The 548435-nt window shown below is 40.0% G+C and overlaps 8 protein-coding genes and 1 pseudogene across 21 annotated transcripts; 4 read left to right on the top strand and 5 right to left on the bottom strand.

The window, feature by feature from the left end:
• Positions 1-16322: 16322 nt before the first annotated feature.
• On the top strand, positions 16323-242808 carry MPRIP (myosin phosphatase Rho interacting protein). 9 transcript variants are annotated; one of them, XM_072597052.1, is made up of 25 exons: positions 16323-16450; positions 61931-62008; positions 65201-65266; positions 150800-150951; positions 165107-165191; positions 181621-181828; positions 185669-186182; positions 191402-191543; positions 192543-192665; positions 194926-194982; positions 196917-196985; positions 197831-197920; positions 202169-202278; positions 205928-206501; positions 207836-207952; positions 211581-215426; positions 220240-220387; positions 221619-221736; positions 223123-223282; positions 225275-225394; positions 226435-226521; positions 227495-227657; positions 229874-229959; positions 230597-230662; positions 241890-242808. In XM_072597052.1, exons 1-24 carry the CDS (start codon positions 16331-16333, stop codon positions 230627-230629), a joined length of 7266 nt encoding a protein of 2421 aa, XP_072453153.1. In that variant the 5' UTR covers positions 16323-16330; the 3' UTR covers positions 230630-230662; positions 241890-242808. The 9 variants fall into 9 exon arrangements, with proteins under 9 accessions (XP_072453153.1, XP_072453152.1, XP_072453154.1 ...); XM_072597051.1 differs by having other exon boundaries at positions 230597-230658; XM_072597053.1 differs by lacking the exon at positions 241890-242808 and adding an exon at positions 230809-231417 and having other exon boundaries at positions 230597-230658.
• PLD6 (phospholipase D family member 6) lies at positions 204936-259511 on the bottom strand. 2 transcript variants are annotated; one of them, XM_072597067.1, is made up of 2 exons: positions 258864-259511; positions 204936-205056 (listed from the first exon to the last, which is right to left on the bottom strand). In XM_072597067.1, the coding sequence occupies exons 1-2, from the start codon at positions 259414-259416 to the stop codon at positions 205037-205039; spliced, it is 573 nt and encodes a 190-aa protein (XP_072453168.1). In that variant the 5' UTR covers positions 259417-259511; the 3' UTR covers positions 204936-205036. The 2 variants fall into 2 exon arrangements, with proteins under 2 accessions (XP_072453168.1, XP_072453167.1); XM_072597066.1 differs by lacking the exon at positions 204936-205056 and adding an exon at positions 257151-257980.
• A 7599-nt stretch (positions 259512-267110) lies between these two features.
• FLCN (folliculin) lies at positions 267111-307733 on the bottom strand. Of its 3 annotated transcripts, none has more exons than XM_072597061.1 (14): positions 299766-299896; positions 298066-298162; positions 294983-295106; positions 293541-293814; positions 292247-292393; positions 288380-288601; positions 284119-284279; positions 283782-283873; positions 281113-281303; positions 279071-279184; positions 278031-278154; positions 273006-273137; positions 272757-272862; positions 267111-268505 (listed from the first exon to the last, which is right to left on the bottom strand). In XM_072597061.1, the coding sequence occupies exons 4-14, from the start codon at positions 293787-293789 to the stop codon at positions 268304-268306; spliced, it is 1740 nt and encodes a 579-aa protein (XP_072453162.1). In that variant the 5' UTR covers positions 293790-293814; positions 294983-295106; positions 298066-298162; positions 299766-299896; the 3' UTR covers positions 267111-268303. The 3 variants fall into 3 exon arrangements, with proteins under 3 accessions (XP_072453162.1, XP_072453163.1, XP_072453164.1); XM_072597062.1 differs by having other exon boundaries at positions 298066-298117; positions 299766-299826; XM_072597063.1 differs by lacking the exons at positions 298066-298162; positions 299766-299896 and adding an exon at positions 307625-307733.
• LOC140496809 (uncharacterized) lies at positions 307156-310954 on the top strand. 2 transcript variants are annotated; one of them, XR_011964401.1, is made up of 3 exons: positions 307945-308155; positions 309663-309730; positions 310824-310954. XR_011964401.1 is itself a non-coding variant. In XM_072597068.1 (2 exons), exon 1 carries the CDS (start codon positions 307340-307342, stop codon positions 308003-308005), a length of 666 nt encoding a protein of 221 aa, XP_072453169.1. In that variant the 5' UTR covers positions 307156-307339; the 3' UTR covers positions 308006-308155; positions 310824-310954. The 2 variants fall into 2 exon arrangements, 1 of the variants encoding a protein (XP_072453169.1); XM_072597068.1 differs by lacking the exon at positions 309663-309730 and having other exon boundaries at positions 307156-308155.
• Positions 310955-317303: 6349 nt separating this feature from the next.
• Positions 317304-358985, bottom strand: COPS3 (COP9 signalosome subunit 3). Of its 2 annotated transcripts, none has more exons than XM_072597064.1 (12): positions 357968-358216; positions 350850-350979; positions 338695-338807; positions 338551-338600; positions 337082-337174; positions 331168-331347; positions 324533-324673; positions 323315-323488; positions 321974-322060; positions 320889-321002; positions 318053-318133; positions 317304-317619 (listed from the first exon to the last, which is right to left on the bottom strand). In XM_072597064.1, exons 1-12 carry the CDS (start codon positions 358026-358028, stop codon positions 317566-317568), a joined length of 1278 nt encoding a protein of 425 aa, XP_072453165.1. In that variant the 5' UTR covers positions 358029-358216; the 3' UTR covers positions 317304-317565. The 2 variants fall into 2 exon arrangements, with proteins under 2 accessions (XP_072453165.1, XP_072453166.1); XM_072597065.1 differs by lacking the exon at positions 357968-358216 and adding an exon at positions 358723-358985 and having other exon boundaries at positions 317375-317619.
• Positions 358986-368317: 9332 nt separating this feature from the next.
• Positions 368318-370324, bottom strand: LOC140531607 (dihydrolipoyl dehydrogenase, mitochondrial-like; annotated as a pseudogene).
• A 5520-nt stretch (positions 370325-375844) lies between these two features.
• On the top strand, positions 375845-396299 carry NT5M (5',3'-nucleotidase, mitochondrial). Its single transcript, XM_072597069.1, has 5 exons — positions 375845-376238; positions 393170-393270; positions 394050-394110; positions 394546-394660; positions 395579-396299. The coding sequence occupies exons 1-5, from the start codon at positions 375966-375968 to the stop codon at positions 395740-395742; spliced, it is 714 nt and encodes a 237-aa protein (XP_072453170.1). The 5' UTR covers positions 375845-375965; the 3' UTR covers positions 395743-396299.
• Positions 396300-525669: 129370 nt separating this feature from the next.
• On the top strand, positions 525670-541347 carry MED9 (mediator complex subunit 9). Its single transcript, XM_072597071.1, has 2 exons — positions 525670-526097; positions 538640-541347. Exons 1-2 carry the CDS (start codon positions 525685-525687, stop codon positions 538854-538856), a joined length of 630 nt encoding a protein of 209 aa, XP_072453172.1. The 5' UTR covers positions 525670-525684; the 3' UTR covers positions 538857-541347.
• A 1000-nt stretch (positions 541348-542347) lies between these two features.
• On the bottom strand, positions 542348-544543 carry RASD1 (ras related dexamethasone induced 1). The gene is made up of 2 exons (XM_072597070.1): positions 544021-544543; positions 542348-543609 (listed from the first exon to the last, which is right to left on the bottom strand). The coding sequence occupies exons 1-2, from the start codon at positions 544304-544306 to the stop codon at positions 543059-543061; spliced, it is 837 nt and encodes a 278-aa protein (XP_072453171.1). The 5' UTR covers positions 544307-544543; the 3' UTR covers positions 542348-543058.
• Positions 544544-548435: the final 3892 nt, after the last annotated feature.

Raw genomic sequence — 548435 nt, forward strand, 5'->3', positions numbered from 1 at the left:
AGAATAAATGAGAAACCAAAGATAACCAAGATAATTTTTAAAAGAAACAAAACATTTGCTACAAACTAAAAACCTTAAGCAGCAATAGGACAAATAAATTTTATTTAAAATTCAACATGCTGCAATTGGAAGAGAATTCTTCAGTTAATCAAAGACATTTATTGAAGACCCACTATGAAAAGCTGTTGGTTATTTTTTTAAAATAAAAACAATGTTGTGTAATGTAACATGTTCTAGAACAAGGGAACGCTTCTTTTGGGGGAGGGTGAGCTAGTGGGTAATAACAGATATATAAAAAAGCAACAATAAAAAGTTTAAAAGTACACAGAAGTAAACAAAAAGCTATTCAGAGAAATAAACAAATGTCAATTTTGTCTCTATTTTGTTAAATGTATCATGCATTTTAAAAACCCATCTGTATATAACTTCAAGGTTTTATATGCAATCTGTTTTGTTGTTCTGTTTTGTTATTCTTCGTGTACTAACAAGTCCATGTTGCTGATTAAATTAATAAAAAAGGTGATTAATTTTTTTTAAAAGAAAAGTACTGGGAATCAAACCAATGTCCCAATAACAAAATCAGAGAATCTCAGATTGGGGAGGAACTTCAGCTGCCTTCTAGCACAAACAATAACTACAGAAGAATTTGCTTTGAAATATTCCTGATAAGTAATCATCCAGATGTTTTTTCATCCAGATGTTATCCCTCCAGTGATAGAAGACCCATTACCACTTAAGCGTCCATTCCAGTTTCAGATGTCTCCAACTGTTGGGCAGTTTTTTCTTATAATGGCCCCAAAATCTTCCTTTCTGAAATTTCTACCCACTATTTTCAGTTCTATTTCTGAGGCCAAGTACAATGCGTCAACACTCTTCCACATGACAGCCTTTCATGCACTTGGAGACAGTTATCATGTCTCCCCTGAGCCTTCTTTTCCTTGTGTTAAATATTCCCACTTCCTTCAGGTGATATGGCATGACTTTTTTGGTCCTTCACTCTCCTGGTTGCCCCAGGATATGTAAATCACTCCACTGTTAGATGTTAAGGGAGAGACAAGAGAAGTGTAATACTGTCACCATTCTCAAGGCATTTACTACCCTACAGAGAATATATGAGGTATGCAAGTATATATTTCAGTATGTCAGGGACATGTTATTTCACTGGCATCTCCACTAGCAGAGATCAAAACTCACTTCTAATCTCAGAGACTTGCCTGAGATTTAAAGGAGTTCAGTGACTTACCTATGATCACAAAGGTTAGCAAGTGTCACAGGTGAGACATATGAACCCAGGTCTTCCTGATTCCAGGTTCAGCCCTCTCTCCACTGCCACACTGCCTCTCAGGCATTACAGAATGAAGAAAGCCTAGAAGTGCTGAAGTTAAAATAGCCTAGGCCTCTATATGAAGAAACCAGTGTTCTGGTTCTGACTCTTTTCACCAGTTTACTGTGTGAACTTGGGCAAAATCCCTTAACTTCTCAGAGTATAGTTTCTCTCTCTAGGCCTCCATTTCACCGTCTTTAAAATGGGGGAGGGGTGTTAGATTACATTAATTCTAGGGTCTCTTCCAGCTCTAATATTTCCTGGTCATATGACATAGTGTGGTAGTCATAGAATTCATTGCAGCTTTGTGAGTGCCCATACCTTCTGTTCATATAAACTAAAAAAAAAACCAAGTAGAGAAAGGACTGAGTGGCCAGATGACAACATTCCTTTGGATCGAATGGAGTGGCACAGCCTACCAAGTTACCCAATGAGCTGCCACAAGGAGTACTTTTCAGGTTCAAATGAGAACTTGACTGGTGGGGATGGGGGTGGAATGGAGATATATTTTCTTTTTTTAAAAATTATTTTATTTGTTTTCAGTTTTCTACAATCACTTCCACATATCTTCGATTTTTCCCCCCTCCCTCCCCCACCATTTCCCCTCCATTCCCAAGACAGCTTGCAATCTTATCTAGGTTCTACACATACATTCTTATTAAATACATTTTCACCTTAATCATGTTGCATAGAAGAATTAAAATGAATGGGAGAAACCATAAAACAAAACAAAACATAGCACAAGAGAAAATGGTCTGCTTCATTCTGTGATCCAGTTCCACAGTTCTTTCTCTGGATGTGGAAGGCATTTCGTCTCAAAAGCCCATTGGGAATTTTTTAGGTCCTTGCATTGTTGTGAAGGACTAAGTCTACCAGAAAAATTCCTCACACACTAATTGTTGCTGTGTACAAAGTTCTCCTGGTTCTGCTCCTTTCACTCAGCATCAGTTCATTTAAGTCCTTCTAGGTTTCTCTGAAGTCTTCCTATTCATCATTTCTTATAGCACAACAGTATTCCATTGCATTCATATACTACAGCTTGTTCAGTCATTCCCCAATTGATGGGCATCCCCTCAATTTCCAGTTTTTGGCCACCACAAAGAGAGCTGCTATTAATATTTTTGTACATGTGGGATGCTTTTCCATTTTTATGATCTCTTTGGAATAGAAGCAATATTGCTGGGTCAAAGGGTATGCACATTTTTGTAGCCCTTTGGGCATAGTTCCAAACTGCTCTCCAGAATGGTTGGATCAGCTCACAGCTCCACCCACAATGAATTAGTGTTCCAACTCTCCCACATCTTCTCTAATATTTATCATCTTCCTGTTTTGTCATGTTTGCCAATCTGAGAGATGTGATGTGGTACCTCAGAGTCGTTTTGATTTGCATCTCTCTAATCAATAGTGATTTACAGCATTTTTTCACATGACTATAGAGGGAGATATATTTTCAATGTATTTTGCAGTTCCCAAGCAAAAAAAAAAAAAAAAAGGCAGGAAAGCTGTCAGTCTTTTCATCTTGCAAGAGTTCCAAGAAAAAATGAATGCCAGTTATTGTCAGGACAGAGACTAATCTAGCTTCCTTCCATTGAGGGTCAAATTTTTGGTTCCCCCATGATTATTTTGAATAAAAGGCTAGAATATTGGGAACAACACTTGTGAGGAAGAGGAGACATACCAGCTCTGCAGTCTCGAATGTGATTGGAATGAGTGGGATTCATATTTTATTATCTGGTAATACCTTAGTCCCCCAAGTTCAAAGGGAGAGATAAAAGGTACCTATAAGCAGCTCTCTATAACATCATTAGGAGCACTGCCTAAAATTCAGTTACTTACTGCTTCCAATTAAAGCACTGTGCCCCTCTCTTTTGTCCCATCAAATTTATAATTTATTTATTTAAAATAATCTTTTCTTTTTAGATTTTGAATCCAAATTCTCTCCCTCCCTCCCACCCGTTCTCCACCCACTGTGAAGACAGGTAAAATGCTATCAACTATACATGTGAAATCATGCAAAACGTATTTCTATATTAGCCATATCACAATAAAAGGAAGGAAGGGAGGAAGGAAGAAAGAAAAAGAAAGAATGAATGAAAGAAAAAGGAAGAAAAAAACCAAACTTCAGTTTGCACTCAGAGTTTAATCAGTTCTCTCTTTGGAGGGGGATTGCATTTTTTTATCATGGATCCTTTGGAATTGTTTTGGATCGCTGTATTGATCACAGCAGCCAAATCTTTCACAGTTGATCACCATTGCAGCACTGCTCTTACAGCACACAATGATCTTTCAGTTCTTCTTACTTCACTTTGCATAAGTTCACATAGGTCATGCTATATTTTTTCAGAAACTAAACCTGTTTTTCTCTTTTCTTAAAATGAAAATTTCCCTGCTATGAAAAATAAGATGTGTAGAATTCTAACATATCTATAGAAATTCAAACACATTTTTTATTTACTCATGACCCAAAATGGTCCCAAGTGAGACAAACTCTCTTACTTTAAACACATGATTACATTGGACAGTGAAAATGTAAACAGAAGCACAATTCATGAGCTTGTTTAAATTGTTTGTTTGGTAGTCATGGCATATACATTCACTTATCTGTAACTCATCTTTGTTCCTTTGTAAAGATCAAACCAGAATTAAACTGTTACAGAGGGCCTATTTACCCTTCCCTTAGGAGGCCTGTGGATGTCCCTACATATTTCAAATTGTTAGAGTAGGAGGGAGCAGGAAGTAGCCCTGGTATGAACTCCTGGAAGCTACACCCGGCAACTTAAAATTTTGCCTCCTCTGCTCTAGGGGGAAGGATGCCCTTTAATGAACCAAGCTGCTCTTATGATGTGTTTGGGAAATTTAAAAAAAAAAAAAAAAAGAAAAGTATGACTTGTGGGTCTTCCTATACTGCAAAAAAGGGTCATTTTATACAGATCTTTGTTGTCTGATTAGCCTTTTAGCCTTTTGTGGGGTTCATCAAAGTTTTACAGTTAAGAATGCCATCAGTTGAACTCCTGGTCTGCTACACTTGGGCTCTGATCGACCCTTATTTCTTACGTTCTCCACCACCATGGTGCTGAGCTTTGAATCAAGTCTGTCAACTGGCATTTAACAAAACAAGAAAGAAAAAAGCAAAAATAAAAAAGCCATAAGTTATCTATGGCCATCTGGGAAGTTTGAGAGAGAGGTGAGAAAGAAAGAGCTGAGTCTTGGGAAGGGAGGAAAGAGAACTCGAAATTTCATCTCGAAATACTGATTTAATTAATCAGCTGGAAGTATCCCTTTGTGTCAAATCTGAAAAGATATGTGGGATAAGAATTTGTCATTTCAATTGTATGGGCATAGTACAAGGGAGGAGAAGGAACATTCTGTGTCTCTCACTTTTAGTTATCTCCTTGTATTCTTAGAAGAATCCACTAGAAAAAAATCTCCCATTGAACCTCAGCAGTATACTTTTCAGTTTACCAGAAGTGCCTGGAGTGAGTTTCCAAGGCAGCAGAGATAATCACTTCCCTTGGAAACAGGGACTTTATCCCAATTGCCTGATAATGTGGTGGATGGAGGGTTGACCTTGGAGTCCTACTATAAGTTACAAAAATTTACCAATGTACACTTGTAAAGGGAGTTTTCATAGCAGGATCTCTCTCATATTGAAATTATAGGTCTGGACCAAATCTTCCCTAAACCCCTTTAATTCTTGCCCCCCTACCCCCAAAAAACCCCCAGAAATCTCAAAATAAAAACATGACAAAAGTAGGATTAACATACAGGTCTGCTCTCATCCCAAACTATAGTTCACATGTCCAAACTCATTTCACCATGAGAGAAGAGAAATATTTGGGGAGAAACAACATGGTATTCAGGAAAATGCTTTGAATCAGAATACAGGAGAGATGGATTCTACTTCCAGCTCTAGTACTAAGTGTTCATGGGTAAATCATATTTCTTTTCTGGGCTTCTCCTAATCTATGAAGTGAGGCCATACACTAGATAAAGTCTGAGGCCCATTTAAGCAATCTAAGTCACACTAAAGTGTTAATGACCTAATATACTCCCCTTCTCAGGATCATTTGCATTTTAAAAAAGAACCAGATTCCCCATGGAAGAACTTCTTTCATCTGGCAATAAATGGGAGGAGAGACAATTTTAGAGAGGGGTCTCCTTGCTATGTGCACTCTTGGCAAATTCTTATCTACCTTGAAAGTGGCTCAGTTAAATAAAGGTGCAGTCCTTCTTTAGAGGGTCCCCAGCATTTGCCATTCCTTTCTAAAGGGGACCTAGCTGCTTCAGAACAATGAACCTTATTCTTTTCTGAGGCAACCTTTGACTCTCCTACAGGGACAGCCAATAGACAGGACAGAGTACCTATGGTGGGTTTGCCAAGCCACTCACATGATATAGGTTTCATGGGCTTAGAGGCAAGCATGTATAACTGGGTCCTAGAGGCCAGCCAAGTTTGGGGAGGCAAAAGATTGGGATTAGTCAAACCAGGAGCCTGAGGGGTATATATATGTATGTTTAAGGTGGAGAAGAAGGAGGACTTTCTAGAGTGACTGTATAGGACAAGGCTTATCAGACATACTGAATGAAGGTTTGTCACAGAAAACAAAGGGAGTTGTACTACCCAGTCATTGCTAAACAAATTCTTTTCTCCATCTGGGAGGAGGCCTCAAGAACTTAGACTATATTCCTCTCTTGGTCATGCTAGGTTTGGAAGGGAATCTTGAGAGGTCATTTATTTGGTTTGTTGCCTTGCCTTTGAACCAGATTACAATTTATACTATCCCAGAGAGACATTTGGGAAACCACAAAAAAATGAAAATAACTTTATCTTAACCAACAAGAGTTTATGGTGCAGTCATTTCAAAATCAGCTGTCTTTGTGCTATCAGATCACTGGGTTGATTAGATTAAGGACTGAAATAAAAACCAAATTTGAAGAAATGAAAAGGAGGAGAAAAACGACAATGTGTATGAAGATGATGATTCCAGACTTGCCAATTTGAACAAGTTGTTGACTATGAAAAATGAGATGCTAATAAAAGTAAAAATATTGATGCTGATTGACAGCTGATTGTCATCATGTTTTAGAAAAGTTTAACTTGTATAAAACAGTCACCACAAAAGGTGGTCAAAAGAGCCTAGAATCCATTTGCAAACATTTGTTCTCCACAAACAAATGAAGAAACATGGAGGCCAACACAGATTTAGAGTACAAATACTTTTAGTATGGTTCCTACATGACTCTGGAAAGTCCTTAACCTCTTAGGTTATTTTGTTTTTCATGGTCATTAATTTTTGAAAGTAACCTCATTATCTTTAATGAAAATAAAACAAAATCATTTTGAAAAACAAAAACTTTAAAGCTACACGTATAATGAGGGGAGGATTAGCCAATGAGACCTCAGTTCTTAGGGCAAAAGCCATATTCACATGGGGATCTGGTTAGCCTCTTTCTGTAAAAATGAGAGAAAGGGCCCTTCCCAATCCCTACCCTCATCTCAGAGCATGTATAAGCATCTCGTTACTATTTTCTGTTAACTAACAAAGTGACAAAAAGACTTCCAATTGGCTGCTGAGCTAGAACTGATTGTGTATATGAAAGACTTTAACAAATGAACTCTTTTTCATTTCTCTGGCTGTGAGCATGGCAAGAATTGCTGTGAGCTTGTGTTGTATTTGTCCTTTGTTGCCGAAGAAGACCATGCCATCAGAGAAATGATGACATGACTTGCAGTTGACTTTGTTTTGAGTGAGGGAGGACTGTGCAGGTCACCAGCCTCACTTCTCCCCTGGAGCCATCTGAATCCAATAACCAGACATTCATCAGGATGACTGGAGAAGTGGGGGAACCCTTCCCCTGCCTGGCTGCCATGTGTCTGAAGTCATGGTGCCTCTATTTCTTCTTACTTTCTCTATTTCTTCTGTCTATGTTGTGTTTCTTGTTTCTTGGTCTTGAGTGAATGAGTATCAGAGACAGAATGAACCAGGTTATGAACACTCAAATTTTAGAGGTCTGAAGAAATATCAGAGATCTAACAGCTAGAGATGATAACAAAGTCTGCTGATAGCCACATCCGCTGAGCCAGGTGAGGAGCCAGCCTAAGAGTGAATAAATCAGCTTTGCCACATACCCAGAAGTAAAGCTGATGGGGTGAATGTTTTGTAGCAGTCTGAGCCTCCTCTCCACAAAGACCTAAGTACTGCAGGAGAGAATATGCTCCTCATTTGGGAGTAAAGTATTCACTTTACTTTCTCAGTAAATATACTCTTCTTAAAAAAAAGATGTTAATGGGTTAATTGATATTAGGGAGATGTTAACTGGTCAAATGACAGTGGGGAAATGTACCTGATGGGGGCTCATAAGCAATAGTACTAGAAAACCCTCTAACTCCTCAGAGTTACTTATAAAGGTAGCGATCATTCTCTGGGGACCCAAATCTCTAGTCCAAGTGTGAGCTGGGAGAGGAATCCCAGAATACATGCAAAAAAAGTTTCAGTTATTATGATTTTTATTATTATTATGACCATGATAGGGTACATAATAACAGACTGGAAAATCCATAAGTCAAATAGCAAAGTTTTCAAGTAGGGCAGAACAGTAAAGGGAACATCAAGGGAAAATTTCTCTATACACAAAACGTTAAAATCTCCCATGGATTGCCGCAATACCAGTGAGAGCTGGAATATTCCCTGAACAGTTCACACTCTTGGGGTAGAGTCTGGCAGCAAATTACCCTGAGCTTAGATAAGCTTCAAGGAGGCACTTAGTAACCCTAGAGAGGATGGGGCAGAGCTGGTGACTTCTGCCCTGCATTCCTGCCACTGCCTATGCCCAGATTGTTGTCTCCCTATACTTAATTGCAAAATATTACATGGAAGGATTGCCAGAGATAATAAAAAACATACAAAAGAAGTCCACACTGGAAGTAACACAAATTTAAAGATAAATAGGGATTTATTTTCAAGATATATCAAAGAGGGGAGGATTCCAAAAGAATGGCAAAGAGCCCAGGTGGCATTATTATGGGAATGAACCAAACTACTATTAACTATGAACCCATATGTCTAATATCTCATCTCTAGAAAATTTTTATGAGAATACTTTCTATGAAAAGAAAACAAGAAGACTTTTGAAAATGATTTTCTACAGCAGACCACACGCTTACTGTCATACAATTGACTAAGAAGTATTGAAAATAGAAGACTTCACTGTACTGTGTTCATTTTTTGTTGATTACCAAAAAAAAAAGGATTTGACTCAGGAGAGTAAAATGCAGCTTTGAAACCTCTTCCTCAGCTAGGTGTCTCCATGCATGTGGTAACAAAAATTCACATCTATATAGTATTTTGAGATTCCTCCAGCATTTCCCTCACAACAACTACATCATACTGCCTCTTTGACAAATGTAACTACAAAGATAACTTTGTCCAATAATCCTTTCAGTATCAAGATCAAGCTGGCCAAAAAACCAAAATGGAGACAGATACTTGCCAAAGGTGTTTACCAGTGTCACAGAAGAAGTCCTGTGCTAAGTTCAAACAGAAAAGGAATTTCTATAAAGTTCACCAGATGGTCCTGTTTGTGGATGACACTACAGAACACTACAGGCTCTTGATGAGATGAAGAGTCATTCAAAAGAAAAAGCTAGCAATCCACACAAGAAAAACCAAATGGATCAAAAATGAACATTTCCCAAACTACAATGTACATAGACAATCTATTCAATAAGCCCATTGATACATATTAGGTACCAATTACTAGAATTAAATAGTATTTGGACTGCATTTGGGAAAATGTATAGTATTTTCAATAATCCCACACTGTCACTTGCCATCAAAGACTGTCTTTTAGATATTAATACTTTCCTGGTGATGCTAAATGACTATGTATCATGAAACAAGATAACCTGAAAATAATTAAAATTTCAGTCCATAGGGCAATAAAAAGACACATAGGCTAGAGCATTTTTTCTATAGCATATTGCCAAAAATAACTTGCATTAAAAATTGTGTAAAAGATATGATTGAGGACTAGCACCTCTCGTGTGAAGGCTTACTGAGCCCTTTTCGGGGCTGCTCACCCACCTTTGGTGTCCATCTTCACCCAACTCTCACTTGTGGATCTAAGAAACTATATCATATGCAGTAGCCACACTCCGGTAAACCATCTTGGCAAATGGGCTAAACCATGTTGAGGGTAATAAACTCAAGAACACAAATTATAATAAGAAGGACTTGTTTGTGACAAAAACTACTAGGAAAATTAAAAGACAACTAGGCAGGAAACAGATTTAGATAAGTTATTTTATACCACATATCATAATAAACTCTAAATGGAAAACTATAGAGTATGTTTTGCCCATATAGGTTATGTATGTCCACACAGGTCTATCGAGATGTGACCCACAGAGAGACAAGAATAGTTATCTCTAGAGTCTTCTTCATTCTTCCTCCTACCCTTCTCCAAGGAAGCCTTTGATTCCACCAGTTACTGTGCTCTCCTAATACAGAGGAGTGTACTGGGCTAGAATTATATCTACTTGTTCCCTTAAAATATGTTAGTATAGGGGAAGTAATTTTTAAGTTCAAGCAGGGTTCTTGATAGCTAGCCCTTAGTGGGGAAGGAATATCTCTCTCTCTCTCTCTCTGTGCGTGCGTGTGTGTGTGTGTGTGTGTGTGTGTGTGCAAAGCTTAACTTCCTTTCCCACTACATAAATTCCATAATGAATACACATAGAGAATCTTGAATACTTGAATAAAACCATTTATCCAAATAGATAATAAACAGAAATCAGAAAAAAGTATACATGTAAGAATATACCAGATGATACACAGGGAATTAAGTTCCCCATTGGCAGTGAGATAACTTAGTTCAACCAAGGTTAAGAGTCTCAGATCTCACCCAGGATGGTGGTGTTAGGAGTTTCCAAAGTTTCCAGTGTAGTGAGCTGGGGATAGGCACATGAGTAACATGGCAGCTCCTCTTCATACTAGCTTCTTCCCAGAGTCTTTCTCTTCCTTAAAGGATCTGAGTCTCTCTTTTAGTAGAAGGGTGACTGATTGTGGGTGCGAAATGCTAGAATCTTTGATGATTTCAGTTACAATATCAGATAATTTTACCTAACTTTTCATTTTATTTTAAAGAGGATAGTACCATGAAGAGTAATTAGGAAATCACCGTGGTGTGAAAAAAATACAACATAACATTTTTTACAAAAGAATATTAGAAGTGGAAAACAAGCACTTATTAAGCTCCTATTGTATGTCAGGCACTTTGCTAAGCAATTTTCAAATACTATCTCAACTGATCCTTACAACTCTGTATGGCAGTTGTTACTATTCTTCTTCTCATTTTACAGTTGGGAAAACTGAGGCAGACAGAAGTTAGGTGTCTTGTTAAGTGTCTGAGACCAGATTTAAGATCTTTCTGCCATGTGCTGAGAGAGAGAGAGAGAGAGAGAGAGAGAGAGAGAGAGAGAGAGAGAGAGAGAGAGGAAGGGGAACAATGAAAGATGGCTGGCTTTATATATGCATTGGTATCTCTGAAATATAAAAAGAACCAGAGGAAGACTGCCATTTTAAAAAAGAGATTCTCTGTGGATCTACTCTGTTGAAAAACATGGATGAGAATCATTAAATATACACCATGGATGATAAATACTTGTTATAACATTGGTCTTACCTTACAGTATCCTGTGTGATTCAGTGAAAGGCTCTAGGTTGGAGCCTTATCCTGGTCTGCACACTCCCAGACCTCCTTTCTTTCTGCGATATACTTTTTGACTTGAGATGAGATTTTTTTTTCCACCCAGAGGTACAACTTCCTGTAAGGTTACCGTTAAATGATAAAAGGAAATAAAGCAAGAGTGGTGGTAGCAAAGAAGTGAGTTTCCTTTATTTCCAAATATATTTCCTAGAATTTGGAGAAGACAATAGTTTCCTTTACAGAGATTTATAACTAGTATGTGTTAAAAGACTTTCTAACTAGTTGTGACCTTGGATCAGAAAAGCTCTGATAGCTGAGTGTGATGGCACACTCTTGTAATGGTGGTGGCTGGAGAGTCTGAGGCTACTGGGTTGCTTGAGCTACAGGGAGCCAAGCCAGTGTCTGCTCTATGTCTGGCAACAAAATAGTGAGCCCCCAAGATCAGGGAGCTAGCAGGCTGGCCAGAGAGAGGCAAACTGGTTCAGGCTGGACACAGGGCAAGTCAGAGCTACTATGCTTATCAGCAAGGGATCAGGTCTGTGAGTGGCTTCTATATTTCCAGTCTGGTTGAAATAAGGAGGGGGGAAAAGAAAGAGAGAAAGCAAGGAAGGAAAGAAGGAAGAAAGGAAAGAAAGAAGGAAGGAAGGAGGGAGGAAGGAAGGAAGGAAGGAAAGCAGGAAAGATAGAAAGTAGTGAGGGAGGAAAAGGGGGAAGGAAACCTTTGATACAAAGGAGTGCCAGTATTATACTAATTTGTTGCCTAGATCCCCGTCCAGCTGATAGGGTTCTGCTAAGAAACCTTGATGTGCAAGGAATTCACAAGATAACAGATCGATGGAAGTCTACATCATGCCAAGTTGTGGAGAGACTAGGTAAAGTATTGGGTTGGACAGGAACTGCCTCCTCGGTTAGCCTATAGTCTAAGTACTGAGTTTGTAGATAGCTCAGTCTGTACACTGCAATCTCCTATGTATACCTTCTCTGAAATCGTGTCACATTCATCTTCTCTCCACCCTGAGTTTTGAATAGACTTCCTTGACTCCTTGATCAATACAATACCAATTCTACCAGCATCATGTAGCTCATACAAGGTCTGGAATTTTTACCCTAATTTCCTTTCCCCTCTCACAAACAAGTTGCAGGTCCTTGAGCAAAGCTGTATTTCTCCCTGAGGGTTCTAGAGGTACTCTTGAGTAGTGAGATAATTTAATGCTATCCTGTCTCCATCCATGTGCTTCTCCTCCAAATACCATCAGTTGAGAATCATTTTAGTCATCCAAATTTTAGAAAGCAGTATTTACTAAGGTGGTACTGTAAGAAAGGCAGGTACAAACATCTTTCCAAAAGTCTGTGAATTACTCCCTCACAAGTACATACAGATTCCAGGAGAAAGAATGTTCAAACTTAGATACCACATATGGTAAAGGGTTAACTCACAGCTCCTTGTCACTAGAAATCCTTTGCTTTTATTCATAAGGAGCCCAAGAAATTCCCCTTATGTATGAAATAGATTCTTAGCCAGGCTCCTTGTGGTGCTATGAATCGATATCTAGTCTGTCTCTGGTTTCCAATGCAAACACCGGTAATTTAGAGTCAAGGCAAGGACATTGTTGGTAGAGGGGAAATCCAACATCCTCTGCATCCTCTGAAGTTCACTAGGTCTTCCTCAGATCAAAGGTAGGGGACCACTCCCCTGGTAGCTTTTACAAAGAGCCAAATGTGAGTGAGCAGAAACACCTCTGGGATTTGGGGGGAAATTAGTCCTAGTAGTCAGGAGCTGAGTTAGTTGTAGAACCTCCTGGAGTACACCAATAGGAGGCTCTGGTAGCCAGCATGACCTACCAATAAGCTCAGAATTAGGATCACAGGTCTGTGTTGATAGTCATCCACAAGCTTAGGAAGTCATGGTAGGAATTCCAGGACTATTTGGCCAATGAAAAGACTGAGTTAGCATTATTTGGGGAAAAATGGATGAGATGATCATTTATGTAGAGAGATGAAACACAGCGATGGATGTGTGTGTGTGTGTGTGTTTCACAACCACATGCAAACTATATTTCCTTAAAGTGAACATAGTGTTGATGCACGTTGGTTACAATGTTCTGCATTTGCTAACGACATTTACTTCTGTGATGTGTATTCTAGTATATATTGTCCTCTATATACAATGGTGGAATATACAGAATGTGTTTCTGCTTGTAATCTATACATGTTTATTTAGGTGACTCCATTATGGCTACCATACATTAAATATGGCATGAGACTTGTATTATAATTATGTATATGCAAAGTTGTCTTTCAGGCTACGAATGGCATATATTAGTTATTTGGATCAAACCTGCATAAATAATAGCTTGGTATACTCCAAATGACTTGCAGGGACTTCATATTTTTTGCCAAGGAGGAGAATGTAGGGTTGTAGGGCAAGCCCCACTTAGACTTTGTCCATTTCAGACAATGAATAGCTAACTAGAGTGACCTATTTGAAGACTGAAAAGGGTGTAAAAGTGAGAGTGACTTATTCATGGTTTGTAAAAGAATCTTAGAGCTAGTAATAGGGACTGGACCTGTGATTTCATGGATATAGAATATTCCTTCACTAATGCAAGTCAGTAACTTCTTTGAAACTTAAGAGTCCTAGGGAGTTTCCTAGACACACACACCTGCCCCCTGAGTGACCTACAAAACTCCTGAGTCCAGCCAGAACCTGATTAAAATGTAATTAAGAAATTTATAACAAAATGAATAAAAATACAATATAACAGATAATATTGATTTGCAGCTTTTTAAGTCAATATGCACCCAAATGATTCATTTTTATTTGAATTTGACACCAAAAGGAGTGGTCAATTGACTTGCCCAGGGTCACACTGCAGGTATGTATTAGAGACAGAACTTTTCTGGGTCCAAGGTCAGTGTGGGAAACCCAGAGAGCTGGACTAAATAGCCTTTGAGGTCCCTTCCATGTCTATATCTATGATCTTACAGATCGAAATGTGATCCTATAATAACCCAACTCCTAAAAGGAATTTCTTGCACCTTCAAGAGGTGCAAAAAATTCCTCTAACACTTTGGTGGAATTATAGGGCAGCTAGTCATTGGTTGGCTGGAGAATAAGCCTCTCCCTGGTTCCTTTTAAAAAGCAAGGGTCAAACCTGACTGAGCAGAATCATTTCTGAGATATGAGGGAAGATTAGTCCCAGGAGTCAGAAATTAAAATTCGTAGAAAAACAGGCCCAGGGAACCCCATAGGGAGCAGAATGAGGACAACACAACAGGAGAAAGGACATGCGGAGCTTGCAGCATCAGAGGCTTGAGTTACCTTGCCCACAAGTGTTCCCCACTGTGTGCCTATTCTACTTGTCTGGTCTGCAAAATGTCCATTCTTGTGTACTTATAGAAGAGTGTACTCCAGCTTTATGGGGGAGAATGTAGTTTTAAAACTACTGTTCACGCTGCGCTATTTCAGAAAATACCTTTGCTTTATTTGTATCAACCGGCTGACTGTTGATACTAACGTCCCAATGGGGGCTCCTGAGCTTTAGTTTTAAGAGTGGGGACTTTTAGAGCACTAGGAACTTGAGGTGGGGAAGAGGAAGACTCGGTCTATAAAAGCTGTTTTTTCCTGAGGTTTGGGAGGGTAGTCCCGAGCATGTTCTACATTATCATATACTTGCCCGTAACTTCTCCGGGGCAGCAACGACTTTATGTTCTCCTTTCCCCAGCCCAGAGCAGGGTTCGGTGAATGTTTGCTGAATGATTAATGCAATGTTCATTACATGCCATGCCTTTCACCTACCCACCCTGATTGAGTATGCAATGGGGTGGGGAAATTGCAATCGTTCATTTCAAGAACCCAGTTTCCCTTCTTTCCTTTGCCTTGCCCTGCTCCTGTCCTTGGCCCCGGACCCACTCCCAGCAGCTGTCAGAAAAGAAGGCTGGACTCACCATCCACCAAGCCCTAACATCCCATCCCAACACCCCATCTTTTTTTTTTTTAAGTTACCTACCTCTTGAGAGCTTTCCCTCGGTTCCTTTCCTCCCCACCCCCTCATCTTGGTCCTCATTGGTCAGAGGGTTCCTTTGTTAGCAAGAAAGAGCCACCATCATTGGTCAGGTAGGGCTGTCCATCGGAGAAGGGGCGAGGCTTCGCTTACCCCTCGGCCCCTACCAACTCCCCGCCTCCTTCTAACTCCCTCCCTCCTCTTCCAGCAGTGACCCCTCCCCCACCCCACCCCCACCCTCTCTCGCTCGATCCCCGGAACGCGCGAGACGCTAGGCTACCATTTGCCACAGCCCGGGAGAGCCGAGGGGAGCGGTGGCGGGTGCCAGCGGGAGGACCTTTCCAGAGGAGCCATGCAGTAATTCCCCCTGGGTAGCCCGGGCTCGCCGAGGAGTCGGAGTGAGGAGGATGCGTCCATGGGCCAGCTGAAAGCCGGAGGCGGCCGCGGAGGCTGTGGCTGTGCAGGCGGAGAAGCCCCGGGAAGCCGCGCCTGGGGACTGTTCCTTCATTGAGGGGGACCCCCGGGGCCGGCGTTTTTTTCACCTGCAGCGTTGCCCTTGCTGGGAAGGGGGGGGTTGGGAGGGGGGAGGGTGGGAGTCGTATTTCTCCGTCCTGTACAGCCGCCGCTGGCGGGCCCTCGGACCCCACTCTTCCAGGCAGCTTCCCATCTGGATTCTTCTGCATGGAAAATCCCCGGCCCTGAAAGACGGACGGGCCCAGTGCCTGCAGCCGCCTTGCATTCGTGCCTTATCCGGGGGACCGTCCCCACCCCCAGGCTTGCCTCCGTCGGGTCTGGAGGGAGAGGCGCTACGGCCGCGTCCCTGGAATACCTCTCCGCTGCTGGTGGTGTGGGTCGGTCTGGTCGCTCTTCCCGGGACAAGGGATATGAGTCTGCACGTTTCCTTCGGTGACCGATCCAGAGCCTAGGTCGACCCCGCATTTTGTGTCTTTGGCTCTGCTCCCATCCCCCCGTCTTCTGAAATTGGGATGCCCCCAAAGTGAGCGGGGACCGGTTTGAGACGCCCAGCCCTTGGACTGCCAAAGCCCAAAGCCGATCCGAGGATATTATTGCACAACCCAACTGAGAGGAAACCGTGCCGGGCTCTTTGGGCCCCTCCCCACCCCTGCCTCCCTTGGCTTCCCTCTCGAGTCCCCATCCCCTGCCCGCGGGGCTCCTTGGATGATCTTCCTGGGACGGAGAACCCGCCAGGGCGAGGGTCAGGGCGCTGGGGCGTTCTCCATCTCGCCTTCCTTGAAGTAAAGAGGACAGCTCCGGAGGTCCGCCGGACACCCGAAAAATGTCCGCGAAGGAGAACCCCTGCCGGAAATTTCAGGCCAACATCTTCAACAAAAGCAAGTGTCAGAACTGCTTCAAGCCCCGGGAATCTCACCTGCTCAATGATGAAGATTTAAACCAGGTGAGTCTGTAGATTTTGCTTAATTTTGTACCGGAGGTGAGGAGGTCAAGTACCCCCCACCCCCCCAGTCTGTGATCTCAGCCGCTGCCCTTGCACATGTTCATTCCCTTCCGATGTCTTTCTTGTCGGTCTAATTTGCAAGCGAGGTTTTCTTGGACTCGGCTCCCTGGCTGTCAGCGTTTGGCTTTTATTTATTTATTTTTATTTTTCCCATCCTGCCTAGCTTTGGGCCTTCTCCATTATTTTATCCACACGCTTACCGCGTCTCCCCCCAGCCCCCACCCCCGCCCTGTGGCGGGGGGTCTTTAAAGCTCAACCTATGCGATGGAGAAGCCCTTGGACTTGATATGTGGAGAGGCTTATAAAGGGGTCGTGGATTTGCTTTGCTTTAATTTAATTTGTGGAAGGGGAGGGAAAGCAAAGCCCACCATGGCAGAGCTTGGGGAAAAAGGAGGCCAGTGGATGAGTGTGTTGTGTTTTTGCAAAATGGCTTTGGGATTTCCCTTAAGAGGGGAAAAGAGTGAATTAAAAGAAAAAAAATACAAACAAGAATCAAAGTCTTTACAAATACATGTATACAAAGTCAAGAAAACCCTGGGAAATCTGTCTTAAATGTAATTAACCGCATCTCTGCCATTGTAGGAAGTTTACATTCTAAGATGTCTTATTTAATTTTTTAAAAAATCAGTTAAAAAAAGTGAGTGGGTTGTTCTGTCTGGGTATTACTGCCGTCTGTGTGTAAATAAACCGTCCAGGCCGTGGCATTCACAGCTGTTAGTAAACACAGATTTGGGGGGGAGATTGGGGGAGGGGGAATAGGGAGCAAATGGTGATACTGGAACACCCCCACCCATCCCAAGTTCTAATGGCCTGGTTACAATCCTATTATGGAAAAGATGTCAGACATTGTTGGGGGAGGTAATGAAATCTCAAGGCTAATATGGAAAAAAATGTAACAGAAAAAATATGCGTTTGTGGGGGAAAGAGGAGGAGCGGGAAGTGTAATTGATAGACAGAGTCTGGACAAAGGGAGAATCCTGAAGTATGCTGAAAAATAACATCCTTTCTTGTTCCCATAGCTTAGTGACATGATTCATGGATTTTTGGGGATTGGTTTCGTTTATGTGAGACTCAAAAAATGCTTGATTTTTATTACGTTTGAGAAAATAAACCACTTGCCCATTTTGGGTTCTTTAGAGTCAGTGTTTGGGGGTGGGAGAGGTTGGACTTTTGGTATCAGCCCTGTCATAGAGTGGAAAGGGTGGGGAGAGGAGGAGAGGAATCAGGCCCAGAGTAGAGATTCTGATCCTTTCTGACCCAATTTGCTTTGTTTCCTTCAAGCACATCCTCTCTCATTGCCTGGGTTCCCCCCTCCCCTTCAGTGTCAAGAGGTATTGGTTAAGAGTCTTCTAAAATCTCAATGAGGAAAGGCTTGCCTTTTATTTAAAATCTAGGCATCTTTGTTAGTGAGAGGGCCAGGGATTCGTTCTAGCATTGGAAAATACTTTTTGACCCAGTTTACAATGTACTGCTTAGAGAAATCTATGGCTGGAAGGGACCATGGGAATGTTCTAGACCACTTCCTTCATTTTACAGTTGGGGAAACTGTAAAAAAAAAAAAAACTGTAAAAACTGTTCAGAGAGGAGAGGTGATTGTTCAGCCTCACACAGTCAAGTGGAATCCAGGTTTCCTGATTCCCAGTTCAATCAGTGCTCTTCCTACTTAACCTGATGGAAATGTGGTTTAATAGCTGTGTGAGGTGGTACAAAGCTTTATATTTTTGTATTAATTGAAGATTTGAGTCTTCTGTACCCTGTAAATTCCTGCCTAGTAATTGCAGTGCACACTGTCTGTGACGTTCTCTCCCATGTCCCATTTCTCTGTCTCCCCCCACCCTGCTTCCCATTAAATGTATCCATTTAGCCTAGGGATCTGGTAGTGAACTCTGTTGCTCTACATTTCCATGCATTCCAGCCATAGTGACCTAGTTATAATAATTCCTGTTGCAGATGGGGGAGCCCAGGAGGCATGGAGGGAGACCTAACAGTGTACCTAAGACTGGTTTGTTTACATTTGTTCATTTATACAGTAAACATTATTAAACATTTTCTGTGTGCATCTACTCTGTATTGGAAAGATGCAGAGTTTACATAAGACATTGTGTTTGCCCTCAGTGGAACTGAAGAGTCCAGTAGGGGAATGAAGGCCAGCACAGATAGCTATAGTTCACAGTTACTATATGAGATTTACCATACAAGATTCTTTTAGGGTAAGATGTGGAGAGGGGTAAAGGGAGGAAGGGTGACCAGGAAAGGCTTTGTTGAGAAGGTGGCACTTGGGTTAGCTTTAATCAGTCATCAACAGGCAGAGAAGGAAGGGACAGTTTAGGCTCTGAGCCAAGGCAGAACACAGTGCAGGTTGGTAGATCAGAGAGAGAGTAGTCCAGTTTAACTAGGGCCTAGAGTATGGGAGAGGAGTAATATGAGAAAACTAGAAAGGTGGCACCAGTTTCTGGAGGGCTGACAGTGGAATCTGAACTATACTTGACAAGCAATAGGACTTGTTGAGCAACAAACACCCTGAAAATTAGAATGGATGAAATAATAGCCAGTGACTTCATGGGACAAAAAAAAAAAATTGAAAACAAACTCAAAAGACAAACAATAGAAACCACTGAAGATTTTTTTAGCACATATGGCCAAAGTTAGGTGTAAGAAGGATTTTTTTTTGTTGTTATGGCAGTGGTGATTGATAGATTAGAGCTTGTAGGGCAGATGATCTATAGAGAATCTTTTGCAGTAGGCCTATTAGGGATACTGAGGACCTGTGTTAGCCTGGTGAGAACAGAGAAGGGGAGAAAGGATGAGTGCCAAGTGATGTTGAAGAGGTGAGATCATTAGATTGGGGGTAGCTGATTGGATATGAAAGATGAGGGAGAAAAAAGTTAAATATGTCCCCAAAGTTTCAAACAAGGAAGGGTGGGTGAACTTTGCTGTTACAGGGAGAAAGGTCGAAGTCATGAACTCTGGGTCACACTGTGGTTTAGATGGTGGGATATACAAATGAAGATGTCTTGTGGTCAGTTAGAGATAATGGTATGGAGCTAAGAGGACAAGTCAAGACGGGAGTTAGAGATTTGGGAATCATCTGTTTAGAGGTAGCATTTCAAAGCCACCAGAATAAATGAGACTACTTGGGGAAAGAGGGGAGAGGAAGAAAAAAGCACCAAGAACTGACCTTTAGGTCTCTCTCTCTGTCTGTCTCTGGAGATTGGGAGATTAAGAGCCAGCAGAAGTGATTAGCTAAAGTAGAAGAAGCTAAAGTAGCTGAAGTAAAGCTAAATTAGTAAAGTAGAGAGTTCCTCGACCAAGGGAGGTGTGGGGATGTGCAGCTATGTCAAAAGCCTCAGAGGTAAAGGATGATGAGAACTGAAACAAAGTCACTGAGTTTGGTGACCAGAAATTAACCATTGAGAAAGTGGTTTCAATGAATTGAAGCCAGATGATGAGGAATTGAGAGAATGGAAAGTGAGGAAGTGGAAGCTCTTGGTAGAGAAAGCTTTTTCCAATAAATTTAGCCATTGAGGTGAGAGGGAGAGCTGGAACGGTAGCTGGCTAAGGCTGGAAGAGCCAAGGGGGAAGTTATTTTTGCTTTGGGAAGACATGATTGGAGAAAGATAAAGGAGCTGGTTGAAAGGAAGGAATTAGAAATGATTGCTTGCATCAGCAAGCACTTACATATCACTTTAAGGTTTTCGGAGCACTTTAGAAAGGTTTTTTCTTGTTCTACTTGAGATAAACCTGGAGGGAGGTGCTATTATTTATATCTCTACTTTATAGATGAAACTGAGGAAGACAAAGGTTAAGTGACTTGCCCAGGGTCACAGAGCTACTATGTCTCTGAGGCTGAATTTGAACTCAACAGGTCTATGCACTGCAGCTCCTAGTTTCCTCTAATATCATTTAACTGGTTCTTGCCAAAGAAAAGTGAGTTAGTAGAGTCATAGTCCTTATAATCAGTCAACAAACATTTGTTAAGTGCCTGCTCTGTCCTAGGTGCAAGGGATATGAGGGAAAAAACCATGTTCTTGCCTTCAAGTAGCTCACGTTATGTCATGAGAGAGTGTACATATTAAAGCATATACAAGACTGTAAAAGATAAATACAAAGTAATTACAGGAGGATAGGGAAAGGGCACTAGGAGTTGGGAATTCAGGAAAGTATTTATGTAGAAGGTGAAATATCAGTTGAGTTTTGAAAGTAACAATGAGCTCCTAAGAGACAGAGGTGAGGAGGGAGTATATTCCAGCCATGAGGAACAACTGATATAAAGACATGGAGAGAGACAGAGCTACATGTCCCGGAAAGAATGCCCTGTGTTGTAAGGAGCAGGAAGCTAGTTTGACTGGATTGTAAAGTCCAGGAAGCTGATCAATGTATAATTATCATGGAAAGATAAGTTGGGGTTAGGTTGTGAAGAGCAAACAGTGGAATTTGTATTTGATGTTAGAAGTAATAAGGAACACTGGAGTATATTGAGAAGGGGAATTTGTTTTTAGTTTTAAGGAAGAAGTAGTATATCCCCTTTATCGGTTAATTCTATAGGTTATCCTGTTTTCATCAATGATGAAGAAGTTAGTGTAACATCTACTTCAAGAGCCCCTCCTAAGGGACCAATAGTAACTGTTATTTGTCTCTTTGTTCTATCTGGCATTCTATGACGGTTTCTCCCTGAGAAGTGGTGGGGAAAATGTATGTGAATTTAACTTTGATTTGTAAAGATATATGAGGAGTTTGTAGAGAAGTCAGAGAGAAAGAAGGTGAGCAAAAACTTCTTGAGAGAGGTGTTTTAGCTTATTTTATAAAGAAACAGATTAAGAATTTGATGGAGAGAAACTATCTAGAGTGACTGCTTGAGGGAAGCTAAAAGATTATTTATTCATGATTGGAGAGAAGTTGGAAAGACAGAGAAAGAAGCTAGAGAGGTTTTTCTCGATAGAACTGTTTTGACCTTTATCTTTCAAAGAAGATGGAAGAAAATTCTTGAGAAGAGCGTGGTATATTCAGTGAACTAAATGGTGGGACTCTGTATGCAGAAGTAAGGAGAAATCATCCACAGTTACAGTGAAGGTGCAAAGTGACTTTGACTGTGAACTTTCTAAGTAAAACTTTATTTTTGTCTGTGTAATTATTTACATCTTCGTGTAAGTTTTGATGACATTGTTAATAAATTGCTTATTCAGTAATTTTAATACTTAATTTTAAGAGATTAAGGGAATTAATATGTAGAAAAAACTTTTAAGGAAGAAGATTTTTCCAGTTAAATAATATTTAACGAGCTGGGGTGGAAGACTGGAGCTAAATGATCAAATGAGAAAGAAGTTATAATTTTATTAATAAAATTATCCAATCACTCTAGAACTCAGGATAATAAGATGAAATATGGGAATGAGTCAAGCTGCAGACTTAGGGGTGACTTACAGGTGAAGTTGGTTGTTGATCCTTTATAACCTTGTTATATGTTCATCTTATCCTAGTAAACCCTATTATACTTGGGTCTTTATATCTGGTACTTTAAATTTTTTCTCCCTCTTTTCCATGGGTAACTTGTATATTTATTGATTACTTTTCCTTATTGGTTTTCTAAACATAAATTTGTTATTGCTACTTTAAAGACAGAGATTGATATATTTAATGTATATATTGTAATGTTTTTGAATTGGAACTTAGTATGGTTGCCTAATTTTAGGAGCAAACCCAGAAATAGGATAAAGGAATGGGGGGATCACAAAGTAATTCATAGTAAAGTTAGACTTGGGGAGTCCCTTAAGTATTTTCCAATCTGTTAAGTCATTGAAAAATACCAGACACCTTAACAGTAGGAAACAGTACCTGTTTACACACCCCCTTACAAAGAGGAGAAGTTGGTCAAGAATGTTGAGGTTATATTGGGAAAGGGGATCAAAGAATGTTTTTAAGAAGGAAAAGGAGAGCTCATTTGGAAGAATGGACATATGTCCTTACTCATCTATATCTGAAGCTCAAATTACTTCAGAGTGGAACAGAAAAGTAGCATCCTAGTGGGAGAGACTATGCATCTGAAGGTATACATCCTTGCAAAGAAGAATGGGGGAAACAGTGCTGACTAATACTAGAGCATCCTCTCATGTATGGATTAGAGAATCATAATACAGGTTTGAAGATAGACATTTACAAAGATTCTGTGGTAAAATGGGCAGATTGTTGTTTGTGAAGGCTGAAGATGGGACCAAAGTCAAAACAGCTTGAAGCAAGATCATCACCAGAATAGTACAAACGTATAATTATCTTTTGTTACAACTGTGAGTCTGGATGGCCATGTAAATGATAAATGTACTTGAAAGATAAATGCAGAGTTGGTGTATGACAAGTTGAATTCCAAAGAATCTGCATTGGAAAATGAAGATAGTGGATGTCACCTAGTAGTAGAATGATCTGATCATCAACAGTTTGATACAGGGATACCAACAAGATGCAATCAGAAAGGCAGAAGTGGTTTCTGTTACAAATGTGGGCTAGATGATCATAAACATGTCAAATGTACTTGGGAAGAGAATTTTAATTTGGATCAGGGGAGAAACAAGCTATTATATTAGGTCCCAGTTATTAAGAATTGAAGAAAGATGAAAACATTTTACTGAAAGGCTTTGGTGATCGGAGTATACTGGAGATCTTTGGGGTAGAAATTAAGCAGACATTTCAGAACTAGATAGAAAAATTCTCTTGTAAGATGACTCAGGTGAAAAAGGAATCAAAAACTTAAGTAGAGCAGAGGCTTCCTGCTTAAAAGAAATGAAACAATTCATCTGCTTGATACAAAAGAACTATTAAAAGGTGCTAAAGAAGAAACTGCTACATTGAAGTAGCATTGAAGACATTAAGCCCTGGCAATCCTTCATTTTGCCAGAAGGATTTAGTTGGTAAGCCCGTGATTATCAATAATACATTTCAATGCAGTGTACATCAAGTCAAGCCAATGAATATTTATTAAGTACCTACTATGTGCCATTGTAAACTAAGCAATAGAAATACAAAGAAATGTTGTAACCCAAGCTTGTTTCCCCAGTCATCACAGAGATATGCTGAGAAAATAGATTCTTGGAGAAAATCAGAGACCACATGTGGAAGCCCAATTATTTTACCTAGGACTGAGGGAGACCCTAGTTCAAACAATGATGGAGGGCCAATTTAGAACAATGTAGAGTCTTTTAGGAAAAGAAAACAAGGTACAGAAGTTAAAAATACTGGTAATGGGCCTATAACAGCACCCAGCTTGGATACAGATATCGAACAATCAATAAATCAAAATAGAATTAGAATAGTACAACCTATAATTGGAAGGGTATACTCCTTCAGCTATTTATGATCATTGTCAAATTATATAATATTTTGACCTTTAATGCATTATGTGTGTTATTATTTTTATTGTTACTGTTGCTAATTTGTTTTTCTTATTTATGTTTGTCAAGTGGTGTTTTCTGTCATGATATCTATATATTTATATGTTGTATTTAATATTGATGAAGAGTTCACGTACTCCAAAATGATTTCTAGGGGACTGACAAGTTTTTGACCATGGGGAGAAATGTAACACCTAAATGAAAAATCTCTCCTCCAGAGGTCATAGAGAATTGTTACTGCTTCTTTAAAAACAGAGACACTAAGTGTGGAAGTTGTAATTGACATTCTAGGAATGCTTCCCTCAATTGAGTTAGGGAGACTGTGGATAAGTTTAGCTTCAATCTGTGAAGATTTATGAGGAGTGTGTGGAGAAGATAAAGACAGTAAGGAAAAACTTTTCTTGGGCAAACATCCTTATTTTATGAAAAAAACATTGTAAAGAGAATTTTATGAGTGACTCTGATGAGAGAGACAATGGACAGTTTTTACAAAGTAAGTACTTAGTAAATGCTTATCAATTTGATAATAAGAATATATATATATGGGAACAAGTTACGTGTAACCCTCTTACATTAAGTAAAGTCATATGCAAGGCTGTTCCCTCTGTCAGAAATTCTCTTCCTCCTCTTCTTTATCTTCTGCCACTGGCTTCTTTCAGGTCTCAGCTAAAATTCCAAATTCTACATGAAACCTTTTTCTAGTCCTTAATTTTGGCGCTTCCCATCTAACATTATCTCAACTTTATATGTGTGGTGTTATAGTCGTTTGCATATTGTTTCTCCCACTAGAACATAATGCTCTTTCTAAGAGTAGGGACTAGTTCTTGTCTTTCTTTGTGTTTCTGTTGCTTAGTTTACAATGGCACATAGTAGGTACTTAATAAATATTCATTGGCTTGACTTGATGTACACTGCATTGAAATGTATTATTGATAATCACGGGCTTACCAACTAAATCCTTCTGGCAAAATGAAGGATTGCCAGGGCTTAATGTCTTCAGTGCTACTAGTACCTAAGGATTTTTCCAATTGCCATGTAGCCAAATTTTCCTATAGAAGTTCTCTCCCTCAGTTGGAATGTAAGCTCTTTGAAAGTAGGGACTATCTCTCTTTTTTCTATTTGTGTTTCCAACACACCAAGGTGCTTGGCACATAGTAAACACTTAATAAGTGCTTTTCTATTTTCAATTTTATTTGAATTATTGAACTGTTATTAATGGTATAGGAGAGGTACTCTGGTTATTTAAAATGCTTGACTTTTTTTCTTTCAGAAGTTGAATTATGGGTCCCAGAGAAACATTCTGGGTCTTCAGGGAACATCTGGAGTTGTTCTTTTTGGAAATGATAGCTCTTTTGTGTTGGGAGAGATTAGGTTGGACTTCGACAATTCTTGGGATTTTTTTCAGAAGGTTTTTCTCGTGAAGGAGGGAGACACTGATTTTACCATCAGTCCCAACTTCCTCTGCGTTTGCTCTTCACTCAAGTTCTGTTCACTAAATGACCTAACCAATAGAGTCCCTGCTCTCTCCTTCTTCCCTCTACCTTATTTTTAGTGTACCTTATAAAAATTCAGTGGACATTGAAACAGAATTTAGTGGGTTTTGATATTATTAGGCTATCATCTTAGGAGACAGAGAAGTTGTTTGTTGTGTTTTTTTTCTTTCTACCTTGATTTAAACTTTGTTTCCTCCAACAGTTGTATTTTTTCCCTTAATTATTTGTATTTCCCCAAAAGGTTTCCTGCCTCCCATGTTGGCTCAGGAGACAAAATATATAGTGACCTCAAGTGCCTTGAGTTGGGCAGTGGAACTCTTCCTCTCTCTGCCATGAAGAGACCCAGAGATGTAAAGCAACATGCCCCAGATCATCCAGGCATCCTAGAATGCAGACTTTCTCTGTCTCTCTTGACAGAAGGATCATAAGCCCGTTGAGGGCAGAAAATGTTTTATTTTATTTTTTTTTGTATTTCTTGTGGCTAGTAAAGTGCCTTACCCCTAAATGGAGCACAGTTGCTTAATGTATTTGGTTGAAGTGACTCCTGACTTAAAATCCAATGCCCTTTCAAGCATACCATTTACCCTGGCATGGTATACCAACAAAATTGATTTGGCACTGATAAACAGAATGGATCAGAGGGAAATTGATGAGTTTGATAGAAGACATGACTCTTCCCAGCTCTACTGTGTATAAGTAGCAGTTGAAATAGCTCAGTCTTTTGACCAGAGGATGTAGTTGTGCAGCTTACTGTTCTTGACCTGCTTTTCTTTCCTTCCTTTTCAACAAATATGTATTAAGAACTAACCATGTGCCAGATTCTGTGTTATACACTGGGCCTCCAAAGGCAAAAATGAAACCATTCCTGCTATCAAGGAATGGAATCTTCTTACACTGTGGCTTTAGGAAATTTGCTTGACTCTTCTGGGCTTGTTTTCCTTTTGTGTCAAATAAGAACTGATCCATTCCTACACCCAAGGGATTATGATGAAAGTAAGAATTAAAACTACTAGAAAAAGTCTTTTGAGTTTCTTGAAAGAAAAGTACTATGCAAATATAAGATATTTTGTAATGCTATAATCCTAACATAATTATGGAATCTTAGAGCTGGAGGGACTTTAAAGGTCAACTGTTTTAACCATAATATTTTGCAGAGGGAGAAATTGGAGCCCAGAGACAGTAAGTGACTTGGTCAAAGTTACATACTGAGTTGGTGAGAGAGGTTAGGTAGCTAGTTGGTACAGTGGATAGAGTGCTGGGCCTGGAGTTAGGAAGACCTGAGTTCAAATTCCGACTCAGACACTTACTAGCTGTGTGAACTTAGGTCAGTAGCTTAACCTCGCTTGCCTCAGCTTCCTCAGTTGGACAATGGAGATGATAATAGCACCTAAATCCCATGGTTGTTGGGAGGATCAGCTGAGATGGTATTTGTGAAGGGCTCAGCACAGTGCCTGGCACACAGAAGGTACTGTATGAATGCTGACTTTTACTGGAATACACTGGATCTCTGGTCACCTAACTCCTAGTTGAGGCTGTGCAGTTGCCGCCATATCCTGTTGTTTCCTATTACAGTCAGATTATTCTGCTAAAAAAGAATTATGAATACCCATGAAATAGAGGGGCCAGAGTCCCTAAGCCATAAAGGTAGGAGAACCATAAATGTGGTAGTTGCTTGAGTGGTGGACTTGGAATCAGGAAGCACTTAGCCCAGTGTCTGGCACATAGGAAGGACTCAACAAATGCTTATTGACTGACTGACCTAGGGTTAAATCTTACATTTCACACAGTATGTCCAGGAGACATCTTAAACTTTCAATACCTTCAAAATTCAACTCATGAGCTTTCCCCCCAAGTCCTTTACTCATTCCCTTCCCTATTCCTATAGAGGGCATTACCATCCTCCCAGTCCCTCACAACCTAGGAGTCATCTTGGATTCCTTAATATTTCTCACTCCCCATATCCAAGCTATTGCCAAGGCCTATCGGATCTCACCTTTGCAACATCTCTTGAATATGTCCCCTTCCTTCCTCTGATACCACCAGTACCCTGATGTAGACACTTACCACCTCATTCTTTGAGTACTGCAGTAGCCTGCTGGTGGGCCTGCCTTCCTCATCTTTCCTCACTCAAAATCATCTTCCATTCAGTCGTGAAAGTGATTTTCTTGAAACATTGGTCTGACTATGTTACTCCCTTATTCAGTAATTGCCACTGACTTCTTATTACCTCTAGGAGCAAATATAAAATGCTCCTTTTGGCATTCAAAGTCCTTCATAACCTAGCTCTTCCCTACCTTTCAAGTCTTCTTACACTTTATTCCAACTCTTAGATCCAAGTGATACTGACTTCTTGGCTGTTCCATGTACAAGACACTTGTATCTCTTGACACTAACCATTCTCTCTGGCTGTCCCCCATTCCTGGAATGTTTGCCCCCCCCCCCCCCCTTCCTGAATAATAGCCTTCTTAGTTTCCTTTAAGATGTAACTAAAATCCCACTTACTACAGAAAGCCTTCTCCAGCCCTTCTTAATTCTAGTGCCTTCACTGTTAAGTATTTCCTATTTATCCTGTGTGTAGCTTGCTACGTATATGTTTATTTGGGTATTGTCTCCCCTATTACACTATAAACTCCTTGAAGGCAGGCACTGGCTTTTTCTCTTTTAAACCTCATTTAGTATCCCAAGTGCCTGACTCATAGTAGGCACATGATAAATCTTGATTGATTGATTTAAAATTGGAAGAGACTGTGGAGGTCATCAAGGCCAAGCTCCCTGACTTTACAGATGAGAAAACTATCTCTGGACAGGTTGATTAACTCTGAGCCTCAGTTTACTCATCAGTAAAAAAAAGGATCCCCAACAATATTTTAAGTAAAGTAGAAAATGAAAAATATTTTGAAGCATCTTGTGAGGTGAGCTGTCACAATTCAGTAGTAATCCCAGTTGTTAAATGTTTGTAGCAGGAACATTATTCTTGCTAAGAAAACTTTGCTTATAGTAGTCTTATATTTAGAATAAAATTGATCCAAAAATATAAACTTGAAAATATATTTTATCATTGCTAAAGGGCATTTTTATCTTCTATGTTGTTCTCATCCTTCTGCCCCACTAAATGACCCAGACCAGATTGTTTTAACATGTTATGTATTTTTTTTAGTATACATAATCTCCTACTCCACTCAAAGAACCATCCCCTAAAACAAAGAATAAAAAAGAAGGGGAAAAAGTCAGCAAAACTTAACTTCTGGTCCCCCCCTTTTAAGTTCAGGTGTGAATTGCAGCTGGATGGCTCCATGGATAAAGCTTTGGACCTGGAGTCAGGAAGACCTGAGTTCAAATGTGGTCTGAAATACTTACTAGCTATATGACCCTGGGCAACTTGCTTAACCTCTGTTTGCCTTAATTCACCAGAGAAGGAAATGGCAAACTGTTCCAGTATCCTTGCCAAGAAAACCTCATGGACAGTATTGGTGTGCTATGGTCCCACAGGGTCATAGAGTTGGATGTAACTGAACAGCAGTTACAAAGTGCAGAATGGTTAGGTAGGGCTCTAGCTCCCAAATCTAGACTTCTTAGTCATTCAAGGCCTTTTATAGCCTGTCTGTAAGCCAGTCTCCCATTACTTTACCCCCCAAATAAGCTCATCATGTTCACTTAATCTGCCATGCTCTCCCATTTTTTAGTTAGTACTGCCAGTCTTAATTCCTGGCACTTTCCCCAGACTCCACCTGTTGAAATATTACCCATTCTTAAAACCCTATTTTTATTGCCAGCTTCCTTCATGAAACCTCTCTTAACCACCATTCCCTAACTAGGCATCTGATATCTGGGGTCCTTCCCAGCTCTAAATTCTAGAAGTGTAGGACTTCTGGAATTCTAGAAAAGAACTGGGGATGTGTAGCCTGGAGAGGACTTGGAAGAGGTGTGATACATCAGAACTAGATTCAAACATTTGAAAGGCTATCAAGTAGAAGAAGGATGTAAATAAAAGATACATATACAATAAATAGAGGGCAACCTCTGACAGCTGTTGGGACCCTCCCTTGTAAGGATTCCCAAATAATAACTGCATCTGAGAATGTACATAATATTCTGTGCTTAGTAGCCTTTTCACTTCCTCGCCATGAGGGATAAAGTATGTTTCATTATCTGCTTTCTGGGACCTTTATACTGTTTTTTCAGTTAGTTTGACTTTTTGAAAAGACTCTAGCTATGTCCTTTTGGTTCTTCTTCTTACATTCTGTATCAGTTCTTACAAATGTTTCCTTGTTTCTCTGAATTCTGGATGTTGATCGTTCATTCCTTACTCCCTAATAACATTTCATTAAATTCATTGCTATAGGGTTTGTTTTTCTGCAAGCTTTTTGCATTCTGCCATAATTTTGTCTCCAGCTTTTTTTGCTGCTATGAAGAGCATTGCCATGAGTTGTTGGTATGTGTTAGATCTTTGTTTTTGTCTTTGACTTCTGTGGGGAATGTGCCCAGGAGTGGGATTGCTAGGCCAAAGGGTATGGGACATTTAGTCATTTTAATTGCGTAATGTCCAAGTTGAAACCTTTAACATTTGGACCACTTCAAAGCTCCAAGCCTGGGGTATTCGTTTTCCTGCCTTCTTATAGCTGTTCCAACATTGACTGTTCTTAACTTTTGTCATATTAAGATATGAGGTGAAATTTCAGGATTTAAAAAGTTTTTTTTTAAAGTCATTGTTTTGAAATTGAGAGACATCAATATAACTTGGACATTTCTTTGTACAGAGAATAGGGAAAGTGGATTGTATGTGACATTGTGAATCTCTATTACATACAATTGGCTTATATGTTAAATTTGACCTGGTGGTTCCAGCATGTCCCTGCTTGTCAGTACGTCTTTCTGAATTTCCTTCTGACCCCCCCCTTTTTTTTTAAATGTCCTTCTCCCCCTAAAAAGCCCTCTTACTCTATAACAAAAGGACCATAGTTAAGAAAAAGAGCAGTGTGAAAATATACGTTCATTCTGTACTTTCAGTCCATCATCTCTAACAAAGGATGGGATGCATGCTTTATCATCATGCTTCTGGAGTTGGGATTGGTCATTGCATTCTGTTACTCATTTTTAGACTTTTGCAGTTGTTTTCCTTTATGGTATGGTGATCATTGTATAAATGGTTCTCCTCACTTTACTCTGCATCCATTCATCATACAAGTCCTTCCAAGCAGAGGTATTTTGTTTTGCCCTAAAAAAAAAAAAAAAAAATCCAATGACTTAGCACATTTTTGTGTGGTCATTGATAGTCTGAAATTTTTTTTTTTGAAAATTGTTCATATCTTTGACCTCTGATACAATGGGGAATGCTTTATTTTTTAATTTTTCTGAAAATATTTGCTTATATGTGTCCAATTTATAGATTGTAAGTTTCTTGAGTACAAGGACCTTGAATTACTCATCCTTGTGTGACTTGAAGTATTTAGCAAAGTGGTTTCCATATATATTAGGTACTTCAGTGCCTATGAATGAGTCTTTAAACTTACTGTTTCTGGACCTCAGCCCAGTCTGTGGAATAGGGAGAATTGGACTTCCAGTTACTGAGGACTTGAGATTCTTGGGTGACTTGAAGAGTGCTGTTTTCAATAAAGGGTGTAGCTTGTGGGCCTGCTATCTGGCTATGGTTTTGGTGCTTTTACTTCCTTGGTATTCTCTGCACAGGTGGCCTTTGTTGGAAACATTCCTGGAATGCTGGTTCTTACCCAGAATCTTCCTGTTTGGCCAGCTCTGCTTCCCTCCCTCCCCGTCCCTGACTTGTCTTGGCTTTCTTTTTTCCCAAGTTTCCTCTTGGTTAGTCTATTTCCTGGTGGCTACTGTTGTGCTGTGTTTGAAAGCTCTGGTTAGGGCTCGCTCTTGGCTGTCCCTCTCCTGCAGAGATGATGGAAGCTGGCAGATGATGAGAGATTTTCAAAGTTGGCTTGTGTTCTAGGGCTTGCCTGGAGAATCCTTGGAGGGCAGGAAGGCATTTGAGCAGTGGTCATGCTTCTGTATTTGTGAAATGCCTTACACTTGCATTTTGACAAATTTTTCCTGGGTTTTACTTTATTCCTAGACCTTTCCCCACAGATGATATTTTTTATGATCTCCACACCTTGGAAGTTGCCTGGGTAAGAGAGAAGGGCTATATGTTTTATAGTGGAAAGAATGGTTGTCTTGGCACCAGAAGACCCAGGTTCAAGCTGCATATTGAAAACTTACTAGCAACTCAATTCCTTTTGTGTCTTGGTTTCCCCATCTGTCAGATGGGGGTAGTGACACTTGCACAGCTTAGCTTGTAGGGTCATTGTGAATAAAACTCTCCATAAAACTGAAGTGCTACATGTACATAAATAATTGTAACTAGGAGATCTGGGATTTGGTCTTCAGCTGATGAATAGTTTTAGCATCGCCTTTGTGCGGATTTTTGTTACAAACTGGTGGGGAGTAGGGAATAGATTCAATCACGTGTCCTCATTCAGCTTATGCTTCCGTGTTGGGCAACTAGCATGTAATGCATGAACAAGAGGTGCAAATCAAATGTTCTTTGAGGCTGAGAAGGGGAAAATAATTTCCACCAGTAGGGATCAGCTCTAGTTTCATGAAAGAGGTGGCATTTGAGTTTGAGTTCTGAAGAATAGGATGAAGTTTTAGCCAGCACACAGGTATGCTGTGTGACCTCAGGAAAGTTATTTGTACTCACTCTGCCCATTTCCTCATCTGTAAAATGGGACTGGTAAACCATATGCATTAGAATTGGAAGTTGCCTTTAGAGATTAAGTAGACCAACCCTTCATTTTATAGATTTAACCAAGAAGCATTTATTAAGTACAGTTTATGGGAAAGGCACTGTGATGGGTAAGGAAAATTCAAAGCCAAAAGGAAAAACAACCCCGGACCTGAGAAGAACTGATGGCCTCCTAGTGGGATACAACATGATAACAAGAAATGTGTAGGTAAATAATATATAATCATTTGAAGAAGTGCTTTTTCTTCACTAATGGTGTGTGTGTGTGTATGTATATATATATATATGCTTCCTGTTAGAGTTACTGATATCTGAGCTGAATCTTGAAGGAAGCCAGGAATTCTAAGAAGTAGAAGCAAGGAGGGGTTCTTTCTATTCATGGGAGACAGCCTGTACTTAAGACTTGAAGGCTGGATTTGAAACACCAAGTTCTGGAAACAACAAGCAAGTCAGTTTGGTTGGAATATAGACTGCACAAAGAAGAGTAATGACAAGCAAACCAGGAAAAAACTCTATTAAAGTTTTTAAAAAATGGCAACCTTAAGCACTTTATGTTTTATTTTAGAGTCAATAAGGAAACCACAGAAAGTTTTGCATCATGGGAATGATATAGTCACACATATTACTTTGGTAGTTATGTGGAGGATGAACTAGAGTGAGGGAAACTGGAATTAGAGAGTCCAGAGAATCATAAGACCTTGAGGTCACAGCATCAGTTTAAACTCTAAGAGAATGACGTGTGAAAATCAAGTAGACAAAAACGAAATCCAGAGATAACTTGAAGTCCATTGATGATACTAAAGTTTCCTTATGGGAGTAAGTGCTATATTAACTATGTTCTCTATTTACCTCTGAGTGGGAAATCATGCTTCAATTTAGAATGTCTTGTAATTGCTAGGAACCTTGATGCTGCTGTGCTGAAATGAAGATTCTTGGGTATTGCTTTCAAATCCTGCATCTGCTAGTTAGTCACTGAAGAAGGGAAGCATCTCATTTGGAGGCAAAGATAGGTGATTTCTCTAGTACTCTGGGAGCAACAAATGTGGTGTGGTGGAAGGATCATGGGAGAACTGGAATCTAGCCCTTGCTGTTCCAGTAACTTATTGTGACTTGAAGTTGGCCAAGCCACTTGACTTCTAGGTTCCAATTTTCTCATTAGTAAAACAAAAGGTTGTGCCTAGATGGTCTTTAAGGTACCTTTCTGCTCTAAAATACTGTGTCTTGTATAACTTTGTGCCACATTAGTAGTTGGCTTGGTGTAGGATCCCAGAATGCTTGGCTGTCAACATTCCATATAGCTGATCTGGAATGGTCCCTAAGTCTCATGGCTTTCGCTCGGTTTATCTCCTCCTTCATCAGAGAGAGAAAGAAGTGGGTCGATATGTTGGCATTTTCTCTCTGGAGATCAGAGCCAGGATCTTCTAAACCAGCAGCCTGTTGGTTCTCTAAGTTAGGTCATTCTAGTTCACTTGAAACCATAGCCTGATTTGCCTGGAGATTTTAACCCTTCTGATTCCATCTAGGTAATTGATCTAGCAGTTCAGTGCCTGTCTCTGGACAAGTAAAACTCCTAGGCACCTTAGGCAGATTGTGAAAATCTCTGCTGGCCTGTCACATTCCTCTATAGCTCTCGTTGTCTTCGTGGTGCCAGGACTGAGATGAAGATGATGATGATGATGATGATGATGATGATACGATTAACTCATATTTAGCTGATATTTAGTGCTTTAAGGTTTACCTCATGTACGTTATATCTCCTCATGCTCAGAACAGCTTCTTAAGTGGGTCCCATAGGCATATTATCCACATTTTATAGAAGAGAAAACTGGAGTTCAAAGAGGTTGTTTTTTGCTTCTGGTTAGACAGAGGGATAGATAGAGGGAGAATTGAAACCCAGATCTCTATTGATACCAAGTGTATCTGTCTTTATTCTGCTTCTTCTATAGTGCTTTAAGGTAATAACAATAATAACCAACTTTTATGTAGTGTGTACTGTGTGTCTGCCACTGTGCTAAGTATTTTACAATTATTATCTCATTGTTCTTTGTTATTAGGTAGGCTATTGTTATTCCTGTTTTACAGATGAGGAAATTCATGCTAACAGAGCTGAAGTGACTTGTCCAGGGTCACACAGTTAGGAAGTGTCTGATTTGAACTCTCACCTTCCTGACCCCATTCCTAGCATTCTATCCATTTCCCCACCTAGCTTCCTCTAAAGTTTACAAACAACTTTCATTCTGAAACTCTTGTCAGCATTGTGAGATGACCAGCGTTGTTAGATTTAGTCCTTCTAAGCAATGCAAGGATCTAAGATAATTTCAAACGACTCATGATGGAAAATGCCATCCACATCCAGAGAAAGAACTATGGAGTCTGAATGCAGATCGAAGCATACTATTTTCTTTTTTTCTTATTTTTTTGCTTTTTCATTCTCATGATTTTTCCCTTTTGTTCTAATTCTTCTTTCACAACATGACTAATGTGGAAGTGTGTTTAATATGATTGATTGTACATTTATGTATAGACTATATCAGATTGTATGCAGTGTTGAGGAGGGGGGAGTAAAGGGAGAGGGAGGAAATTCAGAACTCAAAATCTTATAAAAGTGAGTGTTGAAAACCCAAAAGAAATAAATAAAATTTTAAAAAAAAATTCCAAGTTTAACTCCTGTTGCAAATTGGCTCTTAGAAAGCATATATTTTGGGTGGTGGGGTTTTATCTTTGTTTGCTTTAACCAGATCCATAAAGACGAAGCCTCGCTCTTCCTTTAAATACCCTTTTTCCTATTGCTGGTGGTTTTGTCGAAAGTGTGACAAGATCCAACATTTTAAAAAACTAAAAGTGAATGAAGAAAATTATTTATTATATGGAATGGTTGGGGGAAGGAGAAGAAAATATAGGGAGAAGTTTTGACAATATAAGAACAAAAGATATCGATTGTTTTTAAAGTGAGAGAGTGTGTAGTGTAGAAATAGCAATGACCTAGGTATCAGGCAATCTGAGTTCTAGTTTCCACACTTAGAATTTTTGTAGACTGCAGGGGAGGAGACTGGATGCTGTAGAATCCCATGACCTCTGACCTCAGGCCAACGCACAGGAGGTGGATTGTCATAGATGTATGTGTCACTGACCCTGTGACACAGTTTATCACTTACAAAAAATTTTGGGTTCTGGACTTTGGACAGCCTCACAATATGACCTGATGCACAAGGCTTCCCTAGGAACACAAGTAGAATGCACAGTTCCAGGGAATTGACACCATCCAGACTCACACATCCTCCTTTTCCCTGGATTGATCCGCTCTCACACCTGGCTCACCAGCTCCCTCTCATGCAAAGACCCTGAGGGAGTCAAACTGGATGATCAGCTCTAAATGGATAATTCTAGAGGGGACATCTCTAATCATCCTGATCTGTGCCTTTTACCAATGGAGTCAGATAACTCCGGAGGAGAAAGTGTGGCTGGTGACCTTGCATGTCCCTCCCTTACTTAAATTCAGTTCACTTACAAATCATGACATCCTTGATGTCATGGTCCTCTTTGAGAACGAAGGGCAAACAGCAAAACCAAAAATGATGCCTCTCGAAGAGTTTGGCATTATAAGAGAAGCAGTGTTCTGGTATGAAAGTGATAGGCAAAAAAAGCCTTGCTCTCTGCTCTTGTTTTTATTTTCCAGCTTCAAGAAGCCCTGTCCTTGGAAATAAGCTGGCCAGTAGCTTAGAGCAGTTAGGTGGAGCAGTGGTCTCCTTACTTTCATCGCCCCCCCCCCCCCCCCAAACCCCCAAGATCAACTGTAAAATATTGGTAACAGACATGTGTGGGGAGGTGACAAATCAATGCAATTCCAAAGATACATATTAAGGGTATATTCTGTGCAGGGCATGGCCTCTGCCCTTGAGCTTGCAGTCCAGCCAGATTTTTATTTATATGGACAGGCTGGCTGCCACATTAGATTCACTAGAGTATGGAAAGTCTTAGGTTCCATTGTGAAATGAAAGTCCCAGAAAAGATGGAAGAGTCCTTGGGTTCATGCGTCTCTTCACGGGGAAGACTAAATTGCTGCTGACAAATAATTAAAAGAAGCCCAGTTTCCTTTTCCAGTTCTTACCAGCATTTGATATTGCCACAAATTCACAAATTCTCTTCCCTTCCCCTTTCTTTTCCCTAGTCTTTCTGCCATCCCTAGCCTCCAATTACTCACTGCATCAGTCTATGAGGATATGTCTAAGGTCTAGCCTGTCTGGTGTGGTAGAAAGAGCAGTGGCCCCATTTCCCTGTTCTGCCACAAACTTGCTGGGACCCTCAAAGTCATTTTACCTTTTCCCGGCTTTAGTGTCCTCTTCTCTAGTATGTAGTGGTTGCATTTGCATCCTATTTTGGATGGAGAAATTTTCCTCTTCCTAGTCTTCTCATTCACAGGCAAGGCTGAGCAGTCTAACAAAATGGCAGCATTCTTGGATTGATGCTCTTGTGTTATTGTACACATAGATAATGAAAACAAATTGTTGACTTTGGGCCTGTTTATTTTACAGCAGTATAAGCATGCCTGGAGGTCAGGCAGACCTTTGGATTTTAGAATCCTGGACTGCAGTGCCATATTTCTGGGCTGTAGTTACTACAGGAAGTCGGTGGACATTCTTTTGTTGAGGGTGGGGTCTGAGGAGCTAACTTGAGTTTGAACTAGCATTGATTTCCTGTCTCTCTTTCCTTTTCCTGCCTTTCAGTCTTGCTTTTTTGGGGGGAAGAGTTTTTTTGAGGGAAAAAGGAGGTGAGTGCGGAATCTTTCCTGAAAAGCTTTTGCCCTAGAAAATTGCCCTTGGGAGTTCTCAGGCAGAGGGGCAGGAGTTTTTTGTCATCAGTTCCCTCTTGCTCCAGAAATTAGAGCCATGAGGTTCTCATTGTCAGTACCCATTGGGGAAGAGTTGTTTGAAAATGTCACTTTCTCTTGCTCCCACCCTGTTCAGTTGCTGCCATACTGCAGTGTGGGTAGGAGCCCTGAGAGCTGGGCATTGTTTTGGACTGGGGGTGTGTGGAGGGAAGAATTTAAGGACTGGGCATCAGCTGCTTTCTTTCTGAGTGCTGTTTGATTTTAATTTTTCCTTTTTGAGCCAACACATCAAACAGATGTCAGCAATGCAGATTTGTTGCCAGAATGAGAGTCCCTCCCTCTCCCCTTGCCCCTCCCCCTTTCCTCTCCCTTGTCTTCTTCTTTCCATTGCCTACCAAATAAAGTATGAATTTTTGGACCTGGCTTTCAAGGTCTTCCACAGTCTGGCTCCAGCCTCTTCCTAGTTCTCTGCATGTTCTCTACGTTCCATTCAGACCATCCTATTCTCCTTTCCTTGGTCTCATTCTGTTCTCTCTTATCTCTGTGTCTTTGTTCTTACTGTTCCCAACACTTGGATTGGTTTCACTCTCCTCTTTCCTACCTCAAAAAAAAAACCCACCCCAAAATAAACAAAACAAAGCAAAAATGCATCTGTCTATTGAAGTATTGGAGTCCTCTTCCCTGGAGGCCCTCTTTGCTGCCATTTTTCTCCATGAAGCCTTCATTATCACTCACTTAAGTACACATACTACACGCATTGCTAAAAGTGACCTCTTCCCCTGCACATTTCTTGGATTTCTCCTTTGCGTTCTCCTTTCTTTTCCTGAACCTTTCCTTGCACTTATGTTCTCTTTCATATCATAATTATTTGCTCTTCTATCTTCCTTTCCCCATTAAGTCAAACTAGCAAGCATTTATAAAATGTACCAGGCACAGTGCTAAGTCCTCAGGATACAGAGAAAGACAGAAAGTGCCCCTACCTTCAAGAATTTCGCCATTGGACAAAGGAGTCAACATGCAAGCAGCTATGTACAAACAAGATAAATTGGAGTTAATATCAGAGGAAAGACAGCTCTAAGGAGGACTGGAAAAGGGCTTTTTGTAGAAGATGGGACTTTAGCCGAAAATCAAAGGGACAGCTGGGTGCTGCAGTGGATAGAGTGCTGGGCCTGCAGTCAGGAAGACCTGAGTTCGAATCCAGCCTCAGACATTTACTAGCTGTGTATGGGACCCTGGACAAGACACTCAGCCCTGTTTGTCTCAGTTTCCTTATCTTCAAATGAGCTGGAGAAGGAAATGGCAAACCACTTGAGGATCTTTGCCAAGAAAACCCCAAGTGGGGTCATGGATTGTTGGACTGAAACAACTGGACAACAAGAAGGAATATGTGGGAAACACATGAAAACATATAGAGTCAGGGAGTGTCTTGTGGGGAGGAAGAGCAAGGAAGCCAGTGTCACTGCATCCTAGAGTGTGTGGATGGAGTAAAGTATACAAAGATTGCAAAGATGGCTTAGAGTGAGATTATGAAGGGCTTTAAAGTCAAACACAACACTTTATATTTGATCCTAATAGGGAGCCACTGGAGATTATTGGGTGACATGGTCAGGTCTGCCCTTAAGGAAGATAACTTTGGTAGCTGAGGATGGACTAGAGTGGGGAGAACCTTGGGGTGGGGAGACCAAACCAAAATTATAAATTTCTTTAGAGTAGAGTATACTTCATATCCCCTATGCTTAGTGTATTGAAATTCAAGTCAGGGCAAATAATTTTCTCTCTCTGAACTTCAGTTTTTCGTTTAGTAGAATATTATCTTCTTGAAGGCAGGGATTTTTTTGTGTTTGTGCCCCTGGTACATTGTAATATGCCTAGTATGGAGCCTGGCACATACTAGGCACTTAACAAATTCTTGCTGATGGATTGTATTTGCTGACTTAAAATAATGATGATGATATGTATAATGATGATGTAATAATATCATAATAGCAGCTAGCATTTATATAGCAAGTTAGGGTCTGTAAAGTGCTTTACGTATGCTGACTCATTTATTAAGTACCTACTTTGTGCCAGGTACTGTGGTAAGTGATGGAGATACAATAAAAGCAAAAGAGGTAATCATCTTTTGGGTAAGGTGGAGGCTCCAGGGACCTCCATTCTAGTAGGAGGAGGAGGTGGAGATGAAGATCACTGATCACTACAGTGGCGGTGGCCTGATGTGAAAATGGCTAGGAAGGGCCCTAATAAAGACAAGTCAGGAGGCAGCTCTGTGAAAACAAGTGATTGATTTTGAAAATAACCTATGGTTGGAAGAAACATTTCCCCCAAATGCTTGTAGCTGACTGGGTGTTTGGTCATGATTTCCTCTTTTCGCTAGTTGCATTGAGGTTCTTACTCCCTTGAGGTTAGCTTTTCCATATGGAGCAGTGATCCTGGAGTCAGGAGATTTGGTTTGGAGTCCTTGCTCAGCTAGTTACCTGCTGTAATGCCAGATGAGTCATCAGCCTCTGAAAGTTGTTTCTTCATCTGTAAAATGGGAACGATAAAATCTCCTCTGCCTACCTTATGAGTTGTCAGGATTAAGTTAGATACTATGTGGAAAAGTTCTTTGGAGTCTGCAAAATCCTGTTAAAGGTTGTGTGCTAATGATTTTCCTATTAACAACAGATAAACAACCTATACACAGGGGTGGGGAATCGTCAACCTTAAGGCCACATGCGGTCCCCTAGGCCCTTGAGTGTGGCCCTTTCATTCAGTTAAAGGGCTGCACTTGAGGACCTAGAGGGCCTCATGTGACCTCAAGGCTGCAGGTTCCCTGCTCCAGGTGTGGGAACCTAACCGCCATCTCTTTGTGCTTTGTTTTCCCTTGGCTCCGAGTTAGAATAATAATGATAGCTAATGCTTATATCATGCTTTAAAAACCCTCCATCTACGGCCTATCCCTTAAAACAGTTCTGTGAAGTAGATGTTGTAGGTATTATGAACCCAATTTTACAGATGAGGAAACCATGCCTCAGAGAGGCCAAGTAAGTGACTTGTTTCTGAGTGTAAGAGCAAGAATTGGAATCCTGGTTTTGTTCAGCTGGCATTCATTATAAGTCTGCTATGTGGGTGCTGGGGATACAGCAGTGAAATGAGGTAGTGTCTGCCCTCAGAGAATTTAAATTCTGCTGGGGAAGAAGCCTGCGTATATAAGAATAGACAAAGTAAATACAAAGTAATTAGGGGGAATCAGGACGGGCTTTATGGAGGAAGTGGCACTTTGGCTGAGTTGATGAAAACTAAGTATTCTAAGAGGCAAAGGTAAGGAGGGAATTATGTCCCAGGCATGGATAATGTTACATTATATGCTTTATAGTTCAGTGTTTTCTGTCCTAGCTGACTCTTTGTGACCCCTTTTTGGGGTTTTCTTGGCAAAGATACTGGAGTGGTTTGTCATTTCCTTCTCCATCTCATTTGACAGATGAGGAAACTGAGGCAAACAAGGTTAAGGGACTTGCCCAGGGTCACACAGGTAATTTGTGTCTGAGATCAGATTTGAACTCAGGTCCTCCTGACTTCAGGGCCAGAACTTTAGGCAGTGTACACTGATCCTAGGAGTTGGGAACAGCAGGAAGAAAGGTTTCACTGGACTGTGGAGTGTGTGAAGGGGAGTAATATTTTATAAGGCAGGAAAGATAGTCAATATAAAGTAAATTACAAGGAAATTGCAGGAGAGGGACAAATTGAACTCTTTTTTGTGTACCACATGATTCCCCTGAGACATATATAAACTTAGGGAAGCTCAACTTGGGCCATTGGGTTTCAATGGTGATCAATATAGATACCACGATGTGAAGTCTTTTCCTGATTCTCTAGCTACTAGTGCCCTTCTCCTCCCAAAGTTTCCTCATTTATTTTGCATATGTGCTGCGTGTACTTTTGTACATGCCGTCTCTATTGGTAGCATTAAAATTGTTTGAGGATAGTGAGACTGTGCCTTCCTTGTTTTGGGGTCTCAGTGCCTACATAGTAAGTTTTGAATAAATGCCTGCTATTATTTCATTAGCAGTTGGGAATGTGAAGGAAGGAATGGATTTGAGAAACACTTGGCTAGAAAAATAGAATTCCTCTAGGGATTTTTAAAAAATAAAATTTTTATTAATATTTTCTGTTTCTTCTATCACCATAGTTATCCCACATACTCCTCCCCTTTCCCCTTCCAGAGTGGATTCCATATGACAAATCATATTTTTTAAGAGGGGGAAAAATGAACACAACTGATCAATACATTGAAAAAAATCTGAAAATATATTCACTGTGTAACACTTATGGACCTCCCACCTTCACAAAAGAATAGGTTGGGTATCAATGGAGGATCTCAAGGCAAAATGCCTGCCACACTCAGAGAGAGAAATATGGAAGTCACTCACATATTGTAGCAGATCATGTTTGTGTATGTGTATGTGTTTGTGTATCATGTTCTGATTTGTTATACGATTTCTTTCATTTATCTTAGTCTGACTACATAGCATGACTATAGTGAAAATATACTCAATAGGAAAGTATATGTAGAATCTATACAGAATTGTATGCAGTCGTGGGGAGGGAGGGGGGCAGTGGGGGGTAGGTGGGGGGGATAAAATCACAATTGTATGGCAGTGATTGTTAAACATTACAAAATTTAAAAAAAATAAAAAAAAAAGAATAGGTTGGGTATGTCTGCTCATATTTCTTCATTTGTGTCTTGTTTGATTTATATATTTTTGTTATATTTACTTTTTTTTTTGAGGGAATTGGGATTAAGTGACTTGCCCAGGGTCATACTGCTACTAAGTGTCTGAGGTTGGATCTGAATTCAGATCCTCCTGACTCTAATTCCAGTGCACTATCCACAGGGCCGCCTAGTTGCTTCCTGTTAAATTTACTTTGATTTTTTTGGTTTGTTTCTGTAGGATTTTTAATTTAAAGCTCTTTACACACATGATTTCGTATGGATCTCCTCACAAGGCTGGGAAGTAGATCCTACAAGTTTTGCTCTCCCCATTTTATAGAGGAAAGAACTTATGCTCAGAGAGGTTCAATGACTTGCCCACAGTCATACCTTTCAAAGTTCTTAGTGGACTTCTGAGCATCTTTTTAGCTCTAGTCCTCTGATCTGCTGAGCAGAGGCAGTACTGAGATCCAGATTTTTCCTGACTGAATCCAGTGATTGGTTGGAAATGAGATGAATGAATTAGAAGTGACACAGATGACTGTGAGATTCCAGGGTTCCATACGGGTCATGCAAACATTGTTACTTCCTGCATGAGAGAAGCTAATATTTGGGGGGTGTCTCAGCGATAGCCCTTAACCTAGACCCTTGTGATAGACTGGTGTTTTGGTTGGATTTTGGATCTATACATGCCCTTTCTTTGCTTCACCAGCAGCAACATTCCTCTGGCCTGGTGTGGAACAGTGGCATGTAGGAATGGTGCAAATTTTCTGGGTTTGGTTTGATTTTAAACCCTGCTGTCTTCTCCAGAAGAAATCCAAGCCTCAGGATAATTGGCCCCATCTGCCCTTCAAGTTGGCTGTCCTCTGGTGTCAGTGTTTTCTGAGGTTGACTTTTTTCCCTAGAACTTGGTTTTACTTCTGTCTCTGAGTGACTTTCCAATTGTTCTATGTCTCTTCTGTCACCCCCACCCTAGTTTTTGTTTTGACTGGATTCCTTAATCTTAGGGAGTTTGGCAGAATGCATATGTATTTAACCTCAATCAGCCAGCAGTTTTTAAGTGTTTCTAGTATGTCAGGCGCTAAATTAGGTGCTGGGGATACAAAGATAAAAAAAGAAAAGAAAGAATTCCACTCAACGAGAGGGATACATATGCATATATGTGTATGTGTGTAGTCATATATATATATATATACACACACACACAAACATAATAAATGCAAAATGAATACAAGGTAATTAGGGAGGAAACGAGCATATGGGGGAAGGATCAGGAATAGCTCAGATAGACAGTGGTGCTTAACTCCCTCTGGAAAGAGGAGAAGAATTCCATTAGGCAGAGCTGAGGAAGAACTTCATTCCAGCAGAAGGGACACTTGCCCCTATTCCCCCGTCCCAGGAGGTGCAGAGACAGAGAGCTATAGTTCAGTGTGTAAAGAATGGAGAGAAATGGCCAGTTTGGCTGTATAATGAAGTTTGGGAAGAAACGTATATCTAATAAGGTTGGAAAGATAGGTTGCTGTCTTTGTCTTAATGGCTTCTCAGCCTGGCTCTTAGGGCCGGCAGTCAAGCTAGACTAACTTGCTTTGTGTTATCTCTGATGATTTTGTCCTTTTGGTGTCTGGGATGATATACTCCTGTCTTACTTGATGTTTCCCAAATTATAGGTAGGTTTTTTGGTTTGGTTTGGTTTTTTAGCAGAACTTAGAGCTTTTCTTGATCAAGTTACAATTGTTTTGTGGGTTCCTCCTGTGTGCTCACCTTATATGAGGCACTGGTACGGAGATGAGAAAAGGGAGCGTAATTCCTGTCCACCAGGAGCTTCTAGCCCAAGTAGGCAAATAAGAGCAACGTCCATGAAGTACTTAAAAGACAAGAAAGTGCTGAACTGCTTAATAGGGATATGCTTGTGGGCTGGAGCAATGAGGGAAGGCTAGATGTTGAGATTTGAGCTGGGTCTTCAAGGAGAGGGGTAAGAGGTAGAGCTGTCAATAAAAGAATTAGCATTTTAAGGGAAGGAGATGGCAGGAGTGAAGTCTCAGAAGCTAGAATTGGATTTAGTCCAATTAATATAGTTTGAACACCTGAGCTTGGCACGTGTAGAGAGTGGTGAAAAGGCCAGCCCTTTAGCATTGGGAGGTGTGGGAAGTAGTTGGATTATGCAGGACCTACACTGTCAGGCTGAAGAATTTGGACTTTGTCTTTATGAGTCTCCAACAAGGTTGACCCTTCCCTGGAGGGTGACGTGTGACTAAATTGGAGAGATAGCTACTTCCTCTGTTTGGCTTTTAAAGCTCTTTACAACCTGGCACTTTCCTCCCTTTTCAGTGTTATACCTCACTCCTTCTATAGACTCCATCCCTGCATCAAGCCTCTCCCTACTCTAATCTGTCCTCTGCTCAGTTATTAAAGTTATCTCCTTTCCCTGTTAGCTTCCCACCCCACCTCCTATTCCTGCTCCCTGTTATCTCCAGAATCAAATATAAAATCCTCTGTTTGGCAATTAAAGCCCTTTATAACCTAACCCCTACCTACCTTTCCAGTGTTCTCGAACTTTCTTCCCTCCACAGGTTCTACAATCCAGTGATACTGGTCTCTCTGTTCTTCATGCCCCGTGTTTCATCTCTTGTGTTCATTTTCATTGGCCATCCTCCATGCCTAGAACTCCCAGGAAATTCCTCCTCCTGGGAACCTCCTGGTTTTCTTCAAGTTCCAACTAAAATCCCAACTTCTATAAGAAGTCTTCTATCAGTAAGGGTTCCTTGAGAGCAGGGTCTGTTGTTTGCTTTTCTTTGTATCTTACCCATTCTCTTCTTTGGTCTCTTTTTTCATAGAACTGAAAGGGACCTTGGGGTTCTTCTTGCTCAACCCTTTTACTTTACAGATGAGGAAACTGAGGCCTCGAGAAGGGAAATGATTTGTCCAAAGTCACCAAGGTGGCACAGCTCCTAGTATAATCCAGGTTTCCTTACCAGTAGTTAATTAACAGGCATTTGCTAAGTGCCTTTTAAGTAGAGAAGATACAAAGACAAAAGTCAACGGACCCTGTTGTCAAGGAGCTTATCTTCTATGGGGGACTAGCCAAATCCTGTTTGTACTGTACCACAGCTGCCTTCCCCTTCCTCGTAATATCTTCTTCGAGACAGGTGATTGGCAGTGTGAGTGGTGGGTTGTAATCATTTCTAATTAGTGGTTAGAGTCTTTTGGCAAGTATGTCAGTGGTGTTCGTTTGGATAATTAAGATACAGTACCCTGTATCTTAACTGTGTGGGTGAAACATACTCTTAGGTCTTCAGAAGGTATTTGCCCATGGATTCACCCAGAAATTTGTGGCACTCCCATAGTCCTCAGTCCACAAGTTGGGAACCACATACCTAAGCTTGAAAGGCTTCCCTTTGGGAAGTCATGCCCTCTGAGCTGTGGGCATGGTTTGGAACATTCCTGTCATTCTTCAACAGGGACTGCCCTTAACAGCCTATAGCATGTTCTTTGGATTGTCCTCAGGGGCAGTAAATTATTATCCTCTGAGGGTGAATTTGATTTTGGAAAATGCCAAATGGCATTCTGTGTAGAATAAAAAGCGGATCAAACTGGGAAATTTAAGCTTGGGTCCCCCAAAATGAAATGTAGACCAAGTAATGAGTCAGGAGGTCCTCTTGGGAGGCTTGTAATGGTATAATATGGTATATATGGCTTGTAATTAGCCATAGATGCCTTATTGGAATAGCCATGCAAACCCCATCTCCCACCCCAAGAGAACTACTTTGATATGCACTTCACTCTTCTGAATAGATCAGTTTTTGAAATTTCATCATCATAGCTGAGGTAATACTTTATAGTTTACAGGATGGTTTTACTTGCATACTTAGAGAAAAGGGAGAGCTTATTACTGTAGGTTGGCCTGGGTGGGTTGGGCAAATCCTAGGAGGAAGTTCACTTAATTCTTGAATTAGGAATGCCAGACTTGGAATCAGGAAGACCTGAGTTTAGATCCAGCCTTAGATATTAGCTGTGTGACTCTGAGCAAGTCACTTAACCTAATGTTTGCAGCAGTTACCATGATTATAAAGAGGGTATAATAATAGCAGCTACCTCCCAGGGTTGTTGTGAGGATCAAATGAGACAGTAATTGTAAAGGGCTTAGCATGATGCCTGGCCGAAAGCAAAGACAATATAAATATTAAGTATTATTAGTATACGTGTATACATGAGTATGCATGTACTTATTTCTCTAAGTGCATTTACCTTCTTTGTAGCCATGGGAACCAGTAGGTTTTGGTAGAGGGAAGGTCTGTGATTAGTCTTAGACATGTTCTCAAACATCTCGTTGCCTTTTACTGGCTTCCATTTAATAAATGGTCCAAGAAATAAAGAGCAGAGACAGATTATTTATAAGTTCACAAAGATGTCCAGGCAGCTACTGTGGGAGCATTGTTTCTTCTTCTTTTTCTGTGGCTTAGAATATGGGAAATGCCAAACAATAGGTCATGTACAGAGAAATTACCAACAGAAACAAACTCCTTTGCAAAAAAAGAAAATTAAATAACCACACTCTGCCCATAGAACTTTCTGCCATAGAGTTTTTTATTTGGATGCTACATAAATGCTAATGTCATTGTCATCATCATCATCATCATCTTAAAAAACTTGGCCCGTGTTAACCAGAGGAAATAACTCCAAAGGAATTTCCTGCAAGGACATTGACCTAAGTAGATTATCCATTGGTAGGAGTGAGTCCATTGTTTGGGACAAACTGGAATTTGCTTCCTGAGAGAGTTTTCTAGGGGATAGTATTCACTTCTTTGGATCCTTGAGTGGATCTTCCCTCAGTCCTTTTTATACCTTGCCCCTGCTCTTTCAGTATAGACCTCAGAATCTAGATGAGCTCTAGTGCCAGGGTCACATTTTCCCATTTCTTGTATACAAGAGCAGACACCCACAGAGATGATCTTCGTGGTCTCTATAACTGTTTTGGTCTCTTGGTTGGATTTTCTAAGGTCCACTCTTTTGTCATTTTTGCTGTATGGCTTGCCCAGTACGAAGGCCCCTTGGGATAAATGGAAGAGGGTTAGCCTATGAAGTACTGACTGTCATATCCTTTCACTGAGGACTTCTAGGTCTAAGGAGTAAGCACCCTTCTCTTTCTTATATGGATTATATACTCAAATATGGTGATCTCTTCTATTCTGGAGTTCCTCCAAGGGTGCAGATTGCAACCTATCCAAGACTGATCATCCTGTGAAATTCTCTCAGCCCCAGTGTATGCATCTCTAAAATGTGGATAAAAAATAGCATTTACTTCCCAGGGCTGTTGATTGTTTTTCAGTTATGTGCTCCTCTTTGTGACCCCATTTGGGGTTTTCTTGGCAAAGACACTGGAGTGGTTTGCCATTTCCTTCTCCAACTTGTTTTACAGATGAGGAAACTGAGGCAAACAGGGTGAAGTGACTTGCCTAGGGTCCCACAGCTAGTAAGTGTCTGAGGCCAGATTTTAACTCAGGAAGATGAGTTAGTCCATTACAAGTTTACATTACACAACCACAGCTAGGCCCTCTCTGCTGCTAGGCAATCCTACTATACCTCCTTTATCATCTCACTATCCCATTCTGCACAACAGCTTTTCCAAATCTTTTCATCCCTTCTCAAACCTTCTGCGGCTCCCCTTTTGCCTCTACCCTTTCAGCTGAGAACTTGCCTCATATTTTATAGAAATAGGAGCCTATTTGCCATGAGCTCTTTCTCTCTTCCTCATCTCCTATCTTTCCTGCCCCTTTCTCCTCCTTCATCCCTGTCTCGTGTAATGAAGTGACTTCACTCCTTACAGAGGTTAATCCATCTGCTTATTCAAGGGATCCCATTCCATCCATCTCCAACAGATTACCCTTCCTCCCTTCCATTTTCTCTAATCTTTCACTCATTTTCATTCTCTTCTTCTCTACTGGCTCATTTCCTACTGCCTATAAACATGCATATGTCTCTCCTATTCTGAAAAAACCCTCACTCAATCCCTCCATTCCCAATACTATCTCTTCTGCCCTTTGTGGCTAATCTGCTTGAAAAGGCCATCTCTAATAGGGGCCTCCACTTTCTCTGCCATCACTCTTTACCCTTTACAATTCAGCTTCTGACTGTGTCATTCTGCTGAAACTGCTCTCTCCAAAGTGACTAATGATCTCTCAGTTGCCAGATTCAGTGGCTTGTTCTCATTCCTCTTTCTCTTTGACCTCTCTACAGCCTCTGACTCTGCTAGCACTCTTCCCTATATGACACTGTCTTCTCTCTAGATTTTCAAAGCAATACTCTCCTCTTGGTTCTCCTCATACCTGTCTAACTGCCCTTTTCTGAGTCTTTCTCCAAGATAATGCCCTTTAACCACAGTTGTCTCATAGGGTTCTATCTTGGGCCCTCTTCTCTTCTCCCTCTTTTTAGCCTTACTTGGTGATCTCATCAGGGCCCATGAATTTAATTTCTATCTCTATGCTGATGATTTTCAGATCTACATATCTCGCCCCAGCCTCTCTGCTGACATCCAATCTTGTGTTTAACTACCTTTACAGCATCTCAAACTGAATGTCTAGTAGACATCTCAAACTCAATATGTCCAAAACTGAAGTCAGTTTTCCCTCCCTACATCTCCTCCCTATCCCTTACCCCATAACTGTAGAGGGGCCTCCCAGTCCCTCAGACTTATGACCTAGGAGTCTTTCTGGATTCCTCACTATTTCTCACCCCCATCTCCATATCCAGGCTGTTGCCTAGACCTGTCAATTTCTCCTTTTCATCATCTCCTAAATGCACCCCTTTCTCTTCACTGGTAAAGGCCATTTCCACCTCTCTAGTAAAGGCCCTTATTACCTCACATGTGGACTATTGCAACAGTCCCATCTTCCATTTGGCTATGAAATCAATTTTCCTAAAGCCCAGGTTTGAGCATGTTGGACCCTTGCCTAATCAATAAACTCCAGTGGCTGCCTATTGTCTTCAGGATAAAATACAAAATTCTCTACATTGTGTTTGTAACTAGCTACCTCCTACCTTTTCATTCTTCTTATGCCTCTCTCTCCAACACATACTTTTCAATCCAGTGACGCTGGCTTCCTGGCTGTTCCACAAACAAGGCACTCCATCCCTTGATTCTGTACTGGAATGCTCTCCCTCCTTGTCTCTGTCCATTGTCTTCCTTGGCTTCCTTCTAAGTCCCAGCTAAAATCCCACCTTCTACAGGAAGCCTTCTCCAACTCCTCTTAATTCTTTTAATTATTTCCTGTGCATCCTGTATATAGTTTGAATATATTTATTGTCTCCTCCTTAGACTGTAAACTCTTTGAGGCACGGACTTTTTGTTTCTTTTTGTATCTCTAGCTTAGCACAGTGCCTGAGACATAGATACTTCTAAATGTTTATTGATTGACATCCATTTTTCCAGAGGAGTTGTGCAGAGCCAGTAGTGTTTTGTTTGCTTTTTTTCCCTTGCAGCATTGTGGGGGTTGGAGTGGGCAGTTAGGTGGTGCAGTGGGAGGAGTGCTGGAGTCAGGAGGATCTCAGTTTAAATTCAGCTTCAGATACTTACTAGTTGTGTGATCCTGGACAAGTCACTTAATCCTCTTTGCCTCAGATTCCTCATCTGTAAGATGAACTGGCAAGCCACTCCAGGATCTTTGCCAAGAAAACCTCAAATGTGGCCACAAGAGAGTTGGACATGACTTGCACTACAGCAAAAATTCTTCTGGGAGGGATATAGGACTTGAGAGAAGGAGGGTTTAGGCTTTTGATAATTGAATTCTGTACAGTCTTTTCCATCAGTCATCTTACCATGCCTAAATCAGTCAGTTTTCATTCCTGCCTAGATAGCTGATTTGCTGTGACCTGGTTTCAGAGAAGTGAGTTGAGTAGTGAGAGATCAGAAGACCTGCCACCTGCTCTGGCTCTCTTCTGACTGTCCAGCATGGTTATCCTTTTCATAAAACCACAAGGTCTCTTCCATTGTTTGCTTCTGGCCTGCCTTTAACTGTTGGGTAACAAGCTTGTATTAAATATCACTTACATTTACACATAGGCTTTAAGGTAACAAAGAGCCTTCCATCTATTATTTCATTTGGAAATAGGTAGGCAAGCATGTATTGTGAGATAGGTAAGTATGTATGGGTATCTTTCTTTTACGAAAGCCATCTCTGAGGTTCATAGTGGCTGAGCCAAATGTCTAATATCGCACCACCTATAGGGCAGCTAGGTGGTGCAGTGGATAGAGCACTGGATCTGGAGTCAGCAAGGACTAGAATTCAGTTCTGACTCCACTAACTATCTGTGTAACCCTGAGCAAGTTACTTAACCCTGTTCGCCTCAGTGCCTCATCTGTGAAAAATGAGCTGGAGAAGAAAATGGTCCAAACCACTCCAGTATCTTTGCCAAGAAAACCCCAAATGGAATCACAAAGAGTTGGACACAGTTGAAAACGTCTGAGTAACAACTGAAATTTAGCATTTCCTTCAATTATAAATTTAAAAAAAATAACATCCTTTTCAGAAGGGGTCCCTAGGCTTCATCGTCTGAGACACAAACAAGGTTAAGGGCCCCTGGAACCACATGTAGGCATCATTAGGATTCTTTTAGTCATAGCATATGAAGCTGGAAGAGATTTTTAAAACCTCCTAGTCCCAACCCCTTATTTTATAGGTGAGGAAACTGAGGCCCAGAACAATTAACTCCTGGTGTAATGGAGAGAGTGCTTGATGGCTTTTTAGTAAGGACTAAGGATGTCATCTCTTTCCTTTCACACTCACTTTGTGACTGTGGGTGAGACACTTAACCTCAGTGAACCTTGGTATCCACCTCTGTAAAACAGGGATGAGAATATCTCTAGTGCCTAATCATCAAGTTGCTGGAGGGCTCAGATGTATATAAAGTGCTTTGAAAACACTCAAGCCAAGTTTTGGAGCAGGATTTGAACCTATGACTTATAGTCCTCTCACTCCAAATCCAGCAGGTTTTTTTCCCCACTCAAACATACCTTTGATGCATTCTTGAGCTCTTTTGTAAGGTGGTTTTCAGAGATAGCTATGTGGTGCAGTGGATATAGTGCTGGGCCTTGAATCAGAAAGACCTAAGTTCAAAGCTGATCTTAGACAACTAGTTGTGTGACCCTGGGGAAGTCATTTAACCTCCATTTGCCTCACTTTCCTCAATAGTAAAATGAAGATAATCATGACACTTTTTTCATTCCCTCCCATATTTTAAATTTGATATTTTATTTTCCTCAATTACATGTAAAAACAATTTTAACATTCTTTTTTTTTTTTTTTCAAATTTTGGGTTCCAAATTCTCCCCCTCCCTTCCCATTGAGAAGGCAAGCAATTTGACATAGGTTGTACATGATAATACCTACTTTTCAGGGTTCTTTTTAGGATCAAGTAAGATAATCTTCATATAGCAGTTAGCACAGTGCCTAGCACAGAGTAGGTTCTTAATTGATTACTTAATTTTTTTTGTATAGAAGTTTACAAATTTCTGATGGCAAGCAGGCAAGCAACAAACACTTATTAAGCATTGGTTATGCACCAGGAGCTGCACTGAGTCTTGGGAATACATTTGAATGAGAAGTAGACAGTACATAAAAGGAAGCTGAGAAGGTGTGGGGTGCATAAGATGGTGATGAAGGCCCTAAAGTTAATAGCACAGCTGAGAGGAGAATGAAGTATGGCCAGCCTGGGCTGGTCCCCAAATGAAGGCCCAGGAAGGCACTTACCTAAATGGGAGGCCTGGCCTGGCAGTAGGATGTTTCAGGGGAAGGGAAGCCAGGAGGGAAATAGTGGCATCCATGTGCATCTTGACAACCTTGTGTCAAGCCAGCCAGGGCACTTCATCCTCCCCTGTGGTCCTTTTGTTTGCTGGTCCAGAGCTGAGACAATTTCTTGTATTCTTCTAGCAACCTGGGTCTGTGAGTGAGAGGAGATGGGGAAGGGGGTAGTGGAGACAGGAGAAAAAAATCCCAAAGTTGCATGAGGCTTGATTTAGGGCTTCCCATGGAAATACATTACAGGAGGAAGTGAGGGAATTTGGCAGGGGAGAATTTATGCTTTAGTGGAGTTTGTGGCACTGTAAGCTCCTTGAGGGCAGGGATTGTTTCATTAATTAATTAATTATTCATGATAGTTCATTATTAATTATTTATTCTTCTGAATCTTAAGTGTTTAGCACAGTTCCTAGCATGTAATAAAAGGTTAATAAATGCTTATTGAATGAATGAATCAATAGCATAGCTGCCAGTTTCTTTGAAGAAAGGGAATGAGGTTCTATGGGAGGAGAAGTTTCATCCCTGGAGACTGTCCAGGACCAGAAGGACAAGAAATTCTTCCTGTCACATGGGTTCCAGTTTTGGCCTAGGACAGTGTGACTTTGTTTTGTCTGTCTTGGAAGAGAGCCTGGGAAGCCAATGAGCCCAGGTCGTTGGGGTTTCGTTGGTGAACACTTGGATGGAGGAGGGACAGGCAGGGCGTGTATGAGGTAGCTGGGTTTTTTTTACCTGATTTAAAGATTATACTCTGACCAACAATGGCCACTTAAAAAAAAAATGAAACAAAACAAATTTTTATTAATATCTTTTGTTTTTACAGCACCCCCCCCCCCCCCAATTTCTCATTGCATTTTCCTCCAGCTCTCTTTTTAGAGAGCCTTTCCTTGAAATAAAGAATTTTTTTCTAAAGAGGAAGAGAAAAAAGAAATCAATAAAATCATTCCATCCATTCATGGAAAAAATATGTCATTACATGCCATGTTGCACATCCATGGATTTCCTTCCCTTTGCAGAACAGTAAGGGGTTGTGTCTTCTCCTATCTTTTCCTGGGGGAGAGACTTTTTTGTAATTTGGCAACATTGATTTTCGTTTATTTCGTGGTTTTTTCCATTGCATTGCTCTAGTCATTGTGTATATTGTTATTCTGGCTCTGTTTACTTCACTTTGCATCAATTCATGTAATTTCTTCCATGCTTTTCCTTATTCATTATAGTTATCATTTCTTCCAGGAATATTCTGTTACATTCTTGTATCATTATTTGTTTAGCCATTCTACTGTTGATGAACTTAGTTTCCAGTTCTTGAACGATGCTACAGAAGTCCAGGTCCTGTTTTAGACTGATTAGTTAAGGAAAGGTTGAATTTAATTATCAGGGAAATGGTTTAGAGGTAACATTTTAAAACAAGGGCCATATGTAGGTCTCTGCTTCTTCTTGTTGATCCCATTGAGCCATAATATGTTCGTAACATCATAGAGCCCTGGTACATGATCATTCAGATGGCCTTTTTATAACATTAGTTCTATGGAACTAATGGTTCCCTGGAATGTTTTGCTCAGTGGTTTTGCTCAATAAATTTTCTTTGGAAATCACTTAATAGTCTAGAATTTATGCCTGTCCTGGATGGTCTGCTTGGAAAACAAGCATGTATTTCATGAACGTGGCTCTGAACAAACAGGTTCGGATTAGGATTTGTTAACTTATTTCTTAAATTCAATCCTTTGGGTTTTCTGAGCCCAAGGCAAATCCTCTGTGCCAGCACCAGTAATACAAAACTCCCACATCTTATTTTAACAATCTTTTGCTGTTTTTCTGGTTTTCTGGTGTAGGCCCCACATCACTGGCATCTCAGTAAGATGACTCTGCTATGCCCCATCAGAGTTCCTTCCTCTCCATGTTCCCCAGAAGTGGAGTAGGATGTGGGAAGGTAGGGTACTACTTTATGGGAATATTAACTTTTAACCTTGAGTTTTTATTTGGAAAAGATAGTAAGAAACATTCAAGTGGAAGGAGTAAACCTCCTACCTGTGGGAATACAAGGAGACTGTACAGACAATCCCAGATTTACAAATGCCCGTACATCTTAAACTCTCAACTTAGTGTATGTTGGAGTGGGGACAAGGAGGAAAGCAGAAACCCATGTTGTGTTAGAGAATGTGTGAGAATAGAAGTGGGTAAGTGTAGGGTCTGTAAGACATTAAGGCAAAGGGGAGGCAGACTATCCAAAGGCATGGAGGGGAGAGGTAAAATGTAATACATGGAGAACAGTAAATAGGCATTTGGTTAGAGAACAGAATGTGAGGAAGAGGAGTGTGAAATTGGTCTGAAGAGATTGTAGCTAAATTGAGGGCTTTAAATGCTAAACAGAGGAGTTTGTATTTAATGCTAGAGGCAAGGGGTCTCCACTGGAACTTTTAGAGTAGGGCATGACATAGATCTGTTCTTTGAAATATCAGTTTTGCATCTTTGTGGAAGGTGGATTAGAAAAGAGGAAAAACTGAAGACAAGGAAACAAATTAGGAAGGTATTGCAGTAGTCTAGGCTGGAGGTGATGATGGCTTGAACTAGGAGCTAGGGTAACCAATGCCATGTGAGTAGAAAGGAGAAGGATGGAAATGATGTGCAGGTAGAACTGACAAGACTTGGAAACATAAGGGAAATCTGGCCTCTGTGAACCTGGGGAAGGGGGCAATAGAAGGTTAGAGGTGGGTATAAAGTTTGAAAATGGGAGGTTTCCAAAATCTAAAAAAATTTCTCCTTCTGTTTTCTCCTTCACATTCCTAGGTTCTAGGTCCTGTCTTTGCACAGTCATTTCATTCAACTATTTATAATTTAAATAAATGTTTTTTGGGGGTGAGGAATGGGCATACTATTCTAAAATCTAACCATTTTAGATACTTTTTAGGGAAAGATATATTCTGAGTTCCAGACAACTGACTTACAAACTTCTAGGACATGTTGCTCAGCATGACCCATTTCCTGTTTCAGGTTTATCAGATATTGAGATTATGCAATATATAACCTTCCTCCCTCCCTCCCTCCCTCCCTCCCTCCCTTCCTTCCTTCCTCCCTTCCTCCCTTCCTCCCTTCCTCCCTTCCTCCTTCCCTTCCTTCCCTTCCTTCCTTTCCTTCCTTCCCTTCCTACATCCTTCTCTTCCTTTCCTTCCTTTGGAACTAGGTGAAATTTAAAAACATTTTTATCAATCATACACATCATTTGTAATTTTGTCCTTCCCTCTGCACCAAGTGAGCTATTATGCCCTTGTAAGAAAGAATAAAAAAGAAGGAAAAAGCAGCAGCTGCATTAATAATTAAAATAAATAATAAATTATATCAGTCACTTAATTATTTAATAATTAATACATAATAAAATATTAACTATGAATCTTATAAAACATGACTTTCAAAAGAAATATGGAGAAGATAAAGGTGTAAGGACCAATACAGAGTGTGTGTTGGGGAAGGAAAGTCGCAAGCAAAACAAATTAAGCTTGGGAGAATGAATCATAAGGAGAGATTAAAAAGAAAATGTAAGAACCATTGATGGATCTAAGCTGGATGAAAAGAGAAAGAACAGAGGGGTTGGAAGCAAAATATTTCAATTACAGATTACTAGTGCTGATAACATTCTACTTCTTTTATACCTTCATCTTTTTTTTTCCCTTCAGATTTTATTTTCAATTAACAAGCATTTGTTTTCTCTCCCTCACCTTCTCCTTCCTCAAACTCCCTCCCTCTGTCTCCCCTTCCTGAAAGCCCTTGTAACAAACATACATAGTCAAAACAAATTCCTTTATTGACAATGTCCAAAAACATTTCCTTGTCTTGTGTCTTATTAACTTTGTCAGGAGGCAAGTAGGTTTTTTTTATCATTGTTGTTTCTCTGTAGTTGTTGCTACACTGATTGGAGTTGTCTTTCAAAGTTGTTTGACTTTACAATGTTCTTATTGTATAAAAGCTGATTAAATTAAGAGAGAAATATACAACAAAGCTATAATATTTGGAGACTTCAAAGTATCCCTTTCAGATCTTGATAAATCAAATAAGATAAACAAGGAACTGAATAGAATTTTAGGAAAGTCGTAATGATTGCTAAATGGGAATCTCAAGGAGTATACATATTCTCACATACATAGCACTGTTACAAAAACTGACTAGGTGCTAGGGCATTAAAAATCTCATAAACAGATGCAGAAAAGCAGAAATATTAAGTACATTCTTCATTGACCTCAATCTAGTAAAAATTATGATCAGTAAAGAACCTTTGAAGAAAGGACTGAAACTTACATAGAGACTAAATACTAAAGGACTAAATAACTTAATCCTAATTTTTAAGGGGAAATTATATTTTTAAGTAATTTCATCACCAATACTTTTATCAGCTTTTATCACTGAACAGCTCAGTGGATACAAGTGAAAAAACTAAACAAGCAACAAATAAATAAATCTCATCTAAATATTTAAAAAGTTCTGAAAATCAAAGCAATAAACAAAATTGAGAAATCCCTGAATTGATAAGTAAACTTAGGAGCTGTAAAAAAACAAAATAAAAAAGACAGACCATTAGCTAGTTGATTAAAAAAAGAGAACCAGATTGCCAGTAAGAATTCAGAACAGATGAAGATGAAATAAGCAAAATCATTAGAAGTTCTGTTACTTGATTATATGCTAACAAAATTGATAAATGAAATGGATATTTACAAAATCAAAAAATACCCAGATTAAACTCCTTTTCTTGTTTTGCTAAACACTCCAACTTTAGAGGTGGAATTGAACACTCCATAAAGGAACTTTTGCAGATAAACTTAGATTTACAAAGTGAATTCTCTCAAACATTACAAAAACAATTAAATCCAACATTACATAGTTGTTTGCAAAAAAAATGTGGAAAGAAGGGATTCTATCAAATTCTCATGAGATAGATATGGTCCTGATGGCAGAGGCAGGGAAACAAACTATAGTTCATCTCTAATGAACTTCACTGCAAAAATTTTGAATAAAATATTGATAAAAGAGCTATAGCAATTTTTTAAAAACATTATTCACGATGACTAATTTGGATGTATAGGAGGGGGATACAAGATTGATTCAAAATTAGGGAAACAAGAAACATATGACCTTATTGATATCAAAACAGCAAAACCCATGCAATTACATCTATAAATGTAGAGGAACTTGGCAAAATATGATATCTACTTATTTTAAAAATACTGAAAAGCACAAAAATTTTTAATATGATAAATAGGATCTAAAACTGAGAAGGTAGCATTATCTCTAGTAAAAAAACACAAGGTCTTTCTAGTTTTATCAGGGATAAAGCAAGGATGTCTATTGTCACCCCTGTTAGCATAGGTTAAAAGTGGTAGGTATAGCAAAAAGACAAGGCAAAAGAAATTGTGAGAATAAGCATAGGATAAGAGGCAACAAAATTATCACTTTTTACAGATGACATGATGATTTGTTCTAGAGAATCAACAAAAAATAATTGGAGCAATTAATAGCTTTATCAAAATACAGGATATAAAACAAATCACAAAAACCATCAGGCCTTCTGTATGTGATCATAATTCATCAGGAAGAGGTAGAAAAAAATTCCTTTCAGAGTAACTATGAAATATATAAAAATATTTGGGAGTCCACCTTCTGAGACACATGTAAGAATTATATAGATACAAATACAAAATACTCTTTACTGAAATGAAGGAAGATTTTTAAGTAATTAGAGAGAGAATAATTGCTGATTATTATACTGTAATAAAAATAAGATTATACCAAAATCCACCATTGTATTTAGTGCCATACCAATCAGACCATCAAAGTTCTGTTCTTTACTTTAGAGAACTAGACCAGGGAACAACAAACTGTGTCCTGAGGGAAGACCCATGTGGTCAAACAAATTTCCAGCCCCTCTTTCTATTGTAGCAAAGAAATGGAACTAAAGAGGGTGTCCAGCAATGGAGGGAAGGCTGAAAAAGTTATGATATCTAAAGGAATTGGAAAATTAATGACTAGAACATTTTGGAAAACAACTTTGAAAGACTTAAGGTTTTTGACCAATCATGACTCCACAAGACTAATGATGAGTTGTGCTTCCCACCTTTTGGCAGAGAAGTGGATGGACTGTAATTGGAGAATACACCATATGTTTTTAGACATTGTTGGGTCATTTCAGTTGTATCCAACTCTCCATAACCTCATTTGGGGTTTTCTTGGCACAGATACTGGAGTGGTTTACCATTTCCTTCTCCAGCTCATTTTCCAGATGAGGAAACTGAGGCAAGCAGGGTTAAGTGACATGCCCAGGATCGCACAACTATTAAGTATCTGAGGCCACAATTGAACTCAGGCCCTTCTGACTTCAGAGCCAGTGCTCTATCCACTACACCACCTAGAGGACCAATGTGGAATTAAAAAAATTTTTTTGCTTGGCTAAGTTAGGTTGGAAGACTTATGTGGGAGCAGATTGTAGGAGGGGAGGGGAGTAATAATTGAGATACAAAAAAAAAGAGAGAGGGAGACAAGAGAGATGAAGAGTAGACAAAAACTCCAAAGGATACATAGACAAGAAAGTCAGTGTTGTTAATCCACTGTTAAAATTTTACATATATATAATGTATATATATATATATATATATATATATATATATATATATATATATACACACACACATGCATATATATATATATGCACACATATATATACATATACATGTATTTTAAAAACCACTCAAGTAATAGGAACTGATGATTTCATGTATGAACCTTTTTCTCCCCTTTTACATGAAAATGTTCATTTTTGTCAGATTTGTTTGGGGCCGGGGGAGGCCATGTGAAAAAGTAAAAAGAGAATCAGAATTGGAAGTTAGTTGGTTGTCAACAGCCCTGATAAACATCAAACAAATACTTGTTGAACTGGAAAAGGGAACGAATTGTTAAACTTTTGGGCAGCCTTCTTTCCCTTGTCTCTTTGCCATCAGCTTTTCCCAGACGCACCTACCTAATCTTCCCCAGGTCATTTATTCATCACCATTCTACTTACCTGTAAGGTGTTATTTAGTCTTTTTTTAGTTGTGTCTGACTCTTTGTAACCCCATGTGGGGTTTTCTTCTCCAGCTCATTTGACAGATGAGGAAACTGAGGCAAATAGAGTTAAGTGACATAGCTCGTAAGTGTCTGAGGCCAGATTTGAACTGAGGACACTTTACTCCAGACACAGAACTCTATCCACTAAGCCACCTAGGTGCTCTTACCTACCTCTAAAGACACTTGTATTTAGATTCCTGTGTACCTGGGTGAAGTGCTGTGGGATCTTGTAGGGATGGAATCCTCTATGCTAGGAAAATACTTGAGTGAATGACAGAATGGAATTTACAGGAAGCTGTGACTGGGCTTCTGTAGGTGCTAATACCTCCCATGCCCCTAATCTATTTTGACCATAGAGAAGATGTGGTGTAGTGAGTTCCCAGATCATCTTCTGCAGCTGGATGTGGATCTTGTTTGACTGCAGAATTGCAAAGGTGGAAGGTCAGGGTTCTGTACTGGGAGCTAATTTGTTGCTTCTCAATCATATTTCTCCCCACTCATTCCCTCCTTCCCTTCCCCCAAACCTCTGGCTCTGAGTGGTGCTGTCAGATTTTCTGTTTGCTTAGTAAACACACTGCCTAGTGACTTTGTTCTACTTTTTCAGTCTGAAGTGAGTGGAGCTCCTGGACCCTTTAGCAGGAAGCTTCCTGGGTCTACCTAGTAGGGCTCACAGTTCTAACCCCTCTCACTTTTCTGCTTTACCTAAAAAGGTTTTTGTTTTCAATCTTCCCCCAGCTCTCAGCCTCCTTTCCCCCATAACCATCTCTTCCATTCCTACCCCTAGAAACTGAGATTCCTGGGTTTCTCCCAGACAGTGTAGCCTCATGTTCCTAATGCTGGACTCAGAGTCTAGGAGACTTGGCTTCTAGTAAGTAGTACCTTTGACACTTGTCACCTATATGATCCTAAGCCAGGGGTGGGTAACCTGCCCTAGGCATTATGTGTAATTTCTCAGACTTTATTTGCTCTTTTGTAAAAGGGATAATAATAGCATGTGGGCAACTAGGTGCTGCAGTGGATAGAGCACCAGTGCAGAAGTACCTGAGTTCAAATCTCACCTCAGACACTTGACACTCACTAACTGTGTGACCTCGGGCAAGTCACTTAACCCCAATTGCCTCATCCTGGGTCATCTCCAGTCATCCTGATGAACATCTGGTCACTGGATTCAGATGGCTCTGGAGGAGAAGTGAGGCTGGTGACTTGCACAGCCCTCCCTCACTCAAAACAAAGTCAAGTGCAAGTCATGTCATCATTTCTCTGATGGCATGGTCTTCTTTAGCAATGGAGGAGGAACACACACAATAATAGCACTTAATTTCAAGGGATTGTTGTGAGGATTAAATATGATCTTTTCTAGAAATTGCTTTGCCCACTTTAAAAGTCTATGTATCATTATAAGTGGTTATTATCACCTTCTTTACCTAGACCTTTCTTTAGATGTGTCTGTATTCTCTGCAGGGGTGAATTAAAAATGGTGGTTAGCAATCCGTTTGAAAGCTTAGGGATCAGATCAGATTTTGCTTTACCTCAAAGGTCCCACATCCTTCAAGGTCTTGTTTTGAAAGAATTCCTTAATATTTCCCTAAGGGATATCTAGTACCCTCATACTGATTCAGAGTTATCTAGGGCACCTCAGTATAGCTTCCCTTAAATCAAGCCTGCACTTGTTGAGATAGTCAATGTTCTGGACCTTTCTAGGGAGTCACTAAAATATAGTGAAAACAGTGACTTTGGTCAAGTCATTTAACTTTTTCAAGCCTCAGTTTCCTCACCCATAAAAGAATGGGTTTCTAGTTTTAACTCTATCCTCTAAGAATAAGATGGGAACTACAGGTGGTTCTGTGTCTAACTGATATAAACTTGGTTTTAGGTGGCTTAGAATTACTGGTAGAGGAGGAAGGAAGCTTTGAGGTCATCTACTCTAACTTTCTCATTTTTTCCCCCACTTAATAGTATTTTTTTCAATTACGTGTATAGATAATTTTCAACATTTACTTTTATAAGATTTTGAATTCCAAACTTTTTTTCTCCTTTCTTTCTGTCCCTTCCCCCTCCCCACAATGGCAAGCAATATGATAGGGGCTATACATGTACAATCATATTAAACATTTCCACATTAGTCTTGTGATGAAAGAAGAATCAGAACAAAAGGGAAAAACCATGAAAATAGCTTCCTCGTTTTAAAGAAGAGGCTGTTGAAACTCTGAATTGCCTAAGTGATTTACTGAAGGTCAAGGTCAAGGTGATGAATGTGACTGAGAAAAGATTTTAACCCATATTCTCTGACCTTCAATCCATTTCTGCTTCTTTTATAGTTCTATTATTGCCCTTCAAAGTTAGCTGTCTTTATTATTTTTGGCTCTTTCTTATTCACTGAAAACTTTGGACTTGGATTCTTCTTATTAGTGTATGTGAAAAGGAAAAAAAAGACTTGGGGGAGGTGAGGTTGTTAGATTAAGTCTTCGTGAACTATGGCTTTTGAATCCTTAGAGATGTCTTCCCAACCTTGTCTACGTGAGCACTTGATGATCTGTTGTCATGGGTGGGAGAGATTTTTCCTTGGATTCTTTATAGGATGCTGGACTCTTTAATGTGCTGTTCAGGCAGAGACTCATGGGGGAAATTGTGTTCTTTCTGTGGTGATCGAGTTCTGCAGATCTTCATCATTCATGCTGGTCCCCTACAGTCTGGTCTTCATCCATATTCCAGTCTTGCCATCATTTCCTTCCTACCTTTCCAGTCTCCTTTACTCTCTTTTGACTACCCTACAATCTAATGACCCTGTTTGTCCAACATGGCTTTCTATCTCCTGACTCCATGCTTTTGGTCATTGGCTGTCCCCCATATCTGAAGTGCTCTACCTCCTCACTTCCACCTCCTGGCTTCCCTGACTTCCTTGAAGATGGAGCTCAAAGTCCACCAACTGCAGGAGCTATGTTCCTGGTCCTCCTCAGCTGCTAGTTCCGTCTGTCCGAGATTCCTGTCTGTCTGCTATGTAAATATCTTGTGTGTACTAGTTATTTGCATATTGCCTCTTTAATCAGAATGTGAGCTCCTTGAGAGTAGGGGCCATGTTTTGGCCCATTTAGGACAGTACCTGGCACCATAAGAAGTACTTAGTCTTTATTGATGGATTGATTGAATGAATGAATGCTTGTTGACTGACTGACTGACTTCCTTTGCAGAGGGTGAAGCTGAACCCCACATTCTATGCACTACTTCTGTTGAGCCTCTGGAACATCCTCTAGTTTTTGAGATACTATCTTAGAGTTAGGGACTAAGGTTCTTGAAGTTTGCTAAACAGAAATGACTTCTCTTCTAGTGAGTGCCTGTTTACCGACCCTGGCCTTAAAGCATCTGTTTAGTCTGAGGCTGCCTCTGACCTTCCTGTTTTTTTTCCTGTAGGCAAAACCCATTTATGGTGGCTGGCTGCTTCTTGCTCCAGAAGGGACCGATTTCGATAATCCTGTGCACAGATCTCGGGTAAGAAAAGAATTGTTCTTTTCCTCTGCGTATTAAAATTTGTTCTTGGGAAATGGCTCCTTAAGCTTAGCTTGATAGACTAGAAAAGTGAGGGAAGATTTTGAAGTTTGTGAATAGGAGCAAAGGCCTTGGAAGAAATCTGGTCCGATGAAACACCCCATTATAGGGCTTCTTAGGACTTCACCGTAAAGGTTTCTCTTAGAATAGGACCCTGAAGAAAAAAGCCCATTGGGTAGCTAGCTGCTTCTCTCCTAGTCTAATCTGACCCTGGAGAAAATAGAGTTAGAGACTAAAAGTGGACAGAAATTATGAAAGTGTGTTCTTTGTCATTGTAAAAGTTCTTAGTAAATCAAGTCCTAATCTTCTTCCAAACCTTTCACTTAAAAAAAAAAGATTTTAGAAACAGGTCCATTAACATCTGCTTCCCTCATGTGCTCACCAAGCTGCTTGTTGATGTCATGACATCAGAGTGGTCTTTTCACAATGTCATAGGTGCTCTAAGTGCAGTCAAGCATGACAAAAAAAAATACCAGAGGAGGAACTAAGAAAACATGGTTCCCAGCCAGTGGTTTGTTCTTTTGTCAGGAGCTGAAACCATCACACAAACCTTTTGTTTTTCATGTGTTCTGGCCTCCTTCCTCCTGGGCTGGTCTTCCTAGCCCTTTCTCTTCATTTCCTGCGACCTCCCCTTCCAATCCTGAATTTTAAGTTGTCTTTTCAGTGGTATCTTCTAGCCCTTGGGACTCTGAATGTCCTTTCAAGTTTTGAAATTATCTAGAAATTATGTCCTCTCTGGACAAGGAACACTAGAAATGAGGGGAAGTAGCAAAGTTAATATAATCCACTGTCTTAGGATTTTTATCTATAAAACTGCTACCTCCTGAGGGTGACTCCAGAATTTATGCTACAGTATGTTTCTGTGTTTTGGGAAAAGTCCCAGGGCCAAGAAGGACTTTTCTGACCCCCTTCCTCTGAAGATGGTCCTGAAGTACTGATTCATCTGTAATGTGGCCCAGTGGCCTGGAACTTGAAGATTGTGAGGTTCCCATATCCAGCTGTTTCCCACCATGTGCATGAGGGTGGGAACCTATGGTGTATAGTTGGTATTTTTTTGTTTTCTGTTTTTGTTTTGTTTTTTAAAAACCAGGCCTGTCTGTGACTGGGCTTGTCATAGCTATAGAATGTTGGAGCTGGAAAGCACTTTGGAAGTCATCCAGACCCACCCTTTCCTTTTACAGAGGAGGAAACTGAGGCCCAGAAAGGGAAAAAAAGCATGTGTAGGGTCACTTCTAGATGTCAGGCCCTTAGCTGTGGAGAATGTAAGCCCTCTAAAAGGAAGGACTGCTTTATTTGTGAGTGTCCTTAGTGCCCAGTATGGTGACTGATACACAGGCATAATAAATGCTGATTGAATTGACTTAGCCTTTCTCCTTATAAGCCCCAAGCACCCCTTAATTTTGTAGCTTGTAACATTTGACCTTGTTGTCTGTCCAGGATTGGTGAGGTAGAGAAGATTCTTTCTCTGGGACCAGAATACCACTGTTTGGGTTTACTCTTTGATATTCTGGTCATTCTCTCCTCAGTGAATGCCATATTCTTCCTTCTTCTGTCCAATCTCCCCACCCCAACTATGGTCCTTTGCTCCTGTTCCCTGCTTGAGATCTCCCATGGGACCTTCATTTTGACGGAAGTTCAGTGGAGCATCCCTTCTCAGTTACTTCTCAGGCTATTAGCATTGTAACTTCTAGGGTGTCTTTAGAATGGTGCACAGTTACCTGGCATCTTTGTAGTTGCCCCATGAGCAAGTCAGATGAGAGATTTAGGCTTCTTGGAAAAACCAGGTTTCTTTTATGGAAAACATGATGGAGAGTGAAAGGTCTTTTCCCCTTGGGTCTGTGTCATAATTTCAGATGTGGTTAATAAGTGCTAGTATTCTCTCTGCCTTTAACTTGGTGAAAAAGAAATACTTGGCAGGCCAGGCTAGGATTTACGTTGGTACAGACTTCTCCATTTCTGTGTAGGGCTTCATTCGTCCAGTTTCCCCAGGTTCATGGACCATGGTGAGTCTCAGGTTAGAGTCTGAATTGACCCTCCCTATCCCTCACCCCACCTATCCAGTTACCAAGTTTTATTTAATTCTCCTTCCACAATATTTCTTTTATCTGCCCCCCTTGCTTCATTCACATGGTTTTACCACTTCAATTCAGGCCATTTTCAACTTTTTCCTGGACTTCTAAAATGGCAGTTTATCTCCTTGCCTCCATTGTCTCCTCTCCCATCCAATCTGGGAATGGAACTGGGGAAGTAGTGCATTCCAGTAAAGGGAAAAAATCTTGTAGGAATACATGGGGTAAAAAAACAGAGTTATCAAATTCATGGATGGGCATAAAGTTTTTAAGGGGGATTATTATAAAATAAGGCTATAAAAATAGTAAGAAACCAGATAGTGGAGAGCCTCAAATGCCAGACTGAGGCAATACCTTCTAATGTCTCCTCTCCAATCTGTCCTTCGTTCAGCTGCTAAATTTTCCTGAGACACATAGCTGACCAGGTCACTTCACTGCTCAAAAGCCTCAGTGGCTCCCTATTGCCTCTATGATAAAATAGGATCTCCTCAGTCTGGCATTTGAGGCCCTCCATCATCTGGTTAATAATCTCCTTCATAAACTTTATGCCCCACCCAAGAATTTGATAACTCCATGTACGACAAGATTTTTCTCTTTCCTGGAATGCTTTCCTTCCTCAGCTCCATTTCCAGAACCCTTCTTTCAAAGTTCATTCTTTCCTAATCCCTCCAGCCACTAGTGAACTTTCTATTCTCTATTTGTATTTGATATATCCTTAGTAAAAAGTGAGCTCTTGAGCGTTGGGATTATGTCATTTGTGTCATTGTAACCCCTGTGCCCACCACAGCACCTTGCACATAATAGAAATTAAAATTTGTTCAATTAAATGACTGGTGTCCATGTACGGAGAGAGTAGAGGTAGTAGACGTTTACCTCTCAGAATTCCACTGTGATCAGCAAAGGAAAGATCCATCTTTGGGGTTTGCTTAGCCAGGGATCCCCTCCAGCATTAGACAAAATGAGTTTCCATTCAGTTTCTCTACCTGATGTTGAGTGATCTAATCTGAGGGCCCAAGGCTCCAAACTCAGAACCTTCCTAATCACCCACTCTCTGTCCTCTTACTAGAAATGGCAGCGAAGATTCTTCATCCTCTATGAACATGGACTTCTGCGCTATGCTTTGGATGAAATGGTAAGCAGCCTCTTTTTTTTTGATTTTTTAAAAAGTTTCCACCTCTGATGATTGATGGGACTGCATCTTTGAGTTGTGTCTTGACTCAATTACAGTATTGTCACTGGTTCCTCTTTGGTTTGCTGTGAAAAGCATGTGGCATTGGATAGGAATAGTTCCTGGGCTTACTATAGGTCTTTGGTTGGAGGTGTCTCATTCAGAGAACATGGGGCTGAGAACAAACTCCAAGAGAAAACCTCTTCTATCTAAGTGTTGATAAGCTTCTAGGTTCAACCTGAGTATGTGTATGTCCAGGTAAGGAAGAACTAAGAGACAGAAGTTTACTTCATTGAGATCTAGGAATGAGCCTTCTTTGGACTTTGTCTTGTAGCTTTGAGCTATGAATAGTTAGCTGAAATTGACCGATGACTTTCCAAGGAGCCCTGAATTTATGCATGTTCATCATTCAGGTAATACACTGGTCTAGATGGGGATTAGTATCTTCTCTGTCTCAAAATTGTTAGTCCTTTTTTCCTTAAGATTTTCTAGGCCTTACTGTGCTGAGAGAAAGTCAGTGTATGTGGGGACTGGAGGCCGCAGAGGACTGGTGGTCAGTATGTCCCTAGTTCATACTAATAGGATGGCTCTGCCTTTCCTCTCCAACATAGGGAAGTGGACCAGTAGGCGCTATTGTTGTGTGCTGCCCATTCCCCCTGCTGCCCGCTTTCTCCCAATCAGGCCTCTTTTGGTAATGGTTAGAGGGAGAAAAACATCAATCCAAAAACCTATGATTTTAATGTAGTGCAACATAACCGTCTGGCAAGAAATGACGTAGATGAGAATTTCAGAGAATCTTGAGATTTGTATGAACTGATGCAGTGAAATAAACAGAAATAAGAAAACAGTATTCACAGTGATTATAACACATAAGTGTGAAGAATCAGCTTCCTTTTTATTGAAGTAATTTTCAAAACCCAGTGCAGGAAGGTCAGGGGAGGATTGTTCAGGCAGAATGTTGCATGCATTCATTATTTATCAAATGTGGTCACTGTATGAGAGGTGTTTGCTTAATTACTGATCTTTGTCACAAGGAAGGGTTTAATCTGGAGAGGGAGAATCTTATTTTTTTCCTTAGAAATGAATGAGTCTTGAAGACCAGAGGCATCAATAAAACATTTTTTTTTCAAGTCAAATTCCTTTCCTCTAGGATCCTTATGTTGAACAGAATTATCCCTTTCTCTCTCCCCATCCCTCACCTTTTCTCTGTTAGCCTGGGCTGCTTTCCTTTCGGTTTGAAGCTTGGCCTTTGGGAAGGGTCTGAGAGCTCATTGTTCTCTTTCTTGTGTCTGTGGAAGAAGAAAGGGGGGCAAATGGAAGGAGTGTAGTGTTCAATCAGTCCAAGTAGTTCATTAAGAATTGATAAAGTACTTATTGTGTAGTAGGCGGTATGATAATTGCGGGAGATAACATAACAAGATTTAAACAGTCCCTGCCCTCAGGGAGCTTGTGTTCTCCTGGCGAGGCAACATGTAACTGTTTAAGATAGGCAGAACCCTTGCCTAGTTCCTTGTTTAGCCCCATAGATATGAAATTACAGAGTGGGGAATAAACATTAAAGAACACTTGGTGCAACCTTATCATTTAAAAAAATTCAATGTCCTTTTTATATCATGTCTTTTTTAAAAAATTGTTTTAAAAAAACCAATATCCTTTCTGCATTGTGGCAGTCAGTGGCTCAGTGCTCCTGTGATCTTGAAAATCTGCTTAAAATTTTCTGGCCCTTCTTTCATATTAGAGAAGAATTCTTTATTATTATGTCATTAAAAGATAAAATATGTTGATATTATACACTATTATACATATATCTTAAGCATTTCTGAGTTTCAAACTTTTTCTCTCATCTTCTAGTCTTTGTTTGTTATCTGTGGCTTCCCCAAAACTTCTCCAAAATTCTCATTTAATTTCTTATGCTGACCTGCTATTGAAAACAGGACAGGGAAAATTGCAATGTGGAAAAGATAACTATATTTTATTTTTCCCCCAATTACACGTAGAGACAATTTTAAACATTCATTTAAAAGAAGTTTATCATAAGTATTTACCCCTTTATTTCCCCTCCATCCACACCTCCCATGGAATACATTAGGAAAAAAATTAAGCAAAACAGTCATCACATTTGGCAGTATATATAGCATTCCTCATCCATAGGTTCCAGCTTATAATGAAAATATATTTCATCATCTATTCTCCAGGGCCAAGATTGGACCTTACAACTACAACCCCCTCATTTTTCAACTTCGAGTAATAGATTTCAAAGTGTAGACCAAGGGCTGCTGATGAGTCTGCAAGAATCTTCTAACTTCCTCCAGTTTTCTGTACATTTAAAAAAAAATATTTCAATGACCCTCCTCTTCCCATTACTATAGCAACCCTCTTCCAATTTATCCCAATTTAGTATTATTTAGAGTAGCATTGTTTGTTCATTCTTCTCATGGAAACCTTGAATGAGTCAGGTTTTGCTCTTGGCTCATCATGTTTATAACATGACAGTTACTTTGCTGATGCTGTTTAATATCTCTTCATTGGCTGCTAATGCCCACTAATATCCTTCTTCCCATGTGCCTGCTGAGTGTTCCCAGTGGCATTCAGGAGCCTAGTGAGAAGGGCATCAAGGATGCCCACTGACAAACAAAACAAAAACAAGCTTGAGAATAATTGGTTTAGAAAGGAGAGCAGTGAGAGAGGAGATGTGCTCAAGTTAGTACAGGATTTGTGTTGTAGTTAAGGAACCTGGAAAACAGATTCTTTGGTTCATGATCCCTCTGGTAAAAAGGAATCTGAGCTTGTCAGACCCGTGGCTCTTGTGTGTTTCCTGCTGATATTTCTTCAGAATGTGGCAGCCTGGCCTCCTAAACTACTTTGAGATTTCCTTTTGTCTAACCAGGGCTGGCCCTTTGCTTTAGGTCAGCCCCAGTTTTATCACTCCAGAAAGGGTTAGGGAGGATCTCTAGAGCCATTTCTTTGTATGTGTATGTACTATTGCCAGCAAAGGTGTTTACTGCCCTTCTTAAAGATGACGGATTCCCTTGGAAACCTGTTATTTCAGTTAGGAGGGCTTTCCCTTCCTTTCCATTAAAATGGCTTCGTCTCTCTGCCTTTGCTCTTTCCATGTCTGTTGTTCACTTTTCTCTCTTGAGCTCGATTGCATGATCTTTGGGCGGGGAGCTGCTCCAAAATGCTTTCATGATGCTGAGCACGTAGCAGCACAACCTAAGAACCTTGTTTCTGGAGTTGAACCCAAGTCTCCTGAATAATTGATACTGCTCAGCAAGGAGCACTGACACCCTGTGATCAATTTTTAGTTTCCCAGCAACCTGGCAGATTGCTGGGATGTTATTTCATGTCTAACCAGGATGAAGAAGAGACTCGGTGCCAGCCACGTGGGCAAAGAAGAGGAGCCCCTAGAACCACTCGTAGCTAAAAGGGAAAAAAAAAAAAGAGGGGATATTGGGCGTACTCATGTGGTGGAGTTCTATCCCTCTGTAATTAAAAAAAAACAACAACCTTTGTTTAGTGGAGGCTGTTCCTTGGCTCTTGACCTTTTCTGGGAGTTTAAAGGCTAACCTGGTGAGCTTGTTAGGAGGATGAAAGAGAATTAGTGGATTGCCCCCCTTCCTTCTTCTCTCCCTTCTTGCCACAGTTCCCTTTTTGTCTCTGGGGATGGTCGTCTAATTATCATTTTTGTGATTCTGCCCAATAATGTGAAGATGGTCTCTAAAATATTAATATGGTCTACTAGAGTTGTGTTCAAATCGTTGTTTAGGGTTAGAAAGAGATACGGCTTATATTCCATTTAGAAAAGGGATTGGTTTTCTGGGGTTGTCCCTTGAAAACTGCAAACATTTTGACTAAGGAGAGATGGGATTGTTAAAATGGGGACAGATCTTAGGAGGAGGGGGGAGGAATATGGGGGTTTTTTCTTTGTTTTTAGGTAGTTGGGGTTAAGTGACTTGCCCAGGGTCACACAGCTATAAGTGTCTGAAGTCATATTTGAACTCAGGTCTTCCTGACTCCAGGGCTAGTGTTCTATTCCCTGTGCTGCCTAGTTGTCCTGGAATGTGTTCTGCAAAAGCAAAAGAGTGAACTAGAATAGATGCAAGCTTACCACTCTCTCTGAATTTATTTGTCTAAGTATGTCAGTAAATGTATGTGAGGCAAGAGAGAAGTATAGGAAATGAAAAAAATTGTGACAGAATTTTATTGTCATTGGGAATTGTGACAGGGGATTGAAGGAAGACTTCAATTCATGCTTGACATTATGGCAAACAATCTCCCATTTGGAAGTTTAACAGATTGACCAATTAGCAAGTACTGATAACCATATTTTAGGCACATATTTTAGGCATAGCTACTTACTGTAAAATCCTTTGCAATTCTGGGATTTTGTGAATGTTCGTCTTGCATAAGGCACATTGCCTGAGAGAGAATTTCATATCGATGAGAATATCATCCTATACCAGTGAGTTGATAGATGCCAAGTGGGATGTTTACAGGCATACATCAGCCATACTGCAGGTTTGTTTTCAGACCACTGTAATAAAGCATGTAGCTTAATAAAGTAAGTCGCACAAATATCTTGGTTTCCCAGGGCATATAAAAGTTATGTTTACGCTATACTGTAGTGTATTACTATACTGTAGTGTATTAAGTATATTAAGATTTTATGTCGAAAAACATTTACATACTTTAATAATGCTTCATTGCTAAAAAAAAAATTGCTCACCATCATCTGAACCTTTGGCAGACTGAGGATCTTTTTGCTGGTGGAGGGTCTTGCCTTCATGTGATGGCTGCTGACTGATCAGGGTGGTGGTTGCTGAAGATTGGGATGGCTGTGGCAATTTCTTAAAATAAGACAGCAGTGAAGTTTACCCCATTGGTTGGCTCTTCCTTCTACTTCAGCATTTAGAGGCCATCATAGGATTATTAATTGTTCTAATTTCAAAATTGTGTCTCAGAGAATAGAGAGGCCTGAGGAGAGGGAAAGGGATGGAAAAGGCCAGTTGGTGGAGTAGTCAGAACACATACAACATTTATTGATTAAGTTGGCTGTGTTATGGGTACAGTTCTTGGCTCCCCAAAGCAATGACGATAGTAGCATCAAAGATCATCAAAAAGATATGATAATAAAGAGAAAGTTTGAAATATTATGAGAATTACCAAAATAGGACACATTTTGGGTGCACATTTGTGAACACATGCTGTTGGAAAAAAGATGGCGATAGAGTTGCTCCATGAAGAGTTGCCACAGATCTGTAATATCTGTGAAGCATAATAAAGTGAGACATGCCTGTACAATTAAGCACTATGGAAGTACTGAGGCATAGAAGCAAGTCATGATTGTGGAAGCAGTATTCATGTGGTTTGGATGTAGGAGCTCTCAATTCAAATCCCAGCTATTCTGTTGGCTACTTTTTTAGGTAGATTACTTCTTCCTAGGCCTCAGTTTCCTAATTTGTAAAATGAGAGCTTAGGATTAAGTGTTCTCTAAAGATTTCTTGTAGTTCAGAATGCTAGGACCTTATGAGATCAAAGGAGAGGATTGGGGTAGTTGGGGGAACCTCCACCATCTTGATCACCCTTAAGCACTGTGAAGATTCTGGGCTTTTCAATATTTATTTATTTATTTTTTAATTGTTTTATTTGAACTTAACCAACACTCGTCCTCCATGAGCATTTCATAGACAAAGAAAATTACATGTGAAACTGTGAATTTCTATTCAATACTATTTGCTTTTTTAAAAAGTATATAATAGATTCAACATTTATTTAAACTGTCCAGCTTATCTCTGTGTCCTTCTGTTCTCTGTACACTTTTAAAAATGTTTCTATGTCCTTTTTCTTTTTTCTCTGCCTTTAAAAATATTTTGGTATTACCTTAGCAACCTCTTCCAATTAAAAACAGAGGGGAAAAAAAAACAACCTCTTCTAATAAGCATAATCAAGTGAAATGAATCCATGCAGTGGCCACTTGTAGGTCTGGAGGTGGATAAAGTGCTTCATCATAGGTCATCTGGAAATATGGTTGCTCATTTTGCTGAATTCTTCAATCTTACAGAATGGTTCATTTTAAATGTGTTGTTATTATAGAATAAATTGTTCCCTTGGTTTTGCTCACTTCACTTTGTATCAGTTCAAACTTCCCAGAATTCTTTTAAATTGTCTTTGTCATTTCTTACACTGTAGTAATATTCATGTGCCTGCAGTTTGTTCAACCATTTCCCAATTAATGGGCACCTCTTAATTTCCTCTGAAAATTAAAATGGATAAACAAATCAAATGACTGTAAAAGAAAATGGAAAAGTGTCTCTGTTATGGGCCCTCTCTCTGCTTTCTCCCTCTCCTCTCTCTTCCTAAACTCTCTCTGTGATCTTATCACTTCTCACCAGTTTAATTATTTCTCCTTAGATGACTCTGAGATCTATATACCTTCTCGTTCTCTCTCCTAAGCTCCATTCCCATATCACAAACTACCTGCTGGATATTTTGAAGTAGTTGTCTTGTAGGTGTCTAAAGTGAAGCATGCCCAAAAGTGTAGAGAGAGAGAAGAAAAGAGGGATGATAGGGACCTGGGGTAAACACACAGTGTTGTGGTGTGACCTGGATAAAGATCCATTAAAGGAGACTGAGGAAAAGTCAGACACATAGGAGGAGAACCAGGATAGAATGGTGTCCTGATCACCTAGAAAGAGGAAGGGTGGTTACTAGTTTCAAAGGCAACAGAGAGATTCACATTTGAGAAGAGGCCATTAAATTTGGTGATTAAGAGATCATTGTTCACTTGGGAAAGAATAGTTTCAGTTGAATGATAAGATTGTAAGTGATATTTACAGAGAATTTCCAAGAGAATAAGAGGAAAGGAAGTGCTGCACAGATATAATCGCTTTCTCAAGGAGTTTGAGAATATTTTTTGTTTTTAAAAAAATATTATCTCATATCCATTCTTTTTTTTTTCCTCTGCACAGGACACATCACCCTAGTAGAAGTCCTTGTCCCTCATCTTGATTATTATAATATTCTCCTTTTGGTATCCTTGTCTCAAAAAATCTCCCCACTAAAGTCCATCCTGTACACAGCTGCCAAAGTTTGGTCTTGACACCCTCTACCTAGGGCTCCATTTCTAGAACAAATGCCTTTGTATGACTTTTAAAGGTCTTCCCAACTTAGCTTCTTCCTACTTTCCCAGTCTTTTTACATGTTATCCCCAACTCACCCACTCAACAATCCAGCCATACTGGCCTGAATTTCTTTTCCTTGACTGCTCTGCTTCTGAACCTCTGCCTCTTGGAATCCCTGGTTCCTCTCAAGAGTCAGCTCAAGTGCCCCTTTCTACAGGAGCCTTCAACTTCTGCTGCCCTCTATCCCCAAATTGGCCTGTAATCATTTTGTATGTATTTCCTTTGTACCTTTTGCATCTGGTTAGAATACAAGTTCCTTGAGCAGGGGTGATTTCACTTTTGTCTTTGTTTCCCTAGCACTTAGCATAATGTCCACCACGTTGTAGGAGCTGAGTAAATGATTCCTGGTTGATGTACATGAATAAATCTGTGTTAGAATTTAATGTTATATACTCATACCTATGAACTGCAGTATGGCAGAGTATTCTGTGGAAGACCTTATTAGTTAGATCCAGTCTTGTTGGCCAACGTTCATGATGTACATGGGTTATTTGGCTGCTTCTCCATTTTCTGAAGAAGTTTGGTAGCCATACATTGTGCAATTTATTGCACAGGATTTAGGGACCAGTGTGGTGTTCTAGAACAAGCAATCATAGGTATTTTGTTTTCAAGGCATCTCTCTGATCCTACCAACTTGGGAAACTTTTTCTTTCCCCTAAATTGGCTGCTTCTTTGTTCCCACATATGTACTTTGCAACCTGTGGGGGTAAGAAGGAAGCTGTTTCCTCTAAAAAAGGAAAGATTTCCCAAATTGGAAACAAAGTTAAGGTGGGTTTAGTTCAGCCTTAGTAATTAGTAGGAACCTGAGAAATGTGGTGAACTGATAGTTATTTTGACTAAGTGGGCTAGTGAACTCAAGGACTAAAGAGGTCTAACTACCCATCTCCTTCTTTGTACACTCATTTCTTCAATGGTAAAGTGTTGCCTCTGTAAAATGTTAATATTTGTATTTTTGGGGGACTGGTATAGAGTTAGGGCAGATTGTAGTTAATAGGCAGTGTGACATAATGAATCAAATGCTGGATTCAGAGTCAGGAAGACCTGGGTTTATATCTCTTCTGTCTAGCATCTGTAAGTCTCAGTCTTCACCCTGTAAAATGGGGCTAATAATAGTGCCTGCCCCATGAAGTTGTTGTTAGGGTCAAAGCAATATAAAATGCTTTGCAAACCTTCAAGTGATACACACACACACACACACACACACACACACACACACAAACACGTGTGTATGTATTTATGTATATATGCCACTGGTTATTATTTTTAGGTAGAGAGCTTCACCAAAAAGAGGTTCTGAATTTGGGGATGAAGTAGAACCTTCAGGGGCCTCAATGCTGAAGCGAGGAAGTAGAAGGCAAATTTCTTTAGCTGAGACTTTGAAGACCTCATATTTCCCATTAGACTTGGCCTCGTGAACTGGGTTTGTAGGGCAGCTTGGCCCCTCCCATCCTCGTTTTACAAATGCTCTCCCTCATGGGAGAGAGAGAGAGAGAGAGAACAGATTCCCTGATGTTCCTAAACTGTGTCAGCACTGGGACAGTCTGACCCTGTCCCATCTGGAAAACCTGTAGAGAAGTCATTTTGAGCAGGGAGTCCTTGGTTTTGGGGGGTGGGGGAGAGATGGAAGAAGGAGATTTGTAACTGTTGAAGCAGATTATGTTATCAGAGGGTTAGGAGCCAGGACAAGCTGATCTTTCACTTTGGGTATTTGTCTTTCCCCTCCCCAGCTAAGCCCTTGACTGCAAGGTCAGATAATGTTTGTAGGATTTTGAGAGAGAGAGAGAGAGAGAGAGAGAGAGAAAGAGAGAGAGAGAGAGAGAGAGAGAGAGAGAGAGAGAGAGAGAGAGAGAGAGAGAGAGCTGTTTACACATTGAAGGTCTCTGCAGCAACTTCTTTTCTAGGTGGATATTGTGAAAAAGGGGAATGTTATGGTTGTTGAAGACAGTAGTCTAGGAGGAGAGGGGGTGGTATGTGGATGGAGTTCATAGGTTTGAAACACCCAGCAAATATATTCCACTGTGAACTTCTTGACCCATGTGCTTCATGGAAAGACAGTCAGGAAACCAAAGCTTCAATCTAGAACTGTGCTTCTTAAATGTGTGATATTGGGTTGGTCACTTCATTTCTCTCCGGATCTTATTTTCCATTTTTAATGAGTGAATTTGAGCAAGTGATCTTTTAAGGTCCCTTCCATCTTTGATATTCAAGAATTCTAAGAGTCTGCAGTTATCCCTTCCACATTGAGACTTTGACCATCATGGTTTTGATATATCATGCGTTGGCATAAGAAATTAAATGTTAATTTTTTGGGAGTTTTGCAGAAGCCACAGATGGCTTGTGAAGGCCAGCAGACAACATAGAAAAAGTTTAGAAACTCAGAAATGCATAAAGTATGTGTATAGTATTGTATGACATCAGCATATTTTACCTTGTAATACCATAGTAATTCAGACTTCTCTGGTATGAAGAGAGGGCCAAAATTTTTAATGCAGATTTTCCAGATAGTGGGGATTCCCTGCTCCTAACCCCGAGATGTGGAAGAGATAACTAATTCAGCCAACACTTATTGAAGACTTAATATTTGTTAGGCACTCTGCTAAGCCCCTAGGGTTATGGACAAAAACCAAAACCATGGTCCCTTCCTATAAGGAGCTTATTTTCTACTTGCAGGGGTGTGTGTGTGAGTAAAATATGGATATAAGTAAATACAAAAAAAATGTAAAACATATACCCTATATAGACTACAAAGTATTTTCAAGAAGTTAAGAACAATAATAACTTAGGGATGAGTCAATAAGGACTTCGTTTAGGAGGTGAAAACTCAATTGTGCTGTGAAGAAAGATAGAAATCCTTGGAAGAGATAGAAATGAAGAGGTAGTTACATTTCTGATATGAGAGACCACTTGTGTAAGATAAAGCTCCTAAAGAGGAAGTAGAAGAAAATTTCTCAAGATTTTTTTTTTTTAAACGGAGAGCTATCAAAAGACTGATGTATCCCGGATTGTCCCCTTGCCCAGTAGAACAACCAGCCCTTACTATCGTTTCTCTTTCTGAGCCTATCACTTGCCTGGTTAATTATCTTTGAATTTACAATTGTTTTCTCACTATGGTGATCCTGACCAGGGGTTATAAAGCTTTGGTTGGTGATAGCATCAAAGATTCTTGTTCTAGGAAGGACTTTGGAGTTTATCTTATCCAGTTCCCTTGTCTTAAAAAAGAGGAAACTGAAACCTAGAAAGACCAATTGACTTACCCAAAGTCACAGGACTAGTAAGTAGGAGAGCTCCAACCCATGTCCTCTGACTCAAATCTAGTGATATTTTCATCTCTCTAGACTTGGTCTTCATTGTCCTATCTTATTATTTGTAAGAGTTCTTAACCTTTGGAGTCTGGTGAAGACTGTGGTCTCCTTCTTAGAATAATGTTTTAAGATTATTAAGGAAAACAGATCAAAATTCAGTTAGGTTAAGAACTCTGATGTATTATAATGTATAAGCCATGCAGAGAAAACATTGAGGCAATATTAGTACTTAATAACTTGGCACTATACACGTTGGCCTTGGTTTCTTCATCTGTAAAATGAGGATGGTAATATTTTGTACTACGGATGTTTGGTAAAGGAAGTTCTTTGTAATTCTTAAGATGTTGTGTTTGAGAAATTATTGATATAATAATCACTATTATTCTTATTCAGCGTTGCTAGGGTTTGTTTTGTGGAAGGACAAGGGAAGAGCCCAGTTGTGACTTGGACCATCCTGGAGTTTACCCAGCCTGGCTTGTCATTAGGTTGAAAATGAATGAAATTACCTCTTCTTTGTTGTAGTTCAATAGTGTTCAACTTTTCATGACCCCATTTGGGATTTTCTTGGCACAGATACTGGAATAGTTTGCCATTTCCTTCTCCAACTCATTTTATAGATGAGGAACAAGGCAGAAAGGGTCAAGTGACTTGCCTAGGATCACATAGGCAATAAGGGTCTGAGACCACATTTGAACTCATGGAGATGAGTCTTCCTGTTTCCAAGTCCAGGGCTCTATTCATTGTGACACCTATTTGCCCCTCCTTTACTTTCCCCTCAGCTATCATTTCAGGATACCTGTACTTCAAATCTCCCTTTGTGCTCTGCCCACCTAACCCAATGATGCCTATGTTAACAGCTTCTCATTATGTAAAGAAATGATGTATAGGACATGACAGACAACACCCACCACTCGAAGGATGCCAGAAATAGAATGATGTGAGCTAGCTGCATGTAAAGCAACTGGTTCCCAAACAACTTGGGACCCTAGAAAGAGGACATAGAACTATTTGGATCCAGCTTGACCAGTCTCCCTCTTTATTTATAGCCCTTGTTTTCTCCTTTCACTTCTCTCTTTTCTCTGAATATTAAATGTCTGTCTGTTTGTCTGGATACATATTCAGGGGCAAGAAGAGAGGCAAACATTAACCACTCAGGTAGCATTTGGCTTGATGGAGAGAAAGAGGTTTTGATGCCTTGCTTACAAATCTTTGAGTCTTCAGTGTGCTGATTAAAAAAAAAATTCTTCCCTCTTTCTGTCTCTATTGGTATTGTGATCTTGTAAAGTCTGGTAGATGGCAGAGATGCACTGAGGTTGGAGTCAATGACTGAAGGACCTTTTGGAGCTGGTTCTATGGAGAGAAAAGACAGATGGGATTGTGGCATAAGATAACTTTTCTATCTGAAAGAAAACAGAAAGCTGAGGTAATCCTGCCTCTGTATTATGCTTTGCATTTATCTATTTCATTCTGGAAGCCAGTGCTGTATTAGAAAATAACCTCCACCATTGTGGGGTGGGAGGAGTTAAAAAAACCCTAATGCCAAGTATCTAGGTATAGATAGATGATGGTTCACCATCATCATTTCTTCAGAAATGATAACTGCTCAAGCAAGATAGGTTTGTGAGGGGAAACTGGATACTCAATAGAGCAGATACTCACTGTGGATTGTGAGCAGGAGTGATTTCTACACAGGGTCTAGTTAGGATGGAATAAGAGAGGGTAGGAGAGACGTAGACTACCTCTAAGACACTTTTCTATCCTATGCAGAATAAGGGGTCATTGCTTCTAGACCTTGAGTCTCAAATTGGTATTCTATGTTGCTGTTCCTGTTAGGCTCGGCTGGGCCCCTAGGGAAATACTTGTGTTCACTGTAGATTTGCCAGGACCTGGAGGAGACACAGCAGGTATATTTTGGTTCAGGTAGGCAGGCAGGCAAAAGTATTGTGGTAGAGAAACCTAGATAGAACTTTATCTTTGTAGCTCTAACTGGAACTAATGGAATTCTGTTTACTTTCTTTCTTTCCTTACCCTTGGTCTTATCCTTTACTTTTTCTGGCTGTAAAAGGAAACTTGGCCCAGTTTCTCATTCTAGCTAAGTAGAGTGGAAAGAGTCCCAGACTGGGAGTCAGGAAACCTGGGTTCTAGTCTTAACTTGGATATTAATCATCTGCTTGACATTGGCAGAGTCCTTTGCTGTACCACTCTGGACCTAGTATGTAAAATGGGAAGATTGAATTAGATGATTCCTAAGGTCTTTTCCAGTTCCAAGAGTTCTGGGAGAACTTTTAAAGAGCTTGCCTTTTCTTCTCTACAAGAATGAATTCTCACCAGTAAAAATTTATCCAGGTCAGAGAATGCTTTCCAGTATGTGTTCCGCCCTTCCCCTTATCCTGTACCCCCATGAACCATAGAAGAGGAGTTGAAATCAACCTCAGAGACATTGTTGTACCATGCTCAAATTTGACAGATGAGAAAACTAAGTCCAGAAGAGTGAAGTTAAGTCGTTTAAGGTTACCTTTGTTTAAGGTACACATTTTCACTCTTTCTCATTTACTTTCTGAAACCTCTCAAAGCACTTTTTGTTGGAAATCTGTTTCAAGGTCATTGTTTCAAGCTAAATTTTTCTCCCCCTGTTCACTTGCTACTATTTTCACTGTCACAAGGTGATGGATGGAAGGTGTATGATCCTGGGGTGTTGGAAGTAACAGCAGGGATGCAGGGGTGTGGAGGAAAGAGAGGGTAGGTGAGAGTGAGAAAGGAATAGATCAAGGATTCGAATTCAGATCCTTTGACTCCAAAGATTACATACTTTCTCCTGTGTCAGGCTGCCTCCCTTGCCTTTGAGATGAGTGTGGAAAGATGTGGGCCTGAGGTGAACTCACATAATTCTCAGAAGAATTTATTTTCTCTTCTATATTCTCTTTCTGTGTTTCTCTTTAGATGCCAGATAGAGGCAGTGTGGAAGAACTGAAGCCATAGGAAAGAGAAGCTTTTCAGGGGGTGGGGTCAAGGAGTACAGATAAAGATGGCCTGTCTGGTTAGTCAAGGGGCATTCTCAGAAAGTCTTTTCCCTTGATCACTGTGGAGGCAGCCTGTTCTGCTGGCATCTGTCACCCACATGGAGGAAAAGTAAGCAGAGCTTGGGATCATTATCCTGAAGAATTGCTGTGGATTCTTTCCCTCCCTCTCCATTTTAGCCATAGCTGCAGTCTGGCCCTGACCAGGATTCTAATTCAGTTTATCTGTTATTTCTTTAATGCTCTATAAAGTAAACTAATCAGGCCTACAAGCCAGCTCTCTCTCTCTCTCTCTTTCTCTCTCTCTCTCTCTCTCTCTCTCCCCCCCCCCTCCCTCTCTCTCCCTCTCCCTCTCTCCTTCCTGATGTTTCCTTTCTCTCAAATTACTTGAATTGTGACAGAGGATGAGTCATTTTCCTCTTTAGACCTCAGTTTCCTCATCTATAAAATGAGTGAGTTGGACTAGATAGTAATACCTGACATTAATTTAGCATTTAGCATTGTGAAGCACTTTCCACCTTCGTTATCTTATTGGAAAGTCATAATGAACTTGTGAGGTTGATATTAAAACACTGTGGTTTTTATCCTACCACTGCAGAAACAGGGACTGAAAGAGATTAAGTGACTTGGCATGTTCTCTCAGCTAGGAGGTATGATTTGATGCCTGGCCTTCCTGGTTCTTAATCTGATAATTTATCTCCTATTGCCATGTTGCCTTTCTGGTTCCTTCTAACTTGAAATCTCATCATGGGACACAAAGACGAGAATGAAACAATCCTTGCCGTCAAGTAGTTCATATTCTGTTGGGGTGGAAACATCATTTTCTTAGAAATTAAGCATAAAATGTCTACCAGTTAATTCTGCTGGGGATAGCATGAGCAACGGCAAGAGGTAGAAAGTGGCTTCCTCTATTAAATAGGACTCAGGCTGAACTTTGAAGTAAGCCAGAGACGCTGAGAGGTGCAGATAAGGAGGGAGAGCATTCTGGGCTGGGTGGACAGACAGCCTGTGCAAAGACATGGGAACAGATGATGCATGAGGAGCAACAAGCAGGCCAGGTTGACTGGAATGTAATGTTAGAAGGTGAGTATTTTATAAAATTGAGTTTTTATTGATAACTTCTATTTTTTTATATCGCCATCATTTCTCCCATTATTCTCCTCCCTCTCCCAGAGAGTTATCCTATATATCAAATAATAGACAAAAAACAAACAAAAGGAAAAGGAGAAAAATTAGCATAATTGATCAATCCATCAAAAAAGCCTGAACATGTATGCCATGCACAACACTTTGGGGATCTCTCACCTCTGCAAAGGGCTTGGGGTAGGGGTATTTTCTCACATATCTTTCCAGCCGTATTTGTTCTTTATAATTTTGCATCATTTACTATTGATTTGTGTATGTGTCTGCTTTTTTTTTCCATTCATGTTATGGTAGTCATTGTTATATTGTTTTCTTGGTTCTGCTTACTTAATTCTGCATCAGCTTGTGTAGATCTTCCCATGCTTCTCTATATTCACAGTCATAATTTCTTATGGCAAAGTCACATTCTGTTACATTTATACATCACAATTTATTCAACCATTCCCCAATCGATGGGCATCAATTTTGTTTCCAATTCTTTGCTGTGACCAAAAAAGGGCTGCTACAAATATATCAGTGCATATGGAGGATTTTGTCTTATCAATGGCTTCTGTGCACTATGAGCCTAGTAATGGAGGCAAGAGGGAGCCAGTGGAACTTCTTCAGCAGGGTAATAACATTAAAGAGATTTGCTCCTTAGAAATGTCCATTTTTCAGCTGTGTGAAGGATGGACTGGAAAAAGAGGTTGAGCCTGGATGTTTAAAGGTTTAGAAGGTTGCTGTAGTGGTCCAGAGGAGAAGTGACGAGGTCCTGAACTAGGAAAATGAGAAAGATTGTTGAAGGTCATAAGACTTGGCAACTGATTGGAGGTGAGCAATGCAATTGCCAGCCTGAATGGTAGTGGTTCTTGAAGTGTGGTCTAAGGACCCCTAAGGGCTCCTTGAGACCCTTCAAGGGGGTCCACACTATTCTTATAATGCTAAGATTTTAAAATTCCTATTATGTTAAATATAGATAGAGCTCTCCTAAACAAAAACTCTTAAGGGTGATGCTCAATTATTTTTAAGGGTCCTGAGACCAAAAATTTGGAATGTTGCTGGACTAAAAGAATGGTGGCCCTTTAAACAAGAAGAAAGGACAGTTTGGAGGGGAAGATGAGTTTTCTCTTGGACATATGGACAATTTATCTAGTTGTAGATGTCTGTTTGAGTCAACAGATTTCCTGCTGACTAATAGGGGAAAAAAAAATAAAATAAAGTCACTGAACCAGATGACCCCTAAGATCTTTCCCATCCCTCAAATTAGGATCCTTTGAACTGCTTCTGCCCTACTTAGTTAGCCTTCCTGCAATACTAGTTTTTTTTATCTCCATTTTTTGGTTTTTAAAAGCATTTTAACTTTCACAGTGTTTTCATGCTATTTTTATTCCCACCATAGTGTTGTGAGATGGGTAAATCCTCAAATGGAATTAGAATTTATTTCTTTATCTCTACTCTAGTTAAGGCACTTGTTTCTCACCCAAACTACTGCAACTTTGCAAATTTGCCATTTGGTCTTCTTGTTTGAAATTCCTTTCTTCTCCTTTCTGTCTTCCACTCAGCTGCCCAGATGTATTGCCAAGGCAATATTCACAGCACTGGTGGTGACTGTGAACATGCTGGCTTAGTTCTCAATCGCAAAGTATAACAGACTCTCCATAGAGAAGGCAGAAGAAAGACATTTGTTTAGACACCAGAAAGCCAAATCCCAGAACCAGAAAGCATAACAATCAAGAAATCAATACACCACAGGGAGCAAAGCCATTCCCAAACCTCCCTGCCCCCTGCTGGGACCTTCCCACAAACAAACACTCAGGAGCCTAAGCTGTACCTGCCAGCCTGTGTCCTTCCCAGCTCTGCCTAGATGGACCAACTTCCTCCCATCTCTGCTTCATCCTTCCTGCAAGCTCCTCCCACCACATGTGACTTAGGCTTCCATGTGATCTAAAGCAGGTGACATGGGCCTATTAATGAATGGGAAAGATTTTCCCATTTATATTACCATTACACCAGACAGTGCTCTTAAGGAGTAGGTCTCATTATGTCATTCCTGCTTACTATAATTCAGTAGTTCCTTTTTACCTCTGATCAAATGTAGACTCCTCTGTTTGCACATCACCCCTCTTCCAGGCCAGCCCTCTGCATTTCCAGTCTTATTATATATTACTTCTTTCATGTACGTTAGGTTATCATCACGATATTCTGTATAGAATACACTCTGCTTCCCTCTCCTGGCACTGGCCATCTCCCGTTCCCACGGTGCCTTCTTCCCCTCTTTCTTGTAGAAGCCCTTACTTTTTCAAGAGTTAGATCAAGCTCTACTTTCTACCTGAAATATTAATTTCTTCCAGCTACTAGTTCCTTTCCTTCCCAAACTATCTTGTATTTATCTTATATTTATTCTATATATTTTCACATATATACATATTGTCTTTGCCATCAGAATATAATCAGTCATTAAACATTAAGTGCCTACTGTGCTAAGAAGACCAAGGAAAAGACAATCCCTGCCCTGGAGAAACTCATACTCTAATGAGAGAGACAATAAGCAAACAAATACGTACAAACTATGTATATACAGGAGAGACAGGAAATACTTAACAGAGAAAAGACGTTAGAATAAAATGAGTTGGTAAAGGTTTCCTCTAAGAGATGAGGTTTTACTTGGGACTGAAGTCAAGGATAATTACATTTTAATCTTTGTATCAGCACCATGACTAAAATGTATTAAGTGCTTAATAAATACTTTTTTATTCATTCATTCCTTACATCAATCCTGTGAAAATAGGTGTTATTATCTCTGGTTTAGAAATTAAGAAACTGAGGCTTGGAGGCTGACCCAGCGACTGAGCTAGCATCATAAAACTGTTACGTGCCCAAGATGGGGATTTGAATTCTTGTCTAAGTGCCAAGTCTGGCACTCTTCCTAGGGCACTGAGCACATATATAGACAGTTGTGTGAGTGCTATGTATGCACAGATTGTTGAACCATTGTTGAATGCTCCTCTGACCTAGGTGAAAGATAGGAAGCAAAATGAGTCTCTTAAAAGACTAGAAATTTTTTTCTCCAGAATTTTAGTATTACATTATTTCACTGAAGAACATCATTATGTGTTATAGGCTATGACATTTTAGGTTTTTCAAATAGCAGATTATTGTCATTAATTATTATCTTTAATCAGTGCAGGTAGTAGTCTAGTGCTGCATTGTGACCATGGCCATGTGGATACTTAGTATGTACCAGGCACAGTGCTTAGTAAATATCTGACAAATATTAGCTCAGAGTAGGGATCCTTCAAATTTTCCTCTGTTGTGGGTACCATCCCCACTACCACGATGCTTCTCAATCACCAAACCTGGCAACTTTGGAGTCATCATTGACTCTTCCCTTTCCTTCAACACTCCCAATTCAGTCACTTGCCAAACTAGGTGAGTTCTGCTTACCCAGCACAACCTGCCTGCATCTGTCTCCTCTGTGCTGCTATAGCCACCACCCTTGTTCAGACCTTCATCATCTCTCACCTGGATTAATAGCCTCCTATAGCTCTGCTTCCTGTCTCTCCTCTTTCCATTCTGTTTTTCATATAGCTGTGAAAATAACCTTCCTAAAGTACAGGTCTGACTATGTCTCTTTCGTGCTGAAAAGTCCTTAGTGCCTTCCTGTTTCATCTAGGATAAACCACAAACTCTTCAGCCTGGTATTTAAGACTTTCTGCAGTCTTGCTCCACCCTACATTTCTAACCATTCCTCTTTATGCACTGTATGTTTTAGCCAAATAATTTGGTTAAAGCCTTTATGAAGTGCCTATTATGTATGAGACATTGTGTTATGATAGATACTGGGAATACAAAGGCAAAAAATAGTCCTTGTTCTCAAGGAGTATACATTTTATCAAGAGGAGATAAAAGATGTACATCAGTCAATTGACAAGTGTTTATTAAGCCCCTACCATATGCCAGGCACTGTGCTAAACACTGGGGATGCAAAAAGTGCAAAAGATAATTCTTGCCCTCAAAGAGCTTCCAAAGGTTAGGAATGGTAAATAGTTAGGAATATAGAAAATACAAAGTAGTGGGGAGTGGGATGTGGCATTGTAGCTGGAGATGGGGGAGAATCATGAAAAGACTTCACATAGAAAATGCTTGAGCTGTCTTGAAAGAAACTAAGGATACTAGGAGGCAGAGGTGATAAGTTCATTCCAGGCATGGGGGATAGATGTGAATATCAAAGATGGTGTATTGTGTATGAAGGAAAGGAAGAAACCAATGTGACTAGACTGTAGTGTGCCAGAAGGGGAACATTATACATGTAATAATGCTGGAAAGGTGACTTAGAACCAGGATTCAGGAAAGAGAAAAAGTCTACCTATCTGGAGGTCGTTTGTGGAGATGACAACTAAACATAAGGGAGAGATGAGGTTACTAAATAAAGTGGTCAGACCTCACTGACTTTCACAAAGTGGTTTTCACTTTGGTGGCTGTCTATAGCACAGGTGTCAAATTAATGCAATGGGGTCACAAACTGGAGGGTTGGAGCCACATTAAAATGTAATTGAGAAGTATTTAAAAATACAGTTTCTGTTGTTGTTGTTTGGTTGTGTTCAACTCCATGGACCAGCACACTAGATCCTTCTCTTCTCCACTATCTCTTGAAATCTGTTCAAGGTCATGTTCATTGTTTTCATGTTACTATCTATCCATCTCATCTTCTGCCATCCCCTTTTCCTATTGCTTTCACTCTTGCCCAATATTGGGGTCTTTTCCAATGAGTCCAGTCTTCTCATTATGTGGTCAGAGTATTTAAACTTCAGTTTCAGTATTTGACTTTCTAGTGAATAGCCTGAATTAATTTCTTTTAGTATTGATTAATTTGACCTCCTTGTTGTCCAAGGAATTATCAAAGTCTTCTGTAGCACAGGAGTTTAGAAGTGTGGGTTCTACCATACTACACAGATAATGTAAATCTGTGGTTTTCTGTGACTATGAGGCTGCAGGGATCTGTTGCAATCTGAGTTTGACCCCTCTAATGTAGAGGATAGATTAGGATGAGCAAAATAGCCCCTACCTCCAGTCTTTGTTCATTCTAATCTAATTTTGAAGCTACTGAAGATGTCCAGGTGAGAGGTGATGAGGTTTGGAACTAGAATGGTATCTGTGTGAATGGACAGAAGGTGAGATGTTATGGCAGTAGAAATAAGATTTAGCAATTATGGAAGGTAATGAAGATTGAAATGTAGACTGATAGTAAGGTTTTGACCTGGATTACTGGGAAAATGAAAATGCATATGATGAAATGTGCATGTGATAGAAATAGAGATGTTTTAGAAGAGAGATAAGTGTTAGGAGACAGATCATGAGTTTTGTTTTGTATGTGCTGAGTTTGAGATATCAGTTACTTTAAAATGGGCACTTCTGGGAGGCAGTTTGTGATAAAGACCAGGATTCAGGAAAGAGAAAAGGGCTGCAATATATAGATCTGGGGGTCATTTACAGAGATGACAACTAAACACGGAGAGATGATGAGGTTACTAAATGAGATAATGCGGAGACAGAAGTGAAGAGGGCTGGGGACAGAGTCTTGGGCAACCCTCCCAGGGAGCATGATGGCGATCATGATCCAGTAAAGGAGACTGAGATGGAGCGGAGAGGAAAGAGAATCAGCAGAGGGTAACATATTTAGGGGGAGAGGGTGGTTAATAGTATCCAATGCTACGGAGAAGTTCAGAAAGATGAGATCTGAGAAGAGGCCATATTTAATCTGACTATTTAAGGGATCATTGGTAAGGTTGTAGCAAGCTGTTTCATTTGAATCATGAGACTGGAAACTGTGTCCAAGGGCTGAGAAGTAAATGAGAGGTAAAGTTGTGGAGGCAGCCTGACATCAACACATTCTGTTTTCCACCTCATGCACTGATTTGCACAAGCTGTCTGCCCAGTCTTAAAATGTACACCTCTCACCCTCAAGTCTCTTGGAAAATCGTCCAAGGCTCTATTCTTAAAGTACTTCCCTCTGTGAAACTTTCTTGTTTCTTCCTTAAATAATCTTGTATCCTTGTATTTACCTGTTTGGATCATGTTGTGTTCCTTTGCTGGGAGGTTCCTTCCCCGCCCTCCATAATAAGTCCCTTGGCATCAGAGCAATTTTATTTTTGTGTTGATCCTTTTCACAGTTCTTGTACACAGTAGGCACATAGTATATGTTGAATGAGCTGGTTGTGGTATTTTTTTTTTTAACCTTAAGTATGTTTGAAGGGAGGAGCTGAGTCCTGGGTCTTTAGGATGGACACTTTTGAGTGATCCTGAAAATGAGAGTATCCAGTAGGAAGTCAGACCACAGACCTAAAAGAAAATAACCCCTGAGTGTCCAAGCTGAATAGATCTAGTCCAGGCTCATTATATAGATGAGAGGCATCAATGCCTGGAAAAGTGAAGTGATTAGTCTCGTGTCAGACAGGTTCCTTAGCCTGTCGTTTCTGGTATTGTGCTCTGTTAAGAATGGGTCAAGTGCTTAGCATAGTGGATAGAATAGCAGTACTAGTAAGATTTGGAGTCAGAATTTGGGATTAGATTCAAACCACATGTTTGTTACTTGCTTCACCAACCCTAGAGAGTCAATTTATTTTTCTGGGCTAAAGCCTCCTCCTTTTTAATGTATAGGGAGGAGTCAGACTCAGTGATCTCTTGGGTCTTTTTCCAGCTCTAAATCTGTGCTCCAATTTATGATCTTAGATAAGGGGAGAAGAGAATACAATGTGCATGATTGTGTCTACAAAGGATGAAATAAAAGATTGTGAGTTTGAAGGCTAAATGGGCTGCAGGACTGAGAGTTTTAGCAATTGTTTTCAACATCTGGGGGTCTAGAGCAAAACTGGAGAACTTTGAAGTTTTCCATTCTTTTTTTCTCTTAAATTTACCAAGAAGTCCCTTAACCTACTCAGTCTTAATTTTTCTTTCATATTAACTAGAGATAGCTTCCTTTTCCTTTTTGCAGGGGTGTTTTGAGATTTAACTCCTTAATAATTGTAAAGTGCTTTGAAGATTTAAGGCAATCTGTAAATACTTATTATGTATGATGGGGTTTTGAAATCTGTAGATGAAATGTTCAATATAAAGACATGATTTAAAAAAAAAACCATTATTATCAAGGTTTGGGTTATACTTTTAGGTATATGTCTGTATCCGTATAGGTTGTAAGGAGTTTGTTACAGCATTATAAATGAGATTGAGGTTGGTTTAGCTTATGGCTAGTGGTTACTGATGTGCTTGCCTCTGTCCCCACATTCTCTGTGGAGGATCCAGAGAACATCAACCTTTTCTAGTCTATGGTACCTTTTGAGCAAATTAAATTAATGTATATGTATTAATGTGGACAAACATGACATAGCACAAGGTCCCAGCATGGTGCTGTGGAAAGAGGGCAGAATTTGAAGTCAGAGGACATAGGTTCAAATCATGGTTCTACTGTATACTATCTATGTGACCTTGGGCAAGTCATATAACCTCCCTTGACTTCAGTGTCATTATCTGTAAAATGAAGGGAATTGATTATTTGACCTTTGTCTCTTCCTTTCGAAGTCCACATCTTTAGGGTGGCCATTGAGAAGGCTGAATGGTAATCAAAGCTTAGAGGAGAATCATGGTTTTTATAGTGCCTACCATATGCTAGGAACTGTACTAAGTGCTTTACAAATGCTGGCTCATTTGATCCTCACAACAGTCTTATGTATAAGGTAAGTGTTGTTATTATCCCCGTTTTACAGTTGAGGAAACCGAAGCAAACAAAGGTTAAATGACTTTCCCAGGGTCACACAGCTGTTAAATATCTGAAGTCAGTTTTAAATTGGGACCTTCCAGACCCCAAGTCTAGTGCTCTAGCCACTGTGCCACCTAGCTGTCTAGAATGACAGCTGATGGAATTTTCTTGAGAGTTGTGGGAGGGCAAGCCCTGTTATCCGATCTAAGGGATATATGTGTGTGTGTTTGTGCATGCATATATATGGATGTATGGATGTATATGTGTGTGTGTGTCACACACATATTTACTTTGGTTCATTATAACAGATGAAACTTTAGATTCTATACCCCTCCTCTCAGTCTCCGATTAAAATGAAACAAATTGGGGGAAATGATCAGTTGGGACTCACAAGTATAGACAGATCCTCTTCTGAGTTTTTCTGCCCTCCCATCCCTTAACACATTAACATATGTAGAGGTGGTTGAGAGAGGAGCTTTAATGAGGCAGTGTGGGTGGGAGCTTGGGGGAACAGGCTCATTAAGCCATCAGTCTCATTTCTTTAAAAGCAGCAGAATTATGCCTACATGGCAGCCCTTCCGTGACATTTCAATGCCCTGATACATACTGGGCTGGATAATACTTCCTACATGTGGGATAACTAAGGGATAGAAAACATTTTCTTCTAAGATGGGGTAGTGGAAAGAAAGTCATAGTGCCTAGGATGGCAGAGCTAGACAGAGCCCTAGAGGTGACCTTGTTTGACCATCCCACCCTGCCACCCATTTTACAGAGGAAAAAAGTGAGGTGCAAGATCACACAGCTAGCTAATAGCAGAACTGAAAATAGAGTCTGGCTCTCCTGATCAATAATCAATCAATCAGTCAACATTTTTTAAGTGTGTACTGTATGATGCTATTATGTCCTGACTCCCAATATTGTGAGTTTTCTTTCTGTTACCTACTATTCTGTTCTGTTTTTTATTGGTTACCCTTTGAGGACTGACAGTGCCTTCTAAGAGTTGTTTGCTACAGCCTTTGAATGCAGTAGAGTGAGGAGAGGGGCTTGGGATAAATGGCCTTCATCCTCTAGTCTTTCAGTGATGGGATCTGGCATGGAAAAACCCTGAACTAGGCCACTCCCTAGCACTTGTTAACTGTGTTTCCTTGGGCAAATTGCTTTACATCTCTGAGCTGTTCACCTGCAAAATGGGAGGGTTTTTTTCCTCATCTCTTATATGGGGGTACACATCTTACCTGCTGTATAGGTTTGTTGTAAGGACCAAATGAGACAGTGTAGGCAAAGTGCTTTGTAATCCAACCTCAAATGCTAAGTAAATTTAAGATCGTGCATTTGTCCTTTGTTTTTGAAGAGGACCATGACGTCAGGGAAATGGTTGACTTTAATTTGATTGAGGGAGGGCTGTGCGAAGTCACCAGCCTCACTTTCTCCTCCAGAGCCATCTGGATCCAGTGACCAAGTATTCATCTGGATGACTGGAGATGGCCCAGGATGCAGTGGGAGACCCCGGCCCTTTTAGGCTAAGGCCTTTTCGGGTACTCACTTAGAATGAGGTAACATCTATTCAGTGAATAGACTTTTTTAGTTAGAAAAAAGAAAAAAAAAATCAAACTGGGAAGGGAAGACCCTCAGGGATGCCGTTCCAAAGAGAAACAGTTATCATTGACATTCTCTCAAAGCCAGGAGGGCCCAAAATACAAAACACAGCCATTAAGTGGAGCTTGGGCAGGAACCTATTGTGGTCCAATCTATGAGCTTCAGAGTGAACTGGGTTTAAGGTTTTGTGAAAAAAAAGGAAGGAAAGAAGGAAGGAAGGCAAAGAAAGAAATTTAAGATAGCATTACGAGGAAGGGGATGAGCTCTTATTGTTCACTGATGAGGGGGTATGGAAGGGAGAATTGTAGAAAGTAAGATGATAATACATCAGCAAGTTGAAAGAGCATCTGATACGTTTGGTGAGATGGTTGTTTATAAGCAGTGAGTCAAGAAATCCATGAGGAAGAGCAGTTACTTAGGTAAGCAGGAATTAAGTCTTGTACTGTTATCTTTTCTTCATTTTTAGAAGCCTTGATGTTTCTAGTGCTTTTCAGCCCTCCACTGTTGAACTTTGCCCACTGGGCTCTCCTACCTGGAGTTGCCCCCTGCTTTAAATGTTAAAATGGTTTTTTTCAGGGAACCTGGAGAACTGGGCTGTTCAGTGCCCTTTCATGCCAGTGACTATGTCCAAAGTTCTTACTCAGCCTCCCTTCTTAGTTATATAAATGATGATGAATCAAAAATTGCAAAATAGTAATTAGCTTCCTGCTCTGTACTTAGTCCATATGATCCATAATTAGATTACAAGATCATAATTTTCCCCACTATGCCTATAGCTATCAACTGGGGATTGTTTGGGCTGCATACATCGATTGGTCAGAGGAGGAAGAAAAACGGCATCATTTCATGTACAGCTGCCCATTTAGTGAGCGTGTTGTCTAATCATGTTTTTGCGGTGTTGTTATTCTTTAGCATTGGGGGTGGTGGTGGAGGTAACAACAGTGCTGTTTCATTGGTAGATTTTTGTATTCTGCACCCCATTTTTGGTTGCCTAGCAGCAGCTGAGAAGATGGGATGTGATTGGCATGTCCATAAAAACTTTCAGAGCTGTGGGTGGACTTCTCTGCTGGGGCTCCGTGTGCACGATGCTTGGGTAAATGTGATAATGGACTGGGGTGTCTCATTCCTGCAGGGAGAGAAATGATGTTGTTAAGCATGAGGAAAGCTAAACAGCAGGAAAAATAGATTAGGAAACCAATTAAGAGGCAGCAGCAAAGAGCCATTTTTTCTGAGATTTGGGAAAATAACATAAAATAGCCAGATACCAAAGAACAAATGTAGGAGTGAAAGAGAAGGGTACAGGGAGTTGGGAGAGAGAATCAGAGTTGCTTCCTGTGTCTCATGTTATCTAATACTATTCTAGACCTTGGTGTCTTGTTAAAGCTGTTCTTGCTTTGGAAATGAGTTAGAATTCTCTGTACTATTAGGGTTAGACCACAGAAATCATCTGGACCAGTTGTCTCATTCTCTGGGTGAGGAAACGGAGATCCAGAGAAGTGATTTACTCGTCACTCTACTAGTATCAAGGCTCAAGCCCAAGTTCTCTGATGTTGACTGGAGTGCTTCCATTTTATGCCACATAGTCTCTCAAGAATTTCCAGCTTAGTTGAGGGAATAGAGTTTATTTTTAAGGAGAAATATTAAGCAGAAATGAGCGCAGTACAGGGCATATCCTTTGGGTTTAGTGTCAGGGGACAGGAGACAGTGAAAGGAACAAAATAATAATTCTCTGACACAGGAATCTCTTGATTGTGGCTTAGGTAAGGAACTCATTAGATTGAATTTATTGGACACTTGCCAAGTGCTCTTGATGTGTCAGGTCATAGGTGCACATTCAAAGTAAAGTAGGATCCTTGCTCCCTAGAAGCTTGGTGGTTGTGTGTGTGTGTGTGTGTGTGTGTGTGTGTGTGTGTGTGTGTGTGTGTGTGTGTGTGTTTTATTTGTGTCTGGTTTTGTTGTTGTTGATAAGTATCTGAGACCAGATTTAAATTCAGGTCCTCCTGATTCTAGCGCCAGTGCTCTATCCACTGCACCACCTAGCTGCCTCTCTAGGAGCTTATAATATCAGCTGTATTATATATATATATGTGATATGTCTTATATATTATAGAAGGAAGGCTAAACATGTATTTATAAGGCTTTTACAGAAGGAGAATCCAGAAGTATGTAAGGTGGATTCAGAGAACTTTGGAGAGAAGGGCCACCGCTGGTCTTGAGGAGGGGATCATTTAGAGACACTTTTGCACAGGCTCCAGTTAATTTAGTTCCATCCCCACATAATTTTGGACTCTCATATTTATGACCCAGAAAGCTGTTTTAAGAAAAACCTACCTTTACAGCTCCTTTTTGTGGTGACTAACAATTGGAAATTGAAGGGATGCCCATCAATTGGGGAATGACTAAAATTGGGGAAACAAATGTGGTATATGATTGTAATGGGGTATTATTGTGCTGTAAGAAATGACAAGCAGAATGATTCCAGAAAAACCTTTAAAGACTTACATGAACTGATGCATAGTGAAGTGAACAGAACCAGAAAAAAGTTGTACAGAGTAACAGTAGTATTGTTCGATGAAGAATTGTGAATGACTTCTCTATTTTCAGCAATACAGTGATCCAAGACAATCTCAAAAGACATGCTGAAGTATACTATTCACTTCTAGAGAAAGAACTGATGTTATTTGAATGCGGACTGAAGTATACTATTTTCTTCCTTCCTTCCTTCCTTCCTTGCTTCCTTGCTTCCTTCCTTCCTTCCTTCCTTCCTTCCTTCCTTCCTTCCTTCCTTCCCTCTTTCCTTCCTCTTTTCTTTCTGTCTTTCTAGTCTTATTGTGCAAAATGACTAATAAAGGAATGTTTTACATAATTGCATATGTAGAATGTGTGTATATATGTATGTGTGTGTGTGTGTGTGTGTGTGTGTGTGTGTGTGTGTGTGTGTGTGTGTGTATAGAACCTATATCTGATTGCGTACTGTCTGGGAGTGGGGTGAGAGGTTGTGTTTGTCCTTCATTTTCGAAGAACACCATGACATCAGAGGAATGATGACATGACTTGCACTTGACTTTGTTTTGAGTGAAGGAGGGCTGTGCAAGGTCACCAGCCTCACTTTATCCTCCTGAGCCATCTGGATCTAGTGACCAGGTATTCATCAGGATGACTGGAAAAGGCCCAGGATACAATGGGAGACCTTGGCCTTTTAGGCTAAGACCTTTTCAGGTACTCACTTAAAGTGACATAATGCCGATTCAGTGAATAGACCTCTTTAAAAAGTAGTCGGGGGATGGCCCCTTTAAATAGAAAAAAAAAAATAATTAAATCAAGCTGGGAGGGGCAGGAGCCTCAGGGTTGTTTTGATCAGAAACAACCAATGTGAGAGGTAGGAGGGATAGCATTTGGAACTCAAAACATTAAAAAAAACCTCTGTGCTTTTAGGTGCAGCATGATATAACGATGAGAGCGTTAGCCTTCTGAAGGGTTTAAGTTCTGCCTTTGACACGTACTAACCCAGGGACCATGGGAAAGTGGCTTAACTGGTCAGGTATCCAGAAGACTATCTGAGATTAGGAAGATGTTGATGGGTTTTTCATTTGCTTGGATGAGTTGCCCATCTACATTGATGGGCTTCATTTGTGGTTCATTTGATCCTGGCATTTTTTTTCTTTGACGGTTCATTTACGGCTTGTTTAATTTCTTTTTCTGAGATTAGATCCATTTACTTTGGAAGAAGAAACATTATAAGTTAACAGGTCTGGAACTCCCTCCCCCCTCCAAAAAAAGTACATCTATCTATCTTTCTATGTCTGTCTGCCTGTCTCCCTACCTATCTATAAAACCTTATTACCATGGCAGCTAGGCCTCAGAAAGTAGACAATATTCAGTTCAACAAGTGTTTTTGAAATGCTTACTATGCACTAACCACTGGATTAGTCTCTGTGGTTACCAAAAAAAAACCAAAAAAAACCAAAACCTAAAACAGTGGCTACCTTTGAGGAGCATTTGTTCTGCTGGGTATTGTGAAGATATTCTGTCCAAAGCCACTTGGTTAAGTGGTACCTACATTTTCTTTAGGGGTCCTGAGGTTACCTAGTTAATGCCTGAAGAACTTTCTGAGATAGTTGGTCTTGGTGCAGCAGGGTGGATGCAAGAGGTTTGTTTTAATGAAATATATTTGCATCATACTGTGTTAGTTACATCAATGGGGTTCCTATCAGGTGCTAGATTTGTGTAGGGAGATGGGGATGCCAGGCCTTAGGACAGTTTAGGTCCTGGGGCATTGAGTGCCTGAAAAAAATGGGGTTTAAGCATATCAGATATGCATGTTTTATGTTTGGTGGTGAAGGAACATTTGCCCTACTTTCTCTGGTCTGCTTTCAAGAGGAGGTGCCCTCCTGTATATATGCCAAGCATGCCTGTCATTGCGGCCTTAGAAGGCTTCCCTTTCTGGCCTCACTCTTGGAGTTGGAAGAAGTCTCACAAATAGGTCTAGTTTTAACAACACTAGAGTAAATTGAGGCCCAGAGAGATGAGATGACTTGTCCAATCAGTCAGCAAGCATTTCAGCATCCTGTGTGTCAGCCACTGTGCTAAATGCTGAGGATACAGCAGAGAAGGACAAAAATCAGTTTCTGCTCTCAAGGAATTTACAGTCTAATGAGAGACAACGTGAAAATAACAGTATGTACCAAATATATAGAGGATAAATGGGAGATTATCAACAGAAAAGAGACACTAAGATTACAGGGGCTTCAGGATGGACTTCTTGCAAAAGGTAAGACTTCAGCTGATATGTGATGGAAGCCAAGAGGTGGACATGAGGGAGTGAGAAAGTTCCATGAACGGACCCATGATGAGTCAGCGGCAGAACCAAGTCATTTTCCTGACTGCTAGTTCAGGGCAAGCTCTGCCAGGTGTCTATGCTAATAGAGATAGTCTGATTTCTTGAAGTAACTGGAGAGACCAAGGGGAGAAAAGTCCTTGTGATATATGGGGAAGGCCAGGAAGGGAAGAGCACTGGAAGAACGGTGTCTTATCGGAAATGCCTGATTTCTTGGACCTTGCTCTGTAGGAAGGACTTTGGAATGGCATGGAAAGGCAGGAGGAGAAAAGGTCTCTGGAATAAACACTCTTATGAGAAATTAGGGGTGAGACTTAGGGATGGATAAGAGGGAGAAGGCCTGCCTTAATGTATGTAAACATAGTTTCTATCCAAACATTTGCATATAAGATATTGTAAGTTGAGTTCATGGTTTAATGATTTGCTCCAGATTTCATTACTACATAATTTCCTTGTAGTAACGTCTTATCCAGAATCTTCCAAGGCACTGAAGCAGCTTTTGAAACTGGTCTGGGGAGGCTATGTAGATAGTAGAAAAAGGTGTGACCTGCTTAATTAGGAGAGCTGGGATCTGCCTGCTAATTAAAATGAGGTCAGTTGTGTACTTCACAGGCACTGTAGGTAGTTATATCTACACATATATGATGTGTGTGTATGTGTATTCAAGACAGCATGGTGTAAAATGATAGTGAGCTGTCCTCAGACTCAGGAGGACCCAAGTTCAAGTTCAGTCTTTGACACACACACACTGACTATAATCCTGGACTAATCTTTTAAGCTGTCAGTGCCATAGGCAGCTCTCTTAAGTCAGAAAAAAAAATGCCAGGCTACATTGGTTTCCATATCAAGACATTCCTTTTAACCAATGAAATTACAAGTCCAATTTGTCATCTACGTATGTATGTGTGTATATCATCCAATAAAACCCTCTTAGTGGTACAGAAGTGACTCCCTGGGTTCTTGGAATAGATACTTATGGAGAATAAGATCTGGCTAGTTTTCCCATGCTGGAAAGCAGGATGCAGCATAGACTGTATACTTGTTACCTGATGTCCAGTCTAGCCAAATGTGATTTATCGTCAGAGTATCAACAACCAAAACTTTGGTGTTTTTTGGCAAAAACAGTTCACTTATTGATTCAACAAGCATTAATTAAGCACTTCCTGTATGCCAGTTGGTGAGACTAAGAAAAACAAACTGTCCTTGCCCCTCATGGAGCTTATAGCACAAATAGCATTGAAAAATTATAAGGAATTCAGACTCCAGAGTGATCACAAGTTAATCTGTTGCCTCGTGGTACATTTCACGGAATGTTTCCATTTCTTATTTAAAATCATTACACAGAATAGCAAACCAAATCATGTTATATGAATGTAACGTAACATTGTGCTTCAAGAAATGATGGATATGATAACTACAGAGAATCCTGGAAAGTCTTAAGTGAACTAACGTAAATGAAGCTAGCAGAACCAGGAAATGATATCCATACAATGACTACAACCTCATAATGAGACAGAACAGCAAAGCAATCAAAACTCAATATTGCGACATTGTAATGAATATATTATGTTCCACATGCTGGAACACAAAGGAGAGATAGTAAGAAGGCATATCACTTTCTACTCCTTTGCAGGGTGGGAGGTGGAGAGGGACTTTGGGTGTGGAACAGGACAAATCATGTCAGACTTTTCTGATTGCTTGGTTAGTTTTGCAGCACTGTTTTCCTCCTCTCTTTCCTGTTCTTTGCTGTAAAGGGATGGCTCTTTGGGAGGTGGATGAGAGAGAGTCACCAGAGAAAAGGGAGGTAATACGAAAACAAAAGAGACCAATGCAAATTCATTTTTAAAATAAACAAAATGCCTACATGGGAATACTTTGGAATTTAAAACTCTTTGCATTCTGGCACCAACCTACCTTTCCAGGCTTTGTTAACACACATTTCTCCCTTCCACCCATACTACACTGTAACCAGACCCATCTACTTGCTGTACTCCATATAATCCATTCCTTTAACTTCCTTTGTGCATTTGCACTGGCTGTTCCCCATGCCTGGAATGTCCTCCCACTTTTTGAAATCCATAGTTTCCTACAATAGTCAGCCCCAGTGCCTCCTTTTTTCCTAATCTTTCTCCCATCCAATGAGGTTTGACTATGTGTACGTGCTCTTTCTCTGGACAGCAAGCTGCTTGAGAGCAGAGATTGTTTGGATTTTACCTTTGTGTCTCTCTGAGCTTAACTGTAGTACCCAGTTCATGGAAGGCTCTGAATAAATGCTTATTGATTTAAGATAATCAATTGAGCAGTTGTGTGGAGAATGGAGTAGAGAGGGGAGATCACAGGAGAGACAGACTAATATATTGGTCCTGACGACAGGGGACTGGGGTTTGGAAGAGCTGGTGGACCGCATGAGTGAAGGGAAAGGGATAGATTTGAGATTATTGAGGTAGAATCAACAAGACTTTGCAGCTGATTGGATAGGAGAGGTCAGAGGAGAGGGAGGAATCGAGGATGACTCCAGGGTTGGTGCCCTCAGCAAAAATAGGGCAATTCTGAAGAGGGCTGTAAATCTCCTGAGGCTTAATCTAAACTTTCCCTCTCCCTCAGTGCTTAGCTCACAGTAAATATTTAATAGGTATTGATTGATTAACCAAAGTGTTCTTCACAATTCAGTGTTGATGGGTAAATTCTCTTTTTGTGTCTGCAGTACAGTTTCCTTCTGCTTTCTTTCCATGTTGTTACGTCCTTTGCTGTTGAAGTTGTTATTGGATCAACTTGTAGGGTTTTCTACTGATCTACTGAATTAAATAGACTATGTGATGTTTCCATGCACCTTTTTCCTAGAAAAGGGCTAACTTCTCAGGTATTTTGAATTCCACATTCTTTTGGTTGGAAACCTTAGGGTTCATGAATATGGCCTAACAGAGTGGAAAGGTAGCAATTTTAGCTTATCTTTTCCCCTCTTGAATAAGGGGACTTGGTAGATCAGGCCCAGTACATGACTCCCACCAGCAGGAAAATCATTTGTTGTTTAGGCACCTTTATGTAGCTGGTGGTGAGCCTGCCTTAGAGGAATAGACATTAGTAATTCCAACCCTTTCCTTATCCTCTGCTGCCGCATTATTCTGGGCATCATTTTCTTTACTTGTACAACAAATACTTGTTCACAGTGACCTTTTTTGTGGGGCCAGAAGGACATTGGCTGCTATGGGAAAATATCTAAGATCTTGAACATAGCCAAAACTGGCCTGAGACAGGGTCTCCAGACCATAGAATCCTAGAATGTCCAAGCTGAAAAGCCCCTCAAAAACCTAGCTCAACCTCTTCATTTTACAGAGGAACAGACTAAGGCCTAAAGAGAAGAAATACTTTTCCCAGAGTCACACGACTAATTAATGTCAGAGAGGGTTCTCTCTTCCACTTGTGTGTTTTCACTACACTCCTCCCCCCACTCCCCAAGGCTAGGTTTTTTTTTTTAAGAGTTGAGTCTTACATCCAATTCTCATTTATATTTGACTTTAAGGAATAGCCATAGTTTGACTAATTGGAAACCTACAGATAATTCCTCCCCTGGAAAACCAGAACCACTAACCAGGAGTAGACTAGAGTAGATTTATCCTCTAGTTCAGGGGTGGGGGACCTGTGGCCTTCTAGGTCCTCAAGTGCAGCCTTTTGACTGAGTCCAAGTTTTACATGATAAATTCTTTATTAAGGGGATTTGTTCTGTGAAGTTTGAATTCAGTCAAAGGGCCTCATTTGAGGACCTAGGGGGTCACATGTGGCCTCAAGACCTAAGGTTCCCCACCCCTGCAGTCTAATTCTTATCTTTAAATACCTTCTCAGAAGCGTGCCTAAGAGCATTCATATGGCCAAAGAGCAGGTAAAGAAGGAAACAGAAAGATGTGGAAAGAACATGGTTCATCCTTAGCAGAATAATTGAGAGTTGGCCATGTTTAAGCAACTCTCCATAAAGTTGAGGACTCACTGGGCAGCATTCAGCAACTGTCTGTTACCAGATCCTTTTTCTTTCCCTTTGAACCAGGAAATAGGGGGAGGGGGGAGGAGAGAGAGAGACAGAGAGAGACAGAGAGAGACAGAGAGAGAGAGAGAGTGAACACTAGAATGACAACTCTTAAGAGTTGAGGGACAAACTGCAGTTTTGATGAGATAGATACAAACGCTATTACTTCTATTTGTATATAGACTTGAATGAAGAATACCTGCCTTAGGAATCCCCCTCTCAGGGAAGCTGATTGTTTTGGTCAGGAGATGAGGTCCTTTGACCCAGCCCTGCCCTCTGCATCCTCCATTCCAGTTTGAAAGGTCATCTGTATGGAATGCTCTTGGATTCTTTCCCAGCTATTACCAAGATATGTAGCTCAGTAGATATACCCACACAGAAAAACCCACAGAAAAGGGATGTGGTGCCAGATTAAAAGGGGATGGGGGGAGGAGACAGTCTGAGTCCAGCTATTTTCGTAGCAACGTTGCTATGATTCACTGTGGTCAGTCTTAGTGGGGGGTGAGAACTAGTGTTAACCCTGTTCTTCCCCTTATGAATATAATAGTATTTTCCTTTAGTGAAATTGTTTTTAAAATATAGAACTTGGGAGTCAAGAGATGTGGAATCTGGTATGACTTTGGGAAAGTCACTGGATCTCTTCGGACTTCAGTTTTCTCCTTTGTAAAATAAGAGGCTTGGACAAGAAGATTTTAGGATTCTGACTTTAGGTCTTGGTAGTATCAGTAGAAGTTAGGTCTTGGTAGTATCTTCCAGTTACAAAGAACCAAATTTGCCCGTCAATTAGAGAATGACTAAACAAATTGTGCTGTTACATGAATATAGTGAAATAGTATTGAGCTGTATGAAAAAGACGAATTCAGAAATGCATGGGAAAGTCTTATGAACTGATGCAAAGTGAAGTATGTAGAATCAGGAAACAACATACACAGTGACCTCAAAAACGTAAATAGGGACAACAAGAATAAAATAATGGAATGTTGTGAAATTAGGATGATTAGGAGGGAAGATTTAGCGGGGAAGATAATGAGTTCCATTTTGGACATGTTGAGTTTAAGATGTGTACTGGATGTACAGTTGGAGATGTCTGAAAGGCAATTGGAGATGTGAGATTGGAGCCAGCAGAGAGGCTGGGTAGATTTTAGAATATAATAAATATTTTAAAGTACCAACTGAATACGAAATACTATGCTTGGTGCTAGGGGATTAATGAAATTTAGTGATGTATGATATATGACATATACTCAACTGGATCTATGATTTTTTTTTTAATTGATGTGGGTGTCCTCTCCAAATTACAGATTCCAATCCATCCAGCTTGTTCAATGCTTAGCCATGTTCCTTCCTAGGATGTAGAAATATTATAATGTGCAACATTAATGGAAAACAAGTCAATAAGTGTTTATTAAAGCACTTATTACAGACTAGGCACTATGCTACATGTTAGGAGTACAAAGAAATTCCCCATCTAAAGGTACAAACAAATTGCTATTCAAGATCTAAGGAAGAAAGGAATTTCTGACTAGGGGAAACCAAGGAAGGGTGTGTAAAAGAGATGACATTTGAATTTAGTCTTGAAGGACGGATAATATTGTTTAGCAAGTGGAAGAGGCCTTATTTTTTAGCATGAGAAAATGACATGGGCAGTCATGAAATTAAGGAGAGCGCAAGACCTGAATGGGAACGGTTCTTTTTGACTAGAATGTATAGGCACTGTGTGAGACGAAACTGAAGAATTAGGTTTTGAAGGTTAAGCTAAGGAATTTGGATTTTATTTGCTAGGAACAATGGTTGAAGACTCATTCCTTCAAATGGGAAAGTTTTTGCTCTTTGTTATAGTCATAAAATTGTGAGGGGTCACACTGAAAGAAACCTTCCAGGTCCTCTAGTTCCAATATTTTTCTTCAATATTTCTCTCAGTGGGAACTGATGCATCAAGTCCAGTCACACAGGTAGAGCCCAAATTCAAATTCAGATTCCCTAACTCCAGAACAAGGACTCTTTCCATTTGTCGTTGCTCTAAGAATAATAGCTCGATTTCTGTAGCCTTTTAAGGTTTTAATGTACTTACCTCACAACTCTTGGAAGCTTATAATGTGAGTGATGCGGGTGGACATTTTTGGAGGGAGTACAGTCTAAGTAGAGCTTGCTCAGCCATGTCAGTAAGTGAAAGAAGATGAAAGCTCACCTTATTTAACCTCCAAATGATGGATTTCATACCATCTTCCCCATTCCTTTACTTTTCAGACTGGAAAACCATTATTTGCATTTAAGCGACTAGTGTATCCCAAGAAAACCCAGCACATAAAAACCACCCTTATGGAAAGTGAAATTAGGACATCCTTTTAAGTAAAAATTCCTTTAATACTTTAAAAAAGTGATTTGTCAAAAATAGATTTAAACACAGCTCTTTCACAACACGTCTCTTAAAAAAAAATAGATGTCTGCCATTCCTTTATTTGTCTCTTTTGATGAATTAAATGGAAAGTAGAAGGAAAAGCTTTGGTAGGCTTAAAGAAGGATCAGAGTCCTGTGTCTGGAGGGTATTGGAGAGGAGCAAAGACAAAAAAGGCCTGTGTGCATTTTCTTTGGAAGTCTTCAGAAGGACAAGATGGAGATTTGCAGGAGCAGCAAATGGGCAGCTACTTCTGGTTCTCAGCTTTCCATTTGTTGTGGCTAGGATTGTGCCTTTGTCACAGCTATTTTGGAGTCATTGAAAACTCACAGAACTCACTGAGCCACTCTCTTACTTTTTCTTCTCCTCTTACCCCCCTCCCCCTCCCCCCAGCGCATTTTCCAATATCCTCTTGGTTACTCTGGGACTGGAAACAGACCCTTCAGTATGTTTTTCTCTCTTTTCTTTTTTTTTCCCCTGGGCCCTGGGAGTATCTGTAGACCTCACCCACTCAGCTGTGTCTTTATACTGAGTTGGGAAAATGTGGAAATAAATAAAGACTCAATTAGGCATCTGTCCAATGTTTGGAGAGGGGTGAGGGGAAGAGAGAGGCCATGTCCAAATCTAGGAATGCCTGAGAAAGCTTCAGGAGCCTTAGGCAACCTCTGAGGTTGTGGGCTTCCCACAGATTCTTAGGCCTGCACTGACCAAAAAGGGCCAGGGGCCTGGGAGCTCAGTTCTATTCCCACATTAAATGTTAAGAACATGAGCCTCAGATTCCAGCCAGCAGAAAGAACACATGACCAGGAATGGGACTGACTTTCCCTTCCCTAATGTAAATCCTTTAGTCTCTTTCCCAAAGGAAGGCTCTGGCTGAGGAAAGGAATGGCTGGCCATTTCTCATTTCTCTCTCTCATCTGTCTGTCTGTCTGTCTGTCTCTCTGTCTCTCTCTCTCTCTGCCTCATGTGTTGCTCTCTCTTTTTCTCTCTATTCCCCCTCCCCTCTCCCTCCTCCATCTCTCTTTCTCCCTCTCCCCCTCTCACATGACGATCTTCCCTCTTTCCCTCTCTCCTCATCTCTGCTTCATGTCTCTCCCTCTGTCACCCCCTTTCTCCCTCTCTCTGTCTCTCCCTGTCTGTATCTGTGTCTTTCCCTCTCCCACTCTTTCATTCTCCCTCTCTCCAACAAACTTTCTTGTTTTCTCTGATTCTCTCACTTTTCTCTTTCTCTCTGGTTCTTTTCCCAAAGAAGGGATTGTGACACACAAAGTGTAGACTCCAGACAGTATTGGCAATTCTCCAGACCTGACAAAGGCTTTTTTTTTCTCTCTTAACTTTGGAAACTCAGTGTTTGATTCCCTTCTGAGCCTTGAAGAGAGTGGATGGGAGGGAGATCTTATTTCTTCAACAAGTTTGGGGACTTGGGTGGGACTGGGGAGTTCTGGAAAAGACAATTTTTTTTGTTGTTCTTTTTAGTTTTTTATAAACTAAATTATTTTATTTGTTTTCAGTGTTCTACGATCACTTCCATATATCTTAGACTTTTTTTCCCCTCCCTCCTCCTCCTTGCCCTCTCCCTCCCTGAGATGGCATACAGTTTTATATAGGTTCTACATATACATTCCTATTAAATATATTTTCGCCTTAGTTATGTTGCAGAGAAGAATTAAAATGAATGGGAGAACTCATAAAACAAAACAAAATAAAACATAATGCAAAAGAAAATGATCTGTTTCATTCTGCAATCAAATTCCGTAGTTCTTTCTCTGGATATGGAAGGCATTTTTGCCTCAAGACTCCATTGGGAATTTTTTAGGTCCTTGCATTACAATGAAGTACTAAGTCTACCAGAAAAATTCCTTGCACACTATGGTGGTTGTGTACAAAGTTCTCCTGCTTCTGCTCCTTTCACTCAGCATCAGTTCATATAAATCTTTTCTCTCTGAAGTCTTCCTGTTCATCATTTCTTATAGCATAATAGTATTCCATTACATTCATATACCACAATTTATTTAGCCATTCCCCAATTTATGGGCATCCCCTTGATTTCCAGTATTTGGCCACCACAAAGAGTGCTGCTATAAATATTTTTGTACACGTGTGACCCTTTTCCATTTTTATGATCTCTTTGGGATGCAGTCCTATAAGTGCTATTGCTGGGTCAAAGGGTGTGCACATTTTTGTAGCCCTTTGGCCATAGTTCCAAATTGCTCTCCAGAATGGTTGGATCAGCTCACAGGTCCACCAACAGTGAATTAGTGTTCCAACTTTCTCACATCTTCTCCAACGTTTATCATCTTCCTCTTTTGTCATGTTAGCCAGTCTGATAGGTGTGATATGGTACCTCAGAGTTGTTTTGATTTGCATCTCTTTAATCAATAGGAATTTAGAACATTTTTTCTTATAGATAGCTTTAATTTCTTCCTCTGAAAACTGCCTGTTCATATCCTTTGACCATTTATCAATTGGGTAATGACTTGTATTCTTGTACATTTGACTTAGTTCTCTATATATTTTAGAAATGAGACTTTTATCACAGACACTAGTTGCAAAAATTCTTTCCCAGTTTTCTGCTTCCCTCTTAATCTTGGTTGCATTGGGTTTGTTTGTGCAAAAACTTTTCAATTTAATGTAATCAAAATTATCCATTTTGCACTTCATAATATTTTTTTTTTATCTCTAAAACATATTTTAAAGAGTCAGGAGCTAGGAAAATATAGGCAGCCCTAAAAGGCTGATGTTTCTTGTGGGAAGGAAGGAGAGGAGACTGGATGTAAAGAAGGGGCAAGTTAGGGGCAAGAGGAAGATCAAACAAGGGATAGGACTTCTATTCAATTGTATGGAGTAGCGATAACAGGGAATCACAATTGACTGAGCTACCTGGTCCTTTGTTTTCTTTCTCTGTGATGATATGGAGACAGAGTACTGGCTTTGGAGTCAGAAGACCTGGGGTTTCCTTGTGACTCTACCTGTGACATTGTCAGTGTGACTTTGGACAGACCATTTAACTTCGCTAGGCTCAGTTTCCTCACCTATAAAATGGGGGTGGAGATGAACCTAGATAGCTTCTAAGGTCCCTTCTAGCTGTATTTCTGTGATCCTTTTATTCTAAGGAGAAGGAACTTCACATTAGGAAAGACAAAACAAAAACAGGTTGTAGGAGCTAACACCAGAGATAATGGAGAAGAAAGGAAGAAGTTTGTCCAGCTCCCTTCAATAAATTGAAGTGTTCAGACCCAGGTGAAAATGGGAACTACAACTGTACTCACAGGATTGCTGTAGGATGCCAGTAGAGATGATGTCATATTTTAAAGTCCTCTAAATTTGAAAGCGCTTAGTAAGAGTGGTATAGTGGCTAGAACTCCAGACCTGGAGTGAGGAAGACCTGAGTTCAAATTCATTCTCAGGTACTTACCTGTGTGACCCTGGGAAAATCTCTTAAGCCCTACCTCAGTTTCTTCATCTATAAAATGGGCATAATAATGACAACTTCCTTCCAGGGTGGTTGTGAAGATAAAATGAGGTGATATTTGTAAAGTGTTTTTGCAAACTTTAAAGCAATATGTCAATGCTAGCTATTTTTGTTGCTAATAATTTAAAATGTCAGTTATTATTAATAGCTAAGTCCCAGGGTGCTGAAAGAGCTAGAGGATGCGATTACTGAGCCACTGTCAGAGATGGATTGAAAATCTTTGACAGCAAAATAGATGGATTAACAGATGTTGTCCCAAGTTTTCAAAAAAAGAAGTCTGCAAACTCTAGGCCACTGAGTTTTGCTTTGATTTTCCCCAAATTCTAGGACCTAGTAAAGGGATAGTTTTTGAATATTTAGAAAAAGGATTATTAATCACCGAGAGACCTGTGGTCAAGAAGCAGCAGTTAGAACTGAACATGGAACAACTGATTGGTTTAGGACTAGAAAAGGAGTACAAGGAGGCTGCATATTGTCACCTTTTTTATTTAACTTATTTGCAGAGTACATCATGTGAAATGCCAGGCTGGATGAATCAAAAGCTAGAATTAGCATTGCCAGGAGAAGCATCAACCATATCAGATATGCAGATGATGCCACTGTGATGGCAGAAAGTGAAGAAGTCTCTTGATAAGGGTAAAAGAGGAGAGTGTGAAAGTTGGCATGAAGCTTAACATTAAGAAAGAAAAAAAAACTAAGATCATGGCAACTGGTTCCATCACTTCCTGGCAAGTAGAGAGAGAAGAAATGGAAGCAGTGTCAGATTTTATGTTCTTGGGCTCAAATATCACTGCAGATGGCAATTGCAGGGATAAGATTAAAAGGTGTTTGCTCCTAGAAAGGAAAACTATGGCAAATCTGGACAGCGTACTAAAAAGCACAGACATCATCTTGCCAACAAAGGTCTGTATAGTAAAATCGGTGGTTTTCCAATAGTAATCCATGGCTATGAGAATAGGACTATGAGGAAGGCAGAGTGCTGCAGAATCAACGCTTTTGAGTTGTGGTGTTGGAGAAGACTTTTGAGAGTACCTTGGATAGCAAGGAGATCAAATCAGTCAGTACTCAAAGAAATTAGTTCAGGCTATTCATTGGAAGGACAAATATAGAAGCTTAAATTCTTTGACCATATAATGAGAAGACAGGACTCATTGGAAAAGACTCTGCTGTTGGGAAAGATTGAAGGCAGAAAGAGAAGGAGATGGAAGAGATGAGATGGATAGATGGTGTCATGGAAGCAAGGAACATGAGCTTGGACAGACTTAGGGAGATAGCAGAGGATAGAAGAGCCTGGCATGGGGTCATAATGGAGTAGGACAGGACAGAACAACAGTAGAACTGGGAGTTCATCTCAAGAGTTCATCTAGTTTAACTGAGGCTTAAGCAGGTTAAGACTTACCCAGAGTAGTACAGCTAATGCTAAGACAGAGGGTGAAGATAACAAAGTGGGCCAGTCTCTGGCATTTGACTAATCAAATCCTTATCCTTAAAGATCATTTATCTCTCCAGAGCTGGGAAGTAGAATTCAGTTTTAGGGCAAACATGCTAAAAGCTGACATGGCCAGTTTCTGTATGGGCCTTCTTTTTTTCCCCTTCCTTTTCCTGTTCTGTGACTTGCTAAAATGAAACTACCTTGAACTTGTCCCTTTTGTTTTTCTTGGCATAGTCACCTCCAAGGTCAGGATAGAATCGGAGTAGGTGGAAGGGAGGAACAGGTCCTTTCCAGAGTGCTACAGTACTGGGTTAGCTGGCTTAAGCATGATGGACGCCTGCCTCCCCTAAAGAGGCTTTGTTTCCCTGCCTTCAAAAAAGAAAGACCCAGTAACTGAGTCATGAGGCTGTTTCTGAGATAACTTTGGTAATAGCTCACATTTTTGTGGCACTCCAGGGCTTACAAAGCACTTTGTTCACTTTGAGACTGGTGATCCAAGTATCATCGACATTTTTCAGATAATCAAACTGAAATGGAGAGGCTAAAGGACTTGCCCTTAGTGACATAGCTAGGAGGTGTCAGAGTCAGGACTGTCACCCAGGGCTTGTGACTTGGCATTTGTCTCTTTTATACCAGGCTGAACTGTTGTTCCTCCTGACCAGTGCTGCTGTTCAAGTCTTAAAACCCTAGAGATCCTTCCCTGTCAATACCAGTGAGACCAACTTTCCTCTTCCCCTCCTCTTGAAGCGGACATTGTTTTTTATTTTAGTTTTTCAAATTTATTTTAAATTTTATTTTCTTGGTAACATGTAAAAGCAATTTTAATTGTTTTAAATTAAATTTTATTAATGAATTTTAAATTGTTTAAATTGTCTTTAAAAATTTTGAGTTATAAATTCTCTTTCCCCTTCCCCTTCCTGGAGAAGGCAAGCAATGCTTCATAGATTATACATGTGCAAGGAACACTGCTTTTTTTTTTTTTAAGTTTTTATAAAAAATAACTACTCTTGCTTTTTCTGCTTTCTTGTCTGCTGCTCTGCTCATCCTTGCTTGGGCCTCATTATGAAATGAGGTTGGATCTGTGCCTTGTCAATCCTTCATCTTTATAAAAATTTCGAGGCAGTTCCATAGACCTGATAGTTGGAGAGTGCTGAGTCTGGGCAGTTTGGGCTTTCTTCAAAGGCCTTCCCACAGGTCAGCATATACTGACTTGAGTTTCCTTTGTCCCAGGTTGTTTTTTTCCCTCTTTTGTGAAATGGTTTTTCCAAAAAGATATCTGTAATCCAGATAGAGATTCATTCGAATAGCCATTCGAAAGAAACAGGCATGTTTTTGTTGTTCAGTCATGTCAGACTCTTTGTGACTTCATTTGGGATATTTTTGACAAACACACTGGAATGCTTCTCCATTTCCTTCTCCAACTCATTTTGTAGATGAGGAAATTGAGGCAAACAGGGTTAAGTGACTTACCCAGGGTCACACAGCTGGTAAGTGTCTGAGGCCTAATGAACTTAAGAAGATGAGTCTTCCAAACTCTAGGACTGGAACTCTATCCACTGCACCATCTAGCGCCCCCACTCTGAGCATGTGGTAAATGCTTAATAAGTGTTTTTTCATTCATTCTTTGAAATAGGGCAGTGGCAAGAATTATTGATGGTGGTGGTGGTGGTGGTGGTGGTGGTAGTGGTGGTAAGAGCAGACCAAATTACTCAGTAGCTAAGAAATTCCCTCCGCAACCCATTGATGTAAATAAATATTGGTTGGAATAGCCTAGTAGGGGTTTTCTGGTGTATGTTATAGGTCTGAATAAGCTTTCAAGTTATTTAGCTCTTTTGAAAGAATTTTCATATCCTTGATCTCACCTGGTCCTTTTAATAATCCTGGGTGGCAGACAGGGCAGATATTTTTTCCCCAGGTGTTAAATGACTTGCCCAGGGATACAAAACTGGCTATTAGCACTCCTAGGACTAGAGGCCAAATCTTCTGTCTTTTAATGCAGTTCTAGTTTAACAATTATTCTACACTGTCTTTTGTCTGGAGTCACAACTAACTCGTAATGTGTTGGTGGTCTGGAACAAGCATTAAGAACCCTGCAATTGTTGCCCTTCTCTTTTCCTAATAGGATGAATTTATCAGGCTGGAATCATGATGAGAAGAGACAGATACCTTGTGGAATGGAGAGACAGATTGTTGTCTGAGTCTCTTCCTAAGGTTGCTGGTCTTGCTGGTGTTTTGGTTGCCTGGAACTGGCCTGTGTGTGTGTGTGTGTGTGTGTGTGTGTGTGTGTGTGTGTGTGTGTCTGTCTGTCTGTGTGTGTCTGTATACACACACGTATATGTGTATAAATAAATGTATATGTGCATGCGTATGTATACATACATATGTACATATGTGTAGGAGCAGTGGCCATGTGTAACTAAACCAATTTGGTTATTTGTGGCTAAAACTGCCTGTCTAGAAAGAAGTGAATACCACAGCTCTAGGGAGGAGGAGAGACTACAATTGATTCTATAATGGTAGAACACTCCTGAAAATATATCCCAGGTGAGAAAGAGGGACTTTAACCTAGTGAGAGCTGAGGACCTGGAGGTTGGGAGGGAAATGATGAAAACTTTTTGGGGCCCATTTTGTTGATAATTTTAAATTTCTCTATCAATGAGATCCTTCTCCTTTGTCTTTAACCATTCCCAAATCTTTCCCATCTTTAAGAAAAAAAAACATCCTTCACTAGACCTTGCCATCCCTGCAAGCCTTCATCAACCAGTCAGTACACATTTATTAATCACCTATTACGTGCCAGACATCGTGCTTAGCATTAGAGATGCAAAAAGAGGTCAAGGGCAGTCTTTGTTCAAGAAACTTACAATCTAATTGGGGAAACAATGAACAATATGGACAAAAAAACCATGTGTAGGATAAAGAGGAAATAACAGAGGAAAGACACTAGAATAAAGAGGGGCTCAGGAAGCCTATTTTCCAGCTAGGACTTGAAGGAAGACTGGGAAACCAGTAGGTGGAGATGAGGAGGGAGAGCATTCCAGGCGTGGAGGACAGTCCCAGAAAATGCCTGGGGTCCAGAAAATGGAATGTCTTGCTATGGAACAACCAGGAAGCCAGAGTCACTGGATTGAAGAGTGCGTGGCAGGTTCCCTTTCTACAGTAAACTCCTAGAAAAAGTTGCCTTACACATTGCCCCTACTTCTCAATCCCTTGCAAATATACTTTCTTTAAAAAATGTTTTTAAATGAACAAAAATCTATTTTCTCCTCCAACTCTCTAACCACTCTATAAAAAGAAAAAAAAATAAAACCCTTGTAACAAACAATAGCTCTAATTTACATAGCACTTTTAAAGTTTGTAATATATATATATGTATACACACGCACACACACACACACACACACACACACACATACATATAGGTTATCTCCTTTGAACTTTACCAACAATCCCCTTTTACCATTATCTCCATTTTACAGATGAAGAAACTGCGGTGCAACCAGGAGGTTAAGTGATTTATCCAGGGTCAGTTAGTAAGTGTCTGAGGAGAGGGATTCTAATTCCAGTCGTATTAACTTCTGTGCCACCTATCTACCTCAGATGTGCACATAATCAAGGAAAACTAATTCCCACATTAACCATGTCCAAACAATAAATGGACATTGGAGTCTGTATGCATGAGTCCATCATCTCTTTTCATCACTGGTCCTCTGGAATTGTGGTTTGCAATGTTTTCTCCTAACTGTTAAATCTAGTTTCTTGATCTGTCTGTGGCTTTTGATACTGTTAAACCACTCTTTCCTCCTAGATCCTTTCTCTTCCCTAGGTTTTTGTGACATTTTGCTGGGTGGAGGGGAATGATGAAAACTGTTTTGGGACCCACTTGGTTGATAATTTTTAATTTCTATATCTATTGGCTCCTGGTTCTCCTCCTCTTCCCTATCTGTGGACTCCTTCTACATCATCTTCCATGTTCAGAAGCCCTCTACGTGGGAGTGCCCTCGGGCTTTGTCCTGGGCCCTCTTGACTTTATTCTCCCTTGATGATCTCATCAGCTTCCTTGGTCTTAATTATCCTTTCTGCTTCTGACTCCCAAATCTCCATATACGGCACCCTTCTTTCTCCTGAGTTCTATCCTCACGTCATCTTCTGCCTGTTGGACATCTCCACCTGTATTTCTCAAGTTCAGCCTGTCTGAGGCAGAACTTATTCCCTTCCCTTCTACTCCCCATGACACTCAACTACCCCTTTTCCCAGCTTTCTGGGTTTTTGTCAAGGGTTGCACCATCCTGGCAGCAACTCAGATTTAAAACCTCAGAGCCATCTTCAACTTCATTCTCCCTCACACCCATATTCAGTCTGTGAGCAAGTCACGTTGTTTCAGCCTTCACATTGTTTCTCTCCATTCAGAGGTTGCCACCTTTGTACTGTGAGAGCCGTCTGATGGATCTCTGTGTTTTACTAGTCTCTTACCCAATCCATTGTCTACTCAGCACCTACTGTGATTTTCAGACCGCTTGTGTCTGACCATGACGCTCCCCTGCTGAAGAAACTCTGCTACCTTCTATGTCAAAGATAAAATACAAACTCTTCCATTTGGATTAGAAAGCCCATCACAGCTTGCCTTTCCAGACTTATTATGCATTACTCCTCTTTATGTTTTCTTCCTCTTTTCAAACCATGTTCTTTGCTGTTCCTTTCACACTACATCCCATCTCCCATCACTATGCCTTTGCATGACCTGTATCCCTTTTCCTGAATCCTGCTTCCTAAGTTCTCTGACTTTCTTCAAAACATTCCCTCCTATCTCCAGTTCCCTAGGCCTGTCATGATGTTTCATTTGCTAGGGCACTAGAGAAGATCCATTCTACTTTGAAATGATGTGATTTTTTTTTTATTCACTTAACTGTGTATGTGTACCACCTTCCTTCTCCCTTCCCCCCAACACCTTAAGTTTTTGTTTTGGAGTCCTTAGTGCCTAGTCCTGTGCCCCTGACATGGAGTAAGGTCTCAGTAAATTTTTGCTGAATTGAATTGAATCAGATTTTGCCATGATGTTCTGATGTAAGTGATCTTTCTCATATCCCTGCATGCATTGGGAGCTATACCATTTTAATATGCCTGTTTTTGTATCTTTCCTGTCTACATAGAGACTAGGGTAAGTCTAGGCTAGAGTAATAATAGTTAACTATTATGTTCTTCATTAAGGTTTGCAAAATTGTTATCTCACTTCATCCTTAATAGCAATCATGTTAAGTAGTCAGGAGGTAGTGGGGGTCAGTGGTGGGCTCTGGAGTCAGATACCCTGGGTTCAAATCCTGCTTCCCCCCAAAGCCTGTGTGATTGTGGGTAAATCACTTAAACTCCTTGGACCTCATTTTTTTTCAAATATTAGATGAACAGATCAGATGACCACTGAGGTCTCTTCAAACACTAGATCTATGATCCTTTGATAATTAGGTAATACAGGCATTGTACATATTTCTATCACATCTACAAAACCAGGGAAGCTGGAGTCATCTTGAAGTGAGGAGGGGCAGGATTATACTTTGTACCAGATGGGCATTGGAAAATTGAAGGTCCTTATGTTCTTTGTGAGAAGAAGATTCATGCTTTGGATGAATTGTGTTGGCAAGAAAGGAGGTTGAGTAAGTATGGTGTATGGAAGGACAGACCTTATTGTTTTCATTTTCAACCAACATTTTTTTTCTTCTTCCTGTAAGTTAATAGGTCAAAAGGAATTTCCTGGGCAGATGTCAAGACTGTTTAAGCAGTCAAGCTATCAATGTCTGTGCCTGAATATAGGAATCCCTACCCCTTCTTGTAGGGAAGAAAGTACCTTGGCACAATACTGAACACATTGTCAGACTTAGCCGCTGACTTGGTTGTTTTTCCTTATCTGTCTTTCTTCATTAAAAGAGAGGGATCAAGTCAGGGATGGGGTTAGGTCCAGAAAAGACAGCAATGTAAGAACAAATGACATTAATAAAAATTTTTTTTTTGAAAATAAAAAGTGACTGAGGATTTGGAGTGACCAGCAGATAGGTTCTGTGGATACAGGACTAAGTGAAGGAAGAATTAAGATAATTCACCCTGAGCATTTCCATGAGCCTTTTCATTAGTTCATTAGTCTAAATGGCCTCCATCCTTGGAACAGGAAGGAGCTGGAAGGTGGAGTGTGGGCAGAGGGTGTTGATGGTGGGTAGGTGGGCGGGTGGTGAGAAGAGTCAACTTGCTTTTTCTGGCCCTAACCCAGGATTCAACTTTGGCTCCAATTCAAAGACACAGAAGGGGAATAAGACCTGAATTATCCCACAGGTTTTAAGGATTATATGTGTGGCCCTTATAGAGACACCTGCTATTCTGATGATGAGGAAAAGGCAGATCCTTGTCATGAGTAGCATGGGAGAAATAGAAAGATATTAGAGGGTTGTCTAGATCCCTGAGAGGTTAAGTGGTTTGCCCAGGGTCATGCAGTCAGGCAGAAATGGGACATGGACCCAGGCCAGCTCTCTCCACTATGACATGCCTTTGTATAGCTTGCAGAGTGCCTGTCATAATTTTGTACTGGGAATGTTATGTGTTCAATGAAGAGCTTTCAGATGGCATGAGTGGTGAGCTGAAATGGAAATGGAAATCTCTCTCAGTCAATCAGCAAGGTCTTACTTAAGCACCTGCTATGTGCCAAATACTGTATTCGGTGCTGGGGATTATAGCGACAAATGAAAGGAAAATCTCTGCTCTCAAGGAGCGTACTTTGGAAAAACAAATACAGAGTAGTGTTGACCATGGACAGGAGGGGTTTTCTAGGCTGTCATGGGGATTGTGAGTAGAGCTCTAGAGTTCTTTCCAGTAGCATTGGAAATTATTTTATATTAATTTTTATTTTATTTTTTTTTAATGAACAAAAATTGCTTTTCTCTCCTCCTCCCCCACCCCTTACCCTAATTGGCAGGGTGGGGGATAAGGGGACGCATTAAGGAAAAACAAAATCCCTTCAACAAACATGCATAGTCAAGCAAAACAAATTCCCGCATTGTCCCTGTCAAAAAAAATATCTCTCTCATTCAGGAGGTGGCTAGCATAGGAATGATAGTACTGATTTGGTTATTATTGCATAAGATAGAAAATGAGAATGAGGGCAAGGCCACACAGAATTCCTGGGCCGGTTTTTTCTTCTTAGGCCCATAGAGGGCAAAGGGGGAAGGTGCCCAAGACAGGCACAGAGTGAATTAAGTGAAGTTTTCCAGGACCAATGAGAGAAGAAGAACCTTGCAGATCCTGCCTATTTTTAGAAGCAGTTAAGGAATGAGAATATGGCTGATGACTGTGACTTTGGGCAAGTCACTCCATCTCCTTGTGTTCCCCCATCTGTAAAATGAAGGAGTTGGACTGTATGGCTTCTGTATTCCCTTACTGTCCTAATCTCTGATCCTGTGATGCTCTGATTGGATGGGATGTGAAAGGTCATGTAGCTTGGATGATTTAGTGTTTTATTAGCCACAAAGGCAGTACAAGCTTAGAAAGTAGACTAGTCAGAGTAGAACACCCCATCCCCACCCTGATTTTTATCAAATGGTAACTGATTCTTGGTCATCTCAATACTGAGTGACCTATAGGGGACTCTCTGGAGAGGCATTTATAAGTTTTTATGGATGTCTTCTATTTCTTATATCATCACTTATTCCCATCATCCCTCCCAGAGAGCTGTCACATATAGCAAATAGTGTTTTGGAAAAGTATGAAAACATGTGCAGTGTGTAATACTTATGGACTTACCATCTCCACGAAGGGATTGGTTGGGACTGTTGTCTCATTTTTCTCCATTTGAGTTAGGATTGATCTTTATAATTGTGTCACATTCACTTAGTGTGTGCTTCTTTTCATTTATGTTGCTGTAATTATTTATATTGTTTTCTTAGCTCTGCTTCCTTCACTCTTTATCACTCTTTATGAGTTCATATAGATATTTCATGCTTTTCTGTACTTACAAATTTTTTATAAATTAATTTATTATCAATAATTTTAATTTTAAATATTTTAATAATTTTCAACTTTCACTTCCATAAGCTTAAAATTTTCTTCACCTCCCTCCCCTCCCCCTCTCCAAGATGGCATGCAATCCAATATAGTCTCTACATATACATTCTTATTAAACATATTTTCACATTCACCACATTGTACAGAAGAATTAGAATGAATAGGAGAAACCATGAGAAAGAAAAAACAAAACAAAAAAGAGAGCAAATAGTATGCTTTGGTCTGCATGCAGACTCCATATTTCTTTCTCTGGATGTTTCACACGTATTTCTTACTGTGCAATGGTATTCCATCACATACACAATTTGTTTAGCCATTCCCCAGTGGGTGGGCATTTGCTTTGTTTTCAGCTCTTTGCCATCATGAAATGTGCTGCTTTAAATATTTTGCTGTACATGGGGACTTTATTCTTATCACGGCTTTCTTGGGGTATAAATCCAGTAATGGAGTCTCTGGTTCACAGAGCGTGGATAGCTTAGTCACTTTGTTTGCATAACTGCAAATTGCTTTCCAAAATGGTTGTACCATTTCACAACTCCATCAACGGTATGTTAGTGTACCTATCATCCCATAACCCTAGAGGGACATTTGAAGTACAAAATGAAGTCCCTTTCCTTAAAGTAGCTTACATAAAACTAATAGGGAAGGCAGGAAGGCAATCTTTTCAGAAGTATGTTTGGGAAAGAGTGAGTCAGTGATTGATTATATGGATGGTTTAGACTTTAGTGTTTGGAAAGATATTCAGACTCTGTGTCTCAGTTTCCTCAGATAGAAAATGAAAGTGTTACACATGATGGCTTTGGAGGGCCTTTTCAGCTCCAGAGCCTTCCAGTCCCTATGATTTTGCCATATTTGCAGTGTAAAAGCAGAACAGATGTGGTTAATAGTCCTTGAGATTCCAGGTCACTGCCTAGCAGTCACCTCTCTCCTGGGCTCTGGATAGCTTGTATCAGGTTTTCTTCTTCAGTCTTTTAAAAATGTATATTAATATCTTTATCGTGTTGATTTCCAAATATATTTCTTATTACACGATTTAAAAAAGATGGGAATAAAAGCAGTTCACCCAAACTAACCAACACATCTGGTTAGTCTAACATTATATGCAGTGTTCCAAACTCATGGTTCGCAACTCTACTTTTTGAATCAATGGTTCAGCTTCCATTCTTCTCAAATTCTTGAATATTTCCACCTTTGTCTTTAGGCAACATTAGTACTTAAGATTTAAGACAGAGATTCCTTAGGGGTTATCCAATCCAGCTCTTTCATCATACAAAGAGGGAAACTGAAGCCAAAGGTGGTAGTGATTTCCCTGTGGTCACGTGGTTAATAGCAAAGTCTAGATTGGAACGCAGGTTGTTTGACTCTAAATCATTCTTATTTCTTCTTCGAGGAGCATGCCTCTCCTGTGTAGAATGATGGCAACAGAAAACTCCTTTTGCCTTCCAGGGCTCCTTTGTAAAAACAAAATGATTTCCTCTCACTCTCTGCCACCCAAGCCCATCATCCTGCAATGGGAGATGTGTTGTGTATGTGTGTTTTTTTCTTCTATTCTTGTGCTGATTGCTGTTTTTGTGACACATCTGTTTAGCATGTGCCTTGGTAGCTGGTACAAGATGTGTGCTAGTAAATAGTAGGTAGCATGTGTGTGTGTCACGTATGCAGGGTATGCCTGTAGGTTTGGGAATATCTCAGTTTACAGGGCACCCACCGTCCTCTGTCATTGTGTGTTTTTAATTAGATGATTCCTATTAGCTCTACATTTTTATTTACTTTTTTCTCAGCCTGCTCCTCTTTGCTGATTTAGTTGAATGACAAATGAATGAATAAAAGAAAACACATTGAATTAACACTTACTGTGGGCCAAATGGGGCAGCTAGGTGGCTTAGTGGATAGAATGTCCTGCTTAGAGTCAAGAAGACTATTCTTGAGTTCATATCTGGTCTCCGACACTTATTAGTTGTGTGACCCTGGGCAAGTCACTTAACCTCTGTCTGCCTTGGTTTCCTTGACTGTAAAATGAGAATAATAATACCATAGATGTCCTGAAGTTGTTGGGAGGATCAAATTAGATAACGTTTATAAACCTCTTATCACAGTGCCTGGTTTAATGAACCCACCCTTCCTTCTTTCTTTCCTTCCTTCCATCTTTCCTTCCTTCCATCTTTCCTTTCTTCCTTATTGCCTGCCTACCTTCTTGCCTTCCTTCCTACCTTCCTTCCTTCTTTCCTCTTCTCCTCCTTCCCTCCCTCCCTTCTCCCATTTTCCATTATCCTGAGTCTATTCCACTTTTCCAAGATACCTCCTACCTCCAAACCAGGTTTTTCTTATTCCATTTATATCTTTCCAGCCCAGAAGTTTTCAGCAGCAGAAGTGCTACGTGCCATAATCCCCTAAATCCCCTTCTAGCTCAATTTGTTATACAGAGTATGGGACTGACCAGACCAAGTCTGGTTTGCAGTTTCCATCCTTGTGTAAGCAAGTTAGCCATACAGAGCCAGCCCTTAGACAGATATCTTATAACTTCTATGACATTGGATGGGTGTGTCTTCATGCATCCATTCAGATGGAAAAACGTTTCAAATTGCAGAGTCTTTAGATTCCGGTGTTCCATCACAACGGCATGGACATTTTGTTTATTTTTTTTTTTTTTTGGCATGGACATTTTGATGACTGCTTTGTACTCTTATGTGCAAGGAAACCTAATTGGAGGCCCCATGGGGCTTAACTTTTTTACCTGATGCTTTGATCATGCTGTTTTGGCTTTCACTTGGAACAAACTGGGGGGGAGGAGGGGGTTTATGCTTTGACCATGACCAGAGAGAATCTGTGCTTTGCAGGAGACAGACTTCCCCAGGTTCTTTCTCTCTTTAGTGAATTCCATTGTGCTTTTAATTTTTATGTTTTCTCCTTCAGGGAATGTTCCCTTCCTCCAAAAGAAATGTCTCCCCTTATCTGCTGTAATGGGGGAGAGGGGTTAATGGGGAGGAGAGAATAAACATAGAGTGATATAGGGTGTTTACATCATGCATCCTGCCTTGGATTATAGATATATGGTTGTTTGCATAAGTTTTCTTGAATTCTGGGTGACTGTTTATGAGCTGTAGCCAGAACGGTCTGAAGAAGGTTGGACCAGGAATCAGGAGTATGACTTCTAGTCTTCGCTCAGCCTCCAATTAGCAGTATGATCTTGGATAATTTATTTTATTCCTTTAAAATGAGGAAGTTGAACCGGATGATCTCCACTTTTCTATCTGGGTCTAATATTCTAGGATTCTTCTTGTGAAGAGTTTTCCAGTCAGATATGTTTGCCTATAGAGTATCCCCTAGTGATAACATTTGTAAAACGCTTAGTACAGTGCCTGGCAGTGTAGTAGGTGCTGCTTCTTCCTTGTTGTTCATTGTTTTCAGTAATGTTCAAGTTTTTGTGAACCCATTTCGGGTTTTCGTGGCAAAGATACTGGAGTAGTTTACCATTTCTTTCCCCAGCTTATTTTACAGATAAGGCAACTGAGGCAAAGCAGGGTTAAGTGATTTACCCAGGGTCACTCAGCTAATAAGATATGAACTCAGTCTTGGTTGGTGCTTTATCTACTGTGCCACCTAGCTGCCCTTAGTAGATGCTTAAGAAATGCTTATTTCTTTGCCTTTTCCTTCCCTTAGGTCGCTAGGCTCATTGTTATTCCTGTTTATGTTATTCCTTCCATCTGTAAATACTCTTTTTCTCCTCTTCTGGATGTTACCCACCTCCACCTCTTTCAGAAAGGCTTCCTTCCCTCTGACCACTACAGTCCACAGAGACCTATCTCTGCCTTCTGAACATCTAGAGTGCTTACTGACTGTAATACTCCCTTAGTACTTCATTGTTTGCATCTATAACTGTTTTGTGGTTTTTCATGTATTGACTTGCATTTATATTGAATTTTCCGTGTGTGTGTGTGTGTGTGTGTTTGCTTGCTTCTTTATATCTGTTACTGCCCCTAGCACAACTATATCCATTTTAAAGACAAGGCACATCTTCTCTAAAAAGAGACCTGAATGATCTACCTATAGGTCTGTGCATTTACCGTCTGAGAGTTGAATCACCTCCCAGGGAATATTTGTATTTCAGTTCTTTTTAACAAAGAGGCCACCAACTCCAGACTTGGCTGTTGATGTCTTCCATTCTCCTCATAGGTTGTTGAACATCACATCCTGAGAACTCCCAGGGTTCACCCAGGTATTTGATGAAGTTCTGGTGGCTCCAGTTGGCTTGCCCCTCCACACCAGTCATTTGGCATTTTACACTGTTCCTGTATGCCCTCAGGAACTTCATTTTAAGTCATTCCCGCTGAGGGAACTCTTCAAATCCTTTCTCAGAACTGGGAGTAGATTTACTATTCTGTTTGATTCCAGAAAGTAGACCCAGTGGGTTCAGATTATAGAGAGGCAGATTTTGACTCATTTAAGAAAGGTGAACTGGTCTCAGATTGAAAAAGACCTGGGTTCAAGTGCTACCTCAGACTCTATGACCCTGGATCATCATTTGTTCTTGTTGCAGAGAAGAAGGGCATCTTCCCACCTGCATTGGTAGATGCAATGCCCTAACCTTCTTTCAATGGTGGAGCTCCTCTCATACCATGGAAATCACAATTCCAGTTCCATCTTCCATTAAATGGAAGATACTTCCTAACTAGAATGGTTTAATAATGGATCATAGGAAGTAGAGATTCGGAGCTGAAGGATCATCCAACTTGTTTTCTCTGACCCCAAAAATTGTTACTGGAAATAGGAAGAACAGTCAGGATGGCCAGTCTGAAGTTGGAAGGAAGTTGTATTAGATAACCTTCCCATTTCTTTCTAACCCTTAAGGTCCTAGCATTGGTTGTGTACAGGAAGTTCAGTCTCCCTAGGGAGATCAGTACAGGTAATGAATGAAATGAAGCTTTGAGCTATAAAAGCATGATCTTGTAATTTAGCAAGACAGCAGGAGACTCATGATGCTTCTTTTCTTATGTTTAAAAAAAACCAAAACAGAACCAGAACAATTTCTTTGGTTGATTCCTCTTCCAAAGTATGTTCACCCCCATTGCGAAACAGACTGAGAGGCTGGGGGCTGGACTGGACGGTCTCTGAGATTTTTCCAGCACTGACAATTATAAACTCTCTTGACTTCGGTGACCTTTGACATATGTCCACAATTAAACAGTCTTGGAAGTCAACTGGTAGGTCTCCTCACACCAGGATATGTATTCATCCACACAAGAAGACAGATTATAAAGCAAGCAAACAGGTCATTTCCCTTTCAAGGAAAACCTGACTCCTCCCTATAAAACTAGATCTCATGCCTAGGTCCTTATAACTTGTTAAGGGGAGGAGGGGAATAAAGGGCGAAAGAAAGACAAGGAGAGAGAGGGAGAAGAGGGGAGAGAGTGAGAGAAAGGAAGGAACAGAGAGAAGGAGGGAGAGGAAGGGAAAGGGAGTGGGAGAGAGAAAAAAGGAGAAGAGAAACTTCTATACTTATAGAATCTTACAGTTGGAAGGCACTGGAAATAGTCTATCACCCTCCTTTTGCAGGTGAAGAAAATGCCCTTAAATTGCTAGTTGGTGAGAGAACTAAGATTCAAACTCAGGTCTCTTTCTAATGGTAAACTCTAAGCTTGGACAGTTCCAAAAGGTAGCGTAGGATGTCATTGATTTGGCCCTGAATGCCAAAGCATTTATGATCTCAGAGATGCTGGAGGAGAGAAGAGCCAAGTGAACGATGACCACAAATGCACATGCATGTTTTTGTCGTAGATGCAGTAAAGCTCAAAAGTAATGTCAATAAGTGTGGGTATATGTAGCAGGTGGATGTTGAAAGAATGTCTTTTCCTTTCTTTTCTTAATGGTGTGGGATGAATAGAATATTTCCTGGGGTTGCAGAGAAGAGCTATGAGGGACGTGAGAGAATTATCTATCCTCCTGTTTGTTATAGTGGAAAAAATGCCAGGACCCTTAAGACAAGAGTCTCGGAAACTCCAAAAGACTCATGATGGAAAATGCTGTCCCTGTCCAGAGAAAGAACTATGGAGTCTGAATGCAGATCGAAGGCTCTCTCCTTTTTATTTTGTTTCGTTTTTCTTTCTCGTGGTTCCCCTCATTGGTTCTAATTCTTCTTTACAACATGACTAATGTGAAACTATGTTTAATAAGAAAGTATACGTAGAGCCTTTATCAGATTGCACCTCATCTTGAGGAGGAGGGAGGGAAGGAAAGCAGAGAAAATTTAAAATTCAAAAGCTTATGGAAGTGAACGTTGAAAACTAAATCAATTAATTAAAAAAAAAAAAAGACAAGAGTCTTTGACTTGAATGCTGGCGTAACACTTACTGGCCATGTGGTGTTGGTCAAGTCACTTCATCTCGGAGATATTTTCCCCTTAGTAAAGTGGGGTAAGAATGTTCTTGCTGAATTGGGTGCTCTGTAAATTCGAGTTGTTATTGTCTAATGTGCGTACCTTCCTTCTCTGACGTAGAGAGTGGTGCTGAAGGTTAGGTTTCTGCCCCTTCCTTGCCTTCTCCACTGCCTGACCCCATCAGGGGATCTGAGTTTAAGCTAAGAGTAGGTGGCAGAGCTGCTCTGAGCTCCCTTCTGTTCACCTTTCTACTGCCACAATTTTTCGATGCTCCTTCCTGCGTCACAAGGAGACAATGCTGTGATTGTCTTCTTGTGATTCAGTGTCTTCCTCACTTCCCCCCTCCTCCACCTTCATCGGCAGTGACTTAGGAAAGAGACTGGTGATCATCCAGTTCACCGGCTCCTGGGTAATGACAAGCCTCCTTAATTCCCCTTTAGACCTTTCTGACCCAAAGGAAACTTGAGGAATAGCAGAGAACCTCAGGCTAAGGAATGCTTCCTTTTTTTCTTCTAGCTATTGACCTGAGGAGTGGAAGTGGGTAGGGAGGTGGCTGAGTAAGGAATCTGTTCTCTCTGGTACATAGGGAAGCATCTTAGCTTAGTGAATCATGTACTAGACTTGGAGTCAAAAAGACGTAGTTTCAAATCCTGCCTTTGAGATATTTAGTGCCATTTGTAAGTAAGTTCTTATTTGTAAATTAAAGGACTGAACAAGTCATTTTTACTTTTCTGAAACTTCAGTTTCCTCATTTGTAAAAATTAAGGGGTTGGACTAGAATCAGGGGTGGGAGGAGCCTCTGACCTCCAGGTCACATGTGACCCTCTAGGTCCTCAAGTATTGCCCTTTGACTATGAGACCGACAGAACAAATCCCCCCTTGTTCTGTGAAGTTTAGAGTCGAAGGGTGGCACTTGAGGACCTAGGGTCACATGTAGCCTTGAGGCTGCAATTTCCCACCAACTCCCTGGATTAGATGGTCTCTAATGGTCTTTTTAGCTATATGATTCTCTATATATTCCAATCTACGATCCTATAATCTTGTTAGATTGAAAGCAGTCAGTCATAGGTGGAATGGGAGAAGAGATTCTGTTCCCTTCCCAGAAGCTATTTAGGGAAGCGTCTTCAAATATGAGATGTTGTTTGTGGTACAGATTAGCTGTCCTTCATTCCTTTTCTTGTCATGAATGATTTCTGTTCTGGAAACTCTCAATTTCACATGGAAGCCTAGAAAAAGAGTTTGATTGTAAACTGTCATGTAAAGGGTAATACTGTTAAATATAAGTAGCTAAATATAAAACAGAGGTTGCTGCCCTCAGTCCCATGGAGTTAATACCTGAACTGGCATGAGAGAATTTGGTAGGGGATGATGGCTAAGTGTGAGTTGTATTTTTTGGCTCCACTTCTATAACCTGCCAGAGCTATTTCAGGGAGTTTCTGGGTCATATTTGGTACTAGCCTGGGTATCCATGAGCCACAGATTTCCTGGAGGACTAGGGCAGTCCTAATTGTTGCCTTTTGGCATATTATTGATTATTAGGAAGTTATAGATCACAACACAAGAGGGGATACTCTGAGACAGACCCATATAGAGGTAACAACCCTTTTGAGGTAAGTCATAGAAATGTTGTTAGCCTGGTTTTACAGATGAGCAAGCTGAGTTTTAGGGACATAAATTTGCCCCAAGGCCATGAGGGCAGGTTCTCTGACTTGAATATCAGTGATCTTTACATATTACCATGATGCCTAAACCTGGGCAAGATGGAAGATCCTTCTTTCCATTTAGGGCTAGAATAGGACTGGGGATAGGCATTTGCAATGTATTTTTCCTAGCAGAATGGTCCCATAGATGGCATCATTGTGTAGGGGTGAATGGGTAATGAGGCATGAAAGTAAATTATCCTTCGTAGAAATTTAGAACTTCCCTGTTGTGCTAAGACCACTATCTATCATGGTTGTTTCTTTCTCTCACCCTCCCATCCCCTTGGGTTAGTTTTTCCCTAAAAGGCAATAAAATTGTCCCCAGGATTTGGTTGGGTTGGGGACTGAGAACCAATTCTCTTTCTCCCTTGATGCAGCTCCGTGAGAGCTTCTGATCATACTCATGTGGCTTCCTGGACACCTAACGCCAAAAAAAGGTCCACTCCCATGAAGTTGGGGCCCTTTAGACCTGGCAGCTGTCCTAAGACCATTCCAGTTGTTTCCAGATGGAGACAAGGGAAGCCACATCTATTCAAGCTAAATGCTGAAGTATCTCTGAGCATCCTTTCTCTACCATGGCTGTATTTAAACCTCCTTTTATTAAACATTGAATGCCTAAGAGCGACTCATTTCATCCCAACATGGAGCCCAAACTGACTGGGTGGTAGCCAGTCAGGCCCTTTAGTATAATATTTTCTTTCCTTAGTGAGAGGTCGAGGTGGGGCAAAGGAAAGTTTAACATATCAGGCACATCCCAAGCCAAATGTGATGAGCTCTGCTAGCAGCCAGTCCTGGGAACTAGGCAGGCTTTCTCTGCTTACTAGGGCTCCTTGGTTTCCCAAAGTAGTTCCACAGTCTGTGTGCCTTTATGGGAATAGGGAAGTGCTGAAGGGACTAGGTCTTTGGAATCAGATTGGAATTGGAATTGGAATTGGAATCAGAATGGAATTGTCTTAAGCCAAGCTGAGGTTCTTTGCTTGTTGACATTTAGGCTAGATAAGTCACCTCTTAAGACTTCTTGGCCTTTTTCTTCTCTGCTGTGTTCTAATTCTAAAGTGATTTTTCTCTCTGTTTTGGAGGCTGTGAAAGGAGAGCCCTGTTATCTATGAGGTCCAATCCTGTCCTAGCTTCCTTTAGAGTTAGTTTCAGTTCTTTGGAAACTCTGAGAGGTTAATGATCAGTGAAATTGAGAAAGAAGGAGAAAGATTCCCTAGGGGTAGTCAAGTCTCTGACTAGCTAATGCTTTTTTTCCCCCTCCTTTTTCGGTCATATTTAGCTCCACTGGGGTTAGTTGTCAAGTCAGGGGGTTTTGGTGGATACCTGGGGAGGAAGGGTATACTTGCAGCACCCCCAGCACCCCTGTCTGTCCCTTCCAGAGAGGCTGGTATTGAGATGAAGCCAAAATCCCCTTTGCCAGGCACCCCAGGGAGTGGTGCAGTCTTGTTTGTGAACACAAATGATTTGGTTCTGCTTTTCAACACCCCACCTGTGTTGGCTCGATCTTGCCTTGCCAACTCTGTACTCCAGCCAGACCTTTCCAATTAAACTAAAGCCAGAGGATCCAGACTGAAGACCCAAATGAGAGGCAACATAGGGAAATCTGCTTCCCGTGACTGACTATGAGTAAGTAACTGCCCAAGTGGTCTACCTCTGAATAACTGGCCAAATGGCCTGCTTTCTCTGGACTGTCATCCCTCTTCCCCCTCCTCCCCTCCAGTCCTCTTTCCCCTGCAATAGGGGAGTTTTTTACTGGGTTTCCTTGTGGGATCTTATCACCATAGCAACGGGCTGTTCTGACTTGGATGCTTCTGACTTGCCTTGTCTGTGTGCCCTGCCCCCCTCATTCCTTAATTTCTCCAAGATTAATGTTAACTAGAAACCCCACCCCCTAACTCCCCATGCCTCCATTTTCTCCCTGCTGCTTGAGGGATTTTAGTTTTTAATTTTATTCATTATTTTTTGGCAGGCATAAGCATTGGAGGTGCAGACATGAACATGGAGTACTGCAACAGATTTTACAAATTACTTCTACTTCCCTAGCCCTTTCTCTCCTCCCTGTCACATCCTGCCTGCCTTCTCCCTTAACAAAAACAAAAACCCCACTAAATAGCCATCAATAGTATATGCCTTTTGCCTGCTAAGTTTTAGCTATTCTGCTTATCTTCCGAATTGCCTTACTATTATAGCACACACCACTATCCTCGGAGTCACTTAAGCTCATATGTCACCCTTGATTCTTTACTGTCACCACATATAACCAATCAGTTGTCCATTCCCATGGATTCTGCCTTCCCAACATCGTATACTCCCCTACCCTTCTCTTCTCTGGATTTGTCACCACCTTGGTGCAGGCATTCATCACCCCAATTTCGCCTACAGCAATAGCCTGCTGGCAGATATCCCTGCCTTGTCTCTCCCCACTGTAGCCCATCTGCTCATGCATCAAATTGATTTTCTTAAAGTACAGGTCTGACCATGTCATCTCCCTATTCAATAAACCCTAGGATTAACTATAAAATCCCATGTTTGTCCTTTAAAGCCCTTTATAACCTGGCCCCTTCCAGCCTTTCCTGGTCACTGTGTTGTTACTTTCATAAGATAGTCCATCTCCTGACCTTAGGCATTTTTATTGGCTGTTCCCCATGGCTGGAATATTCTCTGCCTCCTCACTTTTGTACCCTGACTTCTTTGATTTCCCACAAGTCTTCTCTAAAATCCCACCATCTTGGAGAAGCTTTTCCCAATTCCATTTAATATGAGTCCCTTCCCTCTGTAATTATCTCCAGTTTATCCTGTCTATATATTGTTTGTATGTAGTTTGCATGTTGTCTCCTCCTAGACTACGAGTTCTTTGAGAGCAAAGGCCTTTTTGTTTTTTGTATGTTTTTTGACCTTTCTTTGTATCCCTAGTACGTAGCAAGTGTTTAATAAAAACTTATTGATTGACTTCAGAGAAACTTGAGGACTTATATGAACTGATACAGAGTGAAATGAGCAGAACCAGGAAAAGAATTTATTTATTGACTGTAACCTTAAAAAAAAAATGAAAACAATTTTCAAATACTTAAGTACATCTAATAGAATGCTTTTATCAACCATGACTCCAGGAGGCTGATGATAAAGTAAGTAGGTACCTATCTCCTATCAGAAGGGAATGGATTCAAGATGAAGAAGGAGGCATCCATTTTTGAATGTGACAAATATTTGGTTTGCTTAACTATGCTTTTTTATTACCAGTAGGTTTTTCTTTTCCTTTTTCTCTTTGGTGGGAGGACTTAAAAATAAATTTAAAAGCATATAGGAGGAGAGAGAAGACCTGAACTTAATGACTTTAAAAGTACCTTCAAAGATAAATCAATGATCTTGTGATTTTTTCTTAATCCAGTCTTTTGCCAAATTACCCCACAAAAGGCTTTATGCAGCTTTACTTAATGTTGGGATGGACACACACCTTGAAAATGAACAAACGTAATAAACTCACTTGTCCTGTTTATGGTGTTAAATGGAATTGTTGAATGTGATATAGCAATTATTGTATGGGACTTAGAGGCAATCAGTCAACAAGTATATATTAAGCTTCCTCTGTTTGCCACAAATTGTGCCAGGTATAGAAATGAGGGAGACCTGAATTCGCAGCCCACCCCTGACACTTAATAGTTGTCTTACTGTTAAAGCAAGCCATTTAATCTTTCCTATTTAGTTTCTTCTTCTGTAAAATGGTGATAATAATATAGGTTGTCCCTCTGTCACAGAGTTCTTGTGGGGATTAAATGAGACAATGTATGCAAAGTGCTTTGCAGACTTTAAACTGCAGGATAAATGTCAGTTATTAGGAGACTTTGCCTTGGGGCAGGGTGGACCAGTGCCTAGGTGCTCCTCAGGTTCATCCCATCCTTCCAGTCTCCATACTGGGTCTCTAGGGGAATCTTGATCTTTTCTTGTCTAATGATTACATTTCCTGTTTCTGAGGGCGATATCCTGTGGATGGGCTTGGGGAAATGGTCCTTTTTGCAGCCTTTGGTTGTAGGGTCTCTCAGTCTGACAATATTTAATAAGGGCTTTCCACGGAAGGAACACCTTCCCCCCCCCCCTTTTTTTTTTTCTTTTTCTGGATCCTACCTGGTCTGCCTTTGGTAGGAAAGTAGTTAAACCGGGCTGAGCAGGCAGATCTCTCTTCCTTGGCCAAACGCAGTCTGCTGGGGTGGAAAACAGCTGAGGGCTGGGTGTGCTTCGCCGTGGGAATCTCCATATAAGGCCAGGATCATTTGATGAGACAGCCCATTCCAGCCCTCTCTGCTGGTCTGCCTGCCTGATTACCTCCTCTCCCAAGCAGCACTCCTCCCACCTGCCAAAAAAGCCTCTTACTGGGCCTGGGCCCTTTGGCTGTAAATTCCAGAACTGGAGTTCAATCTCAGTCTAGCTCAAGGCCTGGGAGTCCGTCCTATCAGTGGACAAGCCTCCAATGTGTACTTACTTACCAGGTCAAATGCTAAAGATTGTTCTTAGCTTTCACCTTTTACTGTGTCCTGGTCCTCCACCCCTATCACACTCAGTCACTCAGCATGTATCCCTTGGCTGCCTCCCATTCCCTTATACAAACCTCCTGCTCAGAAATAGAGGAATCTTCAAATATTTCTTGAGCTCTTACTAGAGACATGTCTTTCTGCTAGAGCCCCTATAGGGAATACTGTGAAGAACACAGTGTAGTGGACAGAGTATTGGCTTGGCCATGTGATCACAGGGGCATTTGTCCTCCCTGGATCTCAGTTTTCTCATCTGTAAAGTGGAGATAATTCCTGCAGTTCATTTCTTATGCGGCTGTGAGGATCAGATGAGATCATCTATACATGGCATTTTATCAGCCTTAAAGTGTGATTTATTGAACTTTTGTTTGTGTGAGGAATTAATAAACAAGAATTTCTACATAAAAAATGGAATTGAGGAAGATCAGAGTACTGGGTTGGAGTCAGTGGATCTGAGTTCAAATCCTGGATCCATTAGTTCACGTGTGATCTTAGCAAAGTCAGTTTTCCTTCTCTGGTCCTTACCTTCTTCTTTTGTAGGCAGAACAGGACAAGAGGCAGCCAAGTGGTACAGTAGATAAAGTTTTGGGCCCAGAGTCAGGAAGACCTGAGTTCAAATCCAGTCTCACATAGTTACCAGGTGTTTGGCCCTGGGCAAGTCATGTAACCTCATGCTGTATCTTAGCCAAAGGTCAACGGAGAGGTCTGTGGTGGGCAGGAGTTGGCGGCAGCACATTATAAGCTGAGAACTGTGTGAGAGAAGTGCCATAGTGTCACTAGCAAAAGACAACTTATTTTTAAAAAAAGATGGGGCTGGTCATGGGAGAAAAATCTAGGGATAAACATTGAACAGTCCATAGACTCCATCAGTGTCCATCAGATGAAAAGAGGACGAAAGGGCAGACCCTTATCCCCATGCGAGATCTGTGGGAGGGCATAGAGAAGAGTCGCATGGTATAGATTGATAGGACTATCCATATTGAGAACAGACTTATACATCTGAGTTCCATTGGTCCATACAGGGAGGACAGACCTTTTAGGGGAATCAAGATGGAGTGGGGTAGGAGAGGATCAGTTACCTTAAAATCTCCTATAATCTCACTATGTAGGTGGCCCATTCCTAAACCCTTTTGGGCATAGCTCCCAGTCAGGAGAATTGGTATGTCTAAGGCTTAGTTTTTTCTTAGATTCCATTCTTCTATCTTGGTAAAGCTAAGATTTTAGAAATCCAACCCAAGGCAACAAGCATTTATGAAGTTCCTACTGCGTGCCAGTCACCACGCTGACATAGAAAATGATTAGGGGAAATCGGTACAGGACAAACTTTGTTTTTCTTCTCTGGAGAATTGATTCTGCTTTCCACTATCTTTTCCGGTGAGCCCTTATTCTAAGTGACTAGCCTCTCTCCCATCCTTTTTTCCCTTTTCTTTCATTCATGGGGCCCTTGTCAGTCAGTAAGCATTTATTAAGCACCTGCTATGTCCCAGACTTGGTATTAAGCACTAAAGTTGCAAATAAAGGTAAAAGGTAAGCAAAGTTTATGAACAGGATCAGTTGAAGATAATCGACAGAGGAAAGGTACGAGCATTAAGGGGAATCAAAAAAGGTTTCCCTCAGAAACTAGAACTTTAGCTGGGATTTGAAGGAAGACAGGAAAGCCAAGAGGTTTAGATGAGGACAGAGAGTATTCCAGACATGGGGGACAGCCAGTGAGAATGCCCATAGTTGTTCCTCTAGTAGAAGGAAACTTGAGGCCATTGTCACTGGACCAAAGACTTTATGGGAGCAGAGGAAAGTAAAGTGTAAGAAGACTGGAAAGATAGGAAGTGGCCAGGTGGTGTCTGACACCTCACCTCACTGTGTCTCTGAAAGTCTTGACCACAAGTCTGGGAGATCCTTTCTGGCCTCTTCCTTGTTACACTCAAAGTCTCTGTGCTTCCTAAGAAAAGGTGAACAGGAAGCCCTCAGGCACACCCTCTCTCTAAGTAAAGGGAGAGGGTGTGCCTCTCTCTTAAAGGGAGAGGGTGCCCAGGTAAGTTAGAGCTGGGTTCTGTTTGGGGGTGGGCAGCCAGGGGAGAGAGCTAGAAATAGCTTGAATAGCAAAAAGAAAGGCTTTTTGCCTTGGACTCATTGCTAAGCTATTCCAGGCAAAAACCTGGAGGAGGAGGGGGAGGAAAGACAGGAAAGGGCTGTGGGGATGCTAAAGCTGCCTACATCCTGAAATCTGCTCCGCTTCCCTTTCCCCCTCCTGAGCAGGCTCACACAAGCACACACACTGCCCAGGAGGTACACTGCCTTTAGGAAGAGCTCTAAAGAGGGGCTTATCTGTTACCTCTTCCCTGTAAGGGCCTTCCCAGCAGTCATGTAACTTTTCCCGGCATATAGCATCATGAGCCTGGCTGAGGAAAGGAATGAGGGTCTCTCTGACTAGCCTTTAAGATGAGACATACCTATCCTCAGCTATATTCAGTTAAATCCTCTGTTGACTTCAGTTGGAATTTTATTGGGGGTCTCTCTGACCCTGGGGCAGTATAACATCTTTCTACCCTAATCAAAGGATCCAGATTGAAACCCATAAACATTTATTAAACATGTGCTGTGTGTAAGGCGGCATGCTAGGGGGTACGGTGACCAAAAGAAAAGCAAAGAAGTTGCTCCTGCCCCCAACGACCGTACATTCAATAAATTCTGCCTCATATTCAAAGGTGATTGCAATTGCCCCTTTTCTTTTCCAATTTCCAACCCCCAAAAGGCCTCTAAGGAATACAAACTCAGAGAGTTTGACCAAGATAGCAAGGTTTATCCCAATCTCCTTGGATCTCGTTGTTTGAAGTGGAAGAGACCTTACAGATTATTTAATCCAATTCTCTCATTTTCTAGATGAAAAAGCTAAGGTTTAGGGTAAGGAAGCGAAAAGACATAACAAGGACAGTGCTGGAATTTGAATCTGCCTTCTATCTAAAGCTCTTTTCATTGTACCACACTGCCCCCTACTCTTTTGGACTCCTACAATATTTGTGTTTATGCCACTCATTTGGCATTTGTCATCTCTCTTGTGATTCTGGGCAAGACACTTAACCTCTGTCTGTCTCAGTTTCTTCAACTGTAAAATGGAGATAATCATAACACCTACCTCCCAGTGTTGTTATGAGGATCGGCATTTAATAGGCACTTAGTCAGTCCCTCCCTCCCTCCCTCTCTTCCTTCCTTCCCTCTTTCCTTCCTTCCTTTCTTCTTTCCTTCCTTCCTTCCTCTCTCCCTCCCTCCCTCCCTTCCTTCCTCTTCTTCCTTCCCTCTAACTCTCATTTATGTATATCTCATCTCCTCAGCTAGATTATAACTTCTTCTGGAGGGCAACAAGAAGCTGGAGACCCAGATGATGGAACAGTCTTCTTAGAGACCCTGGGAGTTTCTTTCCAGCTGTTTCATTGTATGAGTTGTCCAAGGTCCCACAGGGAGGTAATGCCAATCTGGGAGTAGCACACAGAGCCTCCAGCTACCAATCCAGGGCTTTCCTCATCATGCCACATTGCCTTTAGGACAGATGAGACTGTTCACTTTTATTGACTGTCAGACTTTAAAGGGTGGGAATTTCTAAAGGCTGATGGTTACGAAATGTGTTCTTGCCGTAAACTAATAATTGGTGAGAACAGAAATACATTGATTGGAAAGACTGTTAGATTTAGAGCTAAAAGGGGCCTTAGAGTCTATGTGGTCCAACCCTCTTATTTTCAGATGCCCCAAGTACTCATACAAGGAGTGAGAAGCAAAATAAGTATCTGAACTTAACACTGGACCACACTGCACTGGGAATTAAAGTTTCTGGGGAACAATCACATACAAGTCTTCATATGGCCTATTTTCAGCATAAGACATGCAGAATAACTGTCAGGATTAGTGACTTCATGGAATATTAAGAAAAGAGGTGGTGGGTGGGGAAAAGAAAAGAGTTATTTTAAAACCAGGAAGGGGAAGGACAGACAAACCATTGGGATATGTATATTGAGAGTGTCCTTTGCTTATTAACAGCTGCTGCTGGCTTATAGAAAGGGGTCTATAAAAGCAAAGGAGAGAATAGATTTTGATAAATGGTGTCATCTTGAATATGGGTGAGGGGACACAGGGAGTGGGTTGATCCAAAGAAAAGAATTTCAGCTCTGCATTGCCCTAGAAAAACGCCGCAGAGCCTATGAGAATACCTGAGATAATGGATGCGAATGCCCACAGAGCTTTCTCAAAGAAATGCAGTCCAAGGAGGTTAGGGTTTGGACGGGTTTTTTTTAGACCAAAGAAATGGAAAAAGCAAATGACAGTCCCTAGTCACTGCTTCTGCCTCCCGACACATACTGTGCTCCTTTTTCCATGGTCTCCCCAATGACTGCTTCCCCTGGGCCTTCAGTTCAGGAAGATTGTTCTCAGGCAGCAGAAAAGTAAAAACTCCCTTTGGCCTTTCTTCCTTTAGACCCTAATAGTGAGATGGAGAGGAAAAGGAAAGCAGGGCAGGGGTGATGGGAAGGAATCATCTTGTTGGGGCCATCCTAAATCATCCTATCCTCTTTTTTACATACTGTTTTCTCAAAAAATCAATAGATTTTATTCTCTGGGCATAGACTACTATGACCTCCTTTTACTAACAGGAGAAGTTAACAAGTGTAATTTCTTCCCTTTTAATTTAGTCTGTTCTGAGAAACCTCTGTTCTCATCATCAAGCCACCCAGTCCATACAAAGGGGACCCAAGAGCCTTATCGTCAAAGGCCCCTCCCTTGAAGCACCTCCGCATGTTAGGGTTCTCTCCTCAGCTGGAGGTTGCTTAGTTTTTCTTCTTGGCTCCCCCAACTCCTGAATTCATCCTTTTCCTCAGGATCTTCTGGGATTTAGCCTCAAGGACAATCTGTGGAGAATGGAAGAATTTATGACCAAGTAAGAGATAGAGACCGTTATGAAATGCAAAATGGATAATTTTGATTACATTAAATTAAAAAGTTTTTGCAAGGACAGAGCCAATGTACCCAAGATTAGAAGGGAAGCTTAAAGCTGGGAAACAATTTTTACAGTCAGCATTTCTGAGAAAGGTCTAATTTCTAAAATATATAGAGAGCTGAGTCAAATTCGTAAGAATGCAAGTCATTCTCCAATCCCTGATCTAGCTCTACTATTCCATAAGTGTAGTTGGAATTTATTGGCAAAGATACTGGAGTTGTTTGCCATTTCCTTCTCCACCTCATTTGAGCAATGAGTTAACTGAGGCAAACAGGGTTAAGTGACTTGTCCAGGGTCACACAGCTAGTTAACGTCTGAGGCTGGATTTGACAATTGTCTTTCTGACGCCAGGCCTGGCACTCTGTCCACTGTGCCATATAGTTTCCCTGGTTAAAGAGCTAAATTTCCCTTAAGGGCTCTCTAAGTGGGACAGGGGTATAGGACTAGGCAGAGAGTTTCTCTGGGGATGAATGCATTGCATGGCCACAAAGCTGCTTCCTTCCCAGTCTCCAGAACCAAAGAATAAAACAGTGCGCTTGTTTAAACAGTCCTTCATCCATTTTCCAATACAAGAGTTTGTTTCTGGGATGGGAACCTCAAAAGAAAGAGCTAGAAAAGCGACCTTCAAGGTCATTTAGTACAGTTTTTTTATTTTACAGACAGGGAAACTGAGGCCCAGAGAGAGCAGTGGTTATCTCAAGGCACCCACGACATTAGGGACAGCCAAAACTGGAGCCTGTGTCTCTGACTTGGTCCAAAAGGTTCACCTGGCATCTCTGAGATCAAGCAGCTGTTCTCTGATGGGGCACATATTGAGACACAGGCTTAATGATTAGCCAGAATTGTGTAAGTCTGACAGAAGAGGTGGTGTTTATTAATGAAAAGAACCCAGATTGGGAGTCAGGAAATCTGAATTTCACCTTCACCTCAGCTCCAGGCGGTCAGCATAAGCAAATGACTTCTCCTATTGGGGCCTCACTTTCTTTCTTTGTGTAATTATGGAGCAGTACTGGATAACCTGAGGTGTCCTCTTCAGCTTTAAAATCCCACAAATTCAAGGTGACTTCCAGGCTCTCCCCCCTCCCTTCTTCCCAGGCTTCCATTTTATGGGCCTCCACGCTTCCACCTACATAGGAAGTCCTGGGCTTCCCAAGCACAACAGGTTTTCCCTTCATTATCTGTCTTTGCTTGACTCTGCTGGCTGATTTATGGTTACTCTCCACTTATGTAAAGCTATGGTGAAGGTCGAGGAAGCTCAGACCCTCTTGTAATCAGGTCATGTATCATATTTGGAATTGAAAGGAACGTTCAAAGGTCATTATTAAAATGAGGAAGTTGAAAGTCAGAAAGGTTGAGTTGCCCCCCAGTGCCATAGGTAGTAAGACAGAACAGGGTTCCTAGAGTCATAGGATCATAGGTCATAAGAGCTAGAAGGGACCTAGAGGTCATTCATTTTATCAGCAAGGAAACTGAGACCAAAAGACATGAAGTGGCTTACGCAGATAGCTAGTCCAGAGGTAGGATTTGAACCCAGATTCTCCAGTTCCAAATCCAGTGTGCTTTGTAGAGTGCTGTGCTTCCCTCCCCATGCTTCAGATCCAGCGTCTATTTAGAATTAGCTTTGGAAACTGTCCTTCATGCAAACCACCCTTTAGGGGAGTGGGATTATTGTCACAGTCTTCTGTGTGTGAGGAAGAGGAAATGTCAGTCTCTGTATCTCTTCTCTCCACCCTGGAAGGAAGGTTGTCTGACTTTAAGGATCATGTTATGTTGAACAGTAAAGATCAGCCAGGGAAAAGCCTTTTCTAACATTGGGGTCCCTGGTCCAGTCAGTTGGGTTCACTCATTCTAGTTGGACGTAGGTATTTAAGTATTTATAGGTGTAATAGGTATTTAGGCCATGAACTTTCTGACATGGCGATGACTAAAAAACTCCCCTTGTAACATTCTTTTCCCATTCCCATCCACCTTCTCCCCCTTTCCTTAAAATAACAGATTGCTTGGCTCTCTTTGTTCACCTTCATGTAAGGAAGTTTGCTTGGTACGTCACAACCCAGATGACACCCACATACTCATCCCAGTGGAACATTCTGGGTATCCTCTTTACTCCTCTCTCCCCTCTTCCATCCCTTCTCTCTTCCACTATATCATCCCACAGGGCTTGACCCTGTGAATTCAACACACCCTTACCTGTAGTCTCCCTGAGTTAAGATATTTGGAAAACAACTTCTAGAAGCTTATTTCCTTGTCTTTTCTGTTCTTGCCTCATCTATCTCCCCTATGGGACCAGAACCAGTAGAGAGCCCAAGAATCAGGTCATTGGCTAAGTTCCTGAATCCTAAAGACACCTCCAAATACACCCAGTTCAGCTCCTTGAAATGAGATTTTATCAAACCCCTCTTTGTTCTGCTTTTCTAGATTTCTGTCTCTGTCCCAGACTCCCCTCCCTCCTTCAGATGTCCTCATTTTTCTTTGGGTTCCTCCTGTGTCCCCGGCCACCATCAATTAGATAGTGTCTTAATTGAGATCATGCTAAAGTCAGAGCTTAGAAAGGGGGCAAGATAAAAAAAAAATGTCACTAACTTGCATACCCTTTTACATAGTGATGCCACTACTAGCTAGCTCTGTATTAATCAGAGAACAAAGAGAGAGATTGTCGTTTATACAAAAATATTTGTAATATTTCTTTTTGTTACAGCAAAGAACTGAAAACTAAGGGAGTTTTCATTACTTGGGGAATGGATGGACAAATTATGGTTTGTGAATGTAATGGAATATTGTGCTGTAAGAAATGACAAATGGAACAGTTTCAGAGAAACTTGGGAAGACTTGTATGAATTGATACAGAGTGAATCAAGTAGAACCAGGAGAACTGTGACATTGTTAGGAAAAAACACTTAAACTGAAAAACTTGAGAACTCTGATCAGTAATCAACCCTGCTTACAAAAGACTGACAATGTACCAAGCAACTGATAGAAAGGTGATGGACTTGAGATGCAAAATAAGACAAACGTTTTTGGACATGGCCAATGTAGGAATTTGTTTTACTTCATTTCATTCATATACATACATACATACATACATACATACATATATATATATATATATATATATACATATATTTGTTAAAAAGGGTTTTGGATTTTTTGTTTGCTTTTTGTTTTGCAATTGGGATGAAAGGAGAGGTCTGAAAGAGGAAACAAATGATAAGAGACATTGAAGCATTTTTTTAAATGCATGCAAAAGAAAGTCAGAAAGAATAAGGCAGGACAGCTTTGGAAGTTACATGTTGGATTTAGTAAATATATTTTTTAAAAAGCAAATTGCGTGTATGTTACAATCCCTTTTTTGTTCTACTATGTATATGAAAATGCTGTTTCGTAAGTTTAGAATTAAAAAATTCGAAGCAGAGAGGGGTGGAGGGAAGAAGGGAGGAAGAGAGAGAGAGAGAGAGAGAAAAATCAATCTTTTTGCGGGGAACTTGTTTTGATCCAGAATTTATTGTCACCAGTGAAGGACAGGTTTCTCAGTAACACTCTAGATCATACATCCATTATAGAGATGAGTTGTATGGCACCTGTTGTGTGGACCTGAGCTAGGTTATCCTGACCCCTTTCACAAGTATTCAGCTCTCCTCAGGAGTAATAGTGAGGACTGGTGAGAATCTTCACAAACCTCCCTGCCTGCCTTGGAAAAGAAAAAAGTGTGATGTAGAGAAAGAATACTGGCTTGGGTGTCAGGAGAGCTGCTCCTTTCTCACTGTACTGCAACTTGTTTGACTTGGCTAGTCACTTTCTTTCCCTGGACCTCACCTTCCTCTTCTGTAAAATAGCGTTGGACTAGATGACCTCTAGTTTGATTGTCAATGACATCGGCTTTTCCTGTTTGCCTTCTGCCTGGCTTTTTGCCCTCCCTAAAACACACCACCTGCCTTTCTGCTTCCCTTTATCAGTATCCTGATTCAGCCTGAGTTTTGGCTTCAAACCAAAAACAGTAGTGTGAGCGCAGTTCAGTGAATGCCCCCTTCGCCACCCTGCTTCTGTCTCTCTACCCTACCTCTCCCGCTTCTTCATCTTGTCCCATTGTAGGAGGCTGGGAATCTAGATTTACCATACAAGCTTTAACTTTCTTTGTCCCTCAATTTCTATATCAGATAGTGCACAATAATAACCAGATAAAGAACAATATATTCTACATTAAAGATGACTTTTTCCCAAGTCCTGAAACATGCATTCTATCTCTTTGTACACACAATTCTATAATGTTTAAAAAAACAAAAAAGACAGGTACCAAACTGGTTTAAATGAAACAAACAATTAAAATGATCTCCGATCCTTGTGGGTCTGTTTCATACGTACAGATTGTGTGGCCTTTCCACAATGCTTTCTCATCCTTTGCAGTTCTTTTCTATGTTTTTCCCCAAAAGATCAGTCCAAGGAGTTTGGACAACCCCTTCTTGTTCTTTTTACATTTCTGGGGTACCAGGTCATCCCTCAGGCTGTCCATCTGTTTTCTCTCCTTTTCCCATCACAAATTTCTTGAGTGATTTCTCTTGTATGTAGCCTGTCCCTGGATGTGTTTTACAGTTGAATGAATTTTCATTATCAGACATAATCACTTTTGCTATAAGGAAAAGTTACTTGGGGATGGGTGGCAGCTATTGCCCCCCAAAAATTGTGATGTGAAAACAGAAGTCATCTATAAGATTTACTTTTTAAAAATATGACATGGTCTAGTAGTCCATCCCAGGATACTTTGCACTTGACCTCATGACTGCCTGTTCTGGCTGATGATGAGAAGGATAAAGTTAATGAAAAGGTAATTTATTAAACAACTGCTTTATATGGAGCTCTGTCCTTGCTGGGAATGATACAAAATTCAGATAAGACCTGGTCTTTGCCCTATAGATAAAGGAGGTTATATTAGAGGTAACTAAGTGGTGGAGTAGAGTTCTGGATCTGGAGTCAAGAAGTCCTGAGTTCAAATCTGGCCTCACACTTATTAGCTGTGTGACCCTGTATAAGTCACTTAACCCTGTTTGCCTCAGTTTTCTCATCTGTAAAATGAGCTGGAGAAAGAAATGGCAAATCACTTCTGTATCTTTGCCCAGAAAACCCCAAATGGGGTCACGAAGAGTCAAACATGACTGAAAAATGACTGAACCACACAAACTTCCTTCTATACCCCTTTCTTTTTGGGGGAGCGCCATATTTGGCTTCTGATGTTCTCTGGAGAGTGACAGATCTTTGGGTACTGGAACACTGAGGGATTGAATGCCCTTCTCAAGGTCACACAGCTGTGTGATGTCCACGCACTCCCACTCCTGGGCCATTCTTTTCAAGTTCTTCCTGTTAGAAGTCTTGGTCTGAAGGGTTGCTTCCTAAGGGGACAGCTGGCACTTATCACTTGCCTAGCTCCATTAGGCTTGCAAGCAAAAAGTTTCATTCTTTTTCCACCAACATTCCTGCAGTAAGCCCCAGAGCCTAGCCTAGTTCTATATGCCAATGCATATGCCATTAGAACCTAACCTTCTGGTGAGTAGGAATTGTATTTATTGTATTTGTACGTCTAGGGCTTCCCATAGTGCTTGACATATAGTAGGCGCTTAATGATATGTATAGCTAGCGTTTATACAGTGCTAGGTGGTGAAGGGGATAGAGTGCCGAATTTGGAGTCAGAAAGATTCATCTTCCTGAATTCAAATCTGGCCTCACACACTTACTACCTGTGTGACCTTAGGCAAGTCACTTTAACCCTGTTTGCCTCAGTTTCCTCATCTATAAAATGAGCTGGAAAAGGAAATGGCAAACCATTCCAGGATCTTTGCCAAGGAAACCCCAAATGGAGTCATAAAGAAGCGGGACATGACTGAAACAACTGAACAACAATTAGTTTGCTAAGTGCTTTACACAACTTCTCATTTGATCTTTATGACAACCCTGTGAGGCAAGGTCTTTTATTATCCCCATTTTACAGATGAAGAAACTTTGGCTGAGAAAGACTAAGTGGCTTGCCTAGATTATAGAGCTGCTTTGTCTCTGAGGTCACTCAGAGTCTAACTCAGGTCTTTTTGACTCTAAAGTCAATGTTTTTATGAGTGCCTCTGAGTTGCCTCTCTATATGTTTATTGATTATTATCCCCAGAATGTGATAAGGCAGGTACTCTTGCATTTCTTCTGCTTGGGACCTGAGGGTAGCTGTCTAACCCATCCAGAGCTCCCTTTTTTGCCTCATTTGGGGCAGCCCCATGGTAGGGCCCTATCTGTATGCCTCCCAGGGCTACTGATCAAGATGAGGTAGATGTATGGCCTTAAATTCCCTTCCTTGCTTTATCTCAGCCTAAGAAAGGTTTGAAAGAGGGATGGGTTGACTAGAGCACAAGAGGGAGCCTCCTTGGATGGACTTGGGAAACTTGTCCGGAATGCAGCCAAAGGTTGTCCTCTAGAGAATAAGGGGACAGGTCGAAGAGTGTCTTTAAGTGTGCTTTCCGAGTGCCCTCCTGGGGATGGGAAGCCAGAGCTAGACAATGAGGCCATCTGTGTTCATGCTCTTGCCTCTGACATTTAGCACTTGCTTCTTGCCCTGTAATGGAACTTGAGCAGGAAATGAGTCACATCTTGCATCAGGCACCCTTGGATAGGTTCTCTTAGCTAAGGACCAGGAATCCACAGCGTAGGGGGTCAGTCAGCTTGGGCATAGTGGAGAGTTTCCTAGAATCCCTTAGGAGAAAGGAGTCAAGGGCTGAGCCTGGTTCAGGGCTCCCTAGGATGGCATATCCAGATACGTCCAGTGAGCTCCTTGCCTGCTTTGCAAACGGGGCTGTGTGCTATCCTATGAAGGAGGAATGAATTGGATAGGATAAAATCCGAACTCTTCACCATTTAAATCCCTCCACATTCTGGCTCCCTAATGCTAATATTACAATAATAATGGGCACCTAGGTGGCGCAGTGCCTTGAGCTCGGCACCTGGAGTCAGGAAGATCTGAGTTCGAATGTGGCCTCAGACGTTTATTAGCTGTGGGACCCTGGACAAATCAGTTAATCCTGTTTCCCTCAGTTTCCTTGGCTGTAAAAAGAACTGAAGAAGAAAATGGCAAATTACACCAATGTCTTTACCAAGAAAACCCCAAAAGGGGTCACAGAGTCAGACATCACAGCAACCCCAGATGATAATAGCAGCTCACACATGTATCACTGGAAGGTTTGCAAGGGAAAAGTCTTTCCTGATCCACCATTGCTAGGGCTCTTCCTCCAAGAACTTGTACCTTGAACTTGTTTTGTGTCTGTTTTGTCTAGACTGATTTACGTATGCATTGTCTCCCAAGGAGCTGTCTTTTTTGTCTTTGTATCTGTAGTACCTGGTGCAGTTCAGGACCCGTAATAGTAGATGCTAGGTAAATACTTGTTGTCTGGGGGATTGATTGGTCCTTATCACAGCCCCACATTATTCTCATACTGCAGATGAGGAAACTGATTCTTAGAGAGGTGAAATACTTGCCTGGCATCATAGAATTAGTCTGAGGTCTTCATTAATTAAATTAAATTAATTTATTAATTTAATTAAATCCGGGTCTTCCTGCCTCCAAGCCCAGCAGCACTCTGTGCATACTGTCATTTGGCTTTCACCTTTCTAATTATAGTTCATATTCCTTCCCTTTCATGTACTCTTCCTCTTCATCCTTTTTTCTGTTGCATTTTTTATTTATTGTTAAATATTTCCCAATTATATTTTAAATTTTAATTAGTTTATTTATTTTTAGTTTTCAGTATTCACTTCCATGAGATTTTGAGTTCTAAATTTTCCTCCCCATCCCTCTCCCCTCCATGAGACAGCGTGCAGTTTGATATAGGTTCTACATATATATTCATATTAAATATATTTTCACATTAGTCATGTTGTAAAGAAGAATTAGAACTAATGGGAAGAACCACAAGAAAGAAAAAACAGCAACAAAAAAAAAGAGAAAGCAAATGATGTTCAGGCTCCACAGTTCTTTTTCAGGATGTGCGTTTTCCATGAGTCTTTTGGAGTTGTCTTAGATCCTTGCATAGCTTGAGAAGGATTCTAAGTCTGTCCAAGTTAGTCATCACACAACGTATCTGTTAATGTATACAGTGTTCTCCTGGTTCTGTTCACTTCACTCGCATCCGTTCATATAAGACTTTCTAGATTTTTCTGAAGTCTGTTTGCTCATCCTTTCCTATAGCACAATAGTATTCCATTACATTCATATACCACAGCTTGTTCAGCCATTTCCCAATTAATGAGCATCTCCTCAATTTCCAATTCTTTGCCACCACAAAAAGAGCTGCTATAGTTTTGTACATGTGGGTCCTTTTACATTTTTTTATGATCTCTTTGGAATACAGATCTTTATTTTTCCTTTTAAGTATATGACAAATTCAACATGTAATCTTTAACTAATATTTTATTTTTTGCCCAATTACATGTAAATACAATTTGTGACATTTTTTTTTTTTGAAGTTTTGAGCTCCAAATTCTATCCCTCCTTCCCTTTTCCCGTCCTGAGACAGTAAACAATCTGATATAAGTTATACATCAACAGGTAATTTCCAAAGCTTTCCTGCTTCTCTGTTCCTTCTGGCCTTCCTTCTGTTCTCAGTGTTCTCTCAATTGACAAATCTAATGGCCTTTTCTCAATCTCCAGTCTGTTTGATCTCTGGGCATCATTTCACATAGTTAATCACACTCATGTCTCCAAGTTTTCTCGATAATATTTTGTACTGGCTCTCCTCCTGCCCGTCCTATTGCTCCTTCTATAATCCTTTGTTAGATTTTCACGTCCTACACACTAGCTGGGGTCATCCTCCAAGGCTCTGGCTGGAGCCTTCTCTTTTCCTTCTATACTGTCTTGGTGATCTCATCAGCTCACCTGGGTTTAGTTATCACCTTTCTGCAAGTGCTTCTCAGCTCTATATATTAGGCCCTAGCATGTCTCCTGAACCTCAGTCCTATATCGCCGTCTGCCTTTTGGACATCTCAAACTAAACATGTTCAGAACAGAAACATCTATTAACTCTCCCTACTCCCTAGCCCCCACCAAGCCCTCCCTTCTTTTTTACTTCCTTACTCCTATTGAGGGGCACCACCATTCTCTCAGTCCCCAGTCTCTCACAACCTCAGTGACATCTGTGACTTCTATCTCTCATCCCATGTAGCCAGTCCATCCGAAGTCGCCAAGTAACATCATCAAGAATGTTTCTACCTTCACAACATCCCCAGAAAGGGAACCCTTTCTGTCTGTTCACATTAGCCACCATCTTGGGTCAGGCTCTCGCCACCTGTAGCCTGGACTTATTACATTAGTTTCCTGATCAGTCTTCCTGCCTCAGATTTCTTCCCCAACTCCAATTTGTCCTCCACTCAATGGTGTCCATAATTCTCCTAAAGAGAAGGTCTGCTCAGTAATAGCTCATTAAGAGGATCAAATTATGTAAAGTCCTTTGTCATTCAAAATTCTCTTCTACAGTCCCAAAGACCTCATGATGAAAAATGCTATCCACTTCCAGAGAAAGAACTGATAGCTTCTGAATACAGACTGAAGCCTTTTTTCCCTTCCTTCCTTCCTTCCTCAAAACAACTAACATGGAAATGTTTTACATGATTGTACATGTATAACCTATATCAGATACCTTGCCATCTGGGCAGGGAGAAGGGATGGAATTTGGAACTCAAAACTTTTAAAAAATGAATGTTAAAAATTATTCTTACACGTAATTGGAGAAAAAAAATAAAATATTAAAAATGGGGAAAAAACCCTCTCTCTTCTTACCCTTTATTTCCCTCTATGATTCACAGTTGTTTTGCCTCAAATAACAGTAAACTGATGTCCATTTTCCTCCTTTTACCTAGGGCTGCCCCTCATGCCTCGACTGCTTTTCCATTTAAACTCCTGCCTCTTAGTTTCCCAGGCTTTCTTAAGATTCAGCCCTAATTCTACCTATAGTAGTATTTCTTCCTTCCTTTTCAGATTCCTTTCATCTACTATATATCTGTCTTGTATATACCTAGTTCCGCATGTGGCATGTGTTGTCTTCCCCATTAGAATTTTAACTCCTTGGGGGCAGGGAGATTTTTTTTTTTTTTTGCCTCTTTTTGCATCCCCAGGGCCCAGTAGAGTGTCTTAATAAACAGACTATCATGATGTTCATTCTTACCTCCACTTGTTAGAAAACTCACCTTATTTTGAGATGAAGCTCAGGGGCTTCTTCTACTGGAAACTTTTCCTTATCCCTCCAGGTGTAGCAAATGAGAAATACCTATATACCTTGTGTTGTCTGTGTGCACAGTGGATCCCTGATGCCTAGGAGGTTTGGTGGTTTCTCTCTCTCTCTTTTTTTTTTTTTTTGTAGCCGCAGCACCTAGCACAAAGCCTGGTATGTAGTAGGAACTTAATGTTCATTGAATTGAATCGTCTTCCCTTTCACCATCTCTCCTCCCATTTCCATTAGAGAATTCTCATTATGTTCAGGTTGTATGTGTATTTAATGCCTGCCTGACTGCCTAGGACCCAGAGTTCATGTGTAGCAAACATGGCATTCACTGCCTCTCCCCTTTTCTCTCTCTCCCCATTCCCAGGAAGTGGCTAAAGCATAGTACTATACATGACTAGCTAAGGACAGGGAAGGCTGGGGGCTATAAACACACAAAGCTTATGCTTGGAGGAAACAGGGTGATGGAGGTGGGGCTACTTGGAAAACTAACACTAACAATAGCAATTACAATTTAATCCTGGTGCTTATTCTGGGATCCTAAGAATAGGATGGGTGTGACAAAAATATCTTTCAGCCTCTTTCTTCAGATTTTCTTCTCTCTCTCTACCAGGTCTGTCCCTGCTGTATTGATTAGCATATGGTACATTTAGTCGTTTTCAGTCGTGCCCGACTCTTTGTGACCCAATTTGGGGTTTTCTTGACAGAGCTACTGGAGTGGTTTGCCATTTTCTTCTCCAGCTCATTTGATAGATGGGGAAACTGAGGCAAACAGGGATAAGTGATTTGCCTAGGCTCATACAGCTAGTGTCTAAGGCAAGATTTGAACTTAGTTATTTCTGACTCTGGGCTCAGTATTCTATCCACCCAGCTGCCCTTGGTTAACATGTGCCCTCTCTTAAATGAGGTAGGGATGGAATCTGTGTTATATGTGCCTCTCTTGATAAGATCCCTTTTTCCAGGATGGAACAAGACCACATGGGCTACTAGAGAGGAAATAGGGGTGGAGGAATGTTGAGAATTAAACACAATCAGTGCCATCTCCTTCAGAGACTGGATGGTCACACCGTCATTTCAAGTTATCAGGGAAAGAACTCTAGGCTGGGAGCTGAGTGACTCATGCTCGGGTCACATCAGTACCATCCGCTTATTGAGGGAGTTAGGGCAAGTCTTTCAATTTCTCTGTGACTTACTGAAGTGTGGAGGATGGATCCTAGAATGTTCGCCCTCTCCCTCCTCCCTTTTATCTTACAGATGAGGAAACTGAGGCCCACACTAGAACTCAGATTTCTGGACTTACAACATTCTTTTTTTTTTCTTCCCACTACATCCGTACTTGCGAATAAACCCAACTTCCCTCCTTATTTTCCTGCCTTTGAACACTTTGGAAGGAAAGGATCACCTGATTCTGATATCATTAGTTTTACTAACCTCATGGATAAATTGGAAAAGGTAGAGAGAAAAATCCTTATGACTCCTGGTTTTCCGTTTGGATATGCCTGTGCACATTGTTTCTACCTGGACTGCAGAGCTTGTTGAAAGGAAGGAAGGAGCCAAGCAGACACAACAGGGACCTCCTCCGCCCTGGCCTGGGCCTTCCTCCTTTTGCCTGTGAAGCAGGGAGGGGCACTTTCCAAAGGCCCACCTAGTTGGGTGCTCTAGGGAGGGGCAGGCAGGAGGCCAGTGTATGTCATGGATTTTCCAAGAGATCACTGGGACTTCCTGTCCTCTTCCCCAGGGCCTGAACTGGAGCATTGTTTCAACCTGGATGTATAAAGGGGGTTTCCGATTTCTTTCCCTGTCTTGGTGCTTCACTGTGGAAAATCAGAAATTATGGCCACAAGGAAAACTTTCCCTGCAGGCCATGTTCCCTACCAGAGATTCCAAAGCAGAAGACAAGGCTAGCTCTAAATTTAAGCTCTAGGAGTCTGAAGGAGGCCCTTTGTCCATTCCTCATTTTCACCTTTTTTTCCTTTTCTGTTCCTTTCTCCGCCAGGTTTTAAGGCTTCCTTTACAATTAAAGATGATCTCTAGAGGCCCTTCCACTACTAAATCTATGATCCTAGCTACAAAGTCACATAATCTTAGTTTTTTTTATTGGGAATAGAGAAAAACTTTGGCATGATAGAAGAGGAATATTGGGTTTCAAATTCAGCCACTAAACCCCAAGGCCTCCCCCCAAAAACAAAGAGATGAACGGGTCCAACTGAATCACTAAAAGTGATGGAGAGTAGAATGTTATTGAGAAATAGACAATTAAACTTGGATTTTTTTTTTTAATGTCTGTAAGAAAATTGCAAACTTTCTACCTTAGTGAAGTCTAAAAGCAGAGCCTCAGGAAGATGCACAGTGAGGGGAGAGGAGTTCCTATTAGCAACTTGACCTTGATAGCTGGGCATTCCCTGAAGTTAGATGGGGGTTACAGCCTATTATTATTATTATTATTATTTGCTTTCTCTTTGCTAGAAGTTTGTCTGATAGGGAAGACTGACGTGTCAGGAAACCTACAAGAATTTCCTTTGTACTCAGGACTTCTGGGAAAGGAAATGGGAGTTGGAAGGCACTGGTAGATCAGAAGAGGGAGCAGCTAGGCAATTGTGTTGTCTTGGACCAAAGTGAATCCGCCTGAGCCTCCGAGTCACTCTGAAAGTCCTTTCCCAAATTCACTTTGATATTCTGACTAAAGCAAGCTTATTGCTTAGGTATTCTTGAGCCTGTATTCTGGCATCTCATAGATATGTCTCACCTGCTTAGGGAATGACTTACCCCTGGCTGGTTCCATAAGAGATGTGATGTGGTCTGTCCTCAAGGGAGCTATATACCAGTTAGGTACACAAGCCATTCTCAGAGGGGTCTTCCATCTCATCAGTGTTGGAAGTCCCTTCAGGGATGCTGATCACCTCTTATCCATGTCCTCTCAGAAGTTCACCACAAGTGGTCCATCCACCCAAAGTGCTAGAAGACAGATACTACAAGGTGGATTGTGACTCTATTTAGTTCTCTGTTCATATTGCTGAGACCTAGGAACAACCTTAGGGGAGGGTGTAGGGGGTGTACAGAAAGGATTGTCTGAATAATTCTGGGGTTGAGGGATGGTGACGGATTTGGAAAGGGAAGAAGAATGTGGGACAATCCCTCCAGTGCTACCTGCCTTTGGACCTCAACGAAGTCATTGAGCAAAACTGACCACTTGGGTTTAGTTTGGTCTTGACAGGCACAGCTTTGTCTTTGTGAAATGGTATTGATAAACAGCCCCACTTTACAAGAACGTATTGAAGATGGGTGGTAGGCTAATGGTGAAATTCTCTGAACTCTTTAAAGAACAGGAGGCAAATAAATTCTAGATGTAATGTGAATTAGGTTGAGGGACAAGCAGGATAGCTGTTTAGGCAAGTGTCCTTTCTAAGCACCTGATTAGAGGAGGAGTTTGGGATCCCCCATTTTTGCCTTTTCAGGGAATGGGATTGGTCTGAAGGAGTGGAGGAGTGGGACAATCAAGTGGTGCTGGTTCTGTTGTTAGTGAGTCTTTTCACTGGGATCCAGTTCTCTATTATCCCATTTTGGGGTTTTCTGGGCAAAGACTCTAGAGTGGTTTGCCATTTCCTTATCTAGTCATTTTTGACAAATGAAGAACTGAGGCGAACAAGATTAAGTGACTTGCCCATAGTCACATGCCTAATAAGTCTGAAGTCCAATTTGAATTCAGGTCCGGGGCCAGGATTCTATCCATTGTACCACTTAGCTGCCTTGGTAGTGCTAATATAACCCTTTAATTGGAAAGGAAGGAAACCTTTTCCCAGAAGGCTTATCAGTTTCAGTCAGGTATCACACCTTTCTTATTATTATCACCTGGGTGTATTGTATGATAGTGTGTGTGTGTGTGTGTGTGTGTGTGTGTGTGCGTGTGTGCATGCGTGCTGCATACCTCTGTTAAACAGACAAACACTGTGGTTGTCTGTTTTTTTGCTTTCTGGTTTTTGACAAACAGAGAGGCTTCTATTAATAGCTCCTTGTGCACCAAGCCCTATGTCATTATTGACCTTGGAAGGAGACCCTTTGAACTTGGAAGAAAATTAGCCTTTCGTCAGTGACTGGATAGTGGGGTTGTAAGTCCCCCCTCCCTCTTCAGTCCCATCCCCACCCTTTCAGTCCCTCTTCATCCCTAGTTCTTGAATCATGGACTCATAACATCTCAGAGTTGGAAGGGACCTTTGAGTCCACTCCTACTTCCTCTTCTCTTTGTGGTCTGCCCTTGGAATGTACTGCCTTTGGTCCATCATTCTCCCCTCTTGTTTTCTTCGTACTCTTCTACAAGCTCTTCCATGACAGTCTGATTGTGCTGGTGGTAGTTTAGCTTCAAGTTTCTTTAAATCTGTTGAGGGGTGGAGTCTCTTTCATCATTAATAATAATGACCAACATTTTGTATTGTGCCTTAAAGTTCACAACATGCTATGTATAACTATGTCATATATAACTGATCTTGTTGGAGTGTCACAGCAGCCCTTTGCAACAGGTACTACTGGTATTTCTCCCATTTTACAGCTCAATCTCTTTTATCTGTTATCGGTCTCATTCCATCCCCTTCTTCCTGACAATAGACCATCACTTTAGTTCAGGCCATCTCCTGATTGGTGTCTCTATATCTAAGTCTAGTTTTTCTCTCCTCCAATTCGTCCCCCATACAGTTTTTCCCAAAGTGATTTTCTTTCTGCATTCCCTTGCTCATGAAACCATGTCTAAAATCAAAAACAAACTCCTGGTATTCAGAGCTCTGGGCAACTGGCTCCCCCTTACCTCTCCAGCCTTTTTTACATTACCTTTCTTCACATGTTGGCTCAGCCAAACTGATCTTCACATGTTCGTAGAGCTGTAAGGAACCTGAGAGACTATTTGATCTGACCTCCCCATTTTCCAGATGGGGAAACTGAGGCCTAGGTGTCCTAAGTGTCAGGGGTGGGATTTGAACCCCACATGGCTCCACATCTGGTTTTCTTTTCTATTGTACAGCTTCTTGCTTTTTCTCGTATATGACATTCTGTGACCTTTGTACTGTCTGTCCCCACCAAGTATCTAAAATGTACTCTTGCCTCACCTTTATTTCTTAAAATTCCTAGTTTCCTTTAAAGCTCAGTTTGTGTATAACTTTCTGTTGAAGGCTTTCTCGATCCCCTCAGCTGCTCTTCCTCCCCCTTCTACCAGTTACCCTGGATTTACTTTTTATGCATATTGAATACAGTTATGTGTATGTGTTGTCTTCCTCAGTAAGCTTCATGGATTTTTGTCTTTGCCTTAGAACTTAGCACAGTGCCCGGCACGTAGTAGGCACTTAATGCTTGTTGATTGTTTGAAGACACCAAGGTATGAAAAGATTAAGCAACCTTCTCAAGGTTGTAAACATCTGGGTCAGTCAGTCAAATAGCATTTATCCCATTTGCCAGGCATGGTGCTAGGTGCTGGGGATACAAGGAAGGACAAAAACAATTCCTTTTCTCACAGAACTCACAGTCTAATGGGAGAGATGGCATGCAAACAAGATACATCTAGGATCACTTGGGGGTATTCTCAGAAAGAAGGCACTAAGATCAAGTCTTCTTGACCCCAAATCCAAAATATTCTCTGACTTCTTCTTAGCTGGTGCCATTGCAGTGCCCAGATCCATCAGTGGTAATTTGTTGATTTGGATGATGTAAAGGAAAGGACTCAGAGATTCTAATTAGTGAATAAGGCATTCAAATGCTGCTAGGAGCACAGAGTATGTATGTATGTGCCCTCCTTCCCTCCTTGTTCTAAGACGCGTGTGTTTTGATACAGTCTTCATGCTCACTCTACCTAGACCCCACCCTGGTACTCTCTCTTTCAACCTCAGGAAGACTGATGTGAGACTGATTCCTTGATGATTGTAATTCCTCAGGTATATATTTGTTGTCCATTCAAAGGGGCTTTGGGGTACAACATGCTCTCCAGCAAGAAAAGAACCTCTCAGAAATACCTTCTTGGCCAGGGGTGGTTTCTACCACTAATCCCTAAAGTGGCTACTCCAGAGGTCTCTCACTTCTACCTCCTCATCTTTTTTTTTTTTTTTAACCAGTTCAAGCAGTGGCTTAGATAGCAATGGCTATTATTAAAAAGGAGGCCTCGACAGAAGTAAGCACATATAACAGCAAACTCACCATTTCATTAGTGTCAATGGGGAGGGGGGACCCAACAACCCAGGACTCTTGATCTTTGGGCCACCCATCCAGATAAAAAGAACTTTTTTCCTCTCCTTGGTGCCCTCACCACAGCAGTAATGCCTGTTTGCAATGAGTACATCAAACAAAGCTGTGAACAATACTGTCCCTCCCAACCAGCCCCGCTGAGAACAAAGAGAGCTGTGTGATTTAGATAGCCACAGTGTCCTCACCTTGAAGGTTGTCTCTACTGCCCAGACCCCTTCCCTTGCTGGCTTTGACTCTTGCCTGTACCTGAGAGATTGGTCCTAAGAAGCGTTTATAAGGCCTTGAATTAGTATATAGGTGACCTAAAACTGAGCATCTCCCCTTTTTGCTTTTTTTTTTAACAATCTTTTGGAAAGTGGAACTGAGTGGAATTTAGGATTAGTAAAGTAATCTTTCCATTTTCCATGTGTCAGGAACTATTCAGTCTAGGAAGGAGCCATACTGACCCCTACAGTCAAGTACAGAATGATGAGGATGGTGGTGAGGATGAAGTTAATATGATTATCAAGCAGACAAAAGATATCTCATAAAACAGCCAAGAGCATTTTTGAGAGAAAAGCTTACACAGAGTACTGCTTGTCATCTAGTTAAGTTAGATCATCCTGGGAACACTTAGATGGAACCGGAAATTGGACAACAAATAGACGTGACATGGAACAGATTGGTGTTTAATGATGGTAATGCAAACATCATGGTTGGCTTTTGCAATCTCACTACTTAGTGAAAGTAGCACTTAAGATTCAATCGGGAAAGAAGGTGAGCCTGATAGCTAAACAGAGAAGTCCATGCTGGAATTGTTAAAATGTTAAGAACTAAAGGAATTGATTTTCAAGATATCAGAGTTTTCCTCTAAACTTCTAAACAAGTGAAAAGATGATCTTTCACCAGAAAGGGGCCAAGAAAACACCAGCAAATACTGATACATTTTCTACTTCATTTCTAAAAATTCTTTTTAAATGATCTATCAGTGTATAGATTGAGGATCACTGCGTCAGTGAGTATGTACAGTTTAGTGACTTTGGGGGCACAGTTTCAAACTGCTTTTCAGAATAGTTGGACCAGGTCACAGCTTCACCAACATATCATTTTGAAGATGGAGTTTGTAACTTGCCCAAGTTCTCAGTGGGTCAGGTTTGAACCCAGTTTCACTGAATCCAGAGCCAGCCATATCCCCACTGTACATTTACTGCCTTCCTATTCAAAGATGGTACAAATATAATTTCTGTTTTGTAGATGCAGTGACTGAGTCTTAGAAAGTTTAAGTGATCTGCCTGTAGTTAAAGAGCTGGGAAGTGTCAGATCATAATCAAAACAAATTAATAAGCTTTTGTTAAGTGTCTTCTATGTGCCAGGTACTAGCTCAGTTCTGGAAGTACCCCCTCAAATGGGCAAAAAACTGCCTGCCTTTAAGGAACTCCTAATCTAATTGCAATCAACTACAGACAAGATACATCCAGGATAAGCTGGAGCCGATAACAAAGAGGAAGCACTAGCATAACTTCTGTAGAAGATAGGATTTTTAGCTGAGACATGAAGGAAGCCAGGAGGCCCAGCAGGGAGAGCATTCCAAGTATGAGGACAGCCTGTGGAGGAACTGCAAGGAGACGCATCATTGGATCAGAGTCCATAGTGAGGAAGAAAGGTGGAAAAGACTGGAAAAGTAGAAAGGGATCAGTCTCCTAGATCCATAAAATTCACATCTGGGAAGGAGAAAAGGGAGGCCCAGAAGACACAGAATTCTGGCAGCTAGGATTATCCTTAAAAGGTTTTATCCTTCAACTTGTAGAAAGATTTCCTATAATCAGCCTTACTTGATGGGTTGAAGGTGCTAAATTAGAATCTTTGAGAACTAACGTTCTTAAAAGTTGTTTATGATTATTATTTTCATTGATACCAATAATAATAAAAGTATTCCAGAGAATGACATTTCTTCCCTTCCAAGGATCACCCATTCTGGTGTTTTATAGCCTTCACTGTTGGGAAGATTTGGGGGGCCTGGGGTGGGAGGAAGCATCTAAAAGTAATCACAATGGACCATTGTGTCCCTTTGCCAAACCCTGCTTGGAAGGCTCTGTGGAAGATCTCTTGGAGCCCCTGGGAGACAATTTCCTGTGCTGTCCCTAAATGTGTCTAGTAGAAGGTTAGGTCCATTTTGGTCCTGTGACCTGTGGCCAAGACTGTGGTCTCTCCTCTCTGTCTTCCTGGCCCCTACTCTGCCTCTAAAAATAACTCTGCTATTTAAAAACCATCTCCACTAGAGCATTGTTTTCTTACTTTCTTGGACTAGTTGGAGTTGGCTCTTCTGAGTCTGGGAGCTTTGCCTGCCTAATCCTCATTTTCCGGGTTCTGCCTAATTGGTCTCTATCCTTCCTGTGTCCCCTGGGGCATTGTCTTCCAGCTAGAGGGGAAAAGAGCCAGATTCTGATTCTCCTTCAGGTAAAGCAAGATGATTTCTGCTTCTTGCCACCTGAGAACAGAATAAATGGAGTAAAGAGTGCCGTAGGGGACTTGGCATCTTTAAGCTGCCCAAATTCTGTACTTTCTTTCCATGATATAAACTATGAGGCTATGAAATTTGCAGTTCTTGAGTGAGATGTGATTAACATAGATAAAGTGAAATTAGGGTGGCTGAAAGTAACTTGATGTCAGTGATTTTTAAAAAAGAGACCCCCATGTGTACCCAAAAATGTACAGCAGTACTTTGTGTAGTAGAAGAGAACTGGAAACAAAGCAAATGCCCATCCATTGTGAAATGATGAAACAGTTTGTGAAATGTGAATGGAATGGAATATTTTTGTGTTAGAAGAAATGATGAATATGATAAACACAGGAAAGCATGGGGAAACTCATATGAACTGATGCAAAGTTAAAGTAGTCAGAACCAGGAAAACAACCCTACACAATGACAGCAATGGTATACATCTTTTTTTTTTTTTTTAATTGAATGATGTGAAATTACAAAGATGAAGCTTGGCTCCAAAGAAGAGGTATGAGAGAGGACCTCCCTCCTTTCTTTGTGGAGGTGGGTGACTGTGGGCATATAATGTCAGATTGTTTTGATTTGTTGGTCACCTTTTCCGAACCTTTTGTTCTTTTTTATTAAAGAGTTATTCTCTGGAAAGGGGAGAGAGAAAAAGGTTACATTGAGACATGAGTATGAAATAAAAACAAATGTTAACAATAAAATTTTATTTTAAAAGAAAAATAAGTTACCTTGACATGGTACGTGTATTTGTTGCCTTGTCATGTAGCCTCTGCTTCTTCCTGTGAATAATCCTTTCCACTTTTCTGTTCCTTGTAGCCTACAACCCTTCCTCAGGGCACCATCAACATGAACCAGTGCACAGATGTGGTAGATGGAGAGGGTCGCACCGGCCAGAAGTTCTCTTTGTGTATTCTCACACCGGAAAAGGAGCACTTCATCCGAGCAGAAAACAAGGAGATCATCAGTGGGTAAGTTTTCCCTGAGTCTGTGGAGAGGGCTCCTGAAAATAAAGCTTTATTTACCCTGGCATGCTGAGCCTACATGCCCTGGGGGACTCTGTGTGGGTTGCCTTCATGGGTACAAATGTTCCGACTCTGTCAAGCATGTAGGATCAGGTACAGTTGGACATTAACTATTAAGGGTTAGGAGTCTGGCCAATTCACGTAAGTTCTCAGTTGAAAGTCTGCCTTGTATAAATAGGGCCCAAAGTTTTTCTCACTTATTGACTGTGAAGAAGCATGTGACCTGTGAATGAGGGGAGTGCAAAGGATCTTTGGGATCACCTGACATCCCCATCCCTCAATTCTAATAATGACAATAATAGTGAAGGTGATGATTTGTACAGACTTTGTGGTAATTTCCACAGTGGAAACTCCTTCTTTTAATATCTTTTGGCACTGGAGCTGCAACTTCAAGATCTCTGGGGGGCTGAGAGGATTTGGCTAGTATGTGCCAAAGGGCAGAGCTTGACACATGGTCTTCTTGACTTCATGGTTTGCCCTATATCTGTCATGCCAAACTGCCTTGTCCTCGTCCTTCCTTTCCCTTCTCTCCACTAAGTCATATTGCTTCAATAATACAATAAATGGGTTTTTTTTATTAACTATAGTATATATCATCAATACAGAGTTTTTTAAGGTTGTTACAAAGGACTTCATCTTTCTTACTTTTTAACCTCTAAAGATTCCCCTTGTGAGAAAGATGGTGAGAGATATTATCTCCAGTTTACAGATGGAGAAAACCAAGTTTAATGAAGTTGACTTGCCTTCCTTTTTCAGCATTAAGCATTTATCAGATTCCTGCTATATGGAAGGTACTGAGATGTAAAGAAGCAGAAGACATGATGTGTCCCCTCAAGGGATAGGTCAGTGATTTAGAGAAAATAAAGGGAGAAATTACTGTACGTTGGAGCAATTCAGACCTTCATGAAGGAGTTAGAACTAAACCTTGGTCTTGAAGTTGGCCTGACCTGATTAGAGAGATGGGGCTTCTCCAACGCATTGTGGTTTTTACAGAAAAGAGCACAGGACCCTTAGAGTCAGGAGATGTGGTTTCTAAACTCAGCTCTGTCACATACATGTTGTAAGAGGTTGAGAGAGTTATTCAAACTCTCTGGACCTCCATTGTGTTATCTGTACAATGACAAGGTTGGACCAACTCTCCAAGGCTAGAAGGACCCTTTCAGATCTAACGTTTTGTGGTTGTATCCCAAGTAGAAGGGTGTCGCCAAACCAAGGAGGCATGTGTATGTGTATGCCTTGTCTCCTTCGTTATAGATTGTTCACTCTTGGAGGGCAGAGATTGTGTTATACACATATAGTACCCCTGTTGGGAACTACCTTGACAACTTCTGAAGGGTGCAAATTGGGAACCAAGTTTTCCCCTGCACATATTTCCAGAACCCCACTGATCTTAGGGTTGATTTCCTGAGCCTCTGATGGCTTAGAGATGAGTGGGGAAAGATTTCCAGCTCAGCTGAATTCAGTATGCATTTATAAGTGCCTATGATGTGCCAGGTACCTCTCCAAGTCTCTGGAGGCACAAAGACAAGAAAAAACACAGACATTTTCCTCAGAGAACTTATATTCTACTGAGGAGAAGCAACACATCAGTAGATATGAAATGTCTACATGATGAATCCAAGGTAATTTCAGGGGAGGGGCAGAGAGAACACTAGGAACTATGTGAGGGATGTCTGCCAAAAGAGGCTTTTAAAGTCTTAAGCCTAAGTCTTAGCAAAAACTAAGGTCCTCTTTGGGTGGGAACTTCAATACTATGCTGTGTATGAGACACTAGAGAAATAGAAGGCCATGCATAGTGTTTTGGGTCTAAGGGAGGAAGTAGGGCCAACATACTTAAAACATACAGAAAAACCTACCAGACCCAAGCTGAAATGTCTTAGGGGACCAGGCCCTGAAGTGTTCTTGTGATTCCTCATTGGGTCATGGAAGTGACCCAGGCTTCTAAAAGACTGTGCTCTCAGAGAGTAGGCTCTGACAGGTTCCACCAACCTGAATGAGTTTCTAGACTGAGTCCGGTAAAAGACTACCTGTCCTTGGTTTCAGGGACAGCCAATTCACAGGCAAACACTAGTTTGGCCACAGGGGGCTGGATTGATTTTAGGGGTGCAGACACTCTTAAGATAGTGTATCAGATTGCAGAAGGGCTGTGGGCTGCATTGGCAGAAGGAGAATCTCCCTGTGTTTATGAATTGTCGGTTGCTTATTCTATATGGAGCAGTTCTACGGAGCTGTCTATTCATATTAAGTTCTGCAGGCTAATTGGCAGCATGGGGTCAGTCTGGGAAGGCTTCATGGGGGAAGTGATTGTAGAAGTCAAGGAAAGAGAGGCCTAGCTTGCGAAAGTGAGAGACTTTGGTAGGGAAATGACGAGAGTCAAGATCAGAGGACATCTTTTTACCCCACTGTTACATATTGGGTTACTTCTCATCTGGATTGTACAGTCTAAGACCTAGTTTCTGGTGGTGGTGGTGGTTTATGCATAATACTATCCACCTAACTCATAGCTTTGAGGTTTAGGAATAAAAACCTGTTGGAGCTGATCTGAGGGGAAAATGATGGGATGTACTACTCTGTTTTACTTTAAATTCAGTTCTTTTCAGTCCTCTGGGATAAGAGGAGAGGTTTTAGACATGTGCCAGCCTAGCGCTCCAGGCCAATGTTCCTACCCCTCTGACCTCTCAAAGGCTGGTCTCAGGCTGTGATAGCTAAGAGCTAAGTGGAGACCTTTATCTTATTTTAAAGTCAGAGCTGGAGTTGGACAAGAAATCATCTAATCCAAAACCCTAATTTTATTATATTCTTAATTAATAATTTTAATTAATTAATTTTATTTTTATAACAGCCACTTCCTGGTATTTCCCCTCATAGTGTCCTCCTTCATAAAAACAAAATAAAATAGTTAAGTAAAATGAACCAATATACGAACCTTAACCGATAGAGAGTACATATAACATTCTACATCCATCGTCCACTACTTTTCTTCTAAGATCAGGAAGTATGTTGTGACATCATTTCTCTGGAACCAACGTGTCAGCTCTTTAATTTGCAGCTGGTTTGCACAGTGACCAGAGTGCTGGGTCTGAAATCGGGAAGACCTGAGTTCAGATGTGGCCTCAGACATTTAATGACTTTGTGACCCTGGCCAACTCACCTAACCTTTGTTTGCCCCAGTTTCCTCATCTGTAAAAAGGGTACTAGGGGTAATAATAGTATTTACCTCCCAGGGTTGTTGGGAGGTTAAAATAAAGTAATAATTACAAAGTACTTAGCCCTGTACCTGGCCCATAGTAAAATCTATATAAATGTTAACTATTATGAATTTTAGAAAGTATGATATAGTTCAAGGGCAATAAAATTAGATTCAGAAACCTATATTCTACCTAACATTCTACCCCTGACTTATTAGGTGATCTTAGCCAAGTCACTCCATTCTTGAGCCTATATCTCCATATGTAAAATGGGGATGATAATGAACACAGTACCCCTACCCCTTACCAAAGTTGTGAGGACCAGCTCACATTGGCAGAGTCCAGAGTTCATCTTTTTAGAAGTGTGAAGGGATGTTAGCTGCTTCATTTTACATGTGAGGGAGCTGGAACCCAGAAAAGTTAAGTGACTTGTCCTAGGTCTCACAGGTCAGTCAGCGAGCATTTATTAAGTTCCTACTCTGTGCCAGGTACTGTGCTAATAAGCACTGGGAACACGGGGAAAGGTAAAAGAGGGTGTCTGTCCTCAAGGATCTCACAGCCTAATGGGGGAGACAGTATAATACACAGACAACTCTATACCAATAAGCTATATACAGGAGAAATTGGAGCTAACCGATAGAGAAAAGGTGCTTGCGTTGTGGGGATTAGGAGAAGCTGCCTATGAAAGGTTTGATTTTAGCTGACGCTTGGAGGAAGCCAAAGAGTAGATGAGGAGGGACAGAGTTCCACTCTTAGGCCCAAGAAATTAGCCTGGGTCCTCTCAAGTCCAAATCCAAGGCACTTTGTAGTTGGAGTACTTTGGAGCGATAGAATATTACATGAGACAAGCTTTAGGCCTATGGTCAGTTTACAGATGAGGACAGGTCCAGAGAAGTGTCATGTCTACGGTCACACAGCTGATAAATGGCAAAAACTTGAGTCTACAGTGTTCGTTTCTGGCAGTTACATTTTTGGTTTAAGATACTTCTACATCCATTATTGTATTTGAATCCCGTAACAACTGTTTGATAGAAACAGTGATAGAAAGGAAAGGTGATAGAAGTTGGTATAATTATCCCCATTTTATAGATGTAGAAACTCAGTTGCTTTATCCCTATCTTCTATGTGATTTCGTCTTCAGAGTTCACTTTTCTTTACCCTGTGATGTCTCAGAGACTTGAGTGTCATTTCAGGGAGAGGGGAGGGGATCTTGGGGGTCATGGAAAGGGAAAGTGGACAAGGCCAGGCAGGTTTGCATTGTGAAGACTCTCTCAGCGAAATGTCTGAATTTACTGACTGACATTTGATGAGTGATAAATTTTTAATGTTTAAACTCTAGCTGCCTTTATCCTCATTCCTCTGGCAGGTAGCTCAGCTCCTCCTGATTAGCAAATAGGGTGTTCCCAAAGGGCTGATAAGTCTCTGGAGGGGCCTCCCTCTGCAGCCCCTGCCCTTTTTCTCTTTTGTAGCCATAATTGGAAGATGGAGTATGGGCTGGGTATATGCCCAGATGGCTCCTTTCAGCAGGTACAGCAGCAGTCCAGAAGAGTGGCATGGGGGCCCAGAAGTTCTGCCAGGTGTGGTGGGGTCAGAGGCTCACAAGCCAGTCCCAAAGCTCATTGCCCTCTCTTTTTACCAGGCTCCTTTGCTGGTTTCCGTTAGTTTCTTTTCCCTTCTCTCCTAGGACCTTGTGAGAAGTTGAGCTTGCTTCCCTTTGGGTGGTGGTAGTTGAGTCACACCAAGCTCAACCCAATAGAACGGTCTATGTTCCAAACATGGTTTACTTCTTGAAGTTTGTTTATTTCTTGGGCCTACTTTAATGAAAACTATTTTATTTTGTATTCCTCTGACCTGGAAAGGCCCTGAGTTTTAGGAAGAACATCAATGGGAATAAGTATTGGGAATCTTTTTTTGTTTGTTTGTTTTAACAGGAAGGAATAATTTGTCCTCAGATGGTGGAGTTGGGCTAAGTGATGTCCGAGGTCACAGAATCACAGAATTTGTGGGTTGGATGGCATCTTAGCAGCCAATCTAATCCAAGCAGTACACAAAAGGAATCCCAACTTGTGCCCCAAAATTAGTCATCCCACCTCTGTTTGAAGATCCCTGAGGAAGGAGCCCCCACCCCCAGAGGCACATCTGGATCCACATCTGGACAGCTTGATTTCTTAGGGCTTTCTCCTGACATTCAGCCTGAAGCAGTCTCTTTGCAATTTCTACTCTTTTTTCTTGGTTATGCCCACAGAGGCCAAATAGGAATTTAATCCCTCTTATTCTGAAAGCCTCCAAATACTAGAAAATACAGCTACGTCCCTCTTTCCTCTCCCTCCCCCCCACCTCAGTCTTTTCTCTTGGCTAAACATGTCAAATTTCTTTGGTAGATCCTTACAGGTCACAGACTCAAAGCCCTTCACCATCTTACCTGTCCTCTAAACACTCTCTGGCCTCTTGTCCTTAAACTGTGATTCCCAGGACTAAATCCAGCCCTCTGGGTGAGGTCTGACAAGAGCAAAGTATAGTGGGACCTCCCTTTCTCACTCCAAAATTCTATGACTTTTCCTATTCCATTTGGAAGAAACTATATAACTGTGCACTCTAAACTTAGGGTCCTGAAACTACTGTTTGTATGTGACCTTTAGCTTAGCATTTCCTTTCTCTGTACCTCATTCTACCCTTCTGCAAAATGGTCTGGGATAAGGGGCAGTAGGTTGTATGTTCTAACGTGGAAATTAAGACAGGCATTAAATCTGAAGGACTCTTGTCCGTTCATTGAAGCTGGTCCTTCATCCATTTATTCAGTAATTCGTTCAGATATATTTGAGTGCCTGCTTTGTGTTCCTCTTCATTATCAGTTTCCCACACATTGCCTGTCCTCTGAACACTTTCTTACTCTCGCACCTCCACATAAAACAACAGCATTGGGCACACAGACACCAGACAAACTTAGGGTTGGGCGCCCTGGTTGATGATTTTTCCACCTGTTGTCTTCAGGCTTCTTATGAGAAGAGACCAGGACAGTACTGGATTTAAACCCTTCCCTTGACTTTGATCTTTTTTGCATTTGTAGTTTCATCTTGGAATAACCCCTATGGCTGAGAAGTAGATGTAGTTACTGAGGTTCTGGGGATGAGTTTGGGGGCAGCATGGCGTGCTTTAAGTCAAAGGCATAACCCTCATGATGGAAATCTCAGCCATGATGGCAGGCTCGTTTCAGTACATTTTACATCTCATCACGGTTTAATTTCACTTTAAGCCAAATACTGTCAAGAGTCGAACTGTCTCCCCTGAAATCATAGATTTTTGAGTTGGAAAGGACCTTAAGAAATTATCTAAATCCTTTGGTTTCAATAAATCATTCTAAGAGGGAGTTCCTTGGTATTGTGAACAATTCAAAGCTTACAAGCCTCCCCTCACTTCTTCCCATCCCTCCCCCCTCTGCCCCCCAAGAGACTGCCCTAATTTGAGAACTGGCTGTTATATCTCATGGGGGTAGATCAAAAAATTATTTCCTTTGTTTGTTTTGAGTTTACCACCTGTTTCTTCTTCCCTTCTTTGTCTTTTAACTGGTAAACTGGTGGGTGCTCAGGATGCAACATGGCTGTGTTGAGGGAATTTTCTTGCCATTTTCTTAAATGGGATTGTGGTATAGATTCTTTCCCATCCTTAGATTCCTACTTCCTCTCGCTTCTTCTAAAAGGACCTGAGATTGGAATCCATTTTGAACAGCTCACAACTAGAACTGGGGCCACCTGGGCGATAGCCCTCCCCCTAACTGCTCTGCCCCTCTTCCTTTTACAGGGTTTACTTTTTTATCTTTATTAATGCATTTGGATACTGTTATAAAAGTCAAAGGGGTTTGGCTGATTGTTTTCTCTGGTAATCCAATCATCCCCTGGATGCTCAGCTGCCATATTGACAGTAACAAAAAGAAAAGGAGATGGCATTAAAGTCTAGTCACCTCAAGTGCATGCTTTCTGCCAGGGCTCCATTCCCTATTTTATCTAAAATCTATCCCTGTTTACCTAAGATTCTTCTCTTCTCTCTTTCTCCCTCCCTCCCTCCCTCTCTTTCTCCTTCCTTCCCTCCCCCTCTCCCTCTCTCTTCTCTCTCTCCCTCTCCCCCTCCCTCCCTCCCTCCAGCATCACACAGCTCGTAAGTGTCCAGTGTCTGAGGTCAGATTTATACTCAGGTCCTCCAGACTTACCACACTCCAGGGCTGGTGCCATTCACTGCCCCACCTAACTGCCCCCTCACTTTGGGGTTCATCAGAAAGACAGAATACAGAAGCTTGCTTCAATAGGAGGACTTTCAAATCTCTGCCCTGTGGAAGGATACCTTCTATCAGGCAAAGAATAAGAACAGGGACTTTTGGAAGCTGGTTGGAATCGGTGGGATAAAGATATTGTTGATTTGGGGATGTCCACCGTGACCCACGATAGCACGAGTCACTGAGGCACACAATTTAAAGTCCTCATTTTGCTACCTGGCTATTTCATTTACCCATCTTTTGACTAAATAGAGTACACGGGTCTACTCTAGGGCGCCCCCCCCCAAAAAAAAGTGACAAAAGAGAACTGAGCCTAGGAATGAAAGTCAGGAAATCTTTGTCCTACTCTTAGCTTTGCTACTAACGAACTGTAGGACCCTGAGTAATATCCTTCATGGACCTAAGTTTTGTCTATAAAAATGAAAAGATTGGACTCGATCTCTAAGGATCCTTCCAGTTCTGTCTCTGATTTGTATGTAGGTCTTTAATTCACTTTCTCTCCTTCACAGCTCTGCCTCTCTACAGCCTAGGTCCATGGATACATTTCAAGGAGTCTGTGAAACTGGATTGGAGGGGGAAAAAAGATCTTTATTTATATAATCTGTACCTGAAATTTAGCATTTCTGATAATTACTATTAACTAGCATTGATATAGATTTCCAGAGTGCTTTTCTAAATATTATTTCATTTTGTCCTCATAATAACCCTGGGAGGGAGATGCTGTGAGGTCATACAACTGGTAAATGTGTGAGGCCAAATTTGAATTCAGGTCTTCCTGTCTCCAGGTCCAGTACTCCCTTTGCCATCTAGCTTCAGTTATGAATATGTCACAAACCACAATAGAATGAGCCTTACCTGTGACTTTGGTGCCAATGGAAATCACAGCTATTTTCCTATCATATTAGGGTTGTTGCAGATATCTTAAAATGTTATTTATGTCCATCACTACTTCAAAATTCTTGGGCTGCTAGGTGGCACAGTGGATAAAGGACCTGGAGTCAATTTAAATTTGACCTCAGACACTTCCTATCTGTGTGACCCTGGGCACATCAGTTAACCCTGTTTGCCTCTGTTTCTTCATCTGTAAAGTGAGCTGGAGGACATGGTAAGCTTCTCCAGTATCTTTTCCAAGGAAACCTCAAATGGGGTCATGGAGAGTCAGACACAACTGAAATGACTGAACAACAACACTTTAAAATTATTGTAGTTTTAGACCTGCTGATAAAAAGAACATGATCACAGACTTCCTGCTTACAAATTGTTTTTCACTATGATTAGTTTCTTTTATAACCCCGAGTATTTTATTGTATGTATTAAAAAAATGATTCTGAGGTGTCCTTAGTCTTTACCCATTCTTCCAAAGGGATCTGTGACACACAAAAAGGTGAATAAGTCCTTCTCCATGACCTTCCTTGTCTGGGGAGTCCCCCCACTAGCTCCTCTCTTAACCAGGCTACCTCTTCTTAGGTAGCATCTAATCTCTTGGACTTTTCTCCAGATCCATATCCATTGTGGTAGAGTGGAAAACAGGTTGGATTTGAAGTCACAGAACCTGTGTTCACATTCTGGATCTGTTATTGACTACCTGTGTGACCTTGGACTAGTTATTTACCTTCTTCAGGCCTCAATTTCCTCATCTATCAAATGGGGAGATTGCATTAGATGGCCTCAGAGTACCTTTCCAACTATAAATCAATATTTTCATGATTCTTCCTCTAATCAAAAATTATCTTTTGTTCTTTCTGGTTAGAGCTAGACAATAAGCTACCTTGTTAACGTATTTATAAGTATTAATTTATCAATATGCTAACTCTTCCAAGCCAATACAAGTGGGGACTCCTGGTGATATAATTAATACTCACTCAAAAAAAGAAAAACTGTAGAGCTTGAAATTATGGTCAGTCTAGCAGGCGGGTCAGTGGAGACATTTTTGAGCAACCACACATTTTATATCAAATTGTGGTAACTCATCCCTTTGGGGAGGGACTTGGGATGAGTTGGACAGAAGGTGGGCATCAAGGAGAAATGGTGGAAGAGTCCTAGAGATTGTCTCACAGGAGAATTGAGAGAATTATCTCCTCTCTAGCTTCTAAGATCTTCTAAGATGACTTGCCCAGTTTCTGATGTATGCAGAGGGATTGGTAGGCATCTTCAGCCTAGGTCCTTTGTAGAATATCAGTATTTGGTCCTTCAACTCTTAGGCACTATGATTTTTCTGGTTCCAACCAGACCACTTCATCTGTGATTGTCTTCAGCCAATACAGCAAGCACTGAATTTAGAATCAAGAGACTTGGTTTCAAACCCTGACTCCATACTTTCCTTCCTGTGCCACTTGAGCAAGACACTTAACCTATGTGGGCCTCAGTTTTTCTATTTGTAAAAGGAGCTGGTTGGCTTAGATAACCTCTAAGGTTTTATCTCCTATGATCTGTTTCTGCAATAAAAAAAAAGTTTTGAGAGAAGTCTGGCCAATACCTTCTATCCTCCTGAAGGAATGACCCCATAGGAAAGATTATAGGTCACATAAAATGTTGTCTTCTCTTTTTTCCCCATAAATTTTTTCTCTTGCTTCCTCTGTTTTTGGGTTCAGTTCTAGAAAAGAAACCAGGAGGTGCCAGTCCCGTGTTGGCTCATTGAATGGTCAACATTTGGAAGAGGGATTAGACTTATTCTCTGTGACCCTACAGAGGAACTCTAGGATAAATGGGTGGAAGTTACAGGGTTGCAGATTGTTGTTCAATATAAAGAGAAACATGATAGGAGTTCCTAGTGGAAGAGAGTGACATGGGTTCCAATCTTCCTTCTCTAACTTAATAGCTATGTGATTACTTTCAGGGCTCTTAACTTATCCAAAATGAGTTTCCTCATCTGTAAAACAAAAAAAATAACAAATGGTACCCTCACTTCACAGATCTACTAGGAGGATTAAATGAGATTGTATAATGTGCTTTACAAACCTTTTATGTCAGCTGTTGTTTCTTCATCATCTATTGGAACCATCCCAAAGTGGAATCAGCCATCTTAATTCACTGAAAGCTTTCAGGTAGAGGCTAGAAGACCATCTAACAAAGATGTTGTAGACAAGATTGCTGATTCATGTAGGGTTTGGACCCAGTGACCTCTGAGGTCCCTTCACACTCTACAATTATGTATGTCTACAAACCCTTTATTAAACATCTACTTTTTGCCAAACACTACACTAAACTCCATAGGAGATACAGGGATAATTAAGATATGGTCTTGGATGCTCGGTGTTGTTGTACATGTCTGGGATAGGACAAGTTGTTCTGAAAGCTGACTGTGCCTGGACTTGCTAGCTGTTGCCTTTGTTATCAAGTGACCCTGACTAAGGGTTCTCCGTGTCCAGCCCAGATATAAGCCTCAAGAAATGTGTCTTCTTTCCAGTATCAGAATCTCACATTCTCTTTGGCTTTGTAAAGAGCAGTGGCTTCAGGACCTGGGTCCCTAGAGGCCCTACTTTTCAGCTTCTTCCTGCCTCAGCCAGGGGGGCTTGACCTTCCCCTCACAGGCCTTTTTCCCTGGCTTTGGGCCAGGGTCAGCTCTGCTCTCAAGTCTTCTTTTAAATAAACTCCCCACTCCATTACTCAGTAAGTCTTCTTCCTGCCAAAGGAACCAACAGCCGTGGCTTCTGTTCTCAGGACAGAATGGGATCCCAGTTCCAGGGAGGGAGACAAGAAAATGCCTTCTATTTCCTTATTCATACTGTTCAGATTTGTCTAAACGAGCTCTTTGATCTCCACTGGTTGGGAGAAGTCCAGGCCAGGCCCTGTTCCAGGATGAGAGGAAGTTGGAGAATGGTTTCCCTTGAGGACAAAATGACTAACTAGAAACTAGCTTTATTTATTTATTCATTTATTATCTGTGGTTCTCCTTTAGCAGAGCATCTTCTCAGTACCTCATCTTTCTATGCTAGCCAGTCTGAGCCATTATTTTGTATTTTGTATTGACTTCTCTCTGTACAGAGAGGCTGAGATGGAAGATTGGATAGAGAGACAGCTCTCAAAACCAGGAAGACCTAAGTTGAACTCTCACCTTTGACATGTGACTGTGACCAATGGGCAAGTCACTTAATCTCTCAGTGGTCTAGGCAACTCTGTAAATTGATAGCTTACAGAGAAAATGCTGACCTGTTCTCACATGGAAGGAGGTTCCTCAGTCAGGAATTTCTTATACAAAAGAAATCATGGGTCCAATCCCTATTCCTAATCTATCTATACCTATGGTTTACTCCTAGTACAATGAAAACTCATTGACAGTAGGAATTGTTGGCTTTTTTTGGGGGGGGCAGGGGGGTGGAGAGGGTTGGTCCTTGTGTCTGCAGTATCTAGCACAGCACTTTGGTAAGTGATTAATAAATGCATGTGTAAGTTAAGAAAAGAGTGATGGACATAATCAAGACTTTACTATAAATGTTTACGTATAGATCTCTTTTCCAGCCACACTGTATTTTTATGTCACTCTTTACCTGTGTATGAGTCCTCTTCCTGTCTTGAGATGAGATTGTAGATGGTAGGGATTAGGTTAAATATAAGAACTTGTGATGGGGAGAGTTATGAAGGTGTTGGAATGTTTTCTTAGGATAGTCATGGACTCCTCATTTCCTAAAGATCTTTGAGAATAAAATTTAGAATCGCAGAAAGCAGAACCAGGAAGATAATATACACAGAAATTATAGTAATACTTACTATAGTAAGTATAGGCAGCTAGGTGGCACAGTGGATAGAATGCTGGGCCTGGAGTCAGGAAGACTGAGTTCAAATCTGGTCACAGACACTTACTAGCTGTGTGACCCTGGGCAAGTCACTTAACCCTGCTTGCCTCAGTTTCCTCATTTATAAAATGAGCTGGAAAAGGAAATGACAAACCACTCCAGTATCTTTGCCAAGAAAACCCCAAATGCAGTCACAAAGAGTCAGGCAGGACTGAAACAACTGAATTATACAAAGATAATAGAAATCGAGTCAAATGCAGTGTTGAATATTGATTTCTGATGATTGATTTTGGAAAATAATACTTTCAGTGGATCATGGGTATGGAATGTTGTGTACTTGTAGCTAGGTAAATGAGATAATGGATAGAATTCCAGTCCTGGAGTGAAGATGTCTACTCTTTCTGGCCTCTGGCCTTTCTGGCTGTGTGACTCTGGACAAATCACTTAACCCTGTTTATCTCAGTTTCCTCATCTGTCAAATGAGCTGGAGAAGGAAGTGGCAAACCAGTGTCTTTGCCCAGAAAACCCCAAAAGGGTCACAAAGAACTGGACACAACTAAAACAAGTATTGTCAGACATGAATGACTTTACTTAACTCTTTTGGTTTTCCATTATAAAGAAAGGTACTGTGGAGCAAGAATTATTGGAAAATGAAGATGGTATAAGTTTTAAAAAAAAATTTTTTAAAGAAGGTTTAGGAAGAGTGACTGTCTACTGATTGGTGAGTGGATGAAGAACAGACTGCATCACCCCTAAAAGTTCTTTCCGATCCACTGATCCTGTCTTCTCTGATTGGTGGAGACTGAGGCAAGCTTGAATTCACAAGGGCATCCATACTTTCCTCCTAGACGCCTGGAGTCAGATCCAGAGCTTTCTCTACATGGATTAGCTTCTTTAAAATTGGTGTTTTTCTGTCTTTTTGCAAAAGGCATTGGGATGATGAAGCTGACCCCTGATACCAAGGATTTCCTGTCTCTTGGGAAAGCAGCTGAGTGACTGAGGATTGTAGCCTGAGATGGCCCTAAATGGCTCCAAAATGCTGCTGTAGTCCTGTGTATTTGCCAAGTCCTAGCTAGGAGGGAATTTTTATGGTTGTTATAAGCCCCTGAAATAAGGGTTAGTAATGGAAACACTGACGTGCCCTGAACTCCCAGGGCCCAAGGCTGCTTGGCTCAGGACTGGGGCTCTGGTGTGGGCTGCCTGTGGTCAGGTTTGCCTTTAAGCTAGTCAGAGGTGCTCCTTAGACCTTGTCCTGATTGTGCTTTTATGGGGGACCAGGCAGTCAATAAAAGGAAAAAACCTTTGGGAGCTAGATGGGCCTATGGGCCAAGGCCTAGGAAGTCTCATTCCTGATATGGGTACCCTGAAATTGCTGTCTGGTTGTGACGTTCTGCCCCCACCCCCACCTCCCCCACCCCTCCCCTCCCATCTTGGACTAGCACAGCTCTTTGCCCCCAGAGGCCTAGAAGAAAAATAGACCTTCTAAGCTGGAGTTCTTGTCCAGGCTTTACTGCCAGGCAGGCCTTGGCAGGCCCAGGGTTGAATGACTCTCTGCTCAATAGACTGAAGATGTATGCCTGTTATGCCAAGCTTTTGGGGGGAACTTTCCAGGGTGGGGTAGTCAGGGCTTGTTGGCATGATTGATATTCTAGTTACTGGCCTCCCCCTCCTCCCCCGCTTAATGGAATTTAAGATTGCATTTGGGCAACCTTTTGTGGTCACCAGACCCTACCCACCCAACCGTCCCCTGCTTTAAACCTTTTTCTGTAATGCCAAAGGGATGGCAGTGACCTGTTTGTGAATATATCCAGGAGATATTCGAGTTGCAGTGGTAGGCTGGGAGTCTGATACTTCTTTCTTTGAGCATTGAGAGAAGCCACTATAGGCTTACCTGTCATCTCTTTTCCCTGCAGATGGTTGGAGATGCTCATTGTCTACCCTAGGACCAATAAACAGAACCAGAAGAAAAAACGGAAGGTAGAGCCTCCGACTCCTCAGGTGAGTAGCCTGCCCCTGTTTGGTATGAGGAGGGTTTGAGGCACAGGTTCCAGAGACAACTTGGGTCACGAGCTCTTCATCTTTTTTTTTGTGTTATGGGCCCCCTTTGGCAATCTGAGAAAGCCTATGTATCCCTCCTCAGAATAATGGTTTGGTTTTTTAAAATTCATAATTGAATGAAATGCTCCATATCAGTTAGAGATAAATAATAACAAAGATGTAGTTCTGATTTTCTTCTTCTCAGAGTCATTGTTCCCATCCAAGCTTATAGATCCCCTGAAATCTACCCGTGGACCCCAGCTCAAGAATCACTGGCCTAAATGTTTACTCTTTCATAGGAGAATGCTGGGGAACCTTAAGAGTCTTTAGATACTTCCTGTGTTTAGGGGAACCAGAGAAGGGTTGTTAATTGGGGCTTTTGGTGAGGGTAGGACAGTGTAGCATCTTCTTTCTGAGAGTTTAAGGGATGGAGAGGAAAGCTCCCTGATACCTTTTAGCTCTTACAGGTCATTTCCATGTGTCCACTATAGGAGTGACTCGGTGACCTGAATTTTTCTAATAAGAGGAGCTGGTGGGTTGGGTTGCTCATTCCTGGAGCACCAGATGCAGACTTCTTCCTGCTCCATACCCTTTGCTGACCAGTTTCACCTAGTCCACTGTGTCTCCCTTATAGCTTAGCCACGGGAAATTTGGGGAAGGTGACGATGGTATGGGTTCTCTTGGGGTGGGGGAGTGATAGGGAAGTTTGTAGCCAGCAAGCAGGGTAGAAGTGTTTGTTCTCTGAATGAAAACTTGGGGTGAATGTTTGTCTGGTTTTTGACCTCTGTTTCTGGAGAACGCAGTTTGGGGCTCCTCTTCCCCAACCTCCAGCTTACTCCAAGAATGGGGTGAGGGCTGGACTCATGGGACCTGTGATAGCGGCATGTCTGAGGAAAGGGGTAGCTCTGGAAAGAACTTGGCTAGCCTCCACTTTCCTTGCAGGAGATGAGATTGGAGATAACTGGATGGGACTGGGGGAGGGCTGGGAGAGAACTTCACAGGGCTCAGGGCCTAGTTGGAGTGTCAGGGGACTAGTACTGTGCCCTCTGGGGACCTGACCCAGCTCTGTGCTCTCTGACTATAAATGGTAAAAGCTGCCTGTGACTCACTCTCTCCTGCCCTCCCTCCCTCCTCTGAGGGGCTCCCACGTGGCCTGAGGGGGTGGGGGTGGGAATCCCACCAGCTCAGATTTCTTCTCTGTGGCTGCAGTCCTTGAGTTCTGGAGGACTAAGCAGGCTTTACATCTGTTTCCTCATCTGTCAAATGGGGCTAATGATAACATCCACCTCACAGGGCTGTTGTAAGGATCAAATAAAATGTGCAAAGTGCTTTGCAAAACTTGAAGTGCTATATAAACGTTAGCAATTATTATCAGGCTTAGACTTCAAGATGCAGCCCAGGGTACTTGGCATGAGTGCTCACTCATGGGCACTCTCCCTCTCTCCCCCTCTCTTCTTCTCCCCCTTCTTTCTCTCTCCCTTCCTTCTCTCCCACATGCTCTCTCCTCTCTCTTCTCTCCCTCTCCTTCCTTTCTTTCTTTCTCTCTCTTTTTTCTCTCTCTCATGTGCCCTCCTTTCTCCCGCTCTCATTCTCTTTCCCTTCCTCTCTTTTTCTCTCTCCTTCCTTTCTCTCTCTCCTCTCCCTTGCTCTCTTTCTCTCCCACTCTCCTTTCCTCTCCCTTCCTTCTTTCGTTCTCTCTCCCTCTCCTTCTTTCTTTCTCCCCTCCCTCCCTCTCCCGCTCTTTCTCTCCTCTCTTTCTTTTTCTCCCAATTATTTCTCTTCTCTACACTGCCTCATATATATTCTGTGTCTTCCTTGCTGCCCTTTAAAGGTAGTAGGTCTCCAGAGGAGAATGGCTGCCTTTCTTTGCCTCTGACCTTTCTCTGTCCCCCTGCTAGACCTTTCCTCTGACTGAGCCTATAGTCTCTGCTTCTGGCCCATTCCTCTCGTGCCTTCTGATCATGTGTTCTCTTTTTTCTCCTTCTCTTCCCCATTTTGTGTCTTTTTTAGTTAGGGTGTACAATTATTATCTCATTTGATCCTCACAGCAACTCTGGGAGGTAGGTAGCTATTATGATCCCCATTTTACAGATGAGGAAACTGAGACAGAAGTCAAAGGACTTGCCCAGGGTCACACAGCTAGCAAGTGTCTGAGTCTGGATTTGAACTTGGGGCTTCCTGATATTGGGCAAGGCACTCTAGCTACCATGCCACCCAGATGCCTGATATTTTACCTTCTTTAGGGATCAGATTTCCATATCTCACTTCTGCATTCCTCACATTGAGGATGGAGTAACCATAGCTTTATTTTTGGCCTTCCCCAGGCTTAGATCTGCCCCTATCGCTCCTGATTTTTCTGTGGAAAGATGTGGGTTTCTCTTTCCTGCTCTGGGCTTGTCTCCTGTTACTGCCTCTATCTCCTACCCTGTGTTTTGCTTGCGTAACAACTATGAACAATGTAGGGGGAAAGGAAATGAATCTTTAGAGAATGGAGGAGATGCTGCTCCTTAAGGCAGGGTCATGTGAGACAGGAGGACAAAAGCCCATTGTTCTGGGTACCTCCTCAGGCCCGCCCCTCACACCCCCAGCAGGGAGACAGTCAGGACCTGAACTCCCCCTGTATTGCAGGCCAGGGTTATAGAAGAATGAGCACTTGCTCTAACCCTCGACTGCTCAGTGGTTACTGCTTTAAGGGAAAAGGCCAAGACTGAGTTTCTGGATGCTGTGTGCATGAATCCTGTCTCCTTGCACTCTTGAAGCTAATTCTATAAAATGGAACTAACTTCTTAGGAGGGATAGAGAAGGAAATTCGAGGTTTTCCTAGAAGAGTCCCCTTTCCAGCCTAGGGAACCATCTCAAAGAGTAATGGTATTATAGATTTTGTTATCCTGTTAGATAGAAACTAAGGCAGCTGGGTGGAGGGATGGGGTCTCTGGACAGTGAACATGTTGATTCGGCACCTTTCTTGTGACTCAAAGTGGGACTTCATGGAATGCTGGAGAGCAGAAGTTACGCACATAGCCACTACCCCCCCCCCCCCCCCCCCCCGCCCCCTGCATGTCCCTCCCACCCCCGCCATCAAAGCTGCCGAGTTTTGAGAGGAAAAAACCCAGGCAGAATAACATAGTTTAGGGTTCTATTGCATTACTATAGCAACAGCTTGGAAATGGTACAGGAGCTGAACTCCTGAGCTCCAAATAAGGTAACTACTTGTAGAAAAGACAGATTCAGCCCAGATCAGGGAATATCCTCCTTCTCCCTACTCCTTTCCCTACTCTTGCCCAAGAATGGCCTGATTTGACCTTATAAGTTTGTTGGAGGGATAGGGTAGACCCAAGGGAACAGTCTAACCCAGTTTACCAAATCCAGTGGTTTCTAGACATCAATTTCCCTTTTCTTCCCTTAGGGCCACAGTGATTTTGGGGGGGTCATAGCCATGGCTTGTCCCAATACTCTCACAGTCATCTTGATGGAGCCTGTGTCACTGAATTTTTGCAGGTGCTAGTTTTATGGGTTTCCAAACATAACTGGGAGACTTATCTCATCTTTTAAAATTCTCATCCCCCCTGCATCTTAGGGACTGTGCAGTGATGAGCATTCTGTGGAAGACCAGTCAGAGAAATAGAGGACTGCAGGGAGCCTGACCTGCCTACTGAACCCATTGTCTTTCCTTCTCCACTTCTCGCAATTCTGTAGGCACCCTTCATTCTGGACACACATGTTGATAACACAACATTAAGTGTGTTAGTGTGGAACTGGAAACTAGAGGGCCAGAGCTCAGCATTTATAATCCAAGTTTCTTCAAGCATCAGATAGGGGCATTGGGTGAGGCCAGGGCTTGACAGAGATACCAACTAAGTTCTCTGTCTCTCCAGATTCTTGGGAATCCTTGCATAGCTTATGACCTCGTCTGGCTCTCTTCACAAGACTGACTCTGGGGCAAGTTCAATAGCAAATCATTGAGTCTTGTTTTGTCTCTTATGTGCCAGAGGGAGGCTGGGCTGGTGAGTGGTAGTAAAGGGGGAGAGATTCAGAGAGAAACTAGACATGGTCCCTGCTGTCAAGGAGTTTACAGTCTATATGGAGAAATATTACTTATAGCAAGTAACAAACATTAAATATTACTACATGATATAACACTTCAGTACGAGTATTTGCCAGATGAGTGATAGAGATATTAAATGCTATAGGAACTGAAAGATTAGAGAGAGAAAGATGTCTGTGGGTTGTGGGTAGTCAGAGAAAACTTCTTGAAATGGGATAGAGAGGGCACAGGGCTGAATTGAGTTCAGATACATGTGGGCAGAGGGAGCAGTGGCATGGGCAGAGTGGTTTCCAGAGTGTGCTGGGAGATGTCTGGGTATTAAAACCCCAGGAGCTGCTTTCCAGAATCAGTCTTAAAATGGACCTTGACCCTCAAGCCCTCAAACTGTGACTTAAGCTTTGATTCCCTAGTCCAAATTCCTTTTTTTGGTTCAAACCCTTCCAGTAACAAGAAGAAAAAACATTCTTTCTTTTTCTGTTGCCCCTTTGCCCCCACTGCTCTGCTTCCCCCTGTCCTCCTGACCCTCCCAGCTGCTTCCAAGGACTGTGGTCACTCTTACTTCTAATTCCCGAAGTTCAAGGCACAGAGACCAGGAATGAGGAAATGTTCTAGAATAAACACCATCATGATGTTGGTTTGGGCTTTTGGGATATTTGGATGACAGGATTTGGACTCTTACCTAGCCATTTCCCACAAACTTTTAATTTTTGATCTAGGAAAGTGACCCAGAAGGAGAACTCTCCCCCTTCCAATCCTTTCTACTCTTTGTTCCACCTGATTTTCTTAACCTTTTTTTTTTTTAAACATTTCTTCTATGTTCTATTTTTAAAAGAGGCAGAAATGGAAACGTAAACCTGTGATTGAGTGAACAAGTTTAGAGAAGTGCCCCTGTTGACCCAGCTTTCCCTCAGCTCTTGAAATGCTTTGTGATTGACCTCTTCTCCCATTCTTAGGAAAATAATTGCTTCTACTTTTGTTCAGGTCAGAGAAGATCTCTTCTGGGGGCACAAAAGAGATCCTGGCCTTGACCCTAGCCCTTGGCGGTGTCAGGGGATGAGGAAACTACACTTAGTTCAATTAGTGGCAGCAAAAAATACTTGAAACCTTGGGACGTGTCCCTTCTTTCATCTATATGTGTCTGAGCTGGGAAGAAAGCTCTTCTGTGTCTCAAGTATCAGAGTTGGGTTTTTTTTAAACCATGTGGGCTTGTCAACTGACTGATTTAAGATGACTTCAGGTTAAGAATGAAACCCAAAATGTGAATTCGGTGCTGCTGTGGGTATGTAAGCTCTCTGCTCAGCACCTTACACCCACATGCCATCCGTAGGATTTTTGTACTTGGCATAGATCATTCCATGAGGCACAATCATGTGTGAGACATGGTTAGTAATGATGGAAAGAATTCTGGACGCAGATCCTGGGTTCAGATCCTGACTCTGTCAGTTCATTAGCTGGCTCCGTGACCTTGGACAAATGTACTTTTCCCATACTTTTTGCTTAGTCAGCTTGTCTCTGGGTTTTTCTCCTTATTCCATCACTGTTTTGAAAGACAAAAATCCTTCCTTTCACTTGTTATCCTAACCTGGCAAAGTGACTGCCATCCTTTTTGAAGGGCCACTGTGTGTTGCCTGGGAAAATTCACTTTAATTACCTGTGATTTGTAGCTGCAAGAACTGACTCGAGCTGCCTGACTATGTCCTTGGGGCAGAAAGTGTTTGGTAGGGGACAGATAAAAAAATACAAGGGTGCTATTAAGTGGGACTGTTTGCATGTTATAATGGAGGTCACATTCACCCTACATAGTTTTGTGTCCGTGAGCCTACACCATGACCCTTTGTGTTGCTGCGTTCTAGAATTTTCTTGTTTGCTCAAAGCTCAGTAACTTGTTGGAGTATTGAGGGAAATTTGTGGTGAATTAATTACATATATCTTTTGGTTTGACATGGGTGATGCCAATGTCATAGCAGCTTCGAATGGACTATAAAATGCCATTTCTCCACAGATAAACTCTGCCTCATGCCTGGCTGGTTCGAGAAGCCATCACAGGAGGAAATACCCAGCCTCTCACCTAGATCAGTGTCCTACAGTGTCATTCCTAGAATCTCTTGTTTCTTTTGCCAATTCAGCAAATGTTTAGTGGCAAAATACAAATCTAGTCCTCATAGCCTTGTATTTACAGGAGGAGTGAAAATAGGTGATTTTTAATTGATGACTTCTATTTTCATGTCACATTGTTTCCTTATATATCTTTCCTCCCTTCCCCTACCTCATAACTCCTCCCTTGTAATAAGTATTAAAGAGGAAAAAAAAACTCCACATTTCAGCAAAACCAACCAACACGTTGGCCATGTCCAACAGTTTGTGCAAGATTCCATACTTATATGGAATCTCTATAGCTGGTGGCTTTTAACCCTGTGTGCCATGGTACCTCTTTGACAGACCAGGGAAGTCTGTGAGTCCCTTCTCAGAATAATGTTTGTTTGTTTTTAAATTTCTATCGAAAGGAAATGCTGTATTTTACAGGTTGGTGAAAATAAAGATAAATTTTTTTTTCTATCCAGATCCCCAGAAATCTCCCTGGTTAAAAAAGGTATTTTTTTCTCAGCTCTTTTGAGTGGCCAGATTTGGTCATTATCATTTCACAGCATTCAGTTTTGACTGTTATACTGCTGCTTTTCCTTCCATTACCACCGCTAATGTCGTTGTATCTGTTGTTTTCCTGGTTCTGCTTACCTCATTTGAGCAGAAGTCAGCTGAGTAGTGTATTAACAACTTGCTCTCCCTTAGGGATGCAGTGCTGTCTGATACCAGTCGTCATTATTTTTTCTCCTCTCTGCTGAAATATACTTGGCTTGGGTGGCAAAGAGCTGTTTCCAAGTTTGGGGAAAGACTGGTTTGTTGAAAAGTTGTTCCAGTGCCTGCTTTCTTTGTGGTTTTGCATAGAGTCTGTTCTTGGTGAACTACGTGTTCAGCAGGTAGTTTTGAGAAGTATTAGCTTTGAGGTCCACAGAATTCGAAAACTTTCTCCTCCTCCAGCCAGGGTTCTTTGCATTAATCCTTAACCCTCTGAGTCAATGTGCATTCTGCATCTAGAGAAAGAAGAACTGTTAGAGATTCAGTCTAGGCAAAGATCAACAGAAGCAAGGTGAAGAATATATACCTTTAATTGAAAGGGTGGCGCTGGGAGGACAAAGAAAAGGCATCTGGGAGATTGAAATCCGAATTCTTGTATATAACTAGGTAAATAGGACTCTTGATCTGCAGAAGCCTAGAAACAAATAGATGTATAATTATTTGAAGCATATTACAAGGCGAGATCTCTCTTTTAAGAAAATGTATTAATGCCTTTTATTTATACCTAATGATCCCCTAATAATTCATTCCTATACACATTCACATATATGTGTATGAATAGGTATTATGTGTGTGTCCCTCTCTTAAAACAAAGAAAAAGAATTAAGTAAAAGCCAAGTGACTGATACTTGGTATGATGAAACCCATAAGTTAGAGAAAAGAAGTGAGGTAAAAAAGTAGGGTGTGGGAGGGTGGCTTTGAGGCTCTGGAGAGGCAAAACATGATAGAGAATACCATAACAGAAAGGATAAAGGGTTTCGGAAACCAATCACAAGTCTGACACAGAGTCATGATTTAGTAATGGCGAGGTACTTCAGTTATCCAAATACATACTGGGACTCTCTTTCTGATGGGAGCAAAGCAGCTAATAACTTCCTTGACTTCCCATAGTGATAAATTTCATTCTTCAAAAGGAAAGGGGAATTTTGTTGTTCAGTCGTTTGAGTCCTGTCTGACTCTTCATAACCACATTTGGAGTTTCCTTGGCAAAGATAATGAAATGTCTGCCATTTCCTTCTCCAGCACATTTTACAGATGAGGAACTAAGACAAACAAGGTTAAGTGACTTGCCCAGGGTCACACAATTAGTAAGTGTCTGAGGCCAGATTTGAACTCAGGAAGGTGAGCCTTCTTGACTTCTGGCCCAGCACTTTGTCCACTGTGCCACCTTTGTATAGAGGGCCAAGTAAAAAATTCAGTAAAGCAATGAACTGTAGTATAAAGTATCAGGATGTAAAATAAATCTATAGCAATCATTAGCCTTTCAGTATATTACCAACAAAATTCAGCAGGAAGAGATAGAAAAAGAAATTCCATTCAAAACAGATAGAGAATGTATAAAATATTTGGGAGCCACCTACCAAGACAGAGGAACTATCTGAAAATTATGAAACACAGTTTACAGAAATGAAAATAGATTTAAATAATAGAAAAGATATTTAGTTCATGGTTTGGCCATGTCATGAGAATAAAAATGGGCAATAATACCTAAATTAATTTACTCACATTTATTGCCATACGAATCAGACTATCAAAGAATTACTTTAAACTAGACAAAATTGTAATAAAACTCATCTGAAGGAAGAAAAGTTCAAGCATCTCAAGGGAAATAATGTACTAGGTCTCAGACAGTCCTACAAAGCAGTAATTATCAGCTATATTTGGTACAAGTTAAAAAATAGAAAAGTTGAACAGTACGTAGACCACATAGAGGCATAAGACACAGTAGCATAGAATTGAATAAATCCATGGACACCAGCTACTGGGGTGCAAGATCCCCAGTTAACAAAAACTAGTGTGGAAAGCAGTGTGGTAGAAATGAGGTTTATAACCAATATCTCACACTATATACCATAACAAATGCCACATGGATATATAACCTCAATAATAATGATAAATAAACAAATAGTAAATAAATTTAGAGAAGGGAACGAGATTAATTTTCCCATCTGTGGATAAGGGAAGAAGACTTTTTTTGACATTTTTTCCCCCAGATGAATTTTGTTACTATTTTGTTTTGTGCTATAAAGTATAGACTTTTGGTAGTTAGGTGTGGTGGGCATGCTAGTTAGCACAGTGGATAGAGCTCCAGGCCTGGAGTAAAGAAGAGTCATTTTTCTAGGTTCAAATCTGGCCTCAGACACTTACTAGCTGTGTGAGCCTGGGCAAGTTACTTAACTTTGTTTTCTTCAGTTTACTCATCTGCAAAATAAGCTGGAGAAGGAAATAGTAAACCAGTAGTCTGATATTTTGTGAAGACAACCCCAGATGGGGTCATGAAGAGTTTGAAACGACTGAACAAAAAATGTTAGACGCGGCACTGACTCTGTAAATTAAATGAGATTTAATTGTCATTCTTATTATATTGGAATAATCTATCTATGAAAAGTAATGTCTCTCCAGTTTTTCAAACCTTTATTTCGGTAATGAGTACTTTGTTCATATGGTCATATAATTCCTCTGTGTGTCTGTGATATTCACAGCGTCCATGATGGCCATGGATATCCCAGTGCGATTCTGAATCACAAAATACAATAGACTCTCCACATGGAAGACAGAGCCAAAACATTTATTCAGACACCAGAAAGCCAAGTCCATCATAGTAACAAAGAAATCTGTACACAGTAACAATGCAGAGGGCAACACCAGCCCCAAACCTTCCCTCTGTGAGTCTTCCCACAAACCACCTCCCTTAAACAAATCACTGATGCTAGCCAGCTCCCTGTTTTCTTTGTCTCCCTCAGTCTGACTGCTCTAACCAAATTTTCTCAGTTCTCCTCTAGCTTGGTCTCTTCCTGTTCCACCCCTTCCTGTTCCATGTGGCTTAGACTCATGTGACTCAGGTTCCATGTGACTTAAGCAGGTCACATGGACCTATTAATGAATGGGAAAGATCTTCCCATTTAAATTACCATTACACTTAGCAGAAGGAATCCTAGATATTTTATACTTCATGCTGCTACTTTGAATGGAATCTTTTTCTATTTCTTTCTCTTGTTGGTAACATATTGAAAAACTGATGAGATTTATGGGTCTATTTTATATCTTACCATCTTACTGAAGCTATTATATCAGTGAAGTTTATATTTGGATATCTAGGATCTGCAAAAAAAGTGATCATTTTGTTTCTTCTTTGCCTAATCTTATTCCTTTAATTAATTTTTCTTGTCTCATTGCTATAACTAACATTTGTAGGATTCTATCAAACAGTAGCCATGACACTTGATATCCTTTATTCCATGGTATTACTGAAGAGCCTGTATGTTTCCCCATTAATTGCTAATGCTAGCTCTTGAACAGACAAATTATAATTTACAATATTAAGAAATAGTTCATCTATTCCTATTTTATTTTAACAAAAAGGGATATTGAATTTTGTCAGTGATCTTTTCTGCATCTCCTATTAAAATCATATGACTTTGATATTAAAATTAATTTAAAATTAGTTATGTTTGTATTTTTCCTGACACTGAGTCATCCATTCTGTTCCTAGTATAAATCTAACCAGGACTGAATGTATAATTCTTTAACGGGTTGTCATAGCCTCTTTGCTACCTTATTCAGTATTTTTGCCTTAATATTCACCAGAGATATTGGTCTATAGTTTTTTTTTCTTTCCTTTTTTTTCCTTTGTAAGGTTTCAGGACCATGTTTACCTCATAGAAAGTATTTGATAGGATCATCTCTTTTCTTATTTTTGAAAACAATTTAAGTAATATTGGTATTTTTTGAAGGTTTCATAAAATTCACTTTTAGAAACCATCTGGTGTTGGAGTTCCTTTCTTTGGGAGTTTTCTTTTAGTGAGATTTGGTTATTTAAATTCTCTGTTTCTTGTGCTGTTAATCTAGGTACTTTAGATTTTCTTCCATTTCACTGAAGTTATAGCATTTGTCAGCATATAATTGGTCAGACATTTATATTTTCCTTCATCTTAATATTTTGTGAAGTTTTTTTTTGTTTTTATATTTTGCAATTTGGTCTCCCTCTTAAAAATCAGATTATTTATTTTTTAACAGCTCCTGGTCTTATTTGTCCATTCAATTTTTCTTTCTTTTAAAAATGTATCATGATTATCAGAATATCTCTTTTGTGTTATACTTGTGTTTTTATAGTTACTTTTTTAGTTTTGTCTTCCTTAATTCTCTAACCTATTTTATATGTTTAGAGATAAAATTATGCTTTTAAGGATTGCTTTGGCTATATCCCAAAAGTTGTGCTATCTTGTCTCATTGTTTTCATTTTCTTCTACAAAATTATCTCTTGTTTTTCAATGATGTGTTCTTTGGTAAGTTTTTTAGAATCATATTATTTAATTTCCATTTGAATCCTTTCTTTAAATGACCTTTATCATCATCTTTATTATATTTTTGTTAGCAGAAGATCTGAATAGTATACTTTTCAGCATTTGTAGATGAAGTTTCTATGCCCTGGCATATAGTCAGTTTCTGAAAAATTCTCTCCATGTCCTTTACTTCTTTCCCAAATAGTTTTGGTTCTGAGGTCCCCAACTTTAGTGACATTTGCTGTTTGTCCTTTAGCTTTTCTGTGCTTTGCATATTGTGCATATGCAAATGTCCTCCAAGTCGTAGTGCTATTTACACCTGAATAAGCTGGAGTGCCTTCTTTAAGCATAACTTTGCTTTCCTGTTTGTTGCTTTTACCCACATCTGTTTTTACTGTTGTTTTGTCTAATAACATGATTACTACCTGCTTTTTTGAATTTCCACATGATAAAATAAGTTTTCCTGTATTTCCTTTTAACTCTGCATCTTTTTTCAGGTATATTTCCTGTAAACGTTTAGCTGGATTTTGCTTTTCAGGCCATCCTGCTGCCTTCCTCTGCTTTATGTATATGTTCATCCCGTTCACATTTATTGTTTGTTTATTTGATGGTTTCCTCCATTACATCCTGTTATACTTTTTCCTCCTAGCCTCCCTTTCTTTACCAATAATGTGATTGAAGCTAGTCATCTAAAGTGATTTTCTCCCACTTTCCTACCTCTCTTTTCACCTAGTCCAGACCCTGAGCCCTAGTTCTTAAAACTTTGGGTTTTTAATCCCTCCATGATCCATCCTCTGGAGTTGGAAGTTTATTGTGCTTGTAATTATTCCCTCCCCCAACTCTACTTTTTTCCACTCTTGTAGTCCATTCCTCTTTCCTTGTTGAATTTAACATATTTCTATGCCGTGTGTGTGTGTGTGTGTGTATGTATGAGTGTATGTATGTATGTAATCAACCCTCTTTTGTCTAGTTGAGATAGTTTTATGAGATGCCTATTTCTGTCACCCCATCTTCCATGTTTGTATGTTCTTCTGGTACATCCAAATTATGTGAAATAATTAATTCTTCCCACTTTCTCATTTCTTCTGTGTTGTACTTTTCCTTCCCTGTCTTTACTTTTTGAAAACAGTCAAAGCAGAACAAAACCACAATGTGATCCCTTTATTTTTTGTTAATTCCTTCTGTCATCTTTGAAGATAGTAGAATTCTGAAGGGCATTTGTCCCTTCTCCCCCATTAGAACATAAATACTTAATTTAGCCCTTTAGTTGCTCTGATGTATTTATTTCTAGGTTGTTTTTTCTTCTTTTTTTGTATTTTCAAAAATTCTTTCCAATTCCACTCTTTTTCTCAAGAATTCTTAATTTTTTTATTCAATCTTGACTAGAAGCTACTTATATTTGTTGTGAAACTATTCTTCTGGGTTAGTCTCTCATGCTTCTCTTAACCCACAGTATTTCTTAATTGACCTTAGTTTCTCAGTTGTACAGTTTCTGGCTACATGTCTCTGTGAGGACTGGTTCTGTCCATACTGTATTTACAAAAGACTGTGGCTTTGGACACCAGTGGCCTGACTTTACACTGGCTTCTACTCCCCTTCAGTATCCTTGCTAAGCAGACTTTTTTTTCTTAACTTTGTAGTAGTTTTTGTACCCTTTGGCATGATGTCTCTTTCCCCCCTGCCCCCCAACTGCACTCACAAGGCTTCCGGACATCTTCTTGTGCAGTCTTAAACTACATTGAAAGTTTGCCACTGTTTCTCTTTGGTCTTGGCAACACACTGGACAGAAGAATTAGGATCCAACAAGATCCTGACAGGCCAGAACATTCTACTGAACCAAATAATATGAAACACAACAGGGATAAAGTTTTATGCTTAGGTACAAAAAATGAGCTTCACAAGTAGATGTCCGTCAGACATCTATTAAGCACCTACTGTGTGCCAGGCACTGTGCTATTAGGGGTAATAGAAGGGGCAAAAGTATCCTACTTCAAGAAGCTCCCAGTCTAATGGGGAAGACAAGCAAACAAATATGTACAAATAGCTGTATACCGAATGAATAGGAGATGATTAAGAAGGATTGGGAATGGCTTGCTGTAAAAGATGGAATTTTTTGTGGATGGTACAGACAGAAAAAAATGGGGGGGGGGGGGTCTTATTGAACCAAATGTTCAATATGTGTCAGTAGAGTGATGTGGCAGCCAAAAAATATTTAATTTGATTTGATGCTGCATTAAGAGGGGCATACCTTCCAAGAAAAGGAAAGTGTTAATAACCCTGTATTCTGCCCACACTCAGTTACCAGGACCTGGCTTTAAGTTTTACAGACATTGATAATATGCATAATATCCATAGAAGGGTAACAGAGTTATATAGGACCAGTGAAAAGAACGAGACTGTTTAGCTTGATGAGAAGAAGATTCATGGGGGGAGGAAGGGGACATTATAATAGTTGTCTTTAAGCATTTGAGGGACTTTCATGAGGAGGAGAGATTACCAGGGGTAGGGAACCTGCAGCCTCGAAGCCACATGTGGCCATTTTGAATTCAGAAGGACCACACTTGGGGACCTAGAGGGCTACATGTAGCCTTGAGGCCACAGGTTCCCCACCCCTGGATTGGACCTTTTCTCTTTGATCTAGAAATGGCAAAGGAGCAGATTTAGGCTCCCTGTCAGGAAAAAGCTTCCTAACAATTAGTCCTATCCAAAAATGGAATGGGCCACCTTTAGATATGTGCTTTGCCCTCCTTGATGGTCTTCAAGACAAGGCTAGAGGTCCATTTATGGGGCATAGGATAGTGGGGATTTCTTGGAGGGAGGAGGGGTCTAGGTTGGGCTAGAGGTGTCAGACTTCCTGAGTCACTCAAGTCATATAAAATGTGATTAGAAAATATTTAATAAAATAAGTAAAATTCCCATAAAACCCAGATAATATTACATTTTAAAACTAAGTCAATATGTGACCCTCAGATGGTAATGTATGGTTTAGTAGCCTCCATTTCTGTTCAAGTTTGACACCATTGTGCAAGATGACTGCAGAGGTTCTTTCCAACCATCAATTCTGTGACATAGTGGTCATGTTTGATTGCATAGACAACGCCTACAGTCATCTGCCTCTTTTCCAAGAGGAGAGAAATGTGTTAACATCATCTGTTCACTCAATGAAGTGTATGACTGGTAACTGCACTTCATCCGAGTTCAAGTGCCTTTTAGTGGGTTTTATTTTTCATTTACATTTTTATAGTCATGTGGATTATTCTCTTGGCCCTGCTTTTCTACATAATGCATCAGTCAGTTTGTACTGTTGTGCTTACCATTTTCTGAATTCTTAATACTCCTCATTTCTTGTAGCATAGTAGTGTTCCATTGCATTCCTATATCTCAATTCATTTGGGCATTCTCTAATTGATGAGTATCTATTTTGCTCCTAGATTTTTTTTGGTTTTGTTGTTATTAGCAGAAAAAATAGTTCTTTAAAACTTAGAATGGAACAGATGGAGGCTAATGACTTTATGAGACACCAGGAAATCACAAAACAAAACCAAAAGAATGAAAAAATGGAAGATAATGTGAAATATCTCATTGGAAAAACAACTGACCTGGAGAATAGATCCAGGAGAGACAACTTAAACATTATGGGACTACCTGGAAGCCATGATCAAAAAAAGAGCCTAGACATCATCTTTCACAAAATTGTCAAGGAAAATTGCCCTGATATTCCAGAACCAGGGGGCAGAATAAATATTGAAAGAATCCACCGATCACCTCCTGAAAGAGATCCAAAAAGAGAAACTCCTAGGAGCATTACAGCCAAATTCCAGAGTTCGCTGGTCAAGGAGATAATATTGCATGCAGCTAGAAAGAAACAATTTGAGTGTTGTGGAAATACAATCAGGATAACCCAAGATCTAGCAGCTTCTACATTAAGAGATAGAAGGGCTTGGAATATGATATTCCAGATGTCAAAGGAACTAGGACTAAAACCAAGAATCACCTACCCAGCAAAACTGAGTATAATACTTCAGGGGAAAGAATGGTCTTTCAATGAAATAGAGGACTTTGAAGCATTCTTGATGAAAAGGCCAGAGCTGAAAAGAAAATTTGACTTAGCAGAAAAAGTATGACCATCAACAAGCAGTATACGTTTATTAAGTACCTATTATTATGTGCTGAGCACTGTGCTAAGTGTTAGCTATGAGTATTTTGGAATATATGAGACCTTGCCTTCTGTCTCTGATCTTCTTGTGGTATATGAACATTAATGAGATTGCTGGAATACAGGGTGTGGCGTACCCTTATATGGTATATAGTGGCTGTTCATTTGTAATTCCTAATTGTTTTTCACAGTGAGGTTTTTTTTTTAAACCAATTTTTTACCAATTCCTATTCCACCAACAGCGTATTAATGCATTTGTCTTTCCACAGATTTTTGAATACTAACTCCTTTATGTTTCATTATACAGTTTAATATTTTACAGTTAATGATTTGTAGCATGATCCTGTGACCTATATAAAGAACAGGAAGAAAAAAGAGCTATATGGCTTAGACACAGGGGTAGGGAAACTGCAGCCTTTTGACTGAGTCCAAGTTTTACAGAATAAATCCTTTTATTGAGAGGATTTGTTCTGTGAAGTTTGGATTCAATCAGAGAGCTGCACTTGAGGACCCAGAGGGCCACATGTGGCCTTGAGGCCATAGGTTCCCTACTCCTGCTAGGGAATGAGTTGAGTTTTCTGGGAATGTGCCTTTTAGGTATCCAAATTTTCCTATGAATTTGAACAAGTTCCTTAACCTCTTACAGGGAAAGGGGGGCAGGCTCCTTCTCCTCTTTCCTACTCTCTTCCCTCTCTCTCCTCTTTCTCCCCCTTCCCCTCCTCTGAAGATCTAGGAATGAAAAGTTCTAAGTAGTTATTACATGGTATTAGCATTATCTATAATTTAATTTCTTCCGTACTTTGATTTTCTAGACTAGGAAGACTATATCATATTTGAAGATAACACATATAGAAAATAACTTCAGTTTTGCCTTTCTAAGTCTCTTGGGTTCGTTTTGTTCTCTTAGGGTTGAATCTTGCCAAAATTTAAGACAGAATGATTCCAGATGAACAAAGTCGCAGCATTCATAGTTTTAAAGTAATTTGAAACAAAAAATCCCTTAATCCTCCAAAGAGGTCTACTCCACTGAATACTTCTGTCTTTCTCCTTTAGGAGCCTGGCCCTGCCAAGATGGCTGTCACCAGCAGCAACATTCCGAGTGCAGAAAAAATCCCCACCACCAAGTCTACGCTCTGGCAGGAAGAGATAAGGGTCAAAGACCAGCCAGATGGGAGTACCCTTAGCCCAGTACCGAATTCTGGATCCAGTCAAGTCCTTCCAGCCAGCTCATTGAAAGAACCTGGGCTGGAAAACAAAGAAGGTAAGACACACTTGATCCAGAACTTCAGAGAGAAAATATTTAATTAGGGTTTTCCAAGGAATTCAGGTAAAAGTGGGCCTTTGTCTGAATTTTCAGAAAAATTGTATTAAATATTTATCTGGCTTTGGTAGAATAGACCTAGGCTCTGTATTAGAAGCAAAATTAGGTTGAAAAAGACTTCCCTGTGAGTTCACTTAGTTTCTAATCTCCCCAAATGAAAATAAATGAATGCAAATAGACCATCCATTTCCTTCTAGCTGTTTGGGAAATAGAGCTGATTGGGAAACGGTTCTCTCACTTGTGATGTGGACTTGTACTCTTCAAATTGTGCCTCTCCCCATAAAGCTACTTACTGAGTCATTTTTTCTTAGCTTCCTAAAACCTTAGAACCTTTGAGACAGAAGAAACTAGAGATCAGCTAGTGTAGTTCTCTTATTTTATACAGAAGAAAACAGGAGCACAGAGAAATTAAGGGATTGGCTTCTAATTACCTTGTTTTTGCTGAGCTAGGACTGGAACCCAGGTGCACTGACAGCTGGTCCAGTATTCTTTCCCGGCCTTAGTTTTTTTCCATGATAAAAGAAAATGGAGGAAGACTTCCTGAAGCAAGATTGGGCACCTGATACTGACCTTCTTAAATTCTCAGAAACTCTAGGCTGAGATGGGTCTCATGGACAATAGATAGCAAGCAAGCTTTTGAATATGAATCTGTCATTTGTTTTGATCCAAGCTAGGATTTATCAAGGCTTCTCCTAAGAACTAGTAGTAAGATGGAGGATCCCACTTCTCCCATAATAACTCACCTGGATGTATACATGATCCTCCTCCCTTTCCTCCCTGTGGTGGTGCCCTGCTGCAACTTAGAAAAAAGAAAATCTCTTTTTGATGGTAAAAGTCTAGCCCCCTGGTGCACACTTAATTTTTTTTGGAACTTTTAGGGAAAGGTTCCCCATCTTTAACCTTGACAAACCTCAGCTCTAGATTCTTCTAGTCCAGGAATGGGGAACCTGTGGTCTTAAGGCCACATGTGGCATTCCAAGTCCTTGGGTGCAGCCCTTTGACTGAGTTTTATCTCAGGTTCCCCACCCCTATTCTAGTCATTCCCCCTCTTTCCTTTCTTTAGTCCCTTCTCTGAAGACCTTTTTCCACTTTAGTTTTTCCTGATGATGTTCTCATTAGGCAAAATAGTGCCTTGGTTTCAGAAAGAAAAAAAAGATTTCAAACATTTTAAAGGTTCTTGTGTTCTTATATATTATAAATGACTTCCACCACTGTTAATTACTCTGATTTAAAAAAATTATCTGAACTTTGTACCCCTCAGATCTCCAGAAGTAGCTCAGATGATGCTGGAGGAGGAGGATGACTTAACACAGTTTCCCAACTGGGCATCAGTTTTGATTCAAACTCATAGAATACCATGGACATATGTCATGAATGTTACTTTTCCTGTAGAGAAAGATGGAGAGATGTGGTCTAGACAGTAATATATAGAACTGTAGAGATGGTTGGATCGTGAGAACTGTGTGTGTTTCGATGCCAGCGTAACAGGAAATCACCAGTGGAGCACCCAGGCACTTAGACTTGGCCCTGCGTTGTTTGACATTTTTAGGTTAACTCTCAAATTCTATGAATTTAGGTAGACAGACTTGATTTCCAAGAAAATAAAAATAACTGCTGACATCTAGCACTTTAAAGTTTACAAAGTGCTTTATGTATGTTAGGCACTTTGTAATCTCATCTGAGCCTCCTTGCAACACTGTGAGATAGACACTTGAAAGTATTACGTCCTTTTTTACAGATAAAAAAAAATTATATTCTTAGAGATCAAGTAACCTACCTGTCCACAGTTACACAGCTAGCAAGTGTCAGGGGTAGTATTTGATCCCAGATCTTCTGAGTCAAAAGCCTAGCACTTTGCGTCATCAGACCATGTATGCTGATCTTTGGTTCAGAAAGTCCAGTGATAATTGTCATTAGAAAAAAGGTGGAAGTATGTTGCCTAGGCCTCTTATTCTCTGAAAAGAGTTGACAAAAGAATTCTGTGACAGAAAAGATAGGCAGATGGTAGTCTGGAAGATGGGGCCACAGAAATTGCCCAATCTGACGACTAGTAGTAAATTCATTACAAAAATACTAATTAACAACCAATTTGAGTGCAATGATCTGTCATGAATTCTAGAGAAGATCTGGAGTTTAAACAAGATCTCTAGTTTCATTGACTTTACAGTCTAGTAAGAGAATCAGACCACAACACAGACAACTGTAACATCCAGTATTGCATAAGAGTATTGGAGAGATGCAAAACATAGTACCATTTAGAATCTTAGGGGGAAAGTTGCTACTGATTAGGAGGCATCGGCCATGGTTTAGTGGAGCAGGTAGCCATTGAGTTGACTTTTAAAGGATCAATAGGGAGTCACTAGCACAGAGGTGGATGAATGGTATTTCAGGGATATCAGATGGTGGAAACAGAAGTGAGAAGGTGTAAAACACATTTGGAGAACTGAAAACAAAAGAAAACAGTTTTTACGTACAGAATGTATAGAGGGTTATCATGGAGGATAAGGCTGGAAATACAGGTTGTTGACAGTCTTCAAAGGGCTTTAAATGCTAAGCATAAGTTTGAACTTAGTAGGCAGTAGTGGACAATGCATAGTGGACTAACATGACCATTAAGATTATCTAAGCAGCAGGACGAAGGATTAATTAGGAAAGACAAAAGGTTGAAGCAGAAAGACCTATCAGGAGAGCATAATATTATATTAATAATAAAATATAATATATAGTAATAATTTAAATAACTGAATATATAATAATGAAACAGTATATTTATATATAATAGTATTCCAGATAGGCACTAGCGAGTACCTGAGATATTGGGGAGAAGAAGAAAGGGGAGGGGGTGTCAGAAATGTTTTTGAGAAGGAAGCACTAGGCCTTCGTAACTGATTAGATAAGACAAGTGATGGACGATGAATCAGAGTTAAACCCAAGGCTCAGGACATGGGTGCCTAGATGAATGACCTAAGAGTAGGAAGAAGGACAGGTTTAGGAAAAAGTCAGGAGCTGCAGTTCAGACCCATACAGTTCAAGGTGCTAGTGAAACGTCTGAGTGAGGATGTTTTGAAAGCAGCTTGAATTGTAGGTATGGAGCTCAGAACAGAGGTCATGGAATAGGTATGCATATTTTAGAATAATCCATGTAGAGGTAGTAGTTGAAGTTGTTAGAACGAATGAGATTGCCATGTGAGGAAAGAGCCAGGATTGCCAAGAGAAAATTAAGAGGGATGAGATGAGAACAAAGGAGAAACCCACCTTGAAGAGTAGGGAGAATGCTAAGCAGCCACCTGAGGACATGAAGAGAGAGTGGCCAGTGATGCAGAACCAGGACAGTGCTCTCTCAAGGAAGAGAAAGTCACTAGCCACGTCAGAAGCAGTGGAGGTCAAGGAGGATGGGGCCATGGTCCCTGGCCTTAGGGCAGCGTGAATGGAATGGTGGGGAGCCAAGTCAGATTTCAAGGGATTAAGGAGGAGGAAGGAGGGAATGGGGAATTGGAGTTACCAGTTTTGGAAAACTTTTTCAGAAAGTTGAGAAGTGGATCAGAAGAGAGAAATGGTAGATAAAGAGACTTTTTCAAGGACTATGGAGGCCTGAGAGCATGTCTGCTCCTTATTTTCTAGTTTTAAAAATCCTGGCTCCATTTGAATTCTTTGAAATAGAGAGTGGCAGCTAGCCCCGAGTGGCCTCCAAGCTCAGTACATGCCCTGCATCTCCCTCCTTGTCTTTCTGCTTTTCCACTTTTCTCCCCCCTCCCCCCGTTCCTCTTTTCCCTATCTCAGAGGAGAGCACCATGAATGGTGACCGAGTAGACTGTGGACGGAAGGCCAGAGTGGAAAGTGGCTACTTTTCCCTGGAGAAGACTAAGCAGGACTTGAAGGCAGAAGAACAGCAGTTGGCACCACCACCATCCCCTCCCAGCCCCAGCGTCCCCAATAACAGGTATAGTCACCCAGAACTACCTTTCCAGGAGCATGGCCGCCCCTTTTCTTTCCCAGGTCGCCAGGCTGCCGGCCGAATAGTCTACAGCATCTCCCTGAACTCCCTGGACTCAGCAAGTCGGCACCCCATCCACACGGACTCCAGCAGTGCTGGGGGGAGGGAAGAAGAGAAACCGGGGCACCTCTTTGCCTTTAAAGCCAGCAGGCAGTACACCACTCTAGCTGACGTGCCTAAGGCCATCCGGATCAGTAATCGAGAAGCCTTCCAGGTGGAGAGAAGGCGGCTGGAGCGCAAGACTCGAGCCCGAAGCCCTGGCAGGGAGGAGGTGGCTCGTCTGTTTGGCAACCAAAGGAGGTAAGGAGAGGGTGAAAGGGCCTTTACAGGGGGAGCAGGCTACCTTTGCTTCTTGGCTCAGTCTTTGCAAGGATTCTTTTCCCTTTTACACTGAACCTCCCACATTCTTGATACTAAAATTCATACAGGCAGATTTCATGCTGCGTTCATTGACCAGCTCCTAGAGGAAGGCTTATGTAGTACAGCTAGCCCAAGATTCTCTTATTGCCTCAGGTCTTGGGTCATCTTCTGTGGCCGCTGACCGGCATCTCACATTGATACCATTGCATCCAGTTTCTCAAAAGCTGTATCTATAGTGTTTGCCTGGTCTGAGGTGAGTCACATGAAAGCTACGTCAGTCCTTATGAGGCAGAAGGCAGTGGCAGCAAAAGAAGCGAAGGGGGCAGCCCTGGTAGTGTTGACGAGCATTGTGAAGAAAAAGCTGAAGGCCACTGGTTTTTCCTTCTTGGAAATGGAAACAGCCCTGAACTAGATGTCAAGAGATCTGAGATCAGGCCTTAACTGTCACTGGTCTATCACAGGATAGTGGGCAAGTCGTTTTATCTCTCTGTGCCCCTATTTTGCCAACAAGGAAACTGAAGCCAAAGGTAGTGAAATGCCTCCCAAGGTCACTCATAAATCTTAGAAGAGGAAGGTATTCTTCTAGCTCTAAAAATCCATAAACCTTTACACTTGACCCCTACCTCCTACCTCCTCCTCCCAATCTTCATAAGGATTAGGATTGTGAATTGAAACCTGTTCCTGGGACTTATAATGTAATTCTTATTTGAAACCTTATTTCTGCGAACACCATTCAGTCAGCGATCCTGTCTCACTGGAAGGAGGTGGAATTTGGGCAACTGTGTCCTTTCCTTTTCCTCTTACATCTTCATTAAAGTGAAGTAGGTTTCCTTGCTTTCTAAAAAGTGAAAAAACCCCTTTCTCCCTTCTGTAGTCTGCCTGTGTAGAAACCTTGCTCCTCTGTTTCCAGGTTAGCCAGGAAACAAGAGCTCCACTTGGCTCCAGAAGTGGTCAGGTCCTGGTTTGGGATCAAGGGAGGGTTCTATGGTCTTCTCTGGAAAAACTTGAGTGCTTAAGCTGTTATGTTACTCTTTCCCCTGTTGACCAAAGGTCAGTTGTCTCACCAGGTGGGCCTAGGAAATGCTTTTTCAGAGGAAACCCTTACACCAGCTGGAAGACCAAAAACTGACAACTCATAGTTAGATGGACATCTTCAATGACTAAAGGTCAAGGGATTTGGGGTATAGCCTGTTGAGGATTTAGAAGGGTGTTTTGGTTCTCTGGGTACTGCTTTTTCCTCTTTAACCATGGATAATCAAGAACTCCCTGGTTTCAGTATCTTAGAATATTGGAATGGGACCTTGGGATCCTCTCGTCCAACCCCCCTCATTTTTACAAAGGAGGAAACTGAGATCTTAGAGAAGTGATTTGCCAAAGGTCACACATCAACCTAATGACTTGGTAAAGAAAATACTTGTGAAGAAACCTAGAATAGTCCATGTGTATCGGGAGGGTTGCTAAATGTCTTGAAAAGAGGACACGATGAAGCAACTAGACTGTTAGTATCTATTCATTTAGTACTTTGTAGAGCACTTTACACACCTTAGCCCATTTGATTGGTCATCTAGAACCATTGTACATTTTACATTAGAAAACTATACTTATCTCACTCTGATACTGTCCTTGAAGTCACACTTCCTCACCAGCGAAACAACTTTGTATAAGGAAGCTGTTTTGGTACTTCATTTACTCATTGTGTTAGATTCCAAGGAGGAGTCTGTATTGGAGATTGAGAGCCTCATGGTGCAGTACCAGGTAGAGTCACTTTTTGTGTTGTGTATTGTGAACACTCTTCTCAGCGTGCCATTTTTCTGTCTGTCACTGAAGCACTAAATGAAAGGATGCAAGGATAGTTGGCCTTGTTCTTATCAAGGTAGGGAGTGAGACTCAATTCACTTTTGCTCTGTAGTTACACGAAGAGTTTGCCATGGGGTTTCTGCCTAGTTCCCTGGAAAAACATTCAGGGCAAAACTCTTGATTCCTCTGGGAACAAAACCAGGATGTAATAAGTTCCTCTTTTAGGCTTGCATTGTCTTTAGAAAAAAATACACTCCTAAAAGATGGGACTAGGGAGGGTACTGGAGAAACTCAGCTTCCTAAGGCGGGGTGAGGGTTAGGGGGTGCTGTATGTGGCAATTTTCAAATGGGGTTAGCAGAACCCTGGTTTAGCGCCATACCAGAGAATTAACATTTGGTGCTTATCTGCTTTGCTTGGCTGCTTTTAGAATAATTCATTTGGAATTTAGTGATTTTATTATGACTTTGGGATAGAAGTTTCTCTTTGCTTTCATTCAGCATGCTCACCAACTCTGCTCCTCAACTGCAAGGATCCATTTTCTTGTCCCTGGATATGTTAGATCTGATTTGTTTTGAGTAACACCAGCTTCTGGATTGTCCATGAGGAAACCTGATTATAATGTCTGCTCTCTGGTTCATATTCACTAGTTCTAAAAAAGCCCACCATATTTTGATTAGCTTCTGTCTCAACCCTGATATTCTCAGCCAGTAATTTCTTGGTGATGCACCTGGGACAAACCTGCTAGAGAACCCTACTGCTGATCTACAGAACCAGTGTTATGTGAGCTTAGTCCTCATTCCATAAGCCTGCCACAAAGCTTGACCCATTTGGCAGAGCAACTGCCGAATTCTAACTCTAGGAAAGCAGCAGCTACAAGAACAGGAGAAAGGTGTAAAAATCAGTCTCAATTCAAGAAGTCCACTGACATAGACGTTCTCTATACATCTGAGCCAATTTCACTAAGAGATTGGAGCAGGTCAGTTTTCCTATGTGCTGGGTGAGGTATGCAGTATGCATTCCTTTATGGCAGGAACTGATAGAGGGTTATGTTATTTATGTCAGTTGTAACATCAACTTGTTTTCAAGAGAATTGGCATCTTTCCAGCGAACTGAAAGTGCAAGAAGTATAAAACAAAATTTTAGTCTTAGATATCCTCAGAATGCCTCACATATAAAGGCATTGTAGCTAGTGTTATCAGTAATATTATATAGTAATAATAATATGATGTTACTAAGATGGTTTATTCTATCCGTTGCCTCCTCTTTGTAGAATTCCACAGTAGTACTCATAGTGCTCTCTACTGCTACCATCCAATGGTTTCCTTTAACTCTAATGTCCATAGGGTGAAGTATTCTTATAAAAGAAAAACCAAATGCAAAATCCTTTGAATGCATCCTGATTTATTAGCATCTCACTAAAAGAATTCAGGACATTGTAGATGCCTTACTTAGAGTCCTGTCAAGACATTATTAAAAGATGTAAAATAATTCGCATTATGGCGTGGCTTGCCATGTCTCTCCTGTTTCTCCTCACTCTGCCTTTGCTGCCTGACTTAAAGACAGGATTGCAAACCAGAGCTTTAAGCTTCAATTTGATATCCTTAGAAATAATATGATTCTTCCAGCCTTCAGATGGAGCATCCTGGCAGTGTCTGCCTTCTGGCCTTTCCCATGGATAATCTGGTTCTTCAGGTTGTTGCAGAATTTCAACTCCTTCCCTCATTTCTTCATTTCAAGGATGAATTTTAATTTTCTGGGGCTTGTGATGGATGCTATTACCCTTTAGAGTCAAGGCTTAGAGGCAGTTATGTACCTTTCTGTGTCTCTTGTTCATAATGAATGTAATAAAGCTCTGCCAATCAAGGAGAATTTTGGAGTCTGTCCCTAACGGTCTTAGCTTCTTCAGCATTCTTTGGTCCTTTGTCTTCCAAATAGCCCAGGTGAACTGTTGGGGGATGGGAATGGGGGGAACATGACAAGTAATCCTTAATTGACAAAGACAGAGAGTAACACTCTGTACATCAAAGAGCCTTGAGAGAACCAGTACTGTCACCAACACACTAGTTTTTGTGGTTTCTCTCCTCTGATGTGATATTGAAAGGGTAATGGATTTGGGGAGGGAGGTGGAATTAGCTATTCCTAGAGAATTCCAGCTCCCATGACTGTTGGCGGAAGCTACAGAAGAGCTTAGAGAGCTGCTGATTAACTTCTTTCAGAAACCCCTTAGCGACTTCAGTCAGTGGGATTAACCTTTTAGAGCTGTGATTTGTTAATTTCTCCCTTTTTCAATGATGATCTTTGATTTTTGTGTCTTGAATTCTTTGAATAAGTTTGATTTGTTGTTGCTTTAAAAATATATATCTTTTCTATTCATTCATTTTCCAGCCTTGTTTTCTTTCAGGTCTTGTTCCTCTCCACCTTCTCCTGCTGTGTCGCTGTGTGACGTTATCCGCCTTTACTCCACCTGCTTCGCTCCCATCTCATCTCAGTCTCCAGCAGTAGACAACTTGATGGCGCATCCAGCCCTCTCCCATGAAATCAACTTGCTTGTTTTTATTTTAATTTGGTTTTGATCCTTTTTACTATTCGGCAAAAACAATGTTAATTCATGGGCCTTTTTCTTGCTAAACCAAGAACAACAGGAGGCTAAGCCAGTGTCATGATCAAATGATGAATAATATTGGGAACTGAATCTTTTCCTTCCTGCTGCAAGGTGGTGGTTACCTTTTGATTGTATACAAGTGAAAATGTGTGTGCATGTGCCTCTGTATGTGTGTATGTATGCATGTGCACTGGCACATGTAAGCAAACACACCAGCCCATTTGTTCAAAAGAGGATGTGGGGAAAAGAATCATGGGGTAATATGCAGGGGTTCAGAACTGTCTCTTCATGCTTCAGATAAACCTGAATGTGTACTAAGAAGGGCGAGGACTTTCCATGATGAAAAAGGGGGAAATGTTCCATTTATCTGATGCTAGATATTAAAACTCTGTAATGAGAAAGGTGCAGGGGTTCACACCTAAGAAAATGTTTTATGTGCAACAGGCTATCATGGTTTTCATTTAATTCTCCTTGATCCAACAATGAAAAATTGAAATGTGTATGAGGTTCTTTCTCAGAGCCAAGTTTAATAAGTTTTCTTCATCCCTTTGTCCTTATTGTCTGCTCCCTCTGCTTTTTACTCACAAAGTTCAGTAGGAAGGGGGTGAGCATCATAGAGCTAAGGGTTGAACAGATGTTCAAAGTCCCACTTTTATAAGAATGGTCAGCCTCTGAATGAACCTGCCAAAGGTGGTCTTGGCCATTGTATAAATTTCTCCTTTTCCATTCAGTGGCTTTTGTGTCCTGTCTATTTTACAGGAGGTCCCAGGTAATTGAAAAATTTGAGGCCTTGGATATTGAGAAGGCTGAGCACATGGAGACCAACTTGTCAGCTGGCCCCATGCTGTCAAGTGATACTCGCCAGGGCCGAAGTGAGAAGAGAGTTTTCCCCAGGAAGCGGGTAAGCCCCCTTGGATAGTCTCTGGGTAGCCGCCACTGGTGCCAGCCTCCCATATTTCAGTGCTGGGGAAGCTGTGCACAATGGTGAGACTTTATGTGGCTCCTAATTAGCTAAAAGTCACCTCTGATGACTACACGCAGGGCTTAATATACAGGTTATATATACAGATGCTTAATATACAGATCCCGATGGTACCTCAAAAAGTTGTGATAAACATCTTTCTTCTTGATACTGATTAATCACCAATGATGAGGCTGGATAAAATGCCTCTTTCCCGTCTTCTCTGAAAGACAGTTGCTTCCTACAGTCTCACTCCACGTTTCTCCTTTTAGAAGGCCATCCACTTACTAATTTTACTTATCCAGGGTGGCAGCTGTCACCTTACCTGAGGCATTCCTGTATTATCTGTAAGCTATAAAGAAAAGGGAGATGAAAATATGTTTTCTAACTGGTATCTTCCAAAGCCCTCATTTCTGCTTCTCCTGTATCTTGCTTCTTCTTCCTCTGTTACTGTGTTGACATGAATGTGAACCACAAAGAACTTTACCTGGCTCTGAAATTTTCTCCCTATTTCCACGTTTTCCTACGACCATGAGATAGTTATGTTCTTTCTGTGAATCTGGGAAACCCTTGATGTGAGAATTGGTGGGCGTGGGGAGGTCAGAGAGGGGTTTGTGTAGATTAGAGAAAAGCAATGCTGGACACATCTCAGTGAGAAGTCTTGCTCTAAAAGTGAGCTAAGTTGGCTTCTGCAGGTGTTTGAGAACCACAGCCGCATAAGGTCATATAGGAGGGGCAGCTGGGTGTCCTCATCCCACCCCTTTCATGCTTGAGAAGCCTATAATCTTCTGATGAAAATTCCTTCTTTGTTTCATTGACTTCATCTTAAGCAGAGGCTTTATAAATGATGTCAAGGGTTGTCCTCAAGGTCTTCAGCCCAACTCTGAAGCTTCCTTAGGAGTTTGGGTTATACTGACTGGAGGCTGCTCTCTGCCACAGGACTGTACTACAGAAGCTATCGCCTCCACCATCGGCTCCATCCCAGATGTTTCCGCTTCTCCCCTGTCTCCGCATCGAAGAGCCAAGTCACTGGATAGAAGGTCCACAGAGTCCTCCATGACGGTGAGCCCAGTTTGTCCTGGCCTTCTACATTCCACAGGACCGGGCAACATGGAACTGAGGTTTCAAGAAACAAGGTCCCATCACAATTATTCCTTTTCTATTTATTCTCATTTTAGGGCCTGACATCTTGCCCTGGCACCTTGTGTGTACATGTGCTTTCACATCTGTACGATTGTACACTTGGTCTCTGTTTGGGATGAATTGAAACAAAAACCACTCCCACCCTCACCCCTCATGCTCTCTATTTTTTTCGACTTTTCTCTAGTCTTTAGGACACTTGAAATACTACTTCTCCAGTTCCTCTCTTGTGTTTGTGCCCACAAAAAGGTTAAAGGAGGCCTAAGGGACAACCTAATGGGGAAGAGTTTCCCTATAGATGTGGACCAGCTATGCTGTAAGAGTGGCTGAATAAAATCAAGATTCTGGGGGCTCAGGCCATCCTATCTTCCTTTAATGTTCTGAGTTTTCAAAAATCATTTTATGGCAGCATCCATTTTTGTTTTCTTGGATTTTGTTTCTGTATAAAATGACTTTCTTGTCTTCTTAGAGTGAGTCTTGCTTTAGGGCACGAGCCAGATCCATGTTTTGGGTAGTTCATAGGCATTCTCTAGAATTTCTTAGTAAAACTTTTGCTATATATCTTGCCTGTCCCCAGCTATTCTCTCCTCTGCTTGACATTAAAAGTGGAGAGTCTTAATTTAGTCAAGGTCTCTGATCACTATGGTTTCAGAAAGGAATGGTGAAGCATTGGGTTGGAAAAGAAAACTAATTTCTCCAACAAGGACCCAATCGTTCTGAGACTTCCACTCTTTTTTTTTTTTTTTTTGGACCAATAATTTTATTCTTGATTCATAGAACGGTCCATCTGACATGAGTATCTCAGTTTCTGCCACTCAGGGACTATTTTCTCCATTATTCTCATCTCAATTCTAGTTACTTCAGAATATTTATTTAGAATCTTCTCTCTTATGATTGGGGATGAACTAAGTGCGTATAGAAATGAAGCCATAGAACGGGAGCTGTGGTGTTTACCTTCCATTTTTACTCTGAAGTGTGAAATAGAAGAACAACTTCAACAAACTCTCATACCATCTCTTGCTTTGTGATTTCCAGAGAACAACTCCTTCCTTGGCCTCTTTAATCTGTCCTTACAATTTCAGTAAAAAGAATCAAAATCTGATTTCTGTTAGTAGAGGTTGGGATCTTAGAGCTTGCAAAATGTCTGGGATCCATAGAGAAAATAAATATGCTGTACTGGGAATAGAGGAAGATTCCTACCTTGGTCCGATGGAGCCCATACATGGCAGGGAGGAGGCCAGAACTGTGAAGAAGATCCTCACATATTCTGTTCCTTTCCTTAACCCTAATCAGATGAGAACTCGTATATGCAAATGTCCAAATAAAGTGGAAGAAATAAGGAAGTACAAGGACTCTTTTAGATGCTTGGATCCTATCTTCCTAGATCTGTGTGAAAGTCCTAGCAGCACCAGGATTTTGTCTGTTAACATGATAGACATTCAAAAAAAAGGCTGGAAAAATTACCCCTATCACTTAGTTTTGCTTTTTCCAATTATAGGATCTATCCCTAGTTTATAGGGAAACAAGTAAATAAGAAACGATCTTAATTGGTCGGTCAGCCACAATGTCATTCTGGGGAGGTCACTACTGTGATTAAGTAATGAATTTTGCTTAGAAGGTCAGTGCTGTGCCTATCCCTTCTGTTGAAGATGGCAGATTTTCTTCGTCTCCACCAGAGGTATTTCCTCTTTTCAACTGAAAAGTGATTACTTTCTCCTTTAACTAGAGCTTCTGCGACTCTTTGCCATCCTCATATAGTTCACATTAAAGAACAAAGGTTTTTATCCTGGGATCTCTCCCCGCAACCCAGTGTGTAGAGGTCTCACTTAGCAAGTGATTCTGTCTTCTCACGAGGAGTAGTAAGAGCTACTCAACTCTGCTGCTGCACAAACAAAGAACTGGAAGTGATGATGATCAAAGCCACTTCTCCTATGACCACTCTGAGCACAGTTTCTCCCTCTTTTCTGAGGAGATTGTCTAGTGTCTCATTATGGAATCAAAAGCAACATAAGCAGTGTCATTGGTTTACGTAGAACAAAACATTAACTTTCTCACCATCCTCCCAGTAGGAAGAGGTGCTTGACACCAGGTGTAAAGCACTTCTCTTCCTAGTATTTGCTTTCTTGCAAGGCATGAAATCCCTTAATGTTGTCCTGTAATTCTTTCCCATTCCTCTTCATAGCCTGACCTGCTGAACTTCAAGAAAGGCTGGCTGACCAAGCAGTATGAGGACGGCCAGGTGAGTTTAGTGCCTGCTTGGCCAGGAGTTGAGTCAGCGCATGGACCTGTTAAGGAAACATCAGTATCTTCTCTCTTTGTCCCCAAACTTCCTGGTTTAATTGGTATTTTTACTACTAATCTATGTGACTGGGAACCTCAGAGAGAACTATGCCAGCTACTCTTAGGAGGAAACTTGGGATGTGTGTGTGTATGTGTGTGTGTATACACATATATACACATACATACCTACATACACATACATGCATACATATATTTTTCCCAGGTACCTGTTTCTTGTAGTTTGCCCAAAGCTATCTATCCCATCTGCTCGCAGAAATAAGGGACCTGGCCCCAGGGCAGTGTTTTAAGGAATTGTATTCCATATGCCTCTGAACAGCCTTTTAAAAAATATTTTTAGGAAACAAATATTTTTTAAAATTAATCTGTCTTTACCACTACCCTTTCCCTCTCATTGATTAAATTAAAAAAAAAATTCCTTAATACATATTATCTTAGTCTAGCAAAACAAATTTCCACATTATTGAGCAGCCTTTTTAAAAGGTCCCTATGGGCTTTGGGTTTCATAGTGGAAGACTTGCTGCATCTTTAGTTAGCCTCTTGGAGCAGGGCTAGAGGCACCACTGCCACTGCCTTTGGAGGGGAGAACACTCCTGAGCAGCTTGAATCCCAAATGGAGAAAGATGAAATGAAAATGATTGCATTAGGGTGTTCTAATGGAACTGTCAGTTGCCCACTGCTCCTCCTTCGCTCTTCCCTAAGCCCAACTTTACTTCCTGACTCCTTGAGGAGTAAAACTGAATGGTGCCATGGACTGCGCTCTGGGCCTGGAGTTAGAAAGACTTGAGCCTCAGACACTTACTAGCTGAGTGACCTTGGGGAAGTCACTTAATGCACTGTCTGTAAAATAGAGACAGTATCAGCCCCGCCTTCCCAGAGTGGTTGTGCAGATAAAATGAAATAACATGTGTAAAGTGCTTTGCAAACCTTACAGCTCAGATAGAAGTGCTGTTACTGCTACTCTCGTAGTTGTTGTTGACCACTACCTCTGCGCTCAAACTGTTAAGCCTATATAGAACTCCTGACCCAAAGATGCGCTCATGTTCCTGCCTGTGGCAGTTGCCCAGCCTCTGCTTTCCATACACGTCCTCGCAGTGACCTCCCTGGGTGGTGGGGAGAAGGGGGAGCTTTAGGGAACCAGGATCCACCAAGTAGCAATGAATTAGGGTTGGTTAATCCTCCACAAAAAGGGGCTCTAAAGGTTCCTACCAGCCCCAGAACCTTGTTTCCCGAATGACTCTTCTCCAAGGTCATCTTCCTCTTTCTCTTTCTCCTCCATATCCAATCCCCTTGGTTTTGCCTGAAGATCCCGGTTTCCTTCATTGCTACCCACAGTGAAGACTTGGGAACTTAGCTGGTTAGTTTGCTGCTATTGGCTGCAGGCGGGGAAAAAAACACACACAACAAAACAGGTGCCCATCTCGTTAGCCAGCCAGGTACATCTCAGTTTGACCACTCAGGACCACTTGTCACCTTTCCCAGACTTCATTGGTAGGAAGCCCTAACTTTGAGGCTTCCGATAGAAAATTGATTGAGGGCAGCAAAGCAAGTGGGCTGTGTGCACCAAGCACCCAACACTGTGGAGGCTGGAGAGAGCCCTGCTGCTAGAAGCCCAGCTCTTGGCTTTCTGGGTTGGCTTTTCACTGGAGAAGCTACAGCTTCACGAGTTGTCCTGATGTAAATGCATGGCTGCTTGGAGTCTAAGCAGAGTTCTCTGTGTTCCACCAGTCACTGGGAGGGGCCAAAGCATCATTCACTTTACCTGTGCTCATGGGAGGTATTCCAGAGGTTATACTTTCTCAGCCTCAGATAGATGGGCAGAATGAGACTCCTAAAAAGTATTCATGTATCCTTTTTAAAAATTTTTTTTCTTAGTGGAAAAAACACTGGTTTGTCCTGGCGGATCAGAGCCTGAGATACTACAGGGATTCAGTAGCTGAGGAGGTGAGCATCTCCTGTTTCACCTTTATGCCAGAGTTAGCTGAGTGAATTCAGACTGAGTAGATCCAGGGACTGTCTAGCTCCCAGTGATTCTACTTTCTTCTTGCCTCAGGTTCCTTCCTTTGTTGATTTAAGGGTTCTAGTGTATGTTGTCTTATGTTTCCTAGTTCAGATCCTGTTGGGAAAGTTTGAGAACAATGAGATCTGCTTTTGATGTTCTTGTTAAGTGTTTTCCTTTTAGAAGATTCCAGCTAAGGGAGATATGTGTGCAATGTGGCTTACCATCTTTTCTCTGTTCTTTGGGAAATGTTAGGTAAAAAGTTTAGGATGAATGGTCCACTGTGTTTTCTTTGTGATGGGATAGTTTTAGCATGCTGAACTCCAAGAAAAAAGAATTTGTTACTTCCTACTGTTACATGGGTAAACAGGGCAGCTAGGCAGTGGAGTTGATAGCAAACTATGTCTGGAGTCAGGAAGACTCTTCTTCCTGAGTTCAAATCTGGCCTTGGACATTCAAATAACTAAGTGGATCTGAGTAAGTCGCTGAACCCCGTTTTTATCAGTTTTATCATCTGTAAAATGAACTGGAGAAGGAAATGGCAAACCTCCAGTATCTTTGCCAAAAAAAACCAAAACAAAACTGAAACAACCCAAATGAGGTCACGAAGAGTTGGACTTGACTGAAAAATGAACAACCTGGATAAATGCACAATAAACCATGTTAGCTTTGCCCACAGGGCTATGAGGTTCAAGATCCAATAGAAATGGGTTTTGATGCGGACTTTTTCCTTAAGTATTTTAAATAAACCTCACGCTGTAGGCAATGCATTGTGATCTTTTCTTTCCAGGCGGCCGATTTGGATGGTGAGATTGACCTGTCTACCTGCTGCAATGTCACTGAATATCCAGTCCAGAGGAACTATGGCTTCCAGATCCATGTAAGCAGAACACAGACTGGGACAGAGCCCAGCACATGAGCTTCTGGGGATCACAGATTCAGAACCATTCAGGGAAAGGGACCTCTGAAGTCCTCAAGTCCAGCACCCTCATCTTCTGTAGAGAGTCTGAGGAACACAGCTATCGGGTGAAGTGGTATCGGAACCCAGGACCTTCTGACTCTCAAGTTACTGTGCCCACCACCACACAGTTATTAGAGATGAGAGATGGGATGAAACAGAATGTGGAAGACTTTGTTAGATGAACCACCACCACCATCTACTTAGTCAGTAACTAGTTTCCGAAAATTGAGTACCTCTCTATTCTCAGGATAATTCATCTTCCTATAAAATACTATGTACTTCCTTAAGGGGAGGTTATTCTGGCCCCCAGTTTGTTGTGGTAGCTCTTCCCATAGTGAGAATTATGGAGAAAAATCTGACACCTCAGTCCGTGATCTCTGTTATCAGTGCCTTCTCTGCTTCTGTTAATTTCCATTATCACCCAATTAGCTCTTCTTTTCTCTTATTTCCTCCAGTTCTAATCTGAACAAAGAATAGTTGTTCTATTTCCTGTTCGTAAAAGCATGGAAGTCCTGTTGAGGATCTTTTGAAAGTAACATGAGAATCTGAGATGAAATGATTGAGAGCCACTGATCTATGCACCAATGGACTAAGACTAGCATGGGCTGCAGGTGGTGCAGTGGATAGGGTTCCAAGCCTGGATTCAGGAAGACTCCTCTTCTTGAGTTCAAATTTGGCCCCAGATGGTTCCTAGCTGTGTGACCCTGCACAAGTCACTTAACCCTCATCCGTAAAGTGAGCTGGAGAAGGAAATGGCAAACCACTCCAGTATCTTTGCCAAGAAAACCCCAAATGGGGTCACAGAGTCAGACACAACTGAAAATGACTGAACAAACTAAGACTAGCTTTCATTAATTCATTCAGTGAATATTCTGTGAATAAGACTTGGTCTGTACCCTTGATGAGTTTGTAAGCTGTATATATTTACAGATATAATTATAGTACAAGACAGTATGTGATAAGTAAAATATGAGAATGATACAAAAAATAATTTGACTGAAGAATAATAGTAATAACTGACAATGATACAACCCTGAAAATTTTTAAGCAGATTTATCTTATTTGATCCCCACAGCATTATTAATAAACATTATTATCATCTCCATTTATATTATAGACAAGTCAGCTGACACTCAGAGAGGTTAAAAGTCTTTCCCAGGGTCACATAGCTAGGAAGTGTTAGAATTAGAATTGGAACCAGTCTGGCACTCCAGTCCAAAACAGCTCACTGGTGTGGTCTGGTTGGTGTAATCAGGGAAGGGCTCATAAAAGATGTGGGATTCTGTTGTGAACATAGAGACAGAGCATTTTAAGTGGAGGTAATAATCTGAGTAGTAAAGCCAGAGCATAAGCACAAAATTTATTTTGGTTGTAGTGAGTTAATGCAGGTGAGTGATATGAAAAGGAGTGTAAAGGAAGATTAAAAACTGAAAAGGAAAGTTAGAACCTTATCATATTCCTTGAATGCCAAGTTTAATAAGGTTGGATTTTATCCTCAGGCATGATGTGTTATTAACAATTTTTAAGGAGGGAAGTTATAATCACAACTGTACTTTAGGAAGATTAAGAGAATAGTCATATGCAGCATGGACCAAAATGTGGGGAAAAGACTTGAAAGAGAGATTAGACTATTGCAACAGTCCATATTAGAAGTATAATAAAATTTGAACTATGGCTGTAATAGCATGGGAGGAAAGGTGGGGGAGGATCAAAGAGACACTTCAGATAAGGAATTAAGGGAACTTAGCAGCTGTCTCTTCCCTCCGTTTTATTTCCCATATGAAAAACAAGTAATATTTCAGAGTGTGATCATAGGAAGAATGGTGGTATTGTTAATAGATATGGTAAGTTGGGGAGATTGTTTCCTTTGAAAAGAAAAATTATGTGTGTAATCTTGAACATAATGTATTTGAGGTGCTTGTCAGGATATCCTGGTAGAAAAGTCTAGTGAGTAAGACAGGTCTGGAGCTTGGGGAACCATGTTTAAGGGGAAAGAGTGGAAGGATTTGGGAATTTGAATAGATATTTTGATATTTGAAGCTGTTGGAGTAGAGAACAAATGTCACCCATGAGAATATGGAAAAATGAAAAGAGGATTGAAGACAGGGTCATAAGGAATACTCATTTAGAAGGTGAGAAAAGGGGGAAAAAGGCAGTTAGAAAGGCAGCAGCAGGAAAATCAGGATAGGGAAGCAAGAAGAGTTGTTCAAGATGGTTCTCAATAGTGTCAGTATTATAGGGAAATTGAGGAAGTACTGAGTTTTCACTATCATCTTCTATAAATAGAAAAATTGACAGGAACAAAAGCAAACTTTAAAAGGAATTCCATCAGGGTGGAGTTGATAGGACAGCAAGATAAGTTTGGCCATGTCAGCTGTAGACCAGATTCATATTTTCCTTTAAGAGGAGGGAGAAATAGCTGATGCCTTGACCTTTCTCTTTTAGTGAATGTTCGTAAAGTCTCAACACAGTGACAGATGAGATGATTTTCCAACTTTGACTTTGTTGTACTTGCCAAACTGGATTTAGCATTTGTGTTGATGGCCTTTGTCTGCTTTTGTACACATCTCACAACAATCATTCTTTCATTTTCCTATTAGCCAATTTTCCAAGTGTACTGGAAGGTTAATGTCTTTATTTTTAATCACTTTTTAAAGCGTCTTGTTTAGATTAAAATAAGAACATAATGGTGAGGAATCAGGAATGGATAAATCCACTTCAGTCCCATGAACACTATTAAACATTGACTTTGTGTAGGCTTTCTTTGTCCAAAGCTCAGGTCTCCCTTGTTTAAGAAGCTCCAGTGGCTCACTCTTGCCTGTTTGGGTAAAATCTAATCTCCTGTTTGGTATTTAAATCTTTCTCTGTTTGACTCCAGCCTGCCTTTCTTTCTAGGCTTTTTGCACTTTCAGTTCCTTTACTCGCCCATGTTCCTCCCCAACACCACCGCCACCCTCTCCATACACAACAGCACATCTCCAATTCCTATGCCTGGAATTTACTCTCCTCCTCCCCTCCCTCTTGAAGAGTCTCAATTCAAGCACTGTTCAGATGGTAAACCTTTCCTGGTTTTCCCCAGTTGCTAATACTACCGTTTGGGAATTTCACTTTGAATATGTTTTTTGTTTAATTTTCTACGTACACAGCGAATGTAAACTCCATACAGGCAGAGACTGTTTCATTCTTATTTTTGTATCCCTAGTGCCTAGTCCAAGATGGGCACTTCATGCTTCCTTAATGAATGAGAACTCTGTGTGCTAGGCCCTGGTGTTACCTGTGTCTGCTCTCAGAGAATTTGCATTATAATGAGGAGGGGGAAGAGGATGGATTCAACTCCTAAAGAAAGTATGATAAAAGCTAGAGCACATGAAGAGAAAGGAAGAGATCCAGCCTTATGCTATGACAAATTTGAGGAGGGAGAGGTTATTTTCCTCTGAGAAGGTTTCATTCACGGAAGACATAAGACCTGACTGAGCTCTACTTAGAAAAAAGGGGATTTCAGCAGGGGCATGAGGAGTACAAAAGTGGGTAGAATAGGTTGAAGGCAGGAGCGAGGAGTGGGTGTTTATGAATAGTCTCATTGACTGAACTCCCAGAGGAGGAAGAAGAAACAGCTTCATTCTGATTGACTCAGAAGTAGACTACATGAAAGGAGAGTAATGTCAATAATGATAGAAAGATAGCTTAGAACCAGCTCCCAGACAGATGACATGTTAAAGGTTATATTTTCTCTCATAGGCTTGAAAATTTTTTGAGCAAGGTGGTAACCTGGTCAGAACAATACTTAGGATTTTCCTAATGAACTACTTTTTGATAGGTGCCACCTGTGCTCTGATGGAGCCAGATGATAACCTAATCCCTTCCCAAATAAGATGCACATTCTTGTTTAGTTTAACAAAAGGCTATAAAGGCTGGGTCACATTTAAAAATATATATTGGTCACGACCATGTTGTAATATATTTTGAAACTGGTCTCTAAGATAGACTACATTTAGAGGTCTGGGAGTACCAACCCTATTGGTAAAGTTTCCTTTTACACCCTGACTACAGTTGTCCAAATCCATTTCAAATGATTCCCTTACAGAAGAGAAGACAGAATCTTGAGCAACATTTTGACGCATCTTTATGTTATCATCATTCATTAGGTATTTATTGTGTTCTATCTAGACAAAAGAAGGAGAGTTCACTCTCTCTGCCATGACTTCTGGAATTCGACGGAATTGGATCCAGACCATCATGAAACATGTACACCCAACCACTGCCCCAGATGTCACTAGGTAAGTATATTAAAAATATCCCCAAGATTCCTTTAGGGATTCTTCTGCTCTCTTCCCATTTGGTTTCCTCTTTCCTTTCTTTCTTCATTTTTCCCCCCAGGGTGAGGAGGGTGGCTGGGCTACTTCATTATCAAACTCAAACAAACATGGCTTTCCATCTTCTTTTTCTTTCATATTCTCTTATTGGTCATTTCCCATGTTGGGCTGCATGGTCTCTGCATCCAGTTAAATATTTAAGGCTAGTATTTTTTTTTTTAACTAAGGGGTTCTTAATCTGATTTTTTAGCACTTCATTTGTTTGAAAGTGGTATTCATACTGTCACCTGGATTGCTAGCTGTAAGTCTGTTTACATCTTTCTCCCATATCAGGAAGAAAGGAGATGATTCTCTTTGGCTATTGCAATCTGATTGAACCAAAGGCAAAACATTTTCTGGCCTCCTGTAGAACACCTTAGAGTTTCTTTCTCTTAGACTTCTCTCTTCTCCTCATTCCTGAATCTCTTAATTTTCATGCAACCAGGAAAAACGTCTATTTGAATCTCTCGGTGCTGAAGCCCAGGTTGGAAAACTGTGTTCTCTCCTGTTTTAACATTTTGTGGTTTGTATATCTCATGATTCACTGCATGTCTTCCCTTTCCTGCATTTCAGGTCAAAAGCCCTGCAGTTTTCCTTTTTAAAAAGGTGGGAGGTGAGAAAGGGGGAAGAAAGGAGACAGTAGAGAAACTCGATTCATTGACAAACACACACACACACACACACACACACACACACACACGGTACACACACACACACACACACACACACACACACACACACTCACTCACTCTCATACCCATCACTCTGATGTTCCAGTTGTGATTCCAGATCCATCTCTCACATGGATATTTTATAAGGCAGATAGGTCAATGACAGGAACCATAATTGACATTTTTAAATATCAGCATTTAAAATTTATCCCTAACCTTCCTTTTCTGATGGGAAATTTGGAAGTAGACTATAAGCTTAAGTGTTCAAATTTGGAATATTCAGTGTGTGAGCCTACAGCTTTGAAGTGGACACATAACTAGTCTCCTCGCTGATAGTATTTTACCTTCTTCCTCATTTCATCCCCCACAAAGAAAAGTCCCTTCTCATAACCCTTTTAGCTGCCTCTCTTATTCACCCAAAAAACCCTTTAGATCAGGAAGGAGTAGAGAAGGAAAATGTGAGGTTGTTTTTTTAAGCAGTTAATCATTTTCTAAACATCAATCTGCTTCATTTCTGTCATTCCATTGGCCTGTAAAAGATGGAGTGTACAGGGTTTATAACATTAGATCGTTTATCTCTTGGACTCCCTCAATTAATGACCTTTTTTTTGTTTTTGGTTTTGGTTTGGTGGTACAGTGAGTTTCAGTAACTGGATTCTGAAGTAGGCATGGATGTCTGGGAAGCTAGGTTTTAGAAAAAAAGGCAACACTCTACTCATTATTGCTCAGCACCAACAGGATTGCCATTTTCATCAGTGTTAGTCAGTCAGTCAGTGAGCATTTATTAAGCCAGACTGGAGGAAGCAATTAGTTTGGTTTCTTTACCAAGACTGCCAACATAAAAATCCAGCTGTAACAGCTTTTGGGGGTAGGATCCTACAGGAATTCTGTGTGTGTTTGAGTGTATGAGGTAGACTGAAAGTATAGCAACATAGTTTTCCTAGTCTAATAGGATGATGAGAAGTTTGGCCTTGATTTGATAGCTTTTAGTGAACCCTTTAATGTTTTTGAACAGGGAAATGTTTTCATCAGAGTTGTGTTTTAGGAATCATCTGTGGGATTGATTGGAAGGGGTGAAGCGTGAGGACCAGTGGCTTTTGTAATATCTAGGGTACTGATAAGGCTAATCTAGAGTTGTCTTGGAATTTTTGTTTGCAAAGGGTTTTATCCATATCTGCTCACTATGTCCATGTAAAACCTAGGTAGGTAGGGAGATGGAAGGATTTAAGGTATAGATAGTTAAAAGGGTATGGCTAACTTGAGGCAACTTTGCCTTTTGAAGGGCTTTTAAAGAGGATGGACAACATATCTTTTGTCTCCCCCTACAGGGAATATTATTCTATACTAATTGTATTCTGAGTTATCTTTTCTGCTGGGCTAATTCTGAATAGTGTACAAGGTTGGTATGCATGAGTTCTATGTAAAGGCCTTTATTAGCCATTTAATCTACAAGTATAATATTTTAATTTTTTCCTTTTAACTGAGAAACTTCAAAAGTCTTTTCTTTGCTACTTAACTGCCCTGATAGTATGGTGTCCTCTGTGGATATAATTATGAGAGAATTTCTGAAGAGATTTCAGGGACCTATTGATTGTCTCTCCATAGCTTGTAACTTCATGGTCTTTGTGGGACTAGATGGTGTCATCTGATCCTAGAGAATCTCTTAGTGGGTAAAAGCCATTTTCTTGGACTTTCTCCATTAGTATTTCATGACCAAGTAGGGTGGAATACTGATAACTGTAATTCAGGTCAGTCCAGAACTCATCCCAAGTAGGCTAGAATCACGGGGATTTCTATAAATTAATGCATCTACCTATGGGCTCTCTATACTTAGGAAGAGTAAGCTTCATTTTCTATATTTTCCATGTACCTTGGTTGTTCAAAAATAAACTTCTTTAAGGGTCGGTCTGAAGAGACAGCAAAAGTCCACAGTGCCAGCTGCTAAAAATGTCATTGCATTAGGATACTCTTTGGCCTTTCCTGAAGCCAAGGGACACTGACAGCAATATGTCCTAGGCCATTCTGGTGTCACCTGCAGAAAATAAGAAATTAAATGTCCATTGCAACAACAACAAAATCTTGGCTTTACCTCTTTAGAAAAATTTATAAAATTAGAGAGTTGGATGGGGCCTAAACATTTCATTTGTCTGCCCTCCTCTCCTTTCCCTAGCCCTACCCCTCAGACCTTTGGGTAGAACAGTAACTAAACTGTGTCATACAAGTTAGGGAGCTAGCCTCTCTAACTTTGGAACTTAACTTTGTCTCTGGTTTGGCTTGATCCTTAAGACTAGGTAAATTATCCTTGGATCTGTCCTCTACCCTGGCACTTAATCTTGTTTTCTTGTGTTCTGTCTGCCACTAAAAATAGTTAACATCACCTTTAATGAAACTGCATCTTATCAGAGTATGAGGGCTATTTCAGCTCTACTGTTGAAAGACTACAAGTTAGGAATTGCACTTGGTTATTTGCTGTGACCTGTTCTTTGATCTATCCCAGTTGAACTGCGATATTTACCTTTTTCATAATTAAAATTCCCTCTCTGCCCCTGTACTTGTTTCTTTGAAGGAACACTTGTGTGTGTTTCTAAATAGCAAGCGATAACATAGGTCAACTTCTACTCATTTTTCCACAGCCAGGATCAGGTTTGGGTGATCATGAAGGAACTGAAATTGCTGAAAACAGGAGGGTTCTAAAATTTCATTCTTATTTTCTAACCTAAACATCTGGAACTGTAGTGGGAACAAGAAATAGCAAAAGTATCTTAGGTTGAGTGATTTTGTTTGCTACTTAAATGTAGCAGCATCTTTAACTTTAGCATCTAGAGCATGAGGAACAGTAAGGATAGTTGGCACCCTGAGGTCCATGACTGACATACACTTTCCTTGTGTTTTGTTTCAAATAGCTCATTGCCAGAGGAGAAGAATAAAACCAACTCTTCCTTTGAGACCTGCCCAAAGCCAAGTGAGAAACAGGATGTGGACCAAGCCGAGTTGGATCCTGAGCAGAAAAGGAGTCGTGCCCGGGAAAGGAGGCGAGAGGGACGTTCTAAAACCTTTGACTGGGCTGAGTTTCGCCCTATCCAGCAAGCCCTGGCTCAGGAAAGGGCCAATGCCGCAGATTCCTCTAAGACACGAGAGCCTGGGAGTTCAGAAATGGACCTAACAGACCTGGAGAAGGAGCGTGCACGGCGGAGAGAAGAGCGGCGTAAACGCTTTGAGATGATTGATTCTGTTGATGGGCCAAGTGCAGATGACACTATCTTACGGATGGAGGTGGACAGGAGTCCGGTGTTACCAGTGGCCACAGAACTGAAGCCACAGAACGTCCATGTGGAGATTGAGCAGCGATGGCATCAGGTGGAGACTACCCCTCTTCGTGAGGAAAAACAAGTGCCCATTGCCCCTTTACACCTGTCTTCAGAAGAGAGCAGTGACCGGCTCCCAACACAGGAGCTAACCTCCTTGTTGGAGAAGGAGGTAATATTTGTTGGGGTGAGAGAGGGGAAGGGCCTCTTTCTAGGGAGCTGGACGCTGGGATAGCTTTTCCCTCTTGTCCTAAGGGAACACCTTGGGCTGTAGTGTCCTAGAAAAGAAGACCCCTGCAGAATTATGGGACACACAGCCCCTAATTGCCCTCTTTATCTCTGTGGGTGTGATTTGTTTTGTTTTCCTTTGGTTGGGAAAAGCAAGTGGAAAACCATTTTCATTCCATCTTTTAGTCACTACTAGAAGTTGGCTTTCTCCAAGATGGGAAGGAAATGATTGCCATTTACTAGTCTAGTAAAATGCCTTATTAAAAAGGTTTCCTTTTTATTTTTCCAAAGGGATAGAGTTAGTTTTAAGGCTGTTATGAATGTGAAGAGTCTAAACCTGCTCACTCTCTTTTTATTTGAAGTTTAAGAGATGACTAAGGATTTCCTTTTTTTTAATTGTGAATTGGACAAACATCAGCAAACCTGAATATTTCAATATACTAAGAAAATTGTATATAAAAACACAAAGAGTTGAGTTTATTTTACAGGTTGTATATATTAAATTAAACACAGCAGTCACAAAACACTTTGCCTGTGAGCATCGAAGAGGCTTAGTCATATTCTGAGTGATGGATTACAATGCCTTTTTTCCTCACAAATGGATAACATTTTTTGTCTTAGTGTAAGAGGCAGTGTAGTGTAGTGGATAGAGAGTTGGGCCTGGAGTCAAGAAAACCTGGGTTCAAGTTCTGTCCATGAGCGTGCTGAAATTGTGGCCCTGAATAGGAGGGCACTCCCTATAGCGAAGATATCAGACCTCTGATTAAATGAGGAGAAAAGGCTATTTTACACGCACAATTCCTGGCTGAGGTTAGCAGCTTGCCTTTTATTTTCAACACTGGTACAAAGCTGGTTTTTCTCAACTTCTTTTGGTACATGTCTCTAAATGGGATCAACTCCCTGATGGCAAGCGTTTGACCTCTCACACAGGCCTCCACATTCAAACTCTGTCAGCTGACTGGTGTATGTCAGAGCCCAGGCTATAAAAGATGGGGAAGTATTTTTCTTTTAGCTGTGGGGTACCTAACACAGCATCTGCTTGTGGTTGGTGTCAATTCATGTGGCTCATTTATTCCTTAAATGTTGTGATCAAAGGAGCAATCAGGTGTATTTACTAAAATTTATAAATTCTAACAAACACTTGGTGTATCTTTGCAACAAATGAATCCAAAAATATATTTGTGGGGTTTTTCTTGTGCTCGTTACCCTGTTTTTGTCTGTTAGGGTTTTTTTTTTGTTTTTTCCCTTGTTCTGGATTTTTTTTCTTCTTCCCAACAGCTGGAACAGAGCCAGAAAGAAGCCTCAGATCTCTTAGAACAGAACCGACTTCTGCAGGATCAGCTAAAGGTGGCTTTGGGTCGGGAGCAGAGTGCCAGGGAGGGCTACGTGTTGCAGGTAGGAGGACAGAAGGGCTCTACTGTTTTCTGCTGTACTTCTGCTCACTGGGCTTCAGTGCAAAGGTGCATATCATTTGTGTCCAGATCTATTAGAAACGTGCAAAACCTGACCTCTGGAATGTGGCCTCCTTAAACACTTAGTTGTTCAGGCCTTCTTCCTCCCATATGGGCTGGGGAGTTTTAGAAAGCATGCTATGAGCTAAAGCCTTGGTTCTATGTTCAAGGAATTTACCTGAAATTCAGAATATTTAAGAATATTTTTAAAATTGATGGGGAGAGGGTGGAGAGGAAGGAATATACTTTGAAAAACAGGTGTTCCTGTCTGGCAAAAATAGGGTTCTCTTTCATTTTGGCTCTCAGAGTACTCAGTAAATATTTACTGTAATAGTTCAGCCTAATAAGCATTAATTAATTGCCTACTATGTTCAAGGCACTTAGTATGTACTGCAAATACAAGGACAAAATGAAAAACAAGGAAATTAGAATCAACTGTGCGAATACAACATGTGAACAAATACTTCTTACCTTCTCAAAATGTTCTTAATAAACATGACCTTATTCATCTTCACAATAACCTTTAAAAGTAGGTAGGTAAGATGTTAGTCCCATTTTGGAGATAAGGAAACTGAGACTGAGAAACAAAATGTCTTCCATGTGGTCAGAGACTAATAGGAGCATAGACATTAAGCCAGATATAATCTGCCCAGGGAAGAGTACATGGGATTATCACCTCCTTTGTCCTGGACATTATACCTCTAAGACTGCATTAACTTCCTTGCCTATCCTATCACATTGTTAAGTTGTATTAAACTCAGACCCCCAGACCTTTTTCAGATGAAATGCCATTCAGCCGTGCCTTCCCCATCTTGTCTTTGTAAAGTTGAATCTTGAACCTAGGTGTCATAATTTACATTTTAAAATTAATTAATTTATATTTATTCCTATTAAATTTCATCCTAATGTTTTTGATCTATGTTCACTATTTCTCCCAGCTTTGTGGGACAGAATCAGAAAGCCCTTTAGAAACTGTCAAGTGGTAAATTGATATGAGTTCTTGAATGTTCTATAAAGAAGTGCTCTGTGTTCCCAGAATACTCTCTCTAGACAAGGAAAGATGACTGCCTATGAACTGTAAAGGTTGGTCTTTGGCAATAAGGTCAGCTGGAAGTTAAGATAGAACCAAAGGAAATCAGAAATATGCCTTGAGACCCTCCTGTCTCCTCTAGATGGGGGAGAAGTTTTCTTGGAAGCCTTTCTGGCTGCCCCCACTCTTCTGGGTCAGAACAGCCAGGGTGATGGCCAGCCTTTGAGATGGGCAAGTAAGATTTTTGTGATGCCAAGTTTTAGAAAACTTTCTTCAGGTTCCCTCCACCACCCCCATTTCCTTCCCCTCCCTCCTCAGCCCCAGAACAAAACAGTCATAACTGTTTGTTGACAGGATCCAGATGTTTTTTTGGCCTCAGTTTTTCACTGTTGCCAGCTGTGGCTTCTCTGTGTGGGCTCTGTCTAGCGGTAGCTTGGCCACTGCTTTTCCTGAGACAGATCTTCCTGTCTTTGGCTTTCAGCCCTAGAATTATAGAGCAAATAGTACCATCATCTCTATATAGTAAAAATTAGTTCTAAACCCCAGCCAAAGACCTACTTAAGTTAGAGTATGTCTTCATATACCCTCTTTATGGCCAAGTTCCAGAACAACCTAAGAACTGGTACAAACGAGACAGTGAACCAACCTCAGATGTGGGTCTGGTGACACTGCTGTTTCCCCTTCTTTCTCTCCTCTTTCCTTTCCTCTTTCTTACTTTCCTTTTTGTCTTTTATTTTCTTCTCCCTCTCCCCTTTCCTTCTCTTTTTCTGCTTCTCCTCCTCTTTCTTTCTTTCCCTTTTCTCCCCTTCTGCCCTGACTAGTTGGAGCTTGGAGGCTCTTTGGACATTTCTTAATCCTGTTTGTGGACCTTCAATTTCTTCATTGTTCCAGCCCCCTTAAAATTTTAATTTCATGCCCTGTACAATCTTGAACATAGAAATAGTAATGGTTTTCCGTTTTCTGTCCCACAGAAATGATACTAAAATCCTCTCTTTTTTTTCAGTCATTTTTCAGTTATGTCTGACCTTTGTGACCCCATTTAGGGTTTTCTTCACAAAGAGATCAAAGTGGTTTACTGTTTCCTTCTCCAACTTCCTTTACAGATGAGGGAACTCAGGCAAACAGGGTTAAATGACATACCCAGGGTCACACAGTTAATAAGTATCTGGGGCTGGATATGAACTGAGGAAGATGAGTCCTCCTTATTCCAAGCCTAGTGCTCTGATCACTGCGCTTAGCCACCCCTCAAACATGGTCTATTTAAAAACCTCAACAGTTCTGGGTTCCAAATGGAGCCATTTAAACATGTGGGATCACTACTCACTAGCTGACAGTGGTATCTACTGACTAACAACAGATTTTGCACATTGCTTACTTGATAAACGCTCTTTATGGCTAACCTGGATGGTTGCATACACCTCTCACTGAAGCCCCCAGTTTCAATCCTTGGGTACTAACTTTTCCTTTGATTTATTGCTATGATTTCTCATGATTGATATGGTGCTTGGAGACTTTTCAAACACTAACAGGAGTCAGAAATAAACAAGCACACGTTATCATTCAAGTATCCTGAGGTTGTTCATCAACCGTTCTGGGTGGGCTCTATTCTAACATGCTGGGAGGGCAGTATTGCATGGTTTTGGTTTTAAGCATGAATTCTAACTAAACATAACTGAGTGTCACATCTGTGGGCTTTCCTTACCAGAAAACAGAGTACCACAGGCAGGCCAAATTTTTAGGCTGGGCTGCTTTTTTCATCTTTGTTTTATTTTACTTTTTTAATTTTTGAAAAAATATTAGTTCTGTCTACTTTTGCATGCCTTTCATTTGTTCATTTTTCTCCTCTTTGCATGACTCACTTTCTTGTTTTGAATTCTACAAAAGTTTGTTTGTTTTGTTGGTCATTCATTTTCTTTACGATTGCCATCCCCTTCCATTTGTCTATTTATAGGTTAAAATTAAATCCTCCATGTTATAGGATTTAGTAACATTTCAAAAAGAAATGAGCAGCCCTCAGAAATGTCATCCCAAGCAGCCCCCTTCCCTTTTTGTATTTCTCAGGAAGTGATGTCGTTTACTTGCACATCGCTTCACTGGTTTTTTTTTTCTTTCAGGATGTGCTATCTAGAACTGTGCACTTTTTGTTTTGCAAAACAAACAAACAAAAAATTGCAGATTTCTCCCCTCTTTCTCTCTTGTCCTCACTTCCGACCTTTCTCTTGTTTTGTCTTCGTTTTACTTATTGGTGTGTTCCATTTTTCAGTTTGGTTTGGTTGATTTCTCCTAGACTCTGTTATATATTAGAGTTGTTTAATGTTATTGTCCATGTTTTCTGTTTACCTGGAAGCAGTTGCTTAAAAAACTAAGATGATTTGTTGAATTTTATAAAGTAAAAAAAAATTAAAATATGCAAAGGAAAAAGGTCATCCAAGATGGGCCAACCCCAAGGAACTTTTCTATGGTCCATCCTGACCAGAGGTGTGACACTCAGAAATGAACACCAAGAGTGTTACTAATTTAATATTTGATCAATTTTTTTAAGACTGAGGTGGCCACCTCACCATCCGGCGCCTGGCAGAGGCTCCATAAAGTCAATCAAGATCTCCAAAGTGAGCTTGAAACCCAATGCCAGCGCCAGGAGTTGATCAATCATCAAATTCAGTCCCTGAAACGTAGTTATGGGGAGGCAAAGGACATCATCCGGCACCACGAGGCTGAGATCCAGCGGCTGCAGGCAAGACTGAGCAATGCTGCCGCAGAGCTGTCTATCAAAGAGCAGGCTCTGGCCAAGCTCAGGAGTGACTTAAAGATGGAAAAGGATAAAGTCACGGAGCAGCTGGAGGAGTGGCAGCAGAGTGAAAGCACCCTGAGTTTCCAGCTGCGAGTGAGTGAGCAACAACTCCGAAGTGCTGAAGCACTGCTCCTCGAGAAGACCCAAGAGCTGAGGGACCTGGAGATGCAGCAGGCCTTACACCGAGACCATCAGAAGGAGGTGCAGAGGCTCCAGGACAGAATTGCTGACCTCAGCCAGCAGCTCGGGGCTAGGGAGCAGGCTCAGGCGCTCATGGAGGAGAAGCTGCAGAAGAATTATGAGCTTTTGTTGGAAAGCTGTGAGAAGGAGAAGCAGGCTCTGCTGCAGAACCTGAAGGAGGTTGAGGACAAGGCCTGTGAGTATGAAGACCAGCTCCAAGACCACGCGCAGCAGATGGAAGTCCTTCAGAAGGAGAAGCTAAGTGCAAAGTTTGAAGGCAGTGAGATCGTGCACCAGCTGGAGGAGCAGCTGGAGATGAAGGAGGCCAGCATCCAGAAGCTCGCCGAGCACATTCAGAGTCTTCAGGAAGAACGGGATGAAATTAAGCAACGCTTCTCAGAGCTGGTGAATCAAGTCGCAGAGTCTGATAACAAAGTGGCTCAACTACAAGAAAAACTCAGGTCATGGGAGGTGGATTATCGGACACTGGAGAAGTCTTATCAGAAAGTACTGGAGCAGTTTCAGGGTATGCACACAGTCCTGAAAGAAAAGGAAGAGGAATTGAAACACATCAAGGAAATGCATGAGAAAATTCTGGAAAAAAAAGACCAGGACCTCCACGAGGCTCTGGTGAAAATGACTGCATTGGGTGGCAGCCTGGAGGAAACTGAAATGAAGCTCTTTCGTGCAAAGGAGGAGCTATCAAGAAAGGCCGCTGATGGCAGCCCTAAGGACCTGGAAGAGCCATGTGCTAGACTGGATGTGCAGGAGGAGAACCCTGCAGATCTGGGAGCACATGTACAAGCTCCGGGAGCGCCTCTAGGTTCTTACCTCACACCCCTGCAAAGTGAGGAAACTGGTCAGAAGGAAGTGTATGGTGAGCCCTCTGAGCAAGGCCTGGAAGATGCCATCACCCCACTCAAGTCAACAGAACCTCATGATCAACAAGGCCATCAGAAAGCCATTGTGAAGCTTGATGGAGGAGCCCCAGGGGCTAAAAGGCAGAGAATTCGTTTTTCTAGCATCCAGTGCCAAAAATACATTCATCCAGAAGGGTCAGAAAAGAACTGGACAAGTAGCACGTCTTCAGATACCAGCCAGGATCGGTCACTCTCTGAAGAAAGCATGTCGTCAGAACCTATTCCTAGCTGTATCTCTTCTGGAGTCAGTGACCCCGAAACTTACCTTTCCATAATACATTCCTTGGAAACCAAACTTTATATTACTGAAGAAAAACTCAAGGATGTGACTATGAAACTGGAGAGTCAACAAGGCCAAAATCAAGAGACTTTAATCGCTCTCCACCACCAGTGGGCTGGTACAGAATCACAGCTTCATGAACAGCTACAAGCTAGTTTGTCCCAAGTTGGTGCCTTGGTTTCTCAGCTAGAACATGAAAGACAAGAAAAGCTGAAGATGGTAGAAAACCATGTTGGTGAGCTGGGGGACTTCCAAATAAAAAATAGTCAGGCCCTAACCTGTTTAGAGAAATGCAGGGAACAGCTAAGATCTTTGCCAAAGGCTGAAAAAGAACAAGAACAAGATTTGTGTATGGCCACTTTGGCCAGCCTGGAGTCCACTTTATCAAATGCGATCCGGGTTTTACATCACTTACCATCCTCTTCAAGTGCCATGAGTCAAGTTCAGCTTGAAGAAGACAGTTCATTAAGTGAAGGGAAATCAACTCTACAGGTACAACAACCTCAGGGCCTTGAACTGACTGAGCAAGAGCAGTTAAGGTTACTTTCTCAGAGGATAGCTTTTGAAGCTTCATTGATAAATCAGATAGCCGAGTCCTTAAAAAATGCAAGTTCTGATATTTCACATATCCTGCAAGAGATTTACCTGACAGCAAAGGTGGCAATGGAACCCACACATGTGCATAATACAGCTGCATCCTTAGCAGATACCTTGTCTAAAAAATTAATATTGGAAGGTGAGTTTTGGAACCAGGTAGAGGAACTAAGCAAACACTTGGAACCACATAGGGAAGAGGAAGCAAATAAATCAGAAGCTGACCATTTCAGTTTTCCACAAGACCTTGTCACAGCAGTAGCAGATACAGCGTTGATCAAGGCAGAACTTGGTTTAACTGCACAGTCAATGAGGAAGTCATTTTACCAAAAGTTAGAGAGTATCGAAGACAATCTCAGCAGAACCAGAACAGCCCTTAGACAACATAAGTGTGTGCTAGGTGAAATCCTGAAAGCCTACAGGACTCCTGATTTTGACAGAGTAATGCAACAGATTTCAGAAACCTTTGGTGTCCCAGGAGATCTGCCGGTAGCTGGGGACTGGAGCTTATCAGAAATGCTGCCGGGTCCAGACTCAGATGGATCGCAGGAGGGCCCTGGCTTTCTGGGTCAGAGCAGTGTGGCCCTTAATGAGCAGATTGCCCAGCAGCTGAAGGATAGGGCCCGGGTGTTAGAGGAAATAGCTTCCGCTCTCATCTCGCTTCCCACAGTGGCATCCATGAGTGACTGTCAGCAGCTTCTCAAGGCTTCACAAAGCCTTTCCTATTTTAGCTGTCTAAGTCGCCTCGGCCATTATTCTTCCTTATTAGTTCAAGATGCAATTATTCAGGCTCAGGTGTGTTACTCGGTCTGCAAAATGAGACTGGAGTATGAAAGGGAGCTCAAGTTTTACAAAGAATCCTGGAAGAACAGTGTGGATGCCTCGTACCATGAACCAACAGAGGCCATTGCTGCCCTGCGGATGGAGTATGAGGAGCTTCTTCACAAGCAGAAGAGCGAGTACTTGGAAGTGATTTCCATTATTGAAAGACAGAACGAGGAGCTGAAAACAAAGGTAGCTCAGCTAGACTGCCAGCAGCGGTGCTTGGCAGAGGTGGAAAGCAAACACAGTGAAAGTATCTTTGCTCTGCAGGATCGATATGAAGAAGAGATCCGAAGCGTGGTGGAACAGCTAAACAGCACCAAAAACACTTTGCAGGCAGAGAGAACCAGGGTCCTGAGCCAGCTCGATGCATCTGTGAAAGATAAGCAGGATATGGAAAGGTTTCATGTGGAGCAAATGCAGACCCTAGAGGACAAGTTTCAGCTAAAAATAAAAGAATTGCAGATTATTCATGAAGAGGAACTTCGGACCTTGCAGGAACATTATACTCAGAACTTGCAGTGCTTACAAGAAACGCTGAACCATTACCAAAGGCAGAACCCAGAAGCACCGCCTTCCACAGAGCCCCCATCCATCCATAACATTTGGCCCACAGACCAACTAGATGGTGACATGCTAGTGACAGAGGGCGAGCCAGATTCAATGACCGGCCTGAGAGAGCGCATCCAGGAGCTGGAGGCCAAGATGAATGTCATGAGAGAAGAACTGGAGCACAAAGACCCAGAGGGAAATGCCTCAACTCTGAGGGAAAAATACCAAAAAGACTTTGAGAATCTGAAGGTTTTAAAAGCATCATTTAATTTACAAAATATTTACTGGGGAGAATGTTACCCTTTAAGACAATGCAATGTTCCTGTTTGCCCGGGGAAGAATTTTCCTGATAATATTTTGGCTTTTAGGTTGGAGTTAAGCAATGGCTTGATTCTGAGTTAAATGCCTTGAAACAATGGATACATTTTAAATTGTGTTAGCTACATGTGTTCTTCGTTTACCATGATGCAATCTTATTGCATTGCTCAGGGCTTCTGGTAATGGTCTTTCTGTTAGATTTTAGTGAAAGGATAAAAAAAATAGCTTCTCTTTGGAAAGACTCCTCAGAGAAAAGCTTTTGGTTATTTTTCTCGGGGTGGATGGGGGAGCTGCTATTCCCAGAGAAGAAAGGCAAATGGTGAAAATATATTTCAATGGCTTTTTTTCTATTATTTTATCAGACATGAACATTGCATAATGTTTTCCCTTCTGCTTGAGATGCCCCCTTCGTGACTTCCCTAAGAAAGCAGTTTTGCATTTTAGTTTGCTTTCCTCTCTTTTTCCTTTTCCCAAACTTCCTCCCCATCCTTTGTCTTGATAAAAGAGCTGGCACCACTGACCTCAGTCTAGACCCTTATTTTTGAGATCTTTTTAGAATGAAAACTATCAGATCATGAAATAAATATCACCTAGACTAAAGGACAATTCAAAGATTTGGTTTGCCCTTTTATGTTGAGGAGTTCTAAAATAACTTTCTTCTGAAATAAGAATTTTTGCCAGACAAACAGTGCACAGTTCATAATACGCTGCTAATTCCATTAATGGTTGGACTGGACCTTGAAGTTTATAGGTTTCCTTCATGAGAACATGTGTTTTTTTCTTGCCATATGTGAGTTTGTTACTTATTTCCTTTTTCTATCAACTTTGAAAAATAACCTTTTCCCCCTAATTGTCCTCATGACCATGATTTAAGTAAATGTACATCCTTTGTACGCAAAGGTAATGGTACACAGTACCAGCTATGTCCTTCAACTTGTGCCTGTAGTGGTGATGGGTTGTACTAAACTGTCCACACTCCACCTCCCACTTCCTCTAGCTGCTAGGGAACAGAATTTGCATGTGGCTGCTCAGGGTTTGGAGTTCAACCTGCAGTGGCGGAACAGTTCATTCTTTCTGTTTTTACAGTTAACTGGTCTCTACTCAGTTCTAACTAGATAAATTGACTATCCCAGATAACTTGTATAATGGCCTACTCTTAAGGAATCAAAAAATTGGTCTTAAATATTTGTCTGACTTTTACCTTCCTTTCTTTAGAGGCCACATATCAACTCTAATTTCCTAGGAATTTAGTCCCCAAATGAACCTCATTCAACTTCCCCAGAACTTGTTGCTTTCTGTATTTAGAACTTCAAAATTTTGAAAAGACCAATGCCTTTCTTTTATATGGCACAGTTGCCCCAGTGGCAACCTTAATAGAATTCTAATATCCAGGAGTCTTCTTTAATGCTGGCAGACTGACAGTCTCTCCTGGATGCAGCCAGCATCCAGCTTGCATACATTTTATCCGTCCCAGTCTGAGAGAGCAGATAGAATCATCAGCTTTGTGTTCTAATGCTTTGTTCGTAGTGAAGATTGACTTGAAGAACAACCCTGGTACATGCAGAACACAAGCATATAGATGTATTGATTGAGAAATGGAGAAGATTGTATTTGATCAAGAAAACAATAACAGTAGAGGAAGTATTTACAAACTGTTCCTCAGATTCTGCTTGCTATATGATATTCATTATCAATGAGGAAATAAATCATTGAAGTCTTTTAAGAGCACTTACCTTAAAACTTTTTGTACACGTAAACTTTTGTAGAGATCAGGAAAAAAAGTGTTCCTTTTTCATATCTTCTATTAAAATAATCACCCCTCATGGGACTGAAGTGAATCTTCATAATCAAATTTCTAGGTTTTAATAATCAGCATTTACATTGAGCCCAATACTTCTTGCCTTCCTTTAAAGGTTAATTGCCTCCTATTTGTGAGATAGATAGATAGATAGATAGATAGATAGATAGATAGATAGATAGACAGACAGACAGACAGACAGACACAGACAGGCAGGCAGGCAGGGAGATGACACATATAAAAAATTTGGCTTCTTTCGTCTGCTATTTAACCAGTTATGCTTAGGTAAGGCCTACTGTTAGCTGGGCAACATCATGCTACTAGTTAGCAAGACATCAGAAAGGAAAAATATTTCAGGATGAAAAAAATAGCCAAAGACTCAGACCTGGACACCATTCACATAATAATGGTGATATAAAATGGGCAGGCATCTTCATAATTGAAATGTCTTTATTTAAAGAATCTCTTTGAAGGCTTAGCATTGCTACATTTATTTCTACCTTAAGTTATGGTGTACTTCATCATCGAATCTCTGGCTCTGGCTTGTCCACATCATTTTTATAGAGCTCTTTGACATACCTAGAATTGAACTAGACTGAGCAAGGTGACCTATGAGGTTTCTTCCAACTATGATTCAGCTTCTAGGCCGTATTCATTTAAGCACAACTCATTAAGTGCCAACTATGTACAGAGAGCTTTGTTAGGTGCTGAACGGAGACATAAGTAAGACATGGTTCCAGCCCTCACTGAACTTAATAGTTTAGGACGCAGACAGGAAGTATGCGAACACTTGTTCACTCCTTAGGATGGGTGGTTTGATGTCTAGTTCCTTTCTCCCAATGCAGGGCCTCGCATACATGAAGTACTTAACAAATATTTGTTGAACTGGGTTGTTATGTCTTAGCAAACAAGCTGCTGCAGCTGAAAAAAGTCCATCCCTTGGTGGCCCCTGAGGAGTAAACTTCTTTAAGTCTTCATTAGGCTGGCCCTTAGACATTTTAAGCACACAATCCATTATTTGGTGATCCTGTGAAAGCAAATTATGTGCTTGAGAGCCTAGCTAAGTCTGTTCTTGCATAGAATAGTTGTGTTGTACCTGAGAGGTTCCTCTGTGAGTATAACAGAAGACCCTCTTCTGAGGTCCTTGTGATTATGCCTCTCTCTTCTAACCCTTCCCCGATCCAGACTGATAGCTCCAGTTATGAAAATCTTCTAATGACGTGACTAGGTCATCTGAAAAGTGAAAAATGTGCAAGGAAGTAGCAAAATCTCAAATGGGATTCACAAAAAGTAGAAAGTGAAGTTTTTAATGTGCCCGATAAGAAATGAACTGACATGAGAGAGGAAATGCTGAAAGGTATTCCAGAGTTTATTTAGGGTTTTACATTCTAAGTTAAGCAGTCTGACTCCATCTGTATAAAGGACTGCTGCCCACCAGAATCAAGTTTAGCTGTCGCTTTAGAGACCAAAATAAAAATAACCAAAGATATGTAGTTTGATCTCTGGATAAATGATCTCAGATCCACAGTCCAACAAGCAGCAGTGTGCAATCTAGACTACCACTTCAGTTTTTGTTTGTCATTTCTTCCATTCTTTTAAAAATAGTGACCTATCCTCATAAGAAACCTAGAATTTGAGAGATCCTTCAGGGTCTAGGAGGGAAAATATATCAATACAGTGAAGCTCAGAGTCAGTTTTTCCCACGATGTCACCTTCAGAATTAGTCTAATACCATACATCTGGTTTTGGCACCCTCCTTATGTAGGCCAAGCCAAAATTTCCCTTCCTAAAATTGTGGGACTGTTCTATGATTTCCTGGTGAAGACTTGTCTCTCTCACAGTTTGAAAGTACTGAACCACGCCCAAATGAATTTTCAACTATTAAAAAAGCCATCAGGTTAAGTAACATGACACAGCCTAGTGCCTGTTTGCCTTCCTGAGCCTGAAAAGACACTTCGCCTTTATTTATATTGAGTGTAGATATAGAGTGCCAGCAATAACTTCTGTAAACAATTAAGTTCCATTACTAATAATCTCTTAAAAGTACTTGAAAGTTTGAAAATTGGAATCAAACTTTGGCATTGGGGCATAAAACACAGAATTCAAGCTGGAAGGAAGAGACTGGAGAAATCATCTGGTCCAACTTCTTTATTTTACATAAGAGGAAATGCTCAAAGTTGAACCCAAGGTCAGTGGGATTAAGGCAAAGTTGAGAATAGAACCCAGAGAGCCTGACTCTAGTCCAGTGCATTTTCCAGTAAATAATGACAGAGATCAGTAGAGTCCAGACTGGGTTTATTTTATTCTTCAGTACTAAGCACATTTTACAAATTATGCTTTCCATTCCTTGCAATAGAGCCCCTTAAGATTTCATTTTAAAAACCAAACTTTAAGTTTCAACTTTCTTAATTTATCTGCCAACTCCTATACCCCTTCTCTTCAGCCATCATGAAGGAAAGGTTGGTTATCAGCCTTAAAAAGTTTGTCCATTTAAGTTTTATTGCACTCAATTCCCAACTCTTAACAACATGACCTATTTTTATTTATTTAAACACATGAGCTTTGCGTTTGATGGTGATGATGTTCAAAACAGTTGCATGGAAATAAGATTGGCTTTTTTTTTTCCACTGAAAAAAATCTTTTCCTAAAATTTTGGACAGGTAAAAAGTCCCCCTTAGCGCAAGGGACAATGTAAAGAGCCCCTATGGTTCTTCTTTGCCTCATCTAGCTCTTCTGCCTTATTCCTTCCTTCAGCCAGCGTGTGCATGTGCTCCTCCATCGCTGCATCCTTAGTAGCACTTTGCCACTGGACATGATTTTGGTGAATGATGTGAGTCTGCTTCAAGAGGCCTGGCTTGAAGAGTATTGCTTGCTTTATAGATTGGCATCCTGACTTAGATCTGAAGGAAAAGTGTAGAGGTGCCAAATCCCTTTTGCATTTTGCAGGCAACATGTGAACGAGGGTTTGCTGCTATGGAAGAGACACATCAGAAGAAAATAGAAGATCTACAGAGGCAGCACCAGCGGGAACTGGAGAAACTGCGGGAGGAGAAAGATCGCCTGTTAGCAGAGGAGACAGCAGCTACCATATCAGGTAGTCAAGTGTACATGCAAGACTTGGGTCTTCCTTTTACCTTGACTAGATCTGTTTAAGACTGGATGAGATGTCACTTATCGAGTTATATTGCCATTTTCCAGCCTGGGATTTTAAGGTAGTTCCTAGAGAAGCTGTTAAAATTTTCTCTGGAAAAAGTGCTGGTGTTGGAGACCTTTGAAATTTTCCCGAGTGCCCAAGATTGGTATGTCTGTAAGGTAGCAGAGAAATGAAGTTTAGACTTCCTTGCAACAATCCTGGAGTCCAGTGTAATGACCCAGCAGGAGGTTTTCCTCAGCTGGGCTGCTCTCCAACAGGTGGCTTTTATCCTTCAAGCTTCCAGTGACCCTCACTCAGTCTCATTGCTGGCTCTGCATCTGCTCTTGGCTTCATACCCTTTTGGCCATTATCCATTTGGCTTAGGCCATTTGGTGTGCCTTTAAATTTTACAGTAATTGAACAGACACAAGAATGTGAAACCCTAAAGAATAAAGATTTCTACAAACTGATTACAGTGAAGTTCCCCCCCCCCTCCCCAAAAAAGGATTCTCTACAATGTCTAAGATATAAAGATGGGTATAGCTCTTGCTTCAAAGATATTCCCCCCCTGCTTTATTTCAGAAATGCTTTGTCCTAGACAAGCACCACCAAATTTATTTTGTTTTACCCGTCCTTTGAAGCGTAGCATTACTCATGCCTGAAATTAATTACTGTTTCCAGAGACTTAACCATTTTTGTCCTAAGGAAGAAAATACACCAACCCTAAAACTCACTTATAAAAAATTCCATTGTTTAGAAACCAGTGTTTGAATCCAACAATTATCTTATTATCCTCATTCTCTTCCAACTTAAAAAGAAAGGAAGAAAGAAAGAAAGAAAACATCTCAGTTGTGTAGAGGAAGAAAACCCTTTTCTCCATTGCTCCACCTAGGATGCAGGGATGGGATACAATCTCTCACTTCTTTGGAAATCTAAAGAGCCCTGCCTTCTGCCTCTTTAAAACAGGTTCACCTATGTTCTATGATTTGAAAATCCAATCTTTTAACAACTTTCTTACTGCGTGTTACTGCTGTTTGCCACATGAACTGGTTGGGAAGAAATATGTTACTTGGCAAGGTCACTTGTTTAATCTGAAATAAATAAAACAAAACACCTTACTCCTGAAATAAAGAATGCCCAGCCCATCTCCCAAACCCCCTGTAATTACTAAGCATCTTTTCAATCTTTACAGCAATTGAGGCCATGAAGAACGCTCATCGAGAAGAAATGGAAAGGGAATTGGAGAAGACACATCGCTCTCAGATCAGCAGCGTCAATTCAGATATTGAGGCCCTTAGGAGACAGTACCTGTATGTTTGGAGTTTTGGTCTTTTTTTCTTTTTGAAAGTGGGTGTACACTCAGAGGAGAGGGAGGGAAGAAGGGAGAGATAGAGAGAAACTTTCTGCTCTTGGCAAGAAAGGGCCACCTCAGGGGCAAGCGTTTCCACACAACTATGCTGAATGACTTCCTACTTATCCAGCAACAACATATCACTGGAGCCCTGATTTACATCCAGTAATTCCCTTTTCTCAAAGGGACGAACCTTCAAATGAGGGGTTTGTGCATCAAATAAGAAAATTCAGCTTTAATCTCAATTTTGCCATTTAAGAGATCCTGAAGCCCTCTGAGAAAAAAACTACTAGAAGTCCTAAGTACTAAATACTAAAGTATTGTTTCTTTTTATGCTTTTTCCTCTATTATTTTGGTGACATTGGCAAAGGTATAGTACTAGATATTAGCCAATCTCATGGATGGGGGCTGTTGTTTTTATTTCTACATGAAACTGCCCAAATTGTATATGTGAAAATATTTTTTTCTTATGTGAAAATTAACTTAAGGCTGAGAACTTAACTGTTAGATAATAATTACTAGCATGTTTTCTGTCTCAAAGGCTTAAACTTTCTGATCATGGAGTTTGCTTATGAGTAGTTGGATGGATTTCTAAACATCACAGTGGCTGATGGCAGGTTAATTTGTTTCAGCGACTTTCCCCCATATTGGAACTTGGCCTCATTCCTGGTCCCACAACTGATTTTCACCCCAGCCCCACTGGGTTTCCTTTTGGTTTATCCCACTTGCTATGTGTGCTACCGAGGCTGAGGTGAGTCCAGTAAGCACAAAGCTATGGAGACTAAAGGGAGTAAGGAGGAGTAACAGCCGCCTCTATGACTCCTTTTCTTCTGAGCCCAGGCCTTCTTTACCAAAGTGGAATCACTGGACTTGTTTGCTTCTGGCTATTTGTCTAACATTTGTTGAATTTTCATCATATTAAGTGAGAAGCCCAAAGGTTAACAACTTTCTACCTTCCAGAGACAGAGAATCAGAGGTCTCACATATGCATTAATTGTGTTTAAAGAGGGAAGTACCTTTAATTTAAAATATTTGAGAGACCCTATAAAGAAAGTTTTATAGGGGTTACATAAATTGAAAGGGTCCTAGGTAGCATGGCATGGCTCTGGGATTCTTTAGAAGCGGGAGTGAGAGCTCCGTCTCAAACACATATTAGCCATGGGACTATGTGATTAACCTTTCTACACCTGTCTGTTTCCTCATTTGTAAAAGGGAGGCAATAATACCTGTGGAGGACCAGGACCACAGAGTTCTTGTGAGGGTCAGATGAGATCATGTTCACAAAGCACTTTGTAAACCTTAAAGCCCTGTAGAAATGTCAGCTTTGATCCTTGTTTATTTACAGGGAAGAGTTACAATCAGTCCAGCGGGAACTGGAAGTCCTTTCAGAGCAGTACTCTCAGAAATGCTTGGAAAATGCTCATTTGGCTCAGGCTTTGGAGGCGGAGAGGCAGGCCCTTCGTCAGTGCCAGAGAGAAAACCAGGAGCTCAACGCACACAATCAGGTAAGGAATTCCAAAGCTCTCCTTGCAGAGGAGAGCAAGAAGAGAGAGACTCCAGAGAAGGGGTGCTTTACGTAAAACCACAACTAAAAAGTTTGCCACATCTTTTCCTTCTGTTCCTGTTCTCACCTTCATCTTCCCCCATTAGTCCAGCTTTGAATCTGAGAAGTTTAGATTCACTACCCCCAAGTTCCCTTGAACAGTTTCTCCTATAAGACAGGTTTAGAAAAGGAATTCAGAATCTAAGACCATTGTTGCCTTTTTCTTCCAAGTCCTATGTGACTGAATAAATTTTTATTGGGCACCCACTATGTCCACAGCCTGGTTAGGCATTGTGGGAGACAGAAGTGTGAGACAGCCCCTGTCCTCAGGAACTCAAAGACTCATCGGTGACGTCATATGAACACCTTTAGAGAGGAATCGTGCTTTTGGATGGAAAGTTGGGCTAGGCGATGAGAAGTCTCTTCTCGGTGTGAAAGACCATGATGCTGCTGATACATGCACATGAAACAATTATAACATATTGCCTTGCATTGACTGGCGTGAGGTACCAAGAGAGCAGGACAGATCGGTGCTACGCTAGGTCAGATCAGAGTGCCTGAGTGCTTCGAGGAAGGTGGGATTTGATTTAGCCCTAACATGATAGGCTCTGGAATTTAGAAGAGAATGTTCTATGCTGCTAGGATAGGCAGCCTGAGCAAAGGCTCAGAATCAGAAGTTAACATGGTATTTATGGATTAATGAATGAAAAAACATTTATTAAGTGCTTACTATACATCAAGTACTATGCTAAGTGCTAAGGATGGGAATATTTTTAAAAATAGAAAAATCAGTCCATTCACTGCTCTCCAGGAGCTCTCCTAACATTCTCATTAGGGGAAAGAACCCCTAAAGAACCATCAGCTATAGGATGGATGGAAAGGCCCAGAAGTCATAGGGGTCAGTCCTGCACAGAGGCAGCAGAATCCAAGGGTCTTGAAAAGGCTAATTCATTAGGTCAGATGGCAGTTCCACGGGTCTGGAGGGCACAGAGGCAAGGTAGATGGTAAGAAGTGGAAGAACTTGGGGGCGGCAGATAGTAAAGTCTGATGGTTATCTAGATCATCAGAAGGAATAGAACTGGTAACTCTGTCTCATCCCAGCTGTCGTAGCAGTTAGGCATTCAGGTGCCAGGGCAAGGTAAGAAGACAAGAAGAGGGGCATCCAGTGGCAGGTCTGGTTAGGGCAAGAATTTCCAGACATTTTGAGCATGAAGCCTGTTCCTCATATATGTATGTGTGTATTCATACACATATACAGAAAGCATACACAAAAATAGAAATTTTTAAAGAATGAGATAAATGACTTTTTTTAAATAATTTTATTTATTTTCAGTGTTCTACAATCACTATAAATGACATTTTTTAAAGCAGTACAAAAATTCTTTTTTTTTTTTTGCTCTGATTAAAATTACTACTCACTAGTCACTCCCCCAGAGTGCCAGCCACAAGGTAATGTGGTGGGCAGTGGATGGATATGCCAGAGAAGAAGATTTTTTCTCATGGCATCTTTACAGCTGGTGTGGTGTGGGTGCTTGGATCTTAGGGGGAAGATGGGAGCCTTTACAGTGACTGAAGTGGAGGTAGGGAGGCAGGGATTGGAGTGAGAAAGCGATAAATGTGGTTGTTGCTCTTGCAGGGAGTGTGAGTGGCAGTCCATCTTCCCACCCTGATTATTTGATGACACATCCATCCCCTTGAGGCCATGCCATAATTCATACTTTGGAGATCACTGTGTTAGGGGACAGCAGAGAGAGAACATGAGTGTAATAGAATATTTGTATTGTGGGAAAAGTTGGAGTTAACAGGATAGAGTGGAACAAGATTGGGTGACTTGATTTCCTTTTCTCTTGCCACCTAATTTGATTCTAATAATTATGTCACTGAGGGGAAAACACTTGGGTTTACAAACCTCTATACTTACTGTGGGTTTTGCTGATTTTTTTTCTTCTTTCAGGAATTAAATAACCGCCTGGCTGCGGAGATCACTCGATTACGAACGCTACTGACTGGGGAGGGTGGTGGAGAGGCTGCTGGTTCGCCTCTCACGCAGGGCAAGGATGCTTATGAATTAGAGGTACTTTTCAAAGTAAAATCAGTAAATTGTGGACAAATGAATAACTGTGTAAGGCACAGTTTGGGATACAAATGTATTAAGCTTGTTCCCTGCCCTTAAGGAGCTTACCACAGCCTATCTGAGAAGACAAGGCTTATACATTCAAGAGTTAAATAAAATAAAAGATTTAAGTGACAACTCAACATAGGAATAGAAGCAGTACCAAAAGGCAGTGAGTTATTGGTTGATAGATCAGTTACAGAGACATCAAGTTCTTTTGAAGTTCAGAGCAAGAAGCAATTATTCCAGATGGAGAGAGCTTAGAAATGGCAATAGAAACTACGTCTTGAAGGAGACGAAGCTGTGGCTGGGTTGGGGAGATCACATGGATATTCTATTAATAGTACAGAGAGTCGACAGGTTAGACTGTGATGGAGGGGCTGGGCTTGCTTTTCCTTGTTCCTTCACCTCTACCTTTACCATCAACTGCAGATGCTCGTAATCCAAATTGAAATTCCCAAATTCAGGATGTGCTTGATAACTGCAGTGGTTCAAAACCTGTAAAGTAGGTCTGTCTAAACTCCAAACATGACTTTTGATCCAGAATATGGTACTTTTGCTAAGGTTGTAAGAGAGCACAGTCCTTTTGGATTTCAAAGAGACTTGGGTTTAAATCATGTCTTTGACATTGTGTGATCTCGAACAAGACACATAACATGTCTAAGCTTCAGTTTCTGGGGATTCAAATTCTTGTACTATGTATCTCACAGGACCATTTGAAGAAAAAACTTTATAAACTTTAATGCACTATATAAATGAATTATTTGCTAGACACCGAGCAAGTCAATTCTTTAAAAACTCTGAAAGAATAAACCTCAGCTGGTAACTGAAAGGTAAAGGATCTTTTTTGAGTAAGAGAGTAAGAATCTTGAAAGTGAGTGAAACACTGTGTGTGCGTGCATGCGTGCATAGGTATATTTGCTTCCCTCCCCACCAGTTGCATTTATAGGTGTGATAGGTTTGTTTCTGAACAATCCCATTTGGGTTTTGTTTTGTTATAGGTCTTATTGCGGGTCAAGGAATCAGAAATACAGTACCTGAAACAGGAAATCAGCTCTCTCAAGGATGAGCTGCAGACAGCACTGAGGGTAATGTTGGGAATAATTATGTGGTTAATAGCAAAGAATCAATGAACCAAGGAATACAAAGGTTATTCCTCATCCAGTGTGATCCCATTTGTATCGTGGGATCCGCTTCTCAGTTTTCAAGCAAAACCTTAAGATTTACCATGGGATAATAAAGTCCTCTAAAGTTATTAGAATTTCAGTCATGCCATGTATAATTTACTCAGGCCATGCTTTTTATTCTTATAGAAAATACGAGGGAGTTACAGGAACTAAATAAAGGACATGCCAAAAGTTTCATTGGTTATTCAGCTACATTTTTGGTTCTAAAATATCATGTTGACTTTAAAAAAAAAAATCAGTTACAACCACCTCCTGGCCCATTTCCCCAGTGAAGCCCTCCTACGTAACCGTGAAGTATAGTTGAGTAACATTAATCATGTTGGCCATGTTTGGCAGTTCATGCTTCATCCTACACCTCTAGTTCAAAGCTCTCTCCTGAGAGAAGGATTTATGTTTCACTTTCTGTCTTCTGAAAGCAAAATTGGTCACCTCATTCATCAGAGTTCTGATGTCTAGCCATTTTCCTAATAGGAAAATAACATTTATAGAATAGGGAATGAATGTTCTAACTTAAAGCTTTAACTGAAGGTGTTTTATAGGGTTCGTTTGGTTGTTGTGATTTTTTTTTAAGTCATGAATAACTGGGGATTCTGCTTTTATTTAACCTTTCCCAAACTGAGTATGTTAGAGATGGTACTAGAAGAAGGACAGATATTCCTTGAAGGTACAATTCTCTGAATGATATATCTCTCCATGCCTGCTTATCATTTTTCCCTTTAGATGTATGTCAGATGTCTAGTCATAAAACACATGGCTCATTTAGAATAAGAGAGTCCAACATTCTGAATTTTTCAGCAGTAATCTTGGCATATCTCTCGTTTTGGTCATATATTGATTTCCTTGTTAAAATATAACTTATTTTCATTTTTTCAAGGACAAAAAGTATGCTAGTGATAAATACAAAGATATCTACACAGAGTTGAGTATTGTGAAGGCCAAGGCAGACTGTGATATCAGCAGGTTGAAAGAGCAGCTAAAAGCAGCCACAGAAGCACTGGGTGAAAAGTCTCCTGAAAACACTACGGTGTCGGGATACGGTTGGTTTCCTCTAGCTTTCCTTTTTTCTAAGTTCTTATGCTCTCATTAATACATGCCAAATTATATTGACTTGTGGATACTGCTGCAGTCATGAATGTGTATTGGCTTCTGTAGAAGCTGAAGCTTATGTCCATATTATTTATCATAATCATGATCATTATATACTTTTTGGTATAGTATAAAAAAGAGAGAATGGTTGGATGTAAAGTGTTCATTCATATATCAGACTATGTGGCAGAGAAAGGAATGTCTTTATAATGCTAGGAAAATCAGTGCCATAGCTTTTGGTGTCATTTCAAACTTTGTAGTAATGTTTAACAGAAGTACTGTAAATTTAATCCCAATAGAGACAGCAGAAATGAAGACTGTTTGTAGTGGATGCCACACTCAGCTATATTCTCATATATAGAGAATTTTTAAGGGAAATAGGTTGGGATGCTATAGACATGACAAGCAACAAATAACATTATAGGATATGAAATTAAATGTATTTAATAGATACGATGTGGGTTTCATTCCTTGAATCAAGCAGTCTATATAAGATTAAAACATTGACATTTTAGAGAAAATTAAAATACCAAACTAAAAGAAAATGAGAAAACAATGCATGTGTAATGAGAACAGATCCAACCTTAAATGCATCATTGCTACTGAAAAGTTGATTTTATACAAAAGTTTAAGAGATGTAAACCAATTGCAGTAATGAGACAGAAGCAACCTAAAAACTGTTTCAGTCAGAAACCACTTCGTTTGCCAAAAGAAACAGAATATAAAACTGTTTGTACCACAGAAGAATATAATGTCATTGTACTGTAGTTGAAAAGTTTGGAAAGCAGATCACAAGCCTGGCACAGAGACACAGGATTAGTGATGGGGTGGGGGGAGGGGGGAGCCTTCAGTTTTCTAGACATCTGCTGGAGCTTTCTTCTACTAAACACAGAGCCACTGGTAACTTCTTGACTTGCCTTAAAGATAATTTCATCTTTGAAAAGATGGAAGAACCAACAAGGAGAAATTCCAATCTGGATATGGGTTCTCAGTAGCAAGGAGGGAATTGATTGCTGGGTAGAAATGATGTGAACTCTGAGGGGAGTGACCCTTCAATACTATCCTTTGTAACAGAGGAGAGGAAATCCTGGGATAGTATGACATATATGTTCTAGATTTGAGGAAAGCACATGTCAAATGGGTCAGAAGAAAGATAGGTATCTGTGGAATCAAATGCTTCAAGAAAAGTCAGCCCAGGAGAGATAGAAGATACTCAAGAATGAAATTCCAGAGACACAAAGGGGAAATAATTCCATCATTGAGAAAAAATGGCATTTGTCTTACGAGACTGATGTGGATGCACAAGGAACTTATTAGCTGACTTAAATTTTTAAAAGAAATACATAGAAGGTGGAAGCAGAGCCAGACAACAGAAAATGAATATTAAACTGTGGCCTGATCCTATAAAAATGGTACTAAGAATGCTAAAATTGAGAATGAGGGGAGACTGGTGAAAGCTATGGGTAACAGAAAGAGTTTTTTAAAGCTATACTGGGAGAAAAAAAGAGGATCAAAGGAGTCCTATTTATGGAGTCAATGGGATGATGATAATTGATAGAAGGCAACTCAATTATTATTTTCTTCTTCTCTGCAAAGGAGAGTGATATTTTAGTCGATCAGTCAACAAGCGTTTGTTTAATACTTACAGATATGAGAAAAGAACAATTTTGGTTTGTTTTTAATAACACTTTTGGGGTACAGTCCCTAAAACAGAATTGCTGGGTCAAAGGTATTTACTTGGGAGTCAAAAGATATGGGTTCAAAGTGTGGACCTACCACTTGCTAAGTTTATGGCCATGGCCAAATTGAGCCTCAGTTTCTCCATCTGTAAAACTGAGGTAAGGTTATTGTGGGGGAAATAATTTTGTAAAATGCCATTATCGTCACAAAATAACATTGCTGAAGTGTTTTGTGTTATTTGATTGAAGTGACATGAATATTATTAAGAAATTGTAATTAGTTTCTAGTGGCATTTCTTAAGTCTTATCAGAGATGATTGTGAAAATTTAATTCAGCAAAAGGGAACTCCCTAACTCCTCACTGAGTATTTCCCTCACTCCCATATATAATTATGCTGAGAAATGTTTTGCAATTTTTATAAGTTACTGGCTATTTAAAGGATTGTAGAAAGAAAAGGCTAATGGTCCTGTACATTTTTTTTTTTCAGATATCATGAAATCTAAAAGCAATCCTGACTTTTTGAAGAAAGACAGATCCAGTGTTAGCCGTCAGTTAAGGAATATCAGGTCAAAGGTGAGTTTTGGTTTTTAAAGACTATGGTGATACAGAAGAATTCGACTCCAAGAGCAGTTTGGAGGCAGCCAAAATGGAAACAGTCATTAATTTCCAGAAATGAACTTTAATTCCACAGAGCTTATGCCAATTGCAGAAATGACTTATTACATGTTGAACGTACAAGAACTTTAACAAGGGTCAGGGTTTCTTTCTCAGAAATGAAATTATCTTAAAGAAGCCAGCACTGAGAAGTAGAATTTTTAGTTAGTGCCACTTTCTACTTCTAAAACCAATATCATCCAAGCTTCTGTGTTGTCTGATTGTTCTGCCTCCTGTCATCACTACTTCCGTCATGTATTGTCACTTGTGTCTCCACATCTTAGTATTGATGACTTTTGGAGAAAGCATGGGCTTGTGGGCAAACTACTTCTCCTCCCCTTTGGGTATATGTAGGTAAACAAAGACACTCTTCACCCATCGTGCTGAGTACTTGAATTATTTCCTTTTATTCCATGGGATGCAGCCCAGGGGAACTGTGTAAAAGGTGTCCATGCTTTTTATGGGACCTGTGGGTGGAGGGTGGATCGTTATGAACACTGTTGCATTTAGGATTTATGTTCTTCTGTTGTTTTATTTTTGCTCTTTCCTCTGACAGTCCGTAATTGAGCAGGTCTCATGGGATAACTGAAACGAGCCAGATTCCAGGTTCCCTGTCATGTAGGTAAACAACCCACACCAACCAACCAACCTGACTCCCTTGAGGGAGCAACACACTCTGCATGCACTATTCATACCTCCATATCAAGCTATAATCTTTTTCCTTATTTTATTGTTACTCTTTTTAATTGATCATCTCTCCCACTTCAGAATCTACATGGAAAACCACATTAAGTTTCTCTGCACCTTCCCTGGCGAGTTTCTCCCTCACATTTTGCCACACTCTTTGGCATTGCAATCTCTAAACGGGACACCTTGCCCGGGGAGTCAATACACCTTCACTTTGTTGACTTTGAAGAATAGCTGGCTCTTTGTGAAGCCAGCTTCTCATGGGTGGGCAGGATGTGTTGTGTGAAAGGGCTACAGTGGCACCTGTGGGAACAGCCAAGCATGCATGCTGAATGACCTGTGCATGTCCTCAACTAAACTCGCTGCCTCGTGCACAGATATGTTTTTAAAGAGAAAAAAATCAGACATTCGCAAGGAGAAAGAGTCCACAAGTGTTGTTGATTTCTCTTAACATGGAGAAGCTGAGATTTATCAAAGTACCTACCCAGATAACATGAAGAAGTCAGACAATAGTCCCCATCATGCTTTATAAACCAATCACCCTCTGTTCTGCTGACAGTGGAAATGCCCTACGATCCACATTTGCTCAGTTAACCTAGTACATATTTGCCGTTGTGTGTGTTTGCAGTTTGTATTTTATCCAGTTGGTGAATGTCAGTGCCATAAAATAAAGCAAAGATTTGACAAACATCAATTGTAGCTTCTCTGGTTAGATTTACAGGGGAAAAGTTACTAATGCCAATATCAGGAGAAAGTAACTTTGAATGGATTTAATATTTTTCCCTCTTTTTTGGTGTTTTTAAATGTTTTATCACAATGGAACTCCCCTGAGGCTTTTTAAACAATCTTTAGTGGAAACAAGGAAAGGATTTTGGTCAGAAGAGAGAATAAAGGGTTGAAATACTGAATAAGAGGATTTCCACCGTACGTTGGACTGTGAATAAGAGGGAAGTAATTGAGTACATGTACTTTATAATTAAGCTGTTTTTCACCCAGATTCCCTTATCTAGTTAAAAGATAACAGGATCCAAAAGAGATGGTCAGTTATGATTAGTGAAACAATGAGTATACTACATTGCAAAATGGGACAGGATTAAGTTAATTTTTATTTAAAGGAATGTCATGCACCTCAAGACCCCTAAATATGATTTATGTAACATTTTGACCTTTAAATCTATTATATATAAAAACTGAATAGTCCCCTCCCTCACAGAGCTTACAGCCTGTTGGGGCAGATAACACTCACAGATAAGTATATATAAGATGTGGTGTGTGTGTGTGTATAAAGAATTATATGAAAATTTATAAGAAAAATCTACAAAAAAACACAATGGGGGGAATTAACAATCAAGAGAATTAGAAAAGGAATTTTAAAGGGGAGGAGGTGGCTCTTAACCTGAACTTCAGAAGGACCTAGTGGTTCCAAGAAGAAATGAGGACGGGAGCTCATTTCAAGGATGGGGAGTACAGCCTATGTAAAGCCTAGAGGTGGGAGCTGGTGAGTCATGTATGAGTATCAGCAGGTGTGCCAGTTTGAGCTTACTTACTGAGTGCATTAGGGTAGCAATGATGTGCAACTGGCCTAGAAAACTAATTTGGAACAAGATTGTAAAGGACTTTAAATCCCAACAAAGGGGGATGTATTTTATCCTATGGAAAACAGAGTTACTGACCCTTTTGAGCAGGAGACTGCCATAGTCAGACATGAGCTTTTTGCATCTATGTGGATGATAGGCTGTAGAGAGAGGCAACCACTTAGGCGGCTTGGCAATAAAATAATCCAATAATAAGTAATCATTGTGGTACGAAGAGGAAGAAAGAGACAGAGATGTTGAGAAGGAAATGACAAAACTTGGCTCTTGAATAAATACATGGAAGAGAAGGAGGAGCCAGGGCTGTGTAGATTGTAAGCCTGGCTGACTAGAACCATTGTGGTGCCCTCAGTAGAAAAAGGGAAGTTTCATATTTGGGATACCTATGAGACATCTAGGTAGACACCAAAACTTTCCTTTTTCAGTTGAGGTGGAAGGAACTTCAGAAGGAATCTAGTCCAACCCCATCATTCTACAGATGAGATAACTGGGACCCAACAAGGTGAAGGCACTTCCCCAAGGTCCACTGAGTCAGAAGTGGGTCTGATGCCAGAGTCGTTGCTTTTTTTCTTCTGTTCCGTGAATGACATCAAGCAGAGACCATTGAAGGTGTGGAACTGGAGCTCAGCTGAGAGCTGAAGATGCACATGCTGATAACATCTGCATAGAGATAATAGGGGAGCCCAAGAGAGCTGATGGGACCACTCAAGAGAATACAGAGGGAGCAAAGGAGAGGGCCCAGAACAGAACCCAAAGGCTATCCCCACACATTAGATGTGACATGTGAAGGACTAACTTGCAAAGAAGACTAAGAAGGTTCTGACAAGTAGAAAGAGAACCAGGCTACAAGAATGGTGTTATAAAAATCTAGAGAGGAGAGAAAATCTAGAAGAAGGTGGTGATTAGCAGTGTCAAGTGCTGAGTGATCAGGAAGAATGAGGACTAAAAAAAAACCATTAAATCTAATAATTAAGAGCTCATTTGTGGCCTTGGAGAGGGGCAACTTCTATTGTATCATCCCCTAGAAACCAGACAAAGATTTGAGAGATGGATGGGAGAAGAGAAAGTGGAACTGAATTTGAAAACCTTTTTCAAGGAATTCTGATTGTAAAAGAGAGAGGAGATGTAGGACAATACATAGCCTGTGGGGACAGTGGTGGCATTGTTGTGTCATTTCTTTCAAGCCTACTCTTCCTGGCCCTGACCCCATTTGGGGTTTTCTTGGCAAAGATACTGGAGTTATTTGCCATTTCTTCAGCTCATTTTTCAGGTAAAGAAACTAAGGCAAATAGGATTTAAGTGACTTGCCCAGGGTCACACAATAAGTGTCTGAGGCTAGATTTGAACTCAGGAAGACTCATCTTCCTGACTCCAGTGCCAGCATTCCACTCACTGCACCATCTAGCTACTTGTGGGGAGAGTAGGGTCAAGATTTTTTAAGGAGAGGAATATGAACGTATTTGTAAGTAGCAGGAAAAGATAAGGCAAGGATAGATAGGGGAAATAGATAAGGACAGAATGAAAGCACTGGAAAATGGAGTGACTGAAGAGGCATGCCTCTGAAGAGCATGGTGGGGAACGTGAAGTTGTCAGTGAGGAGAAGAGCCACCAGCCCCACTGGATCACAGGAGAGGATGTTGAGATGATTTGAAATGGAGGATTGGAGAGAAGAGGAAGCTAGTTCCACGTAGCCTCTTTTGTCAGTGAAGTATGAGTCAAGGTCCTAAGCTGAGAAGGAGGGAGAGAGTTGATTATACTTCCAGAATATAGGCATCTCACCTCTTTCTTAAGAACTTCTTAGTGACTCAGAATCCATAGTCTGTTCTCTTTGTTATATAGATCCAAAATCTGCTTCTTTGTAACATGAAGTCATAGAATGTTACTGCTAAAATAAATCTTCTAAGTCATTTAGTCCAGCTTTTTTTTTTTTAACAGATAAGGTAGGTAATTCACCTAAGGGAACTCACTGTAGAAGCTCGTTCTGTCTCTGCCATCCATTAGCGCTGACCCTCTGGAGCTATGTGTATCTCTGCTGCTTTCACAGCTTGTATCCTGGAGCATCATCCCTGTCTACCTGAGTTATCTGGAGTAAATCAGTTCTGCTTCTGACTCTTGTCCTCGTGGCTCAGGTCTTTCCACCTTGGGTACAGATATTTCCATGTCCATTTGTGCTAATCATCTTCCCCTTGTTCCTTTAGAACCAAGTGTCCCCTCTAGCTATTTGGTTTGACCATGAAGCCCATCTTACCAAGTCTTTTCTTATGCTGAACTTAAAACACCTTCCAAAAGGGCATTTTTATTTACACATAAAAAAGAGGATTCCTTAGGTTAACCATGAATCTCTTTGTTCCCGCTTGCTTTTTAACAGAAGTATGTAATATTTATATTATGGCAGCTAGGTGGCACAGTGGATAAAATGCTGGGCCTGGAGTCAGGAAGATCTGAGTTCAAATTCAGCCTCAGACATTAGCTGTGTGACCCTAGGCAAGTCACTTAACTTGTTTGCTTCAGTTTCTTCCTCTGTAAAACAGGAATAATAACAGCACTTACTTCCCAGGATTGTTGTGAGGATTAGATGAGAAAAACCAGTAAAGTACAGTGCCTGATATGTAGAAGGGCTATATAAATGTTAGTTATTATAATTAGTCTGTGCATTTTAAAAAAAGCATCAATGGCCCCTTTATTGTTGCTATCCCTATTGTTCTCATGTGACACTCCCTACTCCCTCCTGCCCCCACTAAAAACAGAAAGAAGGGTAAAAAAAGTGCAACAAAGAAGCATAGTTGAACAACATAAACCTTCATGTCCAAAAATGTTGTCATCTTGCATCTTATGTCTGGCTCCTCTTGGGGTGTAACACGCTTCATTGATAGGTCTTGTGGAGATGCAGTTGTACATTGCATGGATGAGAGTTCTCAAGTTTTTCAAAGTTTTTTTTTTTTATTTTTAGATTTAGACATTCATTTCCACAAAATTTTGAGTTCCAATTTTTCTCCCCATCTCTTCCCTCCCCCCACCCCATAACACCTTGCATTCTGATTACCCCTTCCCTTAATGTGTCCTCTCTTCTATCACACCCCTCCCTTCCCTTATCCTCATCTTCTCTCTTTTCTTGTAGGGCAAGATAGATTTCTATACCCCATTACCTGTATTTCTTATTTCCCAGTTATATGCAATAACAATTCTCAACATTAGTTTCTAATACTTTGAATTCCAACTTCTCTCCCTGCCTCCCTCCCCACCCATCCCCACTGAGAAGGTAAACAATTCAATATAGGCTATATATGTGTAGTTTTGCAAAAGACTTCCATAATAGTCATGTTGTATAAGACTAACTATATTGCCCTCCATCTTACCCTGTCCCCCCTTTCTTCTATTCTCTCATTTGACCTTGTCCCTTCCCAAAAGTGTTTACTTGTAGTTACTCCCTTCCCTCATTTGCCCTCCCTTCTATCATCCCCCTCATCCCACTTGTCCTCTTCTCCCCAACTTATCTGTAGTGTAAGATAGATTTTCATACCAAATTTAGTGAGCAGGTTATTCCCTCCTTAAGCCAAATGGGATGAGAGTAAGATTCGCTTTTCCTCTCTTACCTCCTCCTTTTTCTCCTCCATTGAAAAAGATTTTTCTTATCTCTTTTATGAGTGATAATTTGCCCCATTCCATTTCTCCCTTTCTCCTTCCAATATATTCCTTTCTCACCCCTTAATTTTTTTTTTTTATAGATATCCTCCCTTCGGATTCAACTCAACCTGTGTTCTCTGTCTACGTGTGTGTGTATAAGTGTATAATCCCTCCACCTATTCAAATACTGAGAAAAGTCTCAAGAGTTACAAATATTATCTTTCCATGTAAACAGTTCAGCTTTAGAAAGTCCTTTATGATTTCTATTTCCTGTTTACCTTTTCATGCTTCTCTTGATTCTTGTGTTTGAAAGTCATATTTTCTCTTCGGTTCATCAGGAATGCTTGAAAGTCCTCTATATCATTGAATGACCATTTTTTCCCTTGAAATATTATACTCAGTTTTGCTGGGAAGGTAATTCTTGGTTTTAATCCCAGTTCCTTTGACTTGGGGACTATCCTGTTCCAAGCCCTTCGATCCCTTAATGTAGAAGCTGCCAGATCCTGTGTTATCCTTATTGTATTTCCACAGTACTCGAATTGTTTCTTTCTAGCTGCTTGTAATATTTTCTCCTCAACTTGGAAACTCTGAAATTTGGCCACAATGTTCCTAGGAGTTTCTCTTTTTGGATCTCTTTCAGGCAGTGATCTGTGGTTTCCTTGAATACTTATTTTGCCCTCTGGTTCTAGAATCTCAGGGCAGTTTTCCTTGATAATTTCATGAAAGATGATGTCTAGGCTCTTTTTTTGATCATGGCTTTCAGGTAGGCCCATAATTTTTAAATTATCTCTCCTGGATCTCTTTTCCAGGTTAATTGTTTTTCCAGTGAGATATTTCACATTATCTTCCATTTTTTCATTCTTTTGGTTTTGTTTTGTAATTTTTTGGTTTATCATATAGTCATTAGCTTACCTCAGCTCCACTCTCATTTTTAAAGAGCTATTTTCTTCAGTGAGCTTTTGAACCTCATTTTCCATTTGGCTGATTCTGCTTTTTAAAGCTATCTTCTCCTCATTGGCTTTTTGACCCTCTTTTTCCAATTGAGTTAGCCTATTTTTAAAGGTATTATTTTCTTCAGCATTTTGGGGGGCCTCCTTTAGCAAACTGTTGACTCACTTTTCAAGCTCTTCCATGGCCTGAGCCCTTTGAATATTCATTTTGGAGGTACTGGATGAAGAAACCTTGACTTCCTCTGACAGTATGCATTGTTCTTCCTCATCTGAAAGGATGGAAGGAAATACCTGTTCACCAAGAAAGTAACCTTCTATGGTCTCATTTTTTCCCCTTTTTTGGGCATTTTCCCAGTCAGTTACTTGACTTCTGAATCCTTTGTCAAGATGAGGGTCCTAGTGCTCCTCCTCCCCTCAGGACTTTGTGCAGGGCTGAGGTTCAGATCAGCTGCTCATTTCCCTCAGGGGCTTTAGGCCAAGTGCTTCACAGGTGAACGCTGGGGCTGCTGCCACTGCTGCTGCCACCACCACTACTATTGCTGCCTCTTCCTGGGGCCAGTGCTGGGGGCGGGGGGGCCCTGCTCCCCTCTTGCCCAGTTGGGAAAGCCCTCTCATTGACCTTTGAAGTTTTCTTTGGCACTTGTAGGTGAGGGATCTGAGACCCTCCCTGCTGGGTATTGTGCCCTGAAGGCCTGTTCCAGTCCTGTTACTCCCGGTGCTGTATGGCCAGGGCTGGGCTCTGCTCAGCTCAGCATCCCATGGGATAGACCTTTCCTGTCGGCCTTCCAGGTTACCTTTGACTGGAAATCTCTTTCATTGACGTTCTGTGACTTCTGCTGCTCTAGAATTTGTTGAGAGTTATTTTTTACAGGTATATATGGGCTGTGGGGAAAGAGCTATAGTATGTGCGTCTTTCTACTCCGCCATCTTGGCTCCGCCCCCTCAAAGTTGTTTCTTTACAGCCTTTCTGCCCTTGAATAAATTGTTCTATGGATTCTGCTCACTTTACACTGTCACATCTCACCAAGTCTTAATGAGCTTCTATTTACTTGTGAAAATGTCAAGTGCAGTTTATTACCCATGTTCTGGGCATGTAGGCTTCTGAGACCCTGTTATTTTTCTTGTTCTTCTCCATTCTTTTCCTTTGAATTATGAAGCACTTTCTCTTCTATTATACTGTGTTATACCTATCTACCTCTACAGTTTTCTCATTTTATAGTTTTATTTGGACATTTTTCTTCTTCCCCCTTTATTTTTGGTTTGAATCCTTTTAGGTCAGATTGGCAAGGTTCAGGTCAAACTTCATTTTTCCCATCACTCAGGAAAGGTACTCATTTCTCTCTCTGAAGCCATTGTCCAGAAAACTAATTCCTGTTCTTTGAAATCAACATAATGGATTGTTCATTTTCCGTATCCTCTTTTTGCTTTCAGGATCCTAACCTTCTTCTAGGGAAACAGATGAAAACAACATCAGAACACACCCACCCTCACACCCCACAGCCAGGTCCTTTGGCTGCCTGCTCCCTACTACCTGATTCAAACTCTAGAAATACATTTTAGGTTTACTGTCATTATTTCCACCTTAATCAGCAGGAGGATAGCTGTCTTGAGTTTGGGGTAGGGTTTGATAAGTCTGTCCTGTTTCAGAGATAATTACAGAAAGACACCACTCCCTTCTAATTAAGCTAAGTCATAGTTCCATATGACTGTCTCTGGTCCCCTCAGCAGAGAGTCAATAATCATTGTAATACATCTCTTCTTCCTGGAATCTGTAACAGATTTCCTTGCACTTATAAATCTTCTTTATTACCCTTTGTAGTATTACAAGGAGCTACTTCAAGTTCCAGTTTCAGCCTCAGAGCTTCTGAATGCCTCCAGTGCTTAAATTTTTAGCATTCTAATATTCACCAACCTCTTAGGGACAAATTATTTACAAGTACGACCTTTGGTGTCATCGCCAGATTTAGTTATGTGAAATAACGGTCAGTTAATGGGCATGCTGTATTAACAGACCAATAAATTCTAGTTCACAGGTCAGAAATCCTGGTATTTGATGGAAACTAATCAAGAAATGAAGCATATTATTGTATTTTCCTTAATACAAAAATTTGTAAAAACTTATGAAAAACAGCAGGGGAATTAAAATGGAAATAAAGAGTACAGTATTGTCAGTAGCTGCTTGCATGGTTTCAAGTAGACAGTTTTCTGGAATTAAATAGGTCATGCTTTAGTTGTGACTCCCAAAGAGATACTTTTATGTGCCACCTGGGTTGCCAAGAACTCTATATCTCAGTGGTAGATTATCACAAACCATGACAATGTGCTTCATCAACAGGGCTTACATTCTTGTAAGTATGTACTAGATGCATTTGAGTTAGTAATGTTAAAAAAATAGTCTGTCATAAAAGTTTTGTCGACTCGGTACAAATGGAAACAGTTTTCAGTAGTTTCCCCAGTAATAACAACAGGACGTGTTGGGTAATTTCTGTAATTTCAGCAGAACTTTCTAGTATACAATAGCAGTATCTTTTTGGGGCTTTTTTTTACAGTATTGACTGAAGTTTGAGGGAAGGTCATGGGGACAGAATATAATGTATCCATGAAACTACCGGCCATAAATGGGGCATCACACCTGTAACTGGGGCTTTATTAACAAACACTAATACAAAAGAATAATGAAGAAGAACAAAAAAAATGAAGAAGAAAGAGTAACTTACCCCAGAAAATTGTGGGTTTTTTACCCAAATCCTCTTATTTGGATTCTGAAATGACAGAACAGCTAAGCCCATGAGTGTTGAGTGAGAAAGCTGCACAATGACTGAGAAGAAACTGAAGCAAGTTTCAGTCCACAACTTGTCACCGGTGATTGTTTCCCTTTCCGTTTTTCTGCTTCAGTTCACACAAAACTGCTAGAGCCTTAAAAAAAAAAAACAAACCTGTCCCCTCAACCCTGTTTGCTATGGATTTGTGACTGTTAGACAGGCCTGCGTTTCTGCATGGAGGCTCTGTGGCTGATGATAATTTGTTTCCCTGCAACCCTGTGGGCTGCTGGAGCACAGCATTTATTTTTGTTCTTTACATCTTCTACACGTGATAGGACACAAAGCAGGGGCCCCTTGGCTGCTCACGCAGCTCACATGAACATGTTAGGAGATTTTAGCTTCCAAAGGGTTCCCATTCTGGCCCAGCCCTGGGGTCTTGCGTGATCCTGCTAACAACCTTTGGTGATTTAGATTGATTTAGACATTTATCGGTTTTGAATTGGTTCACGCTTCCTGTGTTTCAAAGTGCTATGCTAAGCACCATGAGGGATGAAAAGATGAGTAAGCCTCAGTTCCTGCCCGTAAGCAATTTACAAGTTAGTTGGGAGAGATGATAAATGGGTGTAATATGTAAAAAGGAATATAAGAGCATTCATGTTGTGAATTTTATAGTATCCCTGTATATTTCACAACATTACTACATTGTAACGCACAGTAGGTGTGTGAAGTAAAAGTATCATCACTTTAAAAGACAAATGATGGTACAGGGTCATTAATTAAGTTTAGTTATATAAATCAACAACAGAGCTGGAGCTTCCCAGCTCCACTAAGTTGGTACACAGTGTTCATGATAAAAGATGAATAAATTGACATGAAAAGAGAGAAACATTTTCTGTCCTCAGTTCAGAAGGTAGGGTTGTCCAAATGTTCCTGTTGAAGGACACTTAATTTCACTGAGTCCCAGTGAAATCTGTGATAATGTGAGATATCAGTTTATTCAGACTGGTTTGGCTGACCAAATGGATAAAAAGACACCTCACAGATTATGACAGACAGCTGGGCCACAGATCCCACTGAGGCAGTCTGCTTCTTATCTTTCTTCGACACATATTATAGATGGTCACTGCGCTGGTTCTGAATTGAGTAAGATCATCTTTGGAATGCCTTCTGTACACATTGGAATATTCATTTCCCTATAACTCCTCCCACCTACTTCTCCTCATTCCACTGCAATTGTAACAAAGAAAAATACTGAAACAAAACCCGTGGACAGCAACTGTGTCTGGTAGAACATGCCACATTCCACATCTAGCATCCCCTATCTCTCTACTTAGAGAAGGGAAGTAGAATTCATCCTCTGTCCTCTAGTACTGAGACCAGTCAGGACAGTTAATGCTTTCAGTGAGCCAAGGCTACTCGTTACTCCCTATATGAGGATTATCCCATCAGTGCTATGCAGCTGCATCATAAAGGATACCAATTTCAGAACTGTCAACTACTTGCGATCCAAACAACAATGAAAAGGCATACTGGCGGTCTAAGCAGACTATGTAGCATATTACTGATTATGACTAACATTTGAGAAATTTAATGAAAATCCCACTAAAGACAACATGGGACTGGAAAAGGAGGAAAATCAATTGGTAGTGAGAATGAGAGTCAATAGATGAATAGCCTGGCTGCTACATATCTTTTTAAAGATATTATAAAGGGGTGGGGGGAGCCACAGACAGAAAAAGATCTCCAGCATATTGGGGGATACTCCATTGATTTCTTAGGGATCCAGATTTACAAGAATTCCACAGTGTAAGGTGTGAAAGGGTTTTGGTCTGTACTCTTTTTAGCGATCCAGTTAGCTAAAAGATTTTTAACCTACCCATTCAGACTGCTGCTTGTCTGTAGTGCAGCTTCAAGCCTGTTCATTTGCAGAGTTCAGCTTCTTTATGCACACCTTCTTGTTCCTCCTTTTATCATCCAGTTACTTTGGGGGAGAGAGGGCAGGAAATTCTAGAGTCCCCCAATAACACTTCACAATAAGTTTCTCTCTAGCATGTTCCACTAATCTCTCCACAAAGGAGGCCAACCTTTCTCCTTCCTTTGCCTGAGCATCAGCACCATTTCTTTGTTTGCCACATGTACTCTTTTATTTGGGACTTTTACCTAAATTGCCAAGGACTGTGATTTTGGAGGCTTAAAATTTTCTGCATTTTTTTTTTTATCTTTTCCATACCCAGAGTCTGAAGGAAGGCCTGACTGTGCAAGAACGTCTGAAACTCTTTGAATCCAGGGACTTGAAGAAAGACTAGTTGTATCCCATTCAACTTGAACACACATCCCACCTGGCTTGCAACAGCACAACACAAACGCTGATTTTTGTCTGTACCGTATTTTATTATTATTAATTATTGTTATTATTGTCATCATTAACTGTATGGATGGATAAGAGACTGATTTATGGATTGTAGTTCACACCACTTCCTGCTGTGTTGATTCCTTCAACTCCTCCCTCCCAACATCTTATCAAATCTTTTCTTCCACTGTATTCTAGAATTAGTAAATGATTTAGGGGGGAGGAAGACGAACAATCTAATTTTCCTCCCATTCTAGAAACCTGTATTAGAATTCTTTACTTTACTGTAATTCATTACACTAAGTGTCAGTATTAAGGCTCAGCAGCCTATTGATAAGCTAGCTCTGTCTTACCGAATGTATTGGTATGGAAACAGGGCCCAGTTGGCGTATCTAGCTCTGCTGCGAACTGGCAGTGGTTTGGTGCTCATCGGCACTTTGAGCCAAGTACGCCAGGAGTTAGTCTTAACTCTTGTTTCTCTGAGGTAAAGCCTAAGGACATTCTGTTTCTGCCTAAATTTACAGCACTGACCTACTGGAGAGAAATTAGAGGGGGAGTTGGAGAGGAGAGGTGGTTTGTAACCCTGATTCTGCCACCCTTGATCTCAACTCTGATAAAAGATTTTTCAGGGGGAGGGGGAGTGGGGAACGGAAATGATGGCATTTTGTACTCCTTCTACTAATGCAGCTTAGAACCACACATCCCAGAATATTGTGGCAAAGTACTACAACAGATTTGTTGAAACTGATCGTTCCTAATTCTTGTTTGTTTTTTTTTTTAATTAAATCTTGCACAAAACACCAGCTCCCCCTCTCATTACTTACTCCGATCGTTCTTATGGTATTTTCAGTGACCATCTATTTTTGAAATATGGATTGGGATTTTGCATTATGATTCCTGCTATCATGAAAAGTGTCTGCTCTAAAAATTTAATCTTTTTTTGAAATTCCTCCCCATATAAACTATGTCCATTTAGTTGGTTAAAGGGAGGGAGGGGGAAGAAACATGAGGAGGTGGTGACACTCTTTTGTAATGTCATTTTTTAAAAAATTATTCCTAAATTCAACTGAGATCAGTAGTGACTACCCTCATGTATACTTTTTTAAAAAATCCTAGTCAAAACAAGACAATGCTAACAATTTTGCATGACATTTTAATACTTTGTGAATTAGACTAGATTTGTTACAGGCCATTCAAAATCCTTAGAACTAATAACACTACCTTATGTTTAAGATTAAACAACACTTTTTCCCCAAGTGAAAAGTAGTTCTGCTACCTTTCAATGTCAAAAAAAATAAGAAAAGTCTGAAATAAGGTCCATTTGATGGATTCATCCCTTTTCCTTCTTCTTAGAGTTAACTTGACACCTATATATTGCTGAACGTCCTCTTTCAAAATGTGTTTTAGCATTAAATGGCCTTAAGTGCTGAATTTTTCCCCCTGAATTTGAAGACTTAACCTGGTCAGCCTTTTATAGCAAGCTTCTATCTGGCAAATGGGTAGGTGATTTAGAATAAAATTATTATTAAAACCATCCTTCTCAACTTGCTTTAAAAGACTGAGTAAAACATGGCAACCTGGGAAGGCAGGCTAAAATACTAAACTATATAGATGGAAAGGGTAGAAGTGGGGAAATGGCCTTTAATTACAGTAAACACTCAACTTATTCTTGTCTTACTTGAACACTTTAAACCTCCAACCCCATTCACACTATCTGTTCACTTCCTTTCTCCTAACTTCAGTATTAATACTCTTCCAATTTCTAAATGGTTAATAGAGACAGCCTATGGTTGTCATTATATTACAAGGAAGGGTGAGTTTTTATGATACTTATTGTATGTAATAGCAACAAAGAACCAAATAATATTTTAAAAATCTATAAAATAGAAACCACCTAGTGGCAGAGCTGCAACAAATGGAGAATGGTATTTTTGTGTGTGCCGTGTTCCACATCACATCTTTTGAATGTTCAAAACCTAGAATTTCCTTTGTAAGGAGGAAATTATTTCCTGCTATACCTAAAATAATATTTTGCTTGCCTCTGCTAGAACTGGTAGTGGACTGCCTGCTTTTGAAGAGCAGATGGAGGCAGTGTTCATTAGCTCTTGGTGTAGCACTACTCACATTTGCCTCTTTGGGAACATGTGGCCCTTTTGAGAGTTAGGTTCTCAGATCATCTTAGGACAAGGAGGAGGTACAGCAGACGAGAATATAGGGTTTGGAACTAAGAGACAAACTGAATCTGACTTGACGCGCTGCCAAGAATATTTACCATTTTGCTGTGTTGTGTGCATTATTTTTTTACTTCTCTAAGAAAATCAAGCTTACCTGTATGTGGAAATTTGCATTTTGTTCTGCTTCTTCTAACCCTTGGACCTAAGCAAACCAAGTGAACATAATTTGGATGTTGTTTCTGTAGTTACCCGGTCTCCTCATTCTCAGAGAAAACTGCCAAGTGAGAGAACATGAAATGCTCTTATTTGGGCTTTTTCCCTCCTGCACTTTTCTGAAAAAGTAGCCTAGTGTTGAACTGGAATGCTTGGTTTTACTATCTAGTTACGTAGAAAGACGTAGGATGTTTGTGTTAATGTCGATGAGAAAACGGCAGATCTCTTCTCTTACGGCCTTTCCCTGCCTTAGAGCTCAGTTCAGTTCAACAGTTAGGAAGCACCCGCACTGTACGAAAAGATGCTCCATATATCATCAGTTTAATTCATTAGGTGCTGATTGCAGGTATTTTCTTGTTCAGATTTTTTTTTTTGGCCTGAGATGCAAAGATGAGAATTCTAACTAGGCAAGTAAAAACGAATGATCTTCTTTCTTCTGCTGCCAGATGGCCTGGACAAAAGCATGCACAGACCAGTGCAGTATTTGTAAGACTGGACTGAGCTACGTCCTTTCCTAGATTCTGAAGGAATCGCTAAAAGCTAGCACCTCTCAGTATTTTTCATACATTAATCTAGGCAACTAAATCCATTGGAAAATTATTTAATGATCCTAATTCTAGAAATTAGGCCCCCAATAGCATTAGTTAACTAATTTTAGTACTAGTGGAGAAAAAGTAAATATCCTCTTGGGTGTTCTTTCTTCTTTTTAAAACAACTCTAAAACAAGTAATTCTGGGTTCTTCTAAATAACCACTTGGTGGGAGTTGAAAATGACAAAAGACGCGGGATGTGATTCTGCAGACACAGGGCATATGCCTTTGGAAAAGTGAATTATAAGGAGATGAGAAAGTATAAGATGAAGGATTGATAGGATGGATAGACATAAGGCAGTGAAACTGCTGGTGGTGTTCCAAATATAATGACAATTTTGGATCATATTGGTTGCTGGTACTTTCGGCAGAAGCAGAAATAAGTAACTGAAATCAAGATAAGCATTTTCTTTTGGCCCAGTGAATGAGACTGAGGAGTCACAACTATTTGCACAGGAGAAATAGTCGATGCTGTCATCAAGTTGTCCAAATGGGAGGAAAGAGTAGAACGTTGCCTCGTAAGAAGCCTAATGAGCACTAAAAACCAAAAAGCCAAAAATAGAAATGATGGCTTTTAAAATTAGAGATGTTTTCTTTAAGAACTATGTAAAGCAAATATCACCTAGCATTATTTTAGTCAACTAGTATTGGCATTAAATGAAATTTATTCACTCCACAAGTAGATGTAACAATGTAATTTTTAACATGTTGAAGAATTTTAAGAACTAAATCCTAACTCTCCTTTATAACCCAAATTATAAGCATATCTTTTAGACCCCAATTTTATTTGGGAACAGAGTAAAGATATTACAGTGGAGGTCAGGGTTCTAGTCCTGGCTCTACCACAAAGTAGCCAAGGCCTTGGGTGAATCACTTCTTTAACAACTTTATGCTTCACCTCAAAGTTATTACTGGCATATATGTGATTCAGAATAATAGAGAAATATAAAACATAGGTAATAAGATCTACATTTCCTATGTGTATGTTAAGGTCAGCCACACTGAAAGTTATAAGAAAGAAAGGAAGGTATCAATACAAATTCTTTAATTACATTTAATACAAGAAGTTACACAAATGGACATTTTACTACAGACAAAAGTAAAGATCTATTACACCTTCTTTGCAAACTATCAGACTTGGTTCTCAACAAGAAAATAAACTGCAGTTAGCCTCACTAATGCCGTAACTTTGGTCATCCTGAAATGAAGATACAAACGAAGATACCGCCCCTGAACTAAGCAGGCATCCAAGAAAAGTATTATTTTTATCCCATCACGCAAGATGACAGGAAAGGAACACTGACCAGAAAAGCACAGCAGCCTGTAGCCATTTAGGTCTGTGGCAAATAGGTTCTCAAGGATACCAATGTGATTGATTATTATGGTCAATGTCCAGACACCAATGTGATTATTGTGTTCAATGTCCTCTTTTCAGAGGCAAGGAAATAATAGCCATTGTTAATGAAAATGTTTAGAATATTACAAATTAATATTTAGCACTTTATTAAACTAGAAGTTTCATTTCCTAGGTAAATGAGGCATTACAATATTGAATGGAAGAATATGTAGGTATAAATGAATCACTCTTCAGTTTACTCTTTATAATTCAAATAATCGTCAGTTGACTGAAAAAAAGCTTTTTATTTCAAATAGAAACACAGAATCTGTGCTTACTGCAGATATTCACATAAACAGCCTACCCAAGAAGTGATTCATACTTACTCAAAAGTTTTTCAGTTTTACATAATAGCTTTCCTAGAGTTATGATAGTAAAGGGGTGCGATGTATTAGCTGTTGTGTTTCTAAATTTCCTCCAACCTGAAATCAGTTTCTGTCATTTTTCCATTCCATTAAGAGTAGAAATATACTGACTAAAATAAATAGATCATTTCCATGTAGAATAGCCCAAACAAAAATAATGTTTACAAGAGATCCTGCTGAAATACATACTACATTTTGTTTTTAAAATATGGCTTTAAAATTAATTCTTCCTCTGTTCTTTTTCTTTGTTCCAACATGAAATCTTAGTGAAAAGTCATCACATCCCCCCAAATTTTATCTTCATAAAGACAGATTCATTTTATGATTCTTCTCCATGAAAAAAATCAGTGATTTTTTTTTTAGGCTGAACAAAGGTATCGTTACAGTCACTATAATAAATTACTGAATTGCTTAGGAGTTTTCCATTACTCTCATGCTATATAAAGAATGAAAAAGCTCAAAATTTACTACCATAATAAGTGTTTTTTTCTCCCTCTTCCACATCAACAAAATGGTCTTTTATTCTATACCATCTATACCCTAAAACCCTTTTTAAAAAAATTAAGCTCAGATACTCTTTCTACTTTCAAACTCTGAAATAAAAAAAAAAATATGAAAATCTAACTTTTCTCCTACCTTTTTCCCCCAAAATCAGAGCATTCTCTAGTTCATTTTCTGCGCTTCTATCCTATCTGTTTCATAGTGGATTGTCAGTATAGAAGCTACTGTCTGAAATACCTGTACAGGATAAAACAAATATACATTTCTGTGTATCCATATAAACACTGTTGTTTTTTTTTGCAAGCTGCTATACTTTACCGACTTCAGTACTGAAAAGAACCATTAGTTTAGAAATAAAATAATTTTTTTGAGTTCTTTGATAGAAAGTTACATGAATCTAAAAAAAAACCTATAAAAACATGAGCATTTTCAGATTTTATCTCTTATGATGCTTTTTTAAAAAGGGATCTTTGTGGGGAGAGAAGTGGGAGGAGGACTGAGACAAGAACCTGTTCCTTATAATAAAAGAACAGAATTTCTGCTTCTTTAGCTAAAAATAAAAATAAACATAAGAATGCTTTCCATGGTAGGCAAATCGCTGACATGAAAGCAGCATGATGAAATATTATTATTTAAAGAGACATCCTCGATGTAATTCCTCTAGACCACTGCATTTTTGTGGTCAATATAGGATTCTTCTGCGTTGTGAACCTTTAATCTCATGCATGCTCATTCATTCTAAATTGCATTTTCTCTTTAAAATAACTTAAAATCTGTATATGCAAGGCACGCACTGTAAATATTTATTACTTGGAAGTCAGAAAGGGTTTTGTGACTTATTTTTTTAAAAAAAATCTAATACAGATGGTTCCTTTTTAAGATTGAAAAAAAAACTCTGGGTGTGATGTTGAAAGACCCAGCATTATGATAGTTTTCAATGACTGCTTTAAATGTCTTTTAAAATTCTTTGCTGACAGTTGATTTTGAATATACTTTTCAAATGTATAGTGTATCTGAAAAGTATGATCCTACAAAGGCTGAATTTTTCATTGAGAGAATTCAGTAATGCTGTACTTGGTATATATGGCATTAACAGCCCTCTGCATAAAGTTTTTTAAATGAAGAAAAAAGTTGCATTTAGCAAAGATAGCTAAAATGTGACAGAAACCATTTTTTACATAATAACTTAAAAATGTTACAGGGCGGTAAAGTGTAAGGCATGGTTTTCACATCAGGGATGCAGTCCTATCATTTCTTCACCATTCAAGATTATTAGGTAGGGTTGTAGGGAAGAGATTTACCACGTCTGCAGTTATAATGTTTAATTAAACATCATGTTGTAAACTGAAACTTCTATGTGTAGGCATTGTTTCCAGTATACTGTTTTGTGTCACATCAATGTAGAAGTGACTTAATTGCAATATGAAATATTGTGGAGAACTGAAGGCTAAAATATAGGATAACCTGGGAGAACATTAAATAGCCCTATTTTATGCAAGTGAGTTTCCTCTACTATAATGACTTTTAAAAAAACTATCATAGATGAATGAAATTAGGGAGGACATTAAAAAAATTTAGCCATCAAATCCTATTTGTCAAGTTTATTACCACCACCTCCTTTACTTCTCCTAGAACAGGGGCCCATAATCTTTTTTGTGTGATTGACCCCTTTGGCAGTCCAGTGAAGCCTATGAACCCCTTTTCAGAATATTTTAAATGCATAATATACATAGAATTACAAAGGAAACCAATTATATTTAAATACAATCATTGAAATGTTTTTTAAAGTTCATGGAGTTAAAAGTTAAGAATTCCTAGAGGAAGAAAGAGGTTGGACAAGATATGTTCACTAATAGGTTCTTGTATATTCATTATTGTAAAAGTAACATAAATATATCTTGGTTTGAAAGTCTTTAGAATTCGCCTCCATCTTTGGCTTGCCTGCTGACTTATTCTTACACTAATTCAAGACCAAGAATTAAGTAGTGAGAGGAAATCATGATTTTCTAAGTAATATTTATAAAATGGTAAGCAGTATATTGTGACACTTAGGAATGATACAGCTTTATCTTTTCTCTCTTCCAAATCCTCTTCTTTTTATCCATTTTTTCAACATACCCTGTCTCATACTTAATGAAAACAGTAATCAATTAGGATAGATGCCTTGAAATATTAGATTGATGGGATTTATAGCTCTGACTTACATGAACTTCTATGAGAGAAAAGAAAATGTTATCTGCTGTAACAGTATAAATTGGAAATAATCCATAATCACTTATCCATGCCTAAAATGATCTTAAAAATCATAAGCCACTGCTAACACCCATGCATACGTGTGTGTATTTAAGCATACACTCACACAATAGTATATTTTATACAATGATTAATTATTGCACTAATATTAAATGTTCTGTGCACTAGATTTAAAAATTTTGTGAAAAATGAAACAGTTCCAGGGAGTAAACACCAACATTCTGACCATAAAGCTTATCATCTGTAAATCAGATATGAGGTAAAACTCATGTGTGTGTATATATATATATGTTTAGGCCCACATGGTTTATATATCAACCCCTGTCAGACTGTCAAATTTCCTTTTAAAAAGATAGTAAAGGATGCTGATCTGCTTAATAAGGCTTCTCTCCCTCCTTTCCTTTTCCAGTCAATGCAATCCTTTGTGCTTTTTAAAAGCCACTGTTCCTGATCAACTGTTCACTGTAATTAAAACATTACTTTGTCACAATATTTATTCCTTAAACCTTCTGTGACATGCTAGATTCCTGTGGATGTAGCTGATCATTTTTATTTTGTAAATATTACCTAACTTTACATAAACTATATCATAATAAACTATTTTTGCACCACCCTTTGCATGCTGTGTATTGAGGTTCTCTTTATTGTAGGGGTAGAAATACTAGTTAGCTTAGATGGGCATTTTGTTAAATATAACTGGGCTATTATTCAGTTTTCTTAGATGTTTGTTATTCCACTTACGTAGAAAGAATCTTTTTTTTTTTTTAATGAGTACGTATGAATGGAGTACGAACTACAATACTGAAGGGGAACATACCAGATCAATGAGATCACTGAGCTAAGTGACCTCTCTTAAAGTCTCTTACTTCCTATGTGACCTTGGGGAACACACAACTTTCCTGGGGCTTGTCATATGAAAAATTACTGTGTAGGACTAGATGACCTCTGAGGTAGGTCCCTTCCAGCTTTGGATCTTTAATCTAGTAAGGTAAAAAGTGTGAGCCCAAACTCTTGTTTATTCAGAACAAAAATTATAAAGTGACATATAATACAATAACATTTATGTATCAAATATAATTAATAAGGGCAGGACTATCCCCAGAGTTTCCTGAAAAAGATGAGAATCTAGTCCTGAATTTTTGGTCATACAAGGGTATCACATTTTATATTCTTATGGAAGTTAAGAGCCTTTTAAAGATAGATGGCTGGCTTTTTAAAAAATAAAGCTTAAACTAGTAAGTTTATAAAATGATTGAAAGATACTTAACTAGAATATCATTATAATGTTTTTATGTAAAGTTCCAGTAGCATAACGCTACTCTATAACAGGCTACCTTTCTGGTCAATGAGAATACGAACTTGAAGTCACTATTGAGTTTAAAAAAAATTCAATGCAACCTATATGTTGCATTTATAATGTGACAGGGCTGAATATATGCTATTTTCTTTCGATCAGGACCTCTGATTTCAATGAGGTAGGGAACTCCCAGTGAGGAAGCTACTAGGGAGCATCGATTGCCAACTCCTCTGCAACTTATAGGACTTAGCGTTCCCTGGGACACTGAAAGGTTAAGGGGCTTGCTCTAAGTCCAAGGGCTAGTGAGAGGAAGGATTCAAACCCAATCTTCCCAACTCTAGTGGCTAGCATGCCATGATGTCTCTCAAATATTTACTACTGCTACAATAAAAGGCATTTGAGAATCAAAAATGTGTATTTAAGAAGCCAACAGAAAGCATTTAGAAATAAAATTTATCTGTCAAAAATTTAAACTATTAGACATTTCATGTTAGACCTGCTTTTCAAGATCATTCTGTACCCCATCCATAAATCAAATTACAAGCCAGAATTATTTTTTGTGAGCTCTTCACTCATTTCCTGAGAGGCAACTGATGAGTAAACTACTCAGTTAATAATAACAGGGATTGTTTTTTTAAAAAATAATTTCTAAGGTATGACATAAGGCAGATTGTACTTAATAGCTTATAACCATTGTGGTTCCTCCAGATGTTCCTGAGGCAGTGCAAGATCAAGTATCTTATGAAAATTCAGTTTTCTGTAATTTTTAGTTTTATTCTAATTCATTGAAAATTGGTAGCCTTTGTATGGTATACATGGTATATTTAACCATTACAGGTGATTTACCAACCATTCTAGAGAAACTAGTTTGCCATATTTAGGACATATATTCTTTAGTTGTGTCCTTGGAATATATTCCTGTGTTGAGAACTCAGAAACAAAGGGCAGTAGGCTTTGGGTCCTCCTCGTTCCACAAACTGTTAAGGCTTCTTTGAAGAATAAATGGAACTCCTAAGACACTGCCACCAAACAGTGTAAGAAGTGGTAGGTAGAAGAGGATTTCATAACACTAAAATCAAAACTGATTCAACTATTTTAGACTTCTCAGCTAATATAAAAATTTTAATAGCTAGTAATGTAAAATGAAGGGGAAGTTTTCCTAGACAAATAAGTAAACTTATTGCTGTTCAAATAGTACGTCAAAAAAACTTAATATCCATTTGTGGAGACCCAACTAGATTAAACAATAATAAAGACTGGGAGGTTTCTCTCTGCAAACAATTGTATTTTCACTATAAGGTGAAAGAGAAAAATGGGTGTTTAAAATCTATACATCACAGCAAGATGGACTTTATAGGTCTTTTTTGTCATTTAAGGTATATTCTAGGATTTCCTATTTTCTTTTCAAACCTATAAGTTGTTTGAGGAGATGCAAAGATAGCTCAAAAAAAATTATTAGATTTGTTCAAATAGTCATTTTGCTTTTCTAGTTTGAATATATGTATTATCCTTAGTGACAAAATTCAAGAAAGACAGACATTTGTCATGTTTCTAATCAGGCATGTTACCATTTTGTGGGAAAAGGTTAGTAATCCTGAATGTCATGCAGAATTTTGCATGTTATTTCATTGCTATTTCCCAAAATCTGAAATTTAATGTGAAATTCAGATATTAGTGACAACCTTTAGCTTCTATTTGGGATGGCAGCCTCCACAAAAGTCCTGCTTCTGATCATAAAAGTAGGTTTTCAAAGCCTGTACCAGTAGAGGATAAACCTCTGGAAACAATCTATCAGGCTAGAAATATTTCCAGTAGTTTGGTAAACTAGATGTTCGTGAACCCTTTAGCCTTGGCAATTCATAAATCCAGAATAAAAAATCTCTCTTGCCTGTCTGGCATGATCCTGACTTTGTAGAGTATAGCAGAAGGTAATAATGTTTGTAGATTGTGGGTTTCCATGAGATGATCTGGTACAGTGGAAAGGGTACTGACTGCAATCAAAAGACTACATTCAACACTAATTCATTGTTGGTGGAGCTGTAAGATGATCCAACCATTCTGGAGAGTAATTTGGAACTATGCCCAAAGGGCTATAAAAATGCATACCCTTTGACCCAGCAATATTCCTTCTAGGGTTGTATCCCAAAGACTTCATAAAAATGTGGAAAGGACCCATATGCACAAAAATATGTATAGCAGCTCTTTATGTGGTGGCAAAGAACTGGAAATTGAGGAAATGCCCATCAATTGGGCAATGGCTGAACAAGTTGTGGTGTATGAATGTAATGGAATACTGTTGTGCCATAAGAAATGACAAACAGGTGGACTTCAGAAATACCTGGATAGACTGATATGAACCGATGCTCAGTGAACTGAGCAGAGCCAGGAGAACGTTATACACAGTAACAGCCACAGTGTGTGAGGGTTGTTTTGGATAGACTTAGTCCTCCACAGCAAGGCAAGGACCTAAACATTTCCAAACGACTCATGATGCAAAATGCCATCCACATCCAGAGAAAGAACTGTGGAGTCAGAATGCAGAATGAAGCAAACTATTTTCCCTTTTGTTCTGTTTGATTTTGTTTAGTTTTACTCATTTTCTCCTATTTGTTTTAATTCTTCTATGCAACATGACTCATGTGAAAATGTGTTTAATAAGAATGTATGTGTAGAGTCCATATAGGACTGCATGCTGTCTTGGGGAGGGAGGTGGGAGGGAGGGGGAGAAAATTTAAAACTTATGGAAGTGATTGTTGAAAATTGAAAACAAATAAATAAATAAATTTGAAAAAAAAAAGACTACATTCAAATACCACTACTTATTACCTGACACTAGACAAAATCAATGAACTTTCATGGGCCTTAGTTTCTTCATCTGTAAAATAAGGAGGCTGGACTAGATGACTTCTGAGGTCTCTTCCAACTCTAGAGCTATAATCATTGATTTTCCCCAGTATCAAGATGATATACCATTCAAAGGATTGATTAACATCAATATTGACATTTTCACTCTAGTTGAACAAGATGAAAAGTTGCACCTAAACAGAAGGATGGGCCAGGCTCTCCTTAAAGAGGCAGATTCAAAGAGCTGGAAATAGCTTCCTCATGTTCTTTAAGGCGACAAGAAAACAGTCACTACCAGAAGTATTTGGCCACCTTGTCATGCAAGGTGCACAAGAAGCAAGGTTACCAGGAAACTTATGCAATAACTTCTGTTGCAAAAAATGGAATAACACAATCCTATGAAGAACTTGACAAGAATTTTCAAATTAAATTCACCAAACCTCTACTAACTGCCTACTGTGTGCTAGTATCATCAAGGCAACAGACTGCCTGCTCACTGAGGACCAATCTAGCTGAGTATGGAGAGGTGTTCACTGCCAACAGGATGGCCACTTGATGAGGAAGTCTGTGACCAAGCAGTTGATGTACTAGGAACTTGGAAGACAAAGGTTAAAAATGGTAACCTTGTTCTCTGAAGGTGCTTACAGTCTATTTAGAGGATACAAAGTGTATGTAAAAAAATCACCGCAGGGTAATACAAGGAGTGTAATCCACACACAGGAAAGAGAGGTCTAGACACATTCATCTAGGAAAGTCTGAAGGAGAAAGCTGTGACAACTTGGCGTCAGGGATGGTTTCACAGAAGCCATTTAACAAATGAACTGAGTCAAAACTTGAAGGATTTTGAAAGGTGGCAATGAGTAAGCACACCCCAGGCATAAATGGCCTGTAAGAATGCATGGCAGTGAGGGAGAGCATTTTAAGTTTACAGGAAAACCATCATCTACACTTGAGAGAGAAATTGGAGCAAGACTGGGGAGGGCCTTTAGCAGTAGTTTAAGGAGCTCATAGTTTTCCTATAGGCAGAATAGTTGTATAACTAAGACAAATTATTACTTGATGACTTCAGTGAGACAGTGAGTAGAATGTAAAGCGGTGATTACAAAGAGACAGCATGGCTTCATCCAGAACAGGGTCATTTCCCTTTTTTGACAAGAATCTAGATTTTTGGCAAAACTTGATAAAGTGTCTCATAGTATTTTTGTGAAGTTGGAGGGACTTGGATTAACTGATAATATAATACTCTGCTATATGGAAAGGCAGAGCAGCCAAGGGCAACGCCACTTCAAAACACAATTTCATTTGTAAAACATTATAGGATCAATGACTCGTAAAACAGCAAAAACAAGTATGCAGAAAAGTTGGCATGAGATCCAATTAGAAAGATTGTGACAAAGAGAAAATGGAACAGAGCCACTGGGGTTTCTATAAGCTATTTTATCACAACAGAAACATCACATTTGTACTCAACATTTAAACTGAAAGGCACAGGAGAAAAAGAAGAAATGTGGAAGCAGAATGCCATTTAAGAACAAGTTGAGGGGCAGCTAAGTGGTGCAGGGCATTGGCCCTGGAGGCAGGAGGACCTAAGTTCAAATCTGGCCTCAGACACTTACTAGTTGTGTGACCTAGGACTGGTCACTTAACCCTGATTGCTTCCCCCACCCCTCCAAAGGGGGGAAAAAAAAAAAGACCAAGTTGAGAAGAGAAGCTAAACCATGCCAAGTGCACAGAAAAAAATCTCTGCTAAAAGCAACACAATCCAAAAGAATGGCAAAAAAAAGAGTAACCAGTGCTACAACAGAAGATGTTCAAAACGACTGACCCATAAGCCTTTCTCATCTTTATAAACTCTTGGTAATTATCTTATACAACAAGAGCATCTTTGACGAAAATCCAGGAAGGGACTAGGCAGGCTTTTTAAAAAAATATTTTCCACAGTAGACACATAAAAAATGAATGAAAGTATAGAGGAAAAAAAGATCCCATCATGTTTGTGACTATTCTAAAAATATCTATTTAACTCAAATATCTATTTAACCCATCTAGAAAGGCTGTGTGCCAAGAATTTCTTGTGCACGTGAGCAGCAGTGCTAAGCTCCTATAAGATTCCTGAGAAATCCAACCATATGTAACTGTTCAATGATCTTCCAATTATTAATATGTATCACCTGGCAAAAGTTATTTAACACTCTCATGGAGGGTGTTCTGCAGATCCAAATGGGAAGAAGAATTCCCTATAGATGGTATAGGGCTTATGGATGATTCTACCTGCAGGGAAGCCTCGTCAATGAAATTTATAACCATTGAAAAGAGGTCAGTAATCCTAAAACTTTATAATGGAAAAATTGAATGAAAAATACCTACTGTCCAGACTAGTATATGCAATTGGATGGCCAGATTATTGATTATATTGGTACATATCTGGGACAAAGCACTTTGCAGATAGGCAATGACCTGGGGGCCAGATTTGTATAAAAGAAAGAACAGGTTGGAATGTATCTGAAAAATTATGTAAGGCTTTCACTAAAACCCAAACTGCTCCCTGACACTAAAAACCAACTTTCTAACACCATTGCCACCAGGTATGCTATATGATTACTGGAATACCACAATATTAAAATAATCAGAATTTTGGGTTGACCTCAAGTGCTGCAATGGTACCCATGAAATGAAACAGACCAGAAGAAGGTCACTAGCACGCTGCAAAAATCCTCTATGAAGGGTGAAAAGGTATGGATGGGTCACTAGTTGTACTGATATTGTACATATATTGACAAGGATCAAGGATCTACTAAAGTATCTAAAAATAAAATAAACATACATGTGAGTAGAAAAAATAATTTAAAATGTTTTAAGACTTCACTGGAAAATTTTAGAAAATGCGTTCTAGATGTTCACACATGTCGTGCAGATAAAAGAAAGATTCAAAGTGATATTTGTGGAACTTAGAACGGCATGTGCACAAGACACTGTAAAGCTCCTTTGTGCCTACAGGAACAAAAGATGGAAGATAAAATAATGATCTAAAAGCTTCCAGTTTTTGTCTCTATTCTTGAAATACACCTCCAAGATTATCTAAAACTTGGGTTACCCAAAGCAAGACAGAGAAATCAGCACAAGCCCACATACATTTTTCAATGTAAGGGAGAGGCTCTTGCTAGTCCTTCAGTGTGAAGTCTGGAGGCAGGAAAAGTTATCTTCCTCAGCTTAAATCTGGCCACAGACATTTACTAGCTGTGTGACTCTAGGCAAGTCACTTTACCCAGTTCCCTCATCTGTACTGAGCTGGAGAAGGAAATGGCAGACCACTCCAATCTCTTTGCCAAGAAAACCCCAGATGGGGTCACAAAGAGCCAGACATACATGAGAATGACTAAACAACAAAAGTGAGAATGTTTATTAAAAAAATTAGCTACCTAACTTCAATAGTAGCCTATTTCAGGCTCTTATTATTTACTGCTATTAGCTAAATCATGTTCTAGTAAACAGAGTAAAGAAAGACAGAAATGTTTGCTGATACACAAATATATTTTAATAATACATCTTGCAAGGTTGCACTTAATTATCTCTCCCCTACCATATGGAATGACTGCTGTGCTAGCAAAGGATAAGTAATACTACAGTCCAGGGGAAACTCGACCACCATATGTACCTTGTTTTCTCTCCTCTTCTTATTCCTTTTTGTCCTTCCAACTCAAGCCTGTCAACACCTTCAGGAGAGTGCTGACTCGGTCAGGGATGTACACTTAACTAGAGTCGAGCCCACTAGTCATATGGAAAGAACCATGTCCATAAGGGACAGGGAACATCTCAGTTGAACACAGAAATATGGTTCAATAGGTTTTTGTAAACAAGTAAGAATTAAAATGTTAAAAGTCAACGGGCATCTCCTTTGTTGCCAAAAATCAACGTTATTCAAGTTTTTCTTACTGCAGAACAGCAATGAACAGTTAGATGAAAGCATGCCACAATACAACTTACTACAGCATGGGATTCAGTACAAGAGGTTCGTCTTCAAATTGTCCAAAGGACCCCACTCTAATTTATTCTACCTATAACCCGAGGGGAAACGTTAGAGAAGGGCTTCCGCTTACTTTGCTTCACTTTCTCTGAGGGAAAAAAGTATAGTTTACAGGGTTGAACTCCTCCCAAATACGTTCAAATTCTTCCAAGAAAAGCCTCACATATTCTTCATCCTCCACAATCAGGACATTCTCTCTGTTGTTCTGAATGGCTTGTGTGGTCCAGTTGAGAGAGCCAGTGATAAGCATCTTCTTATCCACAATGGCAAACTTGTGGTGCATGTAGCCGGCCCCTTGGTCATGACGCACCTGGATACCTGCAAAACACGGCAAACCTTTTTTCAATCATGCCTGTTGAAATAACATCGTTTCACAGTTTCCTTACACTCCAAAGTACATAACCACCAGCCCGCAATCTCAACGCAGCCACATGCTGGCTTCTCCTCAGTGCGGGCACCTGGACGGGAGGGTGAGCACTAACCAGCCCCGCGCGGGAGCTGGGTCTAACTGGGGCCGCAAGCCAGCGGCACTTTCCTCTTCTCCTTCTCCGCGGTAAGTGTCCTCAGCAGGGGCGCGGGCCGCCCAACTTCTGACCGGTGGAAGTGCTGAAGGATCCGCTTCTTTGTGTCTGACGCCAGGAGTTAACAACTCTAGCGCACTGAGCTCCCAACCCCCGCTATCTTCGGTGGCGTTTAACTGGCAATGTTGACTTTTTTCCGGCAAACACGCCGGAGGGAGGAGCGGCCAAGTCATCTCTGTGGAGAGTTTGGGGTTTTCAGCGGACCTTCTTCCTCCCGGATCGAATCTTGTCCGTCAGACAAGAAGCTGCACAGCGCTCCAAGCTGTTCGCGCCCGCGTCTCACACCGGGCTGGATCAACAACCTCCGCGTGGTTCTCACACCGCGGCTGCTCCCGGAGCCCTCGGCACACTTCGCCTCCTTCTCTCGGTGGGGGTGACGATGGTCCCGAGAAGTCTCGGTCCGCCCTTCTCACGGCCGCCGAAGGGGGCACGTAAAACACGGCATGCACATGGCACAGGCACCTTTTCCTACGGGGTAGACTGCGTCTCCTAGGCGCGAGGTACGCGCCCATACCCCGAGCCCTGAGGGCACACGCTGCACCTGGTGCGTGGCCCACCCAGGCCCTGGCCCGGGCGGGGGTCGCGCCCCTCCCCCCGCAGCCCCCCCGCCCCGCTCCTACCTGCCTTGCGGAGGCGGCCGATCTGCGAGCCGTTGAGGGCCATGTAGTCGCAGTCGGTGACCACGCGGATGCGCACGCCCTGCTGGTGCAGCAGGTGCACGGCGCGGCCCAGCTGGGGGTTGGAGAAGGCGAACAGGCAGAGCTCGAGGCTGGTGCGGGCCGACAGCACGTACTGCAGGAGGCGGCTCAGGGAGCTCTCCCCGTGCGGGAGCGGGCACAGGCAGCCCGAGGCCGCCGCCGGGGCCGGGGCCGGGGCCAGGGCCGGGGCGGGTGCCCCCGAGCCCGGCGGCCCCGCGGCCGCTCCGGGCGACCTCCGGACCTCGGGCCCCGTGGCCGCCGGCGCCACCCCCGGAGGGCCTCCCTGCCGCTGGGCCTGCAGCAGGGCCTCGGTGCAGGTCACCTGCGAGGGGAAGAACAGCACCTCCCGCCGCGGGGGCTGATGTCGCCGGCGGCGCTGCTGCCTCAGCCAGCCCACCAGGAAGCCCAGCGTCTCCAGAGCCAAGCCCACGCTCACGGCCGTGAGGCCTAACATCTGCCAGCGCAACCGCCACATGCTCCAGCCCGACTGCGCCTGCGCCGCCCCCGCGTGGCGCACAGGCCTCGCGGACTTCTCCCGCCTCGAGGCCTCGCGATCCCGGGCCCAGCCGAGGGCAGCGCCGCGGCCCGGAGAGGGAAGGCCACCCCAAGGCCAGCGCGGGCACGGCCGCCGCCACGGGCACTTCTGGAGAACGCGGTCACGCTCCCCGAGGTCCGAGTGCTTGGACGAGGCGCTGCCTCCCGGCCCGGCCCGGTCCAGCCCCCTGTGAGCCTGGCCACGGACGCGGGCGGCTGGGTTTCCTTTAGCGGAGCAAACCCAAGTGCGCTCCCACAGGGGGAGGATCTTCTCCGCTTCCGCCCGGCGCGTGTTCCGGTGATCTCAGGTATTTCTGATTTCGGTGATCGGGCCTTGGGCCTTGATCCTTGCAGGTTGTAGTTAGTCTTTTTAAAAACCACCCTTGATTTTATCTTTCCACTTAAAAAACTGAGCCGGGCGCCCTCGGCTCTGATCGCCGTCATCCCTCCGCTGCTGCATTCAGGACCGTGGATCTGCCCCTAGCTTCGGGGGGTCCCACCCTTGGGCGCACTTGTTACCAAAGGGACTGAATCCTGGAGTCTGGAAGAATCAGGGGCCTCTGTCTAGGACCGGCAGATTCAGAGGCCGCGTAGCCCGGCGCTCTCCTCTGGGTACAAGGTCACAGATACAAAGTATCAGATAAGTCCCTGTCCGGCCCTGGCTCCTCCTTCTCAACTTCAGACTATGTGTGGCGGCGCCGGAGTAGCAAATAACTGGAAACAAAATAAACCACTATTGATGGAGGGGAAACAAATGTCAAAGGCCCTTTTATTTTCTCATCACTAAAGCTGCCCTCTGATCCTTTCCAAAAATAAAAGGGGGTAGGGACTTTGTAACAAAATAAACCACCTGCGTGTCATGGGCATGTCCAAAAATGTGTCCTTTGAACCTCTCACAGTAGGTTTCATCATAATTTGTTTGGAAACAGTTATTGGTTATTACTTTGATCAGAGTTCTTGTCTTTCAAAGCTGTTTTTCTATACAGTGTTGTCCTATAAATTGTTCTAATTCTGCTCAGTTAATGCTTCCTACATTTCTGTGTCCCTTTAGTAATTTCCCACTGTGCAATAACATTCCATTAATTTGTTCGCATCCCTGGTTTCCGCGTCTTTGTTCTCCCTCTTTTTAATTGTCCCCTCCAGGATCAGGAAGTCTGTTTTGAGACCAGTATTCCCTCTTATTTTTTTCCTCTCCCCATCCCTGTTTTCCTGTTGACTTTGACATATCTCTACATCAAACTCTGTGTGTTTAATCCTTCTTTATCTGGCTAAGAGGTTCATCTTGTGCCTGCTTCTTCCACCCCTTCCTTAATGTTTGTATGTTTTTCTTACACCCGAATTAGGAGAAATACTAAGTTCCAGTCACTTCTTTCTCCTTTGTATGGTTTTTGTTCAATCCTGTTCAACTCTTCGTGACCCAATTTGGGGTTTTTGTGGCAGAGATACTGGAATAATTTTCCATTTCCTTCTTCAGCTCATCTTACAGTTGAGGAAAATGAGGCAAACAGGGTAAAGTAACTTGCCTAGGATCACACAGCTAGTAAGTGTCTGAGGCTAGATTTGAAATCTGGTCTTCCTAACAGAACTCTATCTACTGTGCCACCTGGCAGCCCCCTTTGTATACTAGTGTATATTTTTTACCCTCCCTTCTCTTTTTCCTCTTAAAATTTTCAGAACAAAATCAATCCACACCCTGGTGTTCTGTTTTTAACTATCTCAATATCTTTTGAAGACATCAGGTTCTAAAGCAACACATTTCTACTCTCTCTCTCTTAGAATGTTATCACTTCTTTGTCATTCAGCCCTTCCTTTTTATCAGTAATTCTTGAAAATTCTCCATTTCATTAAATCTATTCCCCCCTCTTCTCATCTCCCCAACACTTGTAAGATTATATTCAGCTTTGTAGGTTAATATATTCTTAGTTGTAAACTTATACCTTTTGCCTTTTGGAGGATTGTATTATAAGATCTCTTACTCTTTCTAATAAAAATTGACAAGTCTTGTATAATGCTGACTGGTTGCCTTTCTTTCTAGCTGCTTCCAGTATTTTTTTTCTTTTTTAAAAATGTTTATTTTTACTTCTTAATGTTCATTTCCACAAAATTATGGGTTCCAAATTTTTTCCCCATCTCTCTCCTCCCCTGACCCCATAATGCTTTGCATTCTGATTACCCCATCCTTCAATATGCCCTCCCTTCTATCACACCCCTCCCTCCCCTTATCCCCTTCTTCGAACTTTTCTTGTAGTGCAAGATAGGTTTCTATACTCCATTACCTGTATTTCTGATTTCCCAATTGTATGCAAAAACAATTCTCAACATTCATTCCTAATACTTTGAATTCCAACTTCTCTCCCTGCCTCCCTCCCCACCCGTCCCCACTGAGAAGGCTGGCAATTCAATATAGGCTGTACATGTGTCATTTTGCAAAAGACTTCCATAATAGTGATGTTGTGTAAGACTAACTGTATTTCCCTCCATCCTATCCTGCCCCCCATTTATTCTATTCTCTTTTGACCTTGTCCCTCCCCAAAAGTGTTTACTTCTTATTATTCCCTTCTCCCACTTATTCTCCCTTCTATTATCCCCCGCACCCCACTTTTCCTTCTCCCCTACCCTTCTGTAGTGCAAGATATGCTTTCATACCAAACTGAGGGAGCATGTCATTCCCTCAAGCCAAATGTGAACAGAGTAAGCTTCCTTTTTTCCCTCACATCCTCCCTTTTCTCCGCCACTGAAGCTTTTTCTTGCCTCCTTGATGAGTGATAATTTACCCCATTCCATTTCTCCCTTTCTTCTCCCAATATATTCCTCTCTTACCCCTCAATTTTATTTTTTTAGGTATCATCCCTTCTTATTCAACTCACCCTGTGTTCTCCATTTGTGTGTATGTATAATCCCTCCAACTACCCAAATACTGAGAAAAGTCTCAAGAGTTACAAATATTATCTTCCCATGCAGTAATGTAAACAGCTCAACTTTAGAAAGTCTTTTATGTTTTCTCTTTCCTGTTTACCTTTTCATGCTTCTCTTGATTCTTGTGTTTTAAAGTCAAATTTTCTATTCAGTACTGGTCTTTCCATCAAGAATGCTTGAAAGTCCTCTATTTCATTGAATGACAATTTTTCCCTCTGAAGTATTATACTCAGTTTTGCTGGGTAGGTGATTCTTGGTTTTAATCCTAGCTCCTTTGACTTCTGGAATATCATATTCCAAGCCCTTCAGTACTTTAATGTAGCTAAGCTGCCAGATCCTGTTATCCTGATTGTATTTCCACAATACTCAAACTGTTTCTGGCTGCTTGCAATATTTTCCCCTTGACCTGGGAACTCTGGAATTTGGCTACAATATTCTTAGGAGTTTCTCTTTTTGGATCTCTTTCAGGAGGGGATCTATGGATTCTTTCAATATTTATTTTGCCCTCTGGTTCTAGAATATCAGGGCAGTTTTCCTTGATAATTTCATGAAAATAATGTCTAGGCTCTTTTTTTTGATCATGGCTTTCAGATAGCCCTATAATTTTTAAATTGTCTCTTCTGGATCTATCTTGCAGGGCAGTTGTTTTTCCAATGAGATATTTCACATAATCTTCCATTTTTTCATTCTTTTGGTTTTGTCTTGTGATTTTTTGATTTTTCAAGTTCTAAGTTTGTAAGTTCTCAGCTCCTCCAAGGTGGCACAATCAAGGGAGAGGTGTTTACTCCTCTTCTGACCTGCCCACTGATCTGGGAGCAACCAAAAACTTTTCTGCCCTGAACCTGCAATTGAATTCTCTCACCATAACTGCCTCCAGCTCCATCCCCAGTATTCTCCCTCACCCCTGTGTGGAGTGATCAGTGGCTCAGTTCCCCCAGGTGCTTTGGGTGGAGGGCTCCAAAAATGGCAGCTGTGGCTGCAGTGCCTCCTGCCAGAGGTCCAGAATGTGCTGCCCTCTCCTGGGTGAAGGAGCCCTCCCACTGACCTTTTGAAGCTATCTGAGGCATTTGTAGGTTGAGAAGTCTGGGAACTGCTGCTGGTGCTGCCCTGAATCCTATTCTGGGTCCTATCCCTGCTGCTCCGTGCTCGTCTGTGCTCTGCACACTGGTCTGGTCTGCATTCCACGCACTGGTCTGCATTCTCTGTATCAGATAATTTCTATATGAACAATGATATGTTCAATACTCCCCAGTATTTTGTCTTAGCCTTGGAAGCTCTGTATCTTGGTAATGACATTCCAAGTAGTTTTCCTTTTGGGAGTTATTTTTAAGAGATGATCAAATGGATTCTTTCTAGTTTAATTTTGCCCTCCAATTCTAAGAGATTTTATTCATGATTTGAAATATAGCATCCAGATTTCTTAAATTGTGGTTTTTAGGAAGTTTGATGATTCTTTGTTTTTTAATCTTTTTTATATGAAAATGTATTTTATGCAAAACATGAACTTGAAACAAATGTAGAGGAATTTAAATTCAGCAAGGTGTTCTGTTACATCAATACAGACTTTTCAATTTACACCCTGCAAAGTGTATTTCAGAGGAGTGGTATGTTCATTAAAAACCTGTGGCATTAGCTTCACACCCTATTTGAATTTTGTGCATTGGTATTACCATATGTACAAATGACTTACAAAAATTTTTGAATTCATAGCATAAAACATGGTGTTCTGTAGTAAACATTTCCTTAGGTATATAAGGCAAAAAGTGTTCCACATAGACTCACTGTGACAAGGCCCTTCCCAAGTTCCTTGTGAGATGAGAATCTTCAAGCAGGGAAACTTCCAGTTGTGACAAGCTCCATGCCAGAAATATAGGATCTGCAGTAGTGCTGTTAACCAATTCAGCTTCTAAAGAATCAGATTGTCTCTTCAAACTATTAAGTTTGTTGTTTGTATTTCATTGAGACCTCTGCTTGCTTGGACATAGAACATCGAGGCTGGACCAAGTTTGTCCTCATGGTGACATAATATCTCTCACTACTTTATGCCTCCATGATGTGAACTTTGAATAAGTTTAGGTTCTCTTCAAAAGAATATAGTCACTCTTTGTTGGTGGAAAATGGAATTCCAATTCATTCTCTGGAATGGAAAAGACTGGTTGAAATTCTCAAGGCCAGGTCTAAGTTCACTTTTCATTTGTAATTTTTTTTTTTTTATTTTTTTTATTTTTTTTTTTTATTTTTATTTTTTTTTTATTTTTTTCATTTGTAATTTTAATGCCTCATTGCTGCATTAATTTCCTTATACTATTGATCCAAATGTGTTTTTTTAAGCTGCTGCTTGAGTTCCAGATAATCATACTGAGTCTGAGTTTGATGATTCTTAAACATTCTATCCTTGCACAGCTTTCTCAGGTTAGTTACTTTTGATAGCAGATAACCTTTGTTTTCTTCTATTGTTTTAATTTTAATTCTGTTCTTACTTGCTGTCTTAGGGAATCAATGATACATTTGGTCTGTCTGAATTTTTACAGTCTGTTACTTGGGCAGTTTCCCACTTTCTGTTCTAAACTGTTCTTCCAATTCTGTCTGCAAGACTTTTTTTTTTTTAATCTTTTGCTTATTCTAGATATTCATGTTGTCCTTGCAGAAAATGTTTTTTTTCCTTTGAGTCACTACTTGTAGTTATTACGGAATTATTTTCTTCTTTTGGATTGGATCATAAAATAATTTTTTTTTATAGTGGTTGGTGTCTTCTGTTTATTCATCTCTCCAAACCTAGTTCCTGAATTACAGCTTTTTGTTAGAACCAAGATCGTGAGGTAATCAGGCCAGCTTAGTTTCACCATGGGGTACCTAAGCTTCTGTGCTGACCACACATCTGGGGAGTTTGTCTACACAGAAAGAATACTGGTATTTTCCCTGCTTCCCGTTTCCCTGTATCTTTGAGGTTCACAACACTGGATCTTCAGAGTTCTCAATGGAGTCTCAGGACAGAGTGCTTGGGATTTCTCGGCATGGTTTGAGAGCTGCCACTTGTATTCGCTTCCAAAAGTTCATGTGATGGGTTTCTGACTGTATTAGGGCTTTTTTTTTTTTTTTAGGCACCTTCCATTCTTGCTGCCTCCAGAAACCTTTATAAGCATCTCTGATCTGTCTCAAGTCATTCTCGGACAGTCCCACTTTATTCACCTTGGTCAGTTCTGGTCTTTTGACTTTTTGTGCACTTCAGCAGAAGTACTGTGATTTCTCATCGTAAATCTTGCTCATTGTTTTATATGATGTTTTATGGTTTTTATTGAAGCTGATGTGCAGGATGCGATTGTTCCTTGTCCTCCTTGAGCAGAAATGTATTTCTGTGATAAAAATTATTCACTTCTGGAACCTTGTAATATTTTTCTTTATATTTAAATACTGGGAGTTTAACTATGATGTAGCTAAGCACATTAAATTCTGGGTCTTCCAATGTGTGCATTTTGTGGATCCATTCACTGGCTATTCTTGCCAGTTCTAGGAAATTTTCTTTAATGATTTCATGAATTAGTGTCCTAAAAATTATCTGTAGTATCAGCAATCCTGAGGCTTTTGGTTTGGGATCTGGCCTCCAGATCTGTCCTTTGGGTCTGAATGTCTTCCAGTAGTTTAGATTTTTAAGTCTCTATTTTGAGCTTGCTCGCATTATATTCCACAATAATTGCTTCTTTGAGGTTTTCAATAGTGCTTTTCATTGTGGTCAGTTTAACATTTTTTCCTATATCCCTTGCTCCAGATATTTTAACTGATTCATTCCTACATTTTTAGTTCTGTTGGCCTCCTACTTCTCTCATTTTAAAATTTCCATTGTTAATTTTCTTGTGAGGTTGTTTTATAATGGTTTTCTTTGTGATATTTCTATTGTATTTTTCAGTGGGGAATATTAAGAGTTTGACTTTCAGTCTTCCCTCTATATCTTGGATCAGCATGCTTATTAAATGTCTTGAACTGAATTCAAATTACCCTTTGACTAGAACTTTGTGGCTGGCTACTCTGTCTCGTCATTTTCAAAAACATGCAGGCATACCTCACGTACTTCTTGTCATTTCGAGATGTTTACTACTACATCAGCATCTCAGTATTCCAAGTACTTCTCCAAAGATTCTGAGTTGTGAACAGGTGCAGATCTCCACTGGCAGAAGAAGTTTTGTCATCTGAGAAAGTAAGGAAGTTGTGCTGGATGGTTAAGGTCCCTTCCAGCTCTAAATCCATAATCCCATGATTTTGTTTTCACGGTACCAAATTAAGGATAAATGTCTGCACTGGACTACTTGTTAACAGTAAATAACCTGTCCAGGCAATCTCTTAGCAATCTTTCTTTTGAGGTATCCATCTTCTTAAATAGATTTAAGCCCTTTTTTAGTTGATGAAAATCTATTTTCTCTCCTACCTGTTTCTCTTGCTCCTCCCCCACTGAAAAAAGAAAAAAAACCCTGCAAACTTCAATATGCATACTCCAGCAAAACAACTTCCTAAATTAGCCATGTCCAAAAAATATATGGTAGAGATAAAATATTTAGAGGCAAACCACTTAATACCTAGAATTGGTATCTTCAAAAGAGTTAAACTGTGCTGTGGGGAAGATTTTCCAGTATCACTAAGTAACTTGTGATTGTATATATTTGACACTTTCCACTGCTGAAGCCAACTGTTTCACATACTAGATCAAAAATATTCATGTTCTCCAGCTTACAAAAATACATCTTTATTGTGTTTTAATGCTTTTGCATTATAGAGTTAACAATGACATAAAAACTTAGTTTTTGTGTTAAATATAATTTAAATAAACACCCACAACCTCCCCCCACCCACTTTAGATAAATCAGCAAAAAAGTTGTTGCAAAATCACCAGGTCTTGTTAGAAATGCAAGTGTGATGTGTTGATGAAGTTGAAAACTCTAGCATGGTGCCACCGCTTCTGGCTGCCACTCGTTGAGGTGTTAACAAGTTACGAGGGGCAGAGTGGCACGGAATGGAATTATTGTAAATTTAATAAATACCCTGTTATGGCTAAATAAAATGAAAGGTCAAGATCTAAATGCTATCATTAAGAACTCTAGTTCACGTTTTCTCTGGTTAGAAGTCCAATGTCTATATTTGACATGTAGGTAGAAGCAATACTTTTACATAAAACAATAAGGCTCTTCAGGTTATTTTCACATGCAACTACAGAGAGACCTAGCCAGAATGCATCTGCGAATTAACGTCTTTAGCTTGTTACTGGATTTCCATTCCAGAAATAATTAATTCCTCTTCTCACTTGTAGTAGAATTCAAATGCATGTAAGGATAAATAGCTGCTATAACTTTAGAAATCTTTCCCAAAGACCCAGAGCAGCTCCCAGCCTTAACATTAGAGTTCTAAAAATAGTGAGGGGATTGAGTGTACCCTAAAGGTCCTCTACTGAACTGAAAAATCACATAACGCTTGCTCAATCTGAAAGTGTTCAACCTTCTTCCTTTTCTAAAATTTGAGATGAAAATTCTTCAGTTAACAAATCCAAGTTTTTCTTACAGCTTCTCTCTCCACTGCCAGTGTTAGAAGATGAACTCATACAGATAAGAATCCAGCTGTCTAAGTTTTCCATTGTCACTGTGTGGGTGGGCTAGTCCTTAAGTTCTGAAGATATTTATACAGTTTATAGAACTGTCAAAAAACGTTATTAGCCACAACTCATGGAGGCCAGAAATCAGGACTATCAGTCTAAATTTCTAGGCGACAAATGTGTCATTGCCGAGCAACTCAAAAGATTCAATTTACAGTTCTCCAAGTGGAATTCACGGACATGTGTGATTCACATGATCTGCAGTGGGTGTGGTGGAAAGGGGAATGAATAACTAGATCCCAGGAGACATATCCTGAGATACCTTCCCATCATGTCATCAGTTTCGAGATTCTGAGGAAGTAGGGCTTCGAACTGTAGACATAAGGTGTGATTTGTAGGTCTTGCTTAACCCAGTCATCCAGAACTTCAGGAGTTTGACATTGTCCTCCTCAGCTGCTCCCAGAATGCTTAGAAGTTTTTGAGTGTCCTCTTTAGGCCGACTATCCACTTTGGTGAATTTGAAAAGCACCTTCACTTTGCTACAAAAACACAACAATTACAGTGTTCAGTTCCCACCTGTGGCAGCCAAAGGACTAAATGGCCAAGGCCATTTTGCAAGTGTCTCTAATCACGCTAGATTCTCCTTATATGACTAAGATGGATCTCAAATGGCTCCAGAAACTGGCATTTGAAAGAGCAAATGATGCATAAAAGTTTTAGAAATACTCATTTACCTGTCAAAGGCTACCTTATATGTCAAGTCTAAAATAGAAAAACTAAAATTTAGCAAACAGTATTTTCTCAAATGTGAGAAACTGGTTGCTCCTAAGCATAGATAGCTGTATGTTAGAATAAGAATTAGGAAACCTAAATAAATCTCCTCTATCTGATACAAAATGACCATAAATGAGAACACAAAGTGGCAAAGTAAATCATGTAAAGAAATGGGAACCCCGATCACCTCAGTTTAAGTCCTTAAGTGGGGTCCCTTAGATTGAATCCAAACTTCACAGAACAAATTGATTTGTTCTGTAAAATCTGGATTCAGTCAAAAAGTCACATTCAAGGACCTAGAAGGCCACACGTGGCCTCGAGGCTGTAGGCTCCCCACCCCTGATTTATGCTCTGTTAACTTAACTATGATTTCTACATGAGAGAAAGGAAGGCTGAGCTACATAAGCCTCTGCCTCCTTTACGAGCATACACTCAGAATAGTTTTTTTACTCTAAGATGAAAACTCTTAAGAAAATATTTGTGAAAAGCTGAGCTCTGTTTTTGCTAAACCTCCTCACCTTAATGCAAATACTTACTGTGTCCAAAATGAACACCCTCGGTTCTTTGAGTGCATTTCTAAAACTGAGTATAATCAAATCTCATTTCTTCCCATCAAAGAGTTAGAGAAAGATCTACTTCACATTAAGGCGAACTCATCTATCAGCACGTTTGACCCGGTTACTTTCTAGCTCCTCCATGGTCTCGTTTCAGTTCTCTCATACACATTCAAACTTCCTCTTTCCACGGGCTCCAAGGATCAGTTCTACAAAAGCCCATCTGGCTACTGTCTCTTTCCTTTTACTGGGTAACATTTTTTGAAAAGCTGTCCTATTTATTTTCCCAACCACAACTGAGACTATCCTTAACATTATATGATTATCCAATACTATGGTCTTTCTACAGTGCATGTCCTCTCTAACCTCCATACAGTTTTTGACACACACACTTGTGACTGGAGGTCCCTCTCTCCTGCTTCAGACACAACACTTGTTAGCTGTTCTCTCTTCTCTCTACATTGTTGGATCCTACGATCTCTGAAAGATATCCTCCCTTTACCTTACCTCTCCTTCTTCAGCTGGATCCCCTGAAAAATCAGCCAGTGTGCTTCCTTGCCTCTGACTCCTTTCTAAACCTTCCACAGTCTGGCTGCCACCCTTATCAGTAAACTGAAACTGCTTTCCTGATCTGCCAGATCGAAAAGCCTCTTCTCTTTCCACATCTTTATCTCTCTGCAATTTCTGCCATTGTGACTACCTTCTGCTCCCTGAGTTTTGAGGATAATGCTCTCTAGGTTTTCCTTTTAACTCTCTGACCACTCTTCTCAGTCTCCTTTGCTGGATCATCATCCACATCACACACACTAACTATGGGTGTTCCATAAGGCAGCCTTTTTCTTTCTATGCTCTTACTTCATCAACTCTCATGAGTCCATCTCTATGCTAATCAACTTGTCAACAAGCTTTTTATAAGCGCCCACTATGTGCTGGGCACTACACATGGCCCTTTTGTGAATACAAAGAGTGAAACAATCCTTCTTCTCAAAGAGTTACATTCTAATAGAGGGGAGAAGTACACGTATAAGTATATGTGGAAGAAATATAAAGAGAATACAAGGTACTTAAGGAGGCACCGGCAGCTGGATTAAGGAAAGGCTTCATGTAGATAGTACTTGAACTCTATGTCATGAAGAAGGGGATTCTATAAGGCAGAGGTGAGGAAGGATTGAATGCTAGGTAAAAGGGTCACATGGATGCAAAGGCATCCAGCTGGGCAATGTGAAGATCACAATAATGGGGCAGTCTGGCTGGACTGCAGAATTCGGGGGATTTTCAGTGAAGATGAAAAGACACTTTACAGCCAGGATGTGAAGAGGCAAAAGAGACAGTTGAATTTATGAACAGGGGAAAGACACACTCAGTTCCATGATTAAAGAAAAACACTTTGAATGTGGTGAGGAGGCTGGACTTGAATGAGGAGAAAGTTGAGACAGAGAGACCAGTTGTGAGGCCACTGTAACAGGCAAGAGTTGATGAGGGCCTCCACTAAAGTGGTGGCTGTGTGAGAGATGTTACAGAGAAAGAAAGGATGAGATTTGGCTGATTAGATATGTAGAGTGAGGGAAAGGGGGAGATAATGTTGAGGTTACAAACCTAGGAAACTGGAGAACAGTGGCACATTTTGTAAAATAGACATTTCAAAGAGGAATGGCTTTGGCTATTCTGAGTTTGAAATGTCTCTAGGATCCAGTTTGGAGCAGTCAGTAGGCAACCAATGATGTGAGACCAAAGTTCAGGGGTCTGGATGGGGCTGGCTATATAGATTTCAGGTAGCCATAGTGATGACAGTTACAACCATGGGACCTGATGAGGTCACCAAGAGAGTACAGAGAGGGTTTAGCATGGAGCCTTGAGAATACCCACAGTTAAAAGTGTGGTACAGAATGATGATCTGATAAAAGGGACTGAGGAACAGACAGACAGGTAGGTAGGAGGAGACCTAGGAGAAAGCTGTGTCATGAAAACCCAGAGAAGAAAGAGCATTCGGGAGAGAATGGTCTGCAGGGTTAGGTGAACCAGACAAGTCTAAAGACTGAGAATAGAACTGGGCAATTAAGAAGTCACTGGTAACTTTGGAAAGAGCAGTTTCAGTTGGGTGATGAATTCTGAAGACCAGGAGTGAGCGCAAGAAAGAGAAGGCAATGCGGTGGGCAGCTTTTTCTAAGAGTTTGGCTAAGAAAGAGAAGAGAGTAGGATGATAGTTTGAAGTGGGGGATGGTGGAGGACAAAGTTCTAGGGATGGAGGAGACTTGGGCATGTTTGAAGGCAGCAAAGAAGGGACCAACAGATAGGAAGAGGTTAAAGATTAGCAAAAGAGGGGCAAAGTGGTAGAGAAAACCAGAGGGGATGGCATCAAGGACACAGGGAAAGGGGTTGGCTGAGGAAAGCCAAGGATGACACCAGATGGCAAACATAGGTTACTGGAAAGGGTGGGGCCCCTGACAAATTAAGTCCAACATATTAAAAGGTAAACTCATCACCGTTTTCCCTCCTACAACTGCTGCCTTTTTAAATTTCATTTATATTATCTATGGCAGAAGTGTCAAATTTGAGCTGAAAAATTCAACGAGTGGCTACCAGATTAAAATGGAATGAGAAAATGCTTAACAAAATACAACAACGATAATGCTGATTTGTAGTTTCTTTAGTCAATGTGTGTCCCCCCAGGGATCCTTTTCTATTTGAGTTTGACACCTCTGGTCTGTGGTATTGGCATTCATTGTCTCCTATGTTTATAACGAGATTATCTTTGATTCTTCCCTTCTCCTCAACTCTCATATTTGATCAGTTAATAAACTGTCAATTCTACCCCCCAAAACGTCTCTTCTACCATCTACCTCCTTTCTATATTCCCACTTCTGTCATCTAGTACAGGCTTCTATTACCAGCCACAGTACTAGAGTAAGCTCCTTCTATTTGCTTCAATACATTTCAAGTATCTCTGGCCAGAATAATCTTCCTTAAGCTAATCTGGTCATACTGCTCCTCTCCTTAACAATCTTCAATGGCTTCCCACTGCCTACCAAGTAAAACTCCCATGTATACTACTTTCGCAACTTTACATGCATCTAGACTATATGCCTTGCCCCCAGTCACACATTGTAATCTCAGAGCCCTGTGCCTCCCCTTAGCTGTTTGTTGAATTCCTACTCATCTTTTAAAAGTCCAACTCAAATACCACCTCCTCCAGAAAACCTTCCTTGTTTTTACTGTTTTCCCACATAGGTAATGACTCCCCTTTGGACTTCATGCAACACTCTCTTTTGTAAACTCCTCAATGCACGCATGACGTATTGTGTATCTAACTATTTGTGTTGATATTTTATCGCTCTGCGAGGCTGTAAACTCCTTAACAGCAAAAGACCCATTTCATCTAAACTCTTCATCTCTCCTAGAGCTTAATACAGTACTTTCTACCTAGCAGGCACTAAATAAATGTTTATTATTGTATCATATTACTTCATCCACTCTTCCTTGAGGCAAACCAGGCACTGATCCACAACATCCACTGAAAGGTTCTGATTGGTGAGAGCAGCTTCAATTTTGTTCAAGATGGTAGGTCCAACTGGCAAGAAGGATAGACAAAATGAGCATTAGAACCATGAGTAAAAAGCGGAGGAAAATATATGAATAAACATTGTCTTATTCCTTATTTCCATGGTATGTGTCTTTTCTTATGAAAAATGAACATTTCTCAGGAGCTCCTACCTCGATCAGTAGCTATGGGACCTCCACTGGTGACCACGAACTCATACTTGCTTAGAGATTGATCTTCATCACATGCAACTGGATAAACACTGGAACAAGTGGCTGTGTGCACCTCAACAATGACAGCAAATTCTGTGGCAACAGAAACCCATTTCCCTGCTCAGTCATTTGCTTTTCATAATGATCCTTTAAAGCCTGTCATATACACCAAATGTAAACCTATCATCTCATACTCTGCATGCTAGGGTGGCACATGTACTGGACTAAATTCTAAGAACTGGGGTTGAGTTTTCACACCCACACTTGCTCTGAACCTCAGTTTCCTCATCAGTAAAATGTGGCTAACAATGCCTGTACCACCTGTCCCCTCCAGAGTTATTTTGGGGAAAGTCCTGATATTTCTGTGCATCTGTGCTATCGCTGATGAGGATACACCTCCCTCCCACTTCTCCCCCCCAACAAAAATGATGCCAACTGCACCCTATCCATGCCTTCTTATTCTGTGTGACTCTTGTCCACGTCCACTCATAAGCTATGTACAGCAGGGGTCTGTGCCAGGAGCCAGGTGCCTTCCTCTCGAACCTCACACTGTATGAATAACAATAGAGCACATGGGTTCTGTTTGCCAAGTGTGTTACAAATCGATTCCAAAGGATTTTAGACTAAAAGGAATGGGGGGGGGGGGGGGAACTATCCAGTATTTCCCGAAAAGTATACTTTACTATAGACAGGAGCCAGAAAGAATGTAGAGCAGCTGAGATGCCGAGAGATTCAAAGGAGAGAAAAATCCAAGGAAGTGGTGAAATCCCAGTCTGAAACATCTATGCACAAATGCGTATCTGACCTCCTATATATCACAGGGATGTCATGTTATGAAACCCGTAACTGGTCTGTGGCTTTAGATGACTATACTTTATTTAAAGAGGGGGGCAGAGTGTGGTGGCATTATCTATTAAGAAGGTATTATACTCACGTAAAGAAATAAAGGAACCTTAGAGGGAAGTATGACAATATTTGAGAGGTCAAAAGAGGGAGAAAAAAGTGATTTTTATCTTTGGACTTGACGCCGTTCCAATCAACTAGACAGAGAGGGTGAAAAGATGAGGTGTATGGGAAGCAGATTCTGAGCCTAGTACTGAGGGACTTCAGTTATCCAGACTTCAGCTGGAGCTCTCTCTGCCAAAAGCACAGCCATTCATAATTGTCTCACCCTACCTATAAATTCATTCTTGAAAAGATGGAAGCAACAAGGGGAATATGCTTTTCTAAACTGATTCTCATTGATAAGGAAGAACTGCTTGCTGGGATAAAAATTATGAGAACCCTGGAGGGAAATGACTGTTTCACCCCAAAGTTCATGAAATTGGGGTCTAGTCTTTCAAACCCTCCAGATTTTGATAAAGCTATTTTTAAAGACTTTTAAGGAAAAGTTTGATAGAATCTCACATGCTAAAATGCTTCAAGGGAAGTTAGCTCAGGTGGGATGGGAGATACTCAAGAATGAAATTCTGAAGACACAAAAGAAAACCATTCCAAGTAAGGAGGAAAAATATGATTTGTCTAGAGAGACCAACATGAATACACAAGGAACTCGCGTCAACTGTATTTCTTTTAAAAAGAAATGTAAATGTAAATTTACAGAAATGTAAAAAGAAATGTAAAGAAGATGGAAGCAAGGCCAGATAAGAGAGGATGAATGGAAGAGCATGGCATGGTCTTGAAAATACAGGGTCAGGAACGCTAAAGCCCACAGCAATCTGAGGCTAGTGAGGGGAGCTCAAGCTCACAAAAACTGGGATCAAAGAGAGTGTGGAGACAACTGACAAGAGAGAAGGGAGAGCTGCACAATTCTTAATTTACTTCTGTTTTCTCTTACTGTAAAGGAGAATAATGTTTAGACTGGAAATAATAGAACATAAACAACTAGGAGGGAGTTAATACAAGAGAACCTTATTGCCCTTGATGAATGCAAGTCACCCTGGGTACTAAAAAAAACTAATAGAGGCAACTGCTGAGCCACTGCCAGTGACAATCATTGGAAAAATCATGGAAAATGAGAGTGATAACACAAGATTGGAGAAGTAAAAATGCTGTCCTGATGTTCCAGCGAAGGAAAAAGACTCTGCAAACTACAGGCCAGTGAGCTTAACTTCCAATTCTGGACAACTTCTAGAATGAATCATTAAAGAGATGGCCAGCAAACAACTAGATTAGAAAAATGATGATTAAAAAGAACCAATGGGGCTTCATGGCAAGAACTAGTCATGGCAGACTAGCCTCATTTCCTTTATTGACATGACTGCTAAACTAAGAAATAAAGGGAATTCTGTAGATAGAATTTACCTAAATTTAGCTAAGTTTTTGATAAAGTATCTCATCCTATTCTGGTGGAGAAGACAGAGATCTGGATTAGACAATAATATAATCAAACAGATTAAGAACTGACTGGACAGTCAGACTGAAAGTGTATCTGTTGATGACTTAATGTCAGCCTGGCAAGAGGTCTCCAGTGGAGTAACCTGGTCCTGTGCTAGTTAACATTTATCAGTGACTAGGATAAAGGCATAGGTGGTATGCTTGTAAGATCTGTAGTAGACACAAAAATGGGAGGGATAGCAAACAAAGAGATGTTCGTAATCCAAAAGGATTCTGACAGTAATTGATTTGAATCTAAGATAATGATAAAACGTAAAGCCTTGGGTACCAAAAAACCCCCAACTTTATGAGTATAAGATGGGAGGTGCAGGGATAGATAGCAGGTTGGCAAAGCACTGTGCACATTATCTCATTTATTCTCACAACACCTCTGTGAGACAGGTTCTGTTATTACCCCTATCTTACAGATAGGAAACTAAGGCTGAGAAGGCTAAGTGACTTGCCCAGGGTCACAAAGCTCGTAAGCATCTGAGGTAGGATTTGAACTCAGGTCTTCTTGAGAGAAGAGCTACAGTGCTCTTACCCACTCCTAATTCTCAAATTCTGTGATCCTATGCTGTTCTTTGGTTCTTACTACATACCTAAACTGCCTCTTTTTCTGGTCAGATATCTCCCTGATGACATCCCTTGTGCCACTTGTACGTACATCTTTGTTGCAATAAGCTGCAGCTATGTGCCAACCACATACTTCTCCACGGCCCTTTGGGGGATGGGTACCTTCAATTCTTCAAAGCCGACAGTATTCAGTGATTTACATCTGTACAGTATCATGAGAACATATCTATGTTTAAAAACCTGAGTCTTTGTTTCAAGGAAAAGCTTAAAGGGGAATTAAAAACACTGAGCAGTGAGGCTGGCTCAGCGAGTAAGAGTGCTGGGCATGGATTCACCAAGTCCTGAATTCAAGCTTTATATATTTTACGTACTTACTAGCTATGTGTCCCTAGGCAAATCACTTAACTTCACTTAGCCTCATTTTCAACACCTGGAAAATGATGATAACACCAGGGTTGTTATGAGGGTCAAATGAGATAATATTTGTAAAAGCACTTAGAACAGTGCCTAGCACATAATAGGTACAATATAAATTTTACTGAAAATAAGTGAAAAAGAATGGGGATGACAAAGGGAACAAGCTGTTGGTAGGAATGGGATTGCTTGGACAGATGGAGGTTCACCTCTGTGTGAGACGGGGGTACAGGAGGAGATAGTGTCAGAGGGCATGTGACAGGAGATGAGGAAGAGGGGAGAAAGAATTCACAGCGAGTGGCCTCAAATCTTTCTGTATACACAAGGCAAGCTTCTCAGCAGAGAGAGTGGGGGCAAGGGGAATGATGGGAGAGTTGAGGAGGGATGAAAAGGTTTGGAAGAGCCACAGTGGATAATGGGACAGTGAGTTGGTTCAGGAGGTATAATAGCATTGCCTAGCAGCAATGAAGGCCTAGCTGAGATTGTGTAACATAAATCTGTAGTAGAAACAGAACAGTTGTGTGACTTATCCACCTTAGGCTTGGCTGGGCATCATCAGTGAAACCGTAAGAGAAGTAGGAACTTAAGAGAGGAGAGCAGTGTCGAATTAAATTGGTGACAAATTAAGTTCAGTAGAATCATGTATTTTTTTATAGTCAATTGTGTCACTGTGAAGATGTGTTACGATTTGCAATGATACCTTCATCCATGTGTACGTTACTTTCAAAGATTTTAGAATTGGGAAACTTAATCACCATAGAAAAGTGAGTTATTATTCAAATACATCTGTCCTCTCCTAAATTTGGGTTTCCTCCAGTAATGCAGCTTACATCCCACTCATCATGTGCAACTCTTGTCCACATCCTTTTACAGGTTCACCTTCCATAGGCTCATAGTGGGCCCCTAAATGTGCTGGGGAAGCCTTCCTCAATTTCCCCTGACATGCCAAGAATAGCAGCGGTATGTACATATATACATACATATATATGCATACATGCAGACATATATATGATATCATATATATGTCTGTATGTATGTAGCCATGAGGCCAATAAGGTTATAATCAAGATATAACTATAATAAGGAACTGTGTAGAAGAGCCAAAGTAAAAAAAAAATCAGCAGAAACCTTCTGGAATGATCATGAGTTAGTAAAGATTGCTAGGGGAAGAAATAACTGAACAACCTCAGTATTTAATATCTCAGAAAGTACGCTTCAAGTTAAGCTTGAGTCCTTGATGTCAGAAGTCGGGGTGAATCACTCCAGTTTTAGGCAGTAGCAGTGGGGTTATAAGAAATGACTGTGGCATTGGGTGTCACTGGCACACTAAGCAGTAAGCATAGAAGGAAAAACATGAAACAGAAAAAAAATACGAAGGATAAGAAGAAAAGAGAAAATAAATTAGAAGAGGCGCATGTGATGAGAAGTGCCACAGCATATATCGTCAACATTCACACTGACTGCAGGGGCCAAAGTCTCTAAGAGAAGCTCAGCTGCTTGCACACATCTTTAGTTTTATGAAGAAGGCATAGATCCCTGAAATAAACATGCACGTGCCTTAAATGAGGTAAAGAAGATAAGGAGTCTGGTCTCCACGGATTCCAAGTGAAAGCAGCTTACCAGAGGTCTGTATGTAGGAAGGTATTTGAACGTGAGGACTGAGTCCCAGAAAGTTACATCGATATGCCTCCTCATACTGGCTACTGTAGGGGATAATTCGGACACAACCTACAGGCAACATGGTCTAGAGATGACACAAACGGTAATTATGAACAAAATAGCAAAACTATGCCATGGCCTCCTCATTTCCTCTGTTACCCAGACCTTACACACACATTCTCCTTTGTGAAGTCTTTCCAAATTTCCAAATCTCCAGTCCAAATTTCCACAGCCTTGCTCTCTGTACCATTTACGTAGCACTGATTCATGACGATTCAATTCAGCAAAGAGCTCTTATACTGATAGTCTCGGGTTGTTACCTATCTCTTATGTTATTTAACTTTCCACATTTAAGTTTACTTTTCCTTTCCTGCCTCCTGACTAAACTGTCAGCTCTTTGAAAGAAAGGACAATGTCATCCTAAGTGGTTCTTCACTCCTGTGATACTGTGATGTACACACAGAAGGCACTGTTCAGTCTATCCATTGATTTAAATGATAACAGTTAGATGGATCTAAATTCAAGTCTCAAATTTCTTCTCCATCATCAAATTGCAGAAGGATTTTGTAGGAAATAGTCTATCAGTCACCTTCTTACAGGAAAGAATCCCTCATCCTTCTATTCCTCAATAATCTCCTGAGAAAAAGATCTAGGATGACACTAAATCCTCCTTGAGAAAAATGGGAATCCCAAGTAGAACCCCTGGGGAGGTTCAGGAGATGGATAGAAGTGATCAAGTCCATGTTATAGTGATCACCCTTGAAAATCTAGATTCCTTCCTCTAAAAAAAGAGATAACCCAAAACACGATGGTTTCTTTTGTCTTCAATATGAGATTATAAAATACAAAACCTATGCCAGCCACATTAATTGCAGAGCTTTTTCAGAATGTTTTCCTATATATAGTCCTTACTTTTTAAAAAAAATTACAGACCTAAATTCCTCTGAAAAATATATAAGGGACTAAATAAAGGGAGAGAGAAAAAATTCTGACAGTCTTACCCGAAGAACATCAAAAGCTGATTGGACAAGATCCATGTCTTGCCCCTTCCAGATGACCTGGTTTCCCATTAGCACATGCCATGCTAACATACGAAAAGAAGGTGCACCTAAGACCTAAAAAAGAAAGTATAATGCTTACTAGATGATTTAAAAATCTTTTCCCCTTCTTCATTAAGTCCATTTTAGCATTCCGGTAACATTCCAGTGGGAAGCAGAGAGTCAACTAGACCAGGAGCTTCTAATCTGCTGTGCCATCTTGGATAAGATAGTCTGCCTTTCTTTAAAAAGGAGATAAGCTATTCTATTTGTAAAATCATGAGGACTAAATGAATATACAAGAGAAGAAAATTGTTATGTATTGTTTATGGAACCAAACAGTTTGTTACACTATAAACATGAAAAGTTTTGTCCCCAGATAAGTAACCTTTAAGAAAGCACCACATAGATAGATGGATATCTCTATATGGTAACAGACATAAATGGTTGCTTTAAGTTTATAAATGGACTATAAGACTTTCCCCAAACCCTGACATCCCCCAAAAATATTACAGTATATCTACCAATCACCTTAGAGAAATTAATATAATTGTATTTCAAAAAACTGAATAATTTATTGATGCTTTTTTACAGTTATTACTTCCCAATAATGTGATGCTTCCCCTTCCCCTTAGAACACTCCCTTGTAATCAAGTACAAACCACCATACTAGCCACATCTCATAAGATATGTCTCGTTCTGCATCACCACCTCTTTCCTAAAAGGAGGCAAGTTGTGGACTTTTATAAGCTAAATGGACCACAGTAATCGAGTCCAACTCATTCCTTTTACAGAGAATGAACAAAAGATGACCCAAAATCAATGACTTACCCAACCCAAGTCACACAGCCAGTTAAGAGCAGACCTGGGACCAGAACCCAGGTCTCCTGACTCAAGGCACAGTATGCTTCCCATTACCACCTCTGAAAAGCATATCTCTAACAAAACGCAAATAAAGGCCTTCCAATCTAACTACTCACACAACCAGAGCAGGCTCACCTGGAATCAAATGCATGGATGGTGGTTTGGATAAGCATCATTAGTTCATTTCACATGCAGGTGGGTCATTTTTGGACAAGCCTCCTTCTAAACAGCAATGAGTCCAGTTACATTCAGATGTGGTAACAGACCACATCTAGAGGTAGCATGGTGTAGCAGGAAAAGCCTTTGAACTGGGATGATCTGAGTTTAAATCTTACCTCTAACATTAGATGTGTGACCAAGCACAAGCCAACCTCTAAGAATCTTTGTGCTACAGTTTATGAAACTACTTTCATCATTTCAATTATCTATAAGACAGAAATGATACATCAAATCTCTACCAGATTATTGTGACAATCCAACGAAATAATGCATAAAAAAGATTTTGTTATTCTTAAAACAACTATGCAGGTCAAGGCCCCAGTCATCCTCTTCACTGAGAAAGCAATGTGCCACAGTGCAGAGCTATCCTTGAAGCCTAGAAGATCTGGGTTTGAGTCTTACCTTGGCTGCCTCTTGTATGTGTGACCCTGAGCAAGTCACTCATCCTCTCAAAGATCTAGGCAATTCTCTGATCCTCAGCAGCACAGAGAATGCTGACCTGGCATGACAGAATGATGTTCCACACACGGGACAGGATTACAAATCACAGATCCCATTCCTACATCTAACAGCAATCCCTGCCATTAAGTTCTCTGTGAGGTGGGAGAAACATTGCAGAACCTAGAGTCAGACCTGGGTTCAAGTCACACGTGCCTCCCTTGTTAGCTGTATGAACATGTCTGACCACTGTGTGACCTCTAGGAAGCGTCCGTTTCCTCACCTACGAAACCTGGAGAGTAAGACCCATATTACGGAAACATGAAATACTGTTATGATGCTTAGTCTAACTTCTTTGTGGTGGTGAGAAGGAGAGGGGTCCTAAGGAAATCGCGCTGGATGCACAAGGCTGACAAATCCCAGTTGTCTCTGGAAGGAGAGACACGTTCTCCCCAGGTTTAGAATGAGGGCCCTCTCTTGCCCACCTGTCTCATGTGTCGGAGAGACTTGAAGACGGACAGCTTTCGAGGCAGCCAGCTGCCGCAGTCTGAGAGCAAAGAGGGAGTGGTCGGGCGTTTGGCTAGCTCCCGCCCATCTGTGACATCAGGCACCGAAAGGGTTCTCTCCTCCTCTTCACCTTCAGAGTTGTCCCAGCCTTCTGATTCCTCCTCTAAGTCTGCCAGACAGACAAGAAAGCATGGGAAAAGGTGTCTTCCTTGAACTGTTCATTCTACAGACTTAAGTCTCAGAACATTTTTTCATATTGTAATTACAAATTAAAATGATTACAGACAGGAAGTTGTTTCTTTAAAAGGTGCAAGAAAAACCTATATGGCAGCTGAACCAAGACAACAGCTAGCAAATAGATTAGGCTAGTAAAAATAGGTTTTTAAAAATACACTTTTGATCCTTTGCTTTTAGATCACCTGTATATTCCACTATATTCTTCCTCCAAACCCATCCCAAAGAGCCATTCTTTACAACAAAGAATTCTGAAAAAGAGGAAGGAAAAAAGTAAGTTCAGTAAAATGAAGCATTTCATCCAAAGAATTCTGCCCGACACTTCTGCATCTCTCCTTGGGGCCAAGCTTCGTCATTATCATTCTGCAGCTTTCTGTTTGAGTTCTTTCTCTTCACACGTTGTCAATGATGTGCATGTTATTTTCCTGTTTCTGCTTATTTCGCTCTGCATCAGTTTATATCTTTTTCCATGCTTCTTTGTACTCATTATATTCATTACTTCTTGTATATTCCATGATACTTATGTACAAGTGGTTTAGCTTTTTCTTAACTGATGAGCTTCTAACTTTGTTTTCAGTTCCTTGACACCACAAAAAGGGTTTCTGTAATAAATATTCTGGTGTGTCTATATGGGGTCTTTCTTTTTTGTCACTAACCTCTTAACAGTGGAATCTCTGGGCCAAAGGCTTTAGACATTTTCTTCACGTTCTTTGCCTAATTCAAAGTTACTTTCCACAATAGTTGGACCAATTCACAACTCCACCAACAATACAATAATATGCCTGTCTTTCCACAACCCCTCTAACTACCGACTAGTCCCAATTTGCTAGGTATGTGGCAAAGCCTCTGGGTTTATCACATACTAGGTTACTGAGTTCATTTTGTCTCCGATTCTTCCCTATCTAGTTGGTTCTATTTTTAATCTGTACCCAATGTTTTTGATGATCACTGCTTTATCACAATTAGCTCAGGAAACTTAATGATCTTTTACCAAAGGAAGGACAGTCCATGGAAAGCATGGGCTCAGATTCAGGACAGATGGCACTGAGGTCCATGCATAGGGAGCAGTGTGGTAAAGCGGTCACTCACAGCTTCTTCAGAATCCTGGGTGTGACGTGTGTGCTGGCCGGGTCACTCAGTGCTGGGCTGGCCCCCTCCTGGGGATCAGTTCATATCAGGTTACTCTTCCCTGATAGGAGGATGGGCACCAATGGGGAAAGGGTGCTGATGAGGTTGAAGATTATAGTTATCCAAGGTTAATTCATAAGGTTTTTACTTGTCAGAGTTATTTTTTCTTTTTGTCCAGTGGATTCTGCTTTGATTGTTCTTTATCTGGAGCATATTTCATCTTTTTTTTTTTTTGAGAGGGAATGGAGAAAATGCCTAGTCCACCAACTTGTTGGTCATGTGATATTGGAGATTCCCTTTAAGTATATTTAATTTTGAATCTATTACATCAAAAGATGGTCAATGGAGAACGGTTCACAAGTTACAACAGACAACTATACCACTTACACAAAAGATTTTAAGACTCTCTTAGGAAGTTTGGGGTGTTGATTGCTACAAACAATAGACTGTCAATTTAAGCAGACTAAAAGACTGAGTTGTGATAAGCCCAATAACTCTTAATTTCTTCTTTTTAAAAAAGGCTCTATTATGAACTTGACAAATATGAACATTTCCATAAATAAAAACTGTGAAACTCTGACTTTCACATATAGCTTTTTAAAAAGTATATAACAAGTTCAACAGATTGGTTTCCAAGATGTTCTACTCATCTGTGTCTCCCTCTGAACTTCCTTCAGTTTTCTTCCGTATATTTTTTTTTAAAGTTTCTTTGATGCTGTTTTCTTTCTGGTTGCATTTGTACCAGTGGTCCCTCCATCCCTTCCTAACAATGCATTTCTAACTTCATTTATTCCATTAAGTTCTCCACTAGGGACTCAAACTTTTCTCCCTTCGCTCAATTTCCCTCTACTTGAATTCAACCACATCTGATTCATTTACTTCTGACATAATCTATTCCACCAAGAATCAAATAATCACCAATAAAAGATGTGGCTAAGTTTCTAACAAATTAAACATTTAGGTTCAAATTTCAAACCTTTTGCTCCCTATTCAGCAGGGAGTAGGAGACTTATCTAAAGGTTATGTGTTTAGCCAAAGAAAACAGGGAAAGAAGAGTGCCTTTCACTTGATACTGTCCACAGACGGACATGGAGCAGCAATAGATTCCCACCCCAGCGAGAGAAAACATTTCTTTATGGAAGCTCCAAGGAAGTAAAAGTAGAAAGTTAAGAAGGGTAAGATTTAAATACGCACAGTAAGATTCTCAGTATCACAGTAAGATGGATCCAGACTCCACCTAGAAAGAACCCTTTCCTAAAGCTAGCAACTACAAAGTCTTTCTTACCAGCAAGTTTTTCCATTTGAACCAGTGTGTCCTCTGTGGGTGCTCCTTCTAGGAGTTTCTCAGTCAGTCTACTGCCACAAGCTTTCAGGAGCCTACAGAAAAAGAAAAAGACTAATTTCCACCAATTAATCCTACTTAGCTAGTGTTTTTACAGTGCTTAATTTAACAAGTGTTACAGAACTCAGCTAACGTCAAGTAAAAAATGAATCACCCATTTGAGAGTCAACACATCCCGTAACATATCATTGAAACCAAATTTCATGATGGCTAACACAAATACCAGCAATCTTGTTACTTTAATGAGAACAGTAGGGTTGTGTCATCAAAGGATCATTACCAAGCAAAGGAGGTATGCAGACATGCCCACAAATTTTCATCACTTGTCAATGATGTGAGAGAACGGGCTGCGTTGCCATTCCGCTGGTGTAAGAACGGAGTAAAAGCTGTGTTCATCCGTTGGGCACGTTGTGGACAGCCATACTGTTCTGCCTCAAACACCTGAGGATACAAAAATTCTGTTTATTAAACTAAAAAAACCAATGTCAGTTGACCCAGTTCAAATCTCATTTATTCTCTGAAGCCTCCTGTAATTGATTTTGGCTAGAGTATTATCTCCGTTTGAATGCCTTTACTTACAAAATTAATTACTTACATAACTAATAACACAGAGCTTAGCATTTATTTGTCCCTTTTTTGTATCACTTTGCATCCTTGATCCCATCTCATCCTGTCTTCTCCAATAGACTGTACCTAATATCATCCCCACTTTCTTTCTGTCTTCAAGGTCTCTTTATTTACTGGTTCCTTCCTGATAGCCAGCAAACATGCACAAGTCTCTTCCACCCTTAAAAACAAAAAAAGCTTCACCAAGAAATGCAAATCAACAATCCTTCAGCAAACTGACAGAGATGGCAAAATGTGAGAACAGTTAACATTGGAGAAGCTGTGGAAAGACAGACATATTACTGCATTGTTGGTGGAGCTGTAAACTGGTCCAACCATTGTGGAAAGCAATTCTAAATTTGGCAAAGAAAGTGAAGAAAATGTCCATAGCTTTTTACCTAGAAACTCCATTGCAAGGAATATATTAAAAAGAGGTCAATAACAAAAATAAAAGCCCCATGTAGACCAAAATATTTATCGTAGCAGGGCTTTGTATGTTAGCAAAGAACTAAAGACAAGCCCAACAGCTGAGAAACGACTAGAATATTACTGTGCTGTAATAAATGATGAAGATAAGTACAGAAAGACATGGAAAGATTTATGTGAACGGTAGCAGACTGGATTAAGCAGAACTGGGAGTACAACACACACATGGATACAACTATGTAAATGGAAAGAACAAGGCACTGACTTGGTGCAATGGACAAGTGCCAGGCCTGGAATGAGGAAAACTCATCTTCCTGAATTCAAATCTGGCCTCAGACACTTCCTAGCTGTGTGGCCCAGGACATTCACCTAACCCTGCTTGCCTCATTTTCCTCATCTGTAAAATGAGCTGGAGAAGGAAATGGTGAACCTCTCCTGTCTCTCTGCCAAGAAAACCCCAAATGGTGTCATGAGAATCAGATTTGCCTGAAAAACGACTGAACAAAGTGGAAACAATGACAAAAGAGCCAAAAGCAATGCTTAAAATAATGGAAAAGAAATAATAAAAAGTGCACAAACAGAACAAAAGAAAACTTAGAAGGAAGCGCAGAAAGGCAGGGAAGCTCTGAAAATGACATGTAGTATTAGTTAAAAAGTAAACAGTGAAACGGAGATCCGTGGTTGATACTGAATTCTCTTTTATTGCTGTGCTTTGCATGTGGAAATGTCCTTTTTTTGTCTTTTTGTATTCAAGTTCAAAATGAAGAAAGAATTTTTAAAAATTATAATGACCATGCTTGGCCCAAAATGGGAGAGATGAGAAGACCTCTTTGTACTTCTATGTAGAGGTGGGGGACCACACATGAGAAATAATGCATACAACATCCAACTTCTTCAGCATGTGTGTTAGTCTTGCGGAACCTTTTCTGTCTTCTTTTTATTCTTTATCATAGTGGACATGGGGGAAGACCATAGTGGGCAATGTAAGTGACATGAGAGCAAAAGATATCAACAAACGTGAAAAGCAAACAATGCAAAACCTCTGCTAACTCCTGTCATTGCCAGTAGCTATCATTCCATCTCTTTTCCCTCTTCCAGCTTCTCACTGAAAAAAACATCTATACGCAATGCCTTTACTTCTCTAAACCTCTGCAGTCTGGCTTCTAATGTCAACATTCATCTGAAATGACTCTCTACAAAGTTACCAACCCATCTCTGAATTGCCCAATCTAATGGCTTTTCTCAGTCACCCTTCTTGACCCCTCTGGAGTATCTGACACTGCTGACCACCTTCTCCTAGATACTCTCTTTTCTGGGTTTTCATGACAACTTCCTCCTGCTTTTCCTCCTATCTGACTGTTCTTTCTTGGCCACCTTTGCCAAATCATCCTCCTCATCATGCCTACAAGCTGGGTCTACCCCCAAGGCTATCCTGGCTGTTCTCGTCTTTCCTCCCTACACTCTTACTTGGTGACCTATCAGTTTCCATGGATTCAATGATCATTTCCACAGACATGACTGCCAGATGTGTATATGCAGCCCTAGTGCAATGTGAATGTAAGGTTAATGGTGGATGGGGGGAAGTTAAAAATCTTCCCCATCCATTAATAAGCCTCAAATACCTTTTGTTAATTTGTAATGTTGGGGCTTATTTTTTGGAAGAAGGTTGGTGTGCCAGATGAGACTCTGGGTAGCCACTAAGGAGCCCCTCTACCCCCTGGCTCTGAAAACCCAGATGTTGGAGCTTTTCTCTCTGGTAACAACGTATGTATTGTCTATTGTCAGACAGTTGGAAGCCCTGTCTGTTGATCTTTCTGTTTGTAATTTCTGCTTGTATTTTCTCTGAAGTTCAGGGTGCTGACTTTTTCCCCTGAATTAAGTGAATGACATATATGCTTGATTAAAGTAATTGCTGACCCCTCAAAAGTTGCTTTCCTTTTTACAAAAGCAGAACTAAGAACCTGTCCAGCAGGCCCTCCTGTGTATGCGGGCGTCCTTGCTCTTACACCTAGTCTCTCTCCTGACCCACACTCCTACATTACCAGCTGCTTATTGTGCACTTGGAACTGGATGTCCCAGATGCACCTCAAACCCAACATGTCCAAAACAGAATTAATTATCTACTCCCCAAATCCCACCTCTCTTCCATACATCCCTATTTCTGTCGAGGTTACCACCATCTCCCAGTCACTAAGGTTTCCAACTCTCATTCACTCCACATACCTACTTAGTTGGCAAACCCTGCTGTTTCTTTCTCCACTATATCCTACATACACACCCTTTCTACTCACACAACTAATTAGTTAATTCTAATTTACCTCTTGCTGAGACAAGTGTAAAAATGTCCTATTTGATGATCCTCCATCATGTCTTTCTCTTCCCTGACCCATATGCCCACAAAGCTACTCCAGGGAAGTTTCAGTCTGACCATCTTCTGCTTTTGTTTACTTGTTTCACTTGCATCTGACTCTCCATAACCCACATGGAGTTTTCTTGGCAGAGATACTGAAAGGGTTTGCTATTTCCTTCTCCAGTTCATTTCAGAGATTCAGAAATTGAGACAAACAAGGTTAAGTGACTTGGCCAGGGTCTCACAGCTAAGAAGTGCCTGAGGCTGGATTTGAATCAGGAAGATGAATCTTCCTGACTCCAAACTCAGTGTTCCTGACTGTGTTACTTCTACTCAACAAACTCTAGTAGTTCCCTATCACCTCTACGATCAATATGAACTCTGTCACTTGGCACTGAAAGTCCTTTACAACTTTGCCTCTTCCTAGTTGTGAAGCCTTATTACACATTTACTCCCTACCACACACTGATCCAAACTGGCCTTTTTGCTATTCCTAACACGACACTCCATTCCTTAGCCATGATTTTGCTCTGCCCTCTCCCATGAGTGAAATATACACTCTCCTTATTTCCACTGCTAGAATCCCTGGTTTCTTTTAGACTCAGTTGAAATGCCACTTTTTATAAGAGGCTTTCCTGATTCCCCACCAGTGCCTCCCACCAAGGCCGTCACGTATACTTCTATATGAGTATGCTCTCCCCTTTGATACGATACAAGCTCCCAGAGGAGAGAGAAGGTTTCACTTTTGGTTTTGTATCCCCAGAAGCCATTTGCAGGCTATTTGACTGAATACTTTTCTGTACCCCCACATAGGGCCTGAAACAGTCGTCACATTCAAATATTTGACAGATTTAGAAGCCAAAGAAAAAAGAGGTAATGAGAATGCTACTTAGTTTTCCCCAATAGCAACAGAAACCAAATACAAATTCTTTTAAAGAGAAATGATATGGTCTTCTATGTATAATAAAATAACACCTGAGGCTTCCAAAGAAAGGACCATTTTTTAATGTCTCTCAGACATCATCTTTAGCGTTAGTATTTTGACTTAGGCACACAATGAGGCATCTCCATGCCCTGCCTCCCTCAGGTTTTGGTCATGCAGTGTGTAATAGATCCTTTCCCAGACCAAATGGCATGCAGCCTCATCTTTCTAACCCACCTTCAGTGCTTTGCCCTGAAGTTCATCAATGATCCCTCGAATCTTCTCCAGCAGGAAGGGCCAAGAGTTGATGAGGTAAATCCGGTCCATCATGATAGCAATGATGCTGTACCAGCGCTGGAAACCCCGGGCCAGACTGTCTTTGATGAAAAAAGTGTGGCTGAACACAAAGCCATGTTGCTCATCCCCAAAGAAAATGGGGCCTTCACGACCAGGACAGACCTGATAGAGACCACAACTACATTTGAGCGAATTAATCCTCTTCTTGCATTATAAATACATAAAATGTAGTAATATGTTAAAAAATGATAGCCTTTCACATTTTATAAGTTGACTAAACCAAGTCATGGGCAGGAATGAAGGAAAAAACAAACAAAATGCAAATTTGGGTGATGAGCTCCAAGCCACTCTAGCAGTCCTTCACAAGCTTCTTCACAGAGCTTCCAATTTTTAATTCCACTGACTGCTAAGTCTGTTATTTTTCCCAGCCTCAGCCACTGGTTATCTGTATATAAATGCAGTTTACTCATAATCTATGTGGACTTTAGAAACTGAGAAATCCCAGCTTTCTGAAACTTTTTTTAAACAGGCACAAACTGGGAATAAAACAAAATAAGGTTGATAGGCAGCCAAAAGAGGTGCCAGAAAATTCACATTCTTTTTTCTTAAGAAAGCCTTTCAAGGTTTTACCCAAAGTCTTATTTATTTTTACTTTACATACAGTTCTAAGCAAATTTAGAAGTGTGCTTTTTTCATCCCACAACAGGTTAGAAACAATTAACCAAAAAGGCAAAGGGGGAGAAAAGAGCAAATCGCCTGCTATGGGGGCACACTAACACTTGAAGAGAGAAGAAAAAACATATTTTAAACAACTCAATATACACAAACATCTAAAAAACCCCGCTCTTCAACAGCACTTGAAAGCAACAAAGTACTAAAATTAACACATAATTATTACCTTGAATCATTAAGAAGTTAAATTTTGTTCCATATTCTTTAAGAAATCTTTCTGTGGCGGGGTAGGGGCGCACAGCCAAGATGGCAGAGTAACAGCACACACTTTCTAGAGTGCTGCCCCCAAGCCCAGTCAAATATCTGTAAAAAATGGCTCTAAACAAATTCTGGAGCTGCAGAACCCACAGAATGACAGAATGAAGCAAATCTCCAGCCCAAGACAGCCTGGAAGGTCGCTAGGAAGTATCTACAGCACCATGCAGAGGGCGGGGCACAGTCCAGCTTGGGCCGCACTGGCACAGACAGGACCTGAGCAGGCCTTGGGGAAACAATCTCTCACACCTGTGGCAGTTTCCAGACTTCAGGACCCCAAAACTCCAAGGAAAAATTGGAAGGTCAGTGGGAAAAGTCTATGGGACCAGTGTGAGCCAGTGGAGTGGTGTGGGCCCCACCCCAGGGCACCAGAAGAGGATGGAGGTGGAGGAATCTCCAGCAGCCACAGCAGCAGAAGGGGTAGAGTGAGAGAGAATGTTTCTGGAGCTCTAAGCCCACAATTTAGGCTGACAGTACACTCCCCACCCCCACTGGAAGCAGGTCTACCTTGACAAAGAGATCAAAAGTCAAGTAAATGGCTGGGGAAATGAGCAAAAACCGAAAAAAGAATCACACTATCGAATCTTACTTTGGTGACAAGGAAGACCAAAACCTGCAAACAGAAGACAACAAAGTCAAAGCTCCGTCATTCAAAGCCTCCAAGAAAAATATGAATTGGTCTCAGGCCATGGAAGAGCTCAAATCAAGTAAGAGAAGTAGAGCAAAAATTGGGAACAGAAATGCAAGAAAATCCTGAAAAACAAGTCAACTACTTGCTAAAGGAGACCCAAAAATATGCTGAAGAAAATAACACCTTTAAAAATATACTAACCCAAAGGACAAAAGAGATCCAAAAAGCCAATGAAGAGAAAAATGCCCTAAAAAGCAGAATTGGCCAGATGGAAAAGAATATCCAACAGCTCACTGAAGAAAATAATGCCTTAAAGATTAGAATGGAGCAGATAGGAGCTAATGACTTTATGAAAAAATCAAGAAATTATGAAACAAAACCAAAGGAATGAAAAAATAGCAGACAACGTGAAATATGTCACTGGAAAAACAACTGACCTGGAAAATAGATCCAGGAGAGACAATTTAGAAATTATCGAACCACCTGAAAGCCATGATCAAAAAAAGATCCTAGATATCATCTTCCAAGAAATTATCAAGGAAAACTGCCCTGATATTCTAGAACCAGAGGATAAAATAGATATTGAAAGAATCCACCAATCACCTCCTGAAAAAGATCCCAAAAGGAAAACTCCTAGGAATATTGTAGCCAAATTCCAGAACTCCCAGGTCAAGGTGAAAATATTGCAAGCAACCAGAAAGAAACAATTTGAGTATTGTGGAAATACAATCAGGATAACACAAGATCTAATAGCTTCTACATTAAAGGACAGAAGAGCTTGGAATATGATATTCCAGAAGTCAAAGGAGCTAGGATTAAAACCAAGAATCATTTACCCAGTAAAACTGAGTATAATACTATAGAGGGAAAAATGGTCATTCAATGAAATAGAGGACTTTCAAGCATTCTTGATGAAAAGACCAGAGCTGAATAGAAAATCTAATTTTCAAATAAAAGAATCAAGAGAAGCATGTAAAGGTAAACAGGAAAGAGAAATCATGAGGGACGTACTAAAGTTAAACTGTTTATATTCCTAAATGGAAAGATAATATTTGTAACTCTTGAGACTTTTCTCAGTACTAGGGTAGTTGGAGAGATTATATACATATAGACAAAGGGCACAGGGTGAGTTGAATAGGAAGGGATAATATCTAAAAAAATAAAATGAAGGGGTGAGAGAGGAATATATTGGGAGGAGAAAGGGAGAAATGGAATGGCAAGAAAGAGACAAGAAAAGGCTTTTTCAATGGAAGGGAAGAGGGAAGGGTGAAAGGGAAAAAGTGAACCTTACTCTCATCATATTTGGCTTAAGGAAGGAATAATATGTATACTCAATTTGCTATGAAACTCTGTCTTACACTACAGGAAAGTAAGGGAGAAGGGGGTAAGTGGGAGGTGGGAGGAGGGCAAATGGGAGGGCATAATTAGAAGTAAATACTTTTGAGGAGGGACAGGGTCAAAAGAGAGCATAGAATGGGAGACAGGATAGGATGGAGGGAATATAGTTAGTCTTCCACAACATGACTTCCACGGAAGTCTTTTGCATAACTACACATATATAACATATATCAAATTGCTTGCCTTCTCAGTGGGAATGGATGGGGAGGGAGGGAGGGAGAGAAGTTGGAGCTCAGTTTAAAAACAAATGTTAAAAATTGTTTTTACATACAACTAGGAAATAAGACATACAGGCAATGGGGTATAGAAATCTATCTTGTCCTCCAAGAAAATAGAAGAGATGGGGATAAGGGAAGGGAGGGGTGTGATAGAAGGGAGGGCAAATTGGGGGATGGGGTAATCAGAATGCATGGTGTGTTGGAGTAGGGGGAGGAGAGAGATGGGGAGAAAATTTGGAAATCAAAATCTTGTGGAAATGAATGTTGAAAACTAAAAATAAATAATGAGAATTTTTTTAAAAAAATCTTTCTTGGATACTTAAGAGTGGCAAACATTAACAATCTAAAAATCTAAATTATCCAGAATGACTTATTCCCACACAACCAAGACATTACTGCACTCTTTGCTCCCTTACACCTGAAAAATTTCATGCTGACAAGTTTACTTTTTCTTTCTCCAATCTACAAATACAATGGGATTTAGCAATGACCGATGCAATAAAGATGCATCATTACTTGGAGTAGAAATGACATTCTTCAACAGGTTCTCCTTTTCAGTCAGAGTGGTCTTACCTCACAACTCAGGCTTCGTACACAGGCCTGGCGAACAATACTGAAGAGTTGGGGATGATTTGGGTGCTGATGACTAACGTATTTTATTGAGGTTTCTTTATCATGGCTGATGTACCCAGGATGTCCAGCTGCAAGTGATCGACAACCCTAACACAGAAAAGAGAAAATTGATCAAAAAGCAAGAATAAAGCCATTTTCTTCCATATACAAGTCACAATAACTCATTCAAATCTTCCATAAAAGTAACTACTTATTTTGAGGATTCTTTTTATTTATACACTTCAAAATTCACAAATGCTTTATTTATAGGACTCTGTTTCATGAATGGGAAGAAAAGGGAGATACTAAGTAAGGACTCAGGGACTTTCCTAAGGTCACGAGACAAATTAATGATGGAATGGAGAATCTCTCAATTCCCCAGTCAGACCACTATGTGTTTGATATTTCAGAATAATTAGTAAGCATCTGATGCCATCTGAATCTTAGGTAAATCATTCTCAAATTTAGTTTAGGAGAGGTAAACCTGGTATGAAGGAAATTGTAGTAGAATGTGAAGAAAAAACTACAGATCTGAAAATTCTTGATCTTTATTCATTATGTAGTAGTGACCATGAGCCAAGTCCAACTTATATGTGGCAATGAGGTTTAGTGGGTGAGAATCAGGCCTGTTTTTTTTTGTTCATTAGTTTACTGTTCCCAAACAAAGTTTTCTTAGAGGGCCTCTTGCAAAGGAAACATGAGGAAAAAACATAACAAAATACAAAGTCAAGGACCTTTAAAGGGATAAGGATTGGGAGACAACTGAAACAAAATAAAACAGGAAATAATCTGCAAGATAAAAACTGGGTTAACAATTATTTTTTGGAGAAGAGGAGGTAAAGAAGAGCAACATATAATGAAAGGGAAATAACAAGGGAGCAAAAAGAAAGACATAAAATTTGTCAAGAAATATTGGCCACAGAGATGAATCACAGAGACCAAAAGTTTACGAGTTTGTTTCTAATAATGTGAAAGTTAACTTCAATCATGATCACTTTTTATTACTTGATGGGGCAGTTCTTGAAATGCATTTAATGTGTCAAAACAAAATATTAATAAAAGTTTAAAATGTTTGAGACCTTCCTAAATGTGAATTTACAAGTCATTAAGAATCATTTTCTGTCTACACAGTGCAGACTGATCTATGTAAGTCTGTAACTGATCGTAAATTCTAGTTTACTATCTAAATGGCAGAAGTGGGACATGGTCTGACCTATTAGAATGCGACAGAAACGCAGAACCTAAGGACACCCACCTCACACATGTCAGATTTCTTTGGCCCTGGGCTGCTGGATTCAGCGCTGGCTCCTTCTGCTGGGCTATGGGAGCGAATTCTACTGCTCATCTGGATGCCACCTTCCTCCTCTTCAGCCTGCTCTCCCTGCCCAGGGCTATCTCCATTTCCAGCCCCCTGGGGAAGAGGGGAGTGTAGAACTTCTGTACAGAAGAGGGTTCGAGGGCCATGGAGCTCACAAAAATGACACAGAGCAACAATAGCATTCATGGTTCTAGTCAGACTGGCAACTGTCCTGCAAACCAGAAGGGAGGAAAGAATGCACCATCAGATTATCAGTGTTCATTCAATTAAAACTTCCTTAGTACTTCACTAACAAAAACTGCTGACATTTACAGAGTGCTCTAAAGTTTGCAAAGTACTCAACACACTATACTATTGGAGCCTTAAAGTAAAACTCTTCCCCCCAACCCAAGTACTCTGTTTGAGGTCAATTCTGGGATTTTCTTCAGGGCGCAGAGCTGCTGGTGAGAAACTTCTGTCAGTGCATCTTCTCTGAAATTTAAGAGTTTCATCAAGTTGCCTAAGGAACTGAGATAATAAGGGACTTGCCCAGGTCATACAGCCACCATGTGTCACAGGTGGGTCTACAATCCAGGTCCTCTTGACTCCTGGATCAACTCTACCCACTACATGACGTTCTTTGTAAGCCATAAAACATCACACAAGTATGAGTCACGACTATGAATAAGACCTGTATCCTGACCTCTAAGAATTTAAGCTTCACTGAGGGAGAGAAGTCTTAGACACATATAATGGCTTCTAAATGCAAGCTGGATTTTTTATTACTCCAACAAACATTTACTTGATCCCTGTTAAAGGCAGCATGCTGCGAGGCACAAAGATCAGAAAGATAGAGGCCTTGCCCTCAAGTACCTTACCATCTTGTAAATTCCTTGAGGCAAAGTCCTTAAACATGAATAGGTTACAGAAGTAAAGATTAATGGGGTGGACAATCCTGCTGGAGTGAAAGGTGAATGTAAAGATAACAGTAACAAGAAAGCAGTCTGGGGAGTAAGTAGGTTAGGATAGTAGCAGGAAGAGATGAGACCAACGCCAGAGACAGTGAAGAGGAAGAATCCACAAGATTCAGAAGATTCAAATCAAGTTTTCAGTCTTTGAGACACCATTAGAAGAGATACTGATGTCAGCAGGAGAAGCTGGGGTGTGGAGAGGAGGAGTTTGATTTTGTCCAGCACTCTCATTCTACAGATGAGGAAGCAGGGTGGGATGGAATCAAGCATATGAACACAGGTAAGAGACTTCACTTAGGAGAAAGAGATTCCACTTCCTCTCACACTGAAGGACAGGAGAAGAGAAGAAGGGAAGGTTCACTCTAGAATGAAATCTGACAAGTTCCTCTTGGAATCTTTCTCCTGCTCGGTAAGGTTATCAACACCAACCTCTCTCGTCAGCAGAACAGGACTTTTGGCTCCACATAAGTCACAGTGCATGAGTTCAGTTCATTTCCAAATCATCTTGCATTGGCAAATGCACATGCCATTTAGTGGTAAGAAGCTCCACATTCTAGAGACAGGTTTAAAAAAAAAAACCAATTAATTTCCAAAGGTAAGAATTTTAAAGCCTACAGACAAGCAAATCACTCCCAGATGACTGCAGATGAAAATGCACAGAGAGAAATCCATAATAATGGGTGGGATAAGGCTGGCACCTACCACATTACTCCAACAAGTATTTACTTGACCCCTATTAAGGGCAGCATGGCCTACCTGGCCTACCACATTTTTTAGCATGCAGAATGTGATTAATGTGTTAGGTGCAGGGGTGAGGAACCTGTGGCCTCAAGGCCACATGTGGCTTTCTAAGTCCTCAAGTATGGTCCAAACTTCACAGAACAAATCCCTTGTAATAAAAGGATTTGTTCTGTAAAACTTGGACTCAGTCAAAAGGCTGCACCCAACGACCTGGAAGGTCACGTGGCCTTGAGGTCTCAGGTTATCTACCCCTGGGGCCTACAAGCAAACAATTCCTGAATGGTTCCTCTTATTCTCTAGTAGATGTAAAAGAGAAGTCAAGGGAATACTCTTCTTTCTGCCTCCTCTTCCTGAAACACAGGTGCTGCTTGGGTACCATTTACTTACAATTATCTGGGAACCACCAACTGAAGAAGGAGGGTCACCATCATTACACAAAAAGGGGATTAAATAGAATGTATCTCAAAAATGCAAAAACCATAAACTGTTCCAAAGGTAAGGTTGGCCACTGGCAGCACTGTCAAAACTGTTTCCCAGCTCCAAAGTCAAAACTAAAATTGCCCCACCCTGAAGTTAATTTAAGACAAGTACTTCTAACCAATAATATCAGCTAACAGCTAAAGTTTATATAGCGTCTTAGGGTTTGCAAAGTACTGTACTGATATTGTCACATTTGATCCTCCAAGGAACCTTGGGATGTAGGTGCTATTATTATCCCTATTTTACAAATGAAGAAAACCGAGGCAGATAGAGATTAAGCAACTTGGCCATGATTGCAATTAATAAGTGTCTAAGACTGGATTCCAAGGCCAGCGCTCTATCCACTGTACCATCCACCTACCTAATTAAGGGTAATTATTCAGGTCATGCCCAGTAGTGTCAGTGAACCTGGAGAAATGTTCTGATCACTCACACTTCTGCCTCTGCCATTTTCAATATATATCTACTACCTAAATCTTGCAAGATATTATTTATTACAATGCAATTGCTACATTTGTGGGCAGAACTCTAGACGGAGTTCTGTGCTTTTTTTCCCCTTCATCTGCTTATTTCTACCTGAAGTTAGAGAAACAAAATTTTTTTTCTTGGCTTTATCCAAAAAAGAGACTACATCTCCAAAGGCTGGCAAAGGTGAACATGACCAGCTTCGTAAATGGTATGGGTAAGTGAAACATACTGCAGATATTTCTAGAATGACAAACTGGATCTTAGAGAACATTTAGTTCAACAAACTCACTGTAGAGATAAATAACTGAAACCAGAGAAGGGAAGTTAATTAGCATGCCCCACAATTCTCCAAGATTTTTCAATGCCTTTGGTGGAGCTGGGAAGTCAGAAATTGTCATTCCCTCATTATTCCTGTTCAGCCCCTGGCTATGAAAGGCAAACCAAAACACTATCTAGAAGCAGTTTACCTCACTGTTACCTTTACTGGCAGCCAAAATATGCAGTCCTTGAAAGCCTCTTATCTACAAATTTTCTTATTTACCCATGAAGTCTGGCACGATAACTGGCAAACCAAAGAATTGTTTGTTACTATAGTAAAGATTCAAGGCCCAAATTGTGAAGAGGAAATGAAGGACCTTACATCTTAATATCTTCTACAAAAATTAAGTCCTTGAGAATCTACAGTATTTAGGATACCTGGTGCTGCCACTAAATTGGATAATCTTGGGCAAGTCACTTAACCTTCTTTCAGTGTCTTTTAGGTTTTTTTTTTTGTTTTTTGCTTTAATCTGTAAAATGAGATATGCAAAGAGTCCTTGACTAAACAAGAGATTTAAAAAGGATCCCAGGAGGTAGAATGGACAGTTTTGATTAAATATTATTAAAGTTTTTGCACAAACAAAATCAACGTGGCTAAAATTAGAGGAGAAGCAAGTAAATGTGGGGAAAGTTTTGCAGCAATTTTCTCCAATAAAGGCCTAATTTTTCAGATATGAAGGGAACTGATCCAAATTTATAAGAACAAGAGCCATTCCCCAATTGATACATGGTCAAAGGATACAAATAGGCACTTTTCAAAGAAAAGAAATCCAACCTTTCAATAGGTATTTGAAAAAATGCTCTGAATCACTAATAATGAGAGAAATGCATTGTAAAACAACAGAGGTTCCATCTCATACCTAACAAGTTTACCAGAGTTGGCCAAAAAAGAAAATGATATATGTTAGAGAGGTTGTGGCAAAACAGGTGTATTATTGCACTTTTGGTGAAACTGTGAACTAGTACTGTCATTCTAGAAATCTGCCCCCCAAAATCACTGAACTGTACATGCATTTTAACCCAGCAATAGCAATATTAGGTATAAACTCCAAAGACTTATTCACTTCTTACCTGTGGCAAACAACTGGAAACTATGTGTATGCCCATCATTTTGGGAATGGATGAATAAGCTATGGCATATGAATGTAACGGAATACTATTATGTTAAAAGAAATGATGAAGAGGATGGTTTCTCTGAAACCAGGGAAGATTTATATCAACTGATGCAGAACAAAGTGAGCAAAACCAGGAGAACAATTTTTATAACATTACTGAATAAACAAATAATTGTGAAAGACTTTAAAACTATGATCAGCACCATGACCAACCAGAGCTCCAGAGGATTTATTACAACACATGTTCCCCACCTCCTTCTGAGACATAGTTTTTTGCATGTAGACAATGTAGGAATACTGGGAAGGCTAGGTGGCACAGAGGATAGAATGCTGAACCTAGAGTCAGAAAGATTCCTCTTCCTAAATTCAAATCTGGCCTCAGATACTTACTAGCTGTGTCCCTTGGGCGTTCACTTAACCCTCTTTGCCTCAGTTTTCTCATCTGTAAAATGAGCAGGAGAAGGAAATGGCAAACACTCCGGTACCTCTGCCAAGAAAACCCCAAATGGGGGTCACAAAGAATTGGACATGAATGAACAAAAACAAAAAATGTGGAAATTTGTTAACAGTTTGACTACACGTTTGTAACAAGTTGCATTTTGCTTTCTTTCTAAATGCAAAAAGAAAAAGGTAACAGCAAAAGAAAGTCAACTAAAAAGAAAATTAAGAAACACTGAGACTTGGCAAAAATAAACACAAAATGATGGAAAGGGATTTAGTTACCATTCTTTTCTGAACTCTAGATGCTATGGAGTAGACTAAAAATGTGAGTTGGAAAGAATTTCTGAAAGCACTTAGTCCAATCTTTCATTCCACTGATAAAGAAATTATCTACATATTAAAACTTGAGACAGGAGTAAACAGGAAAAAATGGCTAACCCAAGGGTGGGGAACCAGTAGCCTTGAGGTCACGTGTGACCTTCTAGGTCCTTCGATGTGGCCTTTTGACTGAATCCACACTTCACAGAACAAATTCTTTTATCAAGGGCCACAGGTTCCCCATCCCTGGTCTTACCAAAATCAAAAAATATTATAGGTTAAGCAATTCAAGAAAATCTCCAGCAAGACGAAAACTCTGCAATGATCACAAGTAGAACTCCAGAAAAAAGAATGCACTGGCCTCAAAGACTCCAAGAGTGGATGAAAGGAATGAAGAACTGAAACAGAAAAATAATGAAATCAGAGCAATTTGAAAGAAAACAAACATCTTAGAACAGAGGTGTAAAACCTTAGTCAAGCAGTGAACTTTCACTCAAGCTAAATTTTCTTTTACATACTGTCTACTCCACGTAGAGTGTGAGAACTCCTTGAGACCAAAGACACTGTCACTTTTTCTATTTGTACCGCTAGCACTTAGCAAAGTGTTTGGCATAGAATAAAAACTTAATACTCATTCATTTGAAATGCAGTAAAATGCAGCAACTGCATTAAAGAAAACTTAATAACACCCTAGAGTTGGGTGGGAAGACGGGAGAAGAAAATTTGATCAGATAACAGAAAATGAATATAAAAATGTGACATAGTTACATAAAAACACAGTGCCAGGAATGCTAAAGTTCAGGATAAGCTGGTGCTGGTGAGGGATGCTAAGGGCAACAAAAAAGGACTTTTTTAGTTATACAGGGTATCCAAAAGTCTTAGTGGAGTTTTAAGCTTTAATCCACTTGGGGCAGAAGGAATAACTGGCAACAGAGAAAAGATAGAACTGCTCAATTCTTAATTTGTTTCTGTTTTCTCTGTAAAGCAGAATAACATATAGACTAGAAACGACAACAAAAATGACTAACAGGAAGCTGAAACACAAGACAAGGAAAAAGATAGTAAGGCAACACCCAGCTGCCCTTGATGAATTAAAGTCACCTAGTCCAGATGAACTGTATCTTTGGGCCTTGGAAGAACTGACATGTGACTACAAAACTGCTATCAGTGATACCTGGAAGATTATGGAAGGTAACAGAGGGACCATGAGACTGCAGATGGGCCAAGTGTTGTGTTGATTTTCAAAAAGAGGGAAAAGATCAGAGACTGAAAAGCACAGACCAGGAAAAACTCCCTAACAATTCAAGTTGCCCAAAAGCAAAAGAGCTTGCCTTGACAGAGGAGAATACCCCCTCCTCAGAGGTCCTTCAAACAGAAGCTGGACGACCACTTGTCATTTATGTTGTCCCAGAGCTTCCTTCATGTGTGGACTGGACCAGACAGCAGCAGAGGGCCCTTCTGACTCTCAAATTCTGTGATTCTGTAAAAGGAAATCTTAGACTATTACAAAAACCAAAAGACAAAAAGAAAAAAGTTGATGACAAAGATTCACTTATCTGGTAAAAGTATAATCTTATGGCAAAATATTAGAGCTTTACAACAGGAAATGTTGAAGTATTCATCTTGAAAAAACTAGAGACAGGTAAAATCTTTGCAACTCTGAAGCAGCAAAAGAAACCTAGAAAGGTGAAGCAATTTGAAGGAAATAAATGACAGTCAAGTTCTTATATCCTAATTGACAGAGGTGGGGTAGGGTGAGGGAGAGACTGCTGTCTCTTCAGAATCCTACTATCTCCAGGAGGCTAGGAGGGAATAAAAAAACTACATGTCTTCTTCTGTTTAGTTTCTTTTAAGAAAGCAAAGAAAAAGGAGGGGTAAAGGCAACATACTAGAGAAGATATGGGGAAAGAGAAACAGTTTTGCTTTCTCTTGGAGGTTTTCCCAATCATGCTTAGTGCTAGTATCTTCCCTCTGTGATTATCTTCAATATGTTCTACATGTATCTTACTGGTATATCATCGTTTTCATGTTGTTTCCCCCATAAAGACTGTGAGCTCCTTGACAGCAAGGACTGTATCTGAACATTCTTTGCTTTCAAAGCACTTAGCACAGTGCCTGACCCAAAGCAGCTCCTCAATATATGCTTGTTAACGTATTTCACATAACTTAGGTATGGCCAAAAAAGGAATGTAAAACACGGAGATGAAGGCAGGAGAAAGAGGCATCTCATGGGCATCACTATTATCTGATCAGGATAAAGAAAAAGTGAACACTCACAGAGTTAGATGTAGAAATGCATAAAAGTGAACAGGTAAAATGGGTTAGGAGAGGGGTTAAAAGGGAGGGCAAAACTGGGAAGGAAATGTCACAAGCAGAACAAACCACACAATGCTGATCGTAAAGTGAGGATGTCTTTGGAAAGGGACCAGTGATCTGGGTCTGGGCAGAGTAGAGAGAGGAAGGGCAAGCAGAGCGGTCCAGACAACTCCAATTACAGGCTTGGGGATAACCCATTCCCTTTCTTCACCCTCCCTTCTCTTTTATAGAAAGGAGTGAGTGGGAGAGAAGAAAAATTACTACAGGAGTATGGTGGAGGAACAACCACAACTATGAATGTGAATAGGAGTAATTTACCCACAACCCAGAGAAGCGTAACAGAATGGAACAGAAAGAAGAATCCCACAATACATCATTTAGAAGAAAAAAACCAGAAACATAAAGATTCACACAAATTCAAAACAAGGGGTTGAAGCAGAAGAGCTTCAGGTGAATCCAAAATAACTGGTGTGGCAACTGTGACCTCAGACAATGAAACAGTAAAAATAAGAACAGGAACTAGACCAGCAGTTTCACAAGGTCCTGAATACGGAAGCACCCTCTTCTACCCTGGCTTCTAACCCTTCTTTCCAACTTCAAGTTGCCTGGAGTACGGAGAATGTAAGTGATCTGCCCAGGGTCACACTGCCATGACAGTCAATTCTTTGGGGCTCCTATGTAATTTGCTATGCCTGTAACACTAAAAATAGACATGGTTAAAAAGAAAAAGGAAGCTACATTATACTTAAAAGACCCTAGCAATGATGAAACAGTATCAATACTAATTGAAAACAACAGAATGGCACAGCATGCTACTTAAAAGAAAAGCTAGCCAAATCACCGGGAGAAATGAGACAAGAATTAATGGGTACCTCGATCAAAACCAGCTAAATCTAAGAAAAAGAAATAAGAAAGAAGCACCTGAGTACAACTTCTGAAGTTACCTATACGATAAACCTCTGCTGATTTCTGAATAGGAGTCATAAGAAGTACACTAATTTCTCAACTTTACACGGCACTTTTTATAAAAACTGACTATCTGCCAGAGCACAAAAACTTTAGAAGCAAAGCCTTAAAGAAGGAGAGGGTCACAAAATAAGCTGTAGGAAAAAATAAAGAAATTTACCAAATAAAATTACAATTTTTGAGATGGCAACTAAACCAGTCTTTATGGTAAAATTTATATTCCCAAATCCCATCAACAAAAGAGAAAAAGAAGAAATCTGGGAATGCATCTTAAAAAACCTAAGAAAATGATAAATCAAAAGACTCTAAGTTAACGCCAAAACAAATTCTAAAAAAAAAAGAGAAAAACACTGATTTTCTTTAAAACTGTGAAGAGATCAATTAAACTATGAACTCTTTTTAAAAAACAGCTAATGGGCTCATAAGCTATTTTTTAAAAAGGTAAGCATATTACCAAAATGAAAAAGAATTCACAAAAGATGAAGAGAAAGTAAAAGAAATTGTCAGAAACTACTACGTCCAGTTGTATGCCAACAAAACTGACAAGCTGATTGAAATGAACAAATACTTAGCAAAAAGAAGATATCTAGATTAACAAAACAAGATATAGAACATTTAAATAACCTGAACTCATAAAAAGAAACTGAATAATCTAGGAAAGAAGTCTTAAAGAAATACTCCAGACCCAGGTAGACTTAAAAGTAAATTCTATGAAACATTAAAAATTAACTCTAATATTACCAAAATTGTTTGTAAAAACAGAGAAAAATGACATCCTACCAAACTCCTATGCAAAATATGGTGCTGAAACCAAAGCAGGAAGAAAAAAGAGAAAACTATAGACCAATACCTCTAATGAACAAATTATTCCTTACAACCAGGTTGAATTTCTACAAGGAATGCAGTCTTGGCTCAACATAAAGAAAACTATAAGCAAAGTAGAAAATATTAATTTTTTAAAATAACAATAAACTCCACATTATTTTGCTTCTTGTAAAATGAATTGAAACAATAACTTCAGTAAAATAGCAGGACTTACAATAAATCCATAAGAATGGCCAGCCTTTCTGGCTGGAAGAATAGAAAAAGTTTCCTTCAAAACCACCACAGAAGATATAAAATATTTGGGTTGTTGTTGTTGTGTTCATCCTTCGTTGCTGAAGAAGACCATGCCATCAGAGAAATGATGACATGACTTCCACTTGACTTTGCTTTGGATGAGGGAGGGCTGTGCAGGTCACCAGCCTCACTTCTCCTTCAGAGCCATCTGAATCCAGTGACCAGATGTTCATCAGGATGACTGGAGATGGCCCAGGATGCAGTGGGAGGCCTTGAGCCCTTTAGGCCAAGTTCTTTGCAGGTACTCCCTTAGGGTGAGGTAATGCCCATTCATTGAATAGGCCTGTTTAAGAAGCAGCCAGGGCATGGCCCCTTTAATGAGGCCAAGAAAGGAAAAGACCTCCGGCTGGGAGGGCAACAGCAACAGTTACTACTGATAATCACTCTGCAGCCAGGAGGGTCCAGAAGAGAGCCTTTAGGCAAGGGGCAGGGAAATCAACCTATGAAGCCATACTCAGGACTTCTACTATATATTGTTCATGTATTTTTGCTTAATTTGAAGATCTTTCCTACCCGTTAATAGGCATAAGTGACCTGCTTAAATCACATGGAAGCCTAAGTCATGTGGTGGAAGGAGCTTGCTGAATGGGTGGAACAGGAAGGGTACAGCAGAGTTGGTGAGAGCAGTTTGGGTAGAAGAGAGAGGACACAGGCAGGCCCAGCGAGTCTGCTGAGTGTTTGCTTGTCAGAAGGCCCCAGCAGGGAACTGGGGTGGGGAAGGCTTGGGAATAACATTGTTCCCTGCAGTGCTAATGTGTTTTGACTTCTTGGTTACTATGATGGATCTGGCTTTCTAGTGTCTTAAATAAATGTTTTTCTTCTGACTTCTCTACAGAGAGTCTGTTACACTTTACGGTTCAGAATGCCTGCATATTCATAGTCGCCATAAATGCTGTGAATATTGCCTTGGTGATAAATTTGGTGTCATGTACAGGATTGCAGGGTATAACATCTCTATTTGGAGGCAGAAAGGCTCTAGAGAAACATATGTCAGGATGGGAAGATTGACCTTATTACTCCCTAACAAGGGAATGGGCGAAAAGCACTGGACCCTGTGAAAACTGGGAACCAAGATTATAGGAAGTAGAACCTAGACATTTGGAAAGAAGTTAGCAATGAATACCAATAAAACAAGGGAAAGAACTGGCAGGCATTATAGGAGAGGCTGGATTTTATGAACAGGTTACTGTATTATGCTGAAGGAAAAAATTCAGATGGAAAGAATTAACTAGTTTGCATGGGAATTCTCAGCATTTGGGTTCTCCTTTAAAAGAGCAAGCAACCTTTGTACAGACCCTACCTAGTTTCCACTGTGACGACTGCCGAGAGTGCTTGGGAGGAAAATGTAACGAAGTCAGAGGGAAAAAATGAAATAAGGTTAGAGATGGAAGGTTCTCAGGTAGAAGCATGCCCAATACTAAGATGAAAACAGGAGAACCAGGGGGGCAACAGAGTATTTAGGGAGGTAACATTAGATCTTACTCAGCAGGAGGTCACATCTATTTTGAGTCATTCACCCACAGGATGGGGGAATCAGTGATGAAGGGGCAGGAGTATCAACAGATGAAGTGGATTACCTGAAATTTATAGGTATTAGAATCCTTTAGTACAGCAAGTTTTTAGAGATTGCAACATGTAAGGAGGTAACAATAGGACTAATGTTAGCTTTGGCTGCAGAAGGATATAAGCAGTATCCTATTGACTCTATGTGGCCTTGTGGAGATAGACCCTGGTATTCACTTAGGGACTGTCTAAAAAAGTTAAAGGAGGAGTAATGAAGACTGCTACAATGATCAGAACACAGATGTGTACTAGGATACCCCCTTTGAAGATTCCCACAGGAATATAACAGTGAAGACAGCTCCTCCTGCCTTGGTGATACATATGAATATAACTATATAAACATCCTTTAGAGAACTAACGGAAGATTTAAATTGTTTTAAAGATATTAATTGTTCACAGTTAAATTATATTATATCAAATTAAATTAAATTATAGCTTTAGCGCTATAACAACTAAACTACCAAGGACCTATTTTTTAGTAGAACTAGAAAAATAATATAAAAATTCGTATGGAAGAAAAAAAATCAAGAATTTCAAAAGAAACAATGAAAAAAATACATAAGGTATAAAACAGTAATTATCAAAACTATTTGGTACTGATTTAAAAAGCTGAATCAGTGGAACAGATTAGGTACCTAAGACTCCAATAGCAATTGAACAAAGCAGCATAGATTTGAAATTGAACACAGCAGCATAGGATTTGATAAACTTAAGAACAACAACTATTGTGGTAAGTCTGAAAAAAACTGCTGGGAAAATTGAAAGCAGTCTGGCTGAAATGAGGTTTAGACAAACATCTCATACCACGTATCACAATAAACTCCAAATGGATATGACCTAAATGTAAAAGGTCATATCACAAACAAATTAGAGGAAATAACCTTTCACAACTGCGTACAAGAAGAGAATTGTTAAGTAAACAATAGAGGTGATTAAAGAAGATAAGAATAGACAATTTACAATTACATACAGCCAAAAACCTTTTGCACAAGCACAGTTAATACAGTAAGAATTAGAAAGGGAATGAGAAAAATCTTTGCAGCAAATTTCTCTGATAAAGAATTGATACATATGGAAATGATTAAAATAGTTTAAAACACAGGACATTTTCCTAATAGACAACTGGCTATTGCAGATAAAAAGGCAATTAGGCAATAAAGAAATGCACCCTAGCAAACTCTACAGGAAAAAATGCTCCAAATCACAAAAAGAAAAACAAAGTAAAAAGGTTCTGACTCATACTGATTAGCAGGCAAACACTGCAAAGAACAAAAGCAATTGTTGGTGGGTCAAGGAGACAGGTACCCTTATGAACTGTTGGTAGAACTGTCATTTTGGAAAGCAACACGGAAATATAATCAAAGCTGCCGAACTATACATTCCCTTTGACATAGCTATATCGTATTTGTTATACACCCCAAGGAGGTCAAAAGCAGAGGGAAAGGTCGAACAAAGTACAAAAATTTTTTTAGCAGCACTTTTTGTTGAAGAAAAAATGGCAACAAAATGCTCACCTATCAACTGGGGAACAGCTGAACAACTTGTGGCATGTATATATAATGGAGTATTTATTATGCCCTAAGAAATGATTAACATCATTCCGAAATTCAGAGATTTGGAAAGACTTGTATGATCAAATGTATCATGAAATGAGGAAAACCAGGAGAAAAAGTTGCATAAAGCCCATGTAAAGGAAAACAACTCTGAAAGGTTACAGAACTCTGACCAACACAGTGACCAATCATGATCGATGAACTGATAGTTACCTCCCACCTCTTGGCAGAAAGCCTAGGCCAGAATGGTAAATTACATTTTCAGACACAATATATATGTTAATTTGTTTTGCTTGGCATTACATATTTGTGAAAAGGGAGGGTTTCCATTTGCAAAAGTATGAGAAATCAGTGAGTAGTGACAAGAGATGCAAAAAGAGTAGTAATAAAATCTTTTTTAAATACACAGAAGAGTTCAGATGAGGACAGAAATGACAGTTATTATTCTATTAAATTAAAAATGCTTTAAAGAAAACTCCATGACTAACACAGAAATGCTATGCATGACTGCACACGTATAACCTATGTCAAATTACTTACCCTCTCAGGGAGAGGAAAGGGTTCAGGAAGGGAGAGATTATGAAATTCAAAATTTAAAAAAAAAATGCTAAAAATTATTTTTACATTTAACTAGGAAAAATGTGATTCTCAATTTTAAAACTAAATACATAAAATAAAATCTTAAAAACACTCCATGATATAAATTCCCAGTTTCCTATGAAAATTTTTTATATTGATGTGATTCCATTAAATAATATGTTTAAATTCCCTGAAAGAGAACTGGATGAGAGAACTTCCCGGTGATGTACCTTAAAAGAAAAGGATGGAGTACCAGATAAGGTTTCACCCCCAATCCTCTGAGGTGAAAGATCTCTGGGTTCGGAAAGGCCACGACTGTACATGAGATAAGATCATTCAGTGCCTCCACCCTGATGCCCAAGTCAGTCCGAGCACGTGTTCTGATCACACTCCTTCCCTGTCACCATCTCTTATCAACTCCCTCTCCGCCTTCCTCCAGGTCCCTACCTCTCTCCAAACCCTGCCCTCAGGCTCTGACTCACCCACCCTCCCTCCTTCTAACACCCTTTAGGTCAGTCCTCACTGACCAGTGCCCACCCCCGGCACCCCCTCAGTGCAGTCCTCCACCTCAGTGCCTTCTAGCACCCCAACCCTGATCCCCTCAGAGAAGCACTTTCTGCTGGGGCAGAAGACTGGAAACCAAGCGGGTGCCAACAGTTAGGCTTCTCGGACGCTAACGCCGCTTCCCCTTAAGACCCTCCCTGCCCCCAACCCCCCTTACCCCGCTTCGCCCAATGACCCCTGCACGAGCCCTCCCCATCCGCTGACCCTCGCCTCCGACGACCCTCCCTTTGCGTCCCCCGCAGCCGATGACCCTGCCTACCGGTGGCCCCTCCGGCACCCCACCCCACGACCCTCCCCAGTTTCCTCCCACTCCAGCGCCCTCCCCCCTTAACTCCAGTCCCAAGCACACACACACAAACACGCCCACCCGAACCTTCGCTCCAGCACTGCCCCCAGGTCCGGCCTCCAGGCCCCAGCTAGCCGGCGGCCCGGCCCCGCCTCGCCCCTCCGTCCTCCCTCCGCCCCCCTCACACCAGCCCTCTTCCTCCCACAGCAAAGACTCCCCCCGCCCGCGACCCCGCAGCGCTCACCTCCGGCCCACAGCAGCTGCGCTGGGGGAGCCCGGGCCAGGAGCGCCTGACACGGGCGAGCCGTACCATTCGCTAACCCGCGAGCGGAGGGGGAGACGGCTCGTCAAGGGAGGGCACACTGTCCCGCAGAAGGGGCCCCCCGACGCAGAGGCCTCCAGCCCCCTTTTACAAAGGTACCAAAACCTAGAGAGGCAAGACAGGTGGCGGAAGCCAACTTCAGCCGTATCTTCGTTGTGCTCGCCCCGAAGTCCCCCCCGAAGTCCATGCCAAAGTGGTTCAGACCACCCATTCCTGGCGAAAATAGCCAGAGGAAACCGTTTGGAGTCCGAGGGGAGAACAGGCTTTGAGAAGGAAAAGAGAGGGGGGATGGACGAAAATTAAACGCCCGTTCACCTATCTAGCCCACTTTTTAAAAGATAAGCAAAAAGAAGAAAACATTTCAGACTGAGACGTGCGCTCCCACTTCTTTGACTTGGGGAATTGGACTTGCACTGAATTCCAACGATCCTGTTTCTCCAGAGTGGCGAGATGGTACGGTCCGAAAGGGAGGGGCTGTGGGAGGGTGGGAGGCGGCCGTCATGTGATGCTGCTCAGTTTCCACTCCGCCGGATTCTATAACTCGTGGCTGGGCGGGGTCAGTGGGTTTGTGGGTGGGGCCCGGCTGCTCAGCCTGCCAGCATCCCTTCCCAGGAGCTAGGCTTGTGGAGGTGATTATGACGTCCGATCAGCCAGCACTTAGTAAGCGCGCTCTTTGTCCCAGGAGCTGTGCTAAGCGCTGTGCGGATGAAATCATGTGTCAGTTACCCTTGTTTCCAGAGCTACAGTATCCAGTGAAGGCAGGTCATCCCGTGGGATGAACCTCTTTTGGAACAGCCTCCCTGCAGCCTCGCTGGGCTGGCTCACCGTCTGCAAATAGAGCTGGAATTTCGAAATTCCGGAGTGCCCCCAACGCCAGCTGGAGGCACGGGCAGTAGGAGGCCTCCCTTTCATTTAGCCTGAATTTAAACCACTTATCCGGTCACGAAACTAACGAATAATTCTGGTTGAACTGAGCGCTCCCAGGAAGAGCTTGGGTGGAGTCCAGTGTCTTTTAAAGTCTAAGGATCTGGATTATGCTGCCACCCGCTGTCCGCAGCGGAGTTATTGAACCTGTCTCTTCAGCCATATGCTTTTTAAGAGCAAATTTTGAATCTTTATACAGCCTTGATATTTTAATTTAATAATAATTATTTTAATTTTAATGAACGGTTTGTATGTGTCTTGTATCCCTTTGGCAGGCTGAAGCATATGGACTCCTCAGAATAATGTTTTTAAATGCACAAAATACGTTAAATTACAAAGGAAAACAATTATACTCAAATAGCTATGTTTTTAAAAATTCACAGACCCCAGGTTAAAAACCTTCCTGCTTTAATGTTTCACGAGCTACTAGCTTAGAACGCCTTTGCCTCCTTGCATCTGCTTGGCCCACGCTACTTGCAGATCTGCTCCGGGGAACATTCAGTAGCCGTTTGTACACTGTAGCTTCAGGGCTGATGGATTTGAAGACAGCTACATTGTTTCCTTTGGGACTCCACAACTTCTTGCTGCTGCTTACAGCAGCATAGAATAAAGTCTTATCCTTTTTTTCCCCATGTTTCACCAGAGTTCCAAACCTTTCCTTTCCCTTTGCCACCGAGCCTGTGTTTCATCACAGGAGAAGAGGTCATTGGACCAAATGATCAAACATCCTTAGCAGCAGTATAACGTCCCAGTCGTAGAAGTGACTTAACCTGTACTGATTACATCTACCATCTCCTCCAGGACCTTCATCCACTGGTTCATGGTTCCTTCTCACCTACCCACAAATATAGATTTTGGTTTCTCACATATTAAAAAAGCAAAAGGAAACCACCACCACTACTTTAACAAAAACATATCACTGCTAAGCTCCTCCCACTTTTCCACTAATTTCTCAATCCTTTGCAATTTGCCTTCTGAGTTGATTGATCACTGGAATGATCTCCTAATCATTAAATCTAACGGTCTTTTTTTTCAGTCTCCATCTCTGAGTATTTAGGCATTGTTGATCAACCCTCCCTGAGGAACCAGGAAAGGAGACAAAAGGTGAAGTTGGAGATTTCATTCCATTTTTTATTCCCAGAGCAGTCATTCTAGCACATGGTATATACTAGGATGTAACCTCCTTGAAGGTCTTCCACACTTTCATTCATTCTGTTCTCCAGCTTTTGTATTCACATTTCTGGTCACCTTTCATCCAATTTACATATTTTTCAAGCCTACTGCCTCATAAGTAAGGTCCACACCTCCGTTGGGCATTCCAGTTTTCCACAAGTGGAAGCACCTTACTTCTTCAGCCTGACTTCATATTTCTACCAATTTTCATACACTTTACACACCCAACAGGAAAATTCTGCACCTCAAACATACATGCCCTTGGCTTTGCCCAGGTTAGGCTGCCCCGTGTCCAGGAGCGACTTCTCCCTCTCTTTGCCTACTGAATTCCTACCCCTTGTTTAAATGCCAGATTGAAGACCACATCTCTCCAGTAGCCTTACCTCTCTTTTACTTTTTTAAGTGATCTTCCTTACTTTATATGTTTTATTATTTAATAGCTGGTGTTGTGTCTGTCATTTTTATACTGCATATTAGTCTCTCTTGGTATCTTATCCCCCTACTAGCTCCTTAAGGTTATGAATCATTTATTTAAATTGTCTCCTCCAGCTCTGCACCCAGTCTCCCCTTAATGTGTGTTCTCATTGGGTTTCCCTGGTCAAAGATTTGTTTCAAAATCAAATGCAACCATTATACTTTCCTCATAAGCATGTTATAGCTAAAAGTTTAGATAGTGCCAAGTCCTTAGTGCGATTAATTACTCAACACTCTAAAAAACATAAGATCCTTCAGAATAGGCATTGTTTCATTTGCTGTATCCATGTTCCAAGTATCCAGTCTATGCTTATTGATTGATCTCCCAACCCTTTAATCTAATGACAAGGTTTCCATGGCATATTGAACTTGGGATGACATAGTTTGCATTATACAGGACTATAAAATGATGTTTATTCTTGACGCTACCAGATGCAAGATCTACATTAGACCAGCAACCAAGTAGAGTGCATCACATAAAGGGACACAAAGAGGGACATGGTACTTTTTAAAATGCACATGTTTTAATACTTAAGTTCTTTTTCAACAGTTCATAAATTTTGCAATGTCAAATGCAGTAGAAGCTCAATGTCCTACACTTGGTTGAAGTGCACCAGAGGCTTCTTTCAGCTCCAAAATCTATTCAGCAGAAAGGATTTTTCTGTGAAGGAATTATCCAAGGTAAGATTCTTCTTTTCCTTCTGCTTGCCTTTTATCCATTTCATTGCATTCTTCTTCATGGGCAAGAGAAACAAAAGAACACGTTTAACTTTTCAGATAAGAGAATCAGAGCCCAGAGAAATTAAGTGATTTGATGAAGGTCACACAGCTGGGGCAGATTTCAGACTAAAACTCTGATCGTAACTCCTGGCCCAGTGTTCTAAAACGGCCAAGTTATTTTGTTATTTAACAGCTCTAGTAAATGGTTTAGAAGATGGAAGTAAGATTCTTGAAGAGATTGTTTTCATTTTTGCCTTTGTATCCCCAATGCGTGTTGAAGATTGAAAATTTTTACATGAGGTTTGGAATTAGTGATTTCAATTATTCGTGCTATTTTAATTATTCCGATCCTTTCTGACCTCGATTTTTGGTGAACGAGACAGAGAATAAATGTAGATAGATCTCTAAAAGATACTGTTTTGGAGAAAGCATAAAAGTAAAAATTCTAAATGTCAGTGATCAAGTGCTGAACCTAGCCTTTATTGCTATAAAGACCTTATTAAAAACTCAGAGTACAGTGAGACTTAAGGGTCTGTAAAGTGCTTTGAGATCCTCAGTTAATAATAGAAACCATTTTATAACTCAAACAATCTATCTATATTTTCTTAAATCTTTCCAACAGATTGCATCCCCAAGTAAAAGTCACTATGTATTGTGCTGAACATTATATTGGCTAGTGAAAAAACAGCGCAGATATGTCAGACCTAGAAAGGGCTGTCAGAGATCTGGTTCAGCTGCCTCTCTGCAGATGACTTGTCACCCAGTAAGGGTGATGTGCTCAAGGTCACAAACTGAGCTAAAACAGTCAAAACTAAGAACCCAGGTCTTCTGAATCTCATGCACAGAAATTTTCTTATAAGCAAAACGGTACATCTTAGAATACAAACATACACAATTTTCAATTAGTACCTGTTTCCATGCAGATGTTTAACAAGGCAAAGGAGGCATATTAAAAACTCAATCCTACATCATATTGACTTCAACAAGGAAAACATTGCATCAAATTCCGGATGGATGAAAGCTTCACTTACTATGATGTTAATGTGGGAACAGATTCCATATTAGTACAACAGGTGGTCTTTAAAAAAATATATATTTCCTAAAAAAAATTTTTAAAAAGAAGCAAACAAAGGTTGGCAATTATATATCTTTTTGCATTTCATTTTTATTTTCCAAGGTTACAATTAGACTTTTCTTTCTTTTTTTTCAGTCTCAGGACTAACTACTCTATCTGTTTGCCCATGCAGGTCACCATTCTCAACTATTTTTTATTAACAAGCTATGAGGGCACAGGTTAAGGTTTTAGTCAGTCACTGCCAGTTATAATAAAACCCAACAGTAGGCATACCACAGATGGATTAAATTGACATATATCATACTTCTTGAGATGGCATGTTAACTGTGTCATCAGTTATTTCTTATAGATCCCTTCTTTTTATTAATCTAGCTGTTCTGGATTATTCTCTTAAAAATGCTGTTAAAATACAATAGTTTGTTGACCATTTAATCAACAGTTAAACAAAAGGGGGTTTTTGTTACATGAAATTCCAAAAGTGCACAGTAATGTGGACACTTTGCAGACAGCCTTAGAAGTTCAAGAAAACCAAAACTACACAAATGATTAGTGCAAATTAAGATTTAAAGTCACTCCAACTGCAACATTCATAACACGAAGTTAATGACCTTCACTAACACACACTGAATTCTGTTGTGAAATACTCTTAAATGCCAAGAGCTTTTGAACTACATTAGGGATTTGCTGAAATATTAAACATAGAAATAGCATTGAAAAAACTACCACCTTGCATTTATTTTCTTATTTTCCCTTCAGTGATGAACCCAAAGTGTTTGGAAATGGACACTACATTCAATAACTGCTTGGAACTGAGATTGCTTTAAGCTTAACCATCCTTTCAGAGTATTACATTATTATAATACCAAGTGGGGCTGCAATGAATGAAGCCCCATTTCTGAAGTCTTTATTCTGAGAACAAGTGTCTTAGGAAGATATGGACCTGTTGCCATGAGGGTAAGGTGAAAAGCAAAGAGGAATCACACCCTAAATCATCAGGGTATTCATATGGATCTTTGGTTATTCAGCCAACAGTCCAAAAGCACCAGCACTTATATTGCAGCTCAAACCCCTATAGCCATGGATTACAACTCCCAATTTAGGAAGGGGAATATCCTGCTGGATGAAATAGTAACAAAGCTTCTAGAAGTTCCTTTATTTCACACTAATTTCCCCAGAAATCAGCTTTCTAAAATTTTTCTCTGCTATGACTAAATTTTGATGGCTGTCACCCATGAAAATGTCTCCTAGTGTGGTTTTAAAAACAGACTCACAAGGTTTACATCAGCTGAGGGATGGATATCAGAAACAAAAGCATAAGAAGCCATGTTTCACAAGGCAAAGATAATTTCTGACCCAACCTGTTTTCAATATCTTGAATCAATCAACTATTCCAATTTTGGGGAGTTTCCACAAATACAATTCTTGAAACAGTGACTAATCATTTTCTTCAAAAACAAACACACCCAAATAAAACAAGCAACAATGAATAACATTCTTTTTTGGTCCAGATTTGTGATTTTATTAGCATCAGGACCTCCTTCTACCACTGGAGATCTGCAATTGCTTGGCAACCTCTAGTCTTAAGGGAGTTGTCTGTTAAGTGACTTGACCAATAGCACAGGCATTATCTTTCAAGATAAAAAACTTGAATCCAGGTCTTCTTGACTCTGAGACCAAACACCAAACACCAAGCTATCTTTCCAAGTATTCATAGCAATTTCAGAAAGCTACTTTTTCAGTTAACTTAGCTTTCATATTTTTGTTTCTTTGGGGAGGGTATGCAATGGATTCTGACCAAACACCACGTGGTTTTTCACTGTCGCTTGAAGTTATTTATTAGACTTGAGTTTACTGTATCTCTAGAGTCAGCAGCTAATCAAAAATATATTCTGATTTTAGCTATTGGTTTGAAACAGGCCATAGGTGGATATTTTTGTTTATCATCAATCCATCTATCTTAAATGCATTTCTCATATAGGTGCAAATACTTTCATATATAGAAATAGTTGATCTTTTCTAGTCTTTTTAAAAAATAAATGCTCTTTTCAACTGTTCAAATTTATGTATATATAGTTTTCCTTACAGTCTAATGGTCAAGCTGCAACACAGGCACAAGTGTTTGTTTATAATACAATGACATCTTTGAGAACTAAAGGAAATTCAGAATTACAACCTCACTGTAGGATCTAACAGAAAGAAAAAGGGATCTGGACAGGTCAGGGCAATTAATGAACATTAATGGTTTGGAGAACTGAAAAGCCTAAATAAGCAAACAAAATTTTAAAATATAAGATTTAGGGAATTTGCCCACTATAAAATACCGTTGAAACAGATGCTTTTCCGTAGAACAGTGGTTCACAGCCTCGGGGTCCAGGTTTACTAAGTTATCACAAAGAGGTTTCTACAACTCCCTATGTGCACAAAGCATGATCATTTTGATTTCTCCAAAGTATGCAACATGAATAATATTTATGGTGACTATTTTTCATGTCATGTATCTGACTAGAATTTTTTAACTTTTGGAATGAAATATATTTTCTTTTGCTATTGTGACTAATAAAATACAAAATCATTCAAAGACTATATGAATACATAGTAGCTTTTTGCCATTCTGCCTTTTCACAATCAACAGGATAATAAAGAGGCAACTACTGTCATGTGAGGAAGCCTTGAAAGTTTTAGCTGTAAAGAGGGTCCTTATATGTGAAAATGCTGGGAACCACTGCTCTATTACAAAGGCTGTTTTTTGGTATCCTTCACTGGAATGCTCAATTCCAATAGCTTTACAGCAATATTTAATCAATGAAAAACACAATCGTTTTACATGATCATCGACACGGGACAGAAAATTCCCACTATTTATTGCTCAGCGATGTCATTCTTTGGCTTTTGTCATTCCTACAACATTTAGCTAAAAGTTCTTTAAACAGTGCCTTAAACACCATAGTTGTATGTGTGCTGAGTTTTGGCTCATGTAAAATATTACAGGTGTTAGATATGCAAGAGTTTTCACAAAAGTATCTTCCTGCTGAACTTTAAAGCAGTGAAGAGGTTACTATGGCATAGTTGAAAGGGTGCTACACTTAAAGAGTCAGGAGACCTGGGTTCAAGTTCTACCACTTACTAGCTATTTGAGAAGGGGCAACTCAATTAAAACTTCTTAGAGTTGACTTCCCCAAATGTAAAATGGGGAAGACAGTACTTGCACTACCTACCTACTGTTGTGAGGAAAGTGCTTTGCAAACCTTAAAGTGCTATACAGATGTGAATTATTATTAATGAAATAACATATATAACCTATGCTATTTCAATCACCATGTTGGAAGATTTGTTGGTTAAAAAACTGCACAAACTAATAGCCCAAACAATATACTTCTTAGGCACCAATGTCCTAAGTTCGATGATCATTTCCTCTACAGGACTTAAAATATAACCCCAAATAGATGTCATATCATTAACTAATTCAGAAGATGGCAGGATGAAACAGGGAAAAGGCAACAAGGGTGAAATGGCATTGTTTTTATTGGATCCACTGTAGAAAAGAATGAATAATCTCCACAATAAGGAGAGTTATTCTATCAGAATTCTGACCTGTCTACCACCATGTCTCAGACAGTTTCTATTGTAGATCCTAGTAATTCAGATACAGTCAATTTTGGATTACTAAAAGACATCAAGGGTCACTGCTTCTTACTGAAGAACAAAAATATATTTCAATAGCTTATTTTTCTCTCATCAGTGGAGGAAGCCAAAGACCTTACTGAGCCGAGGCATAAGTAGCTCCTAAAGGCAGGAATGGAAACACTGCAAACTGTTAAGAGTGATATTCTTTCATGTCTGAGAAGGTAATGTTTTCTTTACTTTTGTTTCCAAAAACTGAGTCTTGGATTATGAGAGTGCTAATCTTATAAAGTCATAGAATTCAGAGCTGCAAGGGATCTTAGAGATCTAATCCAACCTCCTCTTTTTACAACTGAAAAAAAAGAGGCCCAGAAAATGCATGTCTTGTCCAAAGCTACACAGCTGGTTAAGGCCAGAACCTGGGCTAGATCCCAGATGTTCTAAAAACCAGTCCAGTGCTCTATAGTAATGCAAAGTTTCTCTAAGATGTAGAGTGTTTCATTATTAGTTGCTTAACTTTACTTATGTTTAGGGGTTCCAAACACACGAAGAAAATACTTTAGATTATGTCTTTTCTCAATAACTGACATTCAACAACAGGACACCATTATTTCCATCACAAATAAGTCAGTAATTTAAGTCCATTTCAGAACTATAAATTTAAGACACTTCAGCTAAAGGAACACAAAAGCACAACCTGGTTTAAAAACAAGGAAGCAAAGTAGAGATGAGAAATACTAAAAAAGGACTATGTTGCTTTACAATCCTTCATTGCAAGTAATGGCCTACAGTTAGTCCATAATATGGGCAAGGACAGTGAGGCTCATGAGTTTTAAATAATGAAAACCTGATTTGCTAACACCCTACACTAAAAAAGGCACACGAAAGCATGTCAACATTTTAAAAAACTGAATATTGTTAGAAAAAACATATCTCTTAGTTTGAGACCAAACCAGTCTTGATATTTTTTCATCTGAAACTTTTCATTATAGCAAAATTCAAAAGTTATAATTTATATAGGCCCTGCAAGATTATAGGGTGAACTTAGAGAAACTGGTAGCCAAATTAATCTCAGAACTCTGTGAATGAGATTCACTAAGTAATCAAAACAAAATCATGCTAATTGGAACTTAACTGAAAATGTTACTAACAAGGGAGTAAGAGCAGAAAACAACTCAGGTGCATACCAAATGAAGAGACTAAAATGGGCAGAGGAAAAAAAAGCCATGTTCAAGACGATAAAAGGGTATTGCATGCACCATTATTTTGGAAAGTGCTTAAAAATTTTTGATAGCATCCCTTTAATACTTAATTATACACCAGTACCAGCAGACTGTGTAATATTTTGGTTCCTCTGAAAACTAAAAATTAATTTTGCCAAATCTAGTAGACAATGTCCCAGTCTACAAAGTCAATAAAGTCTTAAATAGCTTTTGTTTTTCAAGTAAGCCCCATTTCCTCCCCCCACCTTTTTTGTAAAACCAAACTATCACTGACTTTAAGGAGCCAAAAAAGCTTTCAAATAATAACTAGTACTTGTATGTCCCTGTTTCTCACTGAAGAAAATTGTTTCCAGAAGGGGAAAAAAAGTGCTACACAGCAACATTCAAGCCATTTAAAACAAAAGGTAGATTATTTAATGCATTAACGATGTTAATCTGAAGATAAATAAATCCACAAGAGACTTTAAAAGTTTGAGATCTTTTCCTTTCTTTGCAGAGAGAAAACTTTTGAAAGCATATAGGACTGAAGATATCAAAACAAAATTTAATTTCTTAATGTCCAGATAAAACAGTCTTAGTTCTCCCTGCCATTCTCATATTTTCCAATGGCCAAGTGGTGGTTCTTTCAGTTTAAAGCACAGAAAATGTTAATTTCAAGAATAACTGGATGGCTTGCTTCCTGAATCATCTTCTTGTGAGCCCATACTCTGCAGAACAGGAAAAGAAAGATTATTTTTTTTTACACTTTTCATTGATTTTGCTCATCTACATAAAGTTACAATAATCTTTCTCATACTGTAATCTCACTTGTACAAAAAATTCATTTCAAGGTATCAATCCTCTATCTTCCCTAAATAAAACTGTCTAATAGTCATGGTATCATGAACTGAAAGCCCTACTACCAAGCTACCAGAATATTTCTCTTTCACAATACGTAGTAGGGCACTTTAGTATTTAAATTTAGTATTTAAATATGACAATCATCTGATACAATAATTCCAAATGTAGCAATATATATGTATGTATGTATATATATATATATATATGTATATATGTATGTACATATATGTATATATACACACACACCATTCTCCTCTAGCTTCCCACTCCCCACTTTAAATAGAGAAAAAGTTATTACACCTTTTGCACAAACTGAGGATTCACTGTGATTTCTTGATCCATGGCCTTGAGCCGCTCATCAAGCTCTATACATTTCAGCATCTGAGATATATGAATTTATATTTAATACAATAAAAGGGAAATTGGCTTAAATTACAGTTTGTTCAAAATATAAAGACAATAAAACGTATATTAACCCAAACTATACTGCAACTAGGATCGCAAGTTTCAAAACAAATCTTTTTTTCCTTACACAAATAAACATAGCATATGTACTTTCATTCTCCCGTCATCATCACCTACACACCTAAATATGCCCAGAAAAGTGTACAATAATTTCAAATTTACTATGAAATTTTGCTAGGAATATGGTAGAGAAAAGCCAGGAAGTTGCCTGAGCTCTCCCCAGTTTCCCTTGAAAATGTTAAATCAAGCCTCTAAACGGATTCTGGCACGATAAAACCTATAAAAAAGACGGAGTGAAACAATTTTCCAGCTTAAGATAACTTAGAAGGACTTCAGGAAAAGTCTGTCTCACTTGGGTAAAATGGGAGGGCAGCCCAGCACAGGCAGTGTCCAAAGCTCTTAGCCACAGCACAGATCAGCAACAAAGGCTCCCTGGTCCTGGCTCAGCAGGCTAGTGGCACAGCATGCCAGTTGTGAGGCCTCCAGCCTCAGCACAGAAGGCAAACTGCTAGCCCCAGAACCCAGGGCACAACAGGTGTGATCAGGCCAGGCCGCCCTAGCAGAGTGGGCAAGCTGCTAGCATCTGAGGTCGCAGTACAGAACATCAGTAAGCAGGCCCATGGGTCCAGTATAAGAAGCTTGGGAGAGTGCTCCCTATGACCCAGGAGCAGAGTTCAACTTTAAAAGATAGGCTAAAAAATGAGCAAAAACCAGAAAACAGCTCTGGCCATAGAAAGCTACTATGGTGACAGGGAAGATCAAAACACAAACTCAGAAGAGGACAACAATGTCAAAATGCCTACATGCAACACCTCAAAGGGGAATACGAATTGGTCTCAAACCCAGAAAGCCTTCTTGGAAGAGCTCAAAACAGATTTCACAAATCAAATAAGAGAGGTAGAAGAAAAATTGGAAAAAGAAATTAGAGTCAACAAGAGAGAGTCAACAAAAAGACTCTCTATAGATAGAAAAAGAACAAAAATTCACTTTAGAAAACAATTCATTAAAAAAATATAATTGGTCAAATGGGAGAAAAGATCCATTGAAGAAAACAACTCCTTAAAAAGCAGAATTGGCCAAATGGGAAAAGAGGTACAAAAGGTAATTGAAGAAAATAATTCCTTAAAAATTAGAATTGGGCACATGGAAGCTAATGACTCTGAAACATCAAGAATTAGCCAAACAAAATCAAAAGAATGAAAAAACGGAAGTGGAAACTTTGCTCAGTTGACATTTACCATTTAAAACAGCTTCCCTACCACCTCTAAGATTAAAGTATTTATGATTTTAATATATTCAAAGAATTGAATGAATGAAAAAGCAATTTATATAAGAAGCTCCCTCTAACTACATGTATCCTCAGTTGATGAAGACTAGTACATACAAAAAGACATGGAAAAGTTTCTATTAAGTCAATTGCCTCGTTTCCTAATTCAAAGCACACAGGATACTAATTTACTTCATTGTGGGGAGCTTCCTGAGCTAACAAGTTAACCATGCTCAGGAGTGCTATCACTTAAAACAGCTTAGGGGGAAGATAACTGATGACAATGTCACCACATTCATCAACCCCAGCCCTTAACAATGCCACCACCATAGGAAGTGCTCCTGTTTCTTTTTTAATCTGATTTTTATTTATTTCTTTATTTATTTTTGGTGCTCCTGTTAGGAGTAGAGGAATGGGAAGAAGTTTTTGTCCTAACATTCTGAGTTAGAATATAAAATGCATTTTTGCTACTGAAACACTATAAACGATGTTTGTGTTCATCCTTTGCTTTCGAAAAGGATCATGACATCACTTGCACTTGACTTTGTTTTGAGTGAGGGAGGGCTGTGCAAGGTCACCAGTCTCACTTTCTCCTCCTGAGCCATCTGGATCCAGTGACCAGAGATTCATCAGGATAACTGGAGATGGCCCAGGATGCAATGGGAGACCATGGCCTTTTAGGCTAAGACTTTTTCAAGTACTCACTTAAAGTGAGGTAATGCCCATTCAGTGAATAAGCTTCTTTACAAAGTAGTCAGGGGGATGGCCCCTTTAATAGAAAAGAAAAAAAGTAAATAGATAAATCACACTGGAAGGGGCAGGAGCCTCAAGGTTGTTGTTTTGAAGAGAAAACTGTTACTATTGATATTCACTCTAAGGCAGGAAGGTCCAAAAATTGTCATTTAGTGGAGCTTGGTTGGGCAGGGACCCTTCCTTGTTTAATCCATGGGCTTCAGAGTGCACAGGGTCTAAGGTTTTAGGGGGAGAAGGGAAGGGAAGTGTACCCCAAGTTAGCCAGGCAGCTTCTGGCCATCAAAATTTAGGAAGGCTGAGAGACAGGATGAGCTGAGTTACCCAGCTAGCTGGGCCCCATTTAGGCAACTCGGTCCACTCACAGGTTGAAATAATGTTTAGTCATAGCTGAAAAGAGTACCAGACACAATATGAAATAAGAAAGCTGGCCTGGGAACCTAACCACCATTTTTATAAGCGTTGCATCTATGAGAAAATGTATGCTGAACTACTCATTTATAAACAAACTTTTGAAACAAAACCCATTAGTAATCTGGCAAATGCCTGCACCTGGTTCTAAGAATAAGTTCTTAAGGTACAGAAATACAGAAGTTTTCTAGTCCCTGAAAATCTTAATAACCAAATTAGAGAACATTTTACATTAACATTTACCTCTTGATCAATGTTATGAAGCATAGCTGGGTTGTTATATTTTTCAGGATTATCATGGAAACTGACCATACCATCCTTTTGATTAATACTTGCAAAAATTTCACCATCTTCTATCTATAGATGAGAACCACCACAGAGAAAAGAGCTTTATTAAATATACAACACCAGCCATCAAAGTAAAAATCAGTGACTCTTCAATTACAAGCCTGCTCATAATAGTTGGACAGTTAATTTTGACTGTGATTTTTAGAGGAAAAAAATCTTAATCACCTTTGCTAAATGTACTGCCAGGGTTAAATGTTCCACTATAAAAGGAAAAGGTGGCAAATTTCAGTAACTAATAATAACTCCAGTGAGGACTGTGATGGATAGCAGGAAAAATTCAGGAAGACTAAAATTTCAATGTGTACATATAAATACATTTAGAGTATGACTTTAATGAAGTACAGGTAGAAGTGTACATACATACAAAGTTGGAAAGGCTTCACCTATGGGCCTAGTGATGGATGCCATGTGTTGTGCAAAGGCTAGTCTAGCTTAATTTGGAGAAGTTCAGAATCTCCAAAAAGCTATCAACCAGATTGTGAATTTTTTTTGGCCACAAGACATTAAAATGGTTTATTATGGTGAGGAGGTACTGCAATCTGTCATCAGCATAGGGAATCCTCACGCTCTCCCTCCTCTCCTGGCTTTCTTCAAATCTCACCTAAAGTCTAACCTTTTCCAAGAAGTCTTTCTTGAGCCACTCTTAATGCTATCTGTCTGTTGATTTTCTTCAATTTATTCAGTATATATCTTGTTTGTACAGTTATTTGCTTGTTAGCTCCCCCATTAGACTGTGAGCTCTTTGAGAGCCAGGACTCTTTTTGGCTTTTGTTTGTAAATCCAGTGATTCCCTACCATGCCTGGTATGTAGTGCTTGATAAATGATAGTTTACTGACTGACACTGATGAAATCTTTCAAAGTACTACAGTTCATATGTAAACACATGAATTTTTGCCTATTATTTAGGTAGCATGAATATTTGTAATAAGAAGAAGGCAAATTTCATCCACATAATTATCTCAAGAATGACTTTGCTTACCATGTGAAGGACATATTTTTCTGCCTCCTGAGGTCCTGACAACTGTACACGACTTGCCATATCTTGTAATGACAACGTTAAAAATGTCTGAAAATAAGAAGCAGAATTTGGACATAACCAGATACAATAGCTATGAGGAATGTTTATCTGATAAACAATTTCACTTATCTCAATGTAAAAACTATTCTTCATTCTACTAATATACTAAAGTATTTCAAAATGAAATCTGTGTGTAGTTGGATTTGAAACTGAAAAATCCATACCCTCCAGTAGATGAAGTCATATGGGAGAGTAGAAATTTCAAAGAAAAAAAAAGCAATAGATCATTTATTCTTAGTGGTACACAAGAAGTCAAGACCTCCACTATCTCTCCTTTGAAATTAATAATTAATGAACTATCTCCTTCTGATGCCCAACACTGACAAAATGGAGACTGGAAAATACTTTTTTACTACTGGCTAGATTTCTTACATTTGCACTTTTAGATTTGGGTATACATACATATAAATCAATGTTCTTTCCAAGTCACTCACCAAAAAGTCTGTTCATTTATTCTGTGGTACTACAATCATTCAAATTGACAAAATCAAGAATTGTGCATGACAAAATGGGGTTATTTTGGGTCCAGAACTGTGCTTCTATCAATGTAAAGAGCTCCATGGTAAGGGAACTATGTCTACCCATACAGAGCTGAAACAGTCCTATAGTTTTTAGTCTCAGACAGCTGAGGGCCTGGAGTTTAAGTGACATCACCAGAATCACAAAGACTTGGACATAGAGCCTAGGCTGTCCAGACTACAGGCCATCTCTTTATTTTCTCTATGTCACAATGTATCTCGTGAAGAAATAGAAAAGTAATTAAACGATTAAAAGTGAGCACATTTCAAAATTGCTAGTTGGGAAAAATTTTTTTCATATTTCAAAAAATATAGATATTTACCCATGTACCAGAATTTAGGTCCCCCACTACTGATGACCTCATCTCATACAGAGGAAAAGCTTGTTTCAATGACAAACATTAGAACAGTGTCTCTCATGCCAAAGGTCAGAACACTTACAATTTACAAGGGAGTAAAGTATGAAAACTGTTTCTAGTTCATTAGAACAACATCTATTGATATATCTCATCTTCAAAGCATTGTCACTTCATTTATTCCTCATCCTTCCAGTCATTCTGTACCTGCTTTTCTCTCTTCTCCTGGCTACCCAAATCCAATCCTCAAAAAGGGGAAAATCCAACTATCTTCTGTACAAATGAACTCCTACCACACTACTTTTGAAGGAGAGATTTTGTAGGAGCCTCAGAAGAATCATGAGACAAAGTATGAGAATTCATCTTACCTTTGTTAGCCTTTGAATGTTCTTCTTATAAAGAGAGGACAAACACTGCTTAACCAGCCCCATGTTGTTGTCTCTAGTGAAAGTTTCACTGTGTTTGTTTACCAGATTTCGGAGTTCTGATGGATTATTGGTTGAATAAACTTGTGCTAATTCATGGTAAGCATTGCTAAGGGGCTATGTTTTTAAAATAAGAAAACAAACCAATACACAAAGTTAGGTATATAGAAAGCAAATAAGTTTTTGTTTTGTTTTGTAAGTACAAGTAATGTATAAGAAGAAAACATTAAAAATACAAACAAAAATGATGACAAAAGACTGTCTAAATAATGCCTTTTTGATATAGCACAAGTTATTACTAACGGTAAATTAAATGGCTTAGATATTACAGATAGGTCAGGCAATACATTTTTTCTTCTAAAATGAAAGTCAGCATCAACAAAATTTTCTGGCTGTCTCCTGGTAAAATGGAGCATATAATAATGATTGAACAAAGCAGTATTCTAGCTTTTTTATACTGTTAGCACCCAACCCTTTTCTAGCTGTTGATCATGCAATGGAAGAAAAACAAAAGATAACATAAGATGAAGCACATCAACTTCCCTCACTAGAAATGACAGCATAAATGATTTTGCTATGGATGTCATATTAATAATATTATAACTAAATTGTTAATTTATGCAGAAACAAAAAGTATTGGCATTGTCATTAGGAAACTATGGAATACTCCACAAGATTAGCCTCTGGGTCATCGGAAGGACTAGTGGCCCCCAAACCATTTCTTGAAAATGGCTGCCATGTACTCTCTCACTGTTCTTTCACTGCTTGTTCAGAATGCTGCTTCAACTAGGGTAGGAGTAAACGTGATCTGGATACTTAATGCTCTGCCTTGTTACCTTTAACAAGCTAACTTGAAAACCCACCATCAAGAATCTTTGTATAGGACTGGATCATGAGGGAAGCAAAGGGTCTATTAAACAACTGTGGAAAGACTTTTCCCCCATGAAGAATTTCCTCAACTGGAACTTAAAGCATCATAAATTCAGTAAATAAAAATTAACCTAAATCTGATTCTTCATTTTAATACAAAACACACTATGCAAATAATATTTAATGAAACAATTCTCCTTTATATTGGCTTTGCAAAGAAAGTAAATTTATTTTTATCTTAACAATTTTCCTAAGTAAAATAGTTCTGTTTTATTTTTTTAGAACACTCACCTTAATGAATCTACCAACAATCTGAGAAGTGTATTTTGGCAGCTGTTGAACTTTGCCCAGTAATATCAAAGAAACTAGAATATACTTCTTATAAGATTCCAACATAATATGACTGACTGCCATGGCAGGAGTAGTTATGGCCTAAGCAAGAAAAAGATGTTAGATTTAGTAATAATTAATAATAAAAGCTAATTTAAGGTTTGCAAATCTCTTTAGACATATTTTCTCATTTGATCCTCACAACATTCCTGTGACATAGGAACATCTTCATTTTACAAATAAGGAAACTGAGGCTGAAGAGATTAAGAGATCTGCCCAAAGTCACAAAGCTAGTTTCTAAGACAGTATTTGAACCCAAATCTTCTTGACTCCAAGTTTAGTGTTCTGTTCACTGCTGCATGGTATCTCTATAGCAGCAGAGGTGGTAAATCTCAACACTCACATGAAAGTTACATGCCTTATTTGTCTGGTACTCTCATTCTGCAGAGTTTTTAAGTGGCTGAAATTTCCCCATCAAGTTTCAAATTTTGAACTATGGTGAATAGCTATGGTAAAAAAATACCACCTATTTCCCTACTTTCTTAAACAGAAATATACTTTAAACAAAGGATAACAAACATAATAATAACATTTTCCTAATGACTCAGGAACATCATAAAATGTATTAGAAAGGGCATGGGACTTCAAGATGGAAGACTTGTGTTCAAAGCTCAGCTCTGCTGAAAGATCTTGAGTAACTGATTAACCTGTTTGTATCTCAGTTTCCCCATCACTAAAATATAGACACCATGACCTCTATCTATCACATAGTGCTGTCGTCAGGGAAGCCCTTTGAAAAGCACAGAACAGGGAGGAGCCAAGATGGTGGAGTAGAAAGATACACATATGCTAGCTCCAAAACCACAGCCCATAAAATACCTGTAAAGAAGAACTCCCAACAAATTCTGGAGCAGCAGAAGCCACAGAACAACGGAGCAGAGGAGATTTCTGTTCCAGAGAGACCTGAAAAACTGACCCGAAAGGTCCATCACACACCGGACCCGGATCACAGCCCAGCCCTGCCTTGGCCACGCAGCACCGAAAGGAGCAGATCTGAGCAGGCTTCAGGGACGGAATCTCCAGCAGCAGCGCAGGTCCCTCCACCCACAGGGCCAAAGGTCAGTGAGAGGGTCTTTTCAGCTTGCCCAGTGGGGAGCGGGGTGTCTCCATAATTCAGGCCCCCTTGGGAGGCAGCAGCAGAGGCAGCAGCAGACAGGGGCTCCCAAAGCAGGCAGGAGCTCGAATCCATTGTTGAAGGTCTCCGCATAAACCCCAACCTGAATTTAATCTCACACTGAATAGCAGCCCTGCCCCCACTGAAAGCCCTGAGGCTGTGGAGCAGCATTTGAATCTCAGACCCCAAGCACTACCTGGGTGGATCTGGAGGTGAGGTGGGTGTGGAAAGGAAACTCAGAAGTCAAGTAACTGGCTGGGAAAATGCCCAGAAAAGGGAAAAAAATAAGACCATAGAAGGTTACTTACTTGGTGAACAGATATCTCTTCCCTTCCTTTCGGATGAGAAAGAACAATGCTCACCATCAGGGAAAGACACAGAAGTCAAGGCTTCTGTATCCCACACATCCAGAATAAATATTCAAAGGGCTCAGGCCATGGAAGAGCTCAAAAAGGATTTTGAAAATCAAGTCAGAGAGGTGGAGGAAAAACTGGAAAATGAAAGAGATGCAAGAAAAGCATGAAAAGCAGGTCAACACCTTGCTAAAGGAGACCCAAAAAATGCTGAAGAAAATAACACCTTGAAAAACAGGCTAACTCAATTGGCAAAAGAGGTTCAAAAAGCCAAAGAGGAGAAGAATGCTTTCAAAAGCAGAATTAGCCAAATGGAAAAGGAGATTCAAAAGCTCACTGAAGAAAATAGTTCTTTCAAAATTAGAATGGAACAGATGGAGGCTAATGACTTTATGAGAAACCAAGAAATCACAAAACAAAACCAAAAGAATAAAAAAATGGAAGATAATGTGAAATATCTCATTGGAAAAACAACTGACCTGGAAAATAGATCCAGGAGAGACAATTTAAAAATTATGGGACTACCTGAAAGCCATGATCAAAAAAAAAGAGCCTAGACATCATCTTTCACGAAATTATCAAGGAAAACTGCCCTGAGATTCTAGAACCAGAGGGCAAAATAAGCATTCAAGGAATCCACCAATCACTGCCTGAAAGAGATCCAAAAAGAGAAACTCCTAGGAACATTGTGGCCAAATTCCAGAGCTCCCTGGTCAAGGAGAAAATATTGCAAGCAGCTGGAAAGAAACAATTCAAGTATTGTGGAAATACAATCAGGATAACACAAGATCTAGCACCCTCTACATTAAGGGATTGAAGGGCATGGAATATATTCCAGAAGTCAAAGAAACTAGGACTAAAACCAAGAATCACCTACCCAGCAAAACTGAGTATAATACTTCAGGGGAAAAAATGGTCTTTCAATGAAATAGAGGACTTTCAAGCATTCTTGATGAAAAGACCAGAGCTGAAAAGAAAATTTGACTTTCAAACACAAGAATGAAGAGAAGCATGAAAAGATAAACAGCAAAGAGAAGTCATAAGGGACTTTACTAAAGTTGAACTGTTTACATTCCTACATGGAAAGACAATATTTGTAACTCTTGAAACTTTTCAGTATCTGGGTACTTGATGGGATTACATACATGCACACACACACACACACACACACATGCACACACACACAGAGACAGAGAGCACAGAGTGAATGGAATAAGATGGGATCATATCTTAAAAAAATGAAATTAAGTGGTGAGAGAAAAATATATTGGGAGGAGAAAGGTAGAAATGGAATGGGGCAAATTATCTCATAAAAGAGGCAGGCAAAAGACTTTTTAGTGGAGGGAAAAAGAGGGGAGGTGAGAGAAAAACATGAAGTTTACTCTCATCACATTTGACTAAAGGAAGGAATAAAATGCACACTCATTTTGGTATGAAAACCTATCTTACCATACAGGAAAGTGGGGGAGAAGCAGGGTGGGGGGGAGGATGGAAAGGAGGGCAGTGGGAGGAGGGAGCAATTTGAAGTCAACACTCTTGGGGAGGGACAGGATCAAAAGAGAGAATAGAAGCAATGGGGGGCAGGATAGGATGGAGGGAAATATATTTAGTCTTACACAACACGACTAATATGGAAGTCATTTGCAAAACTACACAGATATGGCCTATATTGAATTGCTTGCCTTCCCAAAGGGAATGGGTGGGGAGGAAGAGATGAAGAGAAGTTGGAACTCAAAGTTTTAGGAACAACTGTCGAGTACTGTTCTTGCTACTAGGAAATAAGAAATACGGGTAATGGGGTATAGAAAGTTATCTTGCCCTACATGACAAAAGAGAAGATGGGGATAAGGGAAGGGAGGGATGTTAGAAGAGAGGGCAGATTGGTGATAGTGGCAATTAGAATGCTTGGCGTTTTGGGGTGGGGGGAGGGGACAAATGGGGAGAAAATTTGGAACCCAAAATTTTGTGGAAATGAATGTTAAAAGTTAAATAAATAAATTTTAAAAAAAAACACAGAACACTATACATGTCAGTTGCTGCTAATGACTAAAATGTTATTAGAATTTACTGTACGTAGGGCTATTTGTTCTAGGCACAAACTTCTGTGTCTTTAGAATTATGTCTGTAGAAGTGCTAAATTTAACTATATGAGCTTTTTTAGACAGTGACTCAGAAATTCCCAATAGGCATGATTTATTATGACTGCAACACCTAGCTAATAGCATTTCTGTACATTGCAACAAAACACAGCAGCAAGAGAGAAAGAGAAATTTCACTTAAAATAACTGTAGACAGTATGAAACACTTGGGAGTCTATCTGGCAGGATACACTCAAGACTATATGAACACTACTATGAAACACTTCACATAAAATAAAAATTTAAGCAAATGAAGAAATATTAATTGCTCATGGGTAGGCAGAGCCTATATTATAATGAAAATGACAATTTCTAAATGAATTTACTTATTCTGGACCATACCAATCAAACTGCCAAGGAATTATTTCCTAGAACTAGGAAGAATAATAAAATTCATCTGGAGGAACAAAGGGTCAAGAATACCAAGGGACTCAATGAAATAAAAAACAAGGGAAGGCAACAAAGCAGTACCAGATCTTAAACTATACTACAAAGTAGTAATCATCAAAACAATTTGGTGCTGGACAGGAAACAGTGATTGAATAATGAAATGGACTGAGTAGACAATATACAAAAGTAAATTATCACAGTGACCTATGTTTGATAAACTCAAGATCCAAGCAACTGAGGCAAGAACTTTTGGACAAAACTGCTAGGAAAACTAGAAAACAGTCTGGCAGAAACTATGCACAGACTAACATTTCATACTTTATACCAAGACAAGCCTGAGGGTACATCATAGACAAATTAGGGGAGCATGGAAAAAAATTACATGTCAGATCTATTAAGACTTCGTGGCCAAAGAAGAGATAGAGATTACAAAGGTAAACATAGATAATTTTTATTACATTAAATTTAAAAGGTTTCACACAAACAAAATTGATGCAGCTAAAATTGGAAAGAAAATGGGAAACTAGGAAAAAACTTACAGCAAATTCTCTAATAAAGGTCTCAGTTCTCAAATATATAGGAAATAGGCAAATTTATAAAAATCAGAGCTATTCTCCAATTGATAAATGATTAAAGGATACAAACAGGCAGTTTTCTGAAGAAGAAATCATATGAAAAAATGCTCTAAATCACTAATGATCAAAGAAATACAAATTAAAACAACTCAGCGGCACCAACTCACACCCATCAGGCAGAATGGCTAACGTGACAAAAAACGGAAAATGACAAATGCTGAACAGAATGTGTAAAAATCAGCACACTAATGCACTGCTGATGGAGCTGTGAACTGGTCCAAGCATTCTGGAGAACAATTTGGAACTATACCCAAAGGGCCATAAAATTTTACATACCCTTTGATCCAGCAATACCACTACTAGGTCTCTGTCGCAAAGAGATTAAAGAAAAAGGAAAACCCATACATACAAAAGTAGCTCTTTTTGTGGTGGCAAAGAATTGAAAATTGAGGGTACGTCTATCAGTTGGGGGGTGGCTGAACAAGTTGCCATATATCATTGTGATGGAATACTATTATGCTGTAAAAAATGATGAAGAGGATGGCTTCACAAAAACTGATGGCAAAGTGAAGTGAGCAGAACCAGGAGAAACTGTGAATAACGACAATACTGTAACAATAACCAACTACTAAAGGTTTAGCTACTCTAATCAGTGCAATGATCCGCAACACTTCCCAAGGACTCATGATGAAAAACGCTATCCACCTGCAGAAATAAAACTGAGGAACTCTCCATGCAGACTGAAGTAAAGTTTTCACTTTTTCTTGCTTTTTTTTTTGGCAACATGGCTAATGTAAAGATGTTCTGAATGGCTTCATGTATGTAATGGGCATCATTTGAGTGGAGGGAAGAAGAGAATTTGGAACCGAAAATAAATTTTTTTAGAATTATCATTACAAAAAAAGTAATAATAATAGCTAACATTTATATAGCAATTGCTACATGGCAGGCACTGTGCTAAGCACTTGACAATTACTATTTCATTTTACCACCAGAACAATCATGGGAGGGAGGTGTTATTATCACCTCCATTTTATAGATGAGGAAACTGAGACACATAGAGGTTGTAACACAGCTAACAAGTGTTGGGGGGGCCCAAATCTGAACTCAGGTCTTCCTGACTCCAGGCCTGGTACTCTACCCACTGGACCATCTAATGGCCTTCTCGGTCTACATTATTAGTTGTCCATTTTGGTCTGGACCTGTGATTTCATAAGGAAAGTTTTTAGTGAAGAAATAACCTGTACTAACACACATCTATAACTGTTCTGCAATTCACAATCTCAGACCTGGGGCATTAAGAGATTGGTCACACCAATATGTCAGAAGAGACCTGAACAGAGATCTTCCTGCCTGAGGCCAGCGTTTTCTCTCCACTATACTACCTCTCACCAGGTTTTCATTACAAGGACAATCTCTACTTAGATTACTTACAGCTTGTTCATTACAGTCACAAGATCTTAGAGTTGGAAAAGGCTAGTCAGAAGTCATTTAATCCAACCTCCTTATTTTATGGATGAGAAAACAGAGAGGTGAGTTGATTTTGTGTAACAGCTGCTTATTTCTAAGCTTCAATGGACTGACCTGTAATTTCAGTGGTCATTCTGCAGCTATGTCATGTGAGGCACAAGGGGGCCAACTTGTCAATATTAAAGTACTATATGAACGCAATTATCATTACTAGTATTATTATAGCATCCTAACTTCCTTAATTAGGACTATGATCCTTTGGGTATTCTTTAGGTTATGGCATTCTAATTCACAAATATATTGTTAATTTATTCTTAAAAACTAACGAGTCAAAGAGACTATCCATACTTCACAAAAAAAATTAAATTACTATTAAATGTTTAATGATAATTTTTTTAAAAGAAAAGGAGTATCTACCCACAAAACTCTAGCCTCTTAGAACAATCTAATACATAAAACTCTGTTCCTTTGGTCATAAAAATTAAGAAAGAGTTACCTGTTCATAAAAGTAGAGTGCTCTTTCAAAGTTCTTTAGCCCCGTGTAGATCATTCCACCATAATAATAGTAACATAAAAAATGCTTTGCATCGTAAGCCCCATTCTCCTTACAAATGTCCATCATATCCACATCCAGATAGGGGAGTGCAGGTTTAAAGCATTTTGCCAACAAACAAAGCTGCAAGAAAAGATGAAAGCATTAAATTAATTTGAATACATGCAGTAATTTCACAAACAAGGAATTTTGGGGAGAGAAATGGTATTAATATATGTTCAAACTTACATTCATTATATTTTAAAAAGCTAAAATTGAAGGGGAAAACAGATTATTCTTTTAACTATTCACAATGAATTGACATTACTGCATTATTCAGTCAACTGTTTATCAAGATGGACAATTAAAATAACTTCAGACTTCCAGTTATAAGTAACAGTCTATTCTACTTTTGGACAATTCTAATTGCTAAGATCTGCCCCTGCCCCCCCCCCCCAACCTTCATCAAGACCATTTCTATCTCTTTACACCTACTCTATATATAGCTCTACTTTCTGGAATAAAAGAAAATAATCCTTCTTCCATATTAAAGTCCTTCAATACCTTAAGTCTCAAATTTTGAACAGACAGCTGGTCTTAGAGTCAAGAAGATCTGGGTTCAAGTCTTGCCTCTAACACATACCAATGATGTGATCCACAGAAAGTCACAATCCTCTAAGAACCCCCAGCAAATTCAATAAGAATATAATTACTGGTTTCTCCTATTCATTTTATTTCTTCTATGCAACATGACTAATGTGAAAATGTGTTTAATAAGAATGTATGTGTACAGCCCATATAATATTGCATGCTGGCTTGGGGGAAGAGGGAGGAGAAACTTTAAAACATAGTGAAGTGATTTTGAAAAACTGAAGAAAAAAAAAAATCCCAATAGTCTTCTAAGGCAAAATGCCTTCCACATCCAGAAAAAGAAGTATGGAATTCAACTGCAGAATGTAGCAGATGTGTGTGTGTGTGTGTGTGTGTGTGTGTGTGTGTGTGTGTATGTGTGTGTGTGTGTGTGTGTGTGTGTGTGTGTGTGTGTATTATGTTATAGGATTTCTCCCATTTATTTTAGTTCTTCTACACAGCATGACTATAATGAAAATGTATTCAATAGGAATGTGTGTGTAGATCCTATATAGAACTGTATGCCGTCTTGGGGAGGGAGGAGGGTGGGTGGGGTAGGTAGGCGGAAAAAAAACCTAAGTTTTATGGTAGTGATTGTAGAACATTAAAAATAAATAAAATGAATATATATATGTGTGTATATATATATATATATATATATATATATATATATATATATATATATATAAACTGAAAACAAATTAATTTTTAAAAATGTAAAAAAAAAAGAATATAATTAACAAATGACCTGCCTGTTTGCACTGGGACAAGCCATTTCCATATCAAGAATTCTCCACACCATCACTGACAAAAAGAGTACTCTGTGCTCACCACCAGCCCCAGGACATTGAGCACCCCTGACATTCCTTACAGGACCTGCCACTTTTCTTTATTCACCCTTAGTTACCTGCTCTTCTATCCCTATATATATCTTTTAAAGTCCAAATTGGCAGATGAGTTTCTTATGTATCTACATCTGATTCTTTTGAGAGCTCTCCCATTTTTTACTCACCCAAACAATTTGTCATCAAAATTTCATGCCTATCATCCTGTAAGATTCTGGGCCTTCCCACTCTCTGACTCCAAAGTCAGAAATTAAGGTACACATCAGACTACACTTCACAGTCCTCTCTTCCTCTAGCAGCACCCCTAAGATGGAGGAGATAACTCCTTGGAAGATTCCCATGGTTTCTACTTCAGCAGCCAGCTGTCTTCCTTATTGGGCAAAACCAGGTCCAGAATAGCATCCCCCCTTGCTACTTCCTCTATCTTTTGAAGAACCAAATTATGAGTGAGGCAAGCCACAAATATATTACCTGCTCAGATTTAGAAAAGAAAATATTCCAGCACATGTGGGATAATGGAATTCTTCCATCACAACTGTATCATACCTCTGTGCTACATTTATGATGTTTTTCTTCTTTGTGGATAGATGGTGTATTCCATTCACAATATCACCTTTATTTATTTTTTCAATTTATTCTATCCCAAATATTTTCCTACATGCTTCTGAATTTCCTCATAGGAATATAACTTCTTAATACACAATGCTAGTTTGTTGCCTATTTTATCCATTTTTTCCTTTGGAATACAGTATACAATTCCATAGCCCCATTCTGGTCAAATCCCATCCTGCCAAAAGTCTCAATGATAACCTCTATGAAACCAAATTTACTTCATTATGTTAAAATCTCTAGTTCACCTGAATTTTATGTATAGTCATATAAAACCATGATTTCAATTGCTGATTCTACTTTTTGATAGTTTCCTATGAATTATTGGTCCTTACTACTAATACTCTCCTTACTATGTTTTGCCTGTTACCCTTCTTTGGTATATGTTTCGGTAGATAGTTGTGAGCAATTTTCTTCTGTGCCCTTAATTTTCTGTTAAAAGATAAAATCTGCAAGTCTCCATGAAAATAATGGCTACCAAAAATAATTTTATCAGCCCTACTTAGGCTGGTGAAAGGGAAAAAAATAGCATTTTATGTTGAAACAAAGAAGATGAATGTCCATCAGCTAGGGAATGGAAAAATTAAGTATCATTTATGAACATTATGGAATATTGTTGTGCCATAATCCAGGAATATGACACAATAAGAAAAAGTTGGAAAGACTTGTATAAACAGATGGAGAATGAAATGGATAGAACTACCAGTACAATTCAACCAATTACCACAATAATGCAAAGGAAAAAACACTGAAAGACCTCAGAACTCTGATCAACCATGACTTCAGAAAAGTAAGGATGAAGTATGCTTCCCTCTCCTTGTCAGAGAGGTGATGGTTTAAGGGTACAAAATAAGACACAGATCAACAGACACAAGGAGTGTGCTGACTTGTTTTGCTTGACTATACTGATCTGCGTAAGTGTGGATTTCTATTTGGAGGGAACAGTGGAATAAGTATATAATGACAGAAGCAAAAAAAAGAATTAAGAAAAACAAGAAAACAGCATCAGTAAAAACAGCATCAAAGAAAAACACGATAGGAAATTCAGAAGGATCTCTAAATAAGGTAATTTTGTTACTACCCTGTAAAATTTCATATACACTCAGAAAAAAAAAGACAAATTATATCAAAGTTCATGGTTTTATGTAAAATCATCTTTTCTGTTGTTCTTTGTGTAGAGAAATATTTATAGGATCAAAAGCCTAGACCTGGAAAGATCCTTGGAGGTCCCATCTTTTGACAGCTGAGTGAGTTACCCAAGGTGACTCAAACAGTGTCAAAGGCAGCATCTGAACTCCACTTGGCTGTCACTCCAGGGTACTCTCGACACTGTGCTGCTCTGCCTCATGTGGATGATTTTAAAGTTCACAATGAAAAGGAATATTTTTTTAAAATGTAAAACACGTTATTGAACTAACGTGCGAGCTCCCATTCTCCCTCTTCCCCCCTCAAATGCCAGGTACCACACCCAGGGCCCTCACAGTCATGGGTCCTTGCTCTTTCAGTTTTTTCTAGAGAGGTGAGTCAATATGGATTCTAACACTCCCCACAAAGGAAAAGGGGCAGTAAGTGTGGCCATGCAAAGGAAGTATAACTGAGGGCTAGGTGAAAGAGGAAACATATCCCAGGGCAGAACCCACTGGAGGAATAGGCTTCCAAACCTAAGGACAAGAGCACTAGAAACCTAGACTGGATCTGTCTTCTAGCTTGGGCAGCTGGGGACAAAGCAGGGAGAGAGCTGGGCTTCCTACTTCTTGTCATCCAAATCCAGCTCCAGGAACTTCATAACTGTATGACCCCAGGCAAGTGACTTCACCTCTTGCTGCTTCAGTTTCTTCAACTTTAAAATGGGAATAACAGGAGCACCTACCTCCCAGGCTGCTGTGAGGGTTAGATGGGGTAAGAACTATAAAGTACCCAGCACAATGCCTGGTACATAGCGAGCGCCGTATACATGTTAGTGACGATTATTACTACCCCCATGGAGTTTACTCTAGACCAGAAGTTTGTAAACTTTTGGTAATGTATTTTGGTAATCTGACAAAGTTTTCTCAGAATAATTTACTTAAATGAATATAATAAAATACATAGCATTACAAAGGAAATAAATTATAATGAAACTGAATCATCAAAATATTAAATAAGCTTGCACTATTCCAGATTAGGAATAGTGTAGTGGTTCTAGACAAAGAGCTGACCAAGTCCTAGTAAGTCTCCCCCAAACTCCAAAACAACCAAAAGAGGCTAAGAATACACAATGCAGGAGAAAAGGTCCATGTCACATCAGTAGTTGGAGAAGACACCAAGAGTGAGGATGGAAATCAGAGATGAGCTACCAAGAATATAAGAAAAGAAGAAATAGAAATGTAAGATATAAAATATATTAAAATATAAGAAAAAAGGAGGCTAAAAAACTCCAGAAGAGAAAGGTTGGGTAGAAGCCTAACTCCTAAATAGTTAAAATAAGACTTGTAAGACAGAAGCAAAAATAAGCAAAGGCTCAAAGAAGAGTCATAATATGTTGAACAAGTATTATGCAATGAAGAAAAGTTAATAAAAATGTCCAGTGAAAAATAAAATTCTGTAGACTCTCCAGAGATCATAGGAAATCAGCAAGAAACCTGAGAATAGTTCAAAAGATTTCAAAGAAATTATTAGGATAGAAATGACATTGGAAAGTAAATCTCTCAAGAGAATAAACAACCAACCAAGTAGACCACTTAAAATTCATGACAGAGAATCATGCTGAAGTAACAGAGAATTTGAAAAGAAAAGTGCCATATCTGGAACAAGAAAGAAACCACAAGTTAAAGAAAAGCAAAACGGCAACTCTGAAAGGTTATATGAATTCTACACAAGTCTATGCGAATGCCCTTAAAAGACAATGCGTACCAAGATAGTTTAAGGATCACAGATTTCCAGAATAAGATAAACTGAAAGTATCTGACACACAGTTCACTTATGAAAGAAGAAATACAAACTTAATAGCCAAAGAAATAAACTTACATGTCCCTAAAAATCAGAGCAATGTAAACGTGACCTCAAAAGACCACCATATATCTACTAGAATAGCAAACGTATTTGAAAAAGATAAAAATCTAAGGCTGGCAGGGATAGAAAGAACCAGAAATATTTCACATTAGTAATGAGATTAGATACTAATTCAAAAGTTTTAGAGAACAATATGTAACAGCAGTCATAAAACTAATCACATCCTTTAACCAAAGCTAAGTGGCACGATAGATCACATACTGGACCTGGAACCAGGAAAATCTGAATTCAAATCTGCTCTCACATACTCCCTAGTACATGACCTTGAGCAAGTCACTTTTCCGCCTCAATTTCCTCAACTGTAAAATAAGGATAATAATAGCCCAAGGTTACTGTCAAAATGAAATGAGTTAATATTTGTAAAAATGCTCAGCACAGTACCTGGCATATAGTAGGCACTACATAAATGCTTATTCCCTTTACCTATATCCCACTGAAAAAAGAGCTAAACTGAAAGGAATGTGCCCCTACGGTCTGTGCCCCTAAGGTCTCTTACCTAGGATTTCATCATCCTTAGCATTCTATTAGAACCATTCTACCATTCTATTAGTACCATTTGTCCCTATGTGAATCATTAAAAATGGACAGCTATCAGTTTTGAAAAGTCTCAGAAAGCTGTCATTTCCCAGCTATAGGCCTATGAAGACAGTAATATTGCCCAACTGATCATAACACTGAGTATATGAAATATGCAAATCCTAAAAACCTTAGATTTTACATTTATTCATAATTCTACTTCTTACCTGGCAGAGATCTGCGTGTATTGAGGTCAGCTGGTTTGTATTCATCTGCATCTTGTCTATGGCTTGTCTGAGGACACCAATTCCTCGCAGGGGCTGTCAGAAATGACATCTCTTTCAGATAAGTTCTCATAGATGGCAGCACATTGGATCTTATGTTGTCACTTACAAATAAAAAAAATACTAATTGATAGGTTCCTTTAAACAACAATCTGAGGTTTCCATATCCTTTCAGGAAACTGTTGTTTTTATGTAATAGGAAACATTGACCTTCAATGTTTAAAAGAATTTCTTATGAGATAATGCAATTTCAGCACTGACTGAAAACCAGAAAACTATTTATTTACTATGGAAGCCAGTCTCTCTCTCAAAGCACTTCAATTTTGAATGAAGAAATTTTAATTTTAATTAACTTTAAATAAACAAAATACAGAAATTCTGTACATATAAATATTAAGAAGTTCTGGCATATCACCAACCTCTGAACATTATACAAAACATGAAAAGAGTCCATCCAGAATACATCGAACAAAATAAAATGAGCAGGGTCATGTACTAAATACAAGAGACAACTGAGGAACAATCAGTTATGTGTTACTATCTCCAAGATATTAAAAAAACAAGAAAAAGACTTCCAACAAGCTGTGCTGATCCTATCTGGGTGACGTATGGGATAAAAAGAAACACATTAAGATAAGTAGGTGTGGAAAGGCTGTGATTTGCATCAGTTAAGGGAGTATACTGATGAAATCACAATATTACGAAGTACTATTTTTGATACATAAGCTAGATTAAATAAATCAGGAAACTTCAAATTGTTGTTAAAAAGTGCTAGCATTTGTTCTTTGGGAAAGCCAATTAGAACAGTATAAATACTCCTTCCAAGAACATTATCTCATACGTGAATTTAAGACTGAAACCAAGTACTATCAAATGTAGGACCTTACACTGTGAGGTGTGACTAAAAGAAGAACACTCACTGATTTTTCTAGGTAGCATCATTTTATAGTCACATTGTAAATACACTGAAGAACTCACACGGCAAAAGACTGGTTGTTTACTATGAGCCTTTCTTTCAAACTACAGTGCTCTTTGTAACACCTAACATATATTTTATATTTTCAGTCTCTCTCACACCAACATATTGAAAACTATTTTAAATTCATACAGGTAGAAAAGTAATATCCTATAACAAAATAAATATTAAATTGAGTCCTAAGACTAGCACCTTAAAATTAAGGCACTACTGACTAGTTTGGTCACCTAAGGAATGGTCAGTTAAATGTCTTTATGCCTATTTCTTCTACACAAAATGTTTAAATTAAACGACATGGGAAAAGTACTTTGAGTTGCTCAGAAGGTATTATTTACAAAGTGTTAATATTACTAGCTTTAATCTTCATTCTAAACAAGCTAAGTTAGACAAACAGTATTGTACACTGGGCTTAAAATCACTAAATAAAATTTCTTACCTGTTTTCTTTCCACAAGAGCATTTGTTAACTGGTGGCAAAGACCAGCAACTAGATAAAGACAATAAACAATTTAAAAATTCAAGTAACCATAGTAAATACAAAACATTTTCAACAGAAAAGAATAAATTAATATATAGCTTACAAGTGTCTGTTGCATATCTAATATGTTCCCCATTACAAGTGCTGATAAAAAGCTGAACCTGTGAGAATAATGTTTCGAAGTCAGGTACACTGGGCATAGAAAACTTCACAAACCTAAAATAAGACAAAGATTCAATTACTTTCATTTCTGAAGAGAGAAAACAAGCAAATACATAGAACAAACTAATTTACAGGTACGAATGCCAAATACACACAAATCGTCTACTCTTTCCTTGAAATGTACTTTAAACTCATCTTTTAAAAATATCTTATTGATGCCTTTTGTCTTTATCTCAAGTCATTTCTAAAAAACCCTTCCCTCCTTCTCAAGACTGAACCCTCCCCTCATAACAAAGAAAAACAATTAAGCAAAAGTACCAGAAACAGTTACCACATTTGACATGCTCCATAAAATGTCTTGTCTCTTTGCTGAAAGGAGTGCTTCATTACTACTTCCTCTATATAATCAATGGATTTTCACTTACTAAGAGTCCAGCTTCCATTAAAGAACCTTTTCATTTATATTGCCAGTCATCGTGTATACTCATTTCGCTCTGCTTATTTTGTTCTACATCAGTTCATAAAAATCTTCCAATGCTTCTCTGAATTTTTCACATTCTTACTCAAAATATTTCATAACATTTTTGATGGAAGCAATACCGTAAGGCTCTACCCTCATGCGGATTATGACAGTTGTTCCTTAAAAGATGTTGAAACTGTCCTCAAGATTTAATTGACTCAGAGAACTAAGACTTGGCCTTTGACATGGCTTCCTGTTCACTGAGTGAAAAACAGACAAGACACAGACTGGCTCCTTGCTTGGCCTTTGACACTGCTACAAGAACACTGTGCTCAGCTCAATTAAGAATATCTTCAATTAACATCCCTTCCCTTTTGGGAATATTCTTTCCCTAGTAGGCTTTCCAAGTCACAGAAAAAGGTCCTTCTGGCTATAAAAGGCAAACTCCTCTACAAGTATACATGATCCCCATTATCTGGTCTTCTCTGGAAGACTGCCCCTTTATCCACCTCACCACACCCCCCCTTCCCCCCACTAATCTTTAATTTCTCTCAGTCTACTGGCTGCTTTCTTGCTATCTATAAAAAAACAAAACAAAAGGCCACACACATACAACAAATAACACTTGCTTGATCTATCACTGGTAGTTATCATCCTTTAATTCTCCTTTTAATGCCCTTGATAACTTGGCTTCTTCCTACTTTTCCATTCTTCTTATACCTTATTCTAGTCCTCCTCCTCCCCCACACCCACCCACACTCCCAACACCTCCTTCCACATGTTCTATGATTTAGTGACATTGGCATCCTTGCAGTTCCTTACATAAGATACTACATCTCTTAATTCCAGGCATTTCAATGGCTATCCCTTATACCTAGATTTCTCTCCCTCTCTTTCCTAATCTCTCTTAAGGTTAGTGCTTTCACTCTGAGATTATCTCCAATATATCGTAAATATATCTTATTTATATGTTGTCTCCCCCAATAAGATTGTGGGCTCCTTGAAGGCTGACTGTTTTTGTCTTTGTTTGTATCTCCAGCTCTAAGCACAGTGTCTGGTACATAGCAGGCACTTAAATATATGCTTGTTAATTTGAATTGACTTCTCCTGCTAGGACTACATAAACTCCTTAAGTTTACATGCCAATCTTGAATCTAAAGTGCCTGCCTATCTAGCCTGAGTCAGATTTGACCTATTACAACATTTATATAAGCAGAGGTCTACCCCACCCCCCACAGCAATTCATCAAAGAGCACCCACTTTTACCACAGAATGCTGTTATAAATATCTGGATATGCATTCTGACTCTTGAGAAGCAAGATGAATACAGCACCAGTCACAAATCCAGGAAGACTTGGTTTCAAGTTCTGCTTTTAACACATATTGGCTATGTGACCATAAGCAAATCACTGTCAAGCACTCCTGATACTCAAAGCAACTAAGACAGTAAGATGCAGAGAAGGTGCTCACCTGGGAGTTCCCCATATTAATGAAATCTCTATCACAACATAGGGTCCTAAAATGTAACTTCCTTGGGAGTAAGGGCTATTTCCAGCTCAGGGGGATAGGGATAAGCACAGGATAGGCACTTAAATGTTTGCTGACTGACTGCTTCTGTCTCTAACTTTAGAACAGAACTGTTGGTTCAAGGGTATGGACAGTTCTTTCACCCTTCCTTCATAATTCCAAATTATATTCAGAACAGCTGGACCAATTCACTAATTCAGATTATTAATGTTTTAATCAGTCTTCACACAGCCCTTCCAACATTGACAGTTCGCATATTTCAATCTTTCCTAGTTTGCAACACAAAAGTTGTTTTTATTGGAGAATTGGAGAGCCAAACATCTTCCCACTTAGTTTTTTTTACTTTTTTCAAAGATTTAATTACAGCAGAAACTTTTTAATATTATGTGATCAAAACTTTTTTTCTTGTTTAAGATTCTCCCCATATCTATGGTGATGAAAGGTACCGCCTCTACTCTTTTCTAATTTTTTTATGATGTACCTTAATTTGCAGGTTGTACATCCATTTTTTAGATTTTATGAAGTATGTTAACTGAATTTCTACAAAATTTTCAAGTTTTTCCATCATTTCTTGTCAAAAAGGGAATTCTTATCCTCAGAATTTATGCACTTGAGTTTATCAAACACTGGACTACTGTTTTCAACTGCTTCTGTTTCCTGCTTATCCAGTCTGTTCCATTGATCAGTATACTCTCTTCTTGAACTAGTACCAAAATAGTTTTAATGACTATTGTTTATAATTCAAGGTCAGGTAAAGTTCTACCTGCCCCTTCCATTTGTACTTTATTTACAATTCTTTATACTTTTCATTATTTCCTTTGAGATTCTAGACTTATTATTCCTCCAAATGAACTGTGGTTTTGTCACATTCTATAAAGTATCTCCTTTGTAACTTGACGGGTACAGCATCAAATCTGTAAAATAATTTTGACAGCATCCTTTTTGTTATATTGGAACCACCTACTCACGATGATGGAATATCTACCCATTTATGTTTTCCTTTATTTTTGCAAGTGTTTTCTGTAGTTGCATTTATATTAGTCTTGGTAAGTTAGCTTCCAGATATTTTATGTGTGTTAGCTGGTATTTTGAGGGAAATCTCTCATATCATGATTCCTTCCTGATTTTTGTTAGTCCTTTAAAGAAATACTAGTGATGTTTTTGGTAGATTTATTTTGAATTCAACAATTTTACTGAAGCTATTAATCACTTCAAGTAGTTTCTTTACTGATTCTCTAGGTTTTTTCCTCTAATCACTCATTTATGGCTTGCAGGATTGCTTTTTCTGAGAATAAGCTGTTTAAGATCTTTTTCTTGTTTAGGTATTTGGCATTTTTGTAGATTCTCATCTGCTTCCTTTGAATTCTTAAAGTTTGAGGGTCTGTAATCAAATATGGTGTTTTTGTTGCTGTTATTTGACTAGCCCTGTTATTTCTCTGGTACAGAGAACTTATTTTACCAACGCAAAGAGGCGTCTGCTCTGAAACTGAGAGGAGATTTGAATCCAGGTGGTTTTGATTCTGAGGCCAGTTTCTGTCTACTATTCCATATTGTCTAACTTCTGTGTATGCTAGTTGTGTACAGCAGTTTCTGATACTTCTCTTGACTTTTTGTTAGTTGTGATTTTTACCTAGTTTGCCCATTTTTCTTTGTTTTTCTTCATTAGTTTAGTCACTGATTTATCAAAAATACAGCTCTTTTATGTGTTAGTTCCATAGTCTTTTTATTCTCAAGTTTCTCTATTTTTACTCTGTCAACATTTCTTCTTCTGAACTTGTTTTAGGATCATATATTGAAAGCCGGAAGAGATCTTCAAAGTCATTTTATAGATGAAGAGACTGAAGCTCAGAGAAATGGTAATGATAACGAGAGCTGACATTCACATAGCTCTTTAGGGTTTACAAAGGATTTTACAGTTTTCATCTCATTTGATTTTTATCTCATAACCGCCCTGTGAGGTATACACTATTATCATCCTCATTTTATAGATGGGGAAACTGAGGCTGAAAAAGGTTATGTGACTTGCTCAGGGTCACCTAGATAAGACAGTAAATATGGGAGGCAACATTCAAATTCAGGTCTTTCTGACTCCAAGTCCAAGACTTTACCCACTATACATCTAGCTTCTCTATGTCATTGAAATCTCAGTTCCCAGCCCAATGCCTAAGAAATGACTTGCAGCATAAAATAGGATTGCTAATTTACTTTCTAGGCTCCCTAGCTGCATATTCAATTCATTGAGTCTCTCTTTTTTTATTCTGTTCACCTAAGTTTTCAGAGGTAAAATTCTTGAGTATTTTTCCTAATCATAAGTTTCAGTGTTAGTAATATTTGATATAACTGTTTGTTTCTAGGCGGCAGCTAGGTGGCACAGTGGAGACAGAGTGGGGTCAAGAAGACCCATCTTCTAGAGTAACCTCAGACACTTACTGTGATCTTGGGCAAGTCATTTAACTGTTTGCCACAGTTTCCTCATTGTAAAATGACAGAGAAGGAAATGGCTAACCAGTCCAACACCTCTGCCAAGAAAACGCATCACAAAGAGTCAGACACGACTGAAACACTGAACAACAACCTGATTTGTTCTTTGATCTACTCATTATTAGGGATATATATCTATATTCTTTATGATCAATAAAGGTTGTATTTATTCTTTTTGCCTTTTTTATTTAAGATTCTTTTCTGCCCTAAAATGAATGATCACTTTTTGTAAAAGTCCCATGGAAGCTAAGAGACGTGTATTCCTCAAATGTTTCCATTAAGCAAATATCATGGGCCAAACAAATCTGATTTTTCTAGTAGTTTATTTGACTCTGTGTTTTCTATCTTGTTTATATTTCTTTCATATTCGCATTTATACTTCATATTTATCCAGCACTAAGAGAATATCAGAGTTTCCTACTGCTACTGTGTCACTATCAATGTTATTTTGCAATTCTAGGTTTAAAAAAACTGACACTATGCCACTTGGCATATATATATACACATATATATACATGTATGTGTATATATATTTAATTTTATTCCATTACGTATGGCGTCAAGTCTCTCAACATCAACTCTGCTCTTGTATCTGAAATTATCGTTGAAACTCCTGTTTTTTTAGTTACTTGTGAATGAAAATATTTTGTTCCATTACTTCATTTTTACTCTATGTGTATCTATTACATATATCTAGTTTGTTAAGATTTTTTTCTTTATCCACTATGGCAAAGTGGATAAAGAAATAGATTCAGAGACAGGCGTCATCCTGGTTTCAAGTCCTTCCTTTGAACAGACAGCCTATGTGACCAGGGGGTCACTTATCCTTCCAGTTCTCCAGGAAAAGGGTCAGCAAACTACTGCCAGCTTTTGTACTCAACAGCTAAGAATTTTTTTTCATTTTGAAATACCATAAAACATTACTTTTAAAATAGTAGCTAAGTGGCATAGTAGATAAGAGTGCTGGACGTGGAGTAAGGAAGACCTGAGTTTAAATCTGGTCTCAGATGTTTACTAGCTCTGTGATCCTGGACAAGTCATTTAGCCTCTGCTCACCACGGTTTCCTCACATACAAAATGGAAATGATAATAACAACAACTACCTCCCAGGATTGCTGTGACCATAAAATGTGATATTTGTTAAGAGTTTTGCAAAACTGAAAGCACTATATAAATGCTAATTGTGTTATATGGAAAAAAAAACTGTCCTGAGCTACTCTCTATGACTAAACTGGAGAGAAAAATCTATACTAGTAGTTTCCTCATTTAGAAGTTTCTAATATCAATGAAATCACAGACCCAGGACCTAGGTTTATAGTAGGCAGCAAATTGTTGGGGTTCTTAAATCCATTTTTTTCCCTTCCTCTTTCCTTTTATTAGGGAATTTAATCCCTTCACATTTTAAATCACAATTGTTAAGGTTGTTTTTTTCCCTATTGAATATTTTTATATATTCTTTTCTTTCACTAAAGTCAGCACTTACAGTCTGTTGGCTTATTATAATTTGGTTTTGATGTCCTTCCCTCAAATTAATTTTTCCTTCTGTTCCTTGATTTCTATGTACTATAAAAAAATTATATTGCTATAGAATGTTTATATTTTGTTCTAACTTCCTATCATTAGACTTGCTGATTTATTTCCTTCAAAGATCTACTTTCTTTTCTTATTCATTGATATTTTTACTTAATTCATTGATTATTCTCCAGAACCATTCCAGTTTCTTGGTGTTATTAAGTGGAAATTGAATTTGTTATAATATCCTCATCTTCTTCATCTAAATACATGTTCAGTGAGATGACATTTTTCAATGTATGTTTTATTTCTCTCCCTTAGTTTTTATCTGCTTTTGTCATTCAGCTGGCTTCTCTATGGAGTCCTTGCTATAGGCACACTTCTGATCAATCTTTCCCCTTCTGTAATGGCAGTGTGAGGTAAAGAAAAGGTATCTGAGTAACCCTAGTGATCTGTGACTGAAGTGATCTCTTCATAGTCCTCTGTTCCTCCTTTCCTCACCAAACTAGAACCCAATCTCTCGTTCTTACATTTTCTTTCTCACTATGTCTCTTTCCCTTTTCCTTTAGGATTCAGGTTTTGGAGCTGACTTTGTTTGACCAAGATTATTTACAACTCAGTTCTACTGTACTTATGTCCTTTTTACCGTATCTCAGCCCATTTTCCTAGATGAATTTAATGCATTTCTTTTTTATACAAAATTTTTTTTGATCTTTGTTTTTATATTACCTACATATTTCCCAGTGTACCCCTAACCTACACCCTCCCAAGCAGAGCCACCTCTTACAATAAAGAATTTAAAAAGAGGAAGAAAAACAATGTCCCAAAAAACTAACCAATATATATTTTTTAAAGTGTGGCTTTCTATGAAGTATTTCATACTCATGGACCCCAACTTCTGCAAAAATAATGGAGGTGGCTTCTTCTTAGGATACAAGTTTGCTCATTATAATTTTATAACAATCAAATTCTATTATTTTAGTTTAATGTATTTCTAACTGTTGAAAGTTATTTTTCATAATATTTGCTATTTTTCTGCTTTTTTTTGAGATGCTTCTTTGATGTACTGACTAAAAAATACTGCTTTCTTTTTCTGTGGTAAAGGGCTACGCTAACAAGGACACATTCTTTAACCAGTAACAATTTAAGTATCCTCCTTTTGTTGTAAGTACCCTACACCTGCTATAAGCAAAACTGCTTTATAAGAAGCAAGGCATTTCTCATTTGTTACTCTCAAGGGCCAAACAGCTTAGGAGAAAATGTATATATAGTGTCATCTGAATTATCAACACACATATTATTCTCCAACTACTGATGGTGTATGTCCCATATAAACTGCAGTTTACCTGTCTGTATCCTGTAATGACTTATTGAGAAGTAGCTGCTGAGAACCTTGAAAACTCTCGATGCACTACATTGGGTGTATTTCTGTGTGTGCAATCCTTTCTCTGGCTCTGAAACTCAGTTAAGAGCAAGGTTAATGAGATGTCCAATCCCTCTACACTTCTTTGATGTTTGTAATTTCTTTTTACCTACTCCATTTATGTAAAATAGCAAGGTCTCCTTCTCCTTCCTCCTAGTTTCTGTACTAAAGTATTTCTTTTTTTCCTCCTTTTCCCCTTTCTCTAAAACCCAACAAAACAGGATAGAATCTGATTTTTTTAAACTCTCTCTGGTCCTTAAAGAAACAATGTCACTTTTCTCTCAATTTGAATATAAATACTTTATCAGCATTTAGCCCCCTCTAACAGAACAAATGCATTTACTTTTTTAGGTTTTTCTTGAATTTCAAAGTTTCTATTCAGTTCTAGTCTTTTCATTAGGAAAGCTTAAAAGTCCCTTATTCTATTAAAACTATTTTCCATGACAAATGCTGGAAGGGATATGGAGAAATTGGGTTACAAATGAACTGCTGGTGGAGCTGTAAACTTGTCTAACATCTTGGGGAACAATTTGGAATAAAGCCCAAAGAGCTAAAAAACTGCACCATGTTCTTTGACCCAGCAATACCACTATATTGGTCTATATCCCAAAGAGATCAAATAAAAGGAGAAAAGACCTATATGTACAAAAATATTTATAGCAGCTCTTTTTGTGGTGGCAAAAAATTGCAAATCAAGGAGAAGTCCATCAATTGGGCAATGGCTGAACATACTGTGGTATATATCACTGTGATAGAACACTATTCTGCTATAAGAAATGACTAGCAAGATGGTTTCAGAAAAACTTGGGAAGACTTATACAAACTAATGCAAAGTGAAGTGAGCAAAACCAGGAGAACATTGTACAAAGGAACAGCAACAGTCTAAGAATGATCACCTGAGAAACAATTACCTACTTTGATCAAGACAACGATCCAAGACAACTCCAAAGGATTCATGATGAAAAATGCCATCCACTTCCAGAAAAATGATGAAATGAAGGCACACTGAAACATACTTTTTAAAATGTTTCTTTATTTTTCTTGGGTTTTTCTTTTTCTGTTTTCTTTTGCAATATGGCTAATATGGAATGCTTTGCATGACTTCACACATATAACTGATATCAAATTGCTAGCCTTCTCAAGGAGTGGGAGGTATGACAGGCAGAAAGAGAATTTATTTGTTCAAAAATATTTTTATGTTATTGGGAAATGTTTAACGAAATAAATTTTTTAAAAATTTTAAGTTCACTTTCCCTCCTATAGAATTATACTTAGTTTTTCAGGCTAAGTTATTCTTGGTTGCTGCTCTTTCGTTTTTTGGAATATCATATTCCAAGACTTTCTCTCCAGCAAAGTAGTTATTAGACAGTGCCCTCAGCTATCAACTTGAGAAAAAAAAACCTCTTTTGTTTGTTGGTCTGGAGGGGACTAAAGCCATAAACTATAGTCATTTCCTCATTTCCCACCCATCAGCATTCCTTCGGACTTCTCCATCAAGCCCCTAACACATTCATCATCCTGGAAGATCAGCCTTGGCACTCAAACGATGTTCTGCTCCTCCCAGAACCTCCACTTCAGAGGGGCACCCAGACCAGCCATCTCTTCATGTCCCACTGGGCTCTATTCCTTTGGACTTCACTATCACATTCCCAGTGCTGGGGTATGTTCCTCACCTGGACTCTCTAGCTTTCTTTGTGTGTAATCCTTCCCCATTAGACTGCAAGCTCCTTGCAAGCAGTGACAGTCTTTCTTTTTCTTATTTTTATACCAGCGATTAGCACAATACCCGACAGATAAAATAGTAGGTACTTAATGTTTACTGACTGACTAGAAAGCCAACCTGGCACTTGGTTCTGCAGGTGCTACAGCCACATCTACTTAAAGACTTATGAAAAAAGTTCTTGTCTCCAAAGCCTTTGGCATTGTCAAAAAGGTTCAACATCAGAAACTGATTTCATTTTTTCAAAAGAAATGACAAAGAGGCATTATCATTTGCTTTACTGTTGCATCCTAAGGACCATAACACTTTTTCATCTGGCTTGAAGTTGAAAACTTCCATCTGTGTAGTCTCTTCCATTTAGACCATGAGCTCTTGTTACTTGTCTATCTGTAGCCCTAGTGCTTAGCACATACTATGCATATGTAAGGAGGATTTTGTCATCCTTTGTAGAGTTCAGTTTCTCAGGATTCATGGCTATGGCAATGTCTAGTTTCCAGGGGTTTGATAATAACTCTTAGAATAGTCTCAAGGATCCTAGATAGTAATTCCTAGAATCATAAATGATAAGCAGTCCTACTGAGGCTGCACCGTAAAAGGGGTGATACAATGTGGTATTTACTATGCTTGTGTAGAATGATGATACTGCTAAAGTTAACCTGTGAGCTTAATGTTGGCAAGATGCCTTCTCTGTCTGTTGCCCTATAAAGCAGGTGGGCACTGGTCAGTGAATGGGGAGACCACGGGAAAATCACAGGTACTGCACAGAGGAATGCATGTACCTGCTTCAACCAGCCCACACTGAGGCTTGAGGGGATTTATGGGAAGCACAAGCTGTGCCTGTCTCAACCGATCCCATCAAGACATAGGGGTAGTTGCCCCCCTCTTCTCACAAGCCCCTACAAGAAAGGTGACTAGGGACTGCTGCAGGAGTTAGTGCTTCCATTATCTGCAACCTTCTGAGAAGACTAGACTAGAATAAAGCTGATTATTAACCCCTCTGAAGGTATCTGCCTATTTGACCAAATCAAGAGTGAACCTGTAAGAGGCTAGAGACCAAAAACTCCAGTGCCTCTTGCGTGTTATCTGAGAAACAGTATGTATTTAATAAATGTTTCATTCATTCATTACCATACCATCTTGACTACAGTTGCTAGGTACAAGAACCTCTTTCTAGATTTTTATAGTATTTTTTTCTCTGACTTGAAAACTGTATGTAGAATACAAGATTCCTCCCCCAGTTTGGGATTTCTTTCAGGAGATGATCAGTGGATTCTATTTTGACTTTGCCCTCTGTTTCAAATAGAGCTGGATAATTTTTAAAAATGATGTCCTGAATTACAGTATCCAAGTTTTTTGTTTGTTCATGATTTTCAGAGAATTCGATGATGCTTAAATTGTGTCTCTTCAATCAGTTTCCCAGATCAGTTATTTTTGACAAAAGGTACCTGACTTTTTTTTTCTATTTGACCCCATTTTAACCTTTTCTCCTACTTGTAGTCTTGTAGTCTTAAGGAGTTATTGAGTTCTAATTCTTCCACTTGATTTTTCAGGGAGTTTATTACTTGAATAAGGTTTTCATTTTCTATGTGAAGCCATTTATTCTATTCCCCTTTGAATTCTCCCTCCCCTCGAGCTCCTATTTCAATTCCAATTTCATTTTTTCCCCTTCTTCATTTCCTCTAGTTATTCTTGTATTCTTTGCAGCCAAGTAATTTTTTTCCCTCTGACTTGTGAGATTGCCCTTTCCTCTGTCTCTGTGCTTGTTCTGAGACTACTCCTTTTAAGTTTGCTTCTTGGGCTTCTCTTAACTGATGGAATTTCTTCATCATCTGTTGTTTTCTTATCTTCATTCAGTTTGTGCTGACATTTTCCCATTTATTTATGAAATAAATCAAATACCACTACTTGCTATAATGACCTATTATTACATGATACTAAAATACCACTGATTAAACAAACCCTATTATTCACACCCAATCACACAGAATGTTGTTGGGAATCCCTTTTAAAATTAAGTTCTACTTGATTAGGTCTTAAATGAAGTTTATTATAATTGACTGAGCCTAAAAGCTGCATAAGAATTCAAAGTAATTTTGCTTAAGATGAAGAGTAATTTTAATATTTTTCATCTCAGCCACATCTCACTTGATCACTCTGAATTTTTACTTCCCAGTTAGAAATCTTTGAATAAAGTACTGAAAAATGTCTAAAACACTCAGAGGTGCTAGCAATTTGGCCTGCAAGAGGTAACTAGCGGCGAAAAGGACAGAGTGCTGGGTCTGGAGTCGAGGAAGTCTAAGTTCAAATCCGGCCTCAGATACTTACTAGCTGTGTGATCCTGAGCAAGTCACTTAACACATCTGTTTCATTTTCCTCAGCTGTAATATGGGGTCAATAATAGCACCTATTGTGCAAAGTTATTGTAAGAAAAAGCACTTAGCACAGCACCTGACAAATAGTAGTTACTATATAAACGCTTATTCCCTTCTCTCCACCACACCAGTCACATTCATCTTCCATTTTCAAAAATAATTTTAACACTAAAAAAGCTCACTTTACCAATCCAAATGAAAAAATTTAAAACCTGATGAAACTGAATATAGAAATGAGCATAACTGGTAAAACTTGGTGCTAAAAGACCTGGGTTCAAATATTTGTAGAATCTTGAAGAAATCATTCCCCTTTCTCTGACTCAGCTTCTTCCTTTGTAAAATTACAGGCCAGAACTAAATGATCTCAAAGGTCCCCCCAGCACCAGCATTTCATAGTTTTCAAATTCTAACATTACTATGTTACTATAGTACTACAGTAACATTACTATGACAGTTTGATAGAAAAATTGAATTTTCTTCAGATAATCTGCTGCTTCCTTTCTCATATAAAAACAATCCACAAAACTCTGGTTCATAAAGTTTTTAAGTTATCTTACGGGTTAAGTTAAGTTTATATCTATCATAATAAAATAGCACTTACAGAACTGCAAGGACCCCCAAGGAATGCTCTTGTACATCCAAAGCACCAAGCACTGTATCAAGATGGGATAAATTTTTTGCTAGAAGTTCTCCACTTTTGTTTATCAATTCACAAAGTTGAGTCATTTGCCCTAGAAAACATCAAATAATGGTATCATTCACTCATGGCACAGTAAAGTGACACAAAGGGGCAAAGACAACGCTGTAAAAATATGAGAAAATGAAGAATAAACTGTAAGAGTATATAAATAGTAAATTCTAATAATTGAGGCTAATACCATAAACAAATCATCTTCATAGAAGGAAAGAATTTATGACTAAGAGACAGAAAGCATTACAAGACATAAAAAGGATACTTTTGATTATATTAAGTTTAAAAAATTTTACATAAACAAAACCAATGCAACCAAGATTAGAAGGCAAGCAGAAAGATAGGAAACAATTTTTACAAGTATCCCTGATAATGGTCTCAATTCTCAAATATATAAAGAACTGAGTCAAATTTATAAGAATACAAGTCATTTTCCCAATTGACAAATGGTTTGATCAAAGCATATGAACAGGCAGTTTTTGGATGAAGAAATCAAAGCTATCTATAGTTATATGAAAAAAAGTTCTAAGTCACTATTGATTAGAGAAATGTGAATTAAAACAACTCTAAGGTACCATTTCACACCTATCAGATTGGCCAATATGACAGAAAAGAAAAATAATAAATGTTGTAGGGGATGTGGGAAAATCCAGACACTAGAGGTAGAGGTTTTTGTCCTTTATTCTCAAAGAAAACCAAAAGAATATCACTATGTTGGACTTAAGGTACAGTGGGTTCAACTGTGGCTCATCAGACCAGTAGAAGCTCAGAAGGTTCCACCACAGACTGGGCACAAATAATCCACATGAACATTAGAAGTGGTGCTGCCTCTAAATTTGCTTATCAAACTATGCCCAAAGGACAATCAAACTCTGCATACCTTTTGATCCAGTAATACCACTATTAAGTCTACATCCCAAAGAGATTTTTTAAAAAGGACCTACTTCTACAAAAATATTTATAGCAGCTGTTTTTAGGGTGGTAAAGAATTGGAAATTGAGGGGATGCCCATCAACTAGGGAATGGTTGAACAAGTTACGGTATATGAGTTAATGGAATACTACTGTGCTATATAAGAAATGATGAGCAGGCAGATTCAGAAAAACCTGGAAAGACTTACATGAACTGATGGAAGGTGAAGTAAGAAGAACCAGGAGAACACTGTACACAGTAACAGCAACACTGTGTGATGATCTTCTATGAATGACTTAGCTATTCTCAGCAATACAATGATTCATGACAATTCCAAAGGACTCATGATGAAAAATGCTACCCTTGTCCAGAGAAAGAACTAATGGAGTCTGAATGCAGATCAAAGCATACCATTTTCACTTTCTTTATTTTTTTCATGCTTTTTTATTTTAGTCTGTTTCTTCTTCACAACATGACTAATATGGACATATGTTTCACAAGATTGCATATACAAATAATCTTTATCAAATTGCTTGCCATCTTAGGGAAGGAAGAGGTGAGAGAGGGAAAGAGAAAATTTGGAACTTAAAATTCTTTTAAAAATGAATGTTAAAATTTGTCTTTACATGTAATTGGAAAAAAATAAATTACTAATTATCTAAATAAACAGATGAACAAATAAATAGATGGATGACTTTAGGAAATCACTAAAGGTCAGAGTTGTTCATTTAATTCTGTCAACTTCCACAATTATGATAAAGCTACAGATCATTATCTCACACACTGTCAGCTATCTATAAAACATACACCATGGTCATAAATGTATATTAATATATTCAAACAAATACTGAGTTTGTGCACTTCATATTTCAAAACAGAAAGGAGGAAACTGCACTTGAATTAATTCTTAGAAAACTCCTTTTAAGTTTTCTTTCCAGATATTCTAATTTACAGTTTAAACTTCAAAACGTCAACACTGACTAAAGATTCTAAGATTTGTGAACTATTATCACACATGTATTTGTCTTTTTTTATCTCCCTACAAGATTAAAAGTTCCTTGAAAATAGGGATTGTTGGGATACAAAGAAACTACTTCCTAGTTTATTTTTCCACTTATCATTTTGTAGATGTTTTCTTTATTAAAGTGATATCTGAACAGCATAATGATTTAAGTGGCAATTAAAAACAAATCTAAGATTTTATCTAGAATAAAACTTAAAAATAGCATCACTGCTACAAAAAAAAAAGATTACAGCTGCATTATAACCATAAACCAATTCTCGGATAGTCATGATACAAGATATTCTCGGACAGTCATAATACAGGATATTTTGGGATTTAACTAATCATTTTCTAATTTGATCACTTACAAAAAATAAGGAAAATGTGCCATAATAGGTAAGGTGCAACATAAGAATAAGCCAGCTCCATATTCTTAATATCGGTTATACATACTTTCATAATAGGACCACAAGTTCAACTGAAAAACACATTCCCTTTCTTTATCAAAGCTCTTATGTGTGGAAATCAATTAGATAGTTTCTTCTAGTTTATAGCACCTTAACTTTTTTTTTCTATACTCTTAGGTAAACAATATTTCAAACCAATAAATACCAAAGAACAGCTAAACAGCTAAAGTTTAGCTAAACAGCTAAATGTTTAGGAACATTAGCTTTTCGCCAATTAGGAAGCCAAAGCAAGACTGAGGTGAATAATAAGATATATACTCTACAACTAGTGATAGAGAATCAGTCAATACTGATTAAGAAAAACTCATTTGGAAAATACATCCATTGACCTCTGAGGTACCACTTCACACCTGTCAGATTGGCTAACATGACAAAACAGGAAGATGATAAATGTTGGAAAAGATGTGGGAGAGTTGTAACACTAATTCATTGTGGGTGGAGCTGAGAGCTGATCCAACTATTCTGGAGAACAATTTGGAAATATGGCCAAAGGGCTACAAAAATGTGCATACCCTTTGACCCAGGATTATCGCTCCCGGGACTCTATCCCAAAGAGATCATAGAAATGGGAAAGGGTCCCAAATGTACAAAAATATTTATAGTCTCTCTCTTTGTAGTGGCCAAAGATTGTAAATCAAGGGGATGCCCATCAATTGGGGAATGGCTGAACAAGTTGTGGCATATGAATGTAATGGAATACTATTATACTATGAGAAATGATGAACAGGAAGCCTGGAAAGACTTATATGAACTGATGCTGAGTGAAAGAAGCAGAATCAGGAGAACTCTGTACACAGAAACAACCACAATGTGCAAGGAATTTTTCTGGTAGACTTAGTACTTCACTGAAATCCATGGACTTAAAAATTTCCAATGGACTCAGGGCAAAACACCTCCCATATCCAGAGAAAGAACTATGGAATTGGATCGTAGACAGAAACAGACCATTTTCTTTAGTATTATGTTATGTTTTGTTTTATGGTTTCCCCCATTCATTTTAATTCTTCTATGCAACATGCATTTAATAGGAACGTACGTGTCGAACCTATATAAGATTGTACGCCATCTCAGGGAGGGAATGGGGAGAGAGGGAGTGGAAAAAATCTAAGATATACGGAAGTGATTGTCGAACATTGAAAACAAATAAAATAATTCAATGTAATAAAAAAGAAAATACATCCATTGGTAAAAGTATCAATTGATGGCAAAAGATACAAACTTTCTATTAATCACCGAATATGAGAAATTCCATCCCCCCATTTAATTGTTAGTGACTAAGGAACATGATGGATAGATCCAAATTTAATCATAATAACTAAATACAATGAATGAGTCTGATACAATACGCTTCTTCACATATGCTAAAGGCTTTCTGTCAGAAATCTTGGCATTTGGAAGGTTAAAGAAACAGTAACATTTAAATGTTTTAAGGTAAACTACTTTCTGATGATCAAAACGATATAAAATATGACTAAATATTTCAGATTTGAACTTTTGCTTCTCTACTTGTCATATTATGACAATTAGCAGCAATAATCAAATTCAAATAAAAGTCATGATAGAGAACTGGGAAGAAATGAAGGCTCTGGTACGTTAAGGAAATTTGCCTTATCATTACCCCCTTCAACACTGCAGGCACAGAAGCACAAAAATGGATAAAGCAGCAATGTATTCTACAGCTGGGTCAAAAATGGAAAGCCTTAAGAATTAGGGAAGTAAAAACATGGGATCTCACTAAAGGTTTCTCTTCCTTGAGCAAAGTACTTATTCAAGAACTGATGCCACAGAGTAGCAGTTAACAGAGATGACAATAAGCTACCCAATCAAAAAGCACAGTAAAGACTCCTATGTTCCAGGCACTGCTATAGGTCTAGGGGATACAAATAAAAGGAGGTAACAATCCCTATTTTAAAGAAGCTTTTAATCTAGCAGGAAGACAAAAAAGACACACATATATGTGTAATAGTTCATAAACCTTAGTGACAATTCAGTTAGACCATCACCACTTATTTTGGAACGAACTTACTAATATGAAGTGAATTAACCTCTCTAAGCCTCAGTTCACTCATCTGCAAAATGAAGGTTGGAAGAGGTAATAAATATGATTCCTTCCAACTCCAAATCCTTTGATCCTTTGAAGTACTGATAAATGAAGAGACTTGCTCAACATTAGAATACATATCAGCAGCTGAATTGACATAACAATTTATGGATATACAAAGCTTTACATTATTTCATTTGACTTCAAACAATGCTATGAGGTAGTTACTGCAATTATTATGCCCATTTTACATCTGAGAAAACTGAGGTCCAGAGAGATTAAATGACTTAAGGCCACATAGGTTAAGAAACATGAAAATGGAACTTAAATCTAAGTGTTCTGATTCCAAGTCTAGTGTTTTTACTATTGAATCATGATCCCTTTATCCTCACTCCACTATCTAGTGTTCAATCCTGCATGCCTTACTTAAGACATGAAATTAAGTAAGGATATGAAGAAATGAGGCACAAAGTGCCTCTCACAGAATTGCCATCTAAGAGACTTTGAGATATCTTGTCCAATTCCTAAGCAAATCATGGATCTAATCTACAACATCCTTGACATGTGGTCACTTCCAGTGACAGGGAACTCACTGCACTCAAAGGCAGTCTAGTCTAGGTTTGGGGCAGTTCTAATTAACAGGAAGTTATTCTTTAGATTTCACTGAAATATGCCTTCCTGTATCTCCTTCAGCCCAGAGGTCCTCATTCTAGCCTCTTTAAGACAAGCAGAAAAAGTCTAAGCATTCCACATGCCAATTCTTCAGTACCTCAAAGAAGCTGCCACATCCCCTGTACTGTCTCTTCTTTAACCTCACTATCACCAGTTCCTTTAATCGGTCATCTAATGATAACTCCCGTTACTTTCGGGACACATTCTAGCTAGTCTAAATTATGGCACACAGAACTTGGCACAATAATGTCATGATGATCTCAACAGGGCATAGTGTAGTGGTATATTATAGTAGTATATTATGTCCCACACTATTGACATTACCTTCCTTTTAGTGATGCCTAAGATCACATCAGCTCTAACACAGAGCTCAGAGTTCATTAAAAGTCCTAGATCTTCACATTGCTTTCTCATTCTGTACTTGTCTAGTTGATTTTTCGAACCTAGGTCCAAGACCCTATATTTATTTCTTCATTTCATCCTATTCATTTGGCCACCAAATCAGGCTATCAAGATCTTTTTAGTTTCAGCTTCTGTCATCCTAGGTATTAGCTAGCATCAACAACAAATTTGATCTAAGTTACTTCAAGTAATGGATTAGAAAACTGAATAGAATTGGACCAAAGCCACAACTCTGGGGTGTCACTAGTGACCTCTCTCCAACACATTAATCAATACTCTAGGCCCATTTAAACTGTTCTGTCATTTAGTTCATTTAATCTATAAGGATACGGTCAGAGACCTTGTCAAATTAATTCTACTCATCTAAACCCCGTTAAGAGAGGAAATGAGATCAGTCTGGTATGACTTGTTCTTATAATAACAGCTCACACTTGGCTCTCCAACGCTTGCAAAGAGCTTTACACACAATATCTCATTTAAGCCTCCCTTTTAGGGAGGGCTACAAATACAAGCGTCTCTATTTTATCTCTATTACTTTAATCACTGCTTTAAGGATGAAAAAAATTAAGGATCAGGGATTTGAACTTAAGTCTTCCTGACTCCAAACCTACTACTTTCACCAAACCACATCTCCCTAAAGAATCCAGGCTGGCTCTTAACAACCACCTCTTCCCTAAGTGCTTTGAAAAAAGGCCTCCTTTTAATAATTTTGTTCAAGAACTCTACCAGGCATTCTCTTCCTTCCACCCTTAAAAACTGAACTCCGTGCGAAAGGGCTTGCTTAGCAGGAGAGCAAGGCAAACAGGGCGGCAGACATTCCATCTCCCGTGGCCATGCTTTTGCACAGGCTGTGCCCAGTGCCCAAACTCCCTCTCTACCCGCCTGCACCTCCTGTAAACCTTAGCTCAAGCGTCTGTAAGGGCGTTGGGGCACGCACCCTTCCGTACTCGCAGGGAAAGGCAGAGGTCCAGGTAACTCAAAGGATACCGAGAGCCTTCTTCCCCACAAGCTCCCGAAGCGGAGCGGGCAAGACGGACAGACGCTCGGCCAATCACGGCCAGGGAAGGGGCGCCCCGGCCGCCAATCGCCGAGCAGGAGAAAGCGATGGCGGAAGTCACCGCCCAGCAAACTGTCAAGCAAAGCGCCTCTCGCTCCGAGGGGGACCCGGCCCGGGCGCCAAGAGGGGACGGGATCCGGGCTCGGGAGCGGGAGCAGAGGAGGGAGAGGGCTCTCTCCTCCCCGCCTCCACGAAGCGCTGCTGGGGGCGGAGCTGGGGCCCGGGGGGAGGGGAAGCCTTCCCGGGCAGACCCGCCTGCGGAGCCGCCGCTGGGCCCCTGCCGGAGCCGCAGCCCGGCGCGGGAGCCAGGCGGGAGGCGGGAGGGCTGGGCCTAGGGGAATGAATGAGGCTGCAGCGGGACGGCGCCTCCCCCCTCCGGGGCCCCCCTGCCGGCCGAGGAGAAGGAGCCACGGCCCAGGGGAAGGAGTACGGGCCGGGCCGGACCGGGCCGGGTCCGGCGGCCTGGGGCCTGACCTTGAGCCGAGAGCTGCCGGACGCTGTTCACGAACTGCTCCAGGGCGGACGCCATGTTCATCCCGGGGAGGAAGGGAGCGGGGAGACGGGGGGAAAGGGCAGAAGGAGGCCCAGGCGGCAGCGGCTCCTCCGGCGGGAAAAGCTTGGAGCTCTGTGGACTAGCAGCGATTGACCGAGGTGGGGGGGAGCCCCTCAGGAACTCCCGCCTGCCGTCACTTCCGCCGAGCTAGGTATCGCGAGATTACAACCGCGCGGAGCCTGGTTACCGTTGCCATGGAAACAGTTGTCCGCCTCCTCGGGAAGCGGGTGGTGGGAGGGAGAGGAGTGTGGAGAATTGGAGATCCGGGCACCTGCCGTAGCATCGCCAGGGGATGCCCCTAGAGGTGGAGCCGGAGAGGACCTTGGGGGCCCTCTCGTCCAGCCCTCGCCCGCCTCTTCATTTTACGGAAGGGGAAACTGAGGTTCCGAGCCACGAAGATCGAACCCAGGTGCTGGGCTGGCTCTTCCCGCAGCGTATACCTGGGGATACACCTGAGATACCTGGTTTACGTGGAAACGGCCTGTTCGAAATCGAAGACCTCGAGAATTCTGTTGTTGTTGTTTTTATATGTACAATTATGTATTATATATGTGTATGTATGTATGTATGTAGGCGGCGCAGTGGTTAAAGCGCTGGATCCGACCCCAGACGCGTCCTTAGTTTGTATGATCACGGACAGGTCACCCACCCTCTCAAAGGCGAAGTGAGCCCTTACCTCCCACGGTGAGATATCCGTAAAACACTTGGCAAACGTCCAAACGCCGTGTAAATGCTACCGTTCTCCAGGACACCACCAGCTCCTAGTCACCCAGGCGTCCTCTTGGCCTCCGTACTCCCATGCCCCACATCTAATCTGTGGCCAAGTCTTTTCACTTCTACTTTTAGAACCTTTTGGAACCACAACTTCCTACTCTGTCAGACGCAGATCATGACAGCATCCACCTCCCAGGGTGGTTGTGAGGGTCAAATGAGAAAACTGTCAAGGGCGTAGCACAGTGCCATAGAAATGTCATCATCGTCACCATCATCACTTCTAACTGTCCAAACTCCCATTTCTCTTGTGACACTAGGGCAAACCTGGCATAAGCCTTCATTACCTTGTCCCTGTAATACTGCAGTAGCCTCTGGTTGCCCTCCGCCCACTCCAGCTTCAGCTGTCAAACCGATGTTCCTAAACTGCAGATGTGACCATGTCACCAGCACCCTCCCGCTCCTCATTCACTAAACTACAGCAGTCCCTGTTCTCTGCAGGACCAAATATACAAATCCTTTCTTTGGCTTTTAAAACCCTTCATAACCTGACCCAGTCCCACTTTTAGAGTCTTCTTTAAAATAAATTTTAATTTTTTGTATTATCAAGCTTTTTTTTTGGTCTCCCACTTCTCACCTACTGAAAAAGGGAAGAAGGAAAGAAAGGAACAAGAAAGAAATGAAGAAATCAAGAAAGAAAAAACAACTCACGTCATATAAGCATAGTCCAGCAAAACAAATTCCCAAATTGACAGTGTCCAAAAATGAATTTGTTTTTCTGCATATATGTCCATCATCTCTCTGCTTTGTTAAATCCTTTACCCCTCCACATATTCTGTGATACAGGGAAATTGGCCTCTGTGTTGTTCCTCCCACAGGACATTGTTCTTTCCATTTTCACTGTCTTTCTCCAAGACCTAGAATTCTCTCCCTAGTTTCCACTTCGTGACTTCCCTGTTTTCCTCCAAGTCCCAGCTAAAATCCTATCTTGTACAAGAATTCTTTCCTACCCCTCCCCCAAATAAAGCTAGTACCCTTTGCCCAATGATTATCTCTTAATTCATCCAGTCTTTGGCTGTTTGTAATTGTTTGCAGGTTGTCTGTCTAGAAGGTGAGCTCCTTGAGAGCTGGGGCCATGTTTGTGTAAATACTAGTTGTTGGATGGATGGATGGATGATTTCTCAATCTGACTCCAGGCTGATTACACATTACTAATAATTAATCCTTTCCATTTCTGATTGAGCTTCACTGGTATACTTGGTGTTCTTCAAACAATATATCCTTTCTCTTTCTGACCCTTTACACCGACGGTTTTTCTCCATGCCTGGAACACTTTGCCTCCTCATCTCCTCCTCTTGGTTTCTCTGACTCCCTTTAAGCCTCTGCTCAAAGTCTGCTTCCTGCAAAAGACCTTTCCCAACCCCTAAATCATTCAATCCTTCTCTTTCAGATTACTTCCCTTCTACTTTGTATATATCTTGTATTTACCCAGTTATGTATATGTTGTCCCTGACATTATAATTTATGCTGACTGGGTTTTTTTGTTTGTTTTTTGCCTTTCCTGACACAGCTTTTAATAAATGCTTGTCAGTTGACAGACTGACATTACTGACCTTTACATATGACATTCTAGTCAAACTAGCCTACTTACTGTGCCCTCTACACAACAGTCCATCCCCTGAAGCCATGCTTTTGCATAGGCTGTGCCCAGTACTAGAACTCGTTCTCTACCCACCTCTACATTTTGTAATCCCTAGCTCTCCAAAGTTCAGTTTAAATATGAGCCCCTTAGAGTCCTTTTCTGATTTCCCCAACAGTTAGTGTCAGTGGTTTTGTATTTATATACTGTCTTTATTATATTTGTATTTATATTTGTATTTTTGTATCCTGCTTGTATTTGTTTATCTGTAAACATATGTAACCCTATGCAGAATATAATCTCCTTAAAGGCCAATGAGTGAGTAGTAGCTCCTCTCCCCTCCCCCCACTTCCTCTCTCCTCTCCTCTCCTCTCCTGTCCTCTCCCTCTTCTCCTCTGTTCTCCTCTGGTATTCTGCCCAGGGGAAGATAAACTCCGTGGCCAAAACCTGCCTTTTTTTCTCTGGGTTTACCAGCTACATTTCTTGCTCAAAGATCAAGCCTTAAACCCAATTCACTCTGGAGTCATAGACTGGACAACAAGTCCCCACCCTCCTAGCACAAGAGTGGATGTAATAACTAAATAGTAATTGTTTCTCTTTTACCAGGAACCCTGAGAGTCTTCCCCTTCCAGTTTGATTTTTTTTTTTTATTAAAAGGGCCATCCTTAGAGTAACTTAAAGAAGGCTATTCATTGAATGGGTGTATCTCACTCAAAGTAAGATTGTGATAAGACCTAAGCCTGAAAGGTCCAGGGTCTCACATTGCATCCTGGACCATCTCCAGTCATCCTGATGAATATCAGGCTACTGGACCCAGATGGCTCTGGAGGAGAAAGTGAGGTTGGTGACCTTGCACAGCCCTTCCTCACTCAAATCAAAGTCAACTGCAAGTCATGTCATCATCCTGATGTCATGGTCCTCTTCCAGAACGAAGGACAAACACAATGTTTTTGTATCTCTGTACCTGGTATGCAGTGGATGCTTAATAAATGTTTGCTGATTGAGGGTAGGCATGAACAAAGTAAATTGAAGTACATTACAAAGAAAGCACATACAAAAACGGGAGCAGTTCAAAGAAGTCAACAAAAATATATATGACTGAAAAAATAGGCTGGTCACATTGTCAAAAATGAGGGATAACTGATGGATAGCCCACATACTGCTCTTCTCCAGATGTTAGGAGAGTTCAAGGAAGACCCCCAGCATATTGGGTGGTCCCCTTGTGTTGAATTTATAAGAAGAATTAGATAAAATTTGTATTAGCTGGGCAGACATGAATGAGTTGCCATATGTTGCTGAAGGGCAACCTACATCAATGAAATCATTAGAATATTTAAACTATAGGCTTAACTGACACAGAAATGAATATTAATCCTTTTTCCATTTGACTACCCCTCCCCCATGGTGGTGCTTCACAAGGGTTTCCTGAACTCAGTGGGAAGGTTAGGATAGTTAAAATTTAAATAATTCTCCCAATGCAATGATTCTGTGAAAATAATACTGGGTAGGTTGAAGAGACTGGTGTAAAGAGAAAGTAAGGAAAAATTATAATAAAAATGACTGATGGTGTGAGCCTTAGTGGTTTGAAGAATGAGGATGGCATTATAGAAATAACTAGTCAGGGGGAAGAGCTTTTGGATAATTGGGCAGAAAAGCTTCAAGACTGAAACCTCCTCTAGGGAAAAACAGAGTGGCCAGGAGGGATTCCAGAACCACTAAGACAAGGAGTGTGGAACATGTGACCTCAAGACTACAAATCTTCAAGTTTGGAGGGCCACAAGTTCTCTGCCCCTACACTAGGTCATTTACCTTTCTTATACCTCAAGTACCTTGTCTGAAAAATAAGGGTATTGGGCTAGATCACAAGTGTCAAACACAAAACACAGATCAAAATGTAGTTTGGTAATGTTTGGAAAAATAAATAAAATGCAATAAAACAAAGATGATATTAACCTGTTTTTCCTAAGTCAATATGCAGCCTGCATGGATCTTTATATATGTTTCAGTGAGTCTGACACCACTGGACAAAGCCATCTTTAAAGTCTCTTCCAATTCTAAATATACAATGCTAATCACAGGTTATTATTTCAAAACTGAACAGCATCTGTTTTGGATCAACTGTGTCCTTGCTCAATAGTTTTGCAGAAAAGTTTGAGATCCTTACTTGACCCTTCACCCTTCCCAATGTACATATGAAAAGATACATGCAAAACCACATCAGGTGCCATATAAGTACCAGAAGAGTACTAAGAAATAGAAACATGTATAGGAGTAGTGAGAATGGAATTAATTCCATATCTGTAAATGGAAAATATAGTCTATATATTTCCGACAAGCTGCTCAGGTTGGCTTTCATCCAAGACTATTATGCTTCCCCCAGGATAAACTAAACAGAAATCTCATCATGGAGATTGCCCTTGTTTTGATCTCTGCCTTCACTTGCCTCTCCCCTCTGACTGCAAGATGGAAAAACTCCCACAGCCTCCCTTTACCAAGGGCTCAGAATTTCCCAACCAACTTTCAATTTCTCGCCAGCAGCTCCCCTTGGTTTTCATTCCACAGACTTGTTGCCTTGAAGCCCAGATACCCTTTGGCAACTAACTCCCCTTCCTTTTCATCTTCCTTTTGTGTATTATCTTCTCCTATTAACTTGTAAGGTCCTTGAGGGCAGAGAATGTCTTTTTCTTATTTGTATTCTAGCTGAGGGGCAGCTAGGTGGTGCAGTGGATAGAGCACCAGTGCAGGAGTCAGGAGGACCTGAGTTCAAATCTCACCTCAGACACTTGACACTCACTAGCTGTGTGACCTTGGACAAGTCACTTAACCCCAACTGCCTCATCCTGGGTCATCTTCAGTCATCCTGACGGATTGAGAGGGCTCTGGAGGAAAAGTGAGGCTGGTGATGTGCACAGCCCTCCCTCACTCAAAATAAAGTCAGGTGCAAGTCATGTCATCATTTCTCTGATGGTATGGTCTTCTTTGGCAATGAAGGAAGAACACGTACACACACATTCTAGCACATAGTAGGCATTTAATAAATTTACTATGGCTACCCAAAAGAAATCTAGAGTTATCAAACTGTATGAAGGCATAAGACGCTGAACCCAGGATCTCCCCATTTAAGGAAACAAGGTGGTGAAGTGGATAGAGTGCTGCGCCCAGCATCAGGAGTAAGGCTCATCTTCCTGAGTTCAGATTTGACCTCAGAGGTTTCAGACACTTCCTAACTGTGCGACCCTGTGCAAGTCATCTAATCCTGTTTGTCTCAGTTTCTCTTCAGTAAAATGAGCTAGAGAAGGAAATGTTAAACCACTCCAGTTTCTTTGCCAAGAAAACCTCAAATGGGATCAGTTAGAGTCAGACAAGAAAGGATGAAAGAAAACAACCATTAAAAGACTTTACGGGCATCTGGAGGCAAGGTGGGTGTGGAGAGGACACTCAGAAGTCAAGTAACCAGCCGGGAAAATGCCCAGAACAGGGAAAAAAAATAAGACCATAGAAGGTTACTTTCTTGGTGACCAGATATCTCCTCCCATCCTTTCTGATGAGGAAGAACAATGCTTACCATCAGGGAAAGACATAGAATTCAAGGCTTCTTTATCCCAAACATCCAAAATAAATATTCAATGGGCTCAGGCCATGGAAGAGCTCAAAAAGGATTTTGAAAATCAAGTCAGAGAGGTGGAGGAAAAACTGGGAAGAGAAATGAGAGAGATGCAAGAAAAGCATGAAAAGCAGGTCAACACCTTGCTAAGGAAGACCCAAAAAAATGCTGAAGAAAATAACACCTTGAAAAATAGGCTAACTCAATTGGCAAAAGAGGTTCAAAAAGCCAATGAGGAGAAGAATGCTTTCAAAAGCAGAATTAGCCAAATGGAAAAGGAGGTTCAAAAGCTCACTGAAGAAAATAGTTCTTTCAAAATTAGAATGGAACAGATGGAGGCTAATGACTTTATGAGAAACCAAGAAATCACAAAACAAAACCAAAAGAATGAAAAAATGGAAGATAATGTGAAATATCTCATTGGAAAAACAACTGACCTGGAAAATAGATCCAGGAGAGACAATTTAAAAATTATGGGACTACCTGAAAGCCATGATCAAAAAAAGAGCCTAGACATCATCTTTCACGAAATTATCAAGGAAAACTGCCCTGAGATTCTAGAACCAGAGGGCAAAATAAGCATTCAAGGAACCCACCAATCACTGCCTGAAAGAGATCCAAAAAGAGAAACTCCTAGGAACATTGTGGCCAAATTCCAGAGTTCCCAGGTCAAGGAAAAAATATTGCAAGCAGCTAGAAAGAAACAATTCAAGTATTGTGGAAATACAATCAGGATAACACAAGATCTAGCAGCTTCTACATTAAGGGATCGAAGGGCGTGGAATATCATATTCCAGAAGTCAAAGGAACTAGGACTAAAACCAAGAACCCCCTACACAGCAAAACTGAGTATAATACTTCAGGGGGAAAAATGGTCATTCAATGAAATAGAGGACTTTCAAGCATTCTTGATGAAAAGACCAGAGCTAAAAAGAAAATTTGACTTTCAAACACAAGAATGAAGAGAACCATGAAAAGATAAACAGCAAAGAGAAGTCATAAGGGACTTTACTAAAGTTGAACTGTTTACATTCCTACATGGAAAGACAATATTTGTAACTCTTGAAACTTTTCAGTATCTGGGTACTTGATGGGATTACATACACACACACGCATGCACACACACACAGAGACAGAGAGCACAGAGTGAAAGGAATAGGATGGGGTCATATCTTAAAAAAATGAAATCAAGTGGTAAGAGAGAAATATATTGGGAGGAGAAAGGTAGAAATGGAATGGGGCAAATTATCTCATAAAAGAGGCAGGCAAAAGACTTTTTAGTGGAGGGAAAAAGAGGGGAGGTGAGAGAAAAACATGAAGTTTACTCTCATCACATTTGACTAAAGGAAGGAATAAAATGCACACTCATTTTGGTATGAAAACCTATCTTACCATACAGGAAAGTGGGGGAGAAGCAGGGTGGGGGGGAGGATGGAAGGGAGGGCAATGGGAGGAGGGAGCAATTAGAAGTCAACACTCTGGGGGAGGGACAGGATCAAAAGAGAGAATAGAAGCAATGGGGGGCAGGATAGGATGGAGGGAAATATATTTAGTCTTACACAACACGACTAATATGGAAGTCATTTGCAAAACTACACAGATATGGCCTATATTGAATTGCTTGCCTTCCAAAGGGAATGGGTGGGGAGGAAGAGATGAAGAGAAGTTGGAACTCAAAGTTTTAGGAACAAGTGTCGAGTACTGTTCTTGCTACTAGGAAATAAGAAATACAGGTAAAGGGGTATAGAAAGTTATCTAGCCCTACAGGGCAAAAGAGAAGATGGGGACAAGGGAAAGGAGGGATGATAGAAGAGAGGGCAGGTTGGCGATAGTGGCATTTAGAATGCTTGGCGTTTTGGGGTGGGGGGAGGAGACAAATGGGGAGAAAATTTGGAACCCAAAATTTTGTGAAAATGAATGTTAAAAGTTAAATAAATTTTAAAAAAAGAATAAAAAAAAAGACTTTAGCATTTCCTCTGGCATATTTATCTTTATAATTAGCTTAAACATTTTCTGTCTCCAAACTCACATTTCATCATCTTGCACTTAGGTTGCCATTTCCTACCCACAATTAAATAAATAATCAAACGCATTTCCTTTTTAGTTTTGGAATCTTAAAATGTTCAAACTCCAGAAAACATTTCAAGCCCCTCATTTTTTCAGACAAGGAAACAGAGGGCCAGGTGTAGGAAGGGATTCATTCAAAGTCCCACGGCTAGTAAACTAGGATTCTTATATTCTTCAACTAACTTTCTCTAGTGTTAGTATTCTCTCCCTCTTCAAGTTACCTTGTATTTATACTTATCTGTATACATGCAAAATCCCCACCAAACAGTGAAACCTCTGAAGTCAGGGAGTGTTTCATTTTTATTTTGTTTTTGTATTTCCAGTTCTTAACACAGGATCTTGCACGTAGGCAACTGAGAAAATGTTGTTAATTGAAAAAACAATTCTTTCCCACATTACCTTCATAATCAATTAAAAACATGTAACTATGCCTCAACAGTCTTTTATAATAACACAATAGCTCTTGGCCATGCAGGTTTTCAGTCTTAGTTCCTTTTACAGACTCAGTTTACTTGAATACAATCCAAACACTGCTCTAAATTCCTAGAGTGACATTGTCCCATCTTTATCGTAAAAAAATAAAATACATAAAAACCAGTCAACACAAGGAAAAAACATAGGAAGAACAAAATAGACTCTTTTGGAATAATAATAAAAAAAATTCTCTACCCAAATATTTACTGAAGAATACAAATTCAAAACTTAATAATTACTTTAAATCTTTACGACTTTTAATTTAGCAAAACACTCAGGTTGGACTAAAAAGATAAGGGACATCTCTAATATTCTAAATTATAACCTAAATTATAGAGTACTTCATGTAGGGGGTTGGTTGGCAATGGACCAAACTCATAATGACATCACCATATAAGTTTAAGAAAAAAGAAGTAAAGATGACTATCCCACTTCAATCCTTTTTTTTCTAGGTTATTTTGTTTATTTTGTTAAACATTTCCCAATATCATTTTCATTCAGTTTGGGTCCCAAGTCTGACACCTCTGATTTCCTTTTTACTAATCATGTCAACTCTCTTCCAAGTAACTCCTTTTTCTCTCATGCGTGTATCAACTTGGAGTTCAGATATGATTTGGTGAAGTTAGAGTCATAGACAATAATCTGAAATAAGGTTTCAATATTCTAAGGGGCTGAAAGTTGAGTCACCTTGGTACATTTCTAAAAGAAGTAAATCCTTAATTACAACATCTTATCTTTCCACGTTACCAAAAAAAACAATCTAAAATGTCAGAGGTACCAACTCTGAACAACTAAACTAGCTTAGCCACTAAAATTTAACAGTTAGACCCACCCTGAGTACTTATGTTTGAGTGACAGCATATGCTAATCTTAACTAACATTTTTATATTTCTTCAAATAATATGTACGTATATCCATTCTGACTGCATTTAGTAAGAATTTCTGAACCACCACTACAAATTGTTCCCTTTAGAAATCAGTAGATTTCTTGACTGAATGTACCCCAAAATTAATAAATGCCTTCTGAACCATCCTGTAGTAATTTATATTGTTACATAGGTACAGACCTATTTTTCCTTTACTGCTCAATATATAAAAACTCATAATTTGAAGAGTAACCATTACAAGAGGAATTCTGTTTTCATTAACAAATGTAATTTTATAGCATTTTTAGAAACAATAATTCACATAGTATTAGAAAAAACACTTTACTTATTTCCTAGATATACTGGAGAATAACTAAATAACTAAATAAGGAAAGAGAATAGGCAAGTTCAGAGTTTTGCTAATGTCGGGGCTTTCTCTGATACATCATCTACTTCCAGATCTGTTCACAGAACACATATCCCTGTATCTAAAATGGCCATTTGAATGGTTGCCATTTTCCCAAAACATAGAAAATACTGAAGATATGACCTGTAGCATTAAACATTTTGATTTGAAAATTGTTCTTTTTCAAGATTGAACTGGAAAGTCTTAGATCTTATAAAAATTACATTCCAAAGATAGTGACAACCCGTTTTAGTGAATACCAAATGAATGCTTAAAACTCATTTCTGTCTTCATTTAGTTAACTACTCCTATGTCCCAAAAGCATGATATTAGATTGTAGCAATGTCACCTGAATGTACGTAATACTTCTCATTTACAATGATGTTAACTTGGAAATTCCATTTCCACCCCCCCCAAAGGTCTATCTCTGAACTGTAAAAATTCAATGGTTTAATAAAAATTCAATGATTAACATTTATTTCCTATATTTACACTATTCTATTATACATATATGAACTTTTTATTCATTTTAAATTATTTGTTTCCAATATGAAAACCAAATATAAATCACTAGATCAACCTATCTTTTAATGTAACTCACTTCACATACTGTAGTCCAGCTACATCAAGGCAGGAACATTCAAAATGACTGAATCATTGGGAAGAAATAAGTGTTTTGGGACTGAAACTAGCAAAGTATAACAATGAAACAGTTCTTGTAATGCCACAGAAAGCTTATGTATTCTTACCAAATTCACAGTTACCAGCTTTCCTTTAAGTTTTACTTCTGCAGTACTAAATGCACAGAAAATGAATAGTTATTAAATTTATTTAATATATAGCTGCTGGGTCATTCAACTTCGTCCAAACCTGTTTATTAAATACTTGCTCTCTGAACAAAAATACTTCAGTCTTAGAGTCTCAGAGCTGTGAATCTTCCACATTAGAAGCCCTCCACAAAAACTCTGATATTTCAGAAGAAAAGTGTATTCATTTCATTTCATTTTAGAATTTGATTGCCAAAAGATGCAAGTAGGTTTGTTTACCTGAAAGCTTCTGATGCAGTTGAATGGGCATGACAAACTCTTGCAACATCTTTACAAGATGCTCTACACTCCAAAGCAAGGGCAGCTTCATTTATCATTTCTCCAGCACCTGATCCTAGAATATGTGCTCCTTGTATTCTGTCTATTGATTTCTGACCAAGGATCTTCATTCACCATGCCATCTGTGTCAGCATTAGTGTTAGCTCTGCTATTGTCAGCAAAAGGAAACCTTCCAATTTTGTACTCAACACCCTCTTCTTTCAACATTTCTTCTGTTTTACCAATCCATGCAACTTCAGTATGCGTATAGATCACTGAAGGTATACAATTGTAGTTGATAGGTACAGTGCCTCCGGTCATCCCTTCAACACTGATACTACCTTCATCTTCTGCTTTGTGAGCTAACATGGGGCCAGCAATTGCATTTCCAATAGCAAAGATATTTGGAATTTTGGTTTGGAATCTGGTATTGACTGGGATTCTACCTTTGAGGTCCAGCTCAATTCCAAGTTCCTCCAGTCCCAAATTTTTGTGAAGGGTCATCAGCCAACACAAACCAAGAATACATCACAAGTGAGAACTTCAGCTTTTCCACCAGAAGCAGCTTCAACAGCTACAACAATTTTTCCATCAGGTTTCTTGGTAGCCCCAGTAACTTTGGTATTTAATTTAAACTTAAATCCCTGCTTTTGAAGGATTTGCTAAAATTTTTTAGAAATCTCCATGTCAATTCCCATACCACCAAAATGACGTAAGAACTCAATTTCTGTCACATCTGCATCAAGTCGTTGCCATACTGAATCCAATTCCAAACCTATTACTCCTGCACTAGTACAATCATTTTTTCTGGAACTTTTTTTTAAGCATAAAGTACCTGTAGATGTATTTTGTATCTTCATCAATCGTGATTCCAGGGAAGGGAGTAACTTCTGAACCTGTGGCTTTAAGAATATTTTGTGTATTGATAACTTGAGAGCTGCCATCAGATTTTGCTGCTGTGACTTGATTTTTGCCTGTTATCATTTCATATCCAGCCACATGGGTGACCTTATTTTGCTTAAATAAGTGGGCAATTGCATCAGTTAAAGCCTTTATTGCAGAATTCTTTTGCTCCATCATCTTCTCTAAATTCAAGCAGATTTCTTTAATTTCAACTCCTCTGTTGGTAAAATCTTTATGAGCCAAATGACAAAAATGTAAATTATTCAATAAAGCTTTAGAAGGAATACAGCCAACATTCAAACAAGTTCTACCAAGTGTTTCATTTTTTTCAACACAGACTATCTTGAAGCCCAATTGATCAGCTTTAATGGCAGCAACATATCCTCCAGGGCCAGAACCTATGACTGTTACATCAGCATCAATTGGTTGATCTGCATAAATCCTCAAAGGAACCGAAGAAATCCCTGGTAGGCCATGAGGCATGGCTGCAGTGGCCTCTCTTGGCCAGGGTGTAGCTCTGCATTTTTCTCATGGATGATCCCACCTGATGTGAGCTTTCACCTCCACCAAAAGCCACCTCCACAGTTCCGAGGACTGCCCATTCCAATCTTAACAGGATGAGGAGCTAGAAAAATTGCCTAAATTGGAATTCCATTAGTATGGTGACCAAGAAAGATAATTACCCCCAGAGTCCGTTATCTTTTGTCATTATGCTATATCATTTTACATTTAGAATGGTAACTTTTAAAATCATCTAGTTCTAATATCCATTCCACCTCCCACCTTTCCAAAATTTTCAGATGAGGAAATTGAAAGGAGAGGGCAGATTTAAAGAAATAGCATCAAAAGCTGGGGCCTTCAGTAGGAGAGCAAGATAATTCTCTGAATCATCTACCATAATTTTCTGAATATAATAGGCTACAATCAACAAGTGTTTTTCCTAAGAATCTACACTCTATGTTTTTGAGAGAATTCAGTTCAGCAAACACACTTACTCTGTTCAAGGCAGTCCTGGATGCTAGAGATACAAATACTAAGTAACATTTTCTGATTTTAAAGAGTTTATAAGCCAGTAAGTCAAATACACAACCAGCTGTGTACCAGACAGAATGCAGTAAATACAATGAGTTCCAGGCAGGTGCGTATTGTAGCCAGCTCATATTGATGAGCATAGGGACCTGACTTAAATTTTCAGTGTGAGTATTTACTTTTCTAAAGTGGCAGACAGCAGAGATAATGAGTTGTTAATATAAGGATATTAAAAGCAGTATAAAGAAATGTCTGTTGTTGTTGTTTAGTCATTTTCAGTCATGTTCTACTCTTCATGACCCTTTAAGGGTTTTCTTGGCAAAGATATTGGAGTAGTTCACCATTTCCTTCTTCAGTTCATTTTACAGATGAGGAAACTGAGGCAAACAGGGTTAAGTGACTTGCCCAGGACCAACACAGGTGGTAAGTGTCTGAGGTCAGATTTGAACTCAAGGTCTAATAAGTCAGGAAGACATGACTAATGCTGTGAAAGAAGAAACAGAAAAAAAGGAAAAACTATGAAAAAATAAAGTGAAAATAGTATGCTTTTCCATCTGCATGCCCACTCCATCAATTCTTTCTCTGGATATGGATAGCATTTTGGGCTTGTCTTGGATCACTATATTGCTGAGAAGTGTTAAGTCATTTATTGTAGTTCCTTTTCCCTTTTTATGCACAGTTTGGTTGCCTTTTAGGCATAGTTCTAAAATGCTCTTCAGAATTGCTGGATCAGTTCACAACTTCACCAGCAATGTATGTGTCCCAATTTTCCCACATCCTCTCCAACATTTATCATCTCCCTTTTCTGTCATATTAGCCAGTCTGATAGATGTGAGATGGTACTTCAGAGTTGTTTTAATTTGCATTTCTCTAATCAATAGTGATTTAGAACATTTTTTTAATATGACTATAGATGACTGATTTCTTCTCTGAAAACTGCCTGTTCATATCCATTGACTATTTATCAATTGGGGAATGACTTATATTCTTGTAAAACTGACTCAGTTCTCCATACGTTTGAGAAATGCGACCTTTATCAGAGTTACTTGCTATAAAAATTGTTTCCTATTTTCTTCTTTCCTTCTAATCTTGATTACATTGATTTTGTTTGTGTAAACACTTCAATTTAATACAACAAAAATTATCCATTTTGCATCTTGTTATGCTCTTTCTGCCTTGTTTGGTCACAGATTCTTCCCTTCTCCATAGATGTGACAGGTAAACTATTCCTTGCTCTCTTAATTTGCTTATAGTATTATCCTTTATGTCTAAATCATATATCCATCTTGACCTTATCTTGGTATACATGTGAGATGCTGAGTTTCTGCCATAGTATTTTCCAGCAATTTTTGTCACATTGTGAATTCTTAATACCAGAAGCTGGAGTCTTTGGGTTTATCAAACAGGGGATTACTATAGTCATTGACTACTATGTCTTGTGTACCTAATCTATCCCACAGATCCATCACTGTATTTCTTAGCCAGTACGGGCCCTTTAAGAAGCAAAATCAGCCCCTAGGGAAGCAAAGACTCCCTGCCATCAAGGAGTTTACAATCCAATAAGGAAAAACCACTGATATAAGTGAGTGGTGGTAGGGAAGGATCACTTTGAACCAGAAACTTATAGGGATTGTGAGAGACTCCCAAGGGAGTCTCTCACTCATGGGAACAATGGTTTATCTAAAATCTTAGTGAAGCAGTCACTAATCAGGATCATGATAGCCACCAGGACAGAGTTTCTGTAGATAAAAGGGTTAATACTTCCTGACCATGGTCTTTGGTCCTGGTGCAAGGTGGTTGCCAAGATGGTTGGGGAAGAGGAAATGTGGAGAGTGAGTTGAGAAAAGAGCCAACTTTGGCTGTAGGGTACTAATATGCCAAGAGAAGCAGGCCCAAGGAGCCCAACTGAGTAAGCTGCTTAGTATTCAGTGCACTCAGGACAGCACTAAAAAGGAATGGGCATCAGGTCCCAGCAGTGCAGCAGGTGTGACTTACCTTGGCTACATGAGTTCACTTTGTATTCTTTTCTGCTGCTGTACTCTGTATATGCCTACTCTTCACACTGTCCATGTGTGTAGTTCTGGGAGAGTGCACCCCAGGTTTATAGGGGTAGGGGACTTCTATGTTTATTCTTAGGCTGTTATCTCAGTAAATGCCTTTGCTTTGGGCTAATCATGTCTACTGGCTTACTAGTAAAAGTTGGTGCAAGTGTAGGGGCTCATAAACTATAGTTTTGTGAATGTGACTTACAGAGTACCTTGAGTTTGGAGGTAACTGTTCTCTCCACCATCACCCCCCCCGCCCTGCCCCCATCACCTGTCTCCCAAACCAGAGGGATGCAATATATGCTTGTTGGTGCCTTTGGTGGGTGCATTCTGACAAAATCTTAGTAAGGGCAGTAATGCACAAATTTATTTAAAAGTGAATCTTTGTTAAGTTCAGTAGACTAGGGCCAGAGGGACTCTCTGAAGCACCAATAAAATCAGGTTTTTTTGAGCTCTAAGGCTACAAATGTATGTGTATACATGCATACATATATGTGCATACACACACATGCATACATACGTATATACATATGTTGTTGTAATGATGGGTTACAAGCCCAAGCCAAGACCTTTTTCCCTTGGATCAGGAGGGCTTTTGTCCCTTTCCTTGGGGAGGGCTCCTTGGATTCCCCTCCCATTTCTCCCAGCCCATACTCCCTATCTTATCAAAATCCTGTTGTCCAGACTATTTAGCATTGTCTTCATATTCCTACCTCAGATTCTACCATCCTTTTGATATTCCTGACTACTCAGCATTCTCTGGAAGTCTTAGTTGCCCAGCCTGCTTTGTGGATTGTCTGGACTACCCGCCAGTCCTATCAGGAACCTCCCTGGATTTGATCTACCCCAGACTACTTGGCAACACCTGGATTCTTCCGTCAGTCTTTTTCTGTATTTAAGCTCCATCTTGCCTCCATGAAGGTGCTCAGATTCCGTCCAGCTCATACTCTGTCTAGCTGAGATTCTATCTGGCCCACTTATTAATACAAGCGTTACAAATGCTTAGGCTCCTTAAGAGTCAACCTAATGTGACGAATCTTTAATAAACTTTGTTTTTCTTTGGCTTTAAGAAGGTTTGTGTCGAATTCATTCAAGCAGGATCTGGCATGTGGGTATTTCGGGGTCCCCACCACCCCGAACTTCAACAGTATGTATACATGTATATTGTTGTTCTGGAAAATTTTTGTATTTATTTTTTCCAATTACATGTGAAAACAATTTTTAACATTTGTTTTTTATAATTTTGAGTTCGATTCCTCCTTACCCACCCTCCACCCTCCTTAAGAAGGTAAGCAATTTGATATAGATTATGTGTGCAATCATACAAAACATTTCCCTATTAGCCATCTTGCAAAAGAAGACACAGATCCTGTATCCCAAAGAAGGGGAAAGGACCCACTAGAAAAATATTTATAGCAGCTCTTTTTGTGGTGGCAAAGAACTGGACACAGATGGGATGCCCATCAATTAAGGAATGACTGAACAAGTTATGGTTGATGACTGTAATGGAATACTATTGCGCTATAGGAAATGACGAGCAGGCTGATTTCAGAAAAACCTGGAAAGACTTACATGAACTGATTCAAGTGAAGTGGGAATCAGGAAAACATTGTACACAGTAACAGCAACATTGTTTCCATGATCAACTATGAATGGCTTAGCTCCTCTAAGTCATACAATGATGCAAGACAAGCCCAAGACTCGTGATTGTAAATGCTGTCCACATCTAGGGAAAGAACTGATATTGTCTGAATACAGATTGAAGCACATTATTTTCACTTTTTTGTTTTTCTTGCCTGGTTTTTGTTCCCTTTTTTCTGTTTCTTCGTTAACAACATGACTAATGACACATGTTTTACATTACATTATGTATATCAGATTGCTTGCCATCTTGGGGAGGGAGAAAAATTGGAACTCAAAATATTTCAAAAAATGAATGTTGAAAATTTCTGAGAAGAGCTAAGTCTCCCACAGTTGGGCATCCTTCCACCATCGCTGTTACGGTGCACAGTACTGGGCTCACTTCCCTTTGCAGCAGTTCGTAGAAGTCTGCCCAGGTTTCTCTGACACCGGCCTTTCTGAATCCATAAGCGTTCCATCCCAATCATATACCGCAGCTTGTTCAGCTGTTCCCGCTGGTGGGCATGCCCTCCATTTCCAGTTCTTGGCCACCACAAAGACAGCTGCTGTATTTTGCACCAATCGGTCCTTTTCCTTTGCCTTTGATCTAGCAGTGAGAGGGCTGGCTACGCAGGTGTACAGCCCTCCGGACGGAGGACTCTCCAGATGGTTGGATCCGTTCGGAACTCCAAAAGCACGTGGTCCCAGTTTTCCCACATCCAAGGACTACTTTGACAGGCGGAGGGAAGGAGGAGCCGGGGGGAGAGGAGGAAGCCCGAATGTCAGCCTCACTCTTAAAGGTACATACGCCCTTCCCGCTGGGCTTCCGCCAAGCTCCGGCCCCTCATGGGGTCGTACGGCTTTAAGTTTTCTAGCGGCGAGAAGAACAGGAACTTCCAGGTTAGCACTGCCGGGTTATGGCGGTTTCCAGTTGCCGGGCTGCGGCACTGCTTGACCTCCGCCGGGCTTCTGAGGACTAGCGGCCGCCGCCTCCCTCCCCGGCTTCCCTCCCGGACCCTCCGTCTCCGCCCAGCGCGGGGGTCCTTCCCCCTGCCCCTTGTCCTCCGCCGGCGCTGGGGGTCGGGCGGCGCGGGGAGCGGGCGGGAGCGGCTCGGGGCCCGGAGCAGGGCCGGCCTCGGCCGCTGCCGCCGCAGCTGCCCAGATGTTCGCCCGCTGACGCCCGCCCTCGAGGTTCGGGATCGCCGGGGGGCCTCCCTCGGCTCCGGCTCCTGCTCCGGCGGCGGCCGCGGCGGCTCCCCGGCGCTCCCAGCGGGGATCATGCACTGGAGTGGGCCCAGGAAGGGAGGGGCAGCTAAGAGAGGAAAAGGGGAAGAAGGAGAAAGGCGCGAGAAGCCGGGAGGAGGAGGAGAGGCCCTTCCCCTTGGCGCCCGGGCCCCGGGCCCCCGAGCTGCCGGCCGGCCGGGGGGCTTATGCTGCTGAGCGGGGGCGCTGCGGCATCTCCGGGGGGCCATGATTCGGCTCGGGTGGTCGCTCGGCCGGGCCCAGGGCTGGGGCACCTGCGGGAGCCCCCGGGCCCTGGTCCGGTCCTCCTCGGCCGGCGGCCCGGCGCGGGACAGGCCCCTTCGGGTGCTCGTGGACATGGACGGGGTGCTGGCCGACTTCGAGGGCGGCTTCCTGAAGAAGTTCAGGGCCAGGTACCCGGACAAGCCGTACATCGCTCTGGAGGACCGGAGAGGCTTCTGGGTTTCGGAGCAGTATGGACAGCTGAGAGCCGAGCTGAGTGTGAGTGACCCTGCCGTCCGGGGCGGGGAGGGCTCGGTCCTGACACCAGGAGTCTCTGGAGGAAGGGGTCAGTTCTAACTCTTAACCGTGGTGATGGACACTTACTGGCTTTAACGTTTGCAAAAGTTTTACTTACGGAGGTCGGGAACCGCAGCCTCGAGGCCACGTGGGGTCCTCAAGTGCCACCCCTTGAACTGAATCCAAACTTGATGGAGCTCCATGAAGTTGGGATTCAGCCAGCCCAATCTACGTTAAACAGTAATTTTTCACTATAATCTACCTGAACAGTGGCCATCCAGCCTTTGTTTAAAGACCTCTCGCGAAGGGGAACCCACGCTGCTTCTTGAGATAATCCAATATACTTTTGGACGGCTCTCCTTGTTTGGAACTTTTCCTTAGAGCTAGCCCAAATCTACCTTTTTTCCTTCCAGATTCTACCCATTTCTCCTAGTTTGGTCCTTTTGTTTAAATCTAATCCTTCTTCCATTTGTCTGCCCTTCAGATTCTTGAAGACAGCTATCATTTCCCCCAGCTAAGCATTCCTGGTTCCTTCAACCAGTAGTTATGATCTCAGTGACCCTTTTGGCCCTCTTCTGGATATTCAGCAGCCAAGCCTTGCCCTTCCTAGAAGTGTGATGGCCAGAACTGAAAATAATGTTCCAGATGTAGTCTAAAGGACTGGAAACACCTAGACTGGGGATGGGGAGGCTTCGGCCTCCAGACCCTCAAGTGGGGCCCTTTGAGTCCAAGTTAAGCAGAGCAAATCCTTTTTTTGAGGGTATTTATTCTGTGAAGTTTGGATTCAGTCAAAGGGCACCCCTAATCTAGACTCTGTGACCCTTTGAAGGCAACCTAAGATTGCAATGGAGTGGATCGTTGCTTAATGACAGGACAGGTTTGCCTGGGAATTAGGAAGATCTCATTCAAGCCTTGCTTCTGACAAATACCAGCTATCCAGCCATGAACAAATGGCTTCGCTTCTCAGTGCCGCAGCAGGTTCTCTAAGACTTTAAGTTACAGACAGGTTGCTGATCTGTACCAGTGGAGGAAACTTCTACATTGAGAGTAACCCACATGGGTGAAATCACAAGTTTAGACCTGAAATTAGGATCGAATTAGCTTTTTTGACTGCCATGTTACACACTTGTCTCCTATTGAGCATGTAGTCCACCAGAACCCAGATGTTTTTTCTGATGAACTTCTTTCTAGCCATACCTGTTCCATCTCCTGTATTTATGAAGTAGGTTTTAGATCAGCATGAAGGCTTTCCGTTTATTGCTATTACATTTCATATGATTAGGTTCAGCCTGGTGTCCTTAGCCTATGAAGAACTTGTATTGGACTCTTGTATTTGGTGTATTAGCTCTTTCACCCAGCTTTGTGCCATCTGTAGATTTAAGGACTATGTCATCAATGACTATCCAGTTCATTAATAGAAACATTAAATGGCACAGGAACCTGCACAAATTCTTAGGTCTTTCTACCAGAGACCTCCTTCCACTTTGGCTAATGACAAATCATTAATGACTCTTCTTTGGGTTGGGCTATTAATTGTACTATTGTCTGTCTCTGGGGCCAACTGGGAGAGGTAGCCAGAGTTAGGAATGGTTTTTCTTTTTTAAAATAAAATTTCATTGTTTTTAAAATGTAAAAGCAAGCATACAAAAAGAGTCCCTTGGGCTTTAGTTTGCTGATTTCCAGTCTAGTTCTTATCTCTACATGCAGCTCTGCTACTTACTTAGTACCTACTTTATCTTTTGACAAGTCACTTCCCCTGCTCTGGGCCTCATTTTCTTACTCTATAAAATGAAGGAGTAAACTTTTTTTTAAAAAATTCTTTATTGTAAGGGATGGGTCTCTGTCTCCCTATGACATTTTATAACTTTGAGACCATTTTAGTGCCACAGTATAGAACTAGTACTATTAAGACAGCTTAAGCTGGGGAAAGAGAAATGTTTAGCTGTGGTTAAAATTGAATGAGTACACAAACATAATCTGGTGTTTTTCACAAGGAATGTTATTTTTTGTGAATATCATTCAAGGTCACATACAGACAGATCACGGAACACAAAATAGTATTACACTGAACATGTGATTCATTTAATCCTGTTTAGAAATTAAAAAGATGGTACTCATTCTATAGATGGGCAGACTCAAGCAAGTTGAGATAAATAGATTTGCACAAAGTACTTTGTGATGGAGAAACAGTGAAGAAGAAAACCACAGAAAGGAGTTGGTAGGTGATCCCTAACAGTTCAATACTGATTCCCTGGGAGCTTGGGAACTTCAGAGAAGTAATTATTTCTACCTATAGTTGATTACTTCAGGATGGGTCATGTGCATGGCAGACTATATGCTGATGGAATTTCAGTGGTATTCGCCTGGTTCTTTCTGATTCCCAGAATACTTTTCCCACCTAACTTACTGGGGAAATGCAAAAATTTACCGATGGATATGTAATAATTCCTGCTCTCAAGAAGCTAAAATTCTATTGGGAAAAACTACCAGAAAAAAACCATGTAGAAATCTAAGTAAATACAAAATATATGCAAAGTACATACCAGATACTATCAGGCAGGGACAAGAAAGGCAGTAACTCCTGTGGGCATCAGGGAATGGCTGTGTGGTGGTGTTGAGGTGCGGGGCACTTGGGACCCCAAAATACTGACACTCTGAGACTTGCTGAATGAATTAGACTAAAGCCTTCTTTCAGCCAAAGTAAAACAAACTTTAATAAAGATTCTCCATATTGGGTTGGCTCTTAAGGAGCCTAAGCATTTGTCACATTTGTATTAACAAGCTGGCCAGATACAGTCTGAGCTAGATTGAATCTGAGTTAGATTGAAATTGAGCTCCTTCATGGGAACAAGAAGAATCTTATATACTGAGGGAGGAATCAAAGTGCCCAGGATCCTGGGGCTGCAGGGATGGTCTTGACAGGGGATGTCTGCCTGCAATGTAAAATCTAGGGAGGATCTTGATGGGAATGTCCTGTAGCCCAGACAACAGGATTTTGTTAGGATCAGGGGTGGGGAGTATCTGGGCATGGTGATGTAGACCTCAAGAGAATGCTACATCAAATAAGGTGAATCCAGAGAGCTTTTGAGGTGAGGTTTTCAAGGGCCCTTTAGACAAATGGGACCAAAACTCTTTTGGGCTGAGAGACAAAGGCCTCGGCTTGGACTCGTACCCTGTCAGTGGGTCATGCTTGTGTTGAGCTTTGATAGAAGCCAGGGGTTGTAAGAGACAGAAGAGAGAAGACTTTGTGTGTATTTCAGGTTTGGGGGACAGTTTTCGCAGAGGCACAGAGACAGAAGTGGAGAACAGCAAACCTGCCAAACAGAGGCATTCCTATCTCATCTTGCAGTTAGGGCTGCCATTGAGACGTTTTTGAACAAGAAGATAGTTTTCTCAGACTTCAGACAGTTTTGACAGATGGCTGAAAGATTGATTGGAGAGGGGAGGTAGGAGACCAGGAAATCACGTTAATGACTCATGCAGTAGTCCCCATTATCAAATGCAGTAGAGGGATCTAGCAGAGTGAGGAGTGAAAAAAAGGCCATTAGATTTGTTAATTAAGAGAATAGCTTGTAGTTAAGATAGAAAGGAAAGGAAGTATACATTTACTGAGTTACTACTATGTGCTAGACACCGTGTTAAGCACTTTATAAATATCTCATTTGATTCTAACCTTGTGTATCCTTGTGATAAAATTATTATCTCCATTTTACAGTTGAGAAAACCATGACAGACAGAGTTGAAGTGACTTGCCCAGAGTCACATCGCTAATAAATATTTGAGGCAGGATTTTAACTCAGATTGTCTTGAAGCTAGACCTAGCACTCTGAAGATCCTCTCTCTCACATAAGCCCCAGCAAATATCTGAAGAGGACCCCAGAAAAAGCAAAGATAAAGAAACTGGAAAATTCCTCTTCCATCCTGTCCAGAACTGTACCAAAAAAATGCTCCAAAGCCTACTAAGGTGGGGAAAGGGGTGTCGAAGTCACTGACACAAGTACGAGTTCATTCAGAAGCTTTCAGAGGCAGAGAGAGGGGCTGCTTGAGGAAAGCCAGTGCAAACGCTGAGAAATGAATCAGAAGCTGGAGGATGAAGGGGGAGGAGTGCCAGTGAAGCCGCACAAGTTCCTTCAAACCTCTCGGAAACCTCCAGTACTCTGAATGACAAGGCAGAGTTGCAGGCCAGTGCAGTGTGTAGTAATTAGGGGCCTGAAGCCAGATCCTGGCACTGCCTGTAGGAACAGAAGGTGACACAGAACCAGCCTATGGAGATTTCTGTCCAAGGAGGCAGAGCCTAGCTATACAGTCCTTGGAGCAGGAGACAGAACCAGTGCAGGGTTCTGGACAGTAAGTAGAGCCTGGTGGACATACAAGAGGTCTGAGAGTAGCACAGTCTCTAATATCTCCTTGGGCCTATCAGGACACAAATAGGAATTAGAGCCAATATATAGTTAGGAATTACGTCAGGAGGAGACAAAATGGCCAATGCCAGAATCCGTCATTAACTGCTAAGAAATTGATAGAGAGACAAGCATTGGGTTAAAGGTAGGAGTCTAATTATGCTATGTCTATATCATCGGTATACTGGACTACATAGGAAACAGGACCAAGTAAGGAGATGCGGCATCTAATAGTGCCAGAGAATGCTGGTCTGAGCTCATACGCCCAAGCTAAAATCTGAGGCAGAAAATGCAAGCAGATGGAAGGACACATCAGACGGTGAAGAAATGCTTTTTAGCAGAGAAGCCCAAGGGGTGAACTCTGAAGCAGAAGTGATACCACAACTACTGCAAGCCGAACCTCAGAGGAAAAAAATTTGGTTTGACCAGAAATACCAGAAGAGGGGCTGGAGGAAATGAAGCGAGAGATTTTAAAAAGGGAATTTTAGTTCTGAAGGGAAAACATGGAAAGAAGATCAAATAGCCTAGAACAGAAGGTTGGCTCTTTTACCTAAGAGGTATGGAGCAATCAGTACTCACTCTATGAGAATATTAGAAGAAGGTCAAATAGGAGAAAATGTAATGTAGCTACTGTTAAAAAAACCTTGTCTGGAAAACAGGCTTCATAGAGATACTTTAAACATCATTGAACACCAGTGACTCCTTTAACCATAACCAAACAAAACACCTAAACACCATACATCAAGAAATCCTGAAAGTAAACTGCCCGGACTTAATAGAACCTAAGGAAAAGTGGGAATAATACTGCTCATCTCCTGCAACTCCAGGCTGAAGATAAATGTAATAGCATGGCCAAAAGCCAGACCTTCCAAGGCAAAGAAGAAATATCCTGTAAGGAAGCAGTTCAAGTACCAACCACATTCAGCATCACCCAAGATTGTGTGCACATACTAAAAAGGAGAGAAAACCTTGGAATATGTTCATAGAGAAAAGGGAAAGGGTGACAATAAAGAGTAGTTCACCCTGCAATAATGTGTCCTGTAAGGGGAAAAAATGTATTGTTACTAAACTAGAGGGCTTTCAAGCATTAAGAAATCTAGAAAGAGAAATACATTTGAGCAATTAGAAAAGGTCACTAAACCATGATGAAACACTTATGTTCTAATGGAGAGAAGAGACAAGTGTCCCTTCAGAATCTTAATATCTTTAAGGGTTACAAAAGGAGTTAAATAAAACAAATACAGGGTCTGGGGATGCTTTTGTTCTGTTTTGTTGGTTTCAAGAGAGGAAACAAAAGGGAGGGGCTGAAAGGAATATTAAAGGAAAGAAGTTAGGAAGATGTGGGAAGAACTTGCCATGTCACACAAATGGTATATGTGATAAGAGTGTATACCAACAGGAAGGAAAAGATGGGGAAAGTGTGCGTTTTGTAACCTCACTTTTATCAAAATCAGATAAAGAGAGGAAGGGAATAAGCATTTATATAGCACCGTTATATAAAGTGCCAGGCACTTTACAGATATTATTTGTTCCTCACAACAGATAGATGCTGTTATTATTCCCATTTTGCAGGTGAGGAAAATTGAGGCAAACGAATTAAGTGACTTTGCCAAGATCACATAACCAGCAGGGGTGGATGTGAACTCAGGTCTTCCTAACTCCAGGCCCGTACTGTCTCCACTGTGCCACCTAGTTGCATCTTAAAGGAGGATTGAACACACACACACACACACACACACACACACACACAAATTATTCGGTGTAGTAACACATTTTATTCAAGGGTGTATGGCTGTTCAAGGAGGACTAGCACCTCTGGTCTGAGGGCTTGCCAAGCCCTTTTCAGGGCTGCTTATCTACCTTTTATTGTCCACTTGGCACTCAACTCTCACCTGTGGCTTCAAGAAGCTGTAGCATGCACAGTGGTCCTCCCCAGTAAGATGGGCTAAACCAGATGGAGGGGAACCAATGAACCAAAAATCCATTGGTGAGTTAGGGGAGTGTCTACCCTAAGCATGTGAATGCTTAATCACTGGAATGGGTGGATGAGAATAGTTTGTTCCAGTAACCACAAAGGTAGCAGATGCTGTGGAGTGCTTAGAGTCAGACGTTGAAGACACCAAGGTCAACCACTGCATCCTAGGCCATTACCAGTCATCCTGACTTTTGTCTTGCCATTAAACTTCTGTGACTCTGAAGAGAGAGTGAGTTTGACAACTTTGTGCGACTCTACCTCACTTAAGTCCTATTCAAACACTGGTCTGGGCATGACCCTGCAGCATCATTGGTCCTCTTCAAGAGTGAAGGACGAACAAAAATGTTGTACTCCATAGGAATATAAGTGGGTCAGGGGAAGGGAAAGGAGGTCATAAGAGGAAGTTTAATACTCCTGAGTAAAACAAACTTCAGCTTTAGGTACTTGATCATAAAAGGGTATTTAAAAAGAGAGAAAGAAAATACAGGGGGTCTGGGTTTGGTGAAGAAACGAGAGACAGTGAAGTAGGTGCAGATAATTTCAATTACAGAGTACAGTTTTTTGTTTTTTGGTTTTTTTTGCTTTTTTCTACTGCCTTCTTCATAAGACAAGAAGAAAAAATTATGAGAGGATAGGTTGATACAAAATTTAAAAACTGTGGTGGTGAATGCGAATGGCATGGACCCATAACAGGTGAGGGGAGAATGGGCAGGAGAAAGCAGAATCAAAATACATTGAATTCTTGAAACATAAAGATTCACTCAGTACTGAAGTGTATATTTGATCTCATTAATTTGAGAGTTCCCCCTCCAAAGCCTCCTAGTTCAACCCAGCCCTGCATGTGTGTCCTCTCTAAAGTTTAATCACAGAGGGTCCATCCAACATGCTAGAGGCCTTCCTTGTATCCTCTGGACATCAAGGGGTACCAGTGGAACATTCTGTCTACCTGTGATTCCTCTTGTCACGTGTCCAGCCCATCTTCTCTTTCTTTCATACTGTTTCTTGATTACATCCTTCTGCTTTTCAGAGTTTCTTGTTGGTTATATGTTGCAACCTGCTCAGACTCACCGTGTAAGTTTTCATTGCCCTCTGTGTGATGCTTATCTGTAGTTCTTTAAATGAAGTTGTATGTACTAAGTCTAACAGTAAAATATTTGTGTTGAAAAGATAGGCCTTTGCAGTTATGGAGATCTTGAGGGTCAGTAAGAGAGCTCTGCAGTTTCTCCAAAGCCATCCAGCCCTTTTTCCTCTTCAGCTGTGGGCCCACCTCTTTGTCCATTTGTACTATCCCAGATGAATATATTGTTGAACAAAGGTTCCATGCAGATGCTTATTGAAATCTGGGCAACAGATATTCTTCCTCTATTTGGTCTTTCTCATGTGGATGGACTTACCAAGCTCTGTTGAGTGACTATAGATCCTTTTCAGGAGGTTTTTCAGCATCTGGGACTTGATGCAATCAGTATAATGTCATCTGCAAAAAGGAGCTTCTAGAGGACTTTCAACCCACAGGAAATCTTTCTACTACCTGGGTCTCCCCTATCACTCTGGCAAATAGTTTTGATGAGCAAACATTGCTGTTTTATGCCTCACCTGATTTTTATTAGAAGCGGATTATACCTTCTGAGGACTCCTAAATGATTTTGCTCAGTGATAGAGGACAGGTTGTGAAAGAGGCTGTTAGTGTTTTTGTCCTGGCAAGTTGGATGTTCCTTGTTGTTGAAATCAACAAACAATAAACACAATGGAATTTTGCCTTCTCTGCATCTTTCAGTCAGTGGTAAAATGATAAACATGTGGACCATTGTTCAATATGACTTGTGAAAGCCTGCTTATTCTCTACTAATACTCCCATTGAAGATGCCCTCAGTTCATTTATAGATGATCTGACAAGAGAGTAGGCATATTGGTTGATAGTTATTGTTTTCTCAGACATCTCTTTAGGGGCATTAACAAGGTTTGTGTTTGTTCTATACCTTTTATAGCTTACTCTCCTCCAGATTCCTTCCTTATTAGTATTACAGCGCCCTCACAATTATGTATTCCCAACCATAAGCTCCTCTCTGCATATCGGATACAATCTGTCTGCTTTTCCCTTCTTCTGTTCTTTTAGTGCCATTTCTGCTTCCTTTGTAAGCACTTTAGGAACAGTGATGTTCATGTCTAAGTGCGATGATTCCATTTTCTTGGTGAACAAAAAATTGGTTGAAATGGTTCTTGCAAATCTTTTCCATTTTTCTTCTTTCTGTGGTTCTCTTCCATTTTCATCCTTGAATATCCTTTGAATTACTTTGCTTGGTTGGACATTTTTGTCAAACTTTCTTTAAACTGGACTTTTCTTCCATTGTATCTCTCTGCTTTATAAGGTATGATACTGCTTATAATTTGTACTCTATCATTATAATGATTTTTACAGACCAGCTTATTTTCTAACATAGTATTATCTTTGACCACTATCTCTCTTTTGACAAATAATGTTTGCTGACTAAGGTGTGCAAGCTCTTTAGGTTTCTTTGTAATTTACATTTACATGTAAATTTACATGTAAATTACATTTACAGTCTTTCTAATTTACATCAGTTTAACTGCTGGATGAAATTATTATAATTGGTATCAGTGTCTTTTCCATTGTCCGTGTCTCCTTTTCCATTTTTTAATCACTTGTTTAAATAAGTCCAAGTTAAATCTTTTTTTACTCCATCTCTTTTTTTATTAGAATTTTTTTCTTCTTGTCAGCTCTGAAAATGACTGTACACAAGCCACTGATTCAGTGATAACTTATTTATAAATCTTTTCCCATCCTTTAAAATGTCAGTTTTCAATCTTTATGCTCTCATTTTGTGCTTGCCAAGTCCAGCACCTCCCATTTGTCTTTTTGAAGACCAGTATTCATGATGTTAAAGGCATAGGACTTCTTTATGTCTTTGACTTCTCTCATTTCTTTCTCTTGAACCATCCTTTCCCATGTATTTTTCCCTAACTTTACATTTTCCCATTTTTGCATCGAAGTTACCAAGTATCAGAGTAGTCTATGTAGTGTAAGCAATTTTTAGTAGAATTTCTCCACCATTTAATCCTTATCAGCTCATGCTGGTATGTAAATTGCAATTTTTTTTTCCCATGGAGGTCTTTTTTGCAAATACTTATCTTCAGTTCTGTAATATCCCATGAAATAACTTTATCAAATATCCAATGAAATGGTATTTATTATAGCTTTTGGGTCTACAATAAAACCTACGCTACCACTTCCTTTCTTTGCCCCTCTTCTTTACCTCTAAATACCTTGGAGCCAGCCATCTTTGTATTTAGCTACAATTTCCTTCTTTTGGTTTTATTTATAGCAAGAATGACAAGGTTGATACTATTTAGCTTCTTCAGCAGTATATCCTGTTGTTCGTCATTGGACAAAGATCTCACATTCATAGTACCAACAGTCAAATAAAATTTCTTGATGGTCTAAAAACTTTGTGATTCATAATTCCCTTTGCTCTTTTCTCCACATTTCTCAGCCTCAATGACTGCAGAAGTATTAGGGGGATACATGGGGCTGATGGCCATATACAATTTTTTCTTTGTTTCATAGGTAGCTGTATCCAAAAAAAGATTTATCACAGGATGGCAAAATTGATCCTTGGAAAACAGATTTGGGCTATTTTTACACAGAAGACTGTGACACACAGTGAGGAACTAAAAGTTTTAAAACCATTGAAATGGTAAATAAAACTAGGAGCCTTTTAAAAAAATACATTAAAGATAAACTGTTAGCTAATGTAATGTAAAAAAGAAAGACTCACTTGGCAATATAAAAACTAAAAATAATTCACAACAAATGAGTAGGAAATAGAGCAACTTATTAGTGGCTATTTTGCATAATAATAGGTCAACAAAACTGATACCATAAATGGATGAATATTTAAGAAAATTATATGTCTAGATGATCATAACAAGAAATCAAGAACTTAAATAATATAGTTTAATAAAAAGAAATTGAACAAGCCATAATGGAATTTCCAAAGAAAAAAAAATCAAAGAGCATGTAAATTTGTAAGTGAATTCAATATTCAAAGAACAATTAATTCCAATATTATATAAATTCTTTGCAAAAATATGGAAAGGAAATATCCTACCAATTTCTGTCTATGGACCTGATACCTAAACTAAAGAAAGATAAAGCAGACCCAGCAACATGAATTTCCCCGAATATCTACCTCCTTGATGGGTTTCTATAAGTATTTCTCCATTCTTCCCCACTGACACAGTATAATTTGTGAGAGTATGACTGAAGTTTATGGGCAGTCTCACACATTTCTATTGTGATTTCTGTGTAGTAAATATTTAATGATTAATAGTTTAAAAAAAGATAAACAAAGAATGTTACATACCAATACTTGTATTGAATGTTGACATCAATTATTGAATAACATATTAGCAAAGAGGCTACATCAACTTATTTAAAAGATTATATACCATGATCAGGTTGATATTTGCCAGGAATATAGGATTGATTCAATGTTAGGAAAACTGTAAACATGATAGATCATATTAATAATAAATACAATAAAATAATTATGATGCAGGAAAGTCTTTTTGCAAAATGCATTACCTCTTTCTGTTAAAAATATTGAAAAACATGAATAAAAAGACTGACTTAATACAGTACCTCTTTCTGTTAAAAATATTGAAAAACATGAATAAAAAGACTGATACTTAAGAGAGTAAATAGTAAGGAGGTAAAATTAAGATCTAGCATTATATGTAAAGGCTAGAAGTCTTTCCAATAAGACCAAAGCTAAAGCAAAGCTGTCCATTGTAAGAATTATTATTTGATATACTTCTAGAAATACTACCTACAAGGTATTAGATAAGGAAAAGAAATTGAGTAAAGGGGCATAGACAGACTTACTGTTTTTTGTTGATAACATAATAAAGAGCCCTAGAGAGTCAACTAAAATTAAATGAAATAATAACTTCAGCATAAATTAGCAGGCTGTCATCAATTAATAAGCATCTTTTATCGATAAATTACCAAGTATTTATTAATTGCCTTCTATGTGCTAGGCATTTTGTTAGGTACTAGGGATATAAATACTATGAATGAAATAATCTAGGCTTTCAAGGAGCTTGCATTTTATAATAATTTATTATAAAATAAACCAACAAATCCTTTGTATGTATCACCATCAAAATTCAATGAGAAGAGATAGAAAAAGAAATTCTCTCAGAATAATTACAAAACATATAAAATAACTGGGAGTTCACATACTGTGACACGCACAGGAAATGCATGTAGCTATAGCTACAAAACACTTTATGGAAGTAAGAACAGATTTAAATAATTAAAGAGCTCTTCATTGACCTAGTATCATAGTGTTCATTAAACCCATAGACACAACTATTGGGGTAAAGATTTACTATTCAACAAAAACTGCTGAGAAAATGGAATTTTACCTTGTAGAAGTTAGATTTAAATCATCTACTGCAATAAACTTCTAACAAATGATAGATATATGAGCTAGATATAAGTTCACTTCACAAATAAGAGGAACAGGAAAGGAAATAATTTCATAACAATGGATAGGGAAGCTTACAAGAGAAAAATAGGCAATTTTCATTATACAAATGAAAAATGTTCTGTACAAACAAAATCAATTAGTTAAAAATTAGAAATCAGTTAGCTGGGAAAAAAAGTCTTTATAGCAATTCTCTCTGATAAAGATCTTGTATCCAAGATATTTAAGAAACCGATTCAGAAGTATAAGAAAGACAGCCATTCCCCAATAGGTAAATGGTCAAAATAAATGGAATAGGCAGTTCTCAAAGGAAGAAATCAAGCTTATATTAAAAATGTCCCAAATAACTAATAATTAGAAAAATGCAAATTAAAACAACCCTGAAGTTCCACTGTATACCTGTCAGGTTGGTAAAAATGACAAAACATTACAATCATTGGAGGGGCTACAGGAATACTAACACACAAATAAGCACTATTGTTGATGGAACTGTGAATTGGTAGAGCCATCCTTGAAAGCAATTTGGAACTATATCCTTAAAGTCACTAAATTGTCCATATTCTTTGACCCTGCGATACCATTACTAGACCTGTATTCTATAGAGGTCAAAGAAAGAAGAAAAGGACCCATATGGACAAAAATATTTAGACAACTCTTTTTGTTTGTTTGTTACATCAAAGAACTGGAAACAAAGGGAGAGGCCATCAATTAGAAAATGGTTGAACAAATTATTGTATATGATTTTCGCATTATTGTGTAGCAAAAAATAAAAGGAACAGTTTCAGAGAAACCTGGGAAGCCTTGTACAAACTGATGTGGAGTGAAGTGAAATGACCAGGAGAAGAATTTTTGTTAGTAACAACAATACTGTAAAAAAAACAACTTTAAAACCCATAAGAATTCTGACCAATGAATTGGCTAACTAAGATTCCAGAGGACTGAAGATGGGAAGATAACACAAATTACTTACCTCCTGACAATGGGGTGATGAACTCAAGGTGTGAACTGATACAGGGTGAAATCAGTGGAACTGGGAGAACAGCTTATTCAGTGACTAAAACATTGTAAAGAAAAACAACTGTGAAAGACTTAAAAACTCTGCTCACTGCAGTAACCAATGACAACTTCAGTAGATTGATGACAATTCATCCTTTCCTTCTCTTGGCAGAGAGGTGATGGCTTAGAGGTACAGAATCAGATATATATTTTCAAACATAGGTAATGGATGAACACCTATTTGTTATAATGGTGAGCAAAATTTTCTGGCAAGGAGAAAGTATTGTATTGTGGAGGTTTGGGAATAGTGACAGTGATACTAAAAAAGTTGGGAGGAAAGGAGTATTAAAGAGTCATTAAATAAATGAACACAGGAGAACATGGAAATTTTGGGGGAAGGATTCAGACAGGGCAGCATTGGAACTACTCTGTTAAATTTGAAATACACAGAAAATGTCATCAGCATTTCTATACATTGCTGACAAAACCCTGAAAGAAGAGATATTAAGAAATAATTTATGTAAAAGATTGTAAACAATATAAAATACTTAGGAGTATACCTGCTAAGACAAACCCAGGAATCATATGAATATAATTATAAGATGCTTTTTATATAAATAAAGTCAGATTTAAATAATTGGAGAAGTATAATTGTTCATGGGTGGGCTGAGCCAATATAATAAAAATAACAATTCCACCTAAACTTATGTATTTATTCAGTGCCATCCCAATTAAACTACCATCAGTATGGTAATAAAATAATAAATAATAATAGAAAATATAATAAAATAATAAAATTAATTTGGAAGAACAAAAAATCAAGAATATAAAAGGAATTAATTTAAAAAATGTAAAGGAAGTCTAGCAATACCAGATCTTAAACTGTATTATAAGGTGACGATTATCAAAACTATCTTCTACTGACTAAGAAATAGAATGGTAGATCAGTGGAATAGAGTAGGTATACAATACACAGTGGTAAATGACTATAGTAACCTCATGTTTGTTAAACACAAAGATCTAAGTTTTTGGGATAAGAACTCATTATTTGTTTAAAAAATTGTTGGGAAAACTGGAAAGCAGTCTGGCAGAAACTAGGTATAGACAAATATCTTACATCATTTGTCAAGATAAGGTCAAAATAGATACATGATCTAGCCAGAGGTGGGGAACCTGTGGCCTTGAGGCTACATCTGGCCCTCTAGGTCCTCCAGTACAGCCCTTTGACTGAGTCCAAACGTCATGAACAAATCCCCTTGCATAAAGAGAGATATCATAAATAAGTTAAAAGAACATGGAAAATATTGCCTATCAGATTTATGGCTAAGAGAAGAATATGAATAAATGAGACAGAGTATTGAGGGGTGCAAAATGGATAATTTTGATTACATTAAGTTAAAAAGGTTTTGTACAAATAAAACCAATATAGTAAAGATCAGAAGGAAAGCAGAAAATTGAGAAAAAAAATTATAGTTTGTTGGATAAAGGCCTCATGTCTTAAATATATAGAGAACTGAGTCAAATTTAGAAGGCTATGAGTCATTCTCCAATTGATAAATGGTCAAAGGATACAACAGGCAGTTTTTGGAAGAAGAAAACAAAGCAATATAATAGTTATTTCAGTAAATGCTTCAGACCATTATTGATCAGAGAAATGCAAATTAAAACAATCCTGAGGTACCATCTCACAGCTATCAGACTGGCTAAAATAGTAAAAGAGGAAAATGACAAGTATTAGAGGGGATGTGGAAAAATCAGGACACTGATGCACTGTGGGTGGAATTATGAAGTGATCCAACCATTTTAGAGAGCAGTTTGGAATTATGCCCAAAGAGTTATAAAACTGTGTATACCATCTGACCCAGACCATGATTTGGTTTGTTTCCCATGGTAATTGGGGGAAAGAAAAAGAACCTATGTATTTTAATGTTTTTACAGCAGCTCTCTTTGTGGTGGCAAAGAACTGGGAAGTGAGGGGATGCCCTTCAACTGGGGAATGGCTGAATGTAGTACATGATAATAATGGATTACTACTGTGCAGTGAGAAATGACAAGCAGGTTGGTTTTAGAAAAACATGAAGTCTTGTATGAAATAATACGGAGTAAAATGAACAGAAACTAAAAAACTTGGTATACAGTAACAGCAATATTGTTCAAAGAGTAGCTGTGAATGGCTAAGCTATTCTGAGTAATATGGTCATTCATATCAACTATGAAGGACTTATGAAGGAAAATGTTATCCACCTCCAGAGAAAGAACTGATATGTGAAAGTATGTATTGTATGGTTACACATACACATGCACGTGCACACCCCACATGTTGGCCTTTTGTAATTCGAAGTTGGAAGGGAGGGAAGGAGACAACTTGGAACTCAAAATTTAACAAAAATGTTGTTTTAAAAAGATAACTTTAAAAAGAGAGCTATATAGAAAAAAGCTGCATGTAAGCAAAATAAGTAAGATGCAAAGAACAGAGAGTATTGTAACTTTAGAAAAAGCAGTTTCAGTTGAGTGATAAAAACCAGATTACAAGGGGTTGAAAACTGAATGAGAGGAGAAAAAGTCGAAGCAACTAGTGTAGAAAGTTTTTATTAAGAATTTGACTGAGAAAGGAAAGAGAAAGAGAGCATGATAGCTTGAGGAGATGATTAGGTCAAGTGAAGGTTTTTTAATGTTGGGGGAAACCTGGACTTGTTTGTGGGCAGTAGGAAAGGAACCTGTCGAAAGGCAAGGTAATGAGTTAGGGGGGAAAATGGTAGTCATTTTTTGTATAAGAATTAGTTTACTTAAGTCTTTGTCATCATGTCTTTGGCCATGGGATGCACCTTTTGGTTACAGCGTAACTCTGAAAGATTAGTTATAGAGGTATTAAGATTTGCATGGAGGAAATGCCCACACTGATGAGATTACAAATTCCTGAAGCAATGGGATCCTGAAGGAGGGAGTGAGTTTATCAGGTATTTTTTCTGAGAAAAGATTTTGCTTAGTGATAGGAAAAGATGAGTGTCCTAGGACATTGAGGACACAGCAGGGTTGAGGTAAGGGAAAAGGCAAAGAACAGGCTACGACCATTCTTATACCTAGTGAACTGTGACTTTCCCCTTCTAGAACTAGGCATCTGGAGCTTGTTACTTCAAAGGTTTTTATTCCTAGCTTTTAGATCTAAGAGTTTGTACCTCATCCTTACCAAGTAACATAGAGACAGGTGACAACTGTATAGAGGGGAAAGCAGAAGCTTTTGATGGCAATGAGAGTTGGGTTCTTATGACCACAGGATCATAGATTTTCAGTTGGAAGGGACCAAAAGCAGCCATTTAGTCTACCCCCCTTCATTCTACAAATTAGACCTAAGAGAGGCAATGTGGCTTGCCGGAAGTCATAGTAAGTGGCAGAGCTGGGATATGAACCCATGCTCCTTTACATCAAATCTAATATTCTTCATGCCATACCACTATGGTTTAGAAGAGGTAAATTTGCAAAGACTTTCTGTACGTGTTTGAAAGACCAGAATGAGTAGAACACCAAGAGATACTTAAGACCAGGCTTTATGATTCTGCTCTATCATTATAGTGGGGGCACATTGTTCTGGCAGGTTTCACTTGGAGCATATCGTTTCTGTCTGCAACAAATGATCAACCTGACATAGTGAAAAGAACCCTGGGGACATGGTTGTAGTTCCAGCCTTACCGCTAGATTGCTGTGGATCCTTGATTTTGCACCTTTGAGAGTCTTTGAAGCCCAACCCCGCAGTGCCAAACCTGTTCTACCTATCCCTCCTGGCTTGTCCACCTGGGACCCTGCCAGGAATATGATTCCTCCCTAGAAGGATCCTCAGAACCAATATAAACATCAGCCTGACACCTAAGCCTAAATACTATGACTTCTCTGAATGGAAGAGCTGGGAACCTGTCTATGTCATCTTGACCTCCTGGCAGATGGAGACTCAGGAGTCTTATTTTCAAGGATATTGCAGTGTGGGAAACAGAGGAGCAGGGGGCCTTGAGCTATAACTGGCTTATCTTTCCCTCTCAGGAGAAAGCCATCAGCATTTGGGAGTCAAAGAATTTCTTTATTGAACTTGAACCTCTTCCAGGGGCTGTGGAAGCTGTGAAAGAGATGGCCCGCTTAGAAAAGTAAGTTTATCCTTCTGCTTATACTACCACTTCTTGCACTTCCTCCTCTGCATCTCTGCTTTCCTCCTGCTGACTGGTTTGTGAGAGCTTCTGGGGTCTTCTCTGCCTTCTCTTGATTTTCTTTTCTTTTCCTCAGTAGCATACCATTTTTACTTTCAAGGCAAGAATTCTAACTGAATGTAATATTGATTTCATTTGGGAGGATTTTTCCCAATCTCACATCTGGAGAATATTCTAATGCGGTAGTGTTTTTTTTTTTTGAACGTTATAGTTTTGTTCCATTTCAGTAGTTTTGGAAAACATCTAGGGTTCCTTCATACATATTTGTTGGGTGCTTTTTTTTTTCCAGCTTGGATTGCAGTTGCTAAAATATTGATTGGATCTTTGCTGTGGGTATCAACTACATAATCTCTTTTCATTTGCCAAATGGCTTTAATCATAAAAGATGTTCACTTGAGCTGAACCTTAAAGGCAGCTAGTAATTTCAAGAGGTTGCAATGAATAGGGAGGGCATCCTGGGCATGGGGCACAGATGGTACACTTGTGAGTGAGTAGGTCAATTTGGCTGGAAGGTAAGGTAGAGGATATGAGAGGGAATAATAGGAAATTATTCTGGAAGAATAAATTGGAATCAGATTGTGAAGTTCTTTAAATACTAAAAAGAGGCAGGAATAAGCCATTTCCCAGCAGCAGTGAGAAAAAAGAGTAACAGGAAAGGCTAATCATGGCTATAGGAATGGCTTAGAAGTTTTTCTTCTCTTGTCTCCTTCTATCTATAGCACAGATGTGTTCATCTGCACAAGTCCTATCAAGAAATATGAGTACTGTCCTAATGAGAAGGTAAGATATAGATCCTGGGTCTCTGAGAGAGAGAGTCAAGGTTGCAGTAACACTTACCTTTTCCTCAAGTTGTTGGGTTTTGGCTCACCACCTTTATTTTGGCTACTGGGCTGAAGGGACCTCAGCACACACATGAACCAGGATGAGTTAGCTGTAGTACTTGCTTTGGGAATTCCCATGATACATTACTTACAGCTTCATGGATGGAAAAAGGGAGGATTCCTTCCCACTCCGTATAGTGATTGACTTCCAGATGCTGGGGGTCCAGTGTCAGGAAAAGCTGATTTTACGCTAACATTGCTGCCCGGGTTCTGGTGTTCGTATCCCACTGCATGTTATCACAAATGACTTTGCTGTGCCCTGGGACTTACTTGGCTTCAGTAATTGAAATAGGGGTGCTAATGGGCCTCTCATTTCTTCCTGTTTATTTTCTAGTATGCCTGGGTAGAGAAACATTTTGGCCAGGAGTTTCTGGAGCAAATTGTACTCACACGGGATAAGACTGTGGTCTCTGGAGACCTCCTTATAGATGACCGACCAGATATAACAGGTAAAGGACATCTGGAGGAGAGAGAGAACATTTTTGGTTCAGGAACCAGTACTTATTCCAAAAGACCTGCTTCCTATCTTTTTCCTTTTACATAGGGTTTCCCTCCCTCCTAGTGCTTCCTGTCTGCCCAGCATTGTGTCAGTAAATAAGATATGATTCTTATCCTTTACTGTATATGCATAGTGGGATGCCAGGTATTCAATCTGGATTTAAGAGACCAAGGTTCATGTCCAGGCTCAGTCTTTTGAACTTGGGCACGTCACCTTAGTTTCCTCCCTTGTAAAATGGGAGGTCAGATTGCATGTCCAATTTTGGCCCTAAATTCTGTGAACTGTAATCTTACTGGGGAGACAGTGCTTAAATCCTGCATAGGCTAATAGAAAGAAAACTGAGCTGGTTGTGAGGAGACTTAGGCTTTAGTAATAGCCCAGTCATTGGGTATCCCTGAGCCAATCATTTAAACCTTCTAGGCCTTAGTTTATTCATCTGAAAAATCAGTAGGGTTGACCTAGATGAGGGGTTCCTAATCGTATTTGTGCCACAGCCTGGTGAAACCTACAGACCCCTTCTCAGAATAATGTTTTGAAATAACTGAAGGATACACTAAATTTCAATTAGAGGTTAATAAAAATAAAGATGAACTTTCACCCTCCCCCACCCATGTTCATAGGCCCTCCAAAATACATTCCCTGGTTTCCAAGGGGGTTAAAACCTCCGATTAAGAACCCCTGACCCAGATGATTCCTAAAGGGAATCCAGCTCTTATATCTTAAGTTTCTCCAAACAAGAGAGCAGTAAACAGCTGTATATAGTCGAATGCTACAGACTGTTGCTTGGTGGAAAGATCAGTGAAATGGCTAGAGTGTATTGGGGGATGGAGTGGCTCTCAAAGCTCCTTCTTCGTCCCTTCATCTCCAGGAGCTGAGCCAAACCCCAACTGGGAGCACATCCTCTTCACCGCCTGCCACAACAGACACCTCCAGCTGCAACCACCCCACCGGAGGCTGCATTCATGGACTGATGATTGGAAAGCCATCCTGGACAGCAAACGCCTTTCACAACACTGGATTCTTTCTCCTTAAAGGGACAGGCCCCTGCTTCTCTGGGATGTGGAAGATGTCCTAGGCCTGGTGTCACGTGTTGGGGTGGAGTGGGGTGGGGTGGGGAAAACAAGGGAAGGTGGGGGGATGGATGAGTTGCCTCCTTTGCAACCTTACTACGAAGAATTGGAGAGGAAGTGGCTCTGAAAGACCTACCCCAGGCTGTGGAAGGAAAGGAGACTGGGCTCAGTAAGTATCTGGCTACCACCATAGCACATGCTGGACCTCTTTGTACTCATCTTCTCCTTCCCCACTGTCCTACCTGGGCTTTTTTTTTTTTTTTAATCAGACTCTTAGCATATGCCAAGAAGGGAAGTTTACTCTTGCATTTTGGCATTCAATGGCAGAGGCCATTCCCTCCAAAAGTTTGTCTAGAATAAGGCTATGTCACTTGAATAGAGGTTTGTCATTTGAACAAAGAGATCTATCCCCTACCCTTGCCCCACGCTTGAGGTTGCTCAAGCCAGTGTAGACTATAACCCTCTCATTTACTCAAAGAGTATGATGTACCTATAAAGGTCCAACAAATCAAATTTCAAGCTAGTGGGTTTTTGTGGCTGAGATCTGGATGGGAAGAGGGTGAAGGATCAGTCATGCGTTAACAATGGATGGTTGAGCTGTCCCTTGCCCTTTCCTGTAATAGGTTCATCCCCAGACCGGTTCTGATAGGTCCTGGGGGGCATGGTCCTGTCTGTCTCCAGTGTTCTACTTTGACTCTATCCTTATGTTACCATCCTATTCCTAATGGGTTTGGGGTCAAAGTGGGTTCTTGGTGTTTCTTTATTCTACCTTTTTGGAGGATAGACAGGTGGTAGGGTTGGGGAGACACTCTAAGTCTTACAGCCACAAGGGGGCCTGTGTCTCTTTTATCCATCTAGGATGTGGACTTGAGACCTCTTTCCTCTGGTGTCATGATCTGGCTTTAGAGCAACCTATGGCTGGAGGCTGTTGGCACTATAGGGGAGTCCCCAGGTGTCTGGGTTTCTGAGGCTTGTAGGTTTGAAGGCCCTAACCATGCCCTGATCTGCTTTTCCTGCTTCTAGGAAACCTCTGAGATCTCAGCTGCATCTCCATTAGTGTCCCCACTTGTCCCGCCCATCTCACTGCTTTTCTGAGGACTTCCCAGTCTCTTACCTGAGTAAGAGATGTAGATGTAGCCTGGATGAGGTTGTATGTGTTAGGGAAGCTTCAGGAACCCAACAGGTCTTCATTCTCACAGCTTCTCTGATATCAAATGGGTCCTTTTCTTACATATGTCAGGAGTGCTTAGAACTGGCTTACAAAAGGAGGAAGTGGTGTGAGCAGAATCAGACTGGAAATGGGCCTTGCTATCGTGGAGCTCTCTACCCTACCCCAAACCCCAGATAGCTTAGGTATACCACCTACCCTGCTGCCCTCTTGGTGATCCCACATCCCACCCCAGTGAAAATGAATGGTCTGAAATCACTTTATCTCTTCCTTACTATAATAAGTAGCTTTTTATTCTATCCCTTTCCCTAGCCGTTATCCCTCTCAAGTGCCTTTCCGCTGTCCATTGATATCCTGCCCCCATTGCCAAGAAAAATGTTCCTGCAAACCTTAAAGGATTTGAGCAAGGGTCACAGGAAGATAACAACACTGAATCCTAAACCTTGTCCTGAAGGGGGAAAGGGAAAGAGATTGAGCTTGGTCAGAAAGAGGCAACCCGATGGAAAGTCCACCTATTCATTGGTCTTTACTGTACCACACTACCCTTTTCCACAGGGAAAGAATCTTCCGTTGTTGCTCTGTGCTCTGGAAGGCCTGAACAAGGATATCCCAAGACCCCATCCCCTCAGAAGCAGAAACTTATCATCCCCCTTTGCCTGGAACTTCCGATGAGGTCTTAGAATCATAGGATCCCAGGTGGGAGAAGCCTCCTGGTGCATTCTGTCCATGTTCAGGAGTTACTTACCTGATTCCAGCCTGGTTGTTCACAGAAGGAAGCAGTAACTAGAAATGACCCCCTGCTCCCAAGGGGGTGCCTACAGGAACAGCCATTGCTTATACCTCCTCCTGAATCTCTTGGCTCTTGCAGGTCTGGGATGAAGAGCTAGGAAAGAGGCTTGTTTTCTAAAGCATGACTTTATGCCCAACAAGCCCTTCTGTGAGGTCAGTGATGATCTTGAGAATTCCCAGACTAAAACTGTGGTAGCTCAAGATAAACTTTCATACCTCTACTCATTTGTGGACACCTGTGGAAGGAAATAGGCTGGACTGTATAGTAACTAGTGACAGATGAAGGATGGAGAAGGAGAGGTGGTTGGTTTTACAGATCAAATTAGAGAATTTGAGAGCTGGAAGGGACCATAGAGATAATCCAGGGCCTCAACTGAGCCTGGCTCGACCTCCAAATGTAGCTGATGAGGAATAGGCCTAAGGATAGAGACTGGCCTCTTTCCTCCTGTCACAATTACCAAGGCACCCTACAGCCTATTGTTAGAGCTAGTTTGCTCTCCTCCCTTTTTATCTTCCCCTTCTCCCAGACCTCCCCCCCACCCTAATGACCAGTCCTGCTAGATCTAACTCCTCCCCTCCCCTTAGTCACTAAATCAGCAAGCATGTATTAAGCACCTACCATGTGCTAGGCACTGTGCTAACCATTGGGGATATAAAGAAAAACCCAAAACCATCTGCCCTCAGAGCTTGTATCCCAGTGAGGCAGATCACATGTACACAACAGAGTAGAGGGGAGGCCACCTGGAGGTGTATAGTGTCAGTTTACACAGAGACAATGCATAGACAAACAACATAAATACAGCTCTGGTCAGTCCTGTGTGATGTGGTATTGAAAGCACAGCTGTTGGGGTCAGAAGACCTAGCTTGGACTTGGATTTGACCTCTTCTCTTTCAGCCTCACCTTTTAACATCCATAAAATGAGGAGAATACTACTTGTACTATCTACCTCACAGGATTGTGGAGAAGAAAGCACTTTGTGTAAATAAACTTTTACTCATGTCAAGAAGGAAGGAGACAGCCATTCCACCACTCCTGGGCTTACCACTTAGGGATTTATTTGTTTCCTATTTTCAGAGACTCCTGGCAGAATTTTCCCTCTAGTGCTATACATCTTATGTGTACTATTAGTGCCACCTTCTGGACATAATGGAGACCTCCATCTTCCCCAGACATCCAGGGAAAAAGCTGAAGCGAACATCACATTTCTTAAATCAGTATCTATCCAAATGGTTGTTATCTCCTTAAAGCTACTGTGGAAGTCTGTGTGCTTATTTCAGTGATGGCTTTGTTGGTCAGAACATTTCAGAGAGTCCTTTTTTTGGGGAGGGGGGAGCTGCCCTCATAGCTGTAGTCACATCTTTTCCCTCCTCAATCCCACAATGAGTGATACTTCTCCTCACCTTCTCTTTGGGTTGTGGAACCAGCCAAAAGGCATTCAGAAGTCAAAAGTCAAGTCCATTCTCAGTAGGCAAAGATTTGTCACTCTCAAGGATATTTCAGAGAATGCCCTGCAGGTTCTGAAGGCAAGAAGGGTCCTTGAGCATCCTGCATCCTGGCTGCATTGTTGGAGTTAAGTGTGGCTTTCTTAGAGATGTCCCTTATTTGGGGCTGTAAGTACTGGTATGTTTATTAAATCAGTGGCATTACTTTTTAGTTACATTTTGTACATGTGTTTCTTTTTAAGTTCTATGGAATCCTTTTGTTTTGACATCACCCACATTTCCAAATATAGACAGCTAAGTGGCACAGTGGATAGAGAGCTAAACCTGGAGACAGGAAGACTGATCTTTGAGTTCAGTGTCATGCCTCAGACACTTACTAGCTGTGGGACCCGGGATAAATCACTTAATGCTGTTTGCCTCAGAGTCCTCATCTGTAAAATGACCTGGAGAAGGAAATGGCAAACCACTCTAACATCCTCGCCGAAAAAACTCCAAATGGGATCAAGAAGAGTCTGACACGACTAAACATTTCCAAAAATGCCCCTCCTTCACCCCTACCTTGTTAGTCTCCCCCCTATTAAACAACCAAGCAAAATCCAACAAAACCAGCTGACACATTGACTCTCTGACAAATGCATTCCTTTAATTTGTACTCAACTTTCACAACTCCTCCCCATTACCCTACCTGCATGCACACACCTTTGGGTAAGTTTTAGTTAGCTGGAAGATTGACTATCCCACTCTTGGAGATGCTGCTAGGAGAGCAGTGCAGGCCTGTTGCTCTCTAAAACAAAGAGCTGGGAACCCTGGTTTAGTATTGTAGATCTAGAGCTGCTAGTGTCTTCACTGGTCATCTAGCTCAATCTCTTTTTACAAACCAGTGAACTGAGCCAGAAGCTAAGTGATTTGCCTGTGGACAAACAGCTAAATGACTAGTGTAGCTGAGTTAGAGTAGATAGGGGCTGCTCTAAAAGGAGCTGACAGTTGAGTTTGCATATGCAACTGGCACAGGCACAGGAAATGAGGAATCCTTCCCCATATGTGGTGATACCAGCAGAATGGGTGATGGAGTCATGCTGCTCATTTGTAACATACTCGCCCACTCTTGGAGCTTCGCTTTGGATAACTCCTTTCCTCCATCTGCCCTTTATGAAAAACAAGGGGAAGAGACAGAAAAGTACTGCCCTCAATCCCCCCCGTACTGAAGACAGGACCCTTGACATATTCATCTTTATACCCCAAGCAACACTGAGCACCCATGAACTGCAGACCAAGGATCAAGTCTTGTTGAAGTGCAAAGTTAGGGCAATGAGAAGAGCCAAAGCAGTCATTTAACAGGTATGTGTTGACTGTCAGCCTTCTCTCCAGCTCCATGGGGAATTCAATTTGGAAAATTAAGCACCAACTGAATGTCAGGTACTATATGAGGTGATGGGGGTGCAGACAAAGAAACAAACAGTTCCTGCTCTGAGTTTTTTTTAAGTTTACATTCTATTAGCAGGCAATTATTATGTATATGAAAAACAAATAGAAAATAATTCTTTCAGGGAGGACTCCCATAAGTGAGGACACCAGGATAGGCTTCTTAGGAGGTGGTGGTGCAGCTGAGCTGGGAAGAGAGGTAAGAATTCTACGAGGGAGGGATGAGGATGCAATGAAGTCCAGGATGGGGGAAGGGCAGGAGATAGAATGTGTATGTAACAAGTAAGCCAGTTTGTCTGGGCCATGAAGTGATTGAAAAGGAATGATGTATATAATAAGTAAGATTAGACAAGTAAGTTAGAGCTAGACTGTATGCAAGATAAATGTTAAGATGTAACCACTGCCTACAGAGAAAATAACACCAAGAACAAATAAGTGATTTTTTTTTGGTGGATTGGACCTGTCATTCAAGGTAGGGAGTTCCTGGTGAGGTACTTTTTCTCTTAATATTTTTAAATAAATAGTATTTTATTTTTTCCAAACACGTGTGAAGATAATTTTTAACATTAATTTTTAAAAAAATGTTGAGTTCCACAGTTTTCTCCCTTCCCCCCCAAAATGGCAAGGTTATATATGTGTAATCATGTAAAACATATTTCCATATTAGTCATGTTGTGAAAGAAGAAATAGGCCAAAAGAAAAAAATCACATACCAAAAAAAAATATAAAGTGAAAATAGTATGCTTCGATCTTCATTTAGAATCCATCCATTCTTTTCTCTGGACATGGACAGCATTTTCCATCATGAGTCTTTTGGAGTTGTCTTAGATCGTTGTAGAAGAACTAAGTCAATCATAGTTGGTCATCACACAATGTTGCTGTTATTGTGTGCAATGTTCCCTTGCTCAATTCACTTTGCATTAATTCGTTTAAGTCTTTCCAAGTTTTTCTAAAATCAGTGAGGCACTTTTTCTACCAATCGAAAACCTTCTTTATAACATTATTTTAGAGTTGCCTGAGGGATTGAGACATTCTAGGGGTTATAAAGTATGTGTTGAAGGTGGTTCTTGAACTAGGACTTTTTTTTTTTTTAACAATTATTTTAGTTTTTAACTTTGACTTCCATAAGATTTTGAGTTCCAAATTTTTTCCCTTTCCTCCCTCCCTCCACAAGATGGCGTACAATCTGAAATAGGCTCTACTTAAACATTCATGTTAAACTTTTTTTCACATTAGTCATGATGTGAAGAAAAATTAGAACTAATGGGAGGAACAAGAAAGAAACAAAATGACAAAGAAAAGGAGAGCAAATAGTCTGCTTCCATATGCATTCAGACTGCAAAATTCTTTCTCTAGATGTGGATAGTGTTTTCCATCCAGTCTTTTGAAGTTGTCTTAGATCCTTGTATTGCTGAGAAGAGCTAAGTCTTCAACTGGGACATCTTGACCATGGTCAACTCTACCCACTATCCCAAACTGCCTCTCTAAGAGAACGTTAAATACTAGTTTAGTAATGTGTGATCAGAAATGGAGGTAGTGAGTGATGACAGATGGACAGCTCAAGTGTAGCACTGCTACAGGTGTAAAATGCCTGGAGGAAGGTCTCTAGGATGGTAGAGGAACTATAGGAGAACATGGATAAGAATTATACAAATTAGGTATGAGTGGATTGTAAATTTGCCCCAATAAAGATGACATCTACATCAGAGAGATCATAGATCCCCTGAGGTATGGATAATTTAGGACAATAAGACCTTAGTTTCCTGGCAGAAGGATAAATGCAAAATAGAGAAATCAGAATGGATTAGTGTTTCTGGGAAGGATTCAGAGCAGAGATGGGACATAGGATCATAGGTTTAAAGCTGGATGAGACCTTAGAGGTCATTTTTCCCAGTCTCATTTTATATCTGGGAAGACTGAAGGCCAGAACTATTGTATTTGGGGTGAATTGAGATGCTATGTCCAAGGCTACTCAGGAAATTCATTTTCTTATCTAGAAAGCTCAATTTTGAGATCATGTTCCCTAAGGAATCTATCTTCTCTGACCAGAAGGCTAGATTATAGGACTTTTGAACTTGGAGTTGTTGGGTAGGAAGCTCAGGAACTTTCCCAAGAACCACAAATTGAAATCTAGCTGGCAAAAACAATAGAATGTTACTGCCAAAGGGCAAGGTGAAACAAGGAGTTAAACAGGTCCTATGGGCACATGAGTAGTCAGGGACATGGAGAGTCCTAAGCAAAAAACAAAGTAAAAAGTAAAAGTACAAGATACCTTGAAGTCACCATGATTCTGAGGCAAAGGCCTTACCCTTTTATTTGCATTCTGAGGACCCAACTAGCACAGTGCATGACACATAGGTGCTTAATAAATGTGTATTGATTGCTTGGTAGGATATTAGCTGCTTTAGATCAGGGACTGTTTGAGTTTCACAGTTCCGTCTCCTTTGCTTAGTATAGTACCTGCCACATTTTTTTCCCTTTATTGCTTGGGAGCTAGAACACAGTAAACACAGAAGACAGTGGTGTTTGTATTTAGGTCAGTGAGCTTGACTTCAATTCCTGGCAGAATTCTAGAATGGATTATTCAAGGTATATTTAATGAATTCTGGAAAAAAAGAAGTTATCACAAAGAGTGTCATGCCATACTAACCTATTTCCTTCTTTGATAGGGTTACTAGACTGGTAGGTTAGGAGAATGCTATAGATACAGTTTTACCTTGCTTTTAATTTTTAGTTTTTAACTTAAAAAATCTGAATTTATAGATCTTTTATTTTTTACACTAGTTTTTTTCCTTTCTCCCTGATATTAGTTCAACCCCCTTGAAAAGACAGTTAAGCAAAACTAATCAATATTGTTGGGAATCATGTGTGCCTGAGGCAATATTTCTATCATTTCTATATAACATTTCTTCATTTCCATCCCCTTGTTCCAGCTCTTAATCATGAGCTTGAACATCATAATACTTCTTAAGATTTTTTTTTCAGTGAACAAAGATGTATTTTCTCTCCCTCCCATGTTCCTTCACAACACAGAAAGAAAAGAATAGAAAATAAAACACATTGTAACAAATTGTATAGTCAAGCAAAACTAATTCTAGCATTGGCCATGTCCAAAAAATATGTGTCTCAGAGGACAGTTTCATCCGTTACAATGCTTCTTGATAGCTATGTATGGAATTAATTACAGGTCAAACAACTGCTAATTTCTTCTAGTTCTACCCCTATTCTTCTATCCCCACTACCTAGAGGAGGGAGTTGTATTTCATTAACTGTCCTCAGTTCACTGAGATTTTAGCAAAGCATTTGACAACGTCTCAAATGCTGCTCTTGTGGATAAAATGAAGATAAGATGAAAAGATGTTGGTTAGACAATAACGCTTGATGTGTGAACTTAGAACTGTCTTGAATGGCCAGATCTGTTCTGGCCATTAGTTTAATAACAGTTTGGAAAGTACTCTCTGTTAGAGTGGTTCAGAGATCTGTGTTTTGCCCTGTGCTATTTAAAGAGTTTTTGGTTTATTGGCTTGGTTTTTGAATCAGTGACTTGGATAAAGGTATCAGTGGTGTGTTTATTCAGTGTGATTGGCAGCATTGCTAACCTCTTTGATGAAAGAGTCTGGATCCAAAAAAGATCTTCCTATATTAAAACACTGAACCAAATCTCATTTATCGTCTCTTTCACCCAGAGCAGTGTCCTTATCTAAGTGCTTAACTAAGTGTTTATAACTTTTTTTCCCTCTACTTGGTTTGACAGAATAGTATCAAGGTTAGTATATGGTATCCCTGGATAGTTGTATACATGGGCAGGTTTTTAGCCCTTTTTCAGTAGACAAAGTACAATTTCTGTGCACAATTTCCGATCAAATAGTGGTACATCATCATTGCCAAAGAAATAATTCTCTTTACAACCTAGGAATCAGTTGGAGATTCTAGGAGGGTCATGGAAAATACATGAAAAATGTCAGTCAGTCTAACCCCTAGTCTTTATAGGTTTTTCAAACAAAGTCAAGGAAAGGCTTAAATTTTAATGAGTTTACCCAACTCGCTTCTTTTGGGTGTGGGGACATCTAAATTCTCTTACTATATCTTACATCTGTTATGATGATTACAAAATCCTGTCAGTATCAAAGATCATAACTGAAACTCCTGGCTGGCTCCAAGAATGACTAATTCAACTTAGCAATTTGAATGAAATAAACCTTTTTAATGAATCAGTCTCTCAATCAAATATGGGGTCTCTACTTTACTTGTGTTCCACATGGGTGCTATGGCTCAAGCCTCTATCTATTTCAAACACTGGGCAGGACCCAAAAATCAAATAGAATATTTCATTGAAATATATTAGCAAGATAAATAACAATGAAAATAGTGGGAGAATTCAGAGCCCTTCTTAGACAAATTAGAGCAGTTTCCCAGAGGTTCATGAGCCAGTGAAAGGAAAAATTCCTATTTCATGAAGTTCACACTGATGTAAGAAGGGCTGCCTTGCATTGAGACTGGAATTTTGGGCAGCTTCTTGCTGAAGCCAATATTTGATGAAACTCAAAGGACTTCACTTGCCTCTCCACTTATGATCTGGCAAACCCTGCCTTCCAAGCTACATGTCTGCTTCTGCTGCCTTGGACTTCTTTCCCGCTTTTTCTTCCTGATGAAGTTCTGTCACATATCTCATCCCTGTGGCTTCTACCTTCTCCTTTAAATTCAAGCCTTTTAGGCCTTATGTCTCCGGTAAGTCTCTAGATTCACACTACACAAGCCTGATGCCTTGGGGCTATTTGTCACTTTTTTTTTTTTTTTTTGCCTAAATGGGCTCTCACAGTACTTGTAGCTATGAGAAACATTCTCCTGATTCTACAGATGGTTTCTAGTTTCATACTCCTAACTGGGCTAAGGTGAGTGGCTTCCTTTTGTTTTTTCCCTGCCTCAGAGGGCAGGCAACATTTCTATCTACATCTTATGTGTTGTTTTTCTCTGAGGCTGAAGACAGATATGTGTATCTCTCTTCATTAGTTCTTTCTCCTATTATGTCCCTTCTTAACCATTCTCCCATAATGCTAATGATTTTGAAGCTTGGATAGACCTTAAGGAGGTGTCCATACATTAGTGAAGTGCAGAAGCACTCAAGCTGTTGACCTTTTCTGCATTCCTACCATCATAGTTAAGCCCATGACCCTCTGATACTTTCTTGAATTCATAAAAATCATGTGATTGATATTCTTGGACCCTAGAGGGAATTAGGCAGTGGGTCAAAATGAAGTCAGGTAGCATGACCTAAGAGTTCTAGCTCCATGTCTACAGGGAAAGGGAATGCTTCCTGTTGGGGTGGTGAGCATGAAGGAATAGGAGGCAAATATTTTCCCATTTTGGCTTTAGCTGCTGAAATTAGAAAAGTATGACTAAAGAAAGAGGGACAATGGAGAGGATCAGAAAACCAAAAGGAAATTTGAGTATTAAATCTTCAAAAAGATTACAAAGCTCTCTTAAAAAATAATACAAGACAAAGGAAAGTGAACCAATGTTTGATGAAATAGAGAGTTCTGTGGACTTCCAGGAATACCATACTCTAAAAAGCATGATATAAGTAAGCATGATGTACATAAGAACATGATGACTACAGAGAAGCTTGTGAAGACTCATATGAACTGATGCATAGTGAAGTAAGAAGAACAGGAAAACAGTTTATACAATGACACAGTAATGTAAATGGAAAGAATATCAAACATGAAAAAACTGAAACTGAATGCTGTGAAATTATAATAGCCTAGTTTGGCCCCAAACAAGAGATAAGAGAATATACCTCCCTCTTCTCTTTTGCAGAAGTGAGGGACCTTGGGTGTAAAACTTTGTATATAACATCATACATTTTTGATATGTTGGCTAGTTTTGAAGAACTTTTTTTTCCTTTCTTCTTTCTTTTTACTTTTTTATCATAGGGAATAGTTCTTTAGTTGGGGGTGTTGGAAAGGCTACATTGGAAAATGTAGGTGATGTAAAAATATATCAATAAAATTTATTTTTAAAAGGTAGATGAATGAGTACTATTATTAAAGGTAGAATAAGTTTAAAAAATCAATTATCCCATGTTTGAAAGGTATTCTTTTTAAAGAGAAAGATTGACCAATTTTTTTGGAGGGGGGGTTGGTGGATAAAACAATACAAAAACCTAGAAACTAACAAGGAGTTTTTAAAAAGGATATAATCAGAAAAGAAAGAAGCTGGAGAAGTGAAGGTAGAGATGTAGAACTAGAGCTCTGTGCACTAAACTATGTGACCTTCCAAGGTGAATCAATGTATTTTGCAGCATGGAATTTGCAGAGTGGGAGGATGTATAATTGAGGACAAGAGGTGGTGGTAGAGGTTGGGGTAGAGGAGAATAGATGATGAAAGCTTACCAAGTCCATGGGAGAATAGCAAAGGAAAAATAGAAAATTCCTACAGTCTCTCAGTAATAAGGGGAACTTCAGGAGTGTGGGAAAGTGATTGAGGAGTTTAGGGAGAAATAGTTCTAATGAAGAACATATAATGGCTCTATGGACTGTATGAACTCCAGGGTCAGAAAGATGGTGAGGACCATGTCAATATCATGAATGAATATCAATTCAAACATTTTAAAATAAAGAAAGCCTTGGCAAAAATACTATGGCAATTTGTCCCCAACAATCATTCACTATGATCAAAATGGATTTTTATCAGAGATGCAAGCATGGATCAACATTAGGAAACAATGAACAATATTAAACATATCAAAAACAAAGCTTCCCAAGCCATTATTATATCAATCATTGCAGAAAAACCTATGACAAAGTAAAATACTCAATTATATTAAAACTCTACATAGCACAGGCAGATCTTGTTTTAATATGATAAATATATATATGTATATATATATACCTAAAACTGAAAGTAACATTATATGGAAATGGAGAAACACTAAGAATTTTCTTGTACATACAGGAATAAAGGAAGGGTGCCAAATTTCCCCTGATTATTTGGCATTACAGATGAAAGAAATTAAAGCCATAAAAATAAAGAAGATGCAAAATGATCCCTCTTTTCTGATATGTGTTAGTTTACATAGAAAATGCTAGGGAATCAGCAAAGAAACCATTGAGACAATGACTTCAGCAAAGATGCAGGTTTCAAAATGAACCCACAAAAATGAACATTTCTATGTAATAATAACAAAATCCAGGAGACAATAACAGAAAGGGAAGACCCATTCAAAATGGTTATAGAATACATAAAACTGTTGAGGATCATCGGACCAAAGCATACTCAATACTTGCATAGATTCAGGTACAAAATGGAATTAAACCAGTAAAGAATAACAAATAGCTAGAGAAACATAAAGATATAGCTAATATAAGAATGTAGAATGGCTATACCATATCAATATAATAAAAATGAGAATATTGTCAAAGTTAATCTATAGATTTAATACTATGTCAGTAAAATTATCTAAGGGACACTATATAGAGCTAGATAAAATAATAGCAAAATACATTTAGGGGAATAAACAACCTAGAATAGCGAGGAAAATAGATAATTTAAAAAGGGGAGTAGCACTTCTAGATATAAAGTAGCATCGAAACCATTTGCTACTGGTTAAAAAAATAGAAAAGTAGACCAATATTACAGACTACACAAGGAAGAATCAGATCTAATTGAACTAAACAACCCAACATTTGATAAACATAAATTACCTAAAAAAATAGAACTCCCTATTTGATAAGATTTTCTATGAAAACTGGAAAGCAGTCTGGCAAAAATTAAGCTTACATCAGCATCTTACACGATATTCGATAATATATTCAAAATGTATACATAACCTGAATATTAAAGACCACACCATAAATGAAGAAAAACAGATCATATACCTTTCGCTAAACAAAGGATAGAGGCAGAGATAAAATAGACAATTTTGAAGATATGGGTGAGGCAAGCCTCAGTGTCCATTTGTATGGCACTCTTTATTGATAGAGATCAGCAACTCAGTGCTTCACCAGAGTTGGTGAGAGCTAGAGAGAAGAAAGGTTATAATCTTCTGGCTTCCAGCTTTGAGAGTGTACACAGCTCCAATCTTTCAGCCTGAAGGGAGATAAAGACTGGGAAGAAGCAGGCATGTTGAGGAGCAGGTCCCTTGATCATGTCCTTATTTCTAGATGACTATTGGTCCCTAGTGAGACTGCAGGACAGCTTTCCCTGTAAATTCAGGAGTATTCCTCTTGGATGAGAGATGAGCCTCTTTTCTCAACTGAGTTATCTCATTCCCAGTAGGAGAGTTCATTCACTCTGCATTGTCTGGTATATATTCTTCTAAGTATATTTTCTCTGATTTTGGTTAGTTTTTGTTGTTATTAAGTTACTCTTCAGTCATGTCTGACTCTCCATGAGCCCATTTGAGGTTTTCTTGGCAAAGATCCTAGAGTGGTTTGCCATTTCCTTCTTCTGGCTCATTTTACAGATTAGGAACTGAGGTAAGTGGGGTTAAGTGACTTTCCCAGGGTCACACAGCTAATAAGCTTCTGAAGCCAGATTTTTTTTTCTTTTTGGGGGAAGGGAAGGCAAAGCAATTGGGGTTAAGTGACTTACCCAGGGTCACACAGCTAGTAAGTGTCAAGTGTCTGAGGTCACATTTGAATTCAGGTCCTCCTGACTTTACAGTTGGTACTCTCTATTCACTGCAACACCTAGAAACCCCTGAGGACATATTTGAACACAAGAAAAGTCTTTCTGACTCGGCTCAATACTCTATCTACTCCAGTCATCCTGATGAATATCTGGTCATTGGATCTAGATGGCTCAGGAGGAGTAAGTGAGGCTGGTGAACTGCACAGCCCTCCCTCACTCAGAACAAAGTCAAGTGCAAGTCATGTCATCATTTCTCTGATGTCATGGTCTTCTTTGAAAACGAAGGATGAACAGACAGACTGTATCACCTACCTGCCCTTTTCTGTTTGTTATCTGTTTGAATAAATGGATTTATTTGCTATGTAGGGCCAAGTTCTGTTTATATAAATTGTGGTCCTTCTTCCCCATTAAGAAATAGCATTCAGGAACACAGCATGAATTTTAAAATGGTTTCCTGTACACTAACAATATTTAAGGGAGTAGATAGATGAAATTCTAGCTTGATATCCCCTCTCTGAGGAGAGCTGAGTGGCCAGCCTCTGTCCCCATCCTGCCTCTTACCCTCTTTGCAGGAATCAAAGTTTTCCTTGAAGGATAGGAGGAGGAGATTCTAGAAATGCCTACTCTTTCCTTCCTGTGAGCTACATCTAGAGAGACCCATGTGGACACATATAACCTACATAGTCAAAATAAAACTGCTCACCCCCCTCCTTAAGCCCACACATAACTCTGATGTATGAAATTGAAAAGCTTTTGTAAAAACAAAATGAACACATCTAGAGTAAGATTATATGAGATAAGGCACTTTTTAAGTGCTTACTGAGTGTCAGGAATCATTCTGAGCCCTAAGAATACAAAAAACAGCAAGAGCCAAGTGTGGTGCTGTGTACCTGTCCTCTCTGTACCTGAGAGAGGTTGAGGCTGGCGATCAGTCGAGCTGGGACGTTCTGAGCTGCAGTAGGGCAAAAACCAATCCAGTTTCTTCATTAAGTCTGACACCAGGGGTGGGAGTGGGAGGGTCTCCAGGCTACCTAGGAAAGGGTGAATCAGCCTAGGCTAGAAAAAAGAAACAGGTGAAAGCTTCTATGCTGATCAGTACTGGGATCTTGTCCAGAAGCAGATGCTGCACATCCTGCCTAGGGAAGACCCACACCTGGTCTCACAAGAAAAATACTTGATACTTGTATTCAGAGTCAAGATCTTCAGCAAGGAGACAGTTTTAATGAGAAATTGTATTCACGGGGCCTAAAAATTAGCAGATAGATTGACGTAATATTGCTCCAAAGCTAGTTGTAGAAATATTGGGTGACTTTCCTGTTTATAAAATCATCCCAGAGACAGTCAGGGGTGCTTATAGACAATCTATCTCAATCTATTATAATCCATAGCGAGTTGCTGGACTATCACTACTACCTCATTACTCTTCATTTGCCAATTAAAAAAAAATCTCCTTTGTAGCAAATAAATATATTTGAATGAAATAAACCTACACACTGGTCATGTCTGAAAATGTATGTTTCATTCTGCACCCCTAGTTCCTCACTTCTCTGCCAAGAGTTGGAAAGTAAGTAGGCTTAACCATCTGTCTTCTGGAGTGTGATTGGGAAGGGGGAAGGAGGAGGGGAATAAGCATTTGTATAATGCCAACTATGTGCCAGGCACTGTACTAAATACTTTTTACAAATATCTCATTTAATCCTGACAAGAACCCTAGGAGGTAGGTCCTATTACGGTCTCCATTTTATAGTTAAGGAAACTGAGATGTAGAGAAGGTAAAATGACTTGTCCAGGGTCACACAAATGGTTTTTTTTCATTTCATTCATAATACTAGCTAACATTTATATAATGCTTCATGATTTATAAAACATTTTATATGCATTATTTCATTTTATTTAATCCATAGCCCTCTAAGGAAGGCAGTACAGGTATAAGAATCTGAGGCCAGACTCGAAATCTAGTCTTCTTAACTGTGGGTTCAGAGTTCTACCCATCATACTACCAGCCGTCTCTGATTGGCCCTTATATTACTTGGAGTTCTTAAGCCTTCCAAAGTTGTTTCCTTTATAGTGTTAGAATCATTATATAAATTGTTCTTCTGGTTCTTTTCACTCTGTATCAGTTCATAAAATTCCCAGGTTTTTCTAAATCTATCCTTTCATAAATCTTACAGTGCAATAATGTTGCACCATGTTCCATTCATATACCATGTGTCATCTCCTATCTGATGGACATATGTTTTGTTTTCAGTTTCTTGTTACAATAACCCGAATCATTGGGATATTTTTCCAATGTCTATATTAAGACTATTAAGACTAGGGCAGCTGGGTGGTGCAGTGGATAGAGCACCAGTGCAGGAGTCAGGAGGACTTGAGTTCAAATCTCACTTCAGACACTTGACACTCACTAGCTGTGTGACCATGGGCAAGTCACTTCACCTTAATTGCTTCATCCTGGGTCATCTCCAGTCATCCTGATGAATATCTGGTCACTGGATTCAGATGGCTCTGGAGGAGAAGTGAGGCTGGTGACCTGCACAGCCCTCCCTCACTCAAAACAAGGTCAAGCACAAGTCATGTCATTGTTTCTCTGATGGCATGGTCTTCTTTGGCAATGAAGAACGAACACACATACATATTAAGACTAAATCTGTCTTTTAACAAGAATGATTTAATAATCACCTATTGCTCCTAGTCCTGATTTCTTGGAAGGGGTAGAACACATGATCTCCCTTCACATGACAGCTTTCCACATACTTGAAGACAACTATCATGGCATTCCTAGTTTCCTCAACTGATATTTATATGGGAGTCCTGTAGTTTGTCAGCATCGTTCTCAAGGAATCGCTAGGTGGCACTGTGGTAACGTACAACCAGCCCCTTGATCTTCATAAACAGGACTCAGGTGGATGCTGACTGTCAATCTCCCACTGGCTCTGATGTCATTTGGAGGCAGGTAGGCCTCCTCGCTCAACAGCTCGTTTTATGCCCCTGCTTAATTGGTGGCTTTTTCCCACCCTTCACAACTGCAGTCAATCAAATGCCTTTGTACTAAGGCTGCTTATATTAGTAAACAGTTTAATTGCTCTAGAATAAAAGGTAAGATGAATAGAAGCATTTCTTTTATAATAAGGTGTTTCACACCACAGGGGATGCATAGAAATGATGCCTCCCAATCAGCAGCATGTGCTGAGTGACGCTGGCCACTTTGGGGAAAAGGTTTTCATCTCTGTAGGACACGTCGCTTGGGAATACTGCCGCAACCCTTGGGTGGTCCCTAGGTCCCCCCCAAACCTCTCCCCTTCAGTGATGGCTGCGGGGAAACTATTATCTGATAAGACTGATCACTGTTTCAGAAAGAGTGGCCCACTTAGTGGAATGACTCCTCTCTTTGTCTCTGGCTGTCTCTCCAACTCTCTTTCTCTGTTTGCTTCTCTGTTTATCTCTGTCTATCTCTGTCCAATTCTCTCTGTTTCTCTGTTTGCCAGTCTGCCTCTGTTTTTGTCTCTGTCTTTGTATTTCTCTCTTTCTCCTTTGACTCTCTGGGATGTCTAAATATGAAACTAGGAATCACTATTATAAACAACTGTACACATATGTGTATATGCATGTATATGTGTGTGCATATATGTATATGTGTGTATATGAAAGTATATGTGTCTATATAATTTTCCCTTCCACATCATGACTTTCCCATCATGGTTTCTATATATATGAGTGTGCATATATGTTTGCATGTATGCTCGTTTATGTATGTATATATACACATATGTGTACACACACATATGTATGTGTGTGTGTCAGCCTAAGAAATTCTATGGGAACTTTTTAGGGGTTTTGTAGAAGCAACAGACAACACTTGAAGGCCAGCAGATGATTCAGAAAAAGCTTAGAAACTCAGAGATGCAAGTATTCTATAATATTAACATACTTCATCTTTTAACATCATAACAATTCAGACTTCTCTGGTATGAAGGGAAGGCCAAAAATTTTTGCATGGATTTTCTAGATCATGGGAGCATTGTGCCCCTCACCCCTGTATATATAATACATAATACATTCTATGTCTGTGTCTGTGTCTCTGTCTCTATGTGTCTCTCTGTCTCTAAATTCACACACACACACACACACACACACACATACAGACACATACATCCTGCATGTTAGTTTCAGAGCTGTCTAGTCTCTTTCTCTCTGACTTTTCCAGGATCTTTTTCAAAGATCTCCAGTGGCTCAGAAATGATCTTTGCCAGACTTATCTGAGAAGCAGTTGGCTCCAGTCCAGTCGCTTGAACTCACTGAAGACACATCTAATTTCTCTCTTTTGATTTCTTTTCTTTTTCTGGGTTTCAGCTCCCCATCGGCCATTTTTGTCTGTCTTTTCCAGTCCCAGCAGCATTCTCCTTGACAGAGAAAACAGAAGCCAAATGAGAATGGAGTAGTTTTGTCTTTTGTTCTCTTCATTATCATCAAGTCTTCCACTTGGAGTAGCTGTAGCCCTTTTTAATTCTTTTTTCCTAAATATGGATTAAAAAACACATTGAAGGTTGAACTCAAATCCCCCCCGTGACGTCTTACCTGATCTCCCCCAAATTTATTAGTGTTCTTTTCCTCCTAGATTGTCTTGTATTTCATTATGTGTACATGTTTTCCTCACCCAAGAAGAATATGTTTCATAAAGGGTTGTTTTTTAATTTCTCTGTATTCTCAGCATTGAATTAAAGCATTATTTCACAGTAGGGTGTTGCTTGCTGATGGATAAGTCATAGTGTATATATTTTGTGTATATGTTCACATGAGAAAGGGAAACTATTTACTAAGTGCCCACTATATGCCAGGTGCTATGCCAAGTGCTTTTATACAAATATCTCATTTGATTCTCAGAACAACCGTAAGAGATAGGATTTTTTACAATTGAGGAAACTGAGGCACACAAAGGTTGAGTGACTTGCCCAGTATCATGGAGCTAGGAAGTGTTTGAGTATGAATTTGAACTTAGGTCTTCCTAACTTCAGGGTCAGTATTCTCTCCACTCTATCACTTAGCTACTAAAAGACTTAGTACAGTTTTAAACTAGTAAAGACTTTTGGGACACCTTTTATTTATATCTATTTCTGCTAGTATATACATATATATGTTCATATAGTACATCTACACAAAAGATATATCATACATATACATAATGAATATATGCACATACTATATACCAATGAATATACAAATAAAATGCATCATAATGTATACATTCATTTTTTATATATTTGTGTATATGTATATGTACATATACACGCATAGTTCTGGTTCCATCTCCACTATACCAGACTGCCTCTGAAATACAGATATTATATATAATTATATATGAAATATATTATATACGTACCACACATGTATGTGTGTCATTTATTTCAGAGGCAGTCTGGTATAGTGAAGATGGTACCAGACTTGAAATCAGTAGATACTACAGTTCCTGTTCCATCTATGAAATTTTATTATTAGCTGCGTGATCTGTAATAAATCATATTATAATCTCCCTAAGCATCAGTTTCCTCATTTGTAAAATGGAGATAATACCTGTACTACTTACCTTAGAGGGCTGTGGTGAAAATAAAATGAAATAATACAAATAAAATGTTTTATTAATCATGAAGCGTTATATAAATGTTTGCTAATATTATGAATGAAACATTGATTAAGTGTAAACACGTAGGTAGAGAATCTCCCCTTGGGTGGGCTGGGCAGTCTATTTAGCAGAGGATCTACTTTCTGTATCTGACTCTTTTCTCTGCTTCCAGTGGAAGGGAAAGATGAATTCTGTTTTGGACATTTTGAGTTAGAGATATCTACACTACCTCTAGTTCAAAATGTTCAATAAGCATGTCATTCATTATGTATGGGTTGGAGCTCAGGAGACAGAGAGGGGCTGAATATATAGATCTGATAGCCATTTGCATAGAGATGATAATTAAACCTATAGGAGCTGATCAAGTTACCTAATGTGTCTAGAGAGAAAAGGGAAAGATCCCAGGACAGAGCCTTGCTGTATGTCAAGTAGGCATGACACAGAAGATGAACAACCAGCAAAGGAGACTAAGAAGGAGCAGTTGCTATTAGAAAGATAGAACCAGGAGAGACTAGGGGAGACTGTCTTTTTTACCCCCATTTCCAACCTTTGGCACTCTTTCCCTACTCATCACCCTCATCCCTATCTTTATCAGAGTCTTTTCTCTCATTGGTTTGGAATAATGCATCATGACGTTCCTCTGAGGCACGTTGCTTTAATTAATCCCAGCATGGCATAGAGTCAGCTTTATAATTAGACTACCAGCTAGCCATTTATAACCACAGATGACCCCTTGCTTCTCTAGGCAGCCCTCAGATATCTCCTCCACTGGTTCAACTCTACAATTTCTGGATTTTATTCCTTTGGCTTAAGGTTTTATTTTCTTTTGAAATGCAGTTCTCCTAGGAAGGTGATGCATAAAACCTTATCAATCACCTCTATCTTAGTGTGAATGAGTTTATAATCTTCCATCTTGAGATCAGATTTTCAAAGGAAGAAAGAGGAGGTGGAGTGTGAATTCTGGGTTCCAACTGGGCAAGGGAGGCTGGTGACTGAATATCGACTTCTGAGACTTGGCAGTTTTTATGCTTCCAGGTTTCTATCTTCCCTGAACTTCACTGCTTCCTCCCTCCCCCAATATGAGTCCTTCACAGTACTCTTCTACCACTGCTTTCTTCCAGAACTGACTGCCTTGGACTGACTGGACTGTGTCATTCAAGGGTCATGGGGGTGTGGCCAATCATTCCTCCAATGACTGCTCCTTTCTGACTGAGGTGTTCATACTTCAAAAAGGGAAAACAGGGCATTAATACTTTAACACACTAAAATCTCATCATTTGTGATTATATTCAATGACTACACTACTCATCTGGGGGCAGGGAGGGGAACCAAATATCCTTCCTTAAGCTAGCATCCATCACCTGCTGCCTTCAAAACTCAGTAGGCAAGGCTAGAGGATGATGTGCATTAACCCTATCTGTGTCAGACCCTGCCTTCTGTCCAGTGTCCACAGTGCTATTCTTGCACTCTCATTGGAGAGTAAAGAACTAGACAGGAGTTGCAAAAGATGAAGATAGTTCCTTAATTTTCAGTGGAATTGATTCATCCAGAGAACATCTCAACTTGATTCATGTCCCACATGCTACATATTTTCTTGATAAAGTTTCTGACTATTTTTGCAACTTTTTTAAAAGTGCTGTTGGTGGACTGATAAAAAATATGGTGTTGGTTTTGTTTTACTTTTTCAATTGGTTGGATTAGCTGGACCCAGTTTCAGAAGGTCAGACACTGGAGGAGAGTCCAGGGGTTTCCTTTACTGATCTTTCCTTGTTCTCCTAGGACTGATTTTAGAGGACAGCTGGCCGGCTATGTTTAAACTTTCCTAGAGAGAGTAGGAACAGAAGGGGCTTAAGTCCCTTTGTCTTTATTTCTTTCTCTTTCTTTCTTTCCTTTCTTTCTTCTTCTTCTTCCTCCTTTCCTCCTTCCTTCCTTCCTTCCTTCCTTCCTTCCTTCCTTCCTTCCTTCCTTCCTTCCTTCCTTCCTTCCTTCCTTCTTTCCTTCCTTCCTTCTTTCCTTCCTCTTTGTTCCTAAACTTTCCTTTTAGAGTTATGATCTCCTTTGCCCCACCTGCCTATCCAACCAATTTAAATTTAACAATTACTTATTGAATACATAATACGGACTCTATAACTGTGTCTCACTGTGGATCATTTATTGGGGTGTGGAGTGTTCTTCAGAAAATAAAAGTAGTGGAAATCAGGAGAGGCTTTTTAGAAAAAATGAACCCAGAGTTGGGACTTGAAGGGAGGGACGATTGGCAAAGGGTGTTTTATAAATGTGCTGTTCATCTCTGAGACTCTCTGGCTCTTTCCTTCCAGGTGGCCAGAGAAGAGAAATGGAAAAGGAGCAGCTAAGGGCTCCAGAACAGGGCGAATTAACTTTTGTTATAAGATCAATCATTCAATAAGCATTTATTAAGTATCCACTATATTCAATCACTGTACTTGGGCTGGAACTTCAAAGGCAAAAATGAAGCAACCCCTGTCCTCAAGGAGATTACCCTGGGAGAGACAAACAAGTAACTAGTACTTGTTGCTGCGGTGCAAAGTGGGCTGGGTACTAACATTTTTTACTCCTCTGTCCACCAGAAAAAAAAAAAAAGCAGAGGAAGAATTGATTCTTCCCAGACCAGAGTTTTTCTCTCACTGGGCAGCCCTGGAGTATAAATTTCTCTTCTATTCCATTCCTTCTTCCTGTTAGAGGTCAGAGATTTGCTTAAGACATAGTAACTTGTTGTGGCTACAAAGAGTCAATTTGGACTAGGGTGCCAAAAGAAATACCTAGATCCAGTTTAAACCTTCTGGAAAGTTTCTTAAATATTATTAATTTAAAAAATCATGAGCTTCCTTTCTGACTTTCATTTTATGAAGTCCCCACCTAGGCACCCTAGCATTTTGGTCAGAGACTTGACTCTCTGACCTACTTAAATTCTGTGTATTTCTGTTAACTACTGCCATTGTCCATTAGCTTTCCTACATGTGAACAATATACAGGGATGAGGGAGAAAGCATTCATGATCAATGATGGATTTAAATGCGATGCGGAATAAGGTTGAAGAATGAGCTTAAAGGAAATCTAGAAAAACCACATAAAACTACCTGTTAGCCAATAGGCATGGGAAGAAGGGTTGAAGCACCATACCATTTACAGCAGTTCTCCTTGGCCTACAGAGCTTCTTCAGTAGGTAGGTAAGGGAGAGGAAAGTAGGAAAAGCTCTAGTCACATTATCAGTCCTCATCCAAAGCGTCTGCCATCACTCAGCTTCTGTTGCTGCTGCTCTCCCAGCTTTGTCTTTCTATATTTTGTAGATGGATGGGGTCTCCTAGCAGCGTACCTCAATAGTTCCAATCTGCCATGGGATGGCTACACTCTGGCTCAGCTTTGTGATAGACCCAGGTCTCAACAGGGCCATGGAGACTACAATTCCCATAATTCCCAAATAAGGACTTAGACCCTTACTTTATCTGATCAAATAAAAATTAGTTTGAATATCTTGCTCATTATACATCTATGTATATTTGAAAGAAATAGGAGATAACTTTAAAGGAGAGGCATTAGCAGCTGGAGGGATTGGAAGGTCCCAAGGAGGAGGTTGTTTTTGAACTAACCTTTGAAGGAAGTAATAAATTGCTGATCTCTCTCGATCCTGGAACATAGGAAATACATACCTTCAGCCTGGGGAAAGGGCTTTGCAGTGGAAAGATCACCAGACTAGAATTCAAAAGACTCCTAAGTTCTGGTCCTAGCTATTCTACCAATGACCTGTGTAACAACTGTTCACCTCTGAGTCTCATATTCCTAGTCTGTTAACCGAAGTTCGTCAGCTGGAAATGACCTTTGAAGTAATCTAGTCTAACCTCTGCATTTTCTAGAGGAGGAGGCTGGGGCCCATAGAGGTTATGCAATTTGCCCATGTCACTTAGGTCATAAGTGGCAAATTTGAACCCTGGTCGTCCTTCTAGACTCTTCAATGATAGTTGAACAGCGAGCCACTTCCCCCACGCCCAAACAAAAGGGTAAAAAGAAATGAATTACTGCTAGACTTTTCTTCCCTTCTTTTCCCTGTCCCCCTCCACCCACTTCCCTATTGCTTGTTACTGATGGTAGAGAGGGAAAGGGTTCACTTTCCATTGGGTGCTGGAATCCTAAGACAAAGGGGTTAATTCAAAAGAAATGAACACTTTAGGGAAGGAAGGGAAAAAGGAAACCATTATACCACAGAGAAAGAGAGACTTGTCTGAAAAATTCACAAGTGTCAGCAGGAAAATCCTTTGTTATAGGGGTAACAAGTTGACTCCAGAGCACATGACTGACAAAGGCCACCTGTCAGCTTAGCTTGATGGCAATACCTCAAACAGCAACGACACTGGTACTGTACAACTGGGGGGAAAATTGGAAGCACTTGAGAAACCAGATTGTAAAAGTTCAAATAGGCAATAATTTGGAGTGGCAGCGAATTTGTTTTAATTGGCAGAGGAGTGAAAAATATTTTTTACTAGTCCAGTGGACCCCACGCCTTGGGAAAACAAGCCACAAACTGAAAAGGGGTTCTTTTTTTCTCCTTGGAGGTTATCCTATTCTTACAGGGCTATATGCTGGATATAACCTATAGCTAGGGTTGACAGAAGAAGTGGGTGCTAAGGGACAAGTGGGGGAGTCAGTTGTCTAAGGTACCACATACAAGAAGGCTCAGTGAGGTACACTTTTTCATGACTTTTTTTAAAGACATTTTTATTGCCAGAAAATCCCACTCTTTGTGACATTTGGGTATTGTGTAGCACCTCCCCCTCCCCCCATATGGTTCCCTAGAAAAGTCACCCCAAGTTCAGAGCATTCTGTGGGTTAACACCCACTCAAAATCATCACTCATGAGCCACCCCCTTGTTTTTACTGACTAGCCAGAGGGTAGATTAAGTTAAAAGACATTTGATCAAACAGCATAGCAGAGAGAGAGAGAAAGGGAGGGGGAGAGGAGAGAAAGAGAGAGAGAGAGAGAGAGAGAGAGAGAGAGAGAGAGAGAGAGAGAGAGAGAGAGAGAGAGAGAGATGGAAAGGGAGGGAGCAGAAGATGGCCTCCATGGTATACTCTCCCACAAAATGTCACACATCACCATTGGGGGAAGGGCACACATGCTGTACATTCTGAGATGTGCAGTCAGGGTCACTCACACGTCTGACACTACAGATGCTGATGTCCTCTGATGGCGTCATCATGATGCTCTCGGCTGCTGTGTTTCTGCCGGTGATTGAAGAGCTAATCTCTGTGTTACTGTCTACGGGGTTGCAGTGACAAGAAACTCTTTCTGTTAGGGGGGCCATGGGCCATCACACCCAGTCAGGCAGGCAGCCAGTCAGGCAACAAAAGGCAGCCGAATGACCCCAGCCAAGATTAAGTGTATTCTTCTATTTTTTTTTTCATTCTGTGGACTTGAGCTTGTAAGTCCCAGACTACTACCTCATTTGGGGTGAGAAAATTACATTTAACTCCTCCTGGCTGCCTCAGTGGCAGATTTAGTTGGCACCGCAATCTTAGATCCTGAATAAGTATCCATCACATGCAAAATTCTTATTCAGAGAGGGAGGAAAAGGGACATTATCATTAATTTGCCACTCAGAGGCAGGTCAAGAGCCATAATCTTTCAAAGATGGAGCCTCTGATTGGCACAAACAGCACTGTTGAGCAAAAGTAACTACATTATCCTTAGCTAATGGAATCGTATGATAATGAGCCCACTGCAACATACGCTAGCATCAACGTCCTCATGTCCAAATTGGTGATGGATCTAGTCACCAGACTTTGCTATTCTTTTTATGTGTGTACTCTTTTTTTTAGCTCTCATTTAGTATTTTATTTTTCCCGTTACATGTAAAAACAATTTTTGATAGTCGTTTTTAAAAGTTTGAGCTCCAAATTCTCTCCCTTCCTCCCTCTCCACCTCCCTGCCCCCATGAGATGGCAAGCAATTTGATATAGGTTATACATGTGTAGTCATGCAAAACATATCCATGATAATCATGTTGTGAAAGAAAACAGAAAAAAACCTCAAGAGAAATAAAGACAAAAGTGTGCTCCAGTCTGTATTCAAACACTCTCGGTTCTTTCTCTGGCGATGGATAGCGTTTTTTATCATAAGCGTTTCAGAGTTGTCTTAGAACATTGTATTACTGAGAACAGATGAGTCATTCCCAGCTGATCATCTTACAGCATTGCTGCTGCTTTGTACACAGTATACTTCACTTTACATTAGCCCATACAAGTCTTTCTGAAACCATCCTGCTCATCATTTCTTATAGGACAATAGTACTCCATCATCATCTCATACCACAGCTTGTTCAGCCATTCCCCAACTGATGGACATCCCCTCAACTTCTAATTCTTTACCCCCCAGAAAAGTGCTGCTAGAAATATTTTTGTACATATACTTTTCCTTTTTTGTTTTCTCATCCCTTTTGGGAGATAGATATAGTATTAGTATTGCTAGGTCAAAGGGTATGCATGGTTTTATAGCCCTTTGGACAAAGTTCCAAATTGTTCTACAGAATAGTTGAATCAGTTCACAACTTCACCAACGGTACATTAAAATCTCATTTTTCGCACATCCCCTCCAACATTTGTCATTTGCCTTTTCTGTCCTATTAGCCAATCTAATAGATATGAAGTAGTACCTCAGAACTGTTTTAATTGCATTTCTACAAGCACCAGTGAGTTTAGAGCATTTTTTCATATAGCTATAGATAGTTTTGATTACTTCTTCTGACAACTGATCATATCTTGATCATTTATTAATTGAGAAATGGCTCTTATTATAAACTTTGATATTCTTATAAGGGCATCAAATTGATTATTCAGTTCAGCAAAGGGCATATGATGTTCTGATTGGTACCAACATGTGTGTCCCTATAAACAACTTTATGGAGTGGGAGTCACCAGAAAACTCCTCTCTTTGTCCTTACCCCAATGATGGAAATCTTTAATTTTTCTAGTCCTGTCTATGATAGGCCCCAAACCAGCCACACCCATGGCTACTGCCCATGGATCAGTACAAATAAAATTCATGCCTTCTCTGTCCCTCAAATTCTCTCATGTCAGCCATGCAGCTTGCAACTAGATGCACTGGGAGGATTTGGCAAGACCTCGGTCCCTCAGAGTGTCCCCCCCATTGTTGGATTAATGGCCACTGAGGGTTCAGTTGTGACTACCTCTCACAATGGGACCTCTAGAGCACAATTTTCCAGTAGCTGGGTCTTTTATGTTTTCAGGGCAAGGAAGACAAAATAATAACTCAAATCCTAGTCACCTGTGCCAGTGAAATCCCAAAGATAGTCCCCTTAAAGGAAAACTAGCACAATCTACATAAACAGATGATATTTCTAACATAGACTTAAATCTTTATCTGAATAATGAAGATTGAGAGAGATTCCTGGAATAAACAGATGTTGCTGGACTGCAGTCAAGAAGAGTGGCCAGCCTATGAAATAATGACCCTAAATAGTTACCAAACTGGTAAATTCAGGGAGGGCTGCCATATTTTAAACTAAATTTAAGCTTTTGATAAATTATCTTGTTTTATTCTTGTGGAGAGATGTATACTAACTTGCATATCCTCCTGAGAGAAAAGATTATTTCTGTCTCACATTAATAGCCAATTATTAAAATAGAGAAAACTATCCTGTCCTATTTCCTTGTCCAATCTCTCAAGGACAGGGCTGATGGAAGATAAGATTGCCATTCTCCTTATACTGTGTATTGCTACTCTACTCAACTCTATCAGACTTCTAATTTAAGGTGAAACTCCCTTTTCCTTAGGTTTTGGTGGGGGACAAATTCTTTAAATAGGTTGCTCAAGGTTGGGCATAACTTCGAAGTAAATGACATAATCAAAGTTCATTAGAATTGTTTCAGCCTTTCATTGTAATATTCATTCTCTTATTAATTGTTAATCGATCAGAGTTGACTGCCACTCTTGGAAAAATCCATCTTCCTTTTTTTAAAATTATTTTATTTGTTTTCAGTGTTCTACAATCACTTCCATATAACTTAGATTTTCCCCCCCTCCCCTCCCTCCCTGAGATGGCATACAATTTTATATAGGTTCTATACATACATTCCTATTAAATATATTTTCACTTTAGTTACGTTGCATAGAAGAATTAAAATGAATGGGAGAAATCATATAACAAACCAAAACATAATACAAAAGAAAATGATCTGCTACATTCTGAGATCAAATTCCATGGTTTTTTCTCTGGACATGGAAGTCATTTTGTCTTAAGAGACCATTAGGAATAGTTTAAGTCCTTGCATTGCAGTGAAGTTCCAAGTCTACCAGAAAAAACCCTCACACACTATGGTCGTTGCTGTGCACAAAGTTCTCCTGGTTCCGCTCCTTTTGCTCAGCATCAGTTCATACAAGTCTTTCCAGGTTTCTCTCAAGTCTTCCTGATCATCATTTCTCACAGCACTATAGAAAACCCCTCTTCCAAAGGTATATAAGTTGTGAGCCTGCTGCCATGACTGCTTTTGGCATTTGAGAGTGCCACTGGCCCTTTCATTAAAAATGCTGGTATTGTTAAAAAAATGATTAAATTACTCAGAAATTATGTCTCTCAAACTTTTTAAATGCCACACTCCCTGTATTCCAGATCACCTCATGATCAAAGCCAATGGTCCTTTGAAGAGGAGTCTCCAGTGGGTCAAGTGAGTCACCCAGGATAAGCAGGCCTAGATGGGTTAGAATCTTCATCATAGATCTCATTATGTTGTCTTATGTTCTACACTCTTGCTAAATGTACCCCTTTTCCAGACTTCCCCAGTACTATCAAGGATATCACCATCTTTCCAGTCACCAGGTTCACAGCCTCAGAGCAATGTAACTCCTCTCTTTCCTACCTATGCTTATAAGTTGCCAAATCTTGTTTCTAGAAAGAAACATTCTAGAAAATGTCTACAATATTTCTTCTCTCAGAAACCACTACCCCATTCCAGGCTCTTATTGCTTCTTACCAGGACTATTTTTAAAGGTTCCAGTCTTTCTCCTTTCCAATCCACCCAATACACAGCTGCCAAAGTTCTTCTCAATAAACTCCAGTGGCTCTCCATTGACTCTAGAATAAAATGTTATTTTGCTTTCATTCTTTTTAAATGTCCATGTTGTGTGTCTTTGAATATGTGTGTAATGATTAGCATAGTAATACAAGTATGCAATTCACAAATGTGGAGATATACACATTACAGATGTATGCTCACAAAATTCTTTATCGAGAGGGATGTGTGATCAAGAAAACTAAAAGACCATTAGATTAGAAGATAATACAATGATGCGGATTCCAATCCTTTTGGTTGACAGGACTCAAAAAATGGTTATTCAGGGTTCAGTGTCATTGTGGCAGGAGGTAATCAGTGGAGTACTTTAGCAACCACTTGGATAAAGGCATAGATGGTTTGCTAATCAAATTTACAGAAGAACAAATGAATGGAAAATAATTTATTGAGCATTTACTATGTGGCAAGCACTGAGAATACAAAAGGAAAAAATGAGATAGTCTCTCAGGGAGCTCACACTCTGGTTGGGAAAGACAATACACAGTAGATGAAATATAACTTCTGGGCAGATGGAAGGGCCCCGAAGTCCCAAGGGTACAGCGTGGGGCAGATTTCATGGCCCAGGGATCCATAGGGTGCACTAGTATATCAGATGACACTGTTTGGGTTTCTGGAGAGAGTAGTGGCAGGGCAGACAATAAGACCCAAAGGACTTTGGGACATAGTGGCAGGGCAAATGGTCAGACCTGGTGGTCTTCCATCTCACTAGAAGACTTGTAGTTGATGACTCCAAGTTTATCCAATTGGTATGAACAGCTGTGTCATACCATGTCATACCACTTCCTGTCCAGCCACTCCATTGAATCTAGCCTGGGTTGGGGGAAAGGGGAAGAAAAGGCAAAGGGGAGGGTGCCCTATAGTAAGTTCTTTTACTAAGGAAATTGGAGAGGATTGCCGATACACTGATTGATGGAGTCAAGATATAAAAAGATTTTGTTAGGCTAGAGGAGGGGTGGGAAACTTGGGGCCCTCTAGGTCCTCAAGTGTGGCCCTTTGACTGAATCTAAACTTGTTCTGTGAAGTTTGGATTCAGTCAAAGGGCCACACTTGAGGACCTAGAGGGTCACATGTGGCTTCGAAGCCCCGGGAGTAGAATATTTGGCTGAATGTAATAAGATGAAATTCATTGTATTTAAATGTCTTATCCTTAAGTAAAGTAATTCTGCTTCTGCCCAAGCCTGGAGTGGTTTTGTGGATGGACAGTCATGTAGTGAGTGCTGTGCACATGGAGAGAGACATGATTCCTGGTTGACTGAGAGAATGTTGATTTAAGTCCTGTGTACCTTCAGTGAGGGACTCACTTCAGTTGTCTAGAGACATATCAGAGAGAAAGGAGTTCATTAAGAGAATTTCGAATGGTGGACTGGAAATCTCTGATGTCCAGACATATAGGAGCCCTCTCTATCATGTTATTTGAGTTCCTTGCTATTCTAGAGACTGCTGAGAGTAGACCTGCCATGGATAAAACTGTTCTTCCTCTCTTGATTTGAGCTGAGATCTTATCTCTCTCCCAGGTGAAGAATGAATTTATTCTTATGTATTCTTGGCATAGAAAAAGTTGTAGGACTTTTACAATTTCTGCTTACTGTTTTGCTGGAATAAATGGATTTCCTATTAACATTCACGATGATCTTCTGCATGATTGGAATTTATGGGGATGGAGCTAAGTTGACATGTATAACTAACAGCTATCCTCCCCCTTAAAAATGATTGGGGGAGTAACTTCAACATTATGCCCCTAGACTAGAGATATTTAATGGGTGATAGATATCATTTTAGCCTTGGAGACTGAAGGAGACACAGGCCAGCTTCACGGTTTGCACCCAGTCTGCCCTCATTATACCAGTGAGGCCTATTAGAAAAAAGAAATGAACTTCACAAATACAAGATGGGAGAGGTAGCTGATTGTCTGAAAACAGATGTAAGGACGTGTGTGAAATAGGAAAGAGTCAAATGGGCAGAATCGGGAGAGCTTTGTATACAGTAACAGCAAGATTGTTATCAGAACGATTTTGAGCAAATAAGTTAGTTCATCTATTATAAATACCCAAATTAACCATAAGGGACATATGAAGAAAGATGCTATCCGCATCCAGTGAAAGAACTGATAGAGGGAAGTATAGAATAATTATATACATATATATAGACACATACAGATATTTATATATGTATATATAGCTATTTGTGTCTAATGGTAGCCACCTCTAGGGTGGGGCAGAAGAGAAGGAAAAAGAAAAGAAATTTACATGATAATTTTGTTGTAAATTTGAAAGGAATAACAAGTTGTGCATGATAGGTTCTCAGTTTCATGTACAATCATCTTGTTATTGTACTATATTATAGAAATGCTTGCTTTATTAAATTAAAAAGAAATTTTAATTAATTAATTATTAATAATTAATTAAGAAACTAAATTTTAAAAATTAAAAATAAAATTTAAAAAAGAGGTAAGGTTTTTTTTTTAAAGGTGATGTGTGATTTTGGGCATGTGTTCAGTTGTTTCAGTCATGACTGATTTTTCGTGACCCCATTTGGGGTTTTCTTGGCAAAGATATTGTCATGATTTATCATTGCTCTTTCCAGCTCATTTTACAGATGAGGAAACTGAGGCAAACAGGGTGAAGTGACTTGCCCAGGGTCACACAGCTAGTAAGCGTTTGAGGCTGGATTTGAACTCAGGTCTTCCTGATTGCAGGAAGTGTTCTCTCTAGCTGCCAGAATATGGCCATAGTTACCAAGTGTAAGGAAGCGATGATTCTTCTGTCCTGTGCCCTTGTCAGACCTCATCTGGCATATGTGTCCAGTCATGGGTACCATAATTTAAGAAGCACATTGACAAATTGGAGAGCATCTAGGGGAATGTAACCAGGAGGGTGAAGGGACTCAAGTCCATATTACCTGAGGATGGATTGAAGGAAATGAGGATACAGAAAGGATGGGATAATATCTGATAGACTGAAAGATAGAAGAGGAACTGGATTTATTCTCTTTGGCCTCGAGGAACAGGGTCAGGAGCAAAGGGAGGAAGAAGGAAGAAAAGGAAACAAACATTAAGTTCCTACTATGTTCCAGATACTTTGCTAAGCATTTTTCAAATATTCTCTCTTTTTATCCTCGTAATGACCCTGGGAAATGGGGGTTATTACTATCTCCATTTTGTAGTTGAGGAAACTGAGGCAGACAGGTTAAATGACTTATACAGGGTCACACAGCTAGTACCTGTCTGAGATCAGATTTGAGCTCAGGTTCTCCTGACTCAAGAGACTCAGTGCTCTCTCCACTGAAACACCTCTTCTGCTCCCAGAAGAGGAAAATTTAGGTTTTATTTAAAGAAAACCTTCAACTATTAAAACTAACCAAGAAATAGAATGGCTTGCTTTGGGAAATAATGGTTCCCTAATTACCAGAAGGGGCAGCTAGGTGACCTAGTGGATAGAGCACTAGTCCTGGCACCAGGCAGATCTGAGTTCAAATTCAGTCTAGCTGTGTGACTCTGGGCAAGTCCCTTCACCCTGTTTGCCTCAGTTTCCTCATCTGTAAAATGAGCTGGAGAAGGCAATGACAAATCACAACAGTATCTTTGCCAAGAAAACCCCAAATGGGGTCACAAAGAATTGGAGATGACTGAGACAACTGAACACATGCCCAGACTCTAAGTGACGTAGTCACTTAGGCAAGTCACTTAACCCTTATTTGCCTCAGTTGCTCATCTGTAAAATGGGGATGTATTGGAGAAGGAAATGGCAGACCACTCTGCTATCTTTATCAAGAAAACCCCAGGAACCATGGTCATGTGGAGTCAGATGGATTTGAATGACTGGGACACAACAATTACTGAAAACCTTCAAGAAAAGTCTGCACGGCTGCTTGTCAGGGAAGATATATTAAGAATCTCCTGATGAGGTAAAGACTGGAATAAATGACCTTTGAGGGACCTTTCAACACTAAGATTCTGTGATTTAGACCCTACTTAATATAAATGGCCCTATAAAGAGGTAAAACACAGGAGGAGAAAACTATAATCCTTAACAGAAATCTTTAATAATTCATTATAAGACCCTATTTAAATGCTACGTAGGTAATAACAGATATTAATAGGATTCCATTCCACCCGTTTTGTTCCATTTTTTTTCATTCTGCCTCCTTTGTCTCATTCTTTTTTTCCAGTTCTCTTTAATACCATTTTCTTCTCTTTTATGTCATTCCATTCTATCCTTTTCATTCCAATTAGTTCTATTATATCTTGTTTCATTCAGCTCTTTTGGGCTTCAGGCTATCTGGGTCTCAAACATGAAAGAGATATAAGCCTCCTTTGCCATTTCCTCCTGCCTGATTGAGAGAGAGAATAGTTCAGAAAATGTTGGCTGCTGTGCTTGGGCTGTCCAGCTGCTGAGAGAGAGTCCCCTTCCCTTTCTCTCCCCTTCCCCACCCTACCCCACATGAGCTATCCCCAAGGAGGAGTGGGCAGAAACAATCCTCTCATTGCTCCAAGGCTTCCTCCCTTTGCTCATTCAGCTCTGAATTCCTTCCAACTCCCTCCTTTGAGATCTTCAGTCTGTTCTGAATGTATTAAGCTTGCATCCATAGGAAGTGCAAACATGATCCCCTCCTCTTCTATCTAAGGCAGAAAAATCTAAAAATTGGGGAAACCTTCATCCTCTCATCAGCTCTCTTGCTAACTTGAGCAAGTTGCTTAGGTTCTTTGTGACTCAGTTTCTCCCTCTGTGAAATGAGTATTAAAACATAATAGCAACTTTCCTCTCCCTCCGGGGGTTGTGGTGAAAATAAAATGAGACAATAAGTTGGTCCTGCTTTGATGGCTTGTACTGTCATTATGTCTAAATGGTTTAAAGCTCTCACCCAGGGAGAGAGATAGAGGCAGAGGAAAAGAGTGAGAGGAGGCAGGGGTGGGAGAGAAAAAGGGAAAGGAGAGCCAACTGAGCGAAGACAATGCTAGCTGCCCATTTCCCATGTCTCTGGAGCTTTTCCCTGCCTCCGACAGCCATTTACTTAATCCCAGGGGTAATTACAGCCATTTTGAGGCTAGCTAATGCCAGGCAAATTAAAGAGGAGAATGTTCCCCTGGGGTCAGAGAGAAAGATTAAGAGAAATTAGAGATGTCAGGAGTCATTCCCCTGTCAAAATCCAAAATATGAGGAGGCTGGCTTTCTCCTGTGCTGTCAGTCAGTTACAGGCTTGCTCTTTCACTCACAAGAGGGAGGCCAAGCCCTCTCACTGGGTCGGGCTGTGAGCCCAGAGCCAGGCAAAGACTTAACCCCTTCTGGAGTGAATCAACAAAGTTGTCATTTCATTGTCTAAGCCAGAGCAGGATCATTCAGGAGTGGGTGAGTGAGCTCAGTAGGTACAATCGGAATTGGAGATACAGATTATTTCATTCATTTTTCTGTTCTGTTTATTATTTTTGTCATTGTTTGTTTTTTTATTGTGATCCCAATGAGACAATGCAGTCATGCAGTTACACACTGTGAGACCTGTGTCAGGGGTCAGTACAGTCCCAACTGAGTCCCATGAGAGTACCATCTCTTATAGCTAGCCTTTCCCAACCCCTCTTAATTTCATTGCCTTCCCTCTGTTAATTGCTTCTTACTTATCTTGTATATAACTTGCCCTAGATACATTTGTTTGCATGGTGTTTCCCCCATTAGATTTTACAATATATAAATAAATGTATAAAAATACAAAAAATATCACTTCTTGAGGACAGGGTCTATCTTTTGCCTCCTTTTATATGCTGGGTGTGTAGCATAATGCCTGGCATGTAGTAGGCACTTAATAAATGTTTATTGATATTGATGCATGACAATGCAATGGCCTCAAACTCTAAGCTCTATATCTATACTGACTGAGTTTGATTTTAGGGGGTCGGACCCCTAAACTATCACACTCTGTCTTTTTAGGACTCCAGAGTGGCTTATTCTAGAATATCTCAGAATAGAATTCATTTCTTGGCTGCCACACATATATGGCTCACCGGTTCTCTCACTTCTGTACAAGCGCTCAAGGAAACAATGCATTTATCCGGTCCAGAAAAATTTTATCATATAGAAAATAGGGAAAAGGGAAAAAATTCACAGGAACTCTATAAATCAGTGCAGAAAGAAAGGAGTCCAACAGCCATAAATGATGATTATACTTCGCTTTCAGTGAGTCCTATTTCTACCACTGGGGTCTTAAAGTCCTTCTGACTCAAAACCTTCCTCTTGCTCGGATTCTTTTTGGAACTGGGAAACTGAAATTGGGATGAGCAGTGGAGCTCCTGCCCCAGCATTCAGATGGATCCTTCTTTCACATCATGGAGATCTATTCAGACATTTGGACTTATGGTACTAGTCTGAGGACTTGGATACCCCAAGAAAGGAATCATACTTGGATGCTAGACAGGCAACCACTATTTCCATTGAACTCATATTATCCAGATAGCTCACTGTAATAACAGGATGCAAAGTTTAGCTCCCTTGATTCTCCATATCCCTTGCTTATGTCCCTTGCTACCCTTCCTCCAGGAGGAGGAGTACCAGGACCAGGAAACGTGTGTATGCTTCTCCTCTCCCTCTGAGGGTCATGCTGCCCAGGAGATTCCCCTTTTCTTGAAAGAAAGGTAGATCCCTGGACTTTCAAACTTGGGGTGACTTGCAAGGCAATCTCTAAGACTGGCCCTACTCAGGAAGTTCCCCCTTTCCTGACTAGAAGGTTAAATTTTATGATTATTCATGGCTTGTTGGTCATGAAAAAAACCCCAACAACAGGCTATGGGCTAGATTTGTCCTTCAGGTCATTGTTTGAGGATTCCATTTCAAGGGTATAGTGGCCAGACTCTTTAAGGTCAGGGTTCTTAACCCAGGGTCTATAGAACTCCAAGGTCCATCAACCTTCCAGCTACATAATGGGGATTTTCTGTGAAATACATAGAATTTCAAAGAAAAACAATTACACTGAAATAAAGATTCAATTTTTTTTCTGTATAAATTCAAGGACCTCTGAAGGGTCCATGGGCCCTTTAGGCTCTGTGGCTTCCAGGTTAAGAACCTTGGTCTTAAACATTCTAACCATTACACCCAAAAATAGGAGGTCTGTAAACTATAGCTCAGGGTCAAATCTGGTCTTACTGCTTTTTTTCTCCAGCAAGCTAAGAATGGTTTTTACATTTTAAAATACAATAAAACTATTTAAAAATGTAAAAAACATTCTTAGCTGGAATAGTGAGCTGAATTTAGCCCATAGTTTGCCAGCCCCTGCTCTGGAAGACTGGAGCTGAGAAAGCATGCAAGGACTCTGAAGGTATGAGCCCAGAAGCTAGTTATAGGAACCAGTGCCTAGCAAAGATTGGATTCAGTAGACATCAAAAAATGATATGAGTCTAGCAATACTCACTAAAGACTACTGAACCTATCAATCCCTATCAAATCAGTGTTGCTACCCAGTTGAGTTTATGTGGCCAGCTGTCACTACAAGACCAGAGGAGCAATCAGCCCCACTAAAAGCAAGCTATGATCTCATGAGAATACATCTGTGGTCCTGCAGCATTGAAGGTATGAGCAGCCTCCCCTATATGAGCATCCCTCCTTGCAGGATCCCTAGGTAGGCACACTCTCCCCACTAATGCCATGTGTGTGTTTTTGGGAGAATGTGCCCCAGCTCTATGGGGGAACATTTTATTGTGATTTTCCTTACTCTGCCAATTCATTAAATACTTTTCCTTTGAACCAATTGTTTCCTCAGGCTGAGTAGGGAAAAGGCAAACATGTTTGTGGGGTTTGGGATCAATAGTTTTGAGTCATTGGGAGAAGAAAAGGGGAAAGGAATAAATATTTAAATAGCATCTATTAAGAAAAAGAGGCTGATACCCCTTCTAGGGCTGAATCCCAAAGAGATCATAAAAATGGGAAAAGGAACCAAGCATACAAACATTTGTAGCAGCTCTTTCTGGGGTGGCTAAGAACTGGAAATAGAGGGGATGCCCATCAACTGGAGAATGGCTGAAGAAGTTGTGGTATATGAATGTAATGGAATACTATTGTGCTATAAGAAATGATAAGCAGGTAGACTTTAGAAAATCCTGGAAAGACTTATATGAACTGATGTGGAGTGAGGGAAGCAGAAGCAGGAGAACATTATTCACAGAAACAGCCACAATGTGTGATGACTGATATTGACAGACTCAGCCCTTCTCAGCAACGCAAAGACCTAACACAATTCCAAAGGACTCATGATGGTAAATGTCATCTGCATCCAGAGAAAGAGTAATGGAGTCGGAACGCAGAGCGAAGCAAATTATTTTCTTTTGTTGTTTCTTTTCTCATTTTTCTCCCATTTGTTGCAATTTTTCTATGCAATATGACTAATGTGAAAATGTGTTTAATAAGAATGCATGGGTAGAGCCCATATCATATTGCATGCCCTCTTGGGGAGGGAGGCTGAAGGAAGGGGGAGAAAATGAAAAACTTATGAAAGTGAATGTTGAAAACTAAAAATAAATAAATAACATGACTTTTTCAAATAAAAAAAAGAAAGTGAGAATGATGACTTTGCACAGCCCTCCCTCACTTCAATCCAATTCACTTATATGTCATGGCATCACCTCCTTGATGTCATGGTCCTCTCTGAGAATGAAGGACAAATAACAACAAAGTTTCCATGAAGTGTCAGGTAAGCATTTAGTGCTAAATGCTTTACGAACATTCCATTTGAGCTTTACAATAACCCTGTTATTATCCCCATTTTACATTTGAGGAAACTGAAGCAAATGGAATTTTAGTGATTTGCCCAAGGTCACACAATTAGCAAGTGTCTGAGGTCAGATTTGAACTCAGGTCTTTCTAACTCCAGTCCTAGTGCTCTATCCACTGTGCTACCTAGTTGCCTAATGGGAACCTCTAAAAGAACCTTGAACCATGAGTAGCTATTCTAGGCATCCCACATTTGAGGAGAGGAGGGAAGCATACCTCCTTTTCACCAGGATCAGGCAGTCATTGCCTGAGCATTCCATCACTGTCTCCTGGGGCTAATTTCCCTTGCAGTTCCATCCAAGTAACCAGAGTGGACTGCCATCTTCAGTGCTGGTAAAGTGGATAGAGCACTGGGTTCAGAGTCAAGAAGACTTGAGTTCAATTCTGACCAAAGGCACTAACTAGCTGTGTGATCCTGGGCAAATCACTTAACCTCTGTTTGCCTCAATTTCCTCATCTGTTAAATGGGGATAATAATAGAACTTAACTTTCAAGCTTATTACAAGAATCAAATGAAATAATAGTTATAAAGTGCACAGTGCCTGGCACACAGTAGGCACTATACATATATGTGTGTGTGTGTATATACATATATATATATATGTTAGCTATTATTATTATTACCTAGACCTGAAATCATTACAATGCCAAGAATCAGGGTGACAGTACTTGCACCAACCTTGAGGGTCTACAGGGTCTCTGTATCTCCCTTACTCGCTTTAATTCACTTAAATGAATTGATTCCAAGTACCAGAATTCCCAGTTCCTGTTTTGGCAAGGAGTGCTTTTTCTCTCTGTCTGGTACACAAGCCTAGGTCAGGGCCCTCAGTGTAGTAGTCAGCCCTCAGTGCAGTCTTACTGACTGAATAATTGATTGACAGATTTCCACTCAGCTAATAGTACAGGCAGCAGAACAGCCGAGCTCTGGGGAAACATTTCCAAAGTTCTCAGGGTTATAATTGAAAATAAAGATGATGGAGTAGAGAAAGGGATTTTTGCAAGATTTAAATCTTTCCTCATAGAAACTGAAACACAAACAGTAACAAAAGCCCAGTCATCGAGCTTTCCCAACTTCTTCCTCAGGCCTCTTTCCCTCGATGTCAAACAATCTCCTCTGAGCTGCCTGGGACCATCTTGTGCTTTGGTCATGCCAGGTAACTGGCAAAGCTTCCAGGGGCTCAGGCCATAGCTTGTTCATTGCCACACACATCAAAAGTGCAGGCAGCTCTCTCCATGTTGCTCATGTAGAGGAGGTAAAATCTTTAGCACCAGAGTAGCTTTGGCCACACTTGGTGAGATATTTATAGGGAACCACAAGCTCCTTCTCTAGCTCTGTGAGTATTATGTTCCTAGAGTTAAGTAGAACTTTATACATTAAAAATTCTTTACATTCATTACTTCTCTGATCTCAATCACAAGAACCCTATGAGGTGTCTATTCAAATCATCCCCGAATATGAGTCTCAGATTAAATGGCTTGGCCATATTCATACAGCTGGTTAACAGAACCCAGGTCTTCCAACTATACATGTAGTGCAGTTTCCATGATACAATTTTATGTGTAATATACATATATATTATGTAGGAAATGTAAATACTGAGAGAAATGATTATTAATTATCAATGATTTGGGGAGATTCAGAGTTCCCCTCTTTTTCTAAAGTCCTGATTTTAAAAGTTCAATATTGCTAATAATGAGATTGGACTTTCTTGTTCAAGGCTCTACCCAGGTAGAATAGTTTTTGCATTCTACTCAGGCTTGAATGGGGTATAAATTCTTTGAATAGACTGCACAAGGCTGGAGGAAGTCTGAGTATAGAGACAGTCTCTCTGTCCAAGAGTGACAACCCCTCATTGTAATATTCTGTCTCTCATTAATTATGAACTAATCAGAGTTGATTGCCACTCCTCTTCCAAAAAAAAATATAAGCCCTGAGCCTGTCCACTATTATTGTCTTTGTTCTAAGAGAGACCCAAATAAACATCTTTTATTAATAACCATATTGGCTTTATTAATAAAATGATTAAATTACCCAGAAATCTTTTAAGTGGCCATAACATATATATATATATAACACAAATATATGACACACATTTATGTATATATACATATACACAAATATCAATGTATATGTACACATATGGGTATGAATCCCTTCCCCTAACACACACACACGCACACACACACATATTTCTCATTCTCATTTAGCCTCCCTGAACCTATCCCCTTCTTTGTGAAGAAGTGAGTAGGGGCAAAGGGGAAGGAAATAAGCATTTCTATAGTGCCTACTATGTGCCAGGCACTCTGCTCAGCACTTTACAAATGTCATTTTCTTTGATCTTCACAACAACCCTGAGAAGTAGGTTCTATTTTTGTCCCTATTACAGGTGAGGAAACTGAGGCAAACAGAGGTTAAGTGACTTGTCCAGGGTCACACAGCTAGTAATGTTTGAGGCCATATTTGAACTCAGGTTTTCCTGACTCCAGGTCCAGAGGTGCTCTGTCCATGGTGCCATTTCTCCCCAGTCCCCTCTGAGACCTTATTGTGAATTTCCAGTTTCAGTTTTGCTTCTGCATCAGATACCAACTCTTCAGGACTTTTCTTGCCCATAGAATAGTCTGCATAGAAGGATGAGGCAGAAAGGTGAGAGAACAATTAAGGCTGAAAGCAAAAAGAGACAGAAAACCTTGCTTAGAGACTTTTGGGAAGAGGGAAAGAGGGAAAAAAGTGGCCACTCCAGGTGTGTCTTCTACTTCTGGGTCTGAAGATGAGCAAAAGACAAGACAGAAAAACCTTGTTTCCTCAGAGTCCAGTAAAGCTTAGGAAGAACTATGAATGGTTCCAGCGAGTAGAAACAGTGCGGAATTAAGAAGGAAAAAACCAGACTTCTCAGAGTTGTAATCAAAAGAAAATCTTAGCTTTGCAGAGGTGGAGGATGATGAGTGTGGAGCACTACATATTGTCATCAGACTTTTCCTATGTGTTGGTCAGTTTACTGAACTTTTTTTGTCTCCATTTTTATACTTTATTATAAGGGATGGTTTTCTGGGAGAGGGGAGGAGGGATATGTTGGAAAATGTATGTGGTATAAAATAAAAATATATCAGGCAGCTGGTCAACAAATTTGCTATGTGGTAAATGCTATAAATACAAAGAAAGAAAAAACACAATTCTAGGCTTCAGGGAACATGTTCTAACGGAGAAGACATCATACAAGTAACTATGCACCTATGAAATCTATATAGCATAGATGGGAGGTGATCTCAGAGGGAAGGTCCTGAGGAGGGGTTTAGGGGTGAGGTGGATCCAGAGGTAGAACTTAAGCTGAGTCTTGAAGGAAGTCAGCTTGGAGGTAGAGGTGAGGAGGGAGAGAATTCCAGGTATGGGGGTCATTTAGTCCTGACTCTTTTAGTTGGTCATTTAGTCCTGACTCTTTGTGACCCCCATGGACGTTAGCATGTCAGCCCTTCTATCCTCCATTATCTCTTGAGACCTGTCCAAGTTCATGTTTGTTGTTTCCATGACACTTTATATCCATCTCATTCTCTGCCATCCTCTTTGCCTTTTGCCTTCAATCTTTCCCAACATTAGGGTCTTTTGCAATGAGTCCTGTCTTCTCATTATGTGGCTAAAGTATCTAAGCTTCAATATTTGTCCTCCAAATAAATAATCTGAATTAATTTCTTTAAGTATTGACTGATTTGATCTCTTTGCTGTCTAAGGGACTCTCCAAAATCATGTCCAGAACCCTAATTGGAAAACATTGATTCCACAGCCCTCAACTTTCCTTATAGTCCAGCATCGCTACTAGAAAAACCATAACTTTGACTATACTTAGTCAGCAAGGTGATGTCTCTGCTTGTTAGGATGCTGCTTAGATTTGCGATAGCTTTCCTTCCAAGGAACAAGCATCTTTTCGCTTTGTGGCTGCAGTCACCATCTGTAGTGACCTTTGAGCCCGTGCGTATAAAATCTGACTCTGCTTCCATTTCTTCTCCCTCTATTTTCCAGAGGCTTCTTAATTCCTCTTTACTTTTTTCCAGAAAACCTTGTGGCATGGTGGGGAGGGTAGCTAGTAAAAAGATGTAGGTTCAGGAGATAGAGTGTTTCATATGAGGAACAGGTGGCAAGGCTGAGGTGTGCTGGAACCAGCTCATAGGCTTTCAAGAGCAGACTTCAGTGTGAGCAGTTACACCTTGGAAGTCAGCAAATGTGACAAATCAGGGCTGGATCCAATGTTCTGTTGATCTTCTAAACTTAATAAATTAATACAGAAAATGCTAAGATTGTAGGTTAAAACTTAAAAGTGTGACTTCCCTTAGAGAGTCAGGCTTTAAATATTTAGCATAAGTGGGGTCATTTCCAGCTTCAGCCCCCAAACTCTTCCTTAGTGTTGTCTCTCTGAAATTGTTGGATCCAGTCATATCTGACTCTTTGTGATCCCATCTGGAATTTTCTTAGCATAGAGACTGGAGTGGTTTGCCGTATCCTTCTCCAGCTCATTTTATAGATGAGGAGATTAAGGCCTACAGAGTTAAGTGACTTGCCAAGGATCACACAGCTAGTAAGTATCTGAGGCCAGATTTGAACTCAGAAAGTCCTGATTTCAAACCCAATACTCTAGCCACATCACAATCTAGCTGTCTTGCCTCTGAGATTACCTCCCAGTTATACTGTGTATATTTTATATATTCAGTTATTTGTATATAGTCTCCTCCACTGACGCATTCGCTGCAGCTGGTTTTGTTCTGTTTTCTCATTCTTGTAATTTTTTTGATCAGTCAACCAACAAGAATTTTAAAAATGCTGATTATGTACCAGCCACTGGGTGAAATGCTGTAGCTCTTATATACTCTGAGAGTATTTATTCCAGTCACCCTGTCAGGGTTCTAAGGGCAATTCTGTGGGATTATAGGGTTTTCTTTAATTCTGCCAGCTTCAGCCCCCGTTCTGGTGAGTCTCAATCGCCACTTATAATTTGTTTCTCCCTTATGTCATTGATTCATCTAATAATTAAGCTCCCTGATATTTAACCAATGATCATCAATCATTTATCAAGAAGACATAGCAAGAACAGAAGCACAAATCTACCTCCCAGAACCGAGGGCACAATCTATCCTCCACCACCTTGATCTTTGAGGAGACGTTGCTACAAAGCGTTTACCCCCCTCAAGTTCATTTCCAAATGTGGCACAATTGATGAATTAAGCTGTTCTCTTGATGCAGAAAATGCCAGCTTGGCTACCAGGTAGATTCACTGCTGGGCCAGATCCTGCAGGACACTCCTCATCAGGTTCAGCTTTCAGAAAACTCTGGGGTGTGAGATCTTTCAAGATCATAGCCTAGCTTGTTCCATTGCCAACATTTTTTCACCTAAAAGCAGGAAAGGAAATCATAAATAATCAAAGAAACCAAGGAACCATCTTCATGGCCACCCATTGGCCCTGTTGGTCTGGATGGGGAGATTTTGCTTTGATTACTTCTAGGAAGAAGAGAGACCTGTTTGTCCAATTAATGCCTTTTATGTACTCAATGTGTTCTTGTTTAGCACCTGACAAAGTGGTTAATATACTTGTTAATGTAATGAAAGAAAATTGTAATATGGACTCCCTAAACTTCTTAGTCATCATGACCATGTCAAAACTCTAATAATGTCCTTACATTCTTACCCTTAAGATAATGAGATTAGGTTGAACTGAATCACACCATAGGTGTTCCCCTAGGGGATCTGACCCAGGGATGTTGCCTTGTGGGGAGTCCAGCTCAAGCTGGATCACAGCTTCTAATGTTCTTGTCCCCTTCCCTTGAGATTCATGGCATAAAGGGCAAAACAGCCAGAAGGAAGTGGTTTTCCCTGCCTGGATTGCCAAGGGCCACTGAGATTTCGTGACCAGACCTTGCTACCTCACACTGTCTCCTTCCCTTCTCCTCAAACTATAAAAAATTTTTCATGGGTCTTCTTTGTCAGGAAATCCACTGGATGTCCTAGGATGACAGGTTTGCTACCCTGTACTCTCAATTAAAGATGCTTTATTCCTCAACTCGTGGTTCTGATCTATTTCAGGACTTGACACAGTCAGTGAAAAAGACCCCTCTTCACCACACAGTAAGGAAACAGGAAACAGTCATAGAATATCTGCACATATACTGAAGTGGAGAAGAGGGCTTCTTCGTTATGCATGCCCAGAAACAACTTCATCAAACATCTATGCTGAGAACTACATCTGGAAGAGTGTGCTACACATGTTCCTTAGGATTGAGCCCTCATTGGCCAGACTTTCAATTACACAAAGAAAGGCAAAAATAGTGTCCCTGTCTCAGGGAGATCACATCTAAATGAAGGATACAACATCCAGACATTTGTAAATGCACATGTAAAATGCCTGCGGCATGCATGGAAAGGAATATCAAAAAGAAGGCATCAGAGATGATGCCAGGAGAGGCCTCTGGTAGGAGGTAGGCTTTGAGCTAAGTCACAAAGGAAGCACAGAAAGCTGGGAGGTAGAAGTGAGAGGGAGAGAGTTCTAGGTGTAGGGAACAGCCAATTCAAAGGCATAGAGATGGGAGAGGGAGTGTCCTGTGCAAAAAACAGCCAGGAGACCAATGTTTCTGGATTGCAGAGTACCTGGAATGTAGCTAAGAGTTAGAAAAGTAGAAAAGGGCAAGACTGGAAGAGCATTAAAAGGGAGGATTGTATAATTGATCCTGGAAGTAATGGAGCATTACAACAGTTTGTTGTATGGCAGGCATAGGTGGGGGGCGACAAGAGTATGAGCTAGTCAGATCTGTATTTCAGGATCATCACTTTGGCAGCTGAGTCAAGAATGGATTAGAATGGGGAGAAATCTGAGGCAGGGGAACCAATTAGAAGCTATTGCAACGATCAAGGCAAGAGGTGCTGAGGGCCTATGCTAGTGCAAGTACATTAGTATTTTCATTCTATAAGTAGAAAAAAGAGGACATATCCAATAAATGTTATGGTAGAAGAAATGACAACATTTGACAATGGATTGGCTATAAGGGGACTGGGTAGTGAGTTCAAGTGAAGACTTGAGGGTGGCACTGGAATCGTGAGCCTTAGTGACTGAAAAGGTGATGCCCAGTAATAGGGAAATTGAGAAGGGGGGATTTTTTTTTCTCTCTTTAATACATATATATTTCTACCAATTACATGTAAAATCTTTGTTTTGTACAATTTTGAGTTCTGACTCTCAGCCTCCCTTCCCCATCTTTGAGAAGGGAGATAATTTGATAAAGGTTATTCATGTACAGTCATGCAAAACATGTCCATTTTAGTCATGTTGTAAAAGAAAACATGAACCAAAAAAAAAAAAACCACAAGAAAAATAAAGTGAAAAATAGTATGTTTTGATCAACATTCACACTCCCTTGGTTCTTTCTCTGGAGGTGGAGAGCATTTTTCATGACAGATTCTTCGTAATTGTCTTGGATCTTTGTGTTGCTGGAAATAGCTAAGTTCTTCACAGTTGTTCATTGCACAATGCTGCAGTTACTGTGTATACCATTCTCCTGGGTCTTTTCACTTTTCATCAGTTCATGTCAGTTTTTCCGGGTTTTTCTGAAATCTTCCTGCTCATCATTTCTTATAGCACAGTAGCACTTCATCACAATCATATACCCTAACTTGTTCATCTGTTCCCCAACTGATGGGCATCCCCTCAATTTTCAATTCTTTGCCATCACAAAATGAGATGCAATAAATATTTTTGTATGTATAGGCCCTTTTGGGGGATGGTTTTTGAGAGAAGACAATGAATTCAGTTTTGTACATGTCAAGTTTTTTAATGTCTATGGGGTACCCAATCTGAGGTATCCAAAGGGCATTTGGTGATGCGGGATTGACTCTCAAGAAAGAAATTAGGAGTGGATAAATAGATGTAGGAATTCTCTGAATAGACATTATAATTGAACTCATAGGAGCTAATGAGATCCCCAACTGAAATAGTAGAGTGGGAAAAGAGGGCCCAAGACTGAGCTATGGGGCACATTCATGATTTAATGAGACCGACCTGGAGAAAGACCTAGAAAAGGAAACTGAGAACGGCTGGTTAGATAGATACGAAAACCAAACCAAACCAGAAAAGTACAATGTCATGATAACCTAGAAAAGAGGGAGTGCATATCCAAGAGGAGATGGTGATAGCCATGTTAAATCCTGCAGAGAGGTCAAGAAAAATGAGATTTGAGGAAAGGCAATTACATTTGCCAATTAAGAGACCATTGGCCACTTTGGAAAGAGCAGTTTTAGTTGAATGATATGGTTGGAAGCCAGACTGAAGGGCTTTTAGAAGAGAGAGAGCGGAAAGGGAGTGGAGGCCCTGATTGTAGGAGGTCAGCCAAGATGGGGAGGAGACATATAGGAAAAGAGCTGGCAAAACTGGTTGGATCAAATGAGTGCTTTTAAGGATGAGGGAGACATGGGCAGCCTTTAAAAAAAATAAAGAAAGAATTAAATCTTGGACCAAGAAAGAGCTGCATTATGTAACTATGCCATGGACCTAAACTGTTCCTACCTAGGAACAATTTGTACTTTTAGATGCAGGTGTGTTGGAATCAGCTCAAATTGGTTCTGGAAAGCCCATTGTTAACTTTTTATTGTGAGCATTTTCACCTCAGAAATTGGCAAATACTCCAAATAGGGGCTTAATTTATTATTTTATTGTCCAGACTTAAAGGGATGGAGAAAATGTTAATAATGAAGATTAAATTTAAAGGTGTGTTACAAGTATGTTTCCACCCCCATCCCCAGCCTGTTGTTAAACACCAGAACATCCCTGCTTAGATGCCATATGCTATAATGAAGTTTTTATTCTTTTTCTTCCTTCCTTCCTTCCTTCCTTCCTTCCTTCCTTCCTTCCTTCCTTCCTTCCTTCCTTCCTTCCTTCCTTCCTTCCTCCTTCTTTCCTTCCTTCCTTACAGCAATCGAGGTTAAGTGACTTGCCTAGGGTCATACAGCTAGTAAGTATCTGAGGCTAGATTTGAATTCACATCCTCCTAATTCATTGCATCACCTAGCTGCTCCTAAAATAAAGTCCTTTCTTGAACTCTTAAGTGACTCAGTATAGTGTGTTAATAACTTCTTACTAAGGAGAGAGAAAGAGAAGACAATAGAAGGGGCAAGAGTCAAACCCAGGAGATAAGAATCTCATCATTCTCCATGATATTCCTGTGAGTTAGCTGTTCAAACAGTGCAGGTTCAAGATAAATTTTGTTATTCAATTGTGAACAACTCCTTGTGATCCCATTTGGGGTTTTCTTGGCAAAGATACCAGAGTGGTTTGCCATTTCCTTCTCCAGTCTGCTTTTCAGATGAGGAAAGTGAGGCAAAACAGGGTGAAGTGACTTACCCAAGGTCACACAACTAGTGTCTGAGGGTAGATTTGGACTCAGAAAGTAGTTTTCCTGAGTCTAAGTCCAGCAGCTATCCATGGCACCACCTAGCTGCCCCTCAAGATGAACGGATCAATGTTAGCCAGCACTGAGGTGCTCTCTGGGGACAGTCTAATGGGTTTGCTGAATAATCATGAGTCCTTTGTGTTCTTATGCATTTTCTGTGGTTGAGGAAATGAAGGCTGTTCCATACCTGATAACCAGGTTATAAAATGATTACAGAGAGCAGAGACCATGTAACCCACTTTTGAGGAAGTGAAGACTCAAGAGATTTCCCTGGAGTTTTATAGTTCCATAGCTGGGGGCAACAATTTCCAAAGAGATAATGACCCAGGGCAAGGAATGTGTCAGATTCTGGGATGAGACCCCAGTCTGTGTGGTGCTAGAGTCTTCCATGGGTGTCCCAGAAGGAATATTAGCTCTTAGAAGCCGCTTTCCAGTTCTCGAGGTGCCTGTGCTTCATAAAGCATCCCTGCTAAAGGTGAAGCCTGACTTTTTCCCATCTGTTTTGCAGGGGGGAAGGCAAGGCGACTGGAGTTAAGTGACTTGACCAAGGTCAAACAGCTAGTAAGTGTGTCAAGGGTCTGAGGCTGGATTTAAACTCAGATCCTTCTGACTCCAGCGCCGGTGCCCTACTCACTGTGCCACCTAGCTGCCCCTCTCTTCCTTTTTAACAGTTTTCTTGTCTAGGATCACTCAGTGACGTTAGTTTCTACTCTCTTTATGGAAAACCCCACTCTCCTGCTCCCCAGAACACCTGTATGTAATTCATCTCTCCAAGGCTAAAAAAACAACAGAGCTGTTGACTTAAAAGAGTCCCCTGGAAAAGTTCTTGTTAGTTTAGTTCCAGTCCCAGCAAAACCAGCAAAAACAAAGCTCTGTTCAGCCCCAGAGGCAGGAACATCTTGGCCAGACAGATGAGTTTCTTCTAGTTGCTGGGATTGCATTCTGGGAGTGTACCAGGAAGCTATTGACAAAGTTATGGATTGTAAATAGACTGGAAGGAAGTGGTTCTCCCACCTGGGGCCAAAATAGATCTGAGGTACACACACACACACACACACACACACACACACACACACATACACATCCATACACACACATACACATACACACACATATACACACAAGTATATATTTATATATACACACACACACACACTTACGTATATATATATATATCTCTGTCTCTCTGTCTCTGTGTGTCTGTCTCTCTCTCTCTGTCTCTGTGTGTCTGTATCTGTTTGTGTCTATGTCTCTTTCTCTTTCTGTTTCTCTCTCTATCTCTGTCTCTCTGTGTCTCTGTGTCTCTCTCACTTTTCTCTGATATAGGCGGTATAGGAAAAAAGCAATGAATTTTGAGTCAGAAGACCTGAGCCAGAATCCTGGCCCTCCTCTCTAGGTCTGTCTTGTAAAGCAAGGTGTTTGGACTTGGGTCATTTCCAGCTCTGACTTCTGTAATCATACGAATGGACAACTTCTCTTTTTCTGTCTCTTCCTTCTCCAAACTCCCCTTTTATAATTTCTCTTCCCCGTCAAGGCTGCCGTTGGTGTTCACTTTATTTTGGATACTGATGGAAAAAGAATATGGAAAAAGAGGAGACACAAGTCCCTACTGCAAGCCTTGACTGCTTGAGTATCTAAGCCAAGACCAGTTCAGCTCTCTGGAGTTTGTTCAATTAAATACACTAAATCAAAGTGTGACTGTGCCCTGCCTTCACCCCAAGTCATGGCACGGGCTTCCAGTCCAGCCAACAAATACTGGAAGTAAATATTTTTATTGACAGACTGAATTCCTTCTGCTAAGGGTTGGTTTACCTGTGGGCAAATTCTGGCCTCTTTCTCTTCTATTCCTGAACTAATGACGTCATTTTCAGTAATTGAAGGAAGAAAACACTTAGGCAAGACCAGCCTACAGTAAATTGGTGGAATAGGTCTTCAGTATCTCTCTCAGTGACCTTCCTCTTTCATCTTTCTAACCCTAATTCTTCTGTCCTTCTATTTTCCTCACTCCTGCCCTCTCTTTTTTCTATCATTCTTTCGGGGAGAATCTGATGTGCACTTTACATTCAGGAACTCATGTACTTTATTTTAAATAAGATTGATGATTGCCTTTTGTTTTTATATCGCAGTCATTCTGAGAAATATTCCACTCTCTCCCCCTTTTCTTTTCAACCTCAGAAGCAAATCTTGTCTTGTAACAAAGTCAAGTCAGCAAACATTTATTAAGTACCTCCTATGTATTAGGCAGCTAGATGGCTCAGTGGCTAGAACTCTGGACTGGAGTCAGGAAGACCAGAGTTCATAAATCTGGCCTCAGACACTTACTAGCTGTGTGATCCTAGGCAAGTCACTTAACTTGTTTGCCTTAATCTACTGGTGAAGAAAATGGTAAACCAGTATTTTTGCCAAGAAAACCCCATAATGGGGTTCTGAAGAGTTGGACAAGACTGAGCTACACAACTAGACACAGTGGTAAATGCTGAAGTTACAAAGAAAGGTTGTTATTTTTATATATTTTAAGATGATTTTTAATCCTTGCTGCTAAGGAGCTCACAGTATAATGGGAAAGACAACCTGCAAGCAATTATGAATGACATGTAGAATAAATTAGAGATAATCTCTGAAGTGTCAGGTCAGCTCATGAGTGGAGGAATAAAGTGTCTTTAATCGAGATAACAGGGTAGCAAACCTGCCACCCTGGGGGAATGTCTTCCCAGCAGACTCACAGGAAAAGGTTCTTATACTTTTAGGTAAAAAAGGAGAGCAGGTCACATTAGATAGTGAGGTCTGGTCATGAGATGCCAGCCATCCTTGGCAATCTGAGCAAGGAAAATCCACTTATTCTGGTTAATTTATCCTTCATGATCTAACTCACCATAAATTTCATTGAACAGAACGAGAACATTAGTAGTTGAGATCCACCTCAAGCTAGGCTCTTTACAAGGTAAGACTCCAGGGTGGGGTTCAGCTCAACCTAATCTACAGCTGATGTTTGTCCTTCCTTCTTGAAGAAAACCATGACATCAGGAAGATGATGCCATGACTTGAAAGTGAATTGGATTTGAGTGAGGGAGGGCTGTGCAGGTCACCAGTCTCATGTTCTTCCAGAGTCATCTAGGTCTAGTGGCCAGGATGACTGGAGATGTACCCCCTCACCCCCAATCCACAGTAAATATCTTTAGAGTAAGAATGCAAGGGTATTACTAGAATTCTGACATTACTAGGACTGTTGAGAAGAGTGGCAGGTAATAGGTAATATTATTTGATATTAACAATATTTCTGTCAGAGAAGGTGCTAAACTTAGAGGGGAACCTGTACAGGCTTCTTGCAAAAGGAGCAATTTTAGTTGAAACTTGAAGGAAGACAGAAAAACTGGGAGATAGAGAAGCATTCCATGCACGAGGGACAGTCAGTGAAAGTGCCCAGAGTCAAAAGGTTGAGTGTTTTGTATGAGGCACAGCAAGGAAGCCAGAGTTACTCAGTTGTGGAAGATAAAAGGAGTAAGATGTAAGAAGAATGGAGAGGTAGGAAGGCAGGCAGAAGGACAGGAAGGAAAGGAGGGAAAGAGGAAGGAAGGAAGGAAGGGAGGTAAGAAGGAAGGAAGGAAAGTAGGCAGGAAGAAAGAAGAAAACATTTATTAAATGCTTACTATGTTCTACATGATTGCACATGTATAAACTATATCAAACTGCTCACCATCTCAGGGAGGGAAGAGGGAAAAAAGGAGAGAGGGATAGAATTTGGAACTTAAAACTTTTAAAAAATGTTTAAAACATTTTTTTAATGGGGAAAATTTATATATATGTCTATATATCTATATATGTATTTTAAATGCTATGTTCCAAGGACTATATTAAGTAGAAGGGTCTAGGTTATGAAAATTTTATATTTGATTCTAGAAGTAATGGGGAGCCACTGGAGTTTATTGAATCGGAAGAGCTGACATGGTCAGACCTGCACTTTTGGAAGATGGAATTGACAGATCAATAGAGGATGAACTGGGAGATTTGAGTCAGGGAGAAGAACCAGGCTATTCTGATAGTATAGGCATGAAGTGATAGAGGACTTGTACTAGGGTGGTGTCAGTATCAGGGGAGAGAAAAGGAGTTTTGTGACAGATGTTGTGAACATAGGATTGACAGGTATTGGTAACTGATAGGAAAAGGCAGGAGTCAGCATGTAATGGGCAGGTCAGGCTACTGCCTCTATCTTGACCACCATCTCCTCTTAGACCCTAATGGTGATATTCTAAGATCCTGGAGGCCTGGAGAGTATTCCTTGTGGAAACTGCCTCTTCTGCCTGTTATTTCTTTGAATCTATACTTGATGCTGTGGAGGGCAGACCCAGAGCAGTGTAGACTCCTCTTGTGTGGTTTTCAACTGACCTCAATCCTTTAAGATGGAAGGGGCCAGTTCATCAGTCAATGTCCAAGTCCCATAAGTCAATCACAGGTTCCAGACAGTAGTGTATTTGATAACGTATGCAACATGCTGCTTCTCTGCCAAGGGCAAGGACAGATGTTTCCAGACCTGTTCACAATGCCCAAGATTTATTACCATTACTCAGAATCCAACTTTCTTTTCATGTTCATTTTTGTAGTCACTGAATACTTGGTTCTCTTGGTTCTGTTTATTTAACTCTGTATGAGTTCCTACAGAAGGGAAGCAATTCCCCATTTAAGAACTCTGAGGCATCAGGGAGTAAGTAGGTGGGAGGTTTTTTGGCAGGGGGACCTTTTCCCAACGTCCCTGAATTCATAATATGTGAAACCTATAAGTAAGATTGGCTTACAGCCCAGAAGACTTAGACAAAAATCTTGCCCTTGCATAATCCCAATGAAAAGACCTTCAAGGCAGAGGAGGCCAGACCACCCTTCCTATTGAAGACTTTTGCTCCAGTATAATTAGGACTCCATGACCCAAAAGACCAAATAGGCAGTTGCCCAGAGACTTGTGAGGCAATGTGCTCTTTGTGCTCTGTGGTAGCAGAGGGAAGGAGCAGCAGTGGCTTGAGCCTCTGGAAACTGCCCAGGGACCTGGCCTGGCCTGCTGGTGACTGACTCCTCCCAAGTCACTGGATCCTGAATCTATGTAGCCCAGAAAAATGTGAAGTCAGAGTCATTCCCAGCTCCTTTCAATGGACCTTTTGCTATCCTGCCGCTGTCTTTCGTCTCCCTCAGGGCTGTATTCCATTCTCTTAAGGACCTTCCCCTTAACTATTAGGGGCAGTATGGATGGAGTACTGGGTGCGGAGTCAAGAAGGCTCAACTTCCTGAGTTCAAATCGGGCCTCAGCCACTTACTGGCTGTGTGACCCTGGGCAAGTCACTTAACCCTGTTTGTCTCCTCATCTGTAAAATTAACTGGAGAAAGAAATGACAAACCACTCCGGTATCGTTGCCAAGAAACTCCAAATGGGGCCATGAAGAGTCAGACATGACTGAAATGACTTAACAGTAACACTGGCAGAGTGGATGAAATATTGGACCTGGAGTCGAGAAGACCTACCTTGGATTTTTTAAATTGAAAATATTTTTACTTTTAGCTTTTATTATTACAGCATTTTCATTTCAAGTAAGCAAATAATTTTTAAGTCAACATGCATCTATTGAGCACCTACTATGTGCCAGACACTGTGCTAAGAATTGGGGATACGAAGAAAGGCAAAAATGAAACGACACCAAAACACTCATTCTTAAGGAGCTCCCAGTTTATCGATCTAATTTCTAAATATATTCCGTAGGCGGATGCCTCAAGTGAGGATCATTTTCAAGAAAGAATCTCCTTTTCCATTCCCAGCAAGTCAATCCTTATTACAGAGAATCAAAAAGTAATGAGAACAAAATAGTAGTTCAGCAAATCCAACCAACAAATCAATCAAGATTGGCAGTATATGTAATATGCCACACCTGTAATTCCCTCTTTTCCTGTATAAGACAAGATGTTCAGGCTGCCCATCATCTCCACCATGAGGGCCCAATACAAAACTGGCCTGCTTAGGGTGAGAATTTTATATTGCGGCAGTTTCTTGGAGAGGAGAAATGAAGGTTAGGGGAGGAGGGAGGCGAGACCAGTGAGAGGAAAGAGGAGAGAGGGGAAGGAAATATCCAGGTTCATATTCCTCCCAGTTTGACTCATCTCTCTGGATATTTCACTCCGAACCAGTTGAGAAGGGATCTTGACAGCTGCATGGCACAGTGGACAGAGTTCTAGACATTGAATTGAGAAGATCCAAGTTCAAATACTTCCTCAGACACTTACTAGCTATGTGACCTTGGGTAAAAGGGGGAATAAGTAATAGGTTCTACCTAATAGGGTTGTTGTCAGGCTCAAAAGAGTACATATATATATATATATATATATATATATATATATATATACATATATATATATATATATATATATATATATATATATATATACATATATATATATATATATATATATATATATATATATATATATATATATATATATTTTCAGTGCCATGTTGTGGGGGTACAAGCACAAAGAATGAAACAATTTTATTCCCAAGAAACTTACATTCTTATGAGGGAGACAACAAGCATCCCCCCCGCCACAATAAACATAAGTTTAATACATCCAAATATAAACAGAATAGTTTAATACAAGGTTGTTTGGGATGGAGGACACTAGCAATTACAGGGACCAGCAAAAGATTCATGTAGAAAATGGTGCATCAACTTTATCTTACTGGAAAAGAAGGACTCTATAAGGTAGAGATGAAGATAAATATGTTCGTTATTAATATTGCTGTTCTTTTAAAGATGATTCGTCCAGTGTCATCATTTTGCAGATGAAGCTGCACTCCAAGACCTCACATGTAGTAAACAGCAGAGCTAAGATTAGAGCCTAAATTCTCTAAAATTTCCTAAAATCTGGCACTTTTTCTTTCACTCAGTAGTGTTATAGGATTTTAGTGACATACCAATAACATTTCCTGAAGAAGAAAAGCATGAAAAAAAAGAATATTAATAACTGACTTTGTTCCAGGCATTGTGCTACCATGGGTGGGGAACCTGCAGCTTGGAGACCATATGTGGCCCTCTAGGTCCTCAAGTGCGGCCCTTTGATTGAATCCAAACATCAAAGAACAATAAACCCTTAATAAAAGGATTTGTTCTGTAAAACTTGGACGCGGTCAAAAGGTCGCACTCAAGGACCTAGAAAGTCACATGTGACTTTGAGGGTGCAGGTTCTAAATGTTAAAACACCGAGAGTTCAAATTCAAGCAAAAACAAAGACAGCTTCTTCCTTCAAGGAACTTACCTTCTAAGGGGAAGACCACACAGAAAAAGGAGTTGAAGAGGTAGGGTGATGGGGTGGTGAGGGTGCCCACACTCGGGGGACTTCAGAGAAGTATGGAGAGTCAGGAGTGCACCCAGAAAAGAAGTGAACGCAGTAGCCTTGGGCACTTCCTCAAAGCGGAGGTTTGTGGTGGAATCCCACCATTTTAGAAGGATCCAGAGTTGGAACCTGGAAAAGTGCCTGATGATGGATCTTCCTTGGGACAGAACATACCTCCAGGATCATCTGTGACAGACGTCATCTGCCAATTTGCTCTCTGGTAAATGAAACTCAGCACTTAGCAAAGGGCAAGTTCCCGCTTCAATCCATTCTCCAGGCTGCTAACATACACTTTCCTAGAGTACTGACCAAGCAGTTGCCTAATTCACAGGCTATGTGTAGCTTTATCCTTCTCTGTATTCCTCTGGGTTTTGTTTTCTATATTATTTTTAAGGCACATGTATAAGTTTGATGCAGGGGTGTGTGGAAGCTGGGGAGCATAGAAGGCTAAATTTTCAGCGTGAGCATTTACATCTCCAATATCAGCAAATGCTCCAAATCACAGCTTGATTTATTGTTTTACTGATTGTCTAGACCAGAGGTGGGGAACCTGCGGCCTCTTAATTTGATACATTAGAGAGAGTTGTAGACCAGAAATGACCAACTCTGGATTCTAGATGCAGCTCTAACACTGACTTTGGGGAAATGTAATTTTGGGTAAATTGTTATCTAAGTCAGGAGTTGGATTACATAATCTCTGAGGTTTTTTCCAGCTAAGTGATCTATGATCATGCCTACCAGTTTCCTGTAAGCTCCAAGGGGGTAAAAACTATGTCTTACACAACTTTGCATCCCTACCAAGTTCCTAGCGTAGTGACTTTTTACTATTAGGCACCTAATAAATGTTTCTTGAATGACTCCTAACTTTATGCGTAGGTTCTGACGCCCATCCTTTCTTAATTGTTACCTTCTGGACATGATCCAAGCTTGGGTCTGGCCATATAGTCAATAGTCAATAAGCATTTATTAAGTACCTACTATGTGCTAAGTGCTGGAGATATAAGTACTAGAAAGAAAAGAAAGACAATCTGCCTTCAAGGCATTTACGATGAATTGAGGAAGATCACACAACAAAAGGAAGATGAAAATGTTGTGGTGGTGGGAGGGAAAGGGAGGGACCTAATGAATAGGGGCATGGTAGAGATCTCAGAGATGTCCTAGAGTAGTACAGCTAGGTGATAAATGAGAAAGTCAGAACTCAACTTCCTCTTTAAATGGAGGTTTTGGAGTTCATAGCGCCACCCTTCAATCAGAGGGTAGATGAAAGAGTACATTCTCAAGTTTTCCCAGTCACCAATGGAGTGAAGCAGGGCTGTGTGCTTGCTCCCAAGCTTTTTAGCATGGTATTTTTCATGATGTTGTCAGATGCCTTCAGTGGAATCAAGGTCATACCATACCAATGGAAAACTATATAACTTGAAAAGATTACTAGCTAAGACCAAAGTAGAGGGAGAGTTGCTGTGTGACTTTTTATTGGTAGATGATTGTGCACTCAATGCAACCTCTGAGGCTGAGATTAACAGAGTACAGATTGGTTCTTTGCTGCTTGTGCTAATTTTGGTCTAACAATCAACACCAAGAAAACAGAAGTTCTCTACCAGCTAGGGCCAAATGATCCATCCATATGTGGACATTTTGGTCACAGGAAGTGGAGAAATTTTGAATACTGTGGATAAGTACACCTATATTGACAGTATACTTTCCAAAGATGTACACATAAATAAGGTTGATTCATGCATTGCCGCAGCCAGCTCATTGTTTGGGAGGCTGTGACAATCAGCCTACTAAACGGAAGGTCTACAGAGCTGTTGTGCTGATTTCATTGTTGTATGCCTGTGAAACCTGGATAATCTACCAGTGTCATACCAAGAAACTGAACCACTTCCATCTGAATGGTCTCAGGAAGATTCTGAAGATCACCCGGCAAGAGAAGGTATAGGACACTGAGGTCCTCTCTGGAGGTGAACTGTCAAGCATCCAAACTCCATGCAGAGAGTGCAACTCCAGTGGACTGGCCAGTAGCACGAATGCCAAATGTACATTTACCTAAAAGACTATTTTATGGAGAACTTGCACAAAGCAAGTGATCACGTGGAGGAGAGAAGAAGCCATATAAGGAGACTTTCAAGGTCTTTCTGCAGAACTTTAGCATAGATTGTGGACTTGGAGTCAGGAAGACCTGAGTTCAAATCTAGCTTCAGACACTAACCGTGTGACCCTGGAGAAGTCCCTTAACCTCTGCCTCAGTTTCCTGTCTGTAAAATGGAGATAATAAGAGCATCTACCTTGCAGGGTTGCTGTGAGGGTCAAATGAAATGACAGGTGTAAATCACCCAGCAAACCTCGAAGGGCTTTATGAATGCTAGACATAAGACCAACAATAGTAAAGAAAAGAAGGCTTAGAAAATCCTGTACATTTCTAGCCTCCTGCAATTCTCTGCCTCCTGCCTCCTTGGCTTAAAGAAAAACTGTGTGTGTGTGGGTGCATGTGCGTGTGTGTGTGTGTGTGTGTGTGGGTGCATGTGCATGTGTGTGCGTGCGTGTGTGTGTTTGTGTGTGTATGTGTGCGTGTGTATGTGTGTGTGTGTATGTGTGTCAGGGTGTGTGTGTGTGTGTGTGTGTGTGTGAGGGTGTACGTGTGTGGATGTGTCTGGGTGCATGAGTGTGTGACCGGACACCTGCTGCACATGTTTGGTGCTAGGATGACAGAGCCGTTGCCTAATCCTGAAGCCTGTTAGAGCTTTACAAATTTTGAGACAGCTCTTCTCGAAATGTTTCCTCAAGGGAAAAAGTTGGTGACCCTCCTGGGCAAACAATGTCTGGTGCTCTTTCCAAACTACTTGGACTTTACTCCAGTCAGTCTTACTCCATAACCCCAAGTCATGGTGAGTTAGTTCATTAGGTCATAAATGATTTGTTGTAAGGTCTCACGCTAGTTGCAGCAGGAAGTACAAAGTGTAAGACCTTGTCTCTGCCCTTGAGGAGTTTAAAATCTAGGTGGGAAGATTTGTACACAGGACAAGGTGGGTCAAATTATAAATTGGTTTAGACTATGGACCCAATAAGTGGTATGGTCTAAGGACTGTCAGTGGCAGCTCTGTGTAACGTCAGAAAGACTGGAGTTCAAATACTGCTACTGACTAGCTATGTGACTCAATTTCCCCATCTGTAAAATGAGGACAATAACACCTATAAGACCTCCTTTACAGGATTGTTATAAGGTTCAAATAACGTAATATATGTAAAGTGCTTTAAAAATATTACACTGCTAAATAAATATCAGATATTATTATTACTAATATAGAGGCTTAGGGGAGGGAGAAATTGATATAGGCTGGAATGTGGGAAATCACAGAAGGTTTGAGGGAGGTAGGACTTGAAATGGACATGGAAAGTCAGTTAATCTTTAATTAACTTGACTGGGAAATTCTCATCCCTGGGTAAGTATCCCCAGAATTTCTCTGCTGTTTCCCATTGCTGAAGATTAGGAAATTGTGCTGGCTTCATCCAGCATTAAATTACATAACCATCCCCAGCTAGCATTTTACTTTACTCTTATCAAATCTCTACCCCATTCCTGAGGCTGAAAGTGACTATTCCAAACCTTTCCTCCCATACTTCTCCTCTTCCCTTCTTCCTTCCTCTCTCCTCCCCTCTCCTCCCATTCCCTTCCTTCTCCTCTTTCCCTTCCCCCTTTCCTCTTGTCCTCTCTCCTGCCCTGTCCTTTCCTCTCTTCTCATCTCTCATTTCCTCACATCTCACATCTCATTTCCTCTCCTCTGGTCTCTTTTCCTCTCCCTTCCTCTCTTCTCTTTCCCTGCTTTCTCTCATTTCCTCTCTCCTCTTCTCTCTTTTCCTTTCTTCTCCTCCATCTCAATTTCAACACCCTGCATTTACAGCAGATGACCTAGACTCTTCATTTATTTATTGAGATGATTGAGAATATCCTGGAGGAGCTCCTTCAGCTTTCCTCTGCCACTCTTCAAAACTTTTCAATATCATATCTCTCTCTCTTCCTTCCTTTAATTCATAAAAGAGGTATTCCTGATCCTCATTCACAACCTTGATCGCACTCTACCTCCTCCAGGACCTTGCTCTAGCAGTCACCTTCGTGAAGCTTGGTTCTCTCTCTTGCCACTGACTTCTGCTGATCTGCTTGCAAATATGCTCAGATCCACTTAATTCTTAAAAAAAGAAACAAAAATCACCTTCTATTCCATTTAATTACCACCCCATGTGTTTCTGTACCTTCAAAGTCAAAGGTGTCTATAATTCCTATACTTTACTAGTAATTATTTCTTCAACTGCCTCCCACCCAGTTTCTGCCCCATGCCCACCCTCCTCTAATGAAGTGGTCACCAATAACCTCTTAATCCCCAGATCCAATAGTGTTTTAAAATGACTTCTTGTCCTTGTAGCTTTTTATACTGTTGTTTTCTCCCTCTCTCACTAGATTCTCTGTTTTCCTTTGGCTTCACAACATCATTCTCTTCCACTTCTCTAATGAATGCTTCTCTGTCTTGTTTTTTAGTTTCTTATCTTGTTTCCAGTCCCTAAATAGTGGTTTTAATGGAGTGCTTGGGTGCTTGTCCTTGGACTCCAATTCCAAGATCACGTTTCTCCCTAGCTTCAAAATACTATCCTTGACAATTTTCTCCCCAGCCCAAGGACACTATGCCTAGCAATTACTCATGAGTGGGCCCCGTAAAACAAACTATCTTTCCCCAACACAAGAACAAGCTGACCTGTGAAGAAATTCTCTTGTAAAAACAGGACTATCTTGTAACCACAGAATTATTATGTATTGATTCCCAAAGTTATCATATTTAATCCAGAGTCAAGCTATAGATATCAACTCTCAAAGCTATCTTGCTACAGACTAAAAATATACCTCATGAGAAACCTCTTGCCCTAGTTGACAATAATGAATGATGCCTGTGACCAAGATTGTAAGTTATTACCTAATTAGCACATCTGCCAGATAATCCACTATTTTTCCTATTTAAGCTCTAGTATCACTCCTGTTAAGTTGCAAGTTCCTTAGGGAGCTCTGCCCACCATATTGGAATTACAATAAACCTTTGCCAACTTGACTCAAAGAATGCTTAAGTCCATGAATTCATTTCAGATGACCCTTTCCAATACTCTGGTCTTGGAGGGGGTGGTCCCTGAACCCCTTAAACTGTATCATTTCCTCAAGGGTCTCTCCTTTTGAAATGAATGAAAAACCCTTAGAGGCAGAGTTTCTGGGTAACTGCCAATCAATTTATTAATTAGGCTAGCCATCAATCAATAAATTGATGGTCAATGGTTTCTCTCAGCAACCAAAGATGATTCATGGAGAGCCTAAAAGCTTTCAATAACCCTTGAAAGGGAATTCCCTTGACAATTGAAAATCAACTCTGATTGGTGGACATTTAATGAGAAAGTAGGCTATAAGTCTTCAGCTTCTCCTGCTGAGAACACGACTTGATCATGAGACTCATCCATGGTCAGCAATCTAGACAGGGGAATCCATCTCCATCTAGACTACTCTGGTTGGTTGGTTTTCTCCTTCATAAACTGGATCACTATAAATTCTAATGGAGGGGTACAAGGACAGAGTCTTCTTTCCCCAGGGTAAGACCTTGCCCAGAGTGGATTTTTGTTTATACTCTAAACTGAAGTTAGTCTCCTAGTTGGGTGGGATGCAAGAGTGAAGAGCATGTTCCTTAAGGGTTAGGGATAATCTCCTCAATCAGTCATGTCCTTCAGAGACCCACCTTAACAAGTGCTGGGCCTTAATAATTGGTTATTAACATAATAGTAAAATAAGTTTTTCTCACTTTGATCTCTTCTCTTAACAGTGACAATTGCATTCAATCCATTGCTTTCAATTACCATCACTAATAGGGGCATCTGTATCTCCAGTCTTGACCTCTCTTTGAAGGTTCAGGCCTACCTCTCTAAATGTTTAAAGCAGCATGTCCTCAACTGTGAGTTGTGACCCCACATGGGGTTGTGAAAATTTTGGCAACAATAAAAGGTTTCTGAATGAGCACCAAAAATTAATTCACAATAAAATATGTAATGAGTTCAAAGTGTTTCTGGTAGCACTTGCCTTTGCTGTATCTTGCAATAACTTTGCAGCCTTGGTTCTGAACACAAAGCATGCATGCTTTGCACTGCATATGCTGTCATGCCATACAATGCCAATGCATGCTGCCAAAACCGGAAAGGGATTGTGAGTGGAAAAGGTTTAAGAAGCCCTGGTTTAAAGGACGTCTTAATCTAAAGATCCCACTGCCACCTTAACCTCAATGTATCAAAACTAAGATCATTATCTTTCCCCCATCTAAAACCTTTTCTTTATGACCTCATTATTTTGATCTGTGGCCATACCATTGACGTATCTTCCATTTCTGTAGCCTTGAAATTTTCTTTGACTCTTTCTTCCCCCTTACTGCTCATATCCAATCACTTACTAGTTCCTAGATTTTTAAAGTTCAGAGACCTCTTTGGTGACTCAAGACAGAGCTCTAGGGACCTCAGAATTTAAACTGTGCTACATAATGGTAATCCTCAAAATGGTTTGGTGCTGGCTAAAAAATAGAGAAACCCATCAATGGAACAGATGCAATTCACAATGTGTAGAGACAAATGGGTCTGGTGGGGTGGAGAACCTGCAGTGGGGAACTTCTTTTAATAAAAGGATTTGTTCTGTAAAACTTGGACTTAGTCAAAAGTCTGTACTCAAGGACCTAGAAGGGTACATGTGGCCTCAAGGTTGTAGGTTCCCTCTCCTGGTTTAGCATTTGATAATCCCAATAGGCTTACTATTCAGCAAAAGCAAAGAGCAAAACTGGAAAACAGTTTGGCAGAATTAAGTTTAAGTTGTCAGGATGCCCATGCCAAGACCACTCCTCTCTGTTTACTGTTAGGAGACATCCTATTCTCCAGAGCCAAAAACCAGCAAGGAAGCTGTGCCCTGAGCCTTGGTATGACAACAATCCTTTGCACTCACTCTCTGGATGAACTCTATTACAGCAAAATCCCAGAATTGTTTCATAGCAGCCCCAGGTGGTCTCTGAGCTAGGATGAATACCTGCAGAAACCCATGTTTGGGTCATGAAGCCCTGCTATGAGTCAAACTTGTCTGGTCGCTGTTACCCCTCATTGTCAGGTCTACAGCTCACTGAGTAACTGCTACTACATGGGTTAAGATTTGGCCTCACTAAAGCTGATCGCCTCCTGGAGGAAGCCCTGGCACATGTGCCTAGTTTCCCTTCTCCAACAGTATAAAGAAAGCTTTTTCCTTATGACTGCTGTTTGCTCTTTGGTTTTATTATTTTAAAAATTATTTTATTTTGTAGAGTTAATTGTGGTTGTAATAACCTTTGTGAGCTCTTTGATATATTTTTCAGTTAACTGTGGTTGCATAATCTCTGTGACTCTTTGGTCATTTGTTTTCAGATCTGACAAGGCCAACGTCTCATTCTTAGGTAAACTCCTAATGTATAAATGATTGAGATATAAAAGTCCACGTCACGTACAGATTAGAGGAAGAAGGAAGAAATTTCCTTGGAAATTTCCTTGGATGGACAGGGGAAGAGTTTATGACTAAACACGGGATGGAGATAACCACATAAGACAAAAATAGACTATTCTGATTATGTAAAATGATTTTTTTCACAAAAATAAAACCACTGTAGCTAAAAATAAAAGGGAACTCTCTGGGAAAAATAATTCTGATTACGATTTAATTTCCAAGACATATAATGAAACTGTTTCAAATTTTTAAGAACAGAATGTTTTCTTGATCGTTTTCAAAAGAAGAAGCTACTAGACCTATGTCCCAAAGAGGAAAAGGAGCCATATACACATGCATAAATGTGTGTGTGTGCATGTGTATACATGTGTATGTATTTATCTATATAAACATAATATCCAAACTAGTTTTGTTACAAAACGAACAGGATAGTCATCAGCTGGGGAGTGGCTGAGTTAATTAAAGCGTATAAATGTAATGGAATATTATTCTTTCACAAGAAATGATGAAAATGATGTTTTCAGAGAAACTTGGAAAGCTTTATATGAAGTAATGTAGATAAATGACGCAGAACTAGGAGAACATCTAATTGAATTTTTTAAATCAATCGACAAGCATTTATTCAACTCTTTCTATTGTCAGACACTAGAGATACAAAAATAAACCCCCAAACAGCCTCTGCTCTCATGGAGTTTACGTTGTATCTGGGGAAGGAAAATGTACAGACATTTGCATACAAAGTAAATGCAAAGGAATTTAGTGTGTGTGTGTGTGTGTGTGTGTGTGTGTGTGTGTGTGTGTGTGCGTGTGTATGTGTGGGGAGGTGTCAGGGAACACCTCTCCAGGAGCTTTTAAGGAAACTAGAGAGGCCCAAGTCCACACAAGGTATTCCAACATCACAGCTGGTGTCAGGACCAGGGCTGAACTCAGGTCTTCTCAGGTATGAATTCAAGTGCTTTTCCCTATACTAGACCGTAAATTCATGAATAGTATTCATTTAATTTTTAAAAAAATTTAATTAATCAATTAGTGTTCAGTTTTCAACCATCACTTCCATAAGTTTCAAATTTTCTCACCCTCCCTCTCTGAGACAGCATTCAATCTTACATGGACTCTACATACATCCTTGTTAAACATATTTTCACATTAGTCACATTGTATAGAATTAAAATGAATGGGAGAAACCATGAGAAAAACCAAACCAAACCAAAATATAACACAAGAGAAAACAGTCTGCTTCATTCTGTGTTCTGATTCCATAATTCTTTCTCTGGATGTGGATGGCATTTTGCATCATGAGTCCTTGGAATGTTTTAGGTTCTTGTATTGCTGTGAAGGGCTAAGTCTACCAGAAAAATTCCTCACATGCTGTGGTTGTTACTGTGTACAGAGGTCTCCTGGTTCTGCTCATTTCACTTAGCATCAGTTCATATAAGTCTTTCCAGGTTTTTCTGAAGTTGGACTGTTTGTCATTTCTTATAGCACAATAGTATTCTATTACATTCATATACCACAACTTGTTTAGCCATTCCCCAATTGATGGACAAGGAATAGCATTTATTAAGTACCCAAAGTAATTTATTAAGTGCCAATCAAGCAGTCCCTGTCCTCAAGGCTCTTACACTCTCCTGGAAGTAGATCATATCTTCTCTTTTTCTTTCTCTTTTTCCAGCAACTCTGGGTAGAGCAGAAATCCTCACTTGATCTTAGAATTCTGCCCATGCCCAGAATATTTCAGAAAAATAGAACAAGGGGTCTATAAGAAATTGAACAGATAAGAGTTCATCTATTAAATTTTCATGAGAATTGGGGACTATCCCAGAACTGGGAGCACATCTGGCCACAGACAAGCCATATAGGATGCATAAGACAGAATTTAAGGCATCTCTCTCTCAAAAGTACCCCAGATTGTGTTGGCAGCTGAAGCCTCTTTCAGGGTAGGAAAAATATGAGGCTCAGAAGCAGAACGCCTTTGTCTCAAATTCCAGCCCCATGAGGGGATGATCTTACCCAAGGAAACACCTTTCTTTTCTTATATCTATAAAGAGGTCTCCAAGACCTGACTCAGTTCTGAAGGAGAGTTGGGGCACAGAACCAGAGCCTGGTCAAGCCTCAATCACTAGGTCCAGTTCCACTATATTATGCTTTTAAGGATGCTTTGGTCTAGATATGGGCAGCTTGATAACACAATGGGACCTGGACAGTTCAAATCTGACCTCAGACACTCACTATGTGACCCTGGGCAAATCACTTAACTCTGTTTGACTTAGTTTCCTTATCTGTAAAAGGACGTGAGGAAGGACATGGCAAACCACTTTAGTATCTTTGCCAGGAAAACCCCAAATGGGGTCACAAAGAGTTGGACACAAAATGACTCAGCAACCACACAAATGGTCTAGATTAGCCATATTGTTTCCCCAACTAGAATTGCAGAAGGTACTTAAAACTCCTCTTGGAAAGCCTCCATGCCAGCTAAAAAACAACATGGTATGTGGATGTACTGTAGTCAAATGATAGAGGTCCCAACTCCTGCTCTGTCATTGTTGCCCTTACTTAGCTTCAAGGGCCAAGGAGGGGAGAGGGGCTGGAGGATAGTTGAGCTTAGACTCATCTTGACTTCCTCCAATCCCAGGACTCCACTGAGAGTCTCTGTAGGCCTCACCTCTTTGTATTAGTACTCTGTCCATTGGTGACAGCTTTCTTTGTTTCTCTCTCATTCAAAGATCAAATCTTAAATGAATGGAAATTCACCATAATCCTGCTTGTTTTCTGCATGCACCCTTCTCGGTCAGGACTCTACCTATCTGGTCCAGGACTGGACCTATCTGGAGAGCCTACCTAGGCTCTCCTTTGAATATAACATTGATGGAAGGTGCTTCCCCATCTGTGAGCTCCCTACACCAGTGAAATCACAGGTCCAGGTTCTAGCTTTTGTGATCTTGGAGAACAGAACCAGTGCAGCTGTTTTAGGAGATCAGATGTCCAGTCAGAGAGAGAGAAATGACTTTTCTGGGAGGAGATACCAGCTACATCAGCTTTGCCTTCTGAGGGTATTAGTGTGACTCTTTGGTGTACCAGTTCAATGTTACATTGTCTTTTTCTAAAGTCTCTGGCTCCCTTATCATATTGCCAAGTGTTTCCTGTTAAACCCCTGTGTTTGATGACTCCTGCCATCCACCTCCTTCACTACTAGACATGCGTTACACATGTGTTTACCATTGCTACACAATGTAGGTGGAGAAAATCATGCAATCTTTCTGACTGGGTCCACTAAAGATTTATGTTACATAACCTCAATTGAGCCCTCACTGCTGCTAGACAATCCTTATACACCTCCCTTATTGATTCACTGTCCCACTGTCCACAGAGGCTTTTCATCCCTCTTCAAACATCCCACAGCTCTCCCTCCCTCTCCCTCTTAGCTGAGAATCTTGTTTCATATTTTACCTCCAAAATTGTGAGCTCCCTCTTCTTCCCTCTTCCTCAAGTCTTGTCACCATCTCCTACTGTTTCACACACAAAAATGGCCTCTTTGTGACACCAGCATGATACCCATAGCAGCTGCCATGAATATGTAAATGTATTTCCAGGGTAGATTCGCAAAATATAATAAACCCTCTTCCTCAAAGGCAAAACCAAATATTTATTTAGAACATCACTCTTAGGAATCCAGGAGGTAAGATTTAGCAAAATACTCATCACTAATCCAGAGAGGGCTGACATCTTAAGCATTCTTTCTGTTAAGGTCTCCCCACAAACAAGTTCCCCCTGGCAAAATCACTCCCTCCACCTGCTCATGCTCTTCCCAACTTTTATTTCTGCTAAAATTCCATTGGGCAAGCTCCTCATACAATGGGCTCCATGTGACTCAGGATGATGTATCACAGCTGTGAGGTAGGCCAGAGCTGAAAGCAGGTCACAAAGGCCTATTAATGGACTGGGAAGGTCTTCCTATTCCATTAACATTACGCTCTTATCTAAGGCCCACCCCTCCACTTGCACTAGGGATCCTATTCCAATCCATTTCCTCCAAGAGATTGCCCCTTCTGTCGTTCCTACTCTCTCATTTATCTTCTGATTGCTTCCCGTCTACTGGCTAGTTCCCTAGTACCTACAAATATACCCTTGTCTCCCCCAGCCTCAAAAAATTCTCACTTGATCCTTCCATCCCTGCTATTGTCCTATATTCTACCTTCTTGCGACTAAACTTCTTGAAAATTCCATCTGCAATAATTGCCCCAACTTTTCTTCCCCTCTCTCCTTAACACCTTACAATCTGGCTTCCTTCCTCATCATTCCAGTGAAACTGCTTTCTGAAGTTAATAATAATCTCTTAATTGTCTGGCCCTTCTTCTCTTCTCTCTCTACACTACTTCAATTGGTGATTTCCTCTACTTGTATGGATTTAATCACCATCTCTGTACTAGATGATTCTCAAATTGACCTAACCCTAACCTCTTTGATAACCTCTAATCTTGAATCTCCAAATACCTTTCAGACTTCTCAAACTGGATGTCCAGGAGACATCTTAAATTCAATATGTCTAAAACCGAACTTACTATTTTTCCCCCTCCTAACTTCCCTAATACTGTTGAGGACAACACCATCCTCCCAGTTCCCAAGACTCACAATCCGGGAGTTTTCCTCACTATCCTTACCTCACTTCCCTTACCCCACCCCATATCCAAGTTGTTTCCAAGGCCTGCTAATTTCACCTCTGCAACATATTTTGAACACACCTTCTTCTCTTCTCTGATGCTGGCACCACCCTAGTGTGGGCACTTAATACCCTGTACTTGGATTACTACCATAGCCTGTTTGTGGGTCCTGCTTCCTCAAATCTTTCCCCTCTGCAAAGAATCCTCCATTAAGGCGCCAAAGTAATTTTACTTGTCCATTCTAGCCATTGCTTCCCCACCCCTCCATGGGCACCTTCTTAGGACTGTTGGGAGTGGACAAGGAAGAGTGAACAGTGGGGGACAGCATTGGTTTGCAGGCTCCCTAGGCATCAGCTTAGCGGATGTTTTGATGGCAGGCCAATCACCTCATCCTTCTTGGCCTCAGTTCTCCCATTCCAAGCCTGCTATGCCCCAAGAAGTCTCCCTCCCATGAAGCAGCCACCCCACCCAATTGAAATGACTCCAGGTTGTGTTTCATGGTGTGTTTATTATTTTAAAATCATGGTGGGTGGTTTTCTTCTCTCACTGTCTGGTTTTCACACAAGTAACATGGACAAAGGGAGTGTAGGAGGGAGGAGAGGGTGGGTGGGGGCCAAAGGCTATGCTCAAATCCTCCAGGGAACATTGGGAAATAATACTCTGCTCATGTGCCCCTAGCCCTCATGGGCAAGAGACGTGGCACAGTGTGTTCCTGCTCCCATGCACTCCTCCAGGTATACCTTATCAGGACAGAGGAGGTTTGTGAAGCAGGCATCAAAGGAATTCAGACAAAAATAAAACAAAACAAACGCTGGACATTTAAATAGAAATCTAAATCTTAAAAAAAAGAACGCTCCCCCGCCAAGCTCAAGTTTTGACTTTTTTCTCCCTTTGGAAAATATTAAGCCTCAAGTCCCACCCACCCCCAAAAAAATTAATTACAAAACTATAGGAACATATGGATGTTCACATCTGGACATGAAGTGTAGTCACAAGATCAAGGGAAAGGGAGGGGTCTCTAGGCTGGGAAGAAGGTGGGGGAAATGATCAGTGAGGGAGGAGGGAGGGGACACAGATTGGGGGCCTGGTATGCAGGGAAGAACGGAAGAGGGCAGGGCCCTGACTGCTCAGTCTATCTCCATAAAAAAGAAACAAATGATTTAATAAAATAAAATCCATTGATATGGCCCTATAGGGAGGAGATTGGGGGGAAGAGAAGTCCCCCACCAACCCCTGTATCTCTAGCCCTGGCATCTATTTGTCCCCCAGCAGAGGATGTGGCCACTAGGGCACTGTGAGGTCAAGAGGAAGAGGGAGCCCCTTGGGGACTGGTCAGGCTGGGAAGAAACAGAGGGTGGGAGGGCAAAGGTGGGGCAAGGCCCTCCAATGAACTCCTATGTCTCCCTATGCCTCTAAGAACAAATACAAAATACTTTGTTTGGCATTTAAAGCCCTGCATAACTCAGCTCCTCCTCAAACCTTTCCAGTCTTCTTACATCTTACTCCTCAACGTCAACAGGGACCTGTTGATCCACTGACACTGGCATCCTGGTTGTTCCATGAACAAGACACTCCACCTCTCAGCTTCAGGCATTCTCTCTGGCTGCCCCGAATGCCAAGACATGTCCTCTTCATCTCCATCTACTGGCTTCCTTGACTTTCATTAAGTTTCAATTAAAATCTCATCTTCTAGAGGAAGATTTCCCAACCCCTCTTAATTCTAGTGCCTTTCCTCTTTTTGCTTATTTTTTCCCTGTGGGTAAAGTAGTGCAGTGGATAGAGCACCAGTGCAGGAGTCAGGAGGACCTGAGTTCAAATCTCACCTCAGACACTTGATACTCACTAGCTGTGTGACCTTGGTCAAGTCACTTAACTCCAATTACCTCATTCTGGGTCATCTCCATTCATCCTGATGAATATCTGGTCACTGAATTCAGATGGCTCTGGAGGAGAAGTGAGGCTGGTGACCTGCACAGTCTTCCCTCACTGAAAACAAAGTCAAGTGCAAGTCATGTCATTATTTCTCTGATGGCATGGTCTTCTTCCCCAATGAAGGACGAATACACACACATTTTTTCCCTGTATATGGATAGTTTTTTTGGTATATATTCATTTACTTATTGTCTTTCCCATTAGATTGTGAGCTCCTTGAGAGCAGGGACTACCTTTTGCCTCTTTTTACATTCTCAGTGCTTAAAATGCCTATACATAGTAAGCTCTGAATAAATACTTATTGACTGACAGTGTAGTCACCAACCAGAATTCCCGAGGTCTGCTGACAAAGAATGCTACCCATATCTTGACAGAGAGATGGTGGACTCAAGAAGCAAAATAAGCTATACATTTTAAAATATGACTAATGTGAGAACTCATTTGGAGCAAGCCTACTTCCTCAAGAATTTGCTTTTTCTTTTCAATGGGGAATGGGAGAGATGAGAGAAAAAATTATTGTTAATTTAAACCCTCCCTCCAAAAAAACCTTTAAGAAGTGTCAAATAAAAAAGTGATGTTAGACATTCACATCTCCAGTTCAGAGATATGAATTTCCCTGGATACAGGGGCTTCCCTATGCATGTACCTTACTGCTAGGTTTCTCTGTACGTATTCCCACTTTACCCACTAAGGACTCTGTTCATTGGTGGAAGACTATGACCTTAGTTTATGGGTAGAATGTTACATTTTGATTATTCTTGATTTTGTCTTCTCATTAGTAAATGGCTTGTAACTGGCTTGTAAACTCATTGTAACTGGTACATGTAAATAGAAGGCACACAGGTGGGGGCTCATTAGTTAGAGTTGTGAGGTTGGATGTTTTTTTCCCCTACGTATCAGAGTTACTCCCAGACTCAGAATGAGGTATAGCTCTGTGGTTGTCCTTCTGTGGAAATAACACTGTTCTGCTGGAGTGGGTACAGGTTGGAGTGAGTAAACCAGCCCAAAGCCAGAAAGCAAGAAAGAGTAGAAAAAGTTGGCAAGGTCAGTATCACACCTTCTTTATAATTGCCAGAACAGCAAAGAATTGAAAACAAAGTGGGTACCTACCGATTGAGGAATGCCCAAAGGATGGTATATGAACATAATGGAATATTATGGTTGTATAAGAAGTGATTAATAAGTATGAATTCAGAGGAAAGTTGTATGACTTGATGCAAAGTGACAGAACCAAGAAAACAACTTATACAATAAGTATAATAATGTAAAGGAAAACAACTTGAAAGACTTAAGACTTACATAAGCTTCCCTGGGTCCCCGTGACCCTGGTAAATCTATTAAATGAAATGATATAAAGGGGATGGATTCAGAGAAACCTAGGAAATTTGTATGCGCTAATGGAGAATGAAGCAAGGGAGTACCGAAAAAACGGTTCATATGACGACCACAACATGGTAAAGGAAAACAACTTTGAAAGATGTAAAAACTATGAGTATTGATTTATAGCAGCTTTTTTGTGATGGTAAAGAATTGGAAACTGGGGGGATGCCTCAACTGGGGAATGGCTGAACTACTTGGGGCATATGATTGTCATGGGATCCTATTGCACTCTAAGAAATGACAAGCTGGCTGATTTCAGAAAAGCCTAGAAAGACTTACATGAGCTGATGTCGACTGAAGTGAGCAGAACCAGGAGAACATTGTACATAGCAACAGTAACATTCTGTGATGATCAGTTGTGAGTGACTTAGTTCTTCTCAGCAATACAGTGATCCAAGACCATCCCAAAAGAAATGCTATCCATCTTCAGAGAAAGAAAGGATGAAGTCTAAAGATCAATGTATATAATTTTTTACTTTATTTTTTTTATTTCTTCTTTTGGTCATTTTTTATTACAATATGACAAATGTGGAAATATGTTTTGCATGATTGTACATGTACAAGCTATATAGAGTTGCTTACCATTTCAGGAAAGGAGGAGGGAAAGGAGGGAAGGAGAAAATATGTCCCTCAAAATTAAAAAAAAGAATGTTAAAAATTATCTTTACATTAATTGAGAAAAAATTGCATTTGAAAAAAGAGCTATGATCATTGAAATGATCAATCATGACTTCCAAAGTCTTATGATGAAGCATGCCTCCCATCTTTTGGCAGAGAGGTGATGGACTAAAGGGACAGAATGAAAAATTAATTTCTAAGACAAGGCCTACTACCATCTTGATCATCACTTCTCCTTGGATCCTTATATAGGCAGCTCAGACCTCAAGCCCAAGACCCCAAGGGTAGTGTCACCTCCACCTGGGCCCTTGCCCCAGACTACCAGTTCTACTGTCAGCATGGCTTCCACATCCATATTCATGGAGCAACCTGATACCAGTTTCCTTAGCAGCCTTAGCAATTAATGACCTGGAAAAGAATATTTTTACCCCCAAAGTCTTTAATAGCACCATCAAATGGTTCAATACCATAAATAGACATATTTGTTCGTTTTTCAAATCTTAAACTCAGTATGTCCAAAGCAGAACTCCTTATCTTTTTCCCTAAACCCTTTCACCCACTTACCTTCCCTATTACTACAGAGGACAACACCAGCTTCCCAACCCTTCAGGCTTGCAACTTGGAACATTCTGTATTCCTCACTATGTCTCATTGCCACCCCCACATCCAATCCATTGCCAAGACCTGCAGATTTCATCTTTCAAACATCTTTTGAATATACCCCCTCTGTCCTCTGACACTGCCACCACTCTAGTGTAGAACCTCATCACCTTATCCCTTGATTATTGCAATAGTCTGCCAGTGGGTCTATCAGCCTCAGGTCTTTCCCACTGTAATCCAGCCTTCAGTCACTAAAATGATTTTTCTTAAAATGCAGGTCTGATCATGTCAAATCTCACCTTTGCTTTCTCCCTCTCCAAACTCAATAAGGCTTCCTATTGCCTCCAGGAGCAAATACAAGATGATTTGTTTGGCATTCAAAACCCTTCCCAACCTAGCCCCTTCCTATTTTCTAGTCTTTTTACACCTTGCTCCCCAACACATAGTTTTCAATCCAGTGACACTGGCCTCCTGTCTCTTTCATGAACAAGAAACCCATCTCTTGGTTCCAGGCATTTTCTCTGGCTGTTCCCCATGCCAGGAATGCTCTTCCCCCTCAGATTCTACTACTGACCTCGCTGGCTTCCTTTAAGTTCCTACCAAAATCCTACCTTCCACAGGAGGCTTCCCTCAGCCTTCTTCATTCCGGTGCCTTTGCTCTGTTAAGTATTTCCCACTTATAGCTTGGTTTGTATGTATTTATTTGTCCATGTCTCTTCTTGTATCCTGAGGCTCAGTGCTGCGTCTGATGCCTGCTAGGTGTTTAACAAATATTTATCTATTGCTTGGCTGATTTTTTTGAAAATTATTAAATTTTATTTTATTTTAAAAAATTAACAAAAATCTATTTTCTTCCTTTCCTAGTCCCTCCTCCAAACCAAACCAAAGCAAACAAATCTTTGTAACAAATATACTTATTCAAGCAAAACAAACTTCCACACTGACCATCTTCAAAAAGTATCTCTCATTCTGCACCCTGAGTCTATGACTTCTGTATGAGGAGAGGGGCAGCATGCCTCATCCTCTGTCCTCTGGAATTGTTTCTTTCTGCTCATTGCATTGATTAGAGATCCTAAGTCTTTCAAAGTTGTTTGTCTTCACAGTGTCACTGTGTGTTGACCTCCTGGTTCTTCTCACTTCACTCTGCTGGATAGGTTGTTTATCAATGAAAATTGCATTAAAGCACATATACTATCATCTGCTTTGCTACGGTACCCTGAGGACCACTGGGGCTTGCTTCTGCTTTGTAGCTGAAACCTCCCAAGACATGTTGTCTCTTTCTATTTAGAATGTGAGCTCCCTGAGAGCAGTTCCCTGCCTTTCTTTTCTGTTTGTAACCCCAGGGCTTAGCACAGTGCTTTGCACATAGTAAGCTCTTAGTAAATATTTTTTCACTCATTTATCCTTTAAAAAAAGAAAATGATAAGAAATAACAAGTTTTAAAAAAGAAAAAAAAATAACACGAAGTCTAGGACTATACTTTGCTGTCTTTAAGGAATCCTCTTACACATTATTGAAGCATTTTAATTACACATTATGGAATATGCCAGGAAGGCTGAGGCCTGAAAAGAAAACTCAGTGGGTTCAACACATGGGATTGCATGCACATCATGCCACCAAGAATGAAACCACAGGTCCTACTCTATATCTGCTGAGGCTAGTGAATTTTCATGAAATGCCTTTATTTTGAACTAATTATGTCTTCAGGCTGACTAGAGGAAATAAAATTAATAATGGGTGCTTGTGAGTTATTTTTTTTATTTAACAGTTTCTTTTTAAAAATTTTTTATACTTTATTTTCAGGTACATGTAAAAACAACTTATTACTTTCATTTTTTTTTAAAGTTTTAAGTTCTAAATTCTCTCCTATCATCCTTACCCTCCCCCATCATTGAGAAGGTAAGAAATTTGGTAAAGGTTATAAATGTGCAGTCATGCAAACCTTATTTCCACATTAGAGCTATTATTTTGAGTGGATACAGTTGCCCAGAATACCTTGAACCTGTGGCAGCTATTTTGGGTGCCTCACCTGTGAGAGGGTTGTGCCTCGGGAGCTATATTCATAAATAATACATCGCTTAACTGAAAGAAGAGTTGAAAGAGGCTGTCCACCTAACCATAATTTAAACTTAGAAGACTTCAGAGAGGATCAAACCTTATAATAATGTTCAGATTAGTGGCCATGGAAACCAGTCAGGAATTAAAAGTATACTATGATATCTTGCTGTCCAGGGATCAAGAGTCGGAAGGAGAGTAGAAAGAATCCTACACATGAGACTGACAAGAAGAGAGGGTGATAGCAAAAGTTGTCTCTCCTTTTAAATTCTACTAGTTTTCATGTCTAGCAGTTAATCCTCTTGGGCACATCCAACTCCTTTCCCCACTCCAACCCTCCATTGTAGAAATGAATGAATCAGTCGGGAGTTTCTATTTCAAGGTACTCTTCAGCAAGAAGCCAGAGCATATATGTCATGAGAAGGGACCCAATCATGGGGCCACTGGAAGGGACCAGGAAATATGCTCAACTCCAAGAGAAAGTCACAGCAAAGCAGATCAGGGGAGCTCCCCTGATTATCACTACCATCTACCTGTTACATCAAATATGATGTGAAATAAATTCTTATTTGGACACAAGTTGGATGAGACAGTCTCTGAGGCTCCTTCCAATTCTGTGAATTTCAGTTATGACACTTACTGAAATGGTTGAGGCCCTCCAAGGACAACACTTCCCAACCCCTTGTTGAGTGCAGGGAAGTTGATTGGACTTCCTGGTGACCAGAAGGACAGAAAGGATGAGAGATAGGGGATGAGGTTCCCAATAAGTCCATCAGTTTTAGACAGATTGATGTCAGCTTATGGTTCATATGGAAAGGATCTAGGTCATGATTTGGATGTTGAGAAAATTGTATGTTGGTACCTTTGTGAGAAATGGGGAAGTCTGCCAAGTTTGTCCTACTCTTAAGGAGATCCCCACTCAGGTAGGAATCCTTCCCTTTCTTGCTTCTAATACAGGTTTGTAGGTCCTAAGGGAGTGAGATCTCTTCATTAAGGGGCAGAGACAGTGGCATGTAGCCTGGATCAGTCATGGATCCAGGATGAGAAATGCTTGACAGTTGGTCTGAGAATACCAAGAAGTCAGCGTTGACTGTAGTTCGTTGCCACAGGGTCAGGACTACTCAACCTGTGACTAGACTGAAAAATCTATGCTCTGGACAGTTAATGAAGAAATTAAACATATTGCCATGTAGTTCACACCCGGGTCTGACTGCTTGTTTTTGTACACCTTGGAGCTAAGAACGTTTTTCACATTTGTTTTTTATTGTATTTGAAAATGTAAATTTTCATTTTTTTAAATTCTTTAGTTCTCAGACCATACAAAACAAGCCGCAGGCCTGTTTGCTTTATGGGCTATAGTTTGCTGGCTGCTGTTGTTTGTTTTATTTTCTTAAAGAGGATTATGACTTCATGGAGGTGATGCCATGATTTTAGGTGAATTGGATTTGAGCGAAGGAGGGCTGTGCAAAGTCACCAGCCTCACTCTCTCTTCCTGAGCACTACATTATGAGGGAAGTAGCTGCCCATGGAGTCCATGTCTCAGCAATTGAGAATAAACTAAGGGAGTTGGTAGAAAAACCCATTTTCTTGCTGTGACCTTTGGCTAGAGTGAGGAGAAGGAGGAAGGACTAACTGAATGATTCTGCATCAGCATCCCTGAGCCTTGGAAGAATCAGGACCATCCTGGCAGAAGCAAAGTGAGTGATTGCACCTGAGGCATCTGGAGCTGTCTTCACTGACTATTGAGACTAAACTGGAAAGAGATTTCCTCAGTCTATTTGCTTCCTGCTCTGGAAGGATAATTTTTCTCTCTTGTAGAAATCTCCTTGAGAGTTGTTAATTATTTGAAGTTAAACCTATTTGTATACAGGAGTGAGAAATGAAAATTATTCTCTTTTTCATTTTTTCTTCCATTTTTCTTTTTTTCTTTTCTCTATTCACTAAATACTTTGCTATTTAATTTGTCATTCTGGAATGGTCTATAAATAGATTGTGTGCTGAGGAATGGGGGCTTGAGCTACATTTGTTTAATTAGGATTTCCACCAGTCTGAACTAGAGGAAGCTAGGTGACCAAAGTTAAGTGTGGTCCTGATTTATACTAGCCTTAAAAGGGTTTTTTTTCCCCACTTTCTCAAAAAAAGAGTATTGAATCATTTGCTTTGAGAAGTACTGAAGAGAGAATGTGTGTGTTCACCCTTCATTGCTGAAGAAGACCATGCCATCAGAGAAATGATGACATGGCTTTCACTTGACTTTGTTTTGAGTGAGAGAGGGCTGTGCAGGTCACCAGCCTCACCTTTCCTCCAGAGCCATCTGAATTCAGTGACCAGATATTCATCAGGATGAATGGAGATGACCAAGGATGAGGCAATTGGGGTTAAGTGACTTGACCAAGGTCACACAGCTAGTGAGTATCAAGTGTCTGAGGTGAGATTTGAACTCAGGTCCTCCTGAGTCCTGCACTGGTGCTCTATTCACTGCACCACCTAGCTGCCCCTGGAGAGGAAATATATCACAACCTGAAACATGAGGAATAAAGAGAAGAAAGGTCAATTTTGCATCTAGCTTATAACAAAAACTCCCTACCTGTCCCAAAGCCTGCTTTCAATAGCAAACAAACTGCTGAGTATATATGATAAGGAGGACCAGGAATCTGAGTCACAGCTTAATAATGGCTATAACAAGAATAGAGCTGAAATCAACACAGAACATTGTATTTTTATTGACTATTAAACCAAGTCAAGTATAACCCATTGATACAATCTAGTTATAAAGCAGGAAGGATTAAAAAAAATTAAAAACAATTGTTTACTATGGGCTTTATCTCCACAGGATCCTACTGAAATAATTACCCAGAGTTCTATGAGCTATTTGCCTCAGTTTGGCTTCTGTAATAAAACTTGGAGAAGATTTTATTTTTGTAGGCAGAAAGCCTACCTAGAAACATATCCAACAAGACCCATTTTAGTCTGTGGAAGAGGAAAGCTGGACAGATACGCAACTTTCTGTTGAGGACTGTGTATCATTAACTTTGAAGATTTTCAGTTGCTTATTATGGAGTGGGCTCATATATCAAATTAGTCATCAATGAGCATTTATGAAGTACCAACCACAAGTTAAGCCCTTTAGATACAAACAATAAACAACTTCTAACCTTGAAGAATTTACATTCCACTGGGGAAGGGTACTTTAAAATTTAAGTGGATATGTTTGAAAATGGGATCATGGGGTCACCAAGTGTGTTTCAAGAGGTCCCAGATTATTGTATGGATGTGAAAAGAGACGACATTAGACTTTCTGTCTTCTATATCACTATTCTATGGTTTGGGGTTCCTTCCTGTGGCTAGGCCCATGGGAACATAGCATCTCTCTCCTCCCTTCCCATATCCCATACTCCTCCTCAGGGAACTGAGCATTTCATCATAGTGTGTTTGTGGAGAACAGAGGTCATGGGGAATAGATCACCCTTCAAACATACTGGCTCGAAACAAGAAGACATTCGCCTGAAGAGACCAATTATATTGGAAGAGATTGGTCCAAGGATAAAGAAGGTCACTCACTCAGATGACTGCTTTCCAGAGGAATCAGAAACTTTCATCAGAACATGTGAATCATTTCTAAGTGGGCTGGAGAAAGTTGTAATTGTTGGGGGGAGGAGAAGGCTGGAGACCAAGCCGCTATTGGCTGAGAGAGGACATGGTTGAGATGAGAGTTGGTGATAAGGCTGTACTTAGCTCTGGTAATTTTGAAGTTCCTCCAAATGCTCTAGTAAGTCCTTCTCTTACATGGATCAGTGATTCTTCTGGGAAGTTGGCAAGAAGCCTCTGACAGGTTAATGACTACATTTTCTGTCTATGTTCCTACAAGAAAGGAGAAGGTAAACAAATATGAGATCACAAAAATATTCATGAATGGTCTTCACATTCCCGTCTTGGTTTTGTTCCATTCCATTTCCCTTAAATTCTCAGCCTAGACCACTCCTACCATAACTAAAAACATTAAACAGGAGACTGTTAGGCATGCTTATATATGTGGGGAAGGGTGGATACTATTAAGGGAGGGAAGAAAAAAATAGGAAACCTGCATCTATTAAGTGCCTAAAAATTTACAATTTTTTTTTTCATTTGATCTTCACATCAACTCTAGGATATGGATACTATTATTGTTCCCATTTTGCAATTAAGGAAGTTGAAGTGGTCAGAGGTTAACTGACTTGTCCAGGGTCACACAGCTAGCTAATGTTAGAGGCTAGAGTTGAATTCAAGTCTTCCTGACTCCAAGTTTAGTACTCTATCTACCATGTTAACTAATTGCAGAAGGGGTAGGAATTCTTCTTACTTGAATATTCCTGTTAACTGAGTGCTTGACATACATACCATGACATCGAGATGATGACATGACTTGCAGTTGACTTTAGGTGACCAATATTCAAATAATTAAAATATACCTAACACTAAAATCTTATTGACAATAGATGCCAATTTATTTTTTCTTTTTTTAAAGATATTTTATTTTCCCCTAGTTCCATGTAAAGAAAACTTTTAACATTCTTTTTTATTGGTATCATTTATTTTAACTCATCTTCATTTGTTTTGTTTTTTAATAGTATTTTATTTTTCCAATTATATTTTTAACATTTGTTTTAAAAAATTTGAAATGGAATACTATCGTGCTATAAGAAATGATGAACAGGCAGACTTCAGGAAATCCTGGAAAGACTTATATGAACTGATGCTGAGTGAATTGAGCAGAGCCAGGAGAGTATTGATATTGACAGACTCAGCCCTTCTCAGCAATGCAAGGACCTAAAACAATTCCAAAGGACTCATGATGGAAAATACCATCCACATCCAGAGAAAGAACTTTGGAGTTGGAATGCAGAGTGAAGCAGATTATTTTCTTTTCTGTTTTGTTTTTCTTTCTCATGGTTTCTCCACTTCATTGTAATTCTTCTATACCATATGACTAATGTGAAAAATGTGTTTCATGAGAATGTATGTGTAGAGCCCATATCACATTGCATGCCATCTTGGGGAGGGAGGAGGAGAAAATTTAAAACTTATGGAGGTGAATGTTGAAAACTAAAGATAAATAAATTGGAAAACAAAATTTGAGTTTCAAATTTTCTCCCTCTCTCCCTCTCCTCACTCCTCCCTAAGAAGGTAAGCAATTTGTTATGGGTTACATAGGTACAATTATATTAGTTGTGTTTATAAGAAGAAACAGAACAAAAGGAAACAACTATGAAAGGTTAAGTGAAAATAGTATGCTTTGATCTGCATTCTGACTCTATCAGTTCTTTCTCTGGAAGTGGACAGCATTTTCCATCACGAGTGTTTTGGAATTGTCTTAGATCATTGTATTCCTGAGAAGAGCTAAGTCAGTTACAGTTGATCAGCACACGATGATGCTGTTACTGTGTACGATGTTCTCCTGGTTCGACTCAGTTCACTTTGCATCAGTTCATGTAAGTCTTTCCAGGTTTTTCTGAAATCAGCCTGCTCATCATTTCCTATAGCACAGTAATATTTTATTACAATATGTTCTCCAACTTGTTCAGTTATTCCCCAATTTATGGGTATCTCCTCAATTTCCAGTTCTTTGCTACTATAAAAAGAGCTGTTATAAATATTTTTGTATAAATAGGTCTTTTCTCCTAATATGTGCCTTTTTATTTGAAGATTCTGAAGGATTTCAGGATCTTCCAATAACTCATGGTCACATGATGCAATGTGGTCCTGAACTGAGGCCAGGGTCACAGACCAAATAGGAAATGTCTGAGGCTAGATTTGAACTCAAGTGTCCCTGACTCCAGACCCAACTGCTTTATCTACTAGATATTCACTATTTGTGTACCACTTGGCTGCCTGGTAATATGTTACATCCTCCTAATGCCCCTATGGCACTTTGGGTTACCCATAACTTTAATTCTTGGTGGCTGTGATATTCCATGACATAATATATCACCAATGGAAGACTATTGTTGATTTTGTTTCAGCTGAAAGCTTGGGGTCACTAAAAGTATAGTAATTTCTTTAAGGAAGTCAGACCGTCTTCTTCCTCTTGATCATTCTCTGTCTTTAGTGTCTAAGACATCAACTAATCAACTCAGTGAGTTGGCCATCCAGCCATATAACTAGACAATAAATATTTTTTATCCACTTTTTTCCTGTGTGTATAGTTAAACTGAACTCTTTTGAACCTTTAAGGATCTCATTCAGGACATTCTGTAAAGTTCCAGGTTATGACTCAATCTGTAAGTTACCAGTTTTATCCAAACACTGTATGAATGTCAGTGCCTTGTACAATTTAGGAACACAAACTGAACTGAATTATTATTAACATCAATCATCAGGGTAAAAGACTGCAAAAGAAAATCTGGTCTTTCTGAATTTTCTGGTGGATTGGATTGTGGATAAACACATGAGGTCAGTCCTCTTATAAGAATATGTTGTAATAGGCATAACACTTTTTATCTGGAATTTCAGGCAAAAAAATTGATGTCCAATTTCTGGTTTTCATTCATTTTGTTATTGTTAGACTATGAACTTAAAAATCATAGTAAATTACGATTTCTATAGACAAAGAAGGAAAGAAAAAGAACATTGTATATGACACTGAGAATTGCATAAAATCTTTTTTTTTAAAGTAACAAAGGGATTGATCAATGAAGGCCTAGTTTTCAGAGCAAGGTGAGCCTGTTTTCGGAAATGCATGTTAGAATGATCCTTTCCCTCACCACTTCAAAATACATACAGATATTCTCTGAATATTTCTTCTTAACTTATTTTGTGGGAGCAAGATGCCTTTTACTTGACTACTGAGATAGTGCTGAGTGTGCATATGAAAGATCTGTACAGAAAAAACTCTCTGTCTCTCTCCTTCTTGCTGGGGAGGAAGACAAGAATTGCTGTAAACCCCTGGGTGGGGAGATAAGGTAGTTCCAGGTATAAATAAGGAGATAAGGTAGTAGCAGGTATAAATAAATATGGTTTTTATCATGATAGTATCAATACTAACCCACCTACCCATGAAATCTAAAAGGTTTCACTGATACTCTTCATCTTTTTATTTTTTGGGCATCATTATCATTCTCCAAAAACAAAAACTCTCCCTTCCATATAAGTATAGTCAAGGCAGGGGGAAAAAATATGTTGTATTGATCATATCTGAAAATATAGGCCTCATTCTTTACTTAGAGTGTATCACCTTTTTGCCAAGAAATGGGAAGTATACTTCATCATCAGTCTTCTGGAGTCATTTCATGGCTCAGAGTTCTTAAGTCTTTCAAAGTTGTCTTCCTTTATAATATTATGGTCATTGTATAAACTGTTCTCCATTCTACTCACTTCACTCTCCATTAGTTCATATGCGTTTCCTAGGTTTTTCTGAATCCATCCCTTTTATCATTCTTTTAATGAATTTACCCAGGGCAGCCCATGTAGCCTGGATAGATAGATAATAAGGATGTGGAAAGATCCATTATCTGCCTCCAAAGGAGCCTATGATCAGGAAGAGGCTGAATGTTTACTCCATGCCCCTTATCTCCAAGATGTGTATTGACCTAGAGTTACATCTACTATACACCAGATATTTGCAATCTAACGGTACAATACTCTTTTGTGGGTTCAGAATTAAAATTATTTTCCAGACGGGTTTTTCCAAATAGGAAGTAGTCCCACCCTAGAGCAGGAGGATAATAGTTGCCTTACTCTCTGCCAGCTTAGTTCCCTCTTGCCAAATACTTATTACACAAAAAGAAAGCATAAGTAGTGAGCAAACATTTACTAAAAACAAATAGTAAAACAGAAATTGAACAAGTTATGTAGGTTACAGTAGATAGAGCAGGGAAATGGAGTCCAGCTCGGGAACAAGATGATAACTCAACCAAGAAAGGAATTATCTTGCTGAAGAATTATCTTACTTTTGCAGTTGCCAATGTTGAAAATTAATGTACATGTTGTACATGTACATGTTGTACATGTTCTTCAAATATCTTTGGTTCCAGGGATTCCTATCGTTCACACAAAAATTGGTGTCCTCTCTCTAGCCCTATGTCTCTCTAACTTAACTTTGTTCTCTGAAATCTCTTGAAGAGGTAGGTATATGGCACGATGTATAGAGCTTTGAGCTTGGAGTCAGAAAGACCTGAGTTCAAATATGGCCTCAGACCCTTAAGTAGCTGTGTGATCCTGGTCAAGTCACTTAGCCTCTGTTTGCATCAATTGCCTCAACAGCTAATTCTCTTCCCCTCCTCCATTTCTCCTTCAAGTAAGCCATATATAGCAACTCTCAGGGAATCAGTGGTCTTCTTACACATGTATATTGTCACAGAGCTGTCCTAACTACACAACTCTCCTGGTTTGACAGTATTATTCTTATAGCACAATAATATTCAATTGTTTTCATATACCATAATTTATTCAGTCATTTTCCAACTGATAGGCATCCACTGGATTTTCAGTCATTTTATATAATAAAAAGTGTTGCCATGAATATTTGTGTGCATATGGCTCCTTTCCCTCTGATCTCTATTAGCATGCCTGTCCTGCCCCTTTCCCCAGTTGCTCTAAAAATGTTCATTTTCCTTCTTCTTGGACATCTTTGCCAATCTAATGAGTATGATTCTGAACCTCAGTGTTGTCTTAACATGTATTTCTCTTGTTCTTAGTGATTTGGAGCTTTTTTATATGGTGATTGTTAGCGTGTATTTTTCCTTTTGAGAGCTATTTGTTGATTATCTTTTAGTCATTTGTTTATTGGGGGAATGATTTTTGCTCATATAGTAGGATCCGTTCTCTATATATCTTAGACATCAGACCTTCATCAGAGAAATTTGTCACAAATTTTCTTCCCCAGTTAGCCTTTTTCCTTTTAATTTCATTTGGGCAAAATCTTTCTAATTTTATATAATTAAAATTGCTCAGTTTATCTCCTGTGACCACCTCTATCCTTAGTTTGATAAAAAAAAAAACAAAAAACAAACTCCCATATCAATAGAGGTATAAAGTACCTCCTTCCCCATTCCTCTAATGTGTTTGCGATATGACCTTTTATGTCATATACGTCATGTGTCCATTTGGAGATTATTACTGTTTATGATGGGAGATTTGGGTCTAAACAAAATTTCGCTCATCCTACTTTCCAGTTTTACTAGCAGTTTTCCCAGTTTTGAATTCACTTGAGGCATAATAAATTCTGCTCCCATTCTTTATTTGAATTTTGGTAATATTCATTTTTCAAGCTTGTTTCTTGTTTCTCTATCTCTACCTATTTTCCTCTTATAAACAAAACATTGGTAGTTCTGTTTTCTAATCTATTCTGCTATATTCCTCTATCTTATGGGCCAGTACGTCCCATTCACATTCACTGTTATGATTGTTCATTGTATTTTATCCTCTATCCTATCTTCTTATACTTTTAAATACCTTCACCAACCTACTCCTTTCTTTATAAAGAAGGTGGTGAAAGAAAAGAAATGTGACCAATGCTAGTAACCTAGTAACTCTGCTTCTTCTCTGACCCTTAGCTCGTCACCTAATCCAGAACCTGATCACTGATCTTCTTTCTTTTTCTTTATTTCCTCAATTATCTACCCTCCAAAATTAAAGTTTGTTTTGCTTATGATTACTCAACCTACGCAACTCCTCTCCAACTCAACCCTCTGTCTTAAACCATTCTCACCTCTCTGCCTCCACCCATTTTCCTGTTGAATTTAATATATTTCTATACCCAATTATTTGTGTTCAATCATCCTTTTCCTAGTTCAAGCAAGAGTGATGTCCACAAGATATGCTTTTCATGTTTACACATTCTTTTTGAATATTCCAGTTATGAAAAATAATAAACTTTGTCCCCTTTTCTCTCATTTCCCCCAGTTCTTTTTTTCCTTCTTTCCTCTCCTTAAAATAAATAAAATCATTCTTAGGTTCTATTTTTGTCTGTTTTTTTACTTTCTCTATCACCCTAAGAAACAGTGGGGTTATGAAAGGACATATCTATTTTCTCCCCATTAGAATGTAAATATTTCATCATCATTTAGCATCTTCCAAAGCTCAAATGTATTTACCTTTCCTAGGTTTCTCTTGTCTTTTGTGTTTGCATTTCCATGATTCTAACCTCTCCAAATTCCATTGGCAGCTCTGTTTGGTTTGAACTATTAGGAACATGATGTCCCTCTCTGGATAAATTGATTACCTAAAATCTCTACATCACCCGTTAACTCAGTTCTAATTATGCATTACCTGCCCATTTCCCTCAGCCTCCTCTCTCCTCTGATCGAAGGACAGGAGGGTGGGACACTAAATTCCTCCCAAAGCTTTCTTTTATAGAGGGCTGGATGTGGACTCTGCAGCTAACTTTCTACTTTTCCATCAGCAGCTCTGCCTGGTTTGAACTCCAAGGAATATGATGTTCCTTTGCCAGCCCTGCACCCCACCCCACTTCCCAGCTGTCTTCTGTGTGTTGTCTTCTCTCATTAAATTATAATCTCTTTGAGAGCAAGGACTGTCTTTCTTTTTCTTATTTGCATCCCAGCATTCAGCACAGCACTTGGCACATAGTAGGCACTTATTATTTATAGTATTGTATTCTAGTCAGCTCTAGTTTTTTCATGCAGAATGTCTGAAAGTTGAAAGTCCTTTATCTGTTAAAGTTCCATTTTCTCCATAGGATTATACCCAGTTTTTCAGGGTGAGGCATTCTTGGTTGTAAGTCTTTATGTTTAATTTTATTGGAATGTCACGTTCTATACTCTTTCCTCTATTTAAATCATAGTCTTGTGTGTCCCTGACTGGTTTCTTGGTACTTGAACTCTTTATTTCTGGCTGCTTGAAGCAACTTTTCTTTGATTTAAATGCTCTGCATTTTGGCTATGACATCCCTGGAGGTTTTCATTTTGGGGTTCCTTTTAGGAGTTAATCAGTGGATTTTTTTTCTCTTTTTACTTTGCTCCCTGGTTCTAGTACATTTGGACAGTTTTCTTTTATGATATTTTTTGAAATGTGATATCCAGATTTTTTCTGTTTGATCATAATTTTTACGGAGTTGATAACTACTAAATTATATTTCTTTAACTTGTTTTTTCAGGCTTATTATTTTTAAAAGTAGTTATCTTACATATTCTTCTATTTTTCTATCTTTTAATTTTGTTCTAATAGTTCTTGTTGCCTCATAGGGTCACGGAGCTCTTTTTTGCTCCCTCTATTTTTCAGGGAGTTCATTACCTGTGCAAATTTTTCTGCTTTCCTGTCTAAGTTAATTAATCTCCTTTCTTTTTTTTTTTCCCACAAGCACTCTGATTTCATATTTTTCGTCTCTTGCCTTGGAGGTCTCATGGCCAAGCCATTCTGTTCTTGAGACCTCACTTGTACTTGTTATATTTGTACTTATTCTAGATTTACTTCTCCTGCTTTTTTTAACTCGTGGTATTTTTTCATCTTGTTTGACATTTTCTTCTACTTTGTTCATATCCCTAATCTCATTTTCTGGACTGAGACTGGCATAGGAAGTCCCTGCCCAGCTTTTTCTCCTCTATAGTCCAATGTTGCTGCCATTTAGTGACTAGGACTGGACTCCACCGTCTGTAGGATCCCCAGCTTTGGACTCCCTCTCCTGTTGTCCCATCATCAGTCTGGGCCTTGGCCAATTCTTTGTATCCTTTTCCTTTCTCAATCCTCTGACAGATCTCAACTGGATATTGTAGATGACACTGGTTGAAGGTCTTTTGCAAAGCTCCTTCTTCTTGTGCTGCTTGGGTGGTGCTGATCTGGCCCAACTGTGGTTCCTGTGCAGGCTTCCTGGGCACTGTGCTGGCCTGTGTTCTGCTATGGTGCTGGTGAGGACTGCCCAGTGCTGTACTGGATCTATTTCCCACCATAATTATTTATGGCTCAGGCTGCCCATATGTGGTGGCTTTCATCTCCCTGGATTATCCATGCTTAGAGTATCCACAGGCTTCTAACAGTCTCTTGTGCAATCTTGAACTTGATGAACTACCTTATTGTTGTTTTTCTGCTTTTTTTTTTTTTAATTATCATTATTCCTTGCTTGGTGACTCAATGGATAGAGTGCTGGTCCTGGAGTCAGGAAGAACTGAGTTCAAATCTGGTCTCAGACATTTACTAGCTGTGTAACCCTAGGCTAGTCATTTAACTTCCATTTGACTCAGCTTCCTCATCTGTAAAATGAGGATAATAATAGCACCTACCTACCAGAGTTGTGAATATCAAATGAGGTCATTTTAAAAAGGGTGCCTGACGTATAATAGGTACTTAATAAAAACTTACTCCTTCCCTCTCCTTTTCTCTCTAGCCTAAAGAAAAGAGTTCAGGTCTGATCTTGGCTGTCAGCTTGGGTACAATTCTCCCTCATCCTGGTGCATTTTACTGTAACTTTTTATACTCTCCAGTCAGGGATTTATAATATACATATTCATGTTAAATCAAACCCCACTGACTTACATTACATGTTTAACATTTGTTAAAGACCCTATGTCTATATTAACACATGCTCTGAACTGCTCAATCCAGACTACTGGCCAGGAGACATTTTATCCCATGGGGCATACATGTTGGACATATCTTTTCTTGTTCCATCTTTAGCCAAACTCTGTCCCAGGGCTATTCCACTCAGGTCATTCAGAGCTGATGTGGCATAACGAAGACTGCCTATTACTAAGTGATACTTTAGGGTAATTTACATGATGTTTGCATTAGCTACAAGGGCCATGATGAAAGTATAAAGCAATTTGTTCACCCTTAAAGGAGCAAGAGCACTCATTTTGAGGACAAGAAATCCCACCTACCAAAGAAGCCTTCCAGAAGGTGGCAATAGTTCAGTAGGGGAAGAAAGAATTACTTCCTGGGTACCGCAGTGCTTCAGTGGAAAGTCAGCCCAACAGTAGAGGACCACTTCCCTATGGGTGGTGACTTCTGAAACAGAATGGAACGTTAGTTTGGTCCAGATGGTGGTCTCAAGAAGCAATGAATAGCTGAGAGACTGATCCGAGAGAACCATGAAAGGTGTTTTGACTGGGATACAAACTTAGGAAGATAAATTACCTAGACATAGTCTTTTCTGCTCCCCCCCTTCTCCATTATCCACCCTGGCAATATGGGAATCTGGGAGGAGGTTATGCTACTACCTGTATAGGATATTCTTCGGTATCATTTATCTTGTCATTATGTTTAATTTATTACATGATTTTGCTTTGCATTCAAGTGTCATCTGGCTTAGACCAGTATAAAGTGCTCACTTGGTGACCTTTAGTTTTACATGGTTGTTGTGGAACGAGCTGAACCAGCTCTGAGAACCAAAAGATTAAAATTTCAGAGTGAGCATGTATACCTCAGAAATATGCAAATGCTATAAATCAGGACCTGATTTATTGTTTTGTTGGTTGTCTAGACCAGTACTCCCCCAAAGGTCAAATTTAGCTCATGGCCTGTTTGTAGGCCCAATGAACTAAGAATGATTTTTACATTTTTAAAATAAAAGTTTATTGTACTTAAAAATGTAAAATCCATTCTTAGCTCATCAGCTGAAAACAAGACTTGGCTCCAGGGCTGAAGTTTGCCTCTCCGTCTAGATTTAAGAAAGTAATGGAGAAAATATCAATAATGCAGATTAAATTTAGAAGTGTGGCATACATACATCCCCTTACCCAAGCTGGTTGCTAAACATTTACCAGCACTGCCCCCCAGCACTGTCTTTGAACAGCCAACTAGCGCCATATATGCCATGAACTTGGGTATAGCTGAGGAACTCAAGTGACATTTGCAGTATCTTTCATATTTGCCCTTTTCCCTCCCTTTCTAAGATCACTCCTCTAACCTAAATTCATGTTAGAATTATCATAAAATAGGATCAATCATAGCTGGTTTCCCTTAGCTTAGCTCCCATAGCTTAGTTCCTTCTAGAATTTCTGATGGTGGAAGGTGCGTTAAGTCTCCTAAAATGCTACTTTTCTAACATCACTTGTAAATAACCTACTATCATTCTCTATTGCCTATCATATCATTGGTCAGATCTAGTATCTGAGGACTTCTATAAGTGATTCAATCCAACCTATCAATCTTGTAATCAATCAGTCAGTCATATAAACATTTGTAAGCATTCATGTGCCAGGCATTGTGCTAAGTGCTAGAGGGGTAGAAAGGGGCAAAAATAGATCTTATTCTCAAAGAACTGACATTCTAATGAAGGAATTATAAGTAAAGGAATAGGTACACACAAAGGGGGAAGGTTCAAGTTGCTGGAGGAAAGGGAGGGGACTGGTGGTGGTGGTGGTGGTGGTAAGGATTTGGAAAGCCCTCAAGCAGAATAGTCTTTTTTAATAGTATTTAATTTTTTTCCAATTACACATAAAGATAATTTTTAATATTCATTTTTAATAGAATTTTGAGTTCCGAATTTTCTCTCTTTTTCCTTCCCATTCTCCTCCCTAAAATGGCAAGCAGTTTGATATAGGTTATATATGCGCAATCATGTAAAACATATTTCCATATTAGTCATATTATGAAAGAAGAAATAGACCAAAAAGGAGAAAATAAAACTGAAAAAATAAAGAAGTGAAAATAGTATGTTTCTATCTGAATTTAGACTCCATCAATTCTTTCTCTGGATGTGATAGCATTTTCCATCAGGAGTCCTTTCTAATTGTCTCGGACCATTGAGTTGCTGAGAAGAGCTAAGTCATTCATAGTTGATCATCACACAATATTGCTGTATAATATTTTCCTGGTCCTGCTCACTTCACTTTGCATCAGTTCATATAAGTCTTTCCAGTGAACCCTTCTTTCCAAAAAAAAAAAAAAGGGTTTCTTTAAACTAAGTCAACACACACTGCCACCAAACGTAATATATGCCATGTTTCCTATCTATAGTCTCCCACCTCATTAAGGAAAGGTGAGAAGCTGAATCATTCAATTTTGTACCTAATTACACTTTGTTTCCTTTTCTAATTGTCTCATATTCTTATGTTATCTTCTTAACTAGTTTGTAAGTTTTTAATCTAAGAAGGTTAGCACTTTTTGGTTTGCAAAGTGTTTTATAAAGAATATTCCACTTAATCCTCATAGCAACCCTGGGAGGGTGGCCTTATTATTATACCCTTTTATGGATGAGGAAACTGGAACACTGGGAAGTTAAAATGACTTGACTAGAGTTAGTATCTCAGGCAGGATTTGAACTCAGGCTAAGTCCAGTGTTCTATGCATCGTGCCACCTAGCTAATTAAACCACTTAAAGTTGTTTCAAAATTCATTAATTTTTCTGGTGAACTGTTTAAAAAGTTAAAGTTAAAAGTCTTGATATAAAAGTTTGTAACTAGAATATAACTCTGGAAGACAGAAAGCTATTTGAAAAGACCCCAAAAGACTAGACTGGTTGATAAGGAAGACTGTGATTTCTAAGGAGTCAACAGCTAGAAAGTTGTCTGAATTGCGTACTGATCCTTTCTCTCTTCTAAGAGGAAAATGCAACATTTTCCCTTACGATGGAGAAGAAAATAAGCCATCAGTGATGAAGGTCCATACTACCATCATAAAGATGTATCTTTGAGACTGTAATTTCATAGAATTATAGAGCTGGACATGATCTTAGAAGTCATTGAGTTCAACACACTCATGTCACACAGATGAGCAAATTGAGACCCAGACTGGAAAAAGTGACTTTTCCAGGTCACAAAACTATTTAGTGGTACAGTTAGAATTAGAATCTCCGCTATCTCCCTATCCAGTGTGTGTGTGTGTGTGTGTGTGTGTGTGTGTGTGTTTGTGGCTGTGTGTATGTATGTATGTGTGTGTGCACATGCGTACATGTGTGTGTTTTCTCTGTGCTCCTCCACTGCCTCCTTTTTCAGGTTCTACACCATGAAGAAAGACAGAAAAGAATAATTCTTTCTTTTTTTCCTCTTTTCCAAGTAGTTCTTTCTCAGGTAACAGAGTCAGGGAAAAACCTGAGGTAGTGAATAGATCCAGTGATTCAGAAGGAACCTTCTGACTAAATCCAAAAAGAAATTATGGGGATAAAGTTTGTCCTAAAAAAAAAAAAAACAACTATGGGAATGGCACTAACTCCTCAAGAAACTTGAAAACTAGAGCAGAAATAAATTACAGGATTTCAAGACTGAACTGAACTGGATGAGAGTCAAAAGTCAACTTCTCGTTAAATTTGTGAAGGGGAAGATTAAAAAATGATTATAAATCAAGTAGTTACGACATGATGATAATACCAACTCAAGCTTAGATGTTTATTTTTTAAAATAATAATGATGATAGCTAGCATTTCTATAGTGTTTTAAGGTTTGTGAAGTTCTTTATAAGTATTGTCTCATTCAGTTCTCATAACAGGTCTAGGTTGTTATTGTTTCTTCATTTAGTTGTGTCTAACTCTTTGTGACCCTATGAACCACAGTACAGCAGCCCCTCCTATGCTCCAGTCGTTCCCAAAGTCTGTCCAAGCTCCTGTTCATTGCTTCTGTGACATTATCTAACCATCTCATCCTCTGCCAATCCCTTCTCCTTTTGCCTCCAGTCTTTCCCAATATCGGTGTCTTTTCCAATGAGTCCCGTTTTCTCATTACGTGGTCAAAGTAACTAAGCTTCAGCTTCAGTATTTGTCTTTCCAATGAATAGCCTGAATTAATTTCTTTAAGTATTGACTGATTTGTCCTCCTTGCTGTCCAAGGGACTCTCAGAAGTCTTCTCTAGCACAATTTGAAAGTGTTGACTCTGTAGTGCTCAGTTTTCTTTAGAGTTCAACTCACAGACAAATATTACTACTGGAAAAACTCTGTCTGAATGTAGAATTTCAGAGAATAGCAAGGAGAGATAAGAAGACTTTCTTAAATGGCTAATGTAAATAAATAAAAAACAATAGAATGGGAAAGATAAGAGATCTCTTCAGGAAAATTAGAGATATCAAGGGAACATTTTGTGTAAAAAAAATGAACATGATAAAAGACAAAAATGATAGAAACTTAATAGAAGTAGAAGAGATTAAGAAGAGGTATATTGGTATACAGAACTATATAAGAAAGATAGCTCTAGGAGGTAGGTGCTATTATATAATCCCCATTTTACGGAGAAGAAAACTGAGGCTGAGAGAAGTTAAATGACTTGATGAGGATTACACAGCTAGTAAGTGAGGCTGGATTTGAATTCGTCTTCCTGACTCTAGGCTAATCACTCTTCAAACCTAGCTGCTTCTTGTGTCTATATTTCACCCCTAAATGAGGTGAATGTTCTTCAAGATTGTTATGTTCAGCAGACTTTTAAAAGAGTTATATTTTTAATGAAAAGATAATGGATACAAAATAATATGAATTTCTCTTTCATTCAGCCACGTCTATGGCAGAAACCCTGCAGTTCCCCAGAGTGAATTTCTTGGCTTTGACCTCTGCCAACAGCTTCAAAACAAAGAGGTGCTAAGGGGAGAGAGGGTGGGTGGAAGGTAAAGACCTGTTCTCTTGGCTTAAGTGACACTCTACTCAATGAGAGGGCTTTTAGAAAAGAAATTTCACACCACGCACTTTCCTGATTGAGCCCTGCTGAATCCTGCACTTGTAAACAAGAGGTTGGCTCAGACCCTAAGGAGATTCTGACGAGCATACTGAGCCTTTCTGACATAGAAAACACCATTAGACATGCATAAGTGACCTGTAAAATATCCAGCTGGACCCAGGGGCAGTCAGCCTTTTGCTAATTCCCCCCAAGCAGATCTCAGGAAAAACATGGTTTAGGTTCATTAGAAGTGATAATGGTTAATATGTGAAGAAAACACGTTGTGTTGAGGTCAGATCCTTGAGTGTAGTCACAGTGTTGTGATAGTGGGAAGAGGCAGAGACAGGGAGAAATACCACCCAGAGGGGGAAGAGGGGTAGGGGAGGGAGATGGAAGAGTCATCCACTAAAATCTTGTCATTTTTTTTCATGGGATCATAGATTTATAGTCGAAAGGGACCTTGGAAGTCATATAGTCCTTTGGTTCTCAAACTTTTTACTGTCAGGATCCTTGAGATCAGTCCTCCTCCTCCTTTTAAGGACACATTGTAGTAGGCATGACGATTTTCATCTGGAATTTCAGACTGGAAAACACATTTCCTACTACCTCTAGTAACATATCCTCCTTTGTGAAATTTCCCAAGATGACCAGGAATCCATGCTGGTTTTTCCTGCCTTATATTGTTCTATAATGATTTTATGTGTGTTAATTCTGTCTTTCCAGGTGGATTATCAATTTCCCAAAGACAAAGAACATAACTTATAGTTTTGTATTCTTTTGTATATCTTCATAGTAGCTTGCTCCCACATATACTCAATAAATAAGATTATAAAGAACAGTGCAAGCAATGGATGGTAAATCTAGGGAAGGACTTCAGAGGCCATTTAATTTAACCCCTTCATTTTACATATATGGAAACTGAGACCCGGGGAGGTTAATTGTCTTAATTTGTACTGATGAACTGGTGGCAGAGGTATTAATCAGTCCACTCAATCTGGTAAACAATTTGGAACCATACCGTGAAAATTATTAAAGTGCATACTTTTCAACCTGGTGTATTAATCAATAGGCATATACTCCAGAAATGTCAAAGATAGAAGGTAAGTGGCAAGAAGGTAAGTGGTAAGTGTAGCAGCACAGTTTTTCTTGTGACAAAGAACCAAAGAAACAAAGCAGGTGCCCCTCATTTGGGAAATGACTGAACAAATTATTGACTATAAATGTAATAGAATATCATTGAGTGATAAGGAATGACAAAAAGGATAGATTCAGAAAAGGAAGACGTGAAATGAAATAGAGTGAAGTGAGTTTGAAAGCAATGTATACAGTGACTATAATAAAGTAGAGGAAAACAGCTTTGAAAGGCTCAAGAACTATGGTCAACGTAAGGACTAATTATAACTCTAGAAGACTGAGGACGAAGCATGCTCTCCATCTCTTGACAGAGAGGCAGAATGAGACGTACATTTCACACGATGGTGTGTTTGTTTTGCTTGATTATATTTATTTGTTACAAAGGGGACTGGAATTGGGAATGAATGGGTGGGTAGTGATAGCGATGCAAAGAAAGAAGAAAAGAAAGACTAGAAGTCCATAACACACTATAAAAACACACAGAAGAGAACAGAAATTCAGGAGATGTAGGTGAGCAGGATGGTGTTGGTATTATTGTGTTAAATAAACTTAATGTATATGTTCTGAAAAATTAAGAAATAATAAGTTAAAAATTAAAAAAGGAAAAATATCATGGAGATTTGCAGTTTCATATATGACCCTCTTTTTTTCCGGCCTTCTTTGTATATGGAAATTTTCATGTTTGTTAACAATGATAATAATACCTAGCACTTATATGGTTCTTTAAGGCTGACAATGTGTTTTATCTGTGTCATTAAATTTGATTCTCACAACAACCCTGGGAGGAAGATGCTATTATTACTCCCCATTTTACAGATGAAAAAGCTGAGAGTGAGAGAGGTTAAATGACATGTTCAGGGTCACATAGTAAGTGTCTGAGGCAGGATTTGAACTCAGATCTTCCTGACTCCAGACCTAGTACTCTATACTACCTAGCTAAATAAAATTAATTGTTTAAAAAACTAATAAAAACTCAGGATTTTTTTCTTTGTAAATAGTATTTTATTTTTTCCAATTATATATAAAAATAGTTTTCAACATTCATTTTTATTAGATTTTGAGTTCCAAATTTTTTTCTCCCTCCTTTCTTCTCTTCTCCCTTCTCCAATTTGGTATGTTATAAATGTACAATCATGCTAGACATATGTTAAACCTCAGTCATGTTGTGAAAGAAGAAATAGAAGAAAAGGGGAAAATCATGCACAAGAAAAGCCCCAAAACAAAAAAAAGTGAAAATAGTATTCTTTGATCTGTATTCAGACTCCATAGTTTTTTCTCTTGATGTGAATAGCGTTTTCCATCATGAGTCTTTTGGAATTGTCTTGGATTGATGTATTGCTGAGAAGAGCTAAGTCTACCATCACCGATCATTGGACAATGTTGCTGTAACTGTGTACAATGTTCTCCCTAACTCAGCACTTACCTCTATAGTCCATTTTTGTTGTTACTGTTCAGTTGTTTCAGTTGTGTTTACTCTTTGTGACCCCATTTGGGATTTTCCAGAGATACTAGAGTGGTTCCCCATTTCCTTCAACTCATTTTATAGATGAGGAAACTGAGGCAAGCACGATTAAGTGACTTGCCCAGTCAGCTAGTAAGTGTCTGAAGGTGGATTTGAAGTCTGGTCTTCTGGTTTTCTTGATTCCTAGCCTAGCACACTATCCAGTGTATTACCTGACCATGTGTTCATTTATATCTGTATATATATCTATATACACATACATACCTACATATAAATGTATATATGTGTGTATGTACACACACATGTGTATGTGTATTTATATGTGTGTACATACATATACACTGTCACGATTGAAATAGAGGTAAACTGAGGTACAAAGTTTCCAACATCAGTTTAGAATTAATTTGAATTTCTCAACACTCTGCCTCTTCCTCTCCCTCCTAACTTCTCATTTAAATATTAATCACCAAGCAGTGAACTGGACATTCTCTTCTCTGATCAGGGTATAAGACTGTCCTGTTCCCTAAAAGTCAGAGAGAATAATTGCTACAGTGCTCGGAAAAATAGCTCAGCCTTATTTTGGCTTTGCCTAAAAAATTACTTTCTCATCACAGGAAGACTTGGTGATGCTAGTGAGTGGTGGTAGAGAAAGAGCCAGAAGGGCAGTGGAAAAGCAGGAAAAGGCTGGAGGTCAGTCATCCAGAGATGCTCCATTTGGAAATATTCCTGAAAAGGTCAGCTTCTACATCAACTGGGGTTTAATAAATGAGCCTTAAATGTCTGGATACTTCCTGCTAGTCATTAAAACCCAATGTAAACAGATCCAAGAATAAAGCCCAAACAAGGAACATTAAATCATGAATAAATTTAATCTGCGTTGAGCTTGACTTCTAAAGGAATGTGAAACTTTTTGCAGATGTTTTAAGCTCTCTCCGCTCCCTTTATTTCATGCCAGATTAAAGTGTTCTGCATTTGGGAGGGGTGGAATAGTTAACATCCTATTAAGATCATAGGATAATAAATCACAGATTTAAAGTTGGAAGGGATCTCAAAGACCATTTAGTTCAGTCCCCAAATTTTATAAATGAGGAAACCAAAACCCAGAGAGGTGAATAGATAGTCAGTTCTAACTCCAAATCTAGCATCTTTTCTACTGTATCGCACTGCCTAACTAAGATGTGTTCTTTCTTTCTTGTATTAATACTGATTCTTATCTTGTCCTTGATTCCAGAGTCCAAAGGTAAAAGATACACAAGTAGGGAGAACAAGGAGCTTTAGTACTGATCAGAATAAAGTCCACAATTTTGTGGCTGGCAGATGTTAACGAGGAGTGGAGTGAGTATCAAACATCTCTGACTATGTCTCTCCATGTGGAAGAAGCTAGAAGCCTACTCAAGGGGAGTCAGGATAACATGTACCTCAAGTACATGGATTGATCTTGTAGTATATATCAATATTCTGTAACTAGTTCTGGGTGGCTAACTGCCTGGTGAATAGGAGGCTTTTTGGCAATGGAGGCATTCAAAAATATTTGAGTTAGGTTTACACATTCACTGACAGCATCTGGTGAAAGATGATGTCTATGGTTTGTCCTTCATTGCCGAAGAAGACCATGCCATCAGAGAAATAATGACATGACTTGCACTTCACTTTTTTTTGAGTGAGGGAGGGCTGTGCAGGTCACCAGTCTCACTTCTCCTCCGGAGCTATCTGAATCCAGTGACCTAATATTTCTCAGGATGACTGGAGATGACCCAGGATGAGGCCATTGGGGTTAAATGACTTGCCCAAGGTCACACAGCTAGTGAGTGACAAGGGTCCGAGGTGAGAAATGATATTATAAGGAGGTAGGTTTTTGGCCTTCCCTACCAAGAACAACATGTGAATACACTCCTGGATTCTTTGCTGGTCATAGAATTTGTTTGAATAATCATAGCATTGTCTCAGAATCTCAGTATTCTGAAGTCTAGGTCATGAATGGGAAACTCTAGCCTTGAGGCCATATGTGTCTCTCTGGGTCCTCAAGTGCAGCCCTTTAAGTTAATCTAAACTTCACAGAACAAGTCCTTTTACTAAGGGAATTTGTTCTGTGAAGTCTGAATTCAGTCAGTGGACCACACTTGAAGACCTAGAGGGCCACATGTGACTCTGAGGCCGAAGGTTCTCTACCCTTGGTCTAGGTTTACAGCCATCTCATCATCAATGCCCCAAAGAGCAAGGGCTGACGTGACTTTCATGACCTAACTTAGAAGTAGCTGGGTTGAGGATTCATCTGTCAGTTGGATTCATATCTAGATATGAATTTGATGGGCCAACGTTATGTAGAAATTGAGCTAAGGTTAAGCTCACTCTCCCAAGAGATGGAGGTGGGATGGAAAATAGCAGCATCTCGAGGTGTTGGGGGTGAGGGATGTTGGCAGTTTTGTTATTGCTTTGGAGCAAGAACATTTTGAAGTAAAGGAGAATTTTGCTTCTTTGAAGCAAATATTCCTTTGTAAAAAGCTAATTGATATTAGATAGTTAAATGGAACTGAGATACTAGTTAGCTGACACCTAACAGTAGGGGGAACACAACCAGTGGGTGTCTGAGCAGAGCAAATTAGAGAGGGAATTCCTCAAACTGCTCAGGATACTCACTGAATACTGAGGGGATAGACCCTCAGCTGCAAGAATGAATCCAGAGCCCATTCACTACACAGGCATAGACAATACACGTACACAATACAGGCGTACACAATATAGAGAAGGGTGGCAAGAAGGTGATTTTGTCTTCCTCACTTGAATTTTGTTCTGTTAATTCACCTGCCAACTAAAGGCTATCTTGGAAACAAGGGGATCCTCTATATCCCTGACCTCCACACACCTGCTGGGGAGGTTTGGGAACAGGATCCCCCTCCAAAGTGCACATTGGGGATAAAATCAAATATTCAGACTGATATTTCCTGAAGGCAGGCAAAGGTTCTCATACTAATGTCAAGGATTTCTGGGGATTATAGTTCTGTTAAATAGTGTGAGTTCCTCTCCACTACCCTCATAGAGAAGGAAGTATCACAAAACTCTCAGGGGAGGATGCTGTGCTGAAAGAGATGCCTGAGAAGAGCACTTTGGGTTTGGAGGGGAACTTGGGGTTTGGACAGTAGTGCTCTGGTTGTCATAAATTCTCTGCGACTCATATCTGCCCATAGAGGGACGACAATGGAAGAAGATGGGACTATGTTGGACTTAACATGACAATAATAAAATTTCCAAAAAAAAAAAAAAAAAAGGAAAAAGAAAAGACAGTCAATAAAATATTTTTAAAAATAGAAGGAAAGCTAGATGGAAACACAGTCTTGCACGATACCTTTGAAAGTTACATGTTGAATGTATTATGTGCTTGAAAAGAAAAGCTATAGACAATAGAAATTTGTCATTTCACATGCAGTACTCTTTTTCTGTTCCATTTACATAGAAATGTTCATCTTATTTAGTATTTGTTAAATTCAGAATGTAAAATTAAAAAAAATTAACAATGGTAGCCACAGAAGGAGATAGGGCTAATTGAGCCAGGTAGAGCTGTACAGGAAGTGTGAAAACAACATGAACTCTACCATCCAATAGGAGCATACAAGGGACAGAGGAGATAGAATCAACTTCTGACTGAGGATAGTGCAAGAGGAAGGAGAGAAAGACCAGCTTAGATCATAACCTTACTCCCCTCTTCCATGATCCAGTGATATTTGCCTCTTTTCTCGTCTTCCCACAAGACATTCTATCTCTCAATTTCCTGAATTTTCACTGACTGTCCCCCATGCCTGAAATTGCAACCCTCTGATGTTCTTGGCTTCCTTCAAGTTTCAGCTAAATCTCAACTTTTACAAGAAGCCTTTCTTTTTTTTTTTTAATTTAACTTTTAACATTCATTTTCACAAAATTTTGGGTTACAAATTTTCTCCCCTTTTATCTCCTCCCCCCCCAAACACCAAGCATTCTAATTGCCCCTATGACCAATCTACTCTCTCTTCTATCATCCCTCTCTGCCCTTGTCTCCGTCTTCTCTTTTGTCCTGTAGGGCCAGATAGCTTTCTATACCCCTTTACCTGTATTTCTTATTTCCTAGTGGTAAGAACATTACAGTTGATCCTAACACTTTGAGTTACAACTTCTTTACCTCCCTCCCTCTCCACCCCTTCCCTTTGGAAGGCAAGCAATTCAATATAGGCCAAATCTGTGTAGTTTTGCAAATGACTTCCATAATAGTTGTGTTGTATAGGACTAACTATATTTCCCTCCATCCTATCCTGTCCCCCATTACTTCTATTCTCTTTTGATCCTATCCCTCCCCATGAGTGTTGACCTCGAATTGCATTCTCCTCCCCATGCCCTCCCTTCTGTCATCCCCCCCACCCTGCTTGTCCCCTTGTCCCCCACTTTCCTGTATTGTGAGATAGGTTTTCCTACCAAAATGAGTGTGCATTTTATTCTTTCCTTTAGTGGAATGTGATGAGAGTAGACTTCATGTTTTTCTCTCACCTCCCCTCTTTATCCCTCCACTAATGAGTCTTTTGCTTGCCTCTTTTATGAGAGATAATTTGCCCCATTCAATTTCTCCCTTTCTCCTCCCAATATATTTCTCTCTCACTGCTTGATTTCATTTTTTTTTTTTAAGATATGATCCCATCCTCTTCAATTCACTCTGTGCACTCTGCCTCTATGTATGTGTGTGTGTGTGCATGTGTGTGTGTACTCCCACCCAGTACCCAGATACTGAAATGTTTCAAGAGTTACAAATATTGTCTTCCCATGTAGGAATGTAAACAGTTCAACTTTAGTAAGTCCCTTATGACTTCTCTTTGCTGTTCACCTTTTCATGGTTCTCTTCATTCTTGTGTTTGAAAGTCAAATTTTCTTTTCAGCTCTGGTCTTTTCATCAAGAATGCTTGAAAATCCTCTATTTCATTGAAAGACCATTTTTCCCCCTGAAGTATTATACTCAGTTTTGCTGGGTAGGTGATTCTTGATTTTAGTCCTAGTTCCTTTGACTTCTGAAATATCCTATTCCATGCCCTTCGATCCCTTAATGTAGAGGCTGCTAGACCTTGTGTTATCCTGATTGTATTTCCACAATACTTGAATTGTTTCTTTCTAGCTGCTTGCAATATTTTCTCCTTGATCTGGGAACTCTGGAATTTGGCCACAATGTTCCTAGGAGTTTCTCTTTTTGGATGTCTTTCATGCGGTGTTCTGTGGATTCCTTGAATATTTATTTTGCCCTCTGGTTCTAGAATCTCAGGGCAGTTTTCCTTGATAATTTCATGGAAGATGATGTCTAGGCTCTTCTTTTGATCATGGCTTTCAGGTAGTCCCAAAATTTTTAAATTGTCTCTCCTGAATCTATTTTCCAGGTCAGTTGTTTTTCCAATGAGATATTTCACAAGAAGCCTTTCTTGATCCCACTAGATACTAACACCTTCCATTTGAGATCACTCATACTTTGTACATACTTATTGGAACATTATTTATCCCATTAAAAGGGAGAAAAGAAGTGTAAGAGCCAATATCACTTTTTGGTTTTAGTGCAGAATAGACACTCTATCCATTATAGATTACCTGCATTGATCCTATTCCTTTCCTTTTTGTACTTCCTCCTTTGTTCAATAAAGATTACATGTAGCATGCATGGAAATGAGCTTAAGTTTTAAGTAATTTCCCATCAGTGTGCCAGACTTGGGGGATATAATGAGACAATAAATCCAAGAGAAGGAGTCAGTCCCTTGAGCTAGATGGTCAGACTTCCCTAGGACTGAACACAGTCATTATGTTCATGGATCCAGGTCAGAGGGGTCCCTTAGTGCATAGGGAAAGAGTACAGTGCCCTTGGATCCTTGAGCCTAGCAGCTTTAAAATTGTTGTAAAGAGGAAAATGTGCGTAGGATAACAGAGAAAAAAGTGTAAGATATTATGGAGAGATGTACACAACCCTGAGAGGTAAGTAACATTAGCATCACCACTTCTAGTTGAGGAAACTGAGGCAAACAGGTTAATTGACTTGCTCAGGGCTGATCCGCTAGTTAGTATCTGAGGCTAAATCTGAATGCAGATTTTCTTGATTCTAGGCCCCTTGGGTCACCTGGCTAAATGAAATTAGCTGGTTTTTTAAAAAAATCAAATTAAAAACTAATTAATCATTGCATTACTGATGTATATGTTTTATTGTTCAAATGAAGATGAAAAATCATTAGATAGTTAAGTATATGGGGAGAGATAAAGAGATTTGATTACTTCTGAGACTTTCCCTGGAAAAATTTGGGCTCAGAGCTAAACAAAAGAAATTTTATTGATTTATATTTTTATGCCTTCCCCAAAGTAGTAATAATAGCTGATATTTATGTATCACTTCAAGGTTTGTAAAGTACTTTACATATATCATCTCATTAGAACCTCAAAATAATCCTGTGAGGGAGGTGGTTTAATTATTCCTATTTTATAGATGAGGGAATTATTAAGACAGAGAAGATTTGCCCAGGGCCACCTAGCTAGTAATTGTTTGAGGCAGGATTTGAATTCAGGTCTTACTACGTCCAAGTCCACAGCTCTATCTACCATGCCACCTAAATGCCTAGAGGCTAGACAACAAAGATCCAGATCAGCCCTAGATAAATGAGCTTAGTGGCCTTTGGATAAGGGTGAAGCAAAGGTCTGAAATGAGCTGAAAGATAGCTTCTCTTATCCCCTGAGGAGTTAGAGTTGAAGGATGTGAGGAGAGAAACTGAGGCCTGAGGGGAGGAGATGGGAGAGAGGGGCACTATCTGTGTGAGGTTGGGGATTATTAACAATAGGTAATTAATTAATCTTCCCCTCAAGAACCCAAAGCACCTACTCTGTGTTATACATATAACTATTGGATTTGGATTTTGTCTCCTGTTCATTTCTCATTATGTCTATAGTTATTCATTTGCCTGTATTAAATAATCTTGCTTGGTGGATATCTATAGGCACTTTGCTCTAAAATTTCTCCTTCTTTTTCATTTTAAAGACTTTTAGCTGGATATTCAAGATCCTAGGAAAATATATTCTTAACAGCCCTTGTTAGGGACAATACATCAATGGCTGCCGTATAACTATTTCATATCGTAAGCTGCAGTCTAGAAATCCAAATGTCATTGACTTCTCACTTGCTAATGTATCAATTAAAAGTGCACGATCTGTAAGCCTAGGAATCCCTGCTAAGCATTCCATCTTCTCATTTAGACTCTTCCAAAGGACTTTCATCAATACTTCCCCCTTCTAGTGCAGGAAGGTGATCAGCTGGCCAAATTCATTGATATACGGTAATGACAAGTGTAGCTGTAAACAAGTCATATCCCATTTGTTACAGAAATTCTCAAATAGTCAAGAATCCTGCTTTGAATTCATTATAGCTCCAACAAGAGTCATGTCTGACTCTGTAACCGTATGAGGTTTTCTTGGTGAAGACACTGGGGTGGTGTGCCACTTCCTTCTCCAGCTCATTTTACAGACGAGGAAACAGAGGCAATTGGGTTAAGTGACTTACCTAGGGTCACACAGCTAATAAGTGTCTGAGGCCGGATTTGAACTCAGGTCTTCCTGACTCCAGGTCTGGCACTATTTCCACTTTGTCAGCTAGCTGCCTTATTCCATAGAGGGCCATCCTAATTTCCTTATCATGAATATTTCCCTATCACAAAACCCCTCATTCCTGATCTAGTGCAAAAGTGTAAGACTGTTTTGCATTGAACCTGTAGTCAATAAGACCTGAGTTCAAAACTGGCCTTGGACACTTATTGGCTATGTCAATTTCTATTTGCCTCAGTTTCCTCATCTATAAAATAGGGACAATAATTGCAACTGCCTCCTAAGGTTGTTGTTAGGATTAAATGAAATGATATTTGTAAAGTGTTTTGAAAATCTTAAAAATATTATAAAAACGTTAACTAAACTAACGTTAAACTAAACGTTAACTAAAAATCTCATTTATAGGGTAGCCAGGTGACATAGTGGATAGAGCACCAGCCCTGGAGTCAGGAGGACCTGAGTTCAAATGCAGCCTCAGACACTTACTCGTTGTGTGACCCTGGGCAAGTCTCTTAACCGTGTTTACCTCCAATAACAAAATCTTATTTACACCAGGCCAAGAAAGCCAGTGCTCATTTCCACTGCCGTTGGGAGAAAAAGGATGTTTTTATAATGGGCTAAGATAGACATAGGACTTAGGGCATATAAGTAGGTCACTCTCACTGAGATACTAACTTGTCAGGAACCGGCTAAAGCTGTTATACCTTCTCCCCAAGACATTGAGGAAGCGTTAATGATGGAACTGTGAAGGCCGTGGGTGATATTTGAGCTAATAGAAAAGAGGTAGGGATCCTTAAGAGAGGAAATCAGAAAGGGGAGTGCTCCAGGCACATGGGACACCTTATGCAAAGGAATGATGACAGAATTTGGAATGCCATGCACAGAGAACAGAAAGCAGCCCAGGTTAGCTGGACCACAGAACACATAAAGGGTAATAGTGTGTAACTGGTCTAGAAAGGTAAACCAGAGCCAGATTCTGATGCCAAACAGAGCAGTATTTTATCCTAAGGCAACAGGGAACCATAGGAGTTTTTTGAACAGAAGAAATAACAAGGTCAGATCTGATCTTTAGAAATACTGCTATAGAGGATAATTAGAGATGTGTGAGGCAGAGAGACCAATTAGGAGGTTAGTGCAATAGTTTAGGTGTGATGGGAGAAAATACCTCTCAATGTTTCTCACCATATCGGCTAGACCAGTTCTTTTCATTAAAAAGTATTGGAACTATCCATGAGCTTTGATTGACTCAGGACATTAAATCTCTGGCCATTAATTTGGCTTCCCAGGCAACCCACAAACAATTCCAACAGTTCTTTGAGACTTAACCAGTGGACCACCTTGGGCAACAGAGACAGGGCAGCACTATTCAATTTATGAATTAATGATGTAGCCTCAGCTATAATTCTTTCCCTGTTCTAGATATCTTTTCCCCTGCTTTGGTTAAGTAAATCTTTTATAACTGTTTGATAGACTCTAAGTCTCTCACTTCATTCCAAATTTTAAACTTTAGGTATCAGCCTGACTTGATCAGAATCAGACTTGATAAGTAAGAGGTAAGTAAGTAAGGACCTTAACTACAATTGCGTCCATGTGAGTGGAAAGAAAGGGATGGATACAAAAGATGTGGGAAAAGAATTGATAAGACTTGGAAACTGAATGAAGGTGAAGGGTGAGGGACAGAGAAGAATTAAGGATGATGCTACAGTCATGTAGATGACTAGGATGGTTGTAGCCTTGAAAGAAATAGATTACAAAATGGGAGTAAGTCCAGAAGAAAAGATAACTTCTATTTTGGACATGTTGAGTGCCTTTGGAACCAGCTGGAAACATTCAACAGGTAGCTGGTAATGCAAGAACTCAAGAGAGACCAGGGGATATATAGATCTGGAAGTTATCTACAAAGAGATGATAATTCAACCCACTAGACAGATGAGATTGGTTAGGGGGAGAGCATAAAGAAAGAGAAGTGGACACAGGATAGATCCTTAGGTACCCCCACCGATGGGGGAAGGATCTAGAGAATGAAATGGATTGGTCACAAAGGCAGGAAGAGAAACAAGAGAGCATGAATAGAGAATGTCTGATACAGGAATTGGCAATGTTGAAAGATTCACAGAAATCAAGAAGGATGAAGATCGAGAAAAATCCATCAGATTTGATCATTAAGAGATCATTGGTAACTTTGGAGAAGGTAGTTTCATTGAAGTGATGAGATATAAAGCAATACTGCAGAAGGTTAAGAAGTGGGTGATAAAAGACATAGGCACAATGGGTGCAGAAAAGACTTCTCTAGGAGTTTAGGTGTGAAAGGAAGGAGGGATTATATAATGATAGCTTGAAGGGACAGAAGTAAGTAGTAAAGATTTTTTTTGAAGATGGAGAACAGCATGGACATCAACGAGTATGTCTACCTCTCTTGGCTCACTGTTTAAGGGGAGAATGGAGGAGAGGATGAACAACTGATCGACTGTGAGATGAAGAGATAAAAGATGAAGGGAAATTTACGAACAAACCAGTAGGGATTCCAGAAGGCACAATAATAGAACAGGAGGTCAGAGGAGTGTATGTACTGTTGTGGGTAGGATTGAGGTAGGTAATTGTGAGAGTACAAGAAGAAACAAGGGGAGGAGAAAGATTTTTGCCTCCATGAGAGAAACTCTGAATCATAGGGATAAGGGAAGCAGGGTGTGGGAGTTTTCTAGCCATAGGATGGAGAAAGAAGAAGCATAGGTCTTGTAGTACCTTTGGCACCTTTGAGATCTCCAGTAGATGTGAGCTCCAACTCACCTTGTTCATTCACTCTCTATTTGTGTACATATATCAACAAATCAAGGAACTCTGATTCCTTTGGCATGGGAACTCCCTCCACTAATACAGCTAACAACAGGTTTATGAAATATGCCTTGGTTGGTCCTCACAACATCCCTGAGAAGAGGGTGGTGGTATTAATTATCCTTACCTCCATCCACTTCACTGCTTCACTGAGAACTGGTTGGCCTACAACTTTTAGCCTTAGAGAACTGTTTGAGCCTCAAAGAAGCTAAGTGATTTGTTCAGGGTAACTCAGCTAGAAGTGAGGCAGTTAGGTAGAACAATGGACAGAGCATTCCCCTTGGAGGCAAGAGGACTTGAGTTCAAATCTGCCTTCAGATCTTTCTGAAGATCTGAACATTTACCCTCTGTCTTCCTTAGTTTCCTCTTCTCTTCAGATCTTTCTGAAGATCTGAACATTTACCCTCTGTCTTCCTTAGTTTCCTCTTCTCTAAAATGAAGATTGTAATCTCATCTTCTAGGGATGCTATGAAAATCAAAAGTGTTTTGTAAACCTTAAGGTGTAATATAAAGCTATTACTAATAATTATTAATATGTATTAGAGATAGGATTTGAATCCATATTTTCCTGACTTCTAACCTCAAACCCCATTCACTTCATACATCATATTGCCTCTTGTTTGTATACATATTGTCCTTTTGTTTAGTCATACCTCAATATGTACATTGCTATTTTATTGACCTTTTCCATGTATATGCTGATAACTGAGTTTTCATCTGGGTCCAATTTAATCACAGGGAGTTAAAGGAGCATTAATCAGTTTTTGAAGGTAGATGTGCATGATAGATAATTACAATTCTTTTCTAACAACATCAGAGAAAAAAAACCCCTAATCATCTCTGAACTAATCATCACTACTTATTCCTCCATGAAAGTCTTCCAAAGACCCTGGTTTCTTGTAGGCTAGGCCAGCGACAGCCAAGTCTTGTGAGATCCCTGGAAACTTTTTTCGTACGGGCTTGGTGATGTGCAGTATGCCTGTTGTCTGAGGCTGAGTCTAGCTAAACTGAGAAAGATTTATCACCAAGGTCAATCACAGGGTACCAAATTACTAGCTCTTTTTTGTTTGTTTTTTCTGGGGGGAAGTCAAAAAGGGTTAAGTGACTTGCCCAGGGTCACACAGCCAGTAAGTGTTTAAGGCCATATTTGAACTCAAGTCCTCTTGATTCCAGGGCTGGTACTCTATCCACTGTGTCAGTGCCCCCACAGTAGCTCTTAAAGAGCATTCATTTATTCAGAGAGGGGTTGCTGCTATCTCTGTTTTATTGCATTAATTATGAATTAATGTGTAATTAAATACATTTCTTAAAATAAAAATAAACTCAATTTTTTATCCCTTGTCTTCTCTTATTTCTCCCTATTCTTTTCCATGTGTGCTTTACCTTTGTAACATCCTGTTACAATAATTGGCTCATTTTAATCCCAGGGACAATATTATGGCATGATTAGGTCCTTGTGGTTCCTTCCTCTGTTGCTTTAGGCAAGAGGTTTGTTTGGTTTTTTTTAAACATTTTTGTGTCACGTTATAGATGGCACAGTGGATAGAGCACTGGGTATGAGGAAGGTATGAGTTCAAATGCAGTCTCAGACACTAGCTGTGTGATCCTGGACAAGTTACTTAACCCTGTTTGCCTCAGTTTCCTCATATGTAAAAAGAGCTAGAGAAGGAAATGGCAAACTGTTCCACTATTTTTGCCAAGAAAACTTCAAATGATGTCATGAGGGGTTGGATGCCACTGAACAACTATCCATCCCCTTGGTATTCTGATAAGGCCTTTTGACTCTCAGAATAATGATTTTAAATGCATAAGTTTCAATATGTAGGATTACTTCAAAAAAGCACCACTTAAATTGAAATACAGTTATCAAAATATAAAAAAAATTCAAAGACCCAAAGGCTTCCCCTCATTATATAAACCAGCCTGTGATCTTGAATACTGTCATAGGTCATGCACCCAAGAAAGGGAAACTGTAAGCTACTTGAGGTCAGGGACAGTTTCATTTCTGTCTTTGTCTTTTGGGAGTGGGTGGGTAGCAAAATGCCTCTGGCACATACTTGTAACTTACTAAGTACTTGTTAAGTTGAATTGTTGAAATGATTCTTTTCATACTAAGTAACCCACTCATAGCTACAGTCACCTACAAATAACAGTTGGTTTCTGCATCCATTGAATTACAACACTTAAACAGTTTAGCATGAGTTCCACATCCCATAGGTCAGTACCTGCACTAACTCTCCACCTCCTGGTCTTAAAACATCACTGGCACAGGCTCCTGACAGGGAGAGAAGGAGGGAGTTCTTTGCAAAGTTATAGTCACCAAAAGTTTAGGGAGAGGCTGGAACCTCTGAAAGGAGATTTATATTCAAGACTGCATCCTTATACCTCCTATATTATTTCAAATTCCAGTAATGGAGCATCCTTGGAAATTGTCTCTCCATTGGGAATTATTATACCAACTGCCTAGCTGGCAGTTCTACAAAATAACTAGGAAGTTATCCTTACCCTATTCCTAGGTGTTCCGAGGTACTTCTGATTGTTCAGCTATGTCTGACTTTTTGGGACCCCCTGGACCATAGAATGCCAGGTCTTTCTGTCCTCTGCTATCTTTCAAAGTCTGTTTCATGCTCATTGTTTCCATGACACTATCTATCCATCTTGTACTTCTCAGTAATATTAAAATACAATGACCTACTGATAAAGAGTGCTCAGTTGATTGAGTATTCAGCTGAATGGAGAAGGGGGAGGCTGGTCTAGTTAGTCATGAATAACAGCTCATCTTTTTGGCACAGACGTGGATAAATTTCCAAAATAATCAAAACCTAGGACCACGTACCAAGCATGATTCAGGCCCAGAACAGGAATGCCAAGGTCCGTATTGTTCCGGGCTAGGACATCCTGAATGCAGATCCTGAAATCAGGCCTTGCAAACATTTTATAAAGCAGATACAGGGTGCCTAGTGACACAAAGTCTTAGTAAATCCCCATCATGTATTTGGCATTTTCAATCTCTCTGAGTCATGTTTAGAATTCTCTTCCTTGGTCCATAGAGCCCTGATTAGCTTCAGGAAACCCAAAACCCTATTTGATGACCAACGGTTTACCTACCCACTCTTTGTTCCAGAATCTGAATTGCCATCATCCTTATTTCTGGCCAAACCAGACAGGTTAGGCTGAATGGCACATCAAATCCTATTTGAACTGGCTGGTTTCTACCCATGAAGTGTTATATGCAAAAGTAGCCTCAGAAATTCAGTTCAGTAGAAATCTTGACATCTGGATTCTAATTGGACAGGTAGGAATGAGCCTCACTCGAATTTGCAGGGCTCATTGTTGAACACTGGAAGCAGATAATAGCAGATTTGAAAAGAAGCATATTCAGACTCTGGCTTTGATTATTTTTTACAAATATTGCTCTGTTTTAATTGCCTCTATTAAAGAAAAATATTCATTTAATTATGAATATTAATAAAATGAACAAAAAATCTTGGGAAATTTTTATGTTACCTGGATTAAAAATATAAAGCAAGTGATGTGGGTTTTAACTTTTCCAAACATTGTGCATTGTAATTGCTGGGGTTGCCCTATTGATCACTGTGGCATGGTTATTTTCCTGTGTGAATTTTACCTTACATTCTGTTTTGATCAAATAATTTGCTATTTGATTTATGGTTTCTACTTAGGCTAGGAAGAAAGACTATGGCATTGCTGGAAAGGAGATTCACTGTACTTTGTATAATTGATTATCTATAATATCCTATACAGAACCCAAGAAAAACTTGAAAGGACTCTTACAGAAATAGTTTCCCTGAAAATATAAATCAATATGTTTAAATTTCCTATCAGTATATTTGAATATACTCAGGTTCAGTGTACATTTTCCAGTACTGACATCTGCTATAAAGGCACAAAATCTTACATAAGCTAACAAATGATTATTCTTAACAATCTAAAAGGATTTGAAATCCCTGCTCCAATAATTTGTAAATTGTTCTTCTCTGCTTGGGTCTTTGCTATTTTGATTTCTATATATGTATCTAATACTCAGAACATTCTTTTTTAAAGTTAACTTAGTTATTTTTAATTTTCAGCATTCACTTCCATAAGTTTTAAATTTTCTCTCCCTCCCCAAGACAGCATGCAATCTGATATAGGCTCTACATATACATTCCTATTAAACATATTTTCATATTAGTCATGTTGTATAGAAGAATTAGAAGGAATAGGAGGAACCGTGAGAAAGGAAAAAAAACCCAAACCCAACAAAACAGAAAAAGAAAATAGTCTGCTTCACTCTGCATTCCAACTCCAAAGTTCTTTCTCTGGATGTGGATGGTATTTTCCATCATGAGTCCTTTGGAATTATTCTAGGTCCTTGCATTCCTGAGAAGGGCTAAGTGTGTCAAAGTCAGTCATTGCACAATGCGGCTATAACTGTGTACAATTCTCTCCTGGTTCTTTTCACGTCACTCAGCATCAGTTCATATAAGTTTTTCCAGAATTTTCTGAAATTCTTCTGTTTATCATTTCTTATAGCACAATAATATCCCATTACATTCATATACCACAACTTGCTCAGTCATTCCCCAATTGACAGGCGTCCCTTCAATTTCCAGTTCTTGGGCACCACAAAATATATATATATTTGTATATGTGGGTCTTTTCCCCATTTTTATGATCTTTTGGGGATACTTGGAACTTCCATAGCAAGCTGAACAGAAGATCAAGAATTATTATTTTTTTTTGAGAAGAGAATTTCTGTGTATTTCTTTCCTTTAGGAAAAAAAGTGACAAATGTCTTCAGGAGTCGTCTTGAATTAAGTTTTTTGAAGAAAATATCAGCTTTTCTTGACCCAATTTGCACAAAATGCTCCTAATGAGGCCAGCTATGGAATTGGTTCCAGTTGAACTTGGTCTTGAGTGTCCCATTCAAATCAATCAACATCTATAAATACTTATTAAGCACCTACTCTGTGCCAGGCTCTTTGCTGAGCACAGGGTATAATAAAAGAGGCAAAAGACAACTCCTTCCCTCAAGGAACTTGCAATCTAATGGGGAAGTTGGCCTACAAAGCAAGTTACATTTAAAGCCTAGACCACCAATCAGACAAGGCATGCTATGAATACTGCACAGAATGTTGAGTGACTTTTAAATTGAGATATTTTTTCTAACTTAGTTAGAAAAAACAAACAAACTGGACATTGATATGAGGGAAATCTTCTGCAAGGCCCTTAGTGTCAAACACCCTTCATCTTGTATGGAGTAGCATATAAATGAAAGCCATGGTCTATGGCATGGTGGGAAACATGCTGAGCTGGAGTCTAGAAAACCTTGGTTCCAATTCTGCCTTTGACATTTCCCAGCTGTGGGACCATGGACAGATGAATAACTTCTCTGAACCTCGGTTTCCTCATCTATAAAATGGGATAACAACAGCACTTCCCACACAGAGTTGTTTTGAGCTTCAGATGAGATATATAAAAAGTGCTTTGAAAACTAGGAAGTGGTATGTGAATGTCAGCAATTATTATTAAGTGGTCACTGACAGCCAGTGTGACAGAGGTGTGTCCAGTATGAACAGAAGGGAAATAGGGAGCAGGACTATTTATGGCAGAAGAAAAAGGTAACCAAGATACCATACCGTCCCACCCCAACTCTTCAACCACCTTGCCAATGTTTCTTCAGTTTCCAATTCTAGTTACTTTGGTTCTAGATCTCTTTTCTACTTGGCCTGGAGACCATACTATCACCAACATAGCGACCTAGAGAAAACAGGAATGGAAAATAAGAGGGTGGAGAGGGAGAAGAAAAGAAGGGTTAGAGATTAAAGTATCAACCCAGAAAGTTGAAGTCTAATAATAAATGATAGGGATAGGGACTTTACTGCTTCTCCCAATGCACATTCTTGGAACTGAGTCTTAAAGAGCTGCCTCATGGCACTGAGTGGTTCAGTATCTTTTCCAGGGTAACATAACAAATACATATCAAAGGTGGGACTTGAATTCAGGTCTTCCAAATTCCAAAACCTTTCTATTCACTACATGTCATTGCTGCTAATAATAATCGTCTACACTTAGAAAAATTTTATACTTATAAAGCCCTTTTATATACATTATGTAAACTGATCCTCAAACATAGAGGGGTAGATTTAGTTCTCAAAAAAAGAGAGCAGGATGGCATATAACTATTCCTGACCATATTTTTCCTTTCCCTCACTCCCTCATATACCTGGTTGTACTCTTTCTGAGAGTTTGATGGAAAGATTAAGGAATCGTTATTTAATAAACCTCTTGCAAAGAAGAGCAAGTCAACAAATTAAAACTATGCGGGAGTTACATTGTGCTTCTAAATTGTTACCCAATTCTGCAGCACTCCTGGAAGAGCAGTAGGGCTCCAATCTTTTTATTGCAGAAACTGGGGCACACAGTAGCCAAGTGATTTGCCCTAAATAAGCTAAATTGCTGCATTGATGCTTTGCTGAGAGGACGGACAGCAGCATGGAAAAACCATGAACTGGTCACTTCACTGCACTCATTGCCCTCACTTTGGGTATGCAGCCTGGGACAAAACTGTAAGGGAGGTGCAGATTTCAGAGGGAGAACTGCAAGAAACCTTAAAGATCATTACGTCCAGACCTGTTTAAGTTAAGTTAAAGTTTTATTGCTAACTTTTATTTTTATCTAATAGTTCTTTCCAGATGTACCCCTTCAAACACACATACATCCTCCCTCTCTCTTTTCTCTGGCTCCTATTTCTCTCTCCAGCCTTCTCTCCTTGTTTCTCTCTCCCTCTCTCCTTCTCTCTCATCTTTGTCTCACCTCTCCTTTCTTTTCATCTCTCTCTTTCTCCCCTTTCTTCTTCCTCTCCTTTCTTTTATTTCTCTCCTCTCTCTTTCTCTCTCATCTTTCTCTCATTTCTCCTCTCTCTTTCATTTCTCTCCCCACTCTCCTTTCTTTCTCTCATCCTTTTCTCTTGTCTCTCTTCACTCTCTCTCTCTCTCTCTCTCTCTCTCACACACACACACACACACACACACATGCACACACATACACATACCACGGACATATGTAATAAAGGGAAACAGTTAAGAAAAACTAAACAAGGCAGTGACCACTTCTGGCATTGTAAGCAACATATCACACCCATAATCTCCCATCTTCCCAGAGGAAGACACATTTCTTTATTTCTTCTCTGCTCTTAAGACAGTTCATTACAATTACATAGTGTTTAGTTTCCAAGGCCCATATTTTATTGATAAAGAAACAAAACCCCAAAGAAGTTAAATGTCTTGCTCAAGGTCACATACGGTGAATTAATGACATGGCCAGAACTAGAACCTGAATCTCTAAACTCCTGGACCAGTGGACTTCATTTTACCAGGTTCACTCTAATGGATCAAGGCTCATCTAAGGTGAATTCACAAGAAATAGTCCTGGCATTTGCTAGTTCTCTACAGCCTACTCTAGTGATTAACATCAGGGAATCAGGTTTTTTCCTTTGATATATCCATTTCTGATTCAATCCCGTAGTGGACAAAGCTTCAGTTTCCTTGATCATCAGACAGAAAACAGCAATCTGGATTCCAGGACTATGAGATTTAAGGAAAAGAACTCTTTACTCAACCCCTTACTTATCCAATAGAACCAAAATTGTTTCCTGTGTTCAAACCACTGCATACCATGCTGCCTTTAAAAAAAACAACATTCCAGTATTATTAAAGATAATCATGGACTGTCAGAATATGAAGTTCCTTTAGAGAATATCTAGTCTAATGTTCTCCTTTTGCAGCGAAAGAGTTCAAAAGCTAGAAAGGGGAATTGGCTTGTGTTGAAGACCTGTAGGTGATGCCATCTAAAAATTCTTTCAATTATTTATTTCATTCATGAGAATGGAACTAGGGGCTCACAAATGTTGGTCTTCCTGGAGACCTGCAGGACTGAGACCATAAATTCAGCCCCCATTCTTCCCTAAGAGAAAGGAGAAAAATAGGAGATTTATCACTCAAGGAGATAAAGTCAGACTGCTGGAGAGAAAGGCAAAGGTACTGGAGGGGGGTGATGGATGAGGAACAGAAGGATTGCAGCCATAATGGTGAGTGGAGGCAAGAGAAGATGCTGTCTCCCTTTTCTATCCTCTCCCATCATACATAGCCATTGAGTCCAATAACTCCTCACCTGAGGGGTGACCCAAGGCTAAATGATGAGGAGAGATGAGAGCTCAGCAATCTACAACCCCAAATGGGAATGAGAAAGCAAAAATAAGATATTATAGCTAAGTAATGTGGGATTACTAAGAGACCATGCAGGATACTAAAGTAGTTGGAACCCAATTTGCCAAGAAACTCAATGGTAAAACTTCGATCATCCCCCTGTCTCTTACCTCACTCTGTCTCTCTCCCACAAAACCAATATATTGCATTCTGCATTTCTTTAAAAGTCTATTCTCTCTCTCTCTCTCTCTCTCTCTCTCTCTCTCTCTCTCTCTCTCTCTCTCTCTCTCCTCCCTTTCTCTCTCTCTCCTCTCTCTCTCTCTTTCTCTCTCAATAATTGCCATGTGTTTCATCAAAAGAAATGGATTTATCTAAGATGTCATTGTCTATATGAGTGTCCTTAAGGAAAAGAAGCTAAACAGAAACCAATGGTCAGTTATATAGAAAGAGAGGGAAGGAAACTTTCTTGCTAAATTGGAGTACCCACTGAGGCTTTAATAAATCAAAGGAATTTTATCGAAAGCATATTATTAAACTCCCCCAAAACAGAAATTGAAATGAATCTAGACAGAGAAAGGAGAAAAATAGGAGCTTCACGTGGATTCTCCTGGAAACTACTGGGATAAATAACAGTCTTGGGATGAGGGGAAAAGAGACTTGGTAATGAAGAGTCGTAATTGTTTCTCCATACAGCTACTTGCCTTAGATGACTCCTTGTTCTTCCCTAGGAAGTTTAAAGAAATCTTTCTGCTAAGGAGAGGGAACTGAGGGTCATGACTAGAGAAAAAGTTGCCCCTGAACGGAGTAATTGGAAACAGAGTGGCTCCATTCAAACAAGGGTGAGGGCCATACAAGAGGGAGTAGTTTGCTGCAAGTTGAACACCTCCAACCCCATAGCCACTGCTACAAATATAAGATTATTTCCTAGTGTTTACAGGTTGCACTGTGCTGAGATGTTAAATTAGAAACTGTAACTGTACAGAGCTCCCAGGGATGATTAATTCTAATATCTTTTGGTGCTAGGTCCCTAGAAGCTTACACTTACCACTCATAAGGGAGCTGCAAATAGTTAAGTCCTTGCACTGAGATTCTTCCTTGGTGATCAAGGTAGAAACTTGATATCTATTTAAGCCAGAAGACAGTGGCAGTTCTGTTGCAGTCTAGGGATCTTAGGAACCCCAAAATGCAAGAGCAAAGGACACAGGTCTGCTTCAAAGGAATTAAACTACTCAAGTCTTCTTTCAGTCAGAGACAAGGTTAATTGTGTTGCCAATAGAAGAGATTGAGATTTTAAGAAACTGTGCATTTGCTAGGAATAAGACTGATTTTTTTTTATAGAAAAAAAGATTGTAGAAAGATTTGGATGGGATCAAGGCATGGCAAATAGCTTGGGATGATTCAGAAACAGAGAAGGGATCTAGATGGGATTCAGAGATGGGAAGTAGCCTGGGCTGGTCCAGAGGTAATAGACAATGAAGGGCTGATCTGAGTCACCAGACCACAGTGAAAGGAGAGTTGAAAGAATTATTGAGTATCTAGGTAGGGATGTGTGGGAAAGTTCAGGAACTGGGTTGTGTTGGGAATCCAGGTCCCATAGCTCATCAGTTCCACTAAGAAGCAACCTAGAAAGTGTTGCTTTTCTGGACTCTTTCCTTTCTTCCTGCTACCTGCCATGTTTGAAAAAGGCCTTGATTCTTAGACATGGCAGCTGGCGATCTCTCTTCCTCCATGAGGTAATCTTTAGGTTCTAGAAACCATGTTACATGGCTTGAGTGATGAAGTGACCCCTCAAGTTCTGTCCTTCACAATTTCACATAAGACTCAAGGCCATAGGATTCAATATCCCCACTACATCTTTCCCAAATAAAGGTGAAATAACAGCTGTTGCTCATAATTGAATCTAAAAATCATCATACTCAGGCATGGCCTGATGCCTGGGAGGGTGTTCTTCAGCTAAGAATAAAGATACACACACACACACACACACACACACACACACACACACACACACACTGATTTATTTTTATTTAAATTTATTTATCTATTTATTTATTTTCCCTTTCTTCTTATTGAGGACAAAGTCTCTGTTCCAAGTTTTAATATGACTGGTTTTAAAAAGTCCCTGTACCTCACAATGAATTTTTGATTGCCAAACTGTGCCTCTTTGGAATCATTTCAAGGGGCTCTCCTTTCAACAAATCAGCGATAGCTGGCTCTAAAGCCTGATTGATTTTTCTCATGCAAATAAATGAAAGAGAGAAAGGAAAAGACAAAAGGCTCTGTGAGCTCTGTGGGTTGGTTTTTTTTTTTTTGGTAGCTGTATTTCAATATCATTGGTTTACTTTGCAATCCTATGTATTTTATTTTACACTTTTAAAAATATCATTCTAAGAAGAGGCCTGTAGGCATCATCAGACTGCCAAAATGGTCCATGACACACACATAAGTGGTTATAAACTCTGCTGAAGATAAAAGCATAACCTTACACCTCAATCCTTTGTTACAAATTCCTTTCTTTTTATGCATATGTGGTTATCGACAAGCCTCCTTGGTTATGATCTACCTACCTTCCATAAAAGTAATCAATTAAGATGACTAAAAGCCTTTTAATAGAACTACCACCCTCTTGTTCACTGTCCAAGGCCTGTGATAGCAAGACAGCCAGAGCCTGTTCATCATTAGGCCCTTGACAACCAAATTTCAAAGTGCTATTATAATACTAGTGGTTTGCACCAAAAAAGCAAGCCAATGGAACTTACTGATACTGTGAAACACTACAAATCTGGATGACCAATGTATTTTAAAAATTTTATTTATTTTTAGTTTTCAACATTCACTTTTATAAGATTTTAAGTCTTAAATTTTTTCTCCCTCCTCTCCTCCCTCCCCAAGATGTCATGCAACCTGATTTAGGGTATACATGTACAATCATATTAAACATATTTCCACATTCGTAATGTTGTGGAAGAAGAATGAGAACAAAAGGGGAGAAATTGAGAATGAAAAGAGAGAGAGAGAGAGAGAGAGAGAGAGAGAGAGAGAGAGAGAGAGAGAGAGAGAGAGAGAGAGAGGGAAAGAGACAGAGAGAGAATAGTATGCTTCAATCAGCATTCAGTCAATAGTTCTTTCTCTGGATGTAGATAGCATTTTCCACCATGAGTCTTTTGGAACTGTGGGTAAGAAATTTCAAGAGGGACTCTGACAACCAATTAGTCAATAAGCAGTTGTGAAATGCATTATTCTGGGTTCTAGGGATACAGAACCAAAAGTGAAATAGTCTTGTCACTCAAGGAACTTATATTCCATCAAGGGAGAGGACGTGTATAATAGATATATGTAAATAAATACAAGGTGATCAGGTGAGTTAGGCACTAGCATATAGAAGAGTCTGGAAAGACCTCCTATAGAAGGTACTGCTTGAGCTGAGTCTTGAAAGAGATGAGGAATTCTAAGATGCAAAGGTTGGGAGGGCATACATTCTAGAGATGGGGGAACCACTAGTGCAAAAAGACAGAGATCAGAAATGGAGTGCATCGTGTGTGGAATAGTAAGAAGGACAGTTTTTGTTGTGTCATTTCAATCATAGATAACTCTTTGTGACCTCTTTTTGGAATTTTCTTGGCAAAGATACTGGAATAGTTTGCCATTTCTTTCTCCAGCTCACTTTACAGATAAGGAAACGGAGGCAAATAGGGTTAAATGACCTGCCCAGGTTCACACAGCTAGTAAGTGTCTGAGGCCAGATTTGAACTCATGAAGATGAGTTTCCAAGCTCAGTGCCACATCTAGTAATAAGCCTGGGAAAGACCAGATTGCGAATGTTTTGAAATGCCAATCACTCAATCAACTTCAGCCATTTTTTATGCACCTTGTTGTGCTAGGCATGAGGGATACAAATGCAAAGGATGAAACAAACAGAAGAGTTTTTACTTAGACTCAATAGGGAATCCTTGGAATTTATTGAGAAGGGGAATAATGTGATCATATCTATGTTATAGAAAATACTGTGTTGACCTAGCACTATTAGGCTTGCATCCCAAAGAAATCAAAGAGAAGAAAGGGACCCATACATACAAGAATGTTTATGGCAGCTCTTTTTGTTATAGCAAACAATCATAAACTAAGGCAGGGGGTGTCCATCAATTGAGGAATGACTGAGTAAGTTGTGATATATTAAAACAATGGAATATTGTTGCTTTTGTGCTAAGATCACTGTCTATGAGGGATCCCCATCACAACTGCTCCATGGCTTAAGCTAATTATTTCTTTTCAAAAGGTGACCAAACTATACTCAGGACTTTTGTGGTCCAGGGCATTAAGGTCTTGAAGCAGCTTTCTCATGGCCTCTAGCTAACTGTATACACAGGTTTCCTGGTCCTCTAAGGGAAATAAGAAAGAATGATTAAACCATTATAATAAATATGCATGTCCTAGCTAAAAAAAATCTCCAAACATTACTTGTGTCTCAAAATGTATCTTATTCTGCATCTTGAGTCCATCACCTCTTTGTCATGGATGTGAGTGGTATCCTTTCTCATTGGTTGCCTGAAATTGTGGTCAACCATTTCATTAATTAGAATTCTCAAATATTTGAAAGTGTTTTTTTCTTTATAATGTTGTTATTGTATAAATTTTTCTTCTGGTCCTGCTCATTTTATCCTACATCAGTTCGTACAAGTCCTCCCAGGTTTTTCTGAAACACTCCCTTATATTTTACAGACTACTCTTTTCATACACAATTACAGGGTGTAATGGGTAGACCTGACTCAGGCAGGTTTCATATTAGTTTAGGCTGAATATTGGAATGAAATGTGGTACTCATAGATCATCAACAAATTTTTTTAATGTTTTCAGCAGTTAGTTGTGTAAAGACTAGATTGGAGTGGAGAGACTTGAGGGAGAAAAGACAATTAGAATATTGCAATGGTCCAAGGTGATGAGGTTCTAAACTCAGTCATGGTTGTGTAAACGGAGAAAAAGTGAGACTTCAGAAGTATTTTGGAGGGTCAGAGCAGATGAAGGGAAGTGATTGGTTGTGTGGTATAAGAGAGAGCAGAAGATGACAATAAAGTTGTAAATCTAGTGACTGTAAGGGTACTGGTATCCTTGCTACAAAAAGATGCTCAGAAGAAGAGAGGAGTAGGTTGGGGAAAAGATGCTAAGTTCTCTCTTTGAATGTGCTGAGTTTAAGATGCCTGTGGGACAGTAGAAGTCAAAAGAAAAACTTGGGCTATGTGTAGTAAATAAACAAACCATGTCTTAGAAATTTGGAATACAGAACAGATTGAGATGCTATTGTTATTATAAGTCATGGTAGGAAGAGATCAGTTGATTGCCAGGTTTCCTCTGTCAGACAAATAAACTCTGAATATGGTCATCTATGTATATAAGATGTGGGAAGCAAAAATATGGAGGGAAGTTCATTTTGGGTCTTCAGCTAATCTTTAAGGAAGGGCAGTAAATACAGACATGGAAAAAATAAATACACAGAGATTGGGGTGGGTAGGTGGTGGTGCTAACAGCTGAGGAAAGCCTAATGAGCTAAATATTGAAGGGAGCTAGGAATTCTAAGAGGTAAAAGGGATAGAGGAGCATTTCATGCATGTGTGATACCCTGGGCAAAAGCAGAGAAGCTAAATGGGGTGATATGTACTGGGAAGGCAAGTAGGTTGGTCATGTCAGCTAGAGCGAAGAAGATATGAACCTAAATAATGTGTAATCAGCTGGAAAGCTAGGTTGGATCAAGATTGTGAGGGGTCTTAAATGCCAAACAAAGAAGTTTATAGTTTATCCTTAAGGCAGTGGAGGCTTTTGAAGCTTCTTGAGTCAAAGGGCAACATGGCCACTGGATTAGATAGGGGAGAAATTACACAATTGGGAGGCATTTGGAATAATACAGGTAAGAGGTGAAGAAAGCCTGAACTAGGGGAGTTGTGGTGCGAATAGAAAGATGTTGAGAAGATAGGATTGACAAGACTTGTCAACCAATTGGATAATGGATACAGAAGAGTGGAATCAAAGCTGACTCCTAGGTTTTGAACTTAGGTGACTAGAAAGATGGTGGTGTTCTCAGGAGCAACAGAGAAATTAAGGGAATGAATGAATTTGGAGAGATGATGGATTCTGTTTTGAATGTGTTAAGTTTAAGATGTACATACAATATTCATGCAGATATGTCAAGCAGGCAGTTGGAAATGAGGGACTGGAGTTCAGTATACAAAGGCTTTATGTCATTTTCAATCAGTCAAGAAGCATTTATTAAGCACTTACTCTGTGTTAGGTACAATGGGGACTAAAAGAAAGTAAAAAACATAGCCCTTACTCTCAAGGAACTCATATTCTTTTTTTAAAAAATTCATTTTTATTTTCTATTCCAAATTCCTCTCTCTCTTATACCCATCGAGAAGGCAAGACAACAAAATCTATTATAAATATGAATACGGACACTTGTTAGCTGTGTGACCCTGGATAAGTCATGTAACCCTGTTTGCCTCAGTTTCCTTATCTGTAAAATGAGGTGGAGAAGGAAATGGCAAATAGCTTCAGTATTTTTGCCAAGAAAATCTCAAATGGGGTCACAAAGAATTAGATATAGCTAAAAAATGACTGAGCGACAGCAAATGTCTTTTCATTTATTTTGTTAAATATTTCCCAGTTATATTTAAAGCTGGTTCTGCTGCATCTGAGTTTTGATAGGGGAATTTGACACCTCTGTCTCATAAAACAATCTTATTCTATCAAATTCATATACCATAATTTGTTTAGCCACTCTCCCCACTCCTCAACTGATGGGCATCCCCTCAGTTTGCAGTTCTTTGACATCACAAAAAAATGTTTCTATAAATATTTTAGAATATATGGGTTTTTTCCTTCTTTCTAGAACTAGTAGCTGTATTACTGGGTCAAAGAGTATGCAGTTTAATAGCTTTTTGAGCATAGTTCCAAATTGCTCTTCAGAATGGTTGGACTAGTTTACAGCTCCACCAACATTGTATCCAGCATTTGTCGTTTTCCCTTTTTGTCATCTTAGCCAATCTGATGGGTGTGGAACTCACATTCTTTAAAAAATAATTCTTATTCTAAATTTAAACACCAAGTAAAATAACATTTCCATAATCATACTACGACAGAAGAAGAGGATTGTACATGAAACCAAAGATGTCTATTACGTACAACTTACTCTTCCTTTAAAATATATGTTTAACCTGTAGCTTCAAATGGTAATGCATATAAAGAGCCTCCTAGTTTCTCTCCTTAAAAGAGCAGCCCCACTGCAGCTGCAGCAGGGGATGAAAGACAAGGGGTAGAGTCTCTGGAGAGGCCATGAAAGATAGAGTGAGGGGCAAGAGGAAGAAGGGGAAAAGGAGGGAAGAGGTGGCCTTGACTTTCACACAGGAATCATGGTCATGCTTAGATAGGCTAACCACTTCTTTCCAACATTTAGCACCCCACTCCCCCTCCACATAAAACCAGCATGATGCTCAGCCAATATTCATGCAAGGCCTGTAGAAGGACCCAAACTCCCATATGGTCAATTGGAACAAAAAATGGCAACTTTGAGCATACACCATGAGATGGTCCCTATATGCCAATTCAACCCCACTACAAAAGGGAAATGGAAATTTTTAGAGGCTATAAGAGGATAGGCACTGCTTCCGTTGCTGTGAATTGCCCCAATAATTCCAGAAAGTAATATGGGATCATATTGTAGTCACATTTTGGATTCATTCTCCCAACTCATATGCAATATAAATATAGATCCTTGTGTGTAAAATAAAATGGCTAGTCTTTCTGTGGAAAGTCTAGATAGATATCTGCTGGGATCTGTCTCATCTAGTTTCCATGGAAGATTTCAATTTCTGCCTTTGTGAGGAGCAAAAAGAAGAGCAGGTGAACACTCAGTCCTTCATTAAATTCTCAAGTACCATTAACCAAATATTGGTAGAGTAGGGATGCAATGCTCTTGTGGTTCAGGATAAAACTGCTTTCCCTACTTACTCTGAAGAGCTTCCAGCTGACTAAAAATGATGTAAGCCCCCCAGTCCCTCCAACACTCAGCAAAATGCCAAAGGGCTAGTCTTCAGGATGTAGGAATACCTAGGAAAGCATTTTAGGCTTGGATGGGAGATTATAATAACAAAAAAATTATTAAGTTGTTCATAAGTTTTGATCTTACAATACCTTTTGGCAGACTCATTGTAACATTAATAGAATAGGAAGATCTTCCCTGGCCATTTATAGGCCTACCACATAGAGCCTGGGTCATATCCAGCTCAGACTAGGAGGAGCTGAGAGAGAGAGAGAGAGAGAGAGGGAGAGAGAGAGAGAGAGAGAGAGAGAGAGAGAGAGAGAGAGAGAGAGAGAGAATAGGCTTTGAGTGGATAGAGGGAGGAATTTGTCTAGGGGACCTTGTTTTTGTAGGGAAGCCTGACAAAAAGAAGACTTAAGATGTCTACTGCTCCTTGCATTATTGATAAGTACCATGATGTCCCAAATAAATATTTTGGTTTTGCGTCTAAGGAAGAGAGATGATTCTATTTTGTAAATTTACCCTGGAAATATGCATGTGTATTATAGCAGCTGCTATGGGTATTGCATTGGTGTTACACTCATCAACTGGAGAACAGGATGAATAAGCTCTGGTGTATGAATAAGCTCTGGTGTATGAATGCAACTGAATATTATTGGTTATGGGAAATGTTGAATAGTCAATCAATAAGCGTTTATTAAGTGCCTGTTCTGTGTGATGATGGATTCAGGAAAACTAGGAAGACTTGTATGAACTAACGCAAAGTGAAGTGAACAGAACCAATATGTGATAACCATAACAACATAAAGGAAAACACCTTTTCAGAACTCTGATCAATGCAGTGATCAATCAAAACTTTACAAGACTGATACTGAGGCATGATTTTTAGAACTTCATTTAGAAAGAGACATGGATTTATAGACATAGCCAAAGTGATTTCTTTTAATACTTATTGGTTACAAGGGATGGCATCTAGTTAGTGGAGACAGAGTGACTAATTGATTGGTGATTTTTAAAAAATTTATATTTAATTTTCTTTTCTAAGTTATTTTAATTTCTTTTTAAAAATTATTTTATTTGTTTTCAGTGTTCTACAATCACTTCCACATATCTTAGATTTTTTTCCCCTCCCTCCCCCTCCCTCTCCACTCCCTTCCTGAGGCGGCATACAATTTAATATAGGTTCTACACATACATTCCTATTAAATACATTTTCACCTTAGTCATGTTGCATAGAAGAATTAAAATGAATGAGAGAAATCATAAAACAAAATAAAACAAAACATAATACAAAAGAAAATGGTCTGCTTCATTCTGCGATCAAATTCCATAGTTCTTTCTCAGGATGTGGAAGGCATTTCGCCTCGAGTCCACTGGGAATTTTTTAACTCCTTGCATTGCAATGAAGTACCAAGTCTACCAGAAAAATTCCTCTCACACTGTGGTTGTTGCTGTGTACAGTGTTCTCCTGGTTCTGCTCCTTTCACTCAGCATCAGTTCATACAAGTCTTTCCAGGCTTCTCTGAAGTCTTCCTGTTCATATTCCTTTAGCACAATAGTATTCCATTACATTCATATGTGGATGATTTTTTTAAAAAGGAAAAAGGAACAGAGCAGTGCAACATTTTAAAAATACACAAAAGAGAGTGGAAAGTTTGGTCTAAGAGGAAATACACAAGGAAGGTGGTTTTGTTGTATTCAATTTAATTATGTTAATTTAATAAACAATATAAATGTAAACATTTTTGTAATGTTTCATATACAGTCTTTTTTTGGTTTCCTACTACATAAAATTATTCATATGTGTTGTTGGTGAAGTTGATAATAAAAGGCATTTTTATAAAAGTTGTTTCCTAGTATGTTAAACCACCTTCAGTGTGAATGATCAGTTAATGCTTATTTAATTTTTTTTTTAATTTGGAACTTACACACTATATAAATGGGCATTTCCATATACATCATAATCGATAAAAAAGAGATGATTGCTCATGAAATAGAAAGTCTCCCTGATGTATAGCTTGCTTTTCTTTTAAAATATACCTTTAGAGGATTCTAGGAAGATGGTGGAGTGGGTCAGAAAATTCCAAGCTCGCAAGATTTTCCCCCACAAGACATGAAATAGTACCTCAGGTGAATACTAAGCAGTAAAAATAAAGAAGAGCAGGGGCAGAACAGGGGTCCTCCTGGGACAATCAGAGATCTGAAGAAAAGTTCCAGGAGGAAGTGTGATCCATGTGAAGAATAAATACCTTCAGGTTAGGTCCTAGGTTCTGCTTAAACAACAAGCAGCAAACCCTGGAGTTAGCAGGGTTGGGAGGCTGCCTCTTTTACCCTTGGGACAATGAGGAGTACTGGGTGTATGAGTGGGAGAAGATTAAAGGAACCTCTGCTGACAAGGTCCCAGCTGTGCTGCAGAGATTGGCTTGGGCAAGAAAGAACCAGCACACCTCTGATGAGTGCAGAAGCAGTGGGGTAGGGACACCACTGGCTGCAGGCACTTACAGTAGGCTGGAGGTCTTGGCTGCAGGTCCAAGCCAGAGGGGAACTGTCAGAGGATCTGAGGCCAGAGGCACCATCTCACACACCCCAGGACTAGAGGTGATCATAAAAACTGAGTTACTACAAATAAAAAAAAATGCATAAGCAAAAGAGAAAAAATTCAACCATAGAGAGTTACTATGGGAATAGAAAAGCTCAGGGCTCATCTTCAGAGAATATTGAAGCAAAGAAATCCTCTTCTACCCCTAAAGAGTAGCACCAAATGGTTACCTGCTCAAAAAGAATTCACAGAAGAATTCTTAAAAGACAAATCAAATGAGAGAGATTGAGAAAAAACAACAAAGAAAGAACAATTCAAGGAAAATGAGAAGATTATGAAAAATCAACTAATTAGGAAATTAGAATCTTTCTTGGTTTCTCATAAAGTCATTAGCCTCCATCTGTTCCATTCTAATTTTGAACGAACTATTTTCTTCAGTGAGCTTTTGAATCTCCTTTTCCATTTGGCTAATTCTGCTTTTGAAAGCATTCTTCTCCTCATTGGCTTTTTGAACCTCATTTGCCAATTGAGTTAGCCTGTTGTTCAAGGTGTTATTTTCTTCAGCATTTTTTTGGGTCTCCTTTAGCAGGGTGCTGACCTGCTGTTCATGCTTTGACTGCATATCTCTCATTTCTCTTCCCAGCTTTTCCTCCACCTCTCTAAGTTGATTTTCAAAATCCTTTTTGAGCTCTTCCATGGCCTGAGCCCACAGAATATTTAGTCTGGATGTTTGGGATACAGAGGCCTTGACTTCTATATCTTTGCCTGATGGTAAGCACTGTTCTTCCTCATCAGAAGGAAAGGGAGGAGATGCCTGTTCACCAAGGAAGTAACCTTCTATATTCTTATTTCTTTTCCCTTTTCTGGGCATTTTCCCAGCCAGTGACTTGACCTCTGAATATTCTCCTCACACCCACCTCACCTCCTGATCCTCCCAGCCAGAGCTTGGGGTCTGAGATTCAAATGCTGCTTCCCAGCCTTATGGCTTCCGCAGGGGCGGGGTTGCTATTCAGAGTGAGATTAAGTTCAGGTACTCAGGTCAGGGCAGGGCCGCCTCTCGGGCTCAGTTCCCTCAGGGGGTTTATGCAGAGACCTTCAACAATGGACCCAGGCTCCTGCCTGCTTGTGGAGCCCTGGTCTGCCGCTGCATCAGCTACTGCCTCCCGAGGGGGCCTGAGTTATGGGGGCACCCCACTCCCCTCTCGACCTGCCAAGAAGACCCTCTCACTGACCCCCGTCACCTGTGGGTGGAGGGACCCGCGCGGCCGCTGGAGATCCCGTCCCTGAAACCCGCTCAGATCTGCTCCTCTCCGTGCCGCGGCAGGCCTGGGTTAGGCTCCGCGTCCACAGCCCGATGGACCTTTTGAGAGAGGTTTGTAGGTCCCTCTGGAACAGAAATCTCCTTTGCTCCACTGTGCTGTGGCCTCTACTACTCCAGAATTCGCCGTGAGTTCCTTTTAACCGATGTTCTATGGGTTGTGGGTTCGGAGCTATGTGTATATGCGTCTTTCTACCCCACCATCTTGTCTCCGGCCCCCCCAGGAAATTAGAATCTTAAGGAAGAAAATGACTTGTTGAAAATCAGAATTGGGCAAGGGGAAGCCAGAAAAACTATAAGAGATCAAGAAATAATAAAACAAAATATAAAGAATGAAAAATAAAAGAGAATATGAAACATGTCATAAAAAAAACAACTGATCTAGAGAACAGATCAAGAAGAGAAAACAAGAATAATTGGACTACCTGAAAGCTATGATCCAATAAAGAATCTTGATACAACATAAGAAATAATTAAAGAAAATTGTCCTGAAACATTAGAACAAGAGAAGAAAGTAGAAAAATCCACTGATCACCAACTGCAAGAGATCCTAGAAGGAAAAGCCATAGGAATATTATAGTCAAATTCTGAAACCCCCAGCTCAAGGATAAAACATCACGAGCAATAAGGAAAAACCAATTTAAACATGGCAGTGCCACAATTAGAATCACACAAGACCTAGCAGTGGTGATACTAATAAATAGACTGCAGGTCTTGGAACACTATATAATGAAGAGCAAATGAACTGGAGTTCCAGCTGGAAATTTAATAGCCAGTAAAACTAAGGATAATACTGAATGAAAAAAAAAGGATATTAAATGAATTTTCAGACTTCAGAAATGTTAAAAACAAAAAACAAAAAAAACCCAACTTGAACTTAATAGACGATTTTGCATACAAGAGCCAAGAAAAATATAAGGTACATACCAAAAATTACAAGGGACTCAATAAAGATGGACTGTTTACCTTTTACGTGTACAAAATGTATGCCTCAAATTGTCATTAGTAATTGGGTACTTTGTAAGAAAGGCTGGGGTAGATCTGAGCATGATATAATTTTAAAAAGCAAAATCATTTAGAAACAGCTAAAAAGAATAATTATTTTATACACATGATGTGAGAGAAGAAGAATCAACATAGAGGAATTAGATGGGGAGGAGGTTGTTAATTCTGGAAACCTGCTTTGATTGGGAATGGGTTCAAGAGGGAACAATACATATATATCTAGAAGAGTATAAAAGTCTTCTAAATTCAGAGAGAAATAAAACTCTAAGGGAATAGGGAAGGGAAAGAGGATAAGGCAGGGATCTCTAGAGGGAAGGGTGAGGGAATAGATTAAGGGAATACAAGGGTGTTTAGATTAATGGGAACGGGAGGACAAGGGAGGGATTCTTGGAAGGGGGCTAGGTTAAGTAACAGGAGACCAAGGTAGAGAATAGAAGTAAAGAAGAAGTAAATAGGAGTTAGGAGGGATAGGAAATAAGATATAGACACAAATGAAAAACAAAGATCAGAAGTAAAATTTGTTAGGGAAAGTATATATCTATATATGTATATATAAGTATATGTGTATCTATATATCTATATATAAATATATCCACACTTAATTGTAGCCTTGGCGGGAGTTGGGGTGGGGGCAGGGAGGAAGTGGTGTATAAAATAGAAAAAAATAAAAATAATAAAAAAATATACCTTTTAAAAAAATCCATGCAACATCAGAGTGTCTAACACATTCCTCAATCTGCCTTGGGTCTGAATGTCATGAAGATGAAAGAATCATGAACAGGAACATAGCTTTGATGTAAAGTCCCCACAACAGTACTAACAATTCTTCCCTGACCACAGAAATGCCACTTGTGGTCTCCATGTAAGAGAAACAAATTGTTTAAAGACATACAATCATAATCTATTCATAGTCATTAATGGTGTAAATTCTACCTTAATACTTTGGAAGTTCAAAACTTGGATATTGACAGACATTTTAATGGAAGATGGGGAAAATCCTTAGTCCTTAATAATGCAGACTTCAAAAATTGTGAAAAATTATTAACTTTCTGACATTTGTAGCTCAATGTACTCCCCTGTACAATAACAAATTTATGGAGAAAAAAACGGCATTTTAAAACTTTTGACATTCAGGGTAAATAGAAATATCCAGAAACAAACGTGTCATGGCTATTTCAGCTTTTCCAAAGCAAATGGCTGCACTTACAGTATTTGACACCTGCATGCAAGGTAATGAAGTCAAAACCTTATTCCTAATTATATTATTTTTTTTAGAATATAATATATTGCATTCATAAGGACTTAATACAATTTCAGTGTTCTCCTGGTTCTGTTCACTTCACTTTGCATCAGTCCATGTAAGACTTTCTAGGTTTTTCTGAAATCATCCTGCCTGTCATTTCTTATAGCACAAAGCTATTCCATTACAATCATATACCAGGGTTTGCTTAGCCATTCCCCAATTGCTGGGTATCCTTTTGGTTTCCAATTCTTAGCCACAACAAAAAGAGCTGGTATAAATATTTTTTTTGTACAAATAGGTACTTTTCCATTTTTTTGGATGTCTTTGGGATATAGACTTGGCAGCAGTATTGCTGGGTCAAAGGGTATGCACATTTTTGTAGCCCTTTGAGCATAGTTCCAAATTGCTCTCCAGAATGGTTGGATCAGTTCACAACTCCACTCCAGGGCATTAGTGTCCCAGTTTTCCCACATCCCCCCCAAAATCCAACATTTTGTTGATGTGAGGTTGAGGTGTGAGGTGGTATAGAGTTGTTTTAACTTGCATTTCTCTGATTAATAGTGTTTCAGAGCATTTTCTGAAACCCATTTTTGCTTGTAAGTTATAAGGCATGTATCACTGGATTAGTGTATCTCACATTGTATTCTGAATTAAATGAAAGATAATTGTGGTATTTAGAATCCTAGAGAATTTGGGAGATGGTAGGAACCTCAGATTCATTTGTTTATTCACTGTTTATTAAGTGTTTACTATTTGTACAGAAGGTGTTAAAAGTTTTGTTACAGCCCTACAAGGTGCAAAGAAAGAGTGTAAAGGAAGTGTTAAAGTTTTCCTAAAACTGCCTTACAAAGTATGAGCATTTATGTAAGGCATGGGGAGTGGGAATGCAGAGGAAACACTTGGCCTGGCATAGGGGCACAGAGTTATGAGCCAGCATTGGCAATGCCAAGACAGAGGCAACACTTGGGCTTGGAGAACAGGGGAAAAGTGCTTAGTCCTTAGCATGGGGGTGGGGAATGATTGAGAAACACTTGATCTGATATAGTCCAAGAGTCAGGCCCCACCAGGGCAGAGCCAAGTATAGGGGGCCAGTGGTAATGCTTAGACCCTAGCCCCATCCCAGGGCATGGGGGTACTGGGCTTGGAGCCAGGAAGATCTAAATTAGAAACCTGTCTCCAGATACTTACTAGCAGCATGTCCTGGGCAAGTTATTAGGATGCCTGCCTCCGTGTTCTCATCTATAAAATGGGGATAGTTTAACTACAAAGGACCTGTGGAGGAAGGTGCTGTCTGCATCCAGAGAAAGAATTGATAAATAGAAGTATGGATAGTACGCATTTACACATATATACATATTTGTGTCCAATGGTAGGGAGAAAAAAGAAAGTTACATAATAACTTTAATATGCACTTTAAAGGAAAAGCAAGTTGTGCATAATAGATTTGCAGTTTCATGTGCAATGCTTTTTTTTTTTTTGCTACTATTCGACTTTGTTAAAGAAATGCTTATTTTATTTCTTAAGTTCAGAATAAAAAATAAAATAAAATGGAGACAGTAACAGCACTTACCTCCAGAGTTGTTGTAAGGATAAAATGAAGTATCTGTAAAATGCTTAATCTTAAAAATGTCATACAAATGCTGCTTGTTAATACTATGTTGATTAGAGTAAGGTCATAGAGCTGTTATATCACAGAGGAAACAGTAGCTCCTTTTGACTGAGAGTTCTGGAGAATGATATGGAACGAAACAGAGGTAGAGAGGAGACAGGCGGTGGAGAATTTTATATGCAAGGTGAAGGCAACATGGTTCAGGGAAAAGAGTCCTACATCTGCTGTCAGACAGACACCTGGGGGTTCGGCTTGGGTCTTCTCTGTACTACTTATGTGACCTGGGCCTCAGTTTCTGTATCTGCAAAATGAGGGAACTAGATCAGAAGGTTTCTCTAAAGTCCCTGCTAGTTTAAAAATTATTTTATACTTTATCCTAAAAGCAACAGGGAACTATGTCATTCATTTTCCCTTACCCCAGTAGAACCTGTATGTATGCATTTACGCATACATATATGTGTGCCTGTATGCCTCAAGAAAAGGATTTTGTATTCCTCAGTTTTGTATCCCCAGTGTCTAACATAGTTCCTTACACATAGTAAATAGTTTTTGTTCGGTCGAGTCCGACTCTTAGTGACCCCATGGACCATAGCACACAAACACTATCCATGGGGTTTTCCTGGCAGGGATACCAGAATGGTTTGTCATTTTCTTGTCTAGCTCATTTTACAGATGAGGAAACTGAGGCAAGCAGGGTTAAGTGATACAGCCAGGGTCACACAGCTAGGAAGTGTCTGAGGCCAAATTTGAATTCAGGTTTTTCTGAGTCTAGGTCCAGCGCACCGAGCCATTTAAATGTCTGTAGTAAATAGCAGACTTAAATAAATGTTGGTGGAAGTCAATTGTTTCCTGCCCCTGCCTCTGTCCTTTCCAGTCTTCTTCTACCTTATACTCTCTGTACTCTGAGATCCAGTGACACTAGCTTCCTTGCCGTTCTTTGAAAAAGACAATCCATCTCCAGACTCCAGGTATTTTTCCTGCTTGTCCCCATGCTTGGAGCATTGTCCCTCCTTATCTCTCTATCTTGACCTCCCTATCTTTTTTCAGCTTCCACTTAAAATTTCATCTTCTAGGTTCTCCTTAATTCTAATGCCTTCTATTGATCATGTTCAATTTATCCTGTATATAGTTAGTTTGTACGTAGTTGTTTGTGACTGGAATCTCCATGAGGCAGAAAACCGTCTTTTGTTATTCTTTGTATTCTCAGAACTTAATGCTATGCTTAAGTGGTAGGTGCTTAAGATTGACTGAAATGTTTCCTGGAGGTAGGTTTGGAATCTAGTTTTGAAGGCTTAAATTGACAGTGAGGGGAAAAGAAGAGCAAATGTGCAGAAAGGTAGTATGGGAAAGAGGGATGGAGGGGGTAGGTAGGTGTGAATTTCAGGCTCACCAGCCTAAGGGAGAGAAATTTTGTCTCCCAATCCCATCTCCATTTCTACCTTCCCCCCCTCCCCCCCAGCATTTAGGAACCCTAAGGTCAATGATCTTTAGTCCCATTCCCTGGAGAACCTTGGTCCTCCCAAAAGAAAGTCAATCCTTCCAAAAGGATAGACCTCAGGCAAGGTGAGGTATGAGATTTTGACAAATGCCTCAGGGAAGGCTAGAGTGAGACCTAATCAATCCCAGTGGTATACTACTGAGAGCCTGTTGTTAAACTTACACTTTGGTAATCAGCAAAAGCTATAAATTAGATTTTAATTTATTGTTTTGTTGATTATCTAGACCTATGAAGGTGATGAACAGATTAAACTTAAAAGTGAGTATATAATGTACTTTTTTTGAGAGTTTGTCTTTAAATACGTATCAGCACCCCCCGCTCCCCTCCCACCCCCCCACCCCATGAAGCCAAATCTGACAGCTCCTTATCAGTTTCCTTGGCTGGATCCTCTAACCACAGCAGGCCCTCAGGGTTCCATCCTGGACCCTCTTTTTCTCTCCCTCCATACTACTTTACCTGGTGATTTCATTAGATCCCAAGGACTTAATCTCTATCCTGATGATTCTGAAATCTACTTACCCTACCCCAACCTCTTTCCTGACCTCCAATTCTTTCTGACATTTTGAACTGGATGTCCAGCAGACATCTTATACTCAATATGTCCAAAACAGAACTCATTATCTTTCCCCCTAAACCCTTCCTATTATTGTAGAGGACAGTACCATCCTGCCAGCCCCTCAGGCTGGAAACCCTAGGAGTCGTCCTGGTTTCCTCATTATCTCTCAGCTCCTCATACCCAAAGCATGTCGATTTCACCTTTGCAACATCTCTTCTCTCCTCTGATACTGTTACCACTCTGGTATAGGACCTCATTATACCTTATTATATGCAGTATATGCAAAATCCTGCTGGTGGGTCGGCCAGCCTCAAGTCCATTCTCCATTCAGCATTCAAAGGCCTTCATAACCTACCCCCTTCCTATTTTTCCAGTCTTCTTACACCTTGCTTTCCAACACATACTTTTCAATCCAGTGACCCTGGCCTCTTGACTATTCCCCTAGTCTCCTTTTCTTGGCTCCAGGCTGTCTCCCACACCAGGGATGCTCTCTCTCTCTCTCTCCTCTGTTCCCAGAACCCTTTAAATCCCAACTAAAGTCCCACCGTCTACAGGAAGCCTTCCCCCACCCCTCAATTCCAGCGTCTGCTTTCTGTCATTTCCTATTTATCCTGTGTCTATCTTGCTTTGCATTTGTATGTTTTCTCCCCCACTAGATGGTAAACTCCTCCAGGGCAGGGGCAGTCTTTTGTCTCTTTTTTGTATTCCGGGCACACAGCACGCAGTCTGGCATATAGTGCGCGCTTAATAATGGTTGATTGACTGGTGAGAAGGGAAGAGCTTTCGCTAACAGGCTTACGCCGTTGCTTAGCAACAGCCAATTCCATTCCCCCGCCCCGCCCCGCCTGGTCCCGCCTCGCTCCGCCTCGCCTTCATCTCGCTTCGCCCCTCCTCAGCCCCGCCACACACTCCTGACATGCGCACTAAGAAGCGCAGGAGGGGGCGGGGCGGCGGACTGCTCGGTGGCTCGCGGCCTCTCCCGTACCCAGCTCGCCCCGGTGCGGCGCGCCCAGTGACGTCTAAAGGAAGCGACTCCCGCCCAGGCCCCGGCGATAATCGACCGAGCGCCGGGTCCGCCGGCCCACCGGCCATGGCCTCCGTCGGCGTGGTCTCCGGGAGGCCGGCGGAGGAGACGCTGGCGCAGCCGCAGGAGCCGCCGCTGCAGGAGCAGAAGCCCCTGCCCGCTCCCCAGCCCCCGCCGCAGCCGCAGCAGCAGCCATCCCAGGCGCAGCCTCCGGCGTCGGTTTCTCTTCAGCCCCCGCCGCCCCCGGGCCTCAAGGAGGAGGAGACCTACTCTTTCCTGCCTTTGGTCCATGACGTCATCAAATGGTAACGTGCTCTCCGCGCTCGCCCCTCCCCTTGCCCCCTCCCCTTTCCCCCTCTCCCCTCCCCTCTCCCCTCCTCCCTCTTCCCTCCTCCTTTCTCCTCCCCTCCCCCTTCTCCCCTTCCCCTTCTCCCCTCCTCCTTTTCCCCTCCTCCTTTCCCCTCTCCCCCTCCCTCTCCCCTCCTCCTTTCTCCTCCTCTCTTCCCCCTTCCTCCACATCCCCACGATTAACTGCCCGGGGGTGACGTGCTCCTTCGCATCTCAGGTAAGTTCTGCGCATCTGCGGAGTCCCCCGAGGATGGGCTCTTTGCAGAGTACACGTTGCCATGGCAAAGAGATGAGGTGAACCCGTGATGGCTCCGGCTGCCTCAGGTGGATCAGGAGCCCAGGGTCCAATGCAGAGATCAGCCCTGCCCGGTAGACCCGAGTGCCCCGTGTAAGGGGAAGGGCTTGGATTTGAGCGATGTCCAAGGATCCCTCTTATGACAGTCAGCAAGCATTTATTAGGCACTTACTGTGTCATCCAGCTACTGCGATGAAGCAGCAGGCATCTAGTAAGTGCTTACTGTCTAAGCCAGGCACTGTGTGCTGGAGCTGGAGATTCAAAGAAAGGCGAAAAAACACAGTCCCTGCCTTTAAGGAGCTCTCATTCTAATGGAGGAGACAGCATGCCAAAAGACTACGCATACAAGATGTAGAGGTGGTCAGTGGAAGATCATTTCAGAGGGAAGGAAGACCTAGTGTGATATTTTGGGGTCAGGAATTCCTAAGCTTTGAAGTTGATGTCATGGTGGACTACCAGCCCTTAGTGCCCCTAGGTGTTGAAGTTGACCCAGTGTAATAAACGTATGTCTTTATACTTTCTGTTAATTAATGAGGAGAGGAGCAGGGTGGCCTGCATCACAGAACTGAAAGAGGGGCCATGAGCATGAGTACCTTTCTTTTTTTCATCTCTCCGCAATATCTGAGCTGTACACAGTTGGTACCACTTGCTCATCCCCTATCAAATCCCAGACAGATCAGAGTATTGGAAAGAGTTGTTTGTCCTTTGTCCTGCAAGAGGACCATGACATCAGGGAAGTGATGCCATGACATACAGGTGAATTAGATGTAGGTGAGAGAGGGCTGTGCAGAGTCACCTCCTCTGCCACCTCACTGCTCCTCCAGAGCAGTCTGGATCCAGGGGCAAAATAGAGATCAGGATGACTGGAGGTGGCCCTCATTGGAAAGAGTGTGTAGGAGAAGTTAGAAAACCTAAAAGTTTCTAGTCCCTTACATTCTGGGTCTAAGTTTCTTTCTTTGCCCAATCAAGGGATTAGATTAGAAAATGTCTAAAATCCCTTTTGGTTCTAATGTTCCAGGGTTCTAACTTTTCTCTCCCGATTCTTGTTGCGTTCATCTTTTACTTTTTTTGATCACTTCCCCTCCCACACACCCCGAATTCCCAGACATGAATTCTAGGCTCAGTACCCCCTCATTGGGCAAATCATTCAACTTCCCTTTTCTTGTTTTCTTCTCTGGCAATCAGAATTGGAAGGATCAAATGAGATAATGTAGCATCTTGTATTTGTATAGGCTTTCACATCTATTGTTATAATTATTTATACCAAGTATTTAAATCCCCTTCCCATCCTTTGTACTAGCCCCAGACTGGGAAAGGCTGCAAAGTATCGTGTAGAGAGCACCGAAAACCTATCTTCTAATCTCAGGTCTGTGATTAACTAGTAGGGTGACTTAGCTTCACCTGACCTCCATTTCATTCCCTGTAAGATGAAAGGGTTGGGTTAGAAAATCTCTAAGGTTCCTTCTAGTTCTAAAATTCTGTGATTTTTCCATTCTTTCCATCCCATGTCCTGTTATTCCCCAACTTCAGCCTAAAACCATAACCATTATGGATTTTGAGGACTTTTTCTGCAAGTGGTCAGATTTCTCCCTGTTACTGTTTGCCTATGTTGTATCTCCCAATCCCATTTTAGTCTATCAAAATTATATTCATCTCTTTAAGTTCATATGATGACCTCTTCCACAATGGCTTTCTTGATGATGTCTACTCATGTACTCCTATAATATTCCTACTTATATAAATATATACTCATATATATATATACACATTCATATAAATCTTTGAACCAGTCAAAGATTTGGTTGTTTTCATCCAAGGATTCAGAATGTAACTCATCCATGCCTACCCCTAGACTTCTGTGTGGCCTACAAGTCATCAGTCCCTCTCACATCTTTTTATTGATACATTTTTTCTAATAAATTTTTGGCCATCTTTGCATTGAGGCCATTGAGTGTCACTGAAGATGTTAATTTTAATCTGGAGAATTTTATCAAATTCTTAAGAGAATTTCTTTACTCTGTCATCTTTCATGACAAGTGTTGGTACATGAGCTGCAGTTATTTCCACAGAGGCCTTTTTGCAAATAGTATCATGAGTACTGAAATACAAGATGGACAAATGTATCAGGAAATAATGTGTCTTCTTGCCTTTGGGTTCACAATAAAACCAATTCTGCTAATCCCTTTATTTACCCCTTCAAGAAGTATTTGGGAAAATCATCCTTTATTTAATTGTAACTTCTCATTTCTTCTGGTGTTATTTATAATGGGAAGTTTATGATTGATACAGTTCAGTTGTTTCAGGAATATGTTGTGATAATTGCAATTTTAAAAATAGGAATTTTCATGTCCACTGCTCATTGGACAAGAAACTCACATTTAGAGTACTAACAGCCAGGTTGAAATTTATGGATGATCTAAGACTTGTGCTCCCTCTTTCTCTTTTTCTGACACATTACTGCTATTACTGTAGAAATAAAAGGAAGACCACATAGGACTGAGGGCCTTTTTGTATTTTTCTTTGTCTTATGATTTTCCATTGCCAAAAAATTTGTCACCAAGTACCTGGTTCTTGGAAAGCAGATTCAACCTATTGCTTTTCCAGAATAGAAAACTTGCTAATGCCTTCACTTAACCTCTCATTACCTTTGAGAAACTAGGATCCATATACATACAAAATGAGGCAGTGGAATAGGACTTTGTGTAAAAACTTCCTTGATCCAAAAGTGGTGCTTCATCCTTTGTGCTTTCATTGTTATGTGACCCCCAAGTCTGATGACCTGGATTCTCCTAGCTCAGTTAAATTGCTGTACAGCTGTGGACAGATTATTTAGACTCTCTGTGACTTGTTCCCTATAAGAGGTTTGGTCTACATAAGTTCCTTCCAATTTTGAGTTTTCTATTGCATATAATTTCTTGCATTGTATTTTATTAATATGCATCTGTTATCTCTTATACAAGATAATCAATTCTGTGTTATCCCGTAACATGATATTTTGCATATAGCAGATGCTCAGTAAATATTTATTGAATGAATGAAAAAATTCATGATTTATTTATCCATGCTTTCTTTAGAGAATACAGAACAAAAAAGGGAGGGGGATCCCATTTCAATATTCTTTTTGAAAATTGTACTCATTAAGTAGAAATCACACTGTATTTAAATTCAGAAGACCTTAGTTCAAATCAGGGCTCTGCTTCATACTACAAGTGTGACTTTGGGTTGTCACTTAAATTCTCTTGATCTCAGTTCCTTCATCTGTAAATGTACAATTCTGAAGTTATAGTTCTTTCGATTGTAAGATCACAGAATCATCAAAATTGGAAGGGATTCAGAAGCTATCTAGTTCAACCTCTACCTCTTGGTACACTATCTCTGCCAAATAATCATCCAGCATTTGCTTGAGGAAATCAAATGAGAGGAAACCCATCACATCCTGCGGCAGAAAGAGAAATTGGGCAAACCATAAGTTAAACTCCAAAAGGGGGAAAAACGAAAAAAAAATCCTGGACCAAATGATTTACCAGTGATTTCTGTCAAGCAGTTAATGAGCAAATAACTTCCATACTCTGATCAATCATTTACAAAAACAAAGAAGAGAAAGAATAAATAGATCCATATTATTAAACTTTATTAACTTTTTTATTGTACTTTATTAAGTAATTCTTCCTACCCACCAGCTTCAAATAATGCTGTTTCCATTCCTGCCTTCTTCCCTACCTCCTCTCCATCTGAAATTTGGACTGCCTTTCTCTGGCCTCTGGCAGGTGAGCTTTTGCTTTATGTTACCTTGAACCAAGCCTCTACTTCATTTTCTGGCCAACAGGTCCCAAACCTACTGCTCCCATGACCTTTTCCCTCTCTCAAGTTCACTCTAAGATCTCCACTAGAACATAAGCTCCTTGAGAGCAGGGGTTGTTTCACTGGTTTGTGTTTATACTCTGTTGCATAGCACAGTGTCTGACATCTAGCAAGGGCTTGATGAATCTCTCTGTGTAAAAATCAGATTACCCAAGAGTGATGATAGTTTTTATAGTTTAGCAACAATAACAAATTCAGCTGGCATAACAAAAGGTCAAGAATAATAAAAGGCATAATAAAAACAAGAGGAAGGAAGTGGGCTTGGCATGACTAGATCTTAAACCTAAACCACAAAGCAATCATTATCCAGACAACCTGGAAATAGATTTTTAAAAACATAAAATCCTAAAACAGGAACTGCTTTGGGAAGGAACTTATTAATTTAACAGGAATTACTATGAAAACTTAAAAGCAGATGCATGATAAATAGGTTTTGATTAGCATCTTGGATCTCATGTCTTCCCAGTTCTCCAGTTGGACCTACATATAAGAAGTCCCACAATTAAAGAAATATAGGAAAACGGAAGATCATATCTTCTGTAGTTAGAGATTTTGATCAAACATTCCAGGTTGGAAATGGAGCAGGTCAAAACTTCTGTACCAGTGTTGCAGTTCCAGCTGAGGGCAAGTTAGGGATACTTGGGCTCTTAAAAAAACCCCAAAAAACAGCAACCCAAAAAACAACCCCAACTCTAAAAACTAAAGAAAAGAATCATTAAAACCATTCAACACATTGAAAAAAAAAAATCTAACATAAAATGCAGTGTTTCACACCTTTGAACCCCCCACCTTTGCAAAGGGGCAGGGTAAGGTATCTTCTGTCTTTTTTTTTCAAGTCAAGTTTGTTCTTTTTAATTTTTCAGTCTTTCACCAAGATTGTTTTGTGGTGGTTGTTCTTTGTTGTAATTACTGCTTATGATGTTTTCCTGGCCTTGCGTGCCTCACTTAGAACTCGACTTAGTTCTTCTAAGTCTAATATTTATCATGTTTGTCATTTCCCATAGTACAGTAAGAATCCATTATTTTCAGGTACTATAATTTGGTTCATCATTTCCCAGTCAGTGAACAGCTACTTTGTTTCCACTTCTTTGCTACCCCAAAAAGTGGTGCTATAAATAATTGGTATATAAAAAAAGACTTTCTTTTTGTCAGTGACAAATATATGCCCAGCAGTGGAATCTCTAGGGGTATGGATGTTTTAGTTTTGCATAATTCCAGATTACTTTCCAGAATGGTTGTACCAATTAATAACTCCACCAATAACGCATTTATGTTCTTGTCATTCTACAGCCACTCCAGCATTGACTGTTCCTGTCTTTTCTTGTCTTTGCCTGTTTGGAAGTACATTTTAAAGTTGTTTAAATTGGCTTTTCAAAACCTTTGATACTGTTCCAAATTCTTATCAGACCCCAGTTTTGAAATATCTAGTTTTGGAATTCTATACTGCAATTTTCCCTACCTTGTATTTTGGAGTGAATTACTTGGCTCAGTCATAAAAATAAGCCCACTTAACCATGACTAATGGAAGTGCCTAGAAAGGTGGCAGCCACACCAGATTTGATCTGGTTTTGAGAATGATGGGAGAGAAAGCTAACCTTGTCCACTGTGATATTCTAGCAGGACTCCAATGTCATCTTAAGCCAAATGGCTTAAAATGAATCTAAGTATAGTTGGGGTGGGTCACCAAGATCTTTGAGATCTCAGCAAGATTTGATTTTTAAAACGTGATGCTGCTGACCTATTGCTGCACACACTAGTACCTCTTCTAAACTTGAGTGGGGCGTTCAGGTCAGCTAGGGGCTCTGCTGGGATTGCTGCAGAAGTATGACTTCATCAGGCCAACCCCGTATAGTTGACTAGTATTTTGCCCATTAGGGGCTTGTCAGCCAACCCATAGTACTCTAGAAACACCCCAGTTCATTGTCCATTGTCACCATCTCAGCCATTTCCCAAAAAAGAAAGTGAGTGACTTGAAAAGTACATATTTGTGGATATCATTTGAGAGAATTATCAAATTGTAGCTCCTTTTATAAAAAACACTATTTTCCTTTAACTTTAGTCTTGCCGGGATTATAACTTTTTGTGCCAAAGTAGTCATATTTTAGTAATTTTGACAATTCTTGGATGTCATTGCCTGAACCTTATGACTTATCAAAATTCTGGATTTTATGATGAGTACATCTTTTATCATACAAAAATAATTGGCCCAGTTTCTTAGTAAATGCTATTTTCTTTTTTTAAATAAGTTTTTATTGTTGTCTTTTGTTTTTTACATCACCATGGTTTTCCTGAGTGTCCCTCCATATCAGCATGGGAGTTACCATTCCATATAACAAATATTATTTTTAGGACAAAAGAAAGAAGGAAAAAAATCAGCATAACTGATCAATACTTTGAAAAGGCTTGGAAATATGTGCATGCAAAGGGGAGGATTAGAAATGTCTTCTCATATCTCTTCTTTTAACCATGCTTTTTAAAAAAAAATAATTTTGCAACATTCATTTTTGATTTGTGTGTGTTTATGGTTATTCTTTCTGTATACATTGTTCTTGGCTCTGCTTATTTCACTCAGCATCAGTTCATGTAGGTCTTTCCATGCTTCTCTGTATTTATCACATTCTTTTTCTTAGTAATATTCCATTACATTCATGTACCACAGTTTATTTAGCCATCCCCCATTCAGTAGAAATCCACTTTGTTTTCAGTTCTCTGCTATCACAAAAAGAGGCTGCTATAAATATTTTGGTGTATTGGAGACTTTTTTCTTATCAGTGGCTCCTTGGAGTATAAACCTAATGATGGAATTTCTGGGTCAAAGGACATGGACATTTTTAGTCATTTTATTTTCATAATTCTAAATTATTTTCCAAAATGGTTGTACCAATAAACAGCTTCACCAACAATGTGCCATTTTACCTTTCTTCCTATAACCCCTCCAGCATTGATTATTGTCATATTTTGTCATCTTTGCCAATTTCCAGGGTATGAGATGAAACCTCCGTGTTGTTTTGATTTGCATTTTCCTTTATTATTAGTGATCTGGAACATTCTTTCATGTGGTTGTTAATAGTTCGTAATTCTTTTGAGAGAACTGCGTGTTCATATCCTTTGATCACTTATCAATCTATTATCTGTTAGGGAATGACTTTTGTTTTATGCACATAAACACACACACTTTCTCTTTCTTGGATATCAAACCCTCATTAGAGAAATTTACAAAGATTTTTTTCCCTATTCAGTTCTTTTTTTGTCTTACGTGAATAAATTTGTCTGTGCAGAAACTTTTCAGTTGCATGGAGTCAGTTACCTGTTTTATCTTTTGTAATTTCCTCTATCCAGTGTTTGGTTAAGAATTCATCTTGCACCCATAGCTCTGAGATATATGGTATATTTCTCATCTAATTGTAATCTGAGCTTTAATGTTAAGATCATATATCCATTTGAAATATATTGTGGAATATGGTATAAGGTGTTAGTCTATGTCTGATTTCTGCCAAAGTGCTTTCCAGTTTTCCCAGAGGTTTTTATCAAGTAGGGTGTTCATCCCCAAGTAATGTATGTTTTACACTTGATTGAATGCTGGTTTGTTGAGTTCTTTTGCTTCTGGTTCCCTCTCACCTAGTTACATTGATCTTTTTTAAGCAATAAGAGATAATTTTGATAAATGCTGCTTTATAATATAAATATTTTATATGTATAGTTTGAGGTCTGAAAGTGCTGTTCCTCTTTTGTCCATACCTCTTTTCACAATTTCCTTTAATATTCTAGATCTTTTTTTTTCCAAATGAATTTTATTACTATTTTTTCATGTTCTATAAACAGTTCCTTTGATAATTGGATTGGTATAGCATTAAAAGTTTAAGTTAACTTTGTTAGTATTGTCAGTTTTATCATACTGGCCTGGCTCCCTCAGCCATGAACCCTGAATTTTCCTCTAGCTTTTTAAGTTCTTTATTTCTTTAAGAATCACTTCTGTAACTGAATGTTTAGAAGTCTTTTGTTTGCTTTAATAGAGTGATCCCCAAATTATTTATGAATTGTGTAGTTATTTGGGGTGAAATTTCCCTTTGTATTCCTGCCTTTTGGATTTTGTTAATATTCTATAGAAAGGCAGTTCATTTTGAGGAGTTATTTTGTAGCTTTGAGCTTTGCTGAAGCTCTTGTCTCAGTCACTATCTCTGCTGATTCCGTAGGTTTTTCCAAGTATGCAGTCATCGTCAGTACATCCTATCTTTATGCCTTTAGTATCTTCCTACCAGGTAGGCTTTTGAGGATGAAATAAGTATCTCCTAAGAGAACTAATGTAACAAACACAGTTCTAATTGTCAAACGACCAGCTGTGTTTTCTGTTTTCCTTTTGGAGAATGTTGGGATGATGCTGAGGTGCTCTTGACTCTGGTCTTATTTTATTCTTCCTATTTCTCTTGACCCTCATATGTTCTGCTAATCGTTTTTTCTGAAGGTGGAGTTATGACTAACCTTGAGCACAAAAGCCCAGGCCCATTAAGGACTGCTTCTTTTGTTCATTTTTGAAGATTGGCTGCCGTATGAAAAGCTTTTTTATTTATTTATTTATTTTGGTCTGTTTGAGTGTTTCAAAGTAGTCCTAGCTTAGAAGGAACCCCACTGAGTGTGAGGCATTTCCTGAATATAGTGTTTTCCTCACCCTGAGAGCTCTGTGCTGTTTTGACTCTACAGAAAGGCTCTGCCAATTGGGGCTTATTTCAGTGGAGGGGAACACTTCTCTATACACTGTTTGACCTCCTTTCAGTTCAGCTTCTCTCTTTATAAGACAGTTTCATATTGATTCTGTATCCATATGGAATGTAATATTATGTTCATATAGAATATATTTGTATTGCATCCATATAGAATATATACCATATTCAGTTATTATTATCTTTAGAGCTGTTTTACTTTACTTAAAGCATCTCTGTGGCCTAAGAAGTTGGATGACTTTGGAGATTGGGGAATTTAGGGTCGTATGAGAGTCTTTAGTAGGTAAGTAGTAATCAAGTTAGTGATAATTTAGCCGGTTATTTGTATTTTCAAACCTAATTAAACCGTCTTGTTCTTTGGGCTGAGAGGGAGCATACTTTGTCTCCCAGATTAGTTTTAGTTAAACCTTTTCGTGGGTATATCCCAGTAGACAGCTTTCCTTTCATTATTTTTTAGCCTTAACTAAATGGCTACATGGCCAGTAGATAAGTGGCCTGGGCCCAGAATTATGAAGACCACATTTCAGATGTGGCCACAGATATTTACTAGTTACGTGACCATGGGCAAGTTGCTTAACTTCTGTTTATCTTAATCCACTGGGGAAGAAAATGGCAAGCTACTCCACTCTCTTTGCCAAGAAAACCTTTATCTGGGTTCAAGAAGAGTTAGATATGACTACATGACTGAACAGTGTAGTCAGCAGGGATAGTTTGAGTTTGCTTGTGGATATGGGTTGAGATTACTTCTTATTAAAAAAGCTTTTGTTTAAAATTCTCCCTACTTAATAATCTTCAAAATTATTTGTAATTTTCCAGAATACCAGTTGCCCTTTTCCTGGAATTTAGCGTAAGATGTACCATTGGTTGGTTATTTAAATTGAGTACAGTAGTAGTTAAATGATTAGATGATTCTTGGTTCCTAAAATAAAAGCCCTATTCTTGTACTGATATAGACAATCAATAAAATACTTAATAGTCAGTGGCAGTTATTTGACTTAGAGGGGAGTAACATGCTACCTTTGGAAAAAAACTACCCTGCCTGCGTAAGCTCAGGAAAAATGAATAATAAAATGAATTAGCACCATCTGGTCTGAACTGTCCCCACTAGGAAAGAAATTTTATTTTAAAAAATGATCATTGACAAATTTTCCCCTTTTCTGCCTCAATGGCCTAATTTTAGAACAGCTTATTGAATTAACTATTAGTTTTCATTGAATGAGCTGCTTGTTTTCAAAAGCTTATCTACACATTTTTTTGAAAAATGCATATGAGCAGCTCGTTAGGCAGCTCTGTTGATCTAGGTGAGTTGTGATAAAGACAGTGTAGAGTAGACTACAAGAAAGCCAGCGATTTCTCTTATTGTTGAATATGGTCTTTTCTCAGGCCTCATTCTTTTTTAAACCTCTTCATTCGACATTGCGAACCATGCTCTCTTCATGAATACTTTCTTTTCTCTGTGATTTTACTCTCTTGATTTTTCTCCTACTTGTCTACCCAATTCTCTCATTTGAGATAAGTTAAAATATAAAGTACTTTGCAAAGCTTAAAATGCTATATAGTGCTAGCTCTGATCTGCTAGATGGCTCTTCCCTCACATCACTGCCCCCTCGACTGGACATCATCTTTTCTCTGTTCTTCCTCACTTGGTGACTTCATCAACTCCCATGGGTTGAGTGATCATCTCAATGCAGATAACAGGCAGCTAAAAGGTACAGTTAAGTGCTGGACCTGGAGTCAGGAAGACTTAGATGCTAGCTTTGTGACCGGGGTCAATCACTGTCTTAGTTTCATCTGTAAAATTGGGATAACAGTAGTGCTTACTTTGTTGTAAGGATCAAATGAGGTCATATTTGTAAAGCACTTTACAAACCTTAAAGCCCTATGTAAACACTATCTATTATCTCTAATATTATCTATATATCCAGCTTCAGTACCATGTCATTAATTATCTATTGGGCATTTCACATTGATTGTCCTGAAGATATCTCAAATTCATCATGTCCAACACAAAGCTCATATTTTCCTCCAAACCCACTCCTCTTTCAAACTTGAGTAAATGAATGAAAAACCAGTTACGAAGCACTTACTCTGTGCTGAGCACTATGCTAAATGCTGGGGGCACAAATGCAAAAAACATATCCACCTCTTCCCTTAGGAGCTTATATTCTAATGGGGAGAGGGGTAGACGGGAGAGACAATTCTTAAAGAGGAATAGGAATGGTGGTCGTGGAGGAATATTGTAGTTTATAAAAATTAAAGGTGTGCTGAGTGGAGCCATAGAAAAGTAGTAATGGAAGTACTGACTTGATTATGATTCTGCAGCTGGAAAGGGAGGACGGGCAGAGGACGGTGCAGGTTACATGGTCAGTGGCTAGGCAGCTGGTAAGAGATGACTAAGGAGTAGAGTGAGGCACTGTTGGAACTATGGGCCACATGAGACTTACCAATTTAGGCAAAGATGACCAGGGAAGGGAGTTTTGGAGATGAAAGGGTTAAATCTTCCAGGGCATGGACTCTGGTCCAGCTGGTAAGGTGTTTGGTGAGGAGGCGGCCTATTTCTGTAGAAGGCACCACCATTCTTTCACGTTTGTAGCCTTAGTGTTATCCCTGACTCCTCACTTCTTCCTCTTTCTCTTCTCACATATCCAGCCAACATTTCTTTTTTCTGACTGCTTCTTTCTACTCAGAGCTACCACTTTAATTCAGGCCCTTATCACCTCTCATTTAGACCATTTCAGTGGCTGCCTTAGTGTCCCTGCCTCAAGTCTCTCCCCACTCCAGTTCATCCTTCACATAGCTGTCAGTATTTTTTTTCATTGTCAGACAATGTCACTCCTCAGTAAATTCCAGTGGCTCCCTGTTGCCTCAAGGATAAAATATGCATTACTCTTCTTCCCCTTCCGGTCCTTCCAGCCTCATATATTACTACTGTCCCCTCACTCTGCAGTCCAGCTAAATGGCTCTTTTCTTGGTTTCTCACACTCCATCTCACCACCTTTGACATGAAGCCTTCCCTGGTCCCCCCAGTTGTTAGCGCACTCCCTCCTAACTACTTTGTATTTATTCTGTACATATTTACACACATACATGCTGTCTCCCCTGATAGAATGTAGGTTTTTTGAGAGGATGGGATTTTAACCTAGAGTAATACCTAGCACATGGTAGACACCTAAACACTTGTTTGATTGGTTGCTAACTGAAGTAAATAAAGTATTTAAGAGGGAACTTGGGCTGAAGCCAGGAAGGGGCGTTCAGCTGACTTTATTAAGTGAGTTTATTCAATAATAAGGGAGACCTTATTCTTATTGAAAATATCCAAATAGCAGAATTGATTTTTTTAAAGCAGATAATCATTCTTGGAGCAACAAAGCTTTATGGTAACAAGTTAAAGCCCCAATCTTTCAGGCTTTAGCCATTGCTAGATTGTTAAAACCTCATGGTTGATGGGGAGGGAATATTGGTGTCTATGGGGAGGGTCCTAAATTGAAGCAGATTCCGTATTTTAGTTAACTTTGCCATTTCTCAGTTGCTGCGTGTATTCAGCTCCACCCCACATGGTGGTGTAGACACACTACATCCTTGTTCTTAGCCCTCAATGCTAACCTTTGGTTTCTGCCTTCTGCAGTATGGACAAAGACAGCGTTGACATGCACCAGGAGCTGACTGCTCTCAAGACCAAGTTCCAGGAGATGCGAAAAGTGATTAGTGCAATGCCCGGCATCAATTCCAGTCCAGAACAGCAACAGCAGCAGCTGCAGAGTCTGCGGGAACAAGTCAGAACCAAAAATGAACTTTTGCAAAAATATAAAAGTCTCTGTATGTTTGAAATCCCCAAAGAATAAAGCAGGCCTGTGACAGTGACAAAAGTGACAAAAGCTGAACCAGAGAAGCCAAGATCACATTTTTTCTTCCCTCCCCTTCCCCTCTGGTGTGGTTCTGTATGGACCCCAGCTACTCATTCTCTAGAGTAGCTCTTTTCATACTTCTTTATTGGCTGTGCTCAGTGGTTAGGTCACTGTGGCTGGTTGGAGGCATGCATACAAGTATTTTTCTGTTGTGAATTAAAGGCCTGCTAATGGAAGTGAGCAGTATACTTTCATGGGGGCTGAAACTATATGGCTGCCTCCTGGGAAGTAACCATCTGTCACATTTTCTGGTTCTGACAGCATTACTAGAGGACACAGTGGGAAAGAAGATATTCTTTACTTTCTCCTCCCATCCCACACTCCCTTCCCCTTGCTTGTGTTCAGTATGTACGAGGTACATATTGTTCCTATTTATGGAAGTTTTGTGAAACTTTCACATAGAATTAATTGGCCAAATTATTCCTCATGCTGCTTGGGTTTAATGTGATTAATGGGTGACTCTGGGAGAATGAATATAATTTTGAATGCATGGAGGCACCACAGGGAGGATTTTTATTTTTATTTTTTTTTGTGTTTGTGGCAGTGTCAGAGCCCTAAATAGCTTGTTTTCATTCTGTTTGAGCCAGTAAAGATAGCAGCGTCAGTGGGGGTGTCAGTCAGTGAACCTGTGAGGCAGCTACCAAAGCCCTCATGCCGTCCAGGTCTTGCTATGCCTACACATTCTTGCTACTTAGTTAGATTGTCCCCTGCTGTCTTCAATTAGCACATTTGGCCACACTTTTAGTGCCAGAGTAAATAATTATGCCAGGATGGCCAAATCAGCTCTAATTATCCTTTGGGATGGAGAGAGCAGGTGGTTCTGTTACTGCATAAGGAAAACGATTTTTTTGGTTGAGCAAAAGTCCTCTCCCTGCTTCTTGACCCCTTTGATGTTCAGATTCAGACTGTTATACTGGGAGAAAAACCAACAATTTGTTTTTTGCTGGTCTCCTATGAGTGACTATTAACCAACACATTTAATTGAAAGGCTCATCTAAATGGCAGTTCTGATTACTCCCATCTTTGGAGATGGGACAGTGCTAAGAATGTGCTCAGGCACTGTAGTTGTACATCTGGGTTCTCTTTTTCAAATATTTGTCAAGTGCCTTCATGTTTTCCCTGTCCTGCCTCAGATTTGTGAGGGTGACCACTTCAGCTTTGTGTCGACTTCCTTGGCCATTAAATCGGCATTGAAGTTGCTTCTCTGCCTCTTCCAGACAAGCAAGTAAATATTATTTAGAGCAGGATTTTGGGTTTCTAAACTCTGCTAATCCAGTTAAGTGCCTGGTAGGATGCTGTGCACTTACTGCTTGCTGGGAAGTGTTCTTTGAGATCTTTTTGGAAGGGGTTCAGTCTGAAAAGTTCCTTTCTTCAGCAAGTTGAACTTCAGTCATCTATTTACTGCATTACCAGGAGCCAAGAGCTCACCCACCGTAGCTAGAATGTGTCTGGTATAATGAAGCAGCAGGGGACAGTGCAGTGTAGGAGGGAAAGCAGTTCTAGGTTACTTTCTACAGAAGAGGGAGCTCTGAATTTGACTGGGTTATCAGGGGAAGCAAAGGCCATTTAGACTAGTTGTACCTTGTGACCTATCACTGACTGAATCCTTTAGGGATCAGTAGAGGGACTAGATCTGTGATTTCATTGGCATAGGAAACACCTGGCTGAGGGAGTGCACTCTGCCAGGACTTGGCAGAACCTTTTCTGAAACTTAGTCTTCGAGAAGTGTCAAGAGCACCATGAGGTTAAATTAAGACTCACCCAGGGTCACACCAGGGTCAGAGGGGACTCCTGAACCAGCCTTTTGTGGCTCTGAGGCAATCTTTCTATCCCCTATGTCACATATTACCTCTCAACCAAATTCATGATTTCCTGGAAATTTTATAGTAATTAATATGTGGGCCTAATCTAAGGCTCTGGCAGAGTACCCCGAAAGGAGCTCTATGTCATATTCATTTGAATCAGGATTTGCTTGAGCTGGCTACATCAGCTACCACCTAATTTTGTTGTCTGTATCTGTGAATACCCATTTCTGGGGTTTATTAAAAATGTCTGGTATTGGTAACTTTTTTAGACATGTAATTAACTTAAAGTATCAAAAGTCTGTGTCTTTTGCTATGTTTTCTTTCTCCTTTTCTCCCTCTCCCTCTCCCTCTCCCTCCGTTTCCCCAGCACTCTCCCTGTCTCTCTCTGCTCTTGTCTCTCTTTCTTTAGATTTTGTAAGGTAGGTACAGAGGCCTTAACAGTGTCTCTTTTGAATGTTCCTCATTCAGGCACAGTGATGTTATTAAACTTGAACTTTTACACTTCAGAAATTGGTAAATGTAAAGAAAAAAATGGAGTTTGACTTACTGCTTTGTTGATTATCTAGACTTAAAGTATTGGAGAAAATGTCAACAATGTAGATTAAACTAAAAAGTGTCCTGTGCATGTTTCTTGAGAGCTGATTATTAAACATTTACCAACACACTCCTGCTTATAGGATAGTTATATTTGTCACATGGTAGCAGCCTAATGACTGTGACCTGAAACCTCCACTACTTACTATCATTCCTTTGTGTCCTGCCATAACTGTATGATTTTTGCACATACAGAGGGTCCAAGTCTTAACACTTTTACTGCTTCTCATTTACTTGAAAACCTTGGACTCATTAAATATTTGTTGAACCATCTAAGTTGGACATCTGTGCCTCTGTGAACTTTTGTGCATTTCTACTTTATTAAAAAAAGTTTTCATTGCCCTTCATGAGAACCAGAGAAATGAACTTGGCTCCCAACTCATGTAGTGTTGGAGCCATAAAAAGTCAGAAAGGAAAGAATGATATTGGAAAATATTCAGATCATAGGATTTAAAGCTGGAAGCAATTTTAGAGAGGTTGTTTAATCCAGATCTTCATTTTACAGAAGAGGAAACAGAGGCCCAGGGAGCTTGAGTACCTGTCCAAGGTCATACAATTAGTAATCGGCACCCGACAACTACACACAGCATATTAGAAACTTACTTGGAATGGCTTGAAAGTGAATTGAATAAGAAATCCCCTTTCCTTTGATAAGGCTATTTAACTTAAATAGGAGGAGGTAGAGATTAAATGTGAAGGGTCAGGGGAGAATAATTGGTCATAAAGATGTTGAAATTCATTTTTCCTAGTGCTCTTTATGGTCTTCGTACATATGGAAGTGTTACCACAAATAGCAAGGCCTTGTGCTGCTTTTGATTCCTTCAGACAGTCTTTGCTTCTGAATTATTATCTGCAGCTTTTTTTGAGGGCAGTTTTCTTTTTGTTAAAAGTGCTGATGTTATTTTCAGAATGCCAGAACTTTATAGCAGAGTTCTGGCAAAAGTCATAACACTGGCTCGAGATGTAAATTCCACAGCAGTGGAAAACAGTTTCCTACCCCCAGCATTTAGAAAAAGAAGGCAAAACAAGTTTTTCATTTGTAATGATTTTATTTTGGTAAAAAAAAAAAAATAACAACCATAACATTTTCACACACACACACACACACACAATATAAACACTTAAAAAAGATTTTGTTCATGTCCATGACAACATATCTACTATAAAGTGCAAGTTTTTTTCCCACTGAAAACACATGTAAACACAGTTAGCTTTTGTTGGGTTGTCTGGATTTTTTGACCCTCAACCACATCCCAGGTTTGATACCGAGGGAAGAGGAATCTTGTGCCAGATGCTTGTGGCAGTTCAGGAGTCTTATATTAGAAAATACCTCCCCTTTTTTGGTATTCTGGTAAAATAGATGACAAGTTGCACACTTCCAGACCATTACCCCCTACCCCATTATTCACATTTCTGTCCTTTCCTAAGACCCCCTATGATGGGCATTCCCCCTTCCCCACCATGGCTTGGATGGGGCTCTCCAGTTTAAGTCATTTCTTTCCTTCTCCCAAGTTTCAGATGCTCCAAAGGAAGAACACCCATAGTCCACCATGACTCCATTATGTAGGATGGGGAAAGTCAGATGGTAAGTACCCCCAGGGAAGCTGACTTGGAGGTCAGATGCCAGCCTGGAGCCCATGCCACCAGGGTAAAGGTCAGCCAGAACATCTTATTTTTTTTTTCTAAACAAAAAAAAATCTTTGTTTTAGTTATTAGCTTAGTAAAAGGAGTGGGTGGCTCCTAGCTGATGACACAGCGCTCTTTGTCCTTGGCCTGGCTACCTCCAATGGCTTTCTCCCGGATATACATGAGGTCACTGTGGACACTGGGCCTTCGGGCAAAGGGAGCCACTATCCCATAGGCCTCTCCTGACCCACCTCCACTACCCTCTTTCAAGAGTTTCTTGTTCTTCAGAGCCTTCTTGTGCAATATGTCACAGTACTGTATTGAGACCTTTCTATGGAGGTCTGGGCTCATTTCACTGGGCAGTTTGGCCATGGTGAAGAGGGCCTGGAACATTTGGTCCAGGCTGCTGTTCTTCTTTGCAGAGATTTCAAAATAGGCACAGCGCTGAGGGTCATCTCCCACCAGCTGTTCGATCTCCCTGGGCTCCACCTCTCTGTAAAAGTCCCTGTCCCCTTTGTTGCCACAGATGACCAGGGGCACTTCAATGTTCTGCTTGGTCTTGTTCTTCAGGCAAGACTTAGTGTCTAAAATCTGCTGCTTAAGGCGTTGCACCTCCTCGAAGGAGTCTCGGTTATCCAGGCTAAAGACCAGGATAAAGACATCTCCTGCAAGAGGGAGGGAAGAAAGATACAAAAATGGTTAGTCGACTTAGCAAGCCAGCAACAATTTTACCTAAGCTGGGGGTGGGGGGTGTTCTGGGTGCGATGAGGACCCTCAGTTCTCTTTCTAGGCTGACTGCAATAGAAAGTCACACACCTTATAGGGGAAGGGGGGAAGGAAAGGGGAGAACAGAAACCGAACCTCCAAGATTCCTTAACATCAGACCCAAGTTCTGGAGAATAAATTTGTCTTTGGGGAAAGGCGAACTGAGTTTAGATTTCGGAGATCGGCCAACTAACTGCTTCTTGCGGAAAGGGAAGGACAAGATAGAGATGCTTCGGCAGGGGAGAAGGGGTGCTGCCTGTGGTGCTAAGGGGGACGCTTAAGGTGGAGGAGAGGCACGAGCCTCTGCGTACCTGTGAGGATGGAGAGGCGCCGAATAGCTGGAAAGGGGTGGTTGCCCGATGTGTCGAGGATGTCCAGCTGATAGACTTCCCCGCGGATGGAGTAGAACTTTCGGTGGAAGTCCTCGATCGTGGGTGTGTAAGTGTCCTCGAAGCGGCCCGTTAGGAAGCGCGACACGATGGCCGTCTTGCCCACCTTGGAAGAGCCCAGGATGACCATCCGGTAGCAGTTTTTGGCCGGGATGTTCAGCTCGGAGTCGCTGGGGCACATCTTCTTGATCATCGCCGCCAGTTTCATTTGTGGCAGGAGACGGGAAGGGAAGAGAGAGAAAGTGAGGACTTGAAGGGGAAAGGCTAGTAGGTGCCGGGACGCCCGGGGCGGTGAGGGGCGCAGAGGCAGAGGGGGCTGCAGGTGAGCGCGACCGAGCGGTGGGGAAGAGACTCAGGCTCGGCTCGGCTGGGCTCGGCTATGAAGGGAAGAAAGCTGGACTCTGCTTTCCCCGCCGCCGCCGCCGCCTTCTTTATATAGAGAACCAGGGCGGCCGCCACGCCCTCCCAGCATCTGTGCGTCAAGCCGAGGCTGGCCGCCTTGGGCTGCTGAGTGCGGGGCGGGGGGGGGGGGGGGGGGGGGGGGGCGCCCCAGGGAATACTGGCTCTCCTTTCCCTGGCTCCTCTCTCAGTCTGACCTTTGGGGCCCTGGGAGGGGGAAACTGAGTCCCAGTTTCCGTCCAGGCAGGGTTCACTTCTTTGCCTTACTGGATGGCGTTGTTTGAGTTCACTCAAACAAATTGGGCTGGGGTGAGGGTGGGGAGAGCCGAAGGAAATGGGTTCTGGAGTCAGGGGAGGCGATCTGCCAGAGGGGCACTGAGGGAAGGTTCCTGCTCTGAGGGGGGTGCTGTGCCAGGCGCAGAGGGGCAAGGATCCTAGTGGGGGGTGATGATTGTTTGGGAGGGGCGCAGAGGGGGAAGGGTCTGGGAGGAGGAGATGGAGTGCGGGGGGACTTTGCGTTCGGCTGCTGTCCCAGAGCAGGCGGCCAAACAGAATTTTAGCTTCTCTTTGCTCTTAAGAAGCGGACTGAACCTAGAGAAATTCTGGGGTCTGGGACCCCCCCTTTTTTTTTTTTGACAGAACCCCTGGGGCTGATGGTGGGTGAGTGAGTGGGAGACAGAAGTTCCCGGAAAGTTCAACTTTGAGTTACTATAGAGAGGCCCAGCCTCCTCTTTCCCGTCCCCGGGGACCCCGATCAGCCTGGACCAGTGGCTTTTGGGGTTTTTTCTCTTTTCTTTCTCTTTTCCTTATTTCTGGCCACAGGACCAGGCGACCAGGCTGGAACGCGAGCTGGAGCTGAGGTGTAGGCACTGAGACTCGGTGGGTCTGTGTGGACGCGGTCCGCTAGGAGGCGGCAGAAGGCTGCGGACCCTGGCAGTAGCTGTCCTCTGATCTGAGTTGTCCCTGAGACTCCTTCCCAAACGCCAGTTAGTAGCGGTTGGGAGCTTTCCAGAGCTAGAGGACTAAGCCCCCTGTGCTTTCTTTGCCCTCTTGTGCCCAGTGGGAAGCAGAGGGACTTCTTGACCCCAGAAGACTCAGAGCAAAACTAAACACCAACCAAGAAAAACCCAAAACAACCCAGAGGGGCCAGTCGTGGTCCAAGGTGATGCATCCCAAGACTATGATAAGGTAGTTGGGGATTCTAAGGAAGATGCTGGACTTACAGCCAGGACAGCGGCAACCAGTGCAGGTCACTACCTGGCCTCACCTTTTGCCTCTCTCCTTCCCAACTCACCATTTAGCTTGTATTCACTGCCCTCCATATTTCTTTGCTTTTCTACTTTGAGCATCCCTTTGCACTATGTGACATATCATCCCCATCTCTGCCTATTCGAATCTGACCCCTTCAAGGCTCCATTCAAGCCCAGCCTCCTGAAGTCTTCCATGCCTGACTAGCCCCAGTTCACTGATCCCTCTCCAAGCTCCTATAGGATTTACTGTTACAGTAGCATGTTTGGGAAAGGTAATTGTTGCATACCATTTGACAATCAGGAACCAATGTTAGACCCAGAGGAAGTAGAGTACTTCAGCCTCTCCCTGTGGTCTGGAGGACTGGGGAGCCTGGCCTCTAATGAGAGGTAGGCAAAATGCTTTCTCTTACACCCTTGAAGCTCCAACTCCAGCACAAAGGGGGGGGCAGAATTTGCTTATAGCTTTGACTATGGCTCATATCCAGAGTTTCTAAAGGGGGTATACGATGTACAATATGAATCAGGTGAGGGATGGTAATTTATTCCAACATACTAAAGAAATGCTAAACTCACAGCCTTAACAGATGAACTTAAAGCAAGATTTAGTGATTTATGACTCCTGTTATAATCTCCTGGGAGGCTGACAGTCACACCTCATCAGAACATAAAGCAATTTGCAGGACTGCTGAACAGGCATGTGACATTTTTATCTCTGCTCTGCCCTATCCAAACAGGTCCTGGTAAGTGTCTGCTGATAAAATGGCCATCTCCTTCTTTATCACTGTTATCTCCAAGTGAACTGGAGTAGTTGCTGGGGAATCCTCCCTTGACAACATTTAGCTCCAAACCTAGGGTACCCAGGACCTACAGTTCTTTAGAGTTCACTAGGTTGCCTCCAAGACTGGCCTCACGGGGGATCTTTCACCCCAAATCAGGAAAGGACAGCACAAAAGAGGCGGCCCAAACTCAGGTTCAATCTTGCTCAGGAAGAATGTGTTCTTTAAATGCTATGTCCCTATAGCGACCAGAGTCAGTGGTAGGGTAGGGCCAAGTTTCCTTCCCCCAACTTCTTTCTGGGTAACAGCTCAAAATAGACCTCACAGAATGGCCTACTAGAAAGGGAAAGAAGGCTGAGGAGAGGAGTTGCTTCTTGAAGAAGATATTCATTTCTGCCTCCAAAGTCACTGAGTGACTTAAAGTGCTTAACAAGTTACCTGGCATGATGAGGAGGAGGAGGAGGGTGAGGATGATGATAAGGGTGATGATTTCAAAGTCAATGAGTCACACATGGTATAAAGCAGGCCCTAAAGCTCCCATGTGGTTGCCCAGAGCTCTGAGCATTCTACATTGGATGGCCCCTGAAGACCCATTCCACCTTGCTGCAGATAAATTATCCCATTTGAGCCTCCCAAGTTGTAAAGGACATTCCTTCCTTGTATGAGGTTGCACAATGTGGCCTCCAGGTCACTGTCCACTTTTGAATTCTGTGATTATCATCCCCATTTTGCAGTTAAGGAAACTGAGGCAGTCAGGTGAATTGACTTGCCCATGGTAGCGCCACTAATGTGTCAGAGGCAGGATGTGAACTGAGGTCTTCCTGACTCCAAGTCCAGCAGTCTAACCTCAGGATGCTTCTGACTGTTTCACTAGGTGTCTCTTTTCTTTTTTCAGCTTCTTAGTAAACTCACTACTTCAACATTTTTTTTTTTTTACTATTTCTACTTCTGTTGTACTCACAGTGTCCAACATGAGATTTGATCAATGTGTTTTTTTAAAATTACATTGAAGTAAAAGGGTGTTAGGCAGCTAGGTGGCCCAGTGGATAGAGTACCTAGACCTAGAATCAGGAAGACTCATCTTCCTGAGTTCAAATCTGGCCTCAGACACTAACTGTATTGACCCTGGGCAAGTCACTTAACCCTGTTTGAGTCAGTTTCCTCTTCTCTAAAATGAGCTGGAGGAGGAAATAGCAAACCTCGTCAGCATCTTTACCAAGAAAATCCCAAATGAGGTCCTGAAGAATTAAACACAACTGGAAAACAACTCAACAAGAAAGGTGGTTATCCATGAGTAAGTTCCCCAAATCCTTTTCTAATTAATTAGCCTTCCTACAGATTATAATTCTGGATCCCAGTGAGCTGAGTCCTTGAGGTTACTACTGATATCCTACTAGCTGTTCTCTTGGAGTTGGTAATATGATGAAGTCTGTACACTGAGGCCTCAGATAATCATTACGACCTTCCCCTGGATATGGGGAACTTGCTCATGAATAAGCTTTTTTTCACCTCTTGAGTGCAGGCCTCACGTAGTGTTTTTGTCTTAGAGTTACCTTCTTATGGGACATCTTACCCTTCCAGGTTATAAGCTCTGCAAGGACAAGATTCCACCTCAGATAGCTGCTACCTTTGGGATATAACCTCTCTCATCCTTTATTTTCTCATCCAAAAAATGGAGATAAAAAGCAACTCTGTAGGACCTGCCTCACAAGGTGGTTGTAAAGCTTAAATAAGATGGTATATACATATATGTGTATGTATGTATGTATGTATGTATACAGCACTTTGCAAACCTTCAAGATATATCCATCAGCTATTTAAACATTGTGTCTCCCCAGTGTTTAGGGGGAAGACAACAAGCATTTATTGACCACCTGCTATGTTTCCAAGCATTTTACAAATGTCATCTCAT

The sequence above is a fragment of the Notamacropus eugenii genome, chromosome 3 (assembly GCF_028372415.1).
Source record: "Notamacropus eugenii isolate mMacEug1 chromosome 3, mMacEug1.pri_v2, whole genome shotgun sequence".
Lineage (NCBI taxonomy): Eukaryota > Metazoa > Chordata > Mammalia > Diprotodontia > Macropodidae > Notamacropus > Notamacropus eugenii.

Bases quoted from the DNA above. Each gene is read 5' to 3' on its own strand.
- MPRIP (XM_072597050.1), top strand. From the start codon at position 16,331: ATGTCCGCGAAGGAGAACCCCTGCCGGAAATTTCAGGCCAACATCTTC. The intron at 207,953-211,580 runs GTAGGAGGACAG...AATTTTTTTAAG, and splicing joins GGGAGGGCTACGTGTTGCAG to ACTGAGGTGGCCACCTCACC. The intron at 220,388-221,618 runs GTAGTCAAGTGT...CAATCTTTACAG, and splicing joins GACAGCAGCTACCATATCAG to CAATTGAGGCCATGAAGAAC.
- PLD6 (XM_072597066.1), bottom strand. From the start codon at position 259,416: ATGTGGCGGTTGCGCTGGCAGATGTTAGGCCTCACGGCCGTGAGCGTG. The intron at 257,981-258,863 runs GTAGGAGCGGGG...CGTGTTTTGCAG, and splicing joins CGGCCGCCTCCGCAAGGCAG to GTATCCAGGTGCGTCATGAC.
- FLCN (XM_072597063.1), bottom strand. From the start codon at position 293,789: ATGAATGCTATTGTTGCTCTGTGTCATTTTTGTGAGCTCCATGGCCCT. The intron at 273,138-278,030 runs GTAAGCTGCTTT...CTGTTGCCACAG, and splicing joins TTCCTACATACAGACCTCTG to AATTTGCTGTCATTGTTGAG. The intron at 268,506-272,756 runs GTAATATGATAC...GTGTTTTTGTAG, and splicing joins CTCAAGGAAGAGTGGATGAA to CAAAGTGAAGGTGCTTTTCA.
- LOC140496809 (XM_072597068.1), top strand. From the start codon at position 307,340: ATGACCCTGCCTACCGGTGGCCCCTCCGGCACCCCACCCCACGACCCT.
- COPS3 (XM_072597064.1), bottom strand. From the start codon at position 358,028: ATGAACATGGCGTCCGCCCTGGAGCAGTTCGTGAACAGCGTCCGGCAG. The intron at 331,348-337,081 runs GTAAGAAGTAGA...CTTTTCTTGCAG, and splicing joins TACACGCAGATCTCTGCCAG to CTTTGTTTGTTGGCAAAATG. The intron at 317,620-318,052 runs GTGTAATAACTT...CCTGTTCTGCAG, and splicing joins ATCCTCAGTTTGTGCAAAAG to AGTATGGGCTCACAAGAAGA.
- NT5M (XM_072597069.1), top strand. From the start codon at position 375,966: ATGATTCGGCTCGGGTGGTCGCTCGGCCGGGCCCAGGGCTGGGGCACC. The intron at 394,111-394,545 runs GTAAGATATAGA...TTTATTTTCTAG, and splicing joins AGTACTGTCCTAATGAGAAG to TATGCCTGGGTAGAGAAACA. The intron at 394,661-395,578 runs GTAAAGGACATC...CTTCATCTCCAG, and splicing joins TGACCGACCAGATATAACAG to GAGCTGAGCCAAACCCCAAC.
- MED9 (XM_072597071.1), top strand. From the start codon at position 525,685: ATGCGCACTAAGAAGCGCAGGAGGGGGCGGGGCGGCGGACTGCTCGGT. The intron at 526,098-538,639 runs GTAACGTGCTCT...TGCCTTCTGCAG, and splicing joins GTCCATGACGTCATCAAATG to TATGGACAAAGACAGCGTTG.
- RASD1 (XM_072597070.1), bottom strand. From the start codon at position 544,306: ATGAAACTGGCGGCGATGATCAAGAAGATGTGCCCCAGCGACTCCGAG. The intron at 543,610-544,020 runs GTACGCAGAGGC...TCCCTCTTGCAG, and splicing joins GCGCCTCTCCATCCTCACAG to GAGATGTCTTTATCCTGGTC.